Raw genomic sequence first — 576,716 nt, forward strand, 5'->3', positions numbered from 1 at the left:
GTTATATTCTAGTTGAAACAAATCCAAAACTGTATTTTCTAAAAACTGTAAAAAGTTACTTTCAAATAATCAAAGCTATCCAACCAAAACAAATGGAGGTTTCAAAGTGCCAAGAGCAGCAGATGAGTGAGCTAATGGGTGTGTTCAGGGTATGATTACAGAAATGTACTCTGACTTATTCAGGAATACAGATCCTGACCAAGGCCAGGAAGTGGTGACACGAGCACAGTCTTGCACTGGGTAAACCGGTAGGGTTTTTGGATGGAGGAGAGTCTAGAATGTTGTTAGACTCTCTCTCTCTCTCTGTTCTTGTAGCTGCAAAATTATTGCAGTAAAAACTGGAGTCCTTTTCATTAGTACGTTTCAATAGCCAGAAGCTTTTTAGGAGGCACAAAAAGTAGAAGGATTAATGCAGTTACAGACAAGCCTGCCAATTGTCACAAGAAGCCCCATCACCTCACCCCACTTCTCAGTGACAACTGAAAAGAGCAGAGACCTCATTCTAGAGCTCATGAGACTTACCTTTTACAAGCCATATTATAGTGGAGTTACCACTACAAGATGACTCAGTCCCCACATTTGTAAAACAAATTGATATCAGACTAACTGAGCCAACTATTCTAGACTAGACTATTTAAATGTATGTGTTTGGTTAATCACTATTTAGCACAATTTTGTATTTGTCAATGGGTCACCCATTGACTAACCACAATGAGTGTGTTCGTGGTGCATAGAGGAACCCAATTAACATTTTCAGAAGAAATTATTCCAGCCAAGACCCAGTTCCAGCTGCTGACGAGGAGAGCAAAATGCAACCCAGTTGGCAGGGGATCAAAAGTGGTTTGAAGTTGTATTCTGTGATCCTGCAGATTGCTGCGCTGCACAAAGGGCTCCCTGTCCCCTACGCCAGTCACAGGGAGTTTGGCAACAATGACAAGAGCTGTCATTCTGGCTCCATGCCACCTGTTGATCTGTCCACTTTGGGATCACCCTCTTGTGACAATAGTCTGGCGCACAGTGGCTGTAACAAAGGGGTGGGCAAACTATGGGCTGTGGGCCCGTCAGGGCTTTGGATCTGGCCCATAGGATTGCCAGCCCCGTGGCGCAGCGGGGCTAAGGCAGGCTCCCTGCCTGCCCTGGCCCCATGCCGCTGCTGGAAGCGGCTGGCACCATGTCCCTGTGGCCCCTGGGTGTGGGGGAGGAGAGGGCTTTGTGCACTGCCCTCGCTTGCAGGCACCGCCCCCTGCAGCTCCTATTGGCCAGGAACGGGGAACCGCAGCCAATGGGAGCTTTGGGGGAGGTACCCTTGCACCACCGCTTCCCCAGGGGCCGTAGGGACGTGGTGCTGGCCACTTCCCGGGAACAAACCCCTCCTGAACACCCCAACCCCCTGCCCTGAGCCTCCAACCCCATGGCCTGAGCCCCCTGCCGCACCCTACACCCCTCCTGCACCCCAACCCCCTGCCCTGAACCCCCTCCCACACTCCGCAGCCTTCCCTGTACCCCAACTCCCTGCCCTGAGCCCCCTCCTGCACTCTGCACCCCCCTTACACCCCAACCTCCTGCCCTGAGCCCCCTCCTGTACCCTAACCCTTTGCCCTGAGCCCCTTCCTGCACACTGCACCTCCTCCCACGCCCCACCCCCCTGCCCCAGCCCTACATTCATGACCCTGCATGCAATTTCCCCACCCAGATGTGGTCCTCGGGCCAAAAAGTTTGCCCACCCCTGCTCTAAAACACAAGGAATAATCTGGGCCCTGAAGTCTGGAAGTGGTATCAGTGAAACTGAGCACTTGATGATTATATGATGATGCTGGGAAAGTTCTGAAGTGTATCAACATAGGTGCTACCATTACTGGAGCTAACATCTGTACAAATTGAGTTTCTGAACAGATTGAGGTTATTGGGATTAATGATTTTGTTTTTAAGATTTTACAATATACTTTGGACCTAACCCCCTTTTTTGGGCTAAAATAAATATTTAATGTGTTGTTTATACAACAGAAGAATTGTTTTGGTGGTGCTTTGTAGTCAGACTACATGGCAGGCCACCGCTACCCAGATAAGCTGACAGTCTAAACTGTGTTTTAGTGTATTCACAAAACAAGGAAATATGACCTGGATTTATTTGTTATTTTGTAAGTAATGCCATTCTGTCACTGCGAGAAATGTACTTATTCCTTACAGGCAATCTCATAAATATTCATGTACTGTATGGTAAGGAAATGTTCCTCTGGAAAATGCATATCTTGCATGCAGGAAAACTCAGTTTATAATCATTATTCTTACACATTTATAGAGCATCATAGCAAATTTTAAATGGATCCTTTACTATTATCAGATAGCTTTGAAAATCCCACCTGTTCTATAGGGTGTATTCCATTGCATAACACTGAATTCCTGTAACATAAAACTCTCTCTTCATGCTATTCAGGTGGAATTTTTAAGACTCCAGATCTGTAAACGATGGTACCCCACATCTTTAAAGGACAGAGACAGAAACCGACATCTCTCCCTGCCTCTCTGAGCAAAGGGGATGTGGCCTGTGTATGAAAGTTCAGTGCCCTCAGTATGTGGGGAATAAAATCTAGTTAATGAAGTGCCTGAATTTCCAGAGCACACAATGGGTAGAAAGCCCAGATAAAGATACGGTGATGGAAGAGGGATGTAATGGGAGACGGAAAAAGTGACCTACACAAAGTTATGAACAACTTTCACAGAGGATTTTTATTACACATTTAATTCTGTCCATTCCATCAATATCAAGAAAAATGTAGGATGTGTCACTTTTTCAGCCACTTCCAATTAACAAAAAAACTTTGTAATAGTTGTGATATAAGTTTCCAAAATAGGACTTCTAAGCATTTTCTTATGATTACATCAGATAATACAGCTGTTATTTTTAAAAAAAAATCACTGGTATCAAAATGCAGATCTGATTGGAAAGATACAGATGAACAGAGATTTTAAAGCTTTATAATTTCAGTACTATTTTTCAGCTGGCACTTAGTAATATAAACTGTTGATTGCAGGAGAGCTACCTGAATGTATAGTGCTGAATCCTTCAAACTTCATTTCTAATCAAGTAATCATTCCAGCCTAATGACTTGCCTGATTCAATTTGCTGCGCAGAATTTGATACATTTTATTTTATAAGCAGTAGCGTAAAATCAGAATGATGGCTGGTTAGCGGAAGGCAGCAACCACTGTGGAGTTTACTACTTTTGGCTGGCCAAGGAGTCAAATGACTTAGTGCTGCCTTGGGCTTCTGCCATGAAAGCCTCTATTTCTTCCACAGTACGCGGGACACACGTTAATAGCTCCATTCCATTGGCCGCCACTGCAATGTCATCCTCAATTCGGACCTGTTACAGAGAACACACAGTTACCAGTACATTCTAGTGTGGTGTGAGAGAGACACTAGTAAACAATGGCAGTTGGAGTGTAAAGTGCACATTCAACCCAGCTTGGTGTGGATGAACAAGGCCTTGTGAGCACCAGAACTTCCCACTGCTAGGAGAGAGGCACAGAAGTCCATTAGGGTGAAAACTGCCCCTTTGCACGTGCCCATGCTAGTCTCTCAGGTTCACATAAACTCAGCAGGCAAAGCAACCATGACGGAGGAAGTGCATCTGCACGTGGTGTGCCAGGTGCCAGCTAGGGTGGCCTGTGGGAGGGACGAGGAAGATACCTTATATGTATCCAAGAAACCCAAACTCCCAGGCACAGGGGGCAGCAAGGGAACCAGGCAAGCTCTTTCCCTGGATCTTCTGGCACTTCTCCAGCACACAACCCATTTACTCTAACTATGCTGGAGACAGATTTGTCCCTGAGTACGGTGCCATTCAAATGTTGACCCATTTGTATCCAGAGCAGCCATGTTGCCGTGCTGGGTCTAGTTGTCTTTTTCACTTTACATCACATTGTTGTCTTTTTTTTTTTTTAAAAGTATAATTAGCTCCACAATGAATTATCTACAGCAAATTACATGTACCTGACACTGTTACTAACAAACCACTGAACCTTGAGCTGACAAAGTCTTACAGTGGCTTTTAGTCCAACGTTACTTAAAAAACACTATCATTTATATGTTAAGGTTGGGTAAGAAAGCAGCAGGGTTTTTTTTCTTCACATTTCCAGCTCTTGTTCTGCTAAAATGAACAGCTTGTACCATTTTCTATGCAGCTTTAATTTCCCATATCTCTTTTTACCAGGAAATATGCCTACCCAGTCATTCCTGTTATCTTATCAGAAAAATGCTAGTAAGTCACTAAGCTGCAATAAAAGCAATTTTAGTAAGGTGTCAATCCAAGAGAACACAAACCATGGTGACTCCCACCTTACAGTGGCTTTAATTGTTTCTGACCTCTTGACATTTTAAACTAAGAATAAAGCTGGTTAACATTTGTACTTCTGCTTGCAAAATAATCCATTTGTTCAAACAAAATGAGTCATCTAGACGTATTAAACTGTTTAATGATGTCTTTGCCACATTACTTGATACCATGTAAAAAAAATAAAGTGCATTATAAAGCAGAATTAAATAAACTGTTGAGTTCACACATTTGATTTGTACAGCTATAAAATCAAAGGCTGTGAATCTCCTTTTTACTCTGTATTTTCTGAAAAGCATGCATCTGAAACTGCAGAAGGGAAGTAGATGACATGGCATGAGCAAGTGCATGCATCTGAGAGAGATTTCTATTTTATTGTTCTTGAACTGATCAGTGGATCAGAATAAAAAAACGCAAGCAAAAGAATCCTAAACATTGCCATGTCATCTTTGAAGAACTGGCTGGTCAAAGAGACTAGGACTGGGTGATGGTAAGACTGGGAACCAGTGACGGAAATGGGAGGAGAGACTTGAAGCCAGTTGCCGGGGGTGGGGAGGGTAGACCTGGGACTGACTGAACACAGAGACTTGGACAAAGAGTTAGGGTGAGTGGAGGAGAGACTGAGCTAGGATGAGGTGCCAGGGAGGATGACTAGGTCTGGGAGCCAGTAGTGGGAGAGGGGAAGAAAGAAGGGATGGGGAGAGAGAGATTGCATGAGGAGCCAGGAGGGGGAGACAAGGACTGGCTGGGCAAGGAGACTGGGACAAGAAGTCTGAGGAATGGAGACTGGGACTGGGTAGGCAATGAGAATGAGACAGGGACAAGGAACCAGGACTGGGACAACAAGGACAGGTTTGAGGGGACAGGGCAGAACAGGTCAAGCTTGCCTTTTTTTGAGGGGGGAGGGAGAGAAAACAGACAGAAGAGCCTGTACACTAGAGAACACTCCCCTCCAGATCCTGGAATAGAATCCAAGATTCCTGGGTCTCACCATTCCTCTGCTGTCTGCAAATATCAGTGAAATCTACTGGCAAAATGTGTGTTTCATCCCATTCTAGTGATGGTCCACACAGAGGATGACAACCTACAACTACAATCAGTTACTTTATTGACTCAGGCGGCAGAGGTCTGAGTGGTAGATCTAAAGGTTGCAACACTACTGATGACCCATGTGGGTTTCAATATGCTGCTACAGGATGGAATTTGGTTTTTTTAGTTTTCTTTTTTAAAAACCCAGGAAATTATACACATACACACACACACTATGTTGAGGACATTAAGACTACAAAATCAAACAAGATTAGTTGCTTGTGCAACCTTAATTCAGCTTCCTTGTCACATGTACAGTACATTGCAGGTGGCTTTTAGCTACAAGTCTAGCTTTTGGATACATTGTACAACATATCCTCTAGGCATCTTTGGGTTTTTATACACAAAATGACTTGTTTCAGAAATATTTCTGGAGAGGCAAAGTGACCAGTAATGTAGGCATTGTCCTTCAAACACCACTCTCCTATCAAGTGTGGTGGTATGGCCTATTTAGATAGATAAGATTGCACAACTGTGTATCTCCAGCAGCAGACCTTCACAGGGTTGACTCAATGGACCAAATCCTTCCCGCAGCAGCAGTCTCATGGGTAAATCCAAGGACAGGATGTGGGTTAAATAGTTTTCATCAGCTAAATATGTAACCAGCCTAATACACTGTTTTCCAGACTCATTAATATAGTGAGGTGCTCTGGGCTGGATGTCCTGTGTTGTCTGCCAAGTGAAGGGTGCTGTCGCACACATCTAGTTCTTTTGGCTATGATATGTTAAAGCTTTGAGGGTCTAAAAACACAGTTCTGACTCACATACACAGTTAAACAGTACAGATTAACATTATGTCAGACCCCAGACATCGTTAGAAAAGTCACATGGGATACGGCTGCTGGGAGTCCCGCCTGTGAAACCATGGAAACATATGGCCCATAGAAGCTACTATGCATATTAAATTAGCATAAACACTGCAGTCCGATTAAAGCAATTGAGTGTCTGCCTTGAGGAGTCTGAGGTGGCACTCTGGAGAAGTCGAGGGACAGAGGTAAGGGGAGGGATTCTGATGCCTTCCACTGACACACATCAGCATACTTGTTATTTTTAAGGTTACAAGTTTGTCACACAAGAAATGTGTATGTTTACACCAAATGGCAACGGAGCACTGAACAGTCTGCCGTAGTTATTATTTTTCATAGCTCTATTTCTTACAGAGAGCACAGTCTAGTATAAAATCCTATCTGCCGAAAATCCAAAGATTAAAACTGCCACATTACTACAGAGTGACACCTCCTCATGATCTCGGCCTGACCAGTCCCCCGTTCCTACACACAGCACATTCTTATTTCAGCCCCATTTGCTATCAACGGTCCAGTCAGAGTTTATAGACAGTTAATAAATTAGTAGCTATTTGAATAAATGGTTAGTCAATTATTAGAGTCCATCACAGACACCGGTTGCTTAGAATGGTTTTAGAGAAAACTGTACATTTCATCATTGCTAACAACTTTTCTAAGCAAAACCTTTATAAACATGCTTTTGGGACACACTTAAACTTGCATGATGTGAAACATTAAGAAGCATGTTTGTGATTATAATGAATCACTTTTCAATCGTTACGAGTAATCTGTTTCATTCTGTAACATCCATCTACCACAAACACAGGAAGTGAGCTCAGCCTTATGTAAATTAAAAATAAGTATAATAACTACACCTCTACCCTGATATAATGCGACCTGATATAACACAAATTCGGATATAACACGGTAAAGCAGCACTCTGGGGGGCGGGGCCGCGCGCTCCGGCAGATCAGCGCGTCAGTGTGTCTGGCTCCGACACGCTGCTCTGAGTGGCGTGTTAAGAGTGCCGGACCGGGGCTGAGGGGTTGGATAAGGGGCAGAGGGTCTCGGGGGGGGGCAGTCAGGGGACAGGGAGCAGGGGCGTTGGATGGTTCTGGGGGCGGGGCGGTCAGGGGTGTTGGATAGGGTGTGGGAGTCCCGAGGGCCCTGTCAGGGGGCGGGGGTGTGGATAAGGGTTGGGGCAGCCAGGAGACAGGGAGCAGGGGAGTTGGGTAGGGGGTAGGGTCCTGGGGGTGATTAGGGATGGGGGGGGTCTCTTGAGGGGGCGGTCAGGGGACAAGGAGCAGGGGGGCTTAGATAGGGGGTGGGGTCTTGGGAGTCTCTGGAGTATTAACTGGAATACGCTTCATGCAAAAGGTTAGGGAACAAGGAGCCGGGGGGGGGGGGGGGTGTTGGATGGGTCAGGGGTTCTGAGGGGTCAGTCAGGGGGCAGGAAGTGACTATTAATAACGGAAATGCTCGAGGCCAAAGCAAGTTTGATATAACGCGGTTTCACCTATAACGCGGTAAGATTTTTTTGGCTCCCGAGGACTGCGTTATATCGGGGTAGAGGTGTACTACATTGCTCTCTGAACCAAGTAAAAAAGCAATTAAATGACCCTATATAGGTGCAAAAAGGAAATTTTTCTGCTTTTTAATTGCGCTTAATGTTTATTTCTGAATTAAACACCAACATTTTGAAAAATAATACCATAACATGACCACATTTTCAAGGTCATGGAATATGTAAAGCCATTTACTTTTAAATGAGAACAATTTGTAAATCTAAGCAGGAAATAAATTTAAAAATCCATTTAAAATTCAGTTGTGATTCAGTGTTTTTACAGACAGACACACAGAGTTCACACATGTTGATTTGGTCGCTACCTCAATGAACAACTAATGCTACGGGGCAATATGAAGCCTGAGCAGAGACTGAACATAATAGGTCAAAATCAGATTGGGTGGTTTTACTGGATTTTAGAGAAAACATCACATGAACTGCCTAAATCAGTAATCAGCTTATGATGAATGGAAATGTCAAACCCCAATACATGTGAAAGATAAGCTCAGAGGATACTGTTTAGAGCTAGGGTAGTCAGCCTTCCACTTTCCCTTGGGGGAACCAGCTACTTTTCCTGTGCATTAAATAAGACCACAAGGGACTTTCTAAATTGGAAAATCATTTGTATTATGGAAGCACCTAGACGACCCGGATGAGATGGATGCCATGTTGTATTATACACTGTACAAATATATAAGACAAGACATAGTCCTTGCCCCAAATAGCTTACAATCTAAATAGACAAGATGAAGGATGTGAGAAAGAAAAATCATCTTAATTTTACAGGTGGAGAAGTAAGGCACAAAGAGATAAAGTGACTTTCCTAAGATCACACTGGAAGTCTGTGACAGAAGGAGGAACTGAACCCAGGTTTCCTGAATCCCAGTCTAGTATTTTACACTCAAGACCATCCTTACTCTCCAAACTGGCACAATAAATAATGTATACTTTAACTTCTGACTACCTCCAGGAAAATAATGATGAAAGAAATCCATTTTTGACCCCAAATCACATTTTTAAGTCTGAGCACATTAGTTGCACCCATAAAGTGTGCACAAACCTGTCACACACACTGGTCATTTGGACACCTATGTATAGGACTTGCATATTTGCAGAAGTTTTGCAGGCGCAGTTTAGGCACCCACATTGAAGCTCTGTGTTGTCTCTTCTTTCTTACTTTCTCCTGGAGCTTTACTTGGATTCTACTTCCTCTCTCTGGCCAACTCTAAGCATGAGTGATTAGAATGAAGGCCATAAGCCTTCTGTGACGTTGCACTCTATGAGATTTTATAAAAATATGCTAATGAGTGTGAATATAATTAACTGGAATACGCTTCATGCAAAAGGTCTCTTGTAAGGTATCATTACAAAGTTTATGATCTACTGAGTGTGGTCATCCTATTTGTATAAATGTATCACTCTTGTATCTGAAACCAGAAATATGAAATATAACTCAGAGGTCCTCTTGTAGTTATACGAAGTGTGGGCCATTAATGGTGGTTTGGAATCTTACTGGCTCCCATTAACCAGGACAACTGACTGTAGATTGCTCTGTTTTACTTGCAAGTCTTCCTGCATACCTGTGGGCTGGCAAATGGGTAATGAAGTCTTACAGTGACATGTGATGTCACCTGAACTGGAATCCATCTTTAACCTGGTGCTTTTCTATTGAGAAGGAGAGGTGGGAACCCAGAGGGACAAAAGATTCCCGCCTTATGCAAAAGATATATAAGTGGGTGGAACAGAACAAATGGGGCGCCCATCATGAGAAATCCCCTAGCTACCATCTGAGCTGGAACAAGGGCTGTACAAGGGGAAAGGATTGTGCCCAGACTAGGAAGGTGTCCAGTCTGTGAAAGAAACTTACTGAAACATCTCGGAGAGTGAGATTTTATCTTTATTCAGTTTTATTACCGTACTAGGCTTCGACTTGCATGTTTTATTTTATTTTGCTTGTTAATTCACTTTGTTCTGTCTGTTATTACTTGGAACCACTTAAATCCTACTTTCTGTATTTAATAAAATCACTTTTTACTTATTAATTTACCCAGAGTATGTATTAATACCTGGGGGAGCAAACAGTGTTATACAGGGGAAACAATTTATGAGTTTACCCTGTATAAGCTTTATACAGGGTAAAATGGATTTATTTGGGGTTTGGACCCCATTGGGAGTTGGGCATCTGAGTGTTAAAGACAGGAACACTTCTGAAGTTGCTTTCAGTTAGTCTGCAGCTTTGGGGCACATGGTTCAGACCCTGGGTCTGTGTTGGAGCAGACTGGCGTGTCTGGCTCAACAAGACAGGGTGCTGGAGTCTTGGGAAAGCAGGGGCAGAAGTAGACTTGGCACATCAGTTGGCAACCCTAAGGGGGTTTCTGTGATTCAACCCATCACACCTTCCTCTCCAATTCTTTCTGTTCTCAACAGTGAAAAGACTAACAAAGGCTGTTTCTCTACTGTCTGGGATGGGCAGGGATGAGAGAGAGGTTGTTCCTGCATTTCTGTGCTCCACCATGCTGCCTGGGAGACAGGAATTCCCAGTGGTGGGTCCTCTCCTATGGAAATTGCTCCTGCCAGAAATATGTCTGAGCCTTCAACTGACCACATTTAGAGTGTGATGAAACAGGCGTGAGAGCTGTTCAACAGTTTCGCTACCTAAAATCTCCCACAGAAAACAGTGCTGCGTGCTAAACATTTTTGAAAGTCTGGCCACTTATTTACTTGCTCACTGCATGTTCTGGACTCTCTTGTCTCTTACTGGCTAAGTTATGCTTTGCAGCATTAAATTAGGGAATTTGCTTCCTTTTTTGGGATAGTTTTTTTGCTATTAAATTTAAGCCTTGTAAAGTAAAGCCAGACACTATAGTGATGAGCCGCATACATTATCATCAATTATTGGTATTGCAGACAACTTTCTGAGATCTTTTTAGTTTGTAGAGGATAATTCTCCGGAAATGTGTTTGGAAGAGGTATTAACTCAGCCTGTATAAATGGAAATAAACTAGAATGCAGTTACTAAGAATTAAGTAACATTCATTGGAGAGTATCTTTCATCTACCAGGAATCATGTTAAGAGCTAGAATTAGAAGGATGATCAAGTGTATTTTTATTGTATTACTTTTAAGCTTTGCTGTAAAATTTAGATGTATTTCAGTTTTAGAAATTTATTTCAATTTTTTTTCCAAGACAGAATTAAATGACACCAGCTGGCTGTGTTTGTGTTGTTATTTTAAATAATAAGTGAGGATTGGAAACTGAGGTTGGTGCTCAATCCTTTCCTGTGCACCAATCCCCTTGGCAAATTCAGAGGCCCAATCAAGTTCTTCTTAGATGGAAAAAGCAGTCATCATTAAGGGAGATAAAACAAAAATTAGGGAAGGGATTGGATTTTGGGTGCTCATGGAACCCCCTGGAGGGAAACATTTACAGTTCAGGACATGAAGAGTGAGTTAGTTGGGCAACAACTTAGCAATGCTGGGCTCATGGATACAAGCAGAAAATGTGTGCACATTGGACTGTTCTACTCCAAACAGACAATGGGAGTCCATGTATCCCCCCACATGCTCTGTCTTGCAGAGTTAAAATGCAAGCAAACGTGTTCCTCCTTCGGGGTGTTTGCACCAGTACGCTGAATAATGGGGGTTTTGGTTGAATATTTCCAAGACAAGAGAGCCAGGATTAAATCCACTTACTAACTGGTTCCCAAAATCTGTTCTTGGGATAAGTAACAAAAATCCAACCTACTTTTATGGTGGTGTTTAACTGGGAAAGGGCATCTACAGTGTCCCTTTAAAACAGGGTTAAGGGTCACATACAGTATGACATGCTCAAAGTTAGAAAATGCACAGTTAAACATGACACACTCCTTTCATTCATCAGGATCATGACTGGCTGGCAAGTATTGATAAAAGAAATAACAAGGTAAGATAACATCCCAGACTACCGTAGAGCATTACACATCAGAGGGTAAAGTCCCACATCGTGTGATAAGATTATATACTTTGGATATAGTACTTTTAAAGCCAGCTGTATAGTAGATTGGATGACTCAGAGGATTGGTAATGGAATATAGAATCTTTTGTTTCTAGGTTGGTGGTTCAAAGCCAGCTCAGATCAACAGTGGTGAAGCTGTTACTAGCAGACGATTGTTCAGTGGATTATGATAAATTAGTTGGTGATAGCAATACAGACAATTCCTAAATCACCACAAAACTATTGTCCTTGCTGAGAGTCTCAGCAGATAAGCCAAGGAGTGAATGGGTGCGCAGGCTGAACTAAAAGCCTCTCCACCAATTAAGGGATATACTGACAAGGCAACATGGGGAAGCTTCAATTCCTACTGCCTGAGTTGTGTCTGGACCGTGGAAGAACATAGGACTTACAGTTTTCAGGTCAATCTGACCCCTTTCAAAAATGCTAATTTTGCTAACGGGAAACGGATCTGAAGGCATCTAACTGGTGAAACGTTCTAGATGAATTTAGTGACGTGAGAAGTATCACAGACAGCATGGCTGGAATGAGGCCCTCTGCTTATTCACATGCACACCAGCCACTAGAATGTAAATGATAATTTGGGGTCAGTAGGGTGCAAGACTCATACCGCATAACCTCTATTCTGAGACAGCCATCTTTCCCCATGCACAGTCTGCCAGGTAGGCCTTGCAATATGGAGCCTGAGCAGCCAAGATCAAACTTACATGCTCGTGAAAACCCTGAACTTCTCTGTATAGAACCTCACCAATCTTGGTGCACAGGTTTCATATCATGACAACTATAATCCTGCTCAAAGGGTTTTTTCAGTTCTTTACTAATGCCACGCTGGATTAAGGAACATAAGGCTTTCCTTCCACAGCACTTCTTTGTGTTGCTGGCTTGAGCAGAAACTAAATCAGCAATATGAACCTTAGTATCTTGTTTCATAATGTACAAGTTTCTTTGCCTCACCCTGTAGACATGCCACCTATTTAACATGCAGCCTGGTGATGATGGAGGAGAGTACTTCTATCAGTGAAGAAAATGGGCCTCCAGTTAATCTGAGGTGAACGAGTTAAAGAGTTAATTTAGAAAGCATGCAGTTGGTCTGCGGGACTCAACTGACAAAGTGCCCTCTACAGAAGTAGTTTCCTTCATAATGTATTACATTTTCTAAAACAAATTTCTTCCTGCACATGCATGAAAAGACAAAGTAGAAAATCTGCCTGAACCATTATCTAACCCAGTAAGATAGTGGAAATCTATCAACTTCATGAAAAAACTCATACAGATACAGACAGGAAGACATCATCTTCCTTTCCAAATGCAAACAGATGGACATTCCACCACGATTTCACCAAAAGAACTGAAGGTAAAAAATCCATTACAATCTACATACCACACAGACTATGCTGACAGCTTGTGCCACACGCTCTCAAAGAAACTGCGGAACCACCTGATCAACATCCTCTACAGCAAACAGGGAAAGATTAAGAATGAGCTCTCAAAACTGGATACTCTCATAAAAAAACAACCTTCCACACAAACTTCCTCGTGGCTGGACTTTACAAAAACTAGACAAGCCATTTACAACACACCTTGCTTCTCTACAAAAGAAAAAGGACACTAAACTATCTAAACTACTACATGCCACAAGGGGCCACAACAGTGGTTCCCTTGACCCACCCAGCAATATTGTTAATCTATCCAACTATACTCTTAGCCCAGCAGAAGAATCTGTCCTATCTCGGGTCCTCTCCTTCTGCCCCTCCACCCCCACGAACATGATACAGTTCTGTGGTGACCTAGAATCCTATTTTCGACGCCTCTGACTCAAGGAATATTTCCAACACACCTCTGAACAACATACTAACCCACAGAGAGCTTCCTACCAACACTACAAAAAGAAGGATTCTGGGTGGACTCCTCCTGAAGGTCGAAACAACAGACTGGACTTCTACATAGAGTGCTTCTGCCGACGTGCATGGGCTGAAATTGTGGAAAAGCAGCATCACTTGCCCCATAACCTCAGCCGTGCAGAACACAATGCCATCCATAGCCTCAGAAACAACTCTGACATCATAATCAAAAAGGCTGACAAAGGAGGTGCTGTCGTCATCATGAATAGGTTGGAATATGAACAAGAGGCTGCTAGGCAGCTCTCCAACACCACTTTCTACAAGCCATTACCCTCTGATCCCACTGAGGGTTACCAAAGGAAACTACACCATTTGCTCAAGAAACTCCCTGAAAAAGCACAAGAACAAATCCGCACAGACACACCCCTGGAACCCCGACTTGGGGTATTCTATCTGCTATCCAAGATCCATAAACCTGGAAATCCTGGACGCCCCATCATCTCAGGCATTGGCACCCTGACAGCAGGATTGTCTGGCTATGTAGACTCCCTCCTCAGGCCCTATGCTACCAGCACTCCCAGCTATCTTTGAGACACCACTGACATCCTGAGGAAACTACAATCCATTGGTGATCTTCCTGATAACACCATCCTGGCCACTATGGATGTAGAAGCCCTCTACACCAACATTCCACACAAAGATGGACTACAAGCCATCAAGAACACTATCCCCGATAATGTCACGGCTAACCTGGTGGCTGAACTTTGTGACTTTGTCCTTACCCATAACTATTTTACATTTGGGGACAATGTATACCTTCAAACCAGCGGCACTGCTATGGGTACCCGCATGGCCCCACAGTATGCCAACGTTTTTATGGCTGACATAGAACAATGCTTCCTCAGCTCTCGTCCCCTAATGCCCCTACTCTACTTGCACTACATTGATGACATCTTCATCATCTGGACCCACGGAAAAGAAGCCCTTGAGGAATTCCACCATGATTTCAACAATTTCCATCCCACCATCAACCTCAGCCTGGACCAGTCCACACAAGAGATCCACTTCCTGGACACTACGGTGCTAATAAGCGATGGTCACATAAACATCACTCTATACCAGAAACCTACTGACCGCTATTCCTACCTACATGCCTCCAGCTTTCATCCAGACCACACCACATGATCCATTGTCTACAGCCAAGCTCTACGATACAACCGCATTTGCTCCAACACCTCAGACAGAGACAAACACCTACAAGATCTCTATCAAGCATTCTTACAACTACAATACCCACCTGCTGAAGTGAAGAAACAGATTGACAGAGCCAGAAGAATACCCAGAAGTCACCTACTACAGGACAGGCCCAACAAAGAAAATAACAGAACGCCACTAGCCATCACCTTCAGCCCCCAACTAAAACCTCTCCAAAGCATCATCAAGGATCTACAACCTATCCTGAAGGACAACCCATCACTCTCACAGATCTTGGGAGACAGGCCAGTCCTTGCTTACAGACAGCCCCCCAACCTGAAGCAAATACTCACCAGCAACCACACACCACACAACAGAACCACTAACCCAGGAACCTATCCTTGCAACAAAGCCCATTGCCAACTGTGTCCACATATCTATTCAGGGGACACCATTATAGGGCCTAATCACATCAGCCACATCATCAGAGGCTCGTTCACGTGCACATCTACCAATGTGATATATGCCATCATGTGCCAGCAATGCCCTTCTGCCATGTACATTGGTCAAACTGGACAGTCTCTACGTAAAAGAATAAATGGACACAAATCAGACGTCAAGAATTATAACATTCAAAAACCAGTTGGAGAACACTTCAATCTCTCTGGTCACTCGATTACAGACCTAAAAGTGGCAATACTTCAACAAAAAAAACTTCAAAAACAGACTCCAACGAGAGACTGCTGAATTGGAATTAATTTGCAGACTGGATACAATTAACTTAGGCTTGAATAGAGACTGGGAGTGGATGGGTCATTACACAAAGTAAAACTATTTCCCCATGTTTACCCCCCCCACCCCTCACTGCTCCTCAGACGTTCTTGTCAACTGCTGGAAATGGCCCACCTTGATTATCACTACAAAAGGTCCTCCACCCCCCCGCCCCCGCTCTCCTGCTGGTAATAGCTCACCTTAAGTGATCACTCTGGTTACAGTGTGTATGGTAAGACCCATTGTTTCATGTTCTCTATGTATATAAATCTCCCCACTGTATTTTCCACTGAATGCATCCGATGAAGTGAGCTGTAGCTCACGAAAGCTTATACTCAAATAAATTCGTTAGTCTCTAAGGTGCCACACGTACTCCTTTTCTTTTAACCCAGTAAAGTTACTCACCCCACCAAATCTTCGAAAACGCTGGAGGACTTCATTATTGATGAAACAAGACTGTGAAGGATCATTGAGTGCTTGGTCCAACAGGCAGTCAATAAAGTAAATGCCTGGTTCCACGGTTAGCACCATGCCTTCCTTAAGAACTCGGGCAGTTCTCAAACTTTTGAGGCCTGGCAGGTCAATGCGGTCAACTCCCTAGGAAAGAAGCATTTGTTTTAAATGACAGAAAAATAAATCCACAGTTAGCCTTTTATTATAACTCTTCTATGTTGAGCCCTCTAAGGATGTATGAAAGCCCAGAAAGGCTAGAAATGGAGATGGAAGCAGAGGACTGAAATAACACAACACAACCATCTCTATCTTAACTTTCATATCCATCTGCACTTCAAACAAATAGATTCACAGCTTTAAATTCAGGTGTGTAAACAGAGCTTTTTTGTACTGTGTAAATGCTGGCTCACCACGTACTTGGTACTGAACTCCCACCTTGTTTACTCCTTTAGAAAAATAAAATCTATTTGTATTATTTCTTCCCCCTGCACCCTTTCTAAAGCATTTCCAATATAATATTTTAAAATGAGTTACAAATCTTGAAACACAGGCCCATTTTATTGCTGAAGGAATTGAATTATGGAGCATGGGACAATTCTCTAAGGATATGCAAATCAACATCCTTATTGAATGTTATTAAAATGTGCATTTATGACCGTGATTCAAAAGCAGTGAGTCTACAACAGTTCTCATCTTGAGTGTCGCACAACTGCAGTCCACTTGGAACTAGATTTTTTCAGATTCAGACTTTCAGGCAACATAGTGCTGACTGATTTTACTGAAAACATAGCCAAAGCGATCAAGTTCTGACAAGTAAAACACTCTCTTCTTTCCGAGAGTTGGTAAAGTACAATGATATATGAAGACATAGTTAGCCAAGAAATTAGAAACATTGCAGAGACTGGTTGAGGATATTAATAATCTTCTACAAAATGTGCCAGGTATTGCAACACCTGAATAAAAATAAATCCCACTCTCTTGGCTTCAGTGGAAATACTTACAGATGCTTAACTTTACATATGTAAGTGCTAGCAGGGTTGTGGCAATATGGTCTATATACTGGTCATCACAATATTTTGCTGCTGAGACTATGCTGAAGTCACAAAGGATTTTGAAAAAAGAAAAGGAGGACTTGTGGCACCTTAGAGACTAACAAATTTATTAGAGCATAAGCTTTCGTGGGCTACAGCCCATTTCATCGGATGCATAGAATGGAACATATAGTAAGATATATATATATACACACATACAGATAAGTTGGAAGTTACCATACAAACTGTGAGAGGTTAATTAGTTAAGATGAGCTATTATCAGCAGGAGAAAAAAACTTTTGTAGTGATAATCAAGATGGCCCATTTAGACAGTTGACAAGAAGGTGTGAGGATACTTAACTTAAGGAAATAGATTCAATATGTGTAATGACCCAGCCACTCCCAGGCTCTATTCAAACCTAAGTTAATGGTATCTAGTTTGCATATTAATTCAAGCTCAGCAGTTTCTCGTTGGAGTCTGTTTTTGAAGCTTTTCTGTTGCAAAATTGCCACCCTTAAATCTTTTATTGAGTGGCCAGAGAGGTTGAAGTGTTCTCCTACCGGTTTTTCAATGTTATGATTCTTGATGTCAGATGTGTGTCCATTTCTTCTTTTGCGTGGAGACTGTCCAGTTTGGCCAATGTACACGGCAGAGGGGCACTGCTGGCACATGATGGCATATATCACATTGGTAGATGTGCAGGTGAACGAGCCCCTGATGGCATGGCTAATGTGATTAGGTCCTATGATGGTGTCACTTGAATAAATATGTGGACAGAGTTGGCATCGGGTTTTGTTGCAAGGATAGGTTCCTGGGTTCGTGTTTTTGGTATGTGGTTGCTGGTGAGTATTTGCTTCAGGTTGGGGGGCTGTCTGTAAGCGAGGACTGGTCTGTCTTCCAAGATCTGTGAGAGTGAGGGATCATTTTTCAGGATAGGTTATAAATCTTTGATGATTTGCTGGAGAGATTTTAGTTGGGGGCTGAAGGTGACAGCTAGTGGCGTTCTGTTGTTTCCTTTGTTGGGCCTGTCCTGTAGTAGGTGACTTCTGGGTACTCTTCTGGCTCTGTCAATCTGTTTCTTCACTTCAGCAGGTGGGTATTGTAGTTTTAAGAATGCTTGATAGAATAGAGACTGGGAGTGGCTGGGTCAATTACACATGTTGAATCTATTTCCTTAAGTTAAGTATCCTCACACCTTCTTGTCAACTGTCTAAATGGGCCATCTTGATTATCACTACAAAAGTGTTTTTCTCCTGCTGATAATAGCTCATCTTAACTAATTAACCTCTCACAGTTTGTATGGTAACTTCCAACTTATCTGTATGTGTGTGTATATATATATATATATACACACACACACACACACACACGCATATATCTTACTATATGTTCCATTCTATGCATCCGATGAAGTGGGCTGTAGCCCACGAAAGCTTATGCTCTAATAAATTTGTTAGTCTCTTAGGTGCCACAAGTACTCCTGTTCTTTTTGTGGATAGGGACTAACATGGCTACTACTCTGAAACTTGATAAACCCAGTCTTGTTTGTTTGCTTTGGTGAGTTTTGATCAGGATTTTATGATTATTATTCACCAGGTTTAACCTAAAACAGGGCGAGCTGAGATGTAATCGTCTTGCTGAACTATGACTGGGAAACAATCAAGATTAAGCAAAACATTTAGAAATTGTATTCTTAAATACTGAAATGATCAATACATTAGTTATTTAAGATCTATTTATAACTGAACAGAGATAGAGCATCTTTCTTTCACTGCTGTCCCGTAAGCTATGTCATCTTGGTCTCATTCTGTAATGTTTAAAGCCAAGGAAATAAGGGCATCCAGTTTTGTGGATTAATCTCTTTCGTGAGCTGTAAAGAATTAGATTAGTAGCAGGGCCTTTTGGAGTTTTTCCAAATATATCTAAGCTGCTTTATACAAACTTCCCCTGAACCAACAAACCATATTTGACTTTTAAGCCTCTATCTCCCCAATTTTGTTTTTAAATTTCTTTTTGTAAATCATTCCAAGCCATTTGCTAGATAAATTGATATACGATAAAAATAATCAAGATGCCAAAACACTCTGAAGACATGATTGACACTGGTTTTGTAATTATTACTTTCCACTTAACACAAATGAGATGAAAGACATTTTCTTATAAAAAAAAAGTTTTGGTGCTTACCATTAAGATCTCAAAGTTCAGCGTTTAGACCATTATCTGTCCTGCTTGCAATCAGATACTGCTTTTAATACTTTCTCCCAAGAGACGACAAATGTTTGCTATCAATACGCACAGAGTAATTTGCAACTGCTCTGGTGGCAATCTGCTGTTTCTGACAGCAAAGCATTTTTGTCCTAAGTTCCAAACCCAGTTTCTTTGGATTTTAGTAGTGGCTGGGGACGTGGTTATGGGGTAAGGCTAAATTTGTGCACCAAAATGTCACAGCAGAGAGTAAAGACTGGGAAGATCAGATTTTCAAAGTTACAAATCAGGAAACCTGTTGCTGGGGTTGAAGTGGGGGAGTTAAAGGCACTCTTTTGGTGGGGGTCAGCAAAGTGTGCACTGGAGGATTTGGCAATGTGTCAAAGAAAAAGGAAATAAGGCCAGTTCCTCCCTCTTCCTCTCTCAACCCAAGAGCACTTTCCTTTTCCCATGTGTAAGGCAGAACTATTAAGTAGCTTATTAGAGGCCTGGTGCACGGGGAAGGAAAAAAGGGCAGGGTATCAATATATGACAGACTAGGGTGGAAGAGTACAGTCTCTCTCTGGGTACAGTCAGGGTATGTCTACATTACAAGTGGAAGTGTGACTGCAGCTGAGTATACATGACCACACTAGCTAGCAACATGGTAAGTACCCTGGGTTCCAGGTGCGCTTGTACAACCCATGCCACCATATCTTCACTGATATTTTTTGCCACGTTTAGCACAGATATGCCTTCCTAAACTGCAATCCCCAGCAACTGCAGTGTAGACATACCCTTATCATGCTTCCACTCTGATATTTGAGTGCCTTATGTGGTACCTGGTTTTTTAGACATATTAGCACTCATCTCACTTGTTATCAAATTCACCAGCTCAGGTGGCTGGCAGCTTCTTTGTTTGTGTCTACATTGCAATTAAAAAACCGCAGCTGGCCCATGCTTGTGGGGCTCAGGCTAAGGGACTGTTTAATTGCAGTGTAGATGTTAAGGCATGGACTGCAGCCTGAGCTCTGGGACCCTCCCACCTCACAGGGTCCTATAGCCCGGCGCCAGCCCAAGAGCTACACCACAATTAAACAGACCCTTAGCCCAACCCTGGTTTTTAATTGCAATGTAGACATATCCTTTAAGGGCAGAGTCTGCTCAGGCTATTTACAAAAATTGGGTTAAAGCAACTGTTTTCTGTAAAGCTGGCAGGGTCCCTGGGACAGGCCTGAAAATAGGAACACTGCTGTTTCCAGGGCCACCCTACTGTATTGGGTGCCTAACCCAGTGGGCAAAATATGTCCTGTTGACCCCAGAATCCTCTGTTAGATTTTCTCCCTTTTATAACTGAAATTTCCATACAGCATGCTCACCCAAATAACTAACACCTTGAATCAAGCATTGGATACTTTCTATAGCATTGCTGCTTGTTGAGAGCTGAAATGGAGGATCAAAATGAGAGTGCTGCACCACTAGACTTTATTATTTGTATTGCAGTAGTGCCTAGGAGCCCCAGGCATGGACCAGGACCCTATTGTGCTAGGTGCTGTACAAGCACCAAAAAGGCAATCCCTGCCCCCAAAAGAAATGTAGAACAACGGTACAGTAAACATCTTAGCACCCATGCATCTAAAAAGGTACATTCAGTGGTATTTTGGGAAGCCTTGCTTTTGAAGAACTGTTCATCTTATTGTACACTGAAGCAACAAACAGTATCGAAAACCATATTCTAACACTGTGATTTTATTTTGAAGTTCTATTTGCATTTGAAAATTGGTTCACGCCCACAGTAAGCACAGATGTATGACACGGTCATTTGCAACTGTTCTCCTGCCAAGAACATTGGATTCCAATTAATGGTTCATGTAAGGTAACAAAAAACAGCAAATCTAGGCAACAAGCACTGTCAAGGGAACAACAGAATCATTATGTAAACTGAGTATGCTACTATGTGATCAAAATAAAAGTTCAAATTAAGATAAGTGAGCAGTAATATGAAATACAGATTTCGTTTGGAATAAAAAGGAAATTAGGAGGTGAAAAAATACATAGATTCTTTCCTAGTAAAAGGATCCAATTAAAACTAAAGGGCTGCAATGTCCCTGCTGTGCCTCAGTACACAGTCCATCATCAGGAGTTGAGAAGAATAAAAATAATAATACAATATCTTATATTTATAAGTACTTTTTCCACTGAGGGATCCAAAGTGTTTTATTAACTTAGGGTCCAGTCCTGGTAACATTACCAGATGTAATGCTTACTATGTAATGTGAGTAGTTCCAGCGAGGTTAGTGTCCCCAGTCCTTGGGTCCTCTTGAGTTGTGCTTGGCACAGGACCTAAGAGGGAGCCCCAGGCCTCTGCTAGCTGTATCAGCTGCTAATGGCTCCCCAGGGATATCAGCCAGGGATTGCCTGAGTGTAGAGATGCTCTGGTCACATCCTTCAACAACCCTCACAGAGAATCCATATCAGCCTGATAAGGACAGCTCAAAGTGGCTGTAGCAGGGATCAAGATCTGGATCAATATGACTACTCGTAGTTGTAAACTCTGGGCAATATTCACAGGGCTAGGCTCTTAAACAGTTTCAAACTATACATTGGTACTTTTTCTTACTAAGTTGCCATGGGATCTTTAGCTAGCACAAGTTGTTGGGATCTCAGTTTTAGATCACATCCAGTGCACAGCAGTCATGACAATGTTATCTAATTAAAAAATCAAATATTATTTAAATACTCATACTATATTATACTATATCTATATTAAAAATAAGAGTTAGGTTGTTCTACCAGTCACCCCTTGTGCACACCTACGTTTAATGAGCTCATTTATTGTAGAAAAAACAGAGTCCTGAATGGTGAACAATAAAATAAAACCTTGAATTTCATATAATTTGTCTCTTGGTCCCTTCTCCCTGAATTCTTGGTTTTCTTGCTCAGTGAATTAAGTAAACTTCCGTCACCATTCTGTCTGGGTTTTTATCGACAGCCCTAGCAGACTCCAGCCAGCAAAAGAAGCTGCTAGTTAACTGAGTCTGAAACTCACATTAGGTTAGATGAGTTCCTACTTCAAGCACCATATACTTCTCCTGGTATTTGGGAGTCACAGTTTCCTTTTCTGTAGGATAATCTAATTACTGTACTTGTCAGAGCTTTTGGGACACAACTAAAAGTTAACACTGGGGCAACAGAGACCACAATGTAATTTGGCTATTTTTAAAGTTTTTCTTCTTTTCATAGGCACCAAGCTTTGCACCAAGTTTAAACTGCACTCTAAACTTCCCTTGCAATGACTGGAAGAGAATCAGAAAGCAGAATTATGTGTCATTTATTACAAGTAGCACTGCATGTTTGGAGTCAGGTACAATGGGATTTTAATCTACTCCTGTAACTTGGTTCTGATCTTAACTTCCCATGTCATTTTTGCTTCCCCATTCTCAGATGTCACCAGGTTCCCCTGATGCCATTATGAAAGTACTGAAAGATACTGAATGTTTTTTCTATTTCAACAGATTTAATACAACTCAGGAATGAGAGTAAATGGCAGATATTGAATGGTAAAATCACCATGTTGGCAGCTACCATATAATCGCAAAGAATAGGAGAACATTAATACTCAATGTTTTAATACTCAAATGACTTTTTTTGTTACAGACAGAGAACATATGTAGGATATTCTGGGCTTTTTCTTTTGAGGGCCTTTTGTTATTAATATTGATAGGAATTGCCTTTGCAAAAACCCAAAGGCACAAAACTGGAACACACCCCATAGTAATACTTTTTACATCTTATTTTCTGTATATAATTTAAAAGAAAACTATATTATCACAATCTTTTACATAAAAGTCAAAATCTGTACATACAGTAAATTGCTCCGAATACACCCACCAATATGTATGTTAGTCCTTGTTTAAAAACAGAGATGGACTGTCACAGCAAAATTCAGATCTAAACCCCAAATGTAAAGATTTTTGGACTGAGTATTAATTAAAAAGAAACAAAACAAAATCAGTTTCCTAATATTCAAATGAAGGGGTAAAAGACCCTGAGAAGTCAAAGTTTCATAACTTGTTAGGTAAAGGGCTGCATTGTATCATGAACTGAGCTTTTTTCCTGTTCTGCTTATGTTAAAAACCGTTTTTCTACTACAACCTGTAAATCCAAAAACTTTAGACTAAACCGTCACAGAAAAGGCCTTTGGGACTTGATAGAGAATGATAATTTTTCTCCACACTGTAGAATTACACAGCTAGGATATAATGCTCTAGTAAATTATATAGGTGGCTTTAAAAGGCTTATAGAAAGGATCCTATTCTGTACTAAACACCATGGTTTTTTCAGGCTAATTTCTGTAGAACCTGATTGGTTTCATCCCTATTAAAGTCTATAGGATTTTTCCTTATGGGAAGCCTTTGCAAACATTCTTCTTGGCAATACTTTTCCTGCTCATTGCCAAGGTGGCCCACATGGCAGTATATTGCTGAAAAGGGGCTGAATTAAAATAAAAAGATAAAGAAAGAGAAGCAAGTACCTCCTTATCTTCACTCCAGATACACAATTTATTACAGTGATAAAGATGAACTCAGAACTAACCCTACACAAATGATTGTCAAAGGGGAATCATCTTCAAACGAGTGAGCTGCTAATGGTGTTCTACATGGATCACTTCTTGGCCCTAATCTATTTTAACATTTTTATTACTGATATAAAGTTTGCCCATGACACAAAAATAATGAAGAGGACAGGTACCTGGTACAGAACAATCTGTATCATTTGGTAAGCAGGGTGCAAGCACACAATATGTCTTTTAATATGGCTAATTGTAAATGTATACATCGAGGAACAAGCAATATAGGCAATTAAAACCAGAGACGTTTAAAGATAAATTCTACAACTTTTTTTTTTATAACTTGAGATGTCCAAGTGACAGCTGTTAACCCAATTTAAATTAACTGATTTGTTATTGCAGAAAGCCTTAAAATATACTTAACATTTTACAGAGCCTTGCAGTCAATTAATATAAATGAAATTGAAACATCTCTAGAATCAAGAGACAAGGAATTGGGATTTAAAAGAAAATTTCAGCCGTCTTCCAATTCAAAATGTTTAACATTTTTCAATTGAACAGGCACAAATCCTCATTTATAAAGAATTTACTCAGAAAACAAATGAAAGTGTGTGGGAAAACTGTATCCATGATTAAATGCTATGGTTGACGCCAAACCTAATGGAGATTTCATACTTTGAAGTTAGCTTTTTCTGACTAAGGGTAAGATTTTCTGAAGTACTTAGTGTATGCCACTGGGCCCAGATTTTCAAGCCTGCTCAACTGCCATTTAGGGGCCTAAATGAAGCAACCAGATTTTCAAAAGTGTTTTGGATCCAGCAGATCCCATCAAGAATTATGCTATTTAGGACAAGGTTTTCCATGAGAGTGGCTCACTGCAGAGAACTTCTGAAAATCAGGGCACTTATTTAGGTCCCTAAATGGGAGCTGTTGGGTGTTAAATTCTTTTGAAAATCTGGCCATAAATGTAGTTTGTATACCACCAACACTGTTTTCCAAAACTAAAAGCTTTTACAAAGCAACAAAAGAAAGATAATAGATATATTCTGAATAAAACAACATTACTTTTATAGGATATTTGCACACATTTTGCAGTGTTGCTGTCAAAGGGTAAGGAAGTGCTTATTGAATGCTGCATGTGAAAGCTGCTTACTGGAAAAAAAATATTACTGCCAATTTTGCAAAAACCTGGCTACTAATGAATAACTAATCTAAGCTAACAATGTCTGGAATCAGTTTTTTGGAACACAGCATACTTTGTGATGGATAGAAATTAGGAAATGAAAAACTTACTGTGTTATTCCAAACTTTGCTGCTTATACTTGAAAAATAATTGAATAATAAGCACTTGGAAAGTTTTTCTTTTTTAAAATAATTTTTAATGCTTTCAAAAATTCTCTCAGCCAAAAGCAAGTAACTTGCTTCTTCGCTAATTAGAAAATAGGGCAGGATACGGCAAGCATGTGCACAGCATGTAATAAATACACAAACAGCATTGTGAAATTCCTCATAAAAGCAGTCTACTTGGTAAATGTCAAACACACCAAAAGAACTTCACAATCTATAAAATATATTTAAAATGTATTGTCTCCTCATAAGAAAATGAAACATAGCCAAGACTCTTCTTTTAGTTAACATGGATAAGCGGTGTGTTCATGCTACAGTGTCCAACTGTGTATATTTATAATTTAATTAAGAAAAATACTGTAGAAAGGTTGATGGTTAATTCAGATGCATGCAGAATTACTTGCATTGATTTCCTGATACAATACTGGTAGCATTATAGCCTAAACTCTCCATAGAATTCACAGAGACAGACGTTTAAGTGTCTAAGAGACCAAATTTTAAAAGTTTCCTTCCCTTCCCCAAACTCCCAATCCATCTTTACAGTCATATTTTCAAAACAAAACTAATTGTGGACCTGTAATTTTACACACACAATCTTTTGTAGATAAGAGTTATCTAATCATCTGAAATGTGAACATAATATAAGAATAGCCATACTGGGTCAGAGCACTGGACCATCTAGCCCAATATCCTTCCTTTCAACAGTGGACAGTGCCAGATTCTTCAATAACAAATAGAATAGACCAATTATTGAGTTATCTATCCCCTGTCATTCAGTCCCAGCTTCTGGCAGTCAGAGATATAGGGACACGGAGCATGGGATTGCATCCCTGACCATCTTGCTGGACCTATCCTCCAGGAATTTATCTAATTCTTTTTGGAACCCAGTTACATTTTTGGTCTTCACAACATCGCCTGGCAAAGAGTTCCACAGGTTGACTGTACATAGCATGAAGAAGTACTTCCTTATTTTTGTTTTAAACTTATTGCCTCTGAATTTCATTGGGTGACCTCTGCTTCTTATGTTATGTGAAGGAGTAAATAGCACTTCTTTATTCACTTTCTCAACACCATTCATGAATTTATAAGTCTCTATCATATCGCCCACCTTAGCAGCCTCTTTTCTAAGGGCTGGTCTATACTACCGCAGTAAATTGATCTAAGTTACGCGAATAACGTAACTGAAGTCAACGTACTTAGATCCACTTACCACGGTGGCTACACTGCGCTGTGTCGACAGGACAGCGTCTCCCATCAACTTCCCTTACGCTTCTCAGGGAGACAGAATACACAAATCGATGGGAGAGTGCTCTCTCATTGATTTCGTGGGTCTTCACCAGACCCGCTAAATCGACACTTGCTGCATTGATTGCAGCAGTGCCAATCTACCGGTAAGTGTAGACATGCCCTAAGATGAACAGTTCTAATCTTTTTAATCTCTTCTTATATGGAAGCTGCTCCATACCCCAGTTTTGTTGCCTTTCTCTGTACTTTTTCCAATTCTAATATATCTTTTTTGAGATGGGCTGTTCAGATCTGTATACAGTATTCAAGGTGTGGGTGTACCATGATTTATATAGTGACATTATGATATTTTCTGTCCCTTTCCTAATGGTTCATAACATTCCGTTAGCTTTTTTGATTGCTGCTGCACACTGAACGGATGTTTCCATAGAACTATCCACAATGACTCCAAGATCGCTTTCTTGAGTGGTAACAGCTAATGTAGCCCCCATCATTTTGTATGTATAGTTGGGATTATGTTTTCCAATGTACACTACTTCTCATTTATCAACACTGAATTTCATCTGCCATTTTGTTGCCCAGTAGCCCAGTTTTGTGAGATTTCTTTGTAACTCTTCACAGTCAGCTTTGGACTTAACTATCCCAAGTAATTTTGTATCAACTGCAAACTTTGCCACCTCATTGTTTATCCTTTTTCCAGATCAACTGTAGATACAAACCTTTGCATACAGAAATCAGGAAGCTGGATAGGGTCTAGGGTCAGATTTTTAGAGTGGTTAGGCATGCAAATGCATGTGTAATTTCAGAATGAAATTACATGACTACATGCACTCAATCTATATTCAACTTCAGTATTTGTTCATAAATTCAGCATACAATTAGACTTATTTTACAAACATGCAACGGAGAGCTTAATTTATTTGAAATCTTATCCCTAAATTCCTATGAACCCACAACTGACTGCATTTGCAAAACTGCTGACACAGATTAGTCAGAATTTGAATATATAGCCCTTAAAATAGATTGTACAATACACAAGAGAACGAACATTAGTTAATTTTGATTTATGTATATAAACAACTCCTTTCCTGAAACACATAAGGGAAAAGAAAGCAACTCTGTATGCTAAATGAGCATTTGTAGAAACTAGCTCACCACAACTGAATGTGGGGGTGTCCTTGTCCAGCTGATAGGAAGAAAAGGGGTTGTTTGTCTTTATGTGGGGTCACTTCTGCAAATGGAGGTGGTGAACAGAATCTACCTGGACAGAGCAGGGAGGAACAGGAAGTGGCTGGATCAGGTGGTGGGGGAACTCCTTGTGAAAGATGTCTAGTGCAGGGGTACTTCTCACAGAAGGGATATGGTTCTCAGATAAAATGGATTGGAAGAGGATTTAGAAGAACGCATCCCTTGAAGAAGCTGGAGAAGTGGGGGTTTGGGGCTCCTAACATCTGGTGCAGGTGGGAGCCAATTCCCCCTCCTTTTTCCAGCCTCATTCATCCTCATATGACGGGGCCCAGAAACAGGCTGGCTGGGACCAGGTTGGGATGTAAGAGTGCTGAGAGCAGTTCTTCCAAGTAGGGGGGAAACAATTAAGAAACTAATGATGACCTGCTCGATAACAGTTTATTGCCGGTTATTCCCAGATATTTTAAGTGAATTAAGTTGCAGTCTAATTAAATCACATCCATTGCATCTTGTCTTTCTTCTGGCATAGCTGGGACAACTACAGATTTGTAATGAAGAAAGGTCTGTGATGGATCAGAAGGATCTGTTGCTTTATATCTAATTGAAAAACAATTCTGGGTTTTCCCTCTGTATGTGAGGCTCTGGCCTTACAAAATGTATATCCTGTAGTTAATTTTAAAAGTGCAGGAGATATCCTACTTTACTGATTCCTCTCACCTGTCCTAAAACTTACTTGGCTCTTGGGCCTACAAAAGCTTACACAAACATTAAACTATAAGCAGAAGTAGTTTCAGTACTCACATGATTAAAGTCAAAACAACTCACATGCTTAAAAGTTAAGTATGAGCATAAGTATATGAAGCATAAGAATGGCCATCCTGGGTCAGACCAATGGTTTATCTAGCCCAGCATCCTGTCTTCCAATGGTGGCCAATGCCACGTGCTTCAACGGGAATAAACAGAACAGGGCAAATACTAAGTGATCCATCCTCTATTGTCCACTCCCAGCTTCTGTTAGAAGCTTATGACACCCAGAGCATTAGGTTGTGTCCCTGACCATCTTGGCTAATAGCAATTGATGGACCTATCCTCCATGAACGTATTAATTCTTTTTTGAACCCAGTTATAGTTTTGGCCTTCACAACATTCCCTGGCAACAAGTTCCATAGGTTGACTGTGCGTTGACTGGGCTCTTAAATTCTGGAGTCCACTAACAGATCTCCCTTGAGTCTGCCAAGTCACTCCTGCTGTGTGAGTTCAATGCCAACATGAGGTGAGAGAACAGCATGGACAAAGGGCAAAGGGCAACTAATTATCTGTGCCATATAAGTTAGCGATGAATCTTTGCACACAGCCAAGGGTTCAATTTAATTTTTGTTTCTTTTTCATCAAATTCAAGCTGAAAAGCCCATTCCAGTACACTGATATTACTGTAATTTTATGTCAATCATTAAGTACAGACGCTCCCCGACTTACTCAATTGTTCCATTCCGTTCCGGAAAGCCTTGCGTAACTCAAATTTTGCGTAAGTCGGAAACGTATCCCCAAACGTTACGCAAAAAAAAGAAAAGAAAAGAAGACCTCCCCCCCATTTCTAGTTTACGGAACTTTTTCCGTAAGTGCAAATTTGCGTAAGTCAGGTCTTGCGTAACCCGGGGAACATCTGTATACCGTGATGTTTAAAATAAAACATAGGTTCAAATGTTTACGTATGATTTCTTCCCTCTCCTTAAAAAAGGCAATCCCCAAACAGCAGTCATTACGTGGCATAACTGAGATAATGTGAAACCCTGTGGTTTGTTGGAGAGAAATCTAACACAGCTTTCAAATTACATCTCCATCAGTATTTAAATCATAACTGTGAAATGTAGCTTTTAAAAAAGAAACATCCAATTCACAACTGTTCAACCAATAAGATCATGGTACATAAATGAACACCCCCACAACACAAACATGTTCCTAAATGTATTAATATCATGCCTAAAAAGCTTCTGTAGCTGACTAGAAGAAAGCATCCCTTAAAGAAGCTGGAGAAGTGGAGGTTCCAGGCTCCTAACATTTGGTGCAGGTGGGAGCCAATTCGCACTCCTTTTTCCAGTCCCATTCATCCTCATATGAAGGGGCCCAGAGACCATGCAAAAGATGGAAATCTTACAAAAAATGTGAAGCAGAACACATACATTTGTATGATACATTATTGAAAACACTTTTTTCTTAAAATCTTGTGATACTCAAAAAATACAAAACAGGGAAAAATCTTTCTGAAAATATTTCAACTAGTTTTATTTATTATTGTATCAGCCAAACCCCTCGGCAGTTACAGTTTGTTTTTTTAGACTGTTGCGAACGTCTCATTATTGGGTAGTAGAATTATAGAATCTCTTCTTTCAGACGCTATTCATGAACCATCATATTAATTTTGGAGGAAATCATACCTACTGTCAAATTCACATAGCACTCAGAGTATGCATTTAATACACAAAAATAGTTCTTCTAATTCTAGGAAATAACGTTTTTAATGCTCTGAAAAGTGTATTAGTCACTCTTCTATATTAGGGCTTGTCGACACTTAAAATGCTGCAGCAGTGTAGCTGTATCACTAAAGCTGCGCTACTGGAGCACTTCAGTAAAGACGCCACCTACACCAGGGGTTCTCAAACTGGGGGTCGGGACCCCTCAGGGGGTTGCGAGGTTATTACATGGGGGGTTGTGAGCTGCCAGTCTCCACCCTAAACCCCGCTTTGCCTCCAGCATTTATAATGGTGTTAAATTTATTTAAAAGTGTTTTTAATTGATAAGGGGGGGGTCGCACTCAGAGGCTTGCTATGTGAAAAGTTTGAGAACCACTGACCTACACCGATAGAAGGTGTTCTCCCCTTGGCATAGGTACTCCACCTCCTTGAGAGGCAGTAGCAAGGTCAACGAGAGAATTTGCCTGTCAACCTAGCACTGCCTACACAGGGGGTTAAGGTTGATTTAATTGTGTCGTTCCGGGGTGTGGATTTTTCACATCAGTGAGCAACGAAGTTATACTGACCTAATTTCCTTACATAGACCAGGCCTTAATCAGACTTCACATCGACATACACGTTACATTATGTAGTTGTTTAATTATCCCTGTATATTTCATCATGGTTATTTTGGTTATTATTCTTCATTACTGTTTCTGTCAGGCTTTAAGACATTTGTCACCAATCTTTTAAGAACAAAAGTAGTTGCATATCGTGCTTGTACTTGAGAAAGAAAACTTTTCAGTGCACTGAAAAGTTTTCTAAGTGGCCAGAATATGGTTACATGTAAAGATCAAATAGTGCCTGGAGAAAGTAATTCTTTCTGCCTAGGGAATGTATGTACACTCACACCAGAGCCTTACGTTCTTCTCCTATGTAGCCTAAATCAATTATTATGCAGTAGCAGCAGTTGTGGGACTAAGAACTGATGCAAGAATCCACTCAAGCTGACCCTCACACTAACAAACCGCATTCACCTTTAAACTCTTTTTTCAGAAAAATATGCATTTTAAAATTGAACCAAAGAGGGAAAAATGTAGGAGCCACACAGTTTTGGTAAAATTAGTATTAAAAGGATAGAGAAAAACATTTTAATAGCAACTAGCCTGCCTCAGGAGACTCTCCTTTTGCAGCTTGTGTAGTACAGACACATCAGTCATGCTCTTAGGTTTGAAAAGATTGCAAAGGGTTGTGGAGAGACCTAGCAGTCCGGTTCTTTCTATGCCTACGGCTGACCAATACACTGAATGACACACTACAGCCAATGAATATATGGTGACCCAAGTTGGAAGAATAAGCTAATGATTCATTGGAACTAGACCTCAATGTAGGAAGATGGGCAGCCAGGGAAAAGCCCGTGGGCAGGTGTCTGGGAGGGAGCGTATCTCCCTCCTCCCTTCAAGAGAGGTTTCTCCTTTTGGCAAAGTATCTTTCCTCTAAAAATCCCCATGAAAGAACTGCAGGGATGTGCATTATGTATTAGCAAGGTGTGTGCTCCTCGCAGGTGTGTGTTTTATTTTTTCACAGTGAGTGCATGTATCAGGCATATCTGTACCTACTCTGGCAAGAGTTTGTCATCAGTCCCATTCAGGGCCTTGCTGCAGGAGGGTGAGCTCTTGTAACCTCCCACACCATTCAGACTTGAAGACACTCAGCTTCTCACAGGAGGAACTTAGCACCGTGCAGGTTCAGAATAAATGTACACTTTACAATGGCATTTCCTCGGAGGGAAATGTTTTTTGAAGCATGTGTCAAGGCTGGGAGTATTGATACTGAGCATACTCATAGGCAAAAAAACATTTTGTTTGAAATGTTGCATATTCGCATCAATCCCTCTAAAATTGTTCAGAGAACAACAGAGGTGCTGGCTGGTAAACAGAGGTACTAGCAATTATTGTTGGAAATGAAGGGAAACAGGGATATTGTATTTTATGGGATTTCTCAAGACCCAGGTTGACTATGGCTTCAGAGTATATTTTTAAATTTTGCAGTGGAAAAATCAGAGGTCTTAATGGGTCTCACCGCTGCATTGCCATTGGGTGTTAGTCACATTTTTATCATACCCCTCTTCTACAATGGCTGCACCCCAGCTGCCCAACCTAATGCTCTCACTAAGAGAAGTTGGTCAAATAAAAGATATGACCTCTCCCACCTTGTCAACCTAACTCTGTCCATTGCTTTTACTCCCTCCACCTCCATTTCCACCTCCCTCCCATGCAGTTTCTCTGTCCCCACTCCCTTCCCTTACTCTAACAATTTCTTCCTTTTCTCCACTAACAAATGCGCTCCTGCAAACTAAATTTAAAATGATGTAAAATGTAAAATGATGGCTCTACCAAGCTGTGTGCCAATCGTTACCCTGATCACCTTGCGTCAAAGTTGCAATCCTTTCACTCCATCCTTACATTTATTTTTTCCGGTGTGGTCTTTTTAGATCATAAACTCTTTGAGGCAGGGAACACATGCTTCTGCATGAGCACACTGCTGATCATGAGGCTACTGCTGAATAAATAGATGCAACAAATGGACCAACTGAAAATAAAACACACTCTTGCACCTTATTCACAGGAGCTTTAGGAACGCTAAGAATCCCTGCAGGCCAGGAGGAGTAGGCATTTCACAGGAGCATTTCATGTGTTGATGAAATCATCATTTAATTTCAGGAAAACCACACGAAATACCACACCAGCAAAGAAAAACTTCAGTGCATATCAATTCCTACCCAGAGAAGGAGGGATAGCTCAGTGGTTTGAGCACTGGTCTGCTAAACCCAGGGTTGTCAGTTCAATCCCTGAGAGAGCCATTTAGGGATCTGGGACAACTATGGGGGATTAGTCCTGCTTTGAGCAGGGGGTTGGACTAGATGACCTCCTGAGGTCCCTTCCAACCCTGATATTCTATGATTCTATGATGATTCTAAGACGCTACTGACTGTGAAACTAAAAGAAATGCCTACTCAGGTCAGAAGGGTTAATCTGCAAAACAGCTAGCACTAACCTCTGGGTAGCCTCCAACATCATGCACGTCAATTCCAAGTAGATGTCCAAGTCCGTGTGGCATAAATATTGCACCCAGATGAACCTTCACCATGTCATCTACATTGCCTTTCAGGATGCCAATTTTAATCAGCTCTTCCAGATGGACTCTGTCTGCCAGACGGTGCATATCAGGCCAGGCGACCCCTTAGAGAGCAGAAAAAAGCAGCTGAGTTAACTATTTCTAGATATTTTTAAATAAAACAGAAAAAAACCCAAAAGAAATATACCTAGCCCCTTCACTTCTTTAAAAAAAAAAAAAAAAAGGAAGTAAGCAGAGTATCCATATTAGCAGGAAAACATTTCAAATCGAAACAAACAGCTAACGTGGGTGTGCAACGTTAGATGGTCAACAAGAAACCTAATGAAATATAACCAGGATTTGAATAAGACTTTTTGCTAAATTGTATGTGTTTGCTCATGTCTGTGCAAACATTAATATACCCACGAGTTTTTAGAAAGACCATCAATGGGTAAAACCATAGTCAGTTATTTGAAAAGCAGAGCATAAAATATTAACATAATTATATTTAAATTATAATCAATTCTCTCATGGTGAGCATACTGGTTAGAACATTTGAAATGTATGTCACTTTTCTGTGAATATATCAGATTTATAGCTTTGTCTTTCTGGCAAAAACACTCTCCAGAAATTTATGACTCCCTCGTTCTTTCCCCCAGCAAATGGGCTGTGTAAAAGTCAAGTCCTCCACTACGTATGCTAAAGGACCATTACAAAATACTGCTGGTAGCCTATAAGTAGAGTATCAGGACACATTACATACCTATTATTTGTGTGTATTATACAGTATAATTTGACTAAAACTGCTGAGGGGGTCTTTTCCACTGTTGGTAACATAGTATGCTATTTTGATTAGTTCACCAAGGATTTGAGTCATCATCAACAATTACAGTTGGAGAACTAAGGTAACTAGGGCTAAAGTACAGTAACGAGTATTTTCCTTGTTCAAATTTGGCATGACTATAGAAAAATCAGCAATTTTTATGTCCAGCCTCCCCACTTCAACTACCATTTGTTTTACCCAGTGGAACATCCAGCTTTGAGTTCCTGTGAACATTAATGTCATGTCATAATTACAGAAGGAATTTCTGCTAAATGTAATAAAGTTGCAAAGTGAGAAATACTTCACTCCCATAGCAGGGCTCAAATAAAATTCATACTTGTCACGTGTCTTTGGAATAAAGGTCAGGAGCAGGATGAGCAGCACTGTATGTCTAAAGTCATCAGATCTGTTTAGCACTGCAAACTATCCAAACATGAACCAACGCATCGCAAAGAGTTTCCACTAACAGGAACTGCTCAATTGATCATAGGGTCAAGTTAGATGACACACAGATTCATTTATTTCAGCTATCGAATTAGTCCCACATTGTTAGACTTTTACACTCTTTCTTCAAGTGTTGCATACATTTGAACACTGGTTACACTAATATTCAACTCTCTAGGTTTGTCTGGTATTATTCCACAGCTACTTCATAACAGATTCCACATCTATTATATGTTAAACTGCATCAATACAGTCTTGTCTGTATAGTAAATTACTGTATCATGTCTGTTTTTCTTCTTACTTTGTAGATTTAGGATTATATGCTTCCTGTACTCAACTTCTATGTGGTAAACATCACTGTTCCCACATATCTCTGACTTCCTGTCTCCCTCTGTACCAGTCTGAGCTTAGAGGACTAGTGATGAACCTTTCTGGTGACTTCTGGACATACAAAATTCTTAAGATGTTTGAGTCTTTGGTATTTCATGTGTTCCTTTGGTTCAAGAGAAGCATGCTATGGAAGATTTTCAAAGGTACAAATGAGAGTTAAATCCCATGGACTTTCAGTGGGAACTGGGAGCCTAAGGGCCTTTGAAAATCTCTCTTCTGTGTCTGCTTTTTAGGTTAGGACTAAGCCCTGGTCTATACTACAGAGTTAGGTCGATGTAAGGCAGCTTATGCCAACATAACTCTAAGTATCTACACTAAAACATAGCTCCCATCAATGTAACTCGCCCACTTCACCGACTTAATTCCACCTTTGCAAGAGGCGTAGCGCTTAGGTCGATGTAGTTAGTAGGCTGACAGAGTGTCAATGTACACACAGTGTTGCTTACATTGATTGTTGCAGCCTTTCAGAAGCTGTTCCACAATGCTCTACACTGGCAATTAAATTGGTACAAGCGCTCCTGGTGAGGTTGTGCACCGGCCACACAAGAAGCATGGAAATGTCTGAAATGTCACTTAAATCTCTGTTTCCACACATGAATGTTTGTGAAGTAAAACTAAAATGAGATTTTAAACATGGATCTAATTATACCTGTGTATCAAAGAAAGAATAGGCACCTCACCCCCCTCAAGCTCTAGATAAATTTCACTTCTTGTAATTCTGCATCATCGAACTATAACTATGTTACATATGTAACTTCACTTTATGAGTTTCGGTGTAATTTGCACAATATTGTTAGCAGAAATAGATTAAGAACCTAGTAGATATGCAAAAAATGGTAGAAAAGCAACTTTTAAACAAATAGAAAATAAAATAAACCTCGGTTAACATTAGGAATGCAAAGACATTGTACTTTCACTTAAATATTCTGGCACAACTGTGACTACAAGTTTGCTGATTGGTTCTTTTGGACATCTTTAACTTAGACTAAACTCTGCAAATTTAAAATCAAACCTGTGATATTAGAAAAAAATCTGCATGGAGAAGAACTTGAATAGCAATAACAATCTGCCTTGAGATACAGAATATGGATTTTTGTGTCATCAATTCTACTTTCTCTGCATTGCTAATACACAATCCTGGACATTTCATTTGGGACCATATTCGATGCAGTTGCAGTGGTGTAACTGAGGTCAGCATCTGGTCAGTGTATAAAGTGGAAAGCTCTGAATAACTTGTTTCAATGAATTTAAAATGAGGCCTCTCCAAGCACTAATAGCATTTGGTATTTGTAGAGTATTAGAGAAAAATGGTGCTGAGCGTAAACAGGCAAGGTACAAGCTTCCTTACATAACCTTGCGGAATATAATGCACCTCAGTCCTGACTCACAACATCCCTTTGCCTTTATTTAGCACATGGAATCAATTACACCAAATGATGGGTGCATTTTTGTGATGTGGAGAAGCATCCACATGAGTAAAAACAACACTTAGAAAATTACACAGAAAGCTCTACAGCTAACAACAGGCATTAGGAGACATTTTCCAACCGTAAATTAAATCTTCAAAAATATTCACCCTTAGTAGGCAATACAGTTTGAGAAAGTGAACCATTATAATGCTCTAATTAAAAAGTGCTTTACTGATTATTTTTAGCTGCAAGTCCTAGCTGAGCATTTGCACCCACTGCTGAGAACAATTTTGGATTCTCTCTTTTAGTTGAGAAGGAATTATAATTTTTTTTCCAGAACATTCTGTGCATCCTCTCCCCCCTGGTTTCCTACTATTGAGTGTTTCTCATATCTAGTCATGCAAATAGAAATGTATCAGAACCAAAGCTCCAGTTCTGAATTATCCTTGAGTTCAGAAAAGTTAAAGTTGGATGGGAACTCTGAGGCTTGAGCCTATTACAATATTCAGAGGCGAGAGTCAAAAAAACCCAAACATGAAAACTTCTTTAGTGTTCCGACAAAGTTTATTAGTTGAGTCATAGGAGAGAATCACTTCAGCTCCAATTCTCTGAATCGTACTCTTGTAGCTGTAAATAGCACTGGCAAAGCACTGGCTATAGGGAAATTAAGTACTGCCTAAGAGACCCTTTTAAATGATTCATGTATCATTTTGCAAGCAGGCCTGTAATGTAAGTATTAAAATACAACAAAGATTTTTAAATGAAAAAATAAACAAAGGACGTGAAGTGCACAGACAGCTATATTTTCTATTGCACTGTTTGTCTTTATGTTTCGTTTTATGTGGTTGTCTTAAAAGGGTGTTTGTATTTTGAACAACTCAGCTGCCTTGTTTGCTATGAATTCAAATGGTTCTAATTCTAAATACTAAAATATTTCACCTGCAGATCATTTTATCTGGTTAAATGTATATTCTCTGGGGAGGCAGGAAAATGTTAAGATCTTTGTTAACCTACTGCACAGTAGAACGCGATCATGCATTATTCGTGTGGTAAGGACAAACACTAGCAATTCTGAGCCAACTGGAGATATTGAACTAAGTAGAATGAACTTACTGCTCTTGGAGTAAAAAATGCTGGAGTCATCGTCTTGCTAGATATGAACTGATTGTCATGCTGGAGATAAGCTTGGTTAATATGGTGCAAACATGGGGGTTTTTTAAAACAGCAAATTAACAGAGCTTTTCCAGTTATAAGCTTTTCATCAAACCTTTCCTAACTGGTAACCTTAATAAAGCCTCAAAAACATTAATTTTACTATGAGAAACAAGTATTTCAGAGTAATCTGACAAATATTTAAAAATTTTGAGCACATAGTCTATTCAAGAAAGAAGGCTGCAAACTAACAAGCAGGAGAGACAGAGATTTGTATGCAAATTTTGTGTTTTTAATATAGTATACAATAAATATAAAAACATACACTAAAAGTTTAATTTTAATCCTAAAATTGTGTTGAGTGAAATTGTCAAGGACTGCTGTTATAACTGAACCATCAAAATAGAATTATGTTTCTTTATAATACAACGGCACATACAAATCTGGCTTTAGCTGACCAGACCCCCAGCAAGATTTTAAATTAATTAGAAAGTGCATCTGGGACTCATGGCTTTTATCAGTGTCTCCAGTTTTGCTGCTCTGCTCTCCTGACACATGTTGGCAACGGGAACATGGAAGGGGAAAAGAAAAAGAAATATTGTAGCCAAGGTTCACCCTGGACAGCTGAGAGCAGAATCTTGTCAGTAACCTCTTTTTACATTAGAGCAGTATCACTTAACAATCTGGATGAGACCAAAGGGAGTATAAAAACAAAGATGCATGCATCTATCTTGTTCCTGCTGAAAAAGCATTATTTACATGTATTATTGCAAATGTAATCATAACAGTTGATTGTGCTTTAATATCATTTTGTATTTGTCCTGCATCCCCAATCACCCTGTGAAATATTTCAAGGTTTGTATTATTCAGGTTCTTTTTTTATCAGTTATGAGAAGTTTATCATGATTGCCAAAATGTTATGGGTTTTTTTAAATGTAGAAAGGTTAGTTCAATTATCATCTTTAAGCCAATTTATAAGCTGGTTATACCACACTGTCAGATCAGGTTTAGAAAGCTAGATTGGAGCGTCCTTGGACTTTGGAAGTTAGTACCAAGAGAAGTCTGCACTCAGGAAAATCTGCTGATGATGTGTCTGCTCTATTCTTAATTCACTGCCAAATGAGATACTGTGTAATACAGGTCAGTGAACCAGTGACTGAGCTTCTCACTAAAGTCCAGTTACCAAGGCTCATTAAGTTTTGATTGGTTAGTTGCCATTCAGCATGTTTTTGGGCAAGAGGCCAGGATAAAAATCACCTTTTACAGTGACGTATGCAATGTAAATATTAAAGAGCTTTAAATATACATTCTGAAATATACAACAATGACCAGGCTGTTGGGCAATTCAGATAATGGAATGTGACAGTCCATGGATTAAATAGCAAAAAATCTAACATCAATGGTTCTTAACCTATAGAGAAAGCTACTATGCTAAAAGTACCATTATTTTACACTTCTGTTGTATATGGTATAATGTGCTTAAAAATGGCACAATCAATACATCTGGCATAATTATATTTAAAAAAACCAGAGTCACATCTATAGATATATAGAGACAAAGATATAGATATATAGATATAGTTATATAATTTCCAGCAATAATCTGAAATTATCAGATACTATGCCTAGATACTCAGCTAATGGTATGACAGAAATAAAGACACCTCTTGTTTTTACCTTTTAGATTATTTTCCCACCAACCCCTAAACTGCCAAACTACTTTGTAATATTTTCTAAAATCTAACTTTTAAAGACTTAAAACATCATACAAAACCACTGCTCTCACTCTCTCTCTCTGGATGTTCATTTGGAGCCCAGATAATTTTGGTGATATAGAAAGGAGAAGAATGAGTTCAATGAAGTTGAGAATTAGACACAATCTTTTAATTTTATTACATGTACTGTAACTTCGTAACTGACATTCTTAAAAGGCAGGATAATCCTCCTTATTTATCTTAAATAAGCAATTTACAAGAATATCACATTAAGAAAAGGTTTTATAGTTGTTCAGAAACTACTGCTATCCCAGTTATCTTATCATCCAAGTAATCTGAGGTTATTTACTTAAGTTTTATTAGAAATTGTACTGGAATATAGAACAAAAAATACAAAAATAACTTGGGATTACTGCTTGGTACTTAGTCACTTCTGTTTGGAGACTGTTCTCAAAAGGTCTCACACAGTCATTTTTTTTGCTGCTAGTTAGGGCATTTTGTGGTTATAATTGTGACAATGATTAAACCACAAGTGATTTAGCAGTGATTTGCCAGTACAGATGTCACAATACTTGTAAAAAAAAAAATACTGTGCAAGGTTATACTAAATTTCTCCCAAAACTGTGTTAAGGTTAGATTATATTTAATTTCGGAGTGTCTACAAACAAGGGCAAAAGGTCCGACATCCCCTGGTAGTGCCACTAAAATGCAGACGAACTATGCAATCCCTGTCTCAGCCAGTGAACCACAGGAACATGTTAAGATTGGCTAGACACGTAACAAACATAGCAGACATAAAACAAAAGCTTCCTAAAATGCTAAGCAAATACATCTTAAATAATGTTTAATAAGAAAGATGATGCTTTCTTCTCTTTTTGTTTTGTTGAAAAAATTGCTACATTTCAAATTTTCAAAGCTTCCTCTTTGCACAACAGATCAGACAGCAAATAATTTGTTTTCAGTTTTCTAGATTTGGTTTCCAAAGAACCTGGCCTGGCAAATGTCCCCTGAACATCAACAAAAAAGGTGTAATTTAATAATAGTCTTTATTATAAATAGCGTTGTCCTGTTGAAGTGGCTGAATAAACTAGTTTGCTGAGCATGTTTCTTAGCCTTCACTATGTAGCTGTGACAAAAAATGGCAGGTAACTGCTAACAAGAATCTCTATCTTCTAAAAACAAACCAAAGTAAGATGTAAGGGAACTAAAATCTACAACTACGTTTGGGTTCTTGATGACCAGAAATGGGCCCAAAGTCATAGCTCAAATCCACAAACCTTTGAACTTTGGGGAAATTTTGCCGCCAGCAACCCAAAATCTGGGGAAACTGTATCCTGATCTCAATTTTGCATAGTGGGTGCATGATTACTTACAACTTACCTAAATGTACTACATATTCAGGTGCCTATCTTTAGGCACCCAAGTTTGAAACTTGGGCCCTATTTTGCACTGGTAATCAATAGTTTGTTGCTACATGTAGATAACGGTCAGTTACTTCTTCCATTATAAGCCCTATATTTTGATGATTTTTAATGTGTCAATCCACCAAGATAATTCTAAACTAGGATGACATTTTTCTTAAAGCACAGTAGCTTAAGTCAGCTGAATGGATACTGCACACCTGTGGGTTCTTTTTAAACAACATTCTGTTAGGAAGCCTGAAAAGATGCAATTTTTGAAACAAGCTGCAGTGAAGCACAGCAGAATGTATCATGCCTGGTCAGTTTCAACACAAGATCTTCAAAGATGCACATATTTGGGGTAAGAGTAGCAGCACTTCAGGGTTTAGTTTTAGTGGGGAAACTCAAACTTTGAAGGTTAGAAAAAACTTAGCTCAGATAATACTCAGGGCAGTTTTTAACCTTGTCCAGACATAATCTTCTGTTTCTGGTAGGTTGGTTCTCTAACAGCTTCCTTGATGTGGTATCAAGTCTGAAGGACTCATGTACCTCACACATCAATGAAAATTACTATGTGCAACACATAGCAATCCCCTGAATACGGGATTGGAAGTAAAGTACTGCAGATCAGACACCATGTGAACAAAAAGTCAATTCCCCCACAATGACAGCATCCAAAACTTGTATTTGCAGTGTCACAGCTATAGCCAGTAAGGTGTAATGGGGAAGTTATTTCTCAAATTTAATAATAGAAACATAAAACTATATTAAATAAAGAGAAATGCTGAGAACATAAGCAACAATGTAAATTCAACCTCATGTCCTTTCACACATGTGAATAGTGCCACTGAAGTTTATGGGAATACTCACATGCTTAAAGTTAAGCACATGAATAAATCTTTGCAGAATTTGGGTCTAAGGCTGCAAGTTTGTTCTTGTATTACTGCAATGCATCTACTGTAGGTCCTGCATATGCTGCAATTCCAACTGGTCTGAGATCTCTACAATACCTAAGCCACATGGAGAGAGTTCAGGGACACAATGGCAGCCTTCTCTCAGAAGTGCCTTGTTTCATACGTTTGGGAATACTCTGTTATTTTTGCCTCTCTAATGTTGCAGTGGTCACTCTGCATGGGTCAACTGCTGTGCGTTAGCCTACATCTGAAAAGAACAGTTCCCAGTGGGGTTCGTAGTGAGAGACTCTCAGTCTGAAATCTTGCATCTAGGGAAAAAAGGATGATCTTACATTACAACGGATTGTTTCTTGCTTTGAGGGACTGAAAGATTTGCAGAATTTGACAGAGAGTAATGCCCTTTTCTTTCATCTCCTACTGTTAGCTAATGCTAACTCTGGGCAGTTAGTCTGTATGGTTAACAGTGACTCTCACCCCAACACAATAGGATTCACATGCATTAGTTCACAGACTTGTGTAACAATTTTTAAAAAGTTGTAAATTTTCAATTTATCAATTAACGTCGCTTGCTGCTCAATATTAGAACTTTGTCTGCCTCCCACTTTCCAACCCCCTTTGGGGAGGGCCATGCCGCCTTTAGCGAACAATTTATGTTGATGAATTCCGATTTAAGTTACAATGCAAGCCACAATACCTTTTCTGGGTCACGCACACATAACTAATACTTAAACAGAGTGCAACTAGTTTATGAACAAAGAAATAATGCTATCCTATCAGCAGGAAAATACTATAGGCATAATTCAATAGAGAATGGACTATTAATTGCTGCAACATTATATATGAACAAGGGTTAGATTCTTTTCAACTGTTTTTAACACAAGTGCACATTCTTAATTGAAAGGGAAAAGTATATTGCCATGTTATCTGTTGGGATTCATCAAATATCAAGGACTAGTTGTAACACTCTGAAAACACTTATTCTTCAAGGGAATCAATATGAAATCCTCAACTTAAGTTATAAATGTTCTATGCCTAAGAAATACTGCCTTGCTTTAGATATCTCAGAAGAGTAAAAATGACTTGCAGTAGTTTGCATGAAAAGAAGAAAACCTGGACAGAAATAATTCCGTAATACAAGTAGGAAAGATAGAAATTAATAAACAAACATGAAATAACCTCATGTCTTCCCCAGTCCCTCTCTGCAGTGCTGCTGTCAAAAAGTCCAATTTAGAGCATGATAAAACTATATTAATTCTTAAAAAAAAAACAATGAAAAGAAACGTTTGTCCTTAAAAAGCACAACTGACAGCCAATATGTGCTTATAACTCAATAAAAATGTGGACTACACAAAATAAAAATAAATGAATTTTAAATGAAAAAACCACATACTGAATCTCTGATTGAGAGAAACATATTTTAGTAAAAAGAAAAGGAGTACTTGTGGCACCTTAGAGACTAACAAATTTATTTGAGCATAAGCTTTCGTGAGCTACAGCTCACTTCATCGGATGCATGAAGTGAGCTGTAGCTCACGAAAGCTTATGCTCAAATAAATTTGTTAGTCTCTAAGGTGCCACAAGTACTCCTTTTCTTTTTGCGAATACAGACTAACACGGCTGCTACTCTGAAACCTGTCATATTTTAGTAAGTTTACCTTGTAGTCAACAGCATTTATGAATGAGATCACAGTTCTTTTTTAATAGGATTGTTACAATGATATTCTTCATGTGTTTAAGTTTTTTTCCTTTCCAGTAGAACACACAGGATGAATGACATTATAAAACAGCGCAAGGAACTGTAATATACAGAAATAAACCTGAGCTCTTGTGAGATATGGAACTATCATGCTTTAAAATAAGTGTTTAATAAGTAATCTGTGACCTTACAATTTCTGAATTTGCATACATTCCTGACAGCATGTGCGCTCAATTTAATAACATGGAGAACAAGTCATCAATAGTGCATTATCCTAGGTCAAATCTGTAGCTATTAGTGCCTTTAACCGGTTCTTAAAATTATTTGGATTTTTTCATGCCCAGATCCTATACTATCTAAACCCAACAATCTTCTCCATTTTGTTCCTTTTGGAACATACTTAAGTAGCAAAAACAGAGCAGAAAAAAAATGGCACCTTTGAATTTTTCAAGTTGATTTTTGTATAAAAAGCATTCTTTACATTTTATTTGTATACAAGAGGTGTTACTCAGCACTGTAGCTTTTGTTCTCTGAACATACGTCCTCCACAGAGTTGTGTGCCTACCGCTCAGCCACAAATCCTTTTCAAGGATGCACATCACTCAAACCTTACATTCTATTTTCCAAGGGAATCAAGACTAAACCCTGTATAGCCATTACTCAGTTCTTCTCAGCCTCCAAAAGCTTTAGGTCTTGAATTCTGAATCATTTATAATCAGTGTGGCTCCATTAGAGGCAATATGTTCAGAGTACAGGAGTTGTTTTGGTATTTTGTTCTCATAAATGAAATTGACTAGAAGAACCCAAATGCAGGAGACTAGCTAGCTGTAACCTTCCTGTCAAGAAGAGGGCTAACTTCTTCAGTCACTGTTCAATAGGCAGAGCTGCTCTCCCAAAACCAAAATCAGTTCTTGATGTGACACTGAGTGATTTGTGAAGATGCAAACTGAGCTCTACACTTTTCAGATAAGGGCACTTTACAGATACATGCCACTGAAGTTGCCATCCTTTGCCTCAGCCCTGAAGTATCTGCCATCTCATAAGACAATGTACAGCCCTATCCTTTTAGGTAGGATGTGAGCTGAAGTGGCCCAATTTTCTCCAAAGATCATAAACACTGTATTGGACCATCTAAAAGGTTTATTTCTAAGTAGGGACTGACTACTCTCTTGATATCCAGGACATGTAGCTCACCTTCCCAGGACAGCTATAGGGCTTTGGGGAAAATACAGGCAGTGATATGCATTGATTTAGGTGAAAATTTTGGATGAGGCCTAAATATCATCTTCTCCCTATACAAGGTGTTAAAGGGTGACCTGACCCCATAACAGTCAGTATCTTATAGATTCCAATAGTCAAGGTTATGGCCATCAAGAAAAAAACTTTCCACAAGAGGTGGTATAGTGAGCAAGTTCACATAGGATCAAAGGACCTATTTAGCACCTAACTGAAATTTCAAGGAGCATGCTCCCCTGTAACATAAAAGAAGATGTCTGAAATTAGATTATAAACTCTTAAGGGAAGGTACTGTGCTTTCCTATGTGTGGTACAGCACCTAGCACATTGAGACCCCAATCCTAACTCAAGCCTTTGGGTATTTCTCCAGCACAAATGAAAAATGACAATGATACAAGTTGCAGGCCCCTACTAACTCTTGAGCAAAACCTCAGACACTGGCTCTGAGTTCTAACATGCAAGTCCACATTTGGATGACCTCAGTCAGTAAAGATGCCACTGAGGGTTTGAACGTCCACTCAATAATCTACCCCCTCAACTCAGGTCATCATCTGCCAGACGAGGTTTCTTTGTTTTGGACTCACTGTTCCCATGGATTAATTGCTTTTTGATATGACAAGTGACCATGTGCCCACTCGGTTGAGGTATTACAGGACAACCATATTGTCCATGACCGAGAACCAGCCCGAGGGGTCCTCAGCACTAGAAAACTTATGTGGGGCTTCAACTCTGAAAGGCTATCAACAGTCAAGTTTACTAATTATGCTCCACACTATACCAGCGACATCCGTGTCCATCATTATCTGAGACGCTTGGGGTGAGAAGAACTTTTCCTTGACTACACTCCCCAACATTGTTCATCATAGGAAAGTCTGACCTTCTCAGGAGGGGATTCTGCCAACTCCATCTGGAGAGGTAGAGGAGACATGGGGTTAACTCTTTTGGAAAGGAGAATGGAGGGCTCAAGGGATATGCCCACACCCCTAAATGCCAATGCCAACTTTGAAAAGTTCTGTGGCCATGAGACTCCTATATGTAGCTCTGTAAATGTGATGTCATTAAGGAGAATAGCTTTCACATTGGATATAAGCTGGCTTGGTGAACAACTTTTGTGCATATCTGGAACAATTTCGCATATTTTATTGAAACAAACAACATCAATCAACAAATATGCCCAGCTGCCCAACTAATGTCTGACTGCAATTTCAGTTCAGTGGGGACTTGAGATACAAGCTTGTTAAATCATATAAATGTACAGATAGGGAATTGAATGGTTGCCAAGTTGGCCTTAGCTGTTGCTTGTGAACAGTTGACTAGAGAAAGAGGAATTTAGAATAATAGACCTTACTGAAAGAGGTGTTTAATTCTCTTCATATAATATGGTGTATACCTGCCAAAATGAAATCAAGAACTAGAGAGCGACTGAACAAAACAGAGTAGTCATTTTTGAAAATGTCCATAAATTTAAAAATAAAGCTTGGAACGTGACTGTATCTCACTGTAAAGAATAGATGTAGGGCCTATAAATTAAGGATCGTAGAGTATTTAACTTAAACAGGGAGAACAATGGAAGGTGCACTGTAAATCTCTTATTATCTAGAACATTAAGTAGTTTCAAGGACCTAAGTTTGAATAAAGGAAATAAAAAGTTTCCATCTATCAACCTAGTGTCTAAAGCAATAATAAATTTAAAAGATGTAATGTCACCAGCACTATGTCCTCAAGAATTAGGATTTAGCTTGTATATGTGTATTTATTAATGTCTTCTAAATACTCATTATAATGACCCAGTAAATACTTTTATAAGTCACCTGAAACAATGGTGGTGGCATAGCAACACTATCATTTGTTATAACCTTATAAAATAGACCATTCCAGCGGTTCTCAAACTTGTGGGTCACAACCCCGTTTTAATGAGGTTGCCAGAGCTGGCGTTAGATTGCTGGGGCCTAGGACTGAAGCCCAAGGCCCATAGCCCAGGGCCAAAGCCTGAGGGCTTCAGCCTTAAGTGGTGTGGCTCAGGTTACAGGCCCTCCACCTTGGGCTGAAGCCCTTGGGCTTTGGCCCTCACACCCGGGGCAGCAGGGCTGAGGCAGGCTCAGTCTTTGGTCCTCCCTCCTGGGGTCGTGTAGTAATTTTTGTTGTCAGAAGGGAATTGTGGTGCAATGAAGTTTGAGAACCCCTGGACTATTTTACAGTAATTGCCCAAATACCACAGTTTTCAGCAGTCTTGCTACTGTGTGGTGGGCTATTACTGGAACATTACTAGTCTTATGTAACAGTATTCACATGAAGATGGTAAAGGGCTTTTCAAAGCTGGGTAAGTATGAACCCATCTCTTACACAGGAAAACTGAAGCACAGAGAGGTGAAGTGGCTTGCAAAAGGTTACATAGCAAATCAGTGCTAAAGGAACACAACTATAGTCCCTTGGCACTAAGCAACAGACCATGCTGTCTACACAGTTTTCTTGTTTTCATTACTAATGGGTAACATTTTTATTTGTATACACAGGTCATATTTTCCTTATATTCATATCTCTTCATTAAACTGGGATTTCAAAATGGTGTCAGAAGACCAATCCTGTTGTGAGATCATAATTATTTACAAGAATTCTCTGAATATTTTAGGTTAATGAGTGAGGGCAAAGAGAATGCAGACCTCACTATTTAATAACTCTCTCCAATTTTTGATGAAGAGTTTTACTGGTTGCTGAAATGTAGAGAGTCTAACCCCTATCCTAAAAAAACCCCAACGTATAGTAAAACTAGTTTACAAATCCAAGAAAGCAGCTGCAAAAGCTACGGATATTTGTATGGGATCCACACTAATGCCCTGATTCATCAAGGTATATAAGCATGTGCTGACATTTAACCACACGAATCACTGAACTCAGCGGTCCCACGCTTGTGTAAGCACCTTGCTAAAACTGGGCCTAACCAAACAATGAATCATAGAACTGGAAGGACCTTGAGAGGTCATCTAGTCCAGCCCCCCTGCACTGTGGCAGGACTAATTATCTAGACCATTCCTGACAGGTGTTTGTCTAACCTGCCCTTAAAAATCTCCCATGCTGGAGATTCCACAGCCTCCCTAGGCAATTTATTCCAGTGCTTAAACTTCCTAACTGTCAGGGTGGTTTTCTTAATGTCCAACCTAAACCTTCCTTGCTGCAATTTAAGCCCATTGCTTCTTGTCCTATCTTCAGAGGTTAAGAAAAACAATTTTTCTTCCTCCTCCTTGTAACCAACTTTTATGTACTTGAAAACTGTTATCATGTCCTCACTCAGTCTTTTCTTTTCCACACTAAATAAACTCAATTTTTTCAATCTTCCCTCATAGGTCATGTTTTCTAGACCTTTAGTCATTTTTGTTGCTCTTCTCTGGACTCTCTCCAATTTTTCCACCTCCTTCCTGAAATGTGGTGCTTAGAACTGGACACAATATTCCAGTTGAGGCCTAATCAGAGTGGAAGAATTACTTCTTGTGTCTTGCTTACAACACTCCTGCTAATACATTCCAGAATGATGTTCGCTTTTTTTGCGACAGTGTTATAGTGTTTACTCATATTTAGCTTGTGGTCCACTATGAACCCCATATTCCTTTTCGCAGTACTCCTTCCTAGGCAGTCATTTCCCATTTTGTATGTGTGCAACTGACTGTTCCTTCCTAAGTGGAGTACTTTGCATTTATCCTTACTGAATTTAATCCTATTTACTTCAGACCATTTCTCCAATTTGTCCGGATCATTTTGAATTTTAATCCTATCCTCCAAAGCACTTGCAACCCCTCCCAGCTTGGTATCGTCCGCAATAATAATTATAAATATCCATTTAAACATGCATATATCTTCATTAGTTTTGGAGGCAGAAACCACCTATTTGGGAGTACTCATATTTTGTGTGTGTGAGAAGATATTTTATTAGGATACTAGTTCTTTGCGTCTATTGGGGCTCTTAGCACTGCCCATGATTATGTTTTCCTGAAACTGCCCACTTTAAAACCTTGCATTCAGTTGCTTATAACTTTGCCAAAGCTAACTATTTGGTTTAAATTTTATATCCTGGGTGACTGCTCCAGCTTTTTATTTTATTTTATTTATTTATTTTGAAATTTCAGTCAAAGCGTCTCAGTCATTTCTGAGAATGAGGCTAGAGAAAGGTATGTTTTGTCCTTGTTAAAAAATTCTGGAGCCCTTTCTTTGAGAAGCTCTAGTGGAGCACTGGAGCAAGGACTTGCAATGTGGCAGGAGCTGGTCTTTTTGTTAGGAATGGCCTTTTGCTGTTCTGAAAATCTGCCCAAATTTAGCCAATTTATAAGCCTTTGAGAAAATTGCAGCTTGTGCATGCTCAGTCGAGACTTGAAAGAGCATGCAGCTAAATTCCCTGAAGATTCCATTTGCAATGAGCAGGGCCACTGTTAGACTTGCTGGGGCCCAGGGCAGAAACTAAGGAGTGGGCCCTGTTGCCTAGGGCCAAAGCTGAAGCCCGAGCCACCTGGTGTCTCTGCTCCACCCCAAAAACTTTCCTCTGTGCTCCCCTAGGAGAGTGTGCCCCCCAGTTTGCAAACCGCTGCTTTAGTGTGATTTATTTCCACTTTTAGAGATTACTGTAATATTTGCATTACATTTACCCACAGTGACTCTGTAGATGTGTTGTAACTTAGCTTCGTAGGGCCCCAGGCAATTGTCTTGCTTGCTGCCTCCTAATGCCAGCCCTGGCAACATGCATTCCCCAGCCCTCTCCAACTTCTTCTGCAATTGCTGCTCTGGTCTGCGGAGGGTGAGGCCAGGTCTGTGTCCAGACATTGGAACTGTAAGCTGGGCGAGACTTTCTCCTGTGCTTTTGGTGTGGAGGAAGCTGTCTGATTCAAATGCAAAGGTGACAAGAGTACTCTGAAAAATCATGTCTTAGACATCTCAAACCCAAAATTAATGGATACTTTTGACTTTAATCTCTCTGCCTCAGTTCCCCCATCTGTAAACCGGGGATGATAATACCCCTTCACCCAAAGGGATGTTCTGAAAATAAACTAGTTAATATTTCTGAGCACTTAGATATTATAGTGATGAGCACCACTGAAAAGCCCATGAGGAAATTAATAATTCTGTCTTCAGAGCAGGTGCAGCAAATAAGGCATGCGGCTATACACTTAACAATGAGGATAAAAATATATATAATAGTTGTTCATTAAGTGAGCACTGTCCATAATGTTCACTTAATGAGGCAGGGGTCTGTGGCAAAAATTGTATGTGATCATGTATCTGTATATATATGTGTGTATGCGTATTAAGATTTGTATTCGAGACACAGATATTTGAAGCGAATAGCTGATGAATCATGATATCATTAAATTATGTAAATTTCAGTACTTTACATATATCTGTCCCCATATTTCCCTTCTGATTTTTTCCATAGATTTAGCTGAGATGGTTATGAAACATTAAGAATACAACATAAGTAGAAATGCAGTTTCTTTCCATTGCTATTTTTGAAATATTTTATCATTAACCTATCAAGAAAATTGATACAAATGTCTGCTCTAATCACATGCAAACATCCCTTTTTGAATCTTTTCCCCACAATTACTATTCTTCAAACTTTCATTTTTAATCAACAACGCAGTTAAACTTCTTTTTTAATTGGTAACACAGCTATAGTTTAGTGGTTCCAAAGTTGCTGCTTGTGCAATAGAATTGAATATGCCTTTTTCCTACAAATCAGTTTTGTGGCATAATTGCTGTTGCACTTGAGTTACAATTCCATCCTGATGGTTTCTCAATTTGCAGAACATAGTATTTGCAACCCACAGGGATTTTTTCTGTTTTGTTTTTGGATTGGAAGCTAGGATATGCAAACTTCTGAATTATATGTATTTTGACCCATACAGAGAACAGAGTCAAATTAATGCTTTGCTATAATAGAATCTGAAACTTTGGGAGCCTTCTGAAGTTATTCTTTAATAGCGATTAGATTCAATAGAAACAAACAGAAGCAAAATCAACTTTCAGAGATATCACTAGCCTCATTTGAGAGCCAAAGTTTCAAAAGTTAATTCCTAAACTGTACCTGTAAAAATCCTGTGCACATTAATTAACGGTGCTAGCTTTCTTTAGCAGCACGTATTCCCCATGAAGATGACATGATGTAACCAAAAAGAGCATTTATTTCATATCTTTATATAGTAATAACCTCTTATTTTTATTATCATAGTATCTAGAAGCCCTAGCTATAGATATATATTTCATATTCTGAAAATAGTTCTTTACTGGCATCTCTAACTTTCTGAAAAGGCTACTCAAAGTCCTACATGACCATATGCCAGCAAGCAAAATTAATCAAGAACCTAGTTTTACAATTGGAGAGAAATATTATTTTCTACAAAAAAAGTAGCTGCTGATTTTTGTTGTGTGTGTAAATTCTTTTTTCTGGAGCCTGCCACATTAGGGGTTTATAATCGTATGGTTTTCTTTGCATAGTGAGTAACACTTGAAAATGGAGGTAGAAAAAAAAAGTAGAAGTGGAATGAACAAAGGACTTTCAGGAGGCTAAAAAGGCTGATTGAAATATGCTGGAGCCTGGCTATATTTAAAAGACCCTTGAATTGACAGGTTTTTTGCGTCCTGTTTCCTAGTAGGCAGAACTATACTGCTTTATTTTCTTAGGCAGAGAGGAGATCATTTCTTTTATTTCAAAATATTATAAAGATCACAGCTCTCTCCCTCACTCTGGTTTCTAACATTTTCATTCCTCCTCTATGATTTTATTGAAATTATTTGATCAAACTGTAGTCAACACAAGCATTTTTATTAGAACTGGTCAAAATAATTTAAAGGGAAGTTTCTTTGGTAAAAATGGCTTTTTATTTGAAAAAACAGTTTTTGGTGAAAAATCCTCAAAAAGAAAGTCAGGTCTCCCACTCACGCCATCCTCTCTCTCCTCAAGTTAAAAGTAGGGTTGGGCAAATGAAAACTTTCAATAACAATTTCAATAATGTTTTTGATATTTTTAAAATTTAAAAACTGTGAATAAAAGAAAAATGTCAGTCTGTTTTGTATACTTCAAAATGGAAACTTCAACATTTTAATCAAAACAGGTTTTCATTTTTCAACAGCTCTAGCTTTCATGCATGTTTGCAGAACACAGGTAATCAGCGCTTCTGCAAATTCTTTTCACTTAACCACCTTTATGACGTGCTCCCACATCATTTTCAGCAGTAAAGATTATTAGGAACATAATGTGGCCAAGGAAGAATACATAGGAAGGGAAAAAAGGGTAAAGAAACCCACGAGGTTCTGCTCTCAGAGCTTCCTTCATGTTTACTGCTCAGGGAAAAGGGTTCAGAGACAGCTGAGGAGGTAGGGTGCAACAGCCCTATGAACTCCCAAAGGGTTTTGTCTCTACAGTGGAAAATTTTGCATTTTCATGGACACTTCCCATGATCACAGTTACATGGATGCATCATAATACTTTGGTGCATATTGGCAGCAACATCAAAACCAGTCTGCAGCATATGAATTCAACCTGCTTTATGTGCCACTGTTTGTGATTACCAGCCTCAAAAACGTACAATAAATATATTTGCACCAATATTCCAACTAGACAAGAAGCTAAAAGCAACATGGTGTTTTCAGGAAGAACAGTAAATATCTGATGCCAAATATCTGATTAGTAATATTAAAATTTAAAATAATTCATCTGGAAGGCTGTTTAGGGGCTTGGTACATTCACAAAGCTAGCTGAGAACCTGGCAAGTAGTTTCAGAAATATAACTTAATTTTGTGACCTTGTTAAAGTAAATGGGTAAGTTAATTTAGAAAATCTCTATATTATTATGAGCATAACATCGCTTTAGGTTTCAACTCCCAAAACTAATAAGCAACATACTAGAAATCAACTTTATCAATACATATTAAATGAAACAATTAAAGCTTGCAATAAAATGTAGAGAAAAATAAGAAGACTGGATGGAACCAGGACTTTGAGGGGAAAAATTAGATAGATGATGGAGCCCATACATTATTATTAAACTGGCAAATATCTAGACTTCATATCCAGATAATCTTAGCTTGAAGTGGAACAATAAAATCCTATCTGGATGTGCAGCACTTATATGTGCAGCCAGCTTGTATAACACGGAAATAACATGTTCTAACTGGCAAACTAAAAAGCTTCCCCACTCTAAGGTCTGGTGGTTGAAAGCTAGTAAGGTAATATTAAAGGAGAAATGTACTTTGTGCATTAAGCTAAAGCTAGTCTATTACTAATACTTAGAAATGTTCAAGTACCTTCACCACTGAAATATTCAAGCTCACCCCAACAGTTAGCTTTAAAAGCATTTCGTTCTAAAAGCATTTATTTGCTAAACTGAATGAAAACAGAATGACAAAAAACAAGATTTTCACTGCAGTGTTTTCTGCAATTACTCCATGTAGATGCTTCAACTATGAAAATGTACAATTCGCTAGATGAACCGGCTCACATGTAATTTAAGGACACAATGCATAGTATTCCATAGTCTGTTTTCTGATGCCCTCCAAGGTAATTAAGTATATTCCCCAATACATATTCACTCACTTTTTCAGCAAAAGTTTTCTATTTAAGTAACATGGAAACTAAAAAACTAAATGCCTGAAATAAACTTATGTATTGCCCAGTTTTGAACCTTGCAATCATCACTAAAATCCCCACAAAATGTTGCCAATTTACAAATTGATATAACAACCACCACTGCCACCTTTAAGGTATTCAGAGAAAAATGAATATTAATTAAGACAGAAATTTCTCAGCGTATGTTATTTCCTGAAAATACTGGGCTGGATGAGCAATATATATGATCAATTCTATGTTCCACTAACAGCCATTTAAACCTAGCAATAGGACTCTCATCATACAATTTTATTTTTATTAAACTATGATCTGGTGATCAGCTTCTTGCTTCTTCCAACACTTTGAGTCTCAGCATCATTGTTTTGACAGCCTGAATGCTCCCATTAAGCTTGTCAATTTCTGTTGACATATAGTAATCTTTTACCTGGTTTGATCGCCTTCATTACAGCACGAGATGACTTAAGCACTGCTTCATAGATGGCCCTCTGGTCAGGAGTGAACTTTCCATTTGCTGGAAAAGTGCAGGTAATGTCAGAAGCATAGCAGTAATATTCTCCTCCCATGTCAAACAAGCTGAAAAGAAAGGGGGAAAATGTGAAAAATGAAATGCCAGAGTAGTAGTAGAATAAACATACTTTTTTTTACATTCCTGGCTTTATTTAAACCAGATTAGGCCAAAATTATCACGACCCAAAAGCACTGCTCTGTGACCTAAGTGAAACGAGTTGGTAATTTCACAGTATTTCCTTGTAGGCAGGTATCCACATCACAGAGAACATGATGAACAAGCACCCTTGCTGGGAATTTCAGCACAGGGTAAAAAGAATGAATGGGGATAAAGGCAGTTCCTTTAGAAAAAGATTTAAGGGTAGCAGGCATCCACGGCAGCCTCTCAAGTTATAGCTCCTCTGACAAAATGGGATTTTTTTGCGATTTTTTTTTTTTTTTTTTACAAATCCTGTGTGCACTTCAGTTTCCTGCTGTACTTTGCAATGCTATCCAGTGGGGTGGGGATACAGAAGGGCTCTCATGGCATCACAGAAGACATGAGGGTGTGTTGCTGCCTTGCTGTCTGGAATGCAATGAATGGGTTGCTAAGGAACTGTCTGGAACTGCTGAAACCAACCCATATCAATGCAGAATTCGAAAGAGACAATGGGAAGCCCCAATGACCAGATCATGCCAACCTACAATCAATGACCAAGAGGAAGGAGATTTTCCCTTCACCTCTCAGCAGGGTAGCTGAACAGAGACCAGCTCGAACAAAAGGACTGAGCGGTGACAAGCAGGGTTTAAAGAGGGGGCTTCTGGAAGAGGCTAGCTGCTCTCACCTGGGACTGACAAAGGGGTCAGAGAAGAACACAGCCTGAAATAGAATCCATTATAGCTTGGCTGGTGGATTGCTCTGGCTTGGCAAAATGGACTACGTCTTAATGTTTATTTCTCTGTGCTAACCTAAGGAATTCTGATGCTGTGTTTCAGTTGACTTCTAAATCCTGTTGCTTTAGAAATGTTGCCTGGTGTCTCTGCAAATACTTGATGAGGTACACTGGTCCCTGAAGAATGTAAATGTATCTGACCATGAATCTCTCATCTGGACTTGCTGAGCATAGCTCACAGTGTGAAGCAGAAGTGTTTGTGCCCAGAGACTTGGTCCTGGAGGAGGTGAGGCTGCATGGCCTACCTTGAAGGAAAAATGAGACCCTTTGCAGTTTGTATTACTGAAGGGATTCCTCCAAGAGACTGTTTAAAAGCTAGAGTGTAGCATCGATCTTGTGGATCTGTGACTGCCCATATGACCAATTTTTCAGATGAAGAAACATCTACTTGTATCTCACTGAAAAGAAGCAAGGGCGTTCCAGGGAGGCCAGCCCCAAAACTTAATAGAGTATTGTTAATTAAACTGTGGCCATTTGCATCTAATTGTCAAAATCTATTTTTTGTTTAAACTCAGTTTCTCTGTTAAAGGTTGAGTGCCACTGCTCTGAACATTCATGTCACTTTATGACAAACCTGTCCAATAGGACTTTAAGAAACACATTATCTGCATGTTGAGGTGAATCATTTAATACATCTTTCTGCATCAAAGACAGAAAACACTGGAGATTTTTTTTCTTTTTTAAGCACATAATAGGAAGTTTTACTGGGGCAATAAACCTTGCCCTGCCCTTTGAGAAATACATTTATTCGACATATGAATCAACCGTTTACCATTGTAGGACTACAGCTTAGCTGCCATCATTCTTGCTGATTTCTAAGTGGTACTCTGTGTCCTTGTGACAGCCAGATTACACACTTGCAATACTGTGCAGATACAAGCCTTTCTGATAAGGCACTGCCTCAGTTTCAGCAAACTCAAAATTCAGCAGCAAGGCTTATCACCCCCAATCATCACACATGTAATGGGTGCTCTCCCACAATCAATATAAGACTTTGTATGGTGTTGACCCTTAGCACTTGAATTATCTCCTCATTTCCCATGTAATGAGCCACAGTCGGATATCTGCCGATATAGGTCTTCTCACTGCTCCTAGGCAACAATTACTATCTCAAACAATATGGATTTTAGAGCTTTTAGCTATTGTGTGTAAAGTTACTGAATTCTCTTTCCCCAGCCGTTCATAGTGGAGTCAATTAAACAAAACACATTTGTCCCATTTTGCTTTTTTCCCCCCTTTCTGTCTTAAAACTCAAAATCACTTTAATTTACAAAGCTGTGAGGAACCTTGGTATAAAGAGGAATATGTAAGTTCATTTTATTATTATGCAATCAAAGAGGAACATCTCTAGTTTCAACCAACTAGTTTCACCCTTTGGGCTTCAAGTTTTAAACACTTGTTAAGCGTCTATAGCATCTCCTTCTATAATAGCCAAAGCCCTGTATATTCCACAGGACAATGGGACTGGACTCTCTAGCAAGTACCTTTAAAATCTGCAGCATTGTCAATTGATAGTATCTCCATGAAACAGAATAACCTTCATTCCAATTCCATTCCACCCCAAACATATATGATTATGACTCACAGTTGAAAATACTCAGTCATGTAATCGTTGTCAGTGATTATTTTCAGCAATGATTATTTTTGATGCTGGGTGGTTTTTTGAGCTGTGTTCACCACATGTTGGGGAAGAGGGGAAATTATAGTAGGCTCAGTGATTCGTCTTTTCAGCTCCTCATTCCTTGGCTGCTGCTTTATCCTCTAGGCAGCCTAGCTGCCTAGCCTGCATTCCTGGCTCCATGACCCCTTCCCATCTGGTTCTATCGAACAAGTGAAAGGAGAATGCACTGTAATATAAATTCTCCTTTGTGGAGAAAGTTACAGAAGAGGCCACTTGCAGGCAGGTCTCAGCAGGGCAGGGAGATAAAACAAAATATTGGATGCCTGTCTACTGCAATAAATGCTTAATTTTGTTGTATCTTGGAAAAATGTCACATTCCAGGGATACAATACTGGAGGCCAAGGGACAGGTGACTGGGGCCGTTACCATCTATCATCCATTCTTTCAGGAGCTATGAAGGCTCAAGATGGACACTTAGTTCACATTTTTGAGGTTAACTTTGCAACCATAACTATTAAAAACTTGTTTTTAAATGGAAGCAGGGCTTCTGGAGCACAAGCCATTTGCCTTAGAAGTCATTCCCCTGCCAACATCCTTGATTTTGTGATCATGAAATAGATTGAGCCCTGATACCACCAAACAAAAGAAAAAACAAACATTTGAACATATTAAATTAAAATCAGAATCAACTAAGTAAATTTGCCAAAAATAAATATGAATCTTTTAGGTGGCAAATGTACTTATTAAAAATCATCAATGTACACTCTGAGGGTGAAATCCTGGCCCCATTAAAGTCAATGGCAACATTTCCATTGATTTCAATGGGGCCAGGATTTCATCCGGAGTTACTACTACATTATAAGCAAATTCTATTAATCCCTTAGCTCTCAAGCAACATGTGCTTCTTAAAAGGCATGCATAAAGGTCTCTCTTGGATTTTGGGTAAGATATTCAGGCAACATTTTTGAGAGACACTCACCTCAGGTTAGTCTATACTACAAAGTTTTGCTGGCATAGCTATGTTGCCTAGGAGCATGAAAAAAATTACATCCCCTAGTTGACAATGCTTTGCTGGCAAAACCACTAGATGCAACTACGCCGATAGATGAGTACACTGTTGGCTTATATAATGTTGTTCAGGGATATGGTGTAGCTGATATCTTGGCCAAAGAACTCCTGCTGACTTATGTCAGGTTTCAGAGTAACAGCCGTGTTAATCTGTATTTGCAAAAAGAAAAGGAGTACTTGTGGCACCTTAGAGACTAACCAATTTATTTGAGCATAAGTTTTCGTGAGCTACAACTCACTTCATCGGATGCATACTGTGGAAAGTGTAGATCTTCTACACTTTCCACAGTATGCACTTTCCACAGTATGCATCCGATGAAGTGAGCTGTAGCTCACGAAAGCTTATGCTCAAATAAATTGGTTAGTCTCTAAGGTGCCACAAGTACTCCTTTTCTTTTTGCTGACTTATGCTGCATCTCCACTAGGGGGCTTCTGGCTAGCTATAACCACATAGGCTCTACAACTACAAATCAAGTTAAATATATTTGTACTAGTAGCCATTGACATAAATTAAAGTTTGTGCTTTGATATTTTAGTTCTATGAAAGTTGCTGTAAAGGAGGATATTTATTTTAATATTCATAATGTAAATAACTTACTTTGTAATAACTTAATACATTATTTGACTGAAATCTGTTCCATTCTTTTGTGACTATATGATTTCTGGCTCTTTACCTGTTAAAAGCCTAGTATTACTGTTAACACATTAACATCTCTTTAGGACAAACCCGTCCAACAGTATTTCAAACCTTCTCCCCACCCCCTATAACAAAAGCTGTAATAAAAATAATTTATAGAAAGAGGATACTAGCGATACCAGATAAGGCCTATTTCAAATCACTCAAATGACCAAAGAGGTCACACCAGCATATCAGAAGGGAATAAACAAGTATTGTGTGGGAAGACATTACATACCCACTGAGATTGATATCAAATATGGAAAGCAAGTATATATTTGCCAGGGTCTCAAATCTTGTGGTTAGGTTATAGTGAAATAACTACAGTATGAGTTAGTACCAATCATAATCCTACTATTAACATCTATATTGAAATTCATAACATATGACAGATTGTGTGTTTTGGTTTGCATTCTACAAGGCAACAATTCTGGTCCTACAGAAGACAAAGTAAGTTTTGCCATTTTTAGCAGAAAATAACTATTAATGGGTAATATTCAAAGGAAAAAAATGGCGCGTTCCCTTTGATTCTTTATGATGTATGGGTTTAAGTTTGTTTTCTGTTTGTTTTTTAACCCTAGAAATATCAGACCTTATTTTCACTGTTTCAGCTAATGGTCCCCAATGGAGGACCACAGAAATGAAGCAAGAGCTCAGCTGTTAATTGAAAAAAAATGGGAGTGTTGAATCATTAACAAAGATCTCTCCTGCCAACAGTTTCTGATGCGTTTACATTAAATAGATTTTAATGAAAAATAAGAGATATGAGATTTTCAATAATCTGACTACAAATCAATTGTTTATTTTTAAAAAAGAAATTTAAGATTAAAATGTCATAATCCTACAAGTTCTCCACTTGCCTAGGAGGTTTTTAAGAAACAAGCAGAATTATACAACCAAACTTACTTGGAGGTTGTCTTTATGTAACAAACTCATGAACAAACACCCCATTTATTTTTTCTTTTGTGACAAAGTTCCTCCTCTACCTTGATGGGTCTTGCGCCTATTGGCGGATTTCCTTGCCTCGGAGATTCACGGCAGCCCTCGCTTTGGCTGTTTTCTTGAACCCACAGTCCAGGTCAACTCCTCCTGTGTCAGACCAGGAGTTGGGAGGTTTGGGAGGAACCGGGGCCCGCCCTCTACTCCGGATTCCAGCCCAGGGCCCTGTGGAATCCAGCTGTCTAGAGTGCCTCCTGGAACAGCTGCGTGACAGCTACAACTCCCTGAGCTACTTCCCCATGGCCTCCTCCCAACACCTTCTTTATCCTCACCATAGGACCTTCCTCCTGGTGTCTGATAATGCTTGTACTCCTCAGTCCTCCAACCGTACACGTTCTCACTCTCAGCTCCTAGTGTCTCTTGCTCCCAGCTCCTCACACGCATGCCACAAACTGAAGTGAGGTCCTTTTTAAACTCAGGTGCCATTAGTAGCCAGCCTTAATTGATTCTAGCAGCTTCTTGATTGGCTGCAGGTGTTCTAATCAGCCTGTCTGTCTTAATTGTTTCCAGAAAGTTCCTGATCGTTCTGGAACCTTCCCTGTTGCCTTACCCAGAGAAAAGGGACCTACTCAACCTGGGGTTAACATATCTGCCTTCTATCACTCTCCTGTAGCCATCTGGCTTGACCCTGTCACACTTTATAAGTCAACTTAAAACACTGAATCAGAACATAAATAGCCCAATTCTCTAGCTCACATAGGACTATTTTGAGACCCACACTTCTGAGATAACTAGATGGCTATACCTTGTGTCCTAAAGTGCCTTGTGGCTAAGCCAATTAATATTTTATATCTCCAATTAATAAACGAATTATAATTTAACTTTAATACAATGGGTTAAAACTGAATAGTCATAATTACTACTTAATGCTATATTACAGTAGTGTCCAAAGACCAATCAGAATGAGGACCCCATTGTGCCAGGCACTGTACAAATATATACAAAAACGAGGTTAAATAGGTTTTAACAAAAAATAAGAAGCACAAGATTTTCCATAGTCTGACTAAAAATCAACTGCTCATTTAAAAAAAAAAGTCAATCGTACTAATTCTCCACTTGCCGTACCCCAATGAGTTTACAGTCTAAATGCATAAATCAGACTTTAAATCCATGCTCTGTGTGGGCAAACTTGTGTGTCCATGCAGGACCTCACTGAAGTCAATGTTGCTTTGCCTGGATGCCAGGGTCCACCCATGTGGAGCCATTTGTAGGATCTGAGCATTAGAAATTAAACTCCTGTTTGGAAGACTCAGCTATGAGGATATAGGCTCATGTTATTTAGGAAATTCTCGCATAGCTAATCATTAAATTATTCTGTGCATGTGTGTATATATATGAACACATGATATTTTCTAGATTATACACTTCAATAAACATTTTATATTTAAAAATATATTCCACATTTGAATTAAAGAATTAAAGTTGTAGAAGAGAAGCCATTCCCACAACTCAGAGTAAAGACAGGCAATTTTACTATTATTTCACAAAATGGTAATTACATGTGAGCCCAAACCAAAACCCAAGATCAGTAAAACCCTCAACATTGCTGAAGTTGGATCTTATATTTATGGTTCAGGCTCATTTCTAAACAGTAACAAACTAGATAGCATATACATAAAAGTGTTGGCAGACGGAGAAATTGTTTGATGTGATTATTAATATTGTTCTCAGTAAAAAGGCGCCGTGTTCTTTAGCGTTGTACTCCAATAGCATGCATTCTAGATAGTAGCGGACCCTGAGAGTGTGAACCAATCCCAAATTCAGAGGACAGAAACGAAAAAATTAATTTTGTGAAATTCAGATGTTCATAGTACTTGGGATTTTCAAAGACGCTCAACATTGGCCTAATTCTGCTTGCACTTAAGTCAATGAAAGTTTTACCACCGACTTCAATGTGAGCAGTTAGGCCAACACTGTGTTCTTATTCAAAAAACCTACCCTCTAACTATCTGAACTTTGAATTGTCTCACACATTCAACCTTGTAACAATTTTAGAGCCTGAGCAGAAATTATTTCCCTCCAGTCGCACAGATTTTCTACATTCTTTGGTAATTTATTCTTATATTTTTACCATCTATTAGCTCTTATATGATAACAGATGTTTGACCAGTTACAAATCTTTCATAAAGGAATAGAATTCTTGCTTTGAAAGAGGAAAGCATTCAAGTACTTATCCTTATGCATTCAAATTTTAATGTATTAGGATTAATTATCCTCCTGTTTATGGTATATAAAGCTGTAATGTTGCTAAGTAAAGGCTGCCCTGACTCAGTATAATTACAATTCCAGAGGCATTCCATAATTTCCATAGATTAACAGGTTTCAATAAAGGCAATTAGGATTAAATACACCACAATCAAAATAGCCAAAATCTTAAGGTGTTTTTTTTTAACATTACTGTCATCATAAAAATTTACTGGTTTTCTTAAACCAATTATAATTACAACCACCAAACAATATTAATAAGGAAGGCTGGCTTTCTAAGATGTTTGGGTTATTGCAGAACTGAGTAATGGAAAATCACCAAGTAGATGCTACAGAGGAATAAAAGTTACAGGTCAGGCACTACCATTTGAGTAGGCTCTTGGGTTCTGGACAGCCAAGTCGTGCAGTGTATGTCACAGTTAATTTCCTTAATTGCTCACACCTACTTAGGAGGGCTGATGGCCTGACCAGACATCAGCCAGCCTGTTGCAGAGACACCAACAGCCTCCCCTTGTATGAGGGTTAAGGGCAGCTGGAAAAGGCGTGGGGCTGTCTGCCTGCTGTACAAGATGTTAGAAGCCTCAACCCTTCTTTTTTCAGCTTCCTTAGAGCATGCCTCCCCATAAATTCACTTCCAACCCATTTACCAGGGAACTGTATTTCCTCAGTAACAATTACCTGCACCAAAATCTGCCACACCTACCACCTACTAAGTTGTGACATCTCGACCTAACCACAAGGTCCATGACCTGCTGTGAGGAAGATGAAAAAACCCACCCTGACTTGGCCAATCTGGAGGTGAGAGAAACATTTCTTCCCAGCCGCCAAAAGAAAAAAGGAGACTAATGCGAGCCACAGCAGGTCATAAAATTCAGTCCTGTTCTGGGTTGAGGGTAGGTGCTGCTGATCTGAGAGAGAGAGAGAGAGAGATCTCCATCTGGAATGCATGAATGGTGGCTCAATGCCCCCACCTGGTTTGGCCACTTCCTCCCCCCCCCCCCCCCCGGCCTCCACTCGGGTGTGTCCTTGTTTCCCCTCCCTTAGAACCCAAATGCAGGAAGGATCCTTAAAGGAGTATCATCCTCTTTTTTCCTGCTACCCAGGAAAAGAATCACCACATTCAGTTGCAATACAGCACACTGACCAGAGACTTTAAAAGCTATATTTTCAGACACACGACTGCCCATTAAATATGTGCAATTACTGTGACTGTTTGTATGAATGCAGTATTTTTACTGTTACTAAATGCAGCAATTGCATAAACACACTAGATCAGTGGTGGGCAACCTGCAGGCCGCATGCGGCTCATCAGGCCGCCCAGGAACAGCGATTGCAGGCCGCCCAGGAACAGCGAACCCCGGCCACTGGGAGCTGCAGTGTGCCGTGCCTGCGGACAGTCAAAGTAAACAAAATATCTCATGGCCTGCAATCAGCTTACCCTGATGGGCTGCATGTGGCCTGCGAGCTGCAGGTTGCCCACCACTGCACTAGATGTACAACTGTATGCCTATCATATTTAGCCTAGAGGACTTCTTGATCTACAATTTATTTTTAAGAATACATCTCTACCATGATATAACGCGGTCCTCAGGAACCAAAAAAATCTTACTGTCTTATAGGTGAGATCGCGTTATGTCGGGGTAGGGAGAGGAACCGCTCCCCGCCCCAGCTGGCTTCCGCCTCCTCCCCTGAGCGCGCCTCTGCTCTGCTTCTCCCTCCCTTCCAGGCTTGCTGCGCCAATCAGCTCTTTGGCGCGGAAGCCTGGAAGGAAGGGGAGGGGGAGAAGCGGAGTGGCGGTGGCACACTCAGGGGAGGAGGCGGAGCGGAGGTGAGCTGGGGCGGGGAGCGGTTCCTCTGCACCCATCCCCATCCCCAGTTACTTGCTGCTGCCCTCCCCATGCCCCCATGCCCCCCCGCCCCAGCTCACCTCCACTCCGCCTCTGTCTCCTCCCCTGAGCGCACCGCCACCACTCTGCTTCTCCCCCTCCCTCTCTCCCTCCAAGGCTTGCCGCGAATCAGCTGTTTGTCGCGGCAAGCCTGGGAGGGAGGGAGGGGGGAGAAGTGGAGCAGTGGCGCGCTCGTGGGAGGAGATGGAGGCAGAGTGGAGGTGAGCTGGGGCGGCCACAGCAAGTAAGGGGGGGGGGGCAGAAGAACCGCTTGCGGTAATATGAATTCGGATATAAGGAGGTAAAGCAGCGCCGCTCCCCAGAGTGCTGCTTTACCGCGTTATATCCGAATTCGCGTTATATCAGACTGCATTATATGAGGGTAGAGGTGTAGTTTAACGCACAGTAACAAATGTAACAATACACCATATATTTAGTGTTCTGTGTTTTCAGTATTTATTTGAAAAAAAAAGGGGGGTGGCATTTTTCAGTGTTTATTTTCCAAACATTAAAACCAGAATGAAATCGTGTTAACAATAAAAAAATAAAACCGAGGGGGGAAAAAAAGAAAACCAAAAAGCTTTTGTAATATACACATTTTACAACAGTATAATTCAAACTTTTTTTTCCATGTACAAAGGTACGCATTGTCTCTCTCAGAGTTAGTAGCGTTTCCCAGAAATCCTTGTTTGTGTATGCTCACATAATTTTCTTCAAAATATCCTCACTCATGTTGAGCCTTTTGCTGTCTTGGAGGTTGTCCAACTTTGAAAGTATGCGCTCTGCATCAATAGGTCCAGTGGATACACTCAAAGCTCACTGTGCCACTTTACTGAAGTGTCTTGAGGACTGTTCCACAAAGCCAGCACATCCAGTTTTGCACTGTCAGGGTTATGCAAGTTCAAGTAAGTAGGAAACTCCCCCTTCAGATTTGAAATTTCATCTTTAGAGGCAAATGGTTGAAAAACTCTGTCATAATGGTCACAGTCTACTGCAAAATTCACCTTGAGGAAGGGGTGCAACACCTGGATGACATTCCAAAAAGAATCTTCGGTACTAAACACTTCGGGCTTCAGACTACAGGCCATGATCATCTCCCATTTCTCGCTGAGCACTGTGTTGAAGGTTTTGAACACTTTTTTGGTTCTCTCAAGTTCTGGCGTAGCAAGGATTTCCGGAAACAGCTGGGTTTTCTTTCTGTATGTTTCTCCTGCAGCTTTCATGCTCAATTCAGCTGAGATTTTGGTTGTCAAGATCCAGTAAACATCTGTATTGGCAAATGTGTTGGCAGCAGTCGAACAAAACTCCAGTGTTTTCTGTGTGCCACACAGTGATTCCAAGTTTTTAAACAATGAACATGACCTTGGGTGCACAAAATCTGGTGGTCATTTTGTTTATTTGCCAGTCTCTTCAAAGTTTCTGCTTTAGAACCAACAAATTTAGGATGATCTGGGAGAGGCATTAGCACAGTCTATGCATTATATTTATGACAGGCAGCAAAGTACAAGCTCATCCACTGATGTGGCACAACAGGGGTAGCTAATTAGCAATTGGCTCTGCACTCATCTCGCACTGTGTAAAACAAAGCCTTCAACTTGTTTGCATGCTTGAAAACAGCCCTGAATCAAACGATGCAAGATTTCACGTCTTTCATTTCTTCTGTAGCAGTAGCTGCTGACAGTGCAACATTAATCAGATGAGCAGGAAAGTAATATGTAGTAGCTCCATTTTCTGATTAAACTCAATCTCCTATGCAAATTTAGCCGTGTAGGAAGCAGAACGTGTGTTATAGCCACATTTCCCCAAATTGGTTGGTACATCTCAAACATGTCAGTTAAAAATCAGACTAGACACCACATTTTCATCAATTTGTTCCATCAGTTTAGATATTACAGCATCATAATTTTCTTTCCGATACTTATGAGTGAGGTTGTCTCCATTAGGAAGGGGTTTTGCTGCTGGACAGTATAGTCACACAAAGTCACCAATTAATTGCTCCTCTGCAATTAACAGCAGTTGTCCAGTGAAACAAAGAGCACTCACAAATTCATTGACACAATCGTGCTTGTGTCCTCTCTTTTATTAAAGCCCTGGTGAAAGCTCCTGATACTGACTGTTTATCCTGAAGCTCACTTTCTTCTCTAAGGCCTGGTCTACAGTACGCGGTTATTTCGGAATTAGCCGAGTTACCTCGAAATAAAACTGGTTCCGTCCACACGACCTAACCAGTTTTTTCAATTTAAAGGGCTCTTTACTCCGATTTCTGTACTCCACCTCGGCAAGTGGAGTAGCGCTAAAAATCAAGATCGCAGTTCCGGGTTACAGGTACTGTGGACGCAACTCAACGATATTGGCCTCTGGGAGCTATCCCAGAATGCTCCCTTGTGACCGCTCTGGACAACACTCTGAACTCCGATGCACTAGCCAGGTAGGCAGTAAAAGCCCCAGGAACTCTTGAATTTCCTGTTTGGTCACCATCAGCACAGTACACCATCACAGGCAACTATGCAGAGTCCACCATCACAGGCGACCCCCATGCAGAGTCCACCATCTCAAGAGACCACGCAGTCCTGGATTCGCAGACGAGCTCCAGCATGGTCCGAACGGGAGGTACTGGATCTCACTGCATGTTGGGGAGACGAATCTGTTATGGCAGAACTACATTCCAGAAAAAGGAACGCAAATACATATGCTGAAGTCTCGAGGGCCATGACGGAAAGAGGCTACTCCAGGGACACAGAACAGTGTCGTACAAAAATCAAGGTGCTCAGGCAAGCGTACCAAAAAGCCAGGGAGGCGAACGGGCGCTCTGGGACACAGCCCCATACATGCCAGTTCTACCGTGAGCTGCATGCAGTTATGGGGGGTGACGACACCACTACCCCACCACTGTCCGTGGACACCTGCAAGGGGGGAGTAGCACCGAGCGAGGAGGATGAGTTTTTGGAGGATGAAGAGGAGGACGACGACAGTGCACAGGCAGCAAGTGGGGAATCTGTTTTCCCCCCTAGCCAGGAACTATTCTTAACGCTGGAGCCAATAGCCTCCCCCTACTCCCAAAGCATGCTCCCAGACCATGACCCTGGAGAAGGCACTTCTGGTGAGTGAGAGCTTGATTGGAGCCACATGGTGGGGGATGGGGAGAAACCCAGCCACGCTGGGCTGTTTGCGTTTAGTTTAAAGGGCTCATCCCTTCTCAGAGCCTCATCGGAGCAACGCTGGGCGGTTCGCGTTTAGTTTAAAGGGCTCATCCCTGCTCAGAGCCTCATTGGAGCCCCGCGGTGTGTGTGTGTGTGGGGAGGGTGTTGTATGAAGTGATCATCCCAGAGAGCCCGCAGGCTGCCTGCAAGCTGAATTCTGTTGCCTGGGCGCTGCCTGCAAGCTGAATTCTGTTGCCCGGCCGCATGTGAAGGCTTACTCATACCAAAGTGGCAGGCACTTCAGTATAAGAGGCAAAATGAGACCTTGTACAGAAAGAACATGTGCTGTGTACTATTAATTGCCTATTTCACTGAGAAACAGTGTCCCCTTTGTTCTCTAAAACGTATCTTTTAAAATACTACCCTCCCTTTTTCTCCTCCTGCAGCAGGTGCAAATGTTTCAATGTGGCCCCTATCTACTCCATCCCAGAGGCTGGTCCAGATTAGAAGGCAGAAAAAACGAACTCGGGATGACATCTTTGCCGAGCTCATGCAGTCCTCCCGCACTGATAGGGCCCAGTTGAATGCGTGGAGGCAAACAATTGCGGAGTCGCGTAAAGCGTTACATGAATATGAAGAGAGGAGGGACGCACGCGATGAGAGCAGGCAGGATGCTATGGTCAAGCTCATGGGGGAGCAAACTGACATGCTCCGCTGTATGGTGGATCTAATGCGGGAAAGGCAGCAAGACCACAGACTGGTCCTTGGTAGGGAGGGGGAGCTAAGGGCAGACTCAGAGTCTGCTAGGCAACCCAGAGGGAGAGAGGAGAGAGACTATGTAGAACAGAGGCCCCTGTGGGTTTGGGAAAGGATTGCAGGCATGCCTGCTCAGAGGAAGGGGCAGAGTCAAATGACTGACCAAGGAAAGTCTGGGAAGAAAAGATAGCCTGACTAATAGGGCCTGAGATGCCCTTTCCTGGGAGTCCTGGAAGGGACAGAAGCAATTTTTGGAGTAGTCTGGAACCAGCCACAGAAAGGGCAGAACTGGTTGTGTGGGGAATCTAGAAGAACCCAGGCCTGCCCATCCAAACCAGTGAGGAGAGTGGCCCTAAAGGAGGTAACCGGGTGGATAGGGGGTGCTACATATCTTTACCTGTGGAAGATTGATTGTTTAAATTCAGTACCCCCACTACTAAACGGACGCAAAGAAATAGGCAGGCAGAGTCTCCTTGCAAGCCCATAGTGCGATATTAACGTTGTTTGATTTTCCAACCTCCACTGTGCGTGAATTTTGTGTTTTCCACTGTAGAACCACTTCAGTTTCCGAGCTGCAGGACACAACAATCATGTAAAGCTTTAATGTTTAAAAAATAAATACCCCAAACAATACTGAGTGGATTGATAAACACATGTAAATCAGTAAAAACTGAACCTCTTTAATAAAAAAAAACCCCAGTAATTTACCATTGAAAAAATCAGTAAAAACTGAAAATGTGGAACACTACATATGTTGCATGCTACAAGTCCCTAAAAAATTGTTATGCTTCACTGAAGAAAAATATACACAGTATATTTCCATTATTTATGTACCTGGTTCACTGCACATATTCTGCAACATGAAGATATATTTTCCACATTTTTTCCCCAGAATTGTCTAACTCTGGAAGAAGAGCCAACCAACAAAGTTACTGGCATCACTTCCCCATTTTCCCTTTCTTGTGGTTTCAGCACTTTATAAACAGGATTGTTCATACATGGTTTACACCTGCCCAGGGAGAATGTGGCTGAGGTTGCATAAGGTCATTGCAAACTCACATCTACCATGTGTCTGCAATGGACAGTTCAGCCAGAAAAGTGTCACTGATCACATGCTGAGCATGATCAGTGAGAGTGAGGCATTGGTTTAGTTCATACATACTGAAATCTTCGCTTGCAAGTCCTGAAGTCCACACCAGAAAGCAAACTTTATTTGCTACTTGCCCTGAGGGAGGGCAAGTAACAAAAATCCTGCCTGACTTTCTTTGAGGGTGGATCCATATGGTGTGCAATAGTAGTTAATAGTCACTGATTCCATATTCCCCTACTTATTTTTCCCCCTTTTAATAACTTTTATTAATAGGTTTTGTCCAGTTCTCCAATTTTTCTTTTTAAAAGTAAATATGGAAATATACCTAGAATCTAATATAAAAGATACACAGTAAAAAATGCCAAATAAAATATTTTGGGGGAGTAAGGACATAAAGTGACTTACCTGTATAGAACTGCACAGTTTGATTTTTAGAGCTCCATGCTGGTTCTAGGTCCACATGCATATAGTTTATAATCTTCCTTCCCTCACACATTGCAAAATACTGTAAACATTATTAACTAAAGCTGGACAATGCAAAGTATGAGAAAAAGCAGATAACCTTTCAGGTGCTTTACTGACAGACTGAATTGCTATGTATCAGCAGTGTAATGTTAGACAATAAGGTCAAACAAAAGGTAGGCTGCCTTTTACATCTGTTCTAGCAGTAACCTTCAAAAATCACTAAGTACATTTCACTTCTTTTTTCACAGGCAAACAGCCTGATCTCACAATTTGAAATTACTTTGAACATAAACGAGCAAAGGCCAAAAGTGGGACAGCATGTGGCTTATTCCATAATCTTGTGATTGTGTTAGAAATAAATGCAGAAAGGAACTAATAGATATTCCTCTCTCTTATACGAAACCTTTCAGTTATTCAGTGGAAGTTTGGAAGGTCCTAGGTTCAGCTGCTAAGCACTAATCTGAACTCTCCATTTACTACATAGGTTAGGTTCCATGTTAATATTTAATATAATTTAGGGACCTTGGAAATAATTTCAAAAACACCTAAGTCCATTGACGTTCAATGGAATTTTAGGCATCTAAGTCACTCACATGCTTTTGAAAGTAATACCTGTTACTATGGGCCAGATCCTCCTCACCCTACCCATCAGAGTCACACTGGGACTACTAGGTGAATAAGATGAACAGGATGTGGTCCTATTACTCACACAGCACACTGTATGGTAAAAGGTAACTTCAGAGTTATATTTTTGGCTTTAAAATCTAGGAAAATATTTTGTGGTTTGATAACACTGATTAAGAGTCTTTGATACTGAAGGACCTCAGAGCACTTTGCTTATCAGTTTAAATTTGTAAAATATAAGGTGTAAATGGCCAGGTTTATTTTCTCAATATATAGGCATAAAGTCACTGCATGGGGTATTTGTTAAATGAAAGAATCATCTCTTTCTAATGTTATGTCAAACTGCCACCTTACTTTACAGATCTACTTTCTGTGTACAGTCAAAATTAAAGTCAGATGATCTCTGTGGTAGGATGCAGGATCCACCTACTTACTATCTTTACACCCAGTGAGGGCTCTCCAGCAGTGGAGATGTGGCCAGTCTTTCTGTTCCCTTTGCATGATTCAAGTAGGTCAGAACTTGGGGTGCAGGAAATTAGACTCAACACTGGTAATGGAATATTGAGCCTTTCACTTCTAACCTGGTTGTTCAAAGCAGGTCAATTCAATAGTGACTAGGTCCATGGCTTATACAGGGAATGCAGTCATGTATCCAGAAAATGGCTGCATAATTAACCTTTGTCACATAAATCTGCTTGCGCTACATATATTTACAAAATGCTGCCACCGTGCACTCTCATACTTTTCCACCTGCTGTCTTCCTCCTTGTCTGGTTGCTTTGTGTTTTCACCAGAAGAGGGAATTCAATCTATTTCCTGCGCTGGTTCTCATGCTGCTGCCCTTCAAAGGAAGTAGTGAGAGACTGTCAAAGCCTCAGATAGCTTTGCCAAATTTGCCAGCCTGCCACAACTCTCGGTGGCAGGGTGGTGGTGGTGTGAGAGATCTTCCACGGAGCTTTACAGTCTGTACAAAGTTAAAGCATGGCATGCATAAAGTGAGGCATGCAGAACTTTCTGGCTACTTAAGACCTTGCAGGAGAGAGGACTGTATGGTCCACTGAGGAAGTAGGTGGCAGGATACAAGGTCAGCCGGCTGTGGAAGGGGCCTCAGTATTTTTTATAGGGACATTGGGAGGCATGGAGGAAAGCTATGGAGCTCTGGCTGGCAAACAGCTTCCCCAGGAACACAGCTCCTAAACTACTTAGGAGTGGAGTTCCCTTTCACAGGACTGGAGAAGGTGTGGGCTCACCGGAGCAGCAGCAGCACTATTTGGGTACGGAGAGATTTGTAGAAATGGGCACAGTGCAAAGCTTCTAAGCTGCTGGAGCAATCTGCCCTTCCACCACCCTGGTATGGAAGAAAACAGTCTCCAAAGACAGCAGCGGCATGGGACCTCCCTCTTTCTTCCATATTCATTGGAATTAAATATGAATTTTGGAAGTTAAGCCCTGTTCATCTCATGGGGTATGAATTGTAAACCTCATTCAGTTGGATGCTAAAAGCTGCTTCAACAAATACCAGAGTAGAGGGGTAACAGCCTATATACATTTTCTAATTCCCTTCACAAAAGGGTAAGAAATTGTACTTGGGTTTTGCCTTGTTTTAACTGTTTGCCTTTTGCGAAAATATCAGAAAATAAAGAGCAGCAATAAAAAAAACAATCAAACAAGTCTTCACACTCTGGTATATCCCAATGGCTACCATTGGGGAAGCTTTGTACTGGTGGCAAATCATGGGTCCTAACTTTCTCAGTATAGATGCAGCCAAAGGCACCTTGTTTAGCTTGTGCACAGCTATCATCTGCTATGGAAGCCAGTCTCTGCTTCTGAGAAAGCCTTTTCATTCTCCATGACTCACTGAGTTTTTGCAGGGAGGTGGCCAGCTCAATACAAGGAGTGCAATGGTCCAAATGAAGAGCAAGGAGTTACTGCTAGACTCTCTAAGGGCTTGGGGTTGCTGGGCAAGAGGGACTGAGGCAGCCGTGGATGCACTGGAAGCTGCAGAAGAAGAGTGTCATTATTCTATTCTAGCATCTCTGCTATTGAGAATATTCATGAGGTCAGAAAAAATTTAGGGAAAGTTCCTCAAAGAGGTTACCTCCTTTACAAGTCTACCAACTTGCTGAATCAGTGTGTTTTCTGCCTCTGGTACTGCTCAATAGGCTACAGCTATGAAGGTCTTTAATAGAAGCAGTTCTCTCCTGAAGGAAAGTCAGGCCTGCCTTGCACTTAGTGCTTTCCTAAGCGTGGTTGCAACTTTGGCTTGTCATCTGCTTGAGACCTCCATCTCGAAACAGAAAATTCAGAAGCATCATTGTAACAACTTTCTTTTTGCAGAGGCAAGGGTGAGAATGTCACAGCAGCAGAAGGCTGATGGAAAAGCATGCAACCCTGTAAACTGTTTGCAGCTGGATGCTTCTCCATCGAGCTCAGGGAGGGAACACCCCATTGGTTCTGACCTGATGAGGTGAAGGCTAGAAAATGCCAGCACAAAGTAAATGATTCACATATGGTTATACATAGGAACCAAAGTTTTGCATCTAATTTTATAACAGACGCCTAATAAATGCAACTATTTCCAGAGATACTGGGCACCCACAGCTCCTGCTGAGCTGTGCACATTCAGTACCTTTAAAGTCAGCCTACAGTTATTTAGGTGTTAAAATTTCCATTTAGGTGCTTAACTTTCAGCACCAAAGATTGTGTGTGCTAAACAAATAGTGGAGCTTAGAGAAATAGGTGAAATGTCAGACCTTTGATTGTTGATTTTACTGTAAATACTCACAAGCTCTCATATATGTAAAAGGTCAGTGCTTCCCACTTTTGCCATGGATAAAACTGAGTCAGCATCAGACAGTGAACAAAGCAATACTTCATTTCATTTCAGAAACATCTCATGATTTTTCTTGGCTTTGAAGCAGGCAACCTTAGAGTTACTTAACTCTGTCATCTTCCAAATTAATCCATTATTCAGACACTTCACAATACTATACATGCTGTAAGAAGACAAAGCCAAGCGTTGCCAGCCTTCCTACTTACAGGGCCAAAAGTGCAAGCCAAATGTGCAGCAATCAAGACAGTAGGCAGTAATTTAGAACAGCAGTGCCTGAATGTTCATGTGCCACGAGTGTTGTGCCAGCGACAGGAAAGCACATTTTTATCTGTTGGGAAACAAGGTCTATTCTTCACGGCAGCACCTCAAGAGGATAATATGCCACTGCAATTGGGAAACATTCTTGCTTTTGAAGGGCTCAGTGGTGCCATTTAGGGGCATTGTAGAACTGTTTCCTTTTAGAGGGAGCACTGGAAGGCATCCAGCCTTGGAAGGCATGCCTGAGGAGAAGGCCTTCTGGAGCTCCCGGGTGCACAGAGGCTGCATACCTGCTACTGAACATTTTGGGTGACGCCTGCTCCTGGGTAACAGAGTTGGAGCAGTCCCTCAACTGCCCTGAGTGTAGAAATTGGACTGGGCTTATCCATGGTCTTTATGCAGGGCATTTAAGGGATGGGCTGGAGGCTCCCTTGTACCCTTCCTCTGAACTGTGCACCTGTTTAAGGGCCAAGCTGAATTTGCCCCAGCATTTGTGTTCTTCTGTATCTATGCACTCCAAGGCTACTGTGAGTTAACTTCTGACACCAAGAAAAGAGATGGTTTTAGGAAGCTGATTTTTCTACTGAAATGCAATATAAGTCCTAATCTTTTAGAGAGTATTTCAAACATGATTTGCCTATATGTGTTGATAATACAAAAAGCCACTTTGATTTTTGTGGGTGTTATTTTCTATTATGCTAAATAATATATTTTAAAATAGAAAATATTAAATTCAGCTGTCATTTAGTAAAATACGAGATCTAGTCTTGCTATTCTTATTCAACCAAACTCCCAATGACACCAGGAACATGATATGCAAAAGCAGCTCTCCAATCTTACTTACAGAGTACCAAACAAAATCTAAGAGTCCATAAAAATCTAGAAAATAAAATTAATTTTCTGAATGTGATAAAAAAGGAGAAATAGACTAACATGGTGTTCTAAGGAGAAAGTTAAATTAAAAGACTAAAATACAACACTTAAATGAAAAATGAAGTATTTTTACAGTAAAAAGCACACTGTTGCTCATGACCTTTGCTTTGGTTTAGAATGCTTGTACATTTCAAGCAGAATTCAAACTTGGAACGTGGATTATCTAGTATGAACAGGAAATGGGTTCAATTAGAGAAGGAAATCAATTCAATAAAAGACTTACTAAATACATTTTTCTATTTTTAATCAAGTTCAGATTTTTGTGAATTAGCGTAAAATGAACCATTCATATACCATAAGAAAAAAACAACTAATTTTTACTAAAAATGTAAACTAACGGCAGATGACTGAATAAAATTTAAGGGCAATTTTAAAAGAAATGGACAGCCTGTTGCTTCTGCATTCTACCATTAAAAAAAGTAGTGACCAATTTAATTCCTTACATTACTTCTAAGAAACACAACAGTAACAGAGATATTAACAAAATGTTTCCAAACTGCATCAGATTAAAAAGTTTAAAAAGTCTATCAGTTTTGTACATCATTAGTGCACTGAACCTCAAAATCCATAAAAATGCACAAGGCAAGTGAAATACTTAGCTTAGCCATAACAAACAGCTCAGGTTTTACATATGATATGTTAATGTCTGGGGATATTTGCAGTCCTTAATGTTTTAAAAAATAATAAATATAGAAGAACAAAATATCTATCATAAAATAAGCTGTTTTAATATCAGACAATTAAGCAGTCTTTTTTAATACAAAAAGATTGGACTCAGTTCTCACTTTTTAATGCAACATTGCCCCCATCTGGACAAAATCATTTTTGGTGTGCAGTGTTTGGTGTTAAGTGTTGCAGCACTAACAATAAAAAGCAGCAGTTTTTCTAAAACAGAATTAAAAAAACATGACAAATAATTTTACCTATCCTTTTGTTTAATATATCTGTTTAAAAAGTTCATCTGATACATTAATGGATGAAGACTTTAAACAAATGCTTTCAGTATTTTGTACTAAAGAAATAAATGTTAGCTGCTTGGTGCCCATGAAAAGCCCTAGTATAATGAAGAGAGAGAGAGAGAGAGATTCCCCCTCATTCCCACAAAGAAATAGTGTGACGTACTAACTCAATGGTTTTCAGCAAATTAGAATAAAAATAATTTAGTTACGGAGAATATTCTGAGGTATTTCAAATTCAATAAATCCAGAACTTTAGGCATTATGGCACTGCTTTTAATATTAAAAACCAATATTGTGTTCTTAGATCAAGGAAGGAAATATGAGAACTAAGCAATTATAGATTATCTGTGCTGTTTTAGAGGGGCTCAGACTGTATGTACCAACACTCATATCGGGTTGATAGCCTCTTACAAGAAGTAACCTAGTTTCTGCCATATTCCTCATATGTCTTGAATAATCATTATCAACTACAAGTGTCCTGAAAAGTCTCCCATGTATCTTTTCTATGCATTTATGTAGATGCACTTAATTGCTCAAAATGTATTATTTTTTCTGTTCATTCTATTCATCCTGCTTTATCTGTCTGTTCTCTTCTTTTATACTGCCAATTCAGTGCAGAGATTGAGTGATGAGCAAAACCAGCAACTTCTGGAATGGCAGTTGGTGGGAGGACCAGTGGTTCAAACAGGGTAGACACTTTTCATAGAGAAACTATGAAAAATAAACAAATGTGAATCTTGAATCCCCTTAAATTGCAGATTCTTAGTTATGCCAAATGGGAAGAAACAAACTGAAATTCAGTATTATAATACAAGAAGATGATGTAGTTATATACTAACACACTATACAAAGATGTTTAGACTTGCGTGGATGTTTCACCTTTTTTCTGGAGATTAACAATACATTGCTAATAACACCAGGGAGAGAAATTTCTTTCTATGGGAGGACTTTTTTTTTCCAAGAGACAATTTATAAATTAATTTTGGTGCTCACTGTGCCAATATTATGCTAATGATTTAAACTAGAGATGTGACATTTACGAAAATAAATCTGAATAAAATAAAATATTTCTTGCTGTAGATTTAAATTATTCCAGTATTAAGGCTATGTTTTTATGCAGTTCCTATGACGAAAACAGTTACTTGAATAAAACTTGTCTATAGCACTCAGGTTTCAGAATTTAAGTACTAAATAAAGCTGTGATTATTTTACTGACATCATTGTGTGGACGTACTAGCTCAATGATGGCAGCAAAGGGGTGTGATGGGACAGTAGCTCTCTTCACAAAAGATATTGTAGCACTTTCTAATACTTTCATTGGAATCAGTGAATTAATAACTGAACATATTAAAAAATGGTAAAATAAAAGCAAAAATATCACCTGAAACTCCAACATCCTCCCATTTAAACTTTTACAGTTAATTTTATTGTATAAATAATATATAGCTCCAGAGTGAATACAAGGCTAACATTTTCTCTCACAGGTCTGCTGCACTTCGTAAGTAGTTCATGCTGGGCTCTCATTATTTATGACTTCATTTGAGTCCCCCTAATGAATTACATCCTTGGATTTGCTTTAGGGCTGGCTAGAATCCTTTATGTATTTCTCTTCAGTCGTCTTTTCTACAATCAGGCCCAGTCTTGCAGACTTCATGCACAGAAAACACCAAATGACTTCACTGTGAGTTAAGTGTATATAACAGATTCACAGGATTCTATTTATCAAAGTGCATGGAACTCCGATAGTGAGCATTACAAATGCACATAGGGGGAGATCATACCACTAAGAATAAAGATCACTTCTGTGTTAATAGTGTGAACTACAGGGATACATCCAAAACTTTTTTAAAGAAAGTAAAGCAATAAGTAGACTCTGTGATTATCTTTAGTATTCTGAAAGCAAGAATATATAAACCAATCCTAAAAATGTTATCAAATGCTTAAGGCTGCCAAAAATAGCTAACTTACTAAATGCCACATTTTCTTTGGGGCACATTTATCAACAATAAAAAGACAGAAACATGCACCTTAAAATACAGACATAAAACAGTGTCCAGCAACAGCAGCCATATTCTCTTCTTTGTGGCATCTGGGTTCAAATGTATTTTCAAGCATTTAAAAAAATTTAAATTTGGATTTCACATATGAAGTCTTTATGTTAGGATTATAGGAATCATTTCTAATTATCAAAGGTTGCAGGAACCCTGCTGATCAATTTCAATAAATCAATGAATTTATAAAATTCCCTCAGCAATCTGGCAGTAACAGTAATCAACAAAAATATGTTGTACTAAGCACCTACCTAGCAAACTGAATATAATGAACTCAAATGATTCTACTGGATACATCTCAAAGTCAAAATATAAAAGTACACATTATAGATTTAGCATCAACAGGGTTTGTCAAGCTCAAGTTACCATCTGGGACTGTTCCCATGCTACACAGTTGCAGAGCCAGATGCCTATCTACTTCCTAGGGTAGAATGGAGAGGGGATGTTTTGAGGACAATGAAGGAGGAAAGGAGCCCAATGTGGGAAACTGACATCTTGCCTGATGCTCCCAGAAGGCAAAGCAGGAGTCAGACTCTATCCAGTTCAACTACCCTATGCTCAAGGGACAGATAGCGCCAAACCAAAAGAATGTCATTTCCCCACATTATGACACTCCATTGCTTTACAAATGTCCCCTTGCTGCCCCCAAAGCATCCCTTCCCCCGCCCTCTCCACTACACCCTAGTCTTCTTTCTATTGCCAGCCTCCCTCTCATCACATAACTGTCCTGTAGCTCTGTGTCCCACATGGCAGCATTGGTAGGACTGGGTCAAAAGACACCAGAGAACTGGAAGTGTGTCACCCTTGTACAGAGTGGTGGGTTCTCAGTCTTTCTAGCCCAAATGTCTCCCCTCTTTAACTTGAAACATAGTTACAGCATGGCTCCAGGAACAGTTGTTATCTTATGACAAAATAAATGCTGCAATATTTTGGCATAATGTAGCAAATTTCAGCCTTAAACTCATTTTCTATCCATGCTGTTGTGGGTTTAAGATGACTGAAGAAAATCAGTGTTTTGGCTTTACTTGACTTATGTTATCGGAGCGGGCTGCATTTGTAATACATTGATTTGATAATATTTTCAAGTATAAAGGTTTTGTTTAAATGCAATTTCAAATCAAACTACTGCATGTAGGCTTGTGATCAACATGTGTAGTGAGCATGCTGATTCATTTGCATGACATTTTTGACTGCATGAATAATATATATTTGCTTTATGAAAACAGCTTTTCTGTGGACCATAGTGATTTACTTGTTCACTATGTGGATGTTAATTTAAAACATATTAACTTGTATATGGAACACTGGTTTACGTTAATAGTGATATTTATAGTTAATTAAATGTACTGGGTTATAAATGAATTGAGCATTGGTCTATAAAGTACATAGATTCTCCTAATACAGTGCATTGATTTTTGTGTATGACACTTCATATGCTTTGTGCTAGGCTGCTACTGTGCCTGAGAGGTTTGATACACCTAAAAACGTAGGCCTCACTATTAGAGATTGAGGAATCCTTTTTACAGTCCATCAGAGGGTAGCTGGCCCTCTGAAGGGGTCAGGGGCCCAGCCTACCTCTGACTGGCTTCAAAAGAGGTAATGAGGCAACTCAGGTTCACTTGGGATTAGTTAACTCACTGAGTAACTGGAAGGCAGTTAAGGTACCTGAGCATGATAAAAAGATAAGGGCCTCAGTTAGACAAGGGCTCCCCGAGGAGAAAGGAAAATCCAGAGGAGGGGAGCTCCCAGGGAACATGAACTAGGCAAAAGCACTCCAGGCATGGAGGCCTAGTAGGGGAACAAGTAGGGGAAAGCCTGCAGAGCCCTCCAGGCAATGGAGAAGCTTGAGGCCTTACAGCAGAAGGAGGTGGTGCTGGAATCTAGAGTCTTTAGGGGACTTTCAAGTTTTATCTAGGCTCTGAGGTAAAAGCCTTTGAACCAACATACAAGTGTTCCTTTCAGAAGGCTTTATTAAAGGGAGATACTGCTGTAAAGCAGAGTGTTTGGCTTCTCCTTGACCAGGCTCTTTAAGAAACCTCATTGAGGGGGAAAACTGAGGCACACCACAGAAGTGCAATACTCGGCCATAGGGGAGTGCTCACTAGGTGCCTCTACTACATGGCCCTTGTCTTGCATGGAGATCTTCTAGCACAGACCCTGCATACTGATGGATTCTGATGCATTATTGGAGGTCTGCATCAATTCTGCATTGATTTCTTACAGAACCCACAAACACATTAAAGGTAGACGAATTTTCATAACTTGGTATTGTAAATCAGGGGATTCTAAATTGCCAACATTTTGGAAAGGAAGAGTACAAAGAGGAGTAACAGGAATTTTCTGAGGAAAAAAGTTACACCACAAATAACTTTGCATGTGATTTCCTTAGAGGTAATACTGATGATGTAACAGATTTAAGAAACGGAGCACGCACTTATTAATGATTTCTTCAAAATTCAGGTTTTTCAGTATCGAGATGGTTTACAGACTTGCATGTTTATTGCAATGTACTGTTTAATATGTAATATTTATAACATATGCAGAATTCCACTTGAATCAACTGAAAAAAACTAGGAAAAAAGTATAAAATTCAATTGAAGAATATTTCACAGAAATCATTGTATTCCTACCAAAGTCTTACTTCAGATCCTGTATGATTAATTTAACAAGTTATGTATCAATATGCCGGCAGGAGCAGAAATAACCTTTCACTACATCTGCCTTCATCTAACCAGGCAGAGAGATCTCATTTTTTTTCTTAACCTTGTGTGTTGTACTGTAGGATTCCCAATCTTTTCCAACAGAGGGCTCCCAGCAGCCATTACAAAATGTATGGGGAGTCAAATATCAGAACTTATAGGTATGTTAAAGTAAAAATATTTACGTAACAATATACATAGGATTTTCATAATTGGATTTCTAGCATTTTCAATGTGCCAGCCCAAAACAAAATTAGAGCTGTTGCTAAATCGGTTGCTCATTAACACCTAAACAAATGAGTATTTCAAGATGAAAACTTAAAAATTTGATAAAATATCCAGAGAAGAACGTCGAATCGTGGAAGTCAACGAATGGCTACGCAGGTGGTGTCGGAGAGAAGGCTTTGGATTCTTTGACCATGGGATGGTGTTCTATGAAGGAGGAGTGCTGGGCAGAGACGGGCTCCATCTTACGAAGAGAGGGAAAAGCATCTTTGCGAGCAGGCTGGCTAACCTAGTGAGGAGGGCTTTAAACTAGGTTCACCGGGGGAAGGAGACCAAAGCCCTGAGGTAAGTGGGAAAGCGGGATACCGGGAGGAAGCACAGGCAGGAACGTCTGTGAGGGGAGGGCTCCTGCCTCATACTGAGAATGAGGGGCGATCAGCAGGTTATCTCAAGTGCTTATACACGAATGCACAAAGCCTTGGAAACAAGCAGGGAGAACTGGAGGTCCTGGTGATGTCAAGGAATTATGATGTGATTGGAATAACAGAGACTTGGTGGGATTACTCCAGTCATGTAAGTTCTGTCATGGATGGTTATAAACTGTTCAGGAAGGACAGGCAGGGCAGAAAAGGTGGGGGAGTAGCACTGTATGTAAGGGAGCAGTATGACTGCTCAGAGCTCCGGTACGAAACTGCAGAAAAACCTGAGTGTCTCTGGATTAAGTTTAGAAGTGTGAGCAACAAGAATGATGTAGTGGTGGGAGTCTGCTATAGACGACCGGACCAGGGGGATGAGGTGGATGAGGCTTTCTTCCAGCAACTCGCAGAAGCTACTAGATCGCACGCCCTGGTTCTCATGGGTGACTTTAATTTTCCTGATATCTGCTGGGAGAGCAATACAGCAGTGCATAGACAATCCAGGAAGTTTTTGAAAAGCGCAGGGGACAATTTCCTGGTGCAAGTGCTAGACGAGACAACTGGGGGGGAGCTTTTCTTGACCTGCTGCTCACAAACAGGGAAGAATTAGTGGGGGAAGCAAAAGTGGACGGGAAAAGTGGGAGGCAGTGACCATGAGTTGGTTGAGTTCAGGATCCTGACACAGGGAAGAAAGGTAAGCAGCAGGATACGGACCCTGGACTTCAGGAAAGCAGACTTCGACTCCCTCAGGGAACGGATGGGTAGGATCCCCTGGGGGACTAACATGAAGGGGAAAGGAGTCCAGGAGAGCTGGCTGTATTTCAAGGAATCCCTGTTGAGGTTACAGGGACAAACAATCCTGATGAGTCGAAAGAACAGTAAATATGGCAGGCGACCAGCTTGGCTTAACGGTGAAATCCTAGCGGATCTTAAACATAAAAAAGAAGCTTACAAGAAGTGGAAGGTTGGACATATGACCAGGGAAGAGTATAAAAATATTGCTCGGGCATGTAGGAATGAAATCAGGAGGGCCAAATCGCACCTGGAGCTGCAGCTAGCAAGAGATGTCAAGAGTAACAAGAAGGGTTTCTTCAGGTATGTTGGCAACAAGAAGAAAGCCAAGGAAAGTGTGGGCCCCTTACCGAATGAGGGAGGCAACCTAGTGACAGAGGATGTGGAAAAAGCTAATGTGCTCAATGCTTTTTTTGCCTCTGTCTTCACTAACAAGGACAGCTCCCAGACTGCTGCACTGGGCATCACAACATAGGGAGTAGATGGCCAGCCCTCTGTGGAGAAAGAGGTGGTTAGGGACTATTTAGAAAAGCTGGACGTGCATAAGTCCACGGGGCCGGACGAGTTGCATCCGAGAGTGCTAAAGGAATTGGCGGCTGTGATTGCAGAGCCATTGGCCATTATCTTTGAAAACTCATGGCGAACGGGGGAAGTCCCAGATGACTGGAAAAAGGCTAATGTAGTGCCAATCTTTAAAAAAGGGAAGAAGGAGGATCCTGGGAACTACAGGCCAGTCAGCCTCACCTCAGTCCCCGGAAAAATCATGGAGCAGGTCCTCAAAGAATCAATCCTGAAGCACTTACATGAGAGGAAAGTGATCAGGAACAGTCAGCATGGATTCACCAAGGGTAGGTCATGCCTGACTAATCTAATCGCCTTCTATGATGAGATTACTGGTTCTGTGGATGAAGGGAAAGCAGTGGATGTACTGTTTCTTGACTTTAGCAAAGTTTTTGACACGGTCTCCCACAGTATTCTTGTCAGCAAGTTAAAGAAGTATGGGCTGGATGAATGCACTATAAGGTGGGTAGAAAGTTGGCTAGATTGTCGGGCTCAACGGGTAGTGATCAATGGCTCCAGGTCTAGTTGGTAGCCGGTGTCAAGTGGAGTGCCCCAGGGGTCAGTCCTGGGGCCGGTTTTGTTCAATATCTTCATAAATGATCTGGAGGATGGTGTGGATTGCACTCTCAGCAAATTTGCGGATGATACTAAACTGGGAGGAGTGGTAGATACGCTGGAGGGCAGGGATAGGATACAGAGGGACCTAGACAAATTGGAGGACTGGGCCAAAAGAAATCTGATGAGGTTCAATAAGGATAAGTGCAGGGTCCTGCACTTAGGACGGAAGAACCCAATGCACAGCTACAGACTAGGGACAGAATGGCTAGGCAGCAGTTCTGCGGAAAAGGACCTAGGGGTGACAGTGGACGAGAAGCTGGATATGAGTCAGCAGTGTGCCCTTGTTGCCAAGAAGGCCAATGGCATTTTGGGATGTATAAGTAGGGGCATAGCGAGCAGATCGAGAGATGTGATCGTTCCCCTCTATTCGACATTGGTGAGGCCTCATCTGGAGTACTGTGTCCAGTTTTGGGCCACACACTACAAGAAGGATGTGGATAAATTGGAGAGAGTCCAGCGAAGGGCAACAAAAATGATTAGGGGTCTGGAACACATGACTTATGAGGAGAGGCTGAGGGAACTGGGATTGTTTAGTCTGCAGAAGAGAAGAATGAGGGGGGATTTGATAGCTGCTTTCAACTACCTGAGAGGTGGTTCCAGAGAGGATGGTTCTAGACTATTCTCAGTGGTAGAAGAGGACAGGACAAGGAGTAATGGTCTCAAGTTGCAGTGGGGGAGGTTTAGGTTGGATATTAGGAAAAACTTTTTCCACTAGGAGGGTGGTGAAACACTGGAATGCGTTACATAGGGAGGTGGTAGAATCTCCTTCCTTAGAAGTTTTTAAGGTCAGGCTTGACAAAGCCCTGGCTGGGATGATTTAATTGGGGATTGGTCCTGCTTTGAGCAGGGGGTTGGACTAGATGACCTCCTGAGGTCCCTTCCAAACCTGATATTCTATGATTCTATGAAGTTTCCTGTTGCTAAGTAAGCTGCACTGTGCTACAGCGAGGTAGCTCAAGATTTTAAAAAGTGCTGCCTACATAACTGCTCTAGAGAGAGTTTAAAAATACTTTTACACAATTTTGTTAAATTTCATACCGTGATTATGAAAGAGATCAGATTTCTATGCTAGTGTTCTGTTAGTTCTTTTCTGCATTACAAATAGATTAAACAGTACAGAGATAACAAAAGTACAGCGTGCCAGCACTAGGGATTGAAATCCTCTAGTCACATAGCAGGTACAACATGAGCAGCAGTAGAGCAAGACCACAGTCACTGGGCCAGCAGTAAGTCTCAATCCTCCTTTGGGCTTTGTTTGGACTATGAAAAATGGTTAACATTTACTAGGAAAACCTGATATAAATTTGACCTTTTTCCTACTTGTAGCTAGATTTTGGTAGTCAAGTTGCAGCCCAGCCTTCTGTCTACGTGAAAACACGACTAGTTAAAATTGAGCATATAGTAGCTAAACCCAGCCTAAACTCATCCAACTTTACCTAGTCAAGGCAAAGACTTAGCAGAATCACTCTGGTGAGAGGATAATTGAAGATCCATGCTAATCCTTGTTCTCTTTGTTGAGACTGCTATAAAGGATGCCAACTGTGATATGCGGTAACATTCGCAAAAGTGCCTAAGTCTCACTTTAAAAAGTGACAGACACTTAGGATCCTAAGTTTCACTAAAAGTCAGTAGCTCTGAAGCTCATAAATCCCTTAGACACTTTTGAAAATCTCCCCTTGGACTTTTGTTCACTAGGAAGCTGATCCAAAGTCCACTGAAGTGTATGGAAGTCTTTCCACAGATTTCAATGGACGTTTACATCAGGCCCTAGGAAGGTCTTTTTGCAGTCCAGCACACAGCCACAGATGACGGTCAAGGCTTTAGGTCATAAATAAGTGGACTGTATTCATAACATTGGCCTAAGAAGTCACCTAATAACATTTCCCCGACTCTTTAAAAACACTTTTGGTTAAATTACAAATCCATGACATCATAATACATTATGGAAGCACTTCTTGTTCCCTCAGTAACCACTTTATGGATTCCCTGAAAGCTGCACACTGACATTTGGAAAATCTTGATATAACTCATTAGCCACTACTGTATCATGTTCATATATCTTACTTAATCCTATTAGCCACTATGATATGATAAACTTCTTAATAGTATACTATATACTCTAATACAAAATGGTGACAAACCACATAAGCTTATGCTCAAATAAATTGGTTAGTCTCTAAGGTGCCACAAGTACTCCTTTTCTTTTTATGATTCAATTCTATTCCTTAATAGCTTTTGAGCTTATTAATATACTTTCTACACCTTTGCAAACAAATGTGAAAATATACACCTGCATGCCTTTTGAATATGCTATAGAGAGCAATCCTGTAATAGTCTGGAAATGGACTAGATAATCTAGTAGATGTTTTCGATCTCTAATGTCTATGATTAACTCACCTAGAGTTAATTACAGGTGGACTTCTGTTTGTGAATGTGACCCCTTGACCTAGATCTTGAGAGGGAGCGTCTCTCCCCCCCCCCGCACCCCAGACGCTCTTGTTAAACCCTGGATTTGTGCTGGAAATGGCCCACCTTGATTATCATGCACATTGTAAGGAGAGTGGTCACTTTAGATAAGCTATTACCAGCAGGAGAGTGGGGTGGGGGGAGGTATTTTTTCATGCTGTGTGTGTATAAAAAGATCTTCTACACTTTCCACAGTATGCATCCAATGAAGTGAGCTGTAGCTCACGAAAGCTTATTCTCAAATAAATTGGTTAGTCTCTAAGGTGCCACAAGTACTCCTTTTCTTTTTGTGAATACAGAATAACATGGCTGTTACTCTGAAACTTGTTTAACTAGCAACCACAAACAATAATAGATGTGGACCTGAACTAAAGGACTCAGATTCAAGCACCTCCTTTGAAGTTACAAATACAAACCTGGATCTAGATTTTGCAGTTGGCCTTTATCTCTATAATGCACTCAATCAAAACCCTGGACCTAATTACCCATAAAACTAAGTATCTGAAATCTGGATCCTTCCTTCTCACCCCACCCCCCACTGAGACACAGGTGCCCAGAACCTCCGAAGAGAAAAAAACAAACGGGTCAAGTTTGGCTCCCAAAAAGCCACGTCACCCAAAGTTGTACTCCACTTTTAAAAATGTGGACCCTAATCCGTAGGTGGCCATCTTTTTACTGCTCAAATTAAGACTAAAGGAACTCAAATACAAAGCTGAGATGGTTTCTTTTTAAAGCTGCCTAAGAAACACTAAGCAATCCTTTAACTTACCACAAGTCTCCATCTTCAATAGTCTTGTCATTTGGGGCTCCAGCATGTCCATAGTGCAAAACAGAGGAGTTGTTGCCACTGACATTGAAAAATAAAATACACAGAATTAACATACAAAACAATTAAAAACACAAGGAGAAAGAAAACCGTAAAGTGTAAAATAGTTTTCTTAAAATACCACCAGGATATTTTAAGGCCCAATATCATGCAACCTGCTGAGGCTGACATAGAACTGGCTCCAGAAACAGTGTCATAACCGCCTGCTTTATATCCCCTTTGACTAAGCACAGAAGATATTGGCATAGCTGAAAATCTAGGTTTTAGAATGTAAGCCTTTTGTGGGAGGGAACATATTGTGTGGTGCAGCCCCATGTATGCTACAGTAGTATATATGCAACAACATAAAAGTAATTTTCATCTAATATCCATCTACTTCCTTCGAGAATGTCCTTAATTTTTAAAATAAGAAGTTCCCCTATTCAAGGTTAAATGTTACAGTGGTATAAAACTGAACCTTCACTTAAGATCTGGGATGTTTAATAACTCCCTAAGAGTTACTGGGGCAGGGAAAAATTCTGTGCAAGTGAGCTGTTCCAACTTACCTCTAGCATGGTTAGGTATGAGCCCTACATCCCAGATTGTTAGGGGAATATTGCCACAGTGTAAGATGTCAGCCATGATACAAGGCATAACAACTGACATATTTACTTTTTTGTGGAGTAAAAAGAGAAAGTCAGCTTTTCATTGTAAAAAATACATTTTTTATTCTTATTAACCAGACTAAGTAAACTGCTGAATCACAGGGGAAGCAAGAAGTCTCCAGAGAAGTACAGGCACTTGTTCCACATTTCTGAAAACTCCATGATCCATTCAGTGACCTATTTTTGGTCACGGTGCCTTCTTTTGTCTAGTCTACTCTTATTCCTCTAGGTCTATCAAATATCGAGTTAAAAGATAGGAGAGATCTCTAACTCTACTGATTTTCATTTTGCTATTCTCAGACAGGTGCTCTCTCATTTTTTACTTCACAGAGGCTAAAAGAATTGTTTTATAGCCAAAAATACATGTGTCAGAACAGATATACTGGTAGCATCTGTGTCACCTCTCAACTTCAGCTGTCAATATGCGACTAATCTTTTATCAAAACCTTGCTGGTTCAAATAGGATTCTCTCAATTCTGGTCAAAGGGTGGCTTAGTGTCTTGGATGTAATTCATCCTAGGCTTAACTCCAGTGAATTCAATGGAGTCACATCAGGGATAAAAGTATCCCTCTAAAATATTTTTGAGGCCAGATTTTTTAGAGCTGTACACATACAGTTAGAGAAATGAAAATACGTATGCATTATTTGCAGAGAGCTTTTACAATCAATGCATATTTAGTAGTTGTGCACAGAAATGGCCACTTGTCTAACTGGCCACTTGTCCATGAAATTAACATAACTGTGTGTACAATCATAGCAACTGCATGTACAAATTCTGCATGCATGCAGTTTAAAGGTCTAGGTCCTGTTTAAAAACTTCTTTTCATTGCTAAGGATTTTCATATTATAAGTACCAAAATCTGAGTGTTGTGGGATTGGTTTATGAGGACAGGAAGTGTCAAACATTAAAAACATTACAAGGTTACAATGTCAAGCACTCAAAAGTTAAGAAATGCCAGAATTAAAATTGCCTTGCAACCTTAATTTGGCCCCCTTCTGCATATACATGGTACAGTCTTTACTTACATGATCATCCACTATTTTTTCTCCACAGGACCCCTGCCTCATTCAGTACAAAGAAGTGTCGGTGCTCACTTCATAAGCAGCTATTCAATATTTTGTGTGGCCATAAGCCTTATTTACTGCATATTAATCAAAGCCTGCTCTGAATACAGAATTAATAATTGCTTCATGGGCTTTTCTATGGTGAATGTCACTATAGCATTTGAGTTCTTTACAACTATTAATTTATTTTCACAACACATCTGTGAAATGAAAGGGTGATATTATCTCCATTCCACAAATGCGGAACTGAGGCATAGAGAAATTTAAGGTTAAAAGTATCCACTACTGTTAGGTGCCCAATTTGACACATCTAGTACCTGATTTTTCAGAGTTCTTAGCATTATACAGTACTTTATATGTTCAAGGACAGCTCCACTGAATTCAGTTGTAGCTGTGAGTACTCAGCACTTCTGCAAATCAGACCCCAGGGTTTCAAATCAGGCATTCAGAAAATGAGGAACACATGCAAAAAGGGACAACGTGCAAAAAGTTTGCTTTCAGTGACTTGACTAGCATTACATACGAACTCTGTGTCAGAAGCAGAGAATCAAATTCTTCAGGGCAGCATTCAACTGCCTTAACCAGGAGACTGTCCTTTATCTTCCTGCAATCTCCTACCTCATTCACTTCATACCTTCCAACTGTAACAAATTAATTCCTCTGCCTTTCCCTACCATACGACTACCAGTTCCAGCCTTCTCCCTTGGATCCTGATCTCAATATCAGTCTCCTTTTCCAATCAATCCCAGTCTCCTGGCCCAGTCAGTTCCAGGCCCTTCTAGCCCCCGCCTCCTGTCCTAGTTGTGAGTGTCTCCCACACTCTGGCTCCTGTCTCAATCTACTCTCCCCATTCCATGGTCCAGCTCTTGTCCCCTCTAATTTGAATCAGGCAACTTCCTTCTTCATACTGCCTGGGTATCATTAGGGGGGTAATTGAGAACACAGGAGAGAATCTCCTTGCCTTCCATTCTGACTCCAGCACAGCTTGGAGCTGCAATGGCAGAGAAGGTCCCACTCAGTTCCAAGCTGCAGCAAGCTCAGTGTGGATGGAATCTTCGGAGTTTTCAGCTGCAAATTTCTAGCTAGTCTCTACTGAGCATGTGCAAACAGTGATTTTTCCTCAAAGGTTTACAACTTGACCAAGTCTGGGCAGATTTTCATGGGAACAGTAAAAGGCACATCCTTGACACAAAGACCACACTCCTCTGCCATATTTCAAGTCCCTGCTGCAAAGCATGGAGACACATATTTTTCCTAAGCCTTATTCTCAGACACTACTGAACCTTTCTGTCTGAATTTTTTCAAAAACAGTTTGGCCAGAGACAGACATCAACCTGCAAAGTTTGGCAAAGTTATAAGCAACTGAAAACACAGTCTTATAATGGGAAGAGTCGGACAGCCTTAACAGTAGACAGTGCTACCAGCCCCACTTTCAATTACTTGGCCAAATGATGAGGAGAGGGTCGAAGAAGAAAACAGCTGTACACATTTATATGAAGGTTGTAAATGCCAAGAAGAATTGTGTAGGTTGATCTAAGATGGTGTAACCAAAAATTTAAAAAATTTAAAGAACATACATTTAGGTCAAATAACAGCAAAAGTTCCTGATGATCTCAAATAGACTATGGAATCCTTTCCCAAGACAAGTGTTGGGAGTTCTAATTTTAGAGGCCTGGTCCTGCACTTGTTACATTGGCAAAACTCCCATTGAAATGGGAGCTTGAGAGACGAAGGTTAGTAGGATTAATCCCTAAGATTTTATGATTCTATTCATTCTTGGTAAGTGTGGATAATTATGGGAATAAATAAAAGTGAGAAAAAAATTAAATGTATATCTTCTACTATAAAGAGCCCTACAGCTGGTTAATTTCTCGTGTATGCATGGGTTGTAATGTTATCATGCAGACATGCATGAAAACAAGCCCTACAACACAGTTTGTCATTATTTTAGCTGTGTTATTTCAATAATATAATTTAAAAAATATTTTTACAAAAAGTGAGGACAAAACAAGATATAAATATTGTATGAGCAGTTTTAAAAATATATATTTAACATGGCACCTCAGGGCTTGATTCTGACATAATGTATCTGTAGATAACTAGTTTACATATAACCATGTGATGGGATCTGCTTTGAGTATCGTGCACCATACCACCTATGCAAATTGATTCTCCTAATTTATTTTACATGATAATATAAATTTATAATTTTATTATAATATATAAAATGTAAAACAGTGTCCAAAAATACATGTACTGAAAAACTATGGAGACTATGGAAACGTGTATTATGCAGAATGTTTTCAGCAACAGGTTTTCCAAATCCAATGATGCTGGATTTCAGGTTATGGTTTAACTGTAGAGGTTTATAGTAAAAATCACTCCTTTATTAATGAGCACTAATTACTATACTTTAAACCCACTCTTTAATTTAAATGCATAGGAGCAAATATAATTTTCCTTCAACTGGAAGGACATTTCTGAGGGCTTGTCTACACAGACAATTAGTTTGCACCAAGTTGGCGTGTTAATCTACCCACACTGGTCTTCCGGGATTTCCTTTTCATTCAGCCCATGACCCACTGTCTTCTACTGCTTCTGTCAAGAGAGACAAGACACATGGCCTTCTCAGAAGTTATCAAGATCAGTGTTCCATGAACCAGAGAGGAAAAAGTGCTCTATGAGTGAAGTTATAGAAGCCTGTCCATCTGGGACCTACAGACATCACCTCCAGGAAAGTAACACCAGCCCGTAGGGAGAAGTTCTAATATTTTGCCAGAAGTCAGCTCAAATATAAGGCTGCAGCTATACTTTTAGGCTGACTTCAAAGCAACTTTAAAAAATAAAGTCTGGATTTTAAATCAGACTGGTCTATGATTTGCTAGTATTAGTCACTGGTGGTATACACAATCCTTAATTTAGAAACAATTACTTTGCTTCCAGAGAGCAAAGGTGTTAAAATAGTACATGACGAATCTATATTTAAGCATCCTAAAACTTTAGAGGTGCTGAGCACCTGTCACTCTACTGACTTCGTATGATCGAAAGCTCTGAAAATCATGACATATATTTAACATATTTAGGCACCTTAATACGGATCTAGATGCCTATCTTAGGCATCCAAATTTAAAAGTTTTGCCAGAGGATGTTTTGCCTCTATTTTAATTCCTTTAACAATTTTTCCAAATTGTTACTAATCTGAAGAATTGGAAAAGACCAGATAACTTGGTAAATTCAAACCACAGGAGTCAGAAAAGTTCAGAACATATTGTCAGTCAGAAAGGACCATGAAAAGAGAAATGAGCAGAAGGAAGAGAAGTGGAGTGTAATAGCAGCAATTAAAAGAGAGTATAACAGCAGCAGAAATTAAAAGGGGAAAACTATAGCAACAGACAATTTGAAACGAACAATTAGCGGTATATCAGGAAAACCTGAATTAAAATTAAGATACCATAAACTACAACAGCAAGCTACTTCCTCTGTGATATAGAGAGAATAATTTTAATCCAAAAGGGAGCATTAAGCAGCTTCTCTACACTTCTACATCTGACAGAAGCTGGAATTTTTTATTATAATTTTTTATTATAATTAAAAGAAAGGAGCAGAGAGAGTTATTAACTCTACCAACCTGACTCAAGAGGATTTATAAAGGCCCACAGATATAAAGAGCTGTTTTACTTACCTATTCTTATATAACTAGAATCATTTGATGTGGGGAGCTAAGATAACCAATGGAGGAAACTAGTACCTGAGAAACACCCATATCTGAGGTAACAGCTGCCAAATAGCTGCTGATCATACCTGTGAAGTAAGAGACTAGTGCTCTTGTAGCTGCACCTTGGTCAATCTTTCTGGTCTCTCAGAATGTATTCCTAAGGTGTTCGACCTCCAGCCCTACTCATCTCAGGATGGAATCTCATGATTCTTCTACTCCTAGCTCAGGATCTGGGTACTTTGCCCTGTGTATACCATTGCTTAGTACTTTCCAGTAATATTGGAGGAAATGTATACAATAAAAGTATATAATATTTTGGATATCCTACAGAAGTTTCCAAGTTCAGGTGCAAGATTGCAGAACTGTGATTCTCTAATGCTGCCTTTTCATTCTTGCAATATCTGATGCTTTTACTAAAATGCTCAATATATCATTTCAATGTATGTTTGTAAATTTCTTATGACATTATTTTGAGCAACTGTTATAAAGCAAGGTAAGGTAGACAAGGTAATATCTTTTACTGGACCAACTTCTGTGGGTGAAAGAGATAAGCCTTCGAGATAGAGGTCTTCTTCAGGTCCTGTGTGTAGCTCGAAACCTTGTCTCATTCACCAGCAGAAGTTGGTCTAATAAAATATATTGCTTCACCCATCTTGTCTCTAATATCCTGGGATCAACACAGCTACAAGGATACCTTTCTTTATTTGCAATGTTAATTTTAAAAAGCATAGGTGGCTGTGAGGTGGTTGCTTTAATCTTTGACAGAGTGACACCGTGGTCTGAAAGGACTGGGCCTAGGAGGAAGGAGCTCCTGAGTACCAGTTCTGGCTGATTCACTGTGTGACACTGGGCAAGTCACTTAACCTCTCAGTCTTCTCTGATGCAAAAATGGTTACATACTTATCTCCCAGGGGTACTGAAAAGGATAATGTTTACACAGTGCTTTGAAGTAGGTAAAGTGCTCTGTAAGTGCCAGGTATATCTGAATATATACACATCTGAATGAATATACACACACACACTTACTTATCAATAACTGTAACGGGATCGGCAACCACCTTGCATGGGTGCCCCCTTTTCTCTGGCTGATCTACCTGTAATCATGGTCTTTTTTAAGGGGAGCACCAGCCTCTCACAGACAGCCCCCCTTTGGTTGGTTGGGTGTGATCCTGCTTTCAGTTTTAGTTCTTATATCGGGGTGGCACCCACCTCTCACGAGCACCCCTCCGGCTGACAGTTCTCTTGGTGCATCTTCAGCGACTCAGCCCTCCGGCTGAGCTGCAGACACTGTCCCTCCTTCCAGGGTATACAGTCCAGAGTTCTGATCATAGCCCTGGTATGGGGCCGTAGCTCTTAGGCTTCTTCCCAGAGGCACTGCCTTCTTCAACCACCCAGCCAGGGCCTATGTCAGTACCCGCAGTTGGTGGTGTTTCAGCATGCCTCCCTGGGCTCAGTCTTCAACCAGACCAGCGGGGCCCACCTCAGTACCTCTGACCAGGCCAGGTTCTGTGCTCAGTCCCCCTGGGCTTCAGCCTGCCCGCACTGGCCTTCCTCCTGCTGCTCTTCCTGCCAGCCAGGCACCGGGTCTTCAGCAGCCTTCCTGGGCTTTAGTCCTGTCTGCAGCGAGCTCTCCACAGTGAGCTGTCTGTGTTATTGCTGCTCTTTCAGCCACCCAGTCTTCACTCCTGGAGCTCCACACTGCAACTGAAGTTCTCTGCTCTGCTGCTTGTCTTATATAGGGCCCTTCTGGTCCCAGACTGGTTGCTGCATCAGCCCCTCTGATTGGCCACTCTTCTGCAGCCACTCTAGGCTGCCCGGAGGACTTCTCTCTGCTCTATTCTCAGGCAGGCTGATGCAGGGCCAGGAGGCCTCCAGTAGGGGGCCTACGGACCTAGTCCATCCTGCCACAATAACCAAATACTGGTGTTCTTATTTAATTGCATTTATGCACATCTACACTTAACGTTACTTTTGAAGTGATATAGTCTTGGTTGAAATTACCTGAAGACCTTCAAGGTGCAATCTGATACCCAAGTGTGTGTTCAGCCATAATAATAGTAATAAAGTTTATTGATTTTTTAAAGGTGACTAATCTGTATGTAAAGATGTAAACTAAAATATTTACTCCTATTCAGTTACCTACAAAACATTGAAATCTTGGTACTGTCTTTGACATGTTGATTTACCATCTTGAGATGAATGGCAACAATTTTGAGAGCTTACACTAAAAATTCATGCAAAGTTATATATTTCTGTACTGAACTGCAGCACTGATTGCTCTTGATTTCTTTTTCTTTTGTGATTTGTTTAATAAAAACTCATTTAGTTACTAGCACTCAGAACTTTCAGGTACCTCTATTTCTTCAGAAAAGAAAGAGGTAATTTGAGAAAGAGGGGGAAAAAAGCATGAATGAATTAGTGAAGCCATTTCTATTTTGAAAATCCTGTCAGAATTTAGTAGATATTAACTGACTATGTCTGCATAATTTTTATTTAACTGAACAGCAAACTTGTGTTTATTTCAAAACACTATTTCTCTATAGAAATTAGAACAGGGCTTGTATCTCACAGAACAGATTCAGTTATATAAGTATTCTTTAGTGTTTAGAGCTACAAAACTTGAAGCTTCTGGACTCAGCACTAATAGAATAACAGGCTTTAATACACAGCTTCAATAGTTTGATTTTTGTACAATCCAATTATCCCAAAGAGTCATCTTCACAAGCTATTTATTTGTTGTATATCTTAAAGGTCTATTTTGTAACAAGTTTGGGGTTCCTAATACATGAGAAAGCATGCTTATTATCACCTTCTACTGTTAAAAGTCTAATGTTAATTTAATTCATAAAGAGGATCCCCCTCCCCTGTGTGTGCCCCACCCTCACTCTGCCTCTTCCTGTCCCCACTCCTCTCCCTCCCCCACAGCGCCTCCTGCCCACCACTGAACAGCTGATCAGTGGTGGGCAGGAGGTGCTGGGGGTGGGGTGGGGGAGAAGCTGATTGACAGGGCCTGCCAGTGGGTGCTGAGCACCCGATTTTTTTTTTCCGTGGGTGCTCCAGCTCCGGAGCACCCACGGAGTCAGCACCTATGCTCTGACATATACATGGTGTTCACTAAACATGGCGTTCAACAGCCTGAAAATCCACACATGGGGATCACTTTGGCCAGTTTCAGTAGCAGACCATCCTTCCAGACTGTTGTAAGCTGCTGACAGATCGATGACAGGTATCAGTCTTGAATTTTCATTAGAATTCAGCCTCAGTATTTGTAGTGAGGGCCAGGACCTGGTTCTGCTACCAGAAGTAGCAGCTTCTGTGCAGTCAAAAACCAGCTTGCTCCTTCGATCAGCTGGTGTCCACAGTGGGCCCAGTTTGGTTCAGAATCATATGCTCCATCACCTTGTAGTTGATGCACAAGACAGATACTGGTCTATAATTAGAAGGCGATCTGTAGGTTTTCCAGGCTCTAAGAGTGCAATGACCTTGGCTTCTCTCCACACACAAGGGATTTCATTGGTCTTGAGGATATTGGTGAAAAGCTGCACCATCCATTTCCATGTAAGTGGACGCAGGACATATGAACTCAGGATAGATACCATCTTTTCCCAATTTTGTGGCTGCAATGGTGGCATCGATCTTCTTACTTGTGTCCAGACCACTGGGACGATGGAGTGCACGTGGACAACACCTGCCGAAGTTGATGCTGGACTTGTCTTCGATACTGTTTGTTCATAGGCTGTTTTGTTGTCTACTAAATTTTAGCAGTGGTGGCACTGTCTTTCACCTGCAGGCTAGTGACATATGTGGGATTTGCAGCCCCCAGGTGTGTCAGCAGATGCCAGGTGCATCTGCTCGAGTGTGTGAAGTTTAGATCTTCTACACATTCATGCCACCACTTCCCCCTTGCTGCATCCAGTGACGCCAGGAGGGCTTTTCCAGTTTCTGTGTCTCTACATTTGTCATATTTGTGGAGGAGCTTTTGGTTCTCTGAAGTTCAGCCTGGAATGTATGATGACCTGTGTCCCAGGGGTGTGTTCTTCTTTGCAATGGAGATTAGGAGTGCAGTAAAACAGTCAAACATCTTTGGTGAGGGGGGAGTGCAGGAGATTGTGTTGTCCACAGTCCTAGTGAAAATGGCACAGTCTACTTTTTTGATGTTCCAGCGCTGCGCCGATTTTGAGTAGAGAACTGGGATTTGAATGCCAATATGGGTCAGTATTGGTCTATGTTGGCTGTTTGGGAAGTTATCAAGGATGATCCGTGATGTGGGTATTGGTGTGCCTGAATCATCTTTAGAGATAAACATAAGATCAGGGCAGTATTCTCTGCCCCATCTTGCAGAATGGAAAGTGATGTGCTGTTTTGCATCAAAAAGGAGGAACATATCATTTGCTTGCTGCATAGCCCCATTGTATGTGGTGACTATTAAAGTCGTGCACAAATACAGCAGGATCCTATGCATTCAGTCGAGCTGGTTGAGGCCACTGTGCACCAGTTGGTTTATATACATGAACGATGGTTAGCTTGTTGATGCACATGGAAATTGTAGTTTCTTTTGTGTGCTATAGGAAGTAGAACCATATATTAGCTGATCTCCTACTTTATGTAAATTGCCAGCCAATATTTTGGATGGTAATTGCTGGCTAGGAATGTATAGCCATTGATTTTGTATTTATGGACTTTTTCTTCATTTGCGACATGGATCTCCTGGAAGGGACAAGGCCATCGATGTTGGTCATTTTCAGTATTTTCTCCCGGTAGTCACACTAGGACTGTGAGAGGCCTTCAACAGGTAGATCTTTTCCGCAAGTTCGATCTGCCTAGTATGTTGTCCCTGAAAAAATTGCCTTATTTTGTTGCTCTTTTCACCAGGAAGATGATAACCTTTACACGGTCCATCCTATTGAGTGGGAAACCGCGACTAAGGTCATCAGACCAGTGACTGAAAATCAACTGTTGACCTCCCAGGAAAAGGGCAAGAACTCTCAAGTTAAATGAGAATAAAGGGCAAGTTTTCAAACAAATTAGGTGCACAATTCAGTACCAAAACTGCATATGCAATTATATAATTTTACACGCAAAGAGAGTAAATACATTTACAAAAAAGCAACTGAGCATTTTCTGCAAATGGCAGAAAAAAACAGTGATCCTAAAAGTGCCCTTTATCATTTTTGCCCACGAGCGATATTGAATGCAACAGCAACTTTATGAACCTAAGTTTAGTTTACTTTACAGTATAAAGGCGATTTTATACTATTTGATACAGCAACCCTTTCATTGTAATCAGTGGGAGATCTACTGTGGACTGAAGGTACCATATGGCTCTAATTTTGAAAATCTGCCCATGGATCACAATGAAAAATGCACCTAAACCCTCTTCACAGAATGAGTTTTACATCCCTATAGTAAAATATTTACTATTTTCTCTTCTAGTTCTACATATTAAAAATTTATGTTTATAGAATTACAAATGATATTTAGCAATATTAACAAAAATGTAATTTCAACAGCAGATGTTCAGCAAGCAAAGAGAGCTGGAGCAAAATTTCCTTAAAAGATTTGTTTATGTGCAGTGTATAATAAATTTAGAGACCAGGAATTTTGAAAATGATATGAAATCCTCTTTTTTTTAAAGAAAGAATGTTTCAGAGAAAGTACTTTTTTTTAGCTACAAAGAGAAGATATTAAGTCTTTCTTCATATGCTGTTTCATTAAAAAAAACCTATTGCCCCAGAGATGTGAGCATAAACGTGATACTGGCAATATCGGCAATCATATAATCTCCCGAGTGCAGCAGAATCTGTAACCTATCTGGTTTACACAGTGCTAGCCATCTCCCCATTGTTTTTCAGTAACAAAACTTTAAAGCTCACTTTGCTTGTATCCAGACATATATGGTAAAAATAATTTTACATACTTCCAATGGGATCTTGATAATAAATATTACAGAAGTACACAAAAAGATCTTACCTGCCACAGATACAAGTGTAAGAAGTATGGCGCATGCCACCGCGAGTATAGCAATAATGCTGAAACAGGCTGCAAATAAAAAAAAAAAGCAGTAATTAATAATTTATTCAGAAACTACACAAAGCAAGAAAGCAACCAAGATTGCACTGAAGTGAGACTTGTGTGTGCAAGTCTCCCTACTACCTGACAAACATCGCCCTGAATTTCTGCTCAATTTAACACTCAAATTAACCTACATTCTCTCAACTCAGCCAGTTTGTGTATTTTTCATGATGTACCTGTCATCAAGCCTGGTATGAAACTTTGCAACAGAAAAATACAGAAACTGCAGTGAAGCACGTTTAATTTCTGAAGAATGGTAAATTGCTCTCCTTAGTAACTCAGCACAGTAAAACAACTTTGGAATACACTGGTTTATCTGACCTTAGAACCAACTAGCTAATAAATAGTTAAAGAATCAAAGGCTGAAAACAATTGTTAAACTGCCTGGGTCTGAGATTACAGAGTTGAATAAAATACCTCCTCTTGCATGTCTGAAGCACCAACTACAAATACAATCCACATTTGTTGCAAACCTCCACCTTAATATTTTCCAGAAAGGAAATGCAACTCCCCAGATAGGCTGGCTCTCTCCACCAGGAGCCTACCTAAACAAAGATAAAGGAGACTTTTCTGGAGTGGAATGAGGGGTCCTACTGGGAAAGATGATCCAAGGCTAGCCCAAGCCTTTTCGAAATTTCAGAGTTTCAGGTTTGCACACCACTGAATTGGCTTTGACACCTACAGATGGTCCCTGCTAGTGCAGGTTGATGCAAACTCGCAGTGTGTGTGGGAACCTGCATGACAGCTGCCCATGCTGTACCTGTTCTCTAGATAAAAAGACTTAATTGTCCCACAATCCAGCACATTTTACTAGTTACACAATCCACAGTAAGCTTAACAGGAAAAAAAGCGTGTGCTCTATTACACACTGAAAACATGAAACTACTTATTTTCACTTAAATACCTCAAAAAGAAAAGGAGTACTTGTGGCACCTTAGAGACTAACCAATTTATTTGAGCATAAGCTTTCGTGAGCTACAGCTCACTTGCATCCGATGAAGTGAGCTGTAGCTCACGAAAGCTTACGCTCAAATAAATTGATTAGTCTCTAAGGTGCCACAAGTACTCCTTTTCTTTTTGCGAATACGGACTAACACGGCTGTTACTCTGAAACCTGTTAAATACCTCAGTTATCTTACCTTAACTTATACCTTAAATATGCTTAAATACCTCAGTTATCTTACCATTCAAATGTGAGCAACAAAATAAAGATCTGGATCTCAACACCAAGACTAGATGGTGGTAAATAAGAGCCAGATAAGGAAATATTACAAAAATGCTTGCTTTATATATATAAAATAATGCATTCTGGAAGTTTATTCTCTTTGCAGCACTGTCCTCCTGGGGGAGCTATTTAGCCTTGAAAGCACAACAGCATTTTCATCTTCACAAATATTGCACTGTAAAAGTCCTTTGCACATGAGGGCAGATGTGCCCACAGCACAATCACTACAGGATTAGGTGCTATAAGAGTTAAGCACATATCACAGACCCTTTTATTCTTTGTGAAATATGCTCTAATTACAATCCAATTCCCTTTAATATTGAATGGATTCAGAAAACTCATCTGTTGTAATACCAAAATCATTTCATTAACACAGGATGATACTGGTGCCATTCAAACTTCAGAGACGTTATGATTTTGTCCTTTTGTAATAGCAGTCCACAGAACACAATGTTCATTCTTTGAAGGACATTAAGAGTATTACTTAAACAACCATAGAGTCAAAATATATTTCAAAAACTTCCCAAAGGGATAATTAATTGAAAAGATATACACCAAACCTCCCAAATTAAGGAAATGAACACAAAGGAAATGAAATGAAAGGAAATGAAAATAGAATTATATCTCTAAGGACTAAATCCTGACTTTTCAGGGAGATGGATTTTATATGATTTTTCCTCACCTCTAATTACAATGATTTTATTAGTTTTGGATCACTCTGGAAATTTAGAAGTGTGCAAAGAGAAAGTCAGAGAAGAGGATAACAGTACAGGAGTCTGGGAGACACTCTGAAATTAAGAGATGGGATAACAAGCGTTCCACTAACTTTTGCAACTGGATGCTATCAATCTTCCATTTAGCAGTCACACACATTCTGTTTCCACTATCACTTCACTTTATGGATCTCTGTTTCTTTCCATTTGCAAATTCTAGATTTCTGTCTCCTTGACACATTTGCATATAGAAGTCTATTATTACAGGCATCGTGAACATGCCCCCAAGCATTTTGTCAAGCATCTTATATTTGTATGTATGTATAATAATGCTGTATTTAAGTAGCTTTCAGTGTTTTTTTATAAACCCCTACATAGTATTTAAGTGACTGAGTAAAATATTTCCTCGTCTCAGAAGCTTTCAGTAACCTTTCTAAAGTGCTTTAAAAATGAAATAATGAAAGCTGTAAACTTCCTTCTATCTTTGGTGATATAAAGATAGCAGGGCTTATTTTTCAATATGACAAATGACCACATATTCATAAAGCTGGAACTTATATGAAACTTCATGCAGTAATGTAACTGTTACCTTTTGCTGCATTCCCAGATCAGCAATTAAAGGTAGTAAAATAAGTTAAGAGATGCTGCATATAATCTACCTTTTGTCTGAACTTTCCATTTCCTTTTTCCAAAAATGGTTATATTGGTTGTTGCACATGTTATGGATTTATTTTAAAAAAGAAAAATTAAAAAGGCGTTGTTAATGCGATTGAGCCAGGGATAGTATATCTTTACTGGGTAATGCGTTTTCCCACTAGAGACCAGAGTAAAATTATTCACATTATTGTATCGTTACTTTCTCAGTCAAGTGATTCATTATAAATTATGTGCTAACGCGGTTGCCATCAAAAAAAGTCAACATTTGCCAATGGTGTGGCACCTGAATTTCCAGAGTTATTTCTTATTGCAAGTACAAGACATAACTGTAGTATTTCAGATACCACTGCTGGCAAATGCTGGCTTTTTCAAGTTAACAACCGTGTCCAGCATCTTAAAAGTGGCCTATATCACTCTGGATGAAATCCCGGCTCCATTACAGTCAATGGGAGTTTGAGCCAAGATTTCACGCCGTGTGTTGTAGTTTCTGTAAGAATTTTGCATTGAACAATGCAGCTTATAGTTATATGAAACAGAATATATTTTTCTGAGTAATACATTTGATGGATCTTCATGGCATTCTCCAAATGCAATGCAAAAGTTAAGGGAGTGAAATACTGCAAGTTGGACATATGACTTAGGGCTTGTCTACACTTAACAGAGGATTGATGCTGTGGCGATCGATGCATCGAAGGTCAATTTAGCGGGTCTTCACTAGACCCACTAAATCTACCACCAATCGCTCTCTCGTAGACTCCTGTACTCCACCTGATCGAGAAGAGTAAGGGGAGTCGCTATTCATGTAACTCAAATTGCGTAGTTTAGATTGACTTTTCCCTTTAGTGTAGACAAGGCCTAAATCTGGAAATCCATATGCAGTTATATTGGAAACACTGTGTCTGGCATTTAGGCTGGCCGCTTTTTTGACCGGCTGCTATGTATGTTTAATATGGTTTTATGTTGGATCTGGATCATCTGTCTAAGAATTTCTAATGCATGCATCACAGGTGCAAGCAGTTGGCACTTCTTTTTGAACTCCCCTTTTATGTTTCATTGATAGTATTTCCCCTTTAGGGTATATGTATTTTTTTGTCACCATGAGCACTATGTCTTCATGGTGTATACAGATCAGTCATTGGTCTATTTACGTCAGATGTTACCCTGTTTATCCACATAGGTCTTTTGAACTTGTATGTTTTTTTTACTGCTTTGAAACCACAATTAATTTTTTAAAAGAGCACATACCATCAGGTAATTTTCATTCGAAATTCAGCTTCTTAAAATTATTATAACTGGCTGAAAGTGTGTCTTCTGGAGTTTAAAGAGAATTTTAAAAACTGACCTCTTTGTCATTGATTTAAAAAAGGGCAAACATTAGCCCCTATTTTATTACAGCTGAAGAAAATCTAAAGTTTGAGCTCACTCTTTCTTAAATCTGAAGCATCAGGTAATCTTATTCCCACAGCTATGCCTATTCTTGATTACTTTATTCACAATGCTAATTTAAGGGACAAGAACATTTATCTCCCAAAAATGTTAGGTTTTGAGCCACTGGAAATAATAGAGAAGCACTGTCACAGCTACAGGGTGAACTGTGCCTTAGAGAGAGTTTTCCAATAAACAGCTTTTCTATTATTTTCTTCAGGACTCTTATCTTAGCCATTGTTTCATTTCCTGTTGGCTTCTTTCTTAACAGCCTTGTTTGATTTAACTCCTGGCATTCAGATAGGTTAATATCAAACAGATAACTTGAGGAGCATCTGATGTTTATAAAAAATAATACACAACTCCCTCAGTCTCTACAAGCACATACCAGTATTTTCAATATCCTAAGTGGTTATTGCATATAAGTAAAGCTGAACCTCCAAAAATTGTCAGAAAATAAAAAAACCCTGATTTTTTAAGGGTCTTTCAAACTATTTTAATGTAAAATCTACTTTGGATTGTCTTTTCTGTAAACAAATGACTAGAATCTGTCTTAGCATATTTTATACTTGCTGTGTTTGTGTTTTTATGGCAATCCTTAGGTGGGTAGGGTTTCTAATGCAGTATCTTACACGTTGGAAATTCTAATGGGATCTCTTGACCAGGAAAAAGGAAACCAAATAAGGTATGAGTTTAATTTTAACATAGCTTCATTTAATAGCTTGCATACATGGAATAAAGGAGCAAAGTCCAGGAGTATTATCAATGTTCATTAACTACTTTTTTTCACTTTTCTCTTCTTTTGACATCTTCCTCTTCGTAATATACAAACTATCCTCACACATTCAGTAACGTGTAGTATTTATTTCCCAGAAAGAAGTGAACGCTGGATGAGCTGAACAAAGAATATGTTATTTATGATTCTTATCAAGGGTGTTCTTTTTAACAGATAATGGATATGTAGAAGAGAGCAATATGCTATACCTCTCAACTAGTCACTTTCAAGTCTAGATATTTTTGGACTAAGAAACTACTACTTCTACTTCTAAATCACATCAAACAAATAAAATCTTTTGAGTCTAGTCTAACAATCTGTACCATCTATAATTATATCTAGTAAAATAGGATGGGAGAGAGAAAAAATATAAGGGACAGAGTGCAGAAAGTAGAGCCCTTTGTTACTTTTTCTATCAAGAATTTAACTCCAATTTCTATTATTTTGACAGATACATGACAGTGCTTCTTATGCTTGACTTCCACTGAGCCAAAGTCTGATTCAGTCGTCAAGATAGTTTATTTAATGCTGCAATTGAGTTAACACATTTGGGTAAGTACAGAGAAAATTTTGTATCCAAAATGAAAGAAACCAATGATGCTGCATTGGCTTAAGTGAGATTCTTCAGTAAATACACAGATCTTGTACTGCAATGCACACATATTTCTCATTCATTTCTACTGCTTTTCAGATGCCAAGTGGTATGTTATCGCAACCTTCTGTGCTATGTACAATGGACAACTCCCATGGGTTTTTCAGGCAATCTCAAAATATCCGAACATTTTCCACTCCCCTCCCCATTTTTATATGAGCAATTGGGGTTATGGCCCTCAGCGTGTACTCATTTTTTAGGACTTGGGGGATAAAGGGAAAAGTACTCAACTTTCCCTTAGCAATAATGCAAATGCTTACAAATGTGCTTAACTTTAAATTATGAACTTAAACCTCGCTTTGGTTTTTAGTTTTCTATGTGAAATTGAAAAGCCTGACATTTTCCTTCCGGACTCAAATCCTTCCTACCCTCCAGATTCTTTTCTCTATTTCGAAGGAAAAGTACAAAATAAGCAAAACAGAATCCCTACACAATCCGCCCCCAACACACACCCTACCCCGCCAAAATTAAATTGTCACCTACTTTAAGTGAGCATTAATGGGGCCTCTCTGTCCATATTTCTTCTTCCCTGTGCTCTTCACCCTCCAAAATATCCCTTTCTACCCTCAGGCTTCCACCCTTTAGTACCTGCTATTGATCTGACACCCTGGAGTGGGTGGTCACTCATAGAAGGGAGAAGAGTCTTAGCTGCCAGCCTTCTGCCCCTCTCCTTTCTACCTCTCCTCCTGTCTCCCCCCCATCCTTACAGCCAGAAGCATACAGCCCTTAGAGGCTGGTAGAAGGCAAAGATTTAAAGAAATCAAAACAACTTCCTGGTGTCTGGCCAGAAATGTGAAGAAACCATCAGGTGAACCAAATCTGGAGAATAGTGCTACAAGTCTGAGGGTGAAATCTTGTCCCCTGTTCCCATTAAAGTCAGTGGCAAAAATCCCATCAATTTTAGTGGGGCCAGGATTTCACCCTACATCTTCACTCAACACACAGTTCTCTGTCTTAGTCAGGCACTCAGAAAACAAAGAAATGCATCATCCACATCTTTAAAAAACAAGATGAAACAGAGTGTTATCAGCCTTCTGATGCCACTACGGCCCAAAGAACTTTACAGAGTCTCCTGGACAGGAGAGGCACCAGAGTACAAGTGTGACCTTGGGGTGAATAAACAGCTACTCAACATCCCCCTCCAAGAGCTTCCTGGAAGGATGGAATAGAACACAGAACAATCTGGTTTGCTACTTCCAGATTCTGGAGTCATTTCAACAAATCGTCTTGCTCAGTGGTAGGTTAGGAATTCATTTGAAGATGATGTATCAGTATGGTGTAGCAGGCATAAACTAACACACAGGGCCAGATTTTCCAAAACTGGTCTCCCTTTTTTGTGCTGCAATTGGAAGCCACAATTTTGATCATTTAGACATTTAAGTACCTACAGATAAGGTGCTTACAGAAGCCTAAATAGTCTATAATTTTGCATCCACGGTTACCAATGGGTGCAATTTATCTATTGTATCTGAAGTATTTTTAAGGCACTCACCACCATAAATATGCAGAATTACAGACACAAAAATGAAAGTTCCAGTTAAAGTCTGGCAGATAATCAGTATCAATGAGTACATACATTTTTCTGAAAAGTACTTCATTCTCTACCCTGAGATATGAGCATAAACAGCATACACAACCAAGAATTAGCAACAGAAAGCTTCATAAGTAAAGGGCAATTTTCTTAATTGTCCAGGTTAAGATGGGACTCTTATTGGCTATTTGGGGCTAACTAGCTACTCAGATTTAGTTGACAAACTCAGTCTCATCTGACTTTTAATACGCTGGTGTACATTTTCAGTTTTGTATATTATGTACAAAGAAGTTTTTTTCATACAGAAATGTTATACATAAACTAGTTGGAAGAAAGAGTCAGTGAAATTAAAAGAAAGAAACCATCATGTCCACAAACAGTGAGCTCAAGGCCGATGAAGAAATTAGTACTAACTATTCTGAAGAGTGAAGCTTTATTCTATAGCTCCGTGGCAAATATACCTAACAATTTTGTGAATGAAGCAATACTATTTCAATGTCCTGCATGATATCAGAAATTGCTGTTATGTATAGTCCTCTTGCTGATGGGGTGGTAAGCTTTGCAATTTACTATACGATCAGCAAGAGGACTATACACAACATTATTAACATTGCTACAGATTAATTTCTCAAATCCAATCACTTGTAAATTGAACTTCCTCTAATGAAAAAGCTTCTTATAAATTTAAGACCTGAGCTGGGTGGCGTGTGTGCATGCATGCACCCACAAATTTCTAAATTTCACTCTCAATTTTGAGATTTTTAGTGCCAGTCAAGAAAAAAAGATAAGAGATTGTTCCTCAGACTATGTTTTAATATCCTGGAAAACTTGAAGCAAAAAGGACTGGTCAAACTCAGGGACTGATTCTTGATTTCAGTGCGGCTGTTTGAGGAGTAAGGGGATGCTTGAGTTGAGTAAAGGTACCAGAATTAGAACCTTAGTAAGTAGGCATGAAATATAATTGGTTGCATGTCAAATGAACCATAAACAGAACATACATTCCAAAGGAGGAATATAATAGCACTGAAGATGTGAATTTCAAGAGTAAGAAACAAAATGACTCTACAGCATCTGCTTTATTTCCAAATATTGTCTCCTGTTGATTTTCCAAGAAGTTGTACCACCGTTCTTGCACTCTATCCCCAAAACAGATGGATACCCATCCAGAGTTCAGGAAAGGAACAAAAAGTGAAATTACCAAAAAGATTAAGAAAAAAGTAATTTATGAATGACAATGCCTGACAGGTGCAAAACAGAATACAAGACAATAGGATTGTGGGCTTTTAAGATCACAAGGGAGCTAACCATAACATGACATCTGTTTCACCAGGGATTAATACCACCTGGAAATAAGAAACAAGCAGAAAGTCCATAAATAATACAAAATCCAGCATTGTCACAAATGTCATGTATGATTTGTGATCATTGAAGGTAAATGATATTCTTAGTTTAAGAATGGAGTTACTTAGCTGAGGCGTAACTACATATTAATTGGATAATTGGGAATTATAAATTGTCTGTCTTATGTTAAAAACAATTTAATAGATGAGAAGACATTGGCTGATATTTCTTTGATCTTTTTTGATTAAACTACTCATCTTCCTGGATTTCCCAATGGTATTTGGGAACATACAAAGAATGAATACATTTTGGGTGAGAACAGGGATAAAGAGATCCCATTTTTTGCTAATTGCATTTTGACAGATTATACTTAAATTTTCTAGTTAACTTTTTTGTTTGTTTGTTTGTTTCACTATATTATATTGATACAGGTCATCCAAACAACTCTTCTTGAGTTTAAATTTAACCTACTGTTTTTAGCTGTACGAGGGGTGGGAAAATGCAATTACAGCCAAAACTTTTTAAGAAGTTCTCTAACTTTCCTCCAAGTACTGCAGGTTTCATAGAACTATGAATTTTGTGAAAACTTCCTTCACCCGACTATCAAAATTAGACAAATATTCATTTTCATGGAGATGTAGCTGAAGCCTGGAAATGAAAACAATGAGCGTAAAAAGTATAACCTCCCATGGTACTTGTTGTTCTTCAGAAACATTATTATAATAAAAAGTCTGGGGTGGGAGAACATGTCCTCTTCATTTCCTGTGCAGGTTCCATAGTGCTCAAGGATTCTACAGTAGTTACTGTCTTGCCTGCACACCTGAAGCTGACCTACCTACGCAGTTATCTATCTGCTGCATTTAGATAGATAACAAACAGCACCACAATATCTCATTGCTACTCAGTACATTGTTATTTTCCATTCATGTAGGAGCTGTGAAGCCTTGGACCAAAGATCCATTATTACGGCTATCATGTAAGAGTCTGAATCTGGAAGAGAACATAAGCTGTGAGGGTCCTGTGTTTCTAAAAACATAACATGGATCTGGAAATGACACATGTAAAACAGGAAGAAAGTGAAACCTCTTATTTGATAGCATTTTGTTTATAGAACTGTTTTTAAACAACCACCTCATGTTCTGTGCTTAATGAATCACAGAGGAAGTGTCAGATTCTTACTGCAAATTGTAACAGTTTCACTTCAAAAACAACAAACCTTCCAAACTCCTTGGAGGTTTCAGTTTGAGGGGCAGGTTTCTAAAGGGAAAGCTGGAAAACTCAGCTGGACTTCAGTTTCAGCTCAGTGAGACTGTGGCACAGTGAGGGGAGGACAGAACCCTTTGAAGCACTGCCTGTTCGTGGGAAGTCATCCAGTGAAGACAACTGTTGTCAACAGTTATCCTCATTGGTAACCTACCTTCTACTGTTATTGAAAACATTGTAACTGTCAGTATAAATGAGATTAAAAGTGTTTACCATTACAGAAGAGTGATCAATACCAAATTCCACCACATATCTATCACAGTTTCTGGAACTACTTTGAAAATGGTTTTGGCTAATCCACTCTAGCAGCTAAATAATTTCCAATTGAGAGGAATCTGGGGTTACGGGGAACACCATCCCTGCTGAAAACCACTTTCAGTAATGGGTCATTTTCCTTGGGCACATGAGCCCTGGAGTTTTCAGTCTTTCGCAAAATAAATACTTAAATACATAGCATAGTAGTCCTTTGTACTATGAAAAGAGTGGTCAACAATAAGGATCTCATTTTGACTTCTTAACCAACTGTAAAAGCCGCTGTGTTACAAGCATTAACAGTGATACAAAATTGCAAGTACTATTATGGTCTAATAATTTCACACTTAATCTAATATTATATAAAGAGACGGCATAAGATTTTCTAAGACTCATTGCTCCATTTCTTCTCTAATAATTCTAGATCTCAACTGGCATATTTTAAATTAAATTTTGTAGTTTAAACCTATTTATCAACAGCTAATTAATGAGGTCTAAATCCTTTGATGACAGAATGATTAAACAGCATTTTAACTAATCCATCTTTAATTAAAATGCTGCCAGCAAACCGTTTCTGAATGTATATAAAGGACACATTTATAGATGCTCACTCTTTAAATATGCATTATGTAAAGCCAATAATTAGAAGAACTCATGATTTCAATTATATTTTAATTACTGTTACATATAAAACATGCTTTAATAGATGTAGTGCAATACATTTTCTTTCTTTATGACTCACTAATCATTCCTATTGGGGTGACAACCAAATAAAAGGAAGTTTAATATATGCACTAGTACACGAATCTTGTTTTAGGTTTGAGCCAATTCTCTCTACATTTCTTCTTTCCAGAAGCAAGGTACTTAATTATCTCTAAACCTAAAATACAAACGAATCCTCGTAAATCCCTATTAAAAACCATAAAAGTGAATTAGATATAACTGGACATAAATATAAGAAAATAGGGATAAATGCATTTATACCAGGGGTGGGAAAACTACGGCCCGTGGGACTGTCCTGCCCGGCCCGTGAGCTCCTGGCCGGGGAGGCTAGCCCCCCGGCCTCTCCCCTGCTGTCCCCCTCCTCCGCAGCCACGATGATGCGTGGGCAGCACTCTGGGTGGTGGAGCTGCGTGCTCCTGATGGACAGAGCGGCAGCGTGTCTAGCTCTGGCCTGGCAGCGCGGATGCCAGACACACTACTCTAAGTGGCATGGTAAGGGGGCCAGGGCCGGGGAGTTGGATAAGGGGCGGGGAGTCGGATAAGGGGCGGGGAGTCAGGGGAAAGGGGTGTGGATAGGGGTCAGGGGATGGGGAACAGGGGGGTTGGATGGGTGTGGGGTCCCGGGGGGAGCCTGTCAGGGGTGTGGATAGTGGTCGGGGCAGTCAGGGGACTGGGAGCAGGGGGGGTTGGATGGTGGGTGTGGCCCAGGGGGTGGTTAGGGGCAGAGGGTCCTGGGAGAGGGTGGTCAGGGGACAAGGAATGGGGGGGTTGGATGGGTCGGGAGTTCTGAGGAGGGCGGGAAGTGGGAGGGGGAAGATAGGGGGCAGGGGCCAGGCTGTTTTGGGGGGCAGGGGCCAGGCTGCTTGCAGGGGCACAGCCTTCCCTACCTGGCCCTCCATACAGTTTTGCAACTCCGATGTGGCCCTCGGGCCAAAAAGTTTTCCCACCCTGATTTATACCTATTATTAAAATGGAATTTTCCTAGAGCTTCCTAAACTGGTGTAACACTGGTGGTACTTAAATAAGGTGACCTCTCTGTCTTCAGAATTCATCTAGTTAGAAAATTATCCTGAATACTTCAGATACTTTTCACAATCTAAGGCAATTGGGAAGTTAAAAACAACAACAATCCAACACTGTGGGTATGTCTAAACTTCAATTATAAACCTGCTGCGGGCCCATGCCAGCTGACTCGGGCTCGCAGGTCTTGGGCTAAGGGGTTGTTTAATTGTGGTGTAGATGTTCGGGCTTGGGCTGGAGCCCAGACTCTAGGACCCTGCAAGATGGGAGGATCCTAAAGCTTGTGCTGCAGCCCAAGCTCGAATGTCTATACTGTACCACAATTAAACAGCCCCTTAGCCCAAGACCTGCGACCACAAATCAGCTGGCATGGGCCAGCTGTGAGTTAATAATAATAGTATAGACATACCCTGTATAGATACCATGGTTTGTATATAGAAGAGCCTTCACTTATTTTATTGCTTGTAAACTCACCTGACTATTGCCACTTGGTTTACAGGGGAAAGCTGATGCCAGCATATGCTGAGATGTCTACTAACAATAATCGTTATTCTCTCTCTACAGGAGCTCTTACTTCAAAATGTATGTTAGTACTATCGGAAGCACTTGCTGTGCCACAATCAATTTCCCATATGAAAAATAATAAAACTTTATTATGAGCTGGCCAGGCAGGAATAAGGGAAAATCTCTTCTGTCAACACCTCTTTCTGCTGGGTGTGGTCAGAGTGGAAGGTAAGGTAGGGAGGAAGGCTTCCTCACCCTCCCTTCAGCATGCCTATGACCCTCATGATGAAGAGAGTGCCATCAAGTTGCTTCGCCCTTCTTTGTCTCACATCCTCAACCTGCCGTTGACAGGGCATTATCAGTGACCCTTTCCCCCACCCCTCCTGGCAACAGCTGCTGTCCTGACCTTCCTGTGGTTGTGTTATGTTTGGTGCCCGATTTTGTGGTTCTGGCTGAAGGTTTTGGGTGATCATTTTTGAGGAGTTGGAAAAACATTCCCCACTGCCTCCCATAATGCAAAACTGGAACAGAGTGGATTTTTAAAATTCTCAGCAGCCAGAAGGTCTGGTGTTCTTGGCTATGAGCATGTATGACAATGCTCCTTGGTTGGCTGTCAGCAGGGGGACTGAACCTTGGACCTCTGGACTGAAAAAGCACAAGCCTCTTCTGCCTGAGCTAAAAGACGCAGCTCTGTTCGCTCAAATTCTGTAGCAAATCCAAAACTCATCTGGTCCAGCCACTGGGGATGGGAGCAGAGAGAACACAGTGTGTAAGAAAGGTGACACAGGCTCATCTTGAACATTTGCTGGAGTCCAGTGGAGTTTCCAAGGACCACCTAGCAAACTGAATAAATTCAGGAAGCTTGGAGCGTGGCATGTGATGGAGGGTTAGTATAGAGGATTCAACTACCTAGTGCAGATAGTGGCCTGAAATGTTTGCATGAGAAGGGGAGGGATTACAATTTGGCTGGAGGACCTTTTCTCTTTATTATGGAAAAGATCAGCTGGATAGCTTTCTTCTTTTGCATGGTGCTAAAAGAAACCTCTTAGCCTGAATGTGGGTCTTGACATGGGGTATCCCCACACAGGGCAATGTTGGTTATTGTTGGGGCAATTTAACTATTCTAATTCCAGGGTTCACGCACCTGGTCTTTCTGGGTGAAAATATACAATGTAAATATAAAGATTATATTGTTGCTCTTTCAACCCTTTGTCAGGAAGTACTGGTTGCTGTAGTGATTAGACTTACTAGCACAATATTTAAATAAACGTGATCAGTTCCAAAAAGGGCCTTTTCCCCAACAGAAAGTAAAACAAAGGCTGAAAGCTCTTGAGGCTATTTTAGAATAATATTCATTTTTTACCTTGGGGAGGATTTAACTACTTTATCAGTATTTAAATAATTATACATTAATTTTACATCTCCTCTTTACCTGTTTTGATAGTTTTGGATTATTTGGAATTATGAAAAACAATTCAATAGGCTGGTAGGGATTTTTAGTGAGTAATGCATTATATTTAAAATCTTTCCACCAAATGAGAAACATTAAGGCCTATCTACTTTGTCATTGCTTTTACTGTGTTGAATACTCAGGTCCTGGCATTAACAGATTATATATACTGTAGTACTTTTTCCTGCAGAACATCGTATTTGTTTAAATTTCAAATTCCTCCTACATCCCCCAATCCTGCAAAGGGCTCAATGTGGCCCCTTCCTAGGCTCAGTCACAGTCAGAAAACAGTATTTCATATGAGTTGTCTGAATAATAATTTTTTAAAATGTATTTTTTGTTATAAATTGCAGAGAATGGAATATCACGCTGCAGCATAAAGACAGCAACTGTCTTTTTAGCTTGAAGGAAAACTAAAGCAAACTAAACTTAAAACGGTCTTCTGATTCTTACTGGGAAAAAAAATAGCATACGGGATAAAACATGAAAAAACAAACGTACGTTGTAATCGGGTTATCTTACCCCCCAGCCAGGAGTTTAGTGCAACTGTGCCTCAGTTTCCATCTCCCACTTCCCACAAAACTACTAAAGTTTCAAAATAGGGTCATTCTGGCTTAAAGTCTCAACGTAACTAAATTCCTGGGATCTGGCTCAACATCCCAAAACTTTTTCAACAGTAACATTACCCCATTCTGAACGTTTCCCTCAGGATTCCTTCTCGTCCGATCAGTCTGTTCCAAAAATCTTTAAGCCTTTTCCTAAATTCTGGTTCTGCCATCACTCACTCCACCCTACTACGATCCTTCTCTTTTTAATACTGTCCTTTCCCTCCAATCCAACAGCTGTAGCTGTGCTACACTCTGGGGCTTCCTCCAACGGCCACCTCACAAAGAGCACTTAGCTTATCTTCCTACCTACAGAGTCACTCTTGGTCACATGATCTAGACAGTTTCTCTGGGGTAACGGATTTACCATACCTTGAAGGGATGAATCCCAGTAAATGGCCAGACGGTGGTGCCTGCTCTTAAGGGACAGGATGCACATGAATGCACCTCCACCTGTACATATAGGAGAGAGTTGTTGAGCTCAGCAACCGCCCATGTACAGTTTTGAATTTTAGGCCCAAGTTTTGGGAAAGACTGTTAGCAAGGGCACCCTGGCTTTATGAAAGATTCTACAAAAACTGCGAAGTGATGGCCAGTTTACAATTGAATGACTGAAGGGACCTCACTTTAAGATCTCCTGGGAAAGATGACATTTCTCAAAAGAAAATCAAATTTCTACTATGCACTGCAATACTACATATATTCAAAAAAACCCCACACAGCATTCGTATAGGACTTTGTTCCCCAACCTTCTGGCCTGTCAGTGACTGTGTTATCCCCTGCACCACTGTATATGGGTACCCACTGTATATGGGTATTGCAAACTGATATAATATTTTATCCTGAGACTCAGCTATACAGAAATGCTGAGAAATGTCTGTTGGTCAGTCTACAGAGCTTCAGTAGCTTTTCTTTTTTATCACTGAAAAAGTATAGTGATACCAGTTAAAATGATTTTACAAAGTTCTGTAGGAAGTGCAAAAATCCGTATTTCCTCACTGATCATTTTTCTAAAACCCTTCACTAAAAATACATTTTCAAATAAAACTCTTACATTTTATAAAAGGAAGGAATGTGCTGAAATAACGTATTTCCCTAAAAAATGCCTGGTATGGAAGCTATTTTTATTCAAGATCCATTGCAGAGAAGTGGGCAGCGCAAAACCTTCCAGGAAAGGCTGTTAAGCTGAGTCACTTCAGTTCTACCAGTGCTTGCATACCAATGAGAAACGAAGGGCCACTTTCCTTCTGCGTGTAGAACTGCGCGCGCCTATTTACATCAGCAGAGAAGTTGGCCCGAGGTCTATAATTAAGTCTAACCTTAGCACCTTCCTCTTATTTTTTGACTCTGTGGCATGTATTATTTTCACAATGAACATAAAAGAATACGATACAGTAAAAAAAAAAAAAAAGCTGGAGAACCAACTTAATTATAAGGGCAAACAACATGGTTTGTTTTAATTTTCAACATGAAAGGATGCATATGCACTGTAGCACTTGACTCCTATTCAAAGTCAAGACACACAACCATTACCTTACTGTATTGGGTATAGCTGAGAGCAATGAACAAGGGATATCTGGGCATTTTAACTTTGTGAGCTACTTAACAAAATAGCATGTTATAAAAACTTGCATGGTAATTTGCTGTAAACTTCACTGCAATTTTTAAGCTACTGTATCTTCTCCGCTTTACTTTTAATTTTCAGATATTTGTAATTTTGGCATTTTCCTTTGCAAGAGCAACGGTTGTTCAGATATTACAAAGATGAGTGCAGTATAAAAAGCAACAGAAATTAGATAAATTATGCTTGAAAATTGGACAAAACGCTGACACGTATACAGACACAGTATAGCAAAACCCTCACCCCCTCTGAAAGGATATTCTGGTGCCAAAGAAAGATGTTGTTCATAATAGGAAAAGATCACATACAAAAGGCTAATGTTCTGGGGTGTATTAACAGGAGTTTCATCTGGGAGGCAATCATCTTGCTCTACAGGGCACTGGTGAGGTCTCAGTTAGCATACTATGTCCAGTTCTGAGAGCCATGCACTAAGAAAGATGCAACAAAAATGATAAAAAAAATGGTTAGAATACTTGATCTATGAGAAAAGGTTAATAAAACTGGGCATGTTTGGTCTTGAGAAAAGAAGACTGAGATGTTAAGGGCTGTTACAAAGAGGATGGTGATCAGTTCTTCCTGTCCACCGATGGTAGGACAAGTAGTAACAGACTTAATCTGCAGTAAAGGAGATTTAGGTTAGCTATTAGGAAAAACTCTGAACTATAAGAATAAGCACTGCAACAGACAAACATCTGTCAGGGATGGTCTAAGTATACTTGGTCCTGCTCAGAGCAGGCACTTAACAAGATAACCTCTTGAAGTCCCTTTCAGCCCTACATTCATATAATTCTATGAAAGCTAAAGGCATAACTCTGGGCCTTGTGTACACTTAAAATGCTGTAGCCAATGCAGCTGCGCCGCTGTAGCCCTTCAGTGAAGGTGCTATCTACAAAGCCCTCCTGCCAGCGTAGATACTCCACCTCCCCAAGAGGCAAAAGATATGTTGACGGGAGAAGCCCTCCATCGGTGCAGGTCCTCCTTCTCCCCAAGAGACGTTAGCTATGTCAACGGGAGAACATATACACTGGAACTAGAAGTGCTGGGGGTGCTACTGCACTCCCTGCCTTGAAGTGCGTTCCATCATATGCTGGGTTTACGGTTTGGTTAAATGGCTCTCAGCACCCCCACTATAGAAATTGTTCCAGCATCCCTGCCAGAGAAGCCCTCCCACTGACACAGTACTGTCTAAACCGGGAGTTAGGTTGGTATAAATGCGTTGCTTACGTGTGTGGATTTTCCACGTCCCTGAGTGTCATAGTTATACCAACATAAATTGCTAGTGTAGACCAAGCCTAACAAAGTAATCTTAATTCTAATCTCTGTATTTAGAAAAGTATTTAGAAGGAAATTTGCTTATTTGTAAAATATAGGAATGACCTCCAAATACAATAATGCCTCTAATCCAAATCTTGTATTTGACACTTTTTATACAGAAGACACCAGTAAGTGAGCATTTACTTAAGTTGCACGAAGACACTACAGTGATTGGCACTATATAGATTGCTGGATGTTATATTAAGCACAGTATGGGAGACATTTCCCATTCCAAGTATAGCAAATAACACAGCAAAGACGGTTTAGTAAAGATCCATTTTTTAAACAGTCCTAACTATAAGAACACATATTATATGGACGCACAATTCAGCTTTACTTCACTTAGAGGCACAATGGGGATTCAAATATGTAATAATTCTTTGCAATGGCTTCCAGAAACAGTTTTTAATGCAAATGTAGGATCAGTTATACACTTTTGAACTACACAGCATGCAGGGTAACTGGTCAACTCTGCATAATATTATAATTACATAATCCAGCCTTAAAATTATATGCTATTACTATGAGCATTTTAAGCATTCCGCAACAACCTAGCACATCTGATTAATTACAGTTATTAAATATATTGCTAAACTGTGCTTACTCCAAATAGTTATATCACACAGCAGATTCACAGTGTCAAGATTTTACTGCATTCAATGATTTAAGCTTTGACAAGATGAAACTAATGTGTAAACCTATTGCAGAAAACTGTACAAGTCATCTCTGAATTTGTGCTTGACAGAGAGTCAAAAATGATATTGGTATGTTACCTTATTATCCTTTACTAGCTTCAATACATTAAAAAAACTTCATTGAAATGAACACTATTCTATTAGGACAGAATTAATGAAATTGCCAGTGTTCCTGGTTTACCTTCCTGTGTGTTTTAAGTTTCTAGGACTTGGCAAATGCTAACATCTCACAGGCTCCTGAAGGGACAAGTAAAATGTAAGTAGCTGCATAATCTTATGTATCTCTTGTCCTCTCTTCTCCCATTTTGGCTGTTTTCACTTACCAAGCAAGCTCTTTGGGGCAGGGACAATGCACATTTATGCTCGGAATAAGTAATAATAAAAATGAAAACAAGACATTCCTGCAGGACTATCTCCCTCCCTGTAGGGAGCCTTGTTTGTAAAGGTCAGTTTGAGGTTTCAGACTTTGTAATTTAATGTACACTTATTAAACACAGGGAACAGATGCTGAAGTTACAAACTGCTTTATCACAGCATTTAATCAAGAAAATGCTTTACTTTTACAATATTAAAAATGTTTAAATTCAAAGAAAAAAAACCCTTCAGATTTACTGTGGATGGCATCCAACCGCTGCTTCTTAATGTTAGCAGCCTGTTAACATTCACACCACTTTTCTCTCTCTCGTCTACCTGTGATATCCCCACACCTTCTCACCATATTTGTTGCTCTTTTTCTCTGCCTTATCTTCCTTCCATTTCTTCTGGACCTAGCCCTCATTTTTTCTTCCTTGTAGCCCCTGATGACATCTCTTAAACTTGGTCTGCACTGCAAACCCACATTCTCCTACTCACCTCCTCTCTCCTGCCTCCCTTCCTGACCCTCATGTTTGAGTCCCAACTGGAAACCAGAAACAGAAAGGCTATTAAAGGAGTTCCAAATGTCAGGTGACCTGAACATTGCAACATCCCTGCTAGAGTTACTGAATTTTATGTGCTGTCAAAGATGGATTGAGATGGCTGAAGCTCTGGACTTTGCTCACTCCAGCCGCAAAGCTTGGTTATAATTACATTAGCTTGGGGTTGCAAACACAGTGCAATCTCAAAACCTTGAAGTCTTAGCTGATGCTATCATAAAAATGCTTCTTATGAACTCAAAAGCACATGGGACTAGTCAATTAAATGCAAAGTACACAGAGAATTCTGACAAATAGTCAGTTCATTATCCAGCTCATCCCCTCTGTCATTGCCCTTCACTGTTGGGAGATAAACAAGATCCTCTCACTCATGAAGGCTAGAAAAGTAAAAGGACCTGATGGTGTCGTTCCAGAATGATTTAAAAACCTCGGAGCCAAAGCACAGAAATGGCTGGCAACACACTAATCTCCTATATCCATTCCTCAGGTGTCGTCCTGAGGATCTGGTGCAAGACTATGGTCAGTGCCGCTATCAACCCCAGGAAGCCAACCAGTAATTGCTTCTCATACAGGACTACATCACTCCTCTGCATGTTATACAAACTTATGAGAAAATATTACTGGCAAGGATCATGCCATCTGTAGAAACAATGTGAATGAACAATAGGTTTTCAATTAGGCCACAGCTGCTCTGACCAAGAACTAAGACTGAGGCCTTAACAGTGAAGACTCAAGATTGGGGCAGCTTTCTTAGACTTATCTGCCACCTATGACACTATTTGGAGGAACAGTCTTCTCCGGAAAGCTAGCAAAGTTATCCTATGCAATGTAATGATAAAAGTCTTCCAAGAAGTTCTGACCAACCATAGGTTTCATGTTTTCCTTGGTGACCAGGTCAGCAGGCCATGCACTCTCAATGATGGCCTTCCACAGGGATCAGTCTTAGCACTGATCTTATTTAATATTTACACCAGCAACCATTTTCACTGAAATTTGTCTATGCTGATGACATTGTTCTGACTACACAGCCACGAGATTTGCCTATCAAATCCTAACCAAGGAAACCCTACTAAGACAGTCATGTTAGTATTCCATCTAAACAATCCAAAGGTTAGGGTAGAACTGAATATGGACTTCTGTGACCAGCTGATAGGATACAATCCCACCTGAAAATATGTTGGTGTGGCATTAGACTGAAGCCTCACATGCCACCAGCACTTGAAAAATATTCATGACACAGTAAAGATGCATGCAAGTCTCATTCAGAGACTGCCAGGAATGATCTGGGGAGCTGATGCAAAAACTCTGCGGACCTCTTCACTGTCTACTATACCACAGAACACTGCTCACCTGTCTGGACACACAGCTTCCACGCATCATTTGTCGACTCTCAACTTAACACCATTATGAAGATCATTACAGGTACAGTAAAATCAATGCATAACCATGACCTCCCGTACTGGCACATATCTATCCACCCCAAATTCACCCCAACATGACAATCCTTAGGAAGTACCATTGTATTCAATGGAGCAAAGAACTTCCAGTACATGAAGATCTGAATAACATACCAAGATACTGACTGAAATCTAGCTTGAAGTGTGTGAGCTCAAAGGATTAACCCCAAAGATCAATGGTGAGCAAGGTGGAACGTCCTGAACAAACATCTCATTAAGGATGCAACCGAAGAACCCAGTAGCTTTTCACTCCCATGGAAAACATGGTTCACTTCGAATTGCACCTGCATATCACATGGCAGATGCGCCTATATCTTCCATAAACAGAGACTGAGACACGATCTTATTTGGGATTGCAGAAAAACTTCAAATGATGGAACACCTCATCAATGTATGTCTCAAACAATCACATCCTGGTAACATTTTTGCCATCCACTGTGCATTACTTGAGGCAATTAGTTGGATTCCCTACATAGACTTGAACTTCTAACATTGCTGTTTTTAAGCCACACCAAAGAAAGCATTCCCAACTCCCTCTGTCCCCCACTCTTGCTCCTAGGCGAATGGCTGCACCATTTAAAAAAAAAAGTTTTGGTATCATCAAGAGTTGCACGTAATGAACACTAACCACTGCTCAATATTACTGTAACCCTCAAACTCCCTTTCTCCTGTTCTCTCCCAATATTGCTTGTTGCGCTCACTTGTTGAGTCACAACTAAGTTTCTCATGGGAAATCACTGTGCGTTTATTTGTTCTGTACCGCATGGTAGGACATTTTAGTTACTATGAGGTAGGCTGTCACTTTGTAATCCAGCTGTGAGTGAGAGAGAGTGCATTGAGCTGTCCCTAGTACAGGGTGGGAAAGAAACTGTGACTCCCAGTCTCCTCATTGTTCTGGGGAGGTATTAAACTGCAACAGGCCAACTCCAGTCACAGTGTATGTTCCCTAATGTGCTAATGTACTATGCCATCGAGTATGCTAGAAATGGAGTTAAGACTTTTCTTACCACCACCACTTCCCATATGCACAAGGAGGGGATATAGCTGCTCTGTGGAGCTTGTAACTCATCCTTCTCTATGAACAGGGAGTGACAGTATGGTGCATTGGTGCAAGGGAATAAGGAGGTGCCTTACATCCTCTCTGCTCCCGTGTGCTGGCGTGCAGGAAGGGCCGAAATCTAGACCCATACAAATAATTTAAAAGACAACATTAACAATAATATAAAATGAGGACAAGTATCAGGGAGCCCTGATCTTTAAACATTCACTCAGATATGACAATATTACTGGTAATAAATAAATAATGGTATGAGAAAGAAGTGCAAACTGAATCCATACGGTTAAAATTAATTGCTTGACATTTTGTTTTAAACTTACTTACCATTGTATATCTTATATTATTAGAGATTAATTCTAGTTATAGAGTAGCCCATTTTGTTCTGAGGTAGTGGTTCATCTGGCTTCCAAGATATTTTGATTCCCCTCCCAGCAATTTGAGGAGCACTGATGTACTGAAGCAGAAAAATAATACAGAAATGCTAACTCCCTCTCTGCCATCACTCATGGTGAGTGAGCCTAGCATCAAAATGGTTTGTAAGGGGAAAAAGTGACTAAACGTTTTTTCCAGGGGAGGGCTTCCCAGACTCATGTCAGAATTTTAGCCTCCATACTATTCTATGGGTCCCCTTATATTGCTTGGAAAGTATGCATACACTAAAAATTCTCTTCACTTCAGTGATAGGGAATTTGTAACCAATATCTTTCGCAAAACTTGGTCAAAATACTCCAGAATCATCTATTTAACTCTGAAATGTTATCCAAATGCGTTAGATTGATCCATCAGAATATTATATTCCCCTTCCCTTGCCAACAAATGCCTCCCTCTAAAGAAGTTGTGGCTCTTGCTATCTTTTGCATGTGCTTGAGAGAGTGAGATTGAGTGTTTGTCTTGGTCATCTGCTGGCTACTGTGCCTTCAAAAGGGGACGGAAGGTTTTCCTGTCTTGTGTAGATAAATAATTGATGTGAGAGGTCTTTCTGTCCATGTTTCAAGGGTCCTGGACATATAAAATGAGTGAATAGCAGCCCAGAGGATTACACCATTTACCACAAATTACCTCTTTATGGAAAAATCAATTTTATAGTCTCCCGAATCTCAAACATTTGCTACTTCAAACAGTGCAATTACTCTTTTGAGAGCCAGTTCCAAGATGAATGGCTCTGGGGATCCACTCTTGGGGCTATGAACTATCTTGCAAAAATCTAGCAAGGATTTACAACTCTTAGAAAAATATTTAGGGTAAAAAAATGTATGAAAACATTAATATAATTTGGCTTAAAGTGTCTAGACAAATCTACTGAGCCCCCAATAACCTCCTCTCCCTTCAGATTAGAAAACTAAATTCAACTAATTTTAAGGTGAAAACAGAACCAAAGAAAGTTTTAATTCACTAGGCCAAAGGAAGCAGGACCTTCCAATTCACTGACCTACACATTCTCACTTATATGCTTTTCTTCTCTTATCAGTTACGTGAAAGTTGACTATAATAAAGATTCTAAAACACCTTACCTAGATTCAACTTTTGGGAGCCATCAGACATTTATGGCTTCCAAAACTCAAAAGCCAGCATAAGACTTGGGGGATGGTGTATGTTCAGTAGAGAGAATTCAATGCTTTTGGACCTCTTGCTTCCCTCCATAGCTAGATAGTCTCAAGTGAAGATTCATGATGTGAATCATAATTCCTTATAGTCCACGTTGCAGAGTAAGCAGAAGACCTGGTTAAGTGGGCAAGTACGGTATCATGCTAACTAGCTCAGCAGCCCTGACAAAACTTATCTGGATAACAATTCAGGCACTCAGGATCTGTGCTGGGCCTGACAAATCCACTAACCTGCTCATAAAAGGCAAATAAAGAAGCTTTCACTTGTGGGTTCAAACTAGCAGTTTCTGTAAATATAAGGCTTTAATTTAAAAAACAAAACAAAACTCATCCTTATGGTTTTAAAGATGACATCAACTGACTAAATAGGAGCAGTGTTTTACCCACACCACAAACTACTATACAATACTACGCTTGGAATTTTGAGGAAGTTTCCAACCGTCCCCACTTCTTGATCACAAGGCTTCATGCACTTGAAGCACCGGCAGCAAATAGAATAAGTCTGACTGGTGTCCAACTAGACAGTTTGTGGAGGGTGGATCCATTCGGAGAATGAAAAAAGAAAGGTTACTTACTGGTAACTATTGTTCTTCAAGAGTTGTCTCTGTACATTCACACTTATGCGATTTAGCCTCTAGCACTGAGCTGTGAAACTACAGAACAAAGCCATGGCCAATGTGGGGTGCAGTGCCATGTTGTTATGTCACTGGCCTTGTCTATATAAGGGTGGTTCCCTCCCCCCATCATCTATATCCACCTCAGCTCCTTCTACCCCCAGGGTCCTGAGATATATAGAACTCCAAGGCAGAGGGGAAAGCAGTGGGCAGTTTGAATGCAGAAGCAACTCTTTAGGAATAATAAATTACTAGTAACTCCCCCCACCCCACCCCACCCCACCCCCAGAGTCTCTGTGCATTCCCACTTATAGGAGATTAGGAAGCATTGCCCTCCATAAAGAATTCTGAAGGAAGCGGAAGAATATATTTTTCCCCCAAGAACATTCAGGCTACACCCTTCTCTGTGGGAGCCATCAGAGATATCCTGCTGCTTTTGGAGAGTTCCTGAACTGCAAAGACTAACACTGAATTGTCTAATGGATGTTGCAATACAAATTGATGACCCTCCATGAGCAAAGGATACCTATAATTGTCTCTCCGATACTGATGGTGAGGACACTGGTCAGAGTCAAGTGACCTTTGCTGGACTGAGTGAGCCTGTGAGGATAGGAAAAGAAACCTTTTCTTTTGTCTAATCAGATGTGTCTGGTGCCGCGCCACTCCCCTCCCCCCATCTGTAAATGAAGCTCCACCAGGAACTCCTGGAATTGTTTCTGTTCTTTAGGGTGAGAGTAGGAGATGGATGAAGCCCCAATTTGATTTTCAGGTGAGGTAACATGCATGCCAGAGGCAGTATCAAAACTGGAAGAGTCTCCAGAAGTGGCATATGTCACTGGACGAAAACAATGACTCCTTTTCTTTTTTGTTCACTGACCCCTTTTGTAGAGCTGAGAGCTTCCTTCCTCTTTCCCAAAACAGGGACAAGACTAGATCCAGAAGCCTGATTCACTATGTTGATCACCGCTGACTTTGGGGCATTGAGGGAACCTCCAGTGCAGATACAGATGGTGGTGCCAGAGCAATCTGTTTTGATACAGCCTGTGGTATTGGACGGGAGACTTAGCCCCAGTAAGCATTTGCCTCAGGGAGGTTGCTCTCAGATCCAATATCAAAGGTGATGCTGAAGTTGGGGTGGCAAGATGCATCTCAGGTCTCTTACAGAAGAATTTGGCAAAGAAATGGATCTGGAAACTCCTGAAGGAGTTCACGGACGGGTGCAGTTGAAAGCTCAAAGAAGCCAAATGTGTCTGCAGTCTTAGCTATCTGTGCAGCAAGTTGTGCGCTGGGATACTACATGAGCCTCTCCTAGACACTGAACATGTGTGCATCTGGAAAGATGGCAGCACAGGTCACACACCTTTTGAATCCCGTAAGGGGCCTGGGACCAGACACAGCCTAGGGGACAACCCAGGCAAACAAATCATAAAAACTCTAACTATACTATGGGAACTGTAACTATAATGTAACTACCCTATCTTCTTTTAGTTAAACTAGCTCTCGGACACGAGAGGTAGTTCCGTTCAACCCTCTGCAGAGGTGGGCAGAGGGTCCACTCCCTTCTATAGATGGGGCTGATGTCCTCATGGCATGAGAGTACACCCCACAGCACACATGACTTTGTTATACTGTTCCATAGCTAGACACTATAGGTGCCAAACCCCATCAGTGGGAATGAACAGAGGTCTTCAAAGAAGCAGCAACTATTGCCAAAAGGCTGAGCTGAAAATTATCTTCGAATTTCTCAATTGTTTCTCAACAGTGAAAGATACAAGTCCAACCTGTTGCAAGGAATCAAAAAGCTAGAGCAAAATCTGATGTATAACTCTTTGGGGGGACAGATATTCGGGATCCATAGGCAAGGTAAATAAATTGGTGTTACAATGAAGTCGTCTTTGGAAGCTGACTATGGCAGTATACTTCCAATGTCCAGACTGGCATGGAAACTACAATATTTTTTCTATGTCCTAATGAAAACTATGCTATTTGTGCATTAGAATGAGATCAATGGACATAGGAGTAATTAAAAACAAAGAAGATATGCTCTTTTATTGAGTTTTAAGAAATACACTAATGGTAGTCAAGAGAAGATAATTTAATGCATGCATTTAAATGTCTGGAATATAGACCAGGAACCTTCACTTTACCTCACTAGATTTTAAAACGTGACCAGGTTTATACATCCAAATGTTCAGAAGGAACAGAATTAGTATTTTAAAATGAGTTTAACCTGATCCTGTTTATCTTTAACAAATAAAAAAAACTATTTACGTATTTTCTGCGTACATAACTACTCAAGCGACTATTTGTTCCTAAGAAATTAGGGAAACAAAGATTAGGAAAACACTGACAATTAGCTTGCTCATATCCACATTTGCTAGCTAGAGCTTCTATTTTTTTTAATGTTCTCTCTGCATGTGGATTGGAGCATCAGGTGGCTGAAATAAATAGGCTTTTAAAAATATTTTTGGAACTACAAGTAATATCAAAGATAGAATTTTTAAGCTTGTTGTGCCTCCTTATTTGGCAAGTCTTCTCAGATGTTCAGTTAGACCATTAGAAGTCAATATTTACCTAGAGATATGACTGTGTGCTCTCTCAGATACTCAAATGAGAAAATATAACTGGTATCTGCCCAAATGCAGGGAACAAATAGAATTTACATTCATCTTAGTTTACATGTTAAAACAAAATTAAAAATCCTACTGTAAATAAGTCCTTAGTGGAATGATTTAGAGATGTTGGGACAGGTTCCAGTTCAGCTTATAAGGATACTTTACTAACTGATACACTTGATAACCTCAGCAGATGCACTAAAAAATAATTCATAGATGTTAGTCCCTTCTTGCCTATTAGATGATCATGTCTGACCTCCTGTATATCACAGATGATTAAACTTCCAACCAATTACATCTGTAATGAGCCCAGTAACTTGTGTTTGACTAAAGCATCCCTTCCCAGAAAGGCATCCAGTCTTGATTTGAAGACTTCATGGAATGGAGAATCTACCACTTCCCCTTGGTAGGTTATTCCAGTGGTTAGTCACCCTCTCTGTTATTTAAAAAAAAGCAAAAAAAAAAAAAAAAAGCCTTGTTTCCAGTTTGAATTTCTCTAGTTTCAGCTTCCAGCTATTATTCTTGTTATGACTTCCTCTGCCGAATTTTCTTGTGAAGTTGCTTATACAGCAATTGGTTTATAAACAGATTGAGCTCTTTTTAAGTCTGTCACTGTAAGGCTTTTTCTCCAGCCCTTGAATCATTTTTGTGCCTCTTTTCTGCATCCTCTCCAATGTTTCAACATTACGTTTAAACTGGATGCAGTGTTCTAGCATCAAGCTCACCAATACCATATAGAGGTAAAAATCACCTCTGTACTGCTACTCATTACTTCCCTATTTATATATTCAAGGATCTCATTAGCTCTTTTTGCTACAGCGTTGCATGCGGAGCTCCTGTTCAGTTGTTTGTCCACTATGACGTCTAGATCTTTTTCAGAGTCACTGCTTTCCAACATGCAGTCCCACAGTCTGTAGGTATAGCCTGCATTCTTTGTTCCAAGATGTATGATCTTGAATTTGACTATTAAAAACACATTTTTCTGAATGAGCCCATTCACCAAGTGATCCCTCATCATCATATACTATGTCACCAAATTTTAACATGAAACATGAATTCTATCAGAAATGATTTTATATGTATTTCCAGATCATTGATAAAAATGTTCAATAGCGTTGGGTGCAGTTCCAGTATGTGTGGAATCTCACTAGGAACAGCCCCATTTGATGAGGATTCCCTACTGCCAACTACTTTTTTACAGGTTTCAGACTTTTGAGATCTGTCAGTGAGCCAGTCCTTCATTCATTTAATGTCTGCATTATTAATAGTGTACGGTGCTATTTTTAAAAATCAGAATGCTGAAGGTCATATGCCTTACAAAAATCTAAGAATATCTACATAGCTACGTTTATTAACCAAACTTGTAATCTAATCAAAAAATGAAATCAGGTTTGCTTGACAAGACCTATTTTCCATAGAATCATGTTGACTGGCATTAATTATATTCCCAGCCTTCAATTCTTCATTAACTGAATCCCATATCAGCATGACCATGGCTGCTGTATGTGCTACACTGGATATGTGGATAGAAGGCCTCCGTTCCCGGGCTCGCAATCTGGTATCTTCTGGCACTATATTCACCTAGTATCTGAGGGGTAGCCGTGTTAGTCTGTATCCACAAAAACAACAAGGAGTCCGGTGGCACCTTAAAGACTAATGGATTTATTTGTGCATAAGCTTTCGTGGGTAAATAACCCTACTTCTTCAGATGCGTGGAGTGAAAATTACAGCTACAGGCATAAATATACTGGCACATGAAGAGGAGAGTTACCTTACAATATTAATGTACACCTGAAAGCAACTCAAAGCTTTAAGCACCTCACAATGTACATTAATATCCCGTAAGGTAACTCCCTTCTCTTCATGTGCCAATGTATTTATGCCTGTACCTGTAATTTTCACTCCATGCATCTGAAGAAGTGGGGTTTTTTACCCATGAAAGCTTATGCCCAAATAAATCTGTTAGTCTTTAAGGTGCCACCGGACTCCTCATTGTTTTTATATTCACCTATCAATTTTTCCAACTGTAAATCAGCACAAGAGGCTTGCCGGAGTCAAAACCTTTTTTTTTTTTTTTTTTTTTTTAAAAGACAGACTTCCTACTTTTTAGTTATCTCCAAGAAAAGCTAAATTGGGAGAAAAATAAATATAATCAATACAAGTGACATGAATTTACCCATGAAAGAGATGTATCTAATTTTTCACTTAGTCCATAAACTGAAAAGTGGAATGGTGAAATATTGAATGAAGTTAGTCAAGATCATTGATTAATTTAGTCTGGTGTAATATTTAGGCACTTACAGAAGGAATAAACCAGTCACCTATAATTCTGACAATTGAAAATGTCATTTGATACACAAAATCACTGTTAACTAAAAATCCAGTTATATTTCTCAACTTGTCAATGAGATTTTAAAGCCTTAAAAAGGGGTGGGGGTAGAGAGACAGAGAGAAATCACTTGTTTAATGACAGACATCAATTGGCTGGTAATTCCATCGAACAAATGGCTCTGTTTCATCTTTGAGTTCAGCTACTTTTATTTGTCCCCAAGTATTTGGCAGAAACCAGTTACATCAATAAAAAATGTCAATTTTGATCTGCCTCATGAGATGCAAAAGCTTCAGATGGATTTTCACTCAGCAGACATGGTGCCTAGAACAGCTATTATTAATAGCCATTAGAGAGACAATGGCAGGACTGGAAGACAGCTCTCTAGATTTAGACTGGATTAAGTGGATAGTGCAGGCAAAGAGACCTTTCAAGCACTGTAAATAACTTTAAAATTCTATGCTGTAGTTGAACTCTATCTGCTGTCTGAACCTGTTAGGTCATAGCATATGAGATAGTTTATAGTAAAGTGACAAATATTTTGCTAAACTGTTAAGTGCATATAGCTCATCATAATAAATTAGACAGAATTACTCAATACAACATGTACTTGAGCAAAGATGTGCAGCAAGATCTTTTGGGAAGAAAGGAGTTACCGGACATGGGGATAATCAGAAAATTATTATGGGAGATAGGGGAAAATGCAGAACCATTGCATGGGAGAGAACTGACTTTTTATAGTGGTTCCTGTTTCCCCTCTGTCCTATCAAATCCGTTTCTTTGGGGTTTTCCACCATATTGAGTGGAAAGGCATGGAGATAGGCCTCGAGATGATTTTTAATGCCTGCCCAATAAACATCTGAGAGCATTAAGAAAGGCTGGAGGCTGAGAGCTGTGGCAGTGGATTTCCCATAGACCAGGATAAGGCAGATTGGTTTCTTTCATAGACTAAAGTGGATAAAACCACGCAAAAATGTGGTGCTTCAGCTACAAAATGTGTGGTGCTTCAGAATTGTGTCTAACAACTTTAACAACTTTAGTTGTTCTCCCCATTTCTAGCAATTATCATGGTGAGGTGAACTCTAAACTACACCCTAACTAGAGTGCTTGTCCTAGAACTATCGAGCCATATTTCTTGATAAACACAATTTATTTTTTTCTCATTTTTACTGTTCATATCGATGGAGAACCATTTTCCTTTTAAAGATTTATGCCCCCTTTTAATTAGTAATTTGCTTTGCTGTGAACTGCCTGTACATTACCCCAGTAAGAAATAAAGAAAGATTTTATATAGGAAGAACAACTCCATGCTGATTAACATAGAAAGCTTGAGTTTGATTTTAAAGGAAATGGATGTGTATACTTTGGATAGCTGTATGTTGGATTTGAAAGGGAATTTATTTTGGGAATGAGGAATCTGTAGCTATTAGGTCATGTGAAGAATAGTTATTTCTATTTCCATAGTGCTAGAAGCCTCAACTGAGATTAAACACCCATTGTCTTAGGCTGTACAAATAGATAGCAAGAGAGTCTCTGTCCCAAAGAGAGGTGTCTAAGTAGACAGAACACAGGGTGAGGGAAAACAGGTAAAGAGAGGTGAAACATCTTGCCTAAGATCACTTGTGGCAGAGCAAGAAATAGAATCTAGGTTTTGTGATTCCTAGCTCTGTCCACTGTACTATGCTGACTCTTACTTGAGGTTGGTCTGATTGGTAATGTCTTAACTGGTCACTTCTTTGACTTTTAGTAATTGTGTTGATACGATGAGTGCTTACATAGCCTTATTCAGGTAGCAACAACAGTTGTGTGGCAACGGAATCCAAGAATAGGGTCTCTATTCCCAAAAAGCAGCTATTAACAGAGATCAGAGAGGGAAAAGCGTTGTAAGATTATCTAGTCTATCACCACTAGCAGTGTTAGATTGCCTAGCTATGCTTTGACCCAGACACACAGACTAAATATCAATACTCCATCTGGCCTCAGAGAACAGACTTGAACGCCATGCATTCTGTCTGTGGCCAATATGAAATTTGGTAAGGACTCTCACATATGCATTAGGTATACAAAGGCAATAAGACCACTAAACTCCACTGGAAGATGAATGACTAGGATATCCTAGCAAGAGAGAAAAAAGCCCATAAAACAAGAAATCAGGGAAGTATCCTAACAACTACCTGCTTTTATTCAGAGTAAAGGGAATATCACTAACATTACAAGCCTGGTTCAGAGAATGAAGGAATTATATATATTATTTATTTATAAATGACACATGCCCTGTCAGATTATCTGTTTGATAGTATGACTGCCAGGAGTTAAATTGAAGGAGGCTACATTACAGATCCCCAGGTCCAGCGCTCTTCAACAGTCCCTGGGAAGACCCCTTTAGTGTGTCAACCCCCTTAGGGTCACATCCTCTTGCTGGGGTATGTCCCTTGGCTTCACTGCCTCCTGAGACTGAACCTCAGAGCCATCAGCTCCCTTGCTTCACTCTGTGAACTCCATTCAGCAAGTCCACCTGAACTGGACACCTGGGGAAAACTTATGCACCCAAAAGGAGCAATGCACCCCCAGCTTCCCAACTCTGAAGTGACTCTCAGACAGCACTGTAAAAACAGAGGGATTTATTAGACATCTGGAACACAGCATAGAAAGTCCTTAGGTTAACACAGAAACTTACAGCAACGTCTATCTGGGTCAGTCCTGAGCCCAGAGCCCTCTGACCCCCTTTTAGTCCCAGTCCAGAAGAGTTAGACATGCTTCCAGCAGCCCGCACTTAAAACCCCCAAGGCCCCTCCACTTGTCTCATCCCCAGAGCAAACACAGTGACCTGGCCTTCTTCCTTAGTCCTTTTGTTTTCCAGCTGGTCACAACTGACTGGCTTCCTGCAGAGGGTGGGCCCACCTGGTTGTTAGTTGCTAGGTACCAAATGGCTGGGCCATTGTCTGGGCCTATGCCCCAGCCAACTAGGGAACCATTACACCAGACTCTCTGGGTCTCTGCAAAGAGTAAACAACCTTTTCCCCCGACCTAGTTAAACATGCAGCACATAGGGGAAACTGAGGCACAACCAGTAGTCATATGAATATTATGAAATTCCCACTCAGTCACAGGCTGTTAAGGGAGAAACTGACAGGAAACAAAACAATGGCAAAGATAAGGCTACTTAAGACAGTGGTTGTGCCATCAATGGGGAAGAAACTACTTATTTGGCTCAATTCAGGCTAGAATAGTTCTCTTCCAAGGGCTAAAGTCTGGGATCAAAGGGGATCCTACCCTCAAACATCCTAGAAATGAGATTGGGGTTGAGTGAACTAGGAACGACCACTAAGTGTCTCAATGAAAAGCTTACAGACTAATATTTGGGCTGCACCTAAAACTTAGGTTGACCTAGCTATGGGTATGTCTACACTATGAAATTAGGTTGATTTTATAGAAGTTGATTTGTAGGAAGTGATTTTATACAGCCGATTGTGTGTGTCCCCACTAAGCGCATTAAGTTGGCGGAGTGCGTCCCAAGTACCATGGCTAGCGTCGACTTTCGGAGCGGTGCACTGTGGGTAGCTATCCCACAGTTCCCGCAGTCTCCGCTGCCCACTGCGCATTTATATTTTTTATACATATATACACACACACACACACCCTGACTTAGAAAGACAGTGTCATTTTGTTTCCATCTCGCTAATTGGTTAGCTCATCAACAGCTGTAGGTCCTTCTGAACAACCAGCCAATCACTGTTAAACAGGACTGTACTTATTTGGGGATAAAGCTTGACCTCTCTGTTCTGTCAGCAACATATCGAGAAGACACGCTAAAATCCAATCAAGTCTCTCAGTCCTCTTCATGCTTGCACGGAACTCATGGGGTGCTAGTGCTACAACCTTATGGACATCTACCAATGCCCTAACTATTGCACCTGCTGAATACTGTGCAGCAGCATGGGGCTCCAGTCATCACTGTGGCAAACTGAAATCAAAAGACTAATTTGGCATAAAGAAGTCAACAGTGCCTCTGCTTGCAGTAGGGGAGAAGAAAGGATCATCAGCTGGTTTCTATAGGCAATCAACGGACTGTATTCTCCCTACTTCCCTCTCAACCTGACAACTATGGCTCTTTTGGGAGGAGTTAACTGCCCACAGCTCCCCTGCCTGCCTCTCTAACAGATCATGCTAAAAGATATCTGGGTACTTTCACATGTCCCCCTTCTCTCCACCCTCCTATTACTGCAGGATTGGGGCCCAGTAGCTGTAGGGTGCTTTAGTGATGCTTCCCATGCTCCAGCATGACTGAAGAGCATCTCTCTGGCAGATCTGGGACTGATTAGTGGGTGCTCCCACTCTCATATCCTGCTGCAAGGAAGAGGTTTTATTTCTGTTCAGCAAAGAAGATTCCCAGGGCTGCTAAATGCCCCTGAAAATGATTTTTCAAAATACATGCACATTGGATTATTAGGTAGACATGATACAATTTGATTTTAAGTAAGGTTTTTGACAAACAAGGGAAACATGGTCTTGATACAATTATTATAAAGGGGTGCACAACTGGTTGAAAGACTGTACTCAAAGAGTAATTATCAATGGTTCGCTGTCAAAAGGGGAGTGTGTATCTCATGGGGTGTCATGGGGTCAGTCCTGGGTCTAAGCTCTATTCAATATTTTCATTAATGACTTGGATAATGGAGTGAAGAGTGTGCTTATAAAATTTGCAGACGACATCAAGCTGAGAGTGGTTGCCAGCACTTTGGAGGTGAGGATTAGAATTCAAAAGGACCGTGACAAATTACAGAACAGCTACAAAAATGGGGAATGACTGGCTAGGCAGTACTGCTGAAAAGCATCTGGGTTACAGTGGATCACAAATTGAGTATGAGTCACCAATGTGATGCAGCTTCAAAAAAATATTCTGGGGTGTATTAACAGGAGTATCATTTATAAAACATCAGAGGTAAATGTCCCACTTTACTGTGCACGGGTGAGGCCTGAGCTGGAGTATTGTGTCCAGTTCTGGGCAACACACTTCAGGAAAGATGTGGATGTATTGTAGAGTCCATAGGAGAGCCACAAAAATGATCAAAGGTTTAGAAAACCTGACCTATGATGACAGGTTAAACGACTGGCCATGTTTTATCTTGAAAAAAGAAGATTGAGGGGGGAGCTGATAGAAGTCTTCAAAAATGTTAAGGCCTGTTATAAAAAGAGGATGATCATCTATTGTTTTCCATGTCCACAGAAGGTAGGACAAGAAGTAACAGGCTTAATTTGCAGCAAAGGGAGATTTAGGTTGGATATTTGAAAAACCTTCCGACTATAAGGGTAGTTAAGCTCTGGAATTGGCTTCAAGAGAAACTGCAGACTCCCCATCGTTGGAGGTTTTTAAGAACAGGTTGGACAAAACTGTGAGGGACGGAGTAGGTTTTCTTGGTCCTGCCCCAGCACAGGAGGCTGGAGTTGATGAACTCAAAGTCCCTACCAGCCCTACATTTCTATGATTCTATTATTAGTGTCCCCCATAATTCTATTAGACTGTTTGAATATCATTCTCTCTTTGGTGAGCCACAGAGCATTTAATTAAATCAGACCTTTCCGGTGCTTCCATGATGAGTACTTCTAATAACTTCCCCATTGCTAAAGTCAAATTTTAGAGGTCTTTAGTTTTCTAGTTCTGTTTTAAAATAATGGTGCTCCTTTTAGTCTCTTTTTCCAGTCCAACAAAGGGGTTTTATATAGATCTGTGGAAAACTCTCCTGACAAACGCAAAAAGATTCAAAACTGAGCAACAGAATCAGCTCTTGCCCTAGACCATGGATCTCAAACTCAAATCACCACGAGGGCCACATGAGGACTAGTACATTGGCCCAAGGGCTGCATCACATATAAAAGGTACAAAAGCCTCTCCCCCGCCGATGCTGCCCCCAGCCCCGCCCCAACTCCACCACTTCCATGAGGCCCCGCCCCTGCGCCGCCTCTTCCCACCCTTTCCCGCCCATTCCAACCCCTTCCCCGAAGTCCCCACCCCAACTCCACCCCCTCCTGGCCCCTATTCCAACCCCTTCCCCAAATCCCCGCCCCTGCCCCGCCTCTTCTCTGCCTCCATCCCTGAGCATGCAGCTCCCTGCTCCTCCCCCCTCCCTTCTGGAAAGTGCTAAACTCAGCCAAACAGCTGTTCAGTGGTGGGAAGTGCCTGGAGGTAGGCAGAGGAGCAGGGATCCGGCAGGCTGGGGAGGAAGAGGGGGGCGGCAGGTAAGGGGAGTTTGGCGGCTGCAGGAAATAACTCCGTGGGCTGCATGCAGCCCGCAGGCTGCGTGTTTGAGACCCCTGCCCTAGAACATGCCAGATGTCTCTGGTCTTTTGAGAATACTGATAAATTATTTCAGTTATTTAAATGTTGGCCATTTCAATTCCCTCTTTTGAGCTCCTAGAAGTCCTACTTTCTTCCACTGTTACTTGAATAAAATGTGTTACTCAGCCTAACCTCCAGTCAATGAACTTCTCATTATCCACCTTTAGTTTTTATATTGTTAAAACACAATACAATGGCATTTATACAGGCTACTGACAAATAGACATCCAGGTCCCTGTAGCCAGGGATTTACAGTCCAGTGACACAAGGGATGACAAAAGTGCAGGGGAAGCATGGAAAGGAAAAGGGTTACAACAGGAGATTCTTTTGTTACAGAAACATCTTGATTTTTTAATAATATAATGAAGGAATCAAGTCATGTAAGAGACATGGGGAGAATGGTACAGGACTGGAGTTCAGCACAAAGGGGCTAACCAAGATAAGCATTAATCCAGCCCTGACTGGAGTGGTAGGTAAAAAAAGGTCAGGCTCTCAGGCATTTTTATTTTCTTCAATTTGATTTCACCTAATACGTTCATCTTCCAACATTAACTAGTTTTATGACCAGATTTTCGCCATTAATGCTTAAATACGGTACTTTTCCATTTCTGCACCAACAGTCAAATTGTCCGTTAATTAAGCAGCCAAGAACCAAGTCAGGTCTGGTTCCTTTCATTGTAACATGAAAAAAACAAAACAGTTCTGTACCCTTCTCACATGTGCTCGTTTCTGCCTAGATTTAAATTTTCCTCGTTACTGCTAAACTGCTTTTCTACCAACCTATTTTATTAATTCTTTCTGTTATTCACGTCTCCTTTGGAAGTGGCTACAGCAAATTTGTTAGCAATTTATTCTTTTTAGTATTTTTAATTTCTATTCCACCTTTAATTCTTCCAGCTTTCTTTATCTCACATGATCCAAAATCATTCCTTGCTTTTGCAAAACCCCTCCAGTCTCTTCCAAACAGTAACTCTCACTCAGTACTCTATTTAGTCCCTATTATATTCCCACCCACAATACTTCTATTAAATCATTTTTAAAAAGGGCCTGGGGCAATGCTGGGTATCACAGACCAATGAGCCTGATTTCCGTACTAGGAACATCCATTGTAATGATAATCAAAAATAAAAAATAAAACCAGAATTATAAAACATCAATAAATATGATATGATACAGATCAAAGAATCATAGGACTGGAAAGGAACTTAAGAGGTCATTTAGTCCAATCCCCTGCACTCACAGCAGGACTAAGTATTATCTAGCCCATCCCTGACAGGTGTTTGTCTAACCTGCTCTTAAAAATCTCCAATGATGGAGATTCCACAACCTCCCTAGGCAATTTATTCCAGTGTTTAATCACCTTAACAGTTAGGAAGATTTTTCTAATGTCCAACATAAACCTCCTTTGCTACAATTCAAGCCCATTGCTTCTTGTCCTGTCCTCAGAGCTTAAGAGAACAATTTTTCTCTCTCCTCCCTGTAACAAACTTTTATGTACTTATGCTCAAATAAATTTGTTAGTCTCTAAGGTGCCACAAGTACTCCTTTTCTTTTTGCGGATACAGACTAACACGGCTGCTACTCTGAAACTTGAAAAATGTTATGTCCCCTCTCAGTCTTCTCTTCTCCAGATTAAACAAACCCATTTTTTAAAATCTTCTCTTAAAGGTTATGTTTTCTAGACTTATAATAATTTTTGTTGCTCTTTCTTCAATTTGTCCACATCTTTCCTGAAATGTGACACCCAGAACTGGACACAATACTCCAGCTGAGGTCCAATCAGCGCAGAGTAGAGCAGAAGAATTACTTCTTGTGACTTGCTTGACAACACCCCTGCTAAAACATCCCAGACTGATGTTCACTTTTTTTTTTTTTTTTTTGGGCAACAGTGATACACTGTTGACTCATATTTGCTCGTGATCCACTCTGACACCCAGATCCCTTTCTGCAGTACTTCTTCCTAGGCAGTGGTTTGCCAATTTGTAAGTGTGCAACTGAGTGTGTTCATTCCTATGTGGAGTACTTTGCATTTGTGCTTTTTGAATTTCATACTATTTACTTCAGACCATTTCTCCAGTTTGTCCAGTTCATTGTGAATTTTAATCCTATCCTCCTAAGTACTTGCAACCCCTCACAGCTTGGGATCGTCCACAAACTTTACACACTCTAAGCCATTATCTAAATCATTGATGAAGATATTGAACAAACCTGAACCCAGAACTGATCGCTGTGGGACCCCACTTGATATGTCCTTCCAGCTTGACTGTGAACCACTGATAACTACTCTCTGGGGACTGTTTTCCAACCAGGTATGCACCCACCTTATAGTAACTCCACCTAAGTTGTATTTCCCTAGTTTGTTTATAAGAAGGTCACGTGAGACAGTATCAAAAGTTTTACTAAAATCAAGATATACCACATCTACCGCTTCCCCCCATCCACAAAGCTTATCAGCCTGTCAAAGAAAGTTATTAGGTTGGTTTGACATGATTTGTTCCTGACAAACCCATGCCGACTGTTACTTACCACATTATCTTTTCTTCATCTGGAAATTGACTGCTTAATTCTTTGCTCCATCATCATTCTGGGTACTGAAGTTAAGCTGACTAGTCTGTAATTCTCCGGGTTGTCCTTATTTCCCTTTTTATAGATGACCACTATATTTGCCCTTTTCCAGACCTCTGGGATCTCTCCCATCTTCCATGACTTTTTGAAGATAATCGCTAATGGCTCAGATATCTCCTCAGTCAGCTCCTTGAGTATTCTAAGACGTATTTCATCAGGCCCTGGTGACTTGAAGACATCTAACTTATTTAAGTAATTTTTATCTTATTCTTTCCTTATTTTAACCTCTGATCCTATCTCATTTTCACTGGCATACACTGTGTTTGATATCCAATTGCTACTAACCTTTTTAGTAAAAATGGAGACCAAAAAGTCATTTTACATCAGCGTAGCTTCTGCAAAATAAAATTATGCCTCTCATGCCTAATGGAATTATCTGAGCGAATCAACAAAATGAAAGAAAGTAGCCCTTGTACTTTCCATGATGCAGGATTTATACAAGGAGAGACCAGAGGTGAAATCCTGACCTCACTGAAGTCAATGGGAGCTTTGCCCTTGACTTCAGTGGGTCCAGGATTTTACCCAGAATATTTTTGCTGAAGGGGCTCTCAGGTCTGGAATTTGCTTCCTTTATTGGTCCAACAGACGTTAGAAGACCTATCTACTCTGCAGCAAATATGCAAGTGCACTTTCAACAACCCACATTTATGCAGAGATATCAAGCAACTGCAGACCCCTCTCACCACCCCCCAAAAAAAGATAACCAATAAGGCACAAATGCCTAAAATCAAATGCAGGGTTTTGTGAGTACACTCCACCGCATGTATCTTGTGTTGTTTTGAAATTTTGCTATAAATAAGAAATTAATAATGTGAATTCCAGCATTTACTTCAACATATTTTGTTGTTCACCTACTTGTGATGTTTACTATGTTCTGTTGAAGGATATACTAGAATACAACTAAACTTTTAATAGTTTTACTATCACCTCTATCAGAAAATGTCAGCTGCTTATTAAATCGATAATGCTAAAAAGTCAAGTACAATGAGTTTATAAGACACAGTATAACCTGTAAATGTAAATACAGAGCAAAAGCATTAAAAAGAAACAAAAGATGGGGACAGGTATAACTGTTCCATTATTATTGGTTATTCATTTGTGTAGCTTTGAAATAGTTTTAGTGTATAGAAATTTATTAAAATATTTGAATGCTAACCAAAGAATTTCAAAGAAATAACAGCTCAAAACAAGGAAATTACAAACTGAGGCTGCAAATTTGGATTGATGCCTAATATGCCATTTTGAGTTAAATTTCAAGAGCAAGAAAATTCACAATTAAGGTCATGATTCTTTAGACTTAGGCATGTGTATAACTTTGTAGCCACATGGGAGCCCAAATCTTTAAGTTACATTCTTAAACACTTTTTAGCAGATGAAAGTTACAATAGCATTTAAAAAGAAGAAGGAAGCAAGCATTTAGTTTATAAATTGTAAATATAAAAGGCATACCCTGTCCTGTGTGTATGCCCTCTCTCATTGACTTTAATGTGGGTTGCATGTACATAGTCAAGTGCACAATTTAGCCCCAAATATTTTCTGTACAGTAACACATTCCTGGATTTTGTGTATTAACAGAGCTAGGTGAGCTAATTCAAATGTCATTCCAATAAACATACTACTTTAGATTGGATTAAGCCATTTGTCCACATCAGTTTAGCATGGGGCTGGCTGGAGCATGACTATTGTTGATCCATATGCATTAAATGAGAGGGAAATTACTGACCCTTTCAGAAGTGTCACTTCCTTGAAGTGATTACTTAATTTCTAATTACTAATTTTTTTTAATTGTTTTTTTAAAAAGTTCCCGAGCACAGATCAACAACTGTCCTGACCGTTTTCCTCAAGGTTCAGCCTGGATTGAATTGATATGAAAATTATAAAACCCTTAAAAATGCGCACATATAAGACACACACTTAACAGACTCTTCACTATAACAATATGAATCTATAGCCGCAGTGACCTAAAAAGTATGCTCTTGTTAGTAGTGTGCCTGTATGTATATTGTTCTCACAAAATCTGTGCTAACCATTCCTATAAACATATCAGAACTACCTAAAATTGTCAAGGGTATTTTCCCTTAGGAAAAAAGTTTGATTCATGTACGTTTTCATGGTTGTAAAATATTTCAAATTTTACTTCTCCCATGTACAGTATAATAGGCAACATAACTTGATTTAGACTTTGGGGATCTGAGATGTCTATTAGCTATGTAACAAACAGTGCATCAAATATTTCAAGCTTTATACTCCAAGTTTCAAATATTCCTGATACTGGGATAATGAATGGAGCGCAGGCACGTAAACATAAAAAGATTGTTGGTTGACTATTGCTAGCTTACATAAAAAGGAGCTGGAATAAAAAAACATTAAGTGCCAAGGGACATAAAATGCATAAAAAGGCTCCCAAAGGATCAGTGGCTTGCTAGTATAGAGGTATTGTATAGCTCATGTATATACTGTATCTTTCATGTTCTTTGTAATATGAACACAGTATTGCCACAGTATTTAAAGTTATTATGGTTCAAGTATAATGAATTATTGTACAATGTGAAAAAGCAAATATGACAGAAAAACTGCTTGAATGAATATATCTCACTTGAATTTGCAAATGCTAATTATGGAAGATAAAATCTTATTCACAAATTAGAATCCACTGTTTTTTAAACCCCTTAGAAAAAAAGTCACCTCCACTTTTGTCAGTACCATCTCCCACACTGTACTGAAAACCAACTGAGATTGTGTACATGTTATTAAGGCAATTTGACCAAGTACTGTACACAGAGAGTAAGAATTAAACTTGTGACTTTTGAATCATTTTTTTTCATTTTATAAACCATGGAAATAAAACATTTCTCCCTTTTTAATGCTAAGTAAAAGAAATATTTTTCCAGATAGTGGAAAATACAATTCTGTATTACAGATCTGAAAACTTTCAGTTCACATCATTAGACTCCTCAGTGAATCCAACCCCTATTAAGGCATCAAAAAGACTGGGCACATGAAAGGATAGTAAACCCCCAAATCCCAAAAACAATAGCATTGCCCCATTACCTATAAAAATGACAAACTACATCACAGTCACAGTACACCCAAACTCTAGAACAGATTAGATTTAAAACTTAGCAATGCATTGAAGTAGCTATTAGTCTTTCAACTCAAGTGTCAATGTCCGACAAATTAATGATCAAGCAGGCTCAACCAAAGACTACCTTGATAATTACAAAGTACATTTCTAAATCCAGATTCCAGTGCAATATTCCCCAGTAACTTTCTGAACTATACTGATTCACTTCAGCAAAAAAAAAAATAGCACTATATATGGTTCTGAAATATTGTGCCATTTTTCATATCTACTGCAGCATCCTAATCTGAAATGAAAGACATCTGTTACAGATGAAAGAAAAGAAGATCAGAGCAGGAATTCAAAATATGAAAGTTACATCACACATGTAACCTTTGCTATAAATACTTGCAGCTATGCCAGTGTACACGTAATCTATAGTCAGGATGAAACTGAATATTCTCCAGGAGCTGGCATGAAATGCACCCTAATGTGTCAGCTTGAATCTAGGTAGGAATCAAAAGTTAGAGTATAAAATATAAACTATCATTCATTTTCAGTGCACATTCCTTGAATCAGAGAAGACAAGTAAGCAGACAGTAACAACTAATTGTATAGCCCTTTCCATTCCCTTAGAGGTTTATTTCTTTTCTCTTCAAAGCATTATAGATGGATTGTGAAGCCATGCTGTAAATCAAAAGAAAGCCACTACTCGTTATCTAGTTAGAATTTCCTGGGTTCTTACTGTGAAGCTATTTCTCTGCTGTTTGATCTCTAAGCCACCGGCAATGTCCCCAAGCACACTACCTATCATGGCAGCTGATACACTTTTTTTTTCCAGTTCCCTTTTTCAGCAGCTAGATGAATTTCCACCTTCTCCCGGTCTTAAAAAGAACTGCCAAGATAAATAGTTCATAGACTCAAAATATTGGCCCATGTTGAAATAAAAGAATATGTAAAACCTGCTGTGAGTGACCTAGAGCTGAAGAAACTACAATGCATTGTCTACTGTTTATATGTCCATATGCACTGTTATGATGGCTTGGGTTGGAATTAAAGAATAAAGGAAGAACTGGCTTTACCTGTTTAGGAAAAGAGAGACCAAACTACCACTGCCCTTTAAAAGTGACCTTCAAAGCAAGGGAAAATATAGACATTTGTCTGTGTTTCTTTAGGATATATGAAAGAAGGCTTGTTTTTTACCTCATATATTCAACATGACTAACAATTTAAGAAGCGGCAAGCTGAGTTTACACTAGTGGAGCTAAGGGGTCTATCAAGTCATATTAGTAAAAAGCTAGCAGAGATTACAAACACACACACTTACACTTCCAGGCTGTCTTTATATCAAAGAAGCAAAAAAGTAAAATAAAATGTAGAGAGAAATTCATGATGGAATGAACATAGTAAGCAGTTGGCAAAGTCATTTGATTGGCTGAAAGGAACATTTGCTGAGCACATGAACAAAGCTTGGATGGGTATGCCTGGAAAGAGCAGGAACATTATGTTGTAGATAGCAGGTGGAGTAGAATGGAGGCAATAGACTTTGGAGTATTGATTAGAGAAATTAAGCTTATTTTTAGTATCAAAAATATGTTGTAGGAAGAAGAGGACAGCAAGAACCCAGCTTTTCAGATGCTGGCTGATTTGACTTGCTCTGTGCCACCACTGCCAAATGATATCGATACCTATATCTATATCACCAATGTTTGTAATTTTACAGTATTTTCAGTGTTCATGTTAGGAAAAAAACACCAGGTGCTCTGCAAGAAACAGTTAATAGTACACTGCCCCTGCGCCAAGCGCCGTCCCCGCAGCTCCCATTGGCTGCCCTCTGAACCCCTCCCACCCTCCTGCACCCCAGAGTCCCCTCCTGCACCCTGAACTCCTCATTTCTGGCACCACCCCCCCAGCCTGCACCCCAGCCGGAGCCCTCACCCCCTCCCGCACCCCAACCCTCAATTTCATGAGCATTGATGGCCCGTCATACAATTTCCATACCCAGATGTGGCCCTCGGGCCAAAAAGTTTGCCCACCCCTGCACTAGAATGTTTCATTTAGTGTATCATATGTTGAAAAATATCACATTTGTCACTGCCTTTGGAAGGATTATAACTAATCACTAATGCTCTAGAGAGGCACACTCATTGCTCTGAAAGTTACCACAGACAGAGAATCGGAACAGATATTTGCATGGGGTTGTGGCTGCACCATCTTTAACGGAGGATCCCAATTCCTTGTTAAAGATATTCTCAGTCTCCATCTGCTTTTGGGCCTGTGGCTGCTTAGATTTCAACAGGCTGTAGAAGTGCATTCTACTCCCCCTAGCCCCCGGACCCCGCACCTGCAGTTAGAGAGCCTGGGGCCTTTTCTTGATGATACAGACCTAAGCAAAATCCTCTGTGCCTTTGCCATCACCTGCTTGGGCTATTGGGCTATAATTGAAAACTGTCCTTGAAGCTTCAGGTAGTGAAGAGTGCAGCAGCTTAAGCAATTAGTAAAATGGGCCTGTGATAGAATATTACATCTATGCTACAGAAACTATACTAGCTTCATAGTTCCAATCCACAGGTGATAATCAAAAGATTAGTTCTAATAATCTGTAAAGTTTTGGAATTTGCTTCATTTACAGAGCACCTCTCTCCCTATACACCAACTTGATGTGCATACTTTGGGGCTGAAGGTAGGGCCCCTTCAGTGGAGGGTCACTAGCTATAAAAGTTGAGCCCACCAGTAGTGCATTACAGCAAAAGCTTGCTGACTTTCACTGCACAATACAAAATATATTTGTATGTAAAAGCACTTGCTTGATGCTGGATTATGATTGGGTTACAGTTGGGGGCTGTTTGTTGTGAGCAGAGTCAAAACCAGTATCTTTAGACTGAATACACAGCCCTACTTGTGCTCAACTTCCAATTTCAGACTATAACCATCTGTGGTGCTCAGTCCTAAGCAAGTAGAAATCCTTACAGCAAACAGAGTATAAATTATACTATTTATTATATTATTATTTACTATTATAAATGCTAGCTCATCAAGTCACCTTTGTTCCCCTCAACACCTCATGCTTTAATGTACTATCATATTAAATATGCCATGCACCCAGAAGCTATGGAAACATAAAATTAAAAAGATACCATATATATATATAAAAACACAAAGAAGCAGCTATAAGCCTGCCTCAATGTATTCCATTTTTATTCCACTTTTCCAATAGTTTATAAGATTCTCAAACTTTCACCTTTTGGGCTGAAGTTTTCAGGTCAAATCTCCTCCCAACAGTGGTGTGGTTTGGTTTTGTTCTTTAAGTTTAGGCAAATACATTAAAGACTTTAAGTACAAACCATAAAAAAAATACATCTTTTGTTCAACTGGAAGAAGGAAGATAGGGATCAATTATTTCTAGGAAGGGTATTTATTTTACAGGTAGCCAATCAGTATCAAAATAGATATGAAAAGAACTCTCCACAGGTAAAAATTAAAAAGCCCTTTTCATAAAGGCAGACGGGCCAGCTTCATTTGCTGCAGTTTATCTTTGTTCTTATTTGGAGAAGCTGTGAAAATTACAACAAAAGGCAAGATAATGGCCACAAACGAGGTAATAGTGCACTTTGCTGCATAACTGAATCAAACCTATTAACATTTTCTTTTAAGAACCTGTCTAATTCTACTGAAATTCTACTATACAATGGGTAAGAGATACATATCTCTATATTCTCTAGCATGACCCCACCAGAGTAAAGATGCAGGCCAAAATAAAAACAATTGAAGAATTAGAATTATTTGTAGTTCTCCAGTAGAATAGCTCTCCACTTACTGTTTCCTGAGATCATTCTAGTATCATCAATATTTTTTAGGTTTATAAAATACATCATAATCTCCAAGGGAGTTTATAAGAGGTTAAAATCCCCAACTGAAACAAACAAACAAAAAATGAACACGAGTACAGTTAAGATCTTCCCACCAGAACTCCAGCTTCTTTACAAAAGCCTGAATAGTTTGACTTTATAGCATGCCCTATAGGTAAGGCTAAGTTTTTGTCATGGATATTTTTAGTAAAAGTCATGGACAGGTCACGGGAAATAAACAAAAATTCATGGCAGCTGTGGGGAGTCCCTGCTGTGGCTGGGCAGATGCAAGTGGTCCGATGGCTGCCCGCTGTGGCTGGGCAGCAACAGGGTCCACAGCCGCCCACCGTGGCTGGGCAGCTGCGGGGTTCCCAACCAGGTTGGGGGCTGGGAGCTGCGAGGGCGGGGCTGGCTGGGAGCTCCAGCCCCAGGACAGAAAACGTTACGGAGAAGGGACAGATTCCATGACCTCCATGACATAACCGTAGCCTTACCTATAGGTTAAACTCAGGCTGTGTTAAACCAACAAAGAAAATGAATTTTCAAGTTGAGGGCTTCCCACTGAGAAAAGGCTGGTCAGATCCTGCCCTGGCCTCTGGTATGGCCATTCTGGATCACTCTGGTGTGCAAAGGAGCCATAAACATAGCTTCACCAACCAGCTCAGGTTCTCTCTGGCATCCTAATTAAAATTAGCAGTATTCTGGGCTATATGCCAAAATGGCAAAATATGCACAATCAGTAGTCTAGAGACACGGAGATGAAGAGAAAGATGGAGGAGGATCATATATTCCCAGATTTCGTAATACCACAACACTGTATGGGCATAAACCCCATATTGTCAGGAAATTTAAAGGCAGTGATAAGAGCATGACTCTGTAGCAGGTGGATTGAGTCTTGTAGTGAAGAGAGCCACTTGCATTCCCTGTGATGAGAGTGGGGAGTGGGCCATGAGTCACCCATGAAGAACATGTGCTCCACGTCTTAGATGAGAGATTATGCTGGTTGACTGTGAGTTTAAAAAAAACACCATTCCCTCTAATGAGGGGATATACTATGCGTACCTTCTATCTCTCACGTTTTATATTTGGAGATCTCGTTGGAAATATCACTGTTTCATTTGCAGTGGGATTGGTGGCTCGCCATATCTTTTACTTATTCTATCCGGGTCAGAGACTATGGAGTAGTCTCTGAAGAAGATCTCAGAGACTACTTCTGGACTAGATTGCCATAATGTGCTTTACTTGAGGCTACCTTTGAAGCCTCATCAGAAGCTTTAGCTGGTGAAGAATCTGGTTCATCACTTCTTAAGTGGGTTTCATGAGCATGTAACATTTCTAAAGTAATCTCCACAGATATCCTGTACACATCCAGGTACAAATCAAAGGGCTGATTATCTCTGAGGTCCTAGTAGTATGTCTACACTGCACTGTAGACCCAGGTCTGTGGGACCTGGACTAACAGGCTTGGTGTTTCCAAACCCGTGCTTGAGTGTCCACACTACATTGTAAACCTGGGCTTACAATTGCTGGAACCAGGTCTCACAGTTGTGCTAACAAATCCATACTACACTGACCTTCTAACTCAGATCTGCAGCTTGAGCTGCAACCACACTACAAAATGACAGGGCTTGAACCTGAGTCTCAGAGGGACTCACGCTCTCACCCACCCCTCTAGCAGAGTCCTAAAACCCAGGTCCGGAGTGCTAGCTTACCTGAGTCAGACTGATTTGTGTGAGGACAGAATGGGGGTTTAGGCTCCAATCAATGTCAGAGCCCAATCTTAGTGTGCAGTGTAGACGTATCTTCAATGTCATGGGACCCAGCTATATCTGAGATGGCCTTTTCTCTCATGCTTCACTGAAGTAATCATAATGGGTGGAATGCTCTTGTTGCCCATCCCCAGAGCTGAACTGCAAGAGTGAAGTGATATAGCAGTAATCCCTGCAGCTCATGCTTGTGTTCACTTTGCAAAAGCCCTTGAACACATAGTGCAAGTTTCATCAGACTTTTACTGTAATTAATGAACAAGGAGTTGCCTGTCACTGAGGGGGTGTGTGTGAAAGGGGGAAGGTAAGGAAAGGAGCAGTCTGATGTGTGTCTACACTAGCCATTTGAATTGATTTTAATTTTTGCATTGACACCTACATACTTTGGCTTTGGGTGAATTTGGTTCAAGCAACTCATGGCCATCAGAGACAGAATACAGGCTCTTGAGAACAGAATGGCTGAGCCAGAGGAGCTAAAATAGACAAAAGTAGACAGATGAGACTTTCAGGGACACAGTAGAGAGGTCCCACCTCCAGTCTGACAGCTTCTGTACTGTTGAGGAAGTTGAATGTCTCAGAAGGAGACCATCACGCTGAAGAAAGGAAACTGATCTCATAGTTGGGACCCTCCTTCCAGATGATGTTATAATATCCTCTTGACCTGAAGACACTCCTCCAGGAAGGGAACTCCACTTATTAGGAAGAGACAGGTAATAGTAATGGGTGATTCAATTATTAGAAATATAGATAGCTGGGTTTATGATGACCATGAGAAAAGCATAGTAAATTGCTTGACGGGTGTGAAGGTCGCGGACCTCTTAAGACATCTAAATAGACTTATGTGAAGTGCAGGGGGAGGTCCCAGTAGTTATGGTACATGTAGGCACCAGTGACAAAGGAAAAGGTAGGAGACAGGCCCTGCATGCCAAATTTAGGCCATTATGTAAGAGATTAAAGTCCAGGATCTCCATGGTAGAATTCTCTGAAATGCTTCCAGTTCCACTCGCAGGGCCAGTTTGACAGGCAGAACTGCAGGGTCTCAATATATAGATGAGACGATGGTAACTGGAAGAAGGATTTGGGTTTATGAGGAACTGAGGAACCTTTTGGGAAAGGAGGAGTCTATACAGGAAGGCTGGGCTCCACCTAAACCAAAATCGAATCAGACTGCTGGCCTGTAAAATTAAAAAGGGCATGGAGGAATTTTTAAACTAAGGGCTGGGGGAATATTCGTTAGAGAAGCATTTATTAAAAGGGATACTCTATATCCTAATAAAGAGGAGAGGATAGAAGAACAGGTAGGAACTAAAGAGAAACAGTCAAATGAAAAAGAGTCCCATTGAATTATGTCATATGAAGACAGACAACTAATATAGACAAATTTTATAAGTGCTTGTACACGTATGCTAGAAGTCTAAATACTAAGATGGGTGAACTTGAGTGCTTGGTATTAAATGAGGATATTGATAAACAGGCATCACAGCAACTTGGTGAATAAGAATCAATGGGATGCAGTAATACCAGGATACAAAATATACAGGAATGACAGAGAAGGCCATGCAGGTGTGGGACTGGCACTAAATGTGAAAGAAAGCCTACAAATACAATAAAAAAATCTTAAATGAATCAAACTGTACCACAGAACCTCTATGGACAGAAATTCCACACTTGGACAACAATAGTACACGAATAGCAATATACCACCAACCACCTGACCAGGACGGGGACATTGACTGTGAAATCAGGGAGTCGAGAGAGGTTATAAAAACAGCAAACCCAATAATAATGGGGGATTTCAACTATCCCCACATTGACGGGGAACATGTCATTTCAGGATGGGATGCAGAGATAAAGTTTCTAGACCCCATTAATGATTGCCTCTTGGAGCAGCCGGATCCCACAAAGGGTGAGGCAATTCTTGATTTAGTCCTAAGTGGAGTATAGGATCCGACCCAAGAGGTGAGTATAGCTGAACCACTCAGTAATAGCGACCATAATGTAATTAAATACCAAAGAACACGACCACAATAACATTTAACTTCAAAAAGGGGAACTACACAAAAAATGAGGAAGACACTTATAATGGAAATTAAAAGGAATAGTCAAAAGCATGAAATGCCCACAAGTTGCATGGAAACTATTTAAAAACACCATAGTAGAGGCTCAAACTAAATGTATACCCCAAATCAATAAAGAAAGAGGACTAAAAAATGCCACAATGCCTAAACAGAGTAAAAGAGGCGACTAGAGGCAAAAAGGCATCCTTTTAAAATTGGAAATCAAATCCCACTGAGGAAAATAGAAAGGAACAAACTCTGGAAAGTCAAGTGTAAAAATATAATTAAGCAGGCCAAAAAGAATTTGAAGATCAACTAGCAAAAGATGAAAACTAACAGCATAATTTTATTTAAGTATATCAGAGGCAGGAAGCCTGACAAACAATCAGCTGGCCACTGGACAATTGAGGTGTGAAAGGAACCACTGGAGAGACGCTAAATGAATCCTTTGCATAAGCCTTCAAAGCGGAGGATTAGAAGGAGATTCCCACACCTGAGCCATTTTTTTAGGTGACAAAGCTAAGGAACTGTCCCAAAGTGAAGTGTCAGGGACTTTTTGGAACAAAAGACTGGCAGTGGATGTGTCATTACACAAAGTAAAACTATTTCCCCATGTTTATTTTTCCCCCCTACTGTTCCTCACACGTTCTTCTCAACTGCTGGAAATGGCCCATCTTGATTATCACTACAAAAAGGTTGTTTTTTTTTTTCTCTCCTGCTGGTAATAGCTCACCTTAACTGATCACTCTAGTTACAGTGTGTATGATAACACCCATTGTTTCATGTTCTCTGTGTGTGTGTGTGTGTGTGTGTGTGTGTGTGTGTGTGTGTGTGTATATATATCTATCTATATCTTCCTACTGTATTTTTCACTGCATGCATCCGATGAAGTGGGTTTTAGCCCACGAAAGCTTATGCTCAAATAAATTTGTTAGTCTCTAAGGTGCCACAAGTACTCCTGTTCTTTTTGCATATATAGACTAACACGGCTGCTACTCTGAAACAGGACTAGATCGTATTCATCCAAAAGTTCTGAAGGAACAAATATGAAATTGCAGAACTATTAACTATGGTAGGTAACCTATCACTTAAATCAGACTCTGTACCAGATGACTGGAGGATAGCTAATGTAATGCCGATTTTTAAAAAAGGCTCTAGAGGCAATCCTGGCATTTACAGGCCAATAAGCCTAACTTCAGTACTAGGCAAATTGGTTGAAACTATAGTAAAGAACAGAATTATTAGACACATATATGAACACAATATGTTGAGGAAAAGTCAACATGGCTTTTGTAAAGGGAAATCATGCCTCACCAATCTATTAGAATTCTTTGAGGGTGTCAACAAACATATGGACAAGGGTGCTCCAGTTGATGTAGTATACTTGGACTTTCAGAAAGCTTTTGACAAGGTCCCACACCAAAGGCTCTTAAGGAAAATAAGCAATCATGGGATAAGAGGGAAGGTCTGCTCATGGATCAGTAACTGTTAAAAGATAGGAAAAAACGGCAGGAATAAATGGTCAGTTTTCACAGTGGACGGAGATAAATAGCAGGGTCACCCAAGGATCTATACTGGGATCTTATTCAACATATTCATAAATTATCTGGAAAAGGGGATGAACAGTGAGGTAGCAAAGTTGGCAGATGATAGAGACTGCTAAGTTCAAAATCCAGCAGAGTGTTTGGGACACCTATGCCCTTTAAGGCCTTCCATAGTGCAACTTGGTCAACTGAATCAAATGCAGCCTTAAGATCAAAATACGCCATGTGCAGGGGCTTCTTGAACTTGCAATTATCTCCGATAACAAGCAGAAGTCCAAAATGGCATTTAATGTGGACCTGTTCCTGATAAAGCCTGACTGTTGTGGGCGACGCTTCTGATGCAGCAGGGACTCCAAATGCACCAGCAGAACATGTGCAAACACCTTTCCCAACACAGACACAAGGTGATCAGCCTGTAGCTCTTACATTTGCCGTGCAGTCCCTTGCTCTTATGAAGTGAGATCACAATACCGTCCTTCCAGGCAGTTAGCAAGGTTCCAGTTCTCCACACCAGGTGAAAGATGCCCAGAAGTGATTCTGCTACAGAGTCAATAGCACATTTTAGCAGCTCTTGAGAAATGCCATCAGTGCTGGCTGCACATCCATTTTTCAGTTTTCAGATGGTACACTTTACCTCACCCAACATTGGTGCATCAATACAAGTGTTATGCTATGGAAGGCATTAAAGGGCCTAGGTGTCCCAACCACTCTGCTGGACTTGATTAGCGAATTGCATAATGGAACCTCTGTCCCTAAACATCTTGGGAATCAGATGTCAGCACCTTTTAAATCAGTATCTCATGTCAGGCAGAACTGTGTCTTGACCCCTGCACTCTTTTGTTGGGCAATGGATTTCATAATGCAGCATTCCGTCAGATCCATAGGCATTGACTGGTGATCTCTTACTCTCAGATCTTGACTATGCGGATGACACTGTTCTTCTAGTACACAGGTTTCACAAGGCAATCCAGCAAATGGAGTAGTCAGCGGCTAAGGTTCCATGTTTTGTGGTCAAAGGCAAAGCTTCAAAATCTAGGATCAGGTCCACTGGCGACCCCAATCTCTTTGAATAATGAAACTGTCAAAGCAATTTTCAGATGCTATTTGGGTTCTATACTCACCAGTTCGTCCACCTCTCACATGGAGGTTCTCCACTGGACTGGCATCACAGCGTCTGCCATGAGTCGTTTACAACAACACAACATAATCTCAGCATAACAACCAAAGTTCAGGATCTATTCCAGCTGTATCCTCTCTGTACTGCTGTACAGTTGCAAAACATGCACACTATGCCACTCAGACTGTGGAAAGACTCGAGGCTTTCCACACAAAATGCCAACATTGTATATTGGGCATAAAGTGGAATGACTTCATTTGTAATGCAGATGTTTACGGTTGCTCCGGGCTACAGACTACTGGGGCCATTGTCTGCAGATGACATCTGATGCTTCTCAGACACGTCACATGAATGCCACAAGATATTCCGGTGAACTCCGTTCTCTGGGCAGCTTGCAACATACAGGAAAAAAATTCCACCAACCAAAGGGTGGAGGCGGCCCAGAGGCTGACCCCCTAATACATGAGTGCATCAAGTCTGTGCCAACACTAGACTCTTGGCCCGTCAAGCCCTTGTGGCCACACAGGAACAGACCAAATGGTGAACGAACGCTATGGCCAACCATTTGGCTAAGGACTGAAGAAAAGTTAAGTCCAAAGCTGACTGTGAAGAATTACAAAAGGGATCTCACAAAACTGGGTGAGTGAACAACAAAATGACAGATGAAATTCAATGTTGAGAAGCGCAAAGTAATGCACATTGGAAAACATAATCCCAACTATACATACAAAATGATGGGGTCTAAGTTAGCTGTTACTGCTCAAGAAAGAGATCTTGGATAAGTCTCTGAAAACTTCTGCTCAATGTGCAGTGGAAGTCAAAAAAGAAAACAGAATATTGGGAACTATTAGGAAAGGGATAGAAAATACAACAGAAAATATCATCATGCCACTGTGACGCTGGCAGACCAGGTGTCAGAGACCTCAGACCAATTCACTGGTGTATTAGTATAAATCAAACTGATAACGTATAAGGATGTATTTGGTGTTTAAACTTCATGAAAGCTAATGGTCTGTTACTTGCATTGTTTTAACTTATCTATATACCGTTATAATGGAGTAGCAGCAAAAATTTACACTGTGTATACCCCTGTAATTAAATAACCCATCAAATTTGAAAGAATGCAAATGAAGAACTTTAACAGAAAAGTGCAATTTCAAAGCAAATGGTCATTTTGTGTGATAATCGGAGGTAAAAAGACTAAAAATGCATTCCTCACTCTCTGCCAAAGGAAAAGCCCACCGGGGTAGTGACACTGTCAGCTTGTTTTCTGTGAGAAGAAGCTATAAGTATGGATTCAAGGAAAGATTCTGGATCTCTGAACTGTTTGGACACTTACAGTGAAGTGTACCAGATGCAAAGAGAATATTTCCAGAGACAATCTGGGTACCCTGAAAATACTTTTGGGAAACTGGCAGTTTATTACATCACTGCCACCATTTGAAATTACAAACTGTGACTCACCAGTTCATATATTTTACCTGCTTTAACTTCTCAATAACTCATTTCCTTTTCTTAGCCAATTCTACAGTAAACTAACTACAGGCTTATTAGCTACCAGAATTGTCTTTGGTGAAGATCAAGAACAGCGGTTCTCAAACTGTGGGTCGTGACCCCCAAAGTGGGACATAATTCTTTGATGGGGTCGCCAGGGCAGAAAGTCCCAGCTGGGAGCTCTGCGACTGGCAGGGGGTTGAAGCCTCCTGCCCTGAGTGGGGCGGCAGGTAGGGGGTCACAATTTTTTTTTAAAGTCCAAATGGGATAGCCAGCACAAAAAGTTTGAGAACTAGAGTACCAGTTGATCTGGGATAAATGACTGGTCCCTTAGAACTGGGAGCAACCTGCTGTTATGTGATTTTTGGTTTTAGTGATGTTTTATCATGAAGTCCAGTGTGTCTGTGTGGCAAGATAGTCTGGAGAGTCTAAAGGGACTGTCTGTGGTAAGACTGGTATAGTGATCCAGGAGTTCACATTTGTCAATGGCTTAGTGAAATCTAATTAATTATAGAACACACCATCAGTTTGGGGAGTCTGCCCTGTTTTCTGACAATCTGCACTGAGGTAGGGACTCACAGTCAAGAGCCACTCGACACTGTGACAGCCGCTATATAAATCCATGGTGCACCCACACCTTCAATACGCTGTGCAGTTCTGGTCAGCCCATCTCAAAAAAGATATTAGAATTGGAAAAAGCTCAGAGAAGGGCAACAAAACTGATTAGGGATACTGAACAGCTTCCATATGAGGATAGATTAAAAAGATTGGGACTGTTCACCTTAGAAAAGAGACAACTAAGGGTGGGGGAAATATGACAGAGGTCTACAAAATCCATGAATGGTGCAGAGTAAGTGAATAAGGAAGTGTTATTTATCCCTTCACATAATACAAGAAGCAGGGGTCACCCAATGAAATTAATAAGCAGAAGGTTTAAAACAAACATAAGGAAGTACTTCGCACAACACACAGTCAACCTGTGGAACTCATTGCAAGGGCATGTTGTGAAGTCCAGAAGCATAATGGGGTTTAAAAAAGAATCCAATAAGTTGATGGAGGATAGGTCCAACAATGGTTATTAACCAACATAGTCAGGGATGCAACCCCATGCTTGGAGTGTCCCTAAATCTTTGGCTGCCATAAGCTGATACTGAATGATAGGAGATGGATCACTGTTCTCTTTGTTACCTCTGAAGCATCTGGCACCAGTCACTGTTGGAAGACAGGATACTTGGCTAGATTGGTCTGACCCAGTATGACCATTCTTATGATAGATTCATCCTAAAAATCTAGATAAATGAAGTAGTTCCCCCTCAATCTCTTCCTAAAAAGGATGTAGACTTGTTAGAGGCGGGTATCAGGCCAATGGAATCCCCACTCCACCCTCTTCCCTCCCTTCTAGACTGATAGTTGTAGATGTAGATTTTTTTTTTCCTTCTTTGTTTTTTTTTAATCCAAAACAGTTCACTCATTCCTACTGGGTATCAAATGCTAGCGTGTGTTCCTAGGCAACACTGTGCTCACTCCACTTTCTCCCCATCTGTCACTGGAAGACAAGGAAATTTATTTCTCAATACACAATGCACCAAATGAGTGAGCGCTTCCAACTTGGGTTTCCCAGATGTGTATGATGTATTCGCTGCCAGATCCAGCCTTCTATTTTGTTTTCAAAACAAGATATAAAATATAGATTAAAAATTTTACTTTTGAGTTGTTGATAAAAGACAGATTTAAAAAACAAGCTTAAATCAGAAATATCTTATAGATGCAAAGACTAAACACTGATCTTCTTACCAGCAGATATGGAAACATTCTTTTAGAATTACCGGGGTTAAACTTTTTCCTGACATTTATAATATTCAGTGCTGAAAAAAACTCACTGTAAAGAATAATTGCTCCCACAGGGACCAATCCATGGGTCATAGTTTTATGCACTTGACTGCAACAGAGCCTCGAATGAGATTTTCTATAACACAGGGACTTAAGCTTGCAGCAGAATCACGTTTGCCCTAGCTCTAGAAGCTGAGCTAAAGTACCACTTCTGCAGTATAATTATCTAACAGATGTTCCAAAGAACCATAGGGAAATTTCATTATTCAGAAGAATAAATAGGGTAAAAACAAATGGTTTTTAATTTAGCCAATTTTGATATTCCAGATGTATTTTCATTTTTTCTATGCAAGTTTCAAACCATGGGAGGGCAGATTTGCCTCTAAGAAATAATTAAATAACTTAAACTTTCATGTTTAGTTATGCTTCCTAGCAAATACACGGCCACCCCCACAACACATAGTACAAACGAGTGCTATTCAGTGACCCAAAATGCCAACATAATCACCACTGGCTGTACAGAGAAATAGCTATGGTTCAGAATCTTTATTTCAGTTTCAAGTTGAATATTTGAGGTTCTGAGTGTTGTACACAATACACTATAAGAAAGCCCTTACTGTACTTCTGAGTTAGTACTAGTAGTTTAGACTTCCAAATGAGAGTTTAATTTACCCCTTGATGCTCTTTTTGAATACTTTAACTATTCTTAAGAGCGAGCTTAGTGTTCTTTCATATAGGAGATGTGAAACTATTCCCCTGTGGGTAATAAAGACCATCACACTGAGTAGGTGCTCACAATATGTGAACAAACAATTTAACTCTCACTATAGTAAAAATAGTCAAAATTATTCTGGGGAGAGGGCCTGAAGAAATAAGATTTCCTGTACATGTTTTACAGACATCATCAGCGCTGTGATTAATTGAGAAATACTATTGTGGCATAATGGCTTTGATTCCACAGACCATCACATTTCACGTGGTTTTTTTTTCCACATCAGAGTAACAAAATTTATTGTGTGCACGGGGCCATGGTGGCAAGTGGGGAGCAGAACCTCATTTTCTTTGCACTTTTCTAGAATGTTTTTGATATTACGAAGGTCAGTGTGTGACAAGTTGTTATTAATGACAATCTTCATATTCTACACATTCCACTCTGAAGTTGTCAGGACTTCCATTGACAGAGCACAATTATGTACCAGCTCTGGTCACAGAAAGAAGAGGAACAAATACAAAACGTTGATCTCTCCAGTTACACAGCAATTAAAGTACATTTTAAAACTTAGTTCATAATGCCAATAAAGCCTCACATATGGTAGCATCTTTATTTTTGACTTGTCTGAGCAGGCATGAAGAAAACCCACAGCAAATGAATAATTAGCTCAGCCTGCTGTCTTTTACAATGAGTTCCATTTCATATATCTGCAATCTTAGCTTGTCATTAGTAATGCTAATTAGCTCAATATGTCATCCTGATGCTAGATTCAATAAAAATTGAGGACATCACTAATGTGAAAAGAAAGCTGCTGCTTCTTCTACTACTGTAGACATGTTTGAGTTTACATGTATTCAAAGAAAGAGCTACAGCTTTATATCGCTGGTCATTTTCAATCAGACTGAAAACATAGATAAAAATCAAGGCTCTGTACCTTTTGGCCTCTAGAAGGGTAAGCAACAGAAAAATAATAATGAAATACTGTAAGTGCCAAAAAGTTATAATAGAAGAGTGTCAGACAGCACATTGACATAACTTTAAACTTGGATCTAACACATTAGATATTAGGAAAACCTTTTTAATTACAGTAAAAGCTGTTTTATCCGGCACTTCACCAACCAAAAAGCTCTATAAACCGGCATTTCTGATCTTCATTAAATTCCAGTTTATAGTCCGGTTAGTGTGGGGCTGATGGAGGGTTGAGGCATGGGAGCGGTTTCAGGGTGCCGGATCCAGGGGGCGACCTGTCCCTTCTGCTCCTAGGCAGAGGTGTGGCAGGCGGCTCTGTGCGGAGTGGTGCCTCCACACTCTCATTGGCTGTGGTTCCCAGCATCAAACCAAGAATGTCTATATCACAACCTTCTACAAAAAAAGTTGCACAGTACTCAGTATTAAGTTCAATTTGTAATAAATCTTTCTATTACAGTTATACATAGCAACGCAGTCATGAACAAAGACTCCATTGCGCTAGGTGCTGTACAAACAAAAGATGGTCCCTGCCCCAAAGAGTTTATAATCTAATCTAACATAGTGAAAAGTTAAATCCATGGTGTTAAAACTCTAGAAGAGCTCCCCATGGTGGACAGTTACTGCAGGATCCCACAAGTTGTCTGTCTCTCTCTGGCTCTAGGCCTCTAGGCACACTCTAGATGCAGATCCTGTATCTGACACCTCTCAGCTGTGAAGAACCTGAAATCCAATTGCCTAGGTCCTGAAACTAGTGCTTGTTCTTATAAACCTCTCCAATAGTTAATACATGCTCCCAGAGTTCCACTGAAGCTGTGTATCCTCTGCTTTACTGTTTGTCTCTTTGGGACTAAGGCAGTGAAAGCAAGCACCACAGAGATTCTACAAAGTAATTTGTAAACACACACACACACACACACACATTTTACTCTTAGACAGCACAACATATAGACCTATGAAAAACAAGTCCTTCACACAAATCCCTGCCTCAGTTTCCTCATCAATCCAAGAGCCCTTTGGGATTTGGTTAGTGTCTTTTTTTGGAAGGTCCAGGATTCCTCTTCTCCTTTTACTACTACACAGCCTTGTCTGCTTCTGGGCCTGCTTTGCAGAGCTGGATCTTCTGGGTGTCATCTGGTACTGACATTTGAATAGGGAATCCTTCAGGTTAACAACTCTGGGTTGATTTGTATTGTTAGTCTTCCAGTAGGTGCAAGAATTTTTCCTGATACCTCACTTGAGGTTTCAGCACAAGTTGAAGGGTAAAAGGCATAAACGTATGGACAGTATAGTCTTATAATTAAAATGGCATTCACAAAACAAAATGGAGTTTGCAGATTGGCCCAGATGCATGCAGATATGTACTAAACCATCTCACATAGTATATGACAGAATTCTGTAGCATTATGGACACAAGATAAAACAAGAAAAAATTTAAAGAACAATATTTACTCCCCTCCATACACATATTTCAGGCTTTCTTTATACATCCCACAAGAGGAAAAAACAGGGGGTGGGAGGGTACATGCACAATCTTTACAAATTATACAACAGGACACCTACAGTTTTCAACAGTTTTAGGGACCAAAATGCCTCCATGCCACTTCCACAGTACTAACAACTCCTAACTGTAAGATACATAGTCCATTGACAGTCATGGAACAATGTAACATCTGTTCCTGTATCAGAAGCTATTATCAGCTGAATTTACCTGTTCCTCAATCTTCTAGAAATTGTGGGGTTTTTTGTGCTACGTCTGTTGTAAGTAAATGGAATGAGGTCATTTTTATTTACTAAGCACGTACATAAAACACGTTGAGGAATTACTAGACTACCCGAAATGAAATTCAAAATTTGTAAATTGAGCTTAGCATGAAAAATTAAATACAAAAAGTTTAGCGATCAATTGCTGTAGTGAGCAATACGATTTCCCCGGAACATTCAAAGAACAAAAGCAACTAAAAGGTGGAAAGTAGAAAATCCAGAATCCCTGTTTGGCAAAATGGAAATACCCAAAGGAAACTAAAATGGGTCCCTTTTCTAGAGAAATAGCATTTCAGTTTGTTCCAGCGAAGCAGAAGAGAGAGATAAATAAAAGATGAGAGCTGTAATCCGTGAAAGTGCTTGCAATTCTTCACAGATAGGGGAAATTTAACATTGACAGATATGACAGCAACTCATCTCATAGTCTAAACTCTGACTTGGAAATCAGGGACAACACTGAAAAGAATATAGGATAAAGAACTCAAATCCGTTTGTCAAGCTGTGAAGTGGAGTAGGGAGTAGAAATATACTGTAAATACTGCAAGCCAGGAAAGAAAAATCTCTCTAGTAATCTTCTCAGTATTTTATTCTTAATGTCACTGCCATGAGACAGTGGGTTTTAATTATCTTTACTTTTAAGCTTATTTCTTCTTATTTTTATTATAGTAGCACTTAGACGCCCCAAATGAGACCGGAGCCGCATTGTGCTAGGCACTGTACAAGCATTTAGAGCAGAGGTTCTCAAACTGTGGTCCGTGGACCACCAGTGGTCCGCGAGCTCCATTCAGGTGGTCCGCGGATAGTTCGGATATGAGAGAATGAAGGGCCACCCACCTAATTAGTGGAGCTGCACAGGCCTGGCTCCACTAATTAGGTGCCTGGACCCTGGAGAAGACACACATGTACGGTGAGGTGGTAGCCTTGGGGGGAATAGGGGGTAAGTGGGAGGGGGCAGTGGGGTGAGAAGAGAGGGTGGGGGGAATTTGGAACTTGCAGGGCTGCAGGGGCCAGAGAAAGAGGTGACTTTTCCCAGCTCCAGGGCTGCAGCTGCCTGGGAGAGACGGCCCTCCTTCCCAGCCTCAGCTCTGTGGCTGCTGTAGTGGGGGAGAGAGGGAGAAACCTCCCGCATTCCCAGCCCAGATTGGTGGCTGCCGCAGAGGGGGAGTCCCCCCTGCTTCCCAGCCCCAGCTAGGGGGCTGCCGTGGTGGGGGAGAGAGGGTACGTCCATCGCACTAGAAAGCTAAGACTACTAATATTAAAATATGAGTTGTGTGCTTTTATTTGTAGAACCAAAAAATGTTTATTATTATTAAGGTTTTTTTATATAGCGCTTTTATCCAAAGTGCTTTACAATGGTTAGCTAAGGGTACAAACAACGTTTGGAAAGATTATTAAGTAGTCCACCAAGACCCTAAGCAATTTTCAAATGATCTGCGGAAAAAAAAGTTTGAGAACCACTGATTTAGAGACAGACCCTGACCCCAAAAGAGTTCAAAGTCTAAGTAGACAAGGCAGACAAAATTTGCAGGAGGGAAAATAGAGGAAGAGAGAGAGACAGATGGATGAAGTGACTCATCCAAGTTTACACACCAGATCAGTAGCAGAACTGGTACTAGAATCCACTGGCACCGGCAGCCATATCACACGTTATGGGAGGTACACATCATTCATAGAGGTGATGAGGAGCAGCTCTGGCCCCCCCCATCAGGTTTGGCTCTGCCGACCCTCTGTCATGACAGAGGGTTCAAAAGCCAAAGCACCAGGCAGTGGGGTGGCCAGCGCTGCTCCTCCTATCAGCTGTCTTGCGGCCAGCTCCTACACCAGGGCTCTGCCAGCCTTGCCCCACTTCCAGCCTGTGTCCTCTCTCAGGGATTGGGAGTGAGACTGCACCTGAGCAGGCAGACGCTGAGTGTGGTGGAGAATCCGCAGGATCAGCAACCACAACAGGGATGGCTGCACAGTGACTGGTGGTGTGTACCATGGGAAAAATTTCTAAGGGAGAAGGGGGGGGGCCTGATAAAACTGAAGCTTCCAGAGTGCGAGTCCAGTGCTCTATCCATTGGACAAAGCTGTCTCTTGAAAGGTTTGGCAGCCTTTTCTTATTATGCTGATTCTGGAAGGGAATGTGCAATACAATTCAGCGTCTACTCATCCTTGAATATATCCACATCCAATAACTTCCACAGAAGACTTATGGCGATGGCAGCTCCCTGCTAAATGACCCTCATACAAAGCATATGACAGTACTCAGCTCTTGTGCCACTAAGGGTATAATTTGAACTAACAGTGGTAGATCAAAATGGTAGGATCAATCAAATTTCTTTCATTCCTCACAATCTGTCTCCCCATATTTCATTGGGAACTGTGCCCACACACACTTCAGGACAGGATTAGGACCCTAGAGTACAATCTAGCCTAAAGCTGTCTGCACAACAGCTTTGCAATCCTCCTGGTCTCCACAGCTACAAAGGATTCAGAGGTGGCTACATAAACTGGTATCCAACTATCCAAGTCCTACCTTCAGGTTATGTCTTTAATTAATTAGACATAATTATTCTGTCCTGGACATAATCTGTCCTGTTATCAGGAGCAATGTTGAGTACACTATAATTTAATGTGCACAGAAGGGTGTTTGCTAGGGACTTTACAGATATAGACCCGGATAGGTCCTTGGTCTGAGGAGCTTACAAGCAAAATGGACAACATGCAGAAAGGAAAAGGGGAAAAAAAATCAGTACACAAAACAGCTAATAGGATTGCGCTTATGATAAAGTAGACTGGTTCTTCTCTACATGCTTCCTCTATTACAGCAACGCATTTTTGTACTGTTTTATGATCAAATCAAACTGACAGAATATAAAGTAAAAAGAAAGATATCAAATTGTCCTTCTCTTCCCATAAGAAATAGAAACTATAAGAGGGACAAAGTTTAATATTTACAAAGTCAAATTATGAACCAAACAAAAACAACAGATGAAAAGCAGTAACTGGAGGCTAGTGAACATGGATGGGTGCATAGGAAAGGTCAGATACTGGCATAATTTCAAAAGGTGATAAAATAGATAATCATAGCTTCCTAATTAGCACTTTCAGCTGAAATAGTTTTATAGATACAGTACACTAATGTAGAACAGCTTGACTGAACTGCTGGGCTTTTATTACTTCCTCACGTTTCCTCCCATGCTAAACAGATCTCTGGTAACCTTTTGTTGTAGTTCAACATAATGTATTGGCTGTACTACAACTTGATCGTAAAGAGCTTTTTCAATTAAAATACCAGATAATCACAATGATTAATTAACAATGCCAGAGCAAATCCAAAGCATGATCTACAGAAACAGTTTTATGTTCAACTGAGCATGCTTTGAATCACTATTTGTAGATAATTGGCATGACTGTCTCTCTAAAGTTAACTGATCAGTTATTAAACTTAAAGAACAAGTTGAAAAAAGGGGGGTTGACTGTGCCTGAAGTTAAATATGCTGATATTTTGATATACCTCTGTCCTAATGTGTTACTGGTTTAACATCATTCACTAAGCCTTAATCATACAGAATATTTTCAGCATATTTATAAAGTTAGCTTTCCACCCTAGTAATAAAAAAGGATGATTATCTAGAGAGTTTACCATGATTTACTATACTTCCTTCCAATTAATTCTCAGAGAATGATCCAAAAATCATAGAAATGGAAATATACTCTCTTTATATTGCTTATTATATAAGAAGTTTTCTAGACTATTATAAAACTTTCTGCTATCCCCTACATCTCAGAGGGAGGGATATTTGATCAAAATACCAAGGGAAAGACAACCCCTCAGGATCTGAAAGGAGGGGAAAAGAGCTAGCATGGCTACCCCACTCCTCCTGCAAGAAGGCAGGTGTAGATCATGTGTGTTCACACAGGTACACACACAGTAAAGCAATATGAAAAAAGTGTTTTATAAAGCAGTTTTCCAAGACATATATATGTAAGGGTCAGAGTCTGTTTTCAAACATCTTCACACAAAACCTACAGCCATTGATTGGATTTGTGCATGTGTACACAAAGGTGGAATTTGGCAAAAATAGTTCAGAAAGCCATCAGAGTGACAACTAAATTCCTTGGATGAGGGTGTGGGAGAGTGAAAAATAACTTCTTCAAGCAGACAAACTTCTTTATTCTCTTAAAGAAAGTTTGATCTGCTTTGATGATAATTCTGATAACTTACATAGCAATGAATCTGTGCTACTATCTAAGGTATATATTTCTGATAGATTAAGTTGCAGGATGCAAGCTGCTTGTTGCTGAATAACAGAATCAACAGCTTAAAAGGCCACTGTGTATGTTCTTGATATCTTTCTATACACATTTTTAAAATTCTTTGACGTTTCATATATGAGACTATATTAACTGGTGTATTTCATGCAGTCCGAGTAATCTCATGGGTTCTTTCTAAAATTGTATTTCCTTATACTTCATTGACATGCCTCTTACCCAAAAGGGTTCAGAAATTTTTAAAATTATTCACCTTCTTCTTTTTGGAATAGTGATCAGATGATGAAAGCTGAAGCATGCAAGATATTCTGCATAATAGTGGAAGCTCAAGTTCTAACTGTAGTTATCCAGTGTGATAACAAAGGCCGACATCATACAGGTAGCCCACTGAGACCCCTTTCATCATAGAATGACCTCAACCTCTTTCAAAAAGTCTTATGTATCAAAATGGAAGAACAGAAGGCAATTTTAAAAGGGTTTAATAGGCAGTTGCCTACATCCCTTTTTATCATCATCAGCAAGTAATCTGTTGAAAATGGCAATGTATGGGAGAAGCTAGCTACAGAGAAAAGTGAGAAACGAGAAGCTCTGCCCTGGAATATAGAGTGTGTATTTGAATCCCTCATGCAGTTTTAAGACTGGATTACCAGAATCATAATGTTCAAAGGTGCTAGGAATGAAATCCTGGCACTACTGAAGGCATTCATAGATCTCCCACTGACTTCAGTGGAGCCAGAATTTTACTGTAGGTGTTTACAGTTGGGAATGGGTCAACAGAGTTTGAGAGGCTGAGGCTCACACATTATGAGCTGTTCCCCGTTAGATTTTGCAGGATATGTAATTGTACTCAGCAAAACAGTTTAACACATATTCAATAAAGCAGGTACATTTTATTAAAATATTGTATTATTTAGAAATAACTTTCTAAATAATATGCTTGCCCATATTGTTTACTCTTCAGTAGAATTAGAGGCCTTATGCCCCAATTCTTAAAGATATCAAATATCAAGTTCTCTTGATCTTCCTTATTTTACCTGCAATTGACCTCTGTAGTATAGCAAAATACAAGTCATTCTGGAATCTGCAGACAACTGTCAAGAAAGACGTCTGAAAAATATCTCACAATTTGCAAGTACTTTGAAGATGGAAAGCACTGTGTAAATATTATTGCTACAATGGACATTTTTATAAAGCAATTTTGAGGACAGTTACATTGCTGATGAGTAATGGATGAAACTTGTGATAAAGAAGTTGAAAATTTATCACCTTCATATCTAGACATGCCACTAGTCTATTCAATTAACAGAAGTCAATCCCTTGTTTAAGTGGCTGTCCAGTACTCTAAATCTGGTACCATCCTAAAATGCTCCCATTTCAAATTCACCTTTTCTTTCGGTGGTTTGGTAAACACTGTTGCCTTCTAGCTTCAGATTTCATTTGTTACATTATTCCTAGTATACTGTATGACAAGCTTCATTATGGTTTCAGGCAAGGTCAAAAGACAGAAATAATGTACCACATAGTGCATGTTATTAGTGAATACATAGGTACATGCACAGTACTCCAAATGATTCGTCTCAAGAAATGTGATAATACCCACTAGCTAATGTGAGAGTAAGAGGATGAGCCCCTCATCCTTCCACCACAGGTCAAGCATAGTGAAACTCATAGGGTAAGCAGGGCTGCCTCTAATTGTAGCTGAAATGTAACTGAGCACCTCGGAACATTTTATGAGCGCCTCAAATACTCATATGTAGCCCTGTAAGCATAACAGGCATAATGGCAATGTTTACCCCTAAAACTTTTATTGGATACATTCAAGCAATAATACTGGCTATTTTGTAAAGTTTCTGTAAATTACAGAAAGTCTAAGAACAGAATTATTCTGCACTAAATCATATCCAAAGATAATCAACCACCATCAAAGGCATGGCTGAAACTGATCAAATGCCTCTGGTAAATAATAAAAATAATGCTTCAAACACAATCTTGAAACAGCAATGAGCTCTCAATCTCCCTTCAGTCAACAATATTGCTTTTCCTCAACTGTTGCTTTTACTGTTAACATAAATACTTTTTTCTATTTTTATCAAAAATGCAGAAAGAGGAGCTCTTACCTCTCCATCTCATATTCTTTCATACCCACTTTTACTGCCTTCATGACCTATGGGATACATATTAACATGGGACTTTCTTAGTAAGAAGGTATATTAAGATAATATCACTTATGACTGATTTTCAGAGAACCTATATTTTAAAAATATATTATATACATCATTTACCTATACATCTATATTAAAATATAATTAGAAATATATGAAAAATCAGGTTAGAAATCAAACTATATTATTATTTTAATAGTTATGAATAGTTTCAATTTCATGCAATAAAATAAGCTCAGTAGTTTTAAGTGTACCTGAATAAAGTGACATGGATAATCAAAATACTACCAAGTCAAAACTTAATTGTGAAAGCTCTGTTGGATTTGGGTTCACTTTTGTAAAACACGGAAGGAAGTGAATTACGGAACAGCTTTACAAAAATTTAATTACAATACTATAGTCACTGAAAAAAGTAACTGAAGTTGACATGTGGTTTTTCTCCCCACAAGAGATTCCACATCTGGATTTTGTTATCTGAAACGAAGACGTTCATTGAGATATTTTATTTTAGCAGTTTTCTTTCATTGATCGTTGCCTTTATTATGAAGGTTTTAGGCAGCTAGCTGCTAGAGATAAAAATCTCAGAAAGGACAGAACTGTTAAAAGGAGGATGATAATCAGGTGCTTGAATCAAGTGATCACCTGCTGAGAATTAAAAATAAGTGCTCTTAGCTCAAAGAGGGATCCTAGAGTGAGGAGAAAGGAGGCTCTGCTGTGGCCAGCCAGGATATTAGTGGTCTAGGGCAGTGGTTCTTAACCAGGGGTCCACAGCCCCCTAGGGGGCCAAGCAGGTTTCAGAGGGTCCACCAAGCAGGGACAGTGTTAGACTCACTGGGTCCCAGGGCAGAAAGCTGAAACCCTGCTGTGCAGGGCTGAAGCCCAGGGCCCTGAACCCTGCCACCTGGGGTTGAAGCCGAAGTCTGAGCAACTTAGATTTGCGGGGTCCCCTGTGGTTTGGGGCCCCAGGCAATTGCCCTGCTTGCTACCCCCTAATGCCAAGCCTGGCTTTTATGCAGAAAACCAGTTCTGGTGGCACACATGAGCTGTGGAGTTTTTATAGAATGTTGGGGTGGGGGGGGCTTGCCCTGGGGGGGGGGGAAAAGGTTGAGAACCCCTGGTCTAGGGAAGTCTCCCAGGAGTCAAGAGCACTCCAGAAAGGAGCACTCTGGAGACCGTGTCCCAAAGGCAAAAGACATTTGGGCCCAGGGAGTGGGGCTAGGAAAAGAGCTATGAGAAAGTCTCTTCAGAGGGGCTATGAGGCCAAAGCAGGGATAATCAGAGGGAACTGGGCAGCAGACAGGGGAGGAGTTTGAAATTCGGAAGTAAGGGAAATGAGGACGAAAGAAGGGTTTCAGACTGTAAGGGCCAAAAGAACTGTATATTTTGTGTGGACTTAATAAATTAGGCTCCAAGAGGGGGAACATTATGCTAAAACTCCTGGCTGCAAGTGAATTAAATTAAGAACCGAGAGGAGAATTAAGACCAGGCAACCATGTAGTGGCAGGCTTCACTGGAGTCTGTCATTGACTTCTCTCCTCAGAGAAGAAATTCACATGCTATAATAGTATAAAAATGTCAACAACTTATGGCCTTTGACTGAAAGTCTTACTGCTGGCCCAGTGTTGTGTGAAGTTAGCAACTGAGACAGACTCACTCCCAAAGACCTCAACTGAAACAGTGGGTCTGAGCTAAAATTCCTCCTGACATTCAACCGAGCATGGGCGGGCATTTGCCCTATCCCAATCTGACAGTCTCAACAATGAGGGGCTCATCCTCTGGTGAGCTGATCAATATTCTCTACCAAAGGCAATGAAAAACTCTCACAGAGAGCAACTGCTGACTGTCTCAGGCTACAAGCAATCCGGACTATGCAGACTGTGCACAGCCTCCAAAATTCTGACCTCACAATGGAACAGGCTAGAAACCTGTTGGCCTCCTCCACAAGTGCATGGGAGTATACCTGAACATAGTAACTACATAGATTGCAAACAGTTACCATCCACTGACACTCCAGCCTCCTGCCCCCCAAAAACTTCATTTCCTCCACATCATAAGTGAGCCAGTGAGCTCAAGGACAATGTAAGGTGTATTATAGGGCTATAATAGGAGGGCTATTATCCTCCTCTTTCTATCCAACTCTTCCATTATTTCATTACTAAGCAATTCAGGTTGATGGGAACATTTTCTGAATACTACAGTTACACTAAGAGCAAAAATTATTAACAGTAAAGGATCCATTACCTCTTTATGAGCTTCACTGGATATTTTATTGGTGTACCGCAGAACTTCCAACTCCATGTCTGTCTTAATCACCCGACTTCAAAGAAAAGAATACAAGGAATGAGGTTAGGTTAGTCATTTTTCATGCAAATCAGCAGACTAACTTAACAGAATAAAACAAACAAAAAAAAATAATCAAGTGAAATAATATGTAAACCTATGGTAGAATTACCATAGAATTACCAAATATGCTTCTAAAGTGAAACAATATTATAAGTAACAGGACATAAGGAACATTTTTAGATGAAAATGTTTTGTTGGCATTCATTTGTCATTAACACAGCAAGCTTGCAAAGGAAGTCACATGCATTTTAACAGACTTGCATTATTTTAATAATATTGAGCATAAATTTTGCCCAATCAACATTTTCTAACAGTGTACATTAACTACAAAAATGAATTGCTTTTCCCTTAGTTATGTCTCAAACACTATTTCAAACAGAACATTTCTACACCTGATTTATTTTTAACACAACACAAAACTGTTTTACATAATGGAATTTCCCATGGCTCCACGTGCTTGTATGCAGCACAACCCGAACTCCTTTTTATTTTCAGTGCATCAAAGAAAAAACAAACACGTCATTTGATATAAAAGAGTATCTGAGATCCCAAAAACAAAAGGAAAAAGTAATTAAGGCCACTCTACCCATTCTCTTTATGTATTTCTTTCCTGACAGAGTTCTTGTTTCCAAGCATTACTCTGGTATAGAATATTGTATGTGTATACACTTATGAGTCTCAACACTCACAATTCTTGAGATTAGTTAAAAATATACTTTTAATTACAGGCTATGGTGCTTTTTATTGCACGTTTCAAGTAAAAAAAAAAGTAACTTTGATATGATCTACACTGTGCAGGTAATTGCATATTCTTCCATTAAAACTGCATTCTTTTTTACACATTAAGGATTTCATGTTTTCACACCATTCATATGTTCATCTCAAAAGCAACCCTAAAGTGCATTTTTTATACTGTCAAAGCAGAGAGCACTGCCCATATTAGAATTATATCTATTGAGTTTTGTGGAGCTCTTTAAGTTTTGTTTTCAAATTTAACTTAAGCGTGCATTGATTGTAAATTATCATAATTCAGCAATGTACTGAAAATGTCACATTTACCCTTTTTATTTTAACCTTGCTGTGTTTATGCTATTTTGGAATAACAGTATCTACATTTGTAGGCTTGGAAGGATTAGATTTTTAAATCAATAAATGTTGGTAAATGTCAGTTTTACCATACACACACACACAAACCAATAAAAATTTATTGATTTAAGAATATTTAATTTGTGTATTTTATATGTTGAAAATATCTGTTTTAAGAGTTATAAAGCTTTAAGTTTTTAAATCTCAATGTCTGCTGTCATTAAATACTTGCCTGCCCCCCAACAATTATCCAAAACTGTGAAAATTTAAGTCAATAAAAATCTTAAAAAATGTTTAAAAATAATCAGCCTTATCTGTCAACATTATTTTTTAAAAAATTGAATTCTGCCAAGCCTAAATATTTGTGTTCCCGTGGCTTGCTTTAATGAAACTCAGAAATTGTTTATTCATCCAACATGTGTGTGACAGGAGAAGTTCTCCATAGATTTGACTGCAAATCAAGAATTATTTGAGATGGCGGGACATAGTGCATTTCATTCACAAATAATATTTATTGGTGACAATCAAGGCACCTTCATAAAACTGCTGATACAGACTGAAATTCTATTATAAACAGAAACATGGTAAAGGGGAATAGGTTAGATTTTTCTTGACAGCTTAGAAAATTACACAAAATAATTATTAAGCACAATGAGAATTTTACCATTGGCATAAACCATTCAAAAATAGCAGCAAAGAGTCCTGTGGCACCTTATAGACTAACAGACATATTGGAGCATAAGCGGACTCTTTGCAGCTTTTACAGATCCAGACTAACACAGCTACCCCTCTGATACATTCAAAAATAGTGTTTTAGAATGGATGAAAACCAGAAGAATAATTCTAGAATGGTATAAAATATTCCCATTCCAAGTATAGATGAGGAGATTAATTGCTCTATTTTGGAGAAGGGACATGGAATAGCAGTTTAACTATATTCTTGTTAGATTGAGGGAGTAACAGTTTATTGATTTCTGATAGTGTTCTTTGGAGTACCAAAGGTGCTAGTCGGACAATTTAAGACCTGTTTGATCTGCCTTTTTATTGCTTTCAATATACAGTATACATCTGTAATCTGTAGGTGCCTCACAAATAGTTTATTTCATAGTTTAATGTCTAATCTCTACTGAGATCAGCTCCTGACAAATTACTAACTGCTCAACTGCATATGCAAACAGTATGGACTAAAGCCCACTCTACCAGAATAGATCACAAAGCTTTATTGTCAAGACATTTATTTAAAACTTTATGTTCTGCTTTACATGATAACTTTTATGTTGTCTTTTGCATAAAGGAGATCATATTTAGCATTAGTTTTATTTATAGGCATTTCTGTGGCATTTGCCACCCTTGTTTCTAGGTATTTAAACACTGCAACTGTAAGGAAATATCCACTCACTTGAAGAGCCATCACAAGGCCCTCCGCACTACACAAGTGCTGCTTTTGATTGCCATGAGGGGAGGTTGCAGGCAGTGCAACTGCCCAGAGGCCTCTGCACCTCAAGCCACAGTGGTGGTGGTAGTGATGATCGATAAAAGACCGCAAAAGACTTCCTCAGATGGGGTTGTTGGGCTACTGAATTTATGATTACATGGCTCAAAACCTCCAGGTATGGATTGCAGAAGGACAGCTGACTATATTCCAACCAGCAGATTAGGGTAGCAACCATGGAGGGGCTTCAGCCTGTTTTGTGGGCTTTGGGTGCAGGATATTCCTTTCTCTTCCTCTAAGCCCGTAGTCATTTCCCTGCATAAAGTCCAGTTTCTCTGGCTTTCTGTAAAGAGCAGTGAGTTTCACATTGCAAGAAAAGCCAAATGGTGAAAGTCCTACTATTCTCAATGATTAATATTTATACTTTTTAAGATAATTATCCTTAGTAAGGAGAAGAAAATATTGTATTTGTGTACTATTATGCACTTAAGCATCCTATTAAAAACAGCTTGTGGCCAAATATGCATACTTTCATTGATATTTGAATGGGGAAAAAATCGCTTACTGGCTCAAGCTAATGCAACTGCAGAATATACATAGTTGGTATGTAAACTGAGCCTTAGATTAACAGCTAAATTACTGAAAGCAGTCAATTAAAAAAATTCCACTCACTTGATTTTTTTTTAAAAAGCTACTGTTAGATGTAACCTATGATTACTAAAACTAGAATAGAGAAAGATTTTTTCCCTATAGCCCCTATTCACTCATACATATACTTTGTGCTTTTATATGCACTTTCTGCATAGGCAGTTTCTCCTCTTTGTGGGTCTTTCACACAGCAACAGGGGAGAGAAAAACTTTAAAATAGAAACACTGTGGTGCCTGAAACTAATGTTAACTTTTTAATTGGCTAAATTTCAAAACTGTCATGCCCAACATACCAAGAACCTACTCTCTATTAATGAAGTGATCCAAACAAGTCATTAGCATGGCTACGGTATAACTTAATTGTGAATTCCTTAGATGCTGTATTCTGGTCTCCAGAGACACATAAACATCCTGTTTTCTAATTTATTTGCTTCTCTGTGTATGTGCAAAAATGTACGAGTGATCTGGGTCCCTTGGAAAGTAACTATATGGGTAAAAAAATGAAAGCAATATATCAATCCTATTTATATTTAATGTAAATCCATTTGTCAATCTCTTAGCTGCTTTCCATGGCAGAATTGTATCTTTTTGAACTGTGTGTGCAACTCACTCTTTGGTCACTTCATCTTAAGTCTCGCATTTTGGGCAAGTACTAGCAATTTACAACTGGCCTATATATGGAGGCTCTAGATAAGCAACAAAATCACACAGAACTGAGTTGCCTTGATCCTTTCAGAATTCTGCTGTTACATTCTACATTTAATTTTCAAAAGCCACTTTTTCCACAATAGTTGTTATATTTATGTCAGTTAAGTTCTCTCTCTAGGATTCAGTTCAAATAAGTGTTAAGAACTCCAAAGAAAGAGTTTAAACTCTAACTCTTCAAACCTATTTACGTGCATTATCTGATATAAATATTTCATACGCTGTTTATTGTATCTTCAAAAATTAGTCCATAATTATAAGGGAGTATGTAATCTTGCAATAAAAATTCCCATATCCAGTAGTATGCTAAGGAGCAGCATTAAAGATCTGGGACAACCCTAAATCTAAATTTACTGGGTTTTATGAGTTTAAGGTTACAATTTATTTTATAATAATTACTCAGTTAGAAGAATGAATTAATGCAAACTACTATGCTATGGAAATACTTTCATTAAAGCAATGAAAAAAAATTAAAGCTGAGTAAGAGTAAAAAATTGTTACCTACCTTTTCATAACTGTTGTTCTTCGAGACGTATTGCTCATGTCCATTCCATTTTAGGTGTGCGCACTGACATCCATAGTCATCAGAAATTTTTGCCTAGCGGTATCCCTAGAGTCGGCTGTGGCGCCCCCTTGAGTGCCGCACTCATGCGCTGGTATATTAGGCACCGCTGGTCCCACGCCCTTTCAGTTCCTTCTTGCCAGCAACTCTGACAGAAGGGGCAGGAGGGCAGGTAATGGAATAGACATGAGAACACATCTCGAAGAACAACAGTTACGAAAAGGTAGGTCACCATTTTTTCTTCAAGTGCTTGCTCATGTTCATTTCATTCTAGGTGACTCACAAGCAGTATCCTCAGAGGTGGGCTCAGAATTCACGGTCTTGTGGCTTGCAGCACTGCTCTACCGAAGCCAGCATCATCCGAGGCCTGCTGGGTAAGTGTGTAATGGGACATGAATGTGTGGACGGGCAACCAGTTAGCTGCCCTACAGATGTCCTGGATAGGCTCTTGGGGTAGGAAAGCTGCCTCAGAGGCTTGCGCTCTGGTTGAATGGGCGGTTATGAATGCAGGAGGGGGCGCCTTTGCCTGATTGCAGCAGCAGCGAATGCAGGCAGTGATCCAAGAAGAAATTCTTTGAGCAGATACTGGACAACCTTTTATCCTGTCAGCCACCATGACGAACAATTGCATCGACTTGTGGAATGGCTTGGTTCTTTCAAAGTGGAAGGCTAGCACTCTCCTGACATCTAGGAAATGCAACCTATTCTCCTTCTTCAATTATGTGACTATGGAAAAAAGACATGTAAGTAAATGTCCTGGCCCACATGAAACTGTGGCAAGAAAGCCAGGTATGGTCACAGCTAGACATTGTCTTTGTAAAAGACCGTAAAGAGTGGTTCCGAGGTAAGCGCCCTAATCTCAGAGACTCAGAGATGTTATTGCAACCAAGAATGTGACCTTCCAGGAAAGGAGAAGGAGAGAACAGGAAGCCGGAGGACCTTAATAGATGAAAGGGACAGGCCGTGGAGCTTGAGATGCAAAAGGTAGTCCAGGATTAATTGCGGCGAGGCCCGCTTGGGCCGAATGCCTTTATCTGAGGACCAACAAGCGAACCGCTTCCATTTGGTCAGGTAAGTTGCTCTGGTGGAGGGCTTTCTGCTGCCCAACAGGACCTATTGGACACTGGCCGAGCACTTCTGCTCCTCCACATTTAACCATGCAACAGTTAAGCCGCCAGGTGTAGCGCCGTCAGGTTCGGATGCAGAAGACTACCATTGTTTTGGGAGCAGAAAAGCATCTGACAGTGAGTCTCTGTCAATCCCCTGAATCGAGCAGAAAACATGGCACTTCCTGTTCTGTCTGAATGTGAACAGGTCCTCCCGGGGAGTCCCCCACCTCTGGAAGACGAGGCTGACAACTTGTGGAAGGAAGGACCGCTCATGGTGAGAAGAGAAGGTCCTGCTGAGGCAATTGGCCCCAGGGAGGTGTGTGGCTATGAGATGTATGTTGTGTTGTACACAGAAGTCCCAAAGCCTGAGGGCTTCTTGGCAAAAAAGCAGATGATCTGGTTGCTTGTAGATATAGAACATAGCCTCTGTACGGTCTGTCAGGACCTGAACCACCCTGCTTTTTATGTGAGGTAGGAAGGCTTGGCAGGCCAAGTTAACGGCTCTGAGCTCCCTGACATTGATGTGTAGGGAGCGGTCGTGACTAGGCCAATGACCTTGCATACTGAGATCGCCCAGGTAGGCTCTCCACCGCAGGTCCAAGGCATCAAAGATGTGGGTCACTGATGGGGATGGAGATAGAGATGCCGCCGCACCGGATCTCAGGACCGGCTGTTTATTAGCCAGTCGTCAAGGTATGGGTAAATTTGAACACCTCAACGCCTCAGGTAAGCAGCCACTGGCTCTATGCACTTTGTGAACACTCTCAGGCTGAAGGGACAGAAGGGCAGCACAGTGACTTGGAAATGGCACTGGCCCAACACAAAATGGAGGAAGAGTCTGTGTCCTAGGAAAATGGAAATATGCATCCTTCAAGTCAAGGGTGGCATACCAGTCCCCCCAGGTCCAGGGAGGGGACGATGGAGGCCAGGGAGACCATGCGAAACTTCAACTTCTTGAGAGACTTGTTGAGGTGACACAGATCCAGAATGGGTCTGAGGCCCCCTTTTGCTTTTGGGAGTAGAAAGCTTTCCCTTTCATGTCTTGAGGGACCTCCTCCACTGCCCCCAGGTGCAGTAGGTTCTTGACCTCTTGAACGAAGAGTTGCTTGTAAGAAGGGTCCCTCAAGAGTGACGGGGAAGGAAGATGGGAGGGACGGTCAGCCACGAACTGCAGGGTGTAACCTGAAGATATTATGTCAAGCACCCAATGGTCCAGGGTCAGCCGTGACCAGGCCGACTGGAAGGGGCGCAGGTGGTTGAGGAAAGAGTAGGAGGGTGGATCCTGGGATGTGACTGGGCGCAGTCCTCGTGCGCACCCTCAAAATGCCTGTTTCTGGCTTCCTTTGTTACTGGAAGTGCCAGGCTGAGGAGATGAATGGGAAGACGACCAGTGTCACTGCTTAAACCCTTGTCTCTGTCCTTTTTCCTTAGGTACTCAGGACCTAGACTGGGGAGGCAGAGGACAGAACAACTCAGGGGTATGAAGGCCCAAGGAGTGGAGGGTGGCACGGGAGTCTTTAAGGCCATGGAGCCTTGCGTCCGTGAGCACAGAGGAAGAGCCCTGCTCCCTCAAACAGGAAGTCCTGAATGGTGGTCTGCATCTCCTGGGATAACCTGGAGGACTGCAACCAAGAGCTGCACCTCATTACCACTGCAGAGGCGACAACCTTGGCTGCTGAGTCCGTAGCGTCCCAGGCCATCTGGAGGGCACCTTTTCCTACCGCTTCACCTTCCTCCACTAAAGTGGCAAATACCTGGGCTCGGTCCTGCGGGAGGGCCTCCCTGAATTTGCTAAGGGAGTCCCACAGATTAAAACTGTACCTGCCTAACAGGGCTGGTGGTTAGACGCCCAAAATGGAAGGCTTGCCATTGAATAAATTTCCCTGCCAAATAAATCCAATCTCTTGGCATCTTTGCTTTTTGGCGTGCCACTCACCTGTCCCTGCCTGTCCCTTTCATTAACAGTGGACATGACCAATGACCCTGCTAGAGGGTGCATGTAGAGATATTCAGATCCCTTTGCAGGGACGTAGTACTTATTTTCCACCTTTTTAGAAGTAGGCAGAATGGAAGAGGGGGTCTGCCACAGCAATTTTACAATCTTAAAGACCCCTGGGTGGACGGGCAGCGCAACCCAGGCCGGGGTGGAGGATGACATATCTCATTAAAGAGGTCATCGGACTCTGCTGACTCCTCAATCTCCAAGTTTAAATTGATATCCACCCTTTTAAGGAGGGCCTTGTGCTCCTTGAAGTCGTCAGGGGGACTGCCAGTTTGGGAGGGGACCATTACCGCTTCGTCCGGAGACACCGCAGAGGAAGGGGCGGGTTCCCCTTCTTTCTCTAGGGATGGCTCCTTAGGCGTTGGAGCCTGCTGTGCTGTCCCTGAGTTGGACTCGGCACTGTGTTCCGACTTCGGTGCCGGTGGTGCCAGGGGCAGTTTGTCCAGGGCGGCCAGGGAGCAAAGGTGGGAATACGGGACCAGCATTACAGGCACACCCCACAGATTCCAGTATGGCCATTGGTCAGACCACTGTCCCTGCAGCCATGCCACCACTGCGGCTGCCATACTGGTCTCGCGGGTTGGCGGTGATTTACCCTTCCTTGGAGAGGGAGTGAACTCCTGGTCCAACTCGGACCGTTGCCCCTCTGGTGACCAGGGTGGAGCTGTGGAGTCCTTAGGCTGCTGACTGATCCTCATCAGCAATTGGTGAGAAGAAGGCGAGGACCAGTGCTTGCCCGACGAGCGGTACCGGGGAGGTGGAGACCGATGTTGTGACTGGGAGCGATCCCGCACTGGTGGGGACCGATGCCTATGAGACCATCTAGGCGATGGTGATCTGCGCCTTGGCGACGTCTGGTGGGAAGTTCGTTGGTACCGAGGGTATGGGGACTGGTGCTTTGAGTCCAGTGTCCCATGCCTCGTAGGGGGAAAGCACACCATCAGGGATGTGGGCCTTCTGAGGATGCGGAGGCAGTGTCCTAGACTGTGGCAATGAGGAGCCACGCCTGCAATCGGGGACCAAGGATGCTCCCCTGCCTTAATGGGGTGGCCCCATGACCAGCTTGCCCTTGGATGTTGAGGTCTTAGCTGAGTCTGACACCTGGCATGGCATCTGTGGCCGGCATACTTGTTCTTTAGCCGCCAGGGCTGCTTAGGGCAATGAAGGCCCTAGGAGAAGCCAGGGTCCCTTGCCGCTCCTGGGAGTCGGAAGCAGATCCATGGCTGGGCTTGGGGGTCTGACTGCAGCAGTACCCTCGTGAAGCTCCAGGGTGGGCATGTGGCCTGACATAGGTCCTTTGCCCGAAGCCCCTCTCCCTTCCGGTGCCGAGGGGCTCTTCTTCTTTTGCCACTTCTTGGGCACCACGGAGGGGGAACAGTGCCCGGTGGGGCCTGGTGCCGGCGGTGCACTCTGCACCAATGCCAAGGTGCTGGGAGTGGGGTCCAAGTGGGAGGGATGCAGGATGAAGCAGGAAGAAGAAAGCCAAGGAAAGTGTGGGCCCCTTACTGAATGAGGGAGGCAACCTAGTGACAGAGGATGTGGAAAAAGCTAATGTACTCAATGCTTTTTTTGCCTCTGTTTTCACTAACAAGGTCAGCTCCCAGACTGCTGCGCTGGGCATCACAAAATGGGGAAGAGATGGCCAGCCCTCTGTGGAGATAGAGGTGGTTAGGGACTATTTAGAAAAGCTGGACGTGCACAAGTCCATGGGGCCGGACGAGTTGCATCCGAGAGTGCTGAAGGAATTGGCGGCTGTGATTGCAGAGCCCTTGGCCATTATCTTTGAAAACTCGTGGCGAACGGGGGAAGTCCCGGATGACTGGAAAAAGGCTAATGTAGTGCCAATCTTTAAAAAAGGGAAGAAGGAGGATCCTGGGAACTACAGGCCGGTCAGCCTCACCTCAGTCCCTGGAAAAATCATGGAGCAGGTCCTCAAAGAATCAATCCTGAAGCACTTACATGAGAGGAAAGTGATCAGGAACAGTCAGCATGGATTCACCAAGGGAAGGTCATGCCTGACTAATCTAATCGCCTTTTATGATGACATTACTGGTTCTGTGGATGAAGGGAAAGCAGTGGATGTATTGTTTCTTGACTTTAGCAAAGCTTTTGACACGGTCTCCCACAGTATTCTTGTCAGCAAGTTAAGGAAGTATGGGCTGGATGAATGCACTATAAGGTGGGTAGAAAGCTGGCTAGATTGTCGGGCTCAACGGGTAGTGATCAATGGCTCCATGTCTAGTTGGCAGCCGGTGTCAAGTGGAGTGCCCCAGGGGTCGGTCCTGGGGCCGGTTTTGTTCAATATCTTCATAAATGATCTGGAGGATGGTGTGGATTGCACTCTCAGCAAATTTGCGGATGATACTAAACTGGGAGGAGTGGTAGATACGCTGGAGGGGAGGGATAGGATACAGAAGGACCTAGACAAATTGGAGGTTTGGGCCAAAAGAAATCTGATGAGGTTCAATAAGGATAAGTGCAGGGTCCTACACTTAGGATGGAAGAATCCAATGCACCGCTACAGACTAGGGACCGAATGGCTAGGCAGCAGTTCTGCGGAAAAGGACCTAGGGGTGACAGTGGACGAGAAGCTGGATATGAGTCAGCAGTGTGCCCTTGTTGCCAAGAAGGCCAATGGCATTTTGGGATGTATAAGTAGGGGCATAGCGAGCAGATCGAGGGACGTGATCGTTCCCCTCTATTCGACACTGGTGAGGCCTCATCTGGAGTACTGTGTCCAGTTTTGGGCCCCACACTACAAGAAGGACGTGGATAAATTGGAGAGAGTCCAGCGAAGGGCAACAAAAATGATTAGGGGTCTAGAGCACATGACTTATGAGGAGAGGCTGAGGGAGCTGGGATTGTTTAGTCTGCAGAAGAGAAGAATGAGGGGGGATTTGATAGCTGCTTTCAACTACCTGAAAGGGGGTTCCAAAGAGGATGGCTCTAGACTGTTCTCAATGGTAGCAGATGACAGAACGAGGAGTAATGGTCTCAAGTTGCAATGGGGGAGGTTTAGATTGGATATTAGGAAAAACTTTTTCACTAAGAGGGTGGTGAAACACTGGAATGCGTTACATAGGGAGGTGGTAGAATCTCCTTCCTTAGAGGTTTTTAAGGTCAGGCTTGACAAAGCCCTGGCTGGGATGATTTAACTGGGAATTGGTCCTGCTTCGAGCAGGGGGTTGGACTAGATGACCTTCTGGGGTCCCTTCCAACCCTGATATTCTATGATTCCATGAGGAGGGCCCTCAAGTGGATACCCCGCTCAAAAGTTCTTAACAGATTCTGCACTTGTCCTTTCAAGCACTTCAAACAGCTGTCGTGGGGATCACTAATAGGCATCGGCCTCTTGCATGACGAGCATGGTTTGAAGCTGGGGGAACAGGGCATGCCCTGCTTCAGGGTGAAGTCCCAGCCGGGACTCTAACTATCAAACAAACCCAAAACTTTATTCAATGGTTAAGTACCTACGAACGTTATACAAAGAAGATAGACAATGGGTTTTAAAGAACCACAAACACTCTTACAAAGCAAGACAAGGTGCTCCGACCAACTGTCATGGGCAGTAAGAAAGAATTGAGAGGGCATAGGGCCGGTGGTGCTCAATATACCAGAGCATGAGCGCGGCACTCAAGGGGGTGCCACAGCCGACCCTGTGGATACCACCAGGCAAAAATCTCTGACGACTGTGCACATGGGAGCGCACACACCTAGAACGGAATCAACATGAGAAAGCACTCTAAGAAGAAGAATCTGATCTACTATCTGTTTTAAACTATCAAACAAAGTAATTCTTTTACTATTTTCACAAAAACAGTAACTGATTATTATTAAACAACCTCCTTCTGCATTTTCTTAGTCACTTTCTTTCCTTCAACACAGGCTCTGTACTGCCTACATCCTGTAGTTCCAAAATCCTATGATTCATGCTCATTCCCTAATTCACTCCTGCACATCCTGAAGCTATCCTTAAACTATGTGCCTAAAGTGTAAAAGTGCTAAAATTACAGGATTTCCTATGCCCATTTACTTTATTGGTAAATTATCCAACAATACAATTTTTAGTTACCCAAAGATTTTAAATGGGGGCAAGTTATACATGCTTGAAAGAGAAAGTTGTATAATGAACACAAAATGATCCTTGAGATCTTAAACATATCTCTAAAGACCAAGCACTGACTGATCAAAGTATTACAAGGTTTCTACAGAAACATGAAAATATGAAATATACATATAAATGCATTCTCAAAACTCATGCCCAGTTTTAAAACGTGTGGCAAAGTTAGCTACATAGCAATTTTCTCATTTGTAGGAGGATCCACTCAAACAAAAGAAAAAAAGTTGCAGCTGTCCCTCAAAATATGCAAAAAGCACAGAAGACGTGAAACCGACCGTACATAAACACTCAAGTTCATCATTCCTAAAGCTGCTAGTGAAATACAGCATATATAAATAAAATGCTCATATATTGCTAAATGTTTCTCCCCCACTGTTCAGATAACCCCTCTAAGATATACTACAAGTTATTAAAATACCAAAATTATTGCAAACATTATATAACAATTGGTATTTTTAGTGCTTGATTTATTCAATTAAAGAAGAAAACCAATGAAATAGAACAGTGACCATGAGTAATGAGCTGCTTCTGTCAGATAAACGCCCAGGCAAAGGGATGGCTTTTAGTCATGTTCCAACTGGGACACATTTATCCAGTGACAATGTTTCATTGCAATACTTTATTTCTATTTCAATAAAATGATTGATGTGGAGATCAGCATTAAGGTAGACAGACACTAGGACTATAGACTGACAATAGCCCGTTGTGCAATTGTAGGAAAACTTCATTCTGATTGACATACGAGGTCAAACGGGTTTAGTGTCTGTGTTGTGTTTTTCGGGGGGAGAAGAGGGGGTTCGATATTTAAAGTATACTACATATCCAGCATATGTTTTATATTGTTAAACTGGCATTTTAAATAAAGCACTTAAATGTATGTTTTAAATTGTATTGGATATGTAAATAATCTAAAACAAAACTTCTGCAATAACTGCAAAAAAATTTAAAATACATTCAGTTTTCAGGTCAAGTTCTTTTTATGTGTTTCATCTTTTAAATTGCGTGATAAATCAGTTTAATTAGAAAACTTTGAAAACAAAGGCTTAAAGAGTATCGGGGACATCCGATCCATAATTTATCATACACTCTTGTCAGTACTGAACCCTTGTCCCAGTAGGGTGTTAGAGGACAGTGGGAGATTCTAGTTCACATTTATTGTTGGTTCAGAAGGCTCAGCCATTTAACCTTTAGTTGCCAATTTTGACAAAATGGGATTTCTCCAACAAATATAATGGAAAACAAAATGCTATAGCTTTTGCTAAAATGTGAAAGGATAAATGTGTCAATGGAAAAATACAACTCAAATTAATCAATTCAACTTTAAGGAGAAGACTTTTTGTGCACCCCTGTCATGAAATGTAGTATACAAATGACCCGAACTATTCAATATTCTAAAAAAAATATATTCTTCATTCCAAAAATTTATTACTTTCCAGCTAATGTTGCTTAGGTACAAACTGAAAAAGCCAAGGAAACCATTAATTAAGGCAGTCTTGGTGCATATGCCATATCACCCAAACATCTAGACTCCTTACCCCCCAAAAAACACTTGCTTCCAAGTTATGAAGAACACACCACCTTTACAATTACACCTGAACACAAAACCTGAACTCTGACAGCTACAGTAGAATTTTCTGAAGAGCTATGTGCCCTGATAAAGCATACCAAGTGCTATTTTTTAAATTGGGAAAGAATTGAGGTCCAAAGTTCTTCTCTAGCTTTCAAGTACAATATAGTACAAAGGAGATTCTTTCTGCACCACTGCTAGCTCCACCAATCTCTTCAAGTTCAATTCAGACTTTCCTTCTGATTTCCTCCCCTATACTTCCACCTCACATCCCTCATCTACCTTTACTCTCCCTCCTACACATACTGTAGCCTCAATCTGATGCTGTTGAGCTGTGGTCTCAGAAGGGGGGTACCAATTTTCAGACAGCCACCTGTTGACATTCTTTAGTGACCCACAGAATCACAAGACTCCTTCCTGTAAATTTCCAAAGGTGGCCATTTGTAGAAGGCTCCTTTAAGTGATTCCCTCCTTTCCCATGTGCAATGCCCCAAATCCAAGGATCTTGATCTTGTTGCAACAGAGATACTTTGAATGCTTCTGAGAGACTAATATATATTTTTGAAGGATTTAGCATCTGCCTGAAGTGGAAACCACAATGCAACTTTAACTAAGGAGCTACAAGAGCACCTCCATAATTTTGCATGCATTAAGATGAACAAATCACTGGTGGAGCAATATTTAAAAGGACATCTGGATCAGAAAATTTATGCAATAGAAAGTGACCACATATAAAACATAGCATTATCTAAACATATTCAGCAACTCTATTCTAAACTTCCAGCCATGCTAACGGAGTACCTGTCAAGTTTATCTGAACTGCTAAATAAATTCTCTCACCCTATAAATTATCTTTGAGTCTCAAGATTTGTATGCACAAGAAAATGGAAAAGGAGTTTAATTGTAGACTTATCTAAGTACCCATTCAAAATGCTTGAAATAATCTTGCTTCATATAAGAAATACTGCAGTACTGTGATACCAACCCTGACTGCCTCACACGCAAACAGTCTGTGACATTTGTTCTGAAGTGCTAGCTGTCATAGTTTCAGAGTAACTGCACCTGTATCCCCTCCTCTGTTGCCCACTCCGGGAATGCCCAGTCAGGTCTCAGGTCTCCTGAAAGCACCTGCTCATTGTCCTTCTGACCGGGGGCTTTAAGTCTGCACAGTTTACACTGTGATACGCCCATTAAGTCAGTCTGGCTAAAGGCTTTCTCTCAGAGGCCTATGAACAGCGTATTGACAGTAGTTACAAATTACCATACAAACAAGCACATTTATTCTTAAGGAAAAAACGTTACAGATGAAACATAATAAAAACAATGAACAGATTTAAACACATCATCTTTAAATATACCAGGAGTCTCCCATCTTATGGGGTCCTAGTGGGAAAAAGTCTTTCCAACCCTTCCACAAGAGTTGGGGCCCGCCTTTGACTGAAGGTCCTGTCCATTTGCTGGAGGAGAAAATTTAAATCCAGCCTTTTTATATCAAAAGCCCTCTTTTGGTCTGTTGGTCTCTGGAAAACCCAGTTTGAACCAGTATATGAAAGCCTCTTCAGGGGGTGGTATCTCTGTGGAGATGTTCGCAACATAAGTGATTCACCTTATCATCCCCTACTATTTTGGGTTCCTGGAAGAGTTGTGGTAACCCCCCGCCCCCATTGCATACAATCCTTGGACCACCATGATACATAAACTTAATAAAATATGGTCCCCAACAATATTACAATGGATTGCAATATCTGTCACACTAACATCACGAGAGCCAGTCAGTTTGCTCTAATCTAGGTATAACAGTGACTACCTGAATCTCCAAGTTCAACCCCAGATCAATATACCAGTGTGAAACCAGGGGTTAGGACAATGCTAGTTCATATAGAACTCATGGGTTCAGCCCCACTCTCGGGCAACACTTAACTTTAATATTTTTTTAAACAAGATGTTACTTTGATTAGGGGAACAGGGGATGGATTGTAGCTTTTTTTAATACCAGAAAAATGAGGGGGAAAATTAAAAGCAACAATTTATAAGAAGTTTCTTGAAATGTATAACAAACTCTTTCGACCTAAATTTCACTAATACGTATATCTTGGGCCATAACTATTAGTGATATACACACTGAACTGGTCTATATCATGACAAGGCACTTAAGCTTGTGCTTAATTTTGAGTATTTGAGTAGCTCCATTGATTTCAGTATGACTACCAATGTGTTCTATGCACTTCATAGAGAGTTTAGCACCTTGCAAGATCAAGCACCTAATTCAAAAACCTTGACTCTAAATTATTCAAGCTTCTGCATGGGAACTTCCTTCTTCTGTGTGTACATATATATATATGTATATATATATAAAAATAAGTCCATGCTCTAAATGTTTATGCGGCTGTCACAGGTTTCTGCACTAAGAGACTTTCCCTCTCCTAAATTGTGCGAGAACTGCAGAAGAGGAACTCAGCTACTGCACATCTCCATCTCTCATACTGATGACTCTAATACAGCTTTGTTTTATCTAAAAAGTGTTCCTTTTTTTTCTTTTAAAACATTATTACACTACCAAAGTAGTGAAATGGATATGCAACAGAACAAAGAATCTGGGTTATTAAGTTCCATTACTCTGATATGTTAATGATCAGGTGCCTTCAAGACAAATTTCAATTTCACACTTCTTTTCAGTACATGGACTACTGTACAGACGATTATTCATACTAGAGTAATGTTTATTATTAACACAAGTTATTAATAAGAGTAATGTATAGTAGCCTGTAATATATTAAGCTGCAATGGTAGGATGCAGTATGTATTTTTCCTGTTTATTTTTTAAAGGTTCTGAAAAACAAGTAGCTTATCTGTCATAAGTAAGGTTTTGTTTTCTCAGCTCCAGACTAATACATTTAAAATGCTTAGTTAAAAACCAATTTAATTAGCAAAAATCCACTCTGCTGTCTCTTCAGTTAATTTGCTAAATGAAAAACTAGAAAGCCTTAGTTATAAAATGGTTAAGACAACATTAATGATACTGTTAAAATGGAGGAATTGTGGGTACCAAAACGCAAAAGCTTTCTAAGACAAAATAGTATGTTACTATAACTTACGTACATTACAAAGTGTTGTAACTAATATTGTAACAAATTAAGAAATATTAACATTAATGTTCTGTGGCACCTTATAATTTGGTTTATCTTAGGTTGGTGTTAACATATAAATAGATTGCTATGGAGTTCCTCTAGAATTACATATGACATACATATGAACAATAAAATAATTCATCAGAATTAATGCTATTAAAATAAACCTTAAAGGAAGTAAAAACAATGTTTATAAAATGGCACCCCTTATATCAAGTTTTAAATTAATAGTTCCTTTGGTATTCATTGTAGTAATGCCTAGACCTTTTAAATGTTACTTAACTTCTCTGTTCCTTATGGTGTTACAGAATGTTGATTTTTAAAAGAAAGTAAAAACTAAATCTTTGCATGTTATTTTCATTCCCAGCATGAAACATAAGAATAAAAAAATGTCAAACAGTAAAGGGAGAGGCTTCTGTTGGAATGTCTACTGTAAAACATGCAATAAGGAATTTACCAGATTCTGCTGGGAGAAGTAATAAAATAAACAAGTTACAAAAAAGGCTTAGGAAAAGAAAGGTTATAAACTACTTACCATTCCGCAATTTCAGGATGAAGAATTTTATTGTTCACATTAAATCTAACAAAAAAACCCAACAACACACCAGAATTAAAAACTAGCAATACTATGAATTGTGGATGCCAGAATTTTTTAAACACAATACTAAAATGCATTTTATATAGTGTCTCATCTGAGCACATGATAACTAGTACAGTTTTAGTTATCAAATAATGTACTGCATCATAATTTTTAAAAACATATTTAGGTTCCCAATCCTGCAAATGCATGTGCTTATCTTTACCCATGTCAGTAGTCCCATTGAAGTCAATGGGATTAATTATATGTATACATTTAAACCCATGTTAAAGTATTTTCAAGATCAGGCTCAGAGGGCATACATGCTAGTTGTCCCTATCTAGGAGTGAGGTTTTTTTATAAATAGGTAAAATATAATTTTCCATTTTTATCCCTCAAATACTTTTGACTAAAATTAAAATGGTGAATGTTTCATGTTCATCCCTAAAGTTCTTTAGCAGTTTCAAATCTTGGGGAAATCAAATAATATTTAAACAAACTTGTCAAAGGTGAACTGCACAGAGAAAAAATAAAAGAGGATATGTCCTCTTTGTGCTTCTCTGTGATGCATAAAGGGAATGTGAAGGTTCCAACTCCCCACAACCACCTCTCAAGACACTGTGGAAGGAGGGGCTCTCTTTGTTTACTACATTAGACATTTACATCTTGTCAAAGACTGATAACTGGAGCAGTTGTTGTCATTTCATGTTACAAGAGCCAGCAAAGTGAAGGTTGAGACATTAAGCAGGGAGAAGGGATTTTGTTTTTGTTGTTAACACTTCATTTCAATGACTACTAAACATTTTGAATAAAAGGACAATCCCGTGCCATGAGCTCTTCAATTAGAGTTTGAGAGCTCACAATGAAAATGTCCCGGGATGTCCCACCCCAATAGACCTTTTAGTGAAGCTAGGGAAAACAGACTAGAGGTTCCTCTCACCATTTCCGAAGTATTTAAAAAAAAAAAAAAAAAAAAAAGTGTGCACGCGCGCCTTTCAGGACTTCTTTATATATATATATCATAAGGCACCAAAAAAGCACAAACCCAATTTTTAAGGGATTAGTTCATTTAAATGTCTGGGGGTTCAGATGGCAGAGCAATAACCTATCAATCTATGAATACAACAAACAAAAGTATTTTTACATGTGCTCATGAACCGATACAATCTAAAAATGTGAGGGTCAGGGGCTTTGTATTCCTACTTCAAGAGCATGAGACAGAAAATGCCAACTTATCTCAGACTTCAACAAATACAACTACATGTTGCACCATATTCAATATTAAGGGTCTTCATTTAGACACCAGTGGATCACCCCCACAACATGAAAACCACAATTCAGCATTCTGCATCATTATGGAAAACAACTGGTCACTTGAAAACATGAGAGAGTCTAGTTTTATTTTCTTCAAGAACAACATCTGAACATCATCCCAGTAACTGCTGTTAAAGTAGTTCTATACAGAAGTAATCATGGGACGCAAGAGCCAGTTAAACACAAATGTACACAGAGAAAAACTGATGAACAAGATAATAAAGTTAATATATAGAGGTTCAATTAACAAAAGATTGAATTCCATCTCTGGCTGAAGAGTATTCCACCATGCCCCTAAAGAGAGATTAAAGGAAACAAGATATGAAAGGATATAAGCTGCATATGACATAAGTGACACCAATACAACAAATGAAATGCAAACTCAGAGCAGACTGATGAAGAAAAATAGCACAAAGAGATATTGTAACAAGGCAGAAAGTTGCACTAGCAGCTCTATTTAAACTTTCATAGACAAATACAGCGTTGTAGCCATGTTGGTCCCAGGATATTATAGAGACAAGGTGGGTGAAGTAATATCTTTTATTGGATCAATTTCTGTTCATGAAAAAGACAAACTTTTGAGCTACACAGAGATCTTCTTCAGGTTTGGCCCCAGCTTGTCTCTCTCACCAACAGAAGTTGGTCCAAAAAAAGATATTACCTCACCCACCTTTGTCTCTCTAATGGACAAGTACAAAACAGCCAATGACATGAGTAGGAAAAAAAAGCCCAATTTCTGAGGGAAAAGGTTAAGAGACCATAAAGGACAGGGAAGGCAAGCACCTAGGAAAGAAGAAAATACACATCTAGTCAGCCAACATACTGGCTCTCCTGTGAATCAGAGGTTGTCTTATTAAATTTATAACCATAACAAAAGATACAAGGATGCAAAATTACTCAAACCAACCAAACAAGAGATCAAACTCAAAAAAGGCAGCCAAATGCAAAGGACTGAATGAAACAAAAAGAAATATAAGCCTCTTTCAGAAGATCTACTTAGGACTGAGAGAACAAAAAAGCCAGAGGCAGATGAGTCACTAAATAGATTTGCAGAAGTCACTACCTTTGTCGAGAAGAGTACCTATTCCAGAGCACTACGTTGAGGCAACTGCCTAAGATATGGCATCTAAATACCAGCTGTGGTCAGCAGGCACGTGGGAAAAGCCAGAAAACAGAGGAATGGCATGAATAAGGGACCAGAGGTCACAGTCAGGACTTCAGTTTTATCTCTCATCTGAGGTCTGGTCTACACTACAGACCTATATTGGTATAACTAGGTCACTCAGGGGTGTGAAAAATCCACACTCGTGAGCAACAGTAGTTATACCAACCAAACCATCCCCCTTTATTTCCCCCATCTCCCCCATCCCCATGTAGACAGCGCTATGGTGGCAAGAGAGCTTATCCCACCAACATAGCTATCGCCTCTTGAGGAGGCAGATTAACTAAGCCAACGAAAGAGCTCTCTCCCATCGGCGTAGAGCATCTTCATTAAAGTGCTACAACACTGCTGCAGCGTTTTAAGTGTAGACATGACCTGAAAGATAGCGTTGCAGATACCACAATGATAGGTACAGGATAGCAGCTTAGAACACAATGGTGGGGAATTGGCTCAATCATAGGGAACAGCACCATCTATTCTACACAGTTCATCCTTGGAAATCTATCAGCTAAGAACTGACCTGGCTCAATCCTTTGTTAATGCTGACAGGCTCACAACACAAGCAATACGGCTGCAGGCTATCCCTACTTATGACTGCAAGGGCGCCTGTACTAATCACTCAAATTATACTTCACTTTAATTAGCAATAAGGGAGCTGAACAAACTACACTGTAAAGGTACTTCCCTAAGGGGAAGAACATGTAGTCATTAATATGGATGCACAAATAGCAGAGGCAAAATTATTTTATATAAAGTATTACATAAATATTCCAGTTTATTCTTCTAAAAAGTTGAGATTATACTTGATAGCAAACAATTATACTCTAAAAAAATGAACCCCCGGCTGTCCTTCTGCTAAGAGGATCATATAAACCAATCCAATTTTAAATCTCACTGCAATTTGCAAATTGACAACACTTGGAAAATCTGACACATGGACTGGAGGGAGAAGGAAAACTGACATTTTGCTATGGTTATACAATCTGTAACATGTGTTAATATCCCCAATTAATCAACACAGCTAAGATATATTATATTTAACTGCATGTCCAAACAGAATTAATTTTGTGCCCAGTTCTTTAATAAACATGGCAATTTCATGCATTTCCAAAAAGTCAGTCTACGTATCCTGAATAAGCAGCCACTGTAAATGCTTTTCCTGCTTACAAAATACGCTGATCAGAAACTCTTCATGCATGTATGATTAAAAAACTATAGAAATCTTACACTTGTCAGCGTATCAATTAAAGACACAAGACCAAATCTCCCTCCCTCTATTATGAAATGTCAAACCCTTCCTGAAAATGTACTAGGCCTGCATCAGAGAGAGGAACCTTGCAGAGTAATCTAAAGGTCAGTCTTGCTCTGTCAGACCAACAGGTGACATTCTGAAAGCACCAAACATTCCAACAATTTTTAAGGAGATGTCTGAATCTCTTACATCAAACAATTTTGAAAAAAAAAAAATCATACTTCAATATGTCTTGTAAGTAAAAAAGATTAATTCAATGCCTTTTTAAGTTAAATCACAGTACTGTAGTTTGTATGAACATAATCTGATGTTTGAGCTGTATTATTTTATAGTGCTTACACTCAAGATAAGAAAGCATTTTACAAGCATTATGTTTCATTACAGTCATGTGAGGCAGGTAAATCACTGTGCCTATTTTACAGATGGGAAAACAGGCAGAGGCTATGTTACTTGTCCAAGGTTAAAAATCAAGTAAGTTTCGGAAGCATGAACAGGAACCAGGTTTCCTAAGCAGTCTCCTACTGTAAACAATTTAAAAAACACTTTTCTCCCTATGATACCGCACATGAGTATTCATTAGTGAACAGAAACATTTACAAAGACAAACAATTCTGTACTTTTACAAGTTGCAGCTAACATACCAACTGCTTTTTAGTTCTTCAAAATGTACAGTCTGAAGTTAAACAGGAGAACAAGTGATGGCTATACTATAGGAAATGGTAATGTGAATCATTATTAGAGGCTCATTTCTGCAGATACATAAAAGTGAACTTGCTCATCACTGGCAGGACAAAGGCAATCTAAGGTTGGCCTTTCGGCCAAGGTAGAAATAACCCAGGGATCAAAATGGAGACAAGGTAATTGCTCTGAAGTGGGAAATTAATAAAATAGCTAAGATAATTAATGTTCAAGGAGACATTCCAAACGTTGAAAAAGTGACGCAAGGAAGCAACATTATTAGGACAAGTAAGAGGCAGCTTCTGTCAGAAGCAGATGAACATCCTGAAAATAGAGAGCAAGATTTAACTGCTTTACGAAGTGATATTATTTCTAATATTATCCATAGCAAAAAAACACCGGAGCACAGCAAACATGGAAGACAACAGACAAATGGAACTAAGTAAAACAAGAAGGGGTCCTGAAAAGCAAATTCATCTTCACCAGGTCTCTAAAATATTGAGACAATCAAGAATATGGGAACAACATACATCTTCATAAATAGCCCAGAAAGTCTAGATAACCTATGAATAGCAAGAGCTAAAAAGACTGCATACTATTTATGCGAGGGAGAGTATAGGTTCTGTCTAACAGTCCAGCTCGAGTCATATTTAAAGACATCACAATTCATGTAAACATATAGGCAAGCATTTTAATAAAGCAAAGAGTTGGAGAAATAAGAACTTGGGTAAAAAATTAAAGGTGTTTCAAGTTTATTACAAAAGAAATCAAAGTAATGCACAGAAATATTTTTTACAGTTACAAGAAATTACAAATGGAGCAGATTTCATTTGGAAGCTCGTTTTCCCCACAGTTCAATTAGTTAGCAGCACTTAATAGCAAGACGGTCTATTGTGGTCAAAGAAATTAAGCAACTTGTATGGACAGAACTGACAGTCTCTTGAGAAGATACAACTACAAATTAGGGAGATAAAGGGAAAAAGTACAATGCCAAGTGGTTTAAGAGCTGAGGGCATAAAATCTGTCAAAAGAGGCGAGATGCAGTAAATCTCCAGCATATTCAACAAAAATCAGTGAATAATCTTTTATATGGGGTGGGGAGGAATGAGGGAGAGAGTCTGAAAAGCATTACTCACATCTGTCAGAAGCAATAAAAAAAGTATCTTTGTGCCTATGGTTGTAGAAGGAGGAGTTTAATCGGAGTTCTCAAACAGAGAAAGCTGCCTACCAAATAGCTAGAAGTCTCTCCTGAAAAGGTACAGATGTTGTCCTATGGAAGTAAACCGGGGATGTAATTACCATATAAGCAGGGAAGGCAGTGATAAACAATTATTTAGACCCCTTGAGTGCCCCAGGACACACACTATGCAAAGAGTAAAAGGATACAAGCAATATGCCAAATGGGGTAGATTCCTACTTCAATATAGACTAGTAATGGAATGTTTCTGGAGCACTACTCAGTAGTAGCAACTCCACACAGTTATACACACTGCAACAGAAAGCAACCTTTCATTACTTCAGACAGATAAGGAATCCTATTGCTTCAAAACAGCCTGGGTATGGTATTCCTGGGAAGAATTGCCTTGAGGTCTAAGACTTTTTAAATTATACATATATAGAGAGGTCTCTAGTTCCTATCTCAGACACATCACTCCACCCAATTGTACAGAGTCCACATACTCTTGGAGAACATACAGTAAAAGATCAGCTCTAGTAGAAAGTTTGCTTATTTTGGCCTCTGGATTAGAGCAGGCCTGAAGTAACTTAGCATAGCAACAAGATTTTGATTATACACAGAAACAAAGTATTCATAAGAGACCTTCTGTGACCTGTCAGCCCTGTGTTCTCGGGGAACCAGGGTGCAATATCAAGCCTGTCTGACTCACAAAGACCCTCCGCAGCCTCTGCTTGAACCAAAACCGATCAGAAGAAAGACTTACAAAAAGCAATGAAAAGGCAGTGTGAGACACACCTAAACCCGTCCGGACAAGGGTGACAGGATTAAGGCAACTCCCCTAGCCTCATTTGCATCGGAGATGGGACAGGGAGTCATCTCCATTAGCATACAGAATGGAGAACAGAGATTCCAAGGCAAGAACTGCACTGAACTCTGGGACCAGAAAAGCAGGGAAGCATTGCATGATGGGGGATCTCTGCTCCAGATGTTAATGAACCCATGCCTGCACACACCCAGTTCAGTAGTTATCAGACCAATTTTCATCATAAATCCTTTATTGGTATCCAAAATTGCATTGTCAGCTCCCGCGAAGGAACACTGCCCATAGCCAGGAATGATCAGTTCCTATTGTCTAGCCTGAACAAAACAACTCTGGTATACCCTTGAGCCAGCAGTTTACCCATAAACAAATCTAGTGTTTCTCCCTTGAACCACTGTTGTTTCCCTACAAAAAAACCTACCCACGCTCAAGTAAGTGTTCTGATGCCTGGATCCAAAATCTGTATCAGTTCCACTGGGACTACTACATCTCCTGACTGATCGTGCTGGGGGCCTTGCCTGTCTACAGCACTCCAGACCCTCAGTTACCACCGCCACCTGGGAACCCCAACCGATTCAAGCTTCACAGTGTGGTGAGAACCCAACTCTCTCTCACTGTTTTTCTTTCTACTCTAGGTATACCTTTCTAACCCTGACCTGTGTGATCGGGTGTAGTTTTCTAAACCTGACTTTTGTAATCAAATTTAAGCTAGATTTAATATTGTAACTGTTTTGTTTGTTTGGCTCTCCTTGTGTGGTTATTACCTGGCAATAAATAACTTTTGTGATTAAGCTGGTTGCTTCCCTCCCTCCCTCTCTCTCTTTCATGTTTTGGCTTCCCCATTTGCTCTGCAGCAATGCTCCTCTTACCTAAGCTAAAGATCCCAGTAGCATCCAAAAATCCTGTGGGGTTTGTTCATCAAGTGGGTTACTACCAGAACAATTGTACCATGAAAGTGGGGCTAGGGATGTGCTGAACCTGTGGCATAGGAGGATGGCAGCCTGAAGTACTGCTCGACCCAGCCTGCTCAGGCGTACTCTATTCTGATGCGGTGCCCGTGGCATAGGAGGGTGGCGGCTTGGAGGTGCTGCTCGACCCAGCCTGCTGAGTCCAGGGACATATAAGGGGTCAGCTTGGGAGTGCTGATTGACCCCGTCTGCTCAGATGTGCTCTGTTAATATGTGTGTATGTTCATCTGATTCTGGGGCTGGAGGACCCCAGCGCGGTGGAACCTAGGTCCTGCAGGATAGCTCCATTGGGAGGGAACTTGCAGAAGGGAGAGGTAGCCCTCCATATGAAAACACAAGTGATACAAGCAGTACATTGATAGAATTACAGAAACCCCCTCCCCAGAAGAGTAACCCTAACAAATGAGCGTATCCCAAAGTAATGGGCAAATCTGATAACACTTCTTCATAATGCTATTAATTCTAGAAGGCAGTACCCCAAGTATGTATTCTGTTTTGAGGAGAAAAAATTGGAAGGAGCTTAATTTTGTGCTCACAAGATTGCATGTATATTATCTGCATGAGCAAACCCTCACTTTATTTTATTGGGGGAGGGGAGGTTAGGGCAAATTGTTTTCTAACCTGCATACGAGCAAATGCATGCCCAATATCCATTTACATATGTAAACGTAGGATTTACACACCCAAGTTAGGCAACAGCAAGTGGACATGTATTTTTACACACATGCAGTTTAGAAAACAAGACTGTCAGAAGCTAGTTTGAGGATTGGTAAAAATGTAGTCCCTGCCATTTGCTTTCTGTGAAGAATGTGTGAACTTTCCAAACCTAACTCTGAAGTATAACAGATGAAAAACCCGACACCTTGCGTGTTAACCATGAGCACATATAAAAAAATAAAATAAAATGTGTCATGGAGAAAACTAAAAACATACAAGGCGTTTAGTGTGTATAGCTCATACAGCCAAAATAAATAAATGGAGTTAATAAGGAACAAGACAAGATACATATAGAATGTGTTAGGGAAATTCTCAAGGAGTCACTGTTTGGAGAGTTAAGATAAAAGAGAAATGAGTGTTGCAACAGCTTTCTCCACTCTCTACCAGTTTTTATATTACTATTATTTTGGGACAGGATATATATTTATAAGACTACTGGCATCTACAAATAATTCTATTGGTATAGCAAGAAAGATAGTATGGTAAGGAATTAGAACCTCCTGTTATATTATCCGATGACCTACAATACATCCTAATTATAACTGATTAAAATCTAGGGTGCTTTTTAAATTAATATATTGATTTGTATGTTGCGTAGTAAGACAGCAGGTCATATCTGCAGGTTTTCTTAAAAGAACCCTCCATGCTGTTTTACCTTTTATGTAGTTAACAAATGAGCTGAAAACACTTTATCTGGGTCTACCATCATGCAGATTTACTAAGTTTACAGAAGATACCTGTGAAGCTATTTAACACAGAACTGCAGTGGTAAGCTAAAGAACATATTCTACTAAATCACCAAATTTGGAAGAGAGTTATGATAGTTTATAGCACTTAGCTTATACTATTACAGGCCTAATGCCCAGGAAGTAGAGTTGGTCAAAACTCAGAATTTCCTTACTGTGGGAAATTTCAGCATTTTAATGTTTGGTTTTGTTCCAATTTGCAATTAAAAGATATTATATTTCAAATTTTCCAGCAAAATGGAAATCTGTAAAATGGGTGTTTCTAAAACATCTACATACGGTGTTTTCCAAAATGAAATAGAGTCCCTAGGACTCCAGTAGCTGCTGGCTGAAATGGGTATGATTCTTGTCAGTTTCACTCACAGTTGCTATTCTGTGGTGGGCATCTGTAACATTGATAAGAATCATATCAATTTCAGTCAGCAGATGCCTGGACTTCCAGGGTCTACAGCTCTAGGGCAGCCCTCTCACGAAAATCCCCTGGGCCCAAAAAACCCAAGGCTTCCAGACTCCAGGGCCAGCTGCCCTGCTGCCATGGACCCCTGGAACCCCTCTGAGTTGGGGCTCTCAGGCCTTCCAGGATCCCTGCTGTGGAACTGGGAGACTAGACATAGCGCTGCCAGGCTCCCAGGGCAGCGGATTCTCTGGGCTTCCTGAGTCTCAGGGGAGGTGGCTTGGTAGGCTGCAGGAATCAGGCAGTTCGGAGAACCAGCTGCCCCAGAAATCTGGAAACCCTGGGATCCCTTGACTCTCTAGCAGTCCACATGGTGGGACTGCACTGCAGCTACAGACCTTAGTTGCCTGTCCTAGGACTTCCAGGTCTGCAACAGGGAGCCTAGAAACACTGATTGTCCCCAGGATTTCCAGGCTTCCTTCTGAGGAGCTGGGTAACTAGACACTGAGAACCCGCAAATCTGCCAGGCTCCCAGACTAGCTGGTTCCGCAGGCTGCAGGAAATCAGGCAGCCCAAGGAGCCAGCTGGTCCAGGAATCTGCAAGCTCTGGGATTCCAAGTTCTGGGGCAGTCTGCATGGTGGAGCTGCCCCAGAACCATGGCAGGCTGCCTAGGAACCAGGCAAGTGAACTGGCAGGAAACCAGGCAGGCTTCCAATGGGTGGCTTTCATCTGAAGATTCAACAAAAGCGAAATTTCCATGAATTGTTCACTTTCAACTAACTGGTCTTTTCTGATGGAAAAGCATTCTATCGGAAAATTTCCAACAGTTCTAACAGGAAGGAACTTGTATAGGATTCAAACAAGAGACAAGGCCAAAATTACTACTGTAATTGCTTTCTTCAGAAATTTGTGAGCGGACTGAAGAAGCAGTTATAAAAAGTAATATACTGAAGTTCAGGTCTAGAGTACTTCAACAATAAAAGAGCCATACTCCTAAAGGTTAAGAAATTGTGCAGCTACTTTATAGATTTATAGGCATGTAAGAGAAGAGACACGGCTCTTTTAGCTGGCTGTTTCACAGTTTAAGACACAAGCACTGTTGGTATTTTTTTTTCCATCCAGTATCTTAAATGTGACATATTTCTAAAAAAAGGGAGATAGATGCCTCTTTACATGCGGAATGCCTCCAACGTAAATGATGTATGGAACATTTAGTAGAGATGTCACTCCACACCTCCTGTCTATTTTGGTGTAAGCTTCATGAGTTTTGGAAGGGGGAAAAAAAAAATCACTCCCCCAACTTTAGCTGTCACAACCCAATTTGGACCACCATGTTACGTCACAGCTACTATAACATTTATTTGAATTAATCTATAGAGGAATACAGGTCACATAAAAGAAATATTTGTATATATTACATACGTTACATTTTATAGTTTCCCACACAAAAGATCTAGAAGTTATTTAAAATAAACATGATCTCCAAGTAGGTTTTCAGATTAAAATTTCAAGGAAGTGGACAGAAGAGCAGCACCTTTTTTTTCGGTTGTACTGTGATAATTTGGGGCAAAGATGCCTAAGAAAGCAATAGGAGACGGACACATCAGAATAGAACACTGGTGTAACAACTGAAAGAGCAGAAAGTCTCAAAAATAGTGTCATATGCTACATTTTTTTTCCACAGAAAGATTCTGAAAGCTACAGAATCTTTAATTTTTGGTGCCCATTTCTCCAGTGTCCTTAATTGTGACAGACTGGTTAAGTTTCCAGTCAGGTTATAGAAGAGAACAAAAGTAATTAAGCAATCAGATTCCAAATCTCATTATTTGACATAGAGGAGAGGTTATCCCATGTGACCTGGCAAAATGAGTGTCTAGAATTACAGGCAACAGCCACAAATTCTATGCAGTATTATCATCTCTGTAACAGTGTTATCTGCTGTGAACACAAAGGTGAATGGAGGAAAATACAACAGGCTGACTTAGAGTCAGGGATCATAAAAAGGCCACCCACTCATTATCTCTGAGACAGCATTAATTTTAATAGGCTTCCAGACAGTGTTCACCACCCCTCCCCATTTTTCAGCCAAATGGATGACGATCAAATCTCAGGATATCACAATTTATAGCAGACTATTGCATTTGATTAAAAATTCTGACCATCTTCTTCATATTAGAGCATAAGTCTATGATATATCATGCAGGATTGCTCTAGGAAATAAGCAATTGTTATCCTTGCTCACTACCATTTCACACAATTGTATCTAGGAGCACTTTTTCATTGGCAGCAAACTTTTTTTAAAGGAATTAAATCTGAAAGTGTATGGATTGCCCTCAAAAGGTCACTTCTATGCAGACATATTACACAGTGTCTTTTTAGAAGAGTGGACATTCCAGAATCCTTAGCAAACAAAGTATTGTACATAAGAGGATAACGTATGGTAGCCATACTGTAGAAGTTATTTGAAGTTTGTTTTTCACATATTGTAAAATCCAAATATTCACTGCCAAGGAATTTAAGTATTTTTTCTTTAATGTACAAGTAATATAAAAAGAAACATATGTATATATCTCTGCTGTTGCTAACACAGATTGAAAGAGATTTCCAAACAACCAAATAAATGGAAAACTAAGTATTTGTCTACACAGGAACTAGACACACATGGCTCACCTGTGCGAGCGAACTCGCAGGGCTTGGGCTGCGGGGCTGTTTCATTGCTGGGTAGACTTCTGGGCTTGGGCTGGAGCCCAAGGGTCCAAAGCTCAGGCTCCAGCCCGAGCCCAGAAATCAACCTAGCAATGAAACAGCCCCATAGCCCAAGGGCCTGAGTCAGCTGGCAAAGGCCAGCCATGGATGGCTAATTTCTGTGTAGACATACCCTTAAGTCATTAGAAGTGCAAATCAAATCTCTAGATTTCAATGAAGGGTAGCTCATAGAATCTCTTGTTTATGTATTAACATTTTATAATTTGTCATGAGCAAAAAACATGGTCATTTAATTTGAAATATAAAACCAGTATAACATTATTAATAATTATCCAACAATTTAATTAATGTATAAAAACCACCTCAATAGTCACTTACTGGCTGATTCCTTCAAATGAAGCTTCCCTTGAGATGTTTCCACTATCAGTATTAACACCACGCTGGAGGGGAAGATGAAAAGAACTATCATTGTGTGCTAAAGACAAGAATTTTAAAATAAATTCATTGACAGAATCCATTACATAAGGTCTTTTAGAAAGCTTACTTGTAAATATAATTTGAACGATTGCATAAAATCAGTAAGAGGTAAAAACAAGGTTACACAGTCACATTTAGACACACAGTTATTCATTACTGAAGAGACAGATGGAACTCAAGTTGACACGTGCTGCCTAGGATCTTAGCAGGGCTAACCTTCTCTTTTCTAAAACAGCTTGGTGACAATTTTCTTGGTGGGGAGCAGAGGGCAAAAAAGGTGCGTCCCGTAAACAAGACAGTAATGGGTGGGAGTAGAATAAGAACTGTATTAGGAATTTTTAACACACACTTCCTTGGAAAGAAGTAATTCCATACTGCCTTGGCAACTCTTGTTCCATAACTTGGAGTGCCTGTCCTCTACAGCTTGCCATTCACACAAGAAGCATGAAAGACACCATTCTGGCTGCTACATAGCACTGCTGACGTCTCTCGGTTTGTGAGGAATCATATGGAGCAGCACTGCCTTTCTGTGCTTGGAACAAAACCAATGGAGAAGAGGCACAAGTGCAGGAATTCTGCTGAACTAAGCAAAGAATGTTCTCTGGTTCAGCATTCCTCCGGAGCTCAGGGAGAGAAAGCAGCTCAGAGAAGTAGGAAGTTTTGAGTGAAACAGACCCAGTAGACAGGGAGTTGCTCAACCTCCATAAAAATAGACAAATAATGACAGACACATGCACCAGACACATGCACACGATAATGGAAATCTGAAGAAGAGGAAAGGACAGCTCAAATCACCATCACACTTCACCCTGGGAAGAAGTGGCTGAGGGGTGAAGAGCACTGTAACTTTACCCTCCCACCCTGGAGTCGTGTGAATGTTATGTTGTAATCTAAAGTGGGATCTAGATAGTAACTTGATCCCACTCTCATACTATTGAAGGAAAACTGCCCTGAGCCCCTACCTCATCATACAGAAGGGCAGTACTCCAATTCCTCTAAGTTCCAGTGGGAGGACTCAAATATGCAGGTGACATGGTCAGAACCATGGGAAAGCAGGATGTGATTTCGCAGCATTTAGAATGGACTGGAGGGAAACAATGTGGGTGTCAAGTGAGTTTCCTGTAAATTAAGTGTGAAACTACCAGAACATGGATAAGAGTTTTGGTAGTAGGACACAGGGAAGAAGGGACAGGATTTAGCAACTCACTGACTGAATGTGAGGAGAGAGGAGAAAGGCTAGTCAACTATACGAAGATGGCTGACCTCAAACTGGAGGATGGTGACATTATTCTCTGGGCTGGAGAAGGGACAAAGAGGATGCATAATGAGCAGACACCTCTGATTAATTCATCTGTTTACTGAAGAGCAACAGGATAAGTATTCTCCAGGAACAACAAATATGACTTACCAAGGTAAGAAGTACTGAGGGTTTCTTTTGAGCCAAGACACTGGTTATCTAAAAGAACAGGATTGCAGTTATAGTACATTTTTTTTTCCTATCCACATCATATATCACTATTTTATTATGGACAATTTGCTTCTTGTCAATGTTATATGTGGCAATCTTAGAAACGTACTAACATTTCAAGCGTGCTAAAAGAAGTCACTTCATACATTCTGCTTGTTAGGCAAAGGCAGCAATACAACTGGTGAAAAGTATGAATCAATAAAACCTTTTGCTGTAAAACAAATACAATAAAAAGGTTAAACACCAGAACACAGCCAAAGTAGCATGACTAACCTCATCTGACTTATAATATGTCACATCCAAAATTGATTTTATATCAATTAAACAAACAAACATGAATTAAAAATCTAATTGACAAAAATGATAAAGTAGTTTCAGGACCTACACCTCCCCGAAGCCTGACAAATTTAGTGGATTTGTCACTTTTTGTGATTTAAAATAAGTTTTTCTTCCACCCCCCACCCATGTTGCTGTGTGAAAGACCCATGCAGGCAGGGAAAATGGACTAAGTAGCTGACGGAGGAAACAGTGATACTCACTATATACAAAGTGCTATCAAGTGCACAAAGTAAACAAACTGAAAAAGAGAAAAATATTTCTTTGATCTCTTTCTGATTCAGTAATCTTATGTCACTTGTTACAAGAGTCATTAAAAAAAAATGTTCAGACAGAAGGATGGTTTTTAAGTTGGTGTCCTTTTAAGACACATGCAACAAGTGCATTGCAAGATTAAATCTACAGCCATTATTTGCAGAGGAAATGTGCGAGAGCTAAGAAGGGTTTTTTCCATGAAGACCCACATAATAGGACATGGAAATCAGGAATTATAGCAGGAAAAGATTTGTGCTACTACATATAAAAACACAGTATGCATTAATGTTATTACACTATCATGTGCTGAATATTTACAGTTATTCTCACTGGGTCACCTTTTCTTGATTAAAAACTTCTCTACAATATCTCAACTTCCTTCAGCATCTTTGACACATTTATAAATTGAGGCTACAGTAGGTCTTTTATTTCAACTGGGTGTGATTAAAAGCTTACACTCTTCAACTTGTTCCATTTGTATGCCACAAGAAATTGAAGTAAACCACAGTATTGTTATTTCCATAGATTGCCTTCTATCGCAGAATAGCTTATGTCAACTCAATAGCCACATTTCCCAAGACTAGACATCACTGGGGTTCTACTGGTTTTATAAGAACAGTCACAGTTAAATGCCCTTGGTTTGTTTCACACTGTGGCTAACATTTCTCAATAAGCCTGGTTTCCTGACTGTTTAAGAGGGAATGAAAAACACACAATATTTATCAGCCATCTCACTAGTCTGCCTGGTCTTTTGGGAGAAGAAAAAGTATAACAATGTCATCTCACTACAATGGTATCACCACAGATTTGAATTAGTCTAGCAGTCCCATTAAACCACACTTGAGACATTTTTAGTCACTATTTGTATTTCTGTTTAAAATCAGTATGAATTCAACTTAAGTTACAAGGGATAGATCTGAAAGATTCTGGGTTTCCCACTCTGATACTACTATTGGTATTTAAAATGCTTTATCTTTTGGTTGTAACTATATTACAAATAAATAAATGGAGAGGAGTAGATACTTTATATTAAAGTCAATTCTTACCCTACCATCTCTTTGAGAAGAAAACATTGGGGTCACAGACAGGTATACTTTTAATATGGCTGCACAGATGTAGGTGCTGAGATATGCATTTATTGATCCAATAAATGAACCACATAACTAGGACAAAGATATTTCACCAAATTAGCATCAACTTGTTACCAGTTTGCTCCAATAACACACACCATATGAAGTAAAGAACTAAAGGCATAGTCACAAGTACATTACATACCAATACTGCAATGTCTTTTATAGATCTTTTGTATTTTCTAACCTTCATGAGATACTGTGACTATTACACACTTTCCAGCAGTATCCATCATTGAAGAATCTGGTACACATGCTCACCCGATGAATTCAAGTCAAAGATGCTAATACAGTGGATAACCAAGGTGTTAGACTTCTAGGGTCAGGGGTATTGGAACTAAGGGTGCTGGGTGTGGGGCAGCACCCCCTGGCTTGAAGTGGTTTCCATCATATATACAGAATTTACAGTTTTGTTCATTGGCTTTCAGCATCCCCACTATAAAAATTGTTCCAATGCCACTGTCTAGAGTCATTTTACAAAGGTATTTACAGGTCTAGTGGAATTTACAGAGGCACCCAATGAGAGTAAGGCACCTAGTGGGATTTACAGAAATGCCTAAGCAGATTAGGTGTTTATCTGCATCTTTTGATGCCTAAATACCTTTGCAAATCAGGCCCCTAGTGCCTTGACACTGGGGAAGTGTATGTTCCTAGTAGAACGGGCAAGCACTGTATCCAAAGCCTTTGAAAAATGAAAGACTGCTTACACAATCCAGAAATGTCTCAAAATATGTACATACTGACTGACTAAATAAATGAATAATGAGAGCGCTCACCTTTGAAAGCACTGGACAATTTTCATACAAGCCCCTTTTCCTTTCTAAGCATAGAAGTTAAAAAGCTAAAGTGTTTTTGAATGGTGTTTATTTAATGTATATACAATGTATTGTCACGGAGTTCCTACAGGCCATTCTGACTTTGCTAACTTATTACTTGGCAATATGCTTTTGTCAAATACAGACAGGTTCATATTGCAGGGAAATACAATACTGCAAAACTTCATTGGTTTATGACTTAAGCTGGAATACTCCAAAGAGAAAAATGTCGATATATGGGTTTACAAATTGTCCCAAATTAAAGAGATCCACATTCCTTCCTGGATAAAATTTTAAGCACTGAGACAGAATATAAAGATACATGATAATGGCATTTGTTGATAGGAGACTGCACACAAAATGTCAATAAATGTGATTCTTTATAAAGAAGCATGTGTTCCTACTTGCAATTGCTCGCCTTGGCTTCTGTATTCTGTACTTCTGTATTCTAACACATCAAGTCTGATAACAAGAAACTAGGATTCCAATCCAAATGCTTCAAGCAGCAATCTCTTCACAGCTTCCTCAACTCACAGTTAAGGAAATACACTAGAACAACCACAGTTTAGAGATAATTTCAATGTGAAGATGAAATGAAACGATCTCCACAGCTGGTAAAAATCAGATTTTGGGTCTGACAAGTCAGGTTAGCATCCTGCAGGGGACAGAAATAGCAAGATCTTCCTTTTTAAGCTGCTCTCCGTAAGACTCACCACAGAGTATGGCAAACATGCTGCCATAATCCTGCTGAGCTTTCCTACTGAAAAAAAAAAAAACTAGCCAGGTGCACAAAAACGTAACATCTACTCAAAAACAACTATACAAAGAAAAACTTAAGTGTGCAATTAATACCCATATTTAAAAATACATGAATACAAGAGACAAAATAATATTTGAATAAATAATTAAATGAAAAATTAAAATATTTTTACATTCAAGCAGCTCATGAAAATTTAATACATTTTATGAAATAGGGATAAAGAGGAAAGTTTATGTTTACTGGTTAAGCATTGGCATTGCTAACCCATTGTCAGGCAATTTGTCTGTCTTTTCCTCACAGGTCCCCAGAACCCTTCAGAATCATGCCCAATTAACCTTTTTATTAAATACAGAGCATATTAAAAAGTGTCTCTAAATTGGTCTCAATGTACAATCCAACAAAATGGCAGCATAATATTTTTAAGAGTTTTAGAAAAGTTTATAAAACAAATGTCATTATTCAGGAACTGGAGATAGGACTAATTAACTAGGAAATGAAGGTAACTTTTAGTGGAACAAGATTTTTTGTAGGAAATTACTGCCATACTTTCAGAACAATCATTAATTTTGTATTCATAGGGAAAATGTTAGGAAAAGCAGACACTCACCTCATTTTTATAGTGTACTTCATCCACAGCATATTTCTTCCTGAAATATTCGGGACGATGAATCCTTTAGAATACAAGGAAAATACAATACTTGGTGTTAGCCATGTTATAAAGTTAATAGTTTAGGTTATGAAAAAGATGATGCAGTGCCCGGGCTATTCGCACAATACTACCATCATAGATATAAAGAAATCAAGAATAATAATGTTAATAAATGTTAACATCTCAGTACAATAGCTAACAATAAAATTTACTGCGGTTACATTACTTTAAGGTTTTGACCTAGACCATGTCTGAAACTTCTTAGGTTTCAGAGTAGCAGCCGTGTTAGTCTGTATTCGCAAAAAGAAAAGGAGTACATGTGGCACCTTAGAGACTAACAAATTTATTTGAGCATAAGCTTTCATGAGCTACAGCTGACTTCATCATCTCCTCCAGTCCTAAAATGTCCTGTATTCCTAGAGTAATCCTCCTTGTTAAAGTTGTGAATTGTGCCACACTCATTTGTATCCAAATTTTCAAAAGGTGTGGAAACAACTTGGTGCAAGAGAGTTTTTCCACTAACTGATGAGTCCTGGTGATGAATCAACAAGTTCTAAATCATGTCCCTTCCCACCCTTACCTGCAAAAGGAAAGACTATACTATTCTCATGCAGAAAGTAATCACCACATATCATAGGTAAAATTTGTGGGAGGGGTTTTTTGCCAGTCTAATAAATGGAGGAATTACTGATAACAGAAGAAAAACTTTTTAAATCATGATACTCCTTTAAGTGACCCTCCCCTATGACCTCTTCTCATTAATGTTTGTGAGGTATAGAAAAATACATTAGTGATCATGCCTTCTTTTGCAGAAATTCTCTATTTTTACACATTTTATTTAAACATAACTTGAATTCTAGTCCCTTTCTATACCTAACATTTTATAGTTCTTTTACCTCTGAGGTCTTTGCATATTCCCCATTCATTAGCAAGATTTCTTTCCCCCTAATTCCTCAAATATTTAAGTATTTAAATATTCCAACAAAGTTGGGAATAAATTTAACTCTCATAATTTTGGCTCTATTTAACAGTTAAACCCTAACTCTGAACCCAGTTAACTTATGGTCACTGTTGTTTAATGCTCCACTGCAGTGCCTCCAAATCATCATTTATGTCCTGCTGCATTGTTCAAAGCAAAGCTGAGAATTGTTCCTGATGATGTGCAGAACCTCAGTCTAGTATACTAGCTCTTCTATTTTTGCTAACTTTTTTTGTCCTTTGATCAGTAAATTAAATTGCTGATAATTCAATCCCAAGGTATTCGCTCATTTACTGACAAACTTTCTTTTGAAGAGTGAGCTTCTCTTTCCTCTCTCTAATCTCTTCTAAAATCATCAATATCCATCAATACTTAGTTCACTTTTTTCTGTTCGATTTATTGTAGCAAAATGAACTCACTGAAATGGGTCATATTTTAAATGCCCCCACACTCATGGGTTGGATTTAATTATTTCAGAACAAATTTTCAGAATTATATGCCACAGCTGCACTGTCTCCTGCTTCACTGCATTTAGACTCTGCTTGGTGTGAGGACTTGGCTCCTCTCTGGAATGTTTAAGGGTCTACCTTACTTACTTCTCCTTTCTCTGCCTTACTTCTCCCTTCTAGCTATTCTAAACTCCACACTGAAGAGTGAAGTGTCCTCCCCCCACCCCAAAATCAAGGCTCCAAACAGATTATATGTGAGGAACTCTCCTGTTTTTGTGGCGTGAACAGTTACGATGGCCAGAGGTAGGACATTTGCCTGCTCATAACATGCCCAAATGCAGGAGGTTATCCAGGATAAGATCCTCTGGGCTGACACTGGAAGTTCTTTAATCCTTTCTGCTTCTGTTACAAAGAGTTGCGTGGATTTGCGAAAGAATTTAGTCCTCTCAATCTAGAGGACAAGAGCACGCCCAACATCCAATGAATAAAGCCACCATTCTTCTGAGTTCTTGTGATACTTCAGGAAGAAGACTGGCTGGAAAATAGCCTGATTTCTATGAAACTGCAAAACCACCTTTGGCAGGAAATGGGGGGGAGCGGGAGGAGGGGCACATTTGGACTTTGTCCTTGAAGAACATCATGTATGGTGGTAAGGACCTTGATTTCAGAGATCCTTCTGGCTGAGGTGATCTCAACCAGGAAGGCAACCTTCCAAGAGAGATGCAGTAGAGGGTACAATGCTAATCATTTGAAGGGAGGACAAGTGAGCCTTGACAGAACCAGGTTTAAGTCCCACACAGGGGTGTGCACAGGGGGCATCAGGGGTACACGCACCCCCAATAATCATCTCCACAATTTCCGGCAGCTTCTGTTCCAGCCCCCGATCACTGATTCCCTGCCCCAAGACCGTCCTTCCCCCTTTCTGCCAGCGTGGGAGTTGGGCTGAGCGCAGCTGAAGAGACATGGCTGGGAAAGGCATTACAGCTAGTGCTCTCATTGAGCCCCACTAGATGGCACCCAGAGCAGGGAAGCTGGGCTTGCCACAGAGTACTGTGAAAGGGGGCATGGGAAGCCTGTGTTACAACTTTAGGGTTTTTGTGGGGGAAGGCAGATTAGCATTGCATGTTGCTAATGCTGTTGCAAGCTTTGAAAAGCATTTTGGGGAGGGTTAAATATGTAAGTAAAAAGTTAAAAAAAATTTTGCAGGCTGCAAAATGCTTAAAAAAAAAAAGAAGCAAAAAACAAATTCATTTAACATTGCAGCTAGCAAGCTTAGTTTAACAATAAGACACTGGCTCCAGTCCAAGGTCACAGCGCTAGACGAAAAGTTTATCTCTCAGTCAGCCACAGCCAGCCATAAGAAAACCAGGGCTGCAAAAATAAAAAACACAGGCAAAACAACAAGGGGGGAGCAGAGCTTTGCATCCCTAAAGCCGTTGTGTTTTGGGAAAGCGAAGAAAATCACAGAAAGCCGATTTGGACTGGCACAAAAAGCACCAGGAACAGAGGTCGAAAAATAAAACACCCCCAAAGAAACCGAGGACTTAAAACCCTCCTAAAAGCTGGAGTAATTCGGAGATCACAGCAAACCCTAAACAACCTGTGCGCACAAAACAGAACTCCCGTCCACCCTTCCCCCTCTTCTTCTTACGTTACACCCAGACCTGGCCAGCCTTGGGTAGTGCATGTGTAAGTATAAAAGTGGGTTAGGGCTTAGGGCACTAACGCTTTTTTCCTTCCTCTGAGTGACGTGGAAAATGCCCCCCCCCCGCCCCCGCCAGCACTCTCCTTTGTTATTTTATCAATAAAGCTTTAAAACTTAGACACTTGGTGTGTTCCATCATCTCCTCCCTTAACAATCCTGTGGCCTCAACCTAATCACCTGACACCTCAGGCAAACTGGTAACAAAAAATCTGTCACACCTGCTGAGCCCCATCCCTTCCTCGCCCACAGCCTTCAGTAAGTGTTCAGAACCTGGGACAATGGGGAAGCAGCAGAGGCTGGGGTGATGGGTGGGGAGCCCGAGGAGGCAGGAGGAGTCAGGAGGGTGGAGGAGGCAGCAGAGCCCGAGGACACTGGGTGTGTGTGTGGGGGGGTGTTTAAAGTGCGCCCCCCAAAATAATCACATTTAAATCCCTGCGCATGCCCCCGGTCCCAAGAGTCAAAGGAGGGGGGGGAAATCGGCTCACGGACCCAAGGATAAAGTCTCTGCAGTCCCATAAGAACACAGACTGTCATCTCAAGAGAGCACTGACCTGACATTCACCACTGGGTGGAATACCAAAATTGCTGTTAAATGTAACTTGACAGACATGAGAGCCAGACCTTGCCGTTTTAGATGAACTACTTGCTCTAAAATAGACCAAAGGGAAGACCAAATTGGAGAGAGGCCTTGTTGGTAAGCCCATATTGAGAAGCACTTCCATTTGGCCAGGTAGGTCGCCCTAGTGGATGGCTTCATACTACCTTGCAAGACCTGCCAAACTTGTTCCAAACAGGCCTGCTCCTTCGGATTCAGCCATGTAACATCCATGCAGTTAGTTGAAGGGAGCTGAGGTTCAGGTGGAGTAACCAGCCATGGTCTTGTGAAATCAGGTTCAGACAAAGTGGAAGCGGGGTTACTATTGATAAATCTAGTAGCGTGCTGAACCAGTGTTGGCATGGCCACGCTGGGGCTATAAGAATAACTCTCGCCTTGTCCCATTTGATTTTCAGCAAAATGCACAGAAGGGGAGCAGGACGGCATCAGAGAGGGAGCCTGTGCTGCGCCCACACAGTGAGCAAAATTGATGGCATTTCCTGTTCTGTTTGGCCATGAACTGGTCTACCTGGGGAGACCCCTACCTTTGGAAGATGAACCTGATGACCTCCAGGTGAAGGGATCATTCAAGAACAAATGGATAGAAACTGGTCATTGGGAAGTTTAGACTTGAAATTAGACGAAGGTTTCTAACCATCAGAGGAGTGAAGTTTTGGAATAGCCTTCCAAGGGAAGCAGTGGTGGCAAAAGACCTATCTGGCTTTAAGATTAGACTCAATAAGTTTATGGAGGAGATGGTATGATGGGATAACATGATTTTGGCAATTAATTGATCTTTAAATATTCATTGTAAATAGGCCCAATGGCCTGTGATGGGATGTTAGATGGGGTGGGATCTGAGTTACTACAGAAAATTCGTTCCTGGGTATCTGGCTGCTGAATCTTCCCCATATGCTCAGGGTTTAGCTGATCGCTATATTTGGGGTCGGGAAGGAATTTTCCTCCAGGGCAGATTGGAAGAGGCCCTGGAGGTTTTCGCCTTCCTCCGTAGCATGGGGCACGGGTCACTTGCTGGAGGATTCTCTGCTCCTTGAAGTCTTTAAACCACAATTTGAGGACTTCAATAGCTCAGACATAGGTGAGAGGTTTTTCACAGGAGTGGGTCGGTGAAATTCTGTGGCCTGCATTGTGCAGGAGATCAGACTAGATGATCATAATGGTCCCTTCTGATCTTAATATCTATGAATTCATGGTGAGAAGAAAAGGATCTGCTGAGGTAATCCGCCAGCGTATTCTGGACTCACGGAAGATGTGAAGCCTCAAGATTGATGGAGTGCTTCACACAGAAGTTCTATAGATGGATGACCTCCTGAACAGGGCAGAGGATCAAGCTCCTCCCTACTTGTTGATATAGAACATGGCGACGGTATTGTCCATCATAACCTGCATCACTTTGCCTGGGATCTGGGGAAGGAAAAGTTGGCAGGCTAAGCGAAGCGCCCTGATGTTTATGTGCAGGGAGAGTTCTTCTTGGGAACACAGGCCCTGAGGTTGTTGAGGTAGGCTTGCCAACCTAGGTCTGATGCATCCAAGACTAGGGACACTGACGGCTGGGGAGTGATAAAGGGGACTCACATCATTACCGACCTTGAGTCCTTCCACCAGGCGAGAGAGGCAAGGACCAGAGATGGAACAGTGACCACTGCATCCAAGTAGTGTCTGTTTGGAAAGTAAACTGAAAATAGCCACATCTACAGGGGCCTGAAGCACAGCCTGGCACGCTGGCCACGTAAATGCATGCGGCCATGTGCCCCAGAAGCTTGAGGCAAACTCGGGCTATCATAATTGGATGGACCATGACCTTAGAAAACAGGTCTGATATAGTCTGGAATCAGGCCTCCGGGAGGAAGACTGGCTTGGATCAAGTTGAGCACTGCCCCGATAAATTCTATTCTGTGAACTGGAATAAGAGTTGACTTTTACTTGTTTAATCAACGGGCCCAGCGCTTGGAAGGTGGCTTGGACCATGATGATGACGTTCTTTACTTCAGCCTCTAAACAACCCTTGAACAGCCAGTCAACTAGGTACAGGTAGACCTGAATGCCTCACCATCTGAGGAAGGCAGCTTCCACCACCATGCCCTTCATGAACACCTGTGGGGGCTGTGGACAGGCTGAAAGGAAGAGCTTGTAGGTAGTGAGTTTGGGTTACAATAAACCTGAGAAATCTCCGGTGGCCACAGAAGACAGAAATGTGAAAGTCAGCATCCTTCAAGTCGAGGGCAGCATACCAGTCCCCTGAATCCAGGGAGGTAATGACAAAGGTTCAGGATGGCTTTTAGGATTGGGAAATATTGGGAGTAAAATCCTTTCCCCTGAGTCTTGAGGAACCTCCTCCATGGTCCCCATCTGTAGGAGGGTTTGCAGCTCCTGGGTGAGGAGTTGCTCGTAGGAAGCGTCCCTGAGGAGGGACAGCGCTGGGGGTGATAGGGAGGGGTGCATGAAAACTGGAGGATATAGCTGACCACCACTGTATTTAGCACCGAGTGGTCCGATGTTATGTACAACCACACCAGGCTGAAGTGGGACAGTCGGTCCAAAAATAAAGGGGAGGGAGGATCTGAGGAGGGAACTGGCACTTTCAACAGGCCTGCTTGGGTCCACCAGAGTACCTATGCGACCCCAGCTGGAGGGCTGAGCTGGATGGAAGTGGTTGACATCACTTGTAACCTCTCCCTTTTCTCAGGGCTGGAGCCGAGAAGAGTGGTGGCTGTTGGGGCCTGAAATGCTTTGTCGAAGTAGACTGAGCACAGAGGCCAGAAATCTGAAGGTGGACCTTGAGTGCTTCAGGCTGTGCAGTCTCGTGTCTGTCTGCTCTGAAAATAGGAAAGAGTCTTCGAAAGGGAGGTTCTGGATTGACTGCTGGACCTCATGAGGGAGACCCGATGACTGAAACCAAGAGCATCACCTCATGGTGACAGAGGAGGCCATTATCGTAGCTGCTGCATTGGCTGCGTCTAGTGCCACCTTGAGTGAGGGCCTGGCAACATCCTTACCCTCCTCTAAGAAGGCAGAGAATTCCTGCATTGAGTCCTGAGGCAGACAGTCTTTGAACTTGAACAAGGAGTCTAACAGATTGTAGTCTTGCTAGTTTGAGATACAAAGCTGTAGATTACCTGTTGAATAAACTTTCCTCCCAAAGGGTCCATTAGTTGCATCTTTTTGTTTTTTTGGGGGGGAGGACACTTGTCTGTCCCTGGTCATTGGCTGACAACACCACAAGGGACCCTGGAAGGGGGTGGGAGTATAGGTACTCATACCCATAGGTTGGCACATAATATTTGTTTTCAACCCTCTTTGAGATGGGGGGACAGAGAAGGAGTTTGCCACAGGGCCTTGACCAGACCCATTACTGACTCATTAATGAGTAAGGCCACTTTGGAAGGAACAGCTGAAGCCACGATGTTGATAAGGCTGTGGGATGATTCCTTAAGCTCCTCGAGCTCTAGCCCCAGATTAGCTGCTATCCGCTTCAGAAGGTCCTGATGGGCCCTGATGTCATCCTGCGGAAGTGATTTACTCAGCCCAGAGACGGCCTCATCTGAGGGGGGAGGAGGGGCTTCTTCCTCAGCCTCAATAACGCCCATGGGAGCCACATCCTGAACACCAGTACTGGGTCAGTAATGAAGTTAGGGTCTGGTACCAAGTGTGGAGGAGTGGTAGCCTGCCTTTTGGAAGGCGCCAAGTACGATCGGTGGGAAGGGGGGACTACAATGGGGAAACCACCATGGGTTGCAGTACAACTACTGCATAGGCCATTGTCCACTTGGCCAGGCACGGGTGGGAGGACCCATACCAAGGTCTGGTGGTGCACAGGATGGGTACTGGTGGTGGCCCTTATGCTGTGTGTAGGGTTCCACCTTGGACTCAGATGAAGAGTACCCCCAAGGTGACCACGGTGGAGTGGTACTCCTCTCTGTCTCCATTCAGTGCTGGGGGTCCAGAGACCAGTGGCTGGAGATGGTCACGAAGAGAATATCAGGGACAGCTTGGTCCTGGAGGATCTGGTGCCAGGAAGGACCTCAGAGCCCCATGCTCCCTCCTGCTCAAAATTGTTGGTGCCAGCAGCTGTCCCATCGGAGTTGGTGGAACCAGGAGTGTCAGTAAGTCCCTGCCACTGTAAAGGCCTCTGGAGTTGACTGTACCCTCAATCTGCTGGTGCTGCAGTGGCTTCAGGGCTTCGGCGGAGGGTCCCACACCAGACTCAATGCTCTGGGTGGAGTTGACTGTGCTGCTGTGGGACCATGGGTGGAAGAGTAGCCTGGTGCAGGTTGCACTTCACTGCCTTCACCAGGTCTGTCCTCCTCCTGCATGGGTGCGAGCCCTCTGTCAGCGCACTGCTTTTTGTGATTCTTCCTTCGCACTGAAGATAGGCAATGGTGGTGGGAAGTGTGCAGTGTTGGAGGAGCGCCTCATACCAAGCCCAGAGTGCTTGGTGCAGAATCAGATCAGCTTGGCTCTGAGGCTAGTCCGAGAGCAGCTTCCATTATGATAGCTTTCAGTCTTATCTCTCTATTCTTTTTTGTGCAGGCTTTAAAGTCCCAACAAATCTGACACCAGTCTCTCATGTGAGTTTCTCCCAAACATTTCAGACAACTGGAGTGTGGGTCACTCACGGGCACAGATTTGCCACACACAGCGCAAGGTTTGAACCTTGGGGATCAGGGCATGCCCAGCCCAAAGGGCAAAGAGAGCTCTGGGACAAGAGGAGAGAGGGCATTCTATTTACAATATATACACACTAAACTATATTTGAAACTAGCAAACTATGAAACAGAATACAAAATCTCTGAAAAGAAGCCTTGCTAAAGCAAGAGGAGCTGTTCCAGCAGTCATCATGGGCAGGATGAAGGAATTGAGAGGGTGCCCCCATACCGGCGCATAAGCACATGGCACCAGAGGGTGCTAAAGCTGGCCCAACAGATACTACTAAGGAAAAAATCTCCAGCAATGGTGCACGCGGCGCACACACACCTAACATGGAATGGACATGAGCAAGCACTCAAAGAAGAACTTATATTTTTTAATGAAAGCTCAGATTCTCATTCAATCTCTTTATTTCAGCAGCTGGGACTTTAAAACACAACAAATATCACTAGTTTCACCAAAAAAAACCCCAAAACAAAAACCCACACTGTTCCATGCGGAGGCTTGTGTATCGGCTGTGTAAATACTGCAGGATAAGGCACAAGGTGTTTGTAATGCTCACAGCAACAGTATACAGCTGAGCGGGGTGCATGCTTATCGTCCTATGGGTCCGTGCAGGTAACCCAGGCTTACGAAAAAAGGCATGAAAAAGGCTTGGTTTGTTTGCCGTTGACTTCAGGGACGGAGGGAGGGAGGGAGGGAGGGATGTGCATCATGAGAGGCCATGTTCCCATAATTACTTGCGCCAATGTTTTGGTCCCATAAGGCATTGCAAGCCCAACCCAAAATTCCACTCAGCTATGTGCACTGTGAGACCGCTACCCATAGTGCAGTGCTCTGTGCATCAATGCAAGCCCTGCTAGTGAGTATGCACTCTGCCAACACAATGAACGTAGTGTGGACACACAAAATTGACTTGCTTAAATTGGAGGCTCGATGTCAGCTTACTTGAAGTTGACATAACTTTGCAGTGTAGACATGGCCTAAGGGGAAGAAAGGTGACGAGAAGCAGGGTTTTTGTGGTAAGGGAATTGGATACAAGTCATATCAGATCCTAAATTACAAGAAAGTACTTTAAAAAAAAAAGTCTCACTCAATTTCCATCCCAGACAGCTCACTCACAAGAACTATCATCAGAAGAGTGAGTATAGAGAGCCAGCATTAGAAACTTGCTAGAATTCTAGCAGATAGTATATGGAATGACCAGACATTCATTCAATTTCAAGTTTTACTCGCTTCTGTACTTCTCATTCAGCCCAACTAAATTCATAATTGTATGTGGTGTAGCATTTAAATCAGTGGAATAGGAATCAGTAACCCAGAGCTAAAGCCTGGCCTCATCCCATGATCCCTTGAAGTAGACATAACCTCTCTCCATTTTTCCATTAGTTGAACAGATCTAACAGTATATCTACAAATATACCACTAGATTTTGTTTATTGTTTCAGTTATTTTAAATAGTTGTATGCTGGACATATCAAAATATCACAAATTTATCTTCGCAGCTTTACTAACTGTGCTGTGTTTTCTATCTTGAAACCCAATAAAACCTTGATTTCATTGATTAAAACTTTTTTAAAGCTACACTTGACTACATTACACAATAATTCAAAACAATTTCAAATTTTAAGAGATTTAAGATTTTGATACTATCTCGCATGAAGAAAAGGAGTACTTGTGGCACCTTAGAGACTAACCAATTTATTTGAGCATAAGCTTTCGTGAGCTACAGCTCACTTCATCGGATGCATACTGTGGAAAGCGTAGAGGATCTTTATATATACACACAAAGCAAGATCTTCTACACTTTCCACAGTATGCATCCGATGAAGTGAGCTGTAGCTCACGAAAGCTTATGCTCAAATAAATTGGTTAGTCTCTAAGGGCCACAAGTACTCCTTTTCTTTTTGCGAATACAGACTAACACGGCTGTTACTCTGAAACCTATCTTGCATGACCTTCTCATAAACAAAGTAGGGAAATACAACCTAGATGGAGTTACTATAAGGTGGGTGCACAACTGGTTGGAAAACAATTCCCAGAGAGTAGTTATCAGTAGTTCACAGTCAAGCTGGAAGGGTATATCAATGGGGGTCCAGTTCTGTTCATTATTGTCATCAATTATTTAAATAATGGCATAGAGAGTACACTTAAGTTTGAGGAAGATACCAAGCTGGGAGGAGCCTCTGATATAAGCAAGTGCTTTGGAGGATAGGATTAAAATTCAAAATGATCTGGACAAACTGGAGAAATGGTTTGAAGTAAACAGGATGAAATTCAATAAGGACAAATGCAAAGTACTTCACTTAGGAAGAAACAATCAGTTTCACACATAGAAAAATGCACATGACTGCCCAGGAAGGGGTACTGCAGAAAGGGATCTGGGGGTCATAGTTAGGGCCCTACCAAATTTATGGCCATGAAAAACCCATCATGGACTGTGAAATCTGCTCTCCCCCATGAAATCTGATCTTTTGTGTGCTTTTACACTATACTATACAGATTTCACAGAGGAGACCAGCCTTTCTCTAACTGGGGTTCCTGACCCAAAAGGGAGTTGTGGGGTGGTGGGAAACCACCTGCATGCTATTAATGTTAGGTTATTTTAGGGGGGTTGTGGTATTGTCACCCTTACTTCTGCATTGCTTTCAGATCTGGGTGGCTGGAGAGCCAGGCACCCAGCTCTGAAGGCAGACCCCCCAGCAGCAGCACAGCGCAGCAATAAGGGTAGCAACACCTTACCATGCCATCCTTACTTCTGCCCTGCTGCTTGCAGCAGCGCTGCCTTCAGGGCTGGGCTCCTGGCCTGCAGCCACTGCTCTCCAGCTGCCCAGCTCTGAAGGCAGCGCCATTGCCAGCAGCCGTGCAGAAGTATGGGTAGCACTACCGCGACGCCCACTCCCCACCGCAAACAAACTCCTTTATGAGTCAGGACCCCTAAAAGTGTAACTCCGTGAAATTTCAGATTTAAATAGCTGACTTCATTAAATTTAAGATTTTTAAAATCCTATGACCGTGAAATTGACCAAAATGGACCGTAAATTTGGTAGGGCCCTAGTCATAGTGAATCACAAGCTAATATGAGTCAAGAGTGTAACATTGTTGCAAAAAAAGCAAATATTCTGGGATGTATTAGCAGGAGTGTTGTAAAGCAAGACAAAAAGGAATTCTTCTGCTCTGTTCCATCCTGATAAGGTCTCAGCCCAAGTACTGTGTCCAGTTCAGGGAGCCACATTTTGGGAAAGATGTGAACAAATTGGAGAAATTCCAGAAGAGAGCAACAAAAACGATTAAAGGTCTAGAAAACATGACCTATGAGGAAATATTGGAAAAAATGGGTTTGTTTAATCTGGAGAAGAGAAGACTTTGGGAGGGGGGATGGGAGAGGGGGAACATGATAACAGTTTTCAAGTACATAAAAGGTTGTTACAAGGAATAGGGAGAAAAACTGTTCTCCTTAACATTTGAGGATAGGACAAGAAGCAATGGGCTTAAATAGCAGCAAGGGAGGGTTAGGTTGGATATTAGGAAAAACGTCCCGTCAGGGTAGTTAAGCACAGGAATAAATTGCCTAGGAAGGCTGTGGAATCTCCATCACGGGAGATTTTTAAGAGCAGGTTAGACAAACACCTGTCAGGGATGGGCTAGATAATACTTAGTCCTGCCATGAGTGCAGGGGACTGGACTAGAAGACCTCGGGAGATCTGTTCCAGTCCTATGATTCTATAAAGATTTGATATTACCATAAGAACTCCATTAAACTTTTCATTTTACTTTAAAGTACTTTATGGCAAGAGTATAATAATGCAAACATCATGAAATAGTGTTTTAGTTTTCAGAACTCCAGTCAAGAGAGCTATATATAATAAAATGCATTCAAATTACAAGTGATGAATGCTAAATTAAAGTTGTGAGCAGAAGTTATGAGATGACAACTATTGCTGAATGAAATGCATGTTCAAAAAATATGAAAAACGATCACTTTTCTGGTTGAAAAAAATTGTTTACATCTATTAAGATATCTTTCAGCTACCGAAAGTTGAAGAAACATAGTCTGGAGTCAATTTCAAATCCTTTCTGCCTAAACAGAGGCTTAATTTAAAAATCTGGAAAGTCATAAGTTCCTTTTGTGACATTTAAAATTTTATTTTTAAAAAAGGGCAGAGATAAAAAAAAGTTGGAAGAGTAGTTAATTTTTCAAGGTTTTTTAATGCTAATTACTGAAAAGTCGTTTAAATGTCACCTTGTCCGCAAAGTATGCCCGGGCACCCTACAATAAAAGTCAGCTATAAAAGTAGCTCATCAGCAGGCTGAATTAAAGAAATCTTAAATCTGATATTACAGACAGAGAAGAGAGTTTGTAATTACCCACATTTTCCTTTCTTAATATGTTAAGACTATCATCATCACGGATACCATTTAGCAATGCATGAACCCTCACTTGTTATTGTCTAAATATTATTTTAGTAATATTGTGACTCTCTTTTGTAACTCAAATCAAGATTCATCTGTACATGCATCTTCAATACAGACTCATGGCCATTGTTTTTCCTCATTCCACATAAACAATAGCCACTGAGGGAACTGGGTACAACAGCATATCCTGGACAGGATGGCAGCTATAATATAGTATATCTTGCAAACGAGAAGAGTTAGTGTGTTTAGCCACAAGTTTTCCTCATATAGTTGGAATATTTATTCCAATGGTGGCTCTGTAGACATTGTTGGCTGTAAAACATGCACAACTCCCACTGACATCTGTAGGAAATGCTCCAGCAAATACAGCCAATAGAGTATGGCATAAGAACCAAGGCTACCTTTGAACCTAGAAAGACAGTTCACACAGAGAACAAGGAGACGAATGAATACTGAAAAGCTAACTCTGCACAGAGCATTTATTTTATTTTGTTATGGTATAATATTAAGAGACAGAATATATTTTCCTAAAGAGGGGTTAAACATAATGTTAACCTTCTGCACTCTTATTAAAATGTAACAGCCATCTACGGTTTGCATCACTACACAATATTGTATTAGTCTGCTGAAGCCCATAGATTCTGCAATGTCTAAGTAAAATGCCATTCAGTTACAAAGTGGTGCAACAGACTCAATGTGGACTTTCTTGCTTTTGTCAGTTTGTCCTATGTTATTTTCACATAACTAGACTTGCAATAGGATTTCTATGGAATGATGACACTGACAGTTTACTTTCACCTTCATGGTATGCTCTCTTTTGCCTTAAGCTAACCCCCAAACTCACTCAGCTGCATTCAACACTTCCTCCTAGTTATGTTCTCTTTTATTCAGCTTGTTTAACTATGCAGATGGATGAGAAACATCAGAATCCTAACAAACATTTTAATTTTTATGTTTACTTTTCCAGTATAGGAAGAATCAATCCAACATTTTTGGAAAGTATAATTTAAAGGTCAAAGAGACTTGATATGAGAAAGTAAATTTACATCTAAATTATATATGACTAACATGTACTATAACCAATCATTACACTGTTTGATGGTTACGCAGAAACCTATGGTGTCTTTTACACCATGGCTTGTTTGTACATTGCAATTACGCGGAAAGGCCTTACCTCACTGCTACATCCCAAAAGAAAGCAAGAATTATAAACACTATGTATTAAAGCAAACTCAAAATAATAGATAATCGGTCTCCTGTGAAAGGAAGACACTACATTAATATAATGCTGCATAGACAACAATGAAGTATTCCAGGCTATCTGACCACCTGCATGCTATTAATTCATATATAAAAGGGTCGAATAAGTCTCACCTGCAATTTCCAATAGCTGAAGTCTGCCTTCAGTTAAAAATACCATTGTGATTAATTCAATTTACTTTTAAAAGGATCAGTAATATCTTCTAAATGAAAGTCAGTAACCATTTTGAGATTCTATTAGAATGTCAGGGAGAAAGACAATAAGTTCTGAAAGGAGACAAGACATGCCATACTAAAGAGTGTTTAATACGATTAAAATGCAGACCCATATGCCTTGTCCATTTACTTACTGTGTGTTAGCCTTGGGCTCCAAGCCCCTTGTAATAACATATCTAGATAACATATACAATATAAATAAGATTTAACATAGCTGGAAAAAAACCCAAAGTAGATGAATATGAAAGAGGCTACATAGTAAAACAAAGTCTAAAGGGATTGGGCTATGCAAGATGCTTCTCGGCTTAAAGAAATTCAAGAACAGTTCCTTAGAAGATCCTGCACCTATTATGTTTTCGATTACATGAGAAGTTATTGAAGCTCTTATCCCTTTAATGAGAACAAGGGAATTCTGAAAGCTTTGAGAGAGTAGAGCTAAAGCCAGCAGGCTATACAGTCAAGAGTATATAAATATTTTTTTCCTTAAAGCATAAATACAACAATATCACTTCCTCCACTCCAAATTAACTTACAAGTTCAGAGCAACAAACTTAACTCACTGGATTCTAGTAAAAAGAGTATATGAATATGTGAGTCTACTTAACGTATCTTTACGCAGCACAGGGATTCGCCCAGTCACTAGAAAGTCACTAAACAAAACAGGTCACACAGTAATCCCTCTTCCCACCTTTCAAAATTCAACCATATAGAAGTGGAGTAAGAGATTAGATGCAAGAGGGACATTTTAATGCTGTCAAGAAACTCACCCCTCATTACAATAGCATCAGGTTAACAGATGGCGAAGCGTTAACAAAACAAGAGGTTGTCAAGAACTGCTAGAAGGAACACAGGAGGCTTTACAAGGCACCAACAGATGTTCCTGGCTCTGTCAAAAATAAGACACTCACCTATGCATCAAAAAAGGAATTTTATCTTTACAGAAAAGGTGAAAAAATAACTAGATATGGAATATAAAATAGCCCAAATGGGCTTGACAGTACCTGAATTGGTACCCATTTCCCAATTTCGTCTGGTTTCGGTGCCATGAGAGAAAAAAATCTCTTACATACAAGTATGCAGATTTACCCTGTTGCTTTTGATGCAGTCAAGAGTAAGATGGATTTCTGAGAAGCCATTAACCAAGCAGAATTCAAAAAGGAATTGAACTGAAGGTCAAATGTTCAACCTGATGGGTTTAATTGAAAAAGGCAAAGTAATCAAATCTGCAACTTTAGCCAAGTTTTCTTGATTATTAAAGTGGTTGAGCCCACTCATATGCAAGAGGAGATAATACAAGATGCAGGACTCCCTAAACACACAGATTACTTAAAAACAATACAATTCTATAAACAATTTCTTATTCCCTGAGCACTATAGGCTAACAAGGCATCTGTTGGTGCCTTGTTAGCCTATAGTGCTCAGGGAATAAGAAATAATACATTAAGGACTCTTTCACACCTTAGACTACAATTCTGTCTGGCCCTGATAGTGACCAAACACTATAATGTAATTGTTCAGCTGGTGCAAGATAAATTGGCAGTCTCAATACTGTTCCTACTAGACTCTTCACATCACAAGAGTATCATTATCAGAAATGGCACTCCTGGACTAAATATATATGAAGCCTGAACTACCCTCTCACTGCTAGAATTGGTGCCTCCACTACATGGTAGAAGTACATTGGCAGGGTAGCCTTCAGAAGCTTGCACTGTTGTTGCCCAAATTGTGCGACTTTGAGAATAAAGGATTTTACTGAACTGAGATGGCAATCATGCAACTACACAAGTACAACACTGAAAATACTATATCTTTTAATTTCTCAGTTCCAGGATATTTATGAAAGCCAGGATCTCAGGACTGCACGTAGTTTAACAATGTTCAATTAATGCACATTAGAGATCTTTAGAAGACAGAACATTAAAAAATTATAATAGTTGAACAACAAGATTGGAACACAGGCACAATTTTGAGAAAGGTGCCATCTTAACAGTGCTACAAGCATGGTATTAAGATGCTGTTGACTTGCTTGAGCCCTGTACTTGATGTACTTTAAAAAATAGCTATACATTGAAGATATTTTCTGGATTTTATTTAGAAAAAAATTCCATCACAAAACCAAAACCACTGTTTGGATGTGTCATCTTCAGAGTGCATTGCTGCAGTCTCAAGTATTGTCAGAACACACATCTGTTATCTTCAGTTGTGCTAGTATACAAAGAAATAGCATTCTGTACTTTTATAGTTATTTTCAGAGGTTTTCAAAAACCTTTAAAAGGAGCGTGTCTCATTTTCCCCATTCATACAATAAGAAAACTAAGGCACAAAGAAGTTAAAATAACTTGCCCAAGGCCACACAGTGAGTCACTGAGTAGAGAATAAGAACAGAATTTAGACCTCCCAACCCAATGCCTTATCTATTGGCCCACGTTCTCCCTCTGACAAACAGAAGAGATTTGAGAACTTCTGATGTATAAGCAACAGGATCAGGGGGAGGGGGAGTTCAGATGTTCAAAACTCTAAAATTACAAGAGCAAAAGTGGGGACACCATGGAATGTAGTGTCCTAACAAAATTCTACTGCACTATTACACACACTGGATCTCATCTGCTTTTCCATTCTAGGTTTGCCTCTGTTTGTTCCATGCCTCCACAACCAACCAACCAACCAACCAGGCAGATTTTTCCCTGTTCATTCACCTTGTAATGTCTTCTCTCACCTTGCAATGTTCACTTTGTAAAAGTTACGGTTGTCACAGCTTGGGACAACTGTACCTGCATTTCCCTTCAATGGCCTAGCAAAGGATACAGCTCCCCAGCTGTTGCCTCCCTTGGGTGGACACACATGAGTCATTTGATTTTTACCAGGGTACGTCCAGGATGCATAGCTCCCTCCCTTCACTGTGCAAAAACAATCCGCTGAAATAGGTCTGCTTGCTTTCTCTTCAGATACTGATAATAGAGTGATTGCTACAGATATAAGTTACTACACAGACTTTCTACTCAAGCCTACTTTATTCTTAATGTAAAAAATCACTATTAAGAAACCACATTAAAAACAACAACAGTAAAATAGCCTACATGCATACTAATAAGCTGACCAGATATCACCCCACTCTAGGGGTTTCTTTGTGGGTTACAAATTCATCAGAGCTTCCGCTCACAACAAGCACACTGTCTTATGAGGCCTCAATAGGCTGACTCCATGGACCAAGGATGCTCTCTGTCTGTTTGCTGGATCAGGAAGGTGGCCCCGTATCAGTTTAAAACCCAGGCTTTTATCCAAAAGGCTTTTTTTTGGTCTTTTGGTCTCTGGAGGTGGTGCAGAATCTTTCTGGAGCACTCATGTAAAATCCCCTCTGGGCATTTCTTTGACTGCAACTGACCTTCCAGATAACAGCTTTTGAATCTTTGGACAAAAACAGATGGCATGCCTGCTCAGAAGAAAAATTAGGACTTGGTGATACTGCTGAGATGTGATTAGGAGCTTATTGCACTGTACTATATATTCCTTGTAGTGTTTTTAAAGTTAATATATAAAATAAATGCTTGCTGGGTTTAAGAACATTCTCTTAGCACCAGAGGCCTGTATAATACATGTGCAAGTATTTCAACTTTCTGTTGTGGTGGATTAAATCATAGCAAGATATTAAAAAAACCTTCAGTGCAAACACCATTCAATACATTTAGTTACTTTAGGGTTAAATTCATTCTCCTCCACATCAGAATCTGAAGAAGAGAGCTTTAACATTTACTAAAATTGCTAAATTGCATATTCAGGTATTTCTACATGCTCTTAGAACTTGTAAATTCAGCGTATATCTGGCAAGTCTTGCTCATGCAAGTAGTTCCACCAAAGTTAGTGATGGAAAAATAATACCAAAAGTTGCCGTTACCAACGTTTTTCAATTAGAAATATATAGCAAAGAAGTTTAAACAATTAGTAGAAAAGGAAAGTCCTGTACAAATCAGAATTGATTAAAAAAAACTGGTAAAGAGATACTTAGAAAATGCGAGCATGTAATGTGGACTGGCAGACTTGTACATAGCTGGCACATTAAGAGAGTCAGCCAATGAAGTTCCTGTACCACTGACAATTTTTGAGAAGTCAGAGAACTAGGAAGGTACTTGCAGATTAGAGAAAGGCAATTATCATCAAATGTGGCAAGAGCAATCCTGACAGTTATCATAATGTAAGTCAAGTGAACTACTGGAACAAAGGTATGGAAGGCAGGTGTGGAAATTACTACATTTAGGGAGAAGAATAAGCAGCATGAGGATTTACACAGAACAAATCTTGCCAGACAAATGGGATTGCTTTTTTGGATAGTCCCAAACACATTCCATTTTAGGGAGAAACTCAGAAAGCACTAACGCTGAAAGAGACTCAGGGGTCAGACAGCAAATTAGTTTGGAATGCAATACCAAAATACATAGAAAGTGCAATTTTGGGCCACACAGAGAGAGTATTGTATTACAGAGGAGGCCACAGTCTGCATAAAGAATTGGTATGACCATACCTGAAAAAGTGTATTCAATTTGAAAAACCCACACAAAGAAGAGGAACAATGGTCACCTTTAAAGCCACTGAACACCTATCTGTTGAAAGAGCTGGGGGAGGCAGCTTACTTTGGTGAAAGTGATAAAGTGTTGTGCTCATTAGGGTGTTGGATTAACATTTGTACCATGCTATGAAGATAAAACTTTTATATAAGTGTTACAGCACAAATATTATTTGTGAATGAAGGTAGCTACCAGTCAAGGGTAGCTTCTCCATGAAGATGTTACTTAAAATGGAATGCAAAGTTAGATTAACGTCTCCACCACTAGGCAACCCAATGATATTTCAGTTTCTAAAAACATATGAAACCGTGTATAAATATTTTCTCAGTCCCCATTTAATATACATTTCTTCAATTAAAATAAAGCATTAAAGAGTTAAAGTATTTTTATTTTTACTAAAAATTGTTCTTTATATGGCAAGGCAATTAAGTTATTTTGGCATGTGCGGCACATAAAGCAGCTGTTGTACAGTATGTTTCACTTTACAAAATATCTTTAATCAGCGCAGTGACTAGTTCTGTCATTTATAATTAAGGCAAGGAAAATGGCAGGTGCAGCATTAATTAGTAAAATTGAAGTCTCTGCAAGATATGCAGTCATACTAACTTAATCCTTTCTAAGTATAAAAACAAAATGTGCTAATGGCTTTGCATCACATAATCTTGGAATACACTACACTAGCATTTTTTAATAATGTATTTCCATTTTTGTAACTTATGCACCCATATATTTGTCTTTACTTTATGAAATATCTTGCTCGGAAAATGAGAAGAGGAGGAACAGATACTTTTCAAAGGCAAAACATTTCTCTAAAACATCCTAGGAGAATTTGTCTCTGCTATCCAAACACCAAGAAGGAGGTTGAATCAAAAGTATTATATAAAATGGCTCTCCTCAGTTGATGCCCAGAATAGATCCTTCAGCTGAGGAAGAGCCCATCTAAACACTAGGGAAACTGCTCATACTCAGTTCCGATATTATTAAAAGCCTAACTGCCATATACATAGTATTATCACGTTAAGATTTGCAGTGGACCCATAATTCCTATAGGCACCCTCCAAACACAAGACTATCCTGTAGCTGTCATCTTGGAATTATTCCTTATGAAAAATGTTCCCTGCTCACTTTTGCAGTCATGAGATATTTGAACATATCAAAAATCAAAGTATTTCTTCAGTTCATATAATCACAGAATCACATAAATATAGGGTTGGAAGGGACCTGGGGAAATCATCAAGTCCAGCCCCCTATGCTGAGGCAGGATCAAGTAAACTTAGACAGTCCCTGACAGGTGTTTATCCAACCCGTTCTTTTAAAAAACAAACAAAAAAACAAACAAAAAAAATCCACTAACCTGCAGTGATGGCAATTCCACAACTTCCTTTGGAAGCCAGAGCTTAACTACACTTATAGTTAGAAAGCTTTTCCGAATACGTAACCTAAATCTCCCTTGCTGCAGATTAAGTCTCTTACTTCTTGTCCTTCCTTCAGCAGACATGCTGAACAAATTGATCACTGTCCTCTTTATAACAGCCCTTAACATATTTGAAGATTGTTATCAGATCCTCTCTCTCTCTCGTCTTTTCTCATGACTAAACATGCTCAGGGTTTTGTTTCTCTAAAACCTTTCCCCATAGGTTGCGTTTTCTAAACTTTTTATTATAACCCTCAGCTCCTTTTCAGCAGTACAACCACCTAGACAGTTATTTCCCATTTTGTAATTGTGCATTTGATTTTTTCCTTCCTAAGTGAAGTACTCAGCACTTCTCTTTATTGAATTTCATCTTGTTGAATTCAGACCAATTCTCCAATTTGTCAAGGTCATTCTGAATTCTAATCTTGTCCTCCAAAGTGCTTGCAATACCTCCCAGCCTAGTGTCTCGCCATATACACTCCTCACCATTATGCAAGTAATTAATGAAAATATCAAATAGTATCAGACCCAGGACTGATCCCTGTGGGACCCCAGTACTTACACCCTTCCAATTTGGCAGCAAACCATTGATAATGACTCTTTGGGTATGGTCTTTCAACCAGTTGCGCACTTATATTATTTTAATCTAGACCGCATTTTCCAAGTTTGCTTATGAGAATGTCATGTTGGAGTGTTCCAAAAGCCTTAAGAAAATCAAAATACATTATATCTAAATCTCCCTCCCCCCCATCTGCCTAGCCAGTAACCTGTCAAAGAAGGAAATTCAATTGGTTTGGCATGATTTGTTCTTGGCAAATCCATGATGGCTAATCCTTATAACCCTAATATCCTCCAGGTGCTTACAAAACGATTGGCTAATAATTTGTTCTAGTATCCTTCCAGGTATTGAAACTAGGCTGATTGGTCTATAATTCCCCAGGTTCTCTTTCTTCTCCCCACTTTTAAAGACAGGTACTATGTTTGCTCTTCTGCAGTCCTCCAGGACCTCATCCATCCTCCATAAATTCTCAAAGATAACAGCTAATGGTTCAGAGATGGTTTCAGCTTGTTCCTTAAGTACCCTAAGGAATTTCATCAAGCCCTGAAGATTTAAATACATCTAACTTATCTAAATATTCTTTAACCAATTCTTCCTCTATTTGGCTGCATTCCTTCCTCCTTACTGTTAATATTAATTGTGTTAAGTATCTGGTTACAATCAATCTTTTTAATGAAGACTGAAGCAAGATAAGCCTTCTTGATGTCATCCCTTATTAGCTCTCCTTTCCCGCTAAGTAGAGGATATACACTTTCCTTCATCTTTACTCCTAACGCAGCGGTTCTCAAATTGTGAGTCGGGACCCCAAAGTGGGTCAGGACCTTGTTTCAGTGGGGTCGCCAGGGCTGATGTTAGACTTGCTGGGGCCTGAGGCCAAAGCCGAAGCCTGAGCCCCACCACCAGGGGCTAAAGTGGTAGCGGGGCTCAGATTACAGGCTCCCTTCCTGGGGCTGAAGCCCTTGGGCTTTGGCTTTGTCCCTCACACACACACACACATACCCCCACTCCCCTAGGGTGGCAGGGTTCAGGCAGGCTCAGGTTTCGTCATGGGGTCATGTAGTAATTTTGTCAGAATGCAGTTGCGGTGCAATGAAGTTTAAGAACCCGGGTCCTAATCTATTTATAGAATCTCTTCTCATTCCCTTTCATGTTAAGCTTGACTACTCTCACCTGGAGAACTTTATCTCCACCATCCAGTTGATACTTGAGCATTGTGTTTGGTCTTCTCAAGTCTTCAAGCTCATTAAACTGAACTCTGCCAATCATTGCCTCTTGCCTTCATTAGATACTACTTGCTGTATTTTAACTCTGCCTCATATGGGATTAAGCATCCATTAGAGCTTTGTATCATCACTTCAACAGTTAACCAAAACAGTCAATGAAAAAAAAAACCTGCAGCTGGCGAGATCAAGATTGCAATAGTCATGAGCATATTTGTAATCCAACACTCCGTCCATCTGTAGGCAAATTCTCTCTGTGGCATTCAATTGTCTTTGGCCAAAATAAGATCATAAAATAAAAAAAAGTTCAGTAGACCCATTTTTGAAAGATGCACAAGAAAAAGGTTAACTTCCCCACTGGCCAATCTGCAGAATTTACTTAACAGCTCTCTATACATGTAATTGTGTGTGTTTCCTTAGATGTGCAGCAAAAAGGAAATTTAATTGCCTCAAAAATGAGATACGAGATAGAGCTACACAAAATCCACAGTTAAACAGGATCTTACATACAACTGATAACAACCCTTTAACATTTATAAAGAGAACTCTTAAAACTCACCTGTTTGTAACAAGACAAAAATGGATAGAGAAAACTTCCCACATCTACCTTACATAAAAATAAAAAACAATGCAACAAATAAATTAAAAGCCTTTTGCACTATGAACTGTGAGACTAGATGCTACAGATCCATCTAAGACTGTAGAATACTATACAAGGATAAAAGCAATTTGCATTGCTCTGATGTTAAATAACAGTTTCCTCAGTGGGTTGATAGTACCTTTTCCATCTGCAAACAAAAGAACTTCCAAGGCTAACCATGTTAGATAAATAAAAATGGGATGGAAGGCAAACTAATTTGCTGTTTTTCTTGCAGTACTAATTTTGACTTAAAATTGAGTCTTCAGGGAAGGAACTAAACCTCACCACAGTGCAGTACCTCCTGCCAACTAGCTTATGAAGCAGGACTTCTGACTCACAAAGGAGTTATTCATCCATCTTTCTGACAAGTAGTAAAGGTACATGACAGTGGTTGACAAAACAAAACAAGAATCAAACAAAGGGATTCAGTAAGGATAGAGAGAGGCGTCTGGAGAACACAAAGATACCAGTGATGATAAAATTATTCTAATATACATTGCAAGGAGAGAATTACAACAAAACTCAGTTTTACCAAAATTGTTGCTGTAAGAAACCTATAATTTACTAAACAAATTGATGATGAGTACTTCACAACATTAGATTGAGAAGGCTAGAATATGTACATTACAAATGAATAACACTTGGTGGGGAAATACAACATGACAAGATGGATACTGGATATATTTAGAAGGCTTTTCTTTCAGATCAGACATTCATGATCAGTGTGGGCAGCAAAAAGCATATCTCAACTAGCATAAAAGAACCAAGGAGGAGGTAGTAAAGTTTTATCTATAAACAGGCAAATAGCCTACACGGGGAATAGAGTTTATGGTGTACATGTGGGAGTTAAGTAGCATCTACACTTTGTCAGACAGGTGCACCTTTTCTACTAGAACATTTCAGAAAGCAATATTCCACTCTAAAGTGATCATAAACAATTTCAGTTCCAAGGTAGCTTTAAGACAATAATAGTCACAATCTCTCTCAGAAGACAGCAGACATGCCCTGCCATATGGTCTATCTAACACAGTTCAGCACATGGGATTGGCTGCAACCGTATTCCTCATTAAAATAAAAAAGGTAATAGCTTCAGTTAGAAACAATCCAATTTGAGATCACAACAAAATTAGAAAGTCAAGTTCTGAAATGTTGTAGGGGCCAAAAATTTTATGACTTATTAGACACAGGATAAATATAATTAAGATTCTGAAAAAGTAAATTAATATAAAAAGGTCCAATTTCTCAAGGGCTATGGTATTAAGCAATTTTTACGATAAAAGTGAACTGAAACAACAGGATCTGGAAAGAGAATTGCTTATGTCCTTCATACAAGAAAGAGCTATGAACTTAAACTTAATCTTCTAACGGTTTGGTAGTTAAGACATTGGTCTCGGACACAGATGACTGAAGTTCAGCTCTGCTAGAGACCTCCTTTTCTGACTTTGACCCTGCAAAAAACTTACTCATAGGCTTAAAGTCATGGACATCTGTAACTCCATGGAGTAGCACAGGATCAAACACGCAAGTAAAATTAAGCATGTTCTCTTTCTGTGCCTTAGTTACCCATCTGTTAAATGAGTTTAAATATTTCCCTACCTCACAAGGATGTTGTGAGGATAATATTATTAATGTTTGAGCTGATCAGATGTATGGTGATAGTCTCCAGGCCAGAATCTCAAAGCATTGAAAACTGAAGGTTTTTGGGTTTTTTTTTTAAATAAAGCACTATATACACCTATGAGCTCTACACTACAGATGAACACCTACTTGCAACTAAGCATTGTGAAAAATGTGGGAAGTAGCTGCATTAACTAGTATGCATGCTATATACAGATTTCTATATATCTGTGGATTTGATGGATTAGGTTGCTAGTTAAGGGTTTAAAATCAAAGCTTTTGGGTTGCAGAAACCAAATGAATGACTGCAGATAACCTTATTTGATTAGTGCCCAAATGGACAATACTTTGAATCTACTCTTGGGATACCACAGCCTACCCCTTCTGAAGAAATATACAGACTGTTTTGGCCAGGCATATGGTCCCAGATCAGGTCTTTGGAACAGATAAAAGTCAGCTTGTGAGCTGAGGAGAGACACTCACTGAACTGGGGAAGTCAGACTATCAAGTGGCAGGAGTTGCAGAGGGCATCCTGTCTCACCCAACCCCAAAGCTTGGGGGAGCCTGGGTTAAAGAGAACCTACCTAAACTGGCAAGGAAAGGCTGGGTTTAGGTAAGAAATATAACAATTAAACCCTATATGTGTAACTCTGCTTAAGTTTCTATGAACCAATAAATCATATTTGTTTTTGAAGAAGCTGTCCTGAAGCATTGCGAAAGTTTACCCTGGGAGCTGGTGACCCAAACCCAGCTGGCCAAGCTGAGGTAGACACCGTGGTAAATGGGGGTGTTGTCGCCTTAGGATACAGTCTAAAGTCAGGTGAACTGGGGTTTGCACTCAACAGTGCAGGTGTAGGCCTGTCACTTGGAAGAAGTGCCCATGGGGGGAGGGGGGAGAGAAAGAGGTCACAAGTCATCCCTGAACCATAACAAGCACATTTTGGGAAACAAAGATTCAGAAGGCTGAAACAGGATCTGAACAGGGAAAACTGATTAAGAAGTAAACAATAGACAAGTGTTCTTGATTCTTTAATATGCAAAAATCCTTGTTAAGAATCAAAAATGCCTAGATGAATTTGAGAGCTGATGAAGCATCAGTTTAGGATTTGATCCAAGGAGAAGGGCTTGTTTGCAAATCTGGGCATTAGCAATTTCAGCACCCACACTCTTCCAGTGCTCTGTTCATAAGCCTAAGGGTTTTATAACACCCAAGTCACTTTAGCAAAGTTTGCAAAAGGTTTACCAAAAAAAGTACTGCATAGTAATATGCCAGAGCACAAGCTTTCTGGCTTGATGTGATTTATTCAATAATGCAGAGTTAATGGAAGGTCTTGAGGGCTTAAGTTGAGAATCAGGTTTAAAAGGGGGGAAAGGAGGCTCTTAAAAAAAGAACTCTCCTACCTCCTGGCTTAGCAAGATTCAAAAAGTAATTGGACATTTATACAGATATCCAGAATTGTCATAACTGATCACAACAATTTTGGAAGGGAACCCAGGAAAGAATTTTCTTTACCCAGGAAAGAATTTTCTGTAGTATCTGGCTGGTGAATCTTGCCCATATGCTCAGGGTTTAGCTGATCGCTATATTTGGGATCGGGAAGGAATTTTCCTCCAGGGCAGATTGGAAGAGGCCCTGGAGGTTTTTCGCCTTCCTCTGTAGCATGGGGCACAGGTCACTTGCTGGAGGATTCTCTGCTCCTTGAAGTCTTTAAACCACGATTTGAGGACTTCAATAGCTCAGACATAGGTGAGAGGTTTTTCACAGGAGTGGGTGGGTGAAATTCTGTGGCCTGCATTGTGCAGGAGGTCAGACTAGATGATCATAATGGTCCCTTCTGACCTTAGTATCTATGAATCAACCCTGAAGTTTCAGGTCTTAAACCAAGCTCTAATTATTAAATATTGGGATAAGACTTAATTTGAGGGGTAGATTTACCAAAGGTCACATGGCATGTCAGTGGCTCAACCAGGATTGGGACAATAAGAGTTTAAACTGATGTACAATCAGTATAAAATCCTAAGTGATCTTTTGATTAAATATATGTTTAGAATGTACATGAAATGAGCTGCATTCAGCTTCGTTCAGTTATTGTCAAATCTAGTAAATGCTTCATAGACCATCCCATAACAAAAATGCCAGTTGCTAGCAGTCTCAGCAGGGAACCAAGAACTGAGAGGGGTAACGAAGACTGAACTTTCTTTTCACCATTAGAAGTGGCCCTCCCAAGTCAGGGTTGAGGTAAATTGGCAGGGCAGCCTAAGCTTTGTTCTGTGGTTAAAACAGAAGATTTCAAATCTCCAGTGTGGTTAATCCAGCACCTTTCACTACCATTAAAGCCACTTTAAGAACTGAAATATCAACTGATTACATTATGCACATAGTTAACAGCCAGATACATCAGAATTGTACAATAAGTGGCTACACTGAAAAAGATGTCTTACTTTCCCATCCAAACTGCATAGCTTTCAGGGAGTTTGGGGACAAAGAGAATGGATTTTCCAGTATCAACATCAATCGCTCCATAGCAGTCTGGTTCAGTTACTCCAAAAGTCCAATGAAAATAAGATTCCTAGATAAATAAATGGAGTGTCATTACTTTATCCCTCAATCACCCTGCCCCCAAAATACTAATACAATACACCAATATACTAACAGTTCATTAATATTAACTCCTATTGATGTGGACTTGAATAAGAACATTTTTGTTTTGTGCATCACAATTTTTGTAGATTTTGTGATAATTTAGACCTCATTTCATTTCATGGTGATACAAACCTTACTTTGGAACTAACAATTATTTCTTATATAGCATGTTATTGTATAAGATTGAAAGCCTTAAGGAAGGATCTATGTCAAGCAAGATAAAAGAACAGCAAGAAGAAAGAGCCAGTCAGAGAAAGAAGAGGGTAAGACAAGAGCAGAGCCTATGGGCACAGTGTGCCTCTGAGTCACAACCCTAAATTGCAGCAGAATTTTGGACAGATTAGAGGGGAGAAGAGTGAGGAAGAAGCTGAAATAAAAAAATGGCACAAGTTTATCAAGACCTGAAATCAAGGGATATTTTGCATTGGGAACAGAAAGGAATGGACAAAACTCAAAGATGAGGCAGACATAGAACAACAAAATTTGACAAGGGTGGGTTGGTGAGGCAGAGGCAAGAGAGATTGGGAAATAAGCCTCCTTTTACCCTCTTCAAAAAGTGACCATAGATTGTGTATCATTCTCCCCTAGATGCCAGACAGAATGTATTAAGCAGCCTGCTGTCATAGAAGATAAAAATCTACTTTCCCACCCCTTTCTTCAAAATGTGAAAGTTCAGTTCACAGAACTGAAGCAGTACTCTAGAGTTTATTTTATAACTGGCAAAGCAGAAAACAGTCTGCTATAACAAAAAGACCCAGCTAAGCTTGACTCTAGCTAAAAATCATTCAATTATCTTGATCATCTAATGACAAATCAATGATGTGTTCAATGTGAAATTAACAAGAAACAAAATCCTGCTTGGGCCAACAAAGAAACACATAGGTACTTATGTATTAGTCAAGTTATAATTTATTAAGTTTAGGTCCAACACGCAAGCTAAAATACATATCCATGCTCTTCCACAGCTTGGGTGTGTTCAGAACTGGCATTTAAACCCACGTGCATATTTTGGGGGGAGATGGGGAAAATCAATAAATTAGTGAAAGATTTTTAACCTGTGTTAGACCACTCATATTTAGCAAAATGCTACACAGTGAGGTAGAAGATTACAGCTTCTATGATCCAAGCCAGACAAAAACTAAGCAAGTCTGAGGATAAAGGCTCACTTTCTACATGTACTGTTATCAACAAATATTTATAATGCACTGGTGCCTAGAGGTCTCAAACAGGTTGGGGCCCCATTGACCTAGGCAACATGAAAACATACAGTAAATAAGCAATTAAAAAGAAGAGCAACTCCAAGCCAAAGAAGCAATACATCAGAAAGATGTATTGTTATTACAATGGTTAATCTAGGGTTTGAAATAGTCAGTAACAATAAAAGCAATGCCTTTTAAACAGGGTGGAATGTACTAGTCCTTGATTTTCAAAGGTATTTCGGCATTTCTGTGCTCAGCCTAAATCAATGTGTATGCACCTACAGGATAACATGGTTATAAAATAAGTGCAAAAATACAAAAGTACGACACTACTACTACTACAATTAAGCACTGGAATAGGCTTCCTACAGAGGTTGCGGAATCCCCGTCATTGGAGGTTTTTAAGAAGGTTGGACAAACACCTGTCAGGGAGGTCTAGGTTCACTTAGGCCTGCATCAGAACAAAGGTCTGGACTTGAGGGCTTCTCAAGGTCCCTTCCTGCCCCACATTTATGAGATTCCATGAAATCTCATTTTCAAAAGTGATTTAGGCACTTAGTCTAATCCCATCAACTGTCAATGAGATTTTGGCTCCTAGGTGCCTACGTTCCTTTCGAAAATGAGGTTTAGGCTCCTAAATCAGTTAGGCATTGCAATCCTGAGGGCAGCAACACAAATACATTTAAACATCTGGCCCCTAGTCTAAAATAAAGGGAGGGAAAAACTAAAAGAAAGAGTGCGAGAGACAAGCTTAGAAAAGAAGTAATTCAAGAGTTTGTTTCTGGGTTATGAACCTAAATCTTACCTGGCGAAAGACAATGCCAGTATCAGTGCAGTATCTTTGGGCTTCCTCGCCACCCTGCATCAGAACAATTGCATTCTTCTGGACATCTTTGTTCCCCCTTAGTCGATCACACAGCCGTTTTCTATTCAAAGCAAAGAGTGCTGCTGGCACTTTCAGCGTCTCATTCCCCAACCAAAAAGATGGTCTAGAAAGGATTTTAAAAAAAGATAACTGTATTGTAAAATAATATACTGGTTAATATCATTGCGAGGCACAGGGTTTATTTGAAGTCTAACAGAGAAGGAAGTCAAACCTGAAAAAAGTCATTTGTCAATCACAAAAGTGGACTAGGTTTTAGGATTGTAGAGAGAGAGAGAACCACTTAGTTACAGTGCATGGTATTGCTGAGAGGGAGAATGAAATATCAAAACTTCAGTCGTACAAGTAGTAAATGATAAATAGGTACTAAAAATGAATATTGTTGGCTACAGTTATAGTCCGTAATGTGACACAGAAGTTAGCCTCCTTTAAAGAAAACAGAAGTGACTTTATTTGGGGTGAGGGGAGACATGCAATAAATTACAACAGTGTTAGTCTGCTGAGATATTTGAAATAAGAGCAAACATGGAGAGAGAGAGAAAAATATGAGTTGTTGAGAATAGAACTGAAGATTATATTTAGAATGGGACAGTTTCTTTAACAAATATTACACAGCATCTGGGAAAACCTATAGAAGCTGAACGAAGGACCGCCTAGAAAAGATGGCAGTTGAAATGGCACACAGAACGACAACATTTTTGATACTCCCTTACTATTTGTACGTATATATGGGATTTCAAAGAAAGGCTATAGTTTTCGTATAGATGGCCAACAGGAACATAACCTAAATATCAATAGCCTACTGTTACACATGACTGTGTGTTTCTTCATAACTGGGTCAGATCATATAGCAAATTGCTGCGCAAAAGCAAAGCCTGGACAGTCTTTTAGAAACTTTCTTCAATGGTTCAGTTTGTTTGAGTAAAATTTAGAATAGAGATACACTTCTTTAAAAACAACAACAAGAAATATCCTAGCCAAAGGGTAGCTTTACGTAAAATGGATTTATTCATGTTTAGATAAGTTCTTTTAGCTACATCTTTGGCCCATGTGAAGACTAATGAGTTTGTTTTTATATGATCATTCACTATTTTGCCCCGAATCTTAAAGGAGCTGCTATTGTCTATGGCTGAGTGAAAGGAGAATTGAGGGACACTAGTTAAATAACTCAGGTGTTTAAAATTCCATAAATATATATGTTGCTGATTCATAACCAGCTGAAAGGAAAAAGTCTAAAACAGAATTCCTCTATTTTATATTTACAACAGGGAAAAAATGATCTGGAGCTTCAAAACTGCAGTATTAATAAAAACCCAGGATTAAAGTTCAACTAGTTCTATATAGTTCAACCTCTTTCCAGACACCTCATTGCATGTATCCTTCTCAGCAGTTGGAGGATCATTTTCTACATTTACAATATTTCTGAGAGAGATGATAGTGCTGAATTCAGCCACATTGCTACTATGCTACACTGTTGCTAAAATGAAAAAAATTAACCCACATTAACCTTCATATATTAATTATATGGCTTTCATGGAAAATTACACGTCCGAAAGGTAACCTTTGATTTATTATAGCTGCGTAGAGCAAACTTTATAATCAGAAATCTAACCAACAATTTCTAACTGCAGATACAGCATAAAGAAGATAATAAGATGTTTTATGTTTTATTTTTTATTACACTGATACAACAGTGTACATTTTAAAAGATGAAAGATAGAATACAGGTATAGGAATTTAGCTGATGATGCATAAAGCTCAAATCTGATTATTTTTATTACCTTCTCCCACAACCCCAGCAACATGCTACGTGATAATTACAGGGACCAGTGAGTCACTAGCTGTGCAGCACATTTGCACAGAAGCACAGACTAAGCGTTCATTGGGGGCTAACTCCAGCTGTAGGAATGATAAAGCAAATCTATTCAACCCTAGCAATAAATATTCTAAATCTTCAAATAATGCAGTAAAACTTAATTAGAAACTAAGGCCAGTTTCTCAGGTGTGGCGTGCCTGCGTGCATTGCACTGCATTGTTTTATAAGGGGGCTATAAAACCTGTTTACACAGCCCAGGTAGGACCACTGAGCAAAAGACTGAGGCCAGGTCTACACTACCACTTATTTAGGCATAACTTATGTCACTCAGGGGTATGAATAAGCCACCCTGAGCAGCATAAAGTTACACCGACCCAAGCACCGGTGTGGACAGCATTATGTCGGTAGGAGAGCTTCTCCCGCCAACACAGCTACAGCCTCTCACGGAGGTTGATTTATTATGCCAATGGGAGAGCTCTCTTCCCAGAGGCATAGCGCATCTTCACCAGACGTGCTGCAGTGGCGCAGCTGCATCAGTGCAGCTGTGCTGATGTACTGCTTCTAGTGTAGACTAGCCCTACAGGAGTGATCCTGGGAGACATAAAGCCAATGCAGGGTCTCTTAAGTCACACGCTCTCCCTATTGCCAGCACTATATGAATAAGAAGGTGCGATTAGCACAAACGGGACAGTCAGATGCCACACTACTTTTTCAGATTCTCCTGGCTATTATGGTCTGATGTGAGGACAGCCTCTATAACACAGCGCAAGAAGAAAGACAGATGTTTTGGCACAACACAGCCTACACTTTCAAGTGAAGAAAAACCATCTTCACTGTAAATTGAGAAAAGTTATAAGGTTGTATGGTGCATCTGATTTTAAAAAGAACAAACAAACTGATCTCCCTCATCTACACAACCTGGAGTATTCCTGATATGAGGCTGCTATGATCAGATTTTTATCTCCATTAAGTTTATTATAAACTCTCTTTTATTGCATACAAAACCTGTGACTACAAGAACAAACTCAAGGAGTGATAACTATTACTCCTGGGGGAATTCTGTGCCACTTCACATGCATAGAATTTATGTCCCCTGCAGATCTCTTTGCTTCCCCGCAGAAAAATGACTTTCCAATGGGGATGCAAAGGGAAGCCACAAGAGCGGTCATTCGACTCTCCCCAGCAATATGTTTCAGGTGCCCAGGGAAGCTGGCAGAGAGGTAAATCACTGTGGGGCAGGGGATGGGACTGGGGAAGATCTGGCTGGTGGCTCCTACCCTGAGCCGGGCTCAGCTGCTAGTCCCAGCTGGGCTGGGGAGGACGGGACTTCCTCTTCCCCTGCATGGCATCCGGGGCCATTTCAGACCCACCCCCAGACTTCTTCCCCGGCTGTAGGAAGCTCTGCAAACTCACATCCCCACCCCCTGCACTTCCTGCACCCATCACTCCTGCAGGAAAAGGGATCACTGTACAGGGAGCTGCTCCTCCATCCACCCAACTCCCATGCATCCAGACCACCTCATACCCAGACCCTCCTACCAAGCCTCACCATCACCACCCTGCATTCCATCGAGCCCCAGCCAGCTGCACCTGGATCCCCATCCCACTGAGCCCCATTCTCCCAGCATCTGGACCCCCCAACTGAGCCCCCCACACGCAGACCCCCCTTCTGAGCTCTATCCCCCTACACACTCAGACCCCCCCCCGCTGAGGTCCAACCACCTTCACCCCCCTGCAGAGTCCCATTACTGTTGCACCCAGAACCCTTCAACAAGCCCCTGATCATCCAGATTCCCCCCCCACACCCAGATCCCCCACTGAGCTGCCCACAGCCAGATTGCCCCACACAGAACCTTTTCAACCCACACATGGATACCCCCACACTTAGACTCTACCTTGCTGAGCCTGCCTGCCCACACTTGGTGCACCTGACATTGAGGGGCAGGGCCCTAGGGTGTTTCTGGGACAGGCCCAGTCAGGGGTGAAAGTAAGTCTAGGGACTTACCAGTACGGGGCTGGGCTAGGGCCAGCTCTGGCCCCCGGAAGGGGCAGGGCTGGGGGGGTCAGAGCCAGCCCCAGCCCACTCTGTACCGGCAAGTGCCTCCTTCCCCCTCCCTGGGGTAACAGCTGCAGCCGGGGGCTCTGGCAGTGGTTTAAAGGGCCCTGGGCAGTAGCAGCAGCTGGAGCCCTGGGTCCTTTAAATCATCACTGGAGCCCTGCCACTGCTTCCCCAGGGCTCCGGCAGCAGGGCTCTGGGGACGGGGCTCCGGCCGTCCCTACCGCCCCAAGCCCTTTAAATTGTCCCCGGAGCCTGCCAGAGCCCTGAGCGGCGGCGGGGCTCCGGGGACAATTCAAAGGGCCCAGTGCTCAGCCACCGCTACCGCCCCAGGCCCTTTAAATCGCCACCCCAGCCCCGCCACCACTACTCCCGGGCTCTGGCAGCAATTTAAAGGGCCGGGGGCTCCAGCCGCTGCTGGGAGCTGCAGGCCCTTTAAATTGCGCCTGGGGAAGTCGATCCACGCCAGTACGCCGTACGGTGCATACCGGCTTATTTTCACCTCTGGGCCCAGTCCTTGAGCTGTGTCAGGGTTGGGTACAGCCTCACCGCTAAGTCTGTGTCCCAGGGGAGGTGGAGCTGCATAGTGATCTCCCACCTCTGTGCAGCCAGTAGCCTCTGCTCCCCAAGGCCATACTGAAGACTCCAAATTTATTTGACAGTTATAATTTACAGAATTTTAAAATATTGTGTGCGGAATTTTATATTTTTGGTGCATAATTTTTAATTTTTTGGCACAGAATGCCCTCAGGAGTAAACTATCAGTCTACATACCACTACAACTGCTAACTTCATTCCAAGCCATTTTACAAAGGATCTTTTACTAGCAGTTGAACATATTGACTGAAACGTTCATTAAAATAAGGATGAAAATGAATTCTTCTGAGAGCATTTTTTACATACAAGCGAAGTTCTATCCTCAGTTGCATCTAAGAGATGCCATGATTACACTCCATTGAAGTCAATGTGACTGCATGGATATAACTGGCAACGTAATTTGGCACGAATACAAAGCTGTGGTTTAAAAAAAAAAAACTATCATGTTGGACTTTACTTTGTGGCTTCTAAATAGAATGAGATTAGCGGAGAGTGCTGGACCCCCACAGCAAGGTTTGTGGGACACAGCAGGGTTGGGTTGAATGTTTGTGCAAAGTTCTATTTAGCTCCCCAGATTCTTTGCTGAACACCTTATAGAGCCCACAGCATGAATTCATACAACCTTGCTAGGGAAAATATCAAATGTCCAGACTGAAAATTATATGGAGACAAAGTTAGGGGTTTGAGTGCTTTATTTAAAATAAAACAAAAACAAAAAACATCTTACCTTCTCTGCTATCTTTGTTTACTCACTCTTCCCTCCCAAATTCCGTTTTTCCTTTTCTGAGCTTTTCTTACTACAAGGATGGCAATCTTATAGACGCTAGACTGACTGACTACAAAGAGAGCAAAATCCATGAGAGTTTTCCCAGTAGAAAGAGGATCAGCCTCTGTGCACGCACATCTCTTATTAACTTCTTTCCATCCTTCATTTTAATCATTTCTTTCTCACGCTAGTAACTGCACAGAAATTCAATTGTTAGAACACTACTAAGAATGTAGCATGCATTATCCTTTAGTCAGTTTCCTTTTGCATGTTGTGACACTGGAAATGCGACTTGTGTAGTATTTAGGAATGCAACACTAATCAAACCCTTCTTCAAATGCAGAATATAAAAGTTCAACGACTATCAACTGCATTGCCAACTAAAAGGTGCATGACAAGCTGCCAAACTACTGACTTTGCATATCTACAGCAGCGGCTCAGAAACTAAAGATGTTTTGTTTAAAAGCTGTTATTGTGACTACACAATGTCAGGTATGTTATAATTATTGTTTATGTGTTTCTTATACTTGTAATTTAAGCAAATATAAGATGCAGACTGTGGAAGGATAGTTATATGGATAAAATTAGGCCCCAATCCTGCAAACTTACCCTTGTCAGTATTTCACTGAAGTCAAAGGGACATGTGGGTGTGTGTAGAACAGCAGCCATATTTGCTACCTAACAATACTACTAGAAAACATACACAGTAATAATATCTTTCTAGAGAGATCTGCAAAAATTAATTTAACCCTGCAAGAGAGATTACTGTTCCACCCAGTTCATGACACGTGAACATCAAAAGGGGATTAGAACAATAGCTGTTTACTTTACTCTGTACTTCTATTAAACTAAAAGTGAAACATAGCTAGGAACAGTAAACCACATCATCTTTTAAAATGTCACTTTCTTTCATCTCAGGCATTCAAAGCTTATGTGAGAAGTTTATGTATTTCAGACAGGTATTATTTTATTACTGTATAGTACCATGAGTTATGTCAGAGGGTTGGGGAGGGCAGAGGGACTTTGTAGGGAACTATGGTATAGTGATTAACACACATTCAGAGCCTGGACTCCTATATATTTCTGGCTGTTCTACTATCTCCCACTGAGACCATTAACTTCCCTGTGCCTCAGTTTACCCATCTGTAATATCCCCTCTGGTAGTGTAGACTGAGGCTTCATTAACCTTGCCAGCAAGCTGCAACTATGTTGAAAGCTTTGAAAGGATTACCCTTTTCTTTCACTAATAAAGAGCACCTTTTTAAAAAGCTATATTTAAAGGAATACTATTTTCTTGTATTCTAGTCAACATTTTTAATGTTAATTCTCTGTGTAGTATATTTTGACTATACAGAGGAAACCATAAAAGCAACTTAATCCATGCACAATGTGTTGTCAAATACACAGAGTAAACCAAACAATCGAAAAGAATATTTTCCTCACCACTAATCTTTTAATTTCTGTAATCCTAAATGTTGCTTGTAATTATAGTAGTCAAAAACTTCATCAATTTTAAATTGATGTCCTTTTTATCTTCCTGCCTGCAACCTACTCTCTTTCGTGCAAGCTGGGAGTCTGCCACTGACTTCAATAGGAGCATGTGAGAGCCTTTAAAAAAGGAACTATTTATCTTAACTGTGAGGGGGTCGGGAGAGAAAAACTTCACAAGATGCTGATTTTCATGTAAACATACAAGATTTATTAATGCATTTCCAGAGCTACCTTTTCTTGTTATTCAGAGGGAGGCTCCGTCATTTTGATACATTTAATGGCTTTTTTAAAAAGAAGAACTGCAAAATGGTTTAATTTTGTTATAAAAATTAAGCTATAATCAGATTGCCTACTCAGCACAAATCTATTTCTAAACACAATTCACCACACTTCCTGCAGCCTAATGGAGCTTTCATTTCTATAGGCAAGTTAATGTTAAATATAATTGGTACTAATCCACCCAAGCTGAAAGAAATCACATGATGTGCTGAACAAATGATTAACCCATTTTACAGTTTCCCCCTCTTTTAATGAAATTTTTTGCTTCAATATTCAATATTTCAATGAGACATTTAATATCTAATTAACTTTAATTCTCTCGTTTTCCAATTTGAAACTTTGCCCCTGTATTTCATCTGATAAAAATGATCCTCAGCATAACTGTGATGGGCACTACAAAGATAGTTAAAACTGCTTGATGTCAAGGCAAGCATGTTCAAAATGGCCTTAACGTCCACCTCACATAGACTTCTGTGTATAAGTAATTTAGAGAGACCCTTTGAGCCTTCAGGATTTCAAATCTACGCACATTTACTATGGCACAGCAAGAGCTCTGCGATAGTTCAGTTTACATATAATTAGGGCCCTACCAAATTCACAGTCCATTTTGGTCCATTTCACTGTCACAGGATTTTAAAAATTGTAAATTTCATGATTTCAGATATTTAAATCTAAAATTTCAAGGTGTTGTAATTGTAGGGGTCCTGACCCAAAAATGAGCTGTGGGGGAGTCTCAAGATTATTATAGGGGGGGCTGTGGTACTGCTACCCTTACTTCTGCACTGCTGCTGACGGTGGCGCTTGCCTTCAGAGCTGGGGGCTCAGAGAGCAGCGGCTGCTAGCTGGGAGCCCAGCTCTGAAGGCAGAGCCGTCACTAGCAGCAGCGCAGAGATAAGGATGGGATGGTATGGTACTGCCACCTTTCTGTACTGCTGCCTTCAGAGCTAAGCCCTCAGCAGCCACCACTCCCTGGCCACCAAGATCTGAAGGCAGCAGCACAGAATTAAGGGTGGCATGGTCTGGTATTGCCACCCTTACTTCTGCACAATTGCTGGTGGGGCACTGCCTTCAGGGCTGGGCACTCAGCCAATAGCCGCCACTCTCCAGCTGCCCAGCTCTGAAGGCAGCGAAGAAGTAAGGGTAGCAATACTGCAACCCCCCCTTTAGTAACTTGCAACGCCTCTGCAACTCCCTTTTGGGTAAGGACCCCTAATTTGAGAAACACTGGTCTTCCACATGAAATCGATATAGTACAGGGTAAAAAGCACACAAAAGACCAGATTTCACCAGTCTAGGATGCGTTTTTCATGGCCATGAATTTGGTAGGGCCTTAAGTATAACTATAGATGCATAAACCTAGGGGTCACTTAGAAAATCCAATGCTATTACTATGCCACATACCAGGGCAAACCAGAATTTCATTGTGACGGCAACAGTAGAACTCAGACCCACGCTGCTCCAAGCACAAGACTAACAATTGAGTTACAGGAGAAACTCCTTTATCTGACAGCAGTACAGGGCCTATGACACACAGCTGAGCAGCTCTCAATCTCTCAGAAAAAGTGATGCTACGTACACTAGCTGCCCCCAGCACCACTGGAGTGAAGCCACCAGGGCAGAAGACCACCCCCAATACAACAGGGGGGAGAGGGGGGTTTTGACCCGCGACACAGGAGCCAACCCCTGCTCTTACAAGCTATGCCACAGGCACTTTTCATGTCTGTCCCCGGCCAGTATCACAGGGGCTCTCCTGAAACACCCGGCTCGGACTAGCAGGAGGCGGTAACTCAGATGGGTGGGTCAGTCTGCAAAGGGACTAGCAGGGGACCTCGCCTTGCCTTCCCGGGAGGGGCAGGCTCGCATCCCCACGGAGAGGGAGCCGGGGCCAGAGCTGGCTCAGGGGGTCCCGACTAGGCAGCGGCCAGGGGCTGTGCACCGGCTGCCAGAGAACCGCCGCTTACCCCTCAGCCGCAGCCATGTTGCCCCGCTGGACTTCGCCTGTCATGTGATCCGCTGCCTCGTCAGCTGATGGGGCGGTGGCGAGCGGATCGCTGGGGGCGGAGCTCGCGAGGGAGGAGCCGGCAGCGGGCCGAGCTCCGGGGGCGCCGCCGGCGGAGCCACTCCGGTGGGACCGTTGTCGCCGCGCTGCCCTGCTCGCGTGACTGGGGCCCGGCGGAGCGCGAGCGCCGGGCCGCAGCCCCTGGAAAAGGGCAGCGGCCCTGCTGGGGCAGGTGCGCGCGGAACCCTGCCTGCTGCGCGCGAGCGGGGACCCGCAAAGGCAGGGCGTGGGAGGCGGATGCTCCTTTGCAAGCCATGCCGTGAGCCCTGCGGTCGGGGGCCGTGCCCTGCACCTCGCCCTAAGAGCAACGCGGAGCCCTCGGCCCAGAAATCACGGGGCAACCCTTTGTCCTAAGCCCCAGATTGTCTTACTCCTCTGGTTCCTGGGGCTGCTTCCTACAGCGCCTGGCTCTGGGGGCCAGCCACCGACTAGCCCTTCCCCAGCCCCAACCTGCTACCTCGTACAGCCTCCCTGAGGCCACCCTGCTTGGCTCTTACAAATCCCAGAGGCCTGGCTCAAATGATTTCAGAGAAAATCCCAGGCACAGGTAAAATGATGGGACTTGAACGTCTTAAAGGCCCCGCTCCCTCTAATGTAGGAGGAGCAGAATTCATTTGTGCAAATGAGTACACATTTGTGAATACTTTCCTGGTCAAGAGATTGCCTAATATGTGTGGCCTCTTGTGGAGGTTTCATTGTACAAGACATAGGCCAGTTGAAACAATTAGTTTTCTCTGTGCCAAGAGCAACAGACTAGAAATCTACCTTTTACATGAATTGCTTTCATTTACAGCATAGAGATCACTGAAATAAATGGCTATTCAAAAATTCCATTAGAATGCACTATAGAGGTATAATCCCTTTAACGTTAAGAGATCCTTTTACTCTGTATCTTGTGAAACTGAGAACTTGTTTACCCATAATCTTTAAGGGCTTGAACCAATGTCCATCAGTGTCAATGCTTTCACTGACTTCAGTGGGAAATGGATCCAAGCCCTAAATCTGGTCCTTTTGATGAGACAGACACCCCTCAGACTACTTCAGAACTTGAATTGACTTTTCCTTGCGCAAAAATAATAAGCTACCTGTAGAAACTAAGTATTATTGTGCTAGAGGTCAGATAACTATCCGTAATACAGCAGCAATAGAAAAGACCCAGAGGCATGAACTACAGTTTAAAGCGTGACAGACCTCTTGCATGACTTGAATAAATTCTTTAGATTAGATGCCTCTGTGATATAGTGACATATACTGTCAGGAGCAAGCAGTTGTTTATGTATACCACTATCTCTACTGGATGGAAACAGAACTGCTCAATTGTGAGTCGTAGGCTTTATACTGATACACTGCTAAATGGGGTGGTAACTACCTGTGCTTTTAAAACAAGTTCTATCATCAGTGTCCCCAGAAAATTTGAGTTGTCATGGTTTGCAACAAAGTATCATTCACAATGACTTACTGTAAGTGGATTTGTTATAGCCTAGTAGTGCAGGGGAAAGTTAAATTTCCCTCTATTCACCTTAAAGCTACAGTGGCTTGACTCTGCTCAGCTTTAAATTAAAAAAAAAAAATCTGCACAAAACTGGATTTAATGCTCCTTTTAGAAGGAGGTAAATTCACTGCCCCAATTTAATTTCTTCCCACCTCTTCTGACAAACATTTAAAAAATAAAAACTGGAAACTCTACTTATTCATTAATATTAAAATAGATACATGAAAATAATTAGCCTAATGGCCAATATAAATCAAGTAAATTAATCAAGTTACATAAAGGGATTCAAGAGTGCCACATGTGTCTCCATCTGGTCATTTACCAGACATTGTTTATATTTCACTACTCAGGAAGGAAATAAGATGGCAGCTTTTTACAGAGAACATTTTCCAAATAATTGATAGAAAGCTTTAAATCAGTTTGTTACAACAAAATAGTCCACTGTTGCTCAGAAATATGCATAATTAAAATCTTGTTTTGGAGGTGTTGCTGGAGAAGTTGTCCACTAGATGTTGTGAGAAGTTACAGTTACTGATGCAGTTCCAGCACTGAAATACTATGTGAGAGCTGTGAGGCAATCACCCGGAAATATTGATTTTTTGAAAGTCTGGGCAGGAGTGTGTAAATCAGGAAAACTAGAAAAGTCAAGTAGTCATATGCTTTTATGTCCAAGGGTCTCCAACCCTTAGTAGGAAATGTAAACAAATTAGAAGTCTGACGTTTATTTTGTGAGTCATCCATTTGACAAGGAACTAATACATTTCTTTCTCCAAAATAAGGCTAGATATAAATTGGATAAAGCACAGTTTTATACATTCTTTCTGATAAGTCATTGAATTTCAAAGGAATTTTGTCCAGTTTGCAAAGAAACTGAGAAATCTTAAAATTAACCAGTAGTAAAATATTTTACTCCTTCTCATCCCCTAGTTGCAATCCTTTTGGATTAGGCTTGTTGCTCATTAATGGGATGAGACGAAGAAGCTTCTGTCTGTGCTGTACTTCTTCTGTGGGTAAAGAAAGGACTACAGTTTTCAGGGTTATTAATCTGACAGTTTTGTCAAATGCTAGTATTAATAATTTCTTCCTCTCCATCCGATCCATCTACTCTCTGCCCATCCACACAGTCTCACCATTCTTAAAGCAAGAGTGTTCTCTGCAGCATCTTCCCTCTGAACCAGCCTTCCCATATTTCTTTGCCTCAACTCTCCTGCTCAGTTCAATTCTCTCATCTTTTTTCCTTTGCCTATCTTTCATGAATAACAAATAACAGAGGGTCAGATAAATTAACTCTATAGAGTGTTATGGGATACAGTTTGTATGAACTTTTAAATCTCTAGAAAATGTAGGCCTGTTCCTCAAGACCTTACTCATGCAAAATTCCTGTTAATTTCAGACCTACTACTTGTATGGTTTGGTGGTTGGTTGGCTGGTTGGTTGGTTTGTCAATTACCTTAAACTTCCTGATTTTCTAGCCTTGGGAGCTAAGCGAATGAAATCTTTACACTGTGTAAAATGAAACTCATTTGTGGGGTAGCTGAACTGGCAGGAGAATGAAACGTCAGCCTCATGAATGATACCAGCAGCCAGACTAGAAGCAAGAACAGTTTTACTGCACAGATGGATTATTTTAATACTTTCTTTGCATTGCATTTGAATCTGCAACTGAAGTAATTCAGAGGCAGATCTAATATCTGACAGACCACATTAGATCATTTCTAAAACTGGATGCAACTGGCAGGTTTTTGTCACACCAGTTCTATTACCTCCTCTTTTTAAAAAAAACTTTCATGTTAAAGGCCTGATTTTGCATTTTTTGCATACTCAGAAGAATTTCCACTGACTGCAGTAGCAGTTTGGTTCCACAAGGAATGTAATAGTATCTTGTGAACCTTGTAACCGATACTTGTAATCTCTCATAACTCAAGCCTGACCCCAGATGTACAGTACCTTTCTTCTTAACTTTTGTAAATTTGATTTTAAACATTAGCTTTAATAAAAGTTTTTAAATATTCAAACCTAAGAAGGAAAATCAACCACTACAATTCTGATTACTGGCCAATGCAGCCATGTTTCTGAAATGGCACTTCAGACATCTCTATTAAGGATTGTTTGGTGGCTTCTTAATTTCAGGAGGCCCATTCTCTCCTCATTCTACAATCTAGTTCAGTAGTTCTGAGTCTGATTTGTCTTGCATACTCCAAGTTTCACCTCACTTAAAAATTACTTGCTTAGAAACTCAGACATAAAAATACAAAAATGTCACATCACACTATTACTGAAAAATTGCTTAGTTTCTCATTTTTACCATATAATTATAAAGTAAATCTATTGGAATATAAATATTGTAATTGCATTTCAGTGTGATATGTGAGCCTGTTTTTCACTTGTGAATCTTGTCATTCTGAGAGGTAGTAAACAATTAAGCAACAATTAAGTTTCTCCACCTTGAGTCTATTCCTATTCTTTGTCTTGATGGCAGTCATAGCAGAAAATGAGACTTCATAAAGATATGTTGACCCAAAAGGTAACAGACCATTCAAAACATGGTTCCCAAGGTCAGCGTACTCTTTCTGTACTCAGGACTGGTGTTAGATGGTGGCAAGCGGCAATTGCCTAGGCCCCTGCGCCACAGGGGACCCCATGAAGCTAAGTTGCTCGGGCTTCAGCTTCAGCCCTGCATGGTGGGACTCGGGTTTCAGTTTTCTGCCCCGGACCCCGGTGAGTCTAACACCATCACTGGCAACCCCCTTAAAATGAACTCACGACCCATTTTGGGGTTGTGACCCACAGTTTGAGAACCACCGATTATAGTATATAGAGCAGTATAAACAAGCAATTGTCTGTATGAAATTTATTTACTTCTCTAGTGCTTTTTACGTAACCTGTTGTTAAACTAGGCAAATATCTAGATGAGTTGACATACCCCTTGGAAGACCTTTCGGTACCTCCAGGGGTACGCGTATCCCTGGTTGAGAACCACAGATCTAGTTAGCCAATAGCAACTGAGAGTCTCAGAGGGAACTCCTTCTCTGTCTTTTTCTCGTTACATATATGTAAAACAAATTGAATTCTTCTGACAAGGACACTCTTTTGACAGAAAAGGCTCGGGGAATGTTAACGGGAGATCTCCCAACAATGAGTTATACCTGCACTTAGATAAGAATCCTGCCCCGATAAATGGGCATTGGTGTGTTTGTTTTTCCACTCCTCTTCCTACATGTGTCTCTATACTATCTTAGGGTTTTATACTGCTATCAACATAGTATCTTAGTATTCACGTTTCTATCTAAGAATCCATAGTAAGTATATATACAGCTCCTGTTATCCTATTCAAAAGCAATTGCAACAAAAAAAATGTTATGTTTGTGACACTATCTGTCACAATTTGAAAACTACTCAGCCTTTGTGAATACAGGGCTAGATTTTATTTTCCATGTTTTAGAGAAAGATGATGATGGTATTCAGTAGGCTTATTGAAGGTAGAGTGACCAGACAGCAACTGTGAAAAATCGGAACGGGGTGGGGGGTAATAGGAGCCTATACAAGAAAAAGACCCAAAAATCAGTACAGTCCCTATGAAATCGGGACATCTGGTCACCCTAATTGAGGGTAACTTTGTGTGGTGACATCCACTGGTTTATAGGTTCATGAACAGTTTTAATCCATTTCCTGAATCTCAAAATTTTTTATAATCATCTGCTGCTTGTAAATGCAGAAAAATAGAGATAACGGGAAATGCTGATTTATCAGTGCAGGAATTCTTATCAAAATTCAGTAGGATCCATTGTTCCTGAGGGGCTTTTCCACTGACATTTCCAGAAACTTTTTGTGCTGCTGGTTTCCTGGCAGAGGGATTCAAGTGTTTATGTCAGTCTTCACTGGAAGAAAAGAACACATTTGTTAATCAAGAAACAAAGTCTAAAGCTTGAACATTTGTACAACTTCTTTCATCAAGGTGGGTTTTCCCCCCAATATTACTACTACACAGCTGTAGCATTTGATCATTGAAAGAGGCATACATGATCTATCTCTGGTTGACACACACACACTTCAAGTAAAGTCTTTAACTCAGAATTAAGATTAGAATTCCCCTTCAAAGAAACTGATTGAACAAAAGTATCTGCCTTTGGCATTTTCATCATGAAACAGTTTTGAGTAAATTTTCCCTCCAGTCCTAAATTTATACTGCTGTATTGATCTTTTGGATCTTGAAATAAAAAATGTGATTTTTTTCCCAAAGCCTGTTTGAACTAAATTATTATGAAGGACAAGGAAGGTAAAGCTTTACTCTGACTGTCTCATTATTCTCCCTGTTGACTTTTGTTTCAGATTCAGAAATTCTAGTATAATCAAATGTGCTCATCAAGGATTTGAGAGCCTGAAGTAGATTCTTGTTTGTTTTCTATGGTTATTTTTGTTCTTATTGAGACTCTTTCGGGCAAATCTTCAGATGGTGTAAATGATCATAGCGCCATTTGAGTCAATGGAGGTGTGACAGTTTATGCCAGCTGAGGATCCTTCCCTCCATATTTATAAGTTACTGCATGGAAAGAAGTATTATTATTTCATATGAAGAGTGTTCCATAATAGTGCTATCAAAGCTACTCGAACTACTTTTATTTTTTAAGGAGTTTTGTCTGTGATGGAGATCATTGTTACATTTCCCTAATACCTTTGGGTAACTTGCAGGAAATCAGTGCACTGGGTATTGCAACATACTGTGTTGGTGTAGTGAAAGGAGACCTTTCAATGTGTTTGTTCACATAAGTTACAGTGGCTTCTTTTGTGAACGACAGAAGTGAAAGCATAGTTTACATCTGGCTGTGTGTCCTTCATACAGTGCACGGTATTATGACTTCCAAGTCATGCAGTGTTTGTGTGTTACCTGTTTTGTAACCTTACACATCTAAAAAAAATGCTGATTATAATGTGGATATTATTTGATTCTGGCCTGCTGCTTGGTAAAAGGGGCGAACTGATTGTATTGGGGTTTTGGGGGGTGGGGGTTGTAATTTTAAAAAGCTGGTAGGGCATATAAGTACTTTTTATTTATTCTAAATCAAAAGTAAATTAAGATAATGTATTACATGAATTTTTGTACTGAAATTTTAATGGGGTCTTTTAAAAAATGATTTTAGCAAGTAGATTATTTCCCTATGTCTTCAGGTATTGTAGGTTATTTTGAAACAAAATTATTTTATGTTACACAACATATTTTCATGGCATTTTCCATTTTAAAATGTATGGCCAAAAAAGAGAAAAGGCAGATTGACTACATTTTGAATAGAGAAGACTGCGTAATGCAAATGGTGGTTGGATGTGCAGTGGAACTGTGAAGATAGGCTATTGAAATTACCGTGCTATGTGACAGATGAGTTTGTGTAACCTGCATTTATGAATATGTGGTCAGTCGTACAGTGGGTATGTGGTATTTCCCCATGCCAGTTCCCCCAAGCAACTGCAACCTCACCAATATATAGAATAGTTTATAGTGCAAAACATGTTTACATGTATTCATTTTCTTATACTACTTGGTGTATAGTATACTCCCTATCTAATGCATAACAAATCCCAAAAGAGGCTCATAAATATGCTTATGTAAATATTATCTCAAAAGAGTAATGCCCGCAGGTTCATGCAGATCATGACTCATATTTTCACACTGATTTAAAGTCAGATTTTCCACTTTTTTGGTGAGAAAATCCTCTTTAATTATTTACTGTTTATATGGAAAGTATTTTCCACTTCCAGCACTTACATTAAAATTTTAAGCCACTAGTTTATAAAGCTCTCTTATTTGTTGATGAAAAATTGTGCCCTCTTGCATATACATATTATGGTATTTTAGAAGAAAATTTGATCATTTGAAAATATACTGAATATTTCATTTGCTGCAGCATGCTTTTTACAAACTGCTAATCTTTAAACTTAATTCTTAAAGTTAATTTATACAGATACACAATTTTAATTTAAAACATTTAGGCAATCTTTGTGAAGTTACCATTTCCACTGTTTATATATGAAATACAAATAATCTCCTTAATGGCAAAAAAATCTACTTTTTAAAATACTACCTTCTGATGATTGATACAAACAATTCTTCTGCTTTTGTTTTCTTGCATTATTCCAGTGTGTGGCTACAGTAGGTCTAAGACTCCAGAATGACACTGTGGTTGCCATGGATTCATATGGTTGCTACATCATGTAAACCCCTTAGTGCATCAGTTCCTGGCCAAAAGTCATAAGTGTTCCAGCCCCAAAGTGAAAACAAGAGTTAGTTTTTAGTGCTTACGGCAGCAGATTAAATATACAACTTCCTATTAATGTAAATCACACATCTAATCCCCTCTTCATCTGACTGAAAATTTAACTCAGCTGTCTCCTGGCTTCAGTTTAAAAACAAAGTGGCAAGCAATTGGTTCATAATACAGTCTCATCATATTTTATATTTTGTGACTAGAGAAACCATTCCATCTTGGTCCGAAGCAATTATGCTACCACGTATCCAAAGATCATTCCCTTGAGAAAGCTGTAACGTGGTAGCCCGAAAGGCAGTGAAGGAATTAGTGTAAAAATCTGCTATATAGTAGTGATGCTAAAAGAAATCCTTATGGCTCAAGAGATTCAATTATTTTTTGCCCTGTAAAAATGTCTGTTTTACCCTAATACCCTTAACAAAGGCAAAATAACAGAATATTTCATCTAGACAATATAAATTGTGGCAAAGTGTACAAAGCAGGCTTACATCCCAAACAAAGGGATAAAATGCTCCAGATTTTCTGGTCTTTTAGAAAAGCTCCTGTTTATACAAAAGATTAGACATACAAACATATTTGTCCAAAGACTTCCTATTTGGCAAGACCCAGTCATAGAGAGCATGTGCAAACAGCATTTTTTGGTTATTTACAATGACATTCTGCCCAAATTTTCAGAAATGTCTGTGCATATGCAATTCTGTATTCACCTGTCTTGCACACGTGTGAAAAAGTGGGAATTTTGTGTAATACTTTTCTGAATGATATGCCTGGCAGTGACTTACTTGACTAGGGATTGCTACCCACAGGGTGCAAAAGGGTTAACAAGCTGCTCCTGGGGCGGAGCAGGAGACATGAGATGTTTATGTCAAGTAGCTGTCTGGAATGGTATGAGTGGGTCCTTAAAGAAACCGACCTCTATCAATGAAGGATCCAGAAAGACACTGGGAACCCCAGTTATTGAAAAATTGACACCTATGCATGGGAAACTCCGGCAGGCAGACATATGAACTCAGTATGGGTCTGCAGGAGGAAGACAAAAGTATGCTAGAATAATAGGTGGCCTTTGGAGAGACACAGGAGCTCATCTGGGATCGCAAGACAAAGGGACAGAGAGGCAACCAAGATGGTTCCACCTCTAGCCAACTGTATACATTTATAGGTAAGTATAAGTATTGATTGAAGCTTGTAACACAAGTAGAGAGGCCAAGACTGTAAGATAGTTAGCCAAACTGATTGAGGCCTAAACATTTATGTTGACATAAGTGTAACCCTTCTGCCCGTCAGAGTTGGCAGCAACAAGGGCCAGGTTCAATATCTAGGGGATCCATTCCAATAACACAATGCAAACCGGCTCGAGCCCCCACCCAGTGACCTGGGACAAATATATACCACCCCCGCTGGGCGCCTCCAAGAGGCAATACTTCCCCTCTCGCAAGCACATAGTCTGAGTGTAGCAAAAAGCCTTTTAATAACAGAGAGAAACAATGTGGCATTATGTTGGGGAAACACCACCAACAGGATTCATAACAGAACCCATGAGCAAAAAACCCACCCCAAGCAAATTGGGGCATGCCCTTTCCCTTTGGTTCTTGAGTCCAGCAACCCCAAATCACCCAAAGTCCCAAAAGTCTAACGACCCAAAAGTCAGGTCAGCCCCAGAGTTCGAAAGTTTATCTGCAGAGCTTTACCTCCCAACCTGGGTGGAGATGGGGGGGGGGGGGGGAAGAAAGGTAAGGGGCACCTTACATGATCTGAAGCTGACCGCCCCACAGCTCCATAGGCCTTCGCTCCGCTGTGCTCCACCAGCCGCCCCACGAACTGCTCCGCTCTGCGGCCCACAAGCAGCTCCCGCCATCCCACGAACTGCTCCGCTCCGCGTCCTACAAGCAGCTCCCGCCATCCTATGAACTGCTCCACCAGCCTGTCCACAAGGCACTCCAGCCGTCCCCAAACTGCTCCACAATATATCTTCAGGCTCCCCCACTACTTAACACAACGCTCAGTGATTTCATCTCTTAGTCAGTTCAGCTCTTTGGTGAATTCAGCTTGTAGTAGGGGAGCCTCAGTGCTGGTGCACCATTAGCCCAAAGTGAGCTCAGCAGCCTGTAACTAAATTCCTAATGGAATCAAAATTAGCTCTGATATTCCACAGTGAAGAGAGGAGGAAGTGCAATTAGCATGTAAAGCCCTCACCAAGGAGCCCATACCACCAAGTATTAATACTTACCCCCAACCTCTCTCAATTCACAGTTTTGGAACCCATGACCCTTGCCTAGCGAGTGCTACTTAGTTGATGGTGAGTCCCTCCATCATAACAAAAGGCCAAGTACAGTTCCAAGCACAGTTCCCATAATCAGGGTAATAATTTATTCTTCCTGCCCCAATAACAGAGACACTGGGGATCCCACAGCAGCCAAAGTGACCATTTGGGCAGCTATGGCCTCATTCTAGGTGGGGTGGGTGTGCCTATGCAAATGAGATCAGCCCCTGAAGTTCTTTTCCACAACTTGCCACACCTCACCACCAGGTGTCAGGGTGGAGCTCATCCTGACACTGCTTACATAAGTAAGTAATCAATAAATGACCTTAAAGTCACAAGATGCTTGCACAATAAGATGTGCTAAGTGCTGATGGTTGTGAAGTGAGAAGCCATAAACACAAGTTACTGATATTTTAAGGAATATGTGTAACTGAAAGTTTAAAGATGTGACCACAGCAATGCTATAGCAATCAATTGTCATAAATGCTAATGAGTATGATGTACGTGGTTAGTCACCTATAGAGCAGGGGTGGCCAAACCATAGCTCGTGAGTTGCATGCAACATTTTTACAACTAAAGTGTGGCTTGCAGAGCCCCTTGTGCCCCCCCATCCCATTCTCCATCTAACAGACTGCAGGAGTGGGGAGCTTGGGGCTTCATCCTTGTGGCAGAGTGTGGGGCTAGGGCAGAGGTGGGCAAACTATGGCCCGCGGGCCACATCCAGCCCGCGCGACCATCTTGCCCGGCCCTTGAGCTCCCAGCTGGGGAAGCTACCCCAGCCCCTCCCCGGCTGTCCCCCCTCCCTTGCAGCCACGCCACCGCACGGGCAGTGCTCTGGTCCGCCACTGCTGTCGGGCAGCATGGTGGCGTGGCTGGCTCTGGCATGGTAAGGGGACGGGGGGTCCCAGAGGCAGTCAGGGGACAGGGAGAGGTTGGATGGGGTGGAGGTTCGGGGGGGCGGGCGGTCAGGGGACAGGGGGAGTTGGATGGGGTGGGGTCCCGGGGGGGCAGTTAGAGGCAGAGGTTATGGGGGGTGGGGCGTTCAGGGGACGGGGAACAGGGGGTTTGGATAGGTTTGGGAGTTCCAGGGGGCCTGTCAGGGGGCGGGAGTGTGGATAGGGGTCATAGCAGTCAGGGGACAGGGAGCGGGGGAGGGGGGTTGGATAGGGGGTGGGGTCCCGGGGGGTGGTTAGGGGCGGAGGGTCCTGGGAGGGGGCGGTCAGGGGACAAGGAGCAGGGGAGTTGGATGGGTCGGGTGTTCTGAGGGGGGCAGTCAGGGGGTAGGAAGTGGGAGGGGTTGGGGGCCAGGCTGTTTAGGGGGCACAGCCTTCCCTACCTGACCCTCCATACAGTTGCGCAACTCCGATGTGGCCCTTGGGCCAAAAAGTTTGCTCACCCCTGGGCCAGGGGCTTCTGCCAGAGACGACCAGTGCCTGCTGAGAGTGGGGGAGGACACAATTTAAAGGTTCAGCCTCCCCCCACCCCCCACAGCTTGAGTCATGCTCTCCCCAGGCAAGGACCCCCTCTTACTCTCAACAGCCCCTCCTTGCAGCTCCCAGGTGTTAGCTCAGTGGGGAGAAGCAGCAGAAAAAGCAATGATTCTCCGTGCAGCTCCCAGGTGTTTGCCTCAGCCTCTCCCAATGGCTGCAACTCCCATGCAGGGTGGGGGCCCTGCAGCACCATGTGACAGCAGGGCCAGCAAACCCTGGCAAAAGATTGGGAGGGAGGGAAGGCATGTTACCCCATGCATCGCCTCTAGCTTCTGCCCACTGGGGAGGGGGACTGCGGGCCTCAGTCCCACAGGGCTTTCCTGCCAGGGCTCAGGGCTTCAACAGGAGAGGGTTTGAAGCCCCAAGAGCTTCCCCCCAGGGCTGAAGCCCCAAGCCCCAGCAGGCACCTCCTGGAGGGCTGAAATCCTGAGCCCCGGCAGGTGCACCCCACAAGGCTCAAGTCCCGGCAGGAGCACCCTGGTTCTCGAACTTTTTTGAACCCTAACAGGGTTCAAAAAAAAACTAAATAAATTCATGGAGGATAGGTCCATCAATGGCTATTAGCCAGGATGGGCAGGAATGGTGTCCCTAGCCTCTGTTTGCCAGAAGCTGGGAATGAGCGACAGGGAATGGATCACTTGATGATTACCTGTTTATTTCCTCTGGGGCATCTGGTATTGGCCACTGTTGGAAGACAGGATACTGGGCTAGATGGACCTTTGGTCTGACCCAGTAGGACTATTCTTATGTTCTTATGTTAACTTCTGAAGATTGTCACATGCGGCTCAGAGGGTCTGTAAGTTTGGCCACCTTGCTACAGCGATTGGGAACCCCAACTTGAAGTGGGATGTGAAAGTTCAAATAAGGAAAAGGAGCGGAAACTATCAAAAGCATGTATAAGATACAGGGTGTGTACAGGGATACAGCATTTCACATTATAAAAGCTGTATCCCGGCCCGCATGCCTTGGAAGATGCCAGGACAATAACAATAGTTGATAATGCCAACAGTGAAGATGATGAGGAAGATAATGACTGACCCTCTGTACTAGTGATAAATTGTGGTGGTTTCCCATGCGCTCCTCGGGTCCCTCATTCTAATAATACTGGTAATAATCTTCCTGATGCTGTAGCCACACAGGAAAACAATCGCCTATCAACCACAGTGGTTAAGAAATTAACCAATAATCAATACACAAATCCATCAGTTAGGCTACACTCAGCAGCACGGCTTAAGAGAGCCCTGAGTCGGACAGGATGGTCTATGTCTTAGCTTCTGCTTCTCTATGTCAAGGGAAGGACTCTCTGATGCTGTGTTCCACTTAACTAATAAACCCTACGTTGTTTTGAAAAGGCTGCGTCGTGTCACTGCAGATACTTGTGGAGGCGCACTGGTCCCTGAAGAGAGCAAAGATCTCTGAACAGGAGTTTGTGCCAGTTTAACTTGCTGGGCAGAGCTCACAGTGAGCCCAGAGGCTCAGTCTCTGAGGCACTGTGGCTAAGGGGCCTACTTTTAAGGAAGAGTGGGACCCCCTGTGGGTCTGGCACACTGAAGAGGTTCCTCCAAGGGATTGTGAAAAAGCTGCGTGTAGCACAGATCCTTTGGATCTGTGACAACATGCAAAATTCTACACACACGCACAAGCCAATGAGTTCTGAACACATCTACACACAAACCCATCTTGCGAGCATGCTTGAAAATTAGGCTGAATGGGACTGTATAGTTGGGCACCCAAAATCTGATATCTAAAATCAGTATCCACTGCTGCCAAAGCTTCCAGTCTGAGCTGGGATACACTGTAAACATGGGAAAATCTCTGGTCTTTTCTTCAGTTATTCCTAAATCCTGGTTAAGAATCTGGAAGGAATTTCTAAGAGACAGTTATTTAACAGTCTGACCCCACTCTTCCTTTTTCTTAGGTTACACTTCAGACCTATACCAGCTTAAAGTATTGTGAGAACAGCTTCACTTGGCAGTTAAGGGTTTTCCATTGGCACTCAGTATTAATTTAATTAGAGCTGAGGAGGTTTGGAAGAGAAAGTTGGAGAATATTTGTGGCTTTTCATGTTTTGCAGGTGTGGTATTTCTGAGCATCATCTGTTTCAGGTGGCATCTGTTTCTATCTTTAAAAATAAAAAGGTACATGCAATTTCACTAATGTGACCCTGTAGCTGTGCCATTCTTTTTCTCCCCGCTCCCGCATCAGCCCTGACAGACAGCTTTGTTTGTTTGTAGGCTGTGTGAACTGTTGCCTGCGGTCCTTGCTTTTTATCCTGCTAAGAGAGGTGATTTTGTTTGTTTGCAGAAGATGTAACTTTTTTGTGGCTATTATTGCAGACAGCTGCAATTCTTCTACTCAGAGGTGGTGTCATATGACAGACACAGATAAAGAAGTCAACTTCAGGAGAAAAATGTAGATTTTCTGTGACAATTCCAAAACTGGGGACATGTTAAATGGGAGCAAAGGGCTGTGTCCCCTGTCATATGTAGCCTACATGCACATAGCAGGTAGCAGATTTAATCTCAATCCCTGTGTAAGACCTCCCAACTCTTTGCATGCACACACTTCTTTTCTTTTTAAATGAAATTGCATTTGGTTGCTTTACCTTGTGGATCAGATGTTCAGCTGGCATAAAGTCAATGGACCTGTGCCAATTTAGGATCTGGCTCTGTGCGTTTTCTGAGATGTTAATAATAATTATTCTTTATCATTATGTCTTGAACGTGCAGTCCCCCATCACTGTACAGCCATTTCCCTCCTTGAACAGTTGCAAGAACAAAAGGGGCAGGAACAATTGCAGCTGCTGCTTTCAAGAGACTACAGGGGGTGGGGTGCTTCTTCCATGATGTCTAGGGACAAGAATAATCTCAAAGGGCACAGAGAGAGCAAGAGGGGGCCTCTTTGAGGCACAGTCCTTCCTGAAGCTCCCCATATTTCCATAGATTCAAGGCCAAAAGGGATCACTGTGATCATCTAGTCTGGCCTCTTGTATACTCAAGGCCACAGAACTTCCCCAAAATATCTAGAGCATATATTTTAGGAAAACATCCCATCTTGAATCCACCATGACCCTTGGTAAGTTGTTCTAATGGTTAATTACTCTCACTATTAAAAATGTACACTTTATTTCCTGTCTGAATTTATCTTGCTTCAAATTCTAGACATTGGATCATGTTGTATTTTTCTCTGGTAGATTGAGCTCCGTGAGTCTATCACTGTAAGGCATGTTTTCTAATATTTTAATCATTCTTGTGGCTCTTCTCTGAACCCTCACCAATTTATCAACATCCTTTTGAACTGTGGACATATCACTGCCAAATGCAAAGGTAAAATAACTTCTCTTCTCCTACTTGAGATTTCCGTTTATGCATCCAAGGTTTGCATTAACCCTTTTGGTCACAGCATCACACTGGGGGCTTATGTTCAGCTGGTTATCCACTACAACCCTCAAAACTTTTTCAGAGTCACTGCTTCCCAGAATAGAGTCTCCCATTGTCTAAGTATGGCCTACATCTGTTGTTGCCAGAGGTATACATTGACATCTAGCCCTATTAAAATGCATATTGTTTGCTTATGCCCAGCTTACCAAGTCACTTGTCCTTTTCATTACTTGCCATGCCTGCAATTTTTGTGTCATCTGCAAACTTTGTCAGTGATTTGTTTTCTTCCAGGTCATTAATAAAATCATGTTTTCTTCCAGGTCATGTTAAATCATGTTGGTCCAAGAATTGATTCCTGGAGGACCCCCCTAGAAAAATACCCATTCAATTATGATTTCCCATTTACAATTACAGCTTTACACTGATCAGCTAGGCAGTTTTTAATCCATTTAATGTGTGCCATGTTAATTTTATATCATTCTAGTTTTTTAATCAAAATGTCATGCAGTACCAAATTAAACTCCTTACAGAAGTCTACGTATATTATGTCAACACTATTACCTTTATCAACCCAACTTGTAATCTCATCACAAAAAGATATCAAGTTAGTTTGACAGGATCTATTTTCCATAAACCCATGTTGATTGACATTAATTATATTACCCTCTGTGATGAGGGGGTCCTGTTTGTCAAGCAGGGCCACCCCATTGGTCCATCACACAGACACCTGGACTCCTTGAGGGATCAAATATTTGCCACAATATGGTCACAGGACCCCTGGCTGGGGCAGGCAAAGAGCCACTGGGGTTCTAACCCTCTGGGCAAGGCAGAACAAACAGTCAGTTCATAGCCCCCAGGCAGGGCAGAGCAAACAAACAGTAGGTGCCCCTACTGGTAAGTCAGGGGGTAGGGGAACCTGGGCCCACCCTGCTCCAGCAGGTTCTGACCCAGGGCCCTCTAAAGCCAGGAAATTCCCCATTCTGGGATTAAGCATCAGGTTCTACTACACTCCCTGAGTCACTTCCGACCGCAAGCTGCATCTCATGAATCTCCTCAGCTGGCAGCACTTCAGCATCCCTGTCAATCTCTGCGTTCATCTGGTCATTCGCAGCAGATGCCAGGTCTACGATTCCCACCGCTCGGGGAGTCTCCGGCATCTCTGCAGGACCTTGTGACACATGTAATTCTTCCTCCTCAGCCGGCCCAGACTGAGCTGGGCTGCCTCCTTTTATCTGTCCCTTTCATCTGGAGCATGCACAGCAGAGGTGAAGGGGGTGTGGCCTCCTGGGCCCACAGTGATTGGTCTGTCCCCGTTGGCCCTGTGTGGAGTTGGTACAACCCGCTGCACACTCCTTGAATTTATTATTAATTGAGTCCTGTATCAGTCACTTCATTATTTTGCTTGGATAGATGTCAGACAGACAGGGCTATAATTACTTGTGTCATCCTCTTTACCCTTTTTAAATAGCTTTCTTTCAGTCTTCTGAAAGACTAATTGAAAATAAACAATGATCCAGTGAGCTCTTCAGCCAGCCCTTTTAAAACTCTTGGGTGCAAGTTATCCAGACCTGCTGACTTTAAAATGTCTAACATTAGTAGCTGCCTTTTAACATCCTTCTGAGATATACAGTGGTTCTCAAACTGTGGGTCAGGACCCCAAAGTGGGATTCCACCTCGTTTTAATGGGGGTGGCCAGGGGTAGCATTAGACTTGCTGGGCCCTGGGGCTGAAACTGAAGCCTGAGCCCCACCACCTAGGGCTGAAGCCAAAGCCTGAGGGCTTCAGCCCTGGGTGACAGGGTTCAGGCTTCAGCATGGTAGGGCTCAGGTTACAGGCCCCCTGCCCGGAGTTGAAGCCCTTGGGCTTCGGTTTTGGACCCCTGCCTGGGGAGATGGGGCTCAGGCAGGCTCAGGCTTCGGTCCCCACTCCTGGGGTCATGTAATAATTATTGTTATCAGAAGGGGGTCATGGTGCAATGAAGTTTGAGAACCACTGAATGGAAAGAATGTTATCCAATGATACGGATACATCATCTGTTTTTTTCCCCAAGTACAGAACAGAAATATTTATTAAACACTTCTGCCCTTTCTGCATTATTATTCATAATTCTATCCTTTCCATCTAGGACCGGACCAATACCACTGTTAGGATTCTTTTTTTCCCTAATATACTTAGAAAACTCCTTCTTAGAATACTTAAGGTAATACAGCCAGTCGAGGCTGTGGCTAAATCCCACAGTTGGCTCCAAGCACTTCCACCCTTGTAAAAGTTCTTTGAAAAGTTTCCCTTTTCTACAATGACCATGCGAGTGTATGTCTCTGAGTTACAACCACGAGGCAGGACTGAGGATAGGCTGATTTAAGGCAGATTTTACAATAACCAATAAAGACTATAGAGATTAAAGTCTTGTCAGAAATTTGTCAGTAGAGGTTTAGGAAATACTTTCTGAAGATCTACAGAATTAACAACCTACTAGGGTGTTTTTTTTAATTGATTTTTATATATAAACAGCTGCTGCAGATGGAATAAAATCAGTCAGAAAAAGAAAGTAAATTTGTTACTAATTTAGACTCTGTTTGACTATTTGCACCAACAGGATTATCTAAGCCTTTTAAAATCAAAATAGATGCATTTGAAGGACTTGATTCTGTAGCAGTATCCCAGGGAAGACTCAGTTGCCCAGAGCGGGAGCTACATAGCTGAAGAGAAGAAGCTTAAATTTGGTGTGGTGGACAAGAGGGAGTCAGTGGGTCAGTAATTCTGGTGTCTTTAGTGGGAGTGATCAGGCCTTTACTGTGAATTTCTTTTTTACTTACCTCAAATAGAAAATGTCATACAGAAAAGAGGAAAGTTCCTCTAAAGAGTCACTGGTTCTTCTGGGGATCAGAATTGTATCTGCTAGAGGAGTTGTGGCCTAAAAAGGTCCTCTGGAAAAACTACCTTTGGTGTCAAAGATCAGGGACTGTCACAGGGGAACTGGTCTCTATGGACAGACTAAAATCAGCTTCACTGGACTGGAACTGGTGAGCCCAATCCAACTAATTAGAGAGGGCTGGGCTACACCTGGGCCAATAAAGGGCGGCTAGGAGGCAGCTGGGGAGAGGAAAAATGAGATGAGATGAGTCCCAAGGAGCACCGGAATGGAGCTAAGTCCTGTGGTGGGTCTCTGGAGCCAGGGGCTCAGGGAAGCAGCCCCCTGGAGTGCCAGAGACCATTGGGAGAGGTGCCTGAAGCATGGGACCAAGGATTGAGTTCAGACTGTGTTCCATTTGTTAACCGCTGTTATGAAAATAAACCTTCTTGATTGAGACTGGGCATGGCAGCACGTGTTTTGGAGCCAGACAGAAGCAATGGTCCTGGTGACAGGGACCCAGTTCCATTTGCAACACAAGAGCTGGTTGGCAGAAAGTCCCTCATTTGTAATAATTCCTTATTGGAGTGACTTGGAGTAAGCAGTCAGTGGATAAGAGAGAAAGTCCATGGATCAGTAACTGGTTAAAAGATAAGAAACAAAGGGTAGGAATAAATGGTCAGTTTTCACAATGGAGGGAGGTAAATAGTGGGGTCCCCAAAGGATCTGTGCTGTTCAATATATTCATAAACAATCTGGAAAGGGGATGAACAGTGAGGTGGCAAAGTCTGCAGACAATAAAAAATTACTCAAAATATTTAGGTTCAAAGCAAACTGCAAAGAGTCACAAAGGGATCTTACTAAACTGGGTGATGGCACAACAAAATGGCAGATGAAATCCTGAGAAGTGCAAAGTAATGGTGCAAAGTAAAGACACTGGAAAACAATCCAACTGTACATATAAAATGACTGTGTCCAAATTAGCTGTTACTACTCAAGAAAGAGATCTTGGAGTCATCATAGTTAGTTCTCTGAAAACATCTGCTCAATGTGCAGCAGCAGTCAAAAAAGCTAACAGAATGCTATGAAATATTAGAAAAGGGATAGATAACATGACAGAAAATATCATAATGCCATTATATAAATGCATGGTATGCCCACAACTTGAATACTGCATGCAGTTCTGGTCGTTCCATCTCAAAAAAAGATATATTAGAATTGGAACAAGTTCAGAAAGGGGCAATAAAACTGATTAGGGATACGGAGCAGCTTCCATATGAGAAATTAAAAAGACTGGGACTGTTCAGCTTAGGTGCCACCCAGGGAAGTTAATAGGCAGCAGGTTTAATACACACATAAGGAAATACTTCTCACAACATGCTCAGTCAACTTGTGGAACTCATTGCCATGGGAAGTTGTGATGCCCAAAAGTATAACTGGGTTCAAAAAAGAACTAGATAAGTTTATGGAGGATCAGTCCATCAATGGCTATTAACCAAGATGGTCAGGGATGCAACCCGATGGTCTGAATATCCCTAAGCCTCTGACTGCAAGAAACAGGGACTGGATGAGATGGATCACTCGATAATTGCCCTGTTCTGTTCATTCTTTCTGAAGCATCTGGCACCGTCCACTGTCAGAAGACAGGATACTGGGCTAGATGGCTAATCTTATGTTCATATGGTTTTTGCATGTCTCTCTCACTTGCCAGGATTGGTCTCAGTTTGAACAGGCAATTGTCCAAGACAGTGAAATGTTTATTGTGTGAGTAACTGCTGGCTATGAGAGTGGACCTTTTCCCATTTGCTTAGGGCAGCAATAACCCAGAGTCAGCCTTGTCCGTAGCTTGATAGCCAACAAGCTAAAAATACAAGTAAAATACAAACAAGTAAAATGAAAATGAGCAATAAACTGTAACCAGCCTCACCACAAATAAAGACAGCATTCTATCAGGTGTGTGTTTTTTTTCTAAGGGACCCTGTCTTACTGTTCAGAATATTTAGAATCATGGTTCATTAAGAAGACAAGAAAGAAGAAAAAAATTATGCTTTAAAAATAGAACAAACTGCAGAGACTGAATGTCTATACATTAGGAAGTTGCATAAAGCTTTAGGAACCAACTCAATAGGTAACAAAAAATGTTTCCAAAGGAGAGCTGTACAGATACTATGGAAAACTGAAGAGAGAGAGAGTAACTATACACTGGAAGTGTGCTAGAGTCTAATGAGAAAGAGAAGAGGCTGAAGATTGGAAAGGATTTGCTATTGATTTCAATGGGAGCAGGACTGGGCCGTGGAATAGGTATATTGTGCCTGAGTTCTACAAAAGACAGCAGTAGTGAGAAAGGCAAGAGCATTAGGGCCAGCTTGCAAAAAGTGTATCAACAGTTAGCAATAACTCTGTTTCAGCCCTTTGCCTTTGGGCTTGACCTCCTAGTGTGACTATTTCCTCTTCCACAGTCATTTTAAACAATAGCCTTCTGAGAAGATATACAGTAGAGTAATTGATATGGCATGCTGTATATAGTCTTCTCAATACATTCACAACCATTATGCTTGGGTAATTTTTATCACCCTTGGGCATTTCTGTTTTGCATATCTCTAGTTACAATTTTACTGAAATCATTTTCTTTTTTATTGGCCTTTTATATCATCGGAGTACCTGTGATTTCCCAAAGGTTAGCTGATGAATGACAACACATCATAGGAAGACAAAATACAGGCATTTATTAACTATAACAATTGATACATTTCCTTCTCTTGTCTGACAGTGAGTCTTGACTGAGTTAGTTATATAAAAATTTAAAATGGTCTTTTTGAACCATGTATCAGACAATTAAAATTAAGAATTTTAAAAACAACTTCAACTGTAATGAATTAGCCCCAATCTTACAAGTGATGGTGCATGAGCAGACTGGGAGGCCCATGAATAGTTCCACTGACTTCACAAAATCTTTGGGGCTCTGTGGAGACCCAGCATTCCATCCACATGCAATCAAGTGCAGAATCAGAGCCTTTAAGTCATTCTGGTGGGTGTTGACCTATAGGCCATATCCTTGTAAACGTTATAGCTCATCTATGAGCAAAACTAACATAACGCTTTGAAGCTTTGCTAGGAAATGGAAAAATACCAGCTTGCTGACATTATTAATATATAATCACCTTTGACATATGTCCTGTCCTTTTTTCAGTAAGTAGTTTGCCAATCAGGGTCCAGACACCCCAAAGGGAGAACGGAAGGTTTAAACCCTGAAAATGAACAGTTGAACTAACTGATTTCATACTCTATTATTGTACTATAAAAGTGTATTGAGTAAAGTTTACATATTAAAAACATTACTCCTAGGGGAATTCTGCAACAAAACAATTAAAATTCTGCACACAATATTTTCAAATTCTGCAAAATTCTGCATATTTTATTTGTCAAAATAACACAATTATTTTTCAGAGTAGCAGCCGTGTTAGTCTGTATTCACAAAAAGAATGAGGAGTACTTGTGGCACCTTAGAGACTAACAAATTTATTAACTAATAAATTTGTTAGTCTCTAAGGTGCCACAAGTACTCCTTTTCTTTTTACAATTATTTTTGGTCCTTTATTTCAAAATACCTGCCAGCAAGTATGTCTGTAACAATACAGACAACGAAAAAGATTCAGAAAATGTTTTTTGACAAACAGATTCCTTAGCAGGCATATTAATACAGAACTGAGTAATAATTCATTTAAACTACAATACAGAATCATATTTCCGGCACCCCCCATAAGTAGTACAAAGGCTGGGAGGAGTCAGGGGTAACGAAAGAGCTGAGGGAAAGGGAAATAATTGCTGTGAAGGAGCCTGGGTGTAAACTTGCTGGGTTGTTGGGTATGGGTGGGAAAAGTATGGAACAGGTATTTTTTGGGGTGGGGAGGGGCTCTTAGGGAGCTTTCCCACTCAGACCCTGGCTGACCCCTAGCCTCTCCCATTCAGTCAGTCAGTCAGTCACATGTCCCTCCACCCCCCAATCAGATACCCACTCTCCCATCCCCATGTGTCCTTGCACCCCCTGTCCACATGCGTCCCTCAACCTCCACTCAGACACCCACTCCCCCCCATCCCCATCTGGCCCTGCATCCCCTCCACCTGTTGCAATGTGTCTCTGTGCCCCCACTCAGCCACCACCCCATCCCTATGTGGCACGGGACTCCTCCCCATACCCATGTGGTCCTGCACCTCCCTCCCCCCTGTGGCCCTGCGCCTCCACTCCCATTCAGCCCCTGCCCCAGTCTGTTCTCCCACACTAGCCCTTATGAGCCCCTCTCTGACCCCCCAGCAACCCCACACTGTCTGTCTCCCCATAGCTCCTGTCTCCTGAGCTGGCCAGACAGGCACTATGAAGAAGGTTCTGCAAGCTCTTTGTCTTCCCTAGCTGGCTGGGAGTGGCTGCTGTGTCCTAGCACCACAGCACCCTCTGGTGGGCAAAAGGCAGAACTGCAGCAAATTTTCAGCAGCAGCTTTTTTCTGTGCAAAAAATTAAAAATATTCACAGCTCATTAATTATGCACATGCACAGTGATGCGGAATTCCCCCCAGGAGTAAAACATATTTGAATGTAATACACTGTACTTGGCGGCTTATCTGGAGGTTCATCACAGGTTAGCGTGGGTATAGTCATGGTTCTCCTGGTTTTTCAGTGGTGTAGAGTGGTAGGGGTAAGTGTTCACGCCATGCTGCCATGTGTCATACTGGGGAATATAGAGAGAAACATGGAGCTTTTCATGGACTGGAAAGGCCACTATGACCAGAGTCTTTGGGCATGTACCTCAATAATGCAACAATTGTCTTTGCCTGAGCAAAGCCATAATATCTTGATGCACTTGCTGCTACACCTCCCTGTCCCTTTGCCTCTCCTGCAGCAAATGCTCTCTATTCTTAGCCCTTCACCCTGGTGTTGCACATTCGGCCCTTCCAATTCCTCTGTTCACATCAGTAGCTCTAGAGAGCTGGAGGATCTTGCAGAGCATAGCCTCCTTGATCCACTTCCTTTTCCTCCTGACCCAGGTGAGATTTTCAGCAGGCATGGAGGGGGCACCTCTTGAGGCCACCTCACCAGAGGTTGATCATTCAAACAGACAGATACAGCATTAGCTTTATAGTCACAATGGAGAGGGAAAGATAAGTCTCAAAACTTCTTGATATTATTGCCATAACTACCTTTAACAAGAAATGCTAATGATCACTTTTGTTTTGGAGCACCTTATTACAGCACCACTTTGCAGCTCCAAGCCATGGCGAGTATGGACTAGCCGGGGCTGAGGACTGTTGCATGGAAGTTTCAGATGCTGGATGACCCTGGCTCTGAGTATAGGGAAAGAGCAGTAAATAGTGCCAATTTTTTCACAGGGAGTGGTGATTTAGGCTCATCTCTCACTTTTGAGGCTGACAAAGGCCCAGAGAACACAGCTGCTACTGGGTATCCCAGGGCTGCCCAGGCCCACATGTTGCTAGCCTGTTTACTCTGCCTAGCCCAACAAGCCAAAGAAAGGAAAAGTGTATGCTGCCTCTGCCTGTTCCTTCTCCCTCTAGCCAAGTATAGGACACGGGCATTTTGTGGACTGTGTAATCTGAACTGTCAAACTCATTCTTTAAAATGTATTTTCTATAGTTTTAGAAGCTTAGTGTGCAATCAGAAGTCAATGCCTTTGTTCTTTAATGAAGTGGATGGGAGGGGAGTCATTTTTAAATAGAGATGAAGGATGGGGGGAGGAAAGGTAGGTTATGGGGAACAAAAACAAAAAAAAAAATGCTTATCAGGAATAATGCATGTATACACTTACCCGAACTCCCCTCCCCGTCATTACCAGGTTTCTCTGTGCTCACCTCATGGGACTGGTTTGACTCCGGCTGAGTTTCAAACAGCTCCTGGCTCACCACATGGTTTGTTTTTCCTTCCATGCCCCTCCCCCACCTTATCACGCACAGCAGGGTTCTCTGTGCCAGGCGCTCACAAAATGTCCAGTCACTTTTAGGATACACATGGGATCCCCACCAAGTACGGCATGCAATATGTTGTAGAACCAGCAGGTCTGTGGAGCAGAACCAGATTTGTTGTTGCCCTTGTTCATCTTCTGCCAAAGTTCCTTTGCTTTCATGCAGCATTTCAGCTCATTCCTGTTGTGCTGCAGATTTAGCATCCCTTGTGCAATCTGCACGTAGATGTCTGTATTTCTTCAGAGACTCCTTAGCTGGGCTTACACAGCCTCTTTTCCCCACAGGCTGAGATCCATGACTTCATTCCTACTCCAGCAAGGAGCACATCTAATAGCTCTCTGGGGGGTATATCTATGCACTGAAAAAACCCCGCCCACGAGAGTGAGTCTCAGAGCCCCGATATACAAACTCAGGCTCACACTACGGCACTAAAGATATAGACATTCTTGCAGTTTGAACTCTGAAATCTGGTGTGGCGGGGGTGTCTCAAAACCCAAACCAAGCAGGGATATCTACACACAGCTCTTTTTTGTGTCATAGCATGAGCCCAAGTCTATAGTGCAGAGGTGGACAAACTACGGCCCAGATCCAGCCCATCAGGGCTTTGGATCCAGCCCACAGGATTGATGCAGAGCCCTCTGTCCCCTCTGGCCCGCAGGGATGTGGTGCCGGTCGCTTCCAGGAGCAGCGCTAGAGGGCTAGAGCCCGCACCCCACACTCCTCCTGCACCTCAATCCCGTGCTGCATCCTGCACCCAAACCCCCTGCTGCACCCCACACCCCACCCCTGAGCCCCCCTGCTGCACCCCGCACCCCAACCCCCTGCCCTGAGCCCCCGCTGCACCCTTTGCCCACCCCTGCTATAGCGCTTGGGCTCTGAGACTTGCTATCGCAAGGTTTTATTTGCAGTGTAGACAAACCCTGTCTGTGTGGAGCTGTGTGGTCAGATGCACGCAACAAATGTGGGCTAGTGGGTGTGCTCGCCAAGATGGGCAATCAAGAAAAGGTATTTCAAAAACACAGGGGGAATTTTAAAGACTGAAGCAACTTCTGGCGTCTGGACTTCAAAGTTGTGACCAGACCACTGTCAGAGGAACAGAGGCATTGTGGAACAGCTGCTAGAGGACTGTTAGGGTACATCTACTCAGCAAGTGTCAGCACAGAGCAACAAGTCTCACAGCCTATTTGTAAAGCACTGCACAGATTTTGGGTGCACAATACTCTACAAGTATGAGAGTGTCTTGTTAATTAGGTCTTGGCTCTAGAACGGATGTTATGATTTTATTTTATATGTAACCCTTTGTTTCCAATACTTCTGCTTGCTACTACTTGAATCTCTGTGCGTTGTTAAAGAAACTTATTTATGGCACTATAAACATTCATGTCACGCTAAGTACTGTGTGTTAAGCAGAGCGGTAAAGTGAGGTGGAACTGGTAAGGTGGGGAGCACTGTTTCTGCAGAAGCAGTGAATCTGTGAATACTGCAAGTGTCCAACAGATAAGGGGATGGACATGTAGGAGCAGGATTTTATAATTGTACTAGAAGAATAGAGGTACTAATGTATGTCTTGATTTCATTTTACTAGCCACCCTGTTTGAATAGCAGAAAGGAATGACCCTCTGGGACAGTGGTAGGAATGCATCTGACAGACTGCCAGTGTCTATACTGATGTTATGGCAGGGACAGACCAGAACAATCCTTATGACTGATTATGGTCACCCTTTTGTTTTAGGATAAGTTATAATGTCTACTATGGTTTCCTATACGTATTACAAATTAGGCCCTCTAGTTAAATATACATTTCTTTGTTTTAAGGTTTAGGCTATGGCTACACTAGCGCTTTACAGCGCTGTAACTTTCTCGCTCAGGTGTGTGAAAAAACACCCCCCTGAGCACAGCAAGTGACAGCACTGTAAAGCGCCAGTGTAAACAGTGCCCCAGCGCTGGGAGCTGTGCTCCCAGCACTCTAAGCGAATCCCCTCGTGGCGGTGGAGTACCAGGAGTGCTGGGAGAGCTCTGAAGCGCGGCAGCGCTTTGAAGTTTCGAGTGTAGCCATGCCCTGAGTAAGTAAAAGACAGGATCTTGTATTGTGTCTATGTTAAGGAGAGTCAAAATAAACTGACACTGTTTGTATTCTCAAAAGTCTCTGTAAAAAGACTGTTTGTGTGAATGAGGAATGTATGCATCAGGAAAAGATAAGGTGTGAAGGCCATTGTTATAGCCAGATGGTCAAGGAAAAAGGAGTAAAGAGACTTAACACCAGAAAATCATCAACGCGCATCCATAATGAAGGAAGGGCAAATTGACGACCCTGAGATAAAGGCTGGGACTCCTAAAGACAGGGCAATTGATTAAATCGGAATCAGGCCAGGATAACCCTCTCAGAGGTGTTTTGGAGTGTTTACATCAGAAGATAACACCAATTAAGAAGTAACCTGTCACAAACTGACACAGCAAAATCCTTAGACTTCAGAGAAAAGGAACTATAAGAATAGGGTACTTTGCCATGGGATTTTGGGTTCGTCTTGCCACTACTCCAGGAGCATCGGATCGCGACCGACAAAGCCCGGCTCCCCTCTGCGACCAATCTGGGTGGCCACTAGATTGATCCAGACTGGTAACTATAAAAACATCAACTGGCAGGACTGTGTGCATGATGTGTATGTGTGTGTGACTGAAAAGCATATGCTAACTGTTGTATTTTCAATAAATATGGCGTATTTGCCTTCTCTCTTGTAAAAGATCTGGTGTGCTTTGTATAGCATAACAGACACTCCAGAGAGAAAGAGGGCTCAAGGGTTGGGGTGTGCCAATTGCTAACCTGTAGAGTGACAGCAGGGCCTGCGAGGCCTACAGGGGAGTGCTTATGTTCCCCATGGCTAGAGGAGTTGGGGAGCTGATCCATAGCAGGTACAGACAAGACTTCCTCATTCTGAGGCAGGTGCCTCACAAATCTGGGTACCCCCAGGATGCGTCACACCCTTTTTAACTACTTTCACTTCTCCTCTTTCAGGCCTGATCCAAAGCCCATTGAAGTTTATGGAAAGACTCTCAAGACTGAAATTGGCTTTGGATCAGGGCCTTGTTTAGGAGGCTCACTTCTAAGCAGGATGTCTATGAAAAATATGTTTGATAAACAGATATTTAATTGATCTCTAAACTATAAATATTGCTGGGTATCTACAAATATTTCTGGATATCTCAGATGTTGAAAACAAGTAAATAAAACATCTTTTATTTAGAGGCCCATTTCCACTGGTTCAACAAATGTGTTTCAAAACTGTGCTTAAGGGTGCTTTACACATGATTGTGGATAAACAGAGTTCCACACAATGTAGCCCATCAAGCTATATTAGAATAATCATGCTATATCATGCCATAGTTAGCGATCCATTTGAGAGCACAGTTTTTGAACATTTTTCTAGTCTCAGATGGTTTGGTCTTTTCTGCAATGGCTGGCTAAATCATGTTAAAGCTCCATTTGGACACAATCAAATGTAAACCATGCTTAGTAATGATCTTTATAGTTGGCAGATATGCCATGCAGGCAGGGCAGGAATTGAGATGGTGATATATTCCTAACCAGAGATTAGACTTCTGGGAATGGAAGTTTTGTGCTATTTATTTATGTATACAGCATACCTTTTGTGAGTTCTGGGTGCTCGTGAGGAACTGGGGAGGAAGCAGATATTGTGGCTCCAGAAATTAAATATACAGAAAAAAATGTAGGACTGTTTAATTGGACAAGACCTAGTTTCAGACTATAAATATCAGAATGCTGAAAAAAGAGGGAAAAAAGCTGATTATATTTTTAGAAAACATTTTCACAAGCTGACAATCCAACAAAATAGAATTCCTGAACATGGGAATGGAGCGAACATAAAACTGGTACTTAAAAAGGGAGTTAGAGTAGAAAACAGAAATTGTTGGTAACTCAAAGAGAGGTTACCAGCAGGCTACGTGTATGAACCTTTGAACTCTATCTTTCTGTTGCTGTATTTTCTATATATGATATGACTGATGGAGCTATATTTCAAAGTTTGCAGATGAGATTAAATTGCAGAAGACATCAAATCCATTTATTATAAAGTAAATGTGTTAGACTGATTATGCTTTTGGACTAATAGATGAAAATAGCAGATAAATGAAGACTTAAGTCGGAGCAAAAGAACCTAAAGAAGAAATAGTTATTATAAGGAAAGGCACTGTAGCGTTCTACCTCAGTAAGACAGATAAGACTTAGAATGCAATATTGTTAAGGTTTTCAGCCAACATACATATAAAATTAAAAATGCAGGATCAAATTGCTAAAGGAACACTGCAGAGATAACAGGTCTGGTAATTTTACCATATGAGTCCCTGGTTAGATGTTTGTGACTCTGTCTGTATATTTACTCATTTCTGTTTCTTGGACTAAAATGCTTATTTTTAAATTCCTAATGTATAACCAGTATTGGCCTCTACATTTTGGAGAATAGAAGTTATCAAAGAATGTCGCAACAATGTCACACTGCATCATCACATAACAACTGAGTACTGGTCATAATATAATTCAGTGTAACTATGCCAGAATTACAATTTGAATGCTTAATGAAAGGTGATGTTAAACTAACTTTCACAACTGATAAGGAAACATCAGTTACTCTCTACATTTTCTTACCTACAGGATATTGCCATTTTGTTTACTCACTGAAATGATTAAAAAGGTGTTTCATCGTGATCCATTTTCCACAGAAATGTGTGCACTTTCTAGAACTCTATCTATTCTTCAACATATGCAAACAAAGGACTATATCATGTCATTGACTGTGTGACAGGGTCAGGCCAGATGGCTATAGGAGAGTAATTTTTTTTTTATTTGCATAACACACTTACAAAGTAAAAACAGCAGCATATGCAATGTGTAACACAGCAACCAATCACAATTGTTTTCTCATTAGCTTCAGGGGAGGGAAGTGTTCAAGCTTGCCTGGTCCCAGAGCGGGGGGCTTCCTCGACTCTCGTGGTCTTCCACCCTTCCGAGTTACCTGGTGGCCCAGAGCGAGGGGGCTTCATCGACTCTCGTGGTCTTCCACCCCTTCGAGTTACCTGGCGCGACGCCCGAGTGTCACCAACAATTCCCTCCTCTGAAAGCACCCAATAAGAGGGGCAGGCTGTGGAGTGGACAATCCGGGGAGGGGGGGGCACATGCACCCACATGTGAAAGGATTCCTCTAAGGTGGTGGTGTCCGCAGCAGCAATGCAAAGGGACCCGGACGGGGACACCGAGCAGAGAACCTCGGACAGCGCCCACCGCTCCTCAAAAGCATCAAGGGAGTCGGTGGACGCCGCCCAGAGGAACTCCGCCCAGATACGTGAACAGACTGAGGATCGGAAAACAGCCCCACAGTCACAGGAAAATCCATCGGCCAACCTCCTCTCTCTGGTTTTATAGATGGCCGTTTTAGCCAGGGCCAGGAGGAGGTTAACTAGGAGATCCTGCCACTTTGTGAGGCCACGGATGGGGAGTGCATAAATAAAAAGGTGAGGGGAAAAATGCAGCCAAAAACGTAATAGGAGATTTGTGAGGAGATGGAACAGGGGCTGCAGCCTGGCGCACTCCAAATATACGTGCGCCAGGGTTTCCCTCACACCACAGAAGGGACAAGTATCTGGGACGGGGGTGAACCGCGCCAAGTACGTGCCGTGCTCACAGCTCCATGAAGGAGCCGCCAACTGATGTCCCCGACAGGCCTCGGAACCAAGGTGGAATAGAGGCTGGCCCACCGGGGCTGCTCACCCTCCAAAGGTGGCAGAAGGTCCCGCCACTTTGTGTTGGGGCGGGACACTAGGGTGAGGGCGTGAAGGGTGTGGAGCACGAGCATGTATAGATGTTTCCTTGGCGCAGTTTGGAAGTGTACCGGCTGCAGTTCATGCAGCCGGCTTGCAGTGAAGGGGTCAGGGGGTCGATTGGGTCTGCGGGGCAGGGGTCCAATTAAAAGGTCCGGAGGGCCTGGGGTAGAGGGTGGGTGGGCCATGCCCTCGAGCAGGACCCGGTCAAGGTAAGCTCGAGCAGCGGGCAGCAAAGCAGCCTTCGCCTCCTGAAGTACGCGCCGGGGGGTGCGAGGTCTGGAGAGCCCCATGTGCCGGGCGAGTGTCAGGGGATCCAGCCAGTCTCCCCGGTCATAGTCCAGGATGTCTCCGACTCTCGTGACTTCTGCCAGGATCAAACTCTGGCGCACCGAGCGGGACTCCGCCACCTGCACACAGAGCTGGGGGTTGTGTAGCAGGGGCTCCGTGAGGAGATCTGCTCCCACGGTGGCCGCCACGGACCTGGTCGTGAGAAACAGTTTCCAGGTCCGGAGGAGGTCCTGGTAGAAGACCGGCAGCCCGGAGAGGTCTCGCGGAAAACCTCTCGAACAAAGATAAAAGAGCTGCCGGTCGTATCGGAGCCCGTGGAAGCGGCGCAGGAAGGCGTGCGCCAATATGCTCCACGTCGAACTACCTGCACTGTAAAGGAGCCTCTGCAGGGCCTGGAGGCAGAAAACGCGGACCTGAGTGTACAGACATTTCAGGCCCTGCCCTCCTTCCTTCAGGGGTAAATGAAGAACTCCGACAGGGGCCCAGTGCATTCCCGACCAAAAGAACCCCAGAATCAATGTCCGGAGGTTGGTCAGGAAACCCGGGGCCGGGACCAGGGTGTTGAGCCAGTACCAGAGCATGGACAGGACTAGTTGATTAAGCACCAGCACTCTTCCTCAGAGGGAGAGACATCGGAGTAGTCCCGTCCATTTCCGGAGCCGCTCTATCACCCCGCCCTCTAAATTTTCCCAGTTTTCCGGCACAGAGGGATGCGTGGCAGAAAGGTAAACGCCGAGGTAGAGCAGCGGATCCGCGCTCCACCGGATGGTCTGAAGCGCGGGTGGGAGGGAGTTCACCTGCCGCCAGTCTCCTACCGCCAAGCCAGAGCTCTTGACCCAGCTGACCCGGGCAGAGGAGGCTGCCGAATAGATGGCCTGGCAAGCCTCCACCCGCGCCAAGTCGTCGGGGTCCTGGATCACGAGGAGCACGTCATCAGCGTACGCTGACAGGACCAGCTGCAGCTCCGGCTCCCGCAGCACCAACCCTGTCAACCTCCTTCGGAGGAGACAGAGGAAGGGTTCGATCGCCAGAGCGTACAGTTGGCCTGAGAGGGGGGCACCCCTGCCGTACTCCTCGCCCGAAGCTGACCGGTTCGGTCAGGGTCCAGTTGAGCTTAACCAGACACTCTGCGGAAGTGTACAGCACCCAGAGAAAACCCACAAACTGGGGTCCGAAGCCAAACGCCTGCAGAGTGCTCAGGAGGTACCCGTGGGCCACCCTATCTAGGGACAGGAGGTCCACCCTGATCTAGGGACAGGAGGGTGAACGACAGACCGTCTCTACACCCGAGTTCCAAAAGGTCCCGAACCATAAATAGGTTATCACAGATACTGCAGTCCGGGACGGTGTAGGTCTGGTCTGGGTGGATCACGTCCGCCAGCACAGACCCTAGCCACAGCGAGATTGCTTTCACTATGATTTTGTAGTCCGTGCTGAGTAGCAAGACGGGACGCCAATTTCGTAAATCGTGAAGGTCCCCCTTCTTCGGCAATAAGGCGAGCACAGCTCGCCTGCACGAAAGAGGGAGGACCCCGCTCTGCAGAGACTCAGCCCAGACGGTGACGGTGACTAGGTCTGGGCCGAGGACGTCCCAAAACACGTGGTAGAACTCCACGGTCAGCCCGTCCATGCCTGGAGACTTATTAGTGGGCATATGACGGAGGGCTTCGGAGAACTCGGCCAGAGTGAGAGGCAATTCTAACCGGTCTCGGTCGCTCGCGCTGACCAGAGGGAGCTCCTCCCAAAGCACTCTCCAAGCGCTAGGGTCGGTCGGATCCGGGGAGAAAAGACTTGCGTAGAAGGCTCGGGCCCTCCCACACATCTCCGCCAGTTCTGTGAGGGGGGTGCTGTCTTCTGCCAGGAGGCAGGTGACGTGTTTCTTAGCCCCCCTCATTTTCTCCAGGGCATAGAAAAAGTGGGAGCCGCGATCCATCTCCCAAAGGAGGCGGATGTGGGATCAAACAAAGGCGCCCCGGGCCAGATGGTCCTCGAGGGCCCAGAGCTCCTCCCGCTTCTCCCGGCACGCTCCGCAGAGGAGCAGGTCTTTGGGGCTAGGCGGCCAAACGCCTCTCCAGCTCTAAGACCTCCCGTTCCAACTGCTCCATCGCCGCATTTCTCCGTCGGCTGGTGCCCCAGGTGTAGTTGCGGCAGAAAAGCCAGGCGCGCACCTTCCCCAGGTCCCACCATCACCGCGCCGAGGGAAAGACACGCTGCTGCCCTTGCCAGGCCAGCCAGAATTCCCAGAAGGACGTCACAAAGCCTTCATCTTCCAACAGGCTGTTGTTAAAATGCCAATAGGCCGGCCCCGGCCTCTCTGCACAGAGGGAGGTTGTCATGGTGGCTAGGTGATGGTCAGAAAATGGGGCCAGCCGAATGCTGGAGGAGTGGGCTCGTGAGAGATGGAAGCGTGATAAATAAATGCGGTCCAACCGGGAGTGGCTCGACCCCTAGCACCTCGGGCCGTAGGTTGGGGGAGAACAGGGTCGCCACTCCAGCCTGCCGAATTGTGGAATGGCTAAAGTAGACCCTGTCCCCCCACTCCAGCCTCCAACTGTCTTCAGCGGTCGGATCCGTATGGGTCTCCTGCAGGAAAATCACAGAGTACCCTCGCTCCCAAAGGAAGGAGAGCACCTGGGACCTGCAGAGAGCCATCCTACAACCCCGGATGTTCAACGTTGCGATGGTGAGAGGTGTCATGGGGGGGATCCTCACTGGCAGGGACGCTCACATCCCCCAACGGGCCGCGCAACAGTCCTTGACCCATCCCGTAGGTGAGTAATTGGTCACGGAAGACGCGGACCCGCCAGTAGGCCGCAGCATCTTGCTTCTCCGTCCCTTTACCTTCCCCCATGAGGGCCCTTGTGGCCTGGAGGATTTGAAAAAAATCCCCCCATTGCTGGAGAGGAAGCTGTACCTTGTTGCGGGAGCCACGGACATCCTCTAAAAACTTCCGCAGCTCTCCTCGCAGCTCATGGGGTGGTGGGGTTACGGTTTCCCGGTTGTTCCCTGGCGGGGCCCTTGATGCAGCCCCGTGGTCCACTAAAACGGACAAGCAGGGTGTGGACCCCCGACGGGGTGCCTGATGGGCTGGAGCTTCTAGGCCCGCCTCAAGCTCTGGGGCGATAGGGGGTGGTGGAGGGAAGATAGTAGCTCCTAATGGGTCGGGGCAGGAGAACACAAAGGCCGCTCCCTGGGGGTCATCAGTTGGGAAAGGGAAGGAGACAGCCCCAGTGGCAGCAATAACATTGCAGGAGGTAAACTGGATAGGGGTAGGGGCAGGGGCAGAGGCGAGGTTCTGGATTTCAGGAGGCAAGCAGCTGGATGGTGGTGCCTCCTGATCAGACTCGAGGGTTAAGGGGGTGGGGAGGGAGCTCTCAGTGATACCGGGTGCGGGCTCTATGGTGGATTTAGCGGCCACAGCATCAGGAGGTGGATTATCTTCTGTTGGGACCCCGCCCGGGAAGGAAATCGATTGCTCCGCACCAACGGGGGGTGTCCGTGGCGACTTGTGTCCTCGCCGCCAGCTGTCACTTGAGCAGGCTCGGTGGTCGTCAGCGGGGTGCCATCAGAGGCCAGGTCGATGGAGGAGTCCAGGGGCTCCTCGGAGGTGGGAGCAGAAGCAGCAGTTAGGGGGAGGGAGCATGGGGAAAAAAGGGGTGGAGTGAGGTCGCCCAAATCGAGGTTTGCTGGCAAAAGGTCGTCCTCCCCCTGGGTGACCAGGGTCAGATCTAGGGCATCGATCTCCTCGAACATGGAGGAGAGGACACTTTCCGTCGCCCGGGGTTCTCCCTGCTGGCACCCGCCATGACGGTTGCCTTGGGGTTCATGGGGGCTTCGGGTAGTGTCAGGACAGAAGGGGCTTCCTCGAGGGTCTCGGAGGGGAGTGTCTCCTGTGGAGGGGAGACACTACCCTCCGGTGCTGACACGTCTTTCCTGGCTGACACCAGTGGATGGGACACACTCATGGGCAAAGCGGAAGGTTCGGCATCGGTGCCCCGCTTCCTGGTCTTCCGGGGGACCTCCGCCTCGGGTAGATGAGGCGGAGCTCGAGCCTTCCGCTTGCCTCGCTTCCTCTGGACTAGGGCCCAGCCCTCCATGGCATCATCTGGGGGCTGGTTAGCAGGGGTCGTGTCAGGGGGTAAAGGCGATGGCTCAAGGACTTGGCAGGGGGGACAGTGGGGCGGCATAAGGGAGGGAGGATTCTCCCTGGGGCAGGCTTTCTCCCATGCCTGGTGGTATCCCTGCCATACCCTCCTCCATAGTCCCCGCCAGATTGTCAGCAGCGAGGGCAGGGCTCTCCCGCTCGTCTGGGCGTTGTAGGGGAGGTGCCCCTTGGGCCTGAGCAGGAGAAGTGGTGGTCTGAAGAGGAGGGAGGGCGGGTTCGGATATCGGGCGGCCAGGGGTGTCGGCAATGACGGGGCCAATGTCCTGCCGGGTCTCAGGGATCCCAGATGCCCCTCCTTGCTGGGCTAAGGGGCAGTCCCTCCGGACATGCCCTGACGCCCGGCAGAGGTAGCACCGGGCTTCCCCCTTGGAGAAATACACCCGGTAACAGGCCCCCTGGTGGGGGACTAGGAAGGACCCCTCGAGCGCCTCTCCATCACACGCCGCCGACGGCAGTAGAAGCTGCACTTGCCGGTGGAAGGAAAAGATGTGACGGAGGGTGGGGTCCTTGCAGCCCAACGGGAGAGGGCTGATGACAGAAACAGGTTTCCCCAGGGTGGAAAGGGCGGGTAACAGGGCAGCATTGGGGAGAAAAGGAGGGACAGAGGTCAGGACCAGGTGGATACCCAGGTCCTCTAGCGGCTCTGGGGGACAAACACCCTCCCCCACCGCCAGGCCCCTCTCCACCACCTCCTGGGCGGCAGCATCTGAAGAAGAAGACGACCTTCCCATACATTTTGGAGGCCGCCAAAATGGCCGAGGTCTCCACGTGGGGCGAGGCGGGCACCAGGAGGCATCGGACACCGTGCTTCCTTGTCATGGTGGGGAAGGGGCTCCGGCCGCTGTTGATGGTGGCGGAGGCGGTGGGCGGGAGAGATGACGAGGCGGCAGGCGGGGGGGCTGCCGCTGCCCGGACATACGTCCTGGGGTGTGAGGGAGGGACACCCGCAGAGCTGGTGAAGGGGGCAGTGGGGAGGGACGCCGTGGTCGGTGGTGGGGCTGCAGCAGTGGGGGTGGCCCCTGCCACAGAGGGCCTGGGGTTTTAGCAGGGCCCTTCCCCTTCTTCTTGCCCTGGCTTTTCCCGCTGGCTGGGGGGGCTCCCCTAGAGTCTGCGGAGGTGGTGGGCATGGCAGTGGCAGAGGTGGGCATGGCAGTGGCGGAGGTCACGCCGGTGCCCTCCATTGCCGATGCCCCAGCGGGGGCGGTGGCAGGTGGTTAACAGGAGTTGGGGTCAGGTAAAAAGGGACAGGCTGTGGGATGGGCAGTTCGGGGGGCGGGGGGGCACATGAACCACTGTACGCTTGTCCAGAGAGTCCTGTTTGGTTGGCTGGTGCTTCTGGCCCACACGGTAGAATCAGGGCGAGCAGCTAAGTCCAGAGGCAGATGTTAAACAGCCAGCAATGACGGTGGAGGAGGCAGTTGTGAAGATGGTAGTGTGGGGGTTGGGAGGACACAGATGGATCGGGGGGCAGCTCCGTGCCACACCCCCTGTGTCCCTACAAACACAGTCACGACACAGTCAAGGCCTCCCCCCACACGAGAGCACAGTTCGAAAGTTACTCAGTCTTGGGCCCCCTCCACAGCGATTTGTAAGTTCCCCGAACGGTGTTCCTCTGGTAGAGGGCTGTTTCTCTGTCTGTTCCGGGTTTTCTTTTTTGCATTCCAGAAATGCCAGAGCAAGTGATAAGATTCCTCTCAACCGGAGACGGGTCCGCAGACAAACAGCGAGCGGCTGGGTCTGGGGGCTGGGTCCTTCCACTCCCCCCCCCTCTCAGGGGGGGCAGTTTCAGCTGGAGCGGCAGCAGCGTCCGAGGGCGGGCGGGGGAGGGGGGTGGGCTAACAGCTGGCTGGCAGCTGGCCAGCACTCTAGCAACAATGGAGAAAGAAAAAAAACAACAAAAGGAAAAGAAAGGGAGGAGAGCGTCTGGCCTGGTCGGGGGGGGAGCTGAGAGCAGGGGCAAAAAGCAAGGAAAGCCCAGGCCAGAGGGCAGTAGCAGGAGAGCAGACTAAGTAGGTCCCTTTTCCCTGGGTAAGGTAAAAGGGAAGATTTCAGAACAATCAGGAACCTTCTGGAGATAATTATGACAGAGTGATTAGAACACCTGCAGCCAATCAAGAAGCTGCTAGAATCAATTAAGGCAGGCTAATCAGGGCACCTGGGTTTTAAAAAGGAGCTCACTTCAGTTTGTGGTGGGCGTGTGAGGAGCTGGGAGCAAGAGGCACTAGGAGCTGAGAGTGAGAATGCGGACTGTTGGAGGACTGAGGAGTACAAGCATCATCAGACACCAGGAGGAAGGTCCTATGGTGAGGATAAAGAAGGCGTTGGGAGGAGGCCATGGGGAAGTAGCCCAGGGAGTTGTAGCTGTCACACAGCTGTTCCAGAAGGCACTCTAGACAGCTGCATTCCACAGGGCCCTGGGCTGGAATCTGGAGTAGAGGGCGGGCCCGGGTTCCCCCCAAACCTCCCAACTCCTGGTCAGACACAGGAGGAGTTGTCCTGGACTGTGGATTCATGAAAATGGCCAAACGGAGGGCTGCTGTGAAGCTCCAAGGCGAGTAAATCTGCCAAAAAGCGCAAGACCCACCAAGGTAGAGGAGGAACTTTGTCACAACTGTTAAACTGAAGTCCCAGCTGAAATGGAATTCTTTTCAAAAATTGGAGGCATGATACATCTACCTAGCTCTCTGTCGCAGTATTATGTGACTGCCTCCCAAGCATTTATATATGGAAAAAACAATAGCAGTCTCTGTCACTTCCAAGATTGTAGAAGAAATAGCTTGATTAGTTCAAAATCTGGTGTATGTGCATGTGTAAAGAACTTACTGAGGAAAAGCTAAGCTGTAGAGATGAGTTTTGCATTTAGTTTAGGGCAAGATCTGTAGTCATTCTTACCTTTTGCAGTAATGAGTTCCCCAATCCAGCCCCGGTGAAAGTTTTGTCTCCTGCCCTCCTGAGCCTTGCCATATTGGTCAGTTTCCGGGTTCCCCTGCAGCTGTTGTAAAAGGGCATAGTAGTTGAGAGAGAGATGACACCAGGCAAACTCCCAATGATAGTCTGGTAGCTAGGGCCATGCCCATGGAGGGCTTTTGATATCAGAGATCTAGAAATATACTCCAATCAATAGGGATCCAGTGCAGAGAGCAGAGCACAGGGTCATATGTTGGTTCATAGTAACCTACGGGAGCAGCAGCTCTGCATTTTTTACCAGCTGGTGCTTTTCCAGTACGTGTGGTTTCATACCTAGATATAATGATTGTCTGCAATCCAGCCCAGAGGACAAATATGCATGGATCACTGTCAGTCCTGTCCTATAGAATAGGATACAATCCTCTGACCAGTCACTGATAGAAGTATTTTTGCTGCTGTGATTATTTGGGCATCTAACAGCACTGGGGAATCAGAAGACCTCACAACTGCAGAGCACGTGAACTGAGAGCAGATGCCCTTATTAATGGGGGCAGTATTTATTTGTATTACCATAGTACCTAGGAGTCATAGTCATGGACGTGGATGTTATAGAAGAGATAAGGTACAGCCCAAATTGTCTTATGTGAACAGTAACCTTATGGGGCCAAATCAGGAGGCCCTTATTTACCTATTATGCCCCTTTACCCATGTTGATTGCAATGGCACTATTCACACAGAGAGGTATTGCCAACAATGGGTAAGGGTGGCAGAATTGTTTAACAGTTGATTTTATTGGGAGTTTGCCTGATCAAGAAACGTGTAAAGTCTTCATAATTTGACCCAATATATAATCCTAAATCCCACAGTAAATAAATCTTGTTCATATGGACAGGAACCTTTCATCTTATAACACTTTGCACTTATATGGCACCTTTCATCTGAAGCTCTCAAAGCACTTCACAGATATTAATTGAACACGTCTAAGTTTGAAATCCAGTTCTGAATTTTGCAGCATGGGCCCATCACTAATGCAAATCCTGAAGCAACTCTGACCATGCAAAAAACATCCTTTAGTGCCAGTGCAGTTTTTAGTTACAGTATTTATATACAGTTTTCAGGGCGTTAGTCAAATAACGAGATAATATGAATATAAATATATTCTGTATCAAGGACTCATTCTGCAGACTTTAGTCAGGAAAACCTTCCACTTAATTGAGTGGGGGGGGGGGGGGAGCGAGAGAGCGAGTGTGTGTGTTTATTCAGCATGCTAGCATAACTATGGCTGTGTGCAGCAACCAAGAGGAAGAGACAAACATTCTAGCCTGAAAGGCTCAGAAAGTTGTTAGCCATCTGATACACACAATTATCACCACAAACTCTTCCATAACTCACGATCTGCCCAAGATTAATCCTATCTTTGATGATTATTGTGTCATGCGTTATAGTTCAGAAGTATAAAAATAGCAATCAAAGGACTTCCTGGTTAATTTAAACCTGTCTCCAACTCTCTGAAGGGAATGAAAATACTTTGTATGTGGAACTAACTGAGCATGAAAAAGATATAAGATTGCTCATATTGAATATGGGAGTTCTTGGCTCAAACAGATTCTCCATCAAGACTCATAACATAATCATCAAAATTCTAAATCAATAATAACTGATTCATAATAAAAATCACATCTCAATGCCATCTCCCTGCTTAGTTTCCCTTTACATTTAGGCCAGATAGTGTGTGTGCCCCAAAACCTCTGTGTATATAAAATCTCCCCACTGTATTTTCCACTGCATGCATCCAATGAAGTGAGCTGTAGCTCACGAAAGCTTATGCTCAAATAAATTTGTTAGTCTCTAAGGTGCCACAAGTCCTCCTTTTCTTTTTCCCAAACCTAGTGAAACTCTGGAAGATTGTGAACCTCTTCATCCACTTTTATTGCTAGACCTGGAGATGGCTTTTGCTTTGCCAATAAAAACCATGTTAACATTGACAAAGAATGCAAAGATCAATGTTTTATTTAGAACACATTCTTCTGTTACAACTTGTACAAATTATTTCAAATCATGGTCTTTGCTTTTAAATTAAAATTTTCATTTTAATAGTCTTTTTGGATAGGAAAAAGGATTTGTTCTCAATACCTGGGCTTCCTGTCAGAGGAATCAAAAATACAGCCTGAGCTGTTGAAAATGCATTCTTATATTAAAGCTATTATTCTGACCTTAGCTCACACATGCAGCACAATACATGCACTTATATCTCATCTTTATGCCCATTTAGATATGGTCTGTAGTAAAAAAAAAAAAAAAAAAAAAAAAGAAATCATCCTTTTTGGCCGCTTCCTTGTGGCCACTTCCAAAGTATTGAAAGAATTTTAAATGCAGACAGATACAACGGAAATCATTATTTTAACCCAGATACATGTTAAATACTTTAAATTATCTGAAACAAACACACCAAATAAAAGCTCTCTTTCCAATTGTTTGCAAAAGCATAGTATTGGATACATTTCTGGATAAAAAATTAATCTTACTGAAAAATTATAGTAAGTGCTGCTTCCTCCAAACCTTGCCATTTTGAAAGAAATCCCTGTCTGAAACAATAGAAAGGCATTGAATTATATATGCATTTATTGCTCAGTGTAAGGCAGGTTGTACACCAGTCTTCTCATTAGGAAGCTATAATAATATGGCTCCCAAGAATTCCTTCCATTTAAAAATATATTTATTATATCAGTGCGCTGGGTTAATCCAAGAATGTAAAACCTGAGGATATTTACAAACTGAATAATAAGATGCATGTAGGTCAGATACAAAATATTAAAACACACTTAATTGTTCAAACAACTGTCCACACGAAGGCTCTGTGTTTCAGAAGTTGTAGGTATGCAAATGCATGCACAGAAAATATGCACATATTTGTGCATCTAATTTCCATGCACAATTACAACGGTGTGTCTACAAACAGATAATTCTGTGTCTAACTAGTAATTTGCATAGGCAAATAGTTTGCCTAAATAGACTAAGTAGTTGTGCACACAGATTAGTTGCACATTATTTTTGAACATAAATTCATGTACCTTGTCTTTTAGAAATTGGGCCTTTTAAAACTCCTGCCCCGCAAAATAAACTTTCTACCTCAAGACAGGCAAAAAATGAGAAAAGCAGTGGGTCTTATCATACCCTGAAGATGAACAGATTCAGAAAATGCAATTGTCACATCAAGGACTTCTTTGAGTTTGCCAGGAAGACTCCACAAAGTATCTTAGTTCATATGGTTTAGATTAGTTATCCCACCACCACCTTGGGTGTATATACAGAAACTGTGTGACAGTAAGAGGAGCTGGTAATAACATGTGCTCTCTTATATAGAAAATAATTGTAAGAGCCTTAGATTTACAGAATTGTTGGTAATAACTACATTCTAGATGGATCATATCATACATAGCAGAGTGATATCAAATTTAGCAGATGATTTGAGGGAACAGACAGTACTGAAGATGGCAATCAGAAGCAAAGTATCAAAACAGACTAGTGACATGGGAAGGCAAGTGGCTAATGCAGTTCAACATGGAAAAATGTAAGGGACTGAAGATTTGACATAGGGATTATACCTTCAGTGTGGTTATATGCCACAAAAACAGATTTAAGAGACAATTTTGGAGACCACTATTTAGTAACTAAAGGTACATTTACACTAGAAACTGTATGTGCATCTCTGGACATTGTTGTGTAATCCCCCTATTGTCCACATCTGAAAACCCTGAAGCACATGCGTGAAGGAGATTGCACAGTGAGAAAGCTAGCATGCATGAAAGGTGTTGGTATGTACATGCCTCCACTGATGCATGGTTCCAAATCCATTCTAGAGTGCAGTATGAATGGGGGCAAGGTCCTGAGTTTCAGTAGTCCTCCAGGTCCATTCCCACAACGCAATGAATCCTTTCCTGCCTAACCCTCACCCAGTGTATAAAGATCTGGCCTCCCATTATCAGTGGTAGTAGCAAGATATGCTGACCACTTCAGAACAGTTGTCCGCTACACTCTGGTCAGTGCAGGTGAACATGAATCGTGTTCCCGGAGCAACCGTCCAGTCCACCGCCACATCTGGTATATGCCAAGGAACCGATACTCTAGTTTCCATGAGGGTCTGTCCATGGGGAGGTGTGCGGTTGTCTGTCCATGGGGAGGTGTGCGGTTGAAAGCCAAACCTTTTTTTTCAGGGACTGGCAGGACCCTGTTGTCTACATTAGTCCACATACCTTTTGTAGTCCTCCTTTGCCTTTCAAAGTGTCCCTTCATCTCCTCTTGGATGTGATGAATGAGTTGTACTAGTTTTGAGGCAGATAGGTTGGGGAGGATGTGGGTAGCTGTGGATGAAATCAGGGGCAGAGCCCATCACTGATAAAGAAGGGGCTGTGACATGTGAATGCATGGTCAGCATTAATTATACGAGAATTCTGCATATGGTAACAGTGAAGGCCAGTCATCCTGGGGATGCTTGATGTAACATCGTAAGACTTGTTCAAGGATCTGGTTGATTCTAGTCTGTTTGGTCATTCAGCTGAGGATGGTAGGCAGAGGACTGGTGTGCATGGACTCCTAATAAATGTAGGGCTTTGTGACAGAAGCGGGCAGTAAAATGTGGTCCCTAGTCAAAAGAGAGATGATCTAGGAGGCCATGAAGATGGTCTACATTGTTTATCCATGGCTGGGCAGTTTCCTCTGCAGAGGATAAACTCATACAGGGAATGAAGTAAGCCATCTTAGAAAGGTGATCTACTGCCATCAGGATGGTTATGAAACCACTGGAGTCTGGTAGTTCAACCACGAAGTCCAAAGAAATGGCCTCCCAGTGCTGAATTGGAGTTTACAGAGGTTGGAGAAGACTGCAGGATCTTTGGCATGGGATCTTGGTGTGAGCAAACACCTTGCAGGATGCAACAAAGCTCTCCATCATGGGGCACATTTGGGACCATCAAAAGAAATGGGACACTGTCAGGTTTTATATTGCCCTAAGTGTCCGGACACTTTGGAGTCATGGCACAATTCAAGAACCGCCACTTTTGCAGGTCCCGGGGGAACACAAACACAGTCCCTTACGAACTTGGTCCCCTCCCAAGTGTCATGCAGTTCTTGGTGGATATTGGCTATCTTGTTGGACAGAATTCAAGAGACAGAAGCAGAGCAGATGAAGTAAATTATGGTACTTGAAAATGTGGGCTGGTTCTAGACTGTGACCTCATGGGTCAGAGACATAGCTTCATGAAAAGGTGTTGGCCTTGTCAATTCTGGTTCCAGGGTAAGTCAAATTAAAGTGGAACCAGGAGATGAATAGGACTTTCGCTCTGTGCAGGTACTCCAGGTTCCTATGGTCAGCAAACACTTACACCAAATGGTGGGCCCCTTCCAGCTAGTGTCATCATTCTTCAAAGGTGGTCTCAATTACCAGGAGCTCCTTGTCCAAGGTCTTTTAGTTTCACTCAGCAGGGGTGTGCTTTTCTGAGTAGCAGGCAGTGGTGTGCAATATTTGCTTGGGTCCGTGCCTTTGGGAGAGCATTTCCCTGATCACCTTATTAAAGACATAGTCTTCCACAATGAAAACTTGTGTCACGTCTGGGCAGGCCAGTACTGGAGTGGTGGTGAAGGCAAGCTTCAATTGCTTGAATGAGCACTGGGCCCCAGGTGACCAATGGAGCTGGGTATTTTTAACGAGTAGGGAAGTGAGGGGCTCAGCTTGGTTCTAAAAATTCAAAATGAATCTCTGGTAGAAGTTTGTGAAGCCTAAAAACATTGTAGGTCATGCACATTGTGGAGGGCTGCCTAGTTGCGAACAGCCTGGATCTTGCATGGATTCATCTCGATTCCTGGGATAGAATGAAAGCCAGGAACGCGGCTGAGGTCTGATCAAATGCACACTTCTCAAGTTTAGTGTAGAAACCACGTTGTCATAGTCTGTCCAGGACTGTGTGGATGTGAGTGGTGTGTTGGTTCAGATTATCTGAGAAGATCAATATATCATCTAAATACACCACCATGAACTGGTTCATTAGGTCTTGTGCCACATCACTAATGAAGTGCTGGAACATCACTGGGACATTAGTGAGTCTGAATGGAATAATTAAAGTGGACGTAGCGGGTCTAAAAGGCGGTCTTCCATTTGTCCCGCTCTCTGATATGGACAAGACTGTAAGCTCCCTGGAGATCCAGTTTAGTTAATATCTTCTTCCCCACTCAAGTACAATTCTGATCTCCTGAGCTCCCTGGTGTCATGAACCTTTCCTTTGTGTCCAATGCTGGTGTTCATGAACAGACCCCTGTGGTCCATCAAGCCTTGGAGAACAAGTGAATAGTAACTTTTCAGTTCACAGTTTAGGTGGGCAAAGTATGGGGATGAGGGTGTTATTGATGGCCCCTGCACAGTTCAGAAACCCCATCCACTGAAATCCAGCTATAATTTCAGGTACTTGGATTATGGCACCCACCTGTGGGTAGATGACAGTACTAACTGTCTGGCAAACTTGTACAGCCACCACCCCAACAGTGGAATTCCCAATCCTGAAATGGTTTGCAACTGACCAGCAGCTATCAGATGTTGCCATCTTCCAAGCAATAGCCAACTGCTTCTGTGCCAGTATGGGTGCCAAACAATCAGTGGTCTGGCACTGGAGTGTTGGTGTAAACACCTTTCACAGCTCCATGAAGGTCTACTTCCTCATTCAGAAGTTCTGAAATCACTGGTCATCAAAACAAGGTGATTCCACCACACCATGCTGGTTCTCCTAGACCAGAAGCAAATGTCCACCATGGCAATACTGGCAGTGACAATATTTATTGCATGGGACCACAGTGGATTGTCACTCAGCCTCTCATAATGACAGGTTTCAGAGTAACAGCCATGTTAGTCTGTATTCGCAAAAAGAAAAGGAGTACTTGTGGCACCTTAGAGACTAACCAATTTATTTGAGCATAAGCTTTCGTGAGCTACAGCTCCGATGAAGTGAGCTGTAGCTCATGAAAGCTTATGCTCAAATAAATTGGTTAGTCTCTAAGGTGCCAAAAGTACTCCTTTTCTTTCAGCCTCTCAGTCAACCATCTTTAGTGTATCAAAAAGTTGTGGCCTGATTCCATCAAGTATCTAATGAATCAAACACTGCACCTCTGGAATATTTTTCCTGTGACAAGTAACAGGAACAGAACCACAACATCCAGGACTTGGTCCACACCTTCTAGCAGAAGGGAGAGGTGGGAGCTGCTATTGCCAAATATATGAAGGCAGAGGACAGTTCCAGCAACATGCAGCAAGGTGGTTCCGAGAGTGTCTCCTGTGATGCAGAGAACTCCGGGATACTACCCCTGAAATGGAAGCATTCATGTCACCAACAAAGGGCAATGTGGACACAGGTATACGTGTGTACCCAGTGTGTACCTGTGCCCAGCACATATAGCTAGTAGTACACACTCTCAAGTGTAGACATAGCTTAACAGAAAAATGAAACATTTAACACAATGGACCTGCTCCTACTCCCAGTAAAGTCAATGGAAATTTTGCCATGGACTTCCGTTAGAACAGAATTGGCAACCATGAGCAGCAGCGAAGAAACTCCTAACACTTATTTTACTTTATTACTTGAATTTAATGTTTTTGTGTATGACGTATCAGTTCTGTTCAACTGATATGTTAGCACCTTATGTATAGGTGAAAATCTGTATTTGTATCTTTATGTATATGTCTTATTATTTGACTGTAATAATAATAATGTGTTGTATGCATTAGCTATGTGCATGAGCCTTAACAAATAGTTTTAATAAAGAAAAGTTTGTAGGGTTCTTGGACTTGTAAATAGGGGAACTGAGGATAAATCAGCTGAGGATTTTTTGGAAATGTACAAAAATTTTAGCAAGTCTTACCTGAAATATAACCCTTAGTTGGATGCTATACCGATGCAGAGAGACTGAAAAAATAGGAAAGGTACAGTGCAGGGTGACAAAGATGATTAAAAGGCTTGGTGACCAATTCTACTTCAACATCAAACTGTGAAAGCAATTCCATTGTGGGGAGAGCCACATAATAACTGATATGGTGATATGACCTAGAGATTTCAGTGGAGTTATTCCTGAACTGACCTTATATCTCTAGCTGTAATGCAATGTTTTGTCATTCAAAATGGCCCCCAAACTTTGGGGGGCTAAATTTTAATAGGAGGTCCCTTAACTGTGCCCATGCTATTTAATGGCATAACAACATGCCCATGACAGGTAAATATATGTGCAGATGCTGATTTGAGCTTTTAGTTATTCAAATACCACCTCAGCTTTTGGGGGTGTAATTAGAGAGGTTGGCAAAACACTGGACCAGAGTTTATAAATTACAGAAGTGACATAACACACAGTATACATACTGTATGGTGTTTTATGTGCTTACTTACTCATTGAACTTAGTAAAAATATGAACTCTACATTGTAAGTTTCTAACCTGCATTCCACTATACATACTAAATTTGTGGAGTTTTTATTACAGTAATGAAATAATGTTAATGTTTGCATAAAACTTGGGAGCCTGTATTAGGGTTATACAATGGTTTTTACAACCTTATTATTGTTCAGACATTGATATAATAAGAAAGTGACAGAAAGAAAAAACCCATAATAAGGCAGCACAGCCAGAAAAGTACACAATCAAATTCTCACTTATGTAAATAGTAACTGCAGTTTAAACTGTCAGGATGGGGAGATGATGTCAGGCACAATGTGAGTATGGAGGAGGACAAGAAAGATGAGGAAGAAGATGAAGACTGAGATACAGAAGGAGGAGAGGTAAGGCAAATTAGGGGAGAAGGTTCTTTACAACCATGTATTATTGTGACTGCTCTTCAGAGTCAAACTTGAGGAGGGTGCAAAAGTCCAGAGTTTATTGAGGCAGTTCCCCACTCCCGCCCCACAGACAGGAGTTCCCTGCAACAGTCTTGCCACGCCCCTAGGCCCGTCCCAGGCAGCACACACAGCCTAATAGTCTTTCTGGAGTAAAGCAAAGAAATAATCCCATTAAGAAAACAAACTCTCGTCCTGTGCCAGACCTACCTTCCCCTGGAAGGGCTCCGGCAGCCAGCAGTCTGTTCAGAGGTTCTCGCCTGGTTCTTTCCTCAGGAAGCAAAGCATAGAAGCTCTGTTTTCTTCCCTCATCACACAGCTACTGAACTGTCTTTTTTTAGCTGCCCCTTTATTACCTGACAGCGAGAAGCCCAGTGTAGTGGGACAGGGGTGAGTGGGCTCACAGCAGCTTGTTAGCCCTGACTGGCTCAGTGTGGAGTTGATATACCCCAAATATACTAAATCATGTTCCTCAAAATGCACATAAATTCAGATGATAATTCCACCTTAGGTTCCAATGGCAAGAACAAAGAGTTTGTGCTGGGCTCTCTTGTTTATGATCTCACTAGATACTCTTTCAAAGCAATTAGAGTTTTAATGTTAGGCTTGGAAGGATGAGATTATTGGTATAGGTTGATTTCACCTTACACATAGAAACTGATGAAAAAATATTTTCATTGATAACTGAAATTTACAGACAGGCAAAGTAAGGAAAATGCTGCTTGAGAACTTAGTAGAATTTGATTTAAGGCTATTTTGACATGTGATGTTGACAATTTGTGCTGTAATGGTTATAAAGCTTTAACTTTTTGAATAAAATAATTATTTTCTGGCCCTCAATTTCAAACAACTGTGAAAACTTAAATTGCTAAAAATTGAAAAAATGCTTATTATAAACATTGCTATTATCAAAATTATAAAAAAAATAAACATCTAATTCTGCCAAACCTATTTATGGTGTGTAGTCAGGATCCATTATTCTTTGTGTTGTTATATTCCACACAAGCTTCTTTTCTCTCCATTCCCTTTCTCATTCTCACTCTCTCTATACATGCGTGTATAGATGGAATTCAAAAACTCAAAGACAAGCTCTTTGTCACTCCCCAAGGGTGCAACACAATTTGTTACTTCTATTGAAAAGATAAAGCTAATAACGCTATGCTGCATTCCATGCCATTCAGGGGAGCAAACACATGCTAAGTCACGAAAAAATGTCCTAAAAGCTGAGGAAGACACAGAGCAGAGCCACTATTAGTGCACTCCTGTGAGTCCACCCCACCCCAATTTGAGGATCCAGAGCCCTTCCTCAGTATCTCCTCAACACGGGGTTGTGCAGATTATGGGTTGGGCTGTGTGACCAGAGTGTATGGAGTTGGGGCAGCTGCTCTAGGCAGTCAATATCCCTAGTGAATTGCCCAGCAGGAATCCATACAATGTTAATTCTGCACCTTGGAATGTTTACTTCCAATCTGCTGCTTCTATTTCCCTGAGGGGATGTGGTGTGGGGAGTAGTTAAGAGGCGGATACCCAGTAGCTAATAGCAAAAAGTCAGTCATGATGCCATGAGTATGCACGTGTGGGTAATGGAGGGGCTGTTCCACAGATGGGTTAGCACTGAGTGAGCAGCTGTCCCAAGATCTGCAGGATTGGGGCCAGGATTCCCCATGGAATTCAAGGGGCCACAGACTCCTTGTCCTCTGAGGAGAGAATGGCCCAGCTTATCCAGAGCTTGAAAGCTGCAGCTGTATTGATGTAGTTTTTCCCCTCCTGTGGGTTTTTGCAAAGGAGGGGGCATATGGCTCCATGTTACTGCATTTAGTTAAATAAGCAGCTGCATACAGTGCAGAGGGGATGCTGAGCACAAACGCAGCCCTGGTGCTGGCAAAGAGAGCTTTGTCCATGTATATCTGATTTGTATAAGCTCTGTTTTTATGGAGTTCATGAATAAGCATAGGTACCCAGGACAACATGCTACGTATAGGCTTGGATGGAATATATTTTTAAGGGGGTAAATAGTGTAGAACATTCACAATGAAAATGACCTTCCAAATGCAAGATGATAATGAACCACCTAAGTCTGTCTTTGTGATATAAAGAAAAACCTGGCCATTGCACTCCATATACTCAATCTCCTCCGCTAAAGTACCTGTCCACTTACCCTATAAACAAACTGTAATCTCACTTAGTTCACCCTATTCTCGCTGTTAAGAAAAAAGGCCAATTTTCGTAGTGAGCAGGAAAAAACATATTGGTGATGGTAATGGACAACAAGACAACATTTTTACAATCCAATAGATTTTAGGAAAGGAAACAAAAAAATGAAGACATGATACATGTGTTACAGTCCTCCAAGGCCACATCTTCCACTATCCAAGTTCCATCCATTCACCAATATGACATGCAGGCATTATTAAGAGTAAATAAAATCTGAGCATGACTACCAACGCAACCCTGCAGTGTAACCGTCATCCAGACACAATTAATTCAGTCCTTCATTGACAGCCACCTCTTTTGTTGTGGACAGTGCAGAGCTGCACAGCACAGGGTTGTTATCTGAAAAGAATAACAACTTGGTACAATGGACATGCACTGGGACAAGATTAATAGATTACTCTCCTATACCTAGAACATCATTTACACAAGAACCTTGTGAGGTGTCACTCAGATGGTCCATCCTGAGGTTATAATACCCTGAAACATACACAGTACAATGCAATAGCTTTATAATCCACTCATGAAAGACACCTTCTCATGTTTCAGCTCCCTCAAAAATGACCTCTTACTTATTGGCTGTAAATCCTTGATCTAAGTTCATTTTCGGGACATGCCTCTGAACGTTATTGTTCTTAGTGTTCTCCCTTAAAGGGAAACTGTCAGGTTTAAAGTCATACATTTCTCCTATGTTACAAACACCACTTTAGTTTATGGAAACTGGAAGCATTTTTAAAATTCTATGGCTATATTGCCCTCGACTCTGGAAACACACAACAAAGGGGACAGGAAACATAGGCTCAGATTATGCCACACTTACTCACGTTGAGTAGTATCTTACTCTGTGAGTAGTCCCATTGATTATCACTGTTTATTCAACTGATACAGTATTTACAGCAATGTATTCAGGATCAGTCATTTTCAGGCAGCAGACTCAGTCCTTTTTATGATATAATTTCTATTTCTTCTTTTTTTGTCATTCACCCAGGCTGCTCATTAAAGCAGAAAAATCCATAATGGATTCAATGTGTAATGCAAGATTAGTTCTTTTTTTCTGCCTAAGTCATCGAATATTGCATATATGTGGCTCTAAATTATTTGAAAGTCACATGAAAAAAGTAGCTTTTCCTGAAGGTGATATTGTGCAATAATTTTGTTCTTCTGTACACAGTTATGGAGATGATTACACTGAGTTAAGGCATGGTCAGTACTATGCAATCTGCAGCTGAATTCAGCAAAACTTGTTTGACATTCCACAGTGTATACTGCTGTAACAGCGAGAATGATAATAGCTGAATTTAGCACATTCTCTCTGCTTTTTTATCACCAGTGCAAGATTACTTCAACTTTTAGTTGGTTAAACAAAATAACCAAGATCTTAAAAAACAAACAGAGAAAACAGAAATGCCATCATGTGGAAACCTGCTCTCAGGTCCAAGCTGACCCCCAACTTGGGCTCTCTCAGCAGGGTTTGCATGGTTAGAGCCACAGCTTAGACCTCTACCACTCGACTTAACGGAGTAACTAGTAGCAGTAGTAGGCTGTTATCCTCTATGTGGACTAATCACTAGAGGGGGATGAGACACACACAAACACTTTGCCAGTGGGTTTCACAGTTATTTGCTGTTAACAAATAATGTAGAGACTGAGAACTCCTGGGTTCAAGTCCATGTTTTAGAGGAGAGTGTGTCTAGTGATTATAGATCCTTCTGCCTCTGTGCCACTAGCCTGTCTCTATCCCCTTCCACTCCTATTTGCCCCAGCCTAGCTCCTGTCCCCCACCATACTGCCTCCTTCCCTCTGCTCCTATCCAAATGTCCCACCCCTGAAACTGCCCATCTCCCTCTCTACACCTGTGTACCCCCAGCCACCTCTGCTCTTCTCCATAGCCTCCCACAACTTAATTCTGTAACCTTCCCAACCACTGCTACCCCCTGGCTCCTGTCCCCCACCCCCGTCTGCTCCTATCCGCCCCCCATCCTTGGCTTTTGACATCTTTGCAACCTTAGTGTTCTTTTAGCATAGGTTTATTTGTTAGATATCAATGATATTTCAGGTTTCAGAGTAGCAGCTGTGTTAGTCTGTATCCGCAAAAAGAAAAGGAGTACTTGTGGCACCTTAGAGACTAACAAATTTATTTGAGCATAAGCTTTCATGAGCTGTGGCTCACGAAAGCTTATGCTCAAATAAATTTGTTAGTCTCTAATGATACTTCAAACCATTGTCATTTACACTACTGTTTGTGGGTGATGTGCGTGTTTTCCTTATTCACAGGTCTAAAATAGACTAATCTATTTAAGGTATTCCTGCTGCATCAAACATATAATTAGCTAATTCCTTCAGTCCTTGGTCAAGCAGAACTCCCATTGAAGTTAATAGTTAATGAGTGATTTTGCCTGATTTGGCTCTAAATGCTGTGTAAATTGAAATGGAAAGGAAAGTAAGGAGATGCTGTCAGTTTGGATTGCAGCATTTGGATAAAAAATTAAGAATCAAAGTCTTCTCTCAAATTAGAGAGGACATGAACTCTACAGAATAGGCTGAATGTACCAACAAAACATACAAATGAGTTCTGAAAAGCTATTTCTATTAATAATGAGCCATCACTCCACCACGAAAAGATTTTTAAGTTCTCAGGAAATTTCACAGGCTAATAACTAAATTGAATTGACTAAACAAGGAAATGAAGGAACAGACGCTGTTCAAGGATCAGCTACAGTAAATGGAAGCAAATGGGAAGGTTTTCATAAAATTATTCTTTTGTCAACTTCTGTTATGAAGGATCTGCCAAGGGCATAAAGTAAATCAAACACTTCAGGAATAAAAACAACAATGACATACGTCTGTTTTGATGTTTGGCAAAACAAAGCCAAGTATAGCATTTAATGCAAACAAATACCTAAAGAATCTAAGCAGTTTAATAACTTGCTTCATGCATTTACAAAGCTCAGATAACACATGTCAATGATCAAGAATTTAACACTAATAAATCTGTGGCTTCTGGTTGAATCAGATTTGTCAAATAATTGATCTGATGAATATTGTGATTTACTGTGAATAACGCATTTAATGATTCCCCTTCTCCTCCCCTCCAAATCGTTATTTTATATTATTTTATAGAACTGCGTGAATAATTACTGAATATATCCATTGAATATTTATGAGAAATACTTCTGAAAAATCGGTCAAACACCACATTTAACGTTTTTTTTTTTGTTATTCTCCCAGATCTGCTTCACGCCACACTACTCCACTGAGCATTTCACAGAACTAGGAGGTAGGCTTAGATCCGCCTATTCCAAAAAATACAGGACCCTGCCCCTTGAACTGATGAAGAATGTCCATCAGCAGAAACTGTCTATGACAGAATTGAGCAGTTCTGATTCCATCCACTGTTGGACATTGCCAACATCCGCCCTCCCCCCACACCCCATATACCCCAGCCAGATCAATACATCATTGATATATACAGATGCATAATCTACTACGTGTCAGGCTTTGAAGCCTATAAGTAGCTAAAACTGTTTCTTTATTTTATTGTTGCTTTGTTTTAAATCAGAACAAGTAGGGTTATTTTTAAAATGCATTTTTCAGGGTCAGAGGTTGCCTGTTTTCTGAGCTCCAGCATCGCTGCTCTGTTCTTTCCTGTCTTTGTTTTGCTCAGTTCTTTTGGTGTCCATTCCGTAAAGTAGCAGGTCATGACACTAGCTATTCATAGGTAGCTGAAGAAAGAGACCAACAAGATTTCTGTGGGCCCCAAATGGTTGCAATATTGTCTCTGCCTGCTGGTGGCCTGAAAATAGTGCAGACACAAATGATTAGCAGAGGCCAAAATCCAGTAGCTGGACTTACAGGGCCAAGTTACAGGGTCCGGATGTAAGCAAGTGCAATTCCATCAAAGTCAGTAGTCAGACCTGCTTGTACTAGGGCTGTAGTCTGCTAAAGGTGTGTACCGCCTGCCTGCGGCTGCAGCTCAGACCCACAGTCAGGACCCTTGTAGTTCAAAGGTATCAGTTCTTCCAGATGTGCCAGCAGGGAGCCCCTCCTGGCCAGGCAGTAGGAGCTGTGCTAGTAAGCTTGTTTCCTCAAGAAATCTCTTGCCTACATTACAGGCAGCCCATGTCATCCTGTGATTCAGCATCAGCATCATTACCTCTTTTCTTTGCATCCTGGGAAGTTCATCTCATACCATTTGTGACAAACTGGAAATGATAGACTCCAAGTCAGGCAACACGCACAGTACTCTTTCCTCAGCAGGCAACAAGGTTAAGAGTCAGAGCAGAAGCTGGGATGTTAGTGATGATAAAGGTCCCAAAGGAATTACTTAGAAAGACTTAACACAATCTTTCAGGACAGTACAAATCAGACTGTAGTAGCTAACCTATCAAAGCCCTGCTCTGGACTGTTGGAGACCTTGTCATGTTCTTTTTGGAACTCTGCCTTCCACCCAGGAGCCTGCTAAAACTGTATGTCCTTGCAAAAACGAGTCTGATCTGAAGAAATTACAGCAGAAGAAAGTCCTCTACCCCCAGATGATATAACAAAGGATATTCATTTTTTCTGTGTGAAATGCCCTCCTGATAGAGGACCCAACCCAATGAGAAACAAGAGGCAAAAAAAAAACCCCTACCTGGAAACAACTCAGATGTCCATAACTGTACTGCACTGTGGAACAAACTCTGCCACAGCCTCTCAGCCAGATTCCCTCAATATCCTTTCCTGCATGCACTGAGCTATAGGGACCCACTGCACTGTGTGCCAGAAGTGAGCATACCCTGCATGGGTTCCCTGTATCTTGCTTCTTGCCCCAGCTGAACTGCAGAATCACATCAGTCACACTGGCTATCCCATCACGTGGTCAAGGAATTGCCATGTTGCATGCCCATGAAATGGTGGCGACAAATCCACCATTCACTGAAGCCAATGGTAGCTTTACCTGACTGAGGATTGAGAAAGAATTTCAGTGTTTGACCCTAAATATTTGTATCACCTGGCCTGTTGCGAATACAACTGGCCTGATTCTATGCTGCATGGCACTTTGTGTAGGCATTTACGCTGCTGCAAAGTAAGGGCAATAGGCTACCATACCAGAATGGTGGGATTTTACACCTTTCCCCAAGGTAAATGTCTGCACACTGTGCAAGACAATGAAAACTCAGGCCCAAACTTGGTGCTGCACGAAAAGTTCAGATAGGGAAGAATCCACATAGTGGGAATCATCCCCACATATTTCATAGAGAAGGCTTTTGAGGCAGCTTTCTGCACTGCATGGCAGAGAAAGGAGAGCTGGCACTAGAGTGGGAGTTGCAGGCTGCAGCTGCTACTTAGCCTATATCCTGCAGTTGCTGCCTACAGGCATGAGTCCAGAGGATGGCAGTTGTGCATGCCTGGATTCATGTTGGGAATGCAGATTCCTCTCCTTAGCTTCAGCACAGTGTTGTTCTCAGAGCAAAGGTCTTTTACTTCCGTTTGAGCCACTTCTCAGGATTTGACCCTAAATCAATGTAACGGATTGACTGAGTTCTGTCATAGATAGGTAATTTAAAATAAAGAAATCAGAGAAGGGGAATAAACAATAAAGCATATTCCAAATGCCAAAATTCCTCACCCAAGTACTCCTGAGCTGGAAGCACAAATTAACTCTACAAGACACGAAGGGAGCAATAGCATAACTATAATAAGCAAACTAACTTTCAGTGCTTGATGTCACTTAATCATAATGAAATGTTAGATCTGTACATCGTGTGTCCTCCAATCATAGATTCTTTACACTCTTACACTACCCATCTTTCTTCCTAAAACAAATAATCTCTCAGTCTCTTTGTAAACCACCAGTGACATTTAGTATTCTGATCACTGCAGGCAAGTCCACCTGGTATATAGTGTTTTAAATCCAAACAGTGTTATGGCTATGCATTTTCACTAGCTTCATGGTACAACACAATAGCTCTGTTCAGTAAGAAGTAAATCTAAATTCCAATCCTCAGCTGATCAGGTTTATATCTATCTATCTATCTATCTATCTATGACTTTTATGCATCTTGAAACTACATCTGTCAAAACGCGTTAACTAAACAATGGGATACTTAAATACTCTCTGCAATATCAAGAAAGCCTTTTTCCTCCCATTTCACTGGTTACAAACTTTTTTGGTTTTAAATGGTGACAAAGAATCTTTGAAAAAACTCCTCCCTGTCTACTAATGTCTGGAAAACACAATTCATCCTAGACAGTTTATCAATGTGTCATTTAGCTCAAGAAGACTATAAAGTAGACAGAAACACGTGGGATCTAAGAGTGTCAGACACCCTGACAACACCCACAAATGGCTGATTTTTTTTATCTCCCCCGAAGAGGATTCTATTCTAGTTTCTATTTTGCTGCCCCCACTATAAAAAGCTCTGTTGTGCCTTGCAATTGATGAAATCTCTGATACCCACACATTGGAACTTCCCCAATTCAGGAGAACAGGAAGGATGATTCCAGATGAAGCTGATAAAAAAACTGTCCAGACATAAACATTTTCAAGAAAAAAAGGTAATCAGAATGAGGGGCCTTCTCCAAAGCCCACTGAAGTCAATGGAATCTTTGCATTGACTGTAATTAGCTTTGGATGAGGCCCTTACTGACCATTTTTGCTATTTTCCTTCTTGTTTTCCAACTAGCTCCTTTTCTTAATGATGGAAAAGCTGGAGACAATAGCTGGAATCCAGATCTGGCTAAACCTTTTAGATCAAAATGATGTATTTATAGTAAGGCCTTCTTATTTCATTCTACAGTACCTCTCCATACTTAACTCTTATCCTCCTTACCATATCGCCCTGCTTATCCTGACTTTTGGTGTTGCCATCTCTCTTCATTAGCCTGTCTAGTTTAGTGTTAAGCATTGTATTGAATAACTCCTTGAGTGATTTATAAATCTATCTAACTTGCTTTCTTCCTAACATACCTCATCTATCTGCCTCTGTATCACAATATCTTATCTCTTATTTACTGTAGCTATTTATCAAATGGTTACAATATCTCTCTCATATTCCTGACATGTACTGCTATATCCGTATATAGCCAAATACATTACTTTATTACACACTGACCCTTTAACGCCATGATGTCTAAAAAAACTCAACAATGGCTGAGCAACTGGTGTGCCGATACTACAACCTATCATAGGACCAATATTGTTTCATTGTATTCCCCATCAATCTGAATGTCTATCTGTTGTCTCTTGTCTTATCCTTAGATAGTAATTTCTTTGGGACTAAGACCATCTTTTTGTTCTGTGTTTTTACAGCACCTTCTTCAATGGAGTGCTGGTCTAGCACTGGGGCTCCTGGGTGCTATGGTAACACAAACAATAAATAAATAAAATAATCCTTCCTCTTTTCCACAGGTGCCACCAGTTCACTTTGGTTCCCCAATTTCCTCTAAAAGTTGCATATGGATCATGTCATCCTAATATTTTATTGCTGTAGGCCAGAATTTCCAGTCAAAATCCAACAGTAAAAATGTCACTAACACCCTGTTTGCGTCTGTCTTGCATTGCCTGAGACAGAGCCGTATAATTATAGTGAGACAGAGATTGGCCTAGTGATGGGAAATGGCAACCTGAGCGACAGGAACTCCTAAGTTTCACTTGTTGCTTTGACATTGACTTCCTCTGTGGCTGTGATCTCTCTCCTTTGCTTTCCCCATCTGTAAAATGGGAATATTAGTACTTTGCTGCCTCACAGGGCAGTTGTTTCATTCATGCCTATGAAGCACTTTGAAGATAAGTGCTTACTATTATCACTATTGCCAGTTTCTATGTTCTGATTATTTCCCTACATATATATCATATCATTCTATACTAGTCAATTACAAGCTTGCATTGTAGTTTGTGGAGCTCTTTTGCTTGTTGAAGTCAATTCTACAGAGGCAAACAACTGCAGAACGGTGCGAAAAATATTGTTGACTAATGTTGGAATAAAAAATTAAAACAAAAAGCCCCCTAGGAAAAAAAAAGTCTCTATATATTTTTGGGAGAAAAACCTTCAGAAGTGGATGTTCAATGTAATATCTTTCAGGCTTTAAATATGTGAAGCAGAATAATTCAATGGTGCACAGGCTGAAAGAGAAGCTGAAATGCACTGCTCAGGCCTATGTTACATTTTATTATAAAAAGAAGCTTCATAAAACCAACATCCATCTGGCTACTTGTTCTCGTTAACAGATCACATAGTGCTTTTTTGAAATGCAGACATGTTAGTCCTACTGTGCTGGGTAAAAGGGAACACAGATAAATATAATCAGACTGGTTAAATGCCCTTTGCAGTTTCAACTCTCTCTCTCTCTCTCTAAAACTCTTGTGTCAGGATCTGCCATACCAGATCAGACCAGTGGTCCATCTAGTCCAGTTTTCTGTCTCCAGTATCTGGTACCAGGTGCCTCAGAGGAAGATGCAAGAAACCATGTGGTGGACAGATATAAAATAACTTACCCATAGGGGAAGTTTCTTCCTTGTCCTCATCCATCAGCGATTGGTTTATTACCTGAAGCTAGGGATTTTATCTCTCTTATATATAAGATATTTATAATATATAATCCTATGAATTTAATGGCAGATATTCTCATTATCCACATAAATAAATATTGTTCTTTTTCTTTCTAATCCCACTCAACTTTTGGACATGATATCTTGAGGCTGTGAGTTCCACAAGCTAATTATACATTGTGTAAATAACTATTTCCTTTTATAGGTTGAAAATTGTTGCTTTTCAATTTCATTTAACATTCCCATGTTCTTGTTTTATGTAACAGGGTAAGTAGGAGCACACCTGATTTACCTTTTCTATCCTATTCATCAGTCTCTCTTAAGTCTCCTTTCTAAGCTACCTTAAAGAAGACGTAAATTACATTTATTCTCTCTTTAAGTCCCTTTTTTACCACCAGACAATATAAAGGGGCCTTAGTGTAAGTGAGAATCACACCCTAGTAGTGTATTACAGTGTATATCTGGTGTAGTATATAATAGTGCGTTTTTTTCATGCTACCTATGATACAGCATGGCCAGAAGGCAGCAGGAGAGTCATATAGGAGAGATAGGTAAGTCCCAGGATGAGGAGAAGCCTTATTTGCTGTAGAGGGAAGAAAGATTTCTATAGATTAATTAAAAGCACCTGAAGCCAATTAGAGCACTTGAAGCTAGTCACCTGATAAATACCCCCTGCTTCAATCAGCCAGGACAAGGAGTTGGAGCAGAGAGCAGTTTGGAGGAGTTGAAGTAGAGGAGAGTTTGGAGAAGTGCCATGGCGGGCTAGAAAACCAAGACCCTAGGTAAAGAGATACCCAGCTTGTGCAGAGAGAGAGAGAGGGCAGGAAGCCCCACAAGCTGAAGAGCAGGAGAGGGAAGTAGCCCAGGGGAAGGAAGCACAAGTTCAAGTGGTTTACCACTATCCCTAGGGCCCCTGGGCTGGGACCCAGAGTAGAGGGTGGCAATTTGCCACATACCATACACCAGTAACCTGGGGACCCCAGTACTATCAAATAGTAGTGCACAAGCTATTAAGAGAGTGAAGGCTTGTGGAGATCTGCCATTAGAACAGACATGTTAGACCTGACTCTGTGTGTTTGTGTCTGGTTTGTGTGTGGAAGACAGTACATAGTGGTGTTGTGTGCTTACATAAAGTGTATGTTGCAATTTGTCAAAGGCTTTATGATGGATCCTTTAGCGTTCAACTTGGAGAACAACACGGTGCCCATATGCAATTTCTCCCTGATCCTCAAGTCCTCCCCATCTTTTACCCAAAGAAGGGGGGAATATAGCATCCTCCCAATTCAAGCACTAACAGGTGTTACATAAATCTGTGCTTTTAGAGACTGTTAACTGTAGAAAGGATTTCCTTCTTGATCCTTTACCTGTGCCTGAGAACCATCAGTGCTCTCTCGCTCAGTGGATTCTCCTCTGGGGCTGTCCATGAATTATGTAACATACAGTTTGGTGATTTTCAGGACTCATCCCCTCCCTTGCAACACTTTGTAATACTGACACAAACATGCATAATTAAGGACCCACCCACCCACTAATGTGTTACAGAATTTATGGACCGCCTTTTCTTCTCATGTACAAGGTTTAGGAGTTGGATCTTTGCTGTTCCAAAGCGTTTGCAGTCCTTATGCTCAATGTCTTAACTTAATTAGCCTAAATTAAAGTAAAAGCCTGACTTGGATCCACAAGGGTAGATTTCCTGAGCTAAATCTCATTACGGAATGGTTGAGATTACAAGAGTGGTAGAAGTAATAGAGAACGAATTTCAGGTAGGAAAGTTATATCAAAGCAAAGTCCCAGCTAAGATCTGTTTGACGGAGGAATGTGCAGAGCTCATTATCAATGTTTTAGTGGGAGTCAGGGAGCTAACAGGCTTTATAACATGCATCCAGAGTAGTAGCAGAGAGGCACTGGGGGGGAAAAAAAAGAGTGAGATTTGGGGAAAGATCCTGAGCAAAGGGACAAAAGGACTGGGAAGTCCAGAAAGACCTGGAGTACAGAGGAAGGGAATACAGTTCCTAAGGCAGGGAGTTTATAGTGGATTCCATGGAGAACTCCATCAGGCTGCTAGAAAGCCTTTGGGTCCTACTAAGAAATATGTGGCTGCTCTAGGCAAACCCTCCCCTGGAGAGGAACACATTGTGTGGGGCAAATTCTGTTTACCTACTGCCTGCTCATGGCAACATATAAATCAAAACCAGAATCTGGCCTAGTATTGAGCCCTGGGTTATCCCATAAAGAAAGGCATTGCTGTATGGTGAATATCATTGGAGCTCTATGATGAATGCAAATTGAGTATGCTGCCTAAAATAGGAAACAAACCAAGTCAAAGCAATTCCAGAGCACAGACCAAGCTAAGATGTCAAAAACTAGAGTGAATGAGAATCATTAAGGACCAAGTGATCATTGCAGGATTGGTGGTATAAAAGGAATCCTGATGGAAATTTATTATAAATCTGAGGATGGTTCAAACATACCTCAGATTGGACTCTCCCTACAGTACTTTCTTAACCATCTTAGGTAACTGCAGGAGGCTGGAGATAGGGCAGTAATTAGCAAAGATGCCCTCTGGTGAACTTAATTTCAATAACAGGATGGTGGGAGGTTAGCCTGGCAGATTTGCTGACAGAAAGATTAATCAGAATGACTTAGATACTAAAGGAAATGGCCTGCCACAATTGTGGGAGGCCAAGGATCGAAATTAGGAGTGGATGACAAAACCTTCAAGATTATCTCATTTAAATCCTCAAGAGAAAGCACACTGCAAGCTGCCTGAACCCATGGAAACTGAATTACCAGAGTGACGTGGACTGACAGGTGTAAGAGGAGTCAGTGCTGAATAAGGAGCCAATCTGGAGAAATAGCAGGCTGTAATATCTTCTATTTTATCTGCAACATAACAGCACAGGATGCTTCAGATACAGTGAGTGACCCAACAGAAGGATACAAAAGAGCATTATTAAGTTTGGAGTAAGGAGGCAGAATAATTTCTCCTTTTCAAAATCAAATTTAAGTAGAAGCAGCCTTAGCCAAAGCCACTTTATATAAATTAACATGATTCTTCCATATATCAAAATGAACGGTTAGGCCAGAGGTCTTTCATTGTCTGCAGTTTCCTCTCAGCTGCTGTCCCTAGACTCCTCTGTGCATCAGCATAAGATCAAATGCAATAGAATGAGTACCTATCAGGGCTAGATCGTTTGTGATATTTACCAGTTGCCAAGTGCCTCCTCCTGTATGGTTGAAGTAAACATCTTGATCATCTACTAAATCCAAGCTGGGCGCAGCACAGGACTGGGACAGGGGGAAAAGAGGCTTCCAGTCAGTTTTGTTCTCACCTGATCCTGGAGCTGTTCCAAACTACCATTTAGTGGATTTCTGCATGTTCTGGGCAGGCAGGCAGGGTGGGTGGCAGAGGAGCTGTATGGCTGCTCTGTGCCACTCAAGGATTATCTCATGAAAGGGAGAATCCTCAGGGAGCCAGATCTGTGACCTTTATAGGTTCTTTGCCCTTCCGGAGCAGGGTGCATGATCTGCCCCACACATTCCACCTGTCTCTGGTTTAAGGCCACTGGCTGCAACTTTGTGACCGGCTTTACCAACACCCTCAGGGACATCACCAACTGCATCTTGACAAAAATACACCAGGGTCAAAAATGTTGTTGCCAACAAGCCACTCCCATAAAACCAGCAAAAATACACAGCCCTTGTGGTAAAGATACTGCATGTCCCTTAGCAACCCCCAGCTGATGATGGAGAAGAAGGGAAAGGGCCCCAGTGGACTGACCTGTTTACCATGGTATAGAAATTCCCTCTCCTTGTTACTCTGTCAAACACAGGGTATGCCAAGGTGTCTGCAATGAAACAAATTAACTATCAACTCTGTATCCTGCCCAGAGATACATGTTGGGGAAGGCAGGAAGATCTGCTCCTAGTAGGGGAGAACGTGTGCACCTTCCCCTTGCCCCTTCTGTCAGAATGATTTGCCCTTGTCTAACACGTGTGACCAAAGGAACAAACTTCCATGAATTGAGCCTCACAACCTTCTCGTGAGGCAGGAAGGATTAGTATCCCCATTTTACAGAGGAGGCACAGAAGTTAAAGGCCTGATTTTCAGAAGTGCTGAGTGCTTGCAGCTCTTAATGACAGCAGATGGAATTCTGGGGGCTCAGAATCTCTGATAATTCAAGCCCTTGGTGATTTGCCAGGGGTCTCCAAGGGCATCCATGGCAATGCTGGGAATGGAATTCAGATGCAATATCTGTGTGCTGCTTTGAAGAGTGTTCCCTATGAAAAACAAAGCCACATGAAACTTGCCTGGTTGTAGGTTTTTCTACAAACTCTAAACTCAGACAAACGTTCTCAAGTGATCATCTACCATGAACTGGTTGAATGAACCTGAGCCAATCTAAAACTGTGTGTTAAAGTGAAGGGAATTCTGCCTCAAAACATGTAACATCACAAATGATCTAGCCCAGTGTTCAAACCACAAGATCATCCTTCCTTTATGCTCCAACCCAATCATGCCACAGCAACCAATCCACAACAGACAGCTTTCAGATCCGCTTGTCACAGGTCAGAATGTATTCGTGAAAACCCTACATCTGCTGGACTGCTGAGGAGATAGAGATCCCCCTACCCTAACATCCTTTTGTGGTCACTGAAACATCTCTCTCTTCAGGAATTCCACCATTCCTTGCTTTACAGATTGAGACAAATCAGGGTCAGTTAATTTAGACAACATGAACAGGGGCAAAGAAGCAATTCTGAGATATAATCTAAAAGCAGTGATCAGGTGCTTATATGGCTACCCGAGACAAGAAATCATCCATCCAATGAGAACAGCAAGATGGAGATCAGCATGCAATGATCAGTAAGTGTTAACAACCGAGTAGTCAACTTCAAGGCATGACAATCAAACAGGAAAAAAAAAAAAAAAAAGAATGTCCTGTCTGCAGAATGAAGAAAATGAACATTACATGCCTGGTAAGTTTAAGTGATTGCAATATTATTAGAGGTCATCACATTGAATATTCACTGAGTGCCTTAGGCAGGGCTTAAAGTGGTCTCAGAGAAGTTTTTCATTGCCCAGCAGTAGAATTTTATTAATTCCTAATCAAATTTTAGGATCAGACAGCTTGTTTAAATGCACTTAAAATTCCCTCATGCCAGTGACCTATCTAGTTCAAACTCACCTCAACTGTCTGGCTTTGCTTGTTTGGGTTTGCAGTCCTGGGAAGCCCAGCCCACTTTAAACTTTTGCATTAAGCACACAGGGTCTATATTCCATAGTCCACTGAAGTCAGTAGGAGCCTTAATTTAAATCAGCTTTGGATCAGGGTCTTAAGAAGCAAGAGCCCTTTAATAAATCACAGAACCCCTCAGATTCTTCTAAACAATCAAAATTACTGATATGTACTAAACATATTGCAAACACAATGAGCCAGATTCGTCCCTGGTGTAAGCCCAGTGAAGCCAGCTGCAGCACCACTCTGGCTCATTGTTGGTTACAGCCATGCTGCCAATATTCACCCTTTAAAAACTCCTATGTTCTTCTCATTCCCAACAGTGATTTGATTCCTGTAAAGTGAGGAATTTGTATCAAGAGAAATTATCTCACTTTGAGGAAAGGTTCCCAATGGAACACAAAACCACATGAAACTGGCCTGGTTGCAGGTTTTGTTACAAACTCTAAACTCAGACAAATGTTTTCAAGTGATTATCTACCATGAACCAGTTGAGTGAACCTAGGGTGACCAGACAGCAAGCGTGAAAAATCATGACGGGGTGGGGGCAATAGGCACCTATATAAGACAAAGCCCCAAATATCGGGACTGTCCCAATAAAATCGGGACATCTGGTCACCTTAAGTGAACCTGACCCAATCTATAATGGTGTGTTAAAGTCACATGGAATTCAGTTCTGTCTCAAAATCAAATGACAGTTTCCTTTTTAGTTTTTATGTTTGTTCAAACCTGAAACTCTTAGCCAGTGATGTGTAAGCCCACCATAGAAAATGTTAGCACTGGCCCCTGTGAAGTGAAACATGCACTTTACACTGTTCTACTTGTAACATCTTGCTCTACCCCCCGCTGAATCTTCTAGACCTAGGGTTGTCCCATTCTTTCTAAACCTTCCATTCCATCATAAGCATGGTAAGGATTCTGATGTTGGCATTATATTATCCAAGCACTCTTACATGGCGTTTAGTTTTAAAACTAGATCTTTTTGAATGTGGTCCTCATTCTTCCTCTGTTGCCTTTATGGTGATCAAATAAAGGTAGTTTTTGCTTCTGTTTTCTTTATATTTTAGTGTAATGGTGGTGAATATTTTGTATATTTATGTAGGTATTTGGGCAGGTTAGGATAGCTCCAGAAATACCTTAAGTGTTTAGGAAGCTTCTGTATAATTACAACTATAAACATAATTAGTAATGTTTAAGGACCAGGAGAAAAAGTTAAAAAAAATATAAGAACTCATGGAAATCTGAGACTATTTCAATTTATAGTAAATAATAACTGCAGCTCACCAACACCTTTATCTGCACTACAAGGAGCAGTTAGAAAGTAAAAATTAACAAAGAAAGCTACAACACAGGGACAACTATCATCTTAAATTATCCATGTCTCAGTCAATGTCCAAATCCATAAAGTATATTTGAATTTCCAGTCAGCTCTAATTAACACGATTTTGGACACAGATCCAGAATTGAATTCCTCTCAACCTTGATATCACCGAATTTTGTCTCTTTCTCTCACCATTGCTTTATATCACACCTTTTCTGTATCTTTATTTTTATCCATCAGACTCTGGGGCCCAATTCACTGGTGTCCCCACTGCTTCTTTGTGCTAGCTATGCTGTTGGCCACTATTAATTGGTGCAGCTTATAGCAGTCTTCAGATTGTTTTGATCTACACCAAGAGACCGGCCCAGTACTGAAACAGGTGAGAACAAATTGACCACAAAGGTGGTCAAAAGTCACCTTTTGCTCCCCATATCATTGGTCTGCTGAGCACAGCTTGGTCAGACTGGAAAATCTGGTCCTGTCATTTTAAACCTCCTTTTTGGATTCGATTTCAGATTCCCCAGAAAAATTATACTTTGTGATGAGATGCTGCCTGTGACATTTCAGGTGATCTGGATTTTTTTTTTTTTTTGGTGGTGTGGGGCGAGGGAGATGGTTGTGGGTGTGTTGAAAGCTAGAGTTATAATAGGAAGCTAACGTCAACCTTAATTATGGAGCAGCTACCACTGCTCTACATTACATAGTTTTAACTCACTCATCTGAAATGCATTCAGCTTTCAGCACAAACATTAGATTCAATTACCATTTTATTTCCCAAATATGGTCATACTGGCAGCCAGTAAAAGTCTTACTTGAGCATACTATTTCAACAGCCCTTGATTAATTCAACAATGTATTTGTTTCCCTTCCTTCTGCATTACAAACTTTGTTATCACTCTCTTATTTCTATAGGTGAGATCTAAAGAAGCAGAGAACCAGAAGCTTATGTAGAAAATTATCTTTTCATTATAATCTCAAGATATTAAGGAGTAAATTTCCAATGCAGTGAGTTACAAACCCAACTCTAGTTATTATGTGTTATAAGTCCCTATGCACCAAGCTGAAAATTTGCCCCTAAGCATTTTTGGATTTTTATCTAGCAAAGTGCCAGAATACTAAATAGATTTTTATGAAATTGCACTCAGTAGTAAAAATACACCATCTGATCTCCATAGGGTTTATAAACCTGCAACATACAAACCAGCTATAGCACCGTAATACACTTTAATGTTCACAGCCTACTATTGTTGCACCAATGAATTGCTCAATTCCAAGGCTCAGTTCCATGGCTATTAGCTGGGATGGGCTGGGATTTTGTCCCTAGCCTTTGTTTGCCAGAAGCTGGGAATGGGTGATAGGGGATGGATCACTTGATGATTACCTTTTCTGTTCATTCCCTATGGGGCTGCTGGCATTGGCCACTGTCAGAAGACAGGATACTGGGCTAAACAGACCTTTGGTCTGACCCAATATGGCCGTTCTTATGCTCTTAAGGTCCTTAGTTAAAACTCCCAGTAAAGTCTAAATAAAGATGATAGGACTGGGCCCTGACAGGATATTTTAGGGTAATCTAATAAATAAGGATTTAATTCTTTCTACAAAAGACAAGGACGGGTCTATCTGCTTGAGGTCTCCTTCACAGTACTATTGATATCTAAGCCTATTGATTACAGAGTTTAGCCAAAGGATCACAAATTGATGCTCCTGGTTACAATTAATTAAAAGAGCCATGGCTGGGTCACCCTCCCCTGGAGGAATCCGGTTTTATTCTACTGGAATGTGAGTGCTGCTGAACGTTCTACTAGGATTTATGAGGGCGGCTCCAAAATTTTCCATCTAATCTTTGCTGCTGGGTTAATTGTGTTTTTGACAGACGAAAAGTGTGTGAAGGTATCTGCTTGCCTTGAAAAGTTTTGATTTTTCACCAGAAAACATTTTGGTTTTCAGCAGTTGTCATCTCAATATTTTCAGATGTGGGGTTCTTGATCTTTCGATGATGAGTCAAAATTTTCAGTAGGGAAAACCTGCGTTTTCCAAGGCAATATATGAGTTACTTATGAGCTCCCCAAGAATAGAGACTTTCAACTGTATCTACTAAGCATGCTCAAGATATTTTTTTTATATCTATCAGTGAGAGAGAGCAGTGTGAGGAAATCGTGATCATGGCTTTTTAAAATGTATTGAATTGTAAAGCTCAAGAAAAGCACAGGCTTGATGACTGTTGGGTTCTGGAATCTTTTTGTGTGTTTGCAAAACAAGCCGCTCACAGGCAGTGGCTGCCCCAATCCCTTCTATGCCTCACACTGCCAATGTGCCTTACCCTGACCTTAGGGTATGTCTGCATTTGACCAGCTTGCACAGATGTGTCTGTGCTATCTCTGCTCAAGCTAGCATGGTAAAAATAGCAGCGTAAGCAGAGTAGCCCAGGCACCAGTTGGGGCTAGCCTCCTGCCTAGGTATCTAGGAGTCTGGGCCGCTGCCTGTGCGACCGCGGTTACACTATTAGTGGTAGTGCACTGCCTCAGGCAACGGTAGCGTGGATATGTCTAAAAGAACTGGGAATCACACTTCCCAGCTCAAAGGTAGCTGTACCCTTAGGGAAAGAAAGTAGCTTACACTCTGTGGGCCTCTATAGGCTGCCAAGTAGTGTTAACCTTGACTTGTCCACAAAGAACCAGACTATGTCCACCAAATTAATGCACATAAGTCAAATGGGAATGACACTTGGGCACTAGCAACCTGGGATAAATTCATCCGAGTAACAGAGATAAGCAGCCATATCCCACTACTCATCTCCCAATCCTCTGGACCATCCATTCCACGCAGGACAAAACTGTTGAAGAAAAAGCCCTCTAAATCACATCTCAATTCAGTCTGGTTTAGTAATATATGTATATTAAATACAAATATTGTTTCTGAAATAGGAGCATATGGGGAGAGAGAAGTCAGTGATCATGGTTTCTAATGCTGTTTCTAGATCGAACAAACCTGAAAATGAGAGTCTTCTTCATTGTGTTTTTTTTTTAAACCCACAGACCTTAAGATGAATTACTAAAGGGTTTTACTCTTGGATCTATAGAAATGAAATATGAGCTTGAACCAAAACACCAAATTTTAAAAGAGGCTCAGAGTTTAAACCCAGATCCATTTAATGATACATGGCTCTTTCTATCATGAGCCATATCTAAACCCCACATCTAAACACCCAAATGTTGACAGGACTGAAATCTGAATCTGCATTTTGAGGATTGGGTCTCTCTGAAAAATAAGCAGCACATTTTTCACATTCAATGGAAAAAAGGAAAGGGCACGATATCTGTCAGTAAACTGACCCCTTATCAGGATCGCACGCAGTCCCATTACTGCTATGACAACTAGCTCAGCTGTGAGCCAAATGCCAGAAAAAGGCCAGCAAAAAATCCATCAGTATAGACTCATTTATCACTGCAAGAAAAAAAATTCTAGAGCTGCCATCCAAACCTGTGTCCATTATGCCAGTCTTACCTTTTTCCAACAACAGTTGAGAGCACTGGCTCCACAATGCTGAGCATGCCTTTAAGAATTATAAAGGAGCCATTTCTGACTGAAAATGATGTTTCTATTCAAAACTAACCCTATTAAAGAAGAAAAAATTAGTATAGAGCATAGTAATTTGCAAAGACCAGAGACTGACATATTGCCTAGGAGACACTGTGAAACTACCTAAATAGAAACCACATCTTGTTGATTTTAATATTTTACCAAATAAGCAGAATATTAGAAATGAAGAAGATTATTTCTTCGTGGGTATGTGAAACAGCGTATAAATTGTAGAAATGGCCTTTCCCAGTACATGATGCCATCTTGAATTCCCTAGTCTGACAAGGGAAAACATATTTGTACCTTTATTTTGTGTCTTGATAATTTTTTCAGTGACTTTAGTACTGGTTGAAGGGGCAGGATTGACAGCTCTGCAGAATGACTTTCTGGTTATCCACTGAACAGGTATAACACGGGCAGCACAGTCTTCCCCCACTGTGGCCTGCCAATCTGCCTACAGCACTTATTAAAAAATTTAACACCTTCAAATATACTGTATGCAGCATGAGTGGAACCAGGCCAATGTACTAACTTCTCAGCTGGTGACAGACACATTTTATGTCAGTGTTAATCACATGCATATGGATATATTATGTGCCCCAAAAAACCCACCGTTTTCATCTCAGTCAATGATAAGTGTTCATGAGATATTGTAGGGCTGCCTGATTATTATGGCTATTATATTACTGGCTATTGTTATGTTACTAAGGGCCTGAACTGCAAAGCTGACATTCAGAGCAGTTCAGGAGTGCGGGAACTCAGGGCATTCGGACCAAGGCTTTCACTGCAAGTCATCGCTAGCCATAAAGCCAGGTTGTGTCTGGTCCTGTAGCAAGCTAGGGAGGAAAGCATAAAAGTTTGCCCGCTCCTGTCCTCCTCGTGACAGCCCCTGGGCTAGGGCCAGAAACAAAAATAGTGCCTATGCTTGTCCCCTCCTATTTCCCCAAGGCACCAAGCACCCCAACGGGGATATAGAAGTGAGAGGACGACGGCCTCCCTCTCCTTCCTTTCTGGTCCATGGAGTTGACCTGTGGGGCCATCCCACGCTGTCCAAAGGAGGGGGGCAGGTTGTGCACCCACCTCATGCCAGGGACCTGAAAGGCACAATTCCTCCTAGACCTTCCCCACTCCCAAGCATGATGGGTGGTGCCCCACCCCTTCCTCAGGGCTATGCGCACTACCCTCATCAGGCCTTTAGCCTTCTGTGAGGGGAGAAGGGGAGCCAAAAGAATTCAGGGGTCTTAATTTTACTGACTCACTCTGTAATAGTTATAACAGTTTGTCACCACTCCAAACAATGGCAGTAATGTCATCCATCTATGGATCTGCACACATCTTCCCTGCTCAAAAGCACCACACTGACATCTGTCCTCCTACATGGTTTGCCTTAGGAATTTGGTATGTACCAAATTCTCAGAACTACCATTTCTTGTTTCAGCAGAACATTTGCAGTGATTAGAGAAGAAAGACAGGGATGTAAGAGTCTACAGAATAGACCAGGAGATTGAAATCCGCTGTTCAAATATCATCGGTTCGCTGTAAACAGATATAAGCCCAGCTTCCTCAAATTGCTTTACTAACCATGTTAACCTCAGGGACACCCCTCTGTTTCCTGGGGTGAGTGAGCAATAATTCAGCGATATAGCTGTAATGGGGCGAGTTCACCTTCCAGTCAGAATGGTATCAGAATGGCTAATACAGCATACCGACATTTGAACCTGTGGTTCTCAGATATGATGCATTATTAGCACTTCAGATGAAATAACCCAGTAATTACTTAATGTTTGATATTTACATGGAGCTGTACATTACGTTTTCTCAGAGTGGGAAGGAGAACTGGGTCGGGAGGGGGAAGAGGTTACAAAAAACCCACAGAAAGAAATACAAAGCTATAAACGGTAATCTATCAATAGCATCAGCTGCACCAAGGACCTAATCCTGGTAGGAACTGAGCATCATCAGCTCTCATTGTCATTACTGGAGGTGCTCAGTAGCTGGCAGGATTGGGTCCTTCATGCAGATGATGCTGTTAAATAATCCAAACACACACACTATCTCATTTGAAATATTATATTATTAGGAAGAGGAATGATGAATTTCCAGGTAAGGCACTGTACTAGGACTCAGTGAACGTGCAGTCAATTCCCATCTCTGCCACAGACTTCCTGTACAACCTTGAGCAAGTCACTTAATCTTTCTCTTTTGCACTTCCAGATCCACTGAATGGGGCTGGTAATACTCCCTTTCTCCTACCCTTTCTCTGTGTTGTCTATTTTGATTGTAAGATCATCAGGGCAGAAACTATCTCTTCTTATGTGATTGTATAGTACCTAGCACAACAGGACCTCCAGGTGCCACGATAATGTAAATAATAATCAATACATTTCGATTTTTCTCTCTATATAGTTGCTCCCTATAGATCATGTCCTTTCCTGTTCACATTGTAACATACAGCACAGTAATATTCTGGCAGTTTAGTTTGGGCTTATGTTGCAGGAGAAGAGAGCAGGAATCTAATTTCATATCATGTATGTTGTGTACAGGTCTCCATAATCTTTAGGAACCATGTCTAAACCCTCTACTTACTGGGACTTTATCTTAATTTGATCTAAAACTGCAGTCGATCTTTTCAAATTAGTTTACCTGTTCATTTAAACTTGTTGCATTTACATTGGCTTGGTTCTTATGTCATTGGAAAATGGCAAAATAATGTCTTTTCCAACTTGTGGATTCTTTTCTATTTAAAAAAAATGAAAATTGTTTGCTTTTAACAAAACTATTCTACACAGAGTAATACACAGCTGTGCTTGAGGTGTGTGTGTTTTCATATTTGTATAAACTCAAACTTGTGGTGAGTAATTTGAAATCTAGCTGTCATATAGTTCTTCAGTTGTCAATTCACATTTCATTGGATGCAAAATGAAACTACTTTCAGCTATGTAGACTGAAAAAATACCTCTGAAGTCAGCAATAATAGCTAAAAGCTATTTGATTTGATTTTTTTAAAGATGCACATAAAATGCAAGCAAAACTTGACTGAGGAAGGGCTCAGAATGAACTGCAAGATTGGGTTGTCGGGGGGAGGTAGACGGGGGAGGAGTATTATATTATTGCTTTTTAACTATACTCTGCCATATCCTTCACACACAGGGAAATTGTCAGGTATAAGGATATAGGAGAACTGGAAGATATAAAAGGCATAAGGATTACAATGTTAAACACAGTACAACCTACTGTGCATAAAAAAAAACAAAAACCCAGTACCCTTAGTTCACATGTGGTTGCATCTTGCAGGTGAAATGTGAGATTCAGCAATTCCCTGCATCTACCACTTGTGCTCTTGTGATGGTTAGAGAAAAGCCTCTAGAGAGGTAGGGAAGGTCACTCGGGGGTGAGCAGCAGTGAGTGCTGGAGAGGAGGCAGCAGTAGTGAGAACAGAGTGGGTAGCATGACATAAAGGGCACAGATCCAAGAATATAAATTTAAAAACAGGCAGATTTTGAATTAATATGACAGAATTTCAGCCTCAAGGTCCTGATGACTATACAAAATGCTGAAAGGTTGAGCCTCCTGCTTATGGTGTTACCACCTCTTGATGGAATTACAGCATAGGTCTATAATTCACAATTGCCTGTTGTGTAGTCTACAGACACAGTATGGACAGCAGCTTTGATGACAGCATATTAGCCAGAAGAATGAAGTGTTCATTACGTCACCAAAATCCTGCCGTGTGTGGGCAAACAGTCGTAGACCATTTTCTATGCATTAGTTTATATATTCAAAGATTATTCCAAAAAGTGAACACACACCTGTTTTAAAATCAAATCATTTAGAATCTGATCTTCCCTCACTATTCAGGGAAACTCCCATTGACTTCACTAACACTCTCTCTTGTGTGTCTCCTGTTTGCAAGATTCTGGTAGTGAAATGTAGGGAAAAAACACTGTTGATATTTATTAAATGTAATTTATGGAGCTGAGATGTGAGGTGGGATTGTGACATGATATAATAGCTAACCATGTGATTAATTTGTATACTTCAATCCTATTAGTTAAAATTCTGTAAAAGCTGTTCAGGGTTTTGATAATATTTCACTGATATCATCACTCTGGCCTCACTGCCATCAAATATAGGGCCAGATTATATTCTGACTGTGAAACAGAGCTTTCTCCCCATTACTGGCAATGAGATTTTTTCTGTATATATTAAATAATTTAAATATAGACACAACCCTACAAAGTGTACAAGTTAGCAAAGGGAAGGTTATAACAGGCACCCTTGATGAGCTTGTAAAAATTTTTGCAATCATAGTGCTTTATATTAAGGACACCAAGAAACCCTGTATTAGACACCACAGTACATTGTAATCAAGAGAGAGAGCTGTAGGAGGATATCAAGAATATGCAAAGGAAGAGCAATTAAAAATGAAATGGGTGGCAGAAGCAGACAGACTGTTAGGAAAGGAAGACCCTATTTTCATGTCTCTGGCATGTAGTAATAATGAAAGAGGAAAAGAAATAGAGAAAGTATGAAATATAAAACAACATGTTTTAAAACACAATAGAGGTAGATTGTGCCTTTAGATGTGACAGTCCTGGACAAGGCATGGTGGGTAAGCTGCTCCACCCAAGAAGTGGTGTAAGGAAGTGAAACTGTGATTAGGTGAACTTACCTCATTTAGAATGGTAAGGGTCTTCATATATTTAATGGATGTGTATATATATATTGCATATTTGCGAGTAATATATAAGCAACTGCATAAGCAATATAATCTTTGGCCTAGTGTTTAATGTGGTTAATAAGATTTTTAAATGACCTTTCTCGGAAGGAGTGTAAATAAAGCCTTTTTGGCTTATTAGATATTCTGTTATTCAGTACCCTGATCTGGGTACAGCTCAAGGACGAGGTTACTGTAACCTGCCAGATATAATCAGGATAAACAAGGAGAGTCCCCAAAGTCGCTGTCAATTGTTATTGCGCATAAGTAAATAAACATGTAATATAAATTAATCTAGTGTGTAATGCAAAATATCATATTTGGTCATACATGTTATTAATTATTATATAAGGAAGGAGAGGAGGGCGTTTGATAAAAGTAGGGTGTTATCTTGAGTATAAAAAGATTGTACTGAGACTTAAACTTTGCCTTTGTTTACGTACAGCTTTTGGTGTGTGTACATGCAGCCAACTCATTGGCCTGTTCCATGCCAGCTGATCACTGGGGTATAAACCTCTTCCCTGGATTTGAACTCAGGGTTAGCAGTGGTTTTTGTCTGCTAGAGCAAGTAGTGGCTGTTTGCTTTGCTAGGTTCATAAGGTAATCTGTGGGCTGGATTGGTGGTCCTGAAACATTCTTACAAGTGGTCCCTGGAGGCAGCCCTCCAAGTCACCATTCCTCCTTGCTCTCTCCTTGCTGGGACACAGGCAGTAATTTTCTGCTGGTCTATCCCAGAAGGCAAGGAGAGAGACTCCTCCCATTTAAAGGTGTAGTACACAGACAATAGAATGCTAAGATCTCTGCCTGTTTACTTACTGGTATTCACAAATAGTACTCAAATGGTAAAAGACTACGGGGCAGATTATAAAGCTCTTATACACATGGGTAAGCAATTACTCACCTGAAGAATCCCACTGAAATCAATCCCACTAAGTGCCTCATCCAACTCCCATTGAACTTAATGTAAAGCTCCCATTGACTTCAGTGGGAGATGGCTCAGGTCTTAAACAAGCCCAGTAATAATAATGTAGGGGCAAACTGTGAATGCTTTGCTCACCTGTGTAGTGAACCTGACTGGGAGTCTTTCCACTGAGTTCACTGGGAGTAGGATCAGGCCCTTGGTGAGAAAATAGGAATATATCTACTTGGATTCTGCCTCTCCACAACCCAGCTGAAATGCTGCTCAGTGCTGGTGATAACATCTCGTCATTAGGCAATACGGTGGCAATAATAGGACTAAATAACCCTGCTTAATGAACAGGACAATTGGACTTTGATAACAAAAAATCCAGGAGAAAGCTCTACAACAAGATACCACTAAAATAACTACCAGAAAAATCTTTCCATTGGTCAGCCCAACTGGCAGATCTGAATAACATGAGAAGTCTGAATATGTTCAATTTATTATTTTCACCATGGAAACGTTCAACAAAACTGACCTTTTCAGCTTCAATAAAAGTGGGATTTTGCAGTAGGTCCTTTGTCACCTGCTTCAATAATAAGTGTAGGTTCTAAAATCCAGAGTTATTAAAAACTAAACAAAGATGAAAAGAGTCACCTGCCCCCCCTCTTCCCCCACCTTGATGTCCTGAAAGGGACAGACTTAAATCAATCAGCTATTACAGACATACACCTTCAGTTCAAACATGTAAGAAAACCTAGGGGCTCTGAGTTACACTGACGCAAACCTGGCGTGACTCGATTGACTTCAGTGAAGTCATTCCTGACTAACACTGGTGTAACTTTTATTTAAGAGTCATTCAGTTTCATGGGAAGTCTTTGGTATTGCTGACCCTTCTGGTATATTGATCCATTCTGATCAGGCTCACAACTTATCTGTTATTCCATAGAGCTGCTTTGTATGTACTTTGTATGTACTTTAAGAGTGGGTGGGGGCTGGAATTCTACTTCCCAAGGAACCATTTCACTTTTGCTAAGATAGGAGGTACACAAAAGTTGAGAGCGAGCAAGCGAGAGAGATCATTATCTGAATGATTTGCAACTAGTTTAGCCTGAAATGTTTCTTACTGGGGCATTTTGATAACTGTCATTCAGGGTACACACAATCAACCTCAGTAACTATAGCCATAACTTTCTTGAATACAGTAATATTAATACTGTATATTTGCTTGTATGCTTTGTTAATATAATATATTATCAGGAGACTTGTGGAAAAGGTTACCAAACAATATGATCTGCTGCAGGGATTATTTCTCAATTGCATTTACCTCTTTTCATTGGCAGTGCAGTTTTTCTTCATTGAAGAAGGTAGATTAAACATGCCAAAACTTGAGCAGTTGTATTTAAGTCAGTGTTTCTAAGCAGACATGGAATGCAAGGGAAATTGTTATTTTTGACATCCACATGTACTATAAGTAAAATATATTGGAAATATAGTGAGCAAAAATTAGATACCAGTAAAGAAAGGGCGAAACAATTTAATGACAGCTTTAAAATTCAGGCAAATCTCATTGTTAAGAATTATCATGAATTCTTTCTCTAAACCTGCATCCCAATAACACATAATTATTGGCACTGGGTCAAAAGGCTGTAATTTTACTTACAACTCAAAGTAAGTGTTTAACATTCCAGATATACCCAACACAATTCCTTGACATGCAACACTGAAAACACCACCTGATTCCAAAAGGTATCAGACATGCAGACCTGCACAAGGGAGATGTCCAGTGGATACTGCAGGGGACTGTGAACCTCTGCTCCTGGAATTTCTTCCCAGCTCTGACAGTGACACTCCAAGTCACTTGTGTTTTCTGTGCCTCAGTTTCTCCATCTGTAAAATAGGGAGATTACATGAAGTTGCACTGATTTATGTTTGTCTTCAATTTTCAAAGTTCTTTTTATAAAAGTTTCCCTTAGCAGTGACACCCATTGCAAATAATCCAGACCGCAACCCAAATTATGAACCAGAGAGCATTCTTTAAAATTTGGGAGACCCATGGAATACATATGGTTTGCCATCTATTCAGTAAGGAAACTTGTCTAACTTGTTTCGGGATCAAAACTAACTTTACCTGGCCCACTCTCCCAGTAGTTTCAAGTTAGGTATTATGTATCTCAGCTTACCAGAAACATTGTTTTATACAGAAAGCTAACTTTAATAGAAGCACTGGCATCTGGTCAATTAGGAAACATATATACACACTCATTTATATCAAACATTACAGACAACTTTCATAACAAGTGTCCATATATGACATGATGGGGAAAGGACCTAGATACACACAATTACTCCAGGGGAATGGGTTTTGATCTCGAAAAGGTGATCAGCAACTTCAATCTTTAGCACAATAAAATAAATTTTCTTTTAGTTACTGTTTCATTGATACCTCACACCAGTGAGGTTAAAAAATAGAGAGAGACTGAATGGGGATAAATGGAGAAATTGTTGTGAAAGAGATTTTATGCATATACGGTGGACATGTCCAGTCATTAGAAAGTATTGCGATGTGATTAACCCATAACGAAATACCACAGCCTGTTGGATATTTATTACCAAACAATTGTTTGGTCATCCTCCTGGGGCTTCTTAGATGAAATGGTCATACAAAAGAAAATGAAGAATTAATCCCTCATCTGCTAGTAGCTACTTGGCGTCTGACAGTCTCCTATTGGAAAAAAAAATAGTCCAACCATTGAGGAATGGTTCAAAGCATATGAGAGGTTGTTGTTATGAAAAAATTAACAGATGAAATACATACCCTGCAAATGGACAGGGGACAAATAACTGCTTAGATATTTGGTTACCTTTTACTCAATATTCAAAGTACATTCAACTGCAAAAAACCGAGCACACCTGTCCAATTTTTTTGAATAGTAATTTTTTTGATAGTTAACAGACCAGGTTTGTCTATGTGTAATCAGAGAATTCACACACTTTAATAAAATCACTTAGAAACACCGCATCCTGGGTGTTGTAATGGAGCTCACTTTATAGTATGGTAAATAGGAAGATCAGATGACTATTTTACTGTATAATGTCTCCTTAAACAAAAGCTCAGTGTTGTAATGACTGTTTTGTTTCTGATGTTTACATGGCAAGGAATTGTAAACCTCTTAATAGCTCCTAAATAAATAGTTTTTTTTTAAAAAACGAGTTCTGTAAACTAAATGCAGCATGTTGGTGGCACTACATACAACAATTACAAAATATTTGCAATGTCTTTTCCACTCTCTCCATTTGAAGTGCCTGTCTCATTGGCCATCACTCATTTTGCCTGCCTGCACTGTTGAAAGATGAGAGACGGACAAAACCTTATTCTTGACAGCTTCAAAAGCCTTTTGTCATTTTGAAATGCAGTATTATGCAGGTTTGTGTTTCCAGATCACCTTCTTCCCTGGGTTTGTGCAATTGTTGTTTCATCACAAAGGTTTGGCTCCTGCAATTGCAGCAGCAGCAGCAGTTGTACCCTTGTGTAGAAACACCAATTGTACCTTTGCCACATTTGCATTTCTCTCACACTTGTGAGAGAAAAACCTGTTCTCTGAAGAGCATTCAGTACAACCAGCACTGGAAGACTCCATTCTGCATGAAGCCTGTAGACTCCACAGGCTTGGTTCTACTCTGGACAGCTGTGATACACAACTTCAGGCAGTTTCTCCTTTCCTGCTGCCCAATGATGGCCACTTATCCCAACTATTTTTGTTCCGTTCAGGTACCAGCTTCAGCAGAGTCACAAACAATATAGCTGGAGCAGGAACCAGTGTTACAATCAACTGCCTCCATTCTGAATCTTTCTTTTCAGCTGAAATAGTCCCCATACAGTCTGAAATGTTCAAGGCGTAGTTTCCGCCTCAAGGTGATGATTTTTTAATGTTATTTATTTTTTGACATTTTGAAAAAAAAATCATTCTGCTGTGAAGAGAGTAGAAAATGATACTTTCCCCATTCCTTGCTCTCATTTTTGGAACAGATTTACAGCAAAATAGCTGAAGGGTAGAACCAGTTGGCATGGGAATAGCTTTCAGATATACTCAAGCTAGATACCTTATGAAAGTATAGGACGACAGAGTCTGTGCCCTATAGAGTTTAAATCTTGAAACCATGCCATGGTGTAATGACATCCCTGGGCCTGCTAATAGTTCTTTTGGGAGAGATGGCAATCCTAAAGGTTTCAAAAGAGGCCAGAATAAAAGAAATTTTCAGCAGAGTTAATTCAAAGCTTTGAGTTCCCAGACTGCAAAGCTTTGAGTTCCCAGCAAAGAACACCATGTCTGCAACCTGTGTCAATGCAGAGGAGAACGCAATGACTTCAGCAGGGAAATCGGTCAGGCTTTATTCAACACAAAGCTTTGGAGTTAAATGGCTTATTTTTAAAACCACCAAGATTAAATAAGAATATTAAATATCCTTGGATGAGCCAGGAGAGAGTGAAAGAAGGAAATGGAAGAAGTGAAAAACCAAACCAAAACAGGGGAAAGTAAAAAGAGGAACAAAGACACTAGCTTGGGGCTAAGACATTTTATTTTAGTCATTATCTATTGTTCTTTTCCATTTGCTTGAGATTGAGACCTTTGATCCCATCATTGCATCTGCTCATGGCAGTGTGGATGATTGCACCTGACGTGCTTACTCTACCTGTGACATTTAGACACCTCTCATCTATCCACCCAGCACATCCTTGAAGTAGGACTGTTAATGGGAAGTGCATTACAAGATTGCTCATCCTCTCAGAGTCTGCATGGGATGTTCACATGTCAGTGAACCCCAAGGTAGATGGAGGGACTGAGGCAGTTACACAAATAAGGAATTTGGTTTAATTGTCACAGTTCACAGCCTGGACTGACAAGGCACAAGCCTGGCAGTTCATACTCCTCCAAGAAACACAGGGAAACAAAATAGTTATCATGCCCTAGGCAAAGTCTTTGGAAGGGAGAGAGGAGCTCCCGAAGCAGCCAGCAAGCCGCTATCTCAGCCCCAGAGCAGGTTGCACAGGCTCACAGAGTGATTCTAAAGCAAAAATCCTTTCCAGCAAAAGCTTTAGCTGCTGACCAGCTAGCTGCACTCACAACAGCAAATAAGTCACGTTCAATTTTAAGCCAAGTATTTGCCAGATGGAACAAATAACCAACTCACTATTATGCAGCAATGAAAGACCAGACACTATTTCACCATTTCAGACCCACTTTACAAAGCTAATGTGCAGTGAAGTAGATATCTCTGGAGCTGAGTCTGCTCCTATCAAAATGAATTGCAAAACTCCAGTGACTTCAGTGGCAATAGATTTTGGTCCACACCCACTGGGCCAAATTCATCCCTGGTGCAAATCCATTGCCATTGAGCCCCCCCTGGAATGAATTTGGTGCATTCACTTCAGTGGCATAATTTGAGACCCTTCACTTTCATGGCCACATTTTCATAACTCGGGATCTCCAGGTAACGTACCAGCGTGAGGTTTCCATGGACAGTTAATTATACAGGAAATTTTGGCCCCACATTTTGATACAAAGGCTGTTTGTGCCTTATGCAGTTTGTTTCACTCCTCCTATTCTCTAACTGAATTCAAATCACATCTGAGAAAATAGTTGAACTATTTAAGACATGTTATAGCTGGACAATGTTTCTTAAAAAGCAGAAGGTCAGGGCTACAACAGAAATGCTCAGATGCTTTCATTTCTCTTTCTTTTATCATGGTATAGAGTCTAATAAATTACTGCTAATACTTCCCCTTCAAGAAACAAGGATGGGTTCCTTTAAAGTATTGCTGTTAATACCTAATGCTAGAGACGTTCTTAATTTTCATCAGTTTTGTTGGATTTTCCTTTGATTTCTTTATTATTCATTTACAGGCTTAAGTATGTTTTATAAGCTTTAAAATCTTTCCCCTGGGTTTATTTAATCCTTGGTTTTTATAGATTCCAGCATTCCCAGATGAATTAAGGCAACTGAATGCACCATCCACAACTGAACTAATTTGTTTTGCTAGAAAATGTTGAAGACATTTGCCCTGTGCTGATACTGGTTGCACCATAACTTTTGCAGTACTCTACCTATAGCAACATTGGCTCTTTCCACAGCACCATAACTTACCCTATGGATACAGTAATGGACGGGTACCTGTATACCAGGAAAAAAGCAGTGCTATTTATGTGATAACTAACATGCCATAAAATGCTAGAGTAGACAGGGAAAATTGAAGTATTTTCTTGAATTAGCTGGTTAAGGTGATCCCTCGCGGAGGAAACAAACTCTCAGTTAAGTCAAAGTCGAACTAAAGCACTTTGAGATCGACAGATAAGCGCTATATAAGAGGTATTATTAATAGTACACTGGGGTTTTTCAGTGTGTTTTGTTTTTACATAGTAATTCACTCTTTGGCTAATGTAGACAAGCTCTATATGGGCAACTTTGCTTTGCTCCCTTTACTATGCATGTTTGAGCAAACCACAGGTAGGAAGCGCTGCCTGGGAAACAGAATGGCTAATATGACTTAGTCACATTCTGTGCAGCGGAGGAGGAGTGGATAAAATCTATCTGAGGCCCCTCGCTAGCATTCTGAATTCAGAACAATTCCATGGACAGCAGCTAATTTAGATATCCTAGTGCTGACACTGTGTGAGTCCAGAATGCATGAACAGAACGTTGTTTGCATGCAGCGGAGTCAGGTATTAGTTAGTGTGTAGGAGTGTCATCAGGACAAATAGATACATCCTGCAGGTATCCTAGGGAACAGCAGAGGCAAATCAATCTGGTTTTCACATTGCCCATTCTAAGAGAAGTCCAGCACTTCACAGATATGACGGAGTGTGTTCATTCCTAGGAACACATTTATCCACCTCTTTTAATAAACCAGGTTACAGCTGAGTGAATGGGGTGTCTCCGCTAGAGCGGTAAAGTTAATACTTTACTCAATGCTTTTTCTGATAAAGAAAGTCTTTCCAAATCCCCTGGCATTTAAAGAACTACAAGCCAATATTTATAGAGATTAGGGGCCTGATCCTATGAGATGCTGAGCCCTGTCAGCCCTACTGACTGCCAGTGGGAATTGAAGGCCTCACCATCTTGCAGGAGGAATGCAGCATCTTACTGGATGGGACCCTATGAGAGGCAGCCTGTCTAGTTGATTGAACAAAAGGGGCTGGATGAGAGGAGCTCCTGAATTTGAAATTAGGCTTTGCCACTGACTCTCTGTGACTGTGGTGAAGTCACAGTTCCTCTATTCCTCAGTTTCCCCATAATAAAATGGAGACAAGCCTTCCCCACCTCACCATGGGAAAATTAATGGTTGTGCAGGGTTTTGTACTTTAAAGCATTATTCTTTAATACTCTGCTGCTGTCTGTGTCCTCACTAGTATTCAGCATATTTTCAATGTCAATATGTGATGTCTCTTTTTATTACAGAACAATGCTGCATTTCTTCTCCAGGTGCTGCTCACCTTTCTTTTCAACTGCTCATCCTCAGCTGCTGCTCCTTTTATTTCTGCTACTGGCGAAGGGCAAGTGTCTGGAGATGTCTCTTTGTACTACAGTGCCTTGTGCTGCCTGATACGCTGCAGGCCTATTTTTCACTTTCAATACTGGCAGAAGAAGATGTGACAGTCATGGATTACACACGACATTAATCTAGGAACTAGAGCTTGAACAGTGGAGTAAAAGTCAACAAAAATGAAAGTGAGAGTGAATAAAAAAAGTTACCTGAAACGAAAAATAGGCTGAGCAAGCCAATTTCTGACCATACTCTGTAATTGTTGTTCCCTCATCCTTCCCCCCACCCACAACCATCTGTTTGTTCCATCCATCTGGTACATCTTCTCATAAGCATGACTAAACTCTGGGAGCATCTGTCCTCCATGTCTGTATAATATCTTGCATAACGGGCCTTGATCTCTAATTGAGGACTCTAGAATGGCTGCCAGAGTTTATCTATCGTTTGAAACTCTAACCAACCTTCTTCTGAAGTTCAGAAAAGCTCAGATAATGTCTGCTCTAGCAGTTCAAATAGTTCACATAAGTCTTGAAACTCTAGATACTCATCCGAACCCAACTCTGAACTAGTTGGTAGCATTAGAAAAATATGTGGGATAAAGGCCTAAAAGCCCTCTTATTACTTCTTGAAGAGATATAGTGTCTAAAAGAGAAGTCATGATAGTTATGTCTTTATCAGACTGAAGTCACTTATTTTTGTGTTGTTGCCCATCTGTTATGCCATCAAGGCCTAGAATTACCCACTGATACAATGGCAACTATTGTTTCTGATACATGCGCTCTTCTGCTTTTTCCGCTTTAGCGTTCTTCATTACGGATGCTGAGGAGAAGACACTTTGTAATTTCAGATTCACTTTCTTCCTTCACTTAATGAAGAGCAAGTTTTCATAGCATGTCAGAAGAATAGCCTATACATACTAGATAGTCACGTGTTTTTCACGTGTTCCTTGAAGAAGGGGGAGTTCTAGTGGTACAGCATTACATTTCTACCTGTCACAGCCCGCAGCTAATTAACTCTCTTTTTTGTCTCAACACCTGAATATAGTGGCACCACCTTGTGCGTTACCAACACTACTTCCTTACCAAGGATTTTACCTTCTCCTTTTATTATTCGGGCTTCCCTACTACTCCTCTCATTTACTGATGCCTGAACCAACCCTTCGTGAGGCAGTGCCCGCCCTTGCTGTAACTGATACGAGTTTCTTGGAAGAATGGGGTTTCTTTATGTCTTCATCCCACTCTTCTGAGTTACTTCATCCTTCCCTTTCTCTTCTCCCCTTTGTCAGTTTCACTTCTTTTCTGCTCTCGTCTATCTTCTCACCTTTCCCCCCCTCTCTCCTCCAACTCTTCTCTTCTATCTCCTGTCCCTGTCCCATAGAAGCTCATCATCTTGATGTACTACTCACTGCCGTGAGGGCAAGCCCACATCTGAATACAAGCTGTACTCCCTACCAGAAGCACTATATACATATAAGAAATACAAAATCTTGGTTCTCTCTCCTCCCTCTGCCCAACATTCCTTTATTTTCCCAGAATCCAAAAAGTCTTACGTAATCAAAACAATTTAAAAATAAAACAAAGGAGAATTAAACTAAAAAGAAATCCAGGCACTTAATACCAGATCCCACAGGCAGACACAGCTTCCTCTCATTTCAATATTTAGATTTTGATCCACCTAAGGGCTGTGGAAAGTTGTTTTTTGTATCAGTCTGATTTTTTCAGATATGTTGCTTTTATCAAAATGCTCCATTTACAGCCTTTTAGGATCAGACCTTTATTCCGTAAAGGGGTCTCTATTGCATCTGCATTTCCCCGTTCTTTCAGAGGTGATATGGACCACCTGTAATGCAAGCTAGGCAATATGCATTGATCTTGTTGGAGATTAAAACAAATATTAATTAATTGTGTATTGTAAGCCACACTACAGTTAAAGAGCAATGTTCTCTGCTTCCTCTTGATACCCACACTTTACTCTGTGGAACAGACTCTGCCTTTCTTCATACATTTAGCTGCTCAACCCTCAGTTTGGTAATAATCCATTAGTTACTTAAACATAAAGTGGGTGTCAATAAGCATGAGCTACTCTGGTTTTATATGATTTTCATGCATTTCACACCTACAGTGAGCTCAATTCTGACCTAACTTACACCAAGTATCTTCAGTGAAGTCCAGATGGTTCCATGGGGTGTATGTCAGTGTAGCACTTTCCTCTATCACAAATCAACAGAAAGTCAGCTGTAAATGAAGCATTTTAATTAAAAGCAACATGTTTGGAAAATCAGACCAATGCAAAGAGATACATTTTTGCAACCATAAGGTTGATCAAAAATATAAATGTTGAAAATAGTAATGACCAAAAAAGCTAGCTAAAAAGGAGATAGTACTACAAGTTTATATATTCTGTATATTTTCTCTCTGTTTTATAGTGGATCATTTCTAAACTGGCTGTCACCCGTTCATGAATTACTACATCAAGCTCAATAGGTTGTAGAAATAGACAGGGACTACACACACAAAGCTGACACATAATTCTTTTTTGCACTGCTAAATGGAGGCAGAAGAGATAACAAAGAAAGATGTGACTCATGTTGCATTTAAATTAAAATCAGAGGAGGAAAGCTCTACTCCCCCCCCCAAAATAACTAAATGGCAAATCAAATCAATATTTACATACATTGGGGAAAAAACACCAGGACTCTCTCAATGCCCTCAAACAACAGCAATTCAGTGCATGGGGGAAAAAAATACTGCCCTAACACACAAGCAAATCTCCCAAGATGTGGTCTAACTTGCATATCTCGCTTTGTGTTTACATGTACTCTCTGACTACTGAATTATAGATTTTAAATATGCAGAAACAGTGTAGAAAACCATGGGGAAAAACAGAAATATATCCCTGTGAAGACTCAATTGAATTACTTTGGAAAGATTAATTAAAATTGAATTTTCTTTTCATAATAAATATCTGCTTCCTTGCTATTAGTATACCATTACCTGTTTTCCATTATAATATATTATACTCTGTAATGAAATAAAGTTCAAGGATCCCAGGGGATTAAACAAGAAATTTAATCTATTCTGACAGCACCAGAGGAGGCGGTGTGACAAAAGTTATCCATTCTTTATCAAAAAAGGTTATTTATTATTATTATACAAGTATTGACACTCTATGCTTTCTTCTGTGTAAAAGGTCAGATAATTCAGTATTCTACTTATTAAAGAGGGCCTGAGTTTTGAAGTTCTGATCTACATTCAGCTCCTAATCTGAACTCCTCAGAATCCATCTGTGGTTTTGATCCACTGCACCACTTTAGGTCCATCAGTAAGATACATAGTGTCGTAAAGAGAAGTCTTGTTATTAACATGTCCAATGAACTACTGTTTTCCTGATTGACACTAGGTTATGAAGTTGTGCAGTAGAATCCATAGTGGAAATGACAAACTAAAAGTAATGTCTTCACCCCTCAGCTCAACATTGAAGCAGAGTTACCAGGGATCAGGGTAAATTAACTAGAGAGAAGATTGTGAGATTACATGGTAGAAACCCATTATGAGTTTGTAAAGGGCTCGATTCTGCCTCCCTAATTCAAATTGAGTAGTACCTTACTAGGCTTACTCTGGGGCTAACAGGTCTGATTGCATGGTGAGATATTACCCAACGTGAGCAAAGGGGGCAAATCAGGCTCTGTGTGACAGAATGATGAGTTTCCATGCAGTGTATTAGTGCACTTTAACGTTGAAAGGGCCACTGATCATTTTAACTTTACGAAAGAGAAATATATTGAAGCATCAGAAAAAGAAGTTATTTGCCTCTCTCTTATTCCTGAACATACTCCTCTTCTGAAATTGTCAGAGCAAGATAAACTCCCCATGCCACAGGCTGATGCCCCAAAGCTGGCAACCATACTAGTAGAGAAGCTTGTGTTTACTTTTTGACTCCCTAGGACACAGGTTCTGGGCTCACAATAAATCAGATTCTCACTGTGTTTTGATACTGGGTTATGCCTGCACAGCCAGCATCCACATAGGGTATGTCTACACAGAAGCTGGGATCATGCGTCCCAGCACAGGTAGACAGACATGTGTAAGCTCAGCTCAAGCTAGTCCTCTAAAAATAGCAGTGTAGCTGCTGAGGTAGCACTGGTGGCAACTTGCTGCCTGAGACAAACCCACCCAGACCCCTGTGCATATACTCAGGCAGCTAACCGGAGCCACCGCCTGGGCTGTCCCTGGCTACACTGCTACTTTGAGCATGCCGGCTTGAGCAGAGCTAGTGCATGTCTGTCTACTTGTCCCGGGAACCACACTCCCAGCTGCAGGATAGAAATACCCACAGTGGAGAGTCAAAATGCAAACACAAGTTGCTATTTTAGAGTAATCACACTAATTAACCTGTGTGTTTTCTCTCTCTCATTTTCAGAATGAATAAGCTGTTAGGATTAAAATACACAGATATCATCTCTCTCTGCTTTCTAAGGATTGATCTAATAAATCTTTGTTCCCAAAAATAGCCCTTACTCATGTGATTACTCACATGAGTAAGGCTTGGAAAGGTTGGGCCCTAAGAGAGCTAAGAATCTATATTACCCCACGCAAGTGAAAAAAAAACCACCCAAAATAATAAAACAAACTAGGGACTATCACAGAACAAGGTCAGTCTCAATCTGAAAGGTTGCCCTACTTTGTTCAAAAATCAAGCTAAAATCAGGCTTCAGTCCTGAGCTTTTGCTTTTCCTTTTCAACATTGTTAAAGGCATTCATTCCTTTGTCATATGGATAGTTGTTCACAAAGGACTACACTGATACCACCTTGCTCATCTAGTCCAGATGGTCAAAAGTGATGAAAATCCAAAGGTATTCCAGGAAGTGACCTTGGAGTTGAGGACAGAACATAAGTATGATTCTGAAAGCATCACTGCTTTAGCACTAAGGAAAACAATGCACTTAGACAGCATTTGGTTTTTAAAAGGACAAGAGCACATTCTTTCCCAATTAACAAAACACCTGCTACAGATTTCCTCAATCCCTAATATAACCCTCCCCCCCAAAAAGAGCTAGTTTGCACTGCATATATCTATAGCTATGATTTTTGCCTTTCTATTCTTCATATTTTATTATATATAATGCTGCTAGATGGTGATGACTGATTAGAACTGAAAACTGTGAGGACACAAACACCACATTTAGACTGTGAGGGTCTTTAAGGTTAAGAGCCGTACAGCTGAATGTCCATGGCCACGCTGTATGGCTTTATTCCAGGCACCTAAGAGCTCTACAGGATTATTACTGATCTGGTTCATCCAGGTTAATCATGGATGCTGTGTGGCTATCACCAGGCAATGTCCCCTCCTAACCTTAAGTCTGATCTTCAGTGATCGAAGGGTGAGGACTTTATCTCCAAGGCAGGCTATAGGACCAAGAAGTGCTAGTTGGCAGTGACCAATGAAGACTGCAATCTTCTCAAGGCCAGTTCTCTCCATTACTGATAAAAATAAAACTTTCTTATGCCCACTAGTCACCACAGGCAATGCATATGGAATACCTCCAGCCTGCTGATGTCTTGTTTAAGTACCATCCAAGGGATGCTGGGGGGTCATAGTGGATCACAAGCTAAATATGAGTCAACAGTGTAACACTGTTGCAAAAAAATCAAACATCATTCTGGGATGTATTAGCAGGAGTATTGTAAGCAAAACACGAGAAGTAATTCTTCCACTCTACTCCGCATTGATTAGGCCTCAATTGGAGTATTGTGTCCATTTCTGGGTGCCACATTTCAGGAAAGATATGGACAAATTGGAGAAAGTCCAGAGAAGAGCAACAAAAATGATTTAAGGTCTAGAAAACATGACCTATGAGGGAAGATTGAAAAAATTGAGTTTGTTTAGTCTGGAGAAGAGAAGACTGAGAGGGGACATGATAACAGTTTTCAAGTATATAAAAGGTTGTTACAAGGAGAAGGGAGAAAAATTGTTCTTCTTAACCTTTGAGGATAGGACAAGAAGCAATGGGCTTAAATTGAATCAAGGGCGGTTTAGGTTGGACATTAGGAAAAACTTCCTAACTGTCAGACTGGTTAAGTACAGGAATAAATTGCCTCGGGAGGTTGTGGAATCTCCATCACTGGGGATTTTTAAGAGCAGGTTGGAGAAACACCTGTCAGGGATGGTCTAGATAATACTTAGTCCTGCCTTGAGCACAGGGGACTGGACTAGATGACCTCTCGAGGTCCCTTCCAGTTCTATGATACTATGTTTCAGATCCATATGAGAGGATCGGAAATACATGTGTTTGATAAATCCATACTTTTTTTATGTAATTTCACCTTCTTTTGGGCTCCATACCCTAGACAGGTCCTTCATGGCTGAGGCTGCTAAACTGATTCTCCTTAGGCTGTCTGTGCCCATTTGATGACACTTCACTGCCTAGATAGATGAAATCATCCACTACTCCCAAGGCTTGTCCAACAGCACAAATGTCTTGTAGCGCAACTTTTGTTTTTTGGATTTTTGTTTTTACCCAAGAAATCTTTAGCCCTGGGGCAGATGCCATGTGCTGGAAGCTCTCTAATATGTCTTTAAAGCCATTTAAATCCTGTCTGAAGAAAATGACATCATCCATGTAATCCAGGTTGGTAAAAGAAGTCAAAACCACAGTTATACCAATATTTACAAAGTTATGTTTGAGGAGCTAATCCATAGTGTGGCATAACAGGGCTGGAGCCAAGACACACCCTTGCTTCACCCCAGATCTAGTGTAAAACCTATAGGACCTATGGATCCCCCATTGCACCTGTGTCCCTGAGTCATTATGTAGACCTTGAATTAACCTCAAGAGGATGACAGGAACTGCAGTTCCTTATAGCGCCTCCCACAGGGCACCTTTTGATTCTGTTGCTAGAGCTGTCTTTAGATCTACATATGGTGCTGTCAAAGGACAACTGAATTTGCAATGGATCGTAGATAAAAGGCAAAGATCCAGTGTAGCTTCCATTGTAGATCACCCAGCAGTGAAGCCCAAATGCTCTGGGTGACAGTGTTTCATAAGGAGAGACTGGAGCTGGGTGAGTAGGGTACATGTAAAAGCTTTTCCTGGAACAGAAGGAGTTATTGGCCTGTAGGTGTTGCATTTAGTGTGTTGGCCTTTCCCCTTATAATGGGATGATGGTCCCTTACTTCAACTCCGTTGGTACCTTCCAAGTAGTCCAAGTCTGGACAAAAAGTTGGTGTAATGCTATGAGCAGTTTGGGCATTATGCCGTTGGCTCCAGCATCACTCCCAGTTTCTTTATGGCAGAGCAAATCTCTTCCAAAGTAAGTACATACACACAGGTTTCAGGGTCAGGGATTGTATCTACTAGTAACGCATTCCAATTTGGGCATGGAATCACATCCACATCAAAGGTTAGGGAAAAATACTAAAGGCCATGTATATTTTTCCTCTTTAAAATTCGTTGACTTGATTGCCTTTCTTGTAGAGGCAGACCAAACTGAAATTGTACATCTGAACTCCCCTCAACTTCTGGGTGCCTGGATACATGGCACCCAGACTGAAACGACACCTGGTTTTGCAAAACAAAAATTAAATCAACAAATTTTTGCAACAGCAAACACACAAAATTTTTCCCATTAATATTTGAAATAGAGATGGATCATAATCGGAACCATTTCTCTCTTTGTTGCACATGCACACACATACCCTACCTCTACAGGGGGATTCAGATAAATGGGTCCTAAATCTTTGGATTTGCAAAACCAAAACCCAATGAACAAGACTTCGCAAAACGAGAAGTAAATCTACCCTTGATTCTTCTCATCACAGTATTTTACATAAGGGAAGGGTATTGGTGCAAAATAAGAAACCAAAAGTCACCAAACTTTTCTATCACATGTAGTGATCGAGTAGGTCATTCCCATTCCTTACAATAGATATTCAAGTATATGGAGTAAGTAAAAACCCAATTAGCCACAATACTTGTATTTATTTTGTTTATTGAAAACATGGGAAACACAGAAAGATAGTAGAATAAAACAAGGAATATTTGCTCCTTTTACAGATTCAGTCCCTCCCTCTGTAAGCCATCTACATTATTCACATTCTATGCAAAATAGAAGTTGGACTAGTAATGCTCACATAAGAGGGAAAAGAAAGAAGGGGTCAATTAAAAAGGGGGAGAGGTGATGGAGTGGTGGTTTGCTGATACGATACTGCTCAGTGGAGCATGCATTCCCAAAACAAACAGTCGTATGAGATAGTATGTAGGGGCACAGCCGGGTCCCCAGTATGGAAGGTGTTAATTCCAGCGTCCCTTTCTCTTCCCCTGAACATCTGCACAAAGAGGAAAAAGGGCTGAAGTTAGGAGTATACCTGGGGAAGGGTGAGATTATACCTGGTCCAGCCAAGGCAGAGGAAGTTTTATTGTGACTCTCTTTGCTCGTGTTGCCTTGTTTGATGAGCAGCTTTACTGCCTAACTTGTATTTTCTTTCTGCTCAGTCATCCTACCAGCTTACAATGAGTTTCAAATATTCATAAAACCAAGGAAAGGATTCCAAATGTCAAGCTATCTATCCATGTTCCCTCATACCTAAGAGAACTTGTGTCTGTATGGCAGCATAGTTGTGACCCATTTCTTTAATGATAGAGTGATCCTTCCAGTAGCAGATCACATTTTTTGACTAACATTATGCATATTTTTATCCAATTTATCTCTCCTTGTGCTAAGGTAGTATGCCACAAGTCCTTTAAAACAATTAACAAACAAATATATTTTGAGTCATCTCAGGAGCCTAATGGTATTGCTCTATATACTTCAGTGCAGAGCATCTGGATTCACTTCCCTGTCCAAACACACAAAGATAGCAAGGCTCATACAAGTGGTTTTCCGAAAGCTTTAGCATGACTAGACTTTCCAAAAAGAACAAAGTAGGATAACTCAGGATAGTCATATGATTCCTCAATAGGTCTGTCTCCAGTGGTCAGGAAATGGGGCCTAGGCTATAACTGAGGCTGCTAGGGACTAGGCCAGTGGTTCCCAAACTTGTTCCGCCGCTTGTGCAGGGAAAGCCCCTGGCAGGCCGGGCCGGTTTGTTTACCTGCTGCGTCCGCAGGTTCGGCCGATCGCGGCTCCCAGAGGCCAAGGTTCGCTGCTTCAGGCCAATGGGAGCTGCTGGAAGCGGCGCGGGCCGAGGGACCTACTGGCTGTCGCTTCCAGGAGCTCCCATTGGCCTGGAGCAGCGAACCGCGGCCACTGGGAGCCGCGATCGGCCGAACCTGTGGACACGGCAGGTAAACAAACCGGCCCGGCCCGCCAGGGGCTTTCCCTGCACAAGTGGCGGAACAAGTTTGGGAACCACTGGGCTAGGCTAATACAAATAATAATAGTTTGCAAATATCCAGTGGAGGCCTGGAGAATAGATTTGGTGTAACTTGCAACAAGATAATCTTTTAAAGAGGCATTCTCTCATAAAAATAGATTCAACTTTCAAAGAGTCTTTTATCAGAAAGAATTTTTGAAATAACCAGATCTGGATTGGCATTCTTTTACTATGGACAATACAGCTGTAGGGAGGAAACATCAATATTTATGCACAAATTGTTTTATTAATAGGAGTATTATAATTTATTCTTATAATGTTAGATCATTACAAGCTTGCCGCCACCTTTACTGAATTTAAGAGATACTCTATTTTATACCCACAATGCCTGGAGAATATAACAACATATGCTTATGGTTTTGGTTGGTTATTTTATTAACTGAGATATGCAAGCTAATTACAAAAATTCCATGTTTCTGCTTTCTGTCACTCAGGGACAAGTCTCATGTCAAAGGAGAAAACACCCAAGTGTGTTTATACAGACTCTAAAATTAAGCTTTTATAACTTCTATCTTGATTGAACTTTTTATACTATTTTCTTTTATGCTATGTTTTGAAAATGTATATAAGCATTGATCATCATGTCTTGTATAAAATATTTAATAGAAGTCTTTAGTTGCAAGTTGTAAACATACTGCAAATGGCAGATCATAAATCCAAGGACCATTCTGGTCAAAAGGCAAACAAATCACAAGGAGGTTTTATCAAAGAACAGGACACATATTTTATATAAGATACCCAGCTGGTATTGATATGATCTTACCTAGTGGGTGGGGGACTTTGTCAGATATTTATACTCTAGAAAGAGTCCTGATGTTAAAAGGACATACTGTTTAGGAGCAAAGAAGAATTTAGGGATGTGTTATCAGAGATATAAAACTAAGTATTAAACGTAGGCTTTTCTCCTCCCCGCCGCCTCCTTTCATAGAGAAAAACCTCAGTTATACGCCTACAAATTTCTTATTGAAAGTATTATCCACTACAAGTACTCTAAAGCCTTCACACATCAAGAAAAACATGGAGGGCTGGAAAATGTTTTATAGAAGATGTTGATTACTTCTATCTAACTCATGTTTCCTCTTTATTCCTTAAATGCTTGAAGATGGTACCAACTTCTCATGAGATGTATATTTGGAACTATATTATCAAAATGCAAAGCTGCTAATGTAAGAACTTCCTATTATCATTGCTATGTAAATGATAAAATGCTTCGTGTATCAACATGGAATCCAATGACCTTGTTAGACTGGTTACTAATATAAGAAGCCATCTGAGTATACAAATATTACTATTAATTGGGGGATTAATTAGTTATCTGGCAACGCTCAAGAAACTTCCTTATCCAACTCAGAAAGACAAGAGCCACCTCTCCAAAGATTAAGAAGAAGAGACATTACCTTCTCTAATTGTTATTTAAATTTAGACACGCTTTAAGAAATAAGTTTAAAAAGTCTATTTTGAGAACTGAAAATCTTTTTCTGTAAAAAGTAAATGTGTTTGGACTCATTTGAAACAGAATTTCAACTCTTATAATACCTGATGAAATTAGAGGGATATCTCAGAAAATTACCTGAATAAAAGAAAAAGTTAAAACTCTAATTTTTAAAGATGTTCTGAGAATTTCCCCATACAAAGCTGCAGGCAGTATAATCATCAAATTGAACAAAATTTAAAACCCTACTGTATACGTAGAAGCCGATAATCTATTCATGACCTGAAACTACTCACGAGACAAACCCACAAAGGTGCTAAGCCAACGAAAGGATGACAACAGCTAATTTTGAATCCAGCCAAGCCTGAAGAAATGTGTTTCTTCCTTCCATGATGATATGGAAGAGGCAATTATAAATTCCTCCGAATTGTCACTTGAGCAGAGTTTCTTCTCCCCAGCTCCAAGATATGTGCTGCCACACCCAATCTTTTTAAAGCAGGTTTATTTTCTGAATAGAAGCAAGTAAACAAACAGCTGACTTGGGCTCGTGGGGCTCAGGTTCTGGCTGAAGAACTGCTATCTAGACGTTCAGGCTTGGGCTGGAGCCTGAGCTCTGGGACCCTGAGAAAGTGGAGAGTATCCGAGTTCGGGCACCAGCCTGAGCCCAACTGTCTACATAGCAATTTTTAGTCCTGCAGTCTGAGCCTGAGTCAGCTGACCTGGACCAGCCGTGGCCATGCCGCAGATCTTTTATCCCTCTGCAGATGTACCCTCAGAGGCCTCTGGCAGCTTTCCAGTTCTTGTCAGTGCTACCCCTGCTCTGGGACAGCAGTCTCAGGGCTGTCTCCCAGAGCCCTTGGCCCCTTGCTCCAGGGGACCTAACACCAGAGTTATCTCCACTCCACTGTGGCTTTCCCTCCCCAGACACAGTCTTCCTGCCCACCAGCAGCCCTTTCTAGGCCAAGGTGTAGTCCAGGCCCCTTTACTTGGCTGGATTGGACTCCCCTGATCTGATCCAGGGGCACTGGGAACAGCTACTCTGTGACAGGTACTCTAAGACAGAAATCACTACTAATTTGGGGAAGAAGATACCTTGGTCCCCATCAAGCCTCAAAGATACAATCTCTGGTGAAAGCTCTCCACAGAGGGACTTACAGAAGAGATTGTATCTGAAATAACCGTTCTTTATTGTTTGTGTTCTGATTATTTTTGTTAACAATAAAATAGGCATAGTTAACAATAGTGATTAATTTTGCTTATTTTTAATTATGGTGTCCCCTAAGGCATGGCATAAAACCCCATAAGGCTAAAGCAGCAGGGTCCCTTACCAGGTGTGGCAGATCTAGCTGCCTTTCTATCTAGGTTCAATGTAACAGTGTGGTACCCACCTTTCGCAAGCACCCTTTCTGGCTGGGTGTGTCTGCAGTCTTTAAATAATTCTAGCCCTGGTACCGGGCCACATCCCCAGGGCTTCCTCCCTGGAGGCAATGGTTTTGCCCTCTAGGTCTAGTCTGGTCCCAGCTCTCTAGCTGGGCCACTAAGTAGTTCAGTTCCCCTTCTGGGGGTTTATCACTGTCTGACTGTAGGTCAGCTCCACAGTGACCTACGGCGGTGGAGGGGAACCCCAGGCCCACCCACTACTCTGGGTCCCAGCCTAGGGACCCTAAGAATAGCAGCCAGGTGCCACCATGTCCCTTTAACTACACTGCTTTCAGTTCCCTGGGCCACTTCTCCATGGCCCCAGCCTTTGCCAAAGCTTTACCCTTACCTCAAGGCTCATCTAACTTCAGGCTCAGCAGCCAGCCAGGAGCTCTTTCTCGCTCTCTGATCTCTGCCACCACTGAGCTGTCCATAGTGCTGCAATTCCCTTTAGCCAGGCAGGAGCTCCGCTGTACTCCTCTTGCTCCAGCAAGGAAGTGACCATCTTGTAACTCTTTTTACATGACAGGTTTCAGAGTAACAGCCATGTTAGTCTGTATTCGCAAAAAGAAAAGGAGTACTTGTGGCAACTGGTTAGTCTCTAAGGTGCCACAAGTACTCCTTTTCTTTTTATATGGTCCTCCTGGGCCCTGATTGGCTGCTCCCTGCAGCCTCTCTCGCTAGCTTCTTCCCCTGCAGCCATGCTAGGCCTCATTGGAGGACTCCTCTACTGCGCTTTTCCTGTGAAGGGTGTGGCAGGACACTGAGGCCTCCAGCCAGGGACCTCTGGGCCTGGACATCCCTGTGACACTGAATTAGAAGCTACTGCAGCCTTCCATCTATAAGACAGAAAGTTTCTTGTTTGCCTATTGGCTATGATCTGTTCAATAACTAGTGTCTTCTCTCTAGGGGACTATATTCTGCCTCTTCAGAAGGATGAACCTGATGATCTTGTAGTCCTTTTCCAATTCTCTCATCTAAGATTTCTATGATTAATCCAGACACTACACTTATAGAAGCATTTTTCCAGAGCCAGAATCCATAGAGATGCTCAGCATTTCTCACTTTTGCCTTACTCCCCAAGGATTTTCTCTTTCACTGTGAGTGATAATACTCCTGGTACTCATGTTCCTAATATTTCATATTTCAAAATCCAGGTACTTTTCCTTCTTTCATGGATTCTACCCATTCATCTATCCAGCTAATCTGCCATGTTCTCCTTCATTTGCAGTTTACATGTATTTTTGAGAGAATATTCTTTGGAGGACTGTTTGTTTACTCAGCTGTGGGTACCAAAAAAAAAAAAAATCAAAAAATCAGGAAGGTTACTTGGGATATTGAGACTAGTAGAAGAAGATATTTGACTCCAATTCAAGCATCACTATGATTCCAGATGGTTGTTCAAACAATAGCATTCAAATACAGTTTTATTAATCACCTTGCATGCGTCTATTTCAGACGGCTAGCTAAATAAAGTGGCCTTGCAATGAATAGGCTATTGCTTCCAAGAGTATTCACAGGGCACAGTTCCAAATACATTAGCATCCTGTTTTGTTTTGTCTTGATTTTGAGCAAAGAATAAGGCTTTGTCAGACCATTAAAGACCTGGGAGATAAACTGGCCTTGGTTTGCTCTTGACTTCTGCATACAGGTCTTTAATATTTTGTTTTATTGTGGGTATACCACAAGGAGTACATTTTCACAGGTTCTACCTTTGTGCCTTTAATGGATTTGAGAGAGAGAAAAAACTGGATTTCAGCTTTTTCAGATGCCTAAGGATTTACCTTCAGAGAACTCTTGATCTCAGGAAACCGAGCAAGTTTCACGTATTAATTTCTTTCATAAACCTCAACTGCCTCTGCTGCTTCTGTAGTAGGTTAGTTTTGAAATATCCCCTTCCAAAGCTGGGATACACATTACCAGTATTGGGTTTTATTAAGTTCCTGTGGTAGCTATCTCCAAGGATGCTTTCTCATATATGTCTTAGCAAGAGACTTTAAGAATGGCAGAGGCTTTGCAGATAAGGTTTGGATTGCAACCTTTCCACTAGCAATGTAATAGGAGCAACAGGGAATTAAATAAAATTATCTCTTTTCTAGATGTCTGCTTAAAAGGAAATTCAGGATTTTATGGATGCCCCTGAGACAAACTATTACAATCCATTCCTCACAGTTCATATTTGAGTATTGTCTGTATGAGCACCTCAAATAGTACAGAATCATTCATAAAGAATAGGCAAGAGAGACTGTGTCCCATCAATATTTCAGGCTTAGTTATCAAATCAAGAGAAATTCACGAGTTCTTGCTCCAGCCCTATGTTTGCCGGTTTGATATTATTGTTTGACAGTTGAGGCCTTTTCTCTGCATTCTCGTGAATGCTTTAATAATTTATTACATTTCCACTTGATGGTTATTTTAATATTTATTGATTTTTACTCTGATACACTAACCATTTCTTCTTTACTCTTTCAGCAGTAGAAATTCACACTCATTTGCTATTTGTGGGGTGTTGACATAGCTGAAGAAACAGTAATGATGACTGATAGAAGGCACCATATGTTCTGTTCATTTTTCTCTGTGCTGTTTTCTGAGAAATGAATAAAGATACAGTATAAAATGAACCTCCACGTCATTCACAGAAAAACAGACTTTGGCTTCATGGAAACCACAAGAGGGGAACCCATAATTTACAGATGCATTCAGCACAATAGATATTATTATTATGGAAAAGGTTAGCCTCCAAAGCCTTAGAAAAAATAACTTCTACATGTTTCCAACTGAAATGTTTTAAGGATTTCAAAGCACCTTCACAATTAATTTCCTGCAAATATTTCTTCTTTTTTTTTTAATAACTAGAAGGAACTTTTATTTCTCCACAACAAAAAATTAAAGTTTAAAAATATATACATTTTATTTGCCTTATAAATGAACCAGTTAATAATTTCAACTAGTTTCAGTGAAAATAGGATTAAAATAGGATTCTAGGTGACAATTTGTGATATGAAACAGCCAAGAATCCTCAACCCATTTTCACACATTACAGTGTGTATACTAATATTATTATATACTACTGTATTTATAGATACAGAGCGAGCAAGAGCACACATTATAATGTATAATCAAATTCTGAAGCATACAAAAGATCACTGAAAAAGTAAACAATAAATATTGCAATCGTTTCAAAACGTTTCCTCCTCATACTAACAAAGACTGTGCTCATTTTATAGAAAGAGCTGGATAAAACTTTTTGTTGTTGTTCTTATAGCTGCCTATCAATCATTTTTTCCCTTGCTAAGTAAAACAGTCTAACCAGTTTTGATTATTTTTGCTATTTCTTTTGTTCTGTCATCTCAGAAAAATGTTTTGTGTTCTTGCGTTGCTTCCACTAGCTTTGCAGTAGCAATTAACCAAAAACAGTGGTCCCAGAGCCAGGCACATGTCTGCTAACAACATTAAGCATTCAGGTGAAGAAACAGGGAAGAAAACTAAGGGGGTACATGCTGCCTTGTGTTTCATTAAAGACATGGGGGAGGGAGGAAATCAATTTTTCCAACTGGAAAAATAAGCCCCACAAAATCAGTGGTGAAAGATATTTTATTTTCAAGCTTCTAAGAACATATTGAAAACAATGGAGATTAAACTGAATTCCTCACTAAGAAGTAGTTGACAGCCCTTGTAAATGTAACCAACAATAGGGCACACAGCTGATGTCAATCAGTAGCTAGCAGATTGTTTTTTAGCCTTTCACTGAAATCTTCTATTAAAAAGGTTTTTAGATTAAATATAAGTAAATGACACAAGGCCAAAACCTGCTCATCTTACTCACATGAATACTTCTTGGTTTCAGTGGGACAGCTTTCATGAATGAAGTAAACAGGATTTAATCCTCCAGAGTATCATACTCTCTAGGTCATCCACAATAGTAACAGACATCAAAGAATATTTTATATGTTGTATATAATCCATACGCTTTCTCCAGTTAGATTTATTTATTCTTGCTGTTAAAATCTGTGTCTCCTGCTGCACAAGGAATGGGATGGAATAGCTGAGGTAAAACACTGAATTGATAGATTTCTCATCTCTCAGGAGAAACGTATTTGTTGTTGGTTTTCTTAACACCATATAAACTCTACCCCCCTCCCACATTAGAAAACTTGAATATATGTGCTTTATTTATCTAATGAAGTCTGATCCTACAGTCCTTACTCAGCCAAATCTCCCATTTTTCATTGAGAATATTGCCTGAAAAAGATGGCAGGATTGGATCCTTACTCAATATTTTAATAAGTCACACCTGTCTAATGCAAATAATTGATTGCCAGGAGACAGATCTGGTGCAATGTATTTCAGTAATTCTAAACAATGGATAAATAGCATACCTAGTTCTTTTATTAGACACACCTGGAACTAATTAGAAGTTTATTCCTAGCCAAGAGGTGTGAATTGGTCTTGGTATACATTTTTCATTGTGTAGCACTTTAATAAAGATGCTACATGAGACAGACAGTTCAATGTAGCTGTAAGAAAATATTTATTTTGTACCATGCTTATTTCTTAAAGCAATTCAGGAAACAACATCGACAATATCTCACTATAATGTATTCCTATGAGCATCTGATACTAGACAAGAGTGGTTAGTTGGCATTTTTGTTTCCTCCAGGATTAAAGTGTAAATTAAGAAAGATACAATATATTTATATAAGTGGCATTAATGAAACTCTCTACAGTCCTTATTTTCCAGAGGTTTCTTTAACCAACCTTCTTTTTCTTTGCTCATTTATCATGCCTGAAGGGCCTATTTGCAAAAGTTCCAGTGGTCACAATCATGTCTCCTTGGATATTGCCACTCTCTCCACATCTCTGGAGCACATCTCTGTAGAGCCACTCTGCTGCAAGGCCAACCTGATATAAAGGTTTGCCCTGGGTTTCCTCCATTCTAAACACTGAGGAGAGGGCCAGGAGAGCAGAATGCCATCTAGCTGATCCAGTGCTCTGGGGGTATTGTTTCGTCTGACTGTTCCTGATTAGGATTTTATCCAGGCGGCCACACTTTATTAGGCCAAACAACTGGAATGTATGCCACAGAGAGCATTCCTGTGTAGTATTTCCGCATAGAATTTCTGATTGTTTATTCTGCAGTGGAGCTGTGCAGGAAAGGATCAGAAAAGTAGCATCTGCCAGTAGAGAGTGCAAGAGCTACCTTCTATGCATTATACACCTAACATTCTAGCTTCCAGACAAAGCTCCTTGGTTCACACGCACAGGTCATAACACATCTAGTTCTGTAGTATTGTTCAAGATCTACATCACTTCAGTTTTCTTCCAGTTACTTCTAGCACTTACCCCCTTTGGATTATTACTCACAATCAGAACCTTTTGGAGGGCAAACTTGGGCCATGCCTCTTCTTAACAGCCCAAGATTGAATTTCTGGACTAAAGTACAAACATATCCGTGTATTTCTGGACTAAAGTACAAATATATATATATATATATATATATAAAAAGATTCTCTCCTGCGCCCTAAAAAGGAATTTTTCTCTCCTGGAGATCTAAGGAATCTTGTAGCTGGTTGGGATTTCCTTTTTCTGCAACTTTCCCTTTAGGATTTGAAATGTCTTAGTCAAATATTCAGAATGATCAGGGTTATTATGCAGCTTAGTGGCAAACAATAGGTGTATATATGTTTTTAAAACAAACTCCCCTGTTTTGATCAAAATTAATTTCCCCTGCAGACAATGCATAATTCAGCAGCTTTGTGGTGTGTGTGTGTGGGGGGGGGGACGACGAGGGGGGGATGCATGTAAAACTTTAAAGGGAAATACCACCCTGGAAATGTGAAGGCATTGAAATGTCTCCACATGTACTTTCATCCTTCGGAAATTGAGAGTGATTAGATACTTAGAAAAAAATAAATAACCGTGCCTCCACATTCATTTCCCAGCCTGAAACAAACCAGCACCTGCTCCCCCTTACCCCAGGGAGCTCTGACTTTACTTCATTAGATTTGCATTAATAAGCGCGAACAAGCCCCCTTGCTCAGACAAATCGCAGCGCGCTGAGCCCAGTGGAGCCGCCGTGACAGCCTCCCCCCACCGCCCCCGCCTCTGGCCAAGAGGCAAGTGACAAAGAAGGGGTCTGTTCCCCAGCTCCCGGGGCTGGGGACGCCGGCTCCGAGCCGTGGCAGAGCAGGGCAAGGGGCTGGCAGGCTGCCTCCCGTGTTGCCATGGCGGAGGAGGCGGCGGCGGCGGCGAGGCGAGGGGAAAGGGAGCCGGCTCTCAGCTCAGCCCTTCAGAGCCCGCGCTGCCCAGCCTTGCCGGGAGGCAGGAGCATCACTTCCCTGGGAGCCTCCCCGGCCAGGCAGCGAGCCCGGCGCGGCGGCAGGAGGCGGCGGGGCGCGGGGGGAGGCAGCCGCCTGCAAGCTCCGGGCTGACTGTCCCACTTTTCTCCTCCCAGCCCAGCTCCCTGCGTCCTGCCGGCGGGGAGGCGCGGAAGTGCCCGGACGGAGCGGCGGGAGCCCAGCGGGGCGGCGCGGAGCCCCCCGGCCGGAGGATGCGCTGAGCCGCCCGCAGAGGAGGGGGCGCTGCTCCCGGTGGCCAGGTCAGTGCGCGCAGGTCCGCCCCCGGGGAGGGGTCACCGCCGGCCGGGCGAGGGCGCGCGGAGCAGCCCCCGGGGTCCCGCCGCGCCGGCACGCCCCGACTTCGGGAAAGTGCCGCTCGCGAGCGGCGCGGAGAAACTTTCCCGGGACTTCGGGGCAGCGCGGCTGGGGCGGCGCCTGGCGGAGCCCGCGTGGGGCAGGACGCCCACGGCCGCGGCCCCGGCACCTGGCGCTGGCCTGGGCCCCAGGGACTCGCGGCGGGGCGTGGGCAATTTGCAAACAAACAAACAAACAAACTTGGGACCCGCTCTGGGCAGCAGTTTTAACACCACCCCCACCCCCACGGGGAGAGCGGCTTTGAAAAGCAGGAGACTCGGGCTGACACCTGCTCCTCAAACTACCAGACTATTAAGAAAAAAAACCACCCTGTTGTCTGCTGGGGGGGCGGGGGATGTCTAGGAGCCAACTCCTGCCCCGTGTGCTCAGGACCTGAGCCTGAAGTTACTGAGAGTTTTGATTAACTGCAAGACTTTGGCCCCAAACTTCCCTTGACCCCCAACTCCCGTGGAAATGGTTCCTCGATTAGTCCATCGGGTGACCCAGTGGTTTGGCGCGGTTTGATTTCTGTTCTCACTGTAGTTGCATTTTAGTAATGCAGCTTCTTGCATATGTGCATCAATTTTTTCCCCGGGAGAACAATGTAAGGATTTTTAGCAGGCAAATGTAGTTCACGTTGCTCTGCAGCTGGGAGATTTGTGGGCTTGAGAATCCCTAAACCCTCATTGGCATGGCAGACCATAACAGCTCCGAATGAGCTGCTCTAGCCGGTCAAAAAAGTAGCCTGGGACAATTCCCGAATACATACTGATGGGGTAACGCACAGTTCCACTAATGCCTTGCCTCTGTCTGTGCAGGGTAGTGCACATTTCAAAAGATGCTCATAAATCCTTACAAAAAGAAAAGGAGTACTTGTGGCACCTTAGAGACTAACCAATTTATTTGAGCATGTGCATCCGATGAAGTGAGCTGTAGCTCACGAAAGCTCATGCTCAAATAAATTGGTTAGTCTCTAAGGTGCCACAAGTACTCCTTTTCTTTTTGCGAATACCCAGACTAACACAGCTGTTACTCTGAAACCTGTCATAAATCCTTACACTATACACCAGAAATGCAAGGGGTTAATACTTGCTTTAAACTACGTTTCAAATAAATGAACGGGTCTTTCACAAGATATATGTTTCTTCTTTAAAAATATTTCGATACAAAGTCCCTTGATTATACATTAGTAAAATAAAAAAATCACAATAGGTTGCAATTCTATTCCTACTTCTAACTCACCCTTTCTCTTCAGGGCTCAAACTATAAACATACTAAGGGGAGCTAACTCACTCTCTCATTTTCTCATTTTATAAATAGAATTACATTCATTTAATTATTTATTAAATTTAGCAAAATTATTTTCTTCTAGAGCATAATCTATATTAATCTTGATTTTTGTCTAATTCAGATTAGACCACTCAGACTGTACAGTACTGTACCATGCCACTTGAGCCATTTAAAACTTGACTAAACAAAGCAGTGGAAAATATAGTATAGTGGACAATGTTGTATTGGCAGGTGAAGGAGCTAAATGTCTATCAGCCATTTTCCATCTCTATTGTCTAGGATCCTTTGATATCGGTAGTGAAATAACTAGACATAAAAAAGCAAGGTCGTAGCCTCAAGTCCAATTTTTAGGCTTCTGGGGGTTTAGGAAGCCCATGAAGTCAGTTTAATGTAGCTTTCTTCCTATAACTAGTCTATCTTCAGATGGAAATGTGTACAGTTTAACTTTAATCTGTTTATAAAAAACAGAGATGCACATTATTTGTGTCAGAAGGGTACCATGATGTATTTTGTTTCAAGATTTAAACGTTACAGCTTTAAAGGTTTCAGAGTGGTAGCCGTGTTAGTCTGTATCAGCAAAAACAATGAGGAGTACTTGTGGCACCTTAGAGGCTAAAACCCACAAAGCATCTGATGAAGTGGGTTTTAGCCCACGAAAGCTTATGCCCAAATAAATTTGTTAGTCTCTAACGTGCCACAAGTACACCTCGTTGTTTTTACAGTTTTGAAGAACTCTGGCCACAGACATTGCCAGTTAGGAAGTTGAATAGTAAACATTAATGGTCTCATATAAGGAATTCTCACAAATTAGAAATGTAGTCTAATTTATTATTAATTATCACCGGATAAAAAAGCCATCCCTTGTTTATCCTGAAAAGATTTCATTTTGTCAGATGACTGGCATCTCATAAATTCCTTTCATGTTCACGGGATTTGCTTTTTTCCAGGCGTAGGCCACGGAAGCTCCCAGTGTTGGGGATAACAGTTAAGCTCCTCTTTAGAATTCATGAGCTTCCAAATTAAACTTTTGCTGACACCTGCTACCTAGCCCAGTTGAACACAAAGACAGCGGTCACAAGGGTTATTGGAGTTCTGAGCAAAGTAAATAATAAAAAAAAATATTAAGTACCCAGGCTAGATTACACCACCATATGGAGGAGCACTGTGAAAATGTAGCTTCTGGAGACCTAATCCAAGTTTGCTTCTAATGAAGCAAACTTTCAACAGCAATTACATGTAACAATTCAACCCATATTGTAGACTGCTACAGAGATTGATAATCAATAATAACTCAATATACATGGCAGAATCAAATGTAGAAAAAAATAAGTGAAAGTGAACTGGACCCCTCCCACCACTCTTGAAACATCCTTGTTTATACGGTGTGAAATATATTTTCTGAGCACTAGTTTCAAGCACCAAAAAAATTTAGGAAGTGTCATAACAGAAGGTCAAGACTTAATTATTTGTATGGAGACATCAATGAGCATGTGTTGATGATTTATTTATATATCACCAGAGCTGTAAAATAAAACAGTGAATTCTGATTTTCTTTTGCTACTTACTGAAAAGGGATATGAAAGGTGGAAGTTGCAACTGATTGATCTTTGGAATCTGTGAAAGTTTTATAGGGGTTGAAGATTTTGATATGCCTTTTAAATCTTGTAACCAAAATGTCTGTTGGGAAACTTCATGCATATTTGATGTATTTGTGATGAACATTTACAGATTATGGAATATCAGGATAATTTGGCTTTTTAACATTTATTCAAATCTTTATGTTTATGTAAGCTAAGAACTACTTTTTGCTTTATGCTATTTGAAAAGTGTGTCTATTAGGCATGTTTGAGTATCTTCCAAAATCACTTTTAAAAAACTAAAATTGAATTTTCCTGCTTGAAAAATTTCTATGTACTCCATGCACTGCTCCTGGCTCACAATTAATGCCAAAAATCAATTGGCTAATATGCTTTTTATGTTTCTGCTGATCACAGACAGGATGGGAGTGTAAAAGCTTTTATTGCTATCTGGTGATTAGTACATAGTAGTGGTAAGTAAATAGTTTATAATAAGATGGCTTCAGTACTTCAGAGTTTAATGCATTGTATATAATAAGGGGCATGGGTTGTCTTACAACAGCATAAGGACCCAATCCTACTCCCACAGACATCCAAAGGAATTTTACCAGTTCCTTCAGTGGGAGCAGGAATGGGTTAGATGACTGGAAGGAAAGTAGTACTGAAGATCCACCTTAGATAATCCTGAATATTTTCTTTCTGGTTTATGATGATGGGTTAAATTCAGAGGTGAAAGTAAGCCAGTACGGTCCAGTATGGCATACCGGCAAGAGACGGTACACCGTGCCAGACCGGACTGGCTTCCCAGGGCTGGCAATTTAAAGGGCCCGGGGCTTCCTGCAGCGGCCAGAGCCCTGGGCCCTTTAAAGCGCCGCCCGAGCCCCGCTGCCAGAGCCCCGGGGTAGCGGCGGCTGGAGCTCCGAGGGTGATTTAAAGAGCCTGGGTATTTAAAGGCCCCGCCTTTTCTGGTTGATGCCACGCCCCCTGCTCGGGACTCCGGCATACTGGTAAGTCCTTTAACTTACTTTCACCCCTGGTTAAATTACAGCACGAAACTCAGAGTTGCTCACTCTCCTGTCTGTAGAAATGCTCCTGATCTTATCTATTTAGTTGATTGTACTTCAAACAGGACATGATGAACCTAAATGAGGTAGAGTCTGAAATTAGCAAGAAAACAGAACACCATAGGAGCAGAGAGGTGAGAAGGAAAATTAAAGTAAAAATGGGTAGAGAGAGAGAGAGATGCTCAAACTATGTTAAATTTAACTCCCCTCCTAATATCAATCATTAAAATAATTGGATTTACCCTGTAAGGGTACTGTGCTAAGGGTCAAAAGTGTTCAGGCCAAATTCTAGTCCCAGTATTAATAGCCTAATTCCACTTTGGCATGTGCAGCCAATAAACTCTACTATACTCCATTAGACTATTCTTACTGATCTTAAAAATAAGACCATTTATCATTGTTTTTTGGTGACAGAAATAATGAAATAATGGTTTACTAGATTTGTTGGAGGCTGTGAATTACACAGGGTGGATGAACAATATGGATAACAGTATGGATGAACAAGACATCTCATCAATGAGCAATTAACATATTAAGAAGCTGTAAACATCTGTGGCACTTTAACCAAACCACTGAACCTATTGGAATTTAGGGCCCAATCCTAAGTAGGAGTTCCTCTTGTGGAGTGCCCACAGGATATTGTTTATAATATGTGAAAAACAAAAGATTAATACGACTGATTATAGATGAGATCAATACTGCCAGAATATTTAGTGTGTATATAGGGTATACAATATTTATTATGATTATTTTGTATTTAGTTTTACCACCAGTTTAAAATATAATCAGTAGAGGGTACATACATTGTGAAATATGCTTTTCTATTTTTCACACCATTGTGGCAAGTGCTGGGAGAAATATATTCAGATGGTAAATGCAAAGTAATTAGGTTTGGAAGCATTAGATATTTATCATTAAATGTTGGTAAACATTGATTTCACCATACACACACAAAGATGAAAAATAATTCCATTACAAATAGTCAAAATTTACAGATAGGCAAAGTAAGAAAAATGGTGTTGATTATTTATTAGAGTTTGATTTAAGAACATCTACTTGATATATTTTGACGTGACCTTGACAACTTGTGTTCTAATGGTTTAATGCTTTGATTTTTGATTCTCAACATCTACTATCATTGAATAATTATTGTCTAACCCCTCCATGATTTCTCACAACAGTGAACCTTTAAATTGATAAAAATTGTTGGGGAAATCCTTAAAAATAAACATTGATATTATCTGTCAATTATAAAAAATAAAAATTATATTTTATCCAGCCTAAATATGTGACCAAATTTGCTTTAACTGAAGCTCACGTCAAAGCTTCCACTGGAGCAGGAGTGAGCCCAATGTGCACACTGAGCTAAAGTAAAAGAGCAAAAGCTAAAGCACAGTGTGTGCAAATCCAGCCAAAACTGGCTTTCAAGTCATTTTTCATTAGTCACAAAAGATAAGTGACTGGAATCACACCTTTCAAGTGAACATTGAGGACAGAAGAGAAATAAAGTTTACCTGTAGGAAACAAATCACAGATTTTTCTAATTAACAATGATGTTTAACTAGGGTACAATTCAAACCACAAAGGAAGGTGACAGATTTCACAAATGAGTCATGGCAAAAATGGTGTATTTCACAGCTCCAAGTGAACTCATGTTAAAGGATGAAACAGCAGAAAGTGATTAACAGAGTTCTAACTGATAGAAATCATAAACATGTGAACCTACATCATCAGACAGGAGCTGATATTTCTCTCCGAATTCAGATGAGCCAAAGAAACAACATTGTTTCTACCTACTTTTTTCCTTAATTCTCACAGGGCCTTTGGTGAGGTTGGTCACAAGTGCATTCCTTGAACATGCAGCACCCACACAGACATCACTGGAAGTTTTGAGAGAAGGTAGAAAAATAGGCAGTCTGATTTTCAACCAAAACTCATTTTGGAGGAACAGACGAGGAGGCTGGGCCTCATTGCAACTGCAAATATACGTATTAGTACTATTGAAACCCAGATCCACAGCTTCAGCTGAGCAGCATGTAGCACAACAAGGAAGGTGGTGCAAAGTGTCATCAAAGCCACCTTTCCACTTCCTCGATCATGGGCTGATTGTACATCAATCTGGTCCCCAGCATAAATCCACCAAAGCACAAGGGAGAATAAGACAGCTTGGAGGGGATGGTATCAGAGGTGCCCCACTGACACTATTCCACCAGGAGATCCCCTTACCCTGAGGTGAGCCTTCTGGGGCTAGCTGTATTGGTTTTAGAGCCGCTTTGTATTGGTGGGAGAGCTCACAAAGCTGCTCCAATAATCCATCCCATAATTATAAGCAACCATTAAACAGCCCATTCAGATATGTTCCCCGCAAAACACATGCAATTTCCACTGCTCGAGGGGAGAGGGCTCTAGTTCATGAACCTCTGTATTCTGTGCTCGTACAGAATGCCACTGGCAGGGCACTTGGGTGGCTGTTATAGCTCATTTTAGGCAAAAGGTTCAGTCATTTGGTGAAGTTACATTATTCATCATTTGTATTTCTATCTAGATTAAGATAAATGTAAAACTATTCAGAAAAATGTCAGCATTTTGTCTTATTTATTTTGCTTCAGGTTGCACAGCTCCGGTCCATAGCTCTGGGTGTTGTCAAGAATGAAAATTCATAATTAAAAATCAATATAGCAAAATACAACCAACCAAGTTCACTGAAACCAACCAGGAACATAAAACATGGAATAATCCCTTCTCTTCCCAGATTAACCTCATTCAGACACCACCCATTGACACCAACTTCAACCTACCCCTGATAGAAAGCCCAAGAGAAATGTTGACTTTACAGTATGCCGGGAGGGTTAACAAAGCCAGTCTCTGGCAGACCACACCGGAACAGGAATAAGTTCCAAAGCCGTGAACCCTTCACAGAGCATTCTCTGCTGCCATATTATTAATCTTGTATTAATTGAGGGAGTTTGAGCTTTATTGCCTCTGGTAATCACAGCTGTATTAATATCACACAGAAAGAGGCGCAATCTCTTAGGCAGCCAGAATCAAAACCATTTACAACATTATGGCTCAAAGCCAGTTCCTTACACTCCACCTGGAAGCGATTATGTACCCAGAGTAGACTACCAAGCACCAGCATTCCAGCATGTTCAGTACGTGCTCTCTACACAATGCCTCGCTGAAAGAGTATCTATCTATGCAGGGACCTGCTCACTTGTAATGTCAGGCTCTGTGAACTCAGAGAGAAAGAGACTTTAAAACTGTACATACAGAGAAGAAACAAATTAAAACAGAATTGATTATTATTGAATGAGGATGGGGAAAAACAACAACATTTGAAAAGAATTAGCATTTCAAAAGCAAAGATTGGAAAGGTCTGCAGTCTCATGATAGACAATTTGAAAAGTTTATCAAACTTCAAAAACCAGCCGAAGCCCTTTTCTCCAAAATTGATTTGAAAAGTTGGCAGACTTAAGAAACCTTTCAGAAACATTTTGCAGATCAATGCTAATTTGATGCATAGGAGCTCAGCATTGTGCCAATTTACTGTCAAACTGATATTAACTAGGCACTTTTCTTAGAATGTTTATAGCCAAATGTCTATTAAATATGCAAACTCGACAATTACACCACATCCCTTAAAATACTTCATTTAAAATGTATTTCAGAACCTCCAGAAATGGCCTTTCACTCTTAATCACAAAGAACCATGCTTACTATAAGGTCCAAATCCTTGTTCTGGGAGAAAGGGATAGAGGATGCTCTTGGGATTAAGACACAAGGCTGTTAGCCAGGAGACATGCTTTCAGTTTCCAGTGCTGCCAAAAGACCTCCATGATCTTGGTAAAGTCTCTTAGGGCTCAATCTTCTAATTCTTGTTCACACAACAACCAACCTCATGGAAGTAAGTTAATCTAAGAAAATGAGACTACTTGAGATAGTAGTAATGAGTCATATGAGTAGGGGTTGTAGGATCAAGTACTTAAGCTTTCTGAGCACAATTTTCAAACTTGGCTGCCTATGGTTAGACACCTAAATCTGCATTTAAGTACCTAAATAAAAATACCTGTTTTTCAGCATTCGTTGACTTCAGTGTGAGCATGGGCCAGATCCACCACAATCAGACTACTTTGGATCCTGCTGTTACTTACACGTGAAGATCTTTATGTATGTTAGTAGTTTCATTTTGTTCAATGTGCCTGTTCACGCACATAAAGTTACCCACATATGAGTTTGCAGGATCAGGGTCATAGTTAGGTGCCTAATGTTGGGCATCCAAATTTGAAAATTTGAGCCAATGTGTCTTAGTTTTGGTATCTTTAAAATGGTGATAATATTATTCACTAAACTTGGTTAAACTAAATTCAGTAATTTTTTTTTACTGTTTAGATCTTCTGATGGAAGATATATACAAATGCAAATCACCATCTTTTACTATATTATTTACTTATAGTTTTTCACACAGCCAGCCTTAGACCTACCATGCAGTATGTGAGCTGCATTAGCAAAATAATAATTTTAGAAACCCAAAATATACCAGTAAAAGAAAATTAAACCAGTGCATAAAATGGAGCTGTCCATGAAGTCAAAGTGACACTTGCATTTATTTCATTTGGCAAGAAAATAAAGAGCTTTGGTCTCTGAAACTTTGGATAACTTATTTCTCAGGAGTCACAAAATTCATTTAGGAAACAATAATAATCCATAAACAATGGATGAAATTGCAAAGTAGAGTCCGGGCTAATAAAACATGTGAGACTCTAAGTACATAAAGGTTAGTACACCATGAATCTGATCTTTGTGTTGCAATTTAGAGTGTAATTATTTCTTTCATTTAGTCCCCCTTCCTCCCCCACAAAAAAGACCATATAACAGAACTTTAAATTGTTAGGTAGTGAAAATGTTTTTACGATTTTTCAAATTAGATTGATTGACAATTCCATTCCAGTCTGCAGTGATTGAAACTTACTTACTTCAGCAGGTTATCAGGTGACCACAAGTATATTTAGATTACTCCACATAAAGCACTTATGTCTGTCACTCCAGACTGCAGGTGCTCATCCCATCCAACACAGGTTTCAACATCCAGCAGAACTAGGCACAAATTCATTCCTGTGCCATGGGAATGTTCTCTTCCAGATTTGTCAAAAAGCAATACTTAAATCACACTTATAGGAAAAAATCTCCTACAATAGCAGCTGATCTGCAACCCCAACCATTTAATTGTCTATGTTAACAACAGTGATTCTGATATACACCACCACAGAATTAAGATTGTCTGATATTAATTTCCATATTCACAAAATGCGTGTGGACAGTACTTTAGATGATCAGTTATAATTTACAAGAAAAGTGGTCCACACCTACTTATTAGTTACAGATGTAAGCGCAATATGATTCAACTATTGTCCAATAAACTATTCATCTCTTCTGTCTCCTTTCTACCCTCCCCAAATTCACCTGCATTTATTGAGTTGCTTTCCCTCACCTTTTTTCCTTGCCAAAATGGCAGGATGGCAGCTGTCTCAGCACTTGATGCCAATGCTGTTCTTTTGCAGGCAGGGGGTAAGGACTTTCGAGCTGACTCTTTTCCCCACAGAGACTGACAATATTTTCTCATGTCTTTAAATATGGGTCTGTGAATTAAGGTCTGCCTGCAGGCAGAGCTTTTACAAAAAAAAGAAACATGGATTGGTGTGGATTGTTTTAGTTATTTATTTGGTTAAGAAAGAATTAAGAAAAGGGGAGGCATCCTTAAGTATAATATAATTTTCCTATCCATTGAAGTAACCATTATTTTCCCCATAAAACAGATTAAAATTTCACAAGTTTTATTTTATATTTTGTCTTTATTGTTATTATTTACATTGTGGTCGCTCTTATGGGCCCCAATCAGGGATCAGAGTCCCATTTTAGTAGGCTCTGTACACCCACACAAAATTACAGCCCTTGCCTCAAAGAGCTTACATTCCAATTACATCCTATTGTATGGAAGTACGGCACCTAGAACAATCCTGACTGTGGCCTATATGCACTATTGTCATACAAATAAAACATAATCACATTATTCACACTGTTTTAATTATCTTAGTAATAATAACCTGTGCAGTGATTTTTACTTAGAAATAGATGTGTCACATTGTTGTTCAACCTTTGATTTACGTTGGGAGAAATCTAAGCTTAAGCTAATGTCAAGAGTTTATTTGAAGTCTCTGTTATAATATCAGCATGTTGCTAGCACAGAGATTCGTCTGGTTTTCATAAATATTTTATGGGGCTATATCATCATCCTCATCATCATTTTAGGCTGGTTGACAAGGCTGTCCTCTCCCCCTACGTGTGATTGCAATCCGTTTCAGAGTTGTCTTGGAAAGTCAATTGATGATATTTCAATCAAAATGTTCTTAAAACAAATTCCATTCAAATTCTGTCTGAAAGGGGGTTAAGGTTTCATCCTGCTGCTTAGAGAATGATATGCTAAATGTAGCTTCCCATGGGCTTGGCTGCAGTCCAATGCTTTGTAATTTATAGTTCTCCTTCCTGATTCTGGATGTGACCTTGGAACCTTAACTCTGGGTAGATTTCTTAAGTTCATGCACTGGGCTTATTCTTTGTAAAACTGCCATCATGGAATCCTCTCCCGATTCTCTGGCTTGCAAATAATAATAAAAGGACATTTCCCAATAAACAAACCAAATCAGGTTAATCCAGCTGTTACCATACGGGCAGGTGGGTAGCAGGTTGCTAGAAGATGATTCATTTTCTCTGACTTTTTCACTAAAGCAACTGTTAGCCAGTAAATAACATTGCTGTTAAATGACCAAAAATGATTAGCTAATTTCAAAAGATGGAATGCATTTATAAAGAGATTTAAATTTTACTAGTCAAAGGCATTTTCTGCAGAGATATCTACAAAACAGCTATCATTGCAGATCTCCAATCAGCTGCTCTTACTGATGTACTTATACTGAGAAATCACTTGAAAGAAAGATAATATAATTTTAAAAAATGGTTACATTATATTGTAAAATTGTTATTATAGTTATTATTTTATAGTGTGTACAAGATGCTTTACAAAGAAATGAAAGAGTGAGTCCATGCCAGAGGAGCTTACAAACAAGACAGCAACATATGACATTTCTGAACAGAAAAATCATGTATCTGAGAAGTTATTTCCCCTTGAAGATTACATTCATTATAAGTGCTAATAGAGACGTATTTAAAATAACTATGATTACATCAGTTAAATAGCTGTTCTGAAATACGATGATTTAAGCTGTTGCATATAACTGTAGATTGTTTTAACAAAGTTCCTGAATGCAAGTAACAACTTCTATAAAGGTGGAGTAGATCCATGGTGCTTTTCTGTTCTTTTAATTCATTCAAGATTTTCAAGAATATAAATTCTGGAAGTATTTATCTTGATTCCTCCAGACTGAGGATATTTTTAAACAAACTAGGCAGAAAAGAGTGATGCATTTTTTAAAAACCAACTTTCATGCTTTTGTTTCTTGGCCAAGAGAATTATCAGTGATTTTCAGCACCAGACATTACAAAGATAAGTTTTAAGGCCACAAGAAGTCAACACTTGCCATTTCTTCAGCCTTTAAAAAAATAGAGTAGGTTTTTCAGAATACTCAGGATTATCTAACCCTGTGTCCACTAAACTCTATAGGAGTTTTTCCATGATTCAGTTGAAGCACTTTTGAAAATCCCACCTGCCTTGTGTACTGAGGGTATTAGAGCTTTGTTAGGGTAACAAGATCTTTATCAAGAAATTAGATGCTTAAAATCTGATTGTGCAAGTGTTAATTTAAGAACTGCTCAGAGGGTGCTCAGCACCTCTCAAGATGAGACACAATAGGCCCAATCCTCAGCTGGTGCAAATCAGCATCGCTCCACTGGGCTTTTTTCATGTTATTACTAACTTTTTAATTTGATTATCAACCTAACTTGTCTAAGGGCAATAAAAATGAATACCATGGTTTAGACCAAGGATCTCAAACTCGAATCACCATGAGGGCCACATGAGGACTAGTACATTGGCCCAAGGACCACATCACTGACCCCCTTCCCCCTCGCTGCTCTGGCCCCACCCCCACTTCACCCCTTCCGTGAGGCCCCACCCCTGCCCCATCTCTTCCCACCCCTTCCCCACCCCCATTCCAACCCCTTCCCCAAATCCCCGCCTTGCCCCACCTCTTCTCCGCCTCCTCCCCTGAGCATGCAGCTCCCTGCTCCTCCCCGCTCCCTCCTGGAAAGGGCTAAGCACCACCAAACAGCTGTTTGGTGGTGGGAAGCGCCTGCCGGTAGGCAGAGGAGCTGGGAGGCGGAGTGGGGGGAGGGGAGCCTGGCAGGCCACAGGAAATAACCCCGTGGGCCACGTGTTTGAGACCCCAGGTTTAGACACACAAGGATGGTACTTCAGAGAATTTTCCTTAATAATTTTAAAGATACAGAGGAATCACATTTAAAATCTCATGTATTTCCCATTTTAAAACATATGGTAAAGAAAAAACTGGTGGAATTCATAAAATGGTATGATGTAGCAATGGGAAGGCCATCTAGATCTCAGTTCACTACTGAGATGTGCAAGCAAAGTTCCTGCACATCCCTAGAGGCAGTCGGAAGCATATTACTTTCATGCATGTTTCCTGACAAAAGCTGGAGTAACTGTTATTACACGGCTGTGCTCCTCTCATGCAGCTCCAACATATCTGAAAGCACACTAGTGCATGCAGGCACAAGAGCGTATGGGCTAGAAGGGAAGAGTGGGCATGTTCTGCCTTCTAGGCCAGTGAGCTAGGTTTCAGACCTCAAAAGTTGTTCAACGAGCTAACAAGTCACTCTAGTTTTAGGGCAGGAATAATGCAATCCTCATCTCTTTGCAGAAACCCTTTTCAGGGACAAGCCAGTAAAGGAGTGTCAATGAGAAACCAGTCACAGGTCTCTTCTCCCCATGTGTGCTAGGGGCACTGCCCAACGTGAAATAGGAAAAAAAGCACTGTTCTACAAGACACGCTATCAGTCAGATGTGAAGCTGGAGTGCACATCACCCTTGGGTCAGATGTGCAGCCGTTCTACTGACCGCTGCTCCTGGATAGTGGTGAAGGGTATGTCTGTGTGCTGTACACTAGGCATTTGCTTTGGCACTTGCTCTGTAATTGTGCTGTAAACCATCTGATTATTGGCTGCCGTTTACACAAGAATTTGGCTAGATGCCAACGAGAGAGGCATCTTTGATTGGTTATCTGAGTATATTGTGCATAGGGAGTTGGATAGTCCCACTTGTAACAACGCTTGCCTAGTTCCTCCCTCAGTAGCTTAAGCAACTGAATACTGCCTGTTGGGTGCCTTGTGGAATATGAAATTATCTGCATAACTCACAGTGTACTTGGCAATGTTTTATGAGTTTGCTAGCACACCTATCTGAGAGTCAATCTAGCTGTGCCATAGATCTGGCTGAACAGATTCCCCCTCATTTCTAAGGACTGAACAGAGCTATCAAAGACAATTTGTAAAATGAAGACTCTGGATTTGAGTTTGAAAGACACTGTTCACTTTCTCCAAGTAGGAAGCTTCTCCAAACGAAATGTCTGTCCTAGAATGGTCCCTATCCCTTGAATTAGGGTATATAGGAGGAGTTGGCTTCTAAAGTGTGATAAGAAAAGTAGGTTCCTTTAACTTCTTCAGTGTGAAAACATTTTCTTTACATACTCATGGAAATGCCCATTTACTCACTGGTAGTGATTTTGAGATTGATTCCTACAATCCTCTGCATCAGCTATTCTCTTGGCTCAACTAATTGTGAAGTAACAACCATTCCCATACTAGCTCCTCTGAGTCTCCTGACATCTCTTTCAGATGAATAGGAAAGCAAATCAGCGTGAAGAGGGACAATTTAGTATTTATCCACATTTGGAGACTGAGGGTGTAATTGATGGATAAGGAATATAAAAGAGAGGAATACAAGAAAGGAGTTGGTCTAGTTTTGAAAAGTGGATTTGCTTCCTGATCCCAGTTAATAACATCTGTGTGACACCTTTTGAATCATAGACTGTAAGGCCAGAAAAGGTTGCTTGATTAATCCAACCTGAGCCTTTTGTATTTTACTATACTACTCACTGTCTTTCTCAGGGATATCATATCTAGCTGGTTGTATAAGAGTGGCATGTATGGTGCATTGACCAATTCCTCTGACAGCCTATTAAACTACTCAGTTGCTCTTTTTTTGTTCAGAACTTTGTTCTAATATCTAGCAAAACTTTTTCTTTCTTAGCTTTAGGCCATTGCTCCCTGTCTTACAATTTTCTGAGAGTGTGAATAATTCCCTTCCTTCATTTCTATTGTTACCTTGAAGGTATTTATAGACTGTGACCATGTTACCTCTTCTCTTTTGCCAAACTCTATGAATTTAGCTTCCTCAGCCTCTTTGTACGTGCCTTGTTCTCTAATCCATCCATCACTATTGCCCTCCTTTGTTTTTCATTTCCTTCTTCTGAAGTATGGGGACCAGAAATATCTACCGTATTTCCAAGTATGTTTGCACCCGGACTGTGTATGGCAGAGTTACTTCTCTAGATGTATATGCAGTTCCCCCTGTTATCTGCATTTTCTTATCATAAGACACTATTTTTGTTTGTGACTGGTTACTTTGTGACACCTCTCTCTTCTCTCAACTAAACATTGCAAATGAAAATATATTAGGATGCGCTCCACTTTGCTTCCCATGTACAAATAGAAGGAAGTGAGGCTAGCCCATGGAACTGGAAGCAAAGACTCTTGGGTTCTATTTTCAGCCATTTGTCTGAGACTCCTTTCATTTCTCAGCTTCCCCTTCCGGAGAAGGAATCAGCATCAGTCCTGCTACCCTATTCCTGGGCATTACCTTGCACCAGGAATACAGCCAAGGGACTTGCATAACACCACTTGCACCGGCACTTGGGAATATGTAACTAGCATCCCTGTCAACACCTCTTTTAGTATGCATTGGTGAAGTTCTATCATTATTACTAGAGCTGACGGAAAAATGAAATTTCCATCCCAGGGGAAATTCCAATATTTGTTTTCGTCCCAATTCAAGATGAAAAGTTAAATTATTTAAACTTTTTATGTGGAACACAAAATTCTGAAAAATTTCAGTTTGGGAATGTTGAAATGTTCCACTTTGACATGGTTGACAAACAAAACATTATGACCTCCCAAATGGACACATTTTGTCTTGGACTCTCTCACTTTACCTGAACCACCATGGCACCTCAAGGGAGTTGTAGTTCCTGTCATCCTTCTGCCCAGCCAGACTCCATGTCCTTTGCTGCACTGTGGAGTCCCTGTGGCTGAGCTGCTGCAGTGCCTCATGAGACTTCCTGTCCCATCTTAATTTATTTTTCAGACTCTACAACTCCCATGAGGCATCACAGAAGCATAGCCAAGTCTGGGATATACCACAGTTCATCATAGTAGCTGGAGTCCATCCAAGGAGCATGGCCTGTAGGGAAGATGGGGGCAGGAGAGACATGGACCTGCAACTCCCATGAAGTGCCATGGTGCCTCAGGAGAGGAGAGAGATTCTGAGACTAAATCTATTGATTTGTGTCAGATCAATATTTCTAACCAAAAAACAATGCTTCAATTAGATTTTCCCAGTTCTACCAAAAATAGATTTTTTTCCCCTTGTGGACAGTGTTGATTTTCATGAAAATCCCATTTCTGACAGGAAGATTCTTTTTTAAAAAATCTTTAGACCAGCTCTGATAAACTGTTCCTAGATACTTTGGTACAGAACTGTTATTTTTTTATTCTGGAAAATAGAAAAACAAACCCTACAACTCGACATACTCTTCTGAGATATTAACCAAAGTCACACTGCAATAAAACTCTCTTTTGCCATGACCCCTGCAAAAAACCTGACAACTGTCAGGCCACTGGTGTGCTGAGACCACTGCCTATCATGTGACCAGTCCTGTCTCACTGTCTCCTTGTCCTCCCTCATCTGTCTATCTGTGTCCATCTGTTCTCTCTTGTCTTCTAATTAGATTGTAAACTCTTTCGGTCAAGGACTGTCTTTTTCTTCTGTGTATGTACAACACCTAGCAAAGTGGGGTCCAGGTCCATGACTGGGGTTTCTAGGTGTTACCACAATACAAATAATAATATGTAATAATAATCATTTCATTTCATTTCTTTTTAATTCTGCACCCAGGATCATTTTGGATAATTCTCAATCCCCCTTGGATCTTCTGGAACCAAAAGTATCCATAATAATAACAGTAACAACAACAATCAGTGTCACACCTAGTCAGTGTGAAACAAAATATTCATACTTAGCAACATGGTCTACCTTATCACTGCTTCATCTCACTACACTTCAAACACATACATGGCAGGCGTAGCAAGACAATGTGAAACAGAATACAAACATCTCCCATGCACATCACTGCAAGATGAACAATTCCAAATTTTTATAATGCCCTGTCTCTCAAACAGTTGGTGGTTTTTAATGCCTAAACCTTACCATGGAAATAGATTACTAATGCCTCCGTATTTAGTTAATAATTAAACTCAAAATATTTAATATATCCTTCAAAAATGACTTTCCTTTAATTTCCTCAGCAGAGACACCAACAGCTACTGGATGCATATTGAACTGCACTACCCTAATTAATGACATTTTTTTTTAATCATCATTGATCCTTACAAATTTGTCAGTTTCTAAATAGCAGCTCATCGCTCGCATTGCTTGTGGGACCTCTGCCCATGGTTTAATAGGGCAAAAAATATTCCCCTCTCTCTGTGGTTTTTTCCCATAGTGTTTACTACATTCTCTGTATTACCTGAATTCTATTTTTTCTTCTGTTTCTAAATACAAAGATATTTCAAACAACAGCTGCTTTTGTCACAATATACAGTATGGATAACATACAGAAAAGAGAGAGGGGAAAAGGCTAGGATAGTGTATAGGCAAAACAGAAGCCTAGATGAGAAAGGGAGAGATGTAAAGAACACTGGGAAAATAATCCCTAATTAACACTTTATTTTCACTTATTTTTCTGTCCTTGAATTGATCATTATTTCCTCATTATAATTGTTATTTAAAATTATTTGCCAAAGATTTTCAGTGAATAATTAATTCTTGGTTTGTAGCTCATGTTCAAGTAGCTCATTTGGGTTAACGAACCTCTCATTGGTTTGAATCTAAAAGGCTATTTGTCAGCCTGTGTGGAATGATTGATAGTTTTAGATCGGGTTTCTACCAGACAAGCATGAATATAAACAAACATTGGCACCCTCTTTGGCAAAATCAGTGAAGGACGGAAGGCATGGGGGATGAGCTGCTCCACAGGTGGTCTCTCCAGAAAAGGGGTAATGCATAGCAAGAATGTGGTGCAGGGAAAGATGCTTTACCAAGTTGTTGTGTTTTACCAGTGATTAAACAGAAGCCATCAGATCCCAGGATTTTCAATTCAATATCTTTCACCAGCACTAAACTCACTTTAAAAAAATCACAAAACAGACACTCAGAAGAGGATGGCACAATCCACAACTACTTTGAGGAAAAAGGGGAGACATTAGTGCTATACTGAAAAAAGAGGATTGGATGAGGTAACGGATCCACCATATTAGGCAAAGGGGAAGAGAGGCCTGGGTGAGACAAGAGAGGGGGAAGTGCAAAGTTCAGAGGAAGAGCTGAACAGTGTAGTGAAAAGAACCATGCTGGGTGATACCAGGAGAACTGTATGTCTGTGTCATTAGGAAGTGCAAAAGTAGAGAAGAAAAAGATGCCCATCAGTGAAATGCTTCTTAGAGAAGAATCTAGGGAAAGAAAGGAAGGAAGTGAACACAGAAAGTGTATGCAAAGGACAAATGTACACAAGAACTACAGGATGAAATGTAATCCAAGAAAAAGAATAGGAGACAGACAGAAAAACAGGTTGGGAGAACTGGGAAGAATTTGGGGGATTTGCAAATAAGAAAACCTATCTGAATGGAGGCCTCTCGTGTCCAAACTGGGAAGTAAAAATTTAAAAACCCATGCAAAACTAACACCAGCAATGCAAGACTATGTCTAATCATGTCGTGCCAAATCCCGGTAAACCAACTGAAAGTCCAAGTAACAGGACTTTGCTCAATATAAAAGCATCATGCGGCTTTGTTATAGAATCCTCAGCCCTAACCAGCTGAGGCGTCTGTGCAGCTCGTCTGAAGTTGCTAGTAGAGCGCATAATGGCAGTGGCTGTTGCAGCCGGCTGCTCCCTCTGACCCAGGCAGTATTTTTGTCCAGAGAATCCAAAATTTCCACAGGCCATGCTCTAGCTTGCCGACAGTCTCCCTAACAAAGTGGTGCTGCAGAGCTCTTTACACCATCATAGGTAGGGCCCTACCAAATTCACAGCCATGAAAAACATGTCATGGTCCATCTGTATAGTATGGGGTAAAAGCACACAAACGACCAGATTTCACAAGGGGAGACCAGAGTTTCTCAAACTGGGGGTCCTGATCCAAAAGGGAGTTGCAGCGGGGTCGCGCTATTGCCACCCTTACTTCTCTGCTGCCTTCAGAGCGGGGTGGCCGGAGAGCGGGGGCTGCTGACTGAGGGCCCAGCGCTGCAAGCAGCAGTGCAGAAGTAAGGGTGGCAATACCGTACCATGCCATTCTTACTTCTTCTCTGCTGCTGGCAGTGGCTCTGCCTTCAGAGCTGGGCTCCCGGCCAGCAGCCGCTTCTCTCCAGCTTCCCAGCTCTGAAGGCAGCGCCGCCACCAGCAGCAGCACAGAAGTAAGGGTAGCAGTACTGCAACCCCCCCATAATAACCTTGTGACCCCCCCACAACTCCTGTTTGGGTCAGGATCCCGACAATTACAACACTGTGAAATTTCAGATCTAAATAGCTGAAATCATGAAATTTACAATTTTAAAATCCTATGACCATGAAATTGACCATAATGGACCAAATTTGGTAGGGCCGTAATCATAGAGTGGAGAGGGCGGAGTATTTTACCTATAATCCACTGCCTGGCTGCTGCACGGTGGAAGCATGGAGAGGACTTGCCTGGCTATGTTAATTGCCCCAGGTTTTGATCTAACACCAGCCTCATTATTATAAAAATAAATGCACAGTGAAATGTACACAAAGCCCATGTTGCAAATTCACATATGAAATCATGTGCAAAACCAGCATCAACACTGTAGAATGAAATCTTTGAAGGGTGGTGCAAATGGGTGCTCCTCACCCACTTGGTCTCACAAGGGTTTAGTGTCCCCCTCCTTTGTTTGGGGGTGAAGACATTCCTGCCTCTTTCTCTCTCCCTCCACCCTTCCTTACAGCTGAGGAAAGGTGGGAGAGAGACGAATCCACCAAGACCCAGTGCACCTTCTCTGTTGGGCCCCATAGGGAAGGGGAAGGAGAAGAAAAGGACTCCCAATTCTCTTCCACTGACTCCTTTGGGAATAGGGAAGAGAAGACGACTCCCAAAGTCCACTTAGAGACCCACTGGCACTCCCTTCATCTCAAAGTGGTGAGGGGTGCATATTGTAATGATCAGAGTAGCAAGTATTACAATATCTCAGCACTTCTCCCAAATACCATCCCTTTAGGCAGCCGCCCCCTCAAAAGGCTTTGTCTCCCCCCCCAACACAAATCCCTCTTCTCACCTGCAGTAGTATTCTGCTAGGGCAGAAGGAGAGAGGCACATAGCATTGCCTCTCTCTTTGTCATCTTCAGGCTGTCCCCTCTTCCAGTCTTCATTCTTTAACACAACTGGCAAGTAGACAAGCTGATCAGGGTGTATCTTAATAACACAAGGTCTCGCAGTCAAACCCTGGAACAGGACTAGTAATTTTGGATAAGATATTGTCTGTAAAGGCACCAAATGCAAAGAATAACCATTCTAAAGGAGAAGGTTAAGCCCGATGACCCACGTGATTTTTTCCATCACTAGTATCTATGTTTCTATTAAGAAAAAACCTTACAACAAGAAGAAGGATCTAATGCTTATTACTGAAGTGATGACTGCCACAGAAGTATCTAAGTTACACAGACCTATACTTCAGTGCATTATGATGGACAGTATGTTATGTCTGGTAAAAGGGCTTTATTTATGGCCTGTGTACAGATGACCTGTAGAGCATAAAGTATTGCCCTTGAAGAACATCGTCCTAGAGTGCAGGGTCCTGGTATTGTATAGCCAAAGGGTAGGGTTTCAGATCTCTACATGAACTGTAAAGGAGGACTGTGTTTGGAGTTCTGAGGAAGCATTCCAGGCTTTTTACTCATCTGCCACCTTCGGTGGAGATAATTAATCCTGACATTGAGTTCTATACGCCTACTGTTCTGTGAGTGCAACCATTGCCAGCACTAAAGGATAGAGTGAGCAGAGATGTTTTGAGGAAATCTATAGAACTACATTATTTATGGTCACTGTAAACCTGAGGAATGCTGGAACCCTAAGGAGAATTACAGATCTTAGGAAAGAAAATAAGTGAAAGATTGTAAACTCTTCAGGGCAGGGACTTTCTCTTATAAGGAATATCCAATCATAGAATATCAGGGTTGGAAGGGACCTCAGGAGATCATCTAGTCCAACCCCCTGCTCAAAGCAGGACCAATCTCCAATTGTTTTTGCTCCAAATCCCTAAATGGCCCCCTCAAGGATTGAACTCACAACCCTGGGTTTAGCAAGCACAATGGAGCCTCATTCTCAATTAGGGGCTGAAAACATTATTGTAATCATAGGTGCCGACTCCGTGGGCTGGAGCACCCACAGCAAAAAAATAGCGGGTGCTCAGCATGCACCGGCAGTCCCCGCAATCAGCTCGTCCCCCTCCCTCCCAGAGCCTACTGCCCACTGCGGCATGCAGGAGGCGCTGGTCGGGATGGAGAGGAGTGAGGGCGGGGTGTGGTTGTGGAGGGGTGGAATGGGGCAGGGCAGGGTCAGAGCAGGGACAGGAAGAGGCAGGGCAGAGGTGAGGGCTTGGGGGAAGGGGTGAATGGGGGTGGGGTCTGGGGCAGAGCGGCGGACGAGCACCCCATGACAACTTATAAAGACAGCACCTATGATTGTAATGCAAATACGTAATAATAAAAAGCTCCAAGTATTATCAATGGTCATTATTAGAATAACGTCATTTATGTACCTCTTTCATAAATACATATACATACTCCATAGGAGTGTCTTTGAGTATATACACACAGTGCTTCTGTGCGCACGCATGTCCGTGTGTGCGTACTCTGTAGTAGACAGACATCAACATCATCTTGCTGAAAACGTAATCTTCTAACAGAATAGATACCATGATAGATGCTGGGTTTGATGAGGTGTTTAGGAGTGCATTCAATATATTTGGCCTAGTCAGAGACCTGTGGAATGTATATAATGGAGGTGTTCTCTCTCTCCTGAAGCAGGAACACTACACCTATAACTGTTAATTACATACACACAAAGAGAGAGGGGAGAATGGACTCTGTAGTCTATAGATTAAAACTGAAATAAGATAAACTGGGTCTCTATTTTTAAATCAGTCTCTGTAGTCTGATCCTGTGCTCTATGCTCAGGCAAAATGCAGTTTTCAGCTGGAGTTTGGCCATGAGTCATGAGTGCAGGATTGGGCCTTAATGATCAGTTTCATAACACATTCCTTATTCTTTTTCATACACGCTAAACTTGTTTTATTCACAGAAGAGGTCTCTGGGGTCAGCATGTGCTTCACAATACTTTAGCTAACATTATTAACACCTTCAGAAACTGCAGTCATTTCTGTATTTTCTTCTTGCTGTGCCTGCATTTTAAAGAACATTATTTCCTTCTAGAAAAACATTCAGTTCTTGCAATCAGTGCTCATTTTTGTAAATTAAGGAATAAATTGTGCCAAATTGTTCTCTCTTTCAGGATTATTTGCAGTGCGGTTTATGCTGCTCTCCCTATATCTATTGCGTGCTTTACAGGAAAATGAAATCATTACACACAACACAAATTACTAGACCTCTTTCATAATCACACACTCTTAATTGGCATGTAAGAGCTCCGATCACTGTAATTCATGCAGTCAAATGTCTCCAGCTCATTTTTTTTCTCCCAAGTTTAAAGGTCAACAAGAATATTTTTCTTTAATTTGACAGGCACACAAGAAGTAATGCAAGACTCATTTATGGTCAGGTAATGCACAAAGAAATCTATAAATCAAGCTAAGGGGAATATTAGATCATGCTCATATCTGAACCCATCTGGCTTAGTTCACGAAAGAATCAATATGCGGCAGAGAGCTCAGTATTACCAGTGATTTATGCTCTTGCATCTAGGGGGAGAAACATTTGCAATTTTTTAAGTCCCTTCATCTCATCCTAAAACAATAGAGTATGAAAAAAGAAACTACAATGGGCTATTACAAAATATACATTAGATACGTAATTTGATGGTAGGTTTTTGATTATAGCTGCTGGAGGAAAGAGTGATTCTGTGTTTCATTCATCTTCATGACTCAGCATTTTTCTAGTATTTTGATTTTCTCCCCCCAAGATATTATTACTATGGAGCTGTTGAAGAATAAAGTTAACCCAATTTCCATGTGTCTGATTATTGCAAAGGGATTGGAGTTGACATTTCTTGGGCACTGTGCTAACAGCAAAATAGAAAATACAAAAGTCCTACTTTTCTTCACAGCCTCTCTATATATTACTTTCCCTAATTCCCACACCTAAAAAATGTACAGTCCAAATTTTATCCCACCCCATGTCATATCAAACATTAAAGCTTTTGATCACTCTCTGAACATACAGGATTTATTTGAAAGCTTTCCATGTATACAGTACATCTCTCAACTTAATAAAATCTCCAGTTGGCCTCAAGTTCAGCCTCCCCAAGAGGCAAAATGAAAAGTGTCAAATTGCATTGCTGTACTCTGTATGCACCAGAATGGGAGATGGGAATAGGCAGACATAGAGGGAGAGATTTCACAAAGCAATTAGAGTATGAAGAATAGATACTATGGAGACAGCACTATAAAAATACCTGGATAGACGGGACAAATAAAATGTCCATTTCAGTCATTTCAGCTACAATTATTTGCTTTACATATAGTGCAGCTATCCCTGAGACAAGTACAGAATGCAGCTTAATTTAAATTTGGAAAGGCTACAAGTTGAATTCACCATATAATTTTTTTCCAGCAAGCATGCACAAGTAAAATCAATAACCTTCTCACTGTAGGTTGATAAATTATGACATTAGGTATCATTGATCTAGCCAAGGTAAAAGGAGGTGAAAATAATGGAAATCTGATGGGTGTGATTAGAAATACTTGGGATATTCCTTTGAAAAGCTTGATAAGTAAAATGATCCATGTACTTATGCATATTGATTTTAATACATAGAAGAAGCCTATCTGAACCAAAACATGTTTGCTTGTACAGGTATTTTAGGGGCTGTGCTGTTGGAAATCTGTAAGAGTATGAATTATATTTTAGTTCAGTGCACTGAAAATATTTGTTTAAAACATGTGTTTCTATAAGCCACAGTTATACTACTGCATTTTGCCATTTGCTGCAGTTGGAGCTTATTCTGCTATAAGGTTTATCAGGTATTTATTTAAAGGCTTTACCTTATTTCTGTATAATTATGAATAATGAATACACTCATTAATTTACACATGCTTTACAAACATGGAGCATGATCTTATGGATTTTACATGAGTAAGGATTGATACAGTGGGTCCATCGCTGATACTTTCCTGTACCCTAAAGAGCTTGGCACATAGTATTGATTCTTTCAGAGGTCTATCCTTTTAACAGATAATAATATATCAGCCATTTGGGTAGCACCTTACATCCCAAAGGATCCCAGAGTGCTTTCTAAACTGAAGAGACTGGTATACAAACTATCAGAGAGCATTTCATCCATCACTGGAATGCAGTCACATTTAAGGAGAAATATGGTAACTGTCTGACAGCATACAACACTACAGAACTGTCTAGGACAGGATGTAAAAAATATAATATCCAGTCAATTTAAGGGGAATGTGGGGTAGAATTAGAACATGGAATGTGCTTTACCAGCTGGAACCTGGCCAACATACCAAACCCATAGCTTTCACTCCCTTACACCTCCTGCTGCAGTCTCTCCCACTCTCTCTGTCTACCCCTGAAATTTCTCTTTTCCATTCTGGGGTGAGTAGTTAACCCTTGCGTGTCTCTTTTCTCCTTGGTTTCTTTCCTCCAGGGTCTCTATGCTCTCACCTCCACACCCCCACTTAGGGTTTCTTTCTCCATGAATCTCCCCTTTCCACCTCACATTGGGATGTCTCTCCTCATCTTCTCTTTGCAATCTCAACCTTTTCATTCCATGTCCCCATCATTACTGCAGCTTTGGTCTCCAGCAGACTTTCCCAGCTGATGCCTCCCTTCCCCCTAGTAGGAAACTGGATGCAGGACTCCTCTCTTTCACCTATGTACCTACAGCCACCTCCGTCCTGCCTCCCAAACACCCTCGTTTGGGGAGGGCCCTTCTGTGGTGCTCCTCCCCCAGCTAGACGGGGTCTCTTTCACTGCTCCATTCTACTCTGTCTCCAGCCTAGTTACTTCCAGTATCAAGACAGGCAGACACCAGCAGAAGGAAAATGAGAGAGGAGCCTGCTGCAGCGTGTCACAGTGAAGGGCAATGGCCCTTACAGATATGCAAGGATTTTGAATGTTCACTGATGGGAACTGAGCCAAGCCTGGGGGACCAAGGGCTGTGAAGAGTGAGTGGAAAGAGGGTGCACCCAACTACATCCTGCAGTGAGGGGCCTGCAGCCTGCCAAGATTAATTAATACCCCCAAATCTTACAGAAGTCTTCATGGGATCTTTAATGACCATCAGAGGACAGGATTTCTGTTTTCCATAGAACACCAAAGATGGCATCTTCAACACCATAATGACCATAGGACCAGGCTGGAATATTGCTTCTGGGGTAGATCGTTTAAGTGAACACTACTGTGTGGCATGCAACTTACATAACAAAACATAATATATAATGTGACGTAATGGTAATATAGAGAGAATTACAGCTACAATCGCTCTCTGAGAAATTTTTTTTGGGGGGTGGGGGTTGTTATGTCTAACCAGTTTCAGAAGTCTTTTTAAAATATGGTAACAGGAAATGTGTATGTGCAGATATGCCTCATTGAAAAACAAAGTTTTGCATCCCATTTTCCTTCCACACTTGGGATTCTTCCAAAGTTTCTCTCAAGCATGAAAAATGAAAAATGCTTTCCTACAGGTCTTTAGAAATTTCTTGTTCTGTTTCTGGTGTAATGAATACCAACTGATTGTTGAACTGACACTAGTTACAAAGCCTGGTCCACATGGGACACTAGTATAGTATGAAAAATGAAAACATCCATATGTATTTCTCATTTGGTGGGAGTAGAAGATGATCCTGCAAATGAATTCTATATTTCTTCCCAATCATCCTTCACCATGCTCAGTACCTAAAAAGCTGTGTATTTCCCCCTGACAATAGCTAGTGTAGCAATCATAGATGTTATTTTGCAGTGGTGATAAAGGTAGTCTTCCAGACAAACAGAAGATGATGCAAGCATACCAGATAAGTAGAGGGAGATGATGATGATCTGGGTTGGAGAGAAAGAGGACAGAAATGCTAAGTTCTCACATGGCAACTGAACTGTCTGCTCAAACACACTGCCCACTCTCAGAATCAGAGCTGTTAGAGGCGGTAATGGTATTTGAGACAATCTAGTCCATTTCGCAGCACAAAAGCTGCAACTAGTGGGGCATGCAGATGAAAGCATTAGCTAGGGAAGAAGAGGACGTGGTGAAGCCAAACATGGAGAAGTGGACCAGATTAGTGCACTAGACTTTTTGAGACTCAGAGTCATAGTCTAATTAAGACACAAATATAACTGAGTGAGAGAAATTTGTTGTCCCTCAGTTGCAATGGAATGTTATTTCACCAATGGGAGGACCAGTCTTTCTGCCACGTTCAGGTGGTAGTATTTGTACGTCTCAATTAGACTGGCATATTATTCCCAGTGGTGAGATCTTTGTGCCTATGAGGTCAGCATTATTATTTCTTGTTCATGCAACTCTTCTGCAAAGGTTTACTTGTTTAATGCTTGCTATTTATAAAAGTTTGTGCTTTGTAAATAAAGCTATGGCCTTTGCCTTTCCAACAGTGATGTGAAACTAAGTTAATGTACAGTGCAAGAAGAGAATGGGAGCAAGGCCAGGGTTAAAGTACATTTTAAAATCACATTTTTGCATTTGTAATGTATTCTTCTGACCTCGAGCATTTTATTTCAGAGAGATTTATAAAAATAGGTGTTCCGTGCACAGTACATCATAGGTTTATTTTGGACTGTTATTGAAAATGTACATTGCTCAAAGAGTAGTCACAGCAGATAATTTCATTTGCAAGCTTCAACAAAATGTTCTAGAGAAGGTGTCATTGTTGTTGAAAACGTTAATGATGGCAGAGTTTACAGATAACTTATTTGGCAATCAAAGCTGCAGCAACGGAAACTTCAGCAAGTCTTTTTTCACACACTTTACACCCCACATCCAAACACTTTAAAATTGCTCCTCACAAAATAACCAGCAAGGTCCTGATCCTGGGAGGTGTTGAGCACCTCATGGAAGGTGCCATGTGCCTTCATATCACATTGATTGCAATGGGATCAGGCCATTAAAGAAAATGAACATATAAACCTAGTGATTTTTATTTTCAGCTGTTGCTGAAGAAGGAAAGAGGAGGAGTTTGCAGGGCAATCTCCTCTTTACTCCTTGTGTTACACCCCGGGGTGAAAGTAAGTTACAGGACTTACCGGTACGCCAGAGTCCTGAGCAGGGGCGTGGCCTAAACCAGAAGAGGCGTGGCCTCAACCGGAAGAGGCAGGGCCTTAAATCCCGGGGCCCTTTAAATCTTGATTTAAAGGACCAGGGCTCCAGCTGCGGTAGTTGGCGGCGGTGAGCCCGGGGCCCTTTAAATCACCCCCGAGCTACCAGCTGCAGAGGTGGCTGGAGCCCTCGGTCTCGGGGGCGATTTAAAGGGCCCAGGGCTCCAGCTGCCGCTACCGCAGCGGAGCCCGGGCCCTTTAAATCACTGAGGAGCCCTGGGGGCTCGCAGCTGCCACCGCTACCCCGGGGCTCTGGGCTCTGGCAGAGCTTTAAAGGGCCTGGGGCTCCGCTGTGGTAGCAGCTGCCGGAGCCCCGAGCCCTTTAAATCCCCACCTGAGCCCTGCTGCCTGAGCCCTGGGGTAGCGGTGGCCGGGCTACATCGGGGATTTAAAGGGCCCCGGGGCCCCAGCCGCCGTTACCGCTCCGGCCCTTTAAATGCACGCCGGAGCCCCTCCGCCACTACCCCAGGGCTTCGGCAGCAGGGCTCCGGCGAGGATTTAAAGGGCCGGGGCAGTAGCGGTGGCTGGAGCTCCAGGGCTCTTTAAATCCCCGCCAGAGCCCTCCCACCTCTACCCCAGGGCTCGGGCAGCAGGACTCAGGCGGGGATTTAAAGGGCTTGGGGCTCCAGCCGCCGCTACCGCCCCAGCCCTTTACATCCCCTCCGGAGCCCTGCTGCCTCTACCCCAGGGCTTCAGCAGCAGGGCTCAGGCGGGGACTTAAAGGGCCCCGGGAGTGTAGTGGGGGCTGGAGCTCCACGGCCCTTTAAATCCCCGCCAGAGCCCCACCACCACTACCCCGGGGCTCGGGCAGCAGGGCTCAGGCCAGGATTGAAAGGGCCGTGGGAGGGGTAGCAGCGGCTGGAGCTCCGGGGCCCTTTAAATCCCCGCCGCAGCCCCACTGCCGCTACCCCAGGGCTTTAAATTGCCCTCTGGGAAAGCTGGTCCTGGTACGGCGCACCAGCTTTTACCGGTACGCCGTACCGGGGCGTACCGGCTTACTTTCACCTCTGGTTACACCCCTCATGTACCGTTCTCACTGAATCTTTAAAGTACAGATTTTTCAAGCTAGATGCTGCATATGTGCTTGTGTGTAAAAATCACACCACCACCCCCTCATATACAGTGATGATGCAACATACTGCACAGACATGACTTAGTACACTTATGCTTCTGTGACTGCCCCCCTCACCTGCACACAAATGGCTAGTCAGTGGCCTCTGTGAAATTCGGCAGTTTCTGTTCAGTTCCTCATTAGTCTGTATCACCAAACACACCATCAGAACTGACACTGTTGTAGGCAATCTTAGCAGAGAGAAAGACTGAATAAGCGTGGAGAGCGAACTTGCCCCTCACCCCAAAACTGGTTGTTTCCTATAGGAATGAGAGGCCTGGGAGAAAAAACTTGTAAACTGTCACTTCCCATGCTATCCCTTTTCCATGGATAAATATAAGATTTTAGGGCTGTCAATCCAGCACCTTTTCATTAGCACTGAAGTGCCTCACACAATTTAGATCTATGTATATTACACCAGCAGTCCTGAAGGATGTTGTACAAGTCCCATGTGATTCCTTTCTCTCCTTTTCTATGGTTTTACTTTGTCAGCAAAAAGAGAAGAGGTTCTGTTAATTATCCATTTATATGCTGAAAGTCACTAACGTACATTGTATCTAGTGAAAAACAGTTGTGTAGATAAGGTTCTCAATGGCAGATTTACAGGTCTGCTGTGTGTATGTTTTTAAAAAAATTCTGCTCCCTATTTCTGACCTGTGCATCCAATTTCATATATAAACATTTTGTTACACTCTTGTATTAGACGGATTCTGACACATAACTAAGATTGGGAGAGGAAGGATAGTCCAGTGATTAGAGCGCAACCCTGTGCTGTGGAAGACCTAATTTCAATTTCTTCTCTGCCATAGACTCCCTGTGTGATCTTGGTGGAGCTAGCACACTAAAAATACAAACATAGCTGTGACAGCATGAGTGGTGGGAGCAGCTAGCCATCCTGAGAATGTGCCTAGCATCTCAGAGAGGATGAATTCAGGGCAACTAGCTTATCCCAATCCTCACACCACTGCACTGCTATTTTCAGTGTGCTGACTTGATCAGAGCTAATGAAGGTATGTCTGCTTGAGCTGGAAATTACACTTCCAGCTCCAATATAGACGTACCTTTAGTCTCTGTACCTCAGTTCCCCATCTGTAAAATGGGGCTAATAGCACTTCCCTAAATCAATTATTAAAGACTGCGAGAAGCTCAGATCCTAAGGTGATAGTGGTCACATCAGTACCTAAGATAGACAGATAATGTATATCACGGGATTAGAAAACAAAGAGTTCTTTAAAAATTTAGCTCTTTTGAAAATATAGTTAGATGTCGAACTGAATTTTACTGTCTTTGGCTCTCAGGGTAGAGTTTCATGAGTCAGTCTCCTGAACAATATCACATGACACAGCTGAAAGTCTGTAAGTTAATATTCATGCAGCTTTTGCCTACATATGTGACTCTGCATACAGCATCCAAACAAACCACCTGCAAAGTCACACTCTCCTCTGTGACTGGTACAAACTGAATATCACTCACTATATTCCCCACTTTGCTTTCTTAGCCCTCCATGGTAATTAAATGTGCTTTTTTCCTCATGGGCAACAATTAAACATCTGCAAGAAGTGTGTGTGTAGGGGGGGAGGGTTATCGTATATGTGGAGAGAGAGAACCCAGATCTCTCTTCTTGGAGATAATTGCTTAGTTTAATGAGGAAGTTTTGCAGAATTTTTAACTATTGCTTCCATGGCTTGTTTAATTATTTGCATATGGTTACAGCAAGTTAAAAAGAGAGTGAATATACAGCATTTCTTCTTACTCCTGTGTTAGGTTTTAATGAAAGGAAGCACAAAGGTAAGATTCTCACTAATGATGGTGGGAAATTAGTTTCTGATCCCCAGAGGTCTTTTGAAAAATACACTAATGATAGAAAAAGGGCAAAGAAAATAAATGCAGTTCAAAGTATCACCTAGCCCTTTTAAGCTTTTTTTCCCAAAGATATACTATTCCCATTTAGTTTTGTGTTTATGTTTTCAGATTACGATACTGAAATACACACAGCAAATGAGGACTGACAAATGCTGTGCGGACTAGACAACTAATGCTAGCATAGCATATACTGTAAAGGTTACATGCCTAGAGACCCAGATCCAGAGACAGATTCATGAGGGTTTTTTTTTTTTTGTCTCAAGCTAGTGAAAAGTTGAATGTCTGGAGAGAAGGAAGCCATTATACAGCAGTAAGATCATTCTGAAGGGCAGCAACTCCATAGTCAGCTGCCCAGAATATTATAAAAGCAGTTGCTAATTCTTTTCCTCTCTCATTCCGTGAGGAGCTTTTACCGGTTACCCTAAGGCATATCTCACATACAACAATCCAGCTTGGAAGAAGAACATTCTTTAGTAACTCATACTCAGTGTCACCTTATGTTTCAGTAGCTCATTTGCAAAGCTGTGAATTTCTCCTGCATCGCGATGATGAGGATTTTAATAGGTTTGGCGTTTTGTGGGAGGTGTTTTTCAAGATAAATCTTGTTGCTTCAGTCAGATGGTGAAGAGCTTACCAAGCAAATGGGGCAAGCCAGCACTTGGGTGCTGAGGAACTTGTTCACCTGACATCACCAAAAGAGAGAGCTGTCTCCTGCGCTGCAGTTCAGTTAAGAACAGTTGAGACACGGAAGTTTTGATGACATTGCTAATGTGCAGTATCAGCACTTCAGAAAGGCTTTCCCCACACAGTCATCATTCTCTCTCTGTAACAGCATCACCAGTAACCTGCATCTTCCCCAGCCTCCCATGTTACCACCTACTTATGACATTAAAATACCACAACAATGAACTACTCATCACACAGCAGTGGAAGGGGTGGGGGGAAGAAGAGAAGGCAAAGGGAAGAAGAGGAAAGTAGATGGGAGAAGGCAGGGGAGTTACCCCTGATGTCACAGCCCTAAACAACAATTTTTCATGGGTACCAGCCAGTAGACCCCTAATACACAAATGCATCTTATTGTTAACCATCAGGTGCATGATTTGCATATGCGTTAGTTATGTGGTACAAATGTGACAGCAGTCACAGCATACCCAGTAATGGATCTCTTCAATCCTCTTCTCACATACTGTGAGCTGTGAATGCATCTAAACTACACATTACAGTTTGTAGGGGCCTCAGATTCCACTGCATGTTAATATGACATTTACTAACACTATTACTGCAAAAACCATTAAAAATTCATCCACCTAAATAGTCAGATAATGGGACAGTCTGGTTCAAAGCTGGGAAGTTCAGAGTGAAGTCTGAAATGCTGCACTTAACCCCAGTGTTATAACTCGCTAGTTTGGGGTCTCCCCACAGTGGTCCTGCCAACAGGTTAGCTTAAAGACAAAGCAGTAATTTTCACGGTGGTGAATGTGTGTGAACTCCAGTCATTGTTACTCCCTGTCACGAAGGCTGCAGAGATGAAACATTACTATCTAGAACCACAGGGGTTGCCTTAATGGCTTCCACAGTTTGGTACATTAAACTTTTACAGCAACATGTGACACCCAGCACAGTACAGCTAAGTTCCAGTCCCTCCATTGCATATTACTAATGGGCAACCCACGTATTACTCACAGCAAGTGGGTCAGAAATCATCCGCAGAATGATTTGGCTTTTAAAAAATATTATTCTAAAATGTTAGCTCTTCTTTTGATCTATTGGATTCATACTGAAAACCAGGCCACAATCTGTCATCTGGAGCAAAACTGCATGCATACAAAGCCATCAGTGAGGGCCAGATTTAGTGCCTGTAGAGAGTTCACTCATGCTCAAATAAGAGACGCATACAGTCTGAAGAGAAACTGCTCCCAATGAAGTTCAAATGAGCATTTTGGCGGTAGCAGCAAGAGTCTTGGGACTGGCACTAAGCAAAGAATGGATTTGGAACACACTGGGACTCATAAACTTGTTCTTTAGGAGGATTTGTTTCACACTACTTCAGTGGAATTGAATAGCGCAACGTCAGTAATACAGGTAATGGCAGCAAAAGTATGGCCTTTAAGATCAGAGTTGTTAGTCTTGCTGGCCAGCTCTTTCCTTAGCGAGTGAGCCTGAGGTTTCTTCCAAGCCTATCGCCACTAGCAGGGCTGGCTCCAGGCACCAGCATTCCAAGCAGGTGCTTGGGGCGGCACTGTGAAAGGGGCGGCAGTCTGTGTGCCGTCAGGGAGGTGTCTCGTCTTTCCGCGGCAGCAGCAATTCGGCGGCAGCTTCTGTCTTCAGACGTCCTGCTTGGGGCAGCAAAAACAGTAGAGCTGGCCCTGGCCACTAGGACTATGAGAGTAATGGGTCTTCACTGAGAAATAGAAAGCAGTCAAAAAGGGTGTGACACATTGCAGTGTCTAGCTCTGTGGATCCCTTGTAAGGTAGTGAAATAAAGCCACTGCCCCGATATCTGTTCTGATTTGTTTATTATGATGGATGCTGTTTGGTGTAGGAACCTGTCATAAATATAAAGGGAAGGGTAAACACCTTTAAAATCCCTCCTGGCCAGAGGAAAAACTCTTTCACCTGTAAAGGGTTAAGAAGCTAGGATAACCTCGCTGGCACCTGACCAAAATGTCCAATGAGGAGACAAGATACTTTCAAAGCGGAGTGGGGGGGAACAAAGGGTCTCTCTGTCTGTGTGATGCTTTTGCTGGGAACAGAACAGGAACGGAGTCTTAGAAGTTAGTAAGTAATCTAGCTAGATATGCTTTAGATTCTGTTTTGTTTAAATGGCTGATAAAATAAGCTGTGCTGAATGGAATGTATATTCCTGTTTTTGTGTCTTTTTGTAACTTAAGGTTTTGCCTAGAGGGATTCTCTATGTTTTGAACCTGATTACCCTGTAAGGTATTTACCATCCTGATTTTACAGAGGTGATTCTTTTACTTTTTTTCTTCAATTAAAATTCTTCTTTTAAGAACCTGATTGCTTTTTCATTGTTCTTAAGATCCAAGGGTTTGGGTCTGTGTTCACTGATGCAAATTGGTGAGGATTTTTATCAAGCCTTCCCCAGGAAAGGGGGTGTAGGGTTTGGGGGGATTTTGGGGGGAAAGACGTTTCCAAGCGGGCTCTTTCCCTGTTATATATTTGTTAGACGCTTGGTGGTGACAGCAATAAAGTCCAAGGGCAAAAGGTAAAATAGTTTGTACCTTGGGGAAGTTTTAACCTAAGCTGGTAAAAATAAGCTTAGGGGGTTTTCATGCAGGTCCCCACATCTGTACCCTAGAGTTCAGAGTGGGGAAGGAACCTTGACAGAACCCAAGAGTGAGCCCTCAGAGAGAAAAAGGAGAAAAACAGCCACCACACTCGCACCCAATGCCCATATTCCCAGCATATCATCCTTTAAAAAAAATCACAGCCAAAATTTTGCATTCTGACAGGATGGACTGTCAGATACAAACAAAGTTGCAGTTGCTTATTCAGGATTAATCTTGTTAAGAGCATTCAGTTAACAAACAAGTTACTATGTATCCTTCACATGATCTGGATCAATCTGAAGAAAAATGTGCAAGAACAATCCACTTTCTCCTTAAACAAGAACTGGACTTTCATTTCTTATTCAGTAAAACGGGAGGAGGGATAGCTCAGTGGTTTGAGCTTTGGCCTGCTAAACCCAGGGTTGTGAGTTCAATCCTTGGAGGGGGCCATTTAGGGATCTGGGGCAAAAATTGGGGATTGGTCCTGCTTTGAGCAGGCGGTTGGACTAGATGACCTCCTGAGGTCCCTTCCAACTCTGATATTCTATGAAAAGTATTGTGCCGGGTCATTAGCTGGTGAAAACTGGAATATCTCCATGGAACTCAGTGGATCTATGCTGATTTACACTAGCTGAGGATTTGGACCATATGAATATACTGTACCCATTACCCCACATGCTTATTGAGTATGACATGTACTATTGTTGTTCTCAGTAAAGCATATGAAAATTAAGCCTCATCAGAAAATGAGTGTTCTGCTGTGCAAATTTGACCAAAACACAATGTTTTGTGAAAAAAATCCATTTTGTAAAAAGCCATTTTTCATCAACAAACAGTCGACAAAATTGTTTGATCAGCTTTACTCAAAAATCAAGATAAAGAATTGAGAGAAATGGGGCTGGTTTTATGAGAACTTGAGCACATTACTGAGAAACAAAATTCCCAGCCAACTGAAGGAAGACGGGGTATAGAATAACATCTAGCTCTTATACCATGCTTTTCATCAGTAGATCTCAATGCTCTTTAAAAAGGGGGGTAACATCATTATACACGTTTTCTATATGGGGAAACTGAGGCACTGTGCAGTGAAGTGACTGGACCAGGGTTACCTACCTGGCCAGTGGCAGAGCCAAGAATAGAATCTAAGTCTCCTAAGTCCCAGTGCAGTGTTCTATCCACTAGCGCACACAGAATCCTCTATGCAGTTACTACTGAATCCATAGAAGGATGAAGCTATGTGAATACCAATGTCACAAACATTTAATAGGAAAATCGTGTTTCATTTCATTCTGTTAGTTTACCAACTATGTAAAATGTATACACCCTCAAGCATTCAAAAATCATGAGTCAGACTCCCGCAACATCATGAGATTGACTTTAAAATCCACAAGCTTTTTAAAAATAATTATTTTATTTATTAAATGTCATAATTGCCTTCTGCCTTTTATTTTCATAGATTCCAAACCCACAAGGGACCATTGTGATCATCTAGTCAGACCTCCTGTATAACTCAGGGCATAGAACTCCCCTAAACTAATTGCCAGAGCATATCTTTCAGAAAAACATCCAATTTCAAAAATTGTCAGTGATGGAGAATCCACCAAAACCTTTTGCAAATTGTTTCAATGTTAATTACTTTCACCATTATAAATTTTAATCTATATAAATAAAGACATCTGTTCAAAGCTCGTTGTGCCCCAACATAATTAATAATATAATAAATACAACTAAATTAAACCTCAGCAGCACTAAAATCACAGGAGCTTGGTCCTTCATCATTTAGGAAACACGCCCTCAGCCTTCTCCAGAGCAGTGCTCTAGTCCTAAAAGAAGTGCTCCAACCCACTTCAAAGAAGTGCCAGAATGCTCCCCCCAAAAGTGCCAGAACAGTGTTATGGCACGACTTGAGCCCTGCTGCAGAGACCGTATCAAACAGGGGTCTTTCACAGTGTGGCCAGAAAACTACCAAATACACTACTGAAAGTTCTCTGAACTGAGGGAGCAAGTCCCAGAATCTAAGAGCCCTGCTAGTCTCTCCGTCTCTTTTATAATGAGGAGGATCCAGCTTGAATACGACTGGTGACCACAACCGTGGCAGTATGGCATGGGGAAAGTGGAAAACCTTCAGATAGGTACTTTGATGTGACGCAAGGACACATGAATAAGCCATTAGCGAGCAGACCCCGAGATAATGGTTGAGAATGGAGGAAAAACTCAAAACACCTAAACCAATAAAGCTATGAACTGTTTGAAAGTATGACTATGAAACAGAAACCTACACCATCATGGAATTTAAATAAATTGGCATATTACAACATTCCAGGACATGAATCTATTCTGCACTGTACTTAGTGTTAGGAAACTGCAATGATGGATTGAAAGATTTTATAATTGCATTTGATGCATGACCAAAATGCAGGTTTGTCGCAGAGGTTTGTAATGTAACTAAATTATCAAATATTTGTTAGAAAACCAGCAGCAAAAGTTCAGTTCATATGATATGGGGCTATATATATTGAATGAAATGTTAATTTATTATGCTTCAGCTGAGAACTTTTAAAATAGTCTTATTTTCTTGAATGTATGGGTTTATCATTATCACCATGAACACAACTAGCACTGTTCAAGGTTTCTTGCTGAAAAGAAATTGAGCGTGCAAATACTCTTTCATCATAATCACTCTGGCTGTGCAGGGTAATTCATAAAAGAGCCAGAAATATATTGAAATTCAATATTGTTTTAGTCCAAATCAATATTAATAATTGTTTGCATTTTTAAAGTGCAATTTACAATTGAAAAATGTACAAAGATCAACCAGTAGTTGCTAGCACATCAAATTTTCCTATTAAACTTAAAGGCAGAATAATTTTACTTAAAAATGTTTCTTATAAAACAGGAGAAGGCATTGATCTGAGAAAATAGCTATCTATTATTTATATGTACAACATTAGAACCTGTTTTAATTATACATGAGCTAAAAGGTCAGTAACTATTTTAGTTTTTAAGGTCTTGATTTTAAAATTGAATAGTTTCATACAAATATTTACAATGGGTGCCTGCCAATTTCTTTCAGTTCTGGGAGTGTTCATAATGGCTAAGTTCACATACACATTAGCCAAGGTTAATTCTTGAGATTCGGTGGTAGGAGGGGAATCTCTCAGCATGTATAGCAGAAATTGCATAGTAATTTACAGATGTGAATCTTCTGATTTGCTACACTGCAAAAAATACTTAGCTTATAAAATATATGAGTGAAACCATAAAGCGCTGCTGGATAACCCAAGAAGTATCAATGATCAAAAGTAAAAATTGTCGGTTTTTCCCTGCCACTAAGGTTTGGGTGGGCCAGCATCAGTTTCTAAATGAACAGTAGACCTGCTTTATGGGGAGCTTTTGTGATAGATCAACATGTATGTTTTTCAAAATGTCAATTAATAGGCCACACTTTATGCCAATTTCTGGACCCACTGAAGTCAGTGGCAAAATTGAGTTTAATGGGATCAGGATTTGACCCCATTTTCACTGATTGACATAATAAATAATAAAAGGGGAAACATTTATTATTTATATTATAATAGCACCAGGAAGTACCTGGCCACTTTCACCAAGGGCTGTACATAACCGTGCTAGGGAAAAATGGGTAACACATTTTATTTTCTTCAAAAAAATAATTTAAAATATTTTTAAAAACCCCGAACATTAGAAATTCTTATGAAAATTTCCATTTATTCAAAATCCCATTTTCCACTAGGAGGGGAAAAAAAGTTTTGATGAAATATTTTTGATCAGCTCTATTGTACAAGCTTATAGCAGAGATATGCCCTGCCCGTAGTGCCTGACGCTACTGATACAACCAAAGCTTCAGATATTTACGTTTTATCCATCCAAAACTGTAAAACTGAAATCAAAGAAAACAAAACCTACACTCAAAAAGTACATAAGAACTTTAGGAGCATATCTACTCATTGAAATCCATGGGATATGAATGGGCATAAGAAAATATAGCAGAAAACTAAAATACAAAAGAGGTAGAAAATGTTTTTCAAGGAAGACCCAAAACCACAGGCTGTGTACAGTTACACAAAAATGAACCACATCTTCTCCAAAATGGAGGACATTTAGCATCTCTTCATTTCAATGAGAGCTGAGAGTGCTCAACTACTTGCAGGAGGTGCCTATGTCTGACAGACACCGGCAATCACTGTTCCCCATTATGCTTAGCACACTGAAATTAGTGTCCTTGTATTTCACATTTCCTTTTGAATAGCATTTGCTTGTTTGTTTGATACCCTTAAGGCGTCTTTGAATTTAGACTGTACAGTGAAATCCTGACTCCAGTGTAGTTAATGGGACTTTTGCCATTGACTTCAGTGGAGCTGGTATTTCACAGCATATGGTTTTATTTTTATTTATTTATTTTTTAAAGCAGACAAATCTTTGTACAGATCCTCATACAAAACTATAAAAGAGTATCAGATGATTTAAGGTTCATCTACTGCTAATAAATAAAGAGAAAATGGCTCAGTGGTTCTGGTACTAGTCTTGGACTTAAGGGTATTTCTCCACTGCAATTAAACACTTGCTGCTGGACCGTGTCAGGGGACTCATGCTTGTGGGGCTTGGGCTGCGGCGCTGTAAAATTGCAGTGTAGACATTTGAGCTTGGGCAGATCCCAGGCTCTGGGACACTCCTTGCCCTCCCGCTTCCCAGATCCTGGACTCCAGGCCAAGCCCAAATGTCTACACTGCAATTTTATGGCCCCGCAGCCTGAGCCCCACAAGCATGAGTCAGCTGACATGAGCCAGCCATGGATGTTTTATTGCAGGGTAGATATACCCTAAGACACCAGGGTTCAGTTTCTCTGCTTGACCAGACTTCCTGTGTGACCTTGTGCCTCAGTTACTCATCTGTAAAATGGAGATAATAGCATTTCATTTTCTCACCAGGGAAAGATAAATACATTATAGATAGTGAGGCACTCAGATACTATGGTGATGGTGGTTAAATCTAAATTTTACTTAGATTCTATTTATAATAGAATCAGCACATGTTAGTGGCCAAGACCCAGATCCTCAAAGGTATTTAGGCAACTCATTCACATTCATAACCTTGCTTTTTTGTTTGAGCCTGATCCAGAGCCTACTAAATGGGAATTGCATAGAAAGGCTCCCATTGACTCACATGAACTTCAATGGACCTGAATCAGACCCTGAATGTAACTGTTTGTATTTTAGTAGTGAATGTAGATTTCATTCCTTGCAGAAACACCTCCCCACCCCCATAGTAAACAGCTGGTACAAACTCTTAACCAGTATGAACTGTCTTTCAAGGTCACTCCATGAATCAAATGATTGTTACCTAGACAAAGGTTATGTTTACCCTATTTTCCTTTTTCTGTCAACATGAGTTCTTTTAGCTGTTGTTCCTGTGAATTAATTGTATTCTGCTGTTGTAAAAATACGTCAGGTGCTCTGTATTACAGTTGCATGGGATGTATGCAATACTCACAAATGTAACACAAACCGTGACATTAAGAGTAAATATACTATTTTAGTATACAGCAAATGCTTAATTAAAACTTGAAAACAAGAAATATTAAAAATATGTCAAGTTTTCTTTAAAATAATTTCCCCTAGTGTTATTTTTAGTTCCTTGCTATCTATTAAGCTCAGTCATCCTACACACACAGGAGAGGATTACTCACAGGGGCAAGGCTTTGCAGGACCAGGCTCATGAATGTTAATTTAATAATATACATTTAAAAAGCACCACAGAAATAGATTATAAAGAAGCCCTGGTTCTGGCCAGGGGAGAATTCCTCCAGCACAGGAACTGTGGAAGACAGCCATAAGGTTGCCTTCTCAGGACCCCTTGACAAGTCTTGGAGCAGGAGACAATTTGGTGGTAGGGCTAGGGCAGGAGGGTCAGCTCCAGGCATTTTCAGTGCCCCCCACCCTCCTCGTCTAGCCAATCAGATCAGTGGAGCAAAAAACAAAACATAGAGTGGCACTGTGATGTGGCACCCCCTGGAAATTGACACCCGGGGCAACTGCCCTGCTTGCACACCCCTTAAAACTTGCCCTGGAGGGCAGGGCTGCAGCATGCAGGACTGTGGAGATTCTGGAAACCACTGCTACATAGGGCAGCCTGAGGAGGTTGCTGTAATCAACAGCCCTCAGTGCAGGTCTAGATTATGCCAGGGCTCTCTTCCAGCCCAGGATGTGGAGAGCACAAAAATGGCTTTAAATCACCATAGTCCCCTCTTTCCCCTGGCTGTGCCTTCTAGGGATTATCATAGACTCTCACCCCTTGTGTTCAGTGAGGACGAGCCAACCTGAAAATGTCATATTGTAAAGTTCACCCATTTTGATTTGTCTGAGTGAGACCATCCCAGCCTTTGGAAATGTATATGCTTGTTCACTTTTACACAACTTGAGAAGGGCAGACAAGACTTTGCTCAAATTTTAAAAAGTTCAGTTCTAAGCCAAGAGCTGGGATGGAACATTTAAGCTGAGAAGAATCCTGTTTAAGATATTGATGTACATGTCAAAAGAGAGGGTTATAATGAAGCTCCAATTTTATGTTATCTTAACGTTAGCACTTGCTGCAATTAAAGTTCTTATTAGCCCTGGCAAATGTCCCACAATGTCTCAGTCAATTTCTTGGTACAGTGGAGGAAAAACTCCTTTTATCCTTGAATCTCTTTCCCCTCACCAGCAAGACTCGTTCACATCATTAACTCCTTTGACAAAGTAGGGATCTATCTTTCAGAACAGTACCAGACACATCGACATCAGAGTTTCTAGACTACTGTAGCTCAGCAGATATAGGAAGTCAGGAAGAGCTACAATTACATAACAGGGTCTAATGTTGATTTGACATAGGTTTTTGCTCTGTATTAGTGTAACAAAGGGAACTTTCCAGGTGATGTGTAATGGTCTCTCCAATATTATCAACACAAAAGCAAGTATGTCCGACAGATAGTTGCATTTATTCTGTGTGTGTTTTTATTACTAAATCTGACAAAACATGCTTGAAAAGAATTTAGTAACAACAAATCAAGTGGTAAAATTCTCCCACTTTACCAACGTTATAAAACAGGTTTTAAAGAGAATGATCCCAGGTAATTCAAGAACCTCATTGCTCATTCTAGGCCAAGACTACTATTCCAACCAACCTCTTCTCAGCACAGGAACAATTGGACGCCATCTTGGTTCCATTACTGGCAAGAGCAAAATACCCATGTCTGTAACTGTGTGGGTATAATGTACATGGTAGCATTTCTATGTTGGGAGGGTGCCACTGAACTTCCCACCATCAGATTTGGCTGATTCTGTATCCCATTGGCTGGGTGAGTTTTAGCACTCCAGATAAATCCTAAACTCCTCTTCCAGATAAAACAGAAAACAAAACAGAGAAAGAAAAACAAACAAACCCCCCCCCCGCCAACCCATAGATTCTTGGGGCTACAAGCGGGTCATCAGGAGACCTTTTGCCCTTTCTCCAGGGGTTAATTTCCTTTCATTGACAGTGCCCAAATGGTTCTTTGCATACGGCCTTTCAAGACTTCCTCTCAAGCTTCTTTGCCAGGTTTCTTCCTTAACACCTTTCCCTTGCGAAGCGCAGATCTTGCCTGATGTCCCTCTTGGTAGAGAGAGCCCCATAGCAGATTCTATCCTTCTCTCTGATCATTCCTAGACTGAGGAAATCAAGCTATTTTTTATATCCAGCATACTTTGTTAGCTACCTACAGTTCCCAGAGTTGCTGGACTACAAGGCTCAGAGTCTCTTTGTGTTTGGCAGAGACCATGTCACAGGAGAGCACTGAACCTCTTAGGTTATGTCTACACTGCAACTGGGAGGTGAGATTCCCAGTTTAGATAGACTCGCAGTAGTCCAGCTCCAGCTACTGCACTAAAAATAGCATTGTGGACACTGTGGCATAGCCATAGCTCAGGCAAGCTGCCCGAGTCCAAGCCCGTCCAACCTCCTGGGTCCAAGCTCAGGTAGCTGGCTTGAACCGCTGGCCAGGGGCAGCTCTACCAATTTTTCCGCCCCAAGCATTGCCGCCGAATTGCCGCCGCACCCGGAAGAGCAACGGAGCTGCCGCCCAAAAGCCGCCACAGTGGGAAGAGCAGCGGGGCTGCGGCTGAATTGTCGCCCGTGAGGCATGGACTGCTGCCCCATTTTGAATGGCGCCCCAAGCACCTGCTTGGAAAGCTGGGGCCTGGAGCCGGCCCTGCTGCTGGCTGTGCTGCAGCATCCAGACTGCTATTTTTAGTATGCTACAACACATCTGTCTGTACTGGGAATCATAGCTCCAAGGTTCAGTGTAGACATAATCTTACAGGGCCAGCTCCCTCCTGTAACTGGAGGATAGGGAATATAGTTCAGGCCCAGGACCACAGATGGGCTAGTCTGTACACAAGTTTCAATTGCACTCCTGCTCTGCTCTTAGCACCATAAGAGTTCTCCAGAGTTTAGAAACTCTCTGGTTTCTGAATGACCAGAGAAGAGGTGATGAATGAAAATTAAGGGTATATCTATACAGCTCACGTCAGCAAGTCTCTCAGCCTGGCTCACCAGACTTCAGCTAGTGGGGCTCGCACTAGTGCTCTAAAAATAGCCATACAGACAGAGCTTTGAAGTTGGGCTCTGGCTGGGAGGCTCAGACCCCCCTTCCTAGGCTTCAGAGCTTCAGCAACAGCCCGAGCTGCAACTTCAAAGTGCTGTCTACACAGCTATTTTCAGAGTGCTAGCTACATGAGCCCCCAGCCCTAGTCTGTCAACTGGGGCTCCTTGCCCCTGACTGTGTAGACCTACCCTAAGAGGACATGCTTCTTCCAGTTCTGTTATAATTAGAGTGGGTCACATTTTTTCAACCAAAATCTTCTCCCCATCAGAAAATGTGGTTTCATCAAAACAGGAAAAGGAACAGGAAAAGGTTAATTTATACTTTTTTTTTTTTTTACTTTTTTTTATGAGAAAATTAAAAACAGTTTCTTATGATTGGAAATTATGAAATGAAAAAGTCATTTAAGTTTAATTTTTTGAAACTGAACCTTTCATTTTTTTCGTTTTCAGATTTGTCCCCTCCCCCTTTCATTTCCCTTTTTGACTTCCACCTCTCTCCCCTCCTCCTTGTCCCCACTGGATCCACTTTTCACACTTTTTTTTTTTTTTTTACTGTTTTCCAAACATAAAAAAGTTGAGAAACAGCAAGAAAGTCCAAAAATAAAAAAATTACCAACATTTTTCAGTCTAAAAAAACAAATAAAATTACATTGTAGGTCAAAACCAAAAATTTTCATTTTATTTTATGACATTTCAGAACAAAATGAAAATATTTGTTTTGATTTGTTTGGAAATCTCCGGTGGGAAACAAATATTTTAACTGAAAATTTTTAACAGACATTTAGCAAGAAAAATTTTCCAGCCAGCTCTACTTATATTATAATTGTCTTTTGAATTAGCTGCTCCATTCTGACTGCCCATATCAAGGGAAATAATTTATCTCTAAGAAATGTTTATAGAGTAAGTGAACAAGAACCTTGACAAAACAGATGGAGATCATTCTCATTAGGAAGGAAGGGTTTGAAATGTTTCAGTAAGAAACAAATTAGTCATCATGGCTGGAAAGATTAAAAGGACTAGTATTCAGTGAAAATAGCCAGATGTACACTGTTATGAATGTAGCTTGGGTTAATAAAGAAAGCTACTCAGCTGCCACAACACAACAATGCTCCCATTTCAAGGTTATAAAGGCTATTTTCTTTTTTTCCTGAAGTTACCATAGTAGCATCACAATGAACGAGAGCCAGGATGAGCCAGAGGTAGTTTTCCCTTTGCCTTCGCAGAAGCTCTGTTGTTGGGTTTTGTTTTCTCAAGTGCAGAATTAAAACCACTGCTGGTTTTGATAGGGGGGTTGGATTCACAGCCTACAGGAGCATGGAGCATTTTACACTTTCCATTTTTCACCTGTTTATTTGTGACTCAGAAACAGAATTCAGAGTAGCAGCCGTGTTAGTCTGTATTCGCAAAAAGAAAAGGAGGACATGTGGCACCTTAGAGACTAACCAATTTATCTGAGCATAAGCTTTCGTGAGCTACAGCTCACTTCATCGGATGCATTCAGTGGAAAATACAGTGGGGAGATTTATATACATAGAGAACATGAAACGATGGGTGTTACCATACACACTGTAACCAGAGTGATCACTTAAGATGAGCTACTACCAGCAGGAGAGGTGGGGTGGGGGGGGGGGGGAAAGGAAGGGAACCTTTTGTAGTGATAATCAAGGTGGGCCATTTCCAGCAGTTGACAAGAACGTCTGAGGAACAGTGCGGGGGGGGAGGGATAAACATGGGGAAATAGTTTTACTTTGTGTAATGACCCATCCACTCCCAGTCTCTATTCAAGCCTAAGTTAATTGTATCCAGTTTGCAAATTAATTCCAATTCAGCAGTTTCTCTGAGTCTGTTTTTGAAGTTTTTTTGTTGAAATATTGCCACTTTTAGGTCTGTAATCGAGTGACCAGAGAGATTGAAGTGTTCTCCAACTGGTTTTTGAATGTTATAATTCTTGACATCTGATTTGTGTCCATTTATTCTTTTACGTAGAGACTGTCCAGTTTGACCAATGTACATGGCAGAGGGGCATTGCTGGCACATGGCATATATCACATTGGTAGAAGTGCAGGTGAACGAGCCTCTGATGGTGTGGCTGATGTGATTAGGTCCTATGATGGTGTCCTCTGAATAGATATGTGGACACAGTTGGCAACGGGCTTTGTTGCAAGGATAGGTTCCTGGGTTAGTGGTTCTGTTGTGTGGTATGTGGTTGCTGGTGAGTATTTGCTTCAGGTTGGGGGGCTGTCTGTAAGCAAGGACTGGCCTGTCTCCCAAGATCTGTGAGAGTGATGGGTTGTCCTTCAGGATAGGTTGTAGATCCTTGATGATGCATTGGAGAGGTTTTAGTTGGGGGCTGAAGGTGATGGCTAGTGGCGTTCTGTTATTTTCTTTGTTGGGCCTGTCCTAGGTGATTTCTGGGTACTCTTCTGGCTCTGTCAATCTGTTTCTTCACTGCAGCAGGTGGGTACTGTAGTTGTAAGAATGCTTGATAGAGATCTTGTAGGTGTTTGTCTCTGTCTGAGGGGTTGGAGCAAATGCGGTTGTATCGTAGAGCTTGGCTGTAGACAGTGGATCGTGTGGTGTGGTCTGGAGCTATGTAGGTAGGCATAGCGGTCAGTAGGCTTCCGGTATAGGGTGGTGTTTATGTGACCATCGCTTATTAGCACCGTAGTGTCCAGGAAGTGGATCTCTTGTGTGGACTGGACCAGGCTGAGGTTGATGGTGGGATGGAAATTGTTGAAATTATAGTGGAATTCCTCAAGGGCTTCTTTTCCATGGGTCCAGATGATGAAGAGGTCATCAGTGTAGCGCAAGTAGAGTAGGGGCATTAGGGGACGAGAGCTGAGGAAGCGTTGTTCTAAGTCAGCCATAAAAATGTTGGCATACTGTGGGGCCATGCGGGTACCCATAGCAGTGCCGCTGATTTGAAGGTATACATTGTCCCCAAATGTGAAATAGTTATGGGTGAGGACAAAGTCACAAAGTTCAGCCACCAGGTTTGCCGTGACATTATCGGGGATACTGTTCCTGACGGCTTGTAGTCCATCTTTGTGTGGAATGTTGGTGTAGAGGGCTTCTACATCCATAGTGGCCAGGATGGTGTTTTCAGGAAGATCACGGATGGATTGTAGTTTCCTCAGGAAGTCAGTGGTGTCTCGAAGATAGCTGGGAGTGCTGGTAGCGTAGGGCCTGAGGAAGGAGTCTACATAGCCAGACAATCCTGCTGTCAGGGTGCCATGCCTGAGATGATGGGGCGTCCAGGATTTCCAGGTTTATGGATCTTGGGTAGCAGATAGAATACCCCAGGTCGGGGTTCCAGGGGTGTGTCTATGTGGATTTGTCCTTGTGCTTTTTCAGGGAGTTTCTTGAGCAAATGGTATAGTTTCCTTTGGTAACCCTCAGTGGGATCAGAGGGTAATGGCTTGTAGAAAGTGGTGTTGGAGAGCTGCCTAGCAGCCTCTTGTTCATATTCCGACCTATTCATGATGACAACAGCACCTCCTTTGTCAGCCTTTTTGATTATGATGTCAGAGTTGTTTCTGAGGCTGTGGATGGCATTGTGTTCTGCACGGCTGAGGTTATGGGGCAAGTGGTACTGCTTTTCCACAATTTCAGCCCGTGCACGTTGGCAGAAGCACTCTATGTAGAAGTCCAGTCTGTTGTTTCGACCTTTAGGAGGAGTCCACCCAGAATCCTTCTTTTTGTAGTCTTGGTAGGAAGCTCTCTGTGGGTTAGTATGTTGTTCAGAGGTGTGCTGGAAATATTCCTTGAGTCGGAGGCGTCGAAAATAGGATTCTAGGTCACCACAGAACTGTATCGTGTTCGTGGGGGTGGAGGGACAGAAGGAGAGGACCCGAGATAGGACAGATTCTTCTGCTGGGCTAAGAGTATAGTTGGATAGATTAACAATATTGCTGTGTGGGTTAAGGGAACAACTGTTGTGGCCCCGTGTGGCATGTAGTAGTTTATATAGTTTAGTGTTCTTTTTCTTTTGTAAAGAAGCAAAGTGTGTGTTGTAAATGGCTTGTCTAATTTCTGTAAAGTCCAGCCACGAGGAAGTTTGTGTGGAAAGCTGGTTTTTCATGAGAGTATCCAGTTTTGAGAGCTCATTCTTAATCTTCCCCTGTTTGCTGTAGAGGATGTTGATCAGGTGGTTCCGCAGTTTCTTTGAGAGCCTGTGGCACAAGCTGTCAGCATAGTCTGTGTGGTATGTAGATTGTAATGGATTATCACTACAAAAGGTCCCCGCCCCCGCTCTCCTGCTGGTAATAGCTCACCTTAAGTGATCACTCTGGTTACAATGTGTATGGTAACACCCATTGTTTCATGTTCTCTATGTGTATAAATCTCCCCACTGTATTTTCCACTGAATGCATGCGATGAAGTGAGCTGTAGCTCACGAAAGTTTATGCTCAAATAAATTTGTTAGTCTCTAAAGTGCCACAAGTACTCCTTTTCTTTTTGCGAAAAACAGAATTGTTATTCTCTCCTTTAAAATAATTTTTGCTTCTAGAACAAGGGGAATACAATTTAAGAAATACAAACCCCAGCTTAAGGAGCAAAATTATATAAGGGCATGCAGCAAACTAGCATCATTGTAGCAAAACAAACCATATACAAAATCCCTCAAATCTCACCCCTGGTATTGCAAAATCACTATTGTAAATACACAGACAAAACCTAGTGATGTCATGTTGAACCTACATGTATGAAGGACTTCAGTAGCCTTGTGGCCCCTGCTTCATTCTCCCCTCCCCTCAATAGCCCCCACAAAAATCCCATTCCTCCATCGCTATGTACACAGCACTGACATCTTGGAGGGGAGGCATATTGGCCTCCTAAACCTTGGATGTCTTGGGAGGGAAGGGAACAGGTCCAGCTTCCTCCACCCCAATGCTTACTTGCTGGGAGAATTTTGAGTTGGAGCTTCCAGAGTTCTGCAGGGGAGGCCTGAAACACATTTAGGGGAGTTGATGAAGAAGGTCTTCTTTTGCATGGCAAGAGAAGTGATTAGCAACATCCAGATAACCAAGGCCAGATAAGTGAGCCAGGGAGTAGCTTTGGAAGTGATTTGTGTAAGTCTAAGATGCCACCGACAAGTGATCAAAGCGGGCACTAATTTACAATATGGTCCATAGTTTGCAACTGATGTCCAGAGTCACAAGTTGTCTTTCATCTCCCAGAAACGTAAGAGATGACAGCACCTGCCTTGTAATGTTCTGAAATGGTTCAGTGCTGACCACTGTTTCGGGGCAGGTTAAAGCCTAGATCTTCTTTTATGTGGTTGGTAATCAGGGGTATCTCAGTGAAATACAATTCTGAGTGTCAGCTGGAATCATGGCCCTAAGAATCCACAAAAAACACTCCTGTAAACTTGATCTTTGTTTAACATCCAACTGGGGAGAAGGGGCAATGGCTTGTAATTGTCTCTTTCTGACTGGCCACTGACTCACCATTGTGAGCTTGGAAAATTTCAGAGCATTTCTACTAGCTTTTAGAACTGAGCCCTATCACATTCAGAACATGCTTCTTCATGCAATATTGTAAGTGGGACAATGTCCTTTATATTACACTGCCAAATCCAGTATGGGAGAGAGGCTTTGCTTGAACCTAGTGGGTCTAAGCATCTGAATTAGAGTATTTGCATCATTGCTATTCTGGTGCTGAAGGAAGCCAGAAGGCTGAAAAATTCACTATTTGTGCTGTCACTATACGGCTCCAGTGAGATGTTAATTTGAAACAAAGTAAAGAAAGCTTTTTCATTTCAAATTTAAAATGCTTTAGAGATTTTTTTTTGGCGTACAAATGTTCTTTGAGAAAGCGTGTGTGTTAACTTGTTAATGACTTTGTGTAGTTTTGAGGAGATTAGTAACACATGACTCCTGCAGTAATTTGCACCCTGAAACTTAGAGAAGAATTTTTTTCTGACTTTGAAAGGATTATTTGGATTGTTTACTGAGTGCTGTGCCTTCTTTGGCTTTAATAATATATGAAGTCAGAAATCAGAAGTGCCTGCTTCTTGTTGCAATATGTGATGGGAATTGAATAGGCCAGTTCTGTGTTTTTCAAGCATTGACACCCTGTTCTTCAGTTCCAATCCTGTAGAACAATTTTGTTGTCTTTTATACTTATGTCAAACCTCAGCAATGAGTTCAAACATGGATGAATACACCTATTAGCGATATCTAGGGACAGCTCTAAAACTGATGGGAAGAGGCTGCTCAAGTATAACAGAACTTGACCCACTGATCTTTGACAAAATCAAAGTTTCCACAAGAATAGGGGAAATCCAAATAACTGCCTTCTAGCACAGTTATGATTTTTATTGTTGTTGTGTGGATTTGCCCTAATGTAAATTAAAAGAACCCCCTGTAAAGCACAGAATTTTTGTAATGGCAGAAACACCCATTTTGCATAATTGCAATGCCTGGCTTTTAAGAGACTGTGAAAGTCAAGATGCATAAGGGCATAAATGACTGGAGAACAGAGCCAGTGAAAGTCAATAGGTTCTGCATAATTTAAAACAACACTGAAGATGTTGTATGGGTGGCACATAACATATGTGGTCAGGTCAGCAATTTCACTGAGACCTAGCAGCACCTCAAGCTGCACAGAGAAATGGGTGCCAGATCATCAGCTACAGTCAGGAATTCCAGTTCATTGGAGCCTCAGTTTCTGCCTGCTCAAGTGACTCTTGGCAAAGCTGAGAGGTTAAAACAAGGATGAACAGAATCATAAAACAGGCAGGACAAGTACGCGCTCTCTCTCTCACTCCTTGAATTCCAACTACTAGGTTGGTTCTAACATCCAACAGAGCTGACCAGGCCAATCAGAATGTCTCTACCTAAGCCATATTGTGATGAGGGACTAAATCAAAAATACTTTGTTAAAAAATAAGTGCCCTTTGGTGTTCTACGGCAGGTGTTAAGATCCCCAACACTGGAGTTTTAGAGACAGGGGAGAGCTATAACACGCCCATTCATTACAATGAGCAGTGACTTGGTACAACCTAGACAGTCCACTTATGACTTCCATCTACTTAGGTTTCCAGGGTCAGTGCAAGCCCCAGTTTCAAGCCCCATTATGTATTTTCCCTGTCATACAACTGATAAGAAAACCATTTTCCCCACAAGAAATGTTGAATGAAAAATCTTGAATTGAAAATTTTCAGGCAAAAAAATTTGGTTTTCCAGGAGGAAATTTCAAACTGAAAATGTTCATTTCCTTTTCACTTAACACAACAGGTTTTTTGGTTTAATGGTTTCAAAAAACAATGAAACAACATTCTGAGTCAAAACAAAAGCCTGTTTTGTTTTGAAGTGTCAACTGGAAACAATTTTTTTTCCTGTGGGAAATTTTGAAATAAACAAAAATTTCCATCAGAATATGTAGTAAATGCATGGGCAAGACGAGAAGGATGTGTGACAAGCTACTACCCAAAGGTGCACTCTTGGTGTGTGGAAAGCCGCTCACCAAGGGGACTAATGGTTTCCCACTTTCTCTCTGTGCTACAGAAGGTAAAGAACTTTGGCCTTAATGGTTGGGTTTAATTTTTGTTTCCTAACCTCAAAGGAAAAAGTTGACAGTGACCAAATGAGAGATTTGTAATCTCTTCCCCTCTGATTCAATATCTGTGTTTGAAATCCAGCCTTAGCGGAAAATACATATAGTGGAGAGAGAGACATGTTTGTACATTCCTCTTCTTAGATGAGTGACATGGCAAGTCTAATAGACACTGCAGGTCAGGTGTAAAGCAGAGACTGGATACCTGGAAAGTGGGAGGACTTGGTGCCCTGGAAGCAGTCTGAGGTAAAGGACTCTGGCTTAACCTATGGTATCAGAGGAAGAATTCCCCATCTCCCTCCCTCCCCAAGATGGTATGCCTAGTAATGATGATATTCTAGTAGTAATAGCAGTTTCTTTCTCATCCTCACATTCCCTTATTTGTTCACCGTGCCTATCCTAGTCTTTAACCATGCTACAGAACTGAAATAAAATGGTTGTAATAAAACATCTAACTTGGGTGCCACTCAGGCCCACACCACCTGCACAGCATTCAAGAGAAGACACAGACATCCTACAATAACTTCCCAACCCCAAACATCATCTTCCAACTCACCTGCCCAACTCCTTAGTATGTTTCCACTCTTTTGTTTTCATTTCCTGATTTCGTTATAGATGTCACACATAAAAATACATCTCTGGACTAGCACTGTGGATCAATTTGACTGGGTGAGTTTCCTCAACTGCTACTTTAAAATGTTCCTAGCGTGCAGCTTTAAACTGGAGAGTGCAGTATTCAATAATAAGTACCCACACTTCTGCAGGCAGGAAAGATAAGAGGAGCCAGAACAAATAGGACAAAGATATATGTGCTCAGGCAATAGAACAAGGAAAGATGCAGATGCATACATGCTATTGCAGCTGTTTGAATATGTTTGGAGCCTGCTGTCAACCAGAGGATTTGGTTCAAGCTACAGCAGCTCACGTGGCATGAAAAATGAAGTTTATGCTGTGCATGTGAACTAGACATTTACATTGATTTCTGTATGATTTGTAATTGTCTAATTTAGTAATCAGTAAGTGTTTGTAAACAATTCGAGTCATTTTCTTGACTCGTTGATGTACGGATATCAGCCAGATATCAACACTAGTCTATGTGCATTTCTTCACTTGGGGCTGGACAGGCATCGTGCAATCCAGCCTGAGCAAGGGGCAGTGCGTAGCTGCACTGTCCCAGGAGCACAGCAAAGCGTTAGAGTCACAATCTGATTTTGCATCACCTTTGCTCTGTAGGGGAAATAAGCTGCAGCATCCCTTTCCCTGGAACAGTTTACTTCACCTTCCACACTGGCTCAGATGTGCCAACCAAACCAGTGAGATGGCAGCTACCGTTCCCCAGTACACAGGGTCTGGCAATTGGAGTAGCCCACACAAGGGAGTAAAGAATGTTCCTTAGGCCACTGCTTCTCCCTTCTGTGAGTGATGGAGCCCTTGGAAAACAATTGTTTGCACTGCTGTTTAAGTCACGTCAACTATGTTTTCCAAAACATTACATGCCAGAGATACTGGATGTGAACAAACATAAGCCAGCCTCTAACTAAAGGTGGAAGGAACATTCCTTGTGTCCATGTTATGCCATGACTGTCTTCAGCAGGTTTCCTCCATCTTCCTCTGAAGCAACTAATACTGGTCACTGTCAGAGACAAGACACTGGTCTAGATGGACCACTGGTCTGTTCCAGAATGGCAGTTCCTAGGCTTCTCCCTGAAGAATTAGATCACAGGCAGAAGCCTAGTTTACACACGTATCAACTTCATTCTTCATGAAGTGTCAGATTTCTTGGTGGATAAACAAGAGGGCTGGGGGGAAAGCGATAATCATGAATCAGTAAACAAACCCATGTTATCAGGCACATGAATGTAGATTGGTTTATGCATTTCTGCCAAAGAATTTAAAGCAAAAGAAACATTTGTCTTTTCACAGCAGTTTTCAACTATCTTTTATTGTATTTCTTGGATTGATGTATTATTGTAATGTCATATCATTCACAGTAATACGTTCAGTCCATAAGATTCCAGAAGATGGTTGCTGAAAAGCACAACTACAATTCAGTGGCACTCCGACCAGGCACTTTCAATAAAATGTTCATTTTAATTTTCGTTTAAAATGAAAACTGCTGTCTGTCAAAAGACTGAGGCCCTCCCTCTATGACCTCGCACTTTGTGTGACATGCTGCAGGTAACTCATTTTCAGCAGCATCTCATTCTACAGTTATACTAAACTAGTTCATCTCCAGTAAAACAGCTAATGCAATATGGCTTTCCCATCATGTTACTTTGCAATGTCATTTCTGCCATTCTAATTTGCTTTCAATGTCACCTGGGAGCATGAAGGAATTAAGTCTACTTGTATCTTTGCAAATAAAGGGTTTGATGTCTGAAAATTCTGCAAAAATATTCATGCAATCATAGTTCATGTTTTTACCTCTAACCACTTTTCTTTAAATATTTGTTTTTTAATGATACAACACCACCTTTCCCCTAATTTGATACTAATACTTTCCTTCCTCATTGGTGTTATGGCAATTAATTAATGTCAGGAAGGTGCTAATTATCATCATATGCACATACTCCTGCTGCTTTCAAGGACAGAGGGCTCAGATACCATGGTGATGGAAAACCATATAAAAACTTGATAGGGAGAAAGGGGTTTAGCCACCAGAAAAAGTGTAGTGAGTATAGATTACATATATTACATATTACATAAATTACATATATTTCTGCAAGTTCTGAGTGAGCCAATTTGTGAGATATAATTCCTATGCTGTCTAGAAAGTTATGGTCAGCTTGACAATGGAAGTTAGAATGGAAGACTTCATGCAGCCTTATCCACTGCAGCTGCAATAATACTGTATAGTCCCAATATTGATTTTATCTTATTGACCAGTTTACAAATGACATATGATTAGAGTCTTTTAATAATCTCTCCTTGGTTATTTTTCTAACAGGTATATTTCATTTGTGTGTATAACTGGTTTTCGAGTTTGTACTCCGCAACTTAAACACTGGATTTAGAAAGGCCTGGGGAATGCATACCTAGCATAGAATGATAGAATCGTAGGACTGGAAGGGACCTCGAGAGGTCTTCCCATCCAGTTCCCTGGACTCAAGGCAGGACTAAGTATTATGTAGACCATTCCTGACAGGTGTTTGTCTAACCTGCTCTTAAAAATCCCCAATGATGGAGATTCCACAATCTCCCTAGGCAATTTATTCCAGTGCTTAACCACCCTGACAGGAAGTTTTTTCTAATGTCCAACCTAAACTGTCTTTGCTACAATTTAAGCCCATTGCTTCTTGTCCTATCCTCAGAGGTGAAGGATAACAATTTTTCTCCCTCCTCCTTGTAACAAACTTTTATACACTTGAAAACTGTTATGTCCCCTCTCAGTCTTCTCTTCTCCAGACTAAACAAACCCAATTTTTTTCAATCTTCTCTCATAGGTCATGTTTTCTAGACCTTTAATAATTTTTGTTGCTCTTCTCTAGACTGTCTCCAGTGTGTCCACATCTTTCCTGAAATGGGGTGCTCAGAACTAGACACAATACTCCAGTTGAGGGCTAATCAGTGCAGAGTAGAGCAAAATAATTGTTTCTTGTGTCCTGCTTATAACGCTCCTGCTAATACATCCCAGAATGGTGTTTCCCCCCCCATTTTTTTTTTTGCAACAGTGTTACACTGTTGACTCATATTTAGCTTGTGATCCACTATTACGCCCAGATCCCTTTCCGCAGTACTTCTTCCTAGGCAGTCATTTCCCATTTTGTATGTGTGCAACTGATTGTTCCTTCCTAAATGGAGTACTTTGCATTTGTCCTTATTGAATTTCATCCTATTTACTTCAGACCATTTCTTCAGTTTATCCAGATCATTTTGAATTTTAATTCTAACCTCCAAAGCACTTTCAACCCCTCCCAGGTTGGTATCATCCACAGTCTTTATAAGTGTACTCTCTATGCCGTTATCTGAATCATTGAAGATATTGAATAGAACCAGATACAGAACTGATCCCTGTGGGACCCCACTTGATATGCCCTTCCAGCTTGACTGTGAACCACTGATAACTACTCTCTGGGATGGTGTCAAGTATCAGAGGGGTAGCCGTGTTAGTCTGGATCTGTAAAAGCGGCAAAGAGTCCTGTGGCACCTTATAGACTAACAGACATATTGGAGCATAAGCTTTCGTGGGTGACATGCATCCGACGAAGTGGGTATTCACCCACAAAAGCTTGTGCTCCAACACGTCTGTTAGTCTATAAGATGCCACAAGACTCTATGCTGCTTTTACTCTCTGGAAATGATTTTCCAACCAGTTATGCACCCACCTTATAGTAACTCCATCTAGGTTGTATTTCTCTAGTTTGTTTATGAGAAGGTCATGTGAGACAGTATCAAAAGCCTTACTAAAGTCAAGATATACCACATCTGTCGCTTCCTCCCTATCCACAAGACTTGTTACCCTGTCAAACAAAGCTATCAGACTGGTTTGGCACAATTTGTTTTTGACAAATCCATGCTGACTGTTACTTACCACCTTATTATCTTCTAGATGTTTGCAAATTGATTGCTTAATTATTTGCTCTATTATCTTTCCGGGTACAGAAATTAAGCTGACTGGTCTGTAATCCCCTGGGTTGTCCTTATTCCCCTTTTTATAGATGGGCACTATATTTGCCCTTTGCCAGCCCTCTGGAATCTCACCTTCTTCCATGACTTTTTGAAGATAATTGCTAATGGCTCAGATATCTCATCAGTCAGCTCCTTGAGTATTCTAGGATGTATTTCGTCAGGCCCTGGTGACTTGAAAACATCTAACTTGTTTAAGTAATTTTTAACTTGTTCTTTCCCTATTTTAGTCTCTGATCCTACCTCATTTTCACTGGCATTCATTAAGTTACATGTCCAGTTACTACTAAATGTTTTGGTGAAAACTGAAACAAAAGTCATTTAGCACTTCAGCAATTTCCACATTTTCTGTTATTGTTTTCCCCCTTCATTGAGTAACGGGCCTACCATGTCCTTGGTTGTCCTCTTGCTTCTAATGTATTTGTAGAATGTTTGCTTGTTACCATGGGTGGTGGGTGAACCACCACTTTGGGGAGGCTAGCCCACCGGCCTGGCCCCTTCTGTCCGAGGCCCCGCCCCCCATTAGCCAGAGCCCCGAACCCCCCCAATAACAGGAGGAGCCCTGAGGGGCCCCCCCACGACCAGAGGAGCCCTGGATCGCCCACCCCAGGCCAGTCCCCGCTCCCCCAGGCACCAGGCTGGCCCCAGCATCAGGCCAATTCCCTACCCCCAACAAGCCTGAGTGCCGGTCCGGCCCCATCGCTCCCCCCTGCCTGAGTGCCAGGCCAATGACTCCAGCTCCGGGCCAGGCCGAGCCGTCCCTGGAGCACCGGGCTGGCCCCAGTGCCAGGCCGAACCACCCCCCGCCTGAGTGCCAGGCAGAGCCACTGGCCCCAGTGCCTGGCCGAGCTGCCTCACTCCCCTGCCAGACCCCACACCCACCACTTGCTTGCCATGTCCGCCTCACTCCCCCGCCCCCGAGGAGGAGCAACATAGTGAGCAGCAGGGACCTAGGGGGAAGGTGGAGGGCAGGCAGGCAGGCAGCAGCAGCAGGGGCCCCGGGGAAGGGGTGGGGCCACCGCAGCCCAGGTGTCCGGCGGTGGCGGCTGCGCCAGGGAAAGCTTAGCGTTCACTGGCCTATTATACCCATCACCCATGCTTGTTACCCTTTATGTCTCTAGCTAGTTAATCTCATTTTGTGCCATAGCCTTTCTATGTTTGTCCCTACATACTTGTGTTATTCGTTTATAGTCATCTTTTGTAATTTGACCTACTTTCCACTTTTTATAGGATTCTTTTTTGAGTTTCAAATCATTGAATATCTCCTAGTTAAATGGGGGTAGTCTCTTGCCATACTTCCTATCTTTCCTACGCAGTAGGATAGTCAGTTCTTGTGCCCTTAATAATGTCTTTCTGAAAAACTGCCAACTTTCTTGAACTGTTTTTCCCCTTAGACTTGCTTCCCATGGGATCTTACCGACCAACTCCCTGAGTCTGCTAAAGGCTGCCTTCTTGAAATCCATTTTCCTTATTGTGAAGTTTTCCCTCCTACCATCCCTTAGAATCATGAACTCTCAGCATTTTATGATCACTTTCACCCAAGATGCCTTCTATTTTTAAATTCTCCACCAGTTCTTCCCTGTTTGTCAAAATCAAATCTAGAACAGCCTCTCCCCTAGTGACTTTCTCCACTTTCTGAAATAAAAAAATGTCTCCAATACATTCTAAGAACTGGTTGGATAATCTGTACCCTGCTGTGTTATTTTCCCAAAAGATGTCTGGGTAGTTGATATCTCCCATCACCACCAAGTCCTGTGCTTTGGATGATTTTGTTAGTTGTTTATAAAAAGCCTCATCCACCTTCTCTTCCTGGTTAGGTGGTCTGCAGTAGACTCCTACCATGATATAACCCTCGTTTTTTTTACCACTTTTATCCTTACCCAGAGACTTTCAACAAGTCTGTCTCCTATTTCCATCAAACTCAGTCCAAGTGTGTACATTTCTGATATATAACGCAACACATCCTCCCTTTTTTCCCTGCCTGTCCTTCCTGAGCAAGCTGTACCTTTCTATACCAATGTTCCAGTCATGGTGTATTATCTCACCAAGTCTCTGTGATGCCAACTATGTCATAGTTGTGTTTATTGACTAGCATTTCTAGTTTTTCCTGCTTATTCCCCATACTTCTCGCATTAGTATACTGACATTTAAGATACTGATTTGATTTCCCCTCTATATTCTCTCATCCCTCCCTTATCCCTTCTATAGCAACCCATGCTTTCCCCAGATTCCAACCCTTCTCCCAGGCTTCCATGTTTTTGACTTACCAGTGGTCTTTTGTCTCCTGCCCCTGTTGAACCTAATTTAAAGCCCTTCTCATTAAGTTAGCCAGTCTGTATTCAAATATGCTCTTCCCCTTCCTTGATAGGTGGACCCCATCTCTACTTAGCAGTCCTTCTTCCCGGAACAGCATCCCATTGGTCAAGTAAGCCAAAGCCCTCCTCGCAGCCAGGCATTCACCTCCAGGATGCATCTGTCTCTGCCTGGGCCCCTACCTTTGACTGGAAGGATCAAAGAGAACAACACCTGCACCCCCAGCTCCTTCACCCTTACTCCCACAGCCCTGTAGTCACTTCTGATCTGTGGAGGGTCATACCTCGCAGTATCATTAGTACCCACATGGATGAGTAGTGTGGGGTAGTAGTGAGAGGGCGGGATGATCCTCGATGATCCTATGTGATTTCTCGGATATGGGCCCCTGACAGGCAGCATTCCTCCTGGGATGTCATGTCAGGGCGACAGATAGGTGCCTCCGTCCCCCTCAGAAGACAGTCACCAACCACCACTACCCTACGTTTCCTCCTGGGAGTGGTGGCTGCAGTCTTTCCAGCCTTGGGGGTATATGGCTTCTCCTCCACCTTTGGGGGCAATTCCTCATTGCTTGTTGCCAAGGCAGCATAACGGTTCTTCACTACTATGGAGGGTGGGTTGGGGGTAGAGGTGGAGCACTGCCTGCTGCCAGAAGTAATCAGCAGCCAGTGTCCTCCCTGTGACAGAGCCATGTCCTCCTCCCCTGAGGGCATGACAGCAGTCCCCTCTAGCTGCATAGGTTCCTCAGCCTTGGACATCTCCATATGAATATTCTCAATGAATTCCTCATGGGCACAGATGCTCCTCAGCCTAGCCATCTCCACCTGTAGCTCTCCCACCTGCTTCCGGAGAGATTCCGCCTGTCTTTCACACTGGCTCCCGCCATCCCGGCTTTCTGAGAGTGGGAAATGCAGGCCACAGTCTCTGCAAATCCACACCAGAATCTGGGTAGAGGCATCCATGGTCAGGTTCTCTACCTGGATACAGGTGGAGAAGACAGGAGCAGCGTTGGCACTAGCAATGCAGCCCTTCCTAACCATAGTGATTATATTATGACTCCCTCTTACAAACTCTCTTGTTCGCTGGCTCCTCTTGGTCACTTAGCCTCTGGCTTTTAAGGCCTTCTCTCCTAGCCAGCCCTACTCCTTCATTAATCACAGAGGGGGAGGGTGATCACCGGGCTGATCAAAGATGATCGAACAAGGCTCAAACAGTCCCCAAACACACAATCCCAACTGACCCGTAAATTTAAAATAACCTGAAAGAGAAAAAAAAACCACAAACAGCCAAAAACCAAACAGTCAAACAAGCTCACTCACCCCAAGATTAGAGGTCACACCTTCTTTGTTCAGCAGGGGGATTTCCTTCTCTCCCTCTCAAACTCCCCTGTTTGCTACCATGTATAAAACATTGTTCTCATTCACCAGGCTTACAAGCCTACAGCCAGTTAATTAAAGTCAACTGAGTGAAAAAATAATTACAGGAAAGTAAAGATGGGAGAAGCCCAAACCCATCATTTAGAACCTTTTGAGATTTGTGTTTTTGTTGAGAGGTGGTTTACTTTTCTTTTCCCTGGCTCCCTCTTTATTCGCTTATGGTGAATTTAATTGACTTTCATTGGGATAAAATAATCATATGGGGCTATTTTCCCTTCGGTATATGCACATGTAGCTTGTAGCTTTCATTAAACTTTACATATTGAGAGGACAATGTGTGATGTAACCCAGTGGGGTCCTGATCCTGAACAGGGCCTCTGGGATAGATGATATAATGTAACTATTAAATAATATTAATAAAGAAAGGTGTTTTCACAGGAATGTTGGGATGACCTCTATGACTTTCGACTCTGATTTTAGTTTGAATAAAAACTTTTAAACAAATCAGGAAAAAATGGAGCATGATCTAGATTTATCTTTTTTTTAAACAAGAAAAAATTGTTTTGGAAATCAGCATTTGCTTTCTCATTCTGCTCAAAATGGGATTTGTAAAACTCAAATTTAGGCACACCATTGTGCTGTAAATCCTAATAGAGATAACTGTACTCTTAAACTGCCCCCAACAGGCTCAGGAAAGGATAAAACATTACTGGTTATGGCATGTTCCCTAAATAATACAATGGGAATCTAAAATTAAACAACATTCCTATGAAAGAGATCTATTCTAAGAAATATAACAATGCTGAAGACCATTCTACAGATAACACCACTAGTGTATTTGTCCTCTGTCCCTGGAGTTTAGTCATGCAACATCATTCCTTTTGATCTTCTCCCCCTTCCCTCTCTCTCTACCTCCCTCCTTCCCCCTCCCATTGTTTTAGTTTTAGTGTAAACATTTTCATTTAGTCTTTCTGGTTGAAATTTTAGGTATATTATCAAGCTACAACCCGTCTCACCCAGCTATCACCACTATTTAACTATATTTAGACAGGATCATGATATCTGAACCTGCAGATGCTTAAGTGCTGAAATAACAAGACACTTAATCTTGTGCTTATCATTAAGCACAAGTAGTGCCATTGATTTCAGTCTTTTACCTGTGTGCTTTGCTGAATTGGAGCGTTAGTACCAGCTGTAGTGTATTCTGTGACTAGCGCCATTCCAATTTCACTGGGATTACATACAGTAAAAAGTGCATGCCTGGTCATATTTGCAGAGCTGAGCCCATAGACTCTCTCATAGATCTTAGAGAAGGAATGAGCTCGTAGTTCATATAGTCCACCCTCCTGCCAATGCCAGCCAGGCCCAAGCTAGGTGTTTTGTCCAAGCCAGTTAAAGATGACCCAAGCACCTGCATTACTTCCCTTAGGATACACAGCTTCCTTAGGTCAATATGCCCACCTAGATTTATAAATGGGATGCATATTTGGCCTACAGTACCGGCTGTTTTAGAAAAATCATTTTCCTATTGAATGATGCAGAAACCTGCGAACTGTTTCTGTCATTCTCTCCATGTTTGTGCTATGCAAGATGCAGCTCATACGATCATTTCCCCCCACATTGTCGCCCTTTATGTTTTCATCTTGTTTAACAAGTGAAAAATAAAAAGTGACACATGCTTCAGTTGGAGCAAACAGCCTGTTAAAAGGGGGTTTCTGTGCAAGTACATTCCACTGTGTGATCATTTCCCCCAAATTATACTTTTTTTTAATATTCCACATTTTCCTCTAAACAAGTGGAAAACAGGGAGTGATACATCCCTTATTAAAAACAAACTAATGGGCAGAAATTGACCAGATACGTGCAATTACATTCACTGGGATGATATGTAGATCAGCTATTAGATCTGAAAAAAAGAATCAACCTGTCTTTACAAAAGGGTATGGAAAAATAAATGGTGTATGTAGGTGTGTTATTTTTTTACCTCTTGTAGATGGTATTATAATGGAATGGCAGCTGAGAAGATGAGACTATGAGTGAAGAGTGTGTCTTGGAGATTGCATGCAGTTCATTTTCCTGGGTCAAAAGTGGATTGGTTTGAGAACAATAATTATGAGGCTGACGTGTATGTTCTCCTTCATCTTGCTGTTTGGAGCAGCGGGGCTTGTCGTCTTCATTCATCTGCAGGATCCAGAAGACATAGTTCATCAGCAGACACCAGGTTAGCATTCCAATTTTTATCCAGTAATTTTGTCCTGTATCTTTGACACTCTTTACATACGTTACAAAAGTGATGTGAGCATAAATGTTCTTTAGGACTAATATTTCATTTTTATAAGGCCAACCGTGGGACTAAATATTTGCTCAAAATAAATCATGCTTAAAAATCAGACTCAATAAAGAATGCCAGGTTATGTGAGAATCTTTGCTTTGTCAAGGATGTCAGCTTGAGTTGAGGCAAATTCTGCTCTCAGTTAGACTGGGGTAAATCCAGAATAACTCCACTCACTTCACCCATACAGATACATGCTTCCCAACCTGCCATTGCCCAGTGGGGTGCATTGTGAGAGACAGACCCAAAATGCGGGACACAAGAAAATTAGTCACTCAAGAAACTTAAAATGTTGTGCGATTCAGTACTTTAGTGTGAATAACTCATGATTAGTTATTTCTGATGTAATAATTTTCAACAATGAAACTTTGAGGAGTCCATATCTGTGTGGAAAGTAGGTAACTTTGGGACTAAAATGAGTGATGTCCTTCACAACGAGGGACAGTTGACAGGTATGCACAGATATAAGCATGGGATTCATGTTGACTAAGGGCTTGTCTACATTGCCCCATAGGGCAGACTATGGGTGTGTGAGCAGCAGCATTCACTAAAGTGTTTCTCTGTAACTGCCCCATTGTAAACCCTGTTAGTGTGAACTAAAAAGGCCACCAGTCAGAACTACAGTATGTTAACGTGAAGTAGGTAAGTTTTAGTTAGCATTAGCAGGGTCTACACGGGGAAGTTAGAGAGCAATACTTTACTATGTGCTGCAGCTGGCACCTCTGTAACCCACACTGCAGAGCCATTTAGACAAGCCCTCAGTTACATATGATACCTCAGCGGTGAGCATACAGTAATGAGTGCAGTATAAAATCCTAGAGTGCAGAGGGATGCCAATGGAGTTACTCTAGATTTACTCTGGTGTAACAGAGGGCAGAGTTTGGTCCATTGTGTTCTTTTATACTGGATATTGTCATTTGATTAAATATTATTTCTGTTTGCTTGTCACAATTAATGTGCAGTTTGTAATATTTTGTGTATTTTAAAGGCAAAATACTGCTATTGTGTTAAAGGAGCTGCACTCTGACACACAGAGCCCTGGAATTGTCATTACATTAAATGCTACCCTCTGTATCCAGATTTATTAAGTGCTTGTCTCTGTATCATCAAACATACTTAAACATTAATATATTTGTTATTTAGACCAATTGCACTCTAATTTTGAAAGCAGCCACTCAGCCAAAACTGTGGAAATAATTAATCAAAACTGTGAAATTGATTGAAAGTGGAGGATTTGCCAGTCACTTCACTTGTTTTTTTTTTTTAAATATAATTTTGTATATTTAAATGCGAAACAACTTATATATTGAACTGACATAATGGGCTAAATTCTGCTCTAAGATGTGTGTCTATAAATCCATTTGAAGTCAATGGAAACTGCGTGTACACATTTGAAAGAGAACAGGGCAATAAGAAGAAACATTTGAAACAGATTATGACATCATGTGCTCCCTGTAATAGCCCAGCTCATTGGATTAGTTGGGAGTACTCAGAATGTAGGAACTGGCCCACAGTTTTTGCAGACACCTGCAATACCTAGACACAAAGTAGTTAATCAAGGGCTCGTATTCTTCACCAAATAATATGTTTTGTTTTTTACACTGAAAGTAGATGACCCACTGTTGTTAGTAATATAGGAGAAAACCAGATATGCTATAGTTATTTCCTATTATTATATGAATTCAAAAAGAAGTCTGTGTAACAAACTCTAATTCTGGGTCATGTCATCTCTGCAAATGGAGGATGAGCCAAAACCTCAGCAGATATAGCAGAGGGACACATGGCAATGTTCCTCCTTTTCCCTGTGGAAGGACCTCCATGGGATTAAGCTCTGGAGATGTGGAGGGGATGGCTCAATGGCGAGGGTTTGTGGCCAGGGAACTGACCCATCACAGCAGCATACTCTCAAACCCAAGGGGAATGTTCATCAGACAGTTCTTTAAGACTTAGATCATGTCTGCAAAATAGGGTTGTTAAGTAGCAAGGCTCTGCCTTCATTCTGTACTAGGACAATAACAAAATCCCCTGTGAAAAGTATTCACATTTGTAATGAACTTTTCCTTAAATAAACACAGCTCATGTTAAGCCTGAAAAATTTAGAAAGAATAGGTAGGTGCATGAAAATTAATTCCACAATAACTGGATAACTCTGCCATTGTTTACTACCTGTTGGACATTAGAATTTCATAATTTAAAAAAAATGGTTGGTTCGCGTTCTACTTATGAAAGTCAAGAACTTTACAGCACTGGCTTCCACTAGCCCTTGGTAAGCTTTCCCATGCTTCTCTACCATTGACTCTTAGTCCTGACCTATTGGACCATTGCTCTTCCAATCATGAGCCTCTCAAGCACTGACTGTTGATTGTGACCAACTATGAAATTATTTTTGAGGTAGACATAAAGAACAGGATGAGGCCCAACCCATTTACACTTGAGATACCAATCAAGGTTTGAACACAAGCATCCTCAGAGATGAATCTATCTCAATAACTTATTAGATTTTCATGGACAGAATCCTGTGTATGGTTGTAAAATGACTATTCTAAGGGGGACTATCTGTTACTGCCAAAGATGTCTAATATCTTGCTTGATTCACACACCAAATTCCCATTTACATTAATGGAAGTTAGACGGAGAGAAGAGGTACTTATAAAATAGTTACATGGTCTGATTTTCAGAAGTGCAGGGCACCTTCAGCTGCCACTGAACTCAGGAGCTTCACATGTTCAGCTCCACTGAAAATCAGGCCAATTGTCCCTAAAGCACAATAAGCACTTGGTAGAACACAGAAAAGACACTGTTCATTTAATTAAAAAGAGGAATAGCCATGTTTCCTTATTGTACACTATGTTCTATGGAAATCAGTAAGTCTGTAAGAGAGAAACACCAGGTGTGCTTAAAACGATGTTTTCCCTCCCTCACTCAGAATAGCTCCTAAAAATATTAGTTTCTTTTAGAGACAGGATATTGCTGTAATTTGCTTACATAATTGGTCCCTCTATAGAACTGAATAAAGGTATGTGTCATTATACTATTTAGGCCAACAGATTCTATATGAGAAAGTTTATTTATTGGTCTTTGCTTTTGTATTTCTCATGTAGTTACTATGTGGCTGAATACATTTACAATCTCATCTGCAGTGCTTTGTGAAATTCAATAAAGAACATTTTTCACCCAAAAAAAGAAGCACAGTAGAATTTTGCATTGACCAAGCAAACATTTCTCACTGCTAATATGTTCAGTCATCTTTAATTTGGAATAGTGTAACTTCTGAAACAAGATTAATAAAAATACTTTGGTACTTTAGTTTTATCTGTCTCTTCCAGAAATTGTTCTTTATTGTTTTAGTCCAAGCAAGCATGATGGCAAAACCTTGATGTACTATTTAAACCAGTATAAAACTACAGTCATAAAACTTTAAGTAATGCTTACATTACTTTCACTGAGCAAAGTACGCCTGACAGTAGCTGTTTGTGTTGATTTGTTACTATTCATTTATTCTTTTCCTGTGCTTCACATTGCTACCTAATTGTGATGCTGTACTGAGAAAGCAATATCAAAGTAATTTTCCACAACATTAGTTACAATTTTCTTCTGATCTTTCGAGTGAAACAATCCCATCCTGTTGGCTTCTGTGAACATATAAACCTTGATTACATTTATCCATTGGAAACCAGTGCTTACAAAGTATATGTGCCCTGGATAGTGGGTGTATAGCCTTTTTTGCTGATTGACAAATATTCTGTCTGTATAGTTATATTTATATAATGCACTTCACTCTGAACAGACATGGCTGTGACAGACAGCCATTCATTGTGGACAAAACAGATTTCCCAAGCCAATACACTGAATTCAATACATATTTCTCTGGTCATTACAGAGGCAGTAACTTCACTTACGATAGACACTTAATGGGCTTTTATGGAGAGTGTTATTATGCTGAATGTCAGGTGCAGGGGGCCTTCTGTTGAGAATTGGTGTGAAAATGAGATGTCATGGAGGAAGTAAAGAAATGTAATGCCCTATCATGGAGTCTCTGCAAATCTTCTATACTTCTAGAGAACTTCTGCTAATAGGTGCTATATATATGTGCAATTACATTATTAATTATTACTATTATTTGTAGGTCTGTCAAGTGATTAAATAAATTAATCGTGATTAATCACACAATTAATCACACTGTTAAACAATAATAGAATACCATTTATTTAAATATTTTGGATGTTTTCTACATTTTCAAATATTGATTTCAATTACAACATAGAATACAAAGTGTACAGTGCTCACTTTATATTTATTTATGATTACAAGTATTTGCACAGTAAAAAACAAAAGAAATAGTATTTTTCAATTCCCCTAATACAAGTGCTGTAGTGCAATCTCTTTATCATGAAAGTTGAACTTACAAATGTAGAATTATGTAAAAAAAAAAACTGCATTCAAAAATAAAACAATGTAAAATTTTAGACCCTGCAAGTCCACTCAGTCCCACTTCTTGTTCAGCCAATTGCTCAGACAAACAAGTTTGTTTATATTTCCAGGAGATAATGCTGCTAGCTGCTTGTTTACAATGTCTCCTGAAAGTGAGAACAGGTGTTTGCATGGCACTGTTGTAACTGACGTCGCAAGATATTTACGTACCAGATGTGCTAAAGATTCATATGTCCCATCCTGCTTCAACCACCATTCCAGGGGACATGCGTCCATGCTGATGACAGGTTCTGATTGATAACAATCCAAAGCAGTGTGGACCAATGCATGTTCATTTTCATTATCTGAGTCAAATGCCACCAGCCTAAGGTTGATTTTCTTTTTTTGTGGTTTGGGTTCTGTAGTGTTGCTCTTTTAAGACTTGTGAAAGCATGCTCCACACCTTGTCCCTCTCAGATTTTGGAAGGCACTTCAGATTCCTAAACTTTGGGTCGAGTGCTGTAGCTATCTTTAGAAATCTCACATTGGTACCTTCTTTGCGTTTTGTCAAATCTGCAGTGAAAAGTGTTTTTAAAATGAACAACATGTGCTGGGTCATCATCTGAGACTGCTATAACATGAAATATATGGCAGAATGCAGGTAAAACAGAGCAGGGGACATACAATTCTCCCCCAAGGAGTTCAGTCACAAATTTAATTAACACATTACTTTTTTAACGAGAGTTATCTATATAGAAGCATGTCCTCTGGAATAGTGGCCAAAGCATGAAAGGGCATACAAACCTTTAGATATCTGGCACGTAAATACCTTGCAATGTCAGCTACAAAAGTGCCATGCAAATGCTGTTCTCACTTTCAGGTAAACAAGAAGAGGGCAGCATTATCTCCTGTAAATGTAAACAAACTTGTTTCTTTTCATTTGTAAATTGCACTTTCATGACAGAGATTACACTGTAGTATTTATATGTGGTGAATTGAAAAATACTATTTCTTTTGTTTATCATATTTACAGTGCAAATATTTGTAATAAAAATATACACTTTGATTTCAGTTACAACACAGAATACAATATATATGAAAATGTAGAAAAACATCCAAAATATTTAATAAATTTCAATTGGTATTCTATTGTTTAACAGTGCGATTAAAACTGTGATTAATTGTGAGTTAACTGCAATTAATCAACACCCCTAGTTATTATTATTATTAAACTATTAAAGCATTATTAAAGTTAAGTATTATTAAAGGGTACCTTTATGACTCTTGCTAGCAGAAAGGAAACTTTGGGATAAATCAAGATACATTTTCCTAGTGGTGCACAAGCAAGTTATATGTTAAATTCCCCTGACTGCTATCAAGACTTACAAATATAAATCCCCTGCCCATGATGGAGGATTAAACACTGAAAGATTTTACATTTGTGTGAAATATTCAGTAATTGCCACTGCTCTCATTGTCTTGGAGCCTTACAATGAGCCAGCAGGATGGCCTATCCATCATTACTGTACTCAGCAGTAAACCTCTTCAGAAAATGACATACTCCCCGAAGACTGGGATTTATAAAGAAGAAGCTGATATAATGCCACCTTAGCACTGTTGTTAGTGCCTGCACACAATGGTTATTTCAGACCCTTAAAACTAGTCAGAACTCAAATCTGGGACAGCTGTGACAGTGCAGTACTGAAAGCGTAACTAGGAAAAACAAAGTTGTTGTGTCATGTGAGAGTCAATTCAGTTGATCTAAATGGTATTGAGATGAGTTTAGGACTGGGCTAAAAATTTGTGAACTCTGGAACAGCCAGTCAGTGGCCTGGAGACAGAGCTATGGTAATCAATATTAGGACCGCTGCTGTAAACTTGAACCAGCTACCGCCTCTATGACTTTATGGAAAGCTTTTTCCTCTGGGGACTGAAGTCAGAAGACAAACACCTTTAGAAACAGATCAAGTGTGGAAAATTCATCCCAAAAGTTACCAAGATGTGCAAACAGGGGGTTAGAATGAAAATGGCTGCGCACTATTAACTATAGTTAGTTAATATAGCTACCAGGCATAAACTAACAAAAACGAACCCAAGAATCATACAACTAGGCAGAATCATTGAGTCTGTGCAGTAACTCTACTGTCATTACTTCATCCAGTCAAATCTTACAACACAATACTGCCTTATTTTCATTTTCTGCTTCACTGGTGGAGACAGGGGGAAAGAGAGGGGGGAAAGAGGAGAGGGTAATTGTTATAATAAAAATCAGTGCACAGGGGAGCCATAGTGCAGCAGTCTGACTGTATATCACAGCAGCCTTAGAGCAAAGACCAATATTGCAGCTGCATTGTAATTCTCTCTCTCTTAATCACTTATTCAGAACACACACACACACCCCTACACCTTGTTACTTACATATTACAGTCCTGTATACATCACTCCATGATAACTGTGCATTTCCATAATATTATCCTACTATATATACATTGCACTACTTTTTAGTCGTACTAGAAACTTTTTTTATCCGTGACAATGCAATTGAAAATAAATTGGCATCTATAAATATAATTTCAAAACTAATGTGGCTGCAGTTTACAACTTTTCTCTGGTATAAATTTAACCTGCCTCTATACTAACAGCATCCATCCAAACCATATGCAAAATAATCTGGTAACGGTATATCAGATGAATGGACTCCAGGCTACATTTTTCATCCAGAAGAGGCAGTACTAGTAAATATATGGAATTAGTTCAAGGAATGGATGCACCTTCTACAACCACATTTGCCATTCTTCTTTTCTCTGCCTTAGTCTTCTTTGACTGAGCTTTTCCCATAGTAAGTAGATTCTTCCTTTCTGCCTTTACATCTTGTTCCAATCAGTTTGCTATTATTCTGATTAAAAGAGAAAGACCTACACACATTAGCATTAAGGTGAAGCACTAGTTCTGGCAATGCTGTGGTCTACACACCATTGTGGATATGATTCATCTTCTTTCCTTGATGGTAGCAACGATTCTGGTTTTGATCGACTATGACCCCATTTAGATCTTGAAGCAACGTTGTGCCAGTTCCCACCCAGCTATCTACAATAGGGTCATAAAGTTGTCTAAATAGATACAAAGTAAACATACTTTTTGACAGCTGAGTTTTTAAACAGGAGATATGCAGGCAAGAGCCCAGAGCAGGCATTCCCAATTGTTTTCATTGTGTGGAACACAATAGAGACATTGTCTCGCAGACCACCTGCCTTCACCTTCATGGTTACTTGGTCACCTCCTCTCAGTCCTGATTCCATAACAACCCTGTGACAACTACAGCAGTTATTGATAATCTGATCTCAGGAAAGTGTTTAATATCTTTGTAATTTTCTATCAAATGTGGCTTTGCTCTTGGAGAGCCAGAATGCTGGAAGTGACTGAAGCTCTCAACTTGCAGCTTCCACAGGTTCCCCCCATCCACCATTTGCTGTGCGTACTTACTCCTAGAAACTGACTTGTTAAAGAAGGTTTGGTTTTTTTATAAGCCTTCAGAAGTTGACACCTCTTTGTTATGTCGGGCAAAATCAAAACAACCTGCCATAGTGGAGCTGCATTCAGTGCTTGGCAACATGTCATAGCCAAAGCAACAATGCTGTGATGTGTCAGAAAAATGTAAAAATGATGGCTTTATGAAAGCATGTTTCTAAACAATCATCCTGCATCCTCTAAAGACCCTTTCCAAAGATTTAAAGAGAAGTTACAGAAATTTGCAAAAGCTGATCAACAGTCTTTAATTTTCACTCCATTATATTTTTATTTTTTTAAAAAAGAGTTCATATAATTTTGCATAGACAATATGATAGTGAAAGGAAATTTCCTCCCATTTGTTAGCAGTTAATGAATTCAGCTGTGTTTCAAATGTGGAAATAATTTTAAACAATTGTAACTAAATTAAAAAATATTTTCAAGTGTGTTTCTGATTGTGCCATTTTAAAATTGTTTTATATTGTTTCCATTTCTCAGTGTTCTTAACTTTCTCCTAAAAACTTAAACAAAACCTTATACCTCCATCAGAATCACCCTTTCTCATTTGTTAAACATTCATTTTCCCTTCATGTTTCTAGTGGAGCTTGAAATTAAAGTGGCTCTTTTTTTCTCTTACTATTTTGTTTGTACATCTGGATCATCAGTCTCGATTAACTATTGCTTTAGCGCCAATGAGGGGAGCAGAAGAGGCCAAATAATTGATTTTGTGTAGGTCCTACATCAACAGTAGTTATGGGGCTGATTGTCATTCTGTCTAACTAAATAGTAGATTTTCATTTGAAAGTGAATAATGATTTATTACGCCCTAGGGGCTGGCTCTAAAACCCAACTTCAGTAGGTAAGTCTCTAACTGATTTATGCAATACATTGAATTGTCTCCACACACATTTTTTACAGGCTCGATTCTGCAAGGTGCTGAACACTCTAGCCTCACACCAGCAGAGTGCTTGAGCCTGGTTTTAACTTTAAGCACATGAGTAGCCCCACTGAATTATTATTACAGTAGTGTTGAAGGGCCAGCCAAGAATGGGGCCCCATTGTGCTAGGCACTGTATAAACTCAGAGCAGTAGATGGTCCCTGCCCTAAAATACTTACAATCTAAATAGACAGGACAGATGCAAGATGGGAGAAGGGGTAGAACACCCAAGCAGAATGAACTATGTGATGGCATCAACTGGCATGTTAGTTCCATATCTTTTAAGGGGGACAGCTTGTTCCATAGTTGGGGATAAGCTTAATTGATTAATTGGGACTACTCCTGTGCTTAAAGTCTTTTGCAGGATCAGAGTCCGAATACTTAGCACCTTGCAGGATGGAACCCTATCTTTGTCCCATTCTGTAATGAATCACTGCAGGAGGTGCTGGTGGTGATTCAGCGGAGACTTGCTACAGCGTGGCCATTATACCGTTTCGTGCCAGTTCTGTTCAGAAACTCACTAAATTTTCTTCCCCCTTCTTCAAAGCAGATAAAATCCATCTATTAAAATCTTCACAAAGTCAACCCTGCTGGGCTTCTGTGTCTGTTTCCCAAGGGCTTGCAACTGAAAACGACACATTTAATTTTAAAGTCTTGTCAGATAATGGCTTTGTGGTGCTTTTGCTCTTGGCAGCACATTTGTTGAGTAACCCGAGTTCAGACTGTGGGTCCTTCAAAATGATGAAGGTTAAGCATGCTGGGCAGCTGATGTACATAGTCTGGGGAAACAGTGAAGTCAGGTGTCTGCTCCAGGAGCTAAGACTCTAAGGAATCCAAGGGACACCAAAGTTACTTTTAGGAGAATGAATGAACTGAATGGCAAAGTGAAGAGGCTAGGGGTGAAATATCCCATCCTCATGTTGAGACGGCTTGTTCCTTTTCTTAAGTGGTTCTATTTTCTACTCAGGTTACTTTATCTTTTCGTTGGTGCATTGCATGACAATGTCTGGTCATTTCCCATAGTCACAGGACGTCATTTACTGCTTGGGACAATCTAGGATTTATTATTTTAATTTAGTAATGTAATAACTCCTTATGAGACTGGAAACCTAGAGCTGAAAATTTGAGGAAAGGAAAAAGCTTTAACTGACCAAACTGTCATGATTCAGCTTGTGACCCATGTGAATTCCATTGGTGACAATTAGGCAGTTATCCCAAGAATTTAGTCTGTTTAAGGTTCTGTGGATGGAAGGTCTGATTCTGAATTCCTGGTACACCCGAAGTTCCCATTAATTAAAAAGAGCATTTAGAAACCTAATGAAGATGTGCCCTGCAAACAAGTGGGGAACAGCGTGTGAACTTGGACCTTGATTCAGCAAAACAGGAGAGAAAGCAGATAGCCATTAACTCAGACAGGACCAAAAAGTCTACATGGCGAGGGGGAAGAGGAGAGACAATTGTTTATCATCTCTCAGCTGGTAGATAATTAGCTACTTTACAGCAATTGGCCCAGTTGTTTGGCTTTGTATACAATACACAATGGGCCAGATGCCCCCGTGCTGGTGCAAGGAAGTGTGTAATTTATCTCTCTCCTGCCTGGACCCTTGCACTGGAGAAGGGAATTCACCTTGAGGGAAGACACCCTTCCTTGGGGTTTCACCTGTTGAGGGCTGCTTTTCTTTGTCTGCATCTCCACATGACCTCTGCTGGCTGAGGTTGCTGAGAAGATTTGCTCACCATACCTCACGGAAGCTTTGGCCACACCTCCTTCCTTGCCAGTCCCCCAGAAGAATGAGATTGTCTGTTGTTTCTTGCCAATTTCAAGCTTGTAATGAAACCAGGAGCATTGTCTTCCTGGTTCTGGGATTTGTTAAAAATCTTTTGCATACCATAGTGCCCGTAAGTCTAGCCACAGGGAGGAAAAAATTAGAGGCTGCAGTCAGAGTAACTCTCACCTCCTCGTGTTATCTTTATGTAGCAACACTTGCACATTTGCAGTTCTACGTGAAGTTATTTCATTAGCTAGACAATAATATGGAGGAAAAATAGGCTGTTTATATTATGCAGGGAAATGAATTCATCTCGCCGCACAATTATAGATTATTAAAAAAGAAGTACATTAAAATATTCATGACGGTGATTTTTTTTTTTTTGGTCTGTGGACAAATACCGTGATCTACGTGTTGTACTGAAGTTAGAACCAGTCACAGAACAGGAATATTGCAGAGCGTACTGACTTGCAATTTTATGGTAGTTCACTGCAATTGTTTAAGGCCCAGTCCTGCAGACCTTCTTGAGGCAAAACTCCCATATACGTCAGTGGGATTCTCACTTAAGTATACCCTGCAGGGCTGGAACTCCAGCCAAGAACCCATTCAAATGTTATGAATAGTCAACTTTGTCTCAAATATTAATCAAAGTATATTTATTTTAATAACCTATGAAACTAAAAGCTGTACCTTGCCTTATAGTCTCCATTTATTTAGCTCAGGATATGGTTATTACCTTGTAAACAGGAAGAACCCTCGAGTTGTTACCTAATTAAAACTGGGACACAGCAAGTTCTGCATATATAAACAGCTCATTCTCATGCTATTGATGGCAATTAAGCTATGCAATTAAGCTACTCCAGAGCACACAAAGTCAGATATTATTTATTATATGCTGCACAACAGAACATTCAGGACAATCCAGCTCCAATGGGATAACTCCATTGAGTTCCGTGGAGTTACACCAGGTATACATTTGGTCCATTATGGCTTTTTTTAATCTCTGTGAAATTGCAATAAATGCAGTTAATGTGCTGTACAAAGGAATTATTAAATTTTATGCAAAACACTAGGAGAACTAAATTGTATCATGAATATCAAGGAAAAAGAGTAGCTAGTACAGCAAGAAAAACAGACAAAGATGAGCTGCGAACAGATGTAGAAATCTCAATTTAAAATGCACACTCTAGCTCAACCAGAAATTATGTACTTGACACAGGAAGTAGCAGGTGGGATTCTAGGGCCTGTGCTATGCAAAAGGTTAGATTAGATCATCATAATTGTTCTTTCTGGCCTTAAAAATCTGAAACATGAAGAAAACATGAAAAACATGAAGAAATATACATAACTGGGGTCGAAGTCTGCACTAAGTAAAGTCAGTGGCATCCACCATTCATTTATATATAAAAGGTTGATGCCTTTCATTAGATCTCACAGTACCGACTAATTTTCAACATCCTTAGGCCCTGACTGTGCAATGAGTCACGCAGGCTCTGTGGTCAATGGAACTATAGACATGCAGAGAAGTCTACCTATGCTGAATTCATTGCAGGACTGTGGCTCTAATCTGCAATATGTAACTCTTCCTATTTTACTCCTTCACATTTGTTATTATTTAGCAAGTGAGCTTTGTTTGTTTTTTATGCAGAAAAACATCCATGGAAATTACTTCTGTTAGGCACATTAAAATACGTTAAAAGTAAAAACAAACATATTTAAACCAAGAGCAAAATGTTTAATTAAATTAGAACACAAAATTTAAATTGCTGCAATTTCAAAATTAGTGTTAATAGACTGTGGGCCCAGAATCAGTATGCTAAAAGTTCCCAGGGGTGAGAAAATGGAGACAAGGGGAGCAGGAAGGAAATAATATTCCCTATTATAGAACAGTGGTTAATGAATTTAAACAAGTCAACTTCAATTTTAAAATGCAATAAATGTTCTTAAACGATATAACAGTCTAATTAGGCACTATGGCATGTGCATCTTGGAGAGATGACACATTCTTCCTGTCTACACATTTGCCAACTACATTTTTCCTCTTGCTTGGTTCCACAGATCAAATTATATATTCAGTATATTCTGATTGTACTCTGTCATTTCCTCTAAAGGCACTAGCTTCATTTCTTAACTGAGACCCAGTGGAGACAAGATCACCACAACATAATTTAATGAACTATGGAAGAGTGCTGCTGTTTGCTACATGAAGTATCGAGCTGCATCACAGAGAAACAATACCTCCTAGGTGATGTTTCAGTAGATAAAATAGGTAACTAAAACATTTTCTGAAATTATACCCACCTCCCCCAACACATTCCCATTTTATTATTTGTTAAGAAATGCGAAAGCTAATAAGCTGAGCTAATAAGCTGAGCACACAGCCCCCTAAATCAGAGGTGGGCAAACTACGGCCCGGGGGCTGCATCCGGCCCTTCAGACATTTAAATCCAGCCCTCAAACTCCTGCCGGGTAGCTAGGTCCAGGACATGCCCCTCTCCAGCGCTCCAGACAGGGAGTGGGGTCGGGGGCTTGTCTCGCTCTGCATGTGCCATGGCTCCATGCGGCTCCCAGAAGCAGCAGCATGTCCCCCCTCCAGCTCCTACACATAGGGGGGGCTCCACATGCTGGCCCTGCCCCAAGTGCCACCCCCGCAGCTCCCATTGGCTGGGAACTGAGGCCAATGGGACTTGCAAGGGCGGCGCCTGCGGATGGGGCAGTGCACAGAGCCGCCTGGCTGCGCCTCCATGTAGGAGCCAGATGGGAGACATGCCACTGCTTCCAGGAGCTGCTTGAGGTAAGCGCCGCCCAGAGCCTGCACCCCTGCTCCCCTCCCCAAACCCTTGTCCCAGCCCTGTTCCCCTCCAACCCTCTGAACCCCTCAGTCCCAGCCTGTAGCACCCTCCTATACCCCCAACCCCTCATACTGAGCCCTACCTCAACCCCCTGCCCCAGCCTGGAGACCTCTCCCTCACCCTGAACTCCTCATTTCTGGCCACACCCCCAGCCAGAGCCCTCACCCCCTCCTGCACCACAACCCCCAATTTTGTCAGCATTCATGGCCCACCACACAATTTCCATACCCAGATGTGGCCCTCAGGCCAAAACGTTTGCAAACCCCTGCCCTAAATGGAGACCAGGCACACAATTTCTTTCCTCCGTGAAATCACAGATTTGAAATTGGACACCTACAATATAGAAGAGTAAATTTTACTTCCTCCCACCCCACTTCAGAGGTTGAACTGTACTTGATTTACCCTTCATATTAGTCGTGGTGATATAAATACCACAGTCCATTTCGAGTATCCAGTTCTGGTTATTCTCTTCTTTGCTCCAAGTGAATTCAAGTGACAGTCAGAAGAGGTGCTCTCACTACTCAAGCCCAGAGTGCAGAGGCCTGATTCTGCCCCATTTAAATTAACCCGGTGTTTTGGCATTGACAGCTGCTTTAGAGCCAGCCAAGGTGTGAATATAGCTAACTCATGTAATTACATCCTCCTCCTGCCTCTTTGTTGCTATACTCACTTGTTGCAATTTATTCCAGATTAGAGCATAAATTCCTCAGGGCAGGGATGATAATGAAATCCTGGTCTCATTAAATTCAATGGGAGTTTTGCTATTGACTTCAGTGAAGCCAGGATTTTACGCCATGTCTTAATATATGTCCGTACAATACCTAGCGCAATGGGACCTAATCGGGACCTTTATGTGATGCTGCAATAATAAATACATGATATATTCATTTAGAAATATGTATAATAAAATTCCATGATGGCAACATTTAAAAGAAATCAGGTTATTTTTGGGAGCTAGCTGCGTTTCAGTCCTCTTTTCAATTTGCAACCTTCTGAATTATTCTTTATCCAAAATGGTAACGCCATTTTAGCAACCAAACCAATGAGGACGTAATAAGATTTTTCAGTTGAGGACAAATGCCTTGTGAAATGGTTAATAGTCCCAAAGGAGTAGGCTGGTTGGAAAACATGAATTCTGTTTTATGAAAAATGTCAAAGTTTTAGAATTTGGTTTTGTTTTGCATCAGAACAAAACGGAGACGTTTCAAAATGTTTCTTGAAAAAGCCCAAAAGGGACACCCACCCCAGCCTAGCCAATAGCCCAGTGAGTGGGGCACTCACCAGGCCAGTGGGACACTAAAGTTCAAGCTCCTGTTCTGCCTGACTTGAATGTGGTTCTCCCCCAGGGCCAGGTGAGTGCCTAACCAACAGGATACTGTCTATTCTAGGGGGACTGTGTCTATGCATCTCTCTTTCTTCTCCCTGACCTGAGAAACACCTAATGAAATGTTCATTGAAACACATACGTTCCCATGAAAAAGTCAGTTCCGATGAATCAGCATTTTGTCAAAACTTTCCTGACCAGGTCTACAAAAGAATCCTGTTTGGGTTTTATTGTTTTGGCTAGGGGGACTGCTCTAACTAGCATGCCAAACTCCCTCATTATTTATTCAAAATGGAAGCTAGGGCCTAGGTTGTAGTCGTGACAGAAGATTTACCATCTAATCTCATTGACTAAGTAATTCAGAAATATAGGCTTAACTCCTGAAAGGGACATTATATTTTCTGGCTTTGACTTTGTCCATTAAACAAAGTTCTTATAAGCCCTGTTGTAGGATTTAATGATTGCTGTTTCCTAACCTAAAGGCAGGAACTGGTCGTTCTATTTCTGCAACCCTGCATGTTGCAAAGGATTCTTTGACAGCAAATTTGCACCCCAAGAATGCTCATTGCACAGTTGACCCTCCTGCATTTTCTCCAGGACTATGTGGTAACATACCAGGAATTGTAGAACTGATTGGAACCATGGTGTGGACAGCCAATGGGGTGATATCAGAATACAGAGATCCAGAGGCCCTTTCATTACCTTTGCCAATACTTCCTGTGGTACAGTGAAGGGAGAAATAGGTATTAACCTACAGCTCTACAAATACTATAAACTCTGTCAAGTGAAGCCTTAGTACTTATGGTTTGCCCATTCTACTAATATAAGGAACAGTGGCCATTGCAACCAGCAGGAGATTGTAGTTATGGGCCTAGAATGACCACATTCCCATGAGTTGTACTGCTGGCCAATGCCATTTAGCATAATTAGGGCAGCTGCCACTGGTAAATCACAATAGGTGACAGTGTGGCAGCAGCAGATGGAAACAGTGTTTCTTCCTGTTCCACATGCCTCCATCTCCAGTGCCATACTATACCAAGGTACAATATTGTAATCACTGAAGGGCTATGACTGACTTTTTTGGTTGGTTTTCTTTGCCTTGATTTAACAATTCACTGTGCACAATTCTAAATCAATCTGGGCCTAATATTACTTGACAAGACAGCCACTCTTGGCAGGATGCTTCAAAATGGTGACTGCAATATGTTTTCTTTCTTTCTTTACATCTTTATTTATCCTAAGAAGCTATTCTTATACTTTCTGTACTTTTAGCTCGCTACATTGAGTAAAACAGCTTTCATATTCTTTTAAAAACTGAGATCTAATAGATGTAAAATTAGTTCACACTTTTATATAACTTGTAATCATTAACTAGTTTGGTTTCATTATGCCTATTGTATGTAAAGGACAAATAATTCTCCTCATTGGGTTGCCCAGGTTGATCAGAGTTTACCACTGCAGCAGATTTGCTGTATATTTTTAACCAATATCCCCAAGCTTGTGCCAATTGTAATTAATGCCAGTCAGAATCCATGAGAAGTTCTGTTACTGCACACACCAATGGATTAAATAGATGATCAATGCTTTATCCAATGAAAAGGCAGTTGTAATCCTAGGCTCTGATCCAGAAATCAGATCTGTATAGGCTGACCCTATCACTGGATTGGGGCTATAATCACTTTAATTTTCCACAGGGCTATAACAAACCAATGATATTCTGGAGGTGGTGAATACAATTTTCTGGTGAACAGCACTGATAGAAGAAAGTCACATAAAGAGGACAGGTAGCTCTGAAACTCAGCTTTCAAAATGGATTGCAAGCTGTGTGAGAAACCTAGGCAAACACTGAAAAAAAGAAGTCTACTTGTATTCATTCCAGTTTTTTAAATGAGTTCATTTAGACTCTTTTCATGCTGCTTTTGTGTTTTCTTTTCCACATTTACTCTAGTGAAGGAGTTTTCTGGCAGGATTGTTCACAGAAAGAGCAAATTTTAAGGGAATATTCAAGCATATCCTCAGAAAGTCAGCTGTTGAATTCATAAGTGAGGGTATTTTCACCAGAAACCTGATTTAAAGAGAGATGTTTTATCCAGTTAAGAAACAGAAACATACTGGGTCACCAATGTGTACAATAAAAACAGTGCAAATCAAACTGCTCAACAAATGAGGTAAGGAGTAAGAGTTACTCCACACAGCATTCAGTGAAGAATTTTAAATGATGAAAATATTAAAGAAAATTGTGATCTGTTCACGGACAATTCATGATAAAAAAAAGAGGTGTCATTAAATTGTTCATGTGTTATCCACCCAGCTCTGCTGCAGGTTTCGTGCAGGATAACAAAACAGGAAGAAGGTACATCAGAAGGTTTACTGACTTGCCAGTAAGAGACATAATAAATAAGGTTTATAATTGTCTGTGTTGCAACTTCACATGCCTATTATGTTGGGCAAAACATATCTATGGTGCAGCCCAATTTACCAGGCATGTCACTTATGACTAGGTGGCATTTCAATGGAACCTCAGTATTTCAGAAGGATTCCACCACTTTTGCTGGACCCAGCTTGAAGAACAGTCTGGTCTCACTGCTTTATAGGTGCTCTGCAGCAGAAGATGGTGGAGCCCTTTGAGGTGTCCACATATCATTGGAATATAGAGCTGAGAAAATCTCCCTGTAGAGAGCTCCCTTATACATACTGGTTTTGACTTTGACAATTTTCTCTTAATGTAGGATTGTTGCCATTTTCACGTGCTAGAACTGCATTTCATTTTGTGAAAAACAGCAAAAAAGATAAAATTCAAAAGGATTATCCAAATTTAGCAGAATCAACTTTGCAAGAGAAATGGAGTAAGTGCCTTTTTGGTCAGTTTCCTATCTACTAGTATTATTCAAAGATTCATAGAACTGAAAACAGAATTTTTAAAAGTACGATACAACACAGCATGGTAATGAAAACTGTATTTCATAAAATAATTTCCAATTCAGTTTACTTATATGTTGCTCTCAGCACAGCATATTGCAAAAGTGTACTGCTACCAAGACTGCTATTTAATTTGATAAAAGATCGAATGATTCTCATTAACAAAGCAATTAAATAACTGTCAGAATCCAAACTAAAAATTGGTCAGAAATTTACTAGACACCAACTGGTTTTGAGTAATATGAAAAGGGCTCATGCAAATGGAAGTGTTACTGTGATTGGAATAACATGGATTGTAAACCAGATACCTATTTTAAAATGTAGTAATTATGAAAACACCCGTGATTGGATGCCTTTAAAGAAGAAAAACTGCAAATTGCATGCTGTTTACATTGCCTTATTTAGACTTGTAAGAGAAGCATTATAAGAAAATTAGCATTTGGAAAGGTTATTTAAAGGCACTAAAATTGAAATGTATGACAGCTGCTGCCTCACTGGCCATGGCAAATGGCATACCAGTTATAGAACTTAAGGGTTCAATAGATACTGTTTCTCAGAATGAAGCATTACCATGCAGTGGGTGCACATTAGAGACCTAATTCTTCATCTAAAACTATATGGCTTTTAGCCATCAATATCTTAGATGTGCAGTATGATGAGTCAATATAAGTTTTCTGCAAACCCTGACAAGGAGGCAATGCATAAATAATCTTGTACAAACCCCTCATAGATGTATGTGTATTTGCTAAACTTATTTTCACCAAAAATAACCCAGAAACATGGAGCTCAGTTTGGAGGGGACCCACCAGAGTGTGTTTGTGTGTACAGGAGATACTACTGGTTCCATAGGTCCACGCTCTCTACCACAATTTAGGGGGGTGCTTTAGGGCCATATATTCAACTGGAGTAGCATCCATGGAGCAGCTGCACTGCTACTCTGTGACCTGAGAATGGGGAAATACCCTTTTCCCTTCCCCCATGAACATGCCTAGTATCCTACACTCAGGCTGAACAGTGTGGATTTGAGCCTTAGCTATCGTGTGCTTAAATTTAGCACTGAGAATCCACAGAGACCAGTGGCCCAATCCTGAAGTCTTCGCTAAGGCAAAATTCACATTGACTTTGGGACTAAAGTTCTAGTGAAGTTGCACGGACATTCTGGTTCCATTCACAAAACTACAATTCTACAAAACTCTAGAGATCTCTTTGAAAAGAAACTGAAGCAAGCCACAATCTTTCAAGAAGGTGTAATAAACTCTAAATGCTCAGCAACAGAGACTATAGAACTACAACCGTGTAGATAAAATATTTCACTATCTTGTTGGACCAGCTTCGGAATGGTATCTGTGGTTAATGCATGTATGCTTATCTGTCCTGCTCCCAACTCCAGCTAGGTTCAAGAGAAGAACTTGCTCCATCCCTTGAAAAATTGCACTCACAATATTTGTTTTTGTCTTTATTTGGGGGCCTTTTGATAACAACTCTTTATATAGCTATCTTTTTCCTTTCCCTTTGGTTGCTGCACATTGCTTATTCATCAAGGTATGAGTAAGCAGTGCTTTGTGTGCAATTCCTTGGAGGCCAGATAAAGAGACCAGAACATTAGATACGCTCCAGCTGTTCTCTGCAATCGCCACTTAACTCTCCTAGCAAATGTAGATTTTTTCAACTCTTTTCCCCTACTGCTTATTCATTTATTTAAATAAAAATAGAAAGGAAAAAATTATCTTGGGACATGAGCACAGACGTCACAGTCCCAAGCTTGCGATTAAAATTCATAAATCACAAAAGAAAGCTGCCGAAAACAGCATATGTATCCTCTGGAGGACAAAGACTTATGTCACCCAGCAGTGACTCCAGCAGCCAAGTTAGGGCAAACATTTCAAAGTTTCACAGAAAACCCTGTCTGGTTCCCTTCTGCCCAAATGATGGTGGTCATAACACAAGGCCTTGGAGGAGGAAATAGGAACAGGAGAGGGAGAATCCTCAGCAGAGAAGCAGCCCCCTGCAGATACTGCAGCTGCAGCTAAACTACCGTTGAAGTTCAGCTTGTCATAATTTTCAGTAACCAGCTCGTGTAAGCGGTGGGCTCACTCACCATCTCTGTGCACCAAAGAAAACTTTCCAGCTACAGGATTCCCTTTTCTTCAGGGATTCAGTTTATATCTTCAGAATAACACAAGTTCAACCTATCAGTCATGTCCTTTCCCCATCACCCAAGGTCTGCTCTAGAAGTCTATTTACTCTTTCCAATTCTCTAGCTCCTTGCAGAATTACACTCCACAGGCCTTCCACCTGGGAGTTGCATGTCAGCTGGGCTCTTGGCTTGATACAGGGACTCCTGCAAGACCCTTCCTACTCCCTTGCAGCTCTTCCAGCTCAACTGAGCTACTTGCTGGCTTTTACGTTTGTCAAGCTATCATATGATCCCTCCCATCATACCATCAGCTAGGAGACCAATGATTAGTCAGGGTATAATGGGGGGTGCTCAGGGATTCAGCCCAACCCCCTTTTAAAGAGTCCGCTATCCTGTGACATCTCATATCTTCCACTGTTCCTGCACCAACAATCCCATCCTGGACACACACAAATCTTTGTACTATTTACCCTGGCTTTCAGATGAGATTTAAAACTAGAGAGGAGCCAGAGCCTGGATATTTTGTTCAAGCCAGTGCCCTGCCTCCTACCCCAAAGATCAGTGGTTTGGTTCAGGGGTCTGAACACCCCTGGTTTTAGTTTTCCGACCGATGTTTTGCAAAAAAAAACCAAAAACAGAACTTGGCCTTATTTGTCCATAACACTCAGAGACTCATAGACTCTAAGGTCAGAAGGGACCATCATGATCATGTAGTCTGACCTCCTGCACATTACACAGAACCTCACCAACCCACTCCTGTAATACGCCCCTAATCTCTGGCTGAGTTATTGAAGTCCTCACATCAGGATTTAAAGACTTCATGTTACAGAGAATCCACCATTTACACTAGTTTAAACCTGCAAGGTGACCCAGGCCCACCCTGCAGAGGAAGGAGAAAAGCCTTCAGGGTATCTGCCAATCTGACCTGGGTGAAAATTCCTTCCTGACCCCAAATATGGTGATCAGTGAGTCCCTGAGCATGTGGGAAAGAATTCTCTGTAGTAACTCAGAGCCCTCCCCACTTAGTATCCAGTCTCCGGCTTTGGGGATTTTTGCTACTGGCAGTCACCAATTGAACTGCAAGTGGTCATAAAGATATCAGGTACTTTCTGTAAGATATTGGGTGCTAACCACAGTGTCTTGTCCAAACCCTAACTTTCTACTTAAATACCACGTGCAGTTTCAGCAGAATTCTGTATTGGTCACTCCCTGTTCTAAAACCCTGGGAAGAGTTGGTTTATACAGTTGAATGGCTGCTGTGTTTCAGCCCAGTGGTGACTTCATTCAGAAGCTGGGAAAGTGATCCCTAGATTTCACAGATCCGTAACTACTTTTTAAAGTATTTGGGATGAAAAGTGGTATATTAACACAATCAGATAATATTCCGACATCCACTAAAACCAGTTCCTGAGCTGCTCACCTGCAGCAGCTTTCTCCTTCCACTACCTGCTCTACCTACATGCCCTGACTCTGGGACAGAGTCACACCAGAGCAAAATGTCCACTGTAGTATGACATTTGTACTACTCTGAGTCATCTTAATCTTCAGTAATTGAATGGCTGCTTGCAAACAAACTTATATTGGTAGGCAAATACACAAAGGGGAGGTTTTCAAAGGCAAAGGGCAGTTAAATCAATGAGAAAGTCAATGGGAGTTGGGCAGCTAACTCCCAGTTTTGTCTTTGAAAATCTCCCCAAGGCGACCACAGCCAAATAAATTTTCCGTGGCTAATGGATTTAACTTGTCTTTTACACACACACACACACACACACACACACACACACACACCACTTGCCCAAACTACTGTGCAAACTATACACATATTAGTGCTTGAGCATTTGCACAGTTTAATATTTCAATAATCAAGTCCTTAACAGCCTGGTCCAAAAAACCTTGGAAGTCACTGGGAGTCTTTCCATTGACTTCAATGGGCTTTGGATCAGCCTGTAAACAATTATCAATTGCTAAGACCCTTGTGCTACAGCAGGGTTTAACTCAGATTCCTAAAGGACATACTGTACTCCTCTACTTTTTTCCTGTTGTCTATTAAATTTGCATTCACACTACAGCATTTTGAAGTCAAATGTTTCCCCATGGATTTACCCTTCTTTGCTAAGGAGAATGCTCCTTTAGACAACAGACCTTGTAGCCTCTATTCAAACTCTATTATCCTGCAAAGATGGTGTCATATAGACAATCTTTTTCTGTTATGGTGGTTGGAGTACTTTTGTTACAAAAATGTTAAAGATAACATGAGAGGAATGGATTGAGGATTTAGAGGTAGCAAAATCCTCCTCCACAAAGGATCATGGTGCAGGTGCTGGTAATTGAAAGCATGGCCAAAACAAGTATGCGCATGTTCAGAGGCAGGAATAAGGACAACCTTTTACTGACCAAAGCTGCTCAAAAAATGGAACATTTTTGCAAAATTGTTGAGAATTTTTGCATTGAAATTTCAATAAAAAAAATTCATTGAAATTTTGAAAATTTTCAGCTCTCTTGGCTAGTGATTTCCCTGGCTGACTTGGCGGCAGTGCCCAGCTCTGCTCACTTGAAAGGCTGATCAGCTCAACAGAGGGCCCAAAACACTGAGCACCCTAACTCACAATGAAGTCAATCCAGGAAATAAGTAAAGCTGAAGATTTGGAAGTATCATGTACATCATCAGAGCTGTGACTGAGGCTCCAACTCTCCTATCTAAGGGGAAAGAAAGGAGTATAAACATTTTTTTTTAAATTTATGGAAGCTAACATTTTAATTGGTAGCATTGTAGCAATTTGCATTACAATTTTCTGCAGTGCATTGTTTTGGAGCCATACACTGCCATCAGTTACACTTATGTAATTGAAGGCTGAACCAGGTCGATTGAGCAGTATTTTCCAAAGCAATCAGCACTGGTCTAACTCTGCTCCTATTACAGTTTTATGATTGACTTTAATGGAAGCAGAGCTAAGCACTTTTGAAAATTCCACCCATTGTATTTAAGACATGTAGCATGTAAGTCATATGAGGGAGATCAAGCTAAGAAAGGTAGTGTTTGAATAATAAGGCCGGTGGCAGTATAGAGGAGAGTGCGTCAAAAGATGGCAGGTGTAAATGGAATGAGTTAAAGAAGTTAGAAGGAGGGTAAGATGGTAAATCAGGGACTGGCTACAATTAAAAAGATTATGATGGTAGGGACATCACAGAAGTCAAAAAGATGGTTGGATGCCAAAGAAAATAATGCAAACACAACTGAGGTCAGTCAGACCTAGAGGCCGACCAGCAACTAGATGGCAGGACATCGTACACAAGTATATGACTTGGGCTTAATGGAGCAACAAGCCATGGACAGGAATGAATGGTGATGCTGTACTGCTCCCTGGGTCTGCAGAGGTGCTTTGGGATGAAAAGAAGGTGAAAGAGCATACAGCAAATGCAAGCTCCCAAACAGACACAATTTATGCAGAAGTGAAAAGGACAAATCTAATGTATACCACTATACTTTATGGAAATTATCTCCATTTCCCGACCACAAAAAAGTACCTCTCATTTGACTGTTCCTCAGAGTTAGCTTTTTTTCTATTATTAAAAACAAGACAGTAGCTGTGGCTTTGTTGAACAGAGAAATGGATTTACTCATTTTTAGCCATTGCCAAGCCACTTTTCAGCTCACACTGTATGGAAATACACATAAAAGAGGATTTTTTAGCACTGTGATGGACCGTGTAATGGCTGGGTGCCTTATAGTATGCAATCCTGGATCTCGCTCACTCACTCTCTCTGACTGTCTCTCTCTTTCTGCTACACCTAATGAACAAGTTTAAAAGGATCAAACCACTGAGTGGATAATGTACCTGGTGCACTCTCTCAAAGTATCTTTTTCTTGCTTTCTACCGTAGTAAACAAGTTAAAAAATGCAGTAGAGAGGAAAATTGCTAGTGACACATTCGACCTCACTAGCTCTTCTACATTACCACAAGTTGTAAAAAAGCCACTCTGAATAGCACAGAACTTCAGTTATTACAATTAAAAGGTTTGGAGTAACAATTTAAAAGTGGCAGATGTATAACATATGATTTTTAAGGGAAGTCTCCAGATACAAGCACTCTATTTTCTGTACAAAATTTATGTAGCCTGGAATAGTTAAATGCTTATCATAGCAGATATCTACCAGAGCTGAGGATGATGTGAATGTATTACTGTAACAGGATTTGCTATTAAAATCAGTTAGCAGTAGAGCTATACACATCATAAAAAACTGTTTCAATAGACCCCAATTTTTGTTTTGATTTCTCAGTGAAACAACAGACCCTTCCCTCAAATGGTTTTGAGTCAAACAAAATATTTTGTTGTGATTTCAGGTCATTTTTAACCAATTTTTTTAAAAAAGCAAAGGCCATTTGGAAATGCCATTCACAAAACCACTGGAGGAGGAGGAGGTGGTGACGCTGCTGCTGCCCCCCTTATAGCCCTGGGATTAAAGTACTCACCTGGGGATGTGACAGACCCAGGTTTAAATCCCCATTCTGCCTGATTTGGAGTAGGACTTAAACCTGGGTCTCTCTGACCCAAGAATCTCTTTAATGCCAACTAGCAACGGGGTGCAGAGGGGTTACAGGAATCTCCTGATTCTGGTACGTACATTTTAGTTCAGCAAAGGAATCTCATGTGAGGTCTCAAATGAAAGCCGGTGTGATACTGGTCATCAATATCATTGTGAAATGAATGTACAGATACTATGTACATATATATAAAAATTATGTTCTTAAAGTTTGTGTATGGGGATTGGGCCCCAGTATAGCTGAAAAACAGGTTTTCTGTCAGATGAGAGATGTTTAGCCATCTGTTCACATGCAAATTGAATATTGTCTCATTCAGAATGGGGCTACTGCAACCAGTCTGAACTGAATGCAAATGAAGAATTATGGGGAATTCAGAGGGAAAAACAGCAGGAGAAAGAGAACCTTATCTGAAGATAAACTTCAAAGGTTTGGTTTACTCTATTTGGGGGGCAAAGACAACCTGTCACTCTTCATTGAGGAAGTCAAAAGATGGTGCTTTTGCTTCATGAAAAAGGGGCCTCAACCAGACTTGGTTGAAAACCCTGGAGAGAACTTTGGGTGAGACAAACTTCAGTAGGCAAGAGCTTAACTTGTTAGTTAAGTTTAGTCTCTAAAGAGAGTGTTATAATTTAGTTGTATATGTAACCGTTAGTTTCCAATATTTTTACTCACTATTACTTGCATCTGTTCTTTGATAATAAACTTATTCTTGTTTTCACTGTAAATATATGCAAGTGCTGTGGAGCTAAGCAAAGCGATGGTTCTGAGCTGAATCTTACAAGCGGGTATGCGCTGTTCCCTTGGAAATAACAGGCCTGGTCATTCTGAGAGGGTTCAGTTGATAAGGGGCTGAACACTGCAGGGAATGCTCCAAGGTCTCGGGGCTTGGCCTGTGCTTACCTGGAAAGTAGTGCTAGTGCTGCCAGAGGCTGGTGGTTTTAGGGAGCTGACTCGCAGTAGGTACAGATAAGACTGCTTCATGCTAAGGGCAGGTAGTGGTGAGGGGCCTCAGAACCTGGGGTACTTCTGGGGAGCGTCACAGTGGCATAGGCAGGGCCTGGCACTCCATTTGCTGGTTAGCTAACTCCAAGCACATATCCACTCGATTCTGGGAAATTCACAAGTGAGAGGGTTGGTAACAGACAAAGAAAATGTTACAGTTACTTTCTGTGTGTTTATTTTGGGTAAGGGAAACAGAACACAGGAAAGTATGAGTAAGCAAGATAGATGGCAAAGAGATCAGACTCATCTACCAAAAGGGACTGAGCACAAGGGTAAAACAGGCTTAGAAGATCAATATGACACAATATTCAGTGAGGCAGCCATGCAAGTCAAACTAGCTGAGATGGAGGGTCAGAAGATGGAGATAGTGAAGCAGACCAAAAAGCTGGAAATAGACGCTGAGAAGCAAAAGTTGGAAGTAGAGAAGAAAAAACAGGTAACAGAAATAGCAGCATACCAGCGACCTGGAGCTAGAAGACAAAAAGTACAAAGCCCAAGAAAAACAGAAAGAGAAGCAAAAAAGAGAGGAGAGGCTATGTGCCATGTGCATACTGGAAAAACAAGGGCAAACCCCGTAGGTTCCTGGTACTCCTTTTCTCCAAGGAGCACAAGGCTAGGAAAAACTGTCCTCCTCAGTTTTGTGAATGGCACCTAAGTCTCCTTGTGAATCTATCTCCCCCAAATTTTTTTGGCCAAACCATTCATCGAATGTGACACGAGTACATGCCTAGTTTCAGTCAACCCCAAACTGTCTTTTTCAGTGAACAAACTATTCATTGGGAACATTTCACCCAAATCTAGTTAGCAGTCCCTCTTAATAGGAGCACAGATGTTGCCACTGTGGTCAATCTAGGACAATAGCCTGACAGTGATCGGTTCTACATGCTTCAGCGGAAAATGCAAGAAACCCTGCAGTAGACAGTTATGGAATAATCTGCTCTCAGGGAAAGTTTCCTCCTTACTCCCTGTAGAAGAGTCTAGCTTATGCCCTGAAGCATTAGGGTTAATATCCCTTCCAAAGCTCAGCCTTATCTCATAATGTACTATTAATACCCTGGGTATCTTCATTATACAGATGCATGTTTTTGTTTTTTGAGTCCAGCTAAACTCTTGCCTTTGATGACATCCTCTGGTAATGAGTTCCACAGGCTGCATGTTGCACCCCTCCCCCACAAAAGTTATCAGTTTTTCAGTGTGCGCGCCAGTTTTCTATTTCATCCTATGTCTGCTTTCTCTTACATTATGAGAAAGGATGAATAGAAGCTCCTGATCTACCTTTTTCACACTTTTATCATGTTCCATTTTATTCATCTCCTCTGTGATGTAAACACTCCCAATCATTTTGATCTCTCTTCACACAAGAGCTTTTCCACCTGAATCATTCTTATCAACCATTCCTACCCCCTTCTAGTAAGGCACAATTGGGAGGTATATTCTGATGCCTCCAGTCTGTTTAAACATAATTTCCTATGCTGCTAATTATGGGTTTTGCTAATTGTGAAGGAGATCTTCATGGAAACAAAATTTTCTTTAGTTTTTTTTTTAGCACTATAGTGTATAAACCAAAACAACCTAAACTGTGAATATTTAGTGTCTGAGAATGCCCAGTTTTCTGTTTAAGGTAAAAATCCTTTTTCTTTAAGGAAGCGGATGTGATGCTTCATCAGTGCCTGCTGCTTATTCCTCACTTGAAGACTTGAACCTTTGTGTGTGGCATCATAATTATTTCCAGAACACCTAATTGTGGTCATTCAGAGCCAATTAGAACTTTTGGTGAGGAATAAGCACCAAGAGCTGATGAACTCTTAAGCAAAACAAGATTTATAACAGTGAAATACAGAAAATGAGATACATGTGGAAGAATCCTCTCCAAAATCTTTTCATTGAATTCAATGGACTTTGGATCAGGCCCAGAAAGCTGTTCAAAATTCACTATGATGCAACAGTGGGGGATTAGAGGAGCTGATCCAGTTTCTATTGAAGTCAACGGCAAAACTCCCATTTTTGTGTGGAAACAAGGCCAAGTCCATGGAGCAAGTTTACAGGTGAGATGAGTCCTTGCCTCTCTTGTGCAGGTGCAACCTGGAACTGATTGGGGGTGCAAGTATAAGCACTCACATCTTTACACTCACAAGAAGAGGCAACCCTTCAGAAAACTGACCTTGTGTCTTTAAGCTCCTCTTGTGTATTACTCTTTCTATATCTGGAAGAAAAACCTGAAAACAGCAGGCTGTGGTACCTGGTAATTATATTCTCTCAAATTCTTTCCAATAATTAGTGGATCAAGCATCCTCTACAAATGGATATTGGGCCAAGCTCTGTGGTGGGGCAATCCAATTGACTTCAGTAGAATTACGCCAGGGATGATGTTTCCCAGTACGTTTATTTTCTGCAGATAATTCACTCTGGCTGATAGTTTGCTCCCTGCACTGCTCTAGCCTGAAATCCTCTTTCAGTGCAATTGCTATTTGCTAGCTTGCACGGGTGCATCCAGTTTATCCAGCCCTAACTCAGAAAATTCAAAACACCCCCTGTGCCAGGAAAATGAATTTGTTCAATAAGCACTGCAGTGTCAACTCTTACGAACTCTGTAATGCTGGAAAACAAAGCTGGGAATTATGCTTTGCTTTTTAGTCATCAATAAAACCTTATAAATCTCTAAGTACTCAAAAATTTCATTGTGCAAAAACTGATACTCAGGCAATTCTAACTTAGAACATTCAAACTGCTTTTTAACCAAACAACCAATGAAGCTAACATGTATTGACTACATTAACAATTCATAAATGCACAAAGGAGAAATAAAGAAGCTTTATAGCTCTGTCATGTCTTTGAAGCACTGATTAAATTCTGTAGATGCTGGTCTGTCACTCTAGCAGTTATTCAATAAGTCTAGCATTTGTCTGTCAGTGTCTTTTGTCATTGCTCTAACTGTCCTGCTCCTTCTCAGGTTGGCAGCTATTTCGAAAAATGAACTATCACCATGAGATAATCAATTAATCAAGCATGAATTGTTTGACCGAGTCATCTAATGAATGTTAACATGAAAACACTTGTCAGACACTTTGCAGGCTGTAGTGTTTGAACAGTCATGTTCCATGAGTGGGGAGCTGACTGGCAGTGCAGCCCATTAGATGGACCCGACTCAGTTTGTTGGACGTAACTTATAAACATTTCTTTAAAGCAACATGGCTAAATATTTCATCACTGGTTCTGCTTTCACGGTCCAATCCTGTTCTATAGGAGTGGAGGTTGGTCACCACCTTGCAGAAGGCACTTGATGCCTCGCAGCATTGAGCCACATGTACAGTATCTCACATACAGGAGTGGAAGGCTAATGCATTTACATGAGCCATTAACCTTTCTTTAACATAAGAGCAATTTACATGCTAAACACCACTATAATTGTAGGTGCTACAATGGCCCTAAAATTCTTTTGGTATTTCAATAATAAACCTCATTTCCCAGGGATTTATAACTCTGTCATTTTAATGGCAAAACCATGTTAAAGGTCTCTATGAAGATTTGCTTTTTAATTTCTATAAATAATTGCCTAAATCACCTAGGTTGTCTTTAGCACTAGAGAGAGAATAACTACCTCAGCAAGCAGCATATAATGTCTGCTGAGTTCTATGAGATTCTGTGGGACGAGAAGTGGTGAGTAAAAAAAAATTGTCAAATATGAAGTTTTTTCAAAATCTGGCTGAGTCAACATGTGCCCTTGTTGCCAAGAAGGCTAATGGCATATTGGGCTGCATTAGTAGGAGCATTGCCAACAGATCGAGGGAAGTGATTATTCCCCTCTATTTGGCACTGTTGTGGCCAAATCTGGAGTATTGCATCCAGTTTGGGCTCCCCACTACAGGGAGGATGTGGACAAATTGGAGGGAGTCCAGTGGAGGGCAACAAAAATGATTAGGGGCTGGGGCACATGACTTACGAGGAGAGGCTAAGGGAACTGGGCTCATTTAGTCTGCAGAAGAGAAGAGTGACAGGGAATTTGATAGCAGCCTTCAACTACCTGAAGGGGGGTTCCAAAGAGGATGGAGCTAGGCTGTTCTCAGTGGTGGCAGATGACAGAACAAGAAGCAATGGTCTCAAGTTGCAGTAGGGGAGGTTTAGGTTGGATATTAGGAATCACTATTTCAATAGGAGGGTGGTGAACCACTGGAATGTGTTACCTAGTGAGGTGGTAGAATCTCCATCCGTAGAGGTTTTTAAGGCCTGGCTTGACAAAGCCCTAGCTGGGATGATTTAGCTGGGGGTTGGTCCTGTTTTGAGCAGGGGGTTGGACTAGATGACCTCCTGCGGTCTCTTCCAACCCTAATCCTCTGTGATTCTATGAACACAATTGTCTTGGATGAAACGCTTTGTAAAGGCAGCACAAAAAGTGTTATAATGGGCAGATTGTCTTCAGCTCCAAATTCCTTATGAATTTTAGTAATTCTACCACAATGATCATTTCAGAAAACTGCTATTTTAATTACAATGACCTTTACATAGTAACTTTCTTCATGAGAATGGCATATATTGGCCAAATGTATTGTAAAAGCACAAATACGTATGTACTTTCACATACTCGTATTACATTTAAGCAAGTAAATGTGTGTTTATGAAAGTCAAAAATGCAAGCATAAAGGTATATATGTGAACAATCTAACTAGCAGATGAATTCTGAGGATTTGCCTACCATAGAAATGAACATACAATTGTGTAAGAATGCTTAGGCGTGCAAGTGTTTGAAAAATTCGGGGACATTTCACCAACTGCATGGTTTCTTTAGTTAAAAAAAGAAAAGAACACTGGAATCTGTACCTTGTTATGTGAAATCTGCAATGACATACTTTCAGCCTAATGACCAAATAATGTGAATGTACTATGGGGAACTTCTCATGCAGTGATCTTACTTGCAGAGGTTCTAGAGACAAAAATGTTGCATTAATCTATTCTGAGTGAGTTGAGATTGTACCTGTTCCTTTGTGCCATCCCAAGTGACATGATAGAGTTAATCTAAGCATAGAAAGCTGTTGGGAATGGAAATGATGGACTGGGATACAACAGATCCCCATTGCGCACACAAAAGGGGTCTGTAACAGAACTAAAGACATTCTTCCTGTTGATTTAATTCTAGACGTACTATTTACTTCATTTTTGAGCACATTATTTGTACTGGAATATTTGCATGTAATGCATCACTTCAGCTATTGTAAACAAATGAAATCATTTTCTAGAAAAAGAGACTAAATTTATAATAAACCTTAGACTTCCATTAACTTTTGGTTTTCCACAAGCCCATTGTAAGGTCTGCCAGAGTACAGCTCTTTGATAATTGAAATTGATTTTTTACTATTATTGCCACTTCTCTGGATTTTATAGGACTTCATGAGTGACAGGGCACTGCAGCATGTTTCATTCATGTCTTGGATCTCAGATTTGCAATCTACGCACTCTTTGCGAATATCTATGAAATTAAGGTGCAGGTAGTGTCATGTTTATTTCCTGAAGATGGAGAAAAGGCTTTTGGAGGAAAGCCAAGACACAATATCTCTGGCAAGGATGCATGAGAAAATCTAAATATGATCTCTTCAGTCTATGTTCTGTAAAATAAAACAAAACACCGTAATACTGGGTTCAGAAAAGGAATAAGGAGTTCCGGAAGGTAGATTCACCAATGGCTACTTGCCAAGGATGCAACCCATGCTCTGGGTGCCCCTAAACCTGTAACAGGACAACAGGAGATGGATTACTTGATAAGTTGTCCTGTTCTGTTCATTCCTTCTGGGGCATCTGGCATTGGCCACCGTCAGAAGACAGGATACTAGACTCGATTGACCATTGGTTTGACCAGTATGACTGTTCTTATGTTCTTACACAAGAAGAAAAGGTGTTCAAGTGCAAACAATTGGTTAATGCAGCAACCATGTTTGAGTCGGTCAGTTCTCCCTCTCTCTATCACAGGGCCTGATTCTTATTTATACTAGAGCTCTTTTACACTGTAATTTGCATCCATTTTAAAGCCCATTTATACTGCCAGAATGGAATGAAGGGGCCTTACTATAACTGAGAATAAGGCCCACGGAATGTATGTGTCTTTTGTAAAATAGCCCTAAATCTTCAAACATCACTAACGTCTTCTATTTATGAGACAGAGGCCCAGATTAGAAGCCTAATTCCCATTAATTTCAAATACCTTTGGGGATGCCTAAATACCTTTTACGGATCTGGGCCATAGTGCCAAATCATGACCAGCATATATGCTGCTTCCTTTGAATTTACAAAGTCAATGGGAGTTGGACATAAGGATGAGGATGGAATATCATCCATTTAATAAATTAGTCTTTTTTACTTTTTTCACATGTAATAACTATTCTCTTGGATATTCAAGCAAGACACCTCTACGTTGATAATGGATATTCTGTAGTTTTGATTTTGCACTTGGGTACATAATGTTTGCAATTTCTATACAACTATAAAAATGGTAAGAATTACAAAAATTAAATACATCTGACCATGACTTTAATGGGATAGCACAGTGTATACGTCAGTGCAGAATTTAGTCTGTAATGCTGAGTATCCCAGACCATCCAACTGATCATAACACATGATTTACCATCCTGTGGTGGGCTTTTTCAGTTCCAACTGGACTGCAGCCTGATTACATACATTCAGCAAACACAAATCAAACAGCACCATTGCTGAAAGATGACCAAGATTAAATGTGCATGAAGACTGTGTCCCACTGGTACCTATGAGCACCATCTTTTTCATCAGTGTTCACTTGTATTTATGAAACAGCAATGAAATCCCTGACACATGCAGTGTTGCTGTCATAACTTTTTCTTAACCCCTTGCCAAAAAGCACCTGGCTCTGGGAGCTCCCCATTTCACTTACTTATGACAAAATAGCCTATATATATTCTACATGAATGGTTCCAATAACCTCTTGTAGCATCGAGCTGGCGAGAACTCATCTGTCTACACATGAGTTATTGGCCTACCCACCTAGTGTATTTTGTTAACCACCAGGTTAACAGTTCAGAGAATGTGATTTATTTTTAATAAGCATCCAAATCCGTTTCCATACCTTCTAACATTCCCAGCACATCTGTATATCAGTATCTTTTGGAGGGACTTTTTGGAAAATGTTTGACTTAAGCCCTGATCCTGCAAACACTTTCATACATGTTTAGCTTTAATCATGTGTGTACTCCTACTCAAGACAATAGAAATAGATGAGTATTCATATAGTACTTAGTAGTAAGGCAAGGACAGTAAGGTTCATTTGCCACATATAAAAGGGATGAGCATTATAAGAGAGAGAGAGAAATTGAAGCAGAATTGCAATAACCGCTACTGCCAAACAAACTGGCGGCAGCTAGAAAGAGAGATTTGTGTAACTAGTTCAGGACCTTTCCCAAAAATTAGAAAATTATTCCATCTCTTTTGGTGACCATCTATATTTCAGCTTCTCCATCTTTATACGTTTATTCTTGTGTGAACACGAATGAAGGTGAAGAACACCAAAAGGAATCATTTAGTGCACTTCCTATTTCCGATCCTACTCGTGGTTTTCTTCTTTCAACAAAAGCAACATTTTCAAACAGCAGTGCCTGAAGTTGGGCCTTTAGATAAGCTTTGTCCTGACTTTCAGAGGAACAGAGCACTGACAGCTCTCATGGAAGACAATAGGAACCTTAGGAGCTTTGAAAATCAGACCACTTTGATTTAGGTGCCTTCATTCGAAAAATGTGGCCAAAGAATAACAAAAGCCACTATGTAATTAAACTACTAATAAATTTTAAAGGTTACCTGCAGCCCATCACTATTCCTTCACAATGCACAGCCACAACCCTGTAGGATGAAACTCTGAGTTGTTAAATTATCTTTTCATGGAGACAAAAAGAACTGAAATGCAACCTTACGAGCTGTGCAAGAAGCTGTTAAACAGTTATTAAAAAGAACTCTCCCCCCCTTCTGCCATTATCTGGCCAAACTCTGACATCCTTTGAAGTGGTTCAGTCCAAAATGATCAACTGTTGAATAACACCCTGGCCCACCAGAATCTAACCAGGTGCATCAGCATGAAACTAAGATGATCTGCTGGCTTTAAAATAAAATTCAAAAAATTATCAATCTGTATTTTCTGTTTTGCATGGCTGGCTGGGCCAGAGCCAGGGAATTATCCAGAAATGTCTATCGAGGAGAGAGACAAAACAAAACCCCAAATCTGAACACTGCACAGCTTGGTAGAAGTTTAGACACATGTCTGGTGTGTGCTGCCCAGGCTCACTTCTAATGCTAATATATTTGTCTGTGGGCATTGTCACAGAAATACATGTTTAATCCACTTTCCCTTAACAAACAAAAGAAGCCTGTACAACTGGTGAGGCACACAATATGCCCACACTACCCCATTTCCTCATGCACATGAGACAATTTCACACACTTGCCCGATTTGTATGTGCAGTTAGCCAGTTTCTACTTTCAGATACTTGTTTGCATGCAGACACAAGGGTTTGGTTTTTTTTGCAGCAATGGATGTGCATGCATTATAAACAGCTCCCCTCTTGCACAGAGCTTGGAAAATGTAGGCATTAAGACTTATCAAGCATATTATAGATAGACAATAGGGCCAGACCCTCTGTTGGTATAAGCCAATGGCAAAACACCATTTACACCAGTTGAGGATGTAGCTAGTGTTGATATTTCCTGGATTAAGTGATTCTCTTTGATTACCACCGGAATACACTGTGTTATTTTGCTGGGCAGCGTCCCTGTCATACTGAACAAAGGAGCAACAGAGCAAAGTTGTTAGTATTATGCACTTGTAACCCACTAGAGACATTTCTGTCTGTGTTAAACAGACTATAGAACTTGCTTAGAATGGGAACAGTGAGTGTCTTTTAGTTGCTATAGTTTATGGTATTGGCCCAAGGATACAAAATCTTCAGCTAAAAAAAAAAAGAGAGAGAGAGAGAGAGTAAAAACAATCCTCTGCTAGGTTTTGTTTATTTGGTTCTTGCTCTAAGCAAACATTTCTATGCATGTCTAAGAGGGATGTATACAGTGCAGTTCACAAATCGCTCTGGGATATTGTCATGAACCACAAGGATGTCTTAGCTTTTTTCATTTCAGAAATGTGACCCCTGCCACTCACACTTCTCGATCAATGAATTATTCCAAAACCTGCGCCGATTAGAATAGTGATTGATTTTGTTTGTGTGTTTTGTTTTGGCAATTAATTGCTTACACAAATGCAATTTGAAATACTGGACTGTTCTCAGGTATGTCATTGTCAAGGCCAAACAAAGAACTCCCTGACACCCTTCATCACATCACCACAACGACCATCTGTCCTGCATTTTCAGGAAATAGGGATATGTGAACGCTCTGTGTCTAGATGAGGCCAATAGAAGTAGATGACATGTGAAAGTAGGCTCCCATCTCTGCTGGGCTATTCGGAACACTTAGTACCCTTGGAAAGGCAGGAATTCAAATGCACATATCTATCCGAACACCTTGATTAGCATGGATTGAACCACAGTGTCATTGCAAAGAGGGGTAGGACATAAATCCAAAATGCCTAAAAGAAATGCTTCCTCCCTCAATAATAACCACTCTTGATGGCCCCTCCCATCTCAGCAGGTTCATATGCTCAGGCTGCTCCATGAGCCTGCCCCCGAGTCCTGAGCTCGTGTCTCTGCAGCTGTATCTCTGCTGCTACATTGTCCTGTCCTGCAACCGTGCTGTCCCTTCTTAAATGGCATCCTGATCCTGCCATAGGAGGAGAGTTGGTAGCAGGAATACTATTTCCCAACTGGGGATCTGACTCAATGCCCAGTGAAGTCAATGGGAGATTTTCCATTGATTTTTAAGAAGCTTTGGCTCAACACCAAGATGAAGAAGACATAACATTAGGAGCAGGCTGAAGAAGCCACTGGGATTTTTCATGGAGAAGCAGCAGTTCAGGGTGAGGGTGTCAGGGTGGCAGATAGGAATAATAGGTTATTTCAAATATACAAATATTTCCTTTTCTGGGGCCACACATACTCTTTCCAGAGAGACAGGTCTAATTTTCAGAAGTAACTAGTAGTGTTTGGATGCCCAGGGCTTGATTTACACAGAGCAGGAGCTAAGCACTTCTGAAAATAAGGCCACTTTACTATTTTTCAAGCTGGGCATCAAAAAATTGAGTCAACTGAAACCACTAGTCACTTTTTAAAATCTAGGCCATAATTGGTAGGGAAAAAATACGCTACTGTAGATTGATTGGCAGGGTTCAGATTTTTAATATAAATGGTCGCTCATCACATCACACAAAGTAATGCCTTTGCATGCGTGGACCCAGTTGTGAAGAGAGCAGCAACACAAGCCATGGAAATTCTGTTAATAATCTATATTTATTTTATGGAGACTTTTAGTGCCTATCTAACATTCAAGGTGCGTCACAGAAAGCAGACTAACAGACATTTAACACAGAAATAAAAATCACTGATAGATGGTGATTAGTCCCACAACATAACAAACCTGCCCAATGATCATCATGATAATAAAAAAACAACAACCTGTATCTCCAGTCTGACAACCCACCTCCTGCCCAATTCCCCAAGAGAAAAGGTTGGCTTTTTTCATTCAGATAGTTGTTACTTCTTAACCAGGACAGGCAGAGATATATATGGGTGGCACTTCACACTGTCATAATCATCTGAAACAGCTAGGGAAATGTATATCATCCTATGCTCGCAACTGACAAGTATCCCCATGTTGTTCAGAGTTAGCTGAATTATTTCTAAATCATTTGGCACACCTCTAATTCAGTATGTAGCAAAGTTAAAATAGCAACAATGAGCTTTTATTGCTCTGAAAAATGTGGGTCTAGCACAGCAGGTGAGGTAAAACAAGCCAGTCATTTCCCCTGTGGGGTGATCACTCTGCAGATTGAATAATTTACTGGAATAAAAGAAAGACATTATGCAAGTTAATTGTAAATTGTATCCAAGTATGACCCTTTAAAAATTTAACAGGATCTTCAAATCATATCTTAATGGAAAAGAGACGTTGACTAGGAGTATATACAAAAAGAAAAGGAGTACTTGTGGCACCTTAGAGACTAACAAATTTATTTGAGCAAAAGCTTTTGTGAGCTACAGCTCACTTCAACGAAAGCTTATGCTCAAATAAATTGGTTAGTCTCTAAGGTGCCACAAGTACTCCTTTTCTTTTTGCAAATACAGACTAACATGGCTGCTACTCTGAAACCTAGGAGTATATAGCAATGGTCCCAGAAACAATGTTTGCACAGTTGATTATATGCAAGTCTCTTTTATCATACATTAGACCCTAGGGCATTTAGCCTGTGGGACTGTTGATTCCTTTTCAAACAGGTTTATGTTTTTTAAAAGAAAAGAAATCAAACATATTTGCTATACCAAATATTTGTGGAAGTGAAAACATTAATAGATGTGAAAATCACCTCATAACAATGGCACGAGAAATAAATAGGTGGTTAAGTCTTTTAGTTCTAAAGTTAAGACTGTTGTTCATGACATCTGCCAGTATTATGGGGGTCAACAAATAATTGGGGTGACAGGGAGTTAATGTTCATCACCATATAACTTTATATGGTCCTATTCTAAATATTTGTTTTCCATACATTTTTAAGCTGTGCATTTGATATGGGTCACTGTAAAACTGTTTCCTGCTTGAGCTAGTGCAGAAGACCCAGCAAACCTCTTGTACATCCTGCAGTAAGAATATTCTTTGTCTTTCCCTTTCCTCCATTGCTTTAATTAGATATAGTATTTTTCACTTCCTCTCCTTAATTTGTTTTTGCTGCTGGCATTCCATCTAGAGGCTCCAGTTTGGTGCCGGATGAAATGACATGAGCCGTATACAGTATGGTCCAGATTACCTGAAGGTGGGGTTTTTTTGGGATGGGTGGGGGTGTCTTAAAACCTTTAGAGCTTTTCTTTAAAGGCTAAACGTACAATGAACTAAGGCTACTTTACTTCAGAATGAGAGCATCCATACATGGATGTAATTCATTGTATCTTTTGTACATTAACATCACACCTTTTGATTTCCATGTAGGCCTTAGATAATTAGGGTTTCAAATAATCATGGGAACTTGTCAAACAGGCTTTGGGATTTTCTGTGTGCAGGACTGGAGTTCCTCCACAGTCAATCCTCAGGACCTATATTCAACCTTTGCACAGCATAGAGTTTCAGGACTTGACTATATGTGTATTACATACACACACACACACAGAGTGTGCGTGCATGTATCTAGAGGTCTGTCTTCTTTTCGATGTGCACATATCTATCAGTTCTGCCTCCATTCTGAGCTCTCACTTCCATAACTGCAGCACCTGCAGCCGAGGAACTTACAGTGCTTATGACCCCCACCCAGAGCTGAAAGTGTTACTCACATACTTGCCTCCTCCAACACTCCGTCATTCATGCCCTGCTGAAATGCCACTCAACAGCAAGGATGCAGAGAGGGAGATCAGGGCTTCTCCTGCAGACCCTCCTCCCAATTTCTGGTGGCTATTCTTGGAGCTACTGAGAAGGGAGTCAAAATTACTTCTCCTTTCTCCTCCACTCTCATTGGTCCCTTGCTATCTCCTTCACCCCCATTGTGTCTTAGTGCAGCAGTAGGGAAGAAGCAGATAGCACCAACTGCCTCTGACTTATTCACCCACCCACAGCCCAGCCATGACCACCAGTTGCAACAGCACGTGCATGCATGGATATATAGGAGCAGTCAATTGGGACAGAGGAGCAAAGGGAAGTAGAAGAAATAGGACAAATATGGGGAAAGTATATGGGAGCAGAAGGGGGCAATGAAGGAGAGGAGTAGGGAGGGGATGGAGAGAGGGCCAGTAGGGATGGACAGAACATATTGTGTGGACATAGAGAAGTAGTGGATAAGGTGGCACTGGTGGAGACTAAAAGGAGGAGGGCAACAGATTAGGACAGAACAAGGGACAAGGAAGGGAGAAAAGGTTAAGGATAAAAACAGATGGAGAAAAAGACAGATCTGATCGGAAATCTCTCTCTCAATTCACTCCTTCATGTCACTCGAGGAGCTACACAGATAAGACTTGGCATCTATTCTACACAGCTGAGAGTCCTGCAGTTTTGGTGGCAGCCTTGAGGTCATCAGAAATCCCACAGAAGTCTGTGTTTAGGCAAATGTGGGGAAACCTAGGAGGTGTTACTGAGTAGCATTAGGAGACCTTCCAAACATTAAGATTAACGTAACTGGGGAGAGACCTCCAATCCCCTTGAAGACTCCCAGAGTCAAAAGTGGTGCAAAAGAATGGATTTCGACTGTGCTTAACAAACAGCACATGTAGGCAGCCAGACAGCCTTCACATGGGCCAAGGGACCCATAGTAAGTTTTCACAACTTTAGCGTTTATTTCATGGCTCCTTTGAAAACAACAGTGGCTAACTATGTTGATGGAAGTCTTGCTTGAGGTCCCAGAACAGCCATTAAACTCTTAGCCTTCTGTTCAATATAAAATGACATGCTCGTTCTGCATTTCTTTCACTGAACTGCTATGTCAGAGTCATGATTCGATTGATATGCCTGGCTCAAACCCAAAAATGATTACATTGCAGTCCTCTATGGCAGCCTGTCCGTTCAGTTTCAGAGACTGTCCTCCTGAGCCAGGCAGGATGCGATTGTCTGGTCACTGAAAATAGGTTTCTGCATATTTAGATAGCAATATTAAAATTAACTCTCTTTGTCTTCAGTGGCTTTATAAGTTGCCTTCTATCCAGCAAGTGTGGAGTCACCATCTTATCCTACAACATATATTAATATTTTAGTTCTGCTGTTTCCTACGGTTTTTACAGCCTGTCCTTGGGTAAAATTCACAACTGCTACAAGATGCCAAGACATGTTCTGTAAATGGTCAAGGACATATCATCATACAGCTGCTCAGCAGGCTGCAGCTTTGTCTATTATTAAAGTAATCTCTGAACTGCTACTATAACATGAGTAATCATCAGATGTAGGGTATCTTTTCCCACCTGCTCTCCACTTGCCACCTTGGTATCCTGTAAGTTTTACTGGTAGCTTGTATTTCACCTGATAAACACCTAGTATTTTGAATTGTAGTTAAGCACAGGGCTTTCCCCTCCCCTTAGTTTTGACTACTTGAGAATGTTTGTATTATCACTTTCGTCAGCATGCCTTTAATCTTTGGTAGTAGTTTTATGAATATAAACATTATTAAATAGCCATCTTCTCCTGGGTTTGAAAGCAAGAATCTCTCACCTACCTATTAAGAAATCATCCAGAACAACTGGATTAACAATTAATATTGCTCTATCCTACTTTTTAAACATGCATGGGGCTTTCTGGGAGAGCTGAGGGTTTAGGAATAGATTCATATCAAATTTTATATGTGTAAAAAACCCTTTGCAGCTCTTCTTTCCTAGACAGAGTTGTGACATCAGCAAGAGGTGTAACAGGTAAGTTATGCATTCCCTGGCCCCTCCAGCCCCTGCCAGCCCACTAAACTACTGCATTTCCCTGCCACTCCAGCAGGACTTTGAATTTTGGCAAATCGAATATGTTGCATTTACTCATTAAGGGGTGATTAGTTCTGACTGGGGCACTTTTTGCAGAAGGGGAGTGGTATTGTTTTTCCCCCACTCAAGAGTCTTTGCAGGCATTTGAGAAGGACAATGCCAATCCCTCATTTACAGGGGCAATATTAGTCAAGGTTTTCCTCCATCCCGCTCCCTGGCATTGCGGCAGGCCACCGTCCCTCATACAGGAAGAAGGCTAACGTGCACCCTTGGAAATAACTGTTGTTCCAACCCTTCTGTGGATTAACTAGGAATGGTGCAGCCAGTGCCCTCACCCCCATTAGCATGATTGCAGTGCACCAGTTTGTGGTTATGAAGGTTGTTCCTGCACGGCAAAGGAATAAAAATCTAATTTCCAGGGGTTCTCTCTCAGTAATGTGAAGCGATGTTTCAGCTTTCACTTGGTAGCTGCATTCTGTATCCGTTTAATTCAGAAAACTAAGAATGTGAACGGTACAAAATCCAACAGCAAGATTCACTCTGAGAGCTCGAAAATACATTTGGCAGAACCTCCGAAAAGGGGCTAACAATATCGATGGGAGTCCGCCTCAAACTCCCATTGTTCCATTCCACATAAAATGATATGCCTGGCATTTTTCACTGAGCTTTTATGCAGAAGTCATGATTTCATTAATATGCCTGTCTCATCCCCCCAAATAATTGCCTGACACCCATGCAGGCTGTCAGTGTGATAAAAGGGGACATGAGAAAGCACCCAGAAGTTCTATGTGAGGAAGGAAAAGGTTTCAATATTATGAGGTACTGGAGATAAATTCATATGGTCCCCCCCTTTTTAAAGGGTGTTGTTTAATGATTCTATCATTGCTACCCAATCCTGCTGTGCTGCCCTGGCCATTTCCAGCAAGAGGGAATCCCGGAGAAGGTGCCATTTCCACAGCTGCCAAAAGAGAGTGGGCAAATGCCTCTCGTCCTAGCAATAAAAGAGCAGGATTGCAGGGAGCCCTTTACATCCCCATTTTGAAGCAGCCAGATGTCTTTGTGTGACACCATCCAGGCCTGATGCTCCAACACTTGTGTCATTTAGACAGTACTTCACAGGTACATTTTGCTTTTGCTTCCATCAGTGCACCCCCTGCTTTCAGTCACCCTGATGCTGAAACATTTGTAGCTGTTTACAATAGGCCAATGAAATGTTCCCAGACACAATTTTCTTGTGGTCTTACTCATCAAAGTGCAAGTTGCTGCTATTTTACAGTTCTCTAACAATTACAGTTAAATGGCAATGAAGCAGGAATGAGAAATGCTCACACTAGATACACTATAGTTCATATACTGTAGATACCTGTTGCCTCATCCCTAAAAGAGAATCTATGTATATTATACCATTGTCTTATATCAGTTGTATTTATACAGTAGCACAGAAAAAAAACAAAAACAAAATATCCAAAGAAAACATAGAACACTAGCAAATAACTAGACTGAACTGGTTTTCTTTCACAGAAAGAAATGCAGTGTTACAAATCCCTAGTTATTATATGCAGTAGAGGAATTAAGTAAATACTTTACAGAAATGTAAAAACAGTACTGTTTTTCCTGAACTTTCTGTTAACTTTCCAGCTAATTTTGATCATTTTTTTCTTTTCTTCTTTTTATTGCTGAATTCTGCAGCCCTTGCTTACGTTGAGTAATACTTACTCATTTGAGTAAGCATTAATCACCATGGTGTTTGCAGAATCGGCCTGTAAAGATGTCCATTTTAGCAAGGAAAACTGATAAATTCTGGGCAAATATGAGTATAATGTGATATAGAGGATATTATAGACAATATTAGTGCTCTCTTTTATTTTAAATCTCATTTAAAATTTCACAAAAATAACCTAATTTTACACTACTCCAGCCTCCTACTGGTCTAACCCAAGATCCCGGCATAAATAGATCAGATTTTCAAGGAAAAAAGACATGCATCTACCCTATTTAATCTCAGCCTCTTTATCATAGTTCACAAAATGTCAGTGGCTTGGTCTCAAATTAGCTGTTCAGGGGAATACAGTAATTCTTTGAAGAATGCTTATACAATTGACTGAGGTAGGTATTTTTTCAAGAGGAGAGGAGGAAAACACATAATTAATTGGTGCATAATTTATTAACAAATCAATCCCATTGCTGGAGGGGATGGTTTAGCATCAAGTTTTAAATGCCCAGACTTCACTGTAACTGTAGTTTAAAATCTCAGCAAAATAATTCATTCCTTCATTCTCCCAAGCAAGTGACCTGAGTACGTGCCAGTTATTGTTGGTGTATGTGCATGTTTTTTAATTTGAAATGAGAAGGTTGTGTCTGTACTTTGATGGCAGCCTCTTGGCAGTGATGATAAGATTAGAGGTATGCTCTACATCTGTGGCCAAAACTTCCCCTCCCTCTGCTGCAGTGCAACAAGCCGTTAAACACTTGCCCATTGTGCTTGAACTCTTATGGGAGCAAAGAGCTGTGGGAAACTACGGCTGAAGGGCCCTGGATGAACCCCAGTTAAATCTAACTAGGTACATAAATGTAACATCTAGTATTTAAGGTTTATTAAGAAGGGGGTATCGACCCCAATCCAACAAAGCACGTAGGTGCATACGTAACATTAAGCACATGATTAGTCTCACAGATGTCACATGCTTAAATTTTAAGTACATGCTTAAGTGGTTTGCCGGGTTGGAGCCATACAGCATGCAGCCTCTACATGGCTTAAATGGAGCTAGTCACAAAAGCAAGGTCTACGGGTAGTAAAAACTATTCACATTGAATTGAGGCTAACTATGAAGTGCTTACTAGGCCATATTTCTAATGACAGAGGCTGGTTTTGCATCCCTCCTGTTTCCCTCCCATGGCTGACTTAGAACAACGCTTCCTCAGCTCTTGTCCCCTAATGCCCCTCCTCTATTTGCGCTACATTGATGACATCTTCATCATCTGGACCCATGGAAAAGAAGCCTTTGAGGAATTCCACCATGATTTCAACAATTTCCATCCGACCATCAAGCTCAGCCTGGACCAGTCTGCATAAGAGATCCACTTCCTGGACACTACGGTGCTAATAAGCGATGGTCACATAAACACCACCCTATACCGGAAACCTACTGACCGCTATTCCTACCTACATGCCTCCAGCTTTCATCCAGACCACACCACACGATCCATTGTTTACAGCCAAGCTCTTTGAACCGCATTTGCTTCAACCCCTCAGACAGAGACAAACACCTACCAGGTCTCTATCAAGCATTCTTACAACTACAGTACCCACTTGCTGAAGTGAAGAAACAGATTGACAGAGCCAGAAGAGTACCCAGAAGTTACCTGCTACAGGACAGGCCCAACAGAGAAAATAACAGAACGCCACTAGCCTTCACCTTCAGCCCCCAACTAAAACCTCTCCAACGCATCATCAAGGATCTACAACCTATCCTGAAGGACGACCCATCACTCTCACAGATCTTGGGAGACAGGCCAGTCCTTGCTCACAGACAGGTCCCCAACCTGAAGCAAATACTCACCAGTAACCACACACCACACAACAGAACCACTAACCCAGGAACCTATCCTTGCAACAAAACCCATTGCCAACTGTGTCCACATATCTATTCAGGAGACACCATCATAGGACCTAATCACATCAGCCACACTATCAGAGGCTCGTTCACCTGCACTTCTACCAATGTGATATATGCCATCATGTGCCAGCGATGCCCCTCTGCCATGTACATTGGTCAAACTGGACAGTTTCTACGTAAAAGAATAAATGGACACAAATCAGACGTCAAGAATTATAACATTCAAAAACCAGTCAGAGAACACTTCAATCTCTTTGGTGACTCGATTACAGACCTAAAAGTTGCAATTCTTCAACAAAAAAACTTCAAAAACAGACTCCAACGAGAGACTGCTGAATTGGAATTAATTTGCAAACTGGGTACAATTAACTTAGGCTTGAATAGAGACTGGGAGTGGATGGGTCATTACACAAAGTAAAACTATTTCCCCATGTTTATCCTCCCCCACTCCCCACTGTTCCTCAGACGTTCTTGTCAACTGCTGGAAATGGCCCACCTTGATTATCACTACAAAAGGTCCGCTGCCCCCCCCCAGCCCCCCGCTCTCCTGCTGGTAATAGCTTACCTTACCTGATCAGTCTCGTTACAGTGTGTAGGGTAACACCCATTGTTTCATGTTCTCTGTGTATATAAATCTCCCCACTGTATTTTCCACTGAATGCATCCAATGAAGTGAGCTGTAGCTCACAAAAGCTTATGCTCAAATAAATTTGTTAGTCTCTAAGGTGCCACAAGGCCTCCTTTTCTCATAACAAAACAGACTCCATCATATACCAGCCATAGCTGACCTAGTCCTCACAGCTTGCACCTGAAAACAAAGACTACCACAGAGCCCGCCCACATCACTCCTCAGGCAACACGTTTCAAAGCCTTAGTTAAAAAAAAAAAAAAAAAAAAAAAGATACACTTTGGAAAGCTCACTGAAGGTCAACAAATAGGGCTAGTTTGGACCAGTTGCCTTAATTTGGTTCAAACACAGCAGTTTTTAAACATTTTCAACAAAGAATGGATCAAATCCTGTGGCCTTTACTCAGCCAAGCCCATTCAAATTTTCCTTGGAGTTGGCTCTATCTTTTTTACTGTAATGAGTTAGGCTCCTACATTAGTGACAGAGGTTAGTTTTACACCAACTTTGATATTTTCCAGGAGGCTGGGTTCCATAACCTATTATTTCCATTGGACATAATGGCTCATGATAGCAATAATTCATGTTAATGTATGATCAACTCACTGGTGGATTTTTGTGGCCAGAATTAAATGAAGTGGTGTCACATTGGTGTTATGGTGCAGCAAGCCTGAAGCATTCAGCATCACCAGTATTATACAGACAGACATTAAGGCTGCAACTGTCTTAGCATGAGTGGATCCCTGCACCACACAGACCCCATTGACTTCTTTGGTCCATCCACATGGAGATAGATTCAGGGTCAGGGCCCAAAACCATACTAGTTGGGTATGTATTGTATGTAAAACACGACTGGTATAACTAGTTGAGAAGTACTGTAGCAAAGGATACAGTTCCCAAGAAATCTCTGCTGAAATCACATCTGCTTTTTAAATTGTCAGGCCTCAAAATAAATAAATACATAAAACATAATTTAAAAATCTATGTATACTTTTGTTGATTTAAAGCAGCAGTTCTCAAACTGTGGGTCAAGACCCCAAAGTGGGTAGGGAACCTGTTTTAATGGGGTCGCCAGGGCTGGTTTAGACTTGCTGGGGCCCGGGGCCAAAGCTGAAGCCCTGGGCGGTGGGGATAAGGTTACAGGCCCCTTGCCTGGCGCTGAAGCCTTTGGGCTTCAGTTTTGGCCCCCCAACCCCACCCAGAGCAGTGGGGCTCAAGAGGGGTCAAGATTTGGTCCCCCCCTCCTGGGGTTGTATAGAAATTTTTATTGTCAGAAGGGGGTCGCGGTGCAATGAAGTTTGAGAACCCATGATTTAAAGGAAAAAGACACAGCTTGCAAATAGATCCAGATCACCTAAGAAATCAAGCACTCAAGGAAAGAACATCTCTCCCTTGCTATCTACTGTTGGTGATGACAGGGGAAATATCTAACTATGTTTAGTTTTCAGAGTAGCAGCCGTGTTAGTCTGTATCAGCAAAAAGAACAGGAGTACTTATGGCACCCTAGAGACTAACAAATTTATTTGAGCATAAGCTTTCGTGGGCTACAGCCCACTTCATCGGATGCATAGAATGGAACATATAGTAAGAAGATATTTATACATATAGAGAACATGAAAAGGTGGAAGTACCCATACCAACTGTAAGAGGCTAATTAATTAAGAGGAGCTATTATCAGCAGGGGAAAAAAAACTTCTGAAATGATAATCAAGATGGCCCATTTCGGACAGTTGACACGAAGGTGTGAGGATACTTAACATGGGGAAATAGATTAAATTAGTGTAATGACCGAGCCATTCCCAGTCTCTGTTCAAACCTAAGTTAATGGTATCTAGTTTGCATATTAAACAATGTTTATTTTCCCCAGTGACAACCATGCTTGGTGTAAACAAGGTCGGAGACATTGTTTTAAGGAGAGCATTACACAGAGGGTGGCAAGGCAATTCCCTAAACTAAATCCTTCCACAGTTTTACATAGTGACCTATTCCTCTTCCCGGATCCCATTGGAAAGTGTTAGCCAGGTACAGTTAGCCAAATGAAGGGTTAAAAAGAAAATCTGGTCTTCATACTTTTTTGATTTTGTGAGCATGAATCTCTTTCATGGAACAGCTGTCAAGTCAGCCAACGAAACAGGTCTGCTTAGGTCTCCTGATAATACCAACTGCTGTTGTTCATGTATCCTCAGTGACAGCAGCAAGATGAAAATCGAAATGAATCGCTCTACAAATGAGACACTTTTCTGCTGTGACTTTCCAAATGTGACAGTGTTGTTTGTTTCCTCAGTCAGCAACATTTAAAAACATTAGGAGGCTCTAGTGTCAGAAAGTTGCTTAGGAAGGGGGTCAGCATCAGAAAGCCAAAGTGGGGGGAAATCTGCATTACATTTCTTTTAAGAGGTATATGCAAATTTCTGTCCATTAGCACGTCTGCTAAATTGAACCTAACAACATTCCCACTTGATACAACCTACTGCAGAGTCTAAACTGCAAGTACTAGTATTCCAAATCTCTCTAGAAGACATTTATCAACACTCCAACTGTACAGCAGTTTTAAAACACTGGTTCTCACCCTAAGAGGTACCTCAACTCTCACTGATTGAGCAGGAGTAGTAGTGTAGATACACTGGAGCCTCACTGTGCTGGGACCTATACTAATAATGAAACAAAAAGACAATCCAGGCCCCCAAAACCTGAAAATTACTATGAAGTAGAATGGAAGTGCAGAGGGAGAATACAAGGCAGAAAGTAATCAGAACACACTGACTTACATAATGAACACATTGGAAAAGTCGGTCAATTTTGCCTGTTTATTTTGTTGTAGAAAGGAAATAAAATATGTTTTTCAAGTGTCACAAGCTATTCAGCAAGTCAGGGGCTAATAATTGAAAAAAAAAAATCAAGATGTCATCAATCAACATTTTAAATATAAATTTGCCCTATTATAGCACCTTCCGGCTGAGAAGCTGAAAGTGCTGTCGAAATTTTAATGAAATTCAGCTTCCTAATATCTGTAAGGCAAGTGCTTTTATCTCCATTTTACAAAGAGAGAAACTGAAGCATCCATGGAACTCCAGTAACTGACTTTCTCATTTTCTGAAAAATGTATCTAGGAACAAAAATCAGAACTAAAGTTGTGTAGAACAATCTGATTCATTCCTGAACTATTCAATTTAAAACTGGCAAACCATATTGGAAAGGTGAAAGATGTTTTTTATATATAGATTAATTTTTAAAAAAATCTGATTAAATGTATCATTTTCCTTATTATTTCCACTCCATTACCTAACGCAGGAGATACAGTGAAGAGCTCAGATCAGTTCTCCTGTTAATGCAGAAGGGAGTTACTGTCAGTGGCATAAATATATTAATTGCTTATTCATCAATGGAAAACTAGGAGCAAAATTTATGGAAGTGTCTAACAGACTTGGGAACCCAAGTTCCATTGAAGTCAGTGGGATGTGGAGTGAAATTTTCAAATGCACCGAGCACTTAAGACTCATTGATTTTCAGTGGAACTTAAGTCTCACAGGTGTTTTTGAAAATTATACTCTTAGGGCCAAAATTTGCCCTCATTTTCATGAGCATGCCCACAAAGGCCACACTAACCAAACAGCCAAACTCAGAAACTTTCCCTTCTCACAATTCCTGGGTATGCAGGTGCCAGGAGTGAAGCCTCCACAGAGTCCAATTATGATTTAATTATTAATACTAGTACTTCGTGCTTACATCACTTTCAGTCTGAGTGTCAAAGTCCTTTACAAATAAGTCTCAAAACACCCTGTGAGTGCCCCCATAGTTACCAATGAAGGAAGTGAGGTTCACCAATTTGCCCAGTTTCACTCAGAAAATGTATGGCAAAAGCAGGAATAGTACCCAGAACTCCAGGCTCTGACTGTTGTTCCTATATCTCCAGCATATCTTTTACCCCCCTAAGTTTCTTTTATTGTTTTCTGATCTTAGAAGACTGGGCAAATTATCATGAATTATCTGGATAAGTGAAAACTTGAGATCTTAATCTCCTGTACCCTGAACTAGACTGCAGGATAATTTGGAAGAACTGACCCTTTGGTGCACTTATTAGTCTTCTGTAAAACTGAATTATAGGCAGAGCCGGTAGAGATGCCGATAGTTAAAATTGTCTAACTCTTCCCATTATGAGACCTTGGACTGAGTTGCTAACAAAAGTCTGCCACACTTTAAGCATTTAGGCTGAAAGTTTCCATGCTGGCTCCCTCAGGCTGAATTTTTTTTTTTTTAAGTCTCAGCAAAAAATGATCCAGCCATTTCCAAGAATGATATGGCCATGGGAGGAAGGGGGTAATTTTGCCAGTGGTGAACATTGTCCCCAGCCATTACTTGGAAGAGTTCTAGAGGTGCCCGAGCTTTGGGAGAGGAACTGGAAAGTTGGAGGTTGGAGAAGTGCTTGTTGCTGTTCCCATAAAAATCCACCCATATTTAGCCACTGGACTCCCATTGAATTTGTTTGTTGTTTTGAATCTGAGTGTTTAAATCAATGTGAGTTTAGAATAGTTAGCCTTTCACAGAATCAGGCTCCTAATGTATATATTCTCAATAGAACAATGGACTACATAAGGACCTTACCAAATGATTGACGATACTTTTGAGAGCACAGTCTCAATTCTAGATTCCAGATTCCATGCAGCAAAACTCTGAATTCCAGTGCCCAAGGAATACCACATCAGACCCAGTATGTACTCTGTTGAAGTATTCTCTAATCATATGTACCGTGCTAGGGGTAACAATTAACAGAACAATGTTCCCAAAAATGTAAGCTACAAAAACCAGAGTCAACAGTAATGAGAAGACCCTGAATGAACTAAATGCTTCTGAAGTCTTCTCTCAATCAGTTATTTCACATCTCTTCCCAAAGAAAACAGATAAAATGCCATCTGGCAGCTGTCCAATATCGTCAGCTATCACCAAACTAATTAACTCACCTGTGGAATTCTCAGTCCATAATCTGCACAGCCTGCTATATGGAAATCTGGCAAAAAAAAATGCAGGTTTCACTTATCGAATCAGATAGAAAAGATTGGATACAGTAGTCCACTACCATACAAATATTCTTCCCTCTATGTGTGGGGATGGACCTCACCACACATAGCAGTGAGCAGTGAAACCAAAAGTGAATTGAAGTTATATGAAAAGTCATTTTATGTGTAACATCATGGGTCAACAACAGGGTTTAAATCTAGGGCCTTTAGCAACGCCTCTGACTCTTGAGTTGAAACAATAACACTGTTAGATGGTACCAGAAACACGCTGCCATCCCTTTCTATTTATTAATTTCATTTTGGGGCGGTTATTTTTAGCAATTTTTGAGTTCTATATAGATATCAAAAAGTTCTACATAGATGTCAAACAGCACTATGTTAAAGCACTCTAGGAAACCTACAGTGTGCACTAGCAGGGTCTATATAGACCAATTAATGTGCAACACGTTAGTGCACTTTAGAAATCACCCCACACCCTACCCGCTATTGTCCACATTACTGCTCAATGTAGACAAGCTATTAGATACAAGCCAAGGAGCAGGAACATTGCCGATTTAAATACACTGTACTGGGAAAGGGATGACAGCAACCCAAAATAAGTATATGATAAACACAATTTTATATTTTTAATCCAGGGTGTTTTATTGCTTAAAACCTAAAACCAGAAGCCCTAGTTATAAAGCTCCATTTCAAGCCCTACAGGGTTGTGAGATATCAGACATTGATTTAATAACATTTAAAGATGTGCAAAAATAGTCACTGCTACAGGACTGAATCTTCCCTTTCTTGGGTTTGATGCTGCTGTAATTTTGGCATAAAAATTCACATTTGCGAGAAGAGAAAACCGGTTAATTTTAAAATATAAAGTTGGTTGTTTGAAGTGGCTAAGTGGAAAGTCAGAATAAATCCTGAGCATATGGGTTAAAGGAAAGAAGCAACCAAAAATGAATAATAAATAATTTATCGCATAGGTCCATGTGATGTAGGGTTATCACCCAAATATACATGTGTGCTATCCGCGACATACATTGTAGAGCCATTTGATACATTTATATCACTGCGCACACATCCACAAATACAATTTGTAAGTTGGAATTAAAGGCCTTTTATATCTGAAAGCATTAGAGCAGAATGCATTTAATCAGTACTCTGAAAAATAATATGCCTGCTTAATTTTCTCAATTGCCAGTGCGTAGCTTTTGTGCATTGCATTTCAGTGACTTTGAACAATGGATAAATACCACAGCCATAGTCCATTGAAATGGCATGCCTGGTGTTATCTGCAAGCCTCTACACAGCAGTTAACAGATGTGAATTGGTGTTTCCTACTATAAATTTCCTGCTGGGTGGTCCTTTGTTCACTGCATGGCGCTTCCCTGTTCTAGAATAGCTGCTAAATTAGTCAGTCTTGCTTTGACCATTTTTACATCATTCTAATGTCTTGTACTATGTTTATTTTTGAAGCAATTCATGAAATCAATGTAATTCTCTCTTGTATATGGCACCTAAATACTGCATTAGAAATATAGTAGAAGGATATAAAATTGAATCTTTCGCAGCACATTGTATTCCTAGGCGCCTTGGATAGCCAGGGTGATTTCTTAATTAGCACATTTCTCTTTCTCCCACAGTGTGCCAATTGAAAGGACATGGTTATATATAAAATATAAAGAAGCTTTCCAAGGCTCTATATTGTGAACATCTCGGGGTTCAGGCATCAGCTGTTAAGCTTTGCTATTATGATGCTGTTAGAACCTTAAAAGGATAGGTGCCTGAACTACCAGGCTGCATTGATTATGGAGGTCCTCCACTATAAATGGATCAATTAGTGTATACATCAACTTTCTGTACGATGGCATAATATACACTGATTCTGATCCCCACAGTAAATTACGGAGTTTAAACTGGTCTGAGACATCACAATCTGGCCTACTGAATACATGCGTTAGCCTTGTTCATTTTCTCTGCAGTTTTATATACACAGAATTCTCTTAACTGATATACCCCAGTGGAAATAGAAATGTGCTGGATAAGCAATCATTCTGGATATCAGAGGATCAAAGGAATATATGTCTATAATAGGAATACAGACTATTTTTGTGTGTGATATAATGGAGCTTACTGGAAGGACTAAAATGTCCCCAAAAGTTTCAGTTTGAGGAGTTATGTTCTTATTTACAGGTTACAAGCAATGTAGATATGTGAATCTTAAATTACTGGGAAGTAAAATAAACAGGAGTGAGAGATTGGGCAATATATTGTGACACTGACATTATTTACAAGCATAACAAGATTATTTTGTTGCTAGCAATATGGTTTGCAGTATTCTATGTAGTACAGAAATACAAATTTAACCAAACAACGAACTCAATGCTTAGCATACAGGAACCCTAGTTTCTTAAGAAAACAAATCTATTGCAGCTTATGCTAGTATTAAAGGAATTCAAGAGAGTATATTAAATGAAATATGCTCTTTGCAAATGTTCTGATATATATAAGTATTATTTCATTAAACAAAATTGCAGCCACCAATTGTATAAAGAATAAGTAGAGAGTAAAAGGTTGCTGGCTCAAAGAAAGTGACTGTGATTTCATTCTAAAAAAAGATCAGTATGTCTTTATTTCTGTCATTCTCTCTTCTGATATGTTCATTGTTGTTGTTGTCTTCTACTTTGCCTTTGATGCGTAGGTGGTAAAATGACTTGTGGTAAAAAGTTATAAATGAGCTACTGCCCCAAAATCCCATAAAAATAGATCATACAGTCCTATCATATTCTGAAAGGAGATCTTTCAGGGAGCTTTGTTATCTGCTGCTTACTGCTTCACTATTCGATTGTTACTAGAACAGTTTGTTGTTCTGAAGAGCTGCTGACTTTCGTGTGCATAGTACTGACAACAGATCACTTTTCACAAATTAAGGAGCAGGTAGCTTTGTTTTGCATCCATTCTTGTGAACGTTAGCAGAAGCAATTAACATTCAGTATGATCATTTGTCACAAGTATAGTTATTACAAATACTAATATAACATAAGAATGGCCGTACTGGGTCAGACCATGGTCCATCTAGCCCAGTATCCTGTCTGCCAACAGTCACCAATGCCAAGTGCTTCAGAGGGAATGACCAGAACCAAGTAATCATCAAGTGATCCATCCCCTGTCATGCACTCCCACAGACACACAGACCATGCAGTTGCATCCATAACTATCTTGAATAATAGCCATTGATGGACCTGTTCTCCATGATCTAATTCTTTTGAACCCCTGCTACAGTTCTGGCCTTCACAATATCCCCTGGCAATAAGTTCCACAGGTTGACTGTGCGTTGTGTGAAGTAGTAACAGCAGATGTGATTTCAGTTTACACGAAAATGCTACAAGGGAGGATGAAATTTGGGCAATTATTGTTTGTCACACTTGGCTTAGTATAAATTCACATTAAATACAATTTTAAATGCATAATTTTGTTTTCTCCAATTTGCTCCCAGACGGATGTTTTTGTCTTTTGTTAGCTCACTGTTTAAATGCAGTAAATAGTCATAACTTCTAGCTAATGGTAAAATGAGCAAATCACCCAATAATGCCAAATATTATGCTTCACTTGTCAAACACATTTTGATATCAACAATTGCTAGTGTGTTTTTTTAGAGTCAAGGGCCCATTGTCCTAGCTCACTGGCTTTACAAACAAATGTTCCTTCTAGTTTCGTGTTGGAAAATATTTGTTCAGAAAAGTTTTTTTTTTTTTTTGCAAAAGAATGTTCCTGCCATATGGTCTAATTACTGATACGTCAGTCAGACATGTTGTGTTAGCTAAGAATGTTTGCCCGTCCTATGTCACCCATAGAAATCTTTGAATTCTCTGTTTGCATTTTGGACAGCTTCTTTCAGACATATGTATTTGCTGATACCAAAATGCTAAATAGATCAATAATGTGTCCATCTTTGTGCCAAGAGTAACACAAGGAAGGGTGTTCCCGCATTAATCAAGTTATATGATTGACAAGTAATCATTGCTTAGCCAATGTTCAGTCTTCCATAGATAAGTTTCAGAGTAGCAGCCGTGTTAGTCTGTATCCACAAAAAGAATAGGAGTACTTGTGGCACCTTAGAGACTAACAAATTTATTAGAGCATAAGCTTTCGTGGGCTGTAGATAAGATCACCTATTCTTTCAAGTAGATGTTAGAGAGTGAAAAGATAACATCAGAGCTACCTCTCTTACATGTTCATTTATAGCTGTGCTTGCACTCAATTCTAGGCCAGTGCCCTCATTCATCTGTTATACTTTGGGGAATACATAACTAAATATAGTGCTTCATAAATTCCTGCATCCAATTTAAAAAAAACAAAGACCCACCAAACCCTCCAATAGTTACCTTCAATGGACTATAGGAATAAAACCGTTGCAGGCACACTGACAACATTTAGCTGGTTCAACTCCTTGACCCATAATTCAGGTAGTTACACATCCTAAGTGCCAAATTTGGTGCCCAAACTGATTGTGTGTGTAAAATAATGGGGCACTCAAACTGCAGATAAGGGACATTCTCTGTAACAAATTCCAAGCCTCTGTGACAGAAAATCCATGCATGAAATCACATCAAAACACCCTTGCCTTCTAATTGCTGGGATAAAATGGCACAAGAATCTTTCTTAGCTGCCAAAGAGTGGTTTCTCTCACTGAAAGTACCACACATTTCTTGCAATCTCACTGTTTAATTCAGGAAAGGTGAGGAACAGGCAGAACATTTTATCAAAAGTTAATAACTGTATTTCCACCCCTCTGCTCTCTGCTCCCCCTGCTCACACACATAAAATGTGAGTTATTTATAGACACCATATTCAGGGCTGCACTTGAGATTTACAGGGCTTGGAACAAAATGGGTTTTCCTAGTCCATGTTTTCACCAACTCCCTCCTGCTATTTTCCTCACTTGTGTTATCTCCAGTCCCCCATTCCTTCCTCCTTTCCTTTTTCTTGCCTTCTTTAAACCAGTTGTGGGACTTCGGAAATACAATTTATTTTAAAATATGTCTATAAAGCATATCATTTTTCTTATCTGACAGCTCCCAAGGGAGCTAGGGACAGCACAGTAGCCAGGTAAGCAGGTACCTTAGATTGGGATAGCACTCATGCAAGAGAAGCAACATGGACCCAGGGTGTCTGTGTTTCTGTATGGTTCTCCAGACACTGAAGAAAATGGTACACACCATTACTGTGTGTGCACATCTCTCATATACCCACTCCCCACAGCCACTGTCTACCCAACTCTTTGATTCACCCAGTTGTATCCCTACCCATTACTAATTCACATATCTGTCAGTCACATACTACTCATCCCTCAGAGTCATCTCACACACTGTTACACTCACCCCTCACAGTCATCCCCACACACATACAAAGCAAGGAGACCTCCCAACGCACACTCTCCTATTCATCCCCCTAGCATTCACCTCTCCACTTCCCCTCCACAATCATCCATTCTACACCACCTTCCCTCTGCTACTCAGCCTCTCTCAGTCCCTTCCACCCCCACATCACTTGACGTAACCAGAATCTTACCTTGAAGGGGTTTTTTTTGGTCTGGAAGTTTCCTTAGGAGGGGTATTGTTATTTAAAATATTACTAATGATATTGATTATTAGAAGAAAATCTAACAGAGAACATTTATTTTTCTGTCATTAGAAATGTGATCTAAAGTGATATGTTAGTCAATGAAACATCACACAAGACAAAACAGTGATGTAATAAAATACTGCACAGCTGGGGCTCATCACCTCTGTATCCCTGGACAGCTCAGCCAACTCTGCCGGGACAGCCATTCATCAGTGAAATGCTTTGTCTCCACTAGACTCTCATTGTAAACTGCAGACCATTGGCCATGTCTTGGAATTAAGATTACTCTTTTTTTCATCTCTAAGTAGGGTGACCAGATAGCAAGTGTGAAAAATCAGGAAATTTTTTTTCAGGAGTTGTGGGGGTATGGTTGGTTATGGCCCTAATATCGGGACAGCTGGTCACCCTATCTGTAAGTGACATGCAGAGTTTATAAATAGCACTGGAGTCAATGGACTGTCACTCTAAATATCACAACAGGTCTTATAACCTCCTCAGCAAAGACTCCTATAAGACCCACATGGTAATTCAACCACACCCTGTCTCTTGGGTCAAAATCTTGTATTGTTCAGAACCTTCTCCTCATGTGCCCTTGAACCTTTTAGTTATTAATTATTATTTGTATTACTGTATCACCTCGGAGCCCTAGTCATGGAGTAGGACCCCACCATGAGGTTGCAATCTAATGTGCCAAGCTCTCCCTTTCTCCAGCCTCAGAGGAGCTCTCAGAGACTACAGTGTCCACAAACTCCTCCTACACAGAGTTTATAAGCTGTGCAGGGGAACATAGTTTAATGTTAATGGAAAATAGCAAAATCCAGAATTTTTACAAAAAAAAAATAAAGCAGTAAAACAATAGTTGTCAGTGAAGATAAATATTTAAAACAAATTTGAAGCCTTCAAATCAAGAGACTTTTTTTATATGAGAAAATGCAAAAGTTAGAACAAGTTTCAGAAAGTGAAATACCACCAGTTATTTTAAGATTTGCTTGAAAATAGCTAAGTGACCGCAGCCTGTCAGACGTAAGAATAAACATGAAAATTGGCATTGGAATGCAGTCAGTGAACAAGATTCCTAATAGTACCATTACTAATAGCCAGGAATGCTAAAAAGACACAAACCTCTAAGTACATGTAACCCAACTGTTGGTATATGAAAGAGTGCAGTGGGTGACATTACACTTCACAGCCCTTTGGAGGTATACAAAATATTTGCAGGTTAGACCTGAATATTTTGCACCTGCAAAATGACAGGCAGGAGCAAATCAGATTAGTCACACCTCAGTTACACTTATCAAGAGGCCATCCTGAATTTTACCCCTTAAGCATTCTGTAACAGTTTCAGTCTACATAACAGAGAGGGACACATTTACAAAGGAGCATGCATTGCACATGCCTGCAAAAATTATGTACACCTATTGTATCCATGCAAACCTGCACTCATACTCAAAGCAGCAATTATGCATCTAGTTGCTCATTTGTGCATGTGGCTACCTGTAAATGCACACTTGCATTAAAAATACATGTGTTTGTGGGTAAAAGGAGAACATGTTCCATTTTTCTGGCAACGCTGTTGAAAACCTCTGGAAAACTTGGTCTGTAACATTTTTGTTTCAGTAGCTTTAAAAAAAGACAGACATCTATTTCACTTGAAATCAAAGAATGGACAACAAAATCTAATTCATTTAAAGTAATATTCATATATTTTAAGCCATCTTAATTGTCCAAACACAGTGCAGTTGCTACAATAATCAATTTTAGGAGCGGGAGACATTTGAGATCATACTGTGCTCCCGAGACTTTGTTTCAAATCTTGGGATGTTCATTAGACTGGAAATAGGAATTATTGTACAGTACTTAGCAGCACATTTCTGGATGTTGACTCACCTGGCAGGAGCACGTTGTCTTGAGAAAGGAGTTAAAGGGGAGAAGTAGTGAGGAGGGAATTAGAGGCACTTTGCACCACGGAACTAGCACGCACTGTAGGAATGATGGCAAGCATTCTCTGTGCTGTACTACAGGGATGCCTGCAGCACTGGACGGTTCTTGGATGCCACTGTGGTATGTAAAGTGCAGTAGCTCAATACAATGCTTTCAAATAAAATTAAGGGAGATATCTCAGCTTATTACTCCCATTTTAATTATCTTAAAATGTATTTCTGTTTACTGTCAAAGAACAATAATACACTTTCCAGAGAACATCCAACTCCACCTATAGCCACAGATCATGGGAATCCAGTCATTTGTTTTCCTCCAACTTTTTCTTTCCCACCCATTAAGACAAACATGTCCTTTGGACAGGAAAAAGGGGAGACCAATGCTCTTTCTAGTGTTCTTCCAGCAGGCGCATCTACAAGTTTCACCTTTATCCCTTCTGCCTTCCTCATTATACAACTGAACCCCTTCCTCTGTGGATAAACCATCATCCCGATCTTTGTATGGAGGGCTGGTTCATGCACACTGCAGGCCCCCGCATGGACACACTTGATTTCATGCACCTCAGCCTTTGGAAGACTGCCCTGCTGAGGAACCATCACTCATCAACGATTTAGATAATGGCAGAGAGAGTATACTTTTAAAGTTTATGGACAATACAAAGCTGGGAGGGGTTGCAAGTACTTTGGAGTATAGGATTAAAATTCAAAATGATCTGGACAAACTGGAGAAATGATCTGAAGTAAATAGGATGAAATTCAATAAGGATACATGCAAAGTATTCCATTTAGGAAGGAACAATCAATCAGTTGCACAGATACAAAATGGGAAATGACTGCCTAGGAAGGAGTACTGCAGAAAGGGATATGGGGGTTAGAGTAGATCACAAGCTAAATATGAGTCAACAGCGTAACACTGTTGCAAAAAAAGTGATCATCATTCTGGGATGTATAAGCAGGAGTGTTGTAACCAAGACACGAGAAGTAATCCTTCTGCTCTACTCCGCACTGATTAGGCCTCATCTGGAGTATTGTGTTAGTTCTAGGCACCACATTTCAGGAAAGATGTGGACAAACTGGAGAAAGTCCAGAGAAGAGCAACAAAAATGATTAAAGATCCAGAAACATGACCGATGAGGGAAGACTGAAAAAAATGTGTTTGTTTAGTCTGGAAAAGAGAAGACGGAGAGGGGACATGATAACATTTTTCAAGTACATAAAAGGTTGTTACAAGGAGGAGGGAGAAAAATTATTGTTTTTAACCTCTGAGGATAGGACAAGAAGCAATGGGCTTAAATTGCAGCAAGGGAGGTTTAGGTTGGACATTAGGAAAAACTTCCTAACTGTCAGGGTGGTTAAGCAGTGGAATAAATTGCCTAGGGAGGTTGTGGAATCTCCATCATTGGGGATTTTTAAGAACAAGTTGGACAAACACCTGTCAGGGATGGTCTGGATAATACTGAGTCCTGCCATGAGTGCAGGGGACTGGACTAGATGACCTCTCGAGGTCCCTTCCAGTCCTATGATTCTATGGGAGAGGGAGGGCCTAAAGGAAGCTCTCCTTCCCTTTGGAGTACCATCACTGCCCCCCCCCCAAATCTCCTTCCCCTCCTCTCTCACGGGAGGCTAATGGGGGGAAACATCCATTCTGCCACTAAGGGCCCCATGTCAAACACTCCATGAGCCTCCAGTAGGAGGCTAAGCAACTCACATCTCTCCCTGCTGGTGTGTGGAGAAAGAAGATGACTCCATTTCTGTACCTGCCAGAACCAGCCCTTTGTATTTTAATGAAGCTAAAAAGCACAGTGTGACTGAGCTAAAAGGCACTTCATATGTAAAGATATCCTTCTCATCACGTAGTGTGATGGGGCAAGGCCAGATGGCTATAGAAAAGTAGTGGGAGATAGATATATTAGCTCCAGGCTAAACAAATCCCTGGTACCAGGATAAGTGAAATGGCAGCTGCTCCAGGTCAATTAAGAGACCTGGGGCCAATTAAGAACTTTCCAGAAGGCAGGGAGAATGCTAGGTCGACTGGGACACCTGAAGCCAATCAGGGGCTGGCTGAAACTAGTTAAAAGCCTCCCAGTTAGTGAGGAGGGTGTGCATGTCAGGAGCTGTGGGAGGAAGCTGTGCTGTTGGAGAGACTGAACAGTACACACCATATCAGGCACAAGGAAGGAGGCCCTGAGGTAAGGGTGAAGTGGAGCTTGAGGAAGTGAGGGCTGCTGTGGGGGAAGTAGCTCAGGGAATTGTACATGTCATGTTTCTAAAAGGTCAGCTACCATAGCTGATACTATTAGGGTCCCTGGGCTGGAGCCTGCAGTAGAGGGTGGGCCCAGGCTCCCCCGCCCCCCCTTTGCCTCCCTGATTAATCATTGAGACTGGGAGACAACAGAGACTATGCAAGAAAGGATAACTTCTCCTCACCTCCCTCGCTCGCTTATGATGAAAATGGCTCAGTAGACTGTGACCCTTGTCTCTAGAGAGAGAAGGGTTACATGGAGGGTCACAGTGAACCTCTGAGGCTAGCGAAATCTGCCAGGAAATGCGGGACCCATGGAGGCAAGGACAGAGCTTTGTCACAGTAGACAAATCAAGTCACCATTTCACAGCACTGCATCCCAGGCCATAGTAAAAATATCAAAACCAACTATCTGAATAAACCAGAAAGCTATAAATCTGCACAGGGTTTTTTATTTTATTTTATTTTATTCAGAGATGTGTGCATTGCTGTACTTTGAAAGCTGTAATTCTAATAAAGTTTTATGTATAGCTGATGTGAAAAAACCTTCTCGGACTGAGATTTCAGTCAGCAATTCCTTGCAATTTGCTTTAAAAAATGTGGGGCAATTAAAAAAAACACAACTAACCTCCCTGCCCCCCACTCAGCCAGCTGAGAAGAGGTACAATGAGGTGATATCGGAATCAGTGCCTGCTTTGGAATACAGCTGCAGCGTCCACGCTGTAGACAATTAGAGTTCTACTCTGCAGTCCCCTACTTAGTGAAGTTGATGGGAGTTTTGCCTGAAATTGGTTCAGTGCAGCCAGCAATGTGAGGCTGTCATGAATATTTTAAAGTAAAGGAGTTAGAATAGCCTAATGAGTTTGGGTAAATCTAATCTAAGAATTTCATGGGAACTTTTTGAAAGAGTCATAAAACAGGAGAGAAAAGGCTGGAAAGCAGCCTGAAAAGAACTTTTTCTAAAGTAACCTCCCCCTCCCCCAACACACACACACACACACTCAGACTCTCTGTCTCTCTCTTCACAATGATTCAATTTGCCCTGTGTGGTGAAGTCAGAAGAATAAAGAGCCGGCATATACAGAACATGTGCAATAGTAAGTCGGCCTCCACTTTGGCAGGAGGTAGAGTAAGGAGCCAGTGGCTAATGGGAAGGTAACATACTCAGATACTAAGTGGGAACACTGACAAGTGGGAGAGGTTCACACCAAATAAGATTTCAACATTCTTCTTCCTATCTCTAGTGCAGAAAGAGGGAGTACTGCAGAATAGCCTAACCAAAGTAAACGGCAGCAGAAGTGACTTTTTCAGTGCTACTCTATGAAAGGGTGCACTCTTGATAATGTGAAAGTCAATCAAAGTGCTCACACTGGGCCTGTTATACTTCATGATTTGGACTATCGCTGAGACAAGCCTGCGTACAGACGACTGGAATATAGATAATGTAATGCCGGTTTTTAAAAAGGGCTCCAGAGGAGATCCTGGCAATTTCAGGCTGGTGAGCCTAACTTCAGTACCAGGCAAACCAGCAGAAAAATAGTAAAGAACAGAATTATTATCAGACACATAGACACATACAATTTGTTGGGGAAGAGTCATCCTGGCTTTTGTAAAGGGAAACCATGCATCACTGATCTATTAGAATTCTTTGAGGGTGTCAACAAGATGTGGATAAGGTTGACCACTGAAATGATTTAAAAGCAGAAGACAACATCAAGTTCAAAAAGGCAGAATACCAAGCGTAAACTTAGTGAAGTTTAGAAAAAGCTTAGTGTTTGATCCTACTGCAGACAACTGATCCAACAAGACATTCATCCCCATGCTTAGACAGAACTAATCTCAATCATCATTAGACCAAAACATTCTCCTGTACCCTGATATGAAAGGACATTCTCAGCATATCCCATCGTCCAGTGGTTCCCAAACTTATTCCGTCGCTTGTGGAGGGAAAGCCCCTGGCGGGCCAGGCTGGTTTGTTTACCTGCCGCATCCGCAGGTTTGGCCAATCGTGGCTCCCACTGGCCGCGGTTCGCTGCTCCAGGCCAATGGGAGCTGCTGGAAGCGGCGGCCAGTATGTCCCACGGCCTGCACCACTCCCAGCAGCTCCCATTGGCCTGGAGCAGCGAACCGCAGCCACTGGGAGCCGCGATCGGCCGAACCTTCGGACGCAGCAGGTAAACAAACCGGCCCGGCCCGCCAGGGGCTTTCCCTGCACAAGCGGCGGAACAAGTTTGGGAACCACTGCCGTAGTCAATTGTGAAGAACAGCTAAATAGGCTAACCCAAGCTCATGCAAACCTATGGATATATATATTATATCAGATAATTTGGGAACACGAACAGAAGTTTCTGTGCCTTTGAACAAGGAAGGTGAATTCTACGTCATTTCTTTTTCTGATAACTCTCTGCTTCAGCCACTAAGTGGACATTCTCATAAATGAAGCTCATAAAACAGAGTAGGGCTTGGCAATGATACATCAGCATCTAAAGTGGTATTGCAGATGGCAGTTGACTATGGAATGGCTCAATCCAAAGGCTTTAAGTATATTTCATATAAATGCAGGGCCGGCTCCAGGCACCAGCGTTCCAAGCAGGTGCCTGGGGCGGCAGAGAGAAAGGGGCGGCAGTGTTTCCGCCGCCGCCGCAGCAAGTCAGCGGCAGCCCCACTGTCCCGCTGGCCACAGTGGCAAATCGGCGGCAGCTTCTCCCTTTTGCCGGCCGCAGCAGCAGTTTTTTTCACTGATTGGGGCGGCAAAAACTGTCGAGCCGGCCCTGTATAAATGCACTATGTTTAAAAAACTACCAACTTGATTATCAAGTTCAAAGGTTGCACACTGTTATGCCTGGTATTAACTGTCAGTGACATTTATTTAACTCCTGTGATGAATTGTATGTTGTTAATAACTCATTGTAGTGTTAATAGGAATAGATTACTAAGACAACCCATGGACAATGTTGGGAAGTCACATTACTCCTTCTTTCACAACTAACTCTGTAAATAAGTTAGCATAGTTGATTGCTTCCTTTTTTTCCATCATGAAGTTTTATGAAGAATGAGCAAGAGCGGTAAAACTGACCTAGGCCTATGGCATGATTGATTATAATCATAGTATCAAAATTCTACATTCATAACTGTACTAAATATTTATGAGTTAACACAGATACTTTTATTATTATGTAAAGAAATTGGAGATCATATTTCTGTGTAAATTTCATCTTTTTATCCTGCAAATATCAGGGAGTGTTAAATATTTGAATTTTCACTGCATTAAAGGTTTTAAAGTTCATCAATAATTAGTTCAATCAGGTGCCAAGTGATTCAACTCCCAAGGGAGCTATAATCTTGCATGTATTATGGCAAGATTCCAGAGACTGAATATAGAATATAATTAGTATAAACCCATATTTTTAGCATAACTTAATAATTATGTAATTTGCTCTATGGACTTAGCAAAGAGCCACTTATAAAATATTTTTAAAAGCAACCTAATTTGACAAAAAAGAAGAGTTGCATTATCTTATAATGTAGACATTAATGTTTGCAGGAGGGCAGGGGGAATGAAAATTTCTGTAGTAATAAGCCTAGTTATTTGGGTGGGTATTACTACAGCATGATTCAGAAATCAAAGCTAAGTAAATGTAAGTGCTTTCTAATTTTCCTTTGTATTTTCTCCATTGCTCTTTTTTCCTTGTATCAGTCTCTGTTTCTGTGTCACTTGTTTGTGTCCATTAACGGAGAGCTATTGGCAAGAAGTTGTCTTTCAGAAATATGAGAGAGAGTCATAATCACCTATTACCCCATAAAGAGCCAACCAAACAACATTATAATTAATAGCCATCAATCCAACCCTAGATACAAATCAAATTTTAGCCATCCATTCCGCAAAGATCAACACATGCTCTTAACCGTACATACAAGAGTAATCCTATAGAACAGGGGTGGCTAAACTGCGTCTAATGAGCCCCCACACACCCTTCCCGCTCTCCATCTACCAGACTAGAGCATGAGCTTGGGGCTTCTGTCCTGCAGTGGGGTGGTGGGGCTAGAGGCCTCTGCCAGAGGTGACTGGTACCTGCTGAGATTGGGGGCACAATTTAAAGGTTTGGGCCGCCCAAAAGCTTGAGTTACACCCACCCAGGCATGCAGCCCCTCCCTGCAGCTCCCAGGAATTAGCACCAGTGGAGAGGCAGCAGCCAACAGCTGGGAACTGCAGGAAGAGGCCACTGCTTTAGTTCCCTGAGGAGAGGCAGCAGCAAAAGCAGCAGCTCTCCCTGCAGCTCCCAGCTGTTGGTTGCTGCCTCTCCCCACAGCCGCAGCTCCCAGCTTGCCGGCTCCAGCAGCTGTCGTGCAGGGAGGGGCTCTGGCGGCACCATGTGACCAAGCGGGGTCAGCAAACCCTGGCAAAAGTCTGGAAGGGAAGGTGACCCCATGTGCCTTCCTCCATGCGCTACCTTTGGCAGCGGGGAAGGGGGAGTGTCTCGGGGCTTCAGCCCCCAGGGCACACCTGCCAGGGCTCAGCCCCATCAGGCAGGCCCCAGTTCTCGAATTTCTGAAGACAGTCATATGAGGCTCGGAGGGTCAGTAAGTTTGGCCACCCCTGCCATAGAAGCCACTGGGACTATTCACATATTTACTGCTCTGGAGAATAGCGGATCTCAGTCTTTCAGGACATTATTTTTATTATTATGATTAATTCAGAATTCTTCATTTCATACTTGTTGTTAGGCAAAAACATTCACCATAGAAAAAACAATGAGAAGATAAAGCAATCTAGTATTTCAGGTTTCGTTAAACCAGATGTTGTAACTGAAAGACAGTATTACTATACAAGACGTGTCACTACACTGAAGAGATAATTAAAGTATCATATGCTGTAAACAGTAGTTAATTCATCCTGACATTATATTAAAATCATACGAAACATATATGGAATGACAAGAGAAAACGTTCATTACAGTATAAAAAAATTGCAAGGATTATTTTATCTGGTTGCACTGAAAATGTGTAACTTTAAAAATATTTTTGTTTGTTAATTATGTATTGTGTAGCTCCCTGTTTACCAGATTATCACTAGGAACCTGTAATAATTTACATCTTATTTTAATTAATTTTATCCATATCACACCTCCATAAAGGGCCTGTTAAACATGCTCGGCTTGTCCAACATGGAGGATCAGTGGGGCATCTCTTTAGCCTGGCCTCTTTATTATTTATTATTTCTATGACAGTAGCGTCCAGGAACCCTAGTTGTGGACCAGGACTCCATTGCGTTAGGTGCTGTACAAACACAGAACAGACAGACGATCCCTGGCCCAGGGAATTTACAATTATTTCTTAGTGGTATAACCATGCCCATTAGCATTTGCCTCTTCTGTAGTTTAGAAGCACAGTTTCTGTCATCATATCTAAAGTAATGGTAACTGTCTTCATCAGGGATTTCACACTGCTGTCAGAAGGCTTAGTTCAGTTTTTCTGTTCTCTCTCACTCTCAGTCATAGCTTACACAATGGAAAAAAGAAATAATCAACATGAGACTGTCATTTATAAACATTCACTACACTGCTTAGCTGGATTCTGCTGCTAAGAAAATTCACACGGTCTGAATTGTGGAGGGATAATTAGCCTTTACAATGAACTAACAAGAATATTTTATTTGTTATGAGCTGCATTTTTCTGAGTAAAATCCCCATAACATTGGTAAGCAGTGGGTCCAAACAGTAAATTGTAAATGATAATTTAATGCTCTTTTTCTGAAAAAAGGTTAATCATCTTTTATGAAGTATGCGGATCTTAAATTAAAATGTCAATTCTGAACATCTCGGCTCAAGCCTTTTGGTGGAATGCATCTGGCAATTCAGGACATGTCAGACTGAATAGAGCTGTAACATCCTAGTATGAGAAGAGCAGCTCCCAAATATGTTCTCATGCTTCAAGGTTATCTCTTAGATTGCAGATTAGATGTTCATTTGCTTTGGCTTGTATCAGTGAATGCTGTCCCATCCTTTTAGAAGGACTCTTCTCCCCTTTGAAACTGCAGACTGTGCTATACTGGAGGCTGAACTCAGAACTAACTAAATAATTTGGGGGCTACTGTTATCAACAAACCAAGGGTTACCTTCTTCAGTCACATTCAAACCTCTCTATGCCAGTACAACTCTGCGACTAAATCCTACAGTAGCAATCCCCTGTCCCTTTCCCACAGAAGATTTATGTAAATCTTAATTACAGCTTCACAGTTTCAATATTTACTGACAGCATGTAAATCTATTGTGAAAAAAGCACAATAGGTCCCAACAATACAGAGGCATTGTTTAATTATATGCTACTTAGAGAGGTAAAACTAATAATCCCAAGTAAAATCTTGGTAAATTATCCAATCATGATAGAGACTTTCTGTGTCAGCACAAAATAGAGGCACAGCAAATAACCTTTGCTCCATCATGCCAGCTACATTGAATCAATAGCTATTTGTCTCATGGGCCAGATTCAGGACTCAAACCACACCTACTCACACAACCAATACATTTAATCCAGATAATGAATCAGAAGGCTCAGTTTTTGTGCCAACTCCCAAAAATTATGATGTTCATATTTGCAGGTCTAGCCACAAGGGGCATACACTGGGAGCGTATTCTGTATGTTTTAATATATAGGCCCTGATCCAAAGCCCATTATAGTCAATTGGAATCTTTCCATCTCCTTCGATAGATTTTGGATCAGGCCCATAGCCCCTAATCCCCTAAAATCACTCCCTGTCATGATTAATCATGCTTCTGGCATGATTTCTTCTGCTGTTGCCATGTGTCCCCAAATAGAATACATGGGGGAAATTTGCTCTTTTGCAAGTTTAATGTGCACGTGTTTGCTTGGCAACATGTTCTGTAGAAGAAACTGATGAATGTGTGAATGAATGCAAGCTAATTGTCTAAAATAGTAAACGTATATGCACTAGTCTATCACAGGCTTCTCCTTTCTAATATTCAGGAGCAATGTTTGATACACTGTACATGTGTTTGTCCTTGTGGGGACAAAATGTCACAGTGTCTCTATATCAGTGTGTGAGTTAAGAAGCTGTTCTTTAGCTAGTGGGATGTGGTAGTTGCTAAGACAACTGCAGTGCATCCACTTACAATGTCCGTGATCATGCACCACAAGTTGTAATTTACCTACAGGTTCCTCATTTATTTGAATAGGGAAACAGCAGGGCATTTGCCGTGCCACATCCCACATGATGGCACATGGAGTGAGTGGCTGTCACTGTGTGCTCTGGGTCTAAATTGACACTGCATCCTACGGGAACTGAAATAGTATACATTATAAAGGACATGTTAGAGCAGAGTGTAACCTCTGCCTCTTGCAAGGGAGGTGGAGGACAGTCTTGCAATTTTCTCAATTAAAATGAAGTTTTGCAGCAATTTTATTAAATTTTGGCACGCACATGTTGCCAAAACTAGAGTGAGAGAGAGACTGTTACGGCGTGGGAAATATAGCAGATGAGGTGAAGTGTGGGGCTCAGGGTTTTACATCTGCATTCAATAGCACAGCACAGAGTAGGTTGGCAAATCAGACTGTCCTACAAGCAAACACATTTCACCTGGTGCATTATGCCACTTGCATAGATGAAGAAACCACAGTGTCTATTTATTCTCTAGGTTGTTCTCTGCATCCTTGTTTAACGAGAATATTTCTGTTTTGCATCTCATACACTCAAATCCCCCTGGTCACCAACACTTTGGTCATCATCTCTTCTAAACTGGCTAATGGGGACACGGTTGCGCAGAAAATATTCATTTACAGTGGTCATACCTCAAAGGGCTCTAATTTAGATGGTGTTGAGAGGTCTCTATAGTGTATTTGTTATAATTTCACTGTTCTGAGGCCTTTACAGTTGGACTAATGGTGGAAAGGCCTGGTTTTAGAGGCAGAGGCATATGACAAACAGAACCAAGAAAATCTTTTAAACATTTCTCAGTTTGTCTGTACAATATATGTGACATACAGAACGCATGAGAATGTGGGTATGAATTTATTATTGACACTGCCTGAAAGTCAATGGGACTTGTGCTCCCAACACCCATAGGCACTACTGAAAATCCCATCCAACTGATAATAACTCGTTTGTGAGTCCATAGCCCTCACAGACTTGTACTGATAAAACTTTTTAGACAACACCATTATAGGGAAATGTAGTCTAGATGAAATGACTATAAGGTGGGTGCACAACGGGTTCAAAGACCATACTCAGAGAGTAGTTGTCAATGGTTCACTGTCAAACTGGAAGTGTGTATCTAGTGGGACCCTGCAGGGTTCAATCCTAGGTCCAGTATTATTCAGTATTTTTAGTAATGACTTGGATAATGGAGTGGTGAGTGTCCTCATAAATTTTGCGATGACATCAAGCTGGGAGGGTTGCCAACACTTTGGAGGACAGGATTAGAATTTGAAATGACCTTGACAAATTATAGAATTGGTCTGAATTCAACAAAATGGAATTCAATAAAGACAAGTGCATATTACTTCACTTAGGAAGGAAAAAGCAAATGAACAACTGCAAAATGGGGAATAACTAGATTGGTGGTAGTAGTGCTGAAAAGGATTTGGGGGTTATAGCGGATCACAAATTGAATATGTGTCAACAATGCGATGCAGTTGTGAAAAAGGCTAATATTCTGAGGTGTATTAACAGGAGAGTGATATGTATGACACAAGTGGTAGCTGTCCATCACTGCTAAGCACTGAGGCCTCATCTGGAGTAACTATGTACCATTCTGGGTGTCACACTTTAGGAAAGATCTTGACATAGTGGAGGGAGTACAGAGAAGAGCAACAAAAATAATAAAAGGTTTAGAAAACCTGACCTATGAAGAAAGGTTAAAAAAAACTGCCCATATTTAGTCTTGAGAAAAGAAGACTGAGGGGAGACCTGATTACTGTCTTCAGAAATGTACAAAAAGGACAGTGATCAATTCTTTTCTACATCTACTGAAGTTAGGAGAAGTAGTAACAGGTTTAATCTCCAGTAAGGGAGATGTAGATTAGATATTAGGAAAAAGGGTGAAGAAAAGGAAATACAGTAATAAAAAGACTGTACAGTGAAATGGTGGGAAAACTTGAGTTTTCTTTCTTATCCCCAATTGGCCACTCACCATCCACTCACCATGGATGGATATGCTTGGAGATGTGTAAATCTGTTAGATCAGTACACGCAAAAATCCCAAGATTGCCCATCAGAATTCTGCAGAACTGCGGTTCTCAAACTGTGCGTCAGGATCCCAAAGTGGGCTGCGTGTTCATTTTAATGGAGTTGCCAGGCCTGGCATTAGTTTCTCTGGAGCCTAGGGCTTCTGCTCCATGGGGCTCAGGTTCAGGGGACGTGTGCTTGGGCTTTCTGCACTGGGCCCCACCGAGTCTAATGCCAACTTTGCAGAAGCCTGAGCCCTGCGATGTGGGGCTTAAGCCCAAGTCTGAGCATCTTAGCTTCGTGGGGCCCCCTGGGGCTTGGGATCTTGTAGTAATTTTTGTTGTCAGAAAGGGTTGCAGTACAACGAAGTTTGAAAATAGCTGCTGTAGAGCATCCCTGACAAATCTAAATCCAGGTTTTAAATACTTCACCTTTAAATACTTTGCAATATGCGGTGATGTCACATCGTCACAGGTAACACCACTGAAACGTGCAGAAAAGCAGCTTCTTGTGCTGCTTTGCATTTTCAGTCGCAATAGATGTGCCCTGTTTGCAGTACCGTGTCAGCACTGTGCAGTCACGTACGCATCATCATGGATAACAAGTATCAGTAAAAAATGATTGAAAGATGACTATGGATGATAACTATGAAATGCATGTTGAAATATTTCTATTTCTCCTAATGGAGTGCTTCTCCTTCTTTATGCTTTCTTGGTAGACACATCAATAGGTTTAGGTTCTTATTCAGATTTTCAGGTGGACAGTAACTAAAGCGGTCATATGACAGTTCACAAGCCGTGATAGACTATACAATAGGATTCTCTTTCCATTGCATTGTATTTCCTTGTATTTATTTAGTGGGCAGTTTACTGTAATGCCCTGCAATAAAATGCACTCTTCTTAGGACACATTCTCAGATGAATGAATAGAAAATAAGTTTGTGTTCTAACACTGTATCAATTGTTTTTAAGTATGGCACTGATTCCCAAAAAATGTGAATAGATCCTTAATACCTGTTTATTTCAGATATTGCTAGCCACAGTTAAACTGGAGACACTTTTTAAAAATTAGTATTATTACTTTTATTTTAGAGACTTTTAGCAACACTCAGATGATGCCAGTTTTATGATACAGGTTTAAGATTTTAGCTAAAATTCCCAACACCAAGGTTGTGATTTTTAAAGGGCTCTAAGAAAGTTCAGTGGGAATTGGGTGCCTAACTCCCTGAAGCCCCCTTGAATATCTCAGTCTAAAAGTCAGGATTGTAACTCCTGATTTAGGTTCTTAAAAGATGGGTTGATTTTCAAGACTGCTGAGCACTCAGAAACTCTCACTAAAGGCAGTGGGAGTTGTTAAGTGCTCACTATTTGAAAAATCAGTCCACTTACTTAAGCGTCTAACTTCAGGCTTCTGTATTTAGTATCCTGATGGCATCCAGTATGCATGCACACTGGAAATGATGAGCCAAGTACTGAAGTGACGTACATCCTGCACAATGCCAGAGACATCAATTGGGTTGCCCGAGCAAAAAATTTGTTCCCAGTTTTAGCTGGAATACATCATGACTGGGTAAATCACGCAGTTTGCGATTTCAGAGGCACTTCTGCTACTGTGATTCTGCATATGTTACTGTACTTATTTTAGAAGAGAAATTTCAACTCACTCCAGATAGTGCCCCTTAGTGCCATCTATCACTTTAAAAATAGGCCTCCCCATACTTGCTTTCCATTCCAGCTTCATAGTGGAATTCCAAGAGGAAATTCCAAGCTTGCATTCCTTACACTCCCAAAACTGCCACTGAAGTCCCTGGGAACACTGAATGTGCAAGGAATGCAGGGCCAGGAGCTGTGGAAAGTACATTGCAAACCTGCATGCATGCTTATGAAACTCTGCTCTGTATTGTTTAGTTTCTTTCCTAACAAAAGACATGCATCAGCCTAAATAGATACATGTTGTGGTATCACTGAGTAAGTTATAATTGAAATTGTTCCAGTTTGACATTATTTGTTTAAAATGCTCTTCAGTTTTAATTTGCACTTGTCATGCAGTAAATATGTAGTACAAAGAGCATTTACTGCTCCTGTTCACCTTCTTTAGCGATGTGTCTGTTATGCAAAACCTGCAGAAATTCTAACAATCCATCTATTTATCTACCTTAAGATTTCCTACTGCGGCTCATAACCACAGTATCTGAGCACCTTCCAAGTAATGTATTGGCCATAACAAGTTCTCTAGTGGGAGACTTCATTCATTATCTGGCCCTTTTTCTTTATAAGATTACAGAAATATCTTTTTGGGGTAGGTTTGTGGGGGAGAGGAGTGGGTAGTTGATGCTGTGCATAACATTCTGGTAGTGCTTTATCAAATAGAAAAAATCAGTTCTAGTACTGCCCTTAAAAACGGAGGCACCCGTGTACTCCTGTGGTTGGTATGTTTCACTATTTGCTTCACTGCACAGCCACCAAACATTCTCAGATGCTCGAGGCAATGAATCATGATGCCTGAACATACTAGCCCTTAGCCACAGAACTTCCAGAAATGACCTTTGCAGTGCCAGCAAACCAGCATTCCCTGTGCTGAGGCGTCCATTTTCCCTAGTGCACAGGTCACCTTGAAATGCAGGAAAAAGGTGGTGACCATGCAGGCAGGTACTTCCTTGTCCACATAACATCTAGTCATTAATAAATGATAGAGGGAGCTCAGTTCCAGTCATGATTCCCAAGAAATAAATTGTTTGCAATTGGTACAAAAGTAAGTCATGAATGTCATCTGTCCCCCCTAACCGTATGAGCTGTTTACAGAAAGAACAACGGCTTCTCCTTCTACCTGGCTGGACATCTGATGGCGATGAGTTTTGTCATGGATGGTATTAATGATCGTCTATTTTTATAAAAAGACAAAAGCTGTGTCCTGTCTGTACCCATCTCTTGAGACCACTGTATAGGTTAGGATTTTTTGGAAGGAAGAGCAGAAATGTGGTCCCTAAATTCCCTCAGATCTGGGTATTCAGTGTCTCTGTATTTTACCCATATAATTTTTTACATGCTAAGTACAGTATGTATCATTTACATTTATTAATGATTTTCCATCCCATCTAATGCCTTACATTTAAAATGCAGCGAGAGAGCATGATACATAATTCAGTTTGACAGTACATGATGCATTAAAATATTCCATCACATCCTTACAAGTACTCTGACTGGCAGTGAAAAGACAGTAATATAATATTGTGTTTGAGCATCCTGATTGCCTACCTCCTTTTAGTTAGTCATAAAAGAAAGAGTTAATTCCTATTCTGAAGAGTATGGTCCATTGATTTTATTCCTTTTTATTGACATATTCTTTAGCTTTATAACAGTTTGAAGAGCATATACTCCTACTTAGTTTTGGGAATTGAGTCCCATTGCCTCTTTGCTAAGCCAACCCCCTGTCAATCTTATAAAATATAAAAGGGGTCATGAAAATTCATGTATCTGACTGGACCCTTCTGGAGTGATATTTATCTCTCCTGGGTCAGCTGAGAAATCAGTCAATATGAAAGTAAAGGATGTTATGATCATCAGTAAGGGCAGGTAGGAAAAGTGAAAAGGGACCTAGAGGGGTTCGAAATAAGGAAAGAAGAAAATGGAGAAGATTCAGCTTAGAAAAATGGAAGATTTTTTATTGAAAGGGATAGAGAATACACAATACAAATGTACATTGGAAGCGGATATACTTCTACCGTAAGTCAATTTAATAATGAGAAAAGAGGACGAGGGACAATAGTCATCAGCAAATGTGATCATAGACAATGGAGACGGAAAGATCTGTTAGTGAGGCATTTTTTGTTTGATGGGGAAATTACCATTTTCCATGAAGGAAAATGGCAGGTTTCACAGCACAACATTAAATTTCATAAAGATTTACTTTAGTGGCCAGCATCAACCACCACCACCACCACAACTGCTTTATAAAAGGTGCTAGAAATGCTTCAGCGTGTGTCTGAGATAACAAGGAATTTCCATTCACTTGGGTGGGTGAAGGCTGACTGTGTCAATCACCCTGTTTTTATTAGGCACTTCTGGAGATTTACTGTCTTCTAAATGTATGTTTTGTCTCCTATACTCCCTGCTTCTGATTGGTTTAATCCTTCTCTTTCCAGGGCTTGTAACTGAAGCCTGCCTTATAGACAAGACCATTGATAGCAGCAGGAGAAAAAGGCAAAAGGGAAACATAAGAATTTAGTAGAAAGGAGACCTGGATTTCTACATTTCTTGAGAAAGCAGTTTTCTTTGGCTTTTATAACTTTGGGCAACACTCAGAGGAGAAGGCTGATATTTTAATTATGGTATTACATGTGTGTTGTACCTAACATCCAAAAGCATATTCATATCACAAACTAGAGAGACAACATAGTTTCTCATACATGGTACTGTAGAGACTATATCCAGGATGGTGCATATAGCTTGAAGCATGCTAGTGACATCGGTGAGAATTCAGAGAAGAGCAACAGAAATGAATAAGGGATGTTTAAAGCAACTAAACATTTATAGCCTGGCCAAATGGCAACTAAGGGAAGGTGGGATTATTAATTACAGGCATTTGAAAGGAGTGAACAAAATGACGGAGAGGAATTGTTAAGGGTGGTAAAAGGGGTGTAATTAAAAGGAAAGGGATGAAATGAGGCAAAGGAAAATTCAGGATAAATATCAAGGTATAGGCTTGGATTTTAAAAGGAGAGTTAGGTGCCCAAATATAATGAGATTCAGGTACCTAATTCCGTTGAAAAACCCAGCCTTATCCCTGACATTGAGCCCTTGCAAATGTGGTTTAGTATCCCAAGGGACAGCCTGGAAGACTCATCGCTTGAGGAATTTAAAACAAGACAGAAAAAGCATTGGAGTTTTCCCCGTAGATAACAATCCTGTATGTAAGTGGAAGGAAGGGGAGATTAAACTACCTAAAAGGTCCTTTCTCATCTTTAATTTCTATGATAAGACCCTGACTGCTAGTACTGAAATCCACATTGTGAGAGAATCTGCTATGAATTTAAAACATGTTGAGTCCCTCATTTAAAGCAGAGCTCAGTTAAACCACAAATCCCTCAGCACTATTAAAAAGGACCATCTTTTTTTCAGTAGATTATACCATTGGCAGAACAAATATAATCAAATTGGCCTAAATAACTTTTCAGTCAAGAGAGACATCGTGGGTGAGGTAATATCTTTCATTGGACCAACTTCTGTTGGTGAGAGAGACAATCTTTCAAGCTCTTCTTTTGGTCTGGGAAATTTAATCAGAGCTCTGTGTAAGCTCAAAAAGTCTCTCTCTCTCACCAACAGAAGTTGGTCCAATAAAAGTTATTACCTCACCCACTTTCTCTCTTTAATATCCTGGAACCGACATGGCTACAACAACACTGCATTTTCAATCACAGTCATTAATGAACTTTTATAAAGGAACTAAATTGTAGTTAAAAAACAAACATAAAATATTTCTACAGACAGACCAATTGTAGGGCTCTTTCTCCTGCCTCTCCCCTCACTAATGAGGAGAGATTATGGAGATAATTTTCATGAAAGTCTCCTATCATATAATATTATTAAATTGGACCAGCTTTCAAGGGGCTCAGAAGCAACTTATTGAAAAATAATAAATGGTTCATGTACTGAATCTTAAGTGCCAAAAGTATGAATCAGAAATACAGTATAACCTTCCTTGCAACCAATCATAAATACAGTATAACCTTCCTTGCACCCGATCATAAATACTACAATCTCCAGAATATGGATTCTATATTATTTACCTCTGCATATAAACAAGTTATACTTGAAAGAATTGTGCTTTACATATAATGAATGAAAGGCACCAAAGTCACAAGAAAACGAGAATATATTCATGTAAAGGAAGAACTCATTAGAACCTGGTGCTTCAAGAGAGCTTAAATCCATAGTTACTTATTAAACATCTACACATATAGTATTCAAAAAGGGTTCTCTCTGCCCTCTAAAGCACACAATAATAGGCATTTATGAGAATAAAATATTCTGCAGTGATATTAAGTTTTGTGGGGGGTTTTAATGTCTTGAGAACCAAAAACCTGCTAGTATATTGAGATGCATTTAAGCAGGGGGAAAAAAAATAAAGATAGCTGAATTTATTGCATGCCACATTGATGAAATAACTGAGCAAAATCTAAATGGGTTAGACACTGCCACTGTAGAGTGAACACCAATGATGAATGCATATAAACAATTGTGATCACATTAGATGAGATACATTTCTGAAAGATAATTTTGCCCTGTATGTGCACGGTAACATGATATTGATGAAACAGAGTAATAAAATGCCACTTCTTCACTGTAGAAAGTAAGCAATCTGAGCAGCTAGGCTAAGTGATACAACAATAGTAGGATGCAGCTATTTCTCTCTGTGGAAATAATGTCAGAAGACTATAATACCTGGCATTTTGTACATGGGCATCATTCATAATAGTACAAAAAGGATGCTCCAGAAATAGAGCTGTGCAACATTCAATGATTTTGGTTTACAGGGGTTTGAGCAAACTTTTATGTTTCAGGTTCACTGAGTTTTGCTTTGAGTATTGAGTGAACCCCAAATCCCAAACCAAAGTAGCTGACAGCATCAAATGTACCTCATTTCATGTCACAACTATGCAAAGGCTTCTAGTTTCCACCTGAAGTCATAAATCACCTCCAGGTACACTTAACAATTCACCCTAAGCTGTGACCCTTTCAGAGAAACCCGAGCAAGTTTTGAATTAGTAATAAAAGCTGTACGCAGGTGAGTTTAAAACCATTTGGTCTTTTGCTTCTAAAATTTTGCATCGCTCTAAGCAAAAGAAAACATTAAGTTTTTCTAAAATTATATTGTATTTTAGTGTGATTTTATATTTTTCTAATTCATATCAAATGGCTACAAGTATCCGTGACGGGTATGAGCAAAGAACAGCTAAGCTATTGACCATTAAATCGCATAAAAATATGATAGAGAAGAAATGTTTGGATAAGGAAGTTGGAAACCAAGGTCCATTTCCTTAATATCATGCCCCCAAATAACTCTCCTCTCCACTACTTCAGTTTAAACCATCACTTTGGTGTATTATACCACTTTTCATGGGCGCTCTTTTGTTGGAATTGATTTTTTTCCTTTAGAAAAAGAGCCCTGAACCCTTGGGGGAGCGGGGGGAGGCAGAAAGGTGAATAAGCATGGAGAATTACATGGATTTTGCAGGCATTTATTTTGTTTGTTTTTTAAAGGCAGGTCACAGTCTGAGCCTGACTACCTTTGACAGTGTCACTTTAACTTAAGGCCTATAAGCAAAGCGACTGCCTTTCTGCACAGTCCATATGGGCCATTTTAAATAAAAATCGGCATGGTCAGCACATATATCCAGCGGACATGAGAACAGTTATTGACGGGCCTTAGGTATGGGAACAGTGCAATTTCAGACAGCAGGAGTCAGAGGAAAGACTGTTGTGAAGGTGTCTGTAAAAACAGGATATTGAGAATTTTCATTTAACAATGTCTGGTTCCCCCACTGCTCCTAAAGTGGAAAATTTCAAAACAAAAATAGAGTCCCGGCATGCATGCAACTTTCAGAAATGAAAACCACCGCTTTAAAAGAAAAGAAAAACAATCCTAAGTACAGGCTTGACTCAGTATTGATGGTTTCATGTCCTACTGCAAAGAAATATACAGATATCAGCTTTCATTCCCCCCCCACCCCCAACACACACACAAATCTAAAGGTACTTGTTTTACAAAGGCTTTGCAGAGGCAGAAGGGAGATGTGTGCATTCAGACACTGATTAAACTGTGCCTAATGTATTATGTAAGCAATAAAAATGGTGTAAGAGAGAGATTGCAGATTGACTGAAAAAAGGTGTCGGATGTACCACTGACAGTGCGAGAGAACAAAAATGTGAGAGAACAGAACTTCTGCCTTCAGCCAAGCATTTAAACTCTCCCCTCCTTCCTCTTCCAAAACGAAGTGTGCAGTGTGACACATCACAATTTACCCTACAGAGCTGCCTTATGGCAAATTGTCTCACTGCGCTTTAAAAAGAAATGGAAATTACTTTCTTCCTCACTCTGAAAATGATAAAATTTACCTGTAATATGAATCATTTGACTAGTTCCAAATCTCCTAGCCAGACATTTTTACTGATAGAATAAGGATAAATGTTTCTATTTAAGGAATCATTTTACAGCCTGTTATCAAAATGATGAATTTGTTACAAGCAAACAGACAGCACTCTGTGAAAAAGAGAAATATTTTGTAACAGTCTGTCAAACACTGTGCTTCGTTAAACTAAGAGAAATGGAGGTGTGTGCACTCTGGAATGGCGAACTGAAGTAGTTCAGGCCACCTAGCACAGCCACCCACGTTGAAACAAAAGGTCTGATGCTTTACTGCATTACTCCAATTTTATTCCAGCATAACTCCATTGAAATCAATGGAATTATGCAGGCATAGAATTGGAGTCAGAGAGTGATGACTCGTGCCCCTACTATGTCCATGTTTCTAACATGATTGCACCATTAGAAAATTTTTGTTTTTCTCCTGTTCCCTTTCTTCGTGTAGTTTTGCTCCAGTGCTTGCAATGACAGCCCCCTGCTGATGACTAGCTTTGGAATCCCCTGGATGCTTACTTAAAAACAAAACTCCATTAATATCATCAACTCACCCAATGAAGTGTGATCTGGATTCCAGGTTTATTTGTTGTTCCAAAATGATAATTTCTGGACGTTTTACTCTTAGAATCATAGAATCATAGAATATCAGGGTTGGAAGGGACCCCAGAAGGTCATCTAGTCCAACCCCCTGCTCAAAGCAGGACCAAGTCCCAGTTAAATCATCCCAGCCAGGGCTTTGTCAAGCCTGACCTTAAAAACCTCTAAGGAAGGAGATTCTACCACCTCCCTAGGTAACGCATTCCAGTGTTTCACCACCCTCTTAGTGAAAAAGTTTTTCCTAATATCCAATCTAAACCTCCCCCATTGCAACTTGACACCATTACTCCTCGTTCTGTCATCTGCTACCATTGAGAACAGTCTAGAGCCATCCTCTTTGGAACCCCCTTTCAGGTAGTTGAAAGCAGCTATCAAATCCCCCCTCATTCTTCTCTTCTGCAGACTAAACAATCCCAGCTCCCTCAGCCTCTCCTCATAAGTCATGTGCTCTAGACCCCTAATCATTTTTGTTGCCCTTCGCTGGACTCTTTCCAATTTATCCACATCCTTCTTGTAGTCTGGGGCCCAAAACTGGACACAGTACTCCAGATGAGGCCTCACCAGTGTCGAATAGAGGGGAACGATCACGTCCCTCGATCTGCTCGCTATGCCCCTACTTATACATCCCAAAATGCCATTGGCCTTCTTGGCAACAAGGGCACACTGCTGACTCATATCCAGCTTCTCGTCCACTGTCACCCCTAGGTCCTTTTCCGCAGAACTGCTGCCTAGCCATTCGGTCCCTAGTCTGTAGTGGTGCATTGGGTTCTTCCGTCCTAAGTGCAGGACCCTGCACTTATCCTTATTGAACCTCATCAGATTTCTTTTGGCCCAATCCTCCAATTTGTCTAGGTCCTTCTGTATCCTATCCCTCCCCTCCAGCGTATCTACCACTCCTCCCAGTTTAGTATCATCCGCAAATTTGCTGAGAGTGCAATCCACACCATCCTCCAGATCATTTATGAAGATATTGAACAAAACCGGCCCCAGGACCGACCCCTGGGGCACTCCACTTGACACCGGCTGCCAACTAGACATGGAGCCATTGATCACTACCCGTTGAGCCCGACAATCTAGCCAGCTTTCTACCCACCTTATAGTGCATTCATCCAGCCCATACTTCCTTAACTTGCTGACAAGAATGCTGTGGGAGACCGTGTCAAAAGCTTTGCTAAAGTCAAGAAACAATACATCCACTGCTTTCCCTTCATCCACAGAACCAGTAATCTCATCATAAAAGGCGATTAGATTAGTCAGGCATGACCTTCCCTTGGTGAATCCATGCTGACTGTTCCTGATCACTTTCCTCTCCTCTAAGTGCTTCAGGATTGATTCTTTGAGGACCTGCTCCATGATTTTTCCAGGGACTGAGGTGAGGCTGACTGGCCTGTAGTTCCCAGGATCCTCCTTCTTCCCTTTTTTAAAGATGGGCACTACATTAGCCTTTTTCCAGTCATCCGGGACTTCCCCCGTTCGCCACGAGTTTTCAAAGATAACTCTTTGTTTTGCTGAGGGGAAAAGACGGAGACAGAGTAAAGGAGAATGAAAATCTCTGATGGGCTGTTACTTTTTTTGGTTTTGGTTTGAGCCTAATAATTATTTTTTGTTTGTATTACAATAGGGCCTAGATCTTGATTGGGCTCCCTTTGTGCAAGGTATTGTATAAATACACAGAGAGATTTTCTACCCTGAAGAGCTTTCATTCTAAATAGACAAGACAAAGGGAGGGAGAAAGGAAGTTTTTATCCTCATTTTAGAGTTGGAGAACTGAGGCTCAGAGAAATTAAGTAACTTGCCCAAGGTCATGCTGGAAAGTTTGGTCAGAACTGTGAATGGAATTCAGATCTCCAGAGTTCCAGTCCAGTGCCTTAACCACAAGACTCTCCTTCCAAAATGCTGGGATAACGCTAAGGTATTTGTTTCAAAGTCAAGCAGGATTTTCTCCACTTACATTTATTACCCAGTTTCTCTTTTATCTCAGCATAATTGAAAACATAGCTTACATCCTAACCAAGGGAAGTGGCTGTCTCAAGGTATTGGTAACAGACCATAAAGACTTCCACTTCCACAGCACTGGTTCCATCCACCACAGATCAATAAGTGGCCAGAGAGGGACCCAAAGTTTGAACTTTGCAAAGTTAATGGGAGACTGGATCCAGGGTTTTCATTTGCCCCATGATATAGAGAGGTGGTGAAATTGGAATCAGCATCCAATTCTGATATTCTCCAAATATGAGAGATGTTCATATTCATTTATAGTAGCTTTTGTTCAGGCCCACCTCTAGCAGTGACTGTAGTAACGACGGAAAATAACATCCATCCAATGCTTGTTTAATAGCCTGTGAATGGCTGGTATCAGTCCCATTCCTGCTGGACTAAAGTATTGCTACAGTTTGCATCTTTGCTGACAGTCTCAGATGAGAAGGCCAAGAAACTAAAGTATTCTCTCATGCTTAGAGATTGTCCCTCTGGGTCCGGGTTGAAGCATTTACCTGGGGCATGATACAAAATCTAGCACAGCCTCCGCCCATTCTGCATTGGCTCTGAGAATACAGGACTTTACCACCCAGGGCAGTCAAAACCCCAAAAGCTTAGCTCTTAACCTGACACTTTGCATTATGGAAGTATTCTGAACAGCCACAGTATAGTTTAAAAAGAGCAGATTTTTAAGGAGTTCTGGAAGCTACAAAAACTGAGCAAAGTTTGTTACTTTGCTGTATATAAAGTCCTACTGAACCATGGCCAAATGCCTGTCCCTACTGAACCATGCACAAATCCCTATGCGTATTTTACTTAAGGCTGCAAAAGTCAAAAGAGCAGAAGAATCAGACCAAAAAGGTAATTTCTGCCCCAAAACACAAAATAGTAGACAGATTTGAAACAAATAAAATAGGTATTCTCCACACAGACAATACCAATTATTTATATTTTATCTGAGGGTACAAAACCCTGAAATGGATGCTTCCCAGATGGAGATTTTTTTTTTTAAAGGGCCACAGGGAATAAGAGCACAAGTGCCAGTGACTTGTGCTCCTAAATAACTTAGGCGCTTTTGAAAATATTCTACATTCTCAGTAGGATTTCCAGAGTATTTTAGTTTCTTTCTCAACATGCTGCACTGTCATACACAGGCCTAGAGTCTGGGAACAGACTCCTGGCTCCTAAACATTCATGAATCTGTACTAGTTTTGTTTACACGTTAGAACCCCAAACCTTCCAAGTTTTGCACGGTTTCAGATTACAAAATGAAAAATTCTTATGTCTCTTGACATAACAAACCAACTGACAACAAAATCTAAAGTTAAGTCTGTATTTGTTACACAGATAAGACCCTAGCACCAATCCAAAGACCACTGAAGTCAATGGGAAAACTCTCATTGGGTTCAGTGGGCTTTGGAGCATGTCACTGGGTATCTACAGTAACTTGGTACAATCGGGCTAAATTAAGAATGCAATGGTAATCATAACTCAAGAGTTTCTTTGTCTTTGTTGGTTTCAGTCTGAGCCTTAATGTTATTTTTATGTAGTTTCTCATGCTACATTTCCCATTTAACAGTGATATCATTTTGCCTTTCCTCCATAGAGCATGGCAAAAGGCATTAGAATTTGGGTTTAGCTTTCATTTGTTATTCTACCGCTAACAGAGTTTTAACCTATTAAAACCATTTTGCGGGGGGGTGGGGGGGCACGGAATCGGATTTAAAACAGACAACAGTAAATTATGTTTTAATGTTAATGCAGTGCCCATGAAAGATGCTAGGTTGCCAGACCGGATAACTTAAGTCCTCTCTTTATCCACATACTAGGTACAGGGATGGCAAATGTCTAAACTATCACACTGTCCCATTAAGTATGCCTCATCCATGACTCAAATGAACCACTTCTAGAGCCTCCATGGCCACACTTGTTTTTTCTACTAGTACTACATGGCAATTGGGATGGCTGTTATTGTCAGGTGGACACTTTACCACTGAGAACAAAATATTAAATCACAAAGACTTAGGGGGAAACACTTGCATTTCTTTGCAGGTGCAGATGTTCTATCTCATATGCCAATGACTCTCAAACTGTATTCCATTGAACACTAGTGAAACACAATAGTTTGGGAACCAAGGAGGAGGAAATTCGGGTGCTAGAAAAGTAAGTGGGTCCCTCAGAGGGTCTCTCTTACAGCTCAATCTGCAGAATGGAAAGTTCCCGAGGAAGGGAACTGAATATATCCAGCACTGAAACAAACAAATACACACACCCCATTGTATGCTCTTGTCCTTCACTACAGAGATTGTGACTGGTTATATAAGGGGTCTTATAGATTTGATTTGGAGAGCAGTATAGTTACAGTCTTTGCAGTAATTTATGTCGCATAGTTCTTAGCTGGGCACACTGAAACCAGTAAATATGTTCTCAAAATGCAGGGAGAGATTTTTATCTGAGATCTCTGGACCAGTCTATAGCTAACATGGCATCTCAGACTCCAGCAGGTACCCTCAGCAGATGGTAAGTAGTTGGCAGCTTTAGATGTTCTAAATTAGATGAATCAAGATACCACTTGTTCCAAGGGAGTGAGTGGGTGGTTAATCACGTTCACCCTTTGTATTACTGGCAGATAATGTGGATTTTGGTAATAAGTAAACAGATAATACTGCAGGAGATTGAAATAATTTTAAATTCACCATACGAGGTTGGTTTTCTACCCAGTATCAACTGTTTAACTCCCCTATCAAACCATGTTTGAAATAAAAATATACAATTTAGAAGGTACAAAATCTGAATTTTTCATTGTGAAGGTCAGAGAGTGAACTGTTGAAAGCTCATGTATATTTTAGTCTTTCTGCAGCTCAGAATTATGGAATATACTATCAGCCCTGATAGTATATTTTAGGCATGCCAATGTATGTGTCAAAATTCTCTTGCATCTGTGGATCTAATTTCCACATTCAATTACTATATAAAATACTGTATCATAGTATTGTCTGCACAAATCAGGCAGACGGACTTATTTTATTACCCTCTTATTAGATGGTGGATAGTTGAATGTATCAAGGTGGAATGTACAGTCCTTTATATTGTATTTTGCATGTATAGGGTGGGGGTCAAGAGCATGGAGTGGGCACCAATATACATGTTTATAAATCTAAATAGATAAATAATTATGCATCTGGACACCTAAATATTCTCTTACTATAAATCTCCTGTCAGTCAGGTTTAATCTTGTGGTGTAGTTTCCCCTACTGGCAATGCTGAAAGTATTGTAGATTGCTGGGAGTTGTTTTTAATTAAAGTATAACTTGTGGTTTACATATGGAAAATTCAGTAATTTTTCATGGTTTTCCTGTATTTCTAAAATTCTTTGCAGACGTTGCATCAGAGGAATTTCCTGAGAGTTGTCAAAAATATTGGGAGTACAGTACACTATTTGCCACTTAATCAGAATGCTCTTAATTGGAATTGCAATTTTATTAAGATTTTTTATAGAAAAGCTAATTAGATTCATGATACTAATAGCAATAACTGCTGCTTAATGAAAACAGGCAAATATTCTACCTAATGGAGACATATTTGGCTAGTTCCAAGAAGTTAAGTGGTGTTTTACTAGGTGTTAAAAGAGGTATGAAATGATTAGCTCTGATCTTTTGATAAAGAAGCTGCCATATAAAGACTATTAATGAAAAAAAAATTACTACATTTCATTATGTATTTTAACCAGTACAGTATTTTATCTTTTTAGACTTCACCACCACCCCTGAATTCTTTGTACTATATGCAACTGTGACACATGCATAGTGCTAAGGATTAAATTACTTTCCCTTCAAGCAAGATAATGGATTCCAATTAAGAGAATTCTACTATATTCATTTTATGCTTTCCTATTAAGGTTTAATTATGTTTATGAAGGGGACGGTACGATGAGATTCCTACAATGGCATGTAACAGATCTGTGACTGCTGGTAGCAAATATATCCAACAACCAGCGATGGGACACTAGATGGGGAGGGTCTAGGCCACCAGCACACTTAATACATCCAAGGGTATACTTGCCAGCAGCAGTTACTATGCTTGTAGAACAGATAGTGTGCACGCCCCCAAGGTAGTCTGGCAGCTGTTTGCTAGTCAGGCCCATACGATACTCAGGCATGTTACTTCTAGGAAGGCTGATCTATGCTAGCTTGCTAGCATAGCCCAGCCTCACTTGGACCAACAGTAAGATTTGAATTCAGGACCTTACACGCTAAAAGCATGTACCATTCGAGCAAAAAAACTTAACTTGAAGCAATGGCAAGCACATAAGCCTCTTATGAGGACAAGGCCTTTTAAGACAGACAAAAGTGCACACTCTCCTGGTGTGGGTTACACTAGCAAACAACCACCTTGTGCTCTGAGACCACAGACAGATATGACATGTCTGCCTTCTGTTCTGCAGCATGAAGGAAGTAGCTCAACACTGGGACACCTTTTTCTTTGTAGCTTAATTATTAGCTCTCCTTGTGGTACATGGTAGTAATTCATTTGTACGCTGCTGACCCAAACGAGCAAGGATATTTCTCTCTCTATTTGTATTAAGAATAATAAGAAACATTTACTGTACTGGTGTATAACAGCAAAGCTGAAGTCCAGACATTGAAATAAACCTTTCCAAGGACCTCACTGATTTAGAAATGTGTCCCAGTGCACCGGATAACCTAAGCAGATAGTGACCTTGGCAACATGGCATGGGTAATATTTTCACAAGGATGAACTAACGATTCTTGAAGAAACTCTCCAATGTATTAGGCACAAACAAGTTCTGCTTCAGTATCAGCCATGCATGTCTTCATTTTCAAACTATTTTTTCTTAAGCTAACAGATTTATTGGGGCCAATAGAAAATGTCACCGACCACTTACATCTGAGCTTTGCCGTGCTCTTCTAACACTATTGCAGAGTAATGATAGAGTACATGATTATACACCTGTCACAGTTAGAGCTACTAAGCCATAAAACAAAGCACCTGTGTTCAACCAACAGCCAAAGGGGTTTGTTAACCCTTAAGAACCAATGGAATTGTTTATGCATCCTTAGAATTATAAGGGGAGGGCTGGGATCTTAGAAAACAGTTTCTTCCTGTCTTTCCCCCCAGTCTCCTTCCCCCCATCTTCGCACTCCTCTTCCTCTCTCCCAGCAAATGAAAGAGACCCTTTCCACCACCATGTCCCTCCATTTCCCCATATAAGCGCTAGAAGAACATCACTCTGCATGACAGGCCTCCTGTCACCTATAAACCTTATTTCCCCTCTGGCCAGCCTCTTCAACACACATTAGAGAGAAGCAGTCGCACATGAATAACAACGTGCAGTAGCAGCAGTAGGAGGAGGAGGATACAGGCTCCTCAGTGTGGGGGTCAGGAGAGGATTAGAGAGGTTAGATGGATTTTCTCAGACAACTGATGGCGGGAACAGGAGTAGAGTTCCTGCTGGGCAAGAGAGACTGGAAATGAACACAATCTAGTCCCTCAGCTTTGAGCCCAGAGGATGAGAATCTCATTTTGAGGAGTCTATGGGTTAAGAGTGAAATGCTATCCTCAGCCCACGTCACTCCGCATAGCGTTCTTTTCTCTTTGGGGCTCAGCTGCGGTAGCTCATGAAGGAGCATGACACCTGTGTTTCTGGATACAGAAAGAAAATATTTTAAGATACCAGCTGAAATGTCTACACATAACCCCGAGTAGTTAGTGGGCAGAAATGGTAACGCTCTCACAAAGCAAGATGGGGCAGGTGCTCCTCTCTTGCTGTGCCATCTTCATTCATCTATGATGGCACATGAGAACAGAGAAGGAAAAGCAGCAGCACAGGAAGAGAAGACACATTGTTTATTATAATAACCCTAACCCGAACCACATGCATCTGATGAAGTGGGTCTTCACCCACGAAAGCTTATGCTCCAATACATCTGTTAGTCTATAAGGTGCCACAGGACTCTTTGCTGCTTATTATAATAGTGACATCAGAACAGCCCTTCTTCCCACACACATACAAGGAAGGAAGGGATTTGGAGAGGTAGGACAGTGAGCTGGCCTAGTGCACTACTGGGGCCCTTTAATGTACAGCTTAAAAAAGGGTTTTGTTGGTTAAAAGATGGATGGGCTTAGGAATAGCTTCCAGCAGAATCATTTATTAAGAGCTGCCTTTCACACTGTCCTGTTGTGTACTTTACATGGCTGCTGACTTAAAACACCCACGGAAAATATGTTGTGTTTCATCAACCAAGGCTGAAAAGAAAGGGGAGTGGGGGCACTGGCATAATAGGCTGGCTGAGGGTGCAAAATGTGTGGGATCTAAATTTCATGTGAGAAAACAAGGCTGTTTGGAATTTGCAGGAGAAATTAAAAAAACAAGCATTCAGAAGCAGTAAATATCTTTTTCTTTCCACACTCCTGTGACTTTAACTTGAGCATACTGAAATGTCGCCACGCAGCCGGTGAACATTGTCTCCTGTTTAAAGTATTTGGTCCGGACTTTTAAAGTTGACTGTCAGGCGTCAATGCTGCAAACAGATCGGCTAGTAGGGACCCTGCTGAACCGCTAACAGGACCGCATGAGTAAAGGGATCTGTGTTAGCAGGTCCAATTGCAGGGTCAAGGCCTAATTGTGTACCTACAATCAACTGCAAACACAAAATTGCAGCTACTGACAGCAAAGAATTTACATGTTAGAAACTAAGGGCTTGTCTAGATCAACACTTCATTCTCGGCAAGCTGGGGTGTAAATCCACCCCGCACTAGCCTGCCAGGTACTCAGTGTCCATATGGACCCTGTTGCTGTGCACTAAAAGTTCCCTACCGTGCTTTAATCTACTTCTGTTTGAAAGTGGGGTAGATCAAAGAGCACTAAGGAACTTTTAGTGCCCAGCAACAGGGTCTATATGGACATTGAGCGTGTGGCAGGCTAGAGCGGGGTAGATTTATACTCTAGCTTCCCAAGAATGAAGTGTTCATCTAGACAAGTCCTAATTATCTGGTTGTGAGTGAGATTTTCAAAATATCAGTGGGATTTGTGCTCCTAAATCAGTCACATCAGTACTTTTGAAAATCCCCACTCCCATTTGTCTGCAAATCAGGTTTGTTATGTTGGCTTTTCCCAGAAGGCAGCACTTCCAAGTTTTCTTCTGGGTTCCAATAACACCATGCACTGTATATTTCTGGCTTTCGTATTGCTAAATATTCTGTAGGTAGCAGACTTATCCTGCCCCGTATAGAAAATTTGTAGACTGCCCCCCCAGAAAAACCCTTAAGACAGAATTATGTTTGAGGATAGAGGTCTGTTTATTTAAAACATTATTATAACACTGTAGTTATTAAAAAATGGAGAGTCAGGAAATTAGACATTTGTACTAGTAGGTTCCAACACCAATCTTCTTCTTTCTCTTACTGGTGGGATAATTACCACTAATTGGGAAGTGTAAGAAACATACCTTCTTCTCTCTATGAATTGGAATTGCAATGCATTGTACAATGCATCTGCCCTCCAGAATAGAAAAGGTACAGAGAGAGTGTTGTAGGAATGGTTAGGACATTCGGTGTTTGTGGCTCAAACATCGATGACTGGCATGGGAGAAGACGATTAGTGGCCATTCTCAAGTGTATGTGATCTTTCCCCAATAGTGCCAGGGTGATAGTGTGAATCCCTACATTGTATGTTGGTGGTAGCATTTTATATGGACCACACATGGGAAGGAATGAGAGAGATGTTTTGGCCTCTGGTCTGCACCGTAAGGTCAGAGGAGCGGTCTGCTCTTCATCCTCTATTAGTGAGTGCTTGGGAGTGGGGGAGCAGAAGTTTGGTGTTGGCAAAGCTCCAGGCTCCAGAAGTGCTATGTTAGGGCTGTGATGCTTCCCCCAGGATTCCTTCCTGTCCTCTATGGGTGTAATGCTAGCCCCACCTCAAGAGTGCAGTTCTTCACCCATTACTACTGTGGCTCTCGCACTAAAAAATATAATTCAAAAATGTTACATATCTATGGATTCATTCTTATTTAGGCTTAGCTTTTTGATGATTGTTGCATCTGAAGTACGTGTGGAGCTGTATCCATAATTCCAATGACTGTGCATGCAGACTGCCAGTTAGATATCTAACTGGCCATCTACACATGCATTTACTTCAGTTGCTGACAAACAATACACATGCATATGTACATACACATTTTTGGAATTCTGAGCCCAGAAGTTTAACTTTGTGCTGTTGTAGTAATGTTATCAGAAGTTGTGAAATGCAACAGTCAAGGTCTTAATCCAGTCCTCCAGTAAATTTATCTGCCTTTACAACTGACATTTACTTAGTTAGTGGAGCTCCCCCTAAGGAAGCAACGGAAGATTATAGTGTTAATGAGATCTAATTATTTTTCTATAAGGGTTTCAAATCTTGAAAATAAATCTTTCAGAAAAAGTTATCGTGTACATGTTTTTCCTACCAAAAATTGCATTTTTTCTAAATTCACTGTTGTCTCTGACCCTAATCCTCCAATGCATAATAAAGCAAGCTTATCAAGCCACTTGTGTATTCCTCTTTCCTGGGGCAACTTCTCATGGCATAAAAGCCACTATGGCAGCTCCTCTGCCATCCTTGCTCCCAGTTGCTGGGGAATAAAGGGTGTGGTCAGGCCATCCCTGCATCGTGCCAATCCCCAGCTTCTGGAATAGCCCCTTGGGTCCATGTGCATCTGGCATAAAGCTGTTCTTTCTTATGTCAGGGGTCACAAATCCTCCTGAGCAGTGCCAGATTGGTGTTGAACCTAAGAATGTCTCTCTATAGATTTCTTACTTAAATAAATCATGCAACATTTTCATTCTAATTATTACTATACAAGAAAGTCAAAAATAAATTTAGCCTAGATTAGTTCTATTATTCTAACTTACATATTGCCAAAGATAACTGTGCTGTTAAAGGTTATTACACTTACAGTTCTTCTTTTTTGTGAGTCATAAGTACAAGGTATGAAATACAATATCAGAGAATTTTGGACAGGCCCATAGATAGATTGCCACGAAAGACACCTAAATAACATCTATTTGAGCAATCACATGTACCCCTAAATTTTCAAACCACTGCCTAGAACCAGTCCCTTCTAAACACACAGTTCCCATCAAAGTGCGCCTGGTTAAATCCTGTGCAGCTCTTGGAAAATGTAGGTGTAAAATCCATTTACAAAAATGGGGTTTCAAAAACACCTTGCAAAAATTAGACCAAAATGTATAGCTTCAGGTCTTCGATCAGAATCTGTAGCCCTCACTATCAGGCAAAGCCTGAGTTGCACAAACATTTGCTAAGAGCATTATTGGATTATAAATGGAGACTGATAACTGCAATTATATGAGACAGAAAACAAGGTGGCAAATATATAGGTTTATTACTTTAGGCTTCCTTTGTGTTTTCTTCTTTCCTTTTCTTTATAATGAAGAAGCTGTTACTGGCAGATGGAATTAGGTATGAGCTGCTTTGAATGCTTTTAGTCTGTCAGATAGCTTTACACTCAAGAGCTGATGCAGAAAGTAACTTTTTCTGAATAACTTCACAAATTTTCTTTCCTGGGAACTTTAGCCTTCTTTATTCAAAAATGTTTTCATAGTTTTAAGATGAAGGCTTCTAGACTATATTATAGCATCGGTAATTTTAGTGCCATCTGAACTGAATACATTTTCTGTATGTGTACCATAAGGATTTTTTAAACTTCCATTTTCTTTTATTGTGATCTGTTATGATATGATGCCAGGCTTCCTGGTGACGTCACTTAGCAGTTAGGTCATTGGGCCCTCAATTTCACCCTCTCAATCTCTCGTGCCTCCTGTCAGCAGCTCCTCCAACACTGAAATGGCCCACCTTTTGATGGGTGGAGACCTTGGCCTTCCAGTTTGGTCACCAGTTTAGGTCAATCCCCCTTTAGTAGTGTCCAACAAATTGTAGGAGGCTCTGCGTCCTTATGACAAGGAAGAACCCTCAGTCTATCTCCTGGTTTCTGTAGGTGGTTCATCCCTTCCCTGCGACTTTCAATGTGTCTACCTTCTCTTTACTCCTGGGAGGGGAGGAAGTGAGATTTATGTCCCTATATGGGAAAGGTGTTTGGTGAGAGAACCAGGCCCTCCCACTCCACCAGGCTCCTACCCAGGGCCCTATGAAAGGCAAACAATGTCTGTCACTAGGGTGTAACTCAAGCCTGCCTCCCTGGGCCACATCCTATCCATCTGCCCCCCTCCTAGGTCACAAAGTCCAACATGCAATAGCAAAGGGGAGAAAAAGGTAACTGAACCTTCAGCTCAGTTTCCTCCCCTGGGGAATGTTTCTGTGGCAGCTTTGGTCAGGAGCTCTCAGGGTAGATCTGCTCTGTTCCCCCGACTACCCCCATCTGAGTTGTTTGGCTCCTTTCCTCCAGTTGGAGCATGCTGTACAGGTTCAGGGGGGCGGAGTCACTTGGGCCAGAACTGCCCCTTCGCATCCTTTCAGCTCTAGTGTGGGGTTTATACACCCCATCACATCTGTGTATAATTAAAATTATTCAGATGTTTGTCCCTAATGAAGTTAATTTTAGGATTTTATTACACATATGACATTGCAAATACTACTAACAGTTTGCATTTATATCATCAAATCATAGAAATGTAGTACTGGAAGGGACCTCGAAAGGTCACCTCGTCCAGTCCCACGCACTGAGGCAGGACTAATTATCTAGACCATTCTTGGCAGGTGATTGTCTAACCTGTTCTTAACTACCTGCTACCACAGAGATTCCACAACCTCCCTAAGTATATCTTTATTATATATTTATTATAACAGCTTCCTTCCAAGGATCTCAAAGTATTAATTGGGTCTTGTATCACTTCAGCAAGGTAGGTAAGTATTTTCCCTATTTTGCAGATGGGTACGATGAAGCACAGAGGTTAACTGACTTGCCCAAGCTCATGCAGTGATTCATTAGAAGAGCTGGGAATCGAATCCAGGAGTCCTATCTCTCACCACTAGAAAACACTCCCTCCCTAAACAAATGGTTTATTTTATGTTAACTATGTTTACTCTTCACATCTGCGAAAGTAGAACAAATTACTCGGCCCAGATTGTGGCTGGCATTTGACCAGAGTAATAAGAAAGGCATATGCTCACTCCCTTCCAGGCTCATCATGCAGCTCCAATCCCAAGCTTTGGCTCAGGGCCCACAGAGATGGAGCTAAGCTCTCCAAGGTGGACACACCATGGCTCAGCACCCTTGTGCATCAGCTGTCAGGCCAGGGCAGAGGAGAAGGGCACCAACCCCCAGAGACATTCTGCCCTGGGACAGCCAGTACAATCTCCAGCACCTATCCCTGTTGAACTCCCCTCTCTTTTTGGTGAGACGGTTGCTTTAAAAGGCATGCTAAAACCCCTGTATCTGTAATGGGTAGGTCAACAGTATAATTGTACTGAGAAACTCATGTGCCGCTACCTGTGGTTTTCCTCAACATCTTGTGGCTCACGTGAAGGCATTCCCTCCAGCACTTAATGCCTTACATTGAAAGGCTTGTGCTGTAATGGCAAATTGAAGCAAGAGTTATGCCCATGATACACCCTCAACAGCCTATGAGTATTATATTAGGGAAATGTCCTGATTTATTATAATTAAGACAGATACTGTGTAGAATCCTTTTAACTACAGCCAGTAAATATGTTCCAGAACTAGGTCTGAAAAAATAAATACCCAAGATAGCACTACGGTTGCCAAAAGAGAAATGGGATGACTTACATCCTGTATTAGATTAACAACTGAATTGTTTGACAAAAGATGGGCCAACAGGGATAAGCTGGTTAAAACACATCATTGATACAACTTTTATCACTATATGCAAACTTGCTGCAAGCTATAACTTATCCTGTCTTAACTCTCCCTTACCTTGTATATCTGAAACCCTCTCTTTTACTGCTTGGGCAAGCAAATATCAAATAGTTCACCTTTAATACAACATTAGAAACTAAAATCCCGTACGCAATCTGTTGCATTCAAACATGATTCCTGGAAGTATCACCAAGGAAAATGGCATACTAGCAGTATCACTAACGTTAAGACATGCGGTGCTTCTGGAGGTGCAGTATTTCAAGAGAGATGCAAAAATAAGATCATGAATATTTGTAATCATTAAAGATTTTGGCACTTTTCACATGATTATGATTGCTCAGCCTGCGTCTTGCCTAAATTCCAACTTGGGTAATTCCATTCTGAATATATTAATTGACGTTTTTCTATCCCATCCTAAAAAACAAAAATAAATACTATATAGTATACTAATGTAGATGGCTGATAATATGACCACTGTCGTGAACGCAGTTTCTAATGTTCTGGATAAACTGAAATAATCCAAAATGTAATGGTACTCCCCCATTATGTCTTCTCGAGGATCCTAAGAAAAGGGACCATCCTTAACAGACATGGTTTCTGCTTTAGTAATCTCCCAGGGGAGTTGTTATGCAACGCTGTCCTTTGAGGATAGCCTATATGTTTATCATCTTTTGGAAAGAGCAGGCAATGTCAGATGCTTACAAAATCTTATCAGAGATAATCTAACAATGCTGTATAACTCTGCATTCCCCGCTTCCTTCAATTTTCTCCTTTTTATCTTTGGGATGGATTCCAATACCCTTACTCACCCCAAGTAAGTCCAATGGGACTACCCATGAAGTAAGATTCTGGGAGCACTTGATCCTGGACTTATGGAAAGGCTACAGCTTAGAGATGTGAGAAATTTACGATCTTTGGTTTACTTTCTTGTACAAACTTTTTTTGTGGTTTCATTTTATCTGTTCTCACACACAAACTAAAAAATGTAGGGCTGTAACTTCAGCAACATAATTATTGTTTGCCCTGAAAGCATAAACCACATTTTTGAAAGGAAAGACATCTTTGCTTGACAAATGGGTTCAGAAACATGTCCCCATTTTATTCCATCTATTTTTAGTCTAACTATTCAGACACCTTAACAATACTTCATGCAACAACAGGCCTACTTTCAAATTCATCAGGATATGTGCAAAAAAACCCCTAGATTTTGATGTAGTTTTGTCTTTCATTTTTACCATTTCACACATCTCTCGCCTAGCATATCCATCAACCCTTCAACAACTACAATATCTACAGACTCTAGGAGCCATTCAGCTGGTACCAAGCATATAGTTTACATTACAGTGTTTTAACCCCTAAACTCTATTTGTGGAAATTTACATGCACCTGCAACTACATTACTGCTTGGGCTGTGATGATGAATATGAAGCTGAAAGAAAAAGGGTGATTTGTTTTCAACTATAAATTGCATTTTCTCTGAAGTTTCATATTCACCCAATCCAGAGACCTTCCTGTTAATCATTCACTTTGTAGATGTTCTTGAGGAATTTTGCTGCTAGAGAACTAATCTCACTAGAGAATTTCAGTCTTGTTAGTGGACTGAATGGCTGCATCTAATTTTGGGGGTCTTATTTTATTGATTGTTCCAGGAAAATTATGTCATCCCTGAATATCTAACATGGTCTCCCTGTTATTACCATCACCCACTTATAAGAGCTTAAATGTGTTTTGTTTCCCCCATGTTAATTCTAATCAGAACCAGCTATCACCATTCTATATAATTTTGAAGTGTAATTATTCCCACACATTTTATTTAGCAGTTATCCTCATTACCAAGTAACATGATTCACTTCAGCACAGCTGACAAGCTATCCAATTAACTTCCCAACAGAAAGGAACTCTCTTACCCTAAAAGGGTAGGACTCATTCAAAATTCTTCAGTGCATAAGGTCCTGACTATGCAGCTGTTTTGACCTCCCACAATACATTATCCACGTATTTTAATGGTGGGCCTTGCCTCATTCCCTGTGTTTTTTAAACGATAAAGTTAGATTTGGCTATTTATTAAGTCTAACTTATCTACGGCAATCTCTACCCAAATACCAGTGCACCAAGCTGACCAATACTTTTCTCCTCGCTTCATTTTTGGACATTATCCATCCTATGGATCATTAGTAAAGAAATATTTCGTGGTTCAAACAGCATTTTATTTCTGGCAACTCCACTGACAGCAAGTAGTTAGCATGAATTCCTGTACAAAGGATGTGCAAACCAAATGTAAAACTCTAAGAATACGTCAACTTACAACACTATGAGGAGTTTGCAGAAGCTCTGCTCCTTTGGCAGTCAACAGCAAAACTCTCTAAGTTCCATGGGAGCAGAGTTCACCAGCACTGAGCATACCTCAAAAATCAAACACACACACACACACACACACACACACACACGTCAGACACAAAAATACTACCAACTGGGTTGGCCCCCAAATTTGATCTATTTGAAAATAGTTGTAATTTGGTGAGGAATATTAGCCATCTTTAGCATTTCTGTTTCATTCAATAAATCTACCACTCCACTGAGAGACACTTCTTGGTATTTTTTGCACCAAGAGCTCCTTTTGTGGCACTAAAATAACATAAATGCTAGCTCTATCGCAACAGTTAATTAAATTTCCCATCCCTCTACCAGCATCAAAGATGTGTGGAAATTAGAGAAATAAAAGGTCTATGATCCGTAGGTCATCTAACCCATTACCCTGAAGATCCTGGATTGTTCCTGGCAACACACTTGCTAGTACCAAGGGGTGATGTTTCTAGTATTTGCCAAAGACAACCATTCCATCTCTACTAGTTTTTCTAGTATCCAGAATAAATTTCCCATGTCTTAATTTTATATCCCACTGTCAATAGACATGTCTTGACCTATCCTAATAATCTTCCATATCCTTGGGATTCTGTTGTAGTTGTAAAAGACTAAACCATTCCAGAAAGTAGGGGGAACAGAAGATGAACCACCTAAATGTCGGAATCTGGAAGTGTTATTCCTACAGAGGCACTATTGTGTAGCACACACTCACTGGCAGCAGTCACTATCAGTGCAGACTGTGTTCCACACCACAGCTGCTTGCAGGAGATATAGCAATAATCAAGCCCACACACTTCCAGGGCACCACTTGTATTCAGGACATGCAGCCAACCACATCATGTCTTCTCCAGTTCCCACACTGGGACAGCCGTAATCTTACAAAATGGTAGACGGCTCTGTGACCTCGGCTTTCATTTAGTTCATGCACCATAAGCACAAGAACATGCCTGTTCTTTCTCTCACTTCATCAATGGGAGATAAGCCATTGATTTTAACAGGAGTAGTACTGGGATGAAGATGTGCCGTGTTAATTGCAGGTCTGTCAGAAACACGGTTGTGGGTAAAAAAAAGGGAAGGAAATTAACAGCTGCTAAGTGGACAAAAACAGGAAGGGAAAAGTTATTCAAATAATGGGAAATTCACCATAGAAATTACTCAGCAGTGTCCGGTTATTAATGAGTGCTCTTTTGTGACAGTTGAAGGTTAGAGTGTGTGTTTTTGTGCTAACTGCTAAGCAGCGATTCTGACAATATGTCATCCATTTTCTGGGATAATTTTTTTCACCAATATGCAAGTATGACACACTCTTTGGGGGCATTTTAGTGTACTGAACATATTTACAGTATAGACACAAAATAAGGTGCTTATCCTTGATTAGAGCTTTCAGCTGCTTGGAACCACCACAAAGAGAAAAAACAGTAGATCCTACATTTTAGATAGTGTTTTTCAAGATAGAATGCCTTAATTTGAAGTTTAACATCTTTCAAAGCAAGTTTTTACTTTTGTCTTAAAGTATGTTTGGTTGGACACTTTGATCAATGCTTACTAGTGATGTTCCTTCATGCACTTACAGTATTGCTCTGTAATACAAGCACAGGGGAAATCACAGCTTAAAAATAAATTAACCTTATGCAGCATGGGGAGCGAATGTCAATGACAACTGAATAGGTTTTTATCTGATACTGAATTCTGTACTGCCTAAGGCTTCTGGCTCAAGGCCTAATAATCCAATGGCAAATTAGCAAAAAGTAGACTCATAACAGCCTTTCAAAGACTACCACAGACCAGGAAAAAAAACCCCATGATGTAAGATATGAGGCTTTCCAGATCTTGATACCATGATGAGGGGAAAACACACACACACACACACAGAGTAGCATTGTGGTTTGGCTGTAGCATCAGTTGATGCAAAAGAAACTAGTGCTCTTTCTAAACTTTTTTTTGGGGGGTGGGGATAGGATTTAAACGTTTAGGATCTAAAACTCACTCACCCTTAGTTACCTTCCTAATTAAAAAGAAAACGAAGAGCCAATGTAAGAACGACCATACTGGGTCAGACCAAAGATCCATCTAGCCCAGTATCATGTCTTCCAACAGAGACCAATGCCCGGTTTTTCAGAGGGAATGAACGGAACAGGTAATCATCAAGTGTTCCATCCTCTGTCGCCCATTCCCAGCTTTTGGCAAACAGAGGGTAGGGACACCATCCCTACCCATCTTGCCTAGTAGCCATTCATGGACCTATCCTCCAGGGACGTATCTAGTTCTTTTTTGAACCCTGTTATAGTCCTGGTCTTCACAACTCCCTCTGGCAGAGAGTTCTACAGGTTGACTGTGCATTGTGTGAAAAAATACTTTCTTTTGTTTGTTTTAAACCGGCTGCCTATTAATTTCATTTGGTGACCCATGCTTCTTGTGTTATGAGGAGTAAATAACACTTCCGTATCATATCCTCCCTTAGTCGTCTCTTTTCCAAGCTGAAAAGTCCCAGTCTTATTCATCTCTCCTCATGTGGCAGCCATTCCATACCCCTAATAATTTTTGTTGCCCTTTTCTGAACCTTTTCCAGTTCCAATATTTTTTTTTGAGATGGGGTGACCACATCTGCATGCAGTATTCAAGATGTGGGTGTAACATGGATTTATATAGAGGCAATATGATATTTTCCATCTTATTATCTATCCCCTTCTTAATGATTCCCAACATTCTGTTCACTTTTTCGATTGCCACTGCACATTGAGTGGATGTTTTCAGAGAACTATCCACAATGACTCCAAGATCTTTCTTGAGTGGTAACAGCTAATTTAGATCCCCATCATTTTATAGTTGGGATTATGTTGTCCAATGTGCATTACTTTGCATTTATCAACATTGAATTTCATCTGCCATTTTGTTGCCCAGTCACCCAGTTTTGTGAGAGCTTTTTGTAGCTCTTCGCAGTCTGCTTGGGACTTAACTATCTTGAGTAGTTTTGTATCATCTGCAAATTTTGCCACCTCACTGTTTACCCCTTTTTCCAGATCATTTACGAATATGTTGAATAGGACTGGTCCCAGTACAGACCCCTTGGGATGCTACAATTTACCTCTCTCCATTCTGAAAAGCGACCATTTATTCCTACTCTTTGTTCCCTATCTTTTAACCAGTTACCAATCCATGAAAGGACCTTCCCTCTTATCCCATGACAGCTTACTTTGCTTAAGAGCCTTTGGTGAGGGAACTTGTCAAAGGCTTTCTGAAAATCTAAGTACAGTATATCCACTGTATCCCCTTGGCCACATGCTTACTGACCCCTTGTTCACCCCTAGTAGATTAGTGAGGCATGATTTCCCTTTACAAAAGACACGTTGACTTTTCCCCCAACAAATTATGTTCATCTGTGTGTCTGACAATTTTGTTCTTTATTATAGTTTTAACCAGTTTGCCCGGTATTGAAGTCAGGCTTACTGGCCTAGGATTGCTGGGATCACCTCTGGAGCCCTTTTTAAAAATTGGCATTACGTTAGCTATCCTCCAGTCATTTGGTACAGCAGCTGATTTAAATGATAGGTTACAAACTACAGTTAGTAGTTCTGCAATTTCACCTTTGAGTTTCTTCAGAACTCTTGGGTGAATACCACTAGTCCTGCTGACTTATTACTGTTTAGTTTATCAATTTGTTCCAAAATCTCCTCTAACAACACCTCAATCTGGGACAGTTCCTCAGATTTGTCACCTAAAATAAATGGCTCAGGTTTGGGAATCTCCCTCACATCCTCAGCCATGAAGACCAATGCAAAGAATTAATTTAGTTTCTCCGCAATGGCCTTATCGTCCTTGAGTGCTTGTTTAGCACCTTGATCGTCCAGTGGCCCCACTGGTTGTTTAGCAGGCTTCCGGCTTTTGATGTACTTAAAAAAAATGCGCTATAACTTTTTGAGTCTTTGGCTAGTTGTTCTTCACATTCTTTTTTGCCCTCCCAAGCAATAGGAAAATATTGTTTATTCAGTAAAATAAAGCCACAAGATATTATTTATTGTTTTAAATATTTTAAAACAAAATAAGTTGCTGTGCAGCTGACATGACATATATGTGATCAGTTACTTGTTTATTGCTTATTGATGGTTTTATTTATCATCTCCCTGCCAGGGTTGTAAAATTACAGGCAGTCGATAAAAAATGCGGACATTCCTCCCTAGAATCATAGAATCATAGAATATCAGGGTTGGAAGGGACCGCAGGAGGTCATCTAGTCCAACCCCCTGTTCAAAGCAGGACCAATCCCCAATCAAATCATCCCAGCCAGGGCTTTGTCAAGCCTGACCTTAAAAACTTCCAAGGAAGGAGATTCTACCTCCCTAGGTAACGCATTCCAGTGTTTCACCACCCTCCTAGTGAAAAAGTTTTTCCTAATATCCAACCTAAACCTCCCCCACTGCAACTTGAACTTTCCCTAGGTGTCAGGAAAACCTGTAAAATCATTTTCTCGCATGTAATTTAACAGGCTGTTGTTGACAGTGCTTTCTATAACTCAGCTAATTGTATTTCTAATGTTAAGTAACTCCTAGAATCTATAATCCCATATCAGAAATTCCTGTTCTTGGGGACTCTAATCTTGATTGACTTGGCAGGAGGACACTTGTTCATGTAATTTAACTCAAGTGCCAGCCCACTTTAGCCAGCTTCAGAGATATTCCAGCCAATCAAATCTGACTGGTGACTGATTTAAAGTGGGGCTTTAGTCTTAAAAAATGACTATATGAAAATAGCACATAGTCCAGTAAACAGACCTATCAAGTAAAAATGTTCTTCTTTCAGTTACAGCAGCATAGTAACTCAAGAAACTCCATTAACATCAGAGTCACTCCAGATTTATACTGGTGTCACTGAGGCCTTGTCTACATTCAGGAGTAGCCTCGATTCAATAATCTGTTGCCAGCAGCCAGTGCAGCTGCACCATGCTTACTTCTGAGTGTGGGCAAGCCCTACAGGGGTTGGCACATATTGAGCTAAGTGAGTTTAAACCCCAGTCAGGATAAACACCCACTCAAGCGGAGTAATTTTTTTTAATTTAATGTTATCGTTTTTAAGTTAGGCTGCGGTTATTGTACCTGGCCAGTCAGTTTTCAAAGACAATTCTGAAAGATTACTTTCATTGGATTTGCAATACACATGCAAGTGAAAAATTACACCCCTGTAAATTACTGTCTCATCCTTTGTTCTCTTTTTGCCTTGCACATAAAGTCCTTTAAATTAAGAAATAAAGACTATAACGAAAGGGAGCCACATAGTACCTCTCATGCATTAGTCATGTACGGTTTTCTTACAGAACAGTGACACCTCAGAATGTCAGCATCTGACTGTGATTTAGTAGTTACAGAAAAATCTCTGCTCAACCATCTCACTTTATCCCCTTCCTCCCCCACCCCCCACAGCTTTCATTACCGCTTTTCATTCATTCACTCATTATCTACCTCTCTCCAGCAGCACAATCTCAGCTGAATAGAAAAGGTTCTATATTACATCTTTCCCATACTGCTGTTTGCATTTGATTTTTAAAATTGTTGGCTAATCTCATCTCTCCTGTCGAAAATAATTGAAAACATCCTTCCTGACCAGGTCAACAAATATCTAAATTACAATAAACTAATTCATCTCTAATTTCATGTTTGCCCTTTTCACGAAGCTCATTAAACTACCATACAATGCCTCAGCTCTTCTTGAATTTACTGATCACATCTACTCTGCTCTGGGTAAAGGTCATTTTACAGGTCTGCCTGTCTTTGTTCCGGGAACTTTTGACACAGTCATCTGCTCCACTTTACTCTCTAAATCCAAAATGCCTGGCCTTTATGTTGTTTCTTTGTCATGTTTCTCTTTCTCCCTTTGGCATTATTTTCAAAGAACTTCAATGCAGAGCTCCATGTCAGAACCACTTTTCACATCTGTAGGAGTTTCTCAGGGGTCAGTGTAGGGTCAGGTCTTTTCAGTCTTAATATCAATAACCTAGACAGTCTACATATGAAATGCAAAATAGTCATGTATACAGATGACATTGTTCAGTTGTTTATTACAGATGATGTTTCTTCTGTCTCCAGTGTGCTCTGCTCTGAGGTGGCATATGTGATCAGCTGGCTTAATAAACACTTCATACTCAATTCCTATAAAAAGTGATGTGATGGGGTTTTCTTTCTGCCAACAAATTCAGCACAGCCAATACCTTTACAGTCCATATTGGAAATTCGACTTAAGTTTGTGTCACATCTAACAAATACATTAAAGTAAAATCTTGGGAAAACTCTGTCCCTCCAATAAGCATATTGATTACATTGCAAATGCAATTACTATTAAAGTTGGCCCTCTCTGAAGAATTAAACATCTCATTTTGATATGATTACTGCCACGTATTGATTTGTGTGGAGTCATTTTCTTCATGAAGAATTATGATCAACAGGTTTAGTGTATAATCATTCAGCTAAGAAAATCTCAAAGCCCTACAATTTTAAATGGGCCCAACTCAGCCTCTTATTTTTCACCCAAAAATCAATTCCAGGCCTATTTACTGCTCTTTGAATTTGCATCTTTTAATTGATTAGGGTAGAAAACTGCAGATATAAAATTAGAGTCCATTGCTGATTAATATGACTCGATGAATTCAAGTTGCAGTACCTATCGAAGTCTGAAACAGCTACTGCTTCTTCCCAGACATGAAAAGCACTTAACAATTTCAGTCATAGTATTTCTTCTGATGTACAGGAACATATAAGCAGGAAAGGGTGTGCAAAAGTTTCACCTAAAACCAAAAGCCCACCCACACTGAGGGCGGGGGGGCTGGGGGCCGAGTAATCTACTGTGATCCATGAATATCAGCCCATGTATGTGAAACCTTTGTGAACGTGGAATGGTGATATCTGTGCGGAATTTAACAGAAATTGCTAATCTTTCTACAGGCTTCTCTAACCTATCTACAGAATTGTAATAGAGATTGTATCCCTTCCATGGAATAATATAGGAGAATTTAAAACACCTACAAAAATGATATTATTCTGTATTAAATTATATAGAAATGTCTATAGAACCCTCCCGGGTTCATCTATATTAAACTGGGCTTCTCCATAGCAAATACCAAGCCTATGTTAGGTGTCTTCTAGGTTGCTAGTGACTTGACCCTTCTCCTGCTGTGGCATTAGGAGGCCACCTAGTCTTCAGTGATGTTGGATGGCTGCTCCCCTATACTCTAGTCTTGGAGAAGGAGGAGTGAATACCAGGGAAGGGCTCCTGCCCTCCCCCACAAATCCATGAGATTATTTGGAGAATACTAGCAGGAGCTGGGAAAAGACAAGTGGCAGTGGAAGTATTATTCAAATGCCACTGCTCTACTGGGGGCTGTGGGTGGGCTTTTGTGGTGCACTGGTACACATTTTGCTAAAGTGGAAAAAGTGGCCCTTACTTCACTCTTACCTTCAAAGATCCTGGTAAAATGAAACACCATCTGGTGCTCCTATAGATTCCAAGATAAGAGCATCCACCACCCCAGGACAACAAGGAAGGGCAGGTCATTATGGGACAGCTGAGCGAGGGTTGGTGGGGAGTCCTTAAACCACATGGAACCAAGACCTCCAAATGGAGCAGCAGGGGCTGGTTGGGTGCCAAGACCCTGTGAACAGAACCTGCGTGGTAGTTCATGCAGTCGAAACATGCATTGTTTGTAACCTGTTGGCTCAAGAGGGGGTCCTACATTATTTACCCTGGGGAACTGGAGTAGTGGACATCATGACAACCTTGTTTCTTACCTGCCGATAGAAAAAGTCACAATAGCATGCTAATTCCTATGGTTACTGGATATAAAGGACAAATGCTATCATCATTTTTATATCTTTGAAGAGTAGATTCTCAAGGACACACTTGTGAATTTTAAGTAGATATTTCATTGCTGGAGCTTCATATCAATTTACCTTAGGTACATTGGGTAAAAACATCGGGGCTGATTTTCCTCTCACTTCCACTTATGTAAAAGTGGTGACACTCCACTGAAGCCAAGAGCGTTACTGCAGATTTACAGTAATGAAAATGAAAAGAGGATCAGGACCATAAGTAGGACACACGTAACATCTAGACCTGAATACTAGATGAATTCTGGTTAGATCTCTTACTGTGGGGTGGGAGGGGAGATTCTCACCTTTTGGCTTTTTTCTAGTCCTAACTCATTCAAAACAACCATTTTTGATTCAGTGTATACTAGCCTTTCCTCAGGGGCTAGGGGACACTGAGCCCTGGTGCCATCTAGTGCATTCCAAAGAAAACTAGCTTTCCATAAGTACTTATGATCCCTAGGGATACAAATCATCCTTGGAAGTTATGATATAGCCATACCCAGACTCAGTCAAAATCATCAATGGAAGGGAAATCACTTCAACTTTCAATCAAATGGTGAAATTTCAGCATGGGTCTCCCTCAAGCCCTGTGAGACACCACTAACACATCACTGCTTCATGACTGGAATATAAAAGGATGATGTTATGCAAGCAAAGAGGAATTAAATCATCTAATTCACTGACCATCAGTTATGCATGGTTATAAAGGAGAATCTGCTCCCTCATTTCAAGCCATCTTCTCAATGCCCAACAATTTCCACTTGGCAGCAATATACTGTAATGAATGTACAGTAGTGCAACTGGTGCATAAAAACCTCTGATCAAGGAAATTTCAACTATTTTATTACCCAGCGGTGGGAACTTAATTGTTTTAGAAGGAGATTGCATTGCAGCCTTGGTATTTTCATAAATAGATCAGAGACTAATTCAACCTCAACTTCTTATATGCTAGGACTCAACAATTATTAATCTAATGTTTGAAACTACACAGCATTTGAAGCCTACAAATATTCTTTTGATTACACAACAGCCCCAACTCAGGGACAGATATGGTTTTAATTTCTTTCTTTGTAGCGCCTCGGTTTTCAGACGTATCAACTGGAAATAAGTCTTTTGGATAACATTTCCATATCTATCCATATATCCATCCTCTCACCTGCATTGATCCAGTTTACTTAGAGATAAAAAAAAAAGTATGAATTGTTTTACAATCTATGATCGCAGAGTATGAGATTAATGGGTAATCAGCAAATTAGCATACTGTATGGCATGGTAGAAGCTGAAAAAAACATGCAGGGGACAATTTATCATGTACTGAAAAATTATGGGCGGGGGGGGGAAGAACTGTGTAATGAACTACAGAAATCACATCAAAGATAACCCAACAACAAAAACGTGCTGCCTCACCTAATTCTAGCTAAGAACATTATCAATATAATACAAAACTTAACCAACGTGTCTACAAACAAAGAAAAGGTATTACTCAGTAGGGCAAAGGGCAAGAAAACCACTAGCCACAAAGTCAAGACAACTTCTCAGACAAAAATCTCTAAGTAAAATTTAGTGTTAAAACTTAAATACCAGAAACATCACAACGGTATTTTCTTTTTTTCTTAAAATCACCATCAAAACCCAGAATATTTTTTTCATGTACTAATACATGGCTAAATTCTCCTAGTCCCTCTGTGGCTATGCAATTCTCACTACTGTGTTCATCTTATTCATCAAGCAAGGCCAACCAGTAAGGCCTATGGAATTACCATTGAATCCCTGCCCATAGGCTAGGAAGCACACACACCATACAGGAACTTTCCATTGCTCACTCTGTGCTGAGAAACCAAGGTTTGTTCCCTGGGAGTGTAAAGGGGGGGGTTGGCAGGTGAGGCAGTAGCAAGAACATAGCCACTAACCGCACAGGCCTACTGTCTCTCAAACCTGCAAAAAAAGGGGTACGTCCAGTTGTAGGTATCATCAGGAAAGATTCCAATTAGTACTCAGAGAAGGAAGGCATATTCCCTTTAAAAGTCAATCCAAAAAAATCTAAAGAATAGTGATTTAAAACAACGAGGATGAAAATCTGGCCCTGCTGATGAGCCCTTCAGTTGAGCCAGAATTTCATCCTTTGTGTATTTTTTATTGTAAAAAATTTCTGTGATTTTGTTGTTGTCAATATTAATGCTTGAGCAAATTCAGATTAGAGGTCCTGATTCATGGCCTTTGCTCTTTCTTGATACTTATCATTTGTGAAGCATCCTTTGGAATAGGATTCTGTTCTTTAAAAAAAAAATCAATTGCAGATTTTAAATTTCTCAAAAAATATGTCTTCCAATCCACATAAATCTAAGCAGTAGCCTAAATTCTGCTCTTAGTTACATGGAGCTGCTAGCCAATGACATTTCTCCTCCAAGAAGGATTAGGTCTACACTGGGACAAATTATCCTGTGTTACAGTACTGCAAAAACACCACAAGTGTAATAAAGAAAAATCTGGCACATTAATGTAGCTTGGGTTACGTAAATTTGCAACAGATGACGTCAGAGCACAAGCAACAGTTCAGCCACTTGTGAATTATGACAAGCCATCATCAATGAACAAGTGAAGATCAATATGTTAATTTTGAACTATGACATGCCTGTTTATCCAGCAACAGTATTAATAAAGGGGCTGTCAGTCAAATGCTGATGGCATACAAATTCTAAAAGAAGGGGCTGAATATTTATTTCAACATTTGCTGCAATATCAACCATTTACTTTAGGCTGTGTAATTATTCTGTGGGACTATAATTTAAAAGGGAAAAAAACTCTAGCATTCCTGCAAATATTAAGGTTGCAAAATCAGATATTAAAGAATCTGAAAGTTAGGTCATGTTGGGCATCCTATATATTTTATGGCCTTCTGAGCTTATCCCCTCCTGCTTCAGTTGCTGAACTTATACATTTCCCTATAAAAACAGCTGTGCAGTTAGCTATCTGTGCACAGAATCCATTTTAAATGCCCACCTAACCATTTAATGGATTTTTTAATGTTGGCTCAATCAAAAATTTTCAAATGATTATAACTTCAACATTTGTTTCTAAATTCAGAAAATCATATACGATTTAGTGCACCCTTTTTAAATACCAAATTTGAATGTTCAAGGTAAAGATATTTTCAGTATTATGCTCTTTAAAAATGATGCATTGCACATTTGTAAAGTGGGGAAAATATTTTTTTACTTTCTCGTAATTCCAAAATCCTGTGGTGATTTTTCTCAGCCTTTCAAAAAATTAATTCTTTGGAATTAAATTAAATATGCATAATTTCATCCTAGAAGGTAATATATACATTTACATAACTTGTCGCCTGCAGTGGGCAGCTCTAGCACTTTCAGAGGAAGGTGTAAGTAACCTTGCGGCAGGCAGTTATGGGATAACATGCTGTCATGGCAAGTTTCCTTCTGTCCCCCAATAGTTAGACATTGGGTTATGCTCTGAAGCATGAGGCTTCACATCACGTCCAAAATTCTTGTATATTTTGTAATAAGTATTAAAAACATCAAATATTGGGTGCACTGAAAATTACAGTATTACATATGATCCATAGGCCTTTCACAATTTAATGATTAATTATGCCGAGTTGCTGTCTCTGGCGCCTTCCTCCCTCTTGATCTTGTTGCTATAGCTGCTGTGTCGGATCGCATCACAGTCTCCTTACATTGAGGTCTGCTCTGAGCCTAAAGCCCTTTAGAGTCCTCTAAATTACCTCATCTTTCCTGGAATTATCTGATAATTTACAAGGTCTCAAGCATGAATTTTGGATTGGGGATTTAGCCTCACTTACAGAGATTTTTCCTCTGAAACCTGCTCCAGGCCCCAACCCCCATTTTCTGTGACCATACTAATGTTCTCCCCATACCCCCACCCATCACTCAGGCCAGAAACCTAGGAATCATCTTTGACTCTTCTCTCCCCTACATCCTGTCCACCTCCAAATTCTGCCCCTTTTCCCTCTGCCATATTTCTGAGATTCAACCTTTTCTTTATGTCCATAGAGTTAAAATTCTTGTCCATGTCCTCCTCATCTCCTGTTTTCACTACCGCAGACTCCTCCACATTGCCCCACTCCGGTCTATATAAAACACAGCTGCCAAGAATATTTTCCTGGCCCATCATTCTGACTAAGCCACCACTTCTTCAAATCCCACCACTAGCTCCTCCATCTTTACCACATCACACCTGTCCTCCTCACCTTTAAGCTCTACATATCTCCACCCCTGCCTACTTACACAACCTAGTCTTTTATTTTGTTGGCCCCATGCTCCCTCCCCATCCCCACCTCTTCCCTTTCTGTACAGACTGTACTCCTTGAGCTAGTGTGCAAGGCCACTGCTCTGTCACAGATTCATAGCTTTTAAGGCCAGAAGTGACCATTAGATCATCTAGTGCAATACAGGCTATAGAATTTCATCCAGTTATAGCAGAGGCAATCTCCTCCTGCACATCCATTCCGAAGATACAGTCTCACCACAACACCCACTATAAATGAGTCAACTCTAACATAATCATTTTTCTTCATTAAAAAATATCCAAAACCCTGCACCAGGATGCTGGGTACAGGCCTGTGCTGAGTAACTCTATTCTTATAGCTCTGACCCCAATCACCCTTTCCTCGCCATCCTATTGTTTTGTTGGAGCATTGTTTTGTTGGCTCTGTCAGAAATGGGACTAACATCTTGGGACTATATTTTCCTATCTGTGCCAGGAGGAACTGAGCACACACTTGGGCATAATGCTTAAGGCACTAATTTACTGAGATCCAAACAGATGAACCTCTATCCAGGCCTACCTAGCTGCAATGAGTTCCCATCAGAATTTCTTGGACCACCGAACCGTGATGCGGGTTAAATCTCCATGACTGACTCTGTTTCTGTTCTACCTGAGTCGAGAAACTTCACTTATGGCAGCAAGACTCAATAGCAGCGTGGCTGCGGCAGATGATTTTTACCTGATTGTTCTCTTTAATGGGTTATGTCTCGGTCCCCTTGGCTTTATGCGCTGATATTTTCTCCAGGCTCAGCCTAGATTCATTTTGTTTTTCCTACCTAGCAGCCTTAATATGGGAACTTACCACCACCAGAGAAAAGGAGGAATATCCTACCAAAAAAAAAAAAAAAACAGAATTTCTCACAACTCTAGTGTGTAGCTGAGTATTTAAAGGGCTCCCAGTCAATTTTAATTGGTTGATTGTTCTTCTAAACCTTAACTTAAGGATAACCCTAATATTTTTCATTTTCAGACTGGATCTCACAGAAGCAGTGATGCAGAGAATGTTTCTGAAAATCCACCATATTTACTGTGCATACTAACACAAACCTACATGACAGCATTGATGGGAGACAGTGGGACAGCCATTTTACTGCCTGTTCAGAACTGGTGGATCCCAACATCTAGCTGCAGGGACTGAATTAAGTATTTATGAATGTGATGTACAGTATCAAAATTTGGCAATGTGCAGAAAGATCATTTCAAAAGGCACCAGTCAGTCCAAACAGGAAGAAAATGAGAGAAGTTTAATTTTTTTGGCATTCATAGATATCAAAAGAGTGGACCCTAGAGCTCTTGTCCAGTTAGCTACCCAAAAACAGATGCACAGGCAACAATTTATCTTGAGAAGCAGCAAGGGAAGTAGCAAACAAATGAATGGTAACTTAGCATGGACTTAGGTAGTGTTATGCAAGATGGATAAGTAGAAACTATCCATCTTGGCTGGAGCGACAGGCGCCAACTTTCCAATGTGCCGGGGGGTGCTCACTGCTCAACTCCTGGCTCTGCCACAGGACCTGCCCCACTCCACCCCTTCCTGCCCCCTCCCCGAGCCTGCCGTGCCCTCGCTCCTCCCTCCCCCCGACAAAGCCTCCTGCACGCCACGAAACCTCTGATCGGGAGGTGCGGGGAGGGAGGGGGAGGCGCTGATCGGCGGGGCTGCTGGTGGGTGGGAGGCACTGGGAGCAGGGGGGTGGAAGCTGATGGGGGGCTGCTGACATATTACTGTGGCTCTTTGGCAATGTACAGTGGTAAATTCTGGCTCCTTCTCAGGCTCAGGTTGGCCACCCCTGCTGTAGAGCATATTGTAAGGGTTGGAACTCGGTCCAATGTTTGTGGCTAAAGTTGATTCCCACACACCCGTTGTGCAGTATGCTGTGTGCCAGTTGATTGCTACCTTCCGCCCAAGAAGTGACTGAACTGCAGTGCTGCTACGTCTTGAGTTGTCCAGGGCTTTGGGATTGTTGAAACCATAAGATGCTATGTAAATTAAGATAATGTTACCCAATCCTGTATCAAACATGAGCAAATTGATTTGATATGGTCAGTTAAACCCCTCACTATTCTTTATTAATTGCTCTCATTAGGCAACTCAAAAAACAGGGATTTAAAAAAATGGTAACTGCCCAAATAAGGGCTCCAAAAAGAAAATGCAGCTTTGCAGCACTGGCACAGTTGCAACTGAAGTAGGAAGAGGAAGAGGAATTCTCTCCAGAAGACTGTCAATCCTGCTGCTGCTGAAGCTTTGTGGAACATAAAAACTTTTTTTTCCTACTCTTCTCCTGTAGCAGTCCTAAAAATCAGCCCTTGACCCAGATGTTTTTTTTGCTTCCCTTCCTTTGCTTTTCATTTATCTGTCAGGCATGGAGGAGGCAAGAAAGACTTTCTAAAAATCATCCACTACATCAAGAAAAGGAGGCAATACAGCAACAATACAGCAATACAGCAACAATACAGCAGTTAAAATTAGGACCAATTTTAACCCTTTGGAGGCCAGTCAGTGTTGCCAAATATTTAATGCACAACCCATTTGAACTTAGCTAAAGGAAATTTTTAACCACTGGCAATATGGGGATCATATCACTTTAAAAAATGTCAAGATAACCAGGCAGTTTACTTCAACCTGGAAATATGCTTTAAAAATACAGAGAAAACTGTTCCTGTAAGAATTAGGATGTCTATTTACCTTATCCTAATGAGCACTGTTACAATATATAGCACATAATGCATGGAGGCACACATGAACACATGATGGGCTAGATTCTGCTATCCTTCCTCGTGAAAAGCAATATCCTTCTCCAAGAGTGAGTTACTACTTGGCAGGAGTAAGAATAGCAGAATCTGGCCCTATAACTTGGATCCCGAAGATGTGGGAGGAGAGGGCTCTCTCGTTTACAGAGGTGTTAAAGATAGCAGAATTTAGCCCAGACACTACTTGAAGAGAGATGATGTTCTTATTTGTCTCATTTTGCCAAATTTACATTACTCCCTATGTGTGATTTGGGTAGCAGTACAGATAGATCACACTTACTGGATTGTTGACTAGTAAGAGCCTGATTTTAAAAGCATGGAATAAAATTTCCACCAGTGGCTTTGTATTATGAGTAATTTGCACATCTCTGTGTCTTTCATTTAATGCTTTTTTGTTATTTTTCATAAAAGGAGCTACATGTGACAAACTAGGGAAGTTGTTGCATTGTTAGGAATCTTAACTTCCTTCTAAATTTAAAATGACCAGAATGTCGAAGTATGTGAACATTTTCAAGATGCTAGGCTGGAGGCAAATCCATTTTTGTCCACTAAGCTACTCCTCCACATCTCTGTAACATTTGAACCTGTTTCTGCATGAATCTGTCTGGATAACAATATCTTAACTTTATCTGATATGCTTCTTGGTTGAATTGCTACCTCACTACTACATACCTAACCCAGCAGAGCAATTTATTTCTCTCCTTTTCTAGGGGTGTTGTGTTGCTTTTTCTGTTGACTGTGTGTTAAACCTTGAGGCTATAATTCAGTATTTAACTCACTTCTGGAGAATTCCTTACTATCATCTTCAGCGACAAGTGGTTGCAGTTTTCATAATCACAAGCACAAAAATGTAGCTGAGAAAATAGTTGTGTGACTTCAAACCTACATGAGGAGCATCTTGACATTTAAATCCAATTACCCCTTTCCTTTCCTGATGAGAATATGATCTCAACCAGTGGAAAATTCTACTAGACAAATATATCTTATCCCCCTGCTCCTAAAAACTTTTCAACACCACTTTTGTTATTTTGCATTACCTTCTTTATTAGTCATTTTTATGAAACAAAGGACCATAGGTGTGTAATAACTAATAGGCTGTGCCAAAAAGTCCATAAAAATTCTGTTTGAAAAGTCGTCATAGAACTAGGCTCTGTTCCCTAGCTAAAATCATTAATTGGAGAACTGGAATAAACTCCAAGCTAAGACAGAATGCTGTTCTTTGTAATAAATTAAACTGTCAATCACTCAAAGCACCCTTAATATCACACTATTTCCCCAAGCTCTTAAATTACAGGCTGAATTTCATTTATCAGCCTGCTGTATGTGGAACAGGATTAATTAAACTCATTTCAGTATTACAGTAAAGCTCCATTTCTCTCAGTACTAAAGAATAATTGACTCCAAATGAATTGGAAAGTGGGTAAGTAATTGTAGTTATTATTCTGATGTAAATATTAGTTCTCTTCTGACATTTCAAAAGATTTAGTGGAGGCACTTTTGTGATAACACAGATCATTACTTTGGCTAAAAAAGGAGAGATAACATGTGGAAAGCAAAATTATAATAATTAGTTTACGTACCTGAAAATACCTGTGTCATTTATTTTCATATAGTTATATGCCCTGCAAAAACTTCCATTAAATGTTGCTCTTGATTTATGGCACCAAGTGTGTTGCATTAAACTCAATGTAATATATCCTGTTCCTCTGGAAATATTTCAGAGTTAATACAAGTTCTAATATTGGAACAAGAAATACTAGAAGGCTTCTCTCAGCGATACAGTCACAATACTGCCAGTCTTTTACAGTTAAGATCAGTTGATTGACGTTACTGATGCTTAATTATAATAAAATACAATAATAAAAAAAATACTCAACACAATGAAATCTCCTATTAACTGGACAATCAGAATCACTCAGACAAGAAATAACAATACAATCAAGATAAATAGCAGCTTTTATGGAATTAAGAATTGGGGGTATCCTGAAACATCACCGAAACACTGACCTTCAGTGGTACCTTCATATCAGGTCAACAGGTTTGAAGGATTCGAGCCAACGATGTCAACATTAACAGCCTAAACTTAAACTTCTAAATCAGGGGTGAGCAAACTATGGCTCGGGGGCTGCATCTAGCCTTCCAGATGTTTTAATCCGGCCCTCGAGTTCCCACCGGGGAGTGGGGTCGGGGGCTTGCCCCACTCTGCACAGCTCCCAGAAGCAGTGGCATGTCCTTCCTCTGGTTCCTATGCATAGGGGCAGCCAAGGGGCTCCACACACTGCCCCTGCAGCTCCCATTGTCCGGGAACCACGACCCATGGGAGCTGCAGGGGCGGCACCTGTGGACAGGGCAGCACGCAGAGCTGCCTGGCTGCACCTCCCCATAGAAGCCAGAGGGGGGACATGCCACTGCTTCTGGGAGCTGCTTGAGGTAAGCACCGCCCAGAGCCTGCACCCCGACCCCCTCCTGCACCCCAACCCCCTGCCCCAGCCCTGATCCCCCTCTTAACCCCTCGGTCCCAGCCCCTGCACCCCCAACCCCTCATCCCTAGCCCCAGCCAGAGCCCTCACCCCACCCCGCACCCCAACCTCTAATTTTGTGAGCATTCATGGCCCGCCATACAATTTCCATACCCAGCTGTGGCCCTTGGGCCAAAAAGTTTGCCCCCCCCAAATCCAAATTTAGACTTGTACATAAGTGACCTGATTTTCAACAGTGCTGAGCACTGTTGGCTTTAGTGGGAGCTGTTAGTTGCCCAGCACTTCTGAAAAACATTTCACCTATTTAGAACCCAAAGTATGGATCTAGGAGCCTAACTTGGGGTTCCTATTTTTGAAAATCTTGGTGCAAAAGTTTGTCATCACAGGATGAGAGTGACCTGACAAAAATAACTAAAGACCTGATAGGTGAGGTAATACTTCTTCGCGGATCAGCTTCCATTGGTGGAAGGCACAAGCTTTTCTCAAGAAGAGCTTCATGGATCTCAAAAGCTTGAATCTTCCACCAACAGAAGTTGATCCAATAAAAGATATTACTTCAACCACCTTGCCTGTCTCATATCCTGGGACCAACACGGCTACAACAGTACTTCAAACAATCCCACTATGATTACAATCCCTCATTGCTGCCACCCACTTTCTTACTCCTCATTATGTCCTCCACTCATACACCTCCTGTCATCTACATCCCTCCTTTTGCTGCTCTTATCAATTCTGCCCCTACTTTTCTCCTTGTTCCCAGTCCTCCCTTTTTTTTCACCTTTAGCCTCCACCTTCTCTTGCCTCCGATGACTTTGGCACCAATGTCATCCATCCATCCTCATCCTTTCCACCTCCCTAATCCTTTTCTGACACCATGTTCACCATCCCCATACTTCCCCTACTTCTTCAGGGACACTTGCCCCAGCCTTAAAAAGACCACTGCCATCTACAACATTTTCATTCCCATTCTTTTCACCTCCTTTTCACTCACTGAAACCTGGATGCCCCCTCACACTTTCCTCCCCAGCAGCTTCTCTCTCTCTCTCTCTCTCACTCTTTCTCCTCGCCAATGAAAACAAGCCCACTACTTCTGGCTCACCAATACCTGGAGTTTTGGTCAAGTCTGGATTGACATTTTCTGCTACCAATTTGTCTCATTTTAAGCATGAGCTGCATGGGATGGGGTATTAGAGGAAATCACCCAAATAAAAGAATAAAAACAGAGACAGAAATAGAGAAGAAAGTAAAAGTCATTATAAAGTGATTGATAAAACTTCCATAATGAGAAAAGAAAGAATAAAATCAAAAATCCTGTGACAATGGATCAATCTCTACATTAATGTGAAAACGTCTTGACCATGTGAATCTCATAAGCTTGGAGAAAGGTTCATGGAAGTCTTATATGAAATCTGTGGAATACTTTTGAGAGCAGTGTACAATTGTTAGTATGAAGAGCAAGGAAAAGTGAACATGTATGATTTTTTCTGTTAACAGTCTGTGAAAAAACCCAAAGTAAAATATAACAAAAGAAAGGTTGAAAAATAACATCAGGAAACTCACTGTGCTGACCATGCACTTGGGTATAAGCAAACAAAGATTAACTTGCTAGGCAACTTTCAGATGAACAAAAGACACCATTTAAACCTACCCACATTTCAGTGTGATAAGAAAAGATGAAAGCCAATACTTTCAGACGTGGTCTCCAATTTGAGCAGCAAAATCAGTGCTACTTTGGACATGTTTAGCCTAAATAACAAAATTTACTGATGGCAGATCTGATGTGATGGGATGGAGAGATCTCTTCCATCATGTAGCCCAACCACCTAATTCATGTAGAAAGGACCTCTTTCCATAAGTTTTTTTGAACTTTCCCTAAGGACACCTAGTAAGTGTGCTCTCACAATCTCACTACAATTTCTGACTGACCTTACTACCAAAACATTCTTCCTAATACCTAAGCTAGTTTATCCATCCTGAGCTTTAGTCTACTGCTCCTACTGCATAGGCAATACAAAATTTAAACCAGCAATAGGCCCAAACCAAAATCCCAGATACAAACATTTCCAAGCTTTGGAAGAGTTCAGCTCCAGATGGGATTGGACTTTATTTTATGGGATGCTTGACCTTGGATCTGCACACCTTAGATATTTGGAGAAATTTGGATATGGAACTGAACTATGCAGGTCTGGATGATGTTTTATATGAATGAAATTGTGAGGTTATATGATAGGAGTATCATTGCCCAGCAGCTGGAATGCAGAAGTGGTAGTCAGAAGACCTGGGTTCTATTCTTGGCTGAGACACCTGCTGTCTGAGCTTAGGTAAGTCACTTAATCACTGTGTCTAAAAGTTTCCCCATCTGTAAAACAGGAATACTACCACCCAGTTTTGTAAAACAAATAAAGGCAGTATGTAACTCAAAATATATTATACTATCAACTCCCTAATAATTATATGTATTATTAATATTAGAGTAATTATATGAGAAGGGAAAAGCAAACCAGCCTTCAGTTGGAGTAACTGTTAAGGATACTATTGCAACCTGAGCATTGGAGCATTCCGTTTACCAATGGTCTATGGATAACAAGCTCAGCTAAACTCCCAGAGAGGAGGAAAAAAAACCAAGAATGCCCAGAATAGCTTCAATCCAATAGAAATGGGAAGGGAACTATTTTGATTATTCAAATAATGTAGTATTATGAAATTAAAGCAGTATTGGAACCAGAATACATCTTCCCATTTGATTAAAATCTATTTATAACTCAAATATTGAATGTGTGTAAAACTGTGCAAACGCTGATACTTTAAAAAATTCTATATGGACTCTGAACCATGAATTCTTTATGAGTTCCAATTTTTCACAGTGCTGACTTCTGATGTTACAGGTTAGAATCTTTATGGCTAGACACTCTTTTCCAACCTAATAACTTCAAGACTAGTAATTCACTCTTATTTCTTTGTGTGACTAGGCCCAAATGTTCCTCTAGCAGAAGGGGTGGGTGGGTGTGAGTGAGAGACAGAGAGTGATCCAATTGATTGAAGGGCATCTTTTGCATCTTATTACACACATTAGTCAATGCCAAGTGTGAAATTTACAAAGAAAGTGCAGTGGAGATTGTAAGGCACCATCTTACAGATCCATTATTACATTAATGACATAGTTAAGGTTAATCACATTGGTTTAAATTTTCATCGCATAAAGGGGAGAAGTTTCAGACTGCAGTCAAAATGATAGGTTTAATAATGCCTGACAGGGTTCTTTCTTTTGTAGTTACATTTTGTGATCTTCACTCTAGTGACACCTCATTATCCAAATTTAAATTTCATCAAGCTCACACTCAATGATCTTTGATCTAATTGTTGGCAGGGGAAGGAAGGGTTCCTTTTCTATCTAGTTTTCAGATTTTTCTCTGGTTTGCCACAATTGATTGGCAGTACCACTGCAATACTAGACACTATCTCTGTCTTTCCTCTACGTGGCCCATCATACCCTGTCATTAAATATAACACTCCTATTACCCTCAAGCACATGAGACAATATTATAAATTCTATTTAGCCCAAGCACAAAAAGGAACAGTCCTTTTCCTTTTGCCCTCAGAAAGATGTGAGCTGAACAAATTAGTAGGTAAAGGGCAATGATTCATTTATATACTTATTTCAAAGTACAATTTTAAACCTGCCTTTTAAAAACTAAATGCCAGAATCCTTCCAGCAACAGAGGAGTAGCACTCCCAAAGGTTTATAAGGACCATTCTATCTTTCAAAACCCATTTTATTATTCTTTAGCACAAATCTGAACTGGTCAAGTCAGCATTTGAAATGAGTTTCTGGCTCAGTGTGCATTGCTAACTCCGAAAGAAAGCTGATTTCAGGAAGTGAAAGGCAAAAGCATCTAATCACAGCTTAGCTACTAAAAGGGTCATAGTCACTATGAAAAGAATTCAGAGTATAAGGCAGCCTGCCCAGTGGCATGCTGGAGTACATTACACTATGAACTAAGAAAACCCAGAATGTAAGGGTGTGTGTTTGTTGTTGTTTTTTGAGGATTTGGGGGGGCTGGGGAGTACATTACATAATGAACTAAGAAAACCCAGAAAGTAAGGGCTGATGGTTGGCTTTGGGTTTGGTTTTTTTTTTTTTTTTTTTTGGAGGCGGGGGGGTTGCCGGCGTGGGGGGCGTTCCAGGACTTTTATTTTTAAGTGATGCTGTTTGGTCTAAAGGAAGGCTGATTTTGCTAACAGAAAATGGGGGTGGGGGGGGGGGAACCTTTCCTGAAACTCTGTGTAAACCATGTTTTGCCATTTGGTCAATAAGGGGAATATTTTCAAAAATGCCTAGCAGCACAAGCCCCAGTAACTTGGAAGTTTTCTACTAAATATCTTAGGAGCTTGTGAATCTCTGTTTATATATGAATATATGTTTAGCTGGCTACTGTCCTAAATATTGAACTGATAACTTTTCATTAACGTTTCATTGTTCTATTGCCTGACATTTTCTATTTTAAACTGTGATCAGGTTAAGAAAAAACCTTGCTATGGCTTCCAGTGTGACACATTTCAGAGTAACAGCCGTGTTAGTCTGTATTCGCAAAAAGAAAAGGAGTACTTGTGGCACCTTAGAGACTAACCAATTTATTTGAGCATAAGCTTTCGTGAGCTACAGCTCACTTCATCGGATGCATACTGTGGAAAGTGTAGAAGATCTTTTATACACAGAAAGCATGAAAAAATACCTCCCCCCACCCCACTCTCCTGCTATTTTTTAATGAATTAAATTCATTAAAATTCCTTGAATTAATATGGTGCATTTCATATTGCTCTGTAGAGAACTTTCTCAAGGAGTGCCAGAAGGCAGCATATGAGAATTGTGTATCCAGCTAAGCATCCACCTTGGCCAAGCAAGAATAAAACAAAATTGTGCAGATGAATTTAATCTAAAATGGTATTTCATAGACTGATGCTATGAAGATATAAAATTCTACTAATGTTAGCATCTGCAATTTATTATAAGATATGATTGCTTGGATTGAACACAAAAACTGCCTGAGAGAGAGAGAGAGAGCTCCTATAATACTTAGAATACAAAACAGTGCAAAATAATATGCTCTGTGCAGTTGTTATTTTATGCATGGCAAAAAAAAGTGGTGATTCAGTAACACGTTCATAGCCCAACAGCAATTCCTGACAGTTTACTAGAAAGTCCAAGTTTGACCAAGTTGATCCATGGTAGACCTATCTACACATAAAGCTTGCTGCATGCTCTCTGCCCAAAATCACAGAGAGTTTGCACTCAGTTACTGACAAGTCACAGATTAGAAGAGAAAAGATGGAGACAGAGAAGAGCACTCCATTTCAGACTTTCATAAAATTGCACCAAACAAATATGTTGTTAAGATCATATGGTTACACATCCCTTCCCTGCTTCTCAGGGCAATTTAAAAAATCTTAACACTAGTTTCAGACTTTGGACAAGGAGGAAGAGAGGGACAGAAAGCAATATCGTTTAAAAACAATCAATGGCAAGGAAACAGTCACAGGTTATTTGTATCCCTCTCCACAAAGCCTCTGATTTAGAACACCCTCATTCCATGCCAGTTGAGGAGATACAAAAATACAAAACCACCCAAAACCCCAGGAGGCAAGGATAGCCGGAGGACGTGCTGATTCAAAGCATCTCCTGGGCAGCCTGTGCTGTCAGCTCCTGGGAAAGCCCAGCCAGATTCTGAAGTTGCGGTCGAGCCATGTTACTATCCGTGTTACTAGAGTTTTCCCATCCTTTGAGAATTTTTTAGATATCAAAAAATTTTCCAGTCCTGAATGGGAACAAAAAGTCAAAGTCTCAAAAATTTTCACAAACCACTCATCCAAAAAAAATTTCTGATTGGGTGAACTGAAATGTTTCATTTTGATAATTTCAAAACATTTTATTCTGATATTAACCTTTATTCTTTTTAACCTTTTTTTGTATACGTTTTCTAACATTTCAAAACAAAAAGTAATTTCAAACTGAAAAACAAAACAGTTTTGTTCAGAAAATATCAAAAGTCTTGTTTCAAAACTCCCCCCCCCCCCATATTTTTTTCAAATTTGGAGATTTGTTGAAACCACAGGTTCAGTTTTGACAAATGGGAATTTTCTGATGGAAAAAAATGTCTCACTGGAAAATTCCCAACCAGCTCTAGTTACTAAATCCTCCTCACTCCTGGGTGACTCCCCCCATTAGCAGTGCTGCCACTATCGGTGCAAAGATTCACAATTATTCTCACCAGTGCCTGAAAGGAGAAATCTGGCCCTTACGCTCTCTGGAATCCCATGTTTGAAGGCCAGCAGTGTTATCTACCATTCCTTGGTAGGTAACATGAGCACTACACCAACTACCTTAAAAACCAAAGTTCTTTTATCTACACAAATCATTGTGGAACTGAATTTTAAATCTCTATTTGTACAGCAACAACTGACAGCAGTTGCAGTCGAGGGTTGTAATTGTAAAAATCAATTAGAGATCTAACTGCGTAATTGAATTTGAAAATCTGGTGAGAAGACATTTAAATCTTATTTACCTCCCCCAAAAAATCTCAGGCCCTAAAATAGATGTTCTGTTGAGGGTCCATTAAAAATCAAGCCCAACAAACCCAATGACACTTTTTGGAAGGTTAAAGTTGATGTCTGGGCCCCATTGAAATCAGTGGGAGTTTTGTCATTGACTTTAGTGGGGTTAGGATTTCATGGTAGCAATTTACCCCCATACCACTGGCCAAAACTTTTCTCCTCCCAACACTATTGTGGGGTGCACAATGGATTCTCTAGATTTCTACGCTTCCCTTCACCCCAGCAGACTGAAGACATAAAGCAGTGTAATTATAATTAAGATTTTGGAGAAGAAGGCATATGTTCCTCAGTGTTGTTTCAGCAATTTTTTAAAATTTAATTCAACATTTTGACTGCTAATATACATATGTGAAATCTGATAATCCAGATGGTGAGAATTATCCTGGAGGACCAAAATGGTTGAGCCTTGCTTACTACTCACACCAAAGCTTGTTTTGTGGGTTTTATTTCAACGAAAAATACATAAGACTGCTGCAGCACCCACAGTTCATTATGTGGCTGTTTCGGTCTTTTAAGCGTTCAGATTTTTAATTTTATTTGAGTCTGTTTAGAAGTTTATTATGCTACAACTAGATAATTCTACTACCCAGTTCATTACTCTATTTATACTCATACTGGACTACATAGGGACCTTAACTAACAGATGGCTGTAGGCTATTGGTACAAAGGCAAGTAAGGCTTGTTATTTGTCATGGCAAAAACTGGCTAAAGTTATGCATCTGTCAGAGCAAAAGAATGCTCATTAGCTCCATGATCGGGATAAGAAATGGCTTAGGCCCAATTCCGTTTGCATTTACACTGGTATAAATGAGGATTTATTTCTTTGCAAATTATGAGATTATAAAAGGTATAAAACTTATAAGGGCCTTATACAAATCTCATTTAAATCAATAGGCATCTTTCCATTGGCTCCATGGGCTTTAGATCAATCTCAAAGTGAGTCGAGAATTAGGTCCCATGTTTTTTGAGGGGGGGCGGAGGGGGGTTAATGAAAACTCTTAAAAGTCACGAGCCTGACAAACGGACAGCTTTAGGGTTTATCTACGCAAGAAAGTTGCACTGGTTTAACTTGATTTTTAAACCTATAGATTGAACCCATGCAAAAAGCTCTTTGTGGACACTCATTTCAATTTAAACCGGATTTATTTTGATTTAGCTTACAACACTTAGGAATCTGCTTAAGATAAACCAAATTAAGCATCTCCACACAAGGGTTCACACTAATTTAATTAAGTTGGTTTAAAAAGCAATTTAATGCAACTTTCTCATGTATGCAAGACATTAGGCCCAGGTGCAACAAAGGGATTTGCATTGGGAGTCCATTAAACCCCAAGGACATGTCTTCACTAAAACATTAACTCAGGTTATCTATATTTGAGTTACTTTTCTCCAGTTAGCCTGGCTCAAGTGAGAGCAGCCATACTACTAAATAACACTCAAGTTGCTGTGCCCACACTGACACTGCATTTATTCATGTGTGACACTAAGACTTCTGGGGGCATATCTCAAGGTTCTTTGAGTTGCAGTAAGCTCTGCCACTTTATGAATTCTTTACAAGTGAATTGGGGGAGAATTTGTCTGTCCTTTCTAGGAACATGGAAGGAATTATGGAACGGATTAGTGGCTCTTGAGTGTAGCTAATCTGCATCCACACTACAGAGTGGTCATGTTAGTAGCTAATGAGTTGTGCTAACTTGATCTTTAATCTACAACTCCTGATGGGCCAGCCCACTTGAGTTAAAAGCACCTCTACATTCAGGGTAAGTGTTTCTGTGTATGGATGAGACTCAAATTAGGAGCAACACTCAAGTAAACTTTGCAGTGAAGATGAGCCCTAATGAAGATCCACCTAATTCACAGGAAATCCATGTGAATGTGCCACACAGATCCCAGTTCAAGATCAGGATCTTAGTAATTAGTAAATAAGCATCTAAAAGTGTTGGAACTTGCCTTACTTTCAGTTTCTGTTTCCATTTGTACAGACATTTTCTGAATTTCTAGCACAAGGGAGCAAGGGATAGTGTCAGTGAGCTACAGACTTACCTTCATTGGAGGTGGGCTCAAGTTGAAAAGTTCAGACCCTGATTCAGAATTTCCCCACAGTTCGGGGGGGTAGGTATGGGGCTAGAACTGTTGATCCATATTATGTTCTGAGCATACACATGGAGAAGTTAGATAAAAACATAAAACACTCTTGCTGGAAGGTTGCAATGTAACACTACTTTAGTTCTTTGAATTCAGAATTATAATATATAAGAACACAAAAACAAAGAGAGAAAGCAAGCTGCTCCCTAAAATAGAAAAACACACAAAAGTCAACCCACCTTACTCTAAGCTGGCTTTCTGAAGACTGACTGCTCTAGACCCAGATTGCATGCTTCCCTAGCCTGCCAGCAGGAACAGAATAAGCCCCTAAGCATTTAAAGTGATACAATTTGAATACAGTTTTCAACACACCACAGCCCAGATCTGTTACAGAGCGAGGCTCAGATTGTTCCCAGCATTCAAGGGTGGGTGATGCTTGGCTCCAGTGTTCCAGTTTGGACAGCTCTACAGTAAAGTAATGGTGGACTAATTATCACTGATGTGATGGAGAGGATTTGAAGGCCGCTTTGTTAAAATTCTGCCACCATACTTGAAGGTAAACTTGAATGATTTTCCTCCCCTTTCTTCATGCACACAGGCCCCTTGTATACTGGGGGAAGGCTCCTTATTAAAATACCATCAACAGCACGCTGCTGTTTATTAATATCCTTGCAGCTCTTAAGGCCCATCTAATACATTTTAACTGATCTGCCTTTCATTTCTCATCTTTAACCATGCTGGGTAAAAGATCACATGGATCAGTGTTACTGATGGATTATTGCACAAAATACCACACCACGGCACCACACGTACAGCTTGATCCTGCACTGCTGCGGCCAGTGGGAGCTATGCCATTGACTTCAGTGGAAGCTGAATCAGGCTCAGATACTGTGACATTTTTTTAAAAATAATGAAAGTGCACACATCAATGAGGGGAATTAGATGAAGTGAAATATTTCATTAGTGAAGCTTTCTTCAAAGAACAGATGAAATAGAAAAAAGTTAATTGGACAAAAGAGAATCTGGAGTGGAATACACAGAGCACAGAGAGATGAAAAAGGGCAGGATGATACAAAACCTAAATGGTGAACAAAATATGGGAAGCGCATTGAAAAAGGGGTCTGGCGGTACATGGAGGAGGGCAGCAGAGCCCAGAAGGTGAAAAACTGATTAGCTGTTAAATACACAAGTACCTCTGAAATGAAGAGGCAATTGTTTTAGGAGGCAAGAGACAGACTTTTAAAACAGAGATATGATAATGATATGCAGCAGATGAGATGGTTTGAAGCAAATTTGTAAAGAAAAAAGAGGACATTCTACAAGAAGAAGAATTAAAAGGGGAATGGGACTGACGGGAGAGAAGAGGTTTCAGAAATTACAAAAGGCAGCTGAGTAAAGGGGAAACCACAGGAAGTGATTCAAATGTACAATGCATTTAACACTAGCTGTCCAACATCTGCAATGTCATGCATTGATATTTGGTGTCCTGGAGCTTTCCCTTTAAATTAAAGGGGAAATCAGTTGGACTTCATATATCAGAACTTTGGCTCTGCAGAACACAGCCATAGGCAGCACCTGTAAGTGAAGTTCTTGCAGAAAGGTAAAGGCAGCCGAATAATTTAGGTCATGATCATATAGAAACAAGGTGGGGAGCAATGAGTCAGAGCCATCACCCCTTAAGTACCACAATACAACATTTTTCTCTGAATTGCTCTCATGTTTTCTCTTGCCCATCCTCCCCAAGCTACACTACACAGCTAGATTTTTCTTGAAACGACTTTTGAAGTTTATTGGGAAAAAAACCCAATATTTTAATTTTTGTGGGGATCACAGGAAGAGCCACAGGAATCTTAATATGTATATAGGGGAGACAAAGTAAGAATGCTGGGGTGTGGGGGGAGTTCTTACATCTAGCATTACCTTGTGGAAAATATAGATGTAGTAGAAAGGTGATGCTGTGCCAAACTCTGTCAGCAGTCATACATTCTGAGATAATGCTTATAGAATTGAACCATATGCAAACTCTTTCCCACTAACCATTCTACCCCTTCTCCCCTCCCCGGCCAAATCAGAAATAAAGATTTCTGACTTCTGTAAATCAATCTGGCACATCAGAAAAGATCCAGACCTAGCGGTCAGTGGGTGCAACTCCATGAATTCAGAAGAGTTGCACCCACTTATTATGACCCATGTTCAGACCTGCTGTGGTTCTTCTGAAGGGAAGACAGTATGGATCACCTTCATAGCTCTGCATCAAATGGAGTGGAGTTATCACAACATATCTGCACATAGCTCCAGATTATAGTGGGTCAGGGAGGCTGAAAATTGCACCTTGTTGACTTATAACTTGTATGTTTGTTTGAAAGAAAGGACAGCAAATTGGAAGAGGTTTTGATCCCAAGTGGTTCAGTTTTGCAGGAGTTGGTTCTTTCACAGATAAAGGATCTGCTGTGGGATAGATTTTCACTGCAGTGCATGAGATATTAGGCATATAAATTCCATGTTTTGTGAAGGGAAAGGTCCCTGCCCAACCTGATAGAAACAGACCTTAAGTGTTCACAATATCCCTTATTATTTCAGAATCTAGGGGCCAGATTCAGCCCTGATATCAGCAGGTGCAGTTCCCACTCTTGTCAGAGGGCCAATTATACTATATTTGAATTTGTACCCAGGAATGCGGATTTATTGGCATGCTGCACAGATTTACAATGCATTAGTATCAACCCTGGCAGCTAAATCTCAGCAGTATCACCATACTCCTGTAAACAGAGAAATAGGGTAGGCAGATATTGATAAGGCTGGCGTGGGAGAAGTGATAGGGAAGGAACTTGCAAGTCTGTGGGTTTACAATGTGCAGAGCTTTTAAGCCCAATTCCCAGTCCCAAAGTATATAGTAATTGCACTTTGCTCAAGAAAATGAGAACAAAAGATAAATTAGAAATAAATGGTTTCAGAGTAGCAGCCGTGTTAGTCTGTATTCGCAAAAAGAAAAGGAGTACTTGGGGCACATTAGAGACTAACAAATTTATTTGAGCATTTGATGCATCCGATGAAGTGAGCTGTAGCTCACGAAAGCTTATGCTCAAATAAATTTGTTAGTCTCTAAGGTGCCCCAAGTACTCCTGTTCTTTTTAGAAATAAATGCTACTAAGGCAAAGAAGTCTGCCTTCATGTATTAGATACTAATTCCTTGGAAGTACAATGTTCAGGAGGAATCCTACTTTAACATAAAAGCAATGAATATGTATTGTTGGAGAGCTCCTACCATCTGTTTTCACCGAGTTCTCCACTAAAGACTCTGTAATGACAATGTAGTGCAAAATATTGTGTGCAAAATACTGGGCTGCTACATGTGCTTATGAAAGCCACTAATACAGAGACTAGCATTTGGGCACTATTTGGATTTTAGCATGTGTTAATACAGGGGCAAATATCTAGTTCCAATCAGTTCTGTAAGTCAGCAAGTTTGTAATAAGATTTGTAATAAGTTAGTTGAAGCATCTATTTGCCATTGTCTCCATAAAACAATAAAAAATAGAAACTGACCTGTGGTGGATTTTACATGGTAAAGGTCCAAGTATTTGACAATCTCAGGTATTCAATTTTGTGAACAACTGTAAGAGAACAATAGAGGTTAGGGCCGTGTGCAGAGTTTGTAATCAACCTGACATGAAAACGGGTTCAGGAGTCATTTTAAACCATAAGCCACATTTGGAAAATAGTCTCAAACCTGGGATGATCATTTTCGAGCAGACATCGTCCTTTCTTCCCCAGGGCACATCTTTCCTACCACCTAGCTGTGCCCTTGGCCCAGACCCCAGAGAGACCATGCACCCTACTTCATATGTATTCAAGGGGCAGTTGGACCCTTCCTCCTCAGTGGCAGCAAACTGGGAATGGTCCCCAGAGAAGAAATCTGAGGTCAGGTGAATGCATGCCTGGTGCCTGAGGGAAGAGAACATCTAAGGGGTTACTCAGAGCAGTGGGTCCCTTCTTGCCAAAGCAGCTGCCAGCCCCTGCAACAGACCCTGTTAACCCATATAACTCTTATCCCAGCAGGGTTTTTCCAGCTCTAAGTAAATGTCCTGTTACCTGTCATTCAAGTGATTCTGGCATGGCCTGCACCCATTTCAAAAGTAAACAGCATCACTGTTAAAGCCATTACATGCACAAAATGCCATAGCCCTACCATTGTCCTGCTTAATGTATGTGAGGGGACCAGACACGAGTAAGTGTTCAATGAGGAACAATCCTGTGTGGAAGGTGAAAGAGACTAGACAAGCTGTCTGTCTTTTCCCACACCATTATTCTTTCAAAATGTGAAATGATTTTGATCAGCTAAAGCAATGATACAAGGTGTTGCTCAAGCCTCAATCCCTCAGAGAAAATGTCAAAAAAGAGTACAAGTTTAGGCTGCCAGATCTGTCATTTTTTCCATGTTGCATTATTTCACACAGGTTTATTAATCCATATTAAAAGTGAACTGAAAAGCTTTCGTTTGGGGAAGGAGCGTCAAAATCAGCAATTGAAAACCATGCAGACTCTTAGGAACGCTACCAGTTGTAGAACATTAATGTGATGATGCGGTCATCTCACAACCTCTAAAAAGAGCGAGACTATTTCTAAGGTGAACTGCAAAGCTTATTCTGAAACTTTTACATTATTTAAAATTCCATGTAAGTGACAGACTGTCTGCCTAGGGCTAAATCTTAACACAGAGACACTTTCAAATATTTGAACATGAATCTATGCCTCTCTGTACAAAAGCACTTGTGTACTAGGCCAAGACCTATCTTCCTGCACACACAGCCAGAGGAAACTGCCTGCACACTGGGGAGATTCCTATCCTCAGTCTCCCTCCTCATCCCCCCATCTGCATGGGTTGTGAGGCTGGCCAACAGACAGGGATAGGAAATGGGTTCACCTAACTTGCCTCGGCCCCTATCACACTGCCCACTTGCACACACGCACACCCCTACCCCTACCTACCTTAAAACAAAGCTGAGCTTCTTGGTGCATGCAGCTTGCACAACTCCCGTGCATGTTTTCTTCTGTCCTGCTCCCATAGTGAGCATGGCAGAACTATACCGGCTCAACTGCCTCCCGTGCCTTACACAACCCTTATTTTTCACAGGATTTTGATCTCCTCAACAATTTCATTGTCAAGGTAGTAACTTTCAGCTAGATTTAAAATGAGCATGATCCGTGGCAAGACATAACTGTGAAGCATAAACTGCTTTGTTAGGCTCATACAACTCAAACATTAAATGTCACTGAAGTTCTTCACGGTCACTAAATGTTATTGAAATCTGGTCAGACATCACCCCTTTCAATCATTTCCATGCAAAATGGCTCCTACTCCTTTGTAGCTCTCTTCTCGGCCAACAGACGCTTCTTTTATAGTGGATTCAATTAGTTACATACTTGGAACTTGAAGACAAGCCTCTTAATACAGCCAAATACTGTATTGACCTCTCCCCTTTTACAGATCTTCAGCTGGCATGTGCTGGATTGTGGCAGCCGGGTATTGTCTGAAGGTGGCCAAAAAAAAAAAAAAGATATTAGCACACTACCCCACGTCTTTAATTGTCAGGCTGAGACTGCTGGCTTAATTCTCCACTGCTGTATACTTTAAAGTTGTTTAAACCTGTGCAAAGTGGCTGGGTGCAAAAAACCACCATTCTGATAGTATAAAACACCCACTTGGCACAGACATCAATGGCTACATAAGATGCAAGGCAGTGAAGAATCAGAGCTGTATCTTTAGCTTAATGTATTTGACATGACAACTGAGAAATCCCGAAGCACTTTTTTGGAGCAATGCAAGACCTTTGGCTATTCTGAAGAGATAGACAGAAAGCATGCCTTATAAATGGCTTAAGTGTACAGCAGAAAGACAGGAAATCAAACTGACAAGTGAAAAATTTTAAGGACTGGAACTGGAGATAGGAAGTTAAAAGAAAATTTTGTGATGCTGGACAAGAAAACATGATTAGCTATTAGCAACCACTAGGGAATACAGAAAAAGGCTCCGCACTCCTAAAGAAAGGGTCCAAACACTCTTTTCCCAGGATCCATAACCATTTCAACTGGATGGAATTTCTTTTGTAGCCCATTAATATTTATAGCTGACCAGATCAGGCCAACTGACTGAGGATCTAGGTGGGGCAAACACTTCACTGCCCAGACAATACAGTGCCTGTCCTACTAAAGCAGCAACATAGGGATGTCATAGAGCAAAGACTAAGAAGTACTTTCAAAATTGCTCTTAATTAGTGAGCCCACATGCAGCTAAGGAGTAGTGCAGAGCTTCACCTACGATTTGACCAACTGATACTTTATTCTCCTCTACTATCCAATATTGTAAAGTATAGACTTTACACATCTGTCATCAGCTGATCTCAATGCACACTATAAACACTGAATGAGCCTTGTCAACACCCTGTGAGGTCACCAATTATTACAACGCCATTTTAAAAATGTGGAAACAGAGCCACAGAGAGATTAAGAGACTTGCCCAAGGAAGCGTTTGGCAGAGGCAGGGATAAAACCTCATTTCCTGAAGCTCACCCTTCTGCTTTAACCTCAAGATTGTCTTTTCTACCAGAAGCCAAAAAACCAGGATTCCTCTGAACCACAATCCCATATGCAGCACACAGTTTTCATGTTATTTGATTTTTTTTGATCAGCCTTTGTAAATTTAGAAAATTGCAGTTTTCAATACTTTTTTCCCCAATAAAGTACAGCTAATAAAACATATTGCAAGTCTACATTTATTAACCTTCTAGTAGCACCACACAAATCATAAAACAATTCAGTTACAAGCAATGGATTTACTTGTGTCTTCAGCAATTGGGAGATATAACTGTATCATAAAATACACTCTAATTTGTTTTCTGAGTTTAATCGTGATCTGTCATTCCACATTTCAGTGGCATTTGGACACTAAGTTTTTGCAATATTAATAACATCATAATCTTCATTAGTATGCAAATCTATACCATCTGACAAGCTCCTGTTCTCTTCCATGAGCTCCTTTGTTGTTGCAGCTTCATGAATTTCATTATGAGACTAGATTATTATCAAATACTGGCAAGGAGGGCTAAGTGGAGAATGGACAGAATGATGTGGAAATTATAATCCCTTCTTTTAATAATGAATCTAGGTTCATCGTGCAATTTGTTTTCTCGCAACAGATGCTGCTCGTAGAAAATGGAGCAAAATGAAAAAGATTTTTAAACAAGCAATTCTGCAAAGTAACCTTTCCAGCAGATGTCACTGGCGGGGCTGGCTGGAGGGAAGAATAGGTTCCCCAACCCTTTGGCTCATTTAAATTTCAGATGACACCCATGGATCTTTTTAGTATTTACCCATATGTTTTGGTGATTCATAGCTTCGTTATGTATGGAGAAAGTGTAAAATAAAAAAAATCCCTGCTGTTCAATAACTGGTAGCCATTTTTCTTCCAATTAAATTGAAAGTGAAGGATCCTCAGACTTACAAGTGCAACTAAAATAATTACTGTTTCTTAGAATTGTAATTGCATTTGGAGGGATTTGTTCCTATAGAGGTGAACACAGCTCTCTGTTAAGAGCATGCAAACTTTCCTCTCCATCTCAGAACTAAAACCTGCTCCATCCTTCTCTAGTCCTGATTCATAACTTTTGGCCTGAAGTCTTTTCTCAAGAGTAACTCCTTGAGTGGCTAAGAATTGCACACATCCTGTTGTGCTTGTTACCCTGTCATCCTACCCAGAAACCCAGCCCACTCATTTGTCTTATCGACCTATTATGTCTTGTCTTTTAGGCTACATCTACTCTACAAGCTAAGGATGTGATTCCCAGATCACATAGACACTTGTGTTAACTCTTATCTGAGCTAAAAAATAGTAGCATGGCTGGAATAGCATGCGCACTGGTGGTAGCAACATGGGAATAGCCATGTATGTATCCAGGGGATTCAAGCAGGTTTGTATTCAGCATGGTTAGCCCCAGGCTGCTGCTGCCATTGCCCACGTTACTATTTTTAGCATGCTAGCTCAGATAAGAGCTAGCACAAATGGGAATCACCCCCGGGCTTGCAGCGTAAATGAAGTTTTTGTGGCAAGGCCCAGGGAGTATCTCGGCTTAATTTAAAAATGTGAGTTTCTAGCACTCCAGATTGCGGAGAAAAGTTTGAAAATATGAAGTGAGTGTGATCTAAAGGCTCAGAAACCAGGTGCCAGAAAAGTGGAGCCACCAACCCCAATTTTTTTTTTGCTCTTCATACCTTTCTATGTGAAATTGGGGTGGTGTTAGGGGGGGCCCCTACAGGAGAGAGCAGTGGGTTTTGGAGTTAACAACATACTGAGATGGATGAGGCAGTTCGTACCTCTCAGAGCTATTCTTTCAGGCATTTTGCAAACTCAGGCAGACATTACTGCTTTGGTTATGGTTTTCCTACATAGGAAAAATTTACCAACAGAACTATACCATATAATTATACTGCTATAGTTATGTCAGTACTGGTATTCCTTATGTGGACACTCTAATTCCAGAATAAAAGTTTCCATGTGAGAAGTCATACCAGTATAACAATAGTGGTATAATTATACTAATATAGTTCTGCTGGTTAATTTCCAAATGTAGACAACGCCTTATAGACTCAAGTCACATTTTTGTGCTTTTCCTTGTAACCATGACATCTAGAAACTTTTCTTTCCAATAAATAAATAATAAACTTGAAACTTTATTGCACTTAAGTGGGATAAAATAAATAGGGTTCTATAAAAATCAAATTGGGTTCTATCAAAGTTACTCTAACTCCCCTCCCCATATTATTTAATGAAGAATTATGTTCTTGCTCTGTAATTTTATGTCATCTTAATTATTTATTAGGTATTATTAATTAGATCATCATTTTCTATTTTAGTCTATAGGGCTTTTCCAGACAGATCCACCTATGGAACGGGCCCCAAAACTCGTTTATTGAAATATACAGTACATAGTAATCCAACAAGAAGTGATATTTTCTACCTTGTCTACTCTACAACAGCAAACTGTCATAGTCAGCATTAACTATGATATTACACCCTTTTTTTTTTATTAAACCATGATACATTTGGTACACACTAGTTATCTAAATTTAATATCTTTAGTGATGTTAACATAACTTTGACTATTAAAACAAATTGCTGGGTAACTTTCATGAAAATATGGAACTGGAATTAATAATGAAACATGAATTCAGTTCCAATACCTTTTAATGAATAGTGCAATTCGTATTCATACAGAACTACAGCCCACCTATGCTGTTTATCACTTACAAAATTCATGCAAAAGATCATATTCTACAAAGATGGCACTTTTTAAAAGCTTAGACTATTTTGTATCACTTACCAAAGGAAGTCTGATTTAATATGCCTCTCTCTGTGACCTACACTATAATAAGTGTAGCTTTAGCTTTACACTCTTTAGCTTTTGTTGTTACTAAAAGTATATGTTAAGTTGTTAATATTTAAAAATGCAAACGAGCAGTTTGTTGCTGAATATTAAACATAACATTTCCAGTTTTCATACTCTCCTAGTGGGGGGCTGTCAAACTCAAAACTTCAGTCATTCCAAAGTCACACCAAAATTTTTCAGATTTCCCTCTGTTTTGTCCTAATTAAGGAAAAACCTGTCATTAGGAAGATCTATTTAAAGCCAGTACAGAAGTGTGTTTGGACTTTGATTATGGCAATTAAAAAAAAATGCTATTCAAAGATGGTGCTTTTTTATTATTTAAATAACTTTTCACATTCTTCTAACACACTCTCCTAAGAAGATAGCTAAATTAGATGATAAAAGGTTACTTTTGTCTTTGAAGTTGAAATATGTAACCATTATTTCTTATCTGTCCTGAATTCGAAAGGCTTCAGGATCATGTTTGAAAGGACTCATCAAAATTCACCAGACTTCATGAAACAAACAAACGCTTCACTTTTTGCCCTTGTTTAATCCCAGCAAGACCATTTATTTTGTTTTCAGGGAAGGCAGATTTCTTTTCACGTTTGACAGAAGCAATATCATTTTATTTTCAAATTGCGCAAGGTGGGGACGGGAAACGTAGCCACTTCCGTTTCATAACACGAGAAACGGGGGGCGGTTGTCAGGGATACGTTTTAAGAGGAAGGTTCGGACATAATGGGGTATGTAAAGAAAAGCAGTGTTTTTATCTTTTGTTTAAAGAAAGAACAAGACTGAAATACAATTGAAAACGGCCAAGTAGGCCATGTCACAAAATGCAGAAGGAGACACCATGTTACAAACCCCTCATTCTTCCAACCAGCTCTGACAGGTCTGAATGTTTGTAAATTATCCATAAAGCGCACACACCATATCTGTGACTGCAGAATTCTGTGATAAGTTACCTTTTTCATGCACCTCTGAAAGTTTCACCTGCACTCTGACCATTAATCCATCTCACTGAAACTACCCCTGCCATTCCACTTAGTTAACTTCACAGAACTATTTATTTTAAACAACCTGATAAGAATGGTTCCATCTTTGCCCTTCAAATATATAATTCCCCCAACCATACTCAGCGGTGCAAGTACGGTGGTACAATCTGGTATGCCATACCAGTAAGATATTTATATGAGGTACGGCGTACTGGAAAGACACAGGAGAAGCCCGGCCCCAGCCCTTCCACACAGCTGCATCTCCTGGGTCCTCCTGCCTGGGGTCTGTGCAGCAGCCCCACGGGAGGACAGGGTGGGGGAGGGGCGGTACAGCAGCTGCGCCGGAGGAGCTGCTGGCATGGGGAGCCCCAGCGGCCCCACATTCTGCTCCTTTCCCCATTGCAGTTCCCAGGAGAGCCCTGAACCATTCACCGGCCCCACGCTGGCAGCTCCTCCAGTGCAGCTGTACCTCCCCCAGCCCGACCCCAGCACTTCCATGCAGCTGCATCTCCGGAGTCCTCCTGCCTGGGGTCTGTACAGCAGAAGTCTCTGGTGCAGCAGGAGAAGGACAGAGGTTCCCCTCCCCAGATAATGTGGGATAGATGTGGATCATGGAGAGGGGACAGGGAGAGTATGGGTGCCCCGGGCTGGGTGGGAAGGAGTCACGTGGGGTCACATGGAGAGGTCACTTCCCCCCCCCCCACCATGTGTCCCTCCCATGAGTGCAGCATACAGTCAAGAAATTATTTCTATTTGCACCACTGACGATACTCCAAATGACACTGATACTACTGCACTCATGAAGTGCAGGATTAGTAATATTCACTCCCGGATTAATGATAGGTATGAGGAGCTATTATTATTTAACATTTGTAATGCAGTGGTACCCAGAGGCTCTGATCGGGATTGTGCTAGATGCCATGCAGAGGCAGGCACAGTCTATGCCAAAGCAATTTACAATCCAAGAAGATAAGCAACATAAGCAGGATGGAGTATATGTTTGGGGATAAATTACATCAAAAACAACAATCTATACTGTCTCAATTCTACTGTATTCCATTAGCTTTTGCAGGTCATCCTCTTAATACTTACGAAAAAATGTGTACTGTCAACAATTTTATCTAATAAATTTTTAACAAACATAAATATATATACACATACTGGTTTTCCAGAGCGTAGTTACTGAAACACTGGCTGATTTCTTGTAGGTGCCATGGCAGAAGGTGGGTCTGGACAAGGCATTCATTTATTGAGATTGGTCTATATCTATAGGCAATATTGCTCAAGTTCATCAGCAAGAGGCCCAATTTCCCTGAATAGAGAATATTCAGATAGATCAGTGGTTCTACTTTTTGTATAAGCATTTGCAAGTGATATTGCTAAAGTGATCGTGATGGGGACCTCTGGAAGAGTACGTGCCAATACTGGAAAAGTTTTTCTAGGGATAGTACTTCCAATAGGCCACAGACCTGCTACTTAGCCCCCTGTAGGCCATGCATGCATTCTCGAGCAGTTTCACGTTCCCTTTCCTATGCTTCTGCGGTCACCGGAGTGAGATGAAATCAAAATTCATTATTTTTAAAAAACAGTTTCTGTAGGGTTACCATATTTGAACATTCAAAAAAGAGGACAGTCCACGGGGCAGGTATTTGCTTGTGCCCCCGCACCCCCGGCCCTGCCCCAACTCCACCCCTTCCCCGCCCCCATTCCAACCCCTTCCCCAAAGTCCCCTCCCAACTCCACCCCCTCCCTGCCCCATTGGTCCCCCTTCCCCAAATCCCCACCCCGGCCCTGCCTCCTCCCCTGAGCGCGCCGCATTCCCCCTCCTCCCCCTTCCCTCCCAGCCACGCGAAACAGCTGTTTCGCGGCGCAAGCGCTGGGAGCTAGGGAGAAAAAGCAGGCACTCTCTCGAGTGATCGACATTCACTTTCTTTCTCAAATGATCAACATTCACTCTTTCTTGAATTATCAACTCTTCTTTGGGGAAAAATAATGGCAAAATCCTGGATGTTTTTAGATATTTAAAAATTCCTCCCGGATGGCGATTTAAGAACCAAAAAGCCGAACATGTCCGGGAAAATACGGACGTATGGTAACCCTAGTTTCTGCCTATTTTCTGTTAATGGAGGCCCAAGCCCCAGGCTGTAGGGTCCTTCTTAGATGTCTCCTTAGTCCCCCCTCCTCCTGCCACCCAAGGCCTCAGCTGTCATACTTGTGGCTGCAGCCAATATGCTCCCCACTCCGACGGACAGCACCACCAGGCCAGCTTGCTGCTTTGCTGCTTGCACTCTCGATTAGATTTAGGAAAAGTGGGTTCTTTTCCCCCAAGCTGACAAATATCAGGCTGCTGAGGCTGGGTGCCCGTTGCAAGGTGCTGCTTTCTTCCACCTTTCTTCCTCTCCAAGTTGATCCCTTCCTCCCCTTACGAGTAGGATTGCAGGTGGGAGGAATAGGCCATGACAGACAGCAAGTGCAGCTGAGCCCAGCACCTCACCATACACCTAGATCCTAGTGACAGGAGGCCAACACCGGGATACCAGCCAAGACTGAAGCCACCCAGGGTGACTCAGGAAAGCCCAGGATTACAGTCCCCGCCAGGCTGATACTGTTGGCAAATATGAGAGAGAATCAATAACTGGTATGTCTATCAGTAGGACAGGCTCACTGTGGCCTCCTTAGGTGAATTGCAGCCTCTTCTTAGCTTTGCCTCAGGACTACTTGGCCTCACAGAGCTGTGATTCCCCCCCATGCTACTGCTTAGGAGAAGGATGTTTGCCATTAGAGGAGCTGCTACTGCACTTTTAATTGGGATTAAGAGCAGACCAGGGAGGTTTCTGGTGCTGGGGTGTATTTTTCTGCTGCTGCGTTGACTGACTAAAAGCAGCCACCGGACCGGTTTATAAGCAGGGCTCAAGAGTTCCCCAAGACCTGTACCCACCTGTGAAAGGAGCCCAAAGACTGCTGCTGCTGCAATGCTGAGGGAATGACTTGTCCAAGGGGAGGGAAGCAGGCTGCCTGCTTTGCTCTTATACTGGGGCTGATCAGAGGAGGAGCTAGAAGGAAGTTTCATCTCTGTTGGGCCCAGAAGCCAACCTTATAGCGGTGAGGCTATACCAAATGGCTGTCACTAACTTCAATTCATCCTTATGCCAGAGGAGAATAAGCATGTACAGTAGATGGGAGAAGAACTCCCAGACACCACCTTTCTACTCCTAACCACAGGAAATAATTGTACAGAACTGGTGTGAGAGTCTGTGTGCATTGCCTGTGCTCATTGTTCTGATCCTGGGTCCTGACTCCATCTAAAATGCATTTCCAGCATTTTCTTTTCCCTTCACCTGCACTGTCCTCACCAACAGATCCTGTCCTCCTTTTCTGAGATTGTGTTCATTTGGTGCTGAAGATTTGTATTTATCTGTTTTCCTAACAGACAAAAATTGTCTCTCCTTTTTTTGGGTTCTTGTGACGCTGAAATGGCCCACAGTGCAACAGGGTATTGGGAAATCCTGTTCTCCCACACAAATTTGTTTTAGCTTCTTTCCCTGGATCTCTGAGGCAGTGGGAGGTTAGACCACCCACCATACTCCAAGATGGCTCCCTCTTCTGGGAGCCTACTAGAGGGCCATAGCTCGCTGCCTGTGCTGGGATCTAGACTCAGAAGCTGCCTGATCTGGAAGGAGTTATCTTTTCTCCACCCAATTATCCTACTGTAGTGGGGTGGTCACCCCGCTCCGGCCCTGGAAGGGTTAAAAGCAACCTTGGAGAGGGCTGCGGCTGAGTAAAAGGGATTAAGAACAGCTGGGGAAGCTGACTGAGTAGCTGAGCACAAGTGTGGCCAGCTTAATTAGGGCCAGGCTGGCCCTGATAGGAGGGCTGTGGGACAGAAGCTGAGGAGTCTCACTCTAGCCCTGGAGTGGGAAGGGCTAGCTGCCTGAGAAGAAGGTACCTGAAGCGGAGCAGTGCTGGGGAAGGGCAAACGGAGCTGGGGAGCTCAGCCTGGTAAACCCCCAGGCTGCAGAAAGGTACTGGGGCTGCAGAGGGGCAGCCTGGGAATAGGCAGAGGCAGCTTACCAATGATGGGTGGCCTTTACACTGCAGTCTGCCCCAGTGAGCGGGAGTTAGATGATGACTGGCAGTAGCCACTGAAGCAAGGTGGGTTTAGAGGCTTGGGGGTTCCAGAGTGTGGGAGGGGAGACCCAGAGTGTGGGGGGTACTGCTGGGGCAGAACCCCAAGGTAAAGGTCACCGGCGTCCAGGAAGGACACGGGGCCAGCAGCAGGTGAGACACCGGCCTGCAGAGGGCACTCCAATGCTGGAAAAGCGCTAATTCCCAGACGACCAGCAGGAGGCGCCATGCCGGTGAGTCTCACCTTGCTACACCTACCCAATTTTAGTTGACTTTGGGGAAGCAGTATGATCGGAAGAAAGAAGCACAGGTCAGCGAGCCAGGAGCACCTGAGTTCTAATTCCAGTTCAAAGTCTGTCTCATTTGGTGGCAGTTTGTGTGGAGTGGTTATAGAGTTTCTCATACCAGACTGAGCATATCACTTGACTTCCCAATTCAGTTTCCTTATCTAGAAAATGGGAGTAATAATAACCCCTTACTCCTGCCTTCACATGACTATTGTGAGGTTTAAGTACTTGATTGATATACAGCCCTTTGTATAAACAATGGGCTGTGTAAGTGCTAGTTGTTGTTATTCTGGGTGGAGATGGTTACTGACCTACTTCTTTCCCATTTTTCCTCCTCAAGGCCCATACCCACCAGCACGTGCATGCATGTTTGATATCTCCTCCTCACAGAATTTCCAGATTCAGCCATCATCAAGCAAATCCATAGGCAACGTGTTAGATTATTAAAGTTTTCATCTATGCCATCTTCGGTTCAAATGCGTTTGAGGCTTTAAGGAAAACCGCAGTTGTGTGAAACCGTACAAATCAGAACAGACAAATAACGTTGTCAAGTGTGAAATCTCCTAGCCCTTTTGCTGAGCTGTTTTCAACTTCTAACATTTTTAATGAATGCTGTAGTTTATGCCCTGAGGCATCATAAAATTCCCTACATCTGTGCAAGAATAGCCACAGGGATGAGGTGTTGTGTGTCAGGAAGGTGGCTCACATAACCTGGAGAGGTATTCTCAAAAGCTCAAGTAAAAGCTAAAACTGTGGATACTTGTCTAAAAAGAACTCAAATTCTAAACCATTTGTGAGCTAAGATAAAATTCCTTTTTACTGATAGTTCCATTCACATTAATAAAGTACTGCACAAGGCCCTTCTACCCTTCAGAGCTAACACATTTGAAAGGCTTAAAATGTTTGGCACTGCACATCAAAAAGGAAAGTCAGTTTTAATAGGCTGTATTCTGTGACCTATAGCATAATGATTCCTTTCATTTGTGTTGTCACTGAAACAACTGTGTGTAATTTGTTACCCATATTTTTAAATGCCAACAAGCTAATCTTTTCTGTGCTTTAATTGCATGCCATCCAGCTTGCATAGTCTCCTACAACGTATTTAATAGCACATCATTTTGGAGGAAACTTTAAAAAACAAAGGTTTGTCTCCTATGCATGGTTATTAAAGGACATGCTGATAAGTGCAGTATAAAATAATTTACAGAGAGTGAATTCTTAGAGATCCTTTAGGAGGAAACAATATATTAACGTGTTGTAGTATTAGTATATAGTGATCGCCATAGACAACATAAGCAACCAATTACCAAACCAAATTATCTGAGATGCCACAGTTTCCATTTCTAAGCACAGAGAAATGCTGCCCTATCCCAGACACGCTAATGTATGGTAACCATTGATAATTGTTGACTTATTAATGGTGATAACTGTATCTAGTGTTGTATATTTAAGATATTGTTTTATTACATCGCTAGTTAGTACACACATAGCCACACTGTTCCCCTACATTGACTAGTAAGAGAGTTGTGGAATTAGAAATTTCCAAGCGTAGGGATAGCATCCCAGTGTGTGTGGCCTGAAGGAATTTATTTCTATACCTGTTGCCCCACGTATAATGGAGGGTACTAATACTGTACCTCTGCACATAAGGATTATGATGGTCATTATGCTGACCATGCTGTCAAAATTTTCATTCTGTAAGAATATACAACAAAAAATAAAAAACTTCTGACTTTTACTAATTTGATAAAACTTGCTGAATGCAGTGACCTCATGTGATATACATCTCGTTGTTATGGTAGAGGCCACACTTGAGTTCAGGGTCCCCCTGCAGCAGTCTGTCAAACACATTATAAGACAATGTGTCCCTACCTTGAAGATCTTACCATCCAAATAGATGTTACAAAGAGTAACATTCATTAGAGTACTCATAACAGTAAGCACTTTGCCAGGTGTTATATTTGCAGGGCTAAGCCCTAAATAGGTACAGTATTATTCACTAACATGCAAAGACAGCCTAATTTTTATGAAGCCAATGCAAACAGTATTGATTGTACAGTCCTAGATAACTACTGTCCTTCTCAAAAGAGGCAAGAAATCACAGTACAGAAGTAAGTGTCTATGCAAGTAGATTTGGTTAATCAGCTAGGTGCATTTCATTTCAGCTTCGCTGAACCTTAGAGAGCAAGGTGAGTGAGACAATATCTTTTATTGGACCAACTTCTGTTGGTGAGAGACACAAGCTTTCGAGTTTACACAGAGCTCTTCTTCCAGTCTGGGAAACGTACTCAGGGCTTGTCTCCGCTGACAGGGCTGCAGCCGCACAACCACACCGATGCAGCTGCACCACTGTAGCACTTAATGGAGAGGCTATTCGTGCTGACAAGAGAGCTTCTCCCTTAGGCGTAGGTATTTCACCTTTCCAAGAGGCGGTAGCTGGATCAACAGGACACGGCGCTGTCTTCCCCTCAGGGTTAGGTCAGTATAACAATCTCACTCAGGAGGGTGGAAAATCCACACCTGTGAGTGACGTAGTTATGCTGACATAATTTCCTAGTGTAGACCAAGCCTCAGGCTATGTCTACACTACAGCGTGGGTCAGCATAATTTGTGTCACCCAGGGCTGTGGAAAATCCACCCCCCAAACGACATAAGCGCCGGTGTGGACAGTGCTATGTCAGTGGGAGAGCTTCTCCCGCCAGTGCTGCGACCGCCTCTTGCGGAGGTGGTTTTATTGGTGCAGCTGCACTGCTGTAGAGCTTCTAGTGTTGACAAGCCCCTAGTGTCACAGCTAACTAAAAGGTGGGACAGATCGTTCGGCATGAGTAGTCAACATGTATGTCAAGGGACCATTCAAGGTGAAGTAGCCCATGAACACCCCTCCAGTCAAAGAATGGGGGGAGGAGGAAGACAGCTGTGAGGGCTGGGTTGGTAGTGGATTATAGATTGTTGTAATGGGGGAAGGGATAGCTCAATGGTTTGAGCATTGGCCTGCTAAACCCAGGGTTGTGAGTTCAATCCTTGAGGGGGCCATTTAGGGATCTGGGGCAAAAATTGGGGATTGGTCCTGCTTTGAGTAGGGGGTTGGACTAGATGACCTCCTGAGGTCCCTTCCAACCCTGATATTCTATGATTCTATGAATAAGCCATAAATCGAGTGTCCCTATTCAGTCCATGATTTTTAGTGTCTAGCAAAGTTATGAATTTAAGATCCCAGGCTCATCTTTTGAAAGTGTTGTGCAGACTTCCTTTGAAGTTGAGGACTGATAGGTCAGATATAGAGTGGTCACTTTGTGAAAAGTATTCATCCACAGGTGATGGGGTGTTTTTGTCATTTATCATTTTCCTGTGAGAGTTCATTCAAGAGCATAGTGATTGTCTGGTTTCACCCACCTAGTTGCTCTTGAGGCATTTAGTGCACTGCATGAGGTACACCACATGTGATATACATGTGTAGGACCCACAGATCTTGAAGGGGATGTTGTGAGTAGTAGTTGAGACATGTCTGTGGATTTTACATCTGTTGCTCTGGCAGGGCCTGATGCTGCTTTCAGTTGGGGTGTCCTGGTCTGTGGGGAGCTTGCTTCTGATGAAAAGCTTGGAAGGTTGTTTGAAGGCCAGAAGACGGGATTCAGGAAATATTTATTTCTGGATGGGGTCCCCACTGAGTATGTGTTGTAGTTGTTTGATGATACCCCGAATGAACATTTGTATTTGAAGCAGGTTCTCTCAGGAAATTTGGGTGGTCTATTCCATGATGTGATCTACTTCTCTGGTGGAGGCGGTTTTGTGTGTGTTAAAGTTGTATGTCCTGGACTTTCGCTTCAGAGCATATTCTGTGGTATTTGAGCGCCTGGCTACAGATAACAGATTTCTTGGTCTGTTTGGGGTGGTTACTGATCTATGAAGGTAAGTGTGGTGACCCGTGGGTTTCTTGTATATAGTTGTCTGTAGGGTTCCATTGTTGAAGCTGACAGTTATGTCTAGGAAGTTGATGCTAGTGCGGGAATGTTCCAGAAAGACTTTAATGGATGGGTGGTGGTTACTGAAGTTGTGGAAATCTATGAGGGAGTTTAAGTCATCCATCCAGAGAATGAAAATATCATCTATGTATCACGGGTATATCACTGGTTTTCTGGTGCATTTGTATTTTAATATTTAAAACATATCATGAGCCTTATCCAACAGTGGTTGAAATTCTGGCACCATTGATTACAATGGCAAAACTCCCATTCATTTCAATGGGAGCCCACAGTGTATGTAAAGTTTACATCTAAGTTGCTTCACTTAAGTGGTTGACAAAAATCAGATCAGGCAGTCAGCAGCCAATCCATAAACACGATCCAGGGTAGTTATCTGAACTGGCTAAAGGTTTTGAGTGAGCAAATGCACAAATTGATAAATCTTACACACAGCGACTTTGCTCTGTGAATGGTAATTAGAGACACATGGACACACACCATCTGCTACAGGGTTGAGAGGACATCTTTCTTTTCTGAGACCTCTAGATCTGTTCCAAATTTATAAAATTTATAGTATTTTTAGCTATGAAATGTAATTCATACTTCAGCATTTAATAATCACAAACACTAGCATAACTTGAGTCATTCAAAAGCAGACTAGACCACAGAGAGCCAGTAATGAAATGTTAAATACTGATGATTTTAGCTTGTAAGACCTAAGATCAGAAAACTGTATAATGTAATTTTACAATTAATGCTGACGTTTTAATTTATCACAGTTTTAGAGAGTGAGACATGTTGTATTTTATTTCTAATTTAAAACATTAAAATACTTTGGTCCACATTGATGTAATTAAGTGTAAACATGGCATCCTTCAGCACAATTCATTTGCAACAAACAGAGCATGGGAGGTTGAAGGTTTTGTCTCAAGACTCCCATGACTACCACCATCAAAGGGATGAGGCCTAGTTCTTCAAACCCTTTTCATACAAGGTAATCCAACTGACTTCAGTAGAACTACTCACTACAGCGATTCAGAAAAATGTTGACAGAAGGATTTTCTGTTGGGAAACGCAGTTCCCTCAGAATTGAAATACTTTGTGAACTCATGTCTATTCTGCTCACATTTTGTTTCAGAGAAAAGAAGAAGAAATTCTGACAATGTCAAAACATCCTGCTCCAGCATTTTCAGAACAAAATGTTTTAATTTCCTTCATAGGGACTTTGTTTTGAATTTTTTAACTTTTGTTTCATAATGCATAATACAACATTTTTTGAAAGCTGAAATTGAAATGCTTTGATCTAGCTGAAATGCTTTTCCCAAAATTTTCTTTTGAGGAGAATGTCAACATTTTCAGGCTTTGTTTCAGATTGGAATGAAAACCAATTTTGAAAGCCTCCATGAAATGGAATTTCCATTTTACATCCTGCTGTACTAGTCACATAAATCAGAATTTGCAGGATTGGACCCTTGAATTTTATGATTTAGGATCCCCTGTTCCGTAATTGTCTCTAAAACAGAAAATATGCTAATCTCTGTTGTAAACATCCCCACAATGATTTATAATAGTCATCACTACATTTTGTTTAGTACTGTAAAGCCAATGGATATAAATCAAGTCATTAGAAGCAATGACATTTAATCCCAGGGAGAATGTTTTGTTAGGTTGAATTTTTACACTTAACTGGAGAATCATTTCTGGTAGAGAAGACAATATACCGCATTTTTCTACTCATCACATATTTAATTCGTAATTGAAACCAGCTACAGTGAATGCATCAATGAAAAAAGATATGTTAACTTAGACCTTAAAAGTGTTTGTTTACTTTTTTCCTGTTTGTTAACTGGCCCGATGAAAATATTGGTAGGGAGGGAAATGCATTGTATAATCAGACATCTTCAGTAAGTAATGGTATCTTAATTCTCAGAAACCGAAAGCTCTCTTAGCTTTATCTGCTCTGTTTTTGAGATCATATTGTATTATTCTGACAGCTGCAGTGTGTTTTGTACTTCAAAGGAAACTGGATAACAGTATTGGTTGTCTTTTTTTTTTTTTCCACTCTATTATGACCCCCCACTGTACAGAGAGCTAGCCATGAAACTGGACTGACGTATTTGCAAAGCAGACTGATTCCTATTTTCAGGATTTTTCTGGAGATTTTATGGTAGAGGGTAAAGAAAAATATAATCCTTAAAGGAACTGCTAGAGCTTTAAAAACTACTGGCAATTATTTATCATAAATTAACTTCTATGTTGATTCTGGATACAAAAATGAAGTATTGTAGCCTTTCACCTGTTCTATTGTCTCTGTGATGTTTCAGATTGTAAGTTCTTCAGAGCAGGAATCCATCTTTTAAATGTGTATAAAGAGCCTCACATGCTTTTGGTACTCCAGAAATAAAAGTAATATCTAGTGTTTAAATGGAGTTGCTTACTATATAATGAATATAACAAAGTTCTCCACAGAAAATCAGAAGCCACAAATGGGAACCTCCAGAAAAGTAAAGAGGTTGGTTATTTTACACAGTAACTGTAAATAGACTGCACTGGCATACATTGGACTATTTTAAATACCTGATAGTTGAAAAAAATTGCAAAATCATATTTTACAGTACTTAAAGCTACTTAGCAATCCCCTACTTCTAGTTAATGAGCATATTGTTATGCAGTGATGACGACTAAATGGTCTGTAATGATATTTAGAGGCAATGCACTCAGTGTTTTGGGAATTTATCCATTACATCTCCTAGTTCCAGCACGTTAAATTATCAGTAGTTGTGCATAGCCGGCAGTGAAAGGGCACTGTAACAGGCTACCAGTGTATGCCTGAAACACCCCACCCTGTTCATTCTACTGGGAAAAGGTTATTTGAGTTCCATTGACTCACAGTTACGATAGGATTTTTCCTACTTTCACTGTCCCCACCCAGTTGGGCATGGGGCAGCACTGCCCTCCTACTTTCCTCTAGTAATCTGCACCTTCATTGAAATGAAGCAGTTTGCTTGGGAGACCTCAAGGAGGAGGTGAATGCAAATTCCCACCTTCAGTTATACAAAAGCCCAGCCTTTTGGAACTATGCCTTGAGGAGGGGACCATTATGTTCCTGCACTCGGAAGATCAAAGGCCCAAGCTGTACAAAGAAAAGACAAACTATGCATGGGTGTGCTAGTTTTGAGCTAAAACTCTTGTGAACCTGTAACCAGAGAAAAAACCCTTTGTGGGGTTTTACCAGAGCCCCTGCTGGAGTCAGTGCAGGAGAGGGGTGATTTCTGGGAAGCTTATTAGCATACCTGCAGGTTCTTTTATTGTTTTAATATGTTCTCTCTATAATGCTTTCACCTTAAAAATAAATGTGCTTGCGTAGAAAGAGCTGTATGGTAACTTATAACTGTGTGGAGTTGTGCTGCTTATAGCCTCTGGGGAGAGAGAACAAAGTGCAAACACTGGCCTGTTTAACGCTGGGACTGTTACAGTGTAGGCAGAGAACTGTGCAGCCTGGAAAAGACCCGGTTAGGAGGGACAGACACACAAGTCTCTGCCCCAGAGAAAATGGTTGAGGAGTCGGGAGCCTGCAGTTCGTGCCTTCAAGGGACCACGGAGGAGGACTACAAGTGCAGTTTCCCTGACAAGTGCAGCTCTCATCCTAGACACCCACCCTCATCCCTCCCCACTTTAGTCTAGGGCAAGTCTACACTACAAACTTTTGTCAACACAAGTTATATTGACATAAATTGACAGTTAGTACATTGCTTATGTGCATGCACACTTGACAACTTACACTGGCACTGCACATACTCACCAGTATTGCTTGTGTCATTGTATAGCGTGGTGCACCATCATGGGAGGTATCCCAGTGTGCAACCTGCACACTGTCTTTTGGGAAATTTTGGCAATACATGAGTTGAGCAGGGATGACTGGGAGCAAGGGGTCAACTTCCAATCACGCAACTTTCTCCACACCCTAATGGCATCTCTATCCCACTGATTTCATGCCTATTTTGAACATTCCATGAACCATGCAGGAAATGACAAGGGAGTTGCTCGGTTGCATGCAACTGAGTATAGGGCAATGGCCCTGAATACTGGCACCATTTTTCGTAGGCAGTGGTGATGTTGGCTGATATCCCACTCCCAAGATTAACAAAGGCAGAGAGAGCACAACTGCTGCTGGCATCCCAAAGCCACCTGGGCCCATATGCTGCTATCCTGCGTACTGCAATGGTGCCTGCTGAAGTTATCACCAACTGGTGTGGGAAAGTGTCCTACCACGGAGGAAGAAATAAGGCTTCCATCCCTAGAAAGCGTTGGGAGAGGATTGCAGAGTACCTCCATAAAAGTATCATCAAGTTCTCTCAGGAGGATTCAAGGGATCTATCTGTATACATAAATTAATTGCTCTGCATGGACCCCTCTGCTTAACTGTACAGGGGAATGAAAAGCAGATAACTGTACCTCTCTGTCATACTGCTAGCTCTCCTAGTATAAGTAAATTAAAGAAAAATCACCAGCTGTGTCCTACTAAGTTGGCAGGCACCATCACTGTAATGGGAAATTAATTTGCACACTTACCTGAGGTTCCTTCCCTTGCATCGGGCTTGTCTGTGTTCCACTGCTGGCACTGACTGGACTATGATGGAGTTCTGGCTTGTGGAATAGCCGGACCCCTGGATTTGTGACAGGAGCTCCTGGGAGGCATCCGCGGTGGGGTGCGGGGTCTCCGCCAAGCATGGCATGCAGCTTTTTGTAAAAGCAACAGGTCTGTGGCTCAGCACCTGATCAACTGATAGCCTCCCTGGCCTTCGGGTATGCCTGCTGCTGTTTCTTTGCTTTAACGGTGCACTCCTGCTGATCCTTGTCATGACCATTCTCCTGCGTCCCCCATACAATCTGTTCATAGATGTCCAAACTTTTTGTTTCATGTTGGTTTGGTTCTTTTTTTCCTTTTGTTTTTGTGTATGAGTATTGCATTTTCCTTAGCTACATATAAATGAACGTTGACTCTGTGTTATGTGTAACTCAATAGTTACGTTCCCAGAAAACCTGCAGATACCCCGTTTGAAACAATTGTACTTGATTCCTCCCAGTCCACATTTTGTAAAGAATTTGAACTTTAGAGGACAATGTATTTAAGCAGAAATGGTCCTATTAGAATGTTCAAAATACCCACTCAGCACCATTGGAATTAATTTGCAAACTGGATACAATTAACCTAGGCTTGAATAGAGACTGGGAGTGGATGGGTCATTACACAAAGTAAAACTATTTCCCCATGTTTATCCCCACCCCCCACTGTTCCTCAGATGTTCTTGTCAACTGCTGGAAATGGCCCACCTTGATTATCACTACAAAAGGTTCCCTCCTCCCCGCTCTCCTGCTGGTAATAGTTCACCTTAAGTGATCACTCTGGATCACTCTGGTTACAGTGTGTATGGTAACACCCATTGTTTCATGTTCTCTATGTATATAAATCTCCCCACTGTATTTTTCCATTGAATGCATCTGATGAAGTGAGCTGTAGCTCACGAAAGCTTATGCTCAAATAAATTTGTTAGTCTCTAAGGTGCCACAAGTACTCCTTTTCTTTTTGCGAATACAGACTAACACAGCTGCTACTCTGAAACCAGTGCAAAGATAATACTACTTCTTACCTAATCACATATTGTAGCAAATGGAAATGTTTTAATCATGTAATAGTGACTCACTCTCTCTCTAAATGGACTTTTAAAAGCTTTTATTCCCATTTATTTCTCTTTGCTACTACAGAAGAATTGCACTTCTAGGTTACATCTGCATACTGTACATTTTTTCTGAGTCATTACCCACTGCAAAATCAGTCATTATGAGTACCTGTAAAGGTATTAAATAAGGCATATGTGTTAAATAAAAACCAAAAGTCTTGTGTCTTCAGTATTTGTTTACTATCCTCCCTGTGTTACTCAGTAGCACTTTAAGAGCTACAGTTTTGAATGCATTGCAACCTCATGAATTTTGGTGGCGTGCATGTTCTTCAGTAGGAATACCCTGGCAATTAGTATTAGTTAAGTATTAGTTAATGGAGACTTTTGAACATGACCAGCTGTTTGAAAGCTACATAAGCATTCTCCAGATTACTATCCTGCTGATGTACAGCTTGTAAAATGATTTACAGTTTAAAATTTCATTATTATTGATTGCTACACAATTTTTGCAGAGCACAGGGTGTCCTGCTACCTCACAAGCTTTCCCATTCTGAGTCAGGAAAATTAGTTTTTAATAGCATTCTTTGTCCTCATCTCAATTTCACACAAAGGCAGGCAACAACAAAAAAATGAATTTTTGTCAAGCTAAACTCCCAAGGCTCCCTTTACCAAATAAAAAAAAATCTGAAATGCATGTTACTCTTGCTATTTTTATATCTATAATTCATTTAATCAGACTCTCTCTCATGTACCCATAAAGGGACTCAGACAACAAAAAGAGCCTGAGTAAATACAGAAGTTGTTTTTCATTTTATCCCTGGAACAACCCTGCTTCCAAATATAAAATTTCAGTTATTAAAATCAACATAATGAGCTATAGTCTTTCAAACATAGAAAGTCAGATTAATCTCTACCAGTGACTCAGCAGCACGTCCATAGTAAACCATTTACTTTTACAAAAGCCCTAATAAAACTTGCTTTCTTTTGGTCAGTTTGCACATGCATGCCAGAAGGCCACAGTATATGGGCTGAGTAAATGGTGAATTCTCTGTAAATTGAAATCTTTAAACCATGATTTGAGGACTTCAGTAACTCAGCCAGAGGTTAGGAGTCCATTTCAGGAGTGAGATTCTGTGGCTTGCAACGTGCAGGAGGTCAGACTAGATTATTACGATCTCTTCTGACCTTAATATCTATGAGTCTGCCAGCTAGGTCAGCTCTTTGTTGTGAAAGGAATTGCATAAGGAACTCCCAGGTTTTGACTGGGCCCTGTTGGAGGTCATTTCCATCTATAGCACAAAACTAAGAGGCCAAACAAACCTATCCAAAGGGAAGACTAACATCCTGAGCCAACCAAGTTATAGCTAAGTGAAAACTACATTTTACTAGTGCACCATCTGAGAATTAGCAGTACTGAAAGAAGAAAAGGAGTAACTGTGGCACCTTAGAGACTAACAAATTTATTTGAGCATAAGCTTTCGTGAGCTACAGCCAGGGGTGAAAGTAAGTCTAGGGACTTACCGGTACGGGGCTGGGCTGTGGCCCCGGAAGGGGCAGGGCTTCGGGTGGAAGGGGCGGGGCTGGGGGGTCAGAGCCAGCCCCGGCCCACCTTGTACCAGCAAGTGCCTCCTTCCCCCTCCCTGGGGTAACAGCAGCAGCCAGGGACTCTGGCAGCAGTTTAAAGGGCCCTGGGCCCTTTAAATCATCCCCTGAGCCCCCTGCCACTTCCCCAGGGCTCCGGCAGCAGGGCTCCAGGGACGGGGCTCTGGCCGCCACTACCACTCCGGGCCCTTTAAATCGTCCCCGGAGCCTGCCAGAGCCCTGGGGAAGCGGCAGCGGGGCTCTGGGGACAATTTAAAGGTCTGGGACAATTTAAAGGTGGGAGGTCTGTGGCAGAACTAAGAATTTAATTCAGATCTCCTGAGTCCCACTCCAATGCCGTAGCTCTCAAAATAATACAGGTACACACTTATACAAGTAGTGCTATTGATATTGATTGAGCCATTTGTTTAAGATGATCGGAGCCAGGTCAGAGCATGATCATTCGCACTGCATGGTGTCATGATCGCACCAGGTGTCCCTTATCTACGGACAGAGTTAGAGTAATAAAACGTCTGATGAAAAACAAGGTGTCAGAAATTAAAAGTGGTATGTACCCATTGACCACAGCCCGGCAGTGATCCACAGGCAGTGTCTGGAGCACAGGAATTAGAATTACATGAGAAGGAGAAAACTAGATGTGCTTTGTTAGGGAAGTTGCTGAAATAGATTTTTTTTCTTCTTTTGTAAATACAGTCTGGAGCTCAGTAGCAATGCTATCCTACCCTGTGCTCCCACGCAGCAGCCCCTCTCTGCTTGTACGGCTGTTTAAGTTTAATTGGAATACACAGCACTTTTGTCATATTTATATTGTGGCAAACATTTAAGCAAACCAGAAAGGCCTTTTCAGCTCAGCACATTTATTTCTGATCGCTGAACCCAAGTGGAAATACAAGCAATAGAATCTTTTCTTTACTGCTTGTTTCAGTCGGTAATTCCAGAGGCAATAGGATTCCCTCATTCCTCTGCTTGCAGAGGAGTATAAAAACAAGCGAAGATTGGCTAACTCAGAGGACGGTAATGGGATATGGAGCCTTTCATCTATAGGTCACTGGTTTGAATCCAGCACAGGTCTGTAGTAACCAAAAGTCATTACTGTCAGATAGAGGTTCAGTGGTCTCAGTAAAATTATTTGAGTGGTTTCACTCTAGTTCCTAGTGCAAGTGTCTGCAATACAAAATCACCAGGCAATTAGCTTACATTGGGTAGTCAGCCATCAGGTGGTAAGATCCCCTTTCTAGTCCTATGAATGCCCAGAAAGAGAAAGAGTTCCACACAAACTTCCACGTGGCTGGACTTTACAAAAACAAGACAAGCCATTTACAACACACACTTCACTTCTCTACAGAGGAAAAAGGACAGTAAACTATCTAAACTCCTACATGCCACAGGGGGCTACAACAGTGGTACCCTCAACTCACCTAACAATATTGTTAATCTATCCAACCACACACTTAGCCCGGCGGAAGAGTCTGTCCTATCTCGGGGACTCTCTTTCTACCCCACCATCCCCAAGAACATGATACAGTTCTGCAGTGATCTGGAAGCCTACTTTCGTCGTCTCCGACTTAAGGAATATTTTCAATACACCACTGAACAATGCGTTGACCCACAGGAACCCTCCTACCAACACTACAAGAAGAAGAATTCTGCTTGGACTCCTCCTGATGGCCAAAATGACAGACTGGACTTCTACATAGAGTGCTTCTGCACACGTGCACAGGCTGAAATTGTGAACAAACAGCATCACTTGCCCCATAACCTCAGCCATACAGAACACAACACCATCGACAGCCTCAGAAACAACTCTGACATTATAATCAAATGGGCTGACAAAGGAGGTGCTATAGTCATAATGAACAGGTCAGATTATGAGCAGGAGGCCGCCAGGCAACTCTCCAACACCACATTCTACAGGCCACTATCCTCTGACCCCACTGAAGAGTACCAAAAGAAAGTACCATCTGCTCAAGAAACTCGCTGCTATAACACAGGAACAAATCTACACAGACACACCCCCAGAGCCCCGACCAGGGGTATTCTATCTACTACCCAAGATCCATAAACCTGGAAACCCTGGATGCCCCATCATCTCAGGCATCGGCACTCTTACAGCAAGATTATCTGGCTATTTGGATTCTCTCCTCAGACCCTACGCTACCAGCACTGCTAGCTATGTTCGAGACACCACCGACTTTCTGAGGAAACTATAATGCTTTGGTGATCTTCCTGAAAACACCATCCTGGCCACCATGGATGTAGAAGCTCTTTATACCAATATTCCACATGAGGATGGACTACAAGCCGTCAAGAACAGTATCACTGATGAGGCCATGGCACACCTAATGGCTGAGCTTTGTGACTTTGTCCTCACCCATAACAATTTCAGATTTGGGGACAACTTATACCTTCAAGTCAGTGGCACTGCTATGGGTACCCGCATGGCCCCACAGTATGCTAACATCTTTATGGCTGACTTAGAACAACTCTTCCACAGCTCTCATCCCCTGGTGTCCCTCCTCTACTTGCACTACATTGATGACATCTTCATCATATGGACCCAAGGGAAGGAGGTCCTTGAAGAATTCCACCTGGATTTCAACAATTTCCACCCCACCATCAGCCTCAGCCTGGACCAGTCCACACAAGAGATCCACTTCCTGGACACTACAGTGCAAATAAGTGATGGTCACATAGACACCACCCTATACCAGGAAACTTACTGACCGCTATACTTACCTACATGCCTCCAGCTTCCATCCAGCCAAGCCCTAAGATCCACTGTCTACAGCCAAGCCCTAAGATACAACGGAATTTGCTCCAATCCCTCAGACAGAGACAAACACCTACAAGATATTTATCATGCATTCTTAAAGATTGACAGAGCGAGACGGGTACCCGGAAATCACCTACTACAGGACAGGCCCCACAAAGAAAATAACAGAACACCACTGGCCATCATGTACAGCCCCCAGCTAAAACCTCTCTAGCACATCATCAACAATCTACAACCTATCCTGGAAAATGATCCCTCACTCTCACAGATCCTGGGAGACAGGCCAGTCCTTGCTTACAGACAGCCCTCCAACCTGAAGCAAATACTCTCCAGCAACTACACACCACACCACAGATACACTAACCCAGGAGCCAATCCCTGTACCAAACTTTGTTGCCTACTCTGTCCCCATATCTACTCTAGTGACACCATCAGAGGACCCAACCACATCAGCAACACCATCAGAGGCTCATTCACTGCATGTCTACTAATGTTATATATGCCATCATGTGCCAGCAATGCCCCTCTGCCATGTACATGGGCCAAACCGGACAGTCCCTACGTAAAAGAATAAATGGACACACATTGGACATCAGGAATGGTAACACACAAAAGCCAGTGGGAGAACACTTCAATCTTCCTGGACATTCTATAACAGATTTGAAAGTAGCTATACTTTCAGAAACAGACTTCAAAGAGAAACAGCAGAACTAAAATTCATTTGCAAATTTAACACCATTAATTTGGGCTTGAATAGGGACTGGGAGTGGCTGGCTCTTTACAGAAGCAGCTTTGCCTCTCCTGGAATTGACACGTCCTCATCTATTGTTGGGAGTGGACTAGATCCACCCTGATCGAATTGGCCCTGTCAACACTGGTTCTCCGCTTGTGAGGTAACTCCCTTCTCTTCATGTGTCAGTATATTTATGTCTGCATCTGTAACTTTCACTCCATGCATCTGAAGAAGTGAGGTTTTTACCCATGAAAGCTTATGATCAAATAAATCTGTTAGTCTTTAAAGTGCCACCGGACTCCTTGTTGTTTTTATAGAAAATAAATAGTTTTTTAAAACCTGCACAAATATTTGATAACATTTTAGACCTCAGACAAAGGTTCCTGGTATCCCAAATAAACTATGGTATTTCAAAACAGCCAGGAGACACAGGCAGGGAGATCCCATAAATACTGGATAGACCTCAGCAAAGGTTAGAACTTGTTAATGTTTGGTGTGTTATAATATAGTGGGGGAGGAGAGTGACGGTCCTTCTCGGTCTATCCTGAGGTGAGAAACTACAGCCTGGTACCCCAGGACTGAAAGGCTGCACTCCAGATCTCCAGCTGGACACAGTGAAGTCGGGGAGGAGAATTCCAGTCCCAGGGAACAGGAGGTTTTCCCTTAATTTGTTACTTTAAAAAAAAACTGTTCACCAAAATTCAGCTGCCCATGGGACCCAGAGAGCTGTTTTAACATCACACTGTAATGCTGTTTTAGGACAGAAGAGAAATATCATATGCAACTGAAACTGCAGGAGAAATTGAGGTAACCAGAATATAATTACCCAAAGTGAAATTCTGCTGGGAGCCAGACTCCAGTGTTATCATTCCTATTTCATCAGAGAACTCCTACAGGAGATCTGATTTTCAGAAGTTCTGAGCATCCACAACTCCATTTAGAGTTAGTGACAGCTGAGGTTGATCAGTAGAGTGGGTCAGAAAATTGGGAAGGATGGAGTTGGAAAATTTCAAAGTTTTGGCACAAAAATCAAAACCTAAAAATTTTTGGTTAAAAACTTCCAACTGAAAAGTCAAAATTATTTGGAAATGTTGTCATAGTGCCTCATGGGAGTTGTGGATCAGGCATCTCATGCCCCTACTCTCCTATATGGGCCAGGCTCCCTGGTTGGACTGTACCTCCTATAATGCATCAGGGTCTCCCCTCTTGTTGAGCCACTGTGGTGCATCATGGGAGTGGCTGGCCAAAATAAATCATGGGAGATTTCGTCCAGCTGGGGAACCTAGCTCAGAGAAGATTGGGGGCATAAGGTACCTGAACTATAGCTCCCAGGAGGCAATGCAACAGCATTTCAAATAAAAGTTTTTGGGATTTGAGCCATTTGGGTTTTTGACAAAAAAGTCAACATTTCCCAAGAGAATCAGAAACTTTTTACGAAAAATTCTGTCTTCTCAAAAACAGTTTGGAGAGAGAATTTCAGCCAGCCCTAGTATTCAGTAATGTTGAAAATTGGGCCCTTAATGACCACAAGTGGCCAATTTTAGGTCTTCTCTGAAAATATATCTAGGGAATTATGACAGCACCTCCCTGTATGCATGTGCCTGCCCTAGACCATCAGCTACTTCTTCACTGGTATATAAGATATCATCATCACTGGTGCCTTTTGCAAACCTTGGAGGTTTGGGTTGGAGGGTGTTTGTTTGTTTTTTACTATTAATACACTGTATTTTGTAAATTAAACAGTAATACACTGTGTGTATGCATTTAGGAATAACTTTAACCAAACAACAGTTTATCCTCCACCTCTGAGATCAAATAGGCTGGAACTGGATACGTGGTGGTAATAAGCCTACACTGACTAAGCCCACTCCATTCAGAAAAGTGAGTACGAAACACAAGGGTTTTGTCATGACATGCAAGGGGTGATTTGTGTGCACAATTGCCACAATTGTCCAGACAATCACTGTCATGGTGCAAGCAGTTTAAAGCACCACTGTGCACCTAATGTTATAAAAAATTAGCAAAATATTTTGCTATTTGAAACTTGCTACTTTTTAGAGTGAATACTAAGACATGGAAAGTGACCAATGTATTTATTTATGTAGAGGTTTATATACTACATTATATCCCCATCCCAGAAAACTGGTGATAATACTGGAGGTTCCCTATTCAAACTAGTCTTGCAAATCCTATTTTGACATTTTAAAAAATGAATGCTTTTTCTGTTAAGAGAAGCAGCTAACCACCCGTCAACAAGCAAAGTAGCCTGCAAAGCAAACTCCAGGAGTGAGTTCATATGTTGTTACATTTTGTGTTCCAGTTTAGTGTTCCTGCTTTTGCCCTGTACACCACTTAGGTGGAAGTGTCACACTGAGTGCCATGGAACAATTCACAGTACATCAGTTACAGAGACACCTCTGCTAAATAAATTTGTGCTGATCCACTGTGAAAATTCTGTGTTCAACAGCTCTCAGCGTATCTCATTTCCTTCCATATCTGGAGTGGCTTAACAGCAAGCTCAGCTGTAGAATAAAGCATGCAAGGGCACTTTGAAATCCTTGTGTGGAAGCAATGTACAAATTTACAGTATTATGATAAAAATCACTTTGGGGTTTAAGTGCTACTAATAATTCCAAGTTTGTAGAGAGCTTGTTTAATAAACTAGAAGGAAAGTATTGTCTGTGATAGCAAAGATACAATATTAATTTTGAACCTGGCATTTTTCACATTACAATGAAGTGCCAACTAGCTGCAGGTATAACTTGTATAGACAGTGAGAATGTGCGTCACAGGTGTGATAACATATCTGAATCCAAGACACATGCTCCAGGATGCATCGACTTATGCATCCAAGCAAGTAAATCGTTTTTCCCTTTTAAAGGATAGGAATCAGAAAAAGCTGAGTAGATGGTAGGAAGTGGTACAAGGGAAAGTGCTGAGGTTTCTAGGAGGTATGAGAAATATTAAATTATAATAGGTTGGGGCTTTTTTAAAAGGTTAGAAGTTTTACTGTTCTGTCTTTTGACCCCATTACAATTAATGTCCCATTTATTTCAATGTTTTTGTTTCTTTTTGACATACTAGCCAGCTGCATAAAGAAGTTTGACCTACGGTACTTGGCTTAGTGGCAGGGGGTATCTCATATAATCAGTACCCTTCATGTGCAGATACACCTGCATCTTACCAGTCTGAGAAGCCAGTTTAAAACATCTAGGGTGAAATCCTGGCCCCACTCAACTCAATGGCAAGATCACCATTGACATCAAAAGAGACAGGATTTCACCCCTCCATGCAATCATACTCCTAGTGCTGGAGTCCTACATAATAAGGAAACCAATAGAATTCTACAGAAATTTCACAGAAATGACCGTAGAAACCTCTAGCATCTAAAAAATAAAGATTTCCCTTTTTGACCCATCCTATAGATTTCTATAGCAGGGATATTGATTCTATACTGTATAAATCTATAGGATGGTTCTAAAAACTACTGGAAGACTATTAACTTGGATGCAGGACAATGAAGCACAGACACAAGGCTATAAGTAGAAGCTGCTACTTTATTAACTTAAATAAACAGCTTAACCAAATAAACAGCATCCACACATCTACCCAGCAGTTCCTGTTCCAATGTGGCTTTTCCAAGTGGCCTACAGAAAAAGGGGGTGGGGCAGAGGTGAAAGTAAGCCGGTGCGTACCGGTAAGAGCCGGTACGCAGTACCAGGACCGGCTTTCCGAGAGGGCAATTTAAAGCCTTGGGGAGGCGGGGCTGCGGCGGGGATTTAAAGGGCCCCGGAGCTCCAGCCGCCACTACTGCCCCGGGGCCCTTTAAATCCCCGCCTGAGCCCTGCTGCCCGAGCCCTGGGGTAGCGGCGGTGGGGCTCTGGCGGAGATTTAAAGGGCCGGGGCAGTAGCGGCGGCTGGAGCCCCAGGGCCCTTTAAATCCCCGATGGAGTCCGGCCACCGCTACCCCAGGGCTTGGGCAGCAGGGCTCAGGCGGGGATTTAAAGGGCTCGGGGCTCCGGCAGCTGCTACCACAGTGGAGCCCCGGGGTAGCAGTGGAAGCTGGGAGCCCCCAGGGCTCCTCAGTGATTTAAAGGGCCCGGGGCTCCGCTGTGGTAGCAACAGCTGGAGTCCTGGGCCCTTTAAATCACCCCCCGGGTCCCAGGGCTCCCAGCCGCCTCTGCAGCTGGTAGCTCGGGGGTGATTTAAAGGGCCCCGGGCTCCCAGCCACCACTACCACAGCTGGAGCCCTGGCCCTTTAAATCAAGATTTAAAGGGCCCGGGGATTTAAGGCCACGCCTCTTCCGGTTGAGGCCACGCCCCCTGCTCAGGACTCCGGCATACCGGTAAGTCCTCTGACTTACTTTCACCTCTGGGTAGGGGTATCCTTAGCAGTCCCTCTAGAACTAAAGGGATTCAACCCTGCTGTCATCCTGATACCCATACCTCAAGTGAGGCCTAAGGGATGAGATAAGAAGTGTCTGAAGTTATGCAAGACACTGAATCTACATCCCTGCCCTAAAATAGAGGCCCAAATCCAGTGCTTGTCTGGCTCACTCACTCTCTGAATTAAATGGCCCATAAACTGCCCCCTGCTAACCTGCAGTCTGCACTGAACTATACTGCCAGATTACTGCCCCCCACCCCAAGACAGAGCTACTAAAGCAGTGGGAAGAGAGGAATGTAAGAACTTTTACTGTCATTGCCAGGTCTGCCTCATGGAACCATTAATTCTAGACCCACACTGCACTCAACCAAGTCCCCAGCACACTGGGAGATCCAGCAGCCCCTCCCATCAAGATGATATAGACTGAGTGTATGGAGTAAAAAGGGGGTGCCAAAAATGGCAGCCCATGCCCAGGATCAGACCTAGGTAACCACAAGGGGTCAGGAGATCAATTACGAACTCTATACCCCCCCTCCAAAAAGCCAATAAAAGTTTGTGGAGGGGGAAGCAGCACACCTGGCCTCATCCGTTCTCATAAACCTCTTACATTCACACATACCCATGGAACACTCAGGAGCTTTATGGGGGAAGGGAAGGATACTCAATGCTCAGCAAGGGGCTAAGGGACCCTCTCCTACCCCTGCCCTATCCATCCCAAGCCTCTCATGTTATGGGCGGGATATTTCCTATTAATTTATATAGGACTCTTTTTTAAAGGGTAGATTCAAATCCCAAACAGGGACAACCCAGCTGACATAGAATCATAGAAATGTAGGGCTGGAATCAAGTTATCAAATCCAACCCCCTGGGCTGAAGCAGGACCAAGTGAACCTTGACCATTCCTGGCAGGTGGCTGTCCAACCTGTTCTTAAAAACAATCTTAATCCAATGATGGGGATTCAACAACCTCCCTTGGAAATCCATTCCAGATCTTAATTACATTTACAGTTAGAAAGTTTTTCCTAATATCTAACCTAACGCTCCCTTGCCACAGATTAAGCTCCTACCTCCAATGGACATAGAGAACAATTGATCCCCATCCTCTTTAAAACAGCCCTTAACATATTTGAAGACTCTTATCAGGTCTCCCTTCAGTCTTTTTTTTCCTCAAGACTAAACATAGCTCTTCTAAACCTTTTATCATTTTTGTTGCTCTTGTCTGGATTTTCTCCAATTTGTCCACATCTTTCTTGAAGCGTGGCACCGAGAACTGGACCGAGTACTCCAGCTGAGGCCTCACCAGTGCCAAGTAAAGAGGGACATTTAACTCCCATGTCTTACATGCAACACTCCTGTTAATACACTCAAAAATTATTAGTCTTTTTCACAATTACATCGCATTGTTCACTCATTAAATTTGTGATTCATCGTAACCCCCAGATCCTTTTCAGCAGTACTATCGCATAGCCAGTTATTCCTCATTTTATAATTGTTCATTTGATTATTCCCTCCTAACCATAGTAGTCTGCACTTGTCTTTATTGAATATTGTCCTGTCAACTTCAGAGCAATTCTCTAATTTGTCAAGGTCATTCTGAATACAAATCCTTTCCTCCAGAGTGCTGGCAACCCCTCCCATCTTACTGTCATCTGCTTCACTCCATTATCTAAGTCATTTATGAAAATATGGTCTGGGACACAGGAATGACTCCTGTAGAATCCACCAGTTATACCCTCCCAGTCTGACAGCTGCTCTCTGAGTATGGTCTTTCAATCAGTTGTGCACCCGTCTTACACTAATTTCATCTAGATCACATTTCCCTAGTTTGCTTATGAGAATGCCATGTGGGACTGTGTCAAAAGCCTTACTAAAATCAAGATATATTACATCTACTGTTTCTCCCCATCTACTAGGCCAGTAGCCCTATCAAAGAAAGAAATTAGGCTGATTTGACATAATTAGTTCTTGACAAATCCATGCTGGCTATTCCTTGTAATCCCATTATCCTCTAGGTGCTTACAAATTGATTGCTTAATAATCTGTTCCAGTATCTTTCCAGGTATTGAAGTTAGGCTGACTGGTCTATAATTCCACGGGTCCTCTCTGTTCCCCTTTTTAAAGATAAGTACTATGTTTGCCCTTCTCCATCCTTAGGGACCTCACCTATCCTCAATGAGTTCTCCATGTCTATCCAGGCAAAGTAGCTAAATTCAATTTTATGCATGTCCTCTGTCGGTCTGTTTGATCTTCATTTTCTCTTTACATATGAGAAAATTTTTATGATTTTCTATATTAAAAAGAACAAGACCTGTGCATTTCTATGCATTTTAGCAAATAAATTACAATCTTCTGGATGTATGCAATATGTACTGAATGTGAAATAGTTTACCCTAGGTACTATTTATTTTAGTGTAACAAATGCTTGCTATTCCAATACCTGACAGACAATTGGTATACTCTTAATGCATTGCAGCGTAATGATTTTATGATGGTGAGGCTACAGTTTGTTGCCCTCATGCACAAACATACATGACCACTCTTTCACTACTTATATTAGCATAGCCAAAAGGTAGGGATAACATGATTCCTGTTTTCCTGGATAATATTACATCATCATTTACATACATACAGCTGACACATGGATGTTAGCTAGAAGCATACAAAATTCAAGTAATCACTTCAAGCCCTCTCAGGGACGCAAGTATGCATTAGTGAAATTTCTGAAATGAAATTGTTTTAATACAGCATCCCTAGGTTTTTATGATCCTTGATCTTTTGTCAAAGCTGAATGTATGGAGAAGTAAAATAAAGGCATGGTATAAATGCCAAGGTTATAAGGAACTAATTACATGAAACCATATCTCTTTTCGCAGCTGATTCAAGCTGCAAGTCAGGGACATCTTACAAAACAAGAGAAAAGAGGAAGAATTGGAAAAGCTGCAAAAATAATTTGGGGAGGAAAATAATAAAAAATATGTAACTATGTAAAGTTACATACCTACTAGTCTGAGGAAGGCTCAGAAGCCAAGAATCCTGGATTCTATTCCTTCTACCACTGATTTGCTGTCTTGTATTCAGCAAGTTCTCTTTCTTGCCTCAGTTATCCCTCTTTGCAATGAGGGTAATACTCAGCTAGTAGGTATGTCATGCAGATGGATTAGCACTTTTGAAACTGAAAAGTGCCTATTAGTTGAGAGTACCTATGAAGGGAATTCCTTGTTGGTATCCTTTCATCATGTCCACTGACCACAAATTAAATTTACCAGATAGCTGCAACAGTTTGAGAGCATGTGTTTAGTTCTAAACATTCCTTCATACATTTCACGCAGTGGGAATCCATTCTTCATTTGCTGAGACACAAAAAAAGTGCTTTGTAGAGCAGAAGAATGAGAAGAGCTACTTCCACACATAAGAATCTTATTCCAGCCACATGGCCGTATTTTACAGCTCTGCCATTGCACTTCATTGAGTGGGGCAGATACCTTTTACAGGCATCTGAGGCAGGACACCACCTTTAAATTTATTAGGAAATAATATTTGGCACCCCGTTGCAATATGCCAATTTCCTGAAATGGTTAAGAACTCAGTGCAGAATGCCCCCTTAACTGTCACATCAAAATAGGCTTACCATGCCAAACTTAATTTTCAGTCATATCCTTCACAGTGCTTGAGAAGTCATGGAAATATGTGACACTGTAGTTGCCTCCTAGCATTGCTGATCAGCTCTGTGGAATTGCAAGGCAAAGTGTGAGCCAAGAGCACAAATGTGGCTATACGGCATATAAACACTCTAACTGGATGGTATGGAGACCAGAGTTAAGATTATTTTTAGTATCCTTAATACCTCATTCTCTGTGAAATTCCACAGGGCATGGCTGAAAAAAAGAACAAAGCAAAATTGGACTCTAACTGGAGTCATTATTTCCTTTTTCAAATAATTATATTTTTGCATTCTCCAGGGCAGCAGACAGGAACGAACAGCTAATGCTAAATTTCTTATAAGAGTGTGATCAATAATTGAGCTGTAACTGTGATATGGTTTATACAGTGGGCTGGCTTAAAACTTATTTGGTTATCTAAGGCAATTGACAATAGCTCATTATTTGCAGTATTCCCTGTAATATATGTCTACAGGATACTGAGATAGCTTTATGGACAGAATTATCTTCTGAGACATTTTTATGCATGACCACTCTACTTTTACATAAATCAACTTCTATATCGAATTATATATTTATCAGTTCATCTTTTTGATCAGTTTCTCTCTTTAAATATGTAGAGTAAAAACGGGCCCTGTGATGCAAAGGCCTATTATCAGGAAACTAAAGTACCCCTTTGAGTTCTTCTCATCCATGTGAATTATTGTTTATTTACCCTTTCCATTTGGTATTTGGGAGCATAAAGGTAGCATTTAGATGATGTCTCTCAGGTACAATACTCTTCTCCTTGTTAATTGCAGAAAACAGATTTGCTCAATATCAGAAACTGAGATAAGGTCATGACATTCGGGGGGAAGTGGGCGGGCTTTTTATGGTTTGTAAAACCTTCATTAAACTTTCCGAAGACAGGGCCTTCAGTGGCTTGGGGAAAAGCAAAATCTTCACAGTGCTACTGGGGAACATCACCTGTAATTTATTCACTTTGAATGCTTTTTATGGTGCAGTTCAAGACAGATGCATGACATGATTCCAACATCCACAAACCTGAGGCATGAAGTAATTGAATCCATAACCAGAAGCTGGTAAATGGGTAGTCTTATGAGTTATGCTGTGTTACATGGAGAACAGCTTGCTTCACAATCATTATTTTGCAGTAGTTCAGAATTCATGTAATGAGGACTCCATGCTGTTAGCATTCTAACCCTTGATTGTTGGAACATTTCTGTCACATTAAAAAAATGACATATTGCCAGAAGATAGACAGAAAACAGTAAGCGGAAGCTGCTTGGCAGAGAGTAAAGCTACAGTTTACTTGCAATTTTCCTGCAAATAAGTGGCTCACTAATAAGACTGTTAATAAGATGAGTTCTGCTAGATAGGAGTAATGTAACAAAACACTTTCTTGCCAAAGGGCACTGTTACTATATTATTCTCTGAGTCAGAGACAATTCTTAAATTATTGCAAAATGTTAAAAATTTGCAATTATTTGAATCAAAACATGGTCTTTAAAGTAGAAAAGGCAAAAGTTCAATGAAAATTCCAAGATATTGATTTCTCAGTTATACTTGAGGTGAGCACATTAAGGAAACTATTAAACATTAAAATTCAACACTGCTTTATTTAAAATCATGTACTGATGAAATGTAGTTCTCTGCAAGATGCTGCTCTAATTTCCATCAATTCCATCCTACCACCAATCACTGCATTCATTAGATCAGAGAACCTGATTCTCTATTTTTGATCATGCACTTGTACTTCAAGAATTGTTTAAGGCTATTCCCCCCCCACACACACTTTTTTTTTAAAAAAAGAAAAACAAGCTGCATATTCTCTGAAACGTGGCGCTCTCTCTGTCACACACACACACACACACACACACACACTTAAATTGCCCCCAACAATTTCAGAATCTATATAAAAAAACTTCAAAAGCTTGACCGAAGATTTTGACTTTCACAGTTGGGAGTATATTTTATTCTGCTACTACACAGCATTTCTCAACAGTTCACTTTGTGTGTCCATGTGCCCGTTGGTTTTTGAAGGAACTGTACTGTATCCCATGGAAAAAAGCAAGGGCAGCTCCCTGCCTCTACTAAAAATATCCCTTTTTGTAAACACCTCGTGAAATGAATCAAGCAGACTCCGCTTTCTGCTGTGGCTACTGCTGAAGACATATATTCATGGCTTTTATTTTAAAATTCCCTAGATGAGATCATTTTAGACAGTTCTCCTTTTGATAGCACACATGCTAGCAGACCGATAGGTTTGTGAAAATAATTTTTGTATAACACAATTAAACAGGTGTAAATTATCTCCAAGATTTTTAGCCTATTCTCAGTTTATTTTCTTGAGGAAGCAATGCATTTGGGAAGTGATATTGTGGTGCTTAAAAAAAAAAACTATTCGGCAGTGTACCCTAGGCCACCCTAAGAGAACATCATAACTTTTTAAGCATGAATAGACCTGCAGCAGATGATAATTAGATGAAAAGTCACAAAACAATAAACAGGAAGTCTTCTGTACTGAGGTTGGGGGTGAGAAGGAAGCAGCTTGCTTTGAAATAATTATTTTACTACAGAGCAGAAATGGCTTAATGAGAATCTCATGCTGCCAGAAGCTGTAACCCTTGATTGTTGGAATACAGCTGTCACATTAAAAATGACATATTGTCTATAGATTGGCAGAGTGCAGTAATCATAGATCTCACATCTGTACTACGCTTAGCCAATTAAAAAGATTCTTATTGCAAGGATGGGCCAAGGTTAGTGAAATTATTGAATAAGTTTAATTGTATCTACCTTTTTCAAAGAAATATACCCAAAACATATTTTAAATTGTACCACGCCTACTAAGGGAGTATATAATACAAGTCTAGAAAATCATGAATGGTATGGAGAAAGTGCATGGGGGAGTGTTATTTACTCCTTCATGTAATACAGGAACTAGAGGTCACCCAATGAAATTAATGGGCAGCAGGTTTAAAATCAACTAAAGGAGGCACTTCACAAAATGCATGGTCAACCTGTAGAACTTGTTCCCATGGGATGTTGCGAAGACCAAAAGTATAAATGGGGTCAAAAAAGAACTAGGAAAATTTATGGAGGATATTGGCTATAAGCCAAGATGGTCAGGGACACAATGCTATGCTCTGGGTGTCCCTTACCTTCTGACTGCCAAAAGCATCTAGCAGTGGCCATGCTCAGACAGGATACTGGGCTAGATGAATGATCTGTCTGACCCAGTATGGCTATTCTTATGTCCTTATAACAAAGGAAAAAAAGTCAGACACGAAGTCTACTGCTCTGCCTTTAAAGAAAGGCTGTCACATCTTATAATCAATGCATAGTACCACACTTACTTTAATTGAAGAGTTCAGTATGACTCTACACGTCATGGAATTAAGATAAAACAATCATTAATGCAAAACAAAGGAGACCACTCTGCACCGAGACCTGATTCAGGTAAGTATCCTTATTCTTGAAAACGCTTAAGCATATGTTTCATTTCAGCACTAAAGTTCGAAGCAAAGCACACTTTCAAAGTGATTTCCTGGGGCCTATATCTGTACATGTGAGAATGGTGGCCTTCAGTACACCATTACGCAGCTATAAGCCCAGCCTTGTAGTACAGACCTGACATATCACAGATATTTGTGGCTGTACTATACACAGCTACAAACTTCAAGTCTGGAAGTTAGGAAAATTCATGCTGCCAAGAGTTAGAAACAAAGCAGTACAAATTAAGTCATTTCACGGTGCAACCCTATCACTTTCTGCTCCCCAACACGAGGTGGTATATTGTTTAGACCAGAGCATGAATTTGCTAGGAAATCTCCTGAGAGCCAGCCTTTGAGGATTATACATGACTAATGTTCGGTGATCCCAAATGCCCCCATAGGCACAGCTATGCTGACCTTAACTAGACAGCATGTGGTTTTCCGTTCAAATTTGAAGCATTGTTAAGTTTTAAAACTTTTGGAGAAAGCTGTTATACTTACTAGCCCAAACAGAACCATACAAATTGTATTAAAGTTTTAAAATTAATATGCTGTATCTACAAAGACTCCATGAAAAATAGTAGGGAACTCAGTAAACAGATTCCATTTATTTGAGACGTGCTTAGACACTACCCATGCTGTAGAAAATCCTAAATAGGTTAGATTATATTAGATTACACATAGGATCTTGCCACTGCTAGTTAGTGATATTCTTCATTTCACCTATTCCACAATTTTTTTTCCCCCAAAGAGGTAAGAAAACTTTACTGAAGAAGTTAAGCAATAGCTTAAAGTAGCAAGGAAATAGCTTCTGGCACAGTCATAAGCAGTTTTCAGGATGAGTTCAGCAGCAGGGGAGGATACAAGTGATCAGTTAAGTAATAAGAGTAACTGGAGTCAATGAAAATTACTGTGGAGTTTTTCAGCAGTTAGCAGGGATAGGCACACATTATTATGGATTCACAATGCTTTTGTGAATGGAAGGAGGACTTGCAATAGATGGAACACAAGGGGAGGAAAACAGGATGCTAACTAGACTGGAGGCTGCAACATACAGGAAGCTCGCTTTGGTCTCTGCCAGATAAGTAAAAGACAACAAAAGACTTACTATAAATCTCACTAAAGGCTAGATTGTGAAGTTACCACAAGCCCTGGGTTAGGAGCAGATCAGAGACCAAGTTATAAAGCACACTGTCTCAATAGGAGAAGTAATCCGTGCACAATATTACCAACTCTGAGTGTTCAAAAATCATGAGACTGGTTTAAAAACCATGAGTTTTAAAATAAAAACTTGGGTTCTTTTTATTTGCTTTCTGGATTTTGGGCATGTAGGATTCACTTGTGTCCTGTTTTTCAGGCTTTTCTCTGCAACCACCAGGGACAGAAGCTAGCTTTTTTTTTTTTTTATTATTAAATGATAACTTAGGATTCTCCCATGACTCCGGAAATGGGGGCTTTAAGAAGAAACTCCAGAAATCACAAGGTTTTGCAAACCGTGAGTCAGCACTTTAACTGGCGCAATGTATTTTCCCCTCAGTATCAGATCAGCTGCATTGATTGGGCATGAAGATGGGTGAAGTCAAGCCACTGCCCACATTCCACCCTGCCCAAACCACTCCCTGCCCACCTACATGGGATGGGAAATAGCAGCCCTTAAGAGGCATCTGTCCCCCTGCTCTGTTGTCCACAATACCAATACCCTCCTGCTCATGTGTGTACTATGGATCATGATTTGATCCTAAGATTTGCACTGAATCCTCTTCAGGATCCTGCATTTCACTGCAGCCCGTTGCGTCCAAGTTACAAATGCAGCAGATATGAGGCTTGACTTATAAAAGCAAATCAAAACCTACATACCTTTTCCATTTGCCACACTGCTTTAAGGTTCCAAAACATTCTAAGATACATCACATTTAATGTTGGTAGCAAATGCACACACTCTGTACACTCAACAGTATTACCTTTCACAGGAGAAAAACAGAAAATAACTAGCTGGCCTGTAGGAAGGAACAGAGGCAGTGAGGCATGTCAGTGCCTCTAATAGGGACAGGGGCATTTAAAGGATAATACTTCATTATGTGCCGTATCACATATGGATAAAGAGTAAGTACCTCATGTTCTGCAGAAACAAATCCTAGCTGCTGGTAATCTAATGGGGTCCCTGACTAAGGACCCTACCCATTGCTCCTTGAAGTCAGTGGGAGTCTGTTGATTTCAATGGGCATTAGATATGTCTCTTACATCTCTAGAGAGAGATTTTATTGGTACAGGCCATGTGCTAGTCTGTATATCCATTGCATCTGAAAAGAGGGAATGTGCACACACAGCTGTTTAGGTGTACCTGTTTGTGTGCACCAACTGGATAGCTACATGTGCTAATGGGTAGTAGATGCACAATTTTGTAGTGTGTGTGCAAATGTGGAGAAAATGGTCTTTCCCCTGATAATTACTCTTTTGGTCACCAACCTTCTGATTTGTGTCCCAGTTTGTTAGACCACCATTAAGAAAGATTACCATTCTTATAATGAACCCCACAAAGCATCCAAAAAATGGTGCCCTTCCCTGGTGTATTCTTGCCTGGACTGGATAGTTACTGAGCAATCTGTTTTATGCTTAGTAGATTTCTTCGTCATTCACACTAGATGCTGTTAGTAATTGTTTCCACTACCAAGTCTCAGCAATTTAATGACAAAGGGAGTGAAGAATATCTCTGAAATGAGCACTGATGCAGGGCTCATGAAAAATGTATTAAATGCAAGCCAACACCTTGGGCCAAATCCAGCCCTGATGTAAGTGGGTGCAACTCCACTGACTTAAAAAAAAAAAACTTTGGACCCCAAATTATCAGCAGGAATTAAATGACAATTTCACTGAAGTCAATGGAGCTGTGCCAATTTACAGCAGGTGTGGATCTGGCCCTTTGACTTTTAACAGATATGCATCCATTTTCACCAGGGCTGGATTTGGCCTATTGAGTGGAATAATGTTCTCCCCATCCCTATGACCTTCACTAGTACATATGTGCTCAAATTTCAGTTACTGGAAATAAAATATGGATATATTAAAATGTTTTTTTCTTTCAACAGCATGATTTATAGCATTAAATTCTGTATCGTATACTGCTAAACAAAAGAAGTATGATCAGTCATTAATTCAACATCCTGCTGTAAACAGGGCAGTTCGGTGCACAGAGTATAAAGACAATGGTATCTTACAGCTTAAATGCCTACAGCCATTTACTAGGCTGGCTCTCAAACACCTGAAATTTTTAACAAATCTTTAAAATGTGACACACAGCGTTCAGATTAAAAATCTACATAACCAAATTATGTTATGCAATTTCTAGTTCTGTTGTTTTATTTATTACTTTTTGCTGAATTGTGAGCAGGGAAAATGTTTCAGAACTATCTGGGCAGCAAGAATGAATGAGGGTGGAGAAAAAAAATAAAGACATTTTCAATACTTCATTATTAGGTTTTACTGAAGAATTTAATAAGTTGAATTTTCCTATTAATACAATTGAGAATTTAATGAGTTTCTTAATTTATGACTTCAGTAAGCTTCTTCAATTTGATTATAAAACTATAATACAAGCTGCACTCTAATTGTCCAAGAGTCTGAAGATGACAGTATGTTTAAGTTTTCACTTTAGCATCTAATCTAAATAAATTAACAAATAGCACAAAATCTCTGCAGTGATTCTTAGTGATGTAATAGAATGAATAGTTTCTGAGAGAAATATATTATTAAAATAATGAAGCTTTATACTTACACAGCACCTTTCAACAGAGGATCTCAAAGCACTTTGCAAATGTTAACTCTCATGACATTGCTGAGAGGTCATTAAGAATAATTATACCCATTTTACAGGTAACTGAAAACAAGACTCGGCTGAATACAGTCATGAAAATTTAGAGACTGAGCCTGATCATGCAAGGTACTGAGTGCTCTCAGCTCTACTGAAGGTTGTTGGGAGTTGAGAACACCAAGCACTTTAGAAGATTAGGCCTGTATGCTTGTCTTCACTACATGGAGCTGTTCCAATCATTCGGCTGAATGACCTCCATTCAGATCATCTCTTCCTACTCGCTACAGCAGAAAGACCTCTTCAGCAGTCCGTGTCCATTGGGGTTGAATGATTTGGCCAAAATTTCACCATGAGGGGTCACTGTGGGTTGGCAAGGGCATGATACTGGCCTTGTCTTCACTAAAAAAAACCACTGTGCTTTTAACCCGAGTTTATGGGGATTGTAACTCATTTTAATTAAGACAAGGCAATTTGTACATCAGTTAGCAGATCAAGTTGAAGACGGACAAGCCAAGTTTTAACTTAACTTGCTAACTTGTGTGAAAACTACGAGGTGCCTTGTCTTTACTAGGATTGTAACTCATTTTAGTTAACTTCAGTTAAGAGCACACTGTAGTGAAGACAAGGCCACTGTTAGCCATATTTACCTTCTTGCTGGCTTTAGCACCAGGAATAGTATCATTCATGGGCTTAGGGTTGGGTTTTTTTGTCATGCCTGTTTAGTCCCTCTTGACTTGCAGTGGGTCGGGTCAGCAAACCCAAGTTCAAACTCAGTAGCAAGCTCAACTTCATTTCATGAACACTCTATACTTCAGCAACTTATTTGATACCTATATAAACCTTATGTGGGTTTGCAACATTGGGCTGGAAGTCTTAACAAAATATTTCTGGCCCTTCTGTTTGTGCTTAGAAATATTGCAAGGTGCATTTTGCTCCTTTTTGCCAAGATGGCCAACCCATCGGTAGCCTTTGAAAATATTACATCCATTTCACAGTTTATTCATGGTGACAGTTGGACTGCTATCTATCCAGCTCAGGCATTTCTCTACAATAAGCTACTCTGTTGTATCTAAGTGTTCTACTGGACTTAGAAAAACAAATTTTGATAAACTGACTACACCAAGCCCATCCATTTTGCTGCAAGTATAGCTTCTGGTTTTCACAGACCAGTTGTCCCACTCTGAGTTATTTGTGAAGAGTGGCCTTTGGGGAACACTGGCTTTCCCCCAATTCCCACCCTCCTCCAAAGAGGTAGTATGGGCGGGGGGAGGGAGAGAGAGAGAGAAGCTGCAGAGTTTAACAGTGCCAATTGTCACTGCCTGGAGTCATCAGTGATATGGGATTATGAGAGAGACTAGCTGAAAGGTTAAGGATTTATCTAGAACATCTGAAATCAATATTAAACCAAGATTTATAGCAATGTAGGTGATGAAAATTCATGTTTACTGGGTTAGCTGCTGTGATGTAAGGAAGCAGACAGGGACGCATTGTTCCTTTCCCATGAGCTGGCATTGGCTTCCACCATCGGTCACCATGAGGTATGCACATCTACCCACTTAACATTTCTACTTTGCTTGGTGGAAAACTTGAAGCTTGAAGGAAATTACTTGGTCTGGGTGAGTGGGGCACCTTGGAAACTGGTGCAAAGGATTCCAGGGGATGTCTGTGTGAAACAGGCTGCGAGTCTCTGCATATGGTTCATGGGTTGAGTAAAGATGAGACTCCACCTGCACTACATACTTTTACAAGAGATAATAAAGATAGTTTTATGGGTCTGAAGAGCCATCATCAGCATTTTCCATTTTATATTTTGTAACATGCTTTAAGAAGAGTTATAGACCTGTAAATATCAAACAAACAAATAATGGGCTGAGTGAAAATGTTACAGGACTTACATCTTCAGGTCTGTGTTGTTCCATGGGCTATTCTTACAACAAAACAGCTGTATCCAGGTTAACAGAAGTAACAATAAGTGAAATGTAAACTTTCCTTTAGAAACCAGACCATACAAAACATGGTGGGGAGGGAAGGAGGGTTCAGTTTCCTTACAGACTCAAAACTGCACCTAGGAATTGTGTGAGAGTCTTAAAGGTACATTGTCAAATTAAAAAAATACATTCCGTCAGTAATTACATTTATTTATGTTATAGATAATACTTTAGAATGCAAAAAAGTGAAAGAATGGTACAAAATCTAGATAGTCACTATTTATACTGAAGTCCCTAGCTGTATTTCTAATGATGAGGTTGTTTGTTGATTATACAAAGCCATATGCAAATAAGGGAAGGCAGAAAATGTCAGATCAGAAATCCTAACAGTGATTTCTACCTTCTCAAAATGTTCCAGTATATTCATTTTAGCTGCTCTGATACCTTTAGGGTGTTGGTAGAGAAGAAAGAAGACCCTGAGAAGGAGAAACAGGTAGTGTTCTATGGGGACAAATGATGCACAGGAATACAGAGTAATTCCTTGTTGGAGGTTAATAAAGGTATATCAATTAAACAAAGATATTAGACAGATTGATTAAGGTTTCAGAGATCCAAAACTAACATGCAGGAACTTTGTCTTATCTGATGGGTGGAAGTGAAATCACCACTCACCATTTCAGCAACTAGTTCGTTTTAAGCAGTTATTCAGGAAGGGTGTAAGAGCGTACAAGTAGAAGCCAATACTTCAAAAATATTCAGAAGCTGGTTTGTTTACTGTAAATCTAATTTACCCAGTAAAGTGCTTAGGAACACTATATAAACCCAAAAAAATAGATTAATCAGAAATCAATCTAATGGCACCTGTATAAACTGTTGTGTACCTAACTTGTATACACACAAGTCTGGCTTATGCAAGGTATTTAGCCATTGCATGCAAAACTTGATTTGAGTGCCTATATATAGCAACGTGTGCAAAGTATAGGCATGATTTCAGAAAATCAGAATCAATCACTTAAATAATATTATGCTTATTTACCTTATGAAGTCATTCAGCCCAAACAACAAGGTGAAAATCTCTATATTCCAGAGCCAGCAAATACCTTGCACATAAAACTCCCACCAAGATCAATGGAAATTTTGAGTGAGGCCCAACTGCATAATACGCTCCAGCATTCTATGGAGTGTTTGCACATGACTGGGACATAACGAGCTGTGGCTCAATCCTCAAGTTCTTACTGTTTTTGTTCATCCTTAGGCAAAATTCCATTCAGGATTTAGCTCTGTGTGACCAAAGGGAGAGAATGCACAGTTAAAAACATCTGCTCATAGTAAATGGAAACAAACCCAAAATATCAAATTAGTGTGCAATGCATGAATATTGGCAGAAATGGCCATCTTAACAGAGAATCTGACCACCAATCTTAGATTAAAAGGCTAAATATAAACCATGTAAGAATCCCTAAGGGAGGGAGAGTGACATGCCTCAGGCCATAAACCAACTTCAATCTGAAAGCATTTAGGAAGAAATTATGGAATTTCCTACACCTGCTTCCGAAGGCCTTGCCACTCTCAGAGATGGGATACTGGACTAGATGGATCATTGGTGTGATTTGGCATGGCAACATCTGTGTTTTTATTAAACAATTAATACCCAAGCCCCGCTTTGAGGAAGGCAAACGTTACCCCCTTTTCACGGAGAGGTTCAATGGGTTGCCCAAGACACATGGTAAGTTGGGCTTCCTGAGTTCATGGCTTTATATCACAAAGGATTTCAAACCTACTAGCCTTCAAAACTTTTGAAAATTTAGCCCGCTAAAAACAGAAAAAGATGAAGCATGAAAACAGTTTGTGGTAAGCAGATCTTATTTGCAACATTTTTAGCCGCTTATCAAAAGCGGTTTGTCTAAGTAAGAACTCACAATTATTCCTTCTATTACTTTGCTTCAGGAAGGAAAAAACAGACCAGAAAAATGCTGCTTTGGGATTTAATTTTGGAGACCTGTATAGACACATTTAACCTTGTTTAAGAAATACATAATTAATCCTTTAGGAGGAGAACACAAATTCACTGGGATTCAGGCACTCAAATGTCTAGTCTTTTAAAAGGATGGTACTACCTCTTTCCTTGCAACGTATTAGGAGTTCAGCACATCATTCAGCACACTCAAGCTTTCAGACTTGTTCCCCAAACTCACACACTAGCACCATGCTGCAAGGGCTGGGAGTTGGAAGAGCATCCTGGGCGTATCGACATGAAACAAGCTTGCTAAAGACCCTGTCATCTGTCTTTTCCCACAGTGTATTTCAGTTATTAAGAATGTAGTTCAACAGCCTCATCTGAAGATCCTGACAGTCACCAAGGAAATCTCTCATATTGCTTTTTCCAGCACTCGCTGACAACAGTTTGGCAATTACCACCTTCCTTAATGAGAAGAAAAAGGCACATGATGTAAATGAGCATTTTGAAGTCCCATTTGTTTGCTAGTAACACTATGCTGTGCATTCAGATGTCAGAAGTAGTCAGAGTAGATCAGGACAAGACTCCTATGATTTGAATGACTTGATACCATGTGTAAAATGGATTCTTCCTCACTTACGAATACTAATTGCACCACCTAATCACCAGACCTATTTACCAATCAAAATAGAGGCTTTTTCTAATGTCCGTGTGTAATTCAGGATAACTTGGCACATGAGGCCTTTAAGGGAGCTGATCTGTCAAGAATTTCACCAGCATGCAGATCAACTGCAGTAAAGTATATTTGATTTTATATTTTGTATATACTATAAATATATTTTATATATATTAAAGTTCAAGGCCAAGACTACAATATTTTTTCAAAATAAATGGACCGTGATGATCCTGTATAGTACTATATACATGATAGCTGCTTTGAAATAGCATAAGATGCCCCTAAGTTTCAATTCATCTCAGCATCACTGAAAGCTTTAAGTGTTTGTGGAAATTGGAAGACAGTGAGTATGGATCAAAAACAAAGTCACCTAGGAGTTAGAAAGAGTGAATAGTGTGAAAGTAATTCCACACTGGTTATCGTAGCCTCTTTAGGCCCAAGAAGATGGAACTCTGTAGGGAGAAGACTAGAGAGTCATTATGAAATGTCATTTTGTCAAAATTGACATTTTTCCATGAGAAAATGTCAATTTTGATTAAATGTTTTTATTTTCCTATCTGGACATTTGAAACAAAATATTCAGTTTTCAAATGTTGATTCTGAACAAAAATCTTTGTTTCATTTTGACTCAGAGTTCTTTTGCTACAGTTTTGGAAACCAAAAAATAATAGTTTTCTATTTTCAGTTTTTGGATTTTCAGGACTTTTTTTTTAATAAAGGGACAAAAAAAAAAAACTCACACACACATCTTTCTGCCCCCATTGCCTCCAACTGGAATAGTTGAAAAACAACAATAAAGTATTTGAAAGTAAGTTTAATGAATAAAATGTACTATTCAGTAGACTATTCATTTTTATTTAAGTCACCAACCCATATGGGTTATGGAACTGAACAGTCAGCTGTCAGAGCAAGTGGCTGAGAAGCTTAGTGAAGGTGATCATTCCTTGCAACATCATGTTACCATTACTACTGGCTCATGAAGGGTCTGATCCTACTGAAGTCAATGGCAAGGTTCCCATAGTGCAGGATTAGGCCATGAAGGAAAGCAAAGAGGAGTCAAATAATTATTGTTTAAATATTAAAAGCTACACCACCATACCAAAAATATTTTTTTAAAATTATACTTCCACATCTGACTCTTGGAGGAGCGACTGTCTAGATAGCTATGACTACAGTCATTATATGTTTCATTTATTAATTGTGAGCAAAATACATTTTTTAAGGAACTCAGTCATCAAGTGAAGAGCTGTAGACTATCAATTGCTACATGAAAGGGAGTAAAATTTGGTTTGCAAACAGTAAAATGTGTGCTTCTGAAAAATAATATCCACTTTAAATTTAATATTGACTTGCAGCTGCAGCAGAGTAACAACTTTAAAGACAGAAATTATCTTGACCAAAGGAGCAAAACAAGAAATCAGGAGTCTGAAGGCACTGTATTACCTAAACTAGTTGGAGAAAATATTCATCAATAAACCTAATTGATGTATGTCAGTGAAGAAACATTAAAGATTCAAATAAACAAGTTCATCTGCTGCAGTTAAATCTACTGTTAAATTCCTCCTGCAGCATTTAAAGTAAGTCACATCTATTGTTTACACAGCCTCTAACCTAGATGTATTTGCAATGAGAACTTAAGAAGTCAATTGTTGCAAGACACGCATTAAAGTCAATGGGCATTCTACTTGTAGGGGGTTGGAGTTGCAAAATTAGGGCAAAGCACATCAAAATCATGAGCAGTGATTTAGAAGTAGAAAGAAGTAGGAAATAATTTTACGCAAGACTTTGCAAAACAAATTCCAGTGTGGATGCCTGGTGCACTTTTGCACAACTATCACAGACTTCAATGCATCTGTTTGTGCCTAGCTCATAACTTGGTCCCATGAGTCTGTTGACACTTTTACCTCATCCATACGGGATGTCAGGTAAGTCTCCAATTAGCCAATGAGAAGTGGCTATATTGGTGGAGTCTTGGGTGCACACAGCTTTCTGCTTCAGCCCTGAAGTTTTAATCAACATTCAGGCAGATACATCAGGAAACAGTTTTAGCAATATTGAATTACTTTGTGTAAAATATACAGTCAGCTAATGGAGTGGTTCATGTTTTAGAAAATATCTACAGTTATAAATTGAATGCCTCAGAAGAATATCTGAACTGTAATATAATACAAAGTGGCAACACTTTGCTTTAGATGTCCATTAACTGATGTTCACCACATACAGAATGTTAATACACTTCTAAGGAAGCACCCATAACATCCCTCTGAACTCAAATGATCATTTATGATCATTGCAATGACAGTGAAATCTGAGTATCTCTCCATGTTAAAATAGAAACCTTATCTCTTTTTCTGAAATTTTGTTGACATTAAAACAAGTGGCTTAATCTCTCAGCTGGTGAAGTATATGTTGAACTCCTAACTAATAATTATTATTAGCCAACAATAATTTAGCTAGACATTGGTTTCTGGTTGAAGTGAAAGGTGTTGATTTTGAGTGTAACCTATTAAGTTATATGGTCTGAGCTGCCTTACAGAGCATACATCTCTTTCTTCCCCTTTGATATCATGGTAGTTCATTCACTTGAGCCATTGGGTTCCTGGTCTTAATAGGACTGGTTTGGTAGTAGGGTGTTCTCAGTGAAGGATCCCTCTACTCTGGAATTTGCTTCTCCTTTTTGTCTGACAGAGCCTGAATTTGGCAGCCTTGGGGGCAGGCTGCATGGTTTATTGAGATTGATAGGCTTTTCTGGATAGGGGCACCAGGAGGGCTAGACCAGGATTCTCCATGGAGGTCCGGGTCTTTTTGACCTGAGATCTATGTATATTTGTTTATAATTGTCTGGTTACTACAGCCCTAGATTGCAGTTTTATGAATTTAAACAAAAAAATAAATTGACAGTTACATCCTATGAAAATCCCAACCTAAAACACTGATTAAAGATTTTTCCCTACTTGTATGGAAAGTTACCATTAATTTAATATGCAGAAAACGTAATCCAGATATTCACTACGTGGGTATCTATACTATATGTTTAAATAGAAAAGAAATCTAGTATGCTGGAGTGTCCAGATGTAAATGGGCCTATTTTTCATATGACTTGACCAACATATTTATTCAGAGTTTGCTACCTTATGCTTGTCACTGAGATGAATGGGTTGGTAGGGATGCCAGCAGAAAGACAAGCTATGAGCTAGTAAACAATTAATATTGAACTAAACAAAACCTGCAGCCACGGGCATAAGCCATGAGAATTTAGCAGAGCAGCCAGATCCTTTCATTTGGGCAATGAAACTTCTGTAAGACTTTCCGACAGGAAGTAAATTACTAGGGCTGGCTGCAGAACAAGAACTCTTTCAGAAAATATTTCCAGGTTTTGAAGTTTGTTTTCACTCTGCATTAGAATTAAATTTTTCATAATGAGGGAGCCACCACAGAAAATTCAATTGCCTGGTGGTTAGGGGACTCCCCTTGGACATAGAAAACCCAAGTCTTGAACCAAGGCTTCCTATGTCCCAGGGACGTTTTCTAACCATTGGGCTATCAACTATTCTGGGTAAATAGGTTTCTCTCTCTTGTGTGCTCACAAGAAAATCCGTTCTGAACCTGAGAAACTTTCCTAACAGAAGTTTTACTGAAACAAATATTTTTCTGTACAAAAGTTTCCATTTCTATGCATTGGCATTTTCCAACAGAAAAACATGAAAAATTCCTAGACCATTCTAATAAATGGTATTCCTGGATGATGGAGTTCTCAGGTAGTTGTGCACATCACCCTCTGCAAGGTTCATTGGAATCTCCACAAAATGTTCACAATGAAACCGCAAAGCATGTGAAAATTACCTGTTTGGGGCTTGTTACAAATTCAGAACACAGCTTGGTTAAGTAAACAGCTTGCCATGTTTTGCAAAACTTTCAAACAAAGTTTTGAGTTAGTTTGGATTAACATGTTACCATAACTAGAAGAAAACCTCATGGATTTACAGAGTTTCACATAACAAAACTCAGTGAAATGCCACAGTTTGAAATGAGTTTCACAAACTCATGGGATGTAAACAAATGAAGAAAATGTTTGCATGAACCTCCACAAAATAAGTCTGCCTAGTTTGATGCTGTTGATCCTCACACACGCATAATAATCAGCCAAATGAGCACTTGGTATAGGGAAAGGCTGACACATTATGTTCAGCATGACATTTCAGACAACAAACTAGTCTTCACAGATACTTATTCACACACACACACACACACACACATTCACTCTCTTTCTCTCTCTCATATATGCTGTCATCGATGGATTCTTCTACAATATCCAAACACCCACAGAATTCGTGGTATTTGGTATCTGAACTCAGATTGGACAGAACAGGCCTTATCTTTGTAATGTTATTTTTTTATGATGTTTATATTGTAAGGAAAAACTCAACAAAAACCTTAATATAAATAAATGGGCAAATAAAATTCCAGAACTGACACCCCACCAAAAAAAGTTCACATTTCAGATCTGAATTTTGCAATTTATACCCATTTCTAATATAAAACCACATTTGTGTGACTTGATGCCACTGTACTGCTCCCTACATTTAAAGCATCTCCTATTATAAATCTGTTTCATTCTTTCCACAAGTGAAAGGACACCACCTTTTATCATGGTAGTTGTTACTTCTGCTTGTTTCTATTACTTTGTAGAATCCTGACCCCTTTTCCTGATGTTTCAAGCATTTGTGACTCTCTAGTTCAGGGATCTCAAACTCAAATCACCACGAGGGCCACATGAGGACTAGTACATTGGCCTGAGGGCTGCATCACTTCCCACAGATTTTACATGCTACCCCAATGAGTTTTCAATGTTAGTCACCATCACTGAGGAAGATACAGCTAAGGGAGTTGGAGCATAGAGTGAAGTATAGCATATACCACAGCATGAGCAATGAGGCCCCATCTTTTACAGCTCAATTTAATACAGTATCTAATCCTGTAAAGTATTGAAAGCCATCAACTCCCATCCAATTTCAGATAGGTTTGCACAGAAAATGTCACCTTTCAGTGCTGAATAGGTTGTCATCCGCTAGTAAGAAGGGGGATTCTGAGAACAGAAAACCTCACATTGCATAACAATCCAGCTTTCTGCTTTCAAAAGCCAGTGGAGGTTGGCAATATCTGAAGGAGAGCAAGCAATCCTGACACTGCTTCTAGGTAGGTTAATGGAGAAATTTATTCCAGGCAGAGTTTTGATCCCTTCTTTTGATAGCCCGGTTATAGCAAGGGAAGTCCATTTTCCCCAAATTCTTGTGGGATTCTTCTGTCCCCTAGACTCAATGGTTGACTTTCCCAGGGAGCCACACCAAAGTGGACTCCATCTGCCCTAATGTAGCTGCCTCTGTCTAATCCACATACATGCAGTAGCCTTTTTCTTTTTCTTTAAAAAACCCTTATTTACCTTTTTTCTACCCCAAACATTCTCCTGAATGCATAGGTAGTCGGGAGAGAGATAATGTCCTCTAGTTAATTTTAAAGCTTGGGTTTCCAGGTGTCTACCAGTTTTCTACTGACACGGACATGGCAGAGTAAAAAGTACAAACACACAAGGTGCTGATATTGTTGAGGCAGGAAATTGCCACCTTGCTGACGGAGAGCTGCCTGCTGAGATGCCTGGTGACCCCAACTAGCAATAACAATATCTGACTCTTTCTTTTTCCTGCTGGCACTGTTTTGTCAGGAAGAGGCATGACCCTGTTTACTTGTTCTCTGTTCATGTTCATGGCTTCATGTTCTCTCTAACTATAACCTTGACTTAGACTAATCTCCGTCATTCTCTTCTCCTTTCATATTTTATTCATAGGGATCAAGGTCACTTTCCTTAGGTTGCACTTTGGCTTTGCTCCCCTTCCCATTAGTGTATGACTTTTTTAAAGCGCCCATCACAGTAGCATCTAGGCGCTTCACCAGATTAAAGCTATATTAGTTACCTCCAGAGGGAAGAATTCTCTTCTGCCCCTCCTTTCTGCACATTTGTTGCAGTGATCGGGCGGCACTGGGATGTTTTCCAGATAGCCATGTTGGGTACCTTTGACATATTTCTTGAGGCAACATCCATTTAAAGTATCTTTCATCATGCTCTAAAAGGTGATGAAATTTGAGGTTCGGTGGAGGGCTGGAGGAAATACCATAGATATAGCCTCCCTGTCTAGAAGCTGCAGGCAGGAGAATGTGGTGATTTAGTCTTCATCTTCTAGAAGATAAATAATGCAGCTGAAGCCACATAAAGCACACCAGGATAACACAATGACAGATCACTCCCTAACAACACTATCCCCGCCGACGAGAGCCTTTCACTGACAGTCATGATTTCAAACCTGTCAGCTAAAGCATCCCCACTGAATGTAGCCAAAGTTGGAGGGAGGAAAAAGGAGAGGTGGTCACTAATACAGGGAGGGTGTAGGCTAATCAGGATTTTGGAGATAAAGACAAAGGGCTAGATTCTCAGCTGTAGTAAATGAGCATAGTTTACTTGACTTCAGTGAAGCTGCACCAATTTACACCAGCTGAGGATCTTTATACCTCTCTTCCCAAGTGTGCTATACTGTACTTTTCTTGAACTACCACTAAACATATGTAGGCAGCTACCAACATGGACAGTACCCTATGATTATTTATATCCACTGGGGGGAGGAAAAAAGTGTTCCAGAACACACTGCATAAAGCTGCATTTTTACCAACACCCAATGAGTGTTTCTTGCTGCTTTCTCCTCTCTTTCAATCTCTCTTCTTCTGGAAAGGAAAATAGTGTCTTCAATAGTGGAGCCACATGAAAGTAGCCCAGACATTTTCTGCTGCATTAGGCAGAAATAGAGCACGGTAGCTTCATGTAATGTACTGTGTATCCAATTTCCCGAAATGGTCTGGACACTAGATGCATTATTTTGGGTGACTGTTTCCCTGCTGCATGCAAGAATCGCAGATAGCGCTGCACTGAAATTCATTACAGTTCTTTTGGCTACCGAGATCATTCCTGCAGGCGACTAATTATGAATGCAGTGTTATATTTTTAAACCTCAGCTTTTATTTTTTAATAAAACTGAACAAAGTCTAGCGTCCTTGTCAAAGTCAGGCTGTGTATGAAGGCTGCCTTCATGCAAATATTAAATGTGACAATGGAGAATAACTGAAAGGTGCTAAGTAGAAACTGCAAGTAACTGCTGACAGTGCCTGAAAGCTAATGACGCTAATTAATGATATTCCCATGGATAGGTCCATAGGAGGAATGGGAAATGCAACAGCACAGATTTGGCTTTTCTGCTTTCTTTGAAGAATTCTTATTGAATATAAATTAAGTGCAGAAAATGTCACTTCCTAATTAGGATGCCTAACTAGCTCAGAGAAGACAAAGCAAACAAGTAGTGCTACCTTCCTCATAATAAATTTGCAAGCAGCAGCTTCTTGTATTAAATCCATTAAGTTTGTACTAAAAAGGTATTATGTACTTTCCTCCTCTTTATTGGTTATCAAGAAAATTTTAAAGATTGCAAGTGTGTAGAATGGAGTCAATGAGTTTGGGATATTTTAGAACATGGGGTTATTACCTGTCACAAACACAATAGTTCATGTCTTTTTTTATTAAGATAACAGAGATTCAAACTGAAATCAGGGCCCCATTGTGCTAGGCACTCTCCATTCAGTCCCTTCTCCAAAAAGTTGGCCCTATCTTGTCTGTTTAGAGTGCAAGAGACAGGATGTCTTACTATATATTTTATTACAAGGTTTGAATACAGCTTAAGTCATTTTGTGAGATGAGTAGAATTTGTGCATTCAGGAGTTATAGCTGGCCAAAGTTACTGCAGATCTGTAATACATGAGGCTTTCATTTGGCCGGGATTCCTAGCATCATTTTCTTTTGTTTTGATCCATATGAGTTTGCTGCCCTCTCTCTTTTGCTTTGAATCTGAGGTTCCACCGAACCCCCAAAATGCAAAGCAAAATGTAGTTGAAATAACCACTTCCACCTGAATGTGTGTAGAAACACATGAAAGAAAATTTTAAAAACACACAGGAGTTTCACATGACCAAAAGACAATCCACAGGCTATGGGGCCTTTTAACAAACAATGATCTGAGCTTAATGCTGGTAGTGAAACTGGAAACTAGGTAAGCTCTACATGGTTAGGAGTTTGTTAAGTGCACTTTACAAAAGGAGTAAGTATTATCCCCATTTTTCTAACCAGTAAAGTGAGACACAGATAGGAAGAGATTTGTCTAAGGCCATAGAATAAGCCCTCGGCAAAGCTGCACGTAGAACTCAGGTGATCACTGCACCCTGCTGCCTTTCCATGCTTCTCTGAAACCATTGTGTACAGCTCTGATCATTACACTCAGGCACCAGCAGTGAGAAGCAGCACTAACTGGACCAGTGGTCCTTGAATACCCAAGACTCCCTATAACAGGGTAGTCTGTCACTTTTAAGGGCAGTGGGAGCCTGAGGCCAATACCATTCCAAGGCATGTCTCCTTGGAGAACAGGTAGTTCAGGGAAGGTTTTCAGACCAGCTTTAGAGGTGGGGAGGGAGGATAGAGTCATGTGATCCCCTACTGAGGATTAAAATGAAGTGCTCTTAGCTCAGAGAGGAAGCCTAGAGTCAGACTCAGTAGTAGAGCTCAGCAAATTCGGGGGGTGAATAGGCTATTTGCAGAAAAATGTATTTCATGGTCAAATGCAGCTATCTGCAAATTCAGGTTGAATTTGGCAAATAGTTCCAGCTGAATAAAAACAGAAAACCAAATTCTGACTTTTCCTTTCAAAAAGATGATTCATTTAGAAATTTTACTATATTTAACTTTAAAAAACCCACAAAGGAGATAGCATAGAAGATATTTTAACTCAGGGGCTGAGGCTTAATATGAGACCTAGGGGAAGAGCTGGCAGAGATGAACCAGGCAGCTGAAAGAGCTGGCGTCTGAAGTCCTGCAAAAAAGAAATTGGAAACCCTGAGGAAGGAGAAGGTTGAAACTGGTAGCAAAACCATGTTTGTTGTGGGGACTTAATAAATTAGTCTCCAAGAGGGGGAATGTTATGCTAAACTCCTGGCTATGAGTGAGTTAACAGGAGAACCAAAAGTTGAACTGAGAAGAGGCAAGTCCAGTGCCACATCGCAGCATGGTGTGTTCCAGCCCTGCACTTCTTTGGGAGTGTTTCCTGAGTGATGAGGGAAGGACTGGACACTTCTATTATGAATGAATTGAGAAAATTGAAGACTTTCCCATTGTAAAGAATTCAGGTTTCAAACAGCAACCTTAAGAATGTCAGCTGATCTCTGTGTTGACTTTCTTCATTTGTAAATTTTTCATGCTCTTTTAATGGATTAACCTGGTGTCTCAATTATTTTTGTATGCCCTTCAGAATAGCATTACTTTCCCCAGGTACTGTACTCTTGACCAAAAACTCCCATGCTTCATTAAGCTGCAATGTCATTTCAGTCACTGAAAGCCAGAGGAATTGTACTTTAATTGGCTACAGTACACACACCATACTGCAGTGCAGATCCTCCATTGCCACTATTCCAACCTGTGGATTGCAGACACTGCCTCCAGGTCACCTGATCTATAATCACACTTTCAGTTGTCCATCTCAGACCCAATGCCCGCCCATATGGGTCCAATGCAAATCCACAGGAGGCACAAACCCCCTTGTATGGCTCTCTGCATCCTAGAGAGAAAATGCAAAGCATCGGCTGAACAATGGGCTTTGCAGAGGCCCTCCATGCTGGGGTGATTTTCATTGTGAGAGTCAGAGTTTTAATTGGTATAAATTAATCCACTGATTTCAATGAAGTTACACCAACGTACACCATTGAGAATCTGGCCCTTAAAGAGCACTGGGCCAGTCATTCTTAATGATTAGTTAGGTACTAAAAGGCCAGCATAATTAAAGCATATGTTCTGAACATGAAATACAACATCCCCCTTCACTATTGCCTCTTGGAATTTATTCAGCATTTCTTTGGTGCCTGTATTCAAAATCCCTTCCAATAAAATACCACCTACTTCTGCAGGCTGTAAATTGGCATGACAGTAGCAAGTGCTAACGTTTCACTATTCCATGTTAAGTAAATGCTAACCAGTCTTTAAAATCTCTTCTGCAGCTTCTCACAGCATGAATGCAATAAAAAAAAAATCTCCATGAGGATTAGTAAAAAACCAGAATATATACCCTTCAGTAGCTTTCTTTATTCAGTTGATAAATAGGAAACATTTAAATAACTTACTCTGAAGGAAAACAGCACTAGATGAGAGCTGCAGTACATTAGGGCAGATCAAAGTATTTTGTATCTTATTTATTATCATTGGTATATGCTTGTATTATACCTTAGTGTCTGTAATTCTGCTTAACTATTAATGTAATCGCTTTCAACATGGAAAACAACCATTTCTTAATGGGTGGGGGGAAATATTTCTCTCTTGGATTCTTAATGAATTATTTTGGGTAGTGTGGAGAACAATGCAGGGAAACCACTCAGAAAATGGAAATTAAAGATATATGTATATGGGATTTAAATAAAAAATAAACTGCCCTCAGTATCAGTGTTTGGAGGAACAGTATCCACAAGTTGGTTTTTATAGAAATTGGAGCTTTATTATTTCCCGGGTTCCTGCTGACTCTGGAAATGTCATCTTCAGTAACAGCAACAAACTATATCAATTTGATAACTTCACTATAGCAGCTAGTGGGGACAAATATAGCTTTTCCAAAAATATTCATAACATGCTTCCACAGTAAGCATTTTGAGTTTCCTTTGCCTTTTTTTATTTTTGGTTTTTCCATACAATACAGTTAGAGATGACCCATTTGCAAAGTACAGCTGTGTTTGGGAAGGAAGAATTGGAAACAAGTGCGTGTTTGGGGCCATGTCTAAAAATAATTAAAGTCACAAGGAAAAAAAAGTAGTGCCCATTTTCATAACTCAGAGGGGGCTAACCAATTTTCAGGACCAGTGGCAAGATGCACTGGGAAGGAAGGTGGATGTGTGGGTGGTGAGAAGTGAGACTAGTTCATTCATCATAGAATGAACAAGACCCAACCCTCCTATGATACCAAGAAACTCCCCTCCAGAAAACAATTGAGTAAAACCATCTCATTGTCCTTCAGATCTCTCCTTAAAGCATTCCTTTGGCATGATACCTACAAAAAAATTGACAATGATTAGGCAGTTGATGTGATGAGGCAGCTCTCTCTCCTGATGATCAATATTGTCTCATTGTTTCTTTGTGCTCCCTCATCTGTCTATCTGTATCCAGCTGTTGTCTTATACTTAAATTGCAAGCTTTTGGGTGGAAGGGAACATTTTTGTTATGTGTCTGTATGGTGCCTAGCACAATGGGATTCTGGTCCATGACGAACTCCTTGGCACTCTCTCAGTATAAATAGTACTTTACGCAGAGTCTTGGAGCTCAGGTATATTGGTGTACATCTCCCTCCTTATCTTGCTTTTTTAGCAAAGCCATACCTCAGATCCAACTGTATTTTTGAATGGAGGCTCTTGTTAGCCCTTTGGATATACATAGGGCTAAGTTTACTGGTAGTGAAGTGGTGGCACATCAGTTGGAAAAATGGGTGTAATGGAGATAGTGTAACAGTAAGTGAACAGTAAATTTTGTGCCAGGTAAGAGCAACATGCACAAATTTGCATTCTCTTGAGTCCAAATAAGCATCCAGCATAAGCTTGGTAGTGGATGCATCACCAAGCTGGTTTGTTAGTCAAACAGGAGGAGGTTAACTGGAGAACTGATTTCTTTTGAATGCAATAAATACTACTTTGCATTTTAATAGAGGCTTCCATTTAAAAATACCTTCCAAGCTTTAGTAAATTCAGGCTACACAAACCCAAGAGAGAGGACAATCTCCACATTTTTACAGTACATGGAAGAGCCAGGAACGCAGAGGACACCATGTTTTGTGCTTTTAGCTACACACTGATCCCTCCCCTTCCCATTTTAAAACAAGTGGGCTCTCACAGGCCAACTACTCTGCTAAATTGATCAACCACAATCTTCACCCTTCCTAGTAGGGCTGTCAAGCGATTAAAAAAATTAATCGTGATTAATCATGTGATTAAAAAAATAATTGTGATTAATCACACTGTTAAACAATAAAAGAATATCAATTATTAAAATAGTTTTGGATATTTTCTACATTTTCAAATATATTGATTTCAATTACCACACAGAATACAAAGTGAACAGTGCTCACTTTATTTTTGATTACAAATAGTTGCACTGTAAAAAACTAAAGAAATAATATTTTTCAATTCACCTAATACAAGTAGTGTAGTGTAATCTCTTTATCATGAAAGTTGAACTTACAAGTGTAGAATTATGTACATAAAATAACTTCATTCAAAAACAAAACAGTGTAAAACTTTAGAACCTACAAGTCCACTTAGTCCTACTTCTTGTTCAGCCAGTCGCTCAGACAAACAAGTTTGTTTACATTTGCAGGAGATAATGCTGCCCGCTTCTTGTTTACGTCACCTGAAAGTGAGAACAGGTATTCTCATGGCACTGTTTTTAGCCAGCATCACAAGATATTTATGTGCCAGATGCGCTAAAGATTCATATGTCTCTTCATGCTTCAACCACCATTCCAGAGGACATGTGTGCATGTTATTAACAGGTTCTGCTCGATAACCATACAAAGCAGTGCAGACCGATGCATGTTCCTTTTCATTATCTGAGTCAGATGTCACCAGCAGAAGGTTGATTTTCTTTTTTGGTGGTTTGGGTTATGTAATTTCTGCATCGGTGTGTTGCTCTTTTCAGACTTCTGAAAGCATGCTCCACACCTTGTCCCGCTCAAATTTTGGAAGGCACTTCAGATTCTTAAACCTGGGGCCAAGTGCTGTAACTATCTTTAGAAATCTCAAAGATTGTGTTTTGTCAAATCTGCAATGAAAGTGTTCTTAAAACAAACAATATGTGCTGGGGAATCGTCCAAGACTGCTATAACATGAAATATATGGCAGAATGCGGGTAAAACAGTGTAGGAGACATACAATTCTCCCCAAGAAGTTCAGTCACAAATTTAATTAATGTATTATTTTTTTAAAGAGCATCATCAGCATGGAAGCATATCCTCTGGAATGGTGGCCAAAGCATGAAGGAGCATATGAATGTTTAGCATATTTGGCACGTAAATACCTTGCAATGCCGGCTACAAAAGTGCCATGCAAACACCTGTTCTCACTTTCAGGTGACACTGTAAATAAGAAGTGGGCAGCATTAGCTCTCATAAATGTAAACAAACTTGTTTGTCTTAGCGATTGGCTGAACAAGAAGTAGGACTGAGTGGACTTGTAAGCTCTAAGGTTCTACATTGTTCTTTTTGAGTGCAGTTATGTAACAAAAAAAATCTACATTTGTAAGTTGCACTTACACAACAGAGATTGCACTACCATACTTGTATGAGATCAATTGAAAAATACTATTTAATTTATCATTTTTACAGTGCAAATATTTATAATAAAAAATAATATACACTTTGATTTCAATTACAGCACAGAATGCAATATATATAAAAATGTAGAAAAAATCCAAAATATTTAATACATTTCAATTGGTATTGTATTGTTTAACAGTGCGATTAAAGGTGCGATTAATTTTTTTGAGTTAATTGCATGAGTTAACTGTGATTAATCGACAGCCCTGCTTCTTAGACATTCATGGCATTGCCGTTCCCCAGTCCATCATTAATCATAACTTAGATCATCCCTAGATCAAGGCTGCTGCAAGTCATGCCTGACTACTTATAGCATCCAAAAGCTATTCTGGAGGTTTGGAAATAGCCAGAGATGTCCTGTTCATGCCCCTTTCCTTAACTCTATCCATGTCTGCAGAGGAAATTCCCAGCTGACCAGATCTGCTGTGTTTCCAGCCTCTTTGGGTCAGTGGGGTGGAGTCAAAAATCAGGCCCCTTGATTTATATGTGAGTATACTGTGGGTATGGGAAAGATTAGCTATCACTTGTACCTTTTTGGGCAGTGAAAGTAGTAATGTATTGTGAAACCATGCATTGTGTTCTGAAACAATCCACACCATTTCTGAGTGAGGGCGTCAAAAATAAAGCCATGTAAATCAAGACTGAATAAACAAATGAAATTTAAAATTGAGGTTTAAGAAAAAAGCTTCTAAAAAATTTAAATAAAAATGTTTCCATGAATTACATTCCAGAGGAATCAATAATTTATAAATAAAAGACAAAAAATTCACTCCCATGTAGTGTTTGCAATCCAAA

At 41.0% G+C, this 576,716-nt stretch overlaps 2 protein-coding genes and 2 long non-coding RNA genes across 6 annotated transcripts in view; 2 read left to right on the forward strand and 2 right to left on the reverse strand.

Annotated features, from left to right (window-relative positions):
- Positions 1–2,701: 2,701 nt before the first annotated feature.
- PEPD (peptidase D) lies at positions 2,702–236,787 on the reverse strand. Of its 2 annotated transcripts, XM_037877713.2 has the most exons (15): positions 235,033–236,787; positions 225,989–226,172; positions 223,783–223,910; positions 197,002–197,065; positions 193,039–193,086; positions 191,532–191,593; positions 179,177–179,221; positions 162,181–162,256; positions 159,895–159,941; positions 95,942–96,010; positions 84,490–84,567; positions 53,366–53,514; positions 33,095–33,279; positions 15,974–16,165; positions 2,702–3,365 (listed from the first exon to the last, which is right to left on the reverse strand). In XM_037877713.2, exons 1-15 carry the CDS (start codon positions 235,074–235,076, stop codon positions 3,219–3,221), a joined length of 1,518 nt encoding a protein of 505 aa, XP_037733641.1. In that variant the 5' UTR covers positions 235,077–236,787; the 3' UTR covers positions 2,702–3,218. The 2 variants fall into 2 exon arrangements, with proteins under 2 accessions (XP_037733641.1, XP_037733642.1); XM_037877714.2 differs by lacking the exon at positions 179,177–179,221.
- A 55,530-nt stretch (positions 236,788–292,317) lies between these two features.
- Positions 292,318–315,470, forward strand: LOC122462530. Its single transcript, XR_006285120.1, has 4 exons — positions 292,318–292,407; positions 298,427–298,565; positions 298,702–298,753; positions 314,842–315,470. It is a non-coding gene; the product is annotated as an uncharacterized LOC122462530 (long non-coding RNA).
- Positions 315,471–333,541: 18,071 nt separating this feature from the next.
- The window catches only part of CHST8 (carbohydrate sulfotransferase 8), a 262,245-nt gene continuing 19,070 nt past the window's right edge, over positions 333,542–576,716 (forward strand). The window contains exons 1-2 of one of the 2 annotated variants that reach the window (XM_037878141.2): positions 333,542–333,748; positions 393,420–393,647. In XM_037878141.2, the coding sequence (XP_037734069.1) occupies positions 393,488–393,647 (160 nt within the window). In that variant the 5' untranslated portion in view covers positions 333,542–333,748; positions 393,420–393,487. Of the gene's footprint in view, positions 333,749–393,419; positions 393,648–576,716 lie in introns of those variants that run through there. The other variant, XM_043526024.1, reaches the window with a different exon arrangement.
- On the reverse strand, positions 344,151–360,601 carry LOC122462531. The gene is made up of 3 exons (XR_006285121.1): positions 360,585–360,601; positions 353,423–353,528; positions 344,151–344,425 (listed from the first exon to the last, which is right to left on the reverse strand). It is a non-coding gene; the product is annotated as an uncharacterized LOC122462531 (long non-coding RNA).

The sequence above is a fragment of the Chelonia mydas genome, chromosome 12 (genome assembly GCF_015237465.2).
Source record: "Chelonia mydas isolate rCheMyd1 chromosome 12, rCheMyd1.pri.v2, whole genome shotgun sequence".
In the NCBI taxonomy this organism is placed as follows: Eukaryota; Metazoa; Chordata; order Testudines; family Cheloniidae; genus Chelonia; species Chelonia mydas.

Coding starts and splice junctions, on each gene's coding strand:
- PEPD (XM_037877713.2), bottom strand. CDS start 235,076: ATGACAGGCGAAGTCCAGCGGGGCAACATGGCTGCGGCTGAGGG. Junction 223,911..225,988: donor CTGGCATTGTCTTTCGCCAG/GTAAGATTTAGG, acceptor TTATTTATCTAG/GAATCTTATTTTCATTGGAC. Junction 179,222..191,531: donor TCATTTGAAGGAATCAGCCA/GTAAGTGACTAT, acceptor TTTTTTTGTTAG/ATTTAATGTGAACAATAAAA.